The following is a 576716-nucleotide window of genomic DNA, read 5'->3' as shown; positions in this document are numbered from 1 at the left end:
AGATATCAAGATATAGAGGAAAACTAATAGTAATCAAAATGTTGGGGGTATTAGTACAGGACTAGACAAAGAGACCAGTGGGATACAATAATAAACTCATAAACGGATCAATGTATATATGAGAAATTGCATATATTGAGTACATCACAAATCCTCTGTTGTTAGGGATATATGTATGATTGTAAAAGTATAAAAAGTGTGTGTAAAAAATGGATAGGACACACCAAACTTACAATAGTTGTTCTATTGGGGGTGAGGTGAGGGAGTAGGACAGAGGCCGAAGAGTTCTTAAAACTCGTCTGCTCACAACTCTTCTGACACCAAATGTGTGAGTTTTTCCCATGCCAGTCTTCCAACTCTGGACACCAACTGAGTGTCCTACAATTCAATTCTGCCACTAGCTGCCCGGGATTAGTGCAGACCCCACAGGTTAAGGGCACAGTCTCACAAGATCGTTCCCTATTTCAGATGCCTATCCTACGTAGTGGGTTCCTAAATTACCTCCTTCTTAGGTCTGATAATTTGCTATAATGGCTCATAGAATTAAGCTCAGGGAAATGCTTTATTAACTACTAATGGTTTGTTATAAAGAGTTCTTTTTAGCCTCTATTTCAGGGTGATTGGTTACATAGTAATAGACCAATCGACACTCATTTATGGAATGGGGATAATAATCCCTACTTTAACAGAAGTATTAAGTTCACTTTTTGATGTATGTGAAATTATTTTCTAAGTGGTAAAGCATTACACAAACTTATTTTTTCAATAAAGTTAAAACTCTTTCATATTCAATGGAGGAAAGGTAATTAATGCCTTGCTTCTCTTATAAGAGGACTATATTCTTAGTTCTCTGGTAAGGATGATGTGAGTCTGTATCTAATCTGCTTTCCACTGATTTGGGTCCTTCCTCTTAGGCATGAAATCTTCCCAGGCCATCTATAAAACTATGACAATCTTGTTGCCCCAATAACACTATTATCTTCCAGTATTCAACCCCCTTAGCACTCTGTCTCACCCCACCCCCACTCCATCTATGTGTGTAGACATCCTTCTCAGAACAAGACCCTGTTCCTATAATTGACCCTAATCTCAATTCACTCATCCAAGGTCAACTCTAATCAGTCTCTGCTTATGGTTAAATGTCTCATCAACATCTGTTCTTCCTCATTATGAAGCCTTGGGAAGTGGTATAGTAGTTAAGAACAGAAACACTGTCTACAACCATGCCACCTCGAACAAGCCCGATCCCATCTAATCTTGTAAGCTAAACAGAATTCGGTCTGGTTAGTACTTGGATGGGAGACCACCTACGAAGACCAGGTGCTGTAGGTGTAAAAAATAAAAAAAGGGATTGTAAACTGACAAGATCCTTGCAGTCTGTGAGGTCATTGCCTCACCTAAAAAAATAAAAAGTACTGGGTTTGACTCTTCACTAGCTGTTTGACCTTAGGGAAGTTAACCCCTTTTTGCTTCACTTTTATTTTTATTTTATGTAAAGTACTTAATGCAGTCCCTGGCATGTAATAGAGCTATGAGTTAGCTATTATGATTTTTATGATTGCACTTGGTTACATCTTTCCTCAGATATAACTGGGCCAACAGACCCAGATTATCTTTTTTTTTTTTTTTAATTTACAAAGCAATTGTTTAAAATTCAGAAGGCAAAATATGTATCTTGTCTGACTTTCAAAAGTGTTTCATTTGTATTTTACAATTACTAGTCTATTTAATACTAAATCTAAGACCTTCCTTAGTCTTTTTCAGTCTTCCTGACTATCTCTGACTAAATAACTAGGTAAAATTTTCCCATGGTCCATAGTCTTTTTAAAATCCAGCCACTCAGTAAGGTACGTTTAGTAGGGCCAATATCCCAATAATGTCAGTGGACATCATGATTCATAGAATAACCTATTTCTTTCAATTTTCATACATCTTCCTCACAATGAAACACTCAATGTTTGAATGTACGCAAAAGCATCTGTAAATATTTGATAATATGAATATTCACTAAATGGAAAACTATCATGAGATGGTTATTACTACTGGTAATTGTGCCAATTACCAATTACCAATATTCACTAAATGGAAAACTATCATGAGATGGTTATTACTATTGGTAATTGTGTCAATTACCAATAGAGAAAAATCTAGATTAGGAAAACTGTTTCTCCATGGGCTAAAAGAGAAAACGTCTGGCCAGGCTCATTTATTGGAGTCTTAAAATGTTAACTGGCAGTCTCTGTATTGATGAAGTATGTGTTTTTATCTGTTCAGTACGTTTTGTGTCCACTATACACATTTATTTTTTCTTAAAACATGAAATCCTGAAATGTAGGCATTCTCCTCCTAGCATGCGGAGTAAAGAAAATATTGTGTACAAGGACATTTGGAATCAGATCTGAAAAAAATTATTAATTAGCTTATAGATTTAGGAAATTGGGGATAGAATCACTGGAGAGACTGAGACAGCAGAGAAGGGTTGAAGCACTTTTAATCACAAAAGAGTAAACAAAAGTATAAACTGTTAACAGCTCACCCAGTGGCTGTTGTCTTCCTCCAGCCCTTAGCCCTTAGCTCACCCTCTCCCACCCCCAACTCCCTGCGTACCATTGAATTAAGAGCAGGGTATCAGGAGCTGTCCCTGTCACTGCCAGGTGGTAGGAAGGGGATCTAGTTAGGTGTTACAACAATTTTGGCCATCCATCCATGGTTGTCTGTTTCTACACAACTTCATAAGAAATATTCCGGCTCCAAAGGAGGGACACTGCAGAAACCTGTAGTTGACTTTGGCTGCTCCATTCAGATGGCCAGAGCCTCAAGAGCCATGGGCAACAAGGGAGGGGACAGTCCAGAGCCAGCATAATTCAAGATGCAGCCAAATCTGGGATTGAGGTGTGTTCAAAGGGGACAAGGCCATAGTCCAGAATTGTGCCCCAACCCAGACAATGAAACTCACGCATATGCACAAATGCACATGCACACACACACACACACAAACATACACACAGAGCAAATAATATTATTGAAAAAACCTGGAGGCTATTAAATACAAAATGGCAAAGTTTTTTTAAAAACAAAAAAATGAAATTATTTGCTTCTGTGATTCTCCTCAGTGCCCTGCAGACCCCTAGTCACAGGAGTTTAGACGTGGGGCAGCCCAAGAGGAGTAGGCTGTCGTGGCCCTACAAGTCCATGTGTGCCGAAGTCCCCACACCAACCATCTTACTCTTCAGCCCAGTAACTGCCTTCCACGTGACCATTCACCCAATTGGCACCATTGCTGGAGCTGCTGTCGCAAGGCCTTTTCGTGTTGGTGGTCACATCTTCTTCCTCTGAGCTGCTCTCCACATCACTGCGATCATCCTTAGACACCTGGGTGCCATGGGACCAAAGGTAGAAAATGTGAAGATGGACCTTTTGGGGTACTGTAAGAAAGACTACGCTGTTCCCAAAATGGCCTACTTTCTGGTGGCACCTGATTCAAAATATTATCTGGACCATGAACATCCCTTGTCTGCTTTCTGGGTTTCTTTCTCATCACCTCTGATTCTGTTCTCTACAAGATAAGTGGCTGCTTTGGTAGAGGGGTATATCTTTCAGGACCAGCCTAAGAGAGCTGAAATCATTCACTGAGCCTTGATTTAGGTTTGAGGGAAAAGCCACACACCCTTTCTCCTCTTCCACCTCAAAAAACAGAAAAGGCCAACATGAAGAGTACATATGGTTATCTTCATTGCCTCTATCTTTTGGTGGTTGTGGCCACTGTAGTTACTCATATTGTTTATCCTGAGTTTTGCTCTGTACCCAAAGCTGAAACATACTGGGCCTTTTTCAGTAGTTCTGCTCTTCGTAGACTCAACTATCAATACCCTATGACACCGTTTCTCCAATCTTCTCCCCCTTCTCAGTAGCAAGTCACTTTTCTCATGCAACTTTGGCATCCCTAAGATCCACAGGCTGAAAAGAAAAGTGGATTGGCAGTCAGGAAGAAAAGTCCCAATCATGCTACTGTCTATGAATCTTTACTGCTTAACATCAGCATTTTTGTTTTGTATTTTCAAATGAAGGGTTTGGATTAGAGTAATGTTTTCAAATCTAAACTACCCTGCAAATCAAGCAAAGAATTTAAAATTCTCTACCATGAATCATAAAAATAAGAGAGAAACCCAGCGAGACCTATGTCAGACTTCTGACCTCCAGAACCAAAGGATAATAAATTTGTGCTGTTTAAATAAATAAATAGAAGGGAGTGTGAAGGAAAACTACAATTGTTGTTGCCAAAGAAGCAGGGCATTTGCTTTGGTTAGCTCTAAGATTCTATGGTTTATAAGAGCTGTTGACCTCTGAAACCAGGTAACTAATTGATTACCTGATCTTTAAGAATTTTCCACCAGAGCAGAACGTTTCTAGATTTGAGATAAAGGGAGGCTCAAACATTGGTGGGGGAGAGGGGAAAGTTAAGAAAAACAGAAAGGGAAAAAAACAGTAGACTATATTCTTGCCTCCATTTAGGAAAAAGAATGTGACAGCTTGAGCTCTAGTCAACAATGGCTCCAAGGGTTGAGGAGATGGGACATGCTTTCAGATAATACAGGGCAGGAAGGAAAGCAGGAAGGAAGAGAAGCACATTCAGACAGATATGCTTCACTGACTACTAGAAGCACAGATACACTTACATGCAAAAGATGAAACTGTCCAACTCCCACCAGGCATAGAAAAAAGGAAGGAGGTGAGAAAAGAGTGGAGAGTACAGAGTCTGGGTCTAATCCTTCTTGGATAAGTCACCTGGTCAGGAAAGAAAAGTAGGGGAGAAAAAAGATGTCCAGTAGCTACAGCAAAATGTGTAGGCACACTGAGCAAGTTCTGTAACCAATTGCAGCCATAAGGAACAGTGGCATAAGAGATATATACCCAGGTAACATTCCATCCCTTTGTCCTAGATTGTGTCCTCTAGCAGAGCCCCTTCCCCTTGGGATTCTGTATTACTGAAGGCTAACCCCTAGCCCTTGGGCTTATTAAAGCCTGACTGCTTCAGAAATCAGATTCACTTATGCATTTTATCATTAAATGACACCTTTCTTTGTACTTTTGGGCTCTGGGAATAAGATGGGTATTTGAAAGCTTAAATATCCATCTCACTTAGGACCCTTGCCTCATGTAACAGGTGAGAATATCTCGAACATCACAGTGTGGTCATCTTGGGGTAGCTTATGAATTAACATCATTCCCTAGACAATCTCTGCTTCTATATAGTTTGTATCTTGGAGCTCTGTATATGATTTTCTTTGAAAAAAGGCTCCTCAGCTGAAGAATGAAAATATGAAATCCATGGAAATAAGCAGGTAAGGGGTAGGAAGTGGCTGAGGCCATCTCTAAAACTTAATCCTGTTCAGTATTTAACAAGTCATTCCTAAGAGAAAAGAAGGCAAATCCTTCCTCTTATATCTAAGTCTTAAAAAGTTAAATACTCATAAGGTAAAATCTCTGGAGCCATAGGCTTTTTCTAGGTTTGCTTGTGTAGATAGAGCTCACCAGGGTAGAATGAGAAAGTCTATTGAGTAATACTGCTCTTTCTACCTAGCCCCAAGGAAAGAAGTCATCTTTCATCCTTACCTTTCCTCGGATCAAAGCTTTGAAGGCAATTCGTGCTATTAGGTAGGACCAGATGACATGCAGAACCTGTAGAATCAGGAGAAGGCCATTGAAGAGCCACCAGGAGGGATAGGGCCCGATCATCTCCCAACTCTCAAAGAGGGTCGTGTTCAGAATCCTAGAAGAGAGAGGCCAATGGTCAGATTCTAGAGTCAGAACCAGGCAGACAGGGATGAAGCTGAGTTCCCTGGGAGGCAAAACTTGTGTGTCCTCTCCCCATACCCTTTACCAGCAGAAGTGCCAGGTAGAAAAGAATAAAGAAAGGGGGCCTATGGAGTTTTCTATCTTTAGAGACAGGGGAAGGTATATAAATCCTAGAAATTGATGGAATAAGTCATGTTATTAATTACTTCAAACATGCAGTTTCACACAATTGGGACAGCAATTTCAATTATGATCCTAGGAATTACTCAAACCCTTAGACATATACAGGATAGTCGGTAATTAATTCCCTCAGACTAAGGAAAATCTCCAACCCAAAGAATCACTGACTTGGTAGTGACTGTAGAAGTAAGAGTGGTGTGTGTGTGTGTGTGTGTGTGTGTGTGTGTGTGTGTGTGAGAGAGAGAGAGAGAGAGAGAGAGTGAGAGAGAGAGAGCGCGAGCGTGCGTGGGGGAGAAGGTGTAGAGCAGGAAAACAAGCAAGAGACTGAGAATTTTGTAATTGCCACAAAAGAAGGCAAAGGAGTTACTTGGGCATGAAGTGAGGACTGTTCCTCAGAGATGAGTCAGGAAAGCCACAGCCAAGTAAGTTGGATGCTCTGAGTCTGGATCTTACCTCACTAGAAATATTATACAAGGTAACTGAGGTTCTGGGAGTCCATAAAGGGTCAGGTTAGGCCAAGGAAAAAGCAGGGCAATAAAGTTCTTGATGGTCTGTTCCTTAAACTGACAAAAGGTCTCATTAGCTACACATCTGCCACAGATCCACAGCCCCTAACACTTACCAGAATGGATAGATTCCTAGACGAGTGACCATAAAAACAGCACTGAAGATCACAAAAAGGGTGTCACAGAGACGCTGATACTTGGCATAATTGGCCAGCTTGGCTGCCTGGAAAAGGGAAGATAAAAATTGAGCTGAAGAGAAAGCCAGTTCTCGGATAGGAGCAAAAGGAGAGAAACAGAGGAATAATGAGGAAAGAGGGGGTGGCGTCTTACCTCTAGCAAGAAGTCTGAGGCATCATGTAGACACATGACCAGAGTTCCTACCCGAACCATGTTGTTGACGTAAGAAAAGGTGATGAGCCCAATGGTGGCCAAGTGATGCACAAACATAATCAGGAAGTCCTAGGAAGAAATGAAAATAGAAGAGGCAGGTACGGGCAAGGTCACAGAGGTGCCGGCCAACTCAATGTCCGGCATTGTTCCCTGAGGATTTTATCCTACCCTTAGAAGTCTCATTTCGTTTAAACTCTCCATTAGGGAGCTGCCTAGCATTTGACCCCAAACTCTCTACATCATTGACTGACCTATAATCTACAATAATGTATCTCAAAGCACAGAAAGGAGCAATTTCCTTTGGTAGTTGCAGAATATGTAGAACATGGAGGCTGAGCTAACACTTAGAAATAATTTCCCAGGTGGTAGTCAGACATACAAGCCTTAGATAGTCTTGAGATTCTAAGACTCTTCTGCTTTGAGGATGGAAATTTCAACCAAAGGAACTTAACAGAAAAGAGAGGTTTATGGATGGGCAAAGCTAAACTCTTTTAAAGAGTTTCAGAGAAATGCTAAATAATTCATCTTACTACAAGTACTTCCTGTTTTCACATTTAAAGCTCTAATTTCCTCTTGGTTCAGATGCCAAGGTTAGACCTGGGGAAATCTCTAAACACCTGAATTATTGGACATAGCTAATAAATACTTCTCAGCCCAGTGAGACAGAGGGTAGGAGAAGGCAGGTGAATTTGGGTCAGAGAAACAAAGCCGAAAAGTCTACATTCTCCACTTAGACAGATACAACAGTATATTCTAGTTCTTGAGTTGGGGGTGGGTTCACAAGTATACATTATAGTATGTTTTAAAACCTACATATATATTGCAAACTTTTTAATATATGTGTCATGTATTAAAATAAAATTTTAATAAGGGGACCTGTATCTCCTGACCATAGGAGAGTGAAAGGCATCTGAGTATCAAACTTCCAGATTACACAACAACTAATAACCCAGCTTAGTTTCAGTCCATTCTCATATATGCTAACCTTGGTTTTCCTCATTGAAGATAACCACAAGTTAGTAACAGATTAGTATTAGAGTTGTTGGAAGTATATTATGTCAGGTGGACACCAAAAAGAGGTAAAGATTCTGCCCTTCCCATCTGCTTATTTAAAAAGTCGTTTCCAACTTTGTCATTATGTGGACAAGTCAACCAACTCCTTTGAATCTTTGTTTCCTAATCAATAGCAAGAAAGGGTAAACGAAATCATCTAAAACTCCTTCCAGCTGAAATTCTTAGAGTAAGTGGAGTCACCAAGAAGGGAGAACAGAGAGAGCAAAAAGCCCTAATGCCAAATAAAAGCCAGATCTTGCCTTTCTGAAATCAGGCCTTTTCGTGGATCAGGCCTTACTATCCCTAATTCTAACTAGTTTCCTGAGCTTTATACAAGTAAGAACCTTGAAGAAAAATAAGGAAAAGGGTATGCTTCTCAGTTGGTTAACTGTTTTCACCCTGGCTGCTCTGAATGCCTTAAAGATACTTCATCTTCAGTCAAGATTCATTTCTGAGAATATTACAAAGAGCTAACAGTCCCACCAAACCAGCTTTCTCCCTCTTTTGTGGTCCCAGTGAGGGCGGATAATCCATCACAATGGCAGTAATGACAGCTGCTAGGAATGAGGATGCATTAAGTTAAGGAATGGAGGGAGCCAATATTCTTACCTTTCTTTTAATGTCTGTAAACTGAGAAAACATAAGAGACCAATAGAAGGCCAATTCCATGATATAATAGTAATAAAGCCCACTTGTGAGAGGCTGGAAGAGAGAAAGAAGTAGTCAGAATACCAGCTAGTCAAAGATGCATTCCATCTCTGCAACTTTCTCTGCCTTGGAGGACCAATAACCAAAATTATTACATATCTTTCCTCCCTATCTTCTTCTAAACTCTGCAATAGCTAACAGTCTTTGGGTTGATGTGGAGACTTAAACCTCTTCCCCCTGCCCTTTCACATATATATCTTTAGCTCTCATCTTTTAGAGATCAGATAAGGTTAACACATCCTATATCATAATCAAATCAGTGTATTTGAATTTCTGGACAATTAATGTTTTTCAGGGGATTGAATATACTCAGGCCTTCCTTTCTTCCATCCTGTAAGCAGACCTCTGACATTTTCCCAGTATATATTAGAACCAAAATGCTCTTAAGGGTACTCCAAGTCACCCTTGATCTCAAAGGGACACCTGAACCAGAAAGTACTGCATTAAGTGCCGGGAAGCTGCTTTTTTTTCAAACCCAATTAGGTTGAATATAATGGGGAACTAGAACAAAAAGATCACTGGATTTCACAGCTATGGGGGCCCTAAAATAGATACCTTGAAGATATGTCTTAGAGAGACATATCTAACCCCTCAAGAATACCAAGGAAATGTGCCATCTGCCCTGGGACTGTGCTCCTCCCCACCCCACCTTACACACACAAAGTCCCTTGTTTTGAAAGGGTTCAGATCCTACCTGATATGGATAGCTATGCCAGCACTGTCGGGTGTCCCAAAACCAAGGTGACTAAGAGAAAACAGATAATTCAGGTCAGTCTCCTTTTGCTCATCTATATAATCCTGTTTTCTCTATGCTACAGGTAAAAGAGAGATGGGAAAGAAAAAGGAATCCCTCTTGACAGAATTTAGGGATTCTGAAAATCAGTAAATGACTAGATTTTTCTTCTAGAACAAGAAAGTGTGATTACAAACAGAAAACCCATGCTTTGAGGTATATAGGATAGTTTTTGAAACCATCACCACCTAGGATATAGGAGATGGGGAGGCAGGAAGACAGTGATTCCATTTGACAATTGAGATCTCCATGCCAAAGATTCAAAAGTCAAAAGTAAAAATTTCTAATGTAGTTTCAATTATGTCCATTTCACCTAAGTTGTTAAATTTATTACTATTAAATTGTTTGTAATATTGCCGTATTATCCTTATTATCCTTTTAATAAGGATCTGTAATGATAATCCCCTTTTCTCCCTAATATTGGTAATTTGTTTTCTCTTTTTTTCTAGGGGTCTATCGACTTTAATTAAACCTTACAAAAAACCAACTTTTGGCTTTATTAGTTTTCTCCATTGTCTGCGTAATGCCTATTTCATTAATTTCTGCGTATTGTTTTTAATAATTCTTTCCTTTAACTTACTCTGGGTTTATTTTGCTCTTCCTTTTCCAGAAACTTAGATCACTGATTTAAAACTTTCTTTTTCCTAATATAAACATTTAAAGTTATAAATTTCCCTCTAAGTATGCTTTAGCTGCATCCCACAAATTTTGTCATTTTTAGCATCATTCAGTTCAAAATACTTTTTAATTTCCCTTCTGATTTCTTGTTTGATCCAGGATTATTTAGATGAACTATTTAACTTCCAAATCTTTTCTAGATATCTTATTGATTTCCAATTTAATTCCATTATGCTCATCAGAGAATACATTCGATAAGACTTCAATATTTTAAAATTTACTGAGATTTATTTTATGGCCTAGCATATGGTCTATTTTAGTTGATGCACCATGTGCACTTGAAAATTATATATATTCTTCAGCTGTTGGTGTAGTGTTCTATAAATGTCAATTAGGTCAAACTGGTTGACTGTTTTTTCAAATCCTCTATAGCCTTGGTGAATTTTTTGTCTAGTGATTTAGTCAATTACCAATAGAAGAGTATTAAAATCTCCAACTATGATTGTATATTTGTCTATCCTTTTCCTTCAGTTTTGCACCTTTTTGCCTCATGTATTTTGAAGCCTCAATTACATCATTTAGTGTGGTATGGTGAAAAAAAGATAGAATCAGAAATCAAAAAGCCCGAAATTCTTCTTTGAGTTTGACAATTAACTGAAAAGCAGGAATAATATCTGTTTTAACCACTTTAAAGGGTTGGTTACTAATTCTATTTCTGCAACTGTCTCCTTCTTGGAAGAACAGGATTTTTGTCAAGTGCTTTGTAAACCATCATGTACTCTGCTGGTTTAATCAATACTAATTATTATTATTAGCATTATTTAGGGGAGAACAGTAGTTTTATGAGGGTATTAAAGTCAGGCCCCACACAGAAGACAATCTATTTAGCATATAAACCTGGGCTATAGGCATCACAAAGGAAAAAAAAGGGGGGGAGGGAATAAAGATCTAAGGTATTTAATGCTTATCTCTAGAGATGTAGGCATGATTAGAACCCAATAAATGACAGAAAAAATTCAGACTCACCGACCAGAGAAATCTAATTCCGTAGCAAAATATACATAAATAAAAAGTGAATCTCCACCTGGGTGAGCAAAGAATAGGGGTTAGATGAATATTCATTCAAAAGAAAGTCTTTAAGACTAAGGAAGTCAAGAGAGCAGATTTGGTGACGACAGTTACTGGTGAGAATGAAGATAAATCCTCAGAATAAGGACAAATACTGTTTCCTCAAATGCCAAAAAGATAGAGACATCTTCCAGCCTCTGTTTAAAATAGATTTCACAATTGTATACTGGCTTTAGTCTACTTTTCTTTCATATCAGACTCCTTGATGATAGGGCCTAATATATATATATATTTTGCATGACAATGATAAACACACTGCTATGTGTCCAGAGGGTACTTAGTAAAAACTCAGTAAAATCAACTATACTATGTCCAGAAAAGGGATGTTTCCAACCAAAATGTCAATTTAGAGCAAGCTGGTACTATTGCTATCAAGGTGTATAGGGTGTGCATGTCTACCTATATGAGTGCAATTACAGGAATTCACTCCTAATCTATTTGGGAAAGGTGAAAAAAATGGAACTACATCTAGCTTAGTGGTAAGCATGTCCAAGAAACTTAGGGTGACCAGTCTTCCAGTTCTCTTCTTTCCTGCCTATAATTGAGGCACCCCTCCACATATTTGACTGCTGTCTTAACAATAGAAATGATTTCCCAAAAAAAAAAAAAAAAAAAAAAACACCCTCAGTCCAGTCATACCCCACCCTTCTCCTCATTCCCCACCTCCCTCCGCACACCTACATGCTTTCACAGAATTTAGTGAGCGTTGGGGGTTTGTCCTGATTCCTCCGATGGCGAAACCAGCATTGGATTTTTCGGACGTCCCAGTCCAGTTGCTTTGACAGGCCCTCCAGCCTTTTCTCATCAGGATGCTGTAGATGTATGACCAGAGTCAGAACGTCGCTTTTTCTTCAAATCTCTCATCAAATCCCTTTGACTGAGTGGCAAAGGGGTGATGACTTCAGTGCTTAAGAGATGTTCATCTTTTTAGGTTTCAACCAAAGTCATTTTTAGTAAGAATTCCTATCTCACATATCAAGGACCTTATCACTCACCTGTACACATTCCTGGTTGGTCTTCTCCCTCCAGCCCAAGCTGAGTAAAAAAATATATTAAAAACCCAAACTACAAAGTACCTTTCACATCTTAATTATGCAACTAGGTAATGACAAAGACTGGAGCAGGGAGAAACAAAGTCAAGATATGTGTTTCTGGATGGGGGAGGGGTGGTGATGCCTACTAGGTCTAAAACTCAAAAGTACATAAACTTGACTTAGAAGCTGGCCCAAAGGTCTTTATTTCCCTGAGGAGATAAAGTTCTCCTCATAGCTATATGGAGTACCCAAATGTGAAAGATCATTCTATCCTATTCTTACCCTTGGAGATAGATAACTTGTTCTCTATCCTCCCCTGCCCTGTGGGGCAACCCCTCATATGAATCTTATTTCTCTGCCTACTTACCTTAGTAATAGATATGAACACCTTTTCAAGGATGGCATTGGGTTGGGCCTGATATGGACCACTGTCCTGGATGCCAACATGGAGTGCACAGGGTTTGGCAATAAACCTGTAATGGAGAAAATCCAAAAGCCAAATCTAAATATGCTTTTCTAAGTATGAAGGAAAGATCCTGATTAAGGGACTAATGGCAGGACAAAAAAGAAATGCCTGTCTGGGAGCCGGGACTTTGATTTCGTCCTGGATTCTGTCACTGACTCACTTGAGAAGTGACCTGTTTAAGAAATATTGGACCATAAGCTCTCTTTCCATTTTTCCCTGGCTTCCCTTATCAGATCTTGAGCTTTAGTGCCAGAAAGACCTAGATCAAATCACTAATCTGCCATTTACTACCTGTATGAACTTGAGCAGTTTATTTAATCTCTGTAAGCCTCAGTTTTTTTTATCTTCAAGATGAAGATAATATCAAAAATCCTTGCTATTCAGTATAAGTTCCATAGACCAACAGCATTATTGGCTTTTCCTAGAAGCTTTTCAGAAATGCAGAATCTTGAACCCCACCTTCCTGCCTAATAAAAAGATTATGGAAATACTTAGAACTTTCAGGAGCCCTGAAGAGAAGAAATCAGGAAACTAGTAAAAGTGAAAAGGAAATTACCTATTTACTCAGTTCTCATCCCAGATCTACCACTAATAATATGTCAAATAAATGGCCAAGTCACTTAAACCTTGGGTCTTGGTTTCATCTAAAATAGGTTGTACGAGATGATTTCTAAGATTTTTTATACATCTAAGATTCCATAGTATGACCATTGATTGCAGTTAATTTCTAACTTTTATATCTTTGAAAATTGAGAAACTATTTCCTGGTTCTTCAAGAAAGATATTCTGCTCCTCCACAACCATAGAGTTTTGCGAGCACCACTCAGCTCTGGGAAAAGCTCTGGAGGTCACTGTGAGGATAAGTCAAAACCAGGTTTAGCTCTCTTAGCTTCTTAGGGAGTCCCACAATGAAATTACGAAGGGGAGGCTTTAGATGGAGTGCTCTTGACCTATTTTCTTGGTCTGCATTTGAATCCAGAATTTATCTCTAAGGGAGGTACTGAGACTAAGAAACTTTGCTTATCATTTTCCTCTATAGAAAGTTCTTTCACCCTTATCACCAAAGTTCCTGAGCCATGGGGAAATATTTATTCAGGGCACAAAGTTAGCCACTGAGACCTGCTCTCTCCTCTCTTTTACACAGGTGGAACAAAAGTTACATTCAAAGGCCAATGCTAGTAGATACTTTAACATATATTTCCTGCTATATTTTCTGTGTACAAATATTTTAAGACTTCACTCATGTTTAAACTCATTGTGAACACAGAGAATACATAAAGAATACTGCTTTTGTATTTATTAAGGTTCTGTGCTCAGTAGTTGCTCGGTAACCGAGAAGTGACAGGTCCAGCAAATCCTACCCTTGCTCTACGGGAGGTCAGTTTGGACCCAGGATTGATCAGTATCCAGAAGAGTAATTAAAGCAGTCATTCTTCGCTGTTGAGTTGGTGCCATATCAGAGACAAAAGCACTGAATCATCTCTCTCTGTCTCCTCTCATCTACATTAATTATATGAAGAGGTAGATCCAAAACCAAAATCCAGCCTTTCCAATTCTGATTCTTACCCCCAATCTAGGTCTCTTACTCAGTCCAGAAGCATTTAGGTGACTAAAGGCACTGGAATTAGACTGTACCAGCTAAGAGACTTTGTGAAAGTTCATTTTAAAGATGAAATGACACATGATGCATGCTTAGCCCAGTACCTGACACCTAGTAAACATTCAAGAAAAATAAGCTATTCTTATTCTACTAGAAACAGTTCAGTCTGGGAACTCCCTGATGGTACCTCCAGCAGAAGGCAAAAAGACCAAAAAATCCTCTTTCATACAACAGGGACAGGTTTGTACTCTGCTCACTTGGGTGGAACCAAGATAATTTTTTTATTATCTGGACTTTGGAGTGAACTTAATGTCCCTACAGTTGTCATTAGCTCACATCCTGCCCTCATTAATTCACAGAGTTCAATGGAAGACATAAAGCTACTGGCAGTCAGCTACAGCTGTACAGACCCTAAGAAAATTTATGCATTTGACAAATATTTAATGGGCATCTATTTTGTACTATATTATGAAGCCCAAATCCAAAAATACAGACTTATAGTTGAAAAAGAATTTTTCTGTGGTAAATTAAATACACAGATTTATTTATGCACTTAAAGAATTACCTTAATGAAGAAAGTAAATTATTTTCCATCAGAACTCTTGAGAAAGTTCAGACTTAATCATGCATTCATTCTACATCATTTACCTGGCATTCACTATAACTTTTAAAATAAGTACTTAGGTTGGTCAAACTCCAGACAAAGAGCCTGGCATTCATCCTTTCCGCTAGATCAGCACTTCTCCCAGGGGTCTCACAGACCCTTTCAGGAGGTCTGCAAGGTTAAAACTATTCTCATAATAATTCTGTAACTTCGAAATAATTATTTTCTCTCTCATTCTCTCATGAGTGTACAATGGAACCTCCCACAGATTACATGACATATTGCAAAAGACTGAATGCAGAAGCTGACAAGAGAATACAGCTGCTAGACAGTAAAGAGACTTGCAAAAATATAAAATAATGCTATTCTTCTCAAATTTTTTTGTTTTGGAAAATAGTTATTTTTCATAAGGCATTGGTTATATTACCAATATAATCAACTTATTTTCATTTATAAAGGAATCAATAAACATATATTATTTTTTTTCCATTTTAATTTCTAAAACAGTACCTATTGATAGATGATATCCATATAAACAAAAACTCTTGAGGTCCTTGATAACTTTTAAGACTGCAAAGGATTCTTGACATAGTTTAAAAACTGCTGTGCTGGATGATGACACCGAGAAATCAGACTTGTGATTTTTCTGTCCTCTCAAGGATCAATTATGTTTTATAATAATTTGTAAGACTAGACTTTCTTTTGCCTGCAGGGCTGAATAAGTAGGCACTTAGTGGTCCATAATGGCAAGGTGCTCCTTTCCACCTGGCATCCAGGAACATGAGTCTAATGACCCAAGCTGATTGTAATATATTGGTCCTGCTTCGTAGAGATCATGTCCTTCTGCCCTTTTCCTGCCCTCCAGGTACATGGCAGCAGCTGACCTAAACCTGGGTTAGTTAAAGTGAAGTTAATGCTTTGCTTTTTCATACCAAAGACAGGAGCTATACTAACAATGCTATCTATCTGATTCACTAGAACACCATTTATGGATATGAACTATACACAAATACATGAGAAAGTCTAGATCAAGCTTCTCAAATGGTATATCATGGGCTATACTTATGCTGAGATATTGCTCTTAGTTCTCAGGGTGGTCTATGGGGTCTGTGGTAGGCAGAAACTCTTAGCCTATAGCCTTTGACCTCATATACCCCTCTGTGCAATGTACATATTATTTTCTATATGTGCAGCAACATAATTTAGTGGGGAAGCACTGGCTTAGATCAATCTTTGGAAAAATATAAAGTGTCAAAATTGATATATAAAAAGAAAAATAACCATCAAAGAAATTAAAATAGGGAATGGGATGAAGGGAAAAATACAATAAAAAGAAAAAAGTCTTATACAGACTGATGAGGATGGTGTCTCCATTAGGTGAAGAGTATTGAGTAACTAAACTACCTGAATGCTTCTTCCTCCCTCTCCCCTCATAGAGAGAGAGAGAAAGAGAGAGAGAGAGAGAGAGAGAGAGAGAGAGAGAGAGAGAGAGAGAGGAGAGAGAGGGCTGAGATGTTTAAATAAAGATTATTAGAGCCACATGAAGTCTGTTTAGAGACTTTAATCCTTAGGTACACAAGCAGCACTTGAAAATTCTCCCCTGAGACATATGTACCCTAAAGAGGCAAATGCAGGGTCCCGCAGAACACAGATTCAGAAAGCCTTTTCCCTGTACAATTGAATTATTATTAAACCAATCACATTAAAAATCTGAGTGGCTTCTGTAGGGTGGAAAGAGAAGAAAGTAAAAAGGCAGAGGGAACAGCATGTACTAAAACTAAGAGATAAGCAACAGAGTGCACTTAGAGAACTGTGCAATGTAAACTGGGGGTGGGGGTGAAGACAGTGACAGAGGTAAAGAACTATACAGGTAGTTAGAGGCCAGATCACAGATGCCTTGTGTGTTATGCTAAGCTTTAACTTTATCCAATAGCTGATGGAGAGTCACTGAAAGGCTTTATAGGCTGGGGGCAGAGAAGAGATGAATGGATCTATATATTAGTAAAGAACTCTCATTAGCTATTGTAAAAAAAAAATCCATGCTATAAGTGACAAAGCACTGAACTAACGCTGTAGAAATAAAAAGGATAGATTCAAGAGATGCTGAGGAAGTAAAATTGATAGGACTTGGTGACTGAAGAGGCAAAAGAAAAAAAGTCGAGTGTACCTTTCATGTTTCTGGCTTTGGAAACTAAGTTGATTATGGTGCCTCAACCAAGCAGAGAATAAGAAAAGCAGATGTGGGAGTAACAGATGAGTTGTGTGTATGTTGAATTTGAAGTACCTATGGGTCATTGATATGGAACCGTTTAGTAGGCAAGTAAATTTGAAAAAGGGGCTTGAGTAAGATATACACACATCAAGATCTGAGAAAGAAAAAGAGCAAGCAAGAACATGAGACTATATATAGGTGGGAGCTAAACTTGTGGGGGTGGATGTGACAGCAGAAAAAAGGAATATAAATTGAAAAGAGAACCAAGGTCAGAATTTTAGAAAACAACCAGCATAAAAAGTGAATTTAGGGGACAGGAAGGTCAGAGGTGGAGTCCTAGCAAATGAGGAAGAGATCAAGTAAGAAAAGGATTTCAATACCCACTAGATTTGGCAATTTGGAGTTCTGTGGTAATATTCACCAAATGGAGACTCTAAAAAAGAGTAATGAGTTACAGCAGTGAAAGACACAAGGAGGAGGAAGATAGAAGTGGAAATAGCCAAGACTATCAAGAATCTGGGTTAGAGAAGAATGCCTTTAACTTCCTCATCAGAACCACTCTGTCTGAAACTGATATCCCTGTGCTTTAGATCTATTCTAATCTTTCCTAATCAGAAATTTCATACTATTTATTCCTCCCCCAACCCATTATCTTCAGCCTCACTCTCTCCTTAAACATGCTCATGTTTTCCCCATCTTAAAATGGCTCTCTCCCACCTCACAACTATAGTTCTTGAAGAAGACCTCTTTTCCTGACTTTTAACTCCCACTCATTCCTCAACCCTCCTCACTCTCTCATCTGGCTTGTCCCTACACTCCACTGATCTGCTCTTGCCAAAGTCATCAATGATCTCCTTATTGCGAAATCAAAAAGATGCTTTTCAGTCCTGTATCTTACTTGATCACTCAGCACCATTTTACATTATTGGCCAAGCCCTCCCCCTTGACATGTACTTTTCTTAGCTTCCTTACTACCATACTCTTCCTAGCTTTCTCTATCTCTCTGGCAATAGAACTACGCAGCCTGGTATGCACTGCTAGTTGAGTCACCTTGGACAAGGTACTTAACTTTTTCTGTACTTCAGTTTTCCCATTTGTAAAATGAAGATAACAATAGTATCTGCCTATTTCATAAAGTTACTATGTTTTGTATTTAGAAAGGTACCTGGGACAAAGTAAGTAACTACTTATTAAATGCTAACTATTATCAAATACTGTATGGCTATCATACCTCATCTCCTTTTAGGTTTCTTTTTCCTTTACCTTTTCCTAAAACAAGGTGTTTCCTCAGGGTTCTATGTGGGTTATCTTCTTATTCTCACACGTTGGGTGCTCTCGCTCAATTATAGCAGATCTCAAAGTATGGTCCGCAGAACCCAGAGGGTCCCTGAGATACTCTCTGGGGGCTCATAAAGTCAAAACAATTTTCATAATAATATTAAGACATTGTTTGCCTTTGTTACTGTCTTGATATTTGCAATGATGGTGCAAAGCATTTGTGGGTAAAACTTGCAGCACCTGAGCATACGTTATGGCAGTGGTTCCAAACTGTAGTAGTTATCATAGTTTTCCTCACTGCATTCTTAGTTAAAAACAAAAACAAAAAAGTCAGTTTCTTAAGAATGTCCTTGATGAAGCAATAAAAATGATTAATTTTACTAAACTTCAACCATTGAGTACATTGTTAAAAAGTATTCTGTGATAAAATGGGAAGTACACAGAAAGTACTTTTGCTTCATACCAAAGTATATATATGAGTGTCTCAAGGAAATGCACTTGGTTGACTAAGTTGTGAATTTAACTAAATCCCTTTTTTTCAAAGAACACCATTTTTACTTGAAAGAATGGCCGACAGATAAACTATGATTATTCATACCTGGGTATTTAACATTTTCTTGAAAATGAATGAAATAAGCCCGTCACTTCAAAAAACAAATATTGTTACCAATGATAAAATTCAAGCTTTCAAGTGAAAATTAGGATTTTAGAGAACTTATATCTGCTTTTGAGCTTGACGATTTCCCAACACTTGAAGACCTTTCCGATGAGATTGGTTACAATGAGAGTAACTAATACAATTTTTTAGTATTGTATAATGAAATGTATTTATATTTGAGAGATCTATATAACTCAGTGAATCAGTATTTTTCAAATAATACATGTTATCCATTCAAAGTATAAGACAGACCAATGAATTTTAACATGAATGAAAAGCTCATCGATATGGTTTCAGATTCCACAATGCAACCAACCTTAAAGAAACTACTAACCTGTGTTTTGGTGTAATATGAAAGAAAAAATACTTCCTTTTTCCAATCATGTATCTGTGTGAAGCCAGCTTTTATTTATGTACTTCAAGCAAAACAACATTATCACAAGAGACTGACTTCAGAAGCCAGTGAGGAGAATCCAGTTATCTTCTATTGAGCCAGACAATATAAAGAGATTTGCAAAAATGTATAATCAATACTGTTCTCACTGAATATAATTATTTTTCAAAAAGGTTACTTATGTTAACATGTAATAGGTTTATTGCTTTTATTTTTAAAGAAACAAATATATTTCTTATATTTCTCAATTTTAATTGATAGGTAGGTATATGTAACCCATAAAAACAAAAGCTCTTCTGAGATCCTCAATAATTTTTAAAAGTGAAAAAGCATGCTGAGAATAAAAAAATTTAAGAATTACTAAATTATACTAATACTATGTGCTAGTGACTCCCAGCCATTCATATCTTGTATATTCCCTATACATATGCATCCACACCGGTGTCTTTTTCTGATTAAATTCTTAAGAGGATGGGGTTTTTACTATGTATAGGCAAATGTGCTGTATACAACTGTTGTATACATATGTCCTTGTTGTGCACAAGACACTGCACTTTCAAGGACACTTATACCACCGACCCCCCACGTGTCTTGCATGGTCTGTGTGTAAGTAATTTTTGCAGTTTTTTTTAAGGACTATTTTTTTAAATTGGCAAATTTGCTCTTAAAGCAGAAACAGACTATAATGCCTGAAACCATGACAATGTACACACTGTGGATGTATACCAAATTATCCCTCACTCCTTATTCCACTTGCAGCAAAGTTATCTTCACTTAGACTTATAACAGGGTCTTCAAATATTATGACTAATATCTGTGCAATTTAATGTATCTACTGGTACTGTGATGAGAAAGAAGGATCAGGATCCTGCTTACATCTTACCCTTATTATAAGGGAAATAAGTCTTGAGATAATTGCTTAGAGTATGTAAGTATGTTTGAATGCTTCAGACAGACACAAACTAATTTAAGACTAAGTTGTAGTTTTATTGTATAGTAGTTAGTAAATATTTCATTTGCTATAGAACAACACTTCTCCAAGTGCCACTGGAGAACAGCTGGGAGTTCTTGAGACACTCACTGTTTAAATTAAATTTCTTTCTTTTCTGACTTTATGCATACATTTCTTTCATTAAATATATTTATCTTTTTTAAATGGATGAGCAATTATACAACTTAATGTATTTGCATAAAGTAGAAACACACAAATATGGGCGTGCCAAATAAGTGGATTAGAAAAAAAGGTTGACAAAAAGCTCTTAAGAAGTTTTTACCATTCTTCATAGTCCAAGAAATAAGTGTTTCTTAGTGAGACTTTCATTAAGCCTATATTTTAGTTAACAACCAAAGGAACTGAGTCTGCCTCCTCCAAACTCCCATAACTTACCCTTGTGCATATATTTATTACACTGTATTTTAACCACTGATTTTCTTGTTCTCTTCCTAAAGGTGACTTATTCACTTTTTTAATCCTTGGTACAGTGTTTGCCATCTGGCAATTTGATTCAGTTTGAGACCCTCTGTGCCTATAATTGAGACTTCTTACAAATGCTGACACTACTCAAAGCTAAAGACTACAAGGAATACCCTTTTTAAGAAACTCCATAATTTTAAGAAGCAATATAATGGTGTGATTAGTCTCACTGCCTTACTAGGGCAGTGCACATCCCATGCACATTTAACTACTTGTCCAACTTGTTTGTTTACAGAGCATTAACTACTCAATTGAGAAGATACATGCGCAAAAGCAAAACTACAGAGCAAAGCTTGGCTAAAGGCACTGTCAATCAAAGATTACTCAAAATAGACTATAACTATTTAAATCATTCAGAGAATGGTTTATATTTTAGAAATCCCGTTTTTACTGTGTTTTTAAAGAAGGATTTTTTAAAACATAATCCAAAATACTTAGGACTGATAACCTCTTAGTCCTAAAACACTGAATCAAATGAGAATTTATAATTTTTATTATTATTTATGCCTACAGCACCTGGTCTTCCTAGGTCGTCTTCCATCCAAGTACTAACCAGGCTCAACCCTGCTTAGCTTCCGAGATCAGACATCAGGCTTGTTCAGGGTGGCATGGACGTAAACCATGAACTGTGACTCCACTGGTGCGCGAATCCAGGACCTTCTATATGTAAAGCAGATGTGCTAACGGCTACACTATTTTACAATTCTCTTCTTGCTTATTGGTATTTGTTTGAACTACTACCATCAGAACTGCTTGATAGAGTATGTGAGCCACATATGTAATTTAAAATGTTCTAAAAGCCATATATTAAAAAGTTAAAAAGAGGTGAAATTAATTTTAGTAATGTACTGTTTAACCTGATATATCCAAATTACTATCATGTCAATATGTAATCAATGTTAAAAATTAAGACATTTTACTTTTTTTTTTTGCACTATGTCTTTGAAATTCAGAGTGTACTTTACACTTAGAACACATGTCAGTTCTGACTAGTCACATTTGAAATCCCCCCAAACTATCAGCTACTGTAATAGCTAGTAGCTACTATATAGGACAGCATGGTTCTAGATAATTTTGGGAGAATTCTTCATATCTAGGAAAACTGCCTTCATATCTAAGAAAACTAATTTCAGGGTTTTTTTTTTTTTTTTTTTTAGCTAGCCGTGATTATGGCTAACTCCTTTTGCAGTAACCACCTCGATTAACTTCCCCAAAGGTAAAGGAGGAGTGGATTGAAACAGGAAGAGCTCAAAAGTCAGTGAATTCTTTAGAAGGCAGCTTTTATCTGTCTAAAAATCCCTTTAGAGAGGAAGCCAAAATAGGTATTATCTCTGCCTTCCCACTCTATAAGGAGAGTACAGATTTCACTTGCTGCCTCCTCTTTCATAAATTTCTTCCTATAGTCATCTAGGAGACCCCAGTTTTCTGACTCAGGAAGTGGTTAAAGCAAAAATATCTGACCTGTTTCTTTTTCAGTGTCAAATATACTGTCTCCAGGGATAAATCAGGAACCTGACCTCAGGCATGATAGTATTCAGGGTTGTCTACAAAGCATCAATACCCCCTGTGCAGAAAGAGCTAGAGAAAGTTTTACCAGAGAGAGGAGAAACACATAAGGCTTCTGATCATCTGGAGCTTACTAAGAGTTGGATTCTTAGATAAGGGCAGGGTCATGTGACCATCTTTTTCAATCTTGCTCTGCTGGATCTACAAACCAGATTTAATTCTATGATTTACAATTCAATAACGCCCAACAGAACACCTTCAGGGATGCAGTGGAACGGGCAGTTTCCCTTACAGCCTAAGTCAGCAGCTATGTCCATTCTTCTTGAAGCCTTTCTCTCCTGTCTGGAAGACCTACTAATATTGGGTCACAACGCTGTGACATAACATAGATCTGGGAGCAGACCTGTCAGGAAGAGGAAAAAAGTTCTTCCTCTTCTTAGCAAAAGTGGGGGAGAACAGGCAGCGGAGGTAGCAAGGCAGCGGAGGTAGCAAGGTTTACAAGAGGAAGATGAAATGAGTGGTTATGAAACGTACACACAAAAAAATGAGTCATTACACTTGTTGCCAGTTACAAAGCATGGTGTTGAGAAGGCTCTTTAGACACCCAAGTGAGGTTGCCTTAGAAGTAACAAGAGAGAAGAGCAGATTGGAATAATGAATGAGTGGCCAAAGAGAGTTCTAATCTGTCTCTTGTATAATTCACAAAACAAATTCCTTCGGGCAATATAAAGCTCCTATTGTAATGCCATATTTGAAATAAATGGGCCTGTATCATTTTGAAGGTGTCAATATTAAGTTTCAAGCTCCTATTTGATCCTAAGGAATAAGTGCTCAAGGGACTTGATATTAAATTTCAAACAATTTTATCTTAAAGATTCAATTTAAGTAAAACATAGCAGATCTAGCTTGAACCGCTCTTTCCCTTAGGTCTCAATCATCAACAAGATATTAAAAAAGAATTATAATTTTGTCCCTCTCAATCAAGCCAAACATTCATTTCAAGTTGAAGACTTAGATTCTGATTACTCCTCCCATTATCTGAGTAGATGAAGGTGGACCCTTCTCAATAGTATGTATTTACTGACCACATGCTACACCCAACACAGTTTTGCAAGGTGCAGGACATCTTAATGCAAATAGTCAGCAGAGGCCCACAAAAGAAGGCCTCTGTTCTTCAGTAGGTAATTTGCAGTTCTTCAGCAAAACTGTTAGCTAAATATAAACACTTTACTTATGGTTTGATAGCTTTCCAAATCATCCCTATTAGATAAGGTTGCAGTTCTCCAGGGAATGTGGGAACTTAAAAAATAAATGCTCATTGCGGTTGATGACAAGGAAAAGAAAGTGAGACCAAATTGTAAACTCTGTATTTATTCTTTAGGAGAGTCTTAAAACAACACAAATAAATATAGTTTATCAAAGGGCATAGTTTAAGATTCATTAAAATATGCAGGATAATTTGAAACAAAAAGAATGTAAAGTTCAAGTCAAACACATTAAGTAACCAAGAATAAGATGGGCATGAATTTGTTCTCCAAATCCCAGAATATTAGGAACAGGAGGTTAAATCTTAACCCTTGAAAGGAAAAAGATGGCAACATCATACAGTGCCAAGAAGGGCTGGGGGAAAATTATCTGGATCTTGGTTCTAGCTCTTCCCCCAGGTGAGTATGCAACCTCCAAAAAGCTGCAGGGATATTTCTGCACCAATATTTCTGAAATATCTTTTATTAAATTCTAAGAGTGGCTTCTATTATCTTTATGGAAGACCAGTGCAACAAGAGAAGAACTGGTCATCCAGCAGTCAATTTTATCGCTAACTAAAGTAGCAGGTCTTAAAGAGAAACAAAATAGAGAGACTGCTTCTAGGGTTCAACTTTCCTAAGATCAAACATGAGATCAACAAGGTACTGTTCTCACTAGCCAAGATATATCATACTAGAATGCTTTCAACTCAGTATTCCCATCCACCCCTTCTCCCCTGACACTGGAGCACCATAGAAACATTCAGATAGAATTCCCACAGGTAAAGGATCTTTTCCAGTGGCTCTGCCAGGGGATATATAATCTTCAGTCATCTGGGGGAGCTCTTTGGAAATCTGAAGATATACGTATGTTTATATAAAATGGGTGTTTATAAGCAACAAGTTACTTCGTCTTATCACTAACATGGATAAATTTCCGTATTTATTGGTATATATTTATATGAGAAGCATATAAATATATCAGAGTATGCTTTCATTAGAATTTTTTCTTAAGACAATGAACTTTTTTTTTGGTCTTCAGTTGTGTATTTTCCTTTTTAGTCCTTACTTTGTCTTGCTTTTTTTTTCAGCCTTCATATATAGATGTTAAGGTAAACAGTACCTGGATCTAGGTTATGCCTGAGAGACAAGTGGTTTGTGTTTCCATCCCAGTAATATTAATACAATGACTATACTTTAAAAACTGCAGCATTAAATTCCCAAGGATCCACAAAAGGCATTTAGATTCTGGGGTTTCATTTGCTTCAGTTAAGAGCATCTTTATTTTTGTACTTGAAGTCTGGCAGAGCATTCCGATGACAATATACAAACATGATGGATGAATGACCAGCTAGCTACACATAACGAATATCATTTAAAAAAGATTGTGTCAGGAATAGTAGGCAAATCAAAGAAGTAATCCAAAACAGATAGTATTAATTTTTCTTAGAGGAACAGATTATTTTATCTGCAATGTATTTTCATCTTAGTGCATTCCTGCTCTAGATAAAGGCCAAATGAACAAAAGATGTCAAAGTGCCACCCTCATTACCTGAGACCTATTGGAAAGAAGTCTCCTTTCCGGAGTCTGAGTGCACTTGATCGAAATCACCCACAAGTCCACATTATCTACAAAATCACCAAATCGAGTCCTTAGTGAATATCTTTATCTTAAACAGTAGGTAAGATGCAGCCACTCAAAGAAAGATGAAATCATTTTTCCCAACAGCACAGGGAGGGACAAAGTATGCTGTGATTCTGTTAAACTCACAAGTTTGGCTCAATGCAGCAGTTCTCTAATAAGCCCTAGGGCTCTCCATCCTTTCCAGATGACAACTCCTCCTTCCACCTCAGGCCTCCAAGGCCCGTTCTGCAACTAATCCGACACCTTTCCATATTTTGGAACCCGCAGGCTCCACCACACCACACCCCTACCAAATTTCTACTCTCCTACGGGTTCTGGGGGAATTTTATTGAAACACACACATACGCGTGCGCGTCTATGAGCTGACAAACCGAGTCTTAGGGCCTAACTAATCCTGTTTCCCCCAACTCTCGAGACTCACAAATCTTTGATTCCCATGAATCCACTCTTCTGGTTGGAATGTCTGTCTGCTGTTGACCCCTCAGCTTCCATGGCCCCAACTAGCTTGGGTTCTCGTGGCCCTTTCCTGTTCCTCGCTTGAGGTTCTGGGCCACAGCTCACACTCAACCTGTTTCCTAGTCTGCAAAATCCTTGGAGGTTGGGAGGAGGCCTATAAAACCCCCCGCCCCGCAAACGACCTCCGGGATCTAAAATTGAATGGGCCCAGCTTCCCCCTCGACTCTCACTCTTTCATTGTCCACGCCCGGACTGTCTCTGCTTAGGCTCCACGACCACTTCGGCCACCCTCCGTGCGCCCCACGCGGCGGCCCAGGCTCCCCCGGCCCCTGCTTTCGGGCTTCCCCAGCAGTCCTGCTTCCGGTCCTCGGCCTCTCCCCTGCAGCAGCTCCACCGGCTTGCGCCCCCGGCCCTCCGCGCCGCTCGTTCGCAGGCTCTCACCGCTCGAAAAGCAGCCTCACGGAGAATATGCCCGCCGCCAGTGGGAACACCGAGAGGATGTGCCGGGCCCGCGGGTAGCCGTAGCCGTCGCCCGGCCCCTCGAGGTCCGCCCAGCTCACGTTCTGGGGCATCCAGAAGCGTTCGCTCCACAGCCAGCCCCACAGCAGGCCCAGGGATCCCGCCGCCGCTGTCGCCATCTTACGCCCGCCCCGCGGCCACCGCCGCCACAGCCTCAGCTGCCGCCGCAGCAGCCAACGGAACCCGCCGTGGGGCGGACCCGGGGCGGGGTCGAACCGGCCACCACCCCTTTCCGGCCCCTTCCAGTCCCCGGCACGTCTCAGCCGCCTGCTCCGCGGGGCCCGGCCTCTTCGCCGCCCATCTCGCCTCCCCGCCCACCTCACTCATGGCAGCTTCCCGGGCCACCTCGTTCTGGGACTCCGCCCTCCAGCCCTGGCCACGCTCCTTCGCGAGCCGCCCACTCCGCCCCAGCCCCGCCTCCAGCCAGCCTTGGCTCCACCCCCACGCGCCTCGCAACTCTGGTCCCGCCCTCTCTTGCTACCGGTTTCGGCCAAGCTTCTCCTCCTCTTTCTCTTTCTCTCTCGCCCATCCATCTACGGCCACACCCCTTAATTTCAGGCCTAACTCCCTAATGCTAGGGAAGACGTTCCTCTTCCTCAGTTTAGGACGTTCAAAGCTGCTCCCGGCTCCCAGCCACGCCATACCCATCTCTCTACTCCCAACCCCTCTCACTAGGGCTTATCTCACCACCTCAGCTGATCCCACCTACTTCTCTCCACCACCAGAGGCTAACTAGAATGGTATTAGGAAAGATGAGAAGAACTAAATCTCTACCTCTTGTCTAAGGACAGATAAAGTAATTCTTTAGTATGGCATGCTTACCCAGAAGTTAAAGAGTTCAAAGAGAGGAAAAAGGAAAAAAAACAAAACAAAACAAAACCAAAAACAGCAGCCATTCTAAGGAGTAGACTAGGTTTGCTTTAGCTCAGTGGTTCTCAAACTTTAGTGTGTCCCAGTTCAGGCATTAACTTGTCTCATCTGCCACATGGAGAGCTTAAGTTTCCTAGAGGTTCAGGATAGGGCCAATGATTTGCATTTCTCATTTTTAACTCATAGGTGAGGTGATGCCTTTGCTGCTGGCCTGAGAACCACTGCCTGTAACCATTTTTGTCCAAACCTAGCAACAGCTTAAAGGTAACTACCCTAATATTCAAGATACAATGTACAAGTACACTCCCCCTGATTCCATGGGAATTCAAATCAGAGCCACAAAGAACAGAATATGCTAACTTGGCATGCAGCAATCAACACACAATGATCTTGGTCTCGGAATCTATCCCCAGAAAAACACATTTGTATCATTTCTCAACCTCTTGGCTGTTACAAAATATTACTAACAAAGCAATGTGGTGCAGCTTTCATTTTGGCCAGGAGTGATCCCACAGCAAGCTGGTAGAACTAAGTTGGGTCTGTAGCAGTTATGAAGAGTCTCCTTACCTAACTCAGATTCCAAGCTTGTCCCTTTTCCTGCTTCACCAATGAAAAACATCCTATTGCTACCAGTGACATATCAAGTCCAAATAAGTTGCCTTTATTCAGGAAAGCCGAGGGAATAAATAATAAACACTTTTTGTATGGCTGTCATTTTTTTTTGTTTGTTTTCTAAAAATGTTTATTGTTATTTGGTCATTCTCTGAAAGGACATCATTTTATTATATTGAAATGGAGCCAGTCCTGTTTCTACACTCCGTACTTATGTCTATATTAGCCCTTGAAAAGCATAGAAAAGGGTTCTCCAAAATGTAATCTCAGTTCCCACGTATTTGATAATATGGCGACATACTCAACTGATATTCATAATGTCAGCCATTGTATCATGTGGATGGGTTAGAGTAGCAGTGAGTCACATAGTAAAGGTAACTCAGATATTGTATCATGTGGATGGGTTAGAGTAGCAGTGAGTCACATAGTAAAGGTAACTAAATTCAAGCCAGGACTGGATATTTTTATGAATGTCAGCAGGAGCTTCTGGATAATTGGTGAACAAGGCTTTCTAAATGACTTCAGCCTGTTGTGGGGCCAAGAGCAGAAAATAGCATCCTGCCATCCATTTAGAAGACCAGGCAAGATCCTAGAACAAACAGTGCCCCTGTAAAATATGACAGATGACCCAAAAATCATGCCTATCTCCAAGGAAATCCACACTCCCATTAAAAAGAAAAAAAGAGGAAAAAAAAAAAAAGCTTTAACATTTGGGGCAGTTGCCTCTACAGGCAAGGAAAGCAACCAACTATACCTCTGCCCAGAGCAGAAAACAAATCCATTGTCAGCAGAAGCATTTGGGAATTCCATTTGGCATGTTAGGCATAATTGTAAGGTAAATTATTAAATGTTGAGTACAATTAACAATAAAAAACCACCACTGAATTTTGAATTGGTAAAACAAACGGCTCATTTTGAATATACACACTAATTCTCTTGCCAAGTTGGTCTCAATTTTCAAGAAAAATTTGTCTTCCTTCAGTAAGGATAAAGCCCAAAATCACCCCAACACCACCACCTAGTGGTGAGATGTATTCATAGTCCTTCACTTTAAACCACATCAGATAGTTTTCTGCCCAAACTGCTAAGGTAGGTAAAAGTAGATCCTGAGAGACTGTAACTATGTAAAATAATAATGGAAAAGGAACATTGAAAAGTTCAAATGTAAATTAAAAGCTTTATTGAATAAAAATGTTTCAGACTAAGCAAGATTGTAAGAAAGCAGAATATTTTACATCTCCAAAAAATATTAGAGCTAAATCTCTAAAACTAGTACAATGAAAGCCCACAGCTTAAAACTTCTCTTCCCCACATACAATTTGAAATAGCAATTATGTACAACAAATGTACTCAAGTTTATAATGTTCCAAAGCCTTTATTCTAGAACCCCCCACCCCAAAGGCCTATAATTGGTTTAATTGCACCCTGGGAATACTGTCTGCCATAAAAATCAATGTTTCAGAGCTGATAGGAATTTAAAAACCAGTGTCCCAGAAAAGGAATATCAGAGGTGAAATTTAGGGTTTGGGGGTTGGAGCTCAAGTGGTTTAAGGCGTTTGTTATTCCTTTTTTAAATTTCTCATTTTGCTCTAACATGCAACATGGCAAACAGCAATATAAAAAAGATCTTATAAAAATATTGCAGCTTTCAGTAAATTATGAGACGCACAGATACCACCAGAGAAGAAAGCAATCACCTGTGGTATAACAAACTCACTGGCAAATACCATAGCTTATCTGGGAGACAGTGGATCTCTCCAGGCACCGAAGGTGCTCAAAAGGTGCTTCAAAAAGATGGTTATGTTATATCTCAAGAATCCAGTTTAGGATGTGGTTTAGAGAGCAGGATGCAAAGCAATAAATTTCCCATATATATCAATCAGAGTAAGAAAATTAACCTAAAATTTTTTTTAAAAAGACAGAATATTTGATCTCTTAACAGATGAATACTAAATAATTAAATTGATATTCATTTAAAAATGTACAAATTGTGCCCTTTATACTAAAGTGCATTCAGTCATAATGATTAGGTTCCTAAATCCTTTCTGTATGCTGCCTAATTCCATAATTGAATTTTTAGTGTAATAACAATTGAATTATTAATCATCTATTTTCATATTGCCTTTTGGGAATACAGTGGAATGTGGACTACATCAGTTGGAAAATCCCCAACCCTCATAAAACCTTAAAGCACTTAATGTGTATCATCATGGCTAAAATAGAGGATTTAGGTAATTTTATCTCTAGCATTTAGAGATAAGCTGCAGTATGGGATTTTTTGAAGCAAGAACTCTCTCAAAATTACTTCCACATAAATTACAGTTCATGCTAAGACAACTGTTTATATGCATCACTCTGATACAGGGCAGTGGCTCACTAACACTAACACAAATGTAAGGCCTAGCACCATTGCAATTTGTCATTCCTCATCCTCATCTTCATCGTAATGCCGATTTCTCTTTATCTGTTCCTCTACAGACAGCTCTTTGACTACATCTCCCTCCCAGACTCCCACATCTTGGGATTTTTGATTCTGAGCAGTGAATTCTTTAGTGGATGTATTGTCTGCAAAGCTGGACCAATTTGGAGACTTGGGTTCTAGTGGAGACTGTTGTTTGGAAAGGTCTCTATCATCTTTATCTAAGTTTGCCCCATTTTCTATAAGATTCTCACTCTCCATCTCAAAACCATGAATTTCCTTATTTCTCCTTCCTGCCTCCCCTCCTTTAGAGTCCTTGTTTTGCCAGGTTGTTTTCCCCACACTCCCATTCTTCTCAGAGTTGTTGACATTTTCCTCTTGCTTCCTTCCTGCTGCTATTCCTCCTATAAACTCCTCACTCTGCTCTGACATGCTCCAGCCCTTCCTGAAAGGTGGGGACAAGGATTTTGGGCTCTTGACTGAAGTGGTTCGAAATGAAGCTGCTACAGTGAAGGGGCGGCTTCTTTCCTTCAGTGAAGAAGATCGTCTTAGCTTCTTCAGATCCAGATCTACGTCCTCTGGAACTTCAGGCTTGCTGATTTCATCTTCAGGGGGCCATTTGGGCTTGGATACTTTGATCCCTTCCTCCAATGTACTTCCTGAACTGCCAAGTTCAGTGGGGGGTGGCCAAGCTATCCTCAACTTCTTGGTTTCAGCTGGCTTGTCTTCCTTCTCTGGCTGAGAGGAAGCCTTAGCTTCCATACTTGCGGTCAGCACACCCACCTTAGCAATGGGTGCATCTTCTACTCCTGGGCTCTGAGGAGTCTCCCCTGGATTTGGAAGCTGGGCTGGTCTCTCTAATATCTCTTCATTTTCACTTTTGCTCGCCCATAGATCCTTGTGTGGTCTGTGCCCAAAGCCTTCATCATAGTTACCTTTTGATTTAAAGAGCTGATTGAAATGAGGCTTGCAATAGATTCTCCCATGTAATGATGCATACGTTCCTAGACTGTTGTTAAAAGAAAAAAGTATAAAGTTAATAAATTCGTGTACTTCTGTTTATACCAATAGGCTGAAATCTGGCAATTCCAATATTTTCAGAAGATACTAAGTGAGAAAAACATCTTTAAAAGCTCATAAATCACCTGGGATTCTCTTTGTTCACTTATCCTTATAAAAAAATATGTTCACTTCCAGACCTGAATCTTCATAAGACATTCTTCTACCTGGTACATGCTCCCATTTTCAAATGATTTCATTCCCCTTTGTCAAAACTGTTAAAAAAATAATAACTTCATTCAGGAAGTCTTCCCTAGGTGATCCCACCTAGCTCTGATCACTCACATATTTTCTATTTATAACCTATAACTAATTATAATGATATTCCTTTGTAAAAAGTTGAGTCTTTTTTCCTCCTGGTTTCCCAGCTGTGTTTTAATGTAAGAGCACATCTCTACTGGAACGGGTGCAATGAACTGTAAGCAGTTGGCACTCCATAGATACTAGTGACTGAACAAAAGTAAGCTATGGTTACTAGAAGAATGGTGAGCAAAAGCCAGGAAGTAATTCTACCTTAATATGTCAGTAATGAACAGGTCTTAAGGAGATTTGGTATCTCTAGAAGGGTTATAATTTTAAAGAATGTATAAAAACAGCAGTATTTCCACAGAAGAAATATAAAAATTCAAGAATTCAGAAAAATGTACTTTGGAGGAAAAAAAATATTAAAGTGGGCAGAAAAAGGACCAACGAGTGCAAGTTAGAGAGGCACATTTTGGTTCAAGAGAAAATGAAAGTCATTGAGCTAGAGCTATCTAACACTGGAACTAGTTGTGGTGAGCCATCAACACCACAGGACATCTTTCAAGAGTATTTTAGAAGGGATGCTTGCCCTGGAAAGAAATCTAGAGGATTCATCCTGGTCACTCCCTTTTCTAGACTCTATGGTTAAAATGAGTTAATATTTGCACATTTATATCCATACTTTGAGTTACTTGGAAGAAATGATACATAATGATAATTTTCTTAGAAAAAAATGAATCAACATGCTCTTCAGAGTATATTATTACAGCTATCATTACCATTCATACAGTGCTCAGGACAAAAACACTCCATTAAATTTGGTCACATGGGGTTTCCCAGCAACCTTATTACTTAAGCTTCAGTCCTAGCATGTAAATTAACATATCAATGTAACAAAAAGTTCCAAACACCACTATCATTTGATATGAAATACTTGTCTCCAAACAGTACTTTTTACATTTTTCAGGGACCTTCAACTAATAGCACACTATTAGCACACAGCTGCTAGTGCTCTAAAGGCCAAAGACCCCCCTGTGCAGGCCCAACTTGACAGAGAGATGGCTTGTTTTGGTCTGGCTTACCTAAGCTTGTTGTTGCAGTAGGAGCAACGGAAGCAGCTAATGTGAAACACCTGCTGGTTGGCCAACAGACGCTCCATCGGGTAGACTGTCTTCTGACATTCCACACAGGTCTCTCTTGCAGGTACCTGAAACTTCTAGAAAAAGGAAAAGGACAACTTTAACAGCAAAGGCAGTGATGAGTTAGTACTATGCTGCGGTGGGCCTTGAGATTTACTTTGATATCTAAGGGCTCCCTTACCTGGTCTGTCAATTCTCATAGGAACACTAAGTCTGCTATGATTCTACCTGATGACTCTTTAAAGCCAACAGGCTTTCCTGAGTTACATTCCCAGATTGTCTGGCTGCCCTAAGTGTTGCGGCGCTGAGATGGGTGGGATTAGGGCTGGACTGCAGAGAAAGGCTTAGACAAGCCACCACACAAATAACAGTACACACAAAATATTTCTGCAGACAGGAAATCAGGAGAAAAGGTCATCAGACACAAAAGTAGTTTGACTGTTTGATTCAAGTGCCAAGACTTTTATAAGAACAAATTCTGAAGGGGATAAATTTCAAGCAGAGGAAGAGCATTTGGCTTTGAGAATTAGGAAAAGACACTTTGATAAAGCGTCTTTCAGTGAACCCTCTGCTTATAATCCTGACTTGCTCAATTCACTAGGCCTAATCTTTTAAAATAATTTTAAAATTGTACCATCAGTGGTACAATTTAAAAGGCACACAAACTATTTTATTAGGATTCCAGAAGAGAGCATAGCCTAATAAAGCTATAGGTTCTATAATCTTAAAAAAAAAAAAAAAAAAAAAGGAGAATAAAACTAAGGCAATGGGGAATGGGAAGTCACAACAGACTAGGAAATAAGAACTGTTTATAAAGGGTGGAATAGGGTGGGGTGAGCACAGTTGTTCTACCTGCTAAACCCAATCCTAAAGAGCATAAAATACTTGGTATTCTAGCACTAATGAAAGCCAGAATTCCAAAACTGTAAGTTTTTACACAATAAAAAATGGTTACATGGCTACTAGGTGTGGGCGATAACAAGTCCTTAGTTGTGTGTTAACTCTTGACTTGCCCCAACAAAAATACTCAACCAGTAAAGACGGAAGTCACTTAGGTTAAGGTAGCCAGGAAGCTCTCACAAGTACCTTGGTGGTCCCTTGACTGCCAACACTAGTATGGTGATAAATAATGCAAATTAATCCCAAGGCCCAGCCCCTGAATGGTTAAGGTAAGTGAAAATAAACCAGGTTATGGGCAAGACAGAATTTTGATTTAAAAACTTGAAAATAGACACATAAATAATTTAGACTGCCAGTTCACTTGCCACATGATTCCCTAGGAGATAAAGCAAAAAAAAGGAATGGTTTTCCAAGTAGATTTAGATAGCAAGTGAGAGTAGAAAACAGACATACAATGAAATTAAAGAGAAAGATCTATAAAAGGGAGTTTAATAAAATTAGTATGAAATTCCCAAATAGCACCAAAGAATTTAAGAATGAAGGAGCAGAACTGAGTGGAAATGGCTCCTTAATAGCACCCTTCTCCATTCCTAGGGGTAGGGCCCTAAAAGAAAAACCAAATCAAAGACTATAGGCTACAACTTAGTTTACCAAGCACGAGAAAGGTATTTAAATGACACCAAATGTTACTGTATTGAATGCTGTTAGATGTAATTAAGGCATTATTTGGAACTTAGAATTCTTTTTTTCTTACATGGACATTTCTAACAAGATAGAACCTAAGTGGAGATGTCCTGGCATAGTTTAATTAGGTTTCTCTAAAAAAAACTAGGCCCTTGTCTTGCAAGCAGAAAATACATTAAAATGCAGAATAATTGGGTATAATAGTACAATTGATGCCACTGCAGGGAGCCTGTACAAATCACAATTCACACAATATAAAATAATAAGACATGTATTTATCAGATTGAAAATCTTTTTCAGCTGCAGAGTGGATTCTGCATTTTTTTTTTTTTTAACACAACTTAGGAGAATAAGTATTCATTCTGGTCAGTAAGGACAGAGCAGGAGAAAAATTTCATATGGTATAGGAGGAAATGGGTATTATTCAGCTAACGGGGGATGGAGGGCTACAGAGCTCGCCTCCATTATATACTCCATTATACACACACACAGAACACACTGTAGGAGAGGGGTGCAGCCCAGTGAATAGAAGGGAGAACCTGAGAGAAAACTGAAAGTTGAGCTCACATTAGGAGGAAAGTGGAAGGCAGGAGCAGAAATTAGGTACCGGGAGCAGGAAGCAGAAGCTGGAAGAGACAAACAGGAACCTTCAATGAATACATAGCATTTTGGTGCGCCCTGAAGCGCTTTATTGCAGCTGAGCTGAAACTCAGTTAACAGACTCAGATCCAAGAGTTAAGACCATGTTTTCTTTCTTTTTCAAGTAACTCTGCTAATCGTGGCAAAATCAGCCTCACTCATATCTACCTGACGCTGGAACACATCCCAGCGCAGTAGACAGAGTTTTATGAGGCACACACGAGGAGTGTTTCATTAATTCTTTAGTGTCTAACTATCTCCCACACCTGACCCACAATGGCTCTCTCTTGAATGGAGCCTTTCATCCATACAAGTGAAAAATCATTTTCTCCTTAATATCAAATAATACAGGCATTCCTTGTTTTATTGCGCTCCCCTTTATTGTGCTTCAAAAATGCTGTGTTTTTAAAAACTGATGGCAGGACCTTCCATCAGCAAAAAGATTACAACTCACTTTATCGTGGTGGTCTGGAACCAAACCTGCAATATCTCCGAGGTATGCCTACAGATCGCTGCTCAAATATCTGACTAACCACCCACTGACTTCTAACTAGTCAGACGTACCAGATTCCTATTATTCCTATTCATTTTTTATATAAACCCCTTTTAATATTACTTAAGGTTTATGAGGCAGCTGCCCAAGGGCCTTTATAGTTTCATAAAGATAAGATGATGCCAACATGGCATAATGCCTGGTCAGAGTGGCTGTGCCTGTGCCTTTCCTTTATTTCCTCTGTCCTGGGCTCTCAGCCACTTTCCTGTAATTGCCCCCATGTCTATTCAGACAACAGGAAGCAGAGTCAGTGCCCAAAAATCTCTACCATTATGGTAGGCCTGGCGTACATCCTGCCCATGCCTTCATGGCATGCTCGGACTTGGCATAGCTGCATTTAAAACATTGCAATATTAGAATATTAGACATTTTTTATCTTAACAATATATTTTTCAGTCGGTAAGATGTTTTTTTTCACTTCCCCTCCATTACCCTTTTTCATATGTAGAAACTAATGCACCAGGATGTCGGGTGCCTTATCAAAGTTCTCATAGCCAGTAACTTAAAACTCAGAACTCCAACTCACAGACCAACAGTGCATTTTCTAAATTTCCCTAGAATGTCAAATTCCCATAACTAAAGGAAATTCATTAGAGAAGGGAGCAGATGCTAACCCAAATGAACATAATCTCACTGCAGCACTTTGAACAAACTATAGCCTTCATTTCAAATTAAAATACGTAGATAATATCTTTGGGATATTAAAAAATGAATGAAGTAATATGTAAATAATTGATGTTCATAAACATGGTCATGTCTGTCTCATCTAAGGGATCTTACAGGCCCTCTGCTCATTAGCATCTATTTAAAGTTATTTTTCCAACATATGTGCATGACTTCATTTACATTCTTTCACTCTCTTAAGTATATATTTTAGTCTAATGGAGGCTCCAGTTGGGCTATATATGTGTGCGTGGTAGGGAAAGGCAGCAGCTGGCAGCAGGCGGTGAAGCTAACTAGCCTTTAGACCTAGTGTGATCGGAAGAAAAGTCTATAATGACATCAGGCCTCCATTCCTCAGACAGAACACCACAAAATGCCCATTATTCCCTCCTTCCAATTTGTGCAAAATACCCAGGTAATTAAACCGAAATGCTTCACCACACAGTAAATGATGGGCCAGCTCTGTACAGCCTTAACTCTTCCCCTAGCTTTTTGTAAAACTTTTCTGAAAGCATTTTGGGGATATTCATATCTAACAGACTGCTGTACATGTAGAGGAAAGGTTAGTGCTCTGAGAAAGCAATAATAATGTGGATAGTGTAAAGAGATTCTGGATACCCTTCTAGCATAGTTCTGATTACTTTGCAAAATAACATAAAACCTTCTGCCCTGTCCACAGAGAAAGGGACAGCTGGCAGAGCACAAAGGAGACACCACAGTGTGTGTCCTCTCACGCAGTCTGCTGTGTTTTCTCTCCACATTCATCAGTTGGACCAGACAAGGAAGCCTGGGACTGGGCTGTCCTGGACACAGCAGGGGCAGCAGATGCTTCTGGGGCCAGTTGCAACTCCTTCTCCTCCTCTCTGGGAGCATTAAGGGGATAAATTCTTTCAATGGGAGGACATAAAGCTTAAGAGACCTCAGGGTCTCTTCAATCAAAAAGTTCTGATCCTTCTTATAGGGTCCACTGAGCTCTGTACCCAGAATAACCACTTTTTGAAAATGAACCTGCAACTTCAACTTCATTAGCACCAAGCAGCATCAACTGAGCTATTTGGTTGGTGTTCAAAACATACAAAATCCTTATTTTTTAAGATCGGTATTGTTTTTTAAAAAAATTAAGCTAAAATTTGAAATGAATTGGGTCTCTACCTAAGATGTTCTATTTTCAATAACTGGGAAGGCACTAAGGAACAGGTTCCGCCTCCCCCCACCCCCCCGCCCCAGGATGCGTGGGACTAAAAATCTATTCTGAATGAACAAGTTTATTCTTAGTTGTGCATAATTTCCCAAAATGAAGAAACAACTTCTGTTGCATGGTCAACATCCACAAGACCAGTTATGCCAGCAGGCCTTCCTATAAACACTAAAGTATCTATATTCTTGCCTGCAGAATGTAAAGAGTAACTTTGAGGAAGAGAAGATAAACTGCCCTTAGGTAAAAGTGGAGATTTGATTGAGTCCCACCCCAGGTTCTGTACCCATAACAATCTGAGCTTTGGACCATGGGCAAAGGTAGGCAGCAAGCCAGTTTATTCCGGTTCTTAGACAATGTTCAAAACCTGAAGGGTATGGCTGGTGAAAGCAGGCCTGTCTTGCATTCTGCTGCTGAGTGACCAGGGCCAAAGAAGCAGGCATAGGTCTTGGGCAGCTGTGGAGGGAGCTTTACCTCCATTTCCTCTCTGTAGTGGAAAACCTAAGAAAGACCTAAGTGTTCTGTCACACACTGATAATCAGCTTAGACCCTGGAGTCTGAATCATGAGAGATTTCAAAGGTCCAACCCAGAACCAGGAGATCTGGCCTAGCTGCAGATGGAGGGGAGTAAGATTGGGTTGAAAATTCAAAACTAAGAACAGATTTCAGTTCTTAGATTAGTCATGGAATTTTCCTAGTCCTTTAGTCACACAGAATCCGTAGCCAAGTCAGATTTGCTAGCTGTTCTTGATCCAGAACAATAACCCAAGGACTCACATCTGGGCAGGGGTGCTGTCGGAGAGGAAATTAACCCCATGGCATTTGCTACTTTGTTGGACTCCAAATACTGTAAAAGAAAGTGCTGATGACAGCATGAGTAGATCTTTAAGGTCAGAAAAGGGGGTCATACTGAATACATGTGCAGATTCAATCACTATAACTCAGTTCTTTCTCCCGTTACTAGCTTTCTCTTGCTTTCTATACCTTTTGTTTCTTTTCAATAAAACAACTTTCCTCATGAATCTCTGCTTCCTTTAAAATGTTCCTGTATACTCTCTTCACTTCTTCTCTTTTTTTAAATCCATTTTTTAAATCCTGGAGTCTCCCCTCTCCTTGCCTGTGTCCTCTCCTTCATTCTTTTTGTGCACTAGAACTTTCATCAAGGGACCTAGCATGCTCACAGTTGAGAGATACAAGCATGGCGGATGTGTGCATGAGGATCAGGCAGTACAAACTGCCTGACAACTAATAACGCCTATTTAGTTTCTCTCAAAATCTGGCTACTGAAGACAGCACCAGAGATGAAAAACACTAAAGAAATGTGGATATAGTTGGTTATTAATCAAAACGAGTAAATTAGCACAACATTAACAAAGCATTCAATTAAAACAAGTCAGTTGTAATAACAATAAGCCTATGACAGGTGCTGGATTTTTTTTTTTAAACTTTGTTTATTTTTATGGGTATATATATTGGTTTGCAGAAAGGAAAAAGACGTTTTTAAAAAATTAGTGAATAAAAGGAGGCCATAGACTGAATAACTTAGTAAAATTTTCTTAGGGTATAAAAACTTTGTACATTCCTTAACATCTGATATTATAACTGTTACTTGCCTGTCCATTTTTAAAGCAAATGGGCTGGCCAACCAACCTCCATTGGAAAGTACACATTCTTTCTTTAACTATGCTGACCACTAGTCATGTGATGATAAAGTTACTCAGACCAGGGAGCTACTATATTTAAGTTGACATTGTACAAATTCCTGTTTAATGTGCTGATTTTAGTTTAACAGATTTCTCTTATTTTTCATTTTGTGGGCTTTTACCCATTCACGGATTTATGAACTTAGGACGCCCCCCTCCCCACCAAAAAAAATAAGGTTATTTTCTTTAACTTCGGGTTTTCTTAAAACTTTCATAAGTTTTCCAGATTTCGAACTGAGCGATAGATATAATTAAGCCTCTCCTCTCCTGACCCAAACAACTTAGCAGAGGAGCAAGATTTCCAGGAAAAGTAACTGGCCTTAAGCATATCCTTATTTGGTGTTTTCATGCCCAGGAAAGCAAAAATAAGTTCTAATGAACATAATGATAGAAGGTGCAATGAGCTCTATTAGTAAAGCGACATCTAAAGGCTCAGAGAGAAATTGCCATCATACCTTCACTGCTTTAGGAGGAGAACTTTCAGAAAGGCTGGAGGCTCTGGCATCTGGACTTAGTGACTTGGGATGGATAGGCTGCTGGATCTCATTCTTAACCTGGGAGTTGCCTGCATGAGTTACAAAAGGAAGATAATTTTTAGTACCATATGCAAAATCTCAGAGAAGCTTCCTCCCCAAAGCAAAGTTTAGGCACGTTCACTAATAACAGCTACACCGAAAAAAACCCACTGCTTTTCTATTGAAGAATATTCTAATGCTAAAAGTCATGCTCTTAGGTTCTCTCGCAAATCAGGTTCTCAGCTAGGTGGCTTTCTCACTCTTTACCACAAATGGCATAAATCCAAACCACCCCTATATCAAGAATTTCCTCTCTTGCAATTTTTGTCATTTTTAAAGATTGTACATTTTGATGACTTTTTGGTAGTTATCATTTCCAATAACTCTTTCTGGGATGCTTCAGCTGAAGTTGGGAAAATGGGGGAATGTGAGAGCAGAACTTTCATAACATGTGTGTGTGTATAATTTGACACTCTTTTTGGTCAGTCCTATAGCAGACATTCATGGATGAAGATTATGGAAAAAGGCTCCATAAAGTTTTTTTTTTCATAATCATTGATGTGTTGCCTATGTAAGTTAATTTCCTGTCAATATAGTCATCATGTGGAAAACTAAGAAGAGGCACAGAAAGTCATTTATATAGCAACTAAGAAAACATAAAAGAATTCCTTAAAATCTAGAGTTAAGTCAACAGAGTACTAAAAGATCAAGGCTTATTTTTCAAAAAAATATTTTGCAAACTTAGTCAAAACTCAGAAAAATTTCTAGTCCAAGCAAAGTGATTGCAAAAAGAATGTTCCTGGACTAAAGCAGCAAGAGTTTCTCTCTGAAGTTTTAAGGTAGGGTTTACTAGAGATGTATTTAGCTCATATTCCTACTTTAGTCGCTGAGTTTCTCAGTGTCTAATCAACTAATCTGGGGAGAAGGTAGAAATCCATATATATATATATATATATATATATATATATATACTATATATATATAGTATACACACACACACACACACATAATCAGAATTAAAGTGGATATGTTAAAATAAAAACAAAGGCTTTTATCTTTGGGAGAAGTGAGGCTCAAAATGACTCCAAAATATATGAAAAGGTTTTCAAATTAAACATAAAGAGGAAAATCTCTAGAATTTGGCAAGAGGGTAGACTATGGTACACACATGCAGAGAAGTAGGGAAAGATTTTTAACAGGTTACTCAAATACTAATTCTTTATCCCTGTAAATGAATAAAATCCTTCTTAGCCAAACTCACATTAAACTGCAAAAACAGTTTTTACAGCTTTAACCCTGAAAAGATTTGGTACAAAAAGTAGGATAAGTTTAATGAGAGAAGCATCGAGAAAGTATTGAGTTTGCCTCAAGTTAATCATATTTAATTGAATTTAACTTCTCCCTAAGCCATGAAATGTGTGAAGGGTATTTAAGTATCGGTCCTTAAAACCAAGTGAAAGATCTGATCAGCTGAATTCCTGGATTTAATGTTACCTACTCAGCACTGAGGGAATAAGGACATCCCCCAACCAAATATGGGATAGAGAACAAGAACCTCACCCTCCAGATCTAAGAGCAAATGTTTACGAGAGTCATCTTCAGCAGCGGTGGAACGGACTGCCAAGCTATTCTCGGTTGCAGAAATCTACAAAAAAGGGAGTGGATGGGATTAAGAATCACATTAAAAATAAAAGAGCAAACTGCTGGAAATACCATAAAAACCTGCTGACTCCAGTCAGTCACTGGTTGCCTGGGGGAAATAACGGGCCCCAGAACAGCTGAGCATTTAAACAAGAGGCAGCAAAATGTCTTTTATGAGGATATTAGCCTGCCTCTCAATTACAGAGTAATGCCGGAGACAGACAGCACTCAGCTGCCAAAAGTGTGCATCATCTCCCTTTATAAAAGAACTTCTAAATCATATCTTTCTATTCTCAAAAGGGGGGGCAGGGCGCAAAACAAAATTCTCTATCATAGAGAGCAAAGCTGCTCACCATAAACTATAACTCATATGACTATAACTCACTCCAAGACATTATAAAAAAATATAAAGTCTTTACATATAGGAAATGTTCTTATTCTTCCCAATCAAATACATTATGCTGAAACAAAAGCTTGCTAGTACAGAAGACTTTTGATAGATATAAAACAAACTTATTGAAAGCTAACTTCTGCTATTACCTTCAAGGTTAGTTTCCCTTTTTAATCCAAAGCTCAAAATAGCAGGGGTTAACAAAATGGCAGATCTTTTTCCCAGAAGCCATCAAATTTAAATAAAGGAACTTTCTACTAGGTCTCTCTCTCCTTTCTACTGGCCGCTAGGCCTTCCTGGTATCTTCCTTCACATTCAAAATCTTAAAGGGTCAATAGGTGACCCAATGTACACTCTTCATGTAAGATTCTTTCATTCAGATGTCAAAGATTTCATACGTGATGCTGAGAGTTAATATCAGGATGTCTAATATACTGAAGAAATTTATAACAGAATTAAGTTATTGGCTGATTGCACTTAAATTTCAGTATAATTGTTTTTTCCCACTATTTTCATTTTTTTAAATTTATTTATTTTATTATGGTGATACTGGTTAACAAAATCCAGTAAGTTTTAGGTATACAATTCAATAGCAAGGCATATATATATATTGCATTGTGTGTTCACCAAGCACTACCCGTTTCATTACAGGAATTCTGACATGTTATAAAATGAACCAGTATAATAACAGCCAATATTTGCCAAGTGTTTATTATGATCACTGGAATGACCACCTTACATGCATTATTTCATTTAATGATATGAAATAAATTTTCTGAAAGTTGTGCACGGCCATAAAAAGCTCTTAAATTCTTGCTAATTAGTAGGTGCATCCTCTCCAGGATGTTCTTCTCTCACCTCTAATTTGGTCACCTTGAACCTGCAGGGTAAATTTAATGCCAATCATGACATCATTGCACACGCTCAACCAGATGACTTCACTGCAGGAACAGCCAGGAGAGGGCACGTGAGATTTTGCTTAAACATTTCATTAAAGGAAAGTAAAAATTCATTCACAAAAGGAGAAAGGGAAGAACAATACCTTGACAAAATATTCTATTTCAGGCAAGTTTACCGTGGCATTAACGTTCTTTTGTAACAAGCTGAAGTTCAAATAGTTCTTTGGTACTGGTTAACAAAAGTTGGCAAACAGCCAAAAGGATAGCTGAAGTTCTAAAAAAATTTTACAAATTTTAAGGCAGCCAAGACTTTATGAACCTGCAGTATGTGCTTGAAGACTATGTACTATCTTTAACACCTTTTTCCTCACCCACTCTTCAATTCATGATTCGGTTGCACTGATGCTCTTTTAGGCTATAATTAAAATGTTCTGAACTTCCAGTTTAGCTCAGAGTTCCAGTTTCAAATTAACATAAAGACAATAAAGAAAAAAACACGAAATTAGATATGGGGACAATTCAAGCATTATTTTCCAGATGATCATTTCTCAAACTATGTCCCTAAGGTAGAAGGGGGGGATGATTTCAATGCTGGGATTACTTTTCTCTTAAATGTCTTTTTGGTAGTACGTAAGAAAAATTTCAAACATATTTACTCAGTTATTCTTAGGGCAATCTCCCACTTAAAAAAAATGGGGAAACTAGGCAGTCTAATGAGAGAATTCACTTGATACATGACATGTGATCCACGGGACTAATGCCTGAGCCCACTGCTGCAAGGATGTATGTAATTCATTTGATGATTTTATGATTACAAAACACACTACAAGTATTTTGTCTTATTATTTCAACATATATTTGTGATGTTTTAGTAAAATAAAGTGGTTTAATTTTTCTAATTATTTTCCTGTTCTAGTCTATGATTCAAATGGTGTGGCCATTAATCTGAGACCATTTTTCTATATGCCTACTTCAGCCTACATGTGCAGTGTATCTCATGAGCTCCTGTCAGGGTTCTGTAAATATATCATACTTTTAAAAGTCTGCCACAGTGAAATATGTTTGAGAACTATTACTCTTAAACCTTTTATTTATTTATTTATTTTTAATGCCTACAGCACCTGGTATTCCTAGGTGGTCTCCCACCCAAGTTCATGCCAGGCCCGACCTTGCTTAGCTTCCAAGATGTGACGAGATCAGATAGGGCACATTCAGAACGGCATGGCTGTAAAACACTCTTAACCCATTTTATTATATCCTCATCTTTTGGAAGAATAACCTCAAGGGTACCAATATGTATAACGGAAACAATAGTTTTTCTGCTAAGATTAATCACTGTAATAGATTTGAAAGCTCTTTCTCCTCAACTAACTAAACATTCGGTTATCATATTGACTGAAAGACCAAAGAAATTGGGTAATGGATTGGCAGAGAAAATGATAAATTTACTGAACATACATATTTTCACTTCAATTAAACCATTCATCTGATGATGAATGCATAAAACACAAATCTAATTTGCTTTCCATCACTGCATGACAACATCCAAACTCTTAAGAGTGGTACACGAAGTTTTTAAAAATTCATACTGGCCCTCTCCCTCCATCTGTCTCTCACCATTGCCTATATGTACCTCATGCTCCAGCCAAGTCATCTTGGTTTGGGTCTCCTATTTCCAAACCTCTGCTATGTCCGCCTGGAATACCCTTTTCTTTCTTTACTCGAACTTCTCCTTATTCACTTGGCCTACTTACACACATTCTTTAAGACTCGCCTCACATATCACCTTCTTGAGGAAGTCAGGTTAAGTGTCCTTAGTCTGCACTTCCATGGCCCTTCATAGCCCTTGTCACATTGTTTTATGATAGCCAATCTGTTACTCATCTGTTAGCTTCCTCGAAGATACAGAGCACATGGAATAGTATGTTTGTATTTAGTTTTTAGGCTTAGTATTTCCAGTGCTTAGCATAGTGCCTAGCTTTCAAAATACTTGGAGTGCAAGAATGAAATTTTCTTGCATAAAATGAGTTCAATTAATATACTTTAAAGATAGTATTTCTAATCGAAACAGATTTTCAAAAATCACTTTGCTCTATGCCCTATGAGCATTTTCTGAACAAAAGAATTTCCCAAAGAAGGTACATTATTTGGTCAGCTATAAGTTGCAGAGTTCCCAAACCGAAAATTATGTGACCCGCAAAAACAACAATCTGTCCTGGCAGCTGTTATCAAATTCCCAGATACTCTACGGCCCAGGGTTAGAGTGGTTTCTAATTTTAAGCATCTAATTTAGAACACATGCTTCCTTAGTAACTGGACATCAGGCTTTTCAACCTACCTTTTCTCCATCCTGATGGACGATGCAGACCTCGGGACCTGGAGGCACATTCTCCTTTTGCTCCAATTTATGAGTTTTGATTTCACCACCATTGGCTCTCAGTTCATTCTAGAAAATAAAAAGTTTGTGAATTAAAAAAAAAAATTCTCACTATTCTATTCTCTTCGCAGCACATCTATTAAGCAAACTTGGAACGTGAAAAAAAAGAATTCTTTTAAGAGGCCTCAGGTCATATCAATCCTATATTTCTCACAAGCAAAACCCACTGACTGGTGAAATGACAAAGCAGCTTTGTGGGCACATACCTCAGTGTTAAATATTTGTACACTAGTCTAAAAACATATGCTCATTAGAATACAGACACACCAACACATACACAGAGCCCCCCTTCCCCCAGCAAACAATGTTCTTGTGATTCACTCTTCTAGCTGCAGAGCTTGTGGGAATGCAAAGCTTGTGAGTTTTATCAGAAAAGACCATTCTGGAGCAGGGGAAAGGAGATGCCAAGTGCCAATAATTAAGAAAATATACTGACCATACATATATATATGCCCGGCCTGGAAAGAGAGACAGGGATGATGTATACATGTGAAAACAAATTATATTTAATGATACCATAAAACAACCTCTTTTGGTGAGACTTTGAAAAACATGTTTGTTTATTTTTTTTGCATAAAATTCATAACTCGTACTAAAGACATGTCTTATTCTACTTCTCACAGCAGAACCTCAAAATAAAAAAGCAGGCATTAATATTATCATAAAGAGTAAGTATAATCATATTTTTTTCCTTGCAAAGAACACTTGGGGTAAAATATTAAAATTTACTTTACTAGATCAAAATCAATATAGAGGTAGATAAATATGAACATTTCCTACTGTTAGTTTGTTAGTAATCTAGTACCCTTTTGTTCTCTGTGATTCTTTAGGCATGGGGAGAAAACAGGGTCAGTAAAGAGAGTGTGAGTGTGGCTGACTTACTTAGGTGTGGAATTCCAGATTAAGGCACGCACTCTGGAGGTGCATCTATATGGAGGAGCTGGCAGCCAGCACTGCAAAACACCACAGTGCAACAGCCCAACACTCCTTCCTGTTCGCATCTCAAAGCCCGGCCTCTAGAAACACTGCCAGAGAGTGTATGCCTTGTTACAACCATCCTCTGTAAGAGGCCTGAGAAATTCCTTTGGGATGAGATAAAATGTCCTTTTTACAAGAATTCCTAAAGCTTTCAACTCTTAAAATTTACAGAGCCAGGAGAACTGCAATGCAGAAATTCTATTAGGAGTTAAAAAAAAAAAGTCACTGAACAGGTTTTTCCACTTAGGGAGTCACCTGGTTGGAATGTTTATAACAGGAGGGCACTGGGAAGCAGCAAAATCCTGTAACTGAGAGAATAAAGCTCCACAAATCACATATTTGCTCTATCTCCTGACCCGCCTTCTAAGAGAAATCTAAATTTGCTCATTTTTCACACTCTCTATTGATTTACACACATCATCTCTTCTTTACACTACAGTAAAAAATCAAGATGAAATTATTCATTGCCCAGAGACTTCAGCCACCAATAAATACTACTGGAGAATGAATACTTAATAATGAGGGAAAAAGAAGGCTAAACTCCTAAAATACACATTGTGACCTCTAATAGGGACCAGTTTCAGTCTGCTTGGGAACAAATAAAATTCAGTACTGTTCTTCCAACTTTGTTAAAAAATAGAACATCAAGAGATTCATGGTTTATAATTTGAAATCTTGGAACAAATATTTGAAAGATGTGTATATGTGTGTGTGTACACATGTGTGTATATATGAATAGATGGAACTGCTTAATTCTATAGTGTCATCCTACCACTTAAGCCTAGGTGAGTATAAAATGGAAAAACCCTCCATTGAATTCAGAATACCAAATTTTGTGCTTACTGAGCACGTCGTCTTGTCATTTCTCTCCCTTTTCCTTATCCACTATTTTTTATAAAAATTACATGACAAGGAGTAAAGATTAAGTAGGCCATATATCGTATGATTTCATTTAAAAGGAATGTCTAGAATAAGCAAATCCATAAAGTCAGAAAGTAGATTAGTGGTTGCCAGGGGATGAGGGGAGGGAGTGACTGCACAGGCATGGTGTTTCTTTTGGGGGTGATAGAAATGTTCTAGAATTAGACAGGGATGTTGGTTGCACTACCTTGTGAATATCCTAAAAATCACTGAAGTGTATACTTTAAAATTGCGATTTTATGTCTGTGAATTATATGTCAATAACGAATTGCAAAAAACCCCACCCCATATTTAATGTTGGATATATCCAATATTCTCTCTGCTATTCACACTTTCTTCCCTCAAAAACAAAATAAAATAGATTTTCTGTTAAAACTAATAATGTACTACTACTTTAACAGCAACAAGATTATGTAGAACAGAAAGGAAAATTCTCAATGGCATTGCTGAATAGTAATATCACAAAAAAAGGAGTGGGGTCGGAATGAGGCCTAGGAAAGCAAAGTCAGGATTAAAACATGGTAAGGGTCATGAATGAAACTAGGGTAGTATTCTGTGAAAAGAGAATGACAAGGGTCCGGGGAAGGAGCCAGGGCTAACAGATCAGGGTCTGGGAGACATTTCTAGTTCCCATGATCAGGGACCATTTGCTGGATGAATGAGTGAATGAATGATGCAGGACACATACTGTATAGTTGGTGGAACTGCTTTGTTTGGACACAGCTGCCTGGTACTTGGCCATTCGATCCTTTATGGAGGTTTCTGATAGGCGTGGGATCTCCAGATTTCGCCTAGTCTCACTTTTCTCCGAGTTGAATGCAAGTGACGATTGACCTGGAAGCATGCAAACAACATGCTTTATTAGAAGACAAAATGTGATTTCAATGATTTTAAGGGTCTAAGTTTGGGGCTATTGTACTGATGTAATCATTTTTTTCTATCAAGAACACAAAGAAGGAAATTAGAAGTGTAACTGTCACTCATTCTCCCAACATTAAAAGGAGACACTTTGCCATAATTGAGTATTGCATGTTTAAATTTTTTGGCTTATTTTACATGTAAAAAAATTAGATCTCAATGTCATTTTATTTGCATTTCTTTGATTACGAGGAGGCTGATGATTTTCCTATGTTTATTAATTTTGTTTTTCCTTTTGTGAAGTGGCTTATATGCTCCTTCAAAACATAATTCCACTCTACAGGTACTTTGTTACTGCTGGTAATACAGGGTAACAAATCTTGACAGAGGATACTGCCCATTCATGGGAACCCTCAAGCTCCAGATAACCATGGAATCAAAACTATCAGTAGTACTTGCCTTGTAATTCCACAAAGGTACCTTTGGGTTACCACAGGTTACCACTGACAGGGATAGATTAAAAATACAGAGAAGCTATTTGTAGAGAGCAATGAGATTTGGGAATGGCTTGTATCTAATAGATAGATAGACTTCCTTTTAATTTCTGCTATTCTTCCTCCAAAAACATTGGCTTTGAGGCTAAAAGGTCCTGTTACTAATGAGTACTTCCTAGAGAACTTCACACACATGGAACTCTCTGCTTACCTGGACCTATTTCCAAATCATCCAGAGAGTAGCTGTTTTCAGAGATCCTCCTTCCACCTGTACTTCGGCTCTGGGCCCGATGAATCTATTTGAAAAATCAAACTCAGAAATAAGTTTTGCATGGAAAATGGGAAATCTAGATGCAATATTCAAAAAGGAAGACTGCAAATCTCCTTTATAAATAAAATCCAGAAGAGATTAGGTTGTACATTAGTTTTTATATTCCACAGAATGTACTTTTAGTGTTATAAATATCAAGCACTCATTCACAGGTGTCCAGGGAAAAATAAGTTAACTCTACTTAGGTTATGCTCTCTGCTAATGATTGCTACTTAATCAGCTTAACTAGAAAGCTTTTTAATTTAACAGTGACTGAGGTGAATCCTCATGTTCTAGATGACAACATGTCCCCCCAAAGTGTCAAGTCCTGATGACAGTTATCTGCTGTTTCCCTTCTCTGTCCCACTTTATCCTACTTTTGCTGCCTGGAGAGACTATTGCATTACCTTTCTAATTGGTTCTTCTACCTTCCAATCAAGTCTCTGTGATGCTGCCTGTATTCCAAGTAGCACAAGTAACTATCTCCAAACATAAATCCATGTAACTCTCTTGTTTAAAATTCTTTAGGGATCCCTAATCACTCCTTAAATTAAATCTAAAGGGTTTTGTGAAGAGCAGTTTTAGATCTAGCCCCTACCTGCCCTCTCTGGGTATTCTCTTCCTCATCCTTTACCCTCCAGGAAAAGCAAACTGCTGTAAGGGCCCCAATATTATAAATGAGTTCCCTCCACCTGGATTACCCTTTTATCCTCCTGTTGTCTAGCAAATGTCTGTTCCTTCAAGACTCAGTATACACTAAGCAACATTTCCTCTGTGAAGTCAGCTCTACTTCCCCTACATAAATCTAAGTTGTCCTTCCTCTGTTCCCAAGGTACCTGGTTACACTTCCGGTACTGTTGTGTGTCTTCTATTGAACTGGAAGCTTACTGGGAGCAGAGACCATACTTTTTTTTTTTTTAGTAGAAAAGTGAATATACAGATTTTTTGAATAAAGTATTTTGTGATTCCTATAAATTACTACTGTATTTTTATCTCTCATATCTAGGGTAGATCTCTAATTAAAGTTACAAATTATAATTTTTTTTTGTCACCAAAAGAAATTATTTGGGATAAAGGTTTGTAACCCAGAGCATGCAGACATGGCAAGCCATGTGTACACTCTAACAAATGATAATTTTTAAGACTGGAAAAGTAACTAAATGGAAAGTCACTTGAAGTCACAGAATGTTCCCATAGTACACAGAGAGCATGTCATGTTTATTCAGATTGTAATGAGGGCCTTCAACTACATCCTATCATTTAAATCTCAATTTATTTCTAAATAACTTGAAGTAGAAAAGATATCTGAAGTCCAGCATAACAGAAGACTTAGTACCCTTTTGAATTCAATATTAATAAATAGCCATTAAACCTAAAATTCAATGGATTAATTAACTACACGTAAAGTTTAAGAAGGTGAACTATCACTTTTTTCAAATTCCTTTTACCTTTGAGATAGAAAACATGCCACTTCGGAAGTCAGAGCCAAGGAATGGTTTGTTTGCACCATACCAATAAGAATTGAGTATACATTTAATATAATTTATCTCCAATCAGCTTCGCTATTTACATTATTATTTGTAATAAAAATCAAGACGAGCTGTGCAACTCTAACCTTGCCACGTCATACATACTCAGGTCAATTGCACCATCAATCACATCTGTGTGACTCATATGAGGCAACACTCTTGCTCAGCCAGCAGCCCCCAGTCTGGAAATGAAGATCATTTGCCAAATCGAGAAGATAAATTTGGCAGGATACCCTCCCATCCACATTTTTGGTTTTCAAAACATTTCTCATTTGCAGATAATTAAAGTAAAGGAAATTCCAAAGATTTATCCCAAATGCTTGTTCTGTAAGATCACTAAAAAAATTAGAATTTTCAGGGCTCAAAAAGAGAAAGCTTGGAAATATACTTATTTTTAACCAAATACTAGAGCAATGTTTCAAATATTTACATTCTGTCAAAGGTCAAGTTCAAGTCCAATTCAAGAGCATGTGTTACATGTTGCAACCTGCTGAGAGTTCAGTTTTTCTGTCTGTACTTGTAGTCAGGTGTGAAGTCTCTGTACTGTCTCCTGTGAAGTCCCTGCTCTGTTGTTATTGGCAGCAAGACCATTTTGAGTCAGAACAATATGCCCTGCCATGGCAGAGATTTTCTATTTAAACCTTTGGGCTAAATAAAGTAAGAGCCTTTTTTTAAAAAAAGAAAAGCTGGTTCATGTGGGTATGAATACTCAGAATTATCTTCTTTCAAGTACTAAAAAAGTAAATGTGCAAAGCTATTTGGTCTTAGAGAAAAACAGAAAGAGGAACATCTCTGGAAATTAAAGTTATACTGACATTGGTTCAGAGGAGGAATACAGCTCTGAGATGAGACAGATTTTAGCACTAAGCACTAAGTATTTAAAAAGCACTGAGCACTTTTTAAATACTTTTTTTCACCTCCAAACCACTCAAATATCCAGAATAACAGATCTCAAATGCATTTACTATGAATTTTATGATCCTCACTTTACAAGTGGTAATCCGAGGTACAGGAAGAAGGAGGGGTTTCCTCCAATGTTTCTCAAGGAAGTAGAGAAGTGCAGAAAGAAAAAAACAAGAATTCTGATTCTAAAATACTCTTCTGTGTATTTCAGCCCTTTTTATTCAGATGCCTGAGGGAGCTTTAATCATAATGTATTAAGAGAGAAAAGACAAAATACTTTATGACTTTCTGGAATTTCCTAAGGCTTGGCCTCACCCCACCCCACAAGCCCTCCTTCTTGTTAGCTGACTACAGTTACTATTTAATATGAACGCCCCTTAAACATTCTCTGTGAATCCATAAACAAACATATCACCATGTACCAATAACAGAATAAAACTTTGGGTCTTTCAGCCAGTAGTCCATAGAATTTCTTTTTTCTGAAAAAGTTTAAGAAATAAAATAAGTTAAGTTCCAAATGTCAAGTAAAAAGCTGCGTTTCTTGTCCTCTGTATCTCTATTTTCAGGAAAAATTATCTATAAAAGTTGATTCTCAACACTTTAATTTTATCTCTCTCAGCCACTTCCCTCAGCCTTTCAACTTTGACCTTCCTTCAGACTCTCACTCCTGCAAAGTGAAGGGTGCAGGAAAGATGACGTTGGGGAAAAATGAGACTTTGCTGAACTATGCATGGGGATCACAGAGGGTAGATAAAATCTGGCCTTAATTTCTCCGAGCACTGCAAGGTAAACATTTCCTTCTCCAGGGACACTCTTAGAAAATATAAAGCTCATTTAAGGTAAATGACACACATAGAAGGAGCACTTACCTCCAGGTGCTGGGGGTTCTCTATTTTTTTTTCTGTATTTCTAAGCATTCTACGAAAACTATGTGTTACTCTTACAATTAGGAAAAAATATATAAGAAAGGAAAGTCAATACTTGATATTTGTGATATTAATATAGACAAAAATGATAAAACCAAATACTGATGAGGTACTGGGGAATTAAATATGTCCTTAGATTGTGCTAGTGGTGTTATAAAACAGTACCATCTTTGAGAACAAGCTGAAAATATGTAAGAAGAATGTTTAATAAATTATCTTTTGACCATGATAACATCACTTCAGATGATAAAATCACTTCTCTAACTAAAACCAAATGCTTTTGCCAAGATGTTTGGAGCTTTTTTTTTTTTACTAGAAAAAAATCTAATTACTGGGGAATGATTAAATAGTATAGTCATAATACTTACTATATTGCCATGAAAGATAACTGCATGAACTAGGAAGATATATAGAAAGATCTATATAAAAAAGACCAAACAAAAGATAAAGCACATGAAACAGTAAGCACAATGACTAAAACCATGTAAAAAGTAGTTAAGCAATGATAAGGATATCATTGTGCACAACTGATGAAGGTTACTCTTCAAGGTTAGCTTGGCTTTTCCTTCTCCTTTCTGGTTGTGTGTGTGTGTGCGTGTGTGTCAGAGTGAGATTGTCCAGAAGACTAATTTACATAAGAAAAACAAACCTTCTAAACCCATAAGCTTCTAATTCAAGAGTTTTAGTACAAATCTCTTGCATTCCAATGTATTTTTTCTCTTCATTGCCTCAATGTTTTTATTCAGTTAAGAGACCACAAAATATGGGAATCAGGACTGTAGAGAGCTAAATTCTTTGAGAATACAGCTGTTGATGTGTTTAAAATTTTTCCTAGTTTCCTTAGATTTCAAAGATATGTACAGTAAGGGCCAGTTGCTTTTATCCAATAACCAGGTATTATAATATTCATGTAGATAGTGTTATATGGTAGAAGGGGTACTACATCATTTCAGTCCTTGTTCTGCTATTAACTAGCCACATGACATTGGGTATGTCAGTTAACTCCTCTGCCCTCCATTGTTTCCATCTGTAAAATAGGGATTTTAATATCCTAATTTCTTAAGAGCAATGAGCTGAATTAAATAACTTCTTACAGTCTCTTATAGTTCTAGGATTTATGTAAACAATTTTGATAGGGATTTCTCACTCATTGTAACTCATCAATTATTTAGAAAGCTAGAAGAAATGACTACTATATTCATCAGGATACACATCTATGTTGTCTAATCCAGAAGTAAGTCCAAAAGCAAGAAGACAAAGGTGATGATATTTGAGGGGTAAATTAGTAGAGTTTGGGCCCTCCAAACTCTAATGTAGCCAGTGTTGCTTAGAGAATATTCCAGTCCCTTGACATTACTTTTCAACATGTTTTATTGTAATAAAACCAACTAGAAACCAGTCAGTAGTTCATTGGCATGAAAATAATCAGAGTCTGCGGCCATGCCACTCTGAACAAGTCTGATTCCATCTGATCTCAGAAGCTAAGCAGGGTTGGGCCTGGTTAGTACTTGGACCTAGGAATACCAGGTGCTTAGGTATAAAAAACAAATAAAAAATAAGGGATTGTAAACTGACAAGGTCCTTTTAATCTGTGAAGTCAACCAAGGGTTGCCTCACCTAAAAAGTAAAAATAAAAAATTGAAAGCAAGCAGAAAAGAGATGGCTGGTCTCCAGTTGGCACATCAAGGGCAGCCATTTTAGGGCAACGAACAGTGAGAAGGACCAGAATTCCTTGACTGGTACCTTTACACGTGGATCTATTATTATCTCACCACTAAAGACTGGAAGAGTTATTCAGAGTTCCTAATTGAGGATAAATAAAACTTAATTTATACTGGTATGAGAACTTTATGAGAAATAATCTGCTAAGAAAGAAGTCAGTCAAAGTAACACTGAGAGCAGTCTTGGTTACATTTTGAAATCACAGAAAAAGCTCTAAACTATAGACAAATATAATAAATTAGCAAAAAAATTAATTTTAACTGGATAAATGAGAAAGACAGCATAGATAGAAAAAACAAAGATAATTCTTATGTTTATTTAACAAAATCAGCTCTCCATATTTAAAGCATTGGCAATGTATCCATTAGAGATATAATGCTAGGTCAATTTAAGATTTATGATTCTCTGATAAGCAAATTATACTCCCCTATGTTAGGATGACTATATTAGACCCCATTGTGATGTGATAGTTATTCAAATCCCTTTCTTAGCTAAGCTCATCTTAAAATTATGACTTAACAAATGTGCAATTAGTACCAATTATGAAAATCCTCAGAAGTACATTATTTTTGGAATTTAATTCCAAATAATTTACTTAAGACATTAAAGAAGCATAAGAAAAATCTTATTAAGTGGACAAGGGAACACATGCAATTATTAACCATGAGAGGAGAAAATAAAATGTAATGGATAATTTTATAACAATGTAGACATTACTTATGGATATCTACCAATTCTTAGAGAAGGCAAATATAGATTCTTTGATGTATAGATTCGTTGGCTATGGGTAAAATATCTGGTGAGCAAAGATCAGACTTTAATTGGGTTTCCTTATTTTCTCAAGGGCTTGCTCCACTACACCAACACATATATACTGTTATGTGCCAGTGTTATATAAAGCTAAACAAAATAACAAGTGTCACTTCTAGGAACTTAAAAGAAGGAAAACCACAAAAATGTTGGACTGTTTAAAGGAGGATGGTTTTACTCTCATATTAACAAGTGCAGTTTTTGTTAGCGCTTTGATGCTAGCCATTCACATAATGATCTTGATGATGAGAACAGAAATTCTACGGAAAATTCATGGGCTTAGAAGTTTAAGGGGAAAGAAGTAGCAAAGAAGTGAAGAGGAGGATGGGCAAGGGAAATTTCCATTTTTATTTTAGATACTTCCATTTTAGCTGAATGCACTTTTTTACCTTTGTAATATAAAATGAGTTAACAATTAAAATCAGACTAACTGGAAGCATTAAAATATACCATGATAATGGGGGGAAAAGGAGAAAAAAATTTTTTTCTAAACAGTTTTAATTCTATTCACTATGGACAAACTTATCATTGTCTTATCAATACTACCTCCTATTCTTCGTTAGTCCCCAAAGCGTGAGCAAATGAGTGTATTTATGTATTTTAGAAAATAGGACTTTTTGGCAAGGAAGTATTCTTTTTTCTTTCTTCCTTTCTCTAACGCCTCTCCTAGAAGACAGACACACTGCATAGAAGTAGTAGCAGTCAGCACCTGTGTAAAAGAATCAAGGGATAGCCATATTCCAGCTTTATTTTCTTGTACTACACCTAATTGATTCAATCTTGACCCAATCAAAAGACAATAATTTTAATAGGTTATGTAGGTAGAGATATGCCATCCAAATATTTGATTTTATTCTCCTACCCAATTATTTGTGTGAACCAAATATGTTAGGAAACAGAGAAAACTGAGACTTAAGGAGCTTGTCACATGTTCCTTACATTGCTTAGTCATTCCTGAGCATGGAAGAAGAGGTACTTAATTTTTTTTTCTCTTGTAAACTTGTATTTTAGATTCTTCTTTGGAGTAAAACATGCTCTTCAGCTATTTACAAGGTAATTTCTGAGTTGTACAAACTCCATTTTCTTCATTGTACTCCCCCGTTCAATCTTGGCTGCCACAGTCAGACAGAAAGAAAGCGCAAGGACCCTTTTTTCTTGCATCTGCACTGGAACCTTACCAGCAGACAGTAACTGCTCCAGGTCTGTCAAATAGATGCATTGAGGTACTTAATTTTTGAATAACCTCATCCTGGCTTCTAAAGATTACGGATTCAAATGTCAATATGACAATAACTCAACATTGGTTATAACTGGTTGATCAGCTATCTCTTTCATAAAAGGATGCCCAGAATAGTTACATAAGCTACCTAAAACCCAGATCAACATATACATGAAATTAAGGATGCTAAACCACATTTAGTATGTCACTGGAGGGTTTCTTTTTCCTTGTAATGATAGGTGACATTAATCCATCTGTCACTCACTGGAATTAGAACCATCATATTTAACTAAACAGTATGACCTAATAACCTATTCACCATAGGTAGAGAATAAGTGAGGATAGACTTTAATGGATTCTTATTATTTATAAGTTGAGTTCTAAGCTTCTTTTCCTCCTTTTATTAAATAAACACCTGGAGCCAATTCATTGTGCTGATCACTGGGGGAAGAAAACATCGTTACTTTGAAAGAGATCACGGACTGGGAAGTGCACAAATTTATACATAACTATTAAAGGAAGCATAATACAAATGCCCAAAGAGAAAAAGAAAATTCTATAGGAGAGTGAGGAGGGTAATCTCATCTGGGAAAAACTGAAGTAAGACCTCATAGTCTTGGTAGACCTCGAGGAGTAAGATTTTAAAAGGCAGCAAGCAATTGGTGGTTAGGCATGAATAATTTAGAAAATGAGGATGCAATCCAGGGTTTGAGTATAAGATGGGCTATGAGACTGGAAAGGTAAGTTGAGTTCAGATTGTGGAAGACCCGAATATTAAATATGGGTTATTTTTGAGGTATTAAGTTTCTGATCAAGAGAGTAACATCATTTACAATTATATTTAGAAAAATAAATAGCAACGGTGTGAAAGATGCATGGGAAGAAATGAAAGGGCCAGTGGGGGAGGTAGCAATACTATGGGAGCAGACAGAATGGCCCATATTTGAGAGACACGTAGAGAGGGTAGACTTCCTTAGATGGTTTAGTAAGTAATTGACTAGGAAGAGGAGACAAGCAGAAGAACTGATGCCAAGCTTTACGGACTAGGAGATCTGGTTAATGGTGATGCATTAAGGGGCACCATGGGTAAAGCAGGCTTTGGTTGGAAAGAGAATGAATTCCATCTTCTTGAATTTGAGTGCCTCAGGGATATTCACAGAGAGATGTCTGATATGGCAGGTGACAAGAAATATAAGACTGAAGTTTGAGTTAAGAGTTCAGGACTATAATCTAGTCTGAGGAGTCATCTCTTGGAGTCATGGAAAGAGATGAGATTACATAAAGAGAGAGAAAAAAACAGGAGGGCAGAGAAAAGATCAGGAAGAGTAGTGGACAGGAACAGAAACCATTTCAGACAAAAGGGGGCAAGAGAGACTAAAAAAATGAAACTCAAGACAGTTAACTTTGTCTCCTGTAAATAACTGATAAAAAGATTTAGGAAGAAGAGACATTAGACCATGTATTTCTATTATCTATGTGCTACTTGACCCTGCTCAGTTAATTAGTTGAAATTCCGTCTAAGTCCTCTAAAAATCAATACAGAACCAAAGATTCACAGTGTGTACAATATATTCACTTCTCTCACTGAAATACTAATTTGTTAGCCTTGGAGTGTACATTCTTACTTGTATACCCTTGATCCTACTCTTGATTTCTAGTGTCCATACTATTTTTCTCAGAGCTTCTTTCCAAAGATCCAGTTATATAACTTCCTGATTAAAGCCTTACCCATGTTAAAGCTGAAATTACATTAAAAATAACCAAAACCGAATTTCAGACTGATTAGTTATTCCTTAACTTAAAGTAAATAAAATTTTTAAGTTTCGTTGAAATATTAAACAAAACTTTATAATCTATACTGTTTCCAACATGGATAATGATATTTAGAAACAGCTATAAAACCAAGGGCAGCTGTGTGTTACACTTCCGAAGCTGCCCATTAAGTGACAAATGACTATTTATTTGAGAAGTTTAAAAGGGCACCTAAAAAAGCCAAATCTCAGGACAACCCCACCCTCAACCTCCTAGACAATTAGCAATCAGGCTGCCTAATGTCTGTGAAATTGGGTTGGGGGCCTCACAATTCTTTATATAAGGAGTTTTTTCTTCACTTTGACCAGCCACAAAGAGACAGGCTTGTTCTGACCCATCTTTCATTAGGCATTTATAAGAAAAAAGTCTCTCACTAGGTCCTTACACATAATCAGCATTTTTGTTTGCTGCAGTCCCAGTCATTTCCTACCTTAGGCCAGTTTCGACATGCACCAGCCTTTCGCACTGAATCTACATTGTGTGTGCTGACATGACATCAGCTGTCCTGCCCCTAACAGGGTCCGAGACGGGAAGGCTTACAATGGTGCTTTGAGTCACAACAAAGCCCCTTCCTCTCTATTTAGGATTTCTGACATTTTTTCCTTCCATTTAAAATTCTTCCCATTTAAATTATTATTTTTTTAATTAAGACCATAAAGAAGAAAGATGGAGTTGGCAGGCCTAGAGGACTAAATATTGGGAGGGATGAGAGTTTGTCATAAAACTGCTTTGCGGTTATATCTCTTGCCAGTTGGTTTCAGTGTTAAAATAGAGCTAAAACTCATGCACAGAAGAGACTTCTAGGTTTGCAAACCTGTAAAAATGTTTTCTACATCCTCAAATAGCCAATCCCTAAATATTCAAGAATTTTTCTGCGCAGGAAAGCTCCAAGAACTGTAAATTATGGGAGAAGACTGACTGAGTCACCCCAAATATAACTGAGGATTAGGATGAGTTACCTAATTTTTCTCACAGAAAGAATGCTTCATACCATTACTTTACAAATGCAGGGATTTTAGGCCAAACATTTAGCTTTAAAAAATTCGGTTTCCCCATCTAGATGGAATCTAGAATAAATGATGGCTTTGCTATCAATCAAATCTGTTTATTTCATTATAATGACTGTTGTAGCAAACCATCCTCATGTACAAAGCCAGATATGCAGGAAAGTATGAGAAAACTGGAAAAATTTACCAGTTCTGCGGCCCCTGGATTGTGTTATAAGTCACTAGCATATGTAACTCATTTTCTAGTTAAGTAATTCCCTCTGGGGACCCGGTCTGCAATCCACACGAAGGATCAAATTTCATTAGCAGTTGTAGGAAAATGCAACCCTGTGCATTTGCAAGTCAAAAATCCTGTAGGCTAAAGCTAGTCTGGCTATCTTCATTGATTTTTCCTGGGAGAGGATTTTTCGCTGATAGAAAACATTTGTTGGAAGGCACAGATGAGGAAGTTGAGAAGAAGAGAAGGGATTCAGCTAGCAAAGAGACAACTAAGCCTTAGTCTTAATGTTAAACTCTGGCCTTAACACTCAGCCTGCAGCTGTGTCCAAGAGGAGACCGATTCAGCAGTAATTCTACCCCCCCACCCCAGCAACAAATGACAAAAGACACAGGAAGACAAATTAAAAGGGCAAGCGTACACAAAAACATAATTTAATAGGCATCGAACTCTCTTCATTTCTAGATGAAGCCCAGTGTGCTCTTCATTTCACATGAAATTGGGTTGAAGACTCACAAATCTTAACATCTGTGCAAACAATTTGAAATTTTTAATTAACTCGTTTAACTTAAATCAAAAGACAAACTGACCACATGTTCACCACTACTCAAACTGTTAGAAAACAGCTTTATTTACTTGAATTGGCTTTCTCAAGTTTTAAACCCTCCCAATCCTTACCTTGGTTTGAGTTGGTTCTCCTTTCTCAAACATCATCTTAAGCCTGTTCAGCGGAACATTGTATTTCTCTATTTTGTTTGCAGCTTCTGTGTTTTCACTGATTTCTGGTTTTCCTACTTCATGCCTGGATTCTCCTAGACAATTTTCCATGTTTTTACTTCCTGTTGAGTGGTCTTTAAGATGCTCACTGTCCTCGATGCAGGGATACGGATACTGAATAAGGGCTTCAGGAGGTGATCCAAGTCTAGGTCTGGGGTGGACTCGTTCCTCTCGGTTAGCTGCGGCCCCAGAGGCAGAGTTGCTTACCACTTCAGAGGGAGGATGGTCGCCTCTGTGCCTGACCTCAGTGCTGCTGTTTCGCAGGGAGTCTGAGAGAGACTCGGCTCCTAGCACTGGGTTCTCCCACTTCTTCTTTAACACAGTCAGGATCCCCCTTCTAAAGTGCTGGGGGAGATTTTCAGTGTTCTAGAAGAACAAGAAGTGAGCGCCAGTTATAACTTGCCTGCTGAAACATTCAAACATGTTGTTCTTTGTAAAATGAAAGTTAAACTCCAAGCTGCTCTAGGTCCACTGGCGTTTCAGACAGCTGTGAACAGTTACAGCCCTGCCACATGGAGAAAGCATCCACCCCAGGAGAGGGAGAGGGGAAGAGAGAAAAAGTCAGGAGCTGAAGCAGGAAGTGATAAAACAGGATAGCCTTATAAGGACAAAATGAGAAGAAAAGAGAGCCCAGATTTAAAGATAGTTACATTGGAGACAAGAGATTTTTATCCAAAGATTGATTGGAAAAATGAAAAAGAAAAAGCAAAATACCAGGTACTTTAAATACTGTAAATACGTATTAATAAAAGTTTATCATTACATGCCACAAAATCACATGGAGTATTCTGCTGTTTTTTTTTTTTTTCTTTAAAATAAGACAGACATAGCATAGCTAAAACTACACAATACTAACTGTGGATAGTAGCAACTATTTGTAGAAATTTAAAGAAGTCATCTGACTTTTACATGTACTTGCATAAATTATACTTTCTCATATCTAACATAATTTAATGCATAAACAGTCAAATTTTATTTTTACATAAGAATCTAATTCTCTTTTTTCATGCTTTTCTCTACATGTACAAATTCTCAGTTATCAGAACATTCACTATATTTACAGGTCCATGTATAAATTCTCAGTTATCAGAAAATTCACATTTTTCAGATCTTTTGAAAAATATCCAGGCTTCACATGAAAACACTACCACCCAATCTCTTGATTGAAGGGCATAGATTTCCAAATCTAAGAGAGTTCACTTTCACCTGGGTCAAAATGGAATTAATTTCTACATAGTAATTAAGACAGATAGGAAACAACCTGGAAACTGTTAATGTTGTTCCACAATAACAGAGGAAGCATGCTTGTTTAAATAAAAATCAATGTCCCATACTTTGAAAGTACTCCTAATTAGAGGAGTATCACCTTCCCAACAAACCACAAACTCCAATACTACCTTCTTGCCTTCCATTCCTGTAGTCTGTGACTCACTGGTCTTTCAACTAAGAAAGACAAACCCCCTAGGACTGAAAGACTTCAGGGAATTAAACAGGATTAGCAGCTATATTGGGAATTAAGACTCTCACCCTATTACTCTTCTGAATAGACTCTTAGGGCCACTATATCAAGTAGCTTCAAGGCTTGAAAAAAAAAATGTTACAGGAGAATGACTGCTTTATTTTTGTTTAAATATTAGCTGACAAGATTCACTGGGGGAAGCATGAATGGATCAGGGATATAAGAAGCATGAAAAGTCTTCCTATTGGAGAAAAGAGGCTTAAAAAATAGCTCCGGAAGCTGGTGCTACCTTAACTGCCAGCGGCACTTTTGGCTCCGTGCTACCTCCAGTCACACAATGGATGAGTCATCTGGGTCTCAACTTTACCTGCCCTGCCCTTGCCCTGCCCAAACAGGAGCTCTGAGAATCAAAGTGGCATTTTGCCTTGGTAACTGGATACTACTTTTCTCAGAGACAAATCATGTGATCAAAGTATATTTATTAACATGAAAAGACACTTAGAAGATATTTTTGAGTGGAAAAAAGCAAATTACAAAACAGCATGATCCCATTTTATAATACACACATATATTTATTAATACAAGCATAGAAAAATATTCTGGAAGAAAAGACATCAGGCTATCAAGGAGTTACTTTTGACTCATGGATTATAGGCATTTGTATTTTCTTTTTACAATATGTATTCATTGTGTAATGAAAATGAATACAAAAATAAAATTATATATCATCTTCATATCACAAAAAAAGCTTCCACAGAATACTAAATAATTTTGATGTTACTGTAAGCAGCTTGAAAATTGTCATTTCTACTTGTGTTAGCAAGGAAGAGAGGAATGTGTGATAGAATACTAGCAGTGTTCCAGACAAGGGCCTGGGTGGAAAACATCCCTCAGGGGGCATTTTAACAAGGAGTAAATGTGCTCTTTTCTTAAAAGAACCACTTTAGGATACAAGTTTGGAAGTGCTAAAATGGGGACAAAAAGGAGAAGGGCAGGGCTGTAAGGTCTGATAGCATTAAAGACCCCATACCCTTAAATCACTTCTGGTAGCACTACCTAAATTAAGCTATGCCAGTCGTCCAGGTCTTTAGAACCTGAGGCAAGAAAATATGGGGAAGAAGCAGTGGCTACAAAGCAAGAAGGTACAGAAGGAAAACAATAGCTAAAAGCAGTTTGGGCAGCACAGTGAAAAGAGAATTGGACTGAGATAACCTGGGTCACTTATAGTCTCTTTATCTATATTTTTTTATAATGAACATGTATTTCTTGCATAATCCAGCTCTACCCAGCCAAGTGACCTTGGGCAAGTTTCTTTATTTCTGGAAACTCCCATATGAGCGCTATTGTGGAGAGTAAATAAGACTATATTAAAGCACGATTATTATTAAATGGGTGATTCTCCCTACTCCTCCAGCCACAGCTCATAATGGTGATCCTCTACAGTATTCAGTCACCTCTGAAAAACTTGGGTTACAGTCTCTTACTAATTTTTATACTCTCTTATATAGTCTCTACTATTCTACAGTAGAGGTGTGGGGCACAAAAGTGAGGTGAAATTTTAGTTAATGTCGTTTATACCAGGGTTTTAACTTCTTCCCAAGTGTTTTCCTAGAATAAGGCAGTGGAAAGTCAAGGAGGCTGCAAATTTTCAAGGGCCTCATTGGCTGCTGCACTATCACAGCCTCCTTTTGCAAAATGACATCCAGCACACTGTTTATTCTACTCCACAAGGCTGAGTGAGAATCTTGACAGATTTGCCCCTGGACCATAAGTGGCTGCTTGAATCCAGATGCAACACTGTTTTTTCTGCAGGAGCATTTGACCTGGAACTGGGATGAGTTCCAGCTCTGTCACTCTGGAATGTACGACCCTGGATAAGTCCCTTCATTTCTTTGGGTCTCTGTTATCGCACCTGTAAAATGAAGAGGCTGGTTCAAATGAGCTTTGGTGTTGAAATCTTGGCAGGGGAATCTTCATCTTAAAAGCAGGATGATATTTGGTAAGATGCAGCACTGGATTTAGAAACATAGACTACCTGGATGTACAGCCTCCAAGGATGGGAAGAAAGTCCTAGGCTGAGAGCTTCCCAGAAAAGTGGTAGCCAGTCATTATGGAGAGGAGTGCCCAAACAGCACAGATTTCAAGAAGTGGCATATTCCACACTTGAAGGGAACCTGAAAATATAACTGATGATGGTATTAATGGTTTGTGTTTCTGTGTCTTATGTTTAAGGGGAACAGGAAGAGAAAGGAGGAGTAAATTTCTGGGAATCCAGGCTATCATGTAACCTGATTCAACTATTTGCTAAAGGAACGAACTTACCCACTTGCTCCTGAATGTTTCTCTAACTTGCTTTCCATGGTGGAATGTAAATATTCTTTCTCCTGGTCAGTCACATCTATAAATTTATATGGACATTTCTTCCTGTTCTTTGGGAGACAATTTAGACTTCTAACAAGTTTAGTGGATCTTAAAAGCAACCCTCTGTGATTAGTGGAAAAACTGATGAGATTTGAATAAAGTCTATAGTTTAGTTAATAGAGTTGGACCCATGTTAATTTCTTAAGTTTTGATAAATGCAGCTTAGTTATGTAAGTTGTCAACATTAGGGGAAGTTAGGTAGATGGAGGTATAATGGGAACTCTCTATCTTAATAACTCTACTATAAATCCGAAATTAGTAAAAAAAAAAGCTTATTTAAAAAAATGGTAACTCTCTCTCACCTTTTTCTTCCTCTAGATATTGCTGTCTCTTTATGTAGGTAAGGGTCTTGAAAGTAGCCTGTAATTGCTATTTCCACTTGATCACTTTCCACTGACTTTAATTCTACCATCAAAGCATTTCTAAAGTAGCTCCAATCAAGATTACAAATTACCTCTTTAAATTTTCATTTCATTATCTTATTTTCAATTTATTATTTTTCTCAATTAAAAAAGTAATTAAAAAACTTATTGGGAGAAAAAAGTTACAGTCAATATAGGAATGTATACATGCCTTGAATATATGCTATAATTTCCCATATTTTACACCACTGCTCCTCCCAACAAGATATCTACTGCCAACAGTTTGGTGTGTTTGTTCTTAACTTCTCCCCTATTCTTTCCCCTAAAATACACTATATTTTTTTTCTATAAAATCATACTATAGTACTGTTCTGCACCTTGCTTTAATAATTTAATGTTCTTTTAATATCTTTCCATGTCAAAACATAAAATCTTAACTATATAGTACAAAACTATATATAATATTATATTGGATGCATTTACCATAATTTACCATTCCCCCACTGATAAATATCTGCATTATTTCAAAATTTTCAATATTACTCAAAACCTTGCAAAACATATCCATTTAAGTTTATTTTATTTCACTTGTAAGTTTTTCTCAATGATAATTCCTAGAAGTAGAAATGCTGGGTCAATGGGTATAAAATATATTTAATATCTTAATAGGTATTGCCTCGTTGACCTCTCTCTCACTAAGAGTTGAGAGTTCATATTTTCTCGCATACTAAATATTATCCATTAAAAAAATCTGCCAACTGTTTAGATTACAATTTATATCTCATGATTACTTTAACTTACATTTCTTTGATTATTTGTAAGGCCAAGCATTTTTTCATGTTTCTTCCTTCTTTAATTGCCTGTCCACATTGTTTTACCTCAACTGCCAAATGCAGTGAACACTTCTGCTTTATTTCATTTGATCTCTTTATAGCATTTGACATTACTGACCACTCCCCACTTTTAAAAATTCCTTCTTTCTGCCACAGCCTATACCCCAATGTGCCAGGCCCCCCGGGTGTGCCAGGCCCTGGGTGTGCACCATGAGCGTGTGGGAGGAGAGGCCCTGCCTTCAAAGATTCAGCTCTTAAGGGGAGATGGCAACATCTATAGGTCAGGGGTGGAAGTGGGTGGGTGGGAATTAAAAAAAAAAATTCCTTCCTTCCATAATTTATATGACACCCCTTTTTCCTAGATTTCTTCCCATTTCTCTGGCCACTCCTCCATTTTGTTTACAGGTTTCTCTTCCTCTGTCCCTCCCTTCTATATTGGGGTCCATCGAGACTCTGTCTAAAGTCCTCTTTTTTGCTCACTGTTCATATTCTCTGTAGCTGATCTGATTTTACCCACCACCTGTCTGTTGATGACTCATAACCATAACCCTAGCCAGATATCGTTTCTTACTTATCAATTTTACCTTGAAACTCTATAGGCATCTTAAAATTCATCCTTGTATAAGGCTGAAGTCTCTCTTTCCCTTCATTCCTCACTTTTAACCTGTTTCTTTTCCTGAATTCTCCATCTTGGTGAATGTGACAATTATCTTTTCAACTGTCAAATGCTCCTGTTCTCTTATGCCTACACGTTGTGCATGTGCTGCTTCTTCTGCCACACCTTTATCCACCCCCGCATCCCCTGTTTTAAGCTAATTCCTATTTGTCCTTTGGGCTCAGTCAGGCACCACTTCTTCTGGGAAGCCTTCCTTGACATGGCATAGCCCAGGTTACAAGTCCCTCCTAAATTCTCCCCCAGCACCTTGAGTATTTCTTTAATACGGCACTTATCACACTGAGATTATAAATTGTATTTTCCAAACTTTGAACAGTCCTTTGAAGGCAGGGACTACACCTTATTTCTCTGTGTCTTCAGCACCTGGCACCGAAGAGATGTTCCATAAATATTTGTCTATACTTGTGATGTCAAGTTTTGTCATGCCACTGTTTTGAACCTAGTCCAGTCAGGTCTTTATCCCATCACTTCCAAACAGCACAAGATGGCCAATGACCTTCATGTTGCCAAATCTAATGGTCAATTCTCAGGTTATCTGTGTGTTTGACTTTGTTGATAACTCTTCTTTCAGAAACACTTTATTCACTTGACTTCTGGCATTCTCTTATTTCGCCAGTTGCTCTCTCTTAAGTCTCCTTTGCTGGTTCCTCCTTATCTCTCCAATCTTTCAACACCAAGGTGCCCTTGAGCTCAGTCCTCAAAGTGAGTCAAAAGGTAGACCTTTTCTCTCTAGCTCCACTCACTCCCTAGGTAACCTCATGCATCTCATGCCTTTATTTACTTATATATATATTTTATTATTTATTATTATTTATGCCTAGAGCACCTGGTCTTCCTAGGTGGTCTCCTATCTAATTACTAACCAGGCCTGACTATGCTTAGCTTCTGAGATCAGACATCAGGCTTGTTCAGGGTGGCATGGCCGTAGACCATGGACTGTGGCTCCACTGTGGCATGAACCCAGGACCTTCTGCGTGTAAAGCAGATGTGCTAACCACTACACTATGGAACCATGTCCCATCTGATGTCCTTAAATACCACTGACACTTTGATACATATCTCATCTTCAGCCCGGATCTCTTCCAATTCCAGATTTGTACATCCAAGTTTCTATTTGACATTAGATGTCTTAATAAAGAATTTTATATTCAATATATCTAAAACTGAACTTCTAATAGTTCCCCTTCTCTAAACCTGCTTTTACTGCAGTCTTCCCCATCTCAATTAATGGCATTTTCCCAGGTGTTTGGTCCAAAAACACAGTTGCCAATTTTGATTCTTTTCTTTCTCTTTACCTTCAGTATGAATCCTGACCACTTCTCGTCACCTATGTGACTACTACCCCAGTCCAATCCATTATCATCTCTTGGTTAAATCACTGCAATTGTCTGGTAATTGGTCTCCATGCATCTGTCATTGTAGCTCTAGTCTTTCTCCTCTTTTTAAGATTGAAGTAGGATCATATCACCCCTTTGCACACAAACCCTCCAAAGGTCCCCCATTCAATAATGGTTAAAATCCAGGTCCTCACAATGACCCTATATGACCTTGCTCCTATTCCTCAAACACACTAAGAATGTTTCTGCCTCAAGGTATTTGCATGTACTCTTATCTTCTGCCTGAATCATTCTCCCTGGCTCATATCCTCAGAACTCTGCTCAAAGGTCTTCTTATAAGAGGCTTTCCTTGACTACCCTACACTCCATCTCTCTTACCTGCTTCATGTGTTTCATAGTTATAATCACCACTTGAACAATATTGTTATTGTCTGTCTCTCCCACTGCAATGTAAACTCCATGATGGCAGAGATGTAGGCTATATTAGTGCCTAAAACAGTGCTTGGCACATAGTAGGTGGTCTATGAATACTTGTTAAATGAAGGAGTGAAAGAAAAGAAGAAAGGAGGAAAGGAGGAAGGTGGAAAAATAACAGGCAAGAGAGTGAGAGAGGAGGAAAAACCCAGCAGTTGAGTGAAATGATGGTCGCTTTTTCTTACAATGTATCCAAGGGAATCCATTTTTGAATTACAGAAAAATTAAACTAAGGACTCATTCAGCATTACTCCCTTAGAAAGAACAAATTGACAGGGGTAATGTTATGTACTAATTTAAATAGGTTAAGTATTGAAAAATGCCAGGAGGATGTTTTTATAATGTTAGCCAAACTAAGGAATTCTTGCCCAAATGCATAAAGTTTTTTCCTCATGAGATTAAATCAAGTAAGATTTCAAAAGAAATACACCATCCAGTCCAACTGGAAGTTAGCTGGCAGGGAGAGCAGAGAATGGGTACAAGCAGAGAGCTTGTTCTGAGGTTATAGCCTTCAATGGATCCTGCAGCCAAGAAATGTGCTAAGTTTCTAAGTAGACTGGATCGAGAAGTTTCTTTTAAACAAAGAGCACAGAGGATGACAACAGCTGCACAGCTGCTACCATTTAAATGCAGAAATACAAAAATACTGGTTGTTTAATTTGGAACAAAGGATAGCAGCCTAGGAAGCCTTGCGTCCTAATATGAGCAGAAGTAGTAAGCCATTTTACAAACCTCAGGCAAAGCACATGACCTCTGTCCTTCGCTCAACTCAGGGAATAAAAAGTGGTTCAAAAGGAAAACCTCGGTGAAAAAATAAGATTCCAAGTAATAAGATTCTAAGCCAAGTGGCTCACAAATCAGATCAGTTGGCATAAATGTCTGACTCAGCTGACATGGAGCCAAAGCCCCACAGAAGCTGCAGGTGGCTGGGCTACACAGGCTCTCCTTCTGCAGTTCAACATGCCCCCAGGCTTCTGAATACTTACATTTCTCCTCTTCTCCGTATTTGCTTCTTCAGCTGCTTTCTGGTACCTTCAGAGAGGGGAGGGGAGAGAATGTCCTCAAGTTAAACTTATGTTTTTATTCTTTCAATCTTTAAGAAAACCACTTCTGCACACCTATTTCTTCCAGCAATTGCCTTCAATAAACTCTATGAGAAGTCGCAGAGAATCAGAGCTGCCCTAACTTTCTGCACTGTTCCAGTCATCTGCTCTGATACAACAGAAAGGTCCAAGTTGATGAGGTCAAAGGCTAGGAAACAAATGGGTAAGAGCAGAAAGTCTGGGGTGTAAGTTCCAGTTTCATCACTTATTAACTATGATGTCTAGCAAGTCACTTAACCTCTCTAAGCCTCAGATTCCTTATCTAAAAAGTGGCTTTATATATCTAGTTTCAGGATTGGTGGGAAGACTGAATGACATCACATGTGCAAAAATTTTTTAGTATTAGTCTAAGGATATAGCATTGCACTAATCCTAGACACACTTTTTCCCCCACACTAAATCCTGTGAAATATTTAACTCTTGTCAAGCAAATGATCAAGCGGTAGTCATTCTACCTGTACACGTGTGAATTTAGTCTAAGTCATTGGTATTGTCACTTCAGCTCAGTTAAATGTATGTGATATTACTATATGTTTTAAATACCAATTAAAATGTCTTTAAAGAGATTACAGTATGGTTTGGCATTTAAAGAAAATTTATTTTACATTTGTGTGTGTGTGTGTGTGTATGTATATATGAGTGCTATGTGAGAAAAGTTTATGTGCTAAGCAAGCATTGGCTTTTAATTAGCAGTATTTTTTCATAGTGATGCATAAAACAGTGGCCCAACATACAGTCAATGGGTCTACAGCCATGCCACCCTGAACACGCCCGATCCTGTCAGATCTTGGAAGCTAAGCAGGGTTGGGCCTCGTTAGCACTTGGCTGAAAGACCACCTAGGAAGACCAGGTGCTATAGACTTAAAAAAATAAAAAATAAAAAACAATTAAAAACAAACATACAGTCAATGGCATCTTCTATTTGATAAACAGGCATATATAATTTTATCATTTTAGTTTTATTATTTCTTTTATCATTTTATTTTATTATTTTTCTTACTTGGATCAGAAGATCCCTGAGAAACAAGTGAAGTCCCAGGGCTTTTCAGGGGGGATCAGGTTTGATGACAAAGAAGGCCTTGGAGGTCCAGGCTGCAGCAGATCTCCATGTCCACCCAGAATAACCTTAACCTGGCTTCCTCAGGGCCTCTGAGTCAAGCATTAAAGGTGGCACCAACACTAGGAGAATCCCCACCAAGTGCCTCTCCTTGGACCTGCATGCCTAGAACTCAGCACCAATCCAGCCCTAGAAAACAGCATGTTCAAAAGGCCGTGTGTTCTCTGCCTTAAGGGAGAATTTCAGAATTCACAAGAGATTTGGGGAAGGAAAAGGTGATGAGAGAAAAAGAAAAAGAGTAGAATGGGGAAGAGCCCATTTCTCTACCAAAACCAATTGTCAATGCATAAATACCTTCATAAACTCAGAACAGAATAGCCTCATCCAAAATGGAAGCCAGAGAAAAGTCCTGATTCTGGCATCATTGTTTACCTGCTATATAATCTGAATTATATCACTTCATTTACTGGCCTCACCTACAAAATTAGGTGACTATATCAGAAGATTTCTAAGGTTGTTTCCATTTCTATCTGTTTAAATTTTAACAATTAGATATTAATAAGTGTCTCACTCACCAGGTTAGGTATTACGCTGCAACCGAGCAGAGCTTTCTAATAAGGTAAGGTGAAAAAAACTTTCAAAATTTTCTGGGATTTCACTGACCATAAATAGGTGATGGAAGAAAATGAGATCAGAAGTGCTATAAGTCAAGTAACCAGCTGGAAAGATATCCGCAATTTATATTATAAACAAAAGACTTATTTCCCTAAAGTATGAAGAACTCTTAAAAATCAATAAAACAACAAACAACTTAATAGAAAAATGGGCGTGGCTATAAACACAGTTCACAGAAAAGAATATCGAACCGCTCTTAAACAAAATGGATGTTCGACCATGAAGTGCAAATTCAAACAACACTAAGAATACTTTTTACCTATCAAGCAGGAAAAAAAAAATTTTTAAAAAGCTATTATATTGAGGGTCAATTAACAAAACCTCTATAAAAGGCAATTTGTTAATTTTACAAAAATTACAAAATTATAAAAGCACAAATGTTATGATTCATCAATTCTGTTTCCAGAATTAATTCTATCGATATGCTCATGCAAGCAAAAATGACTTATATATTAGGTTATTTGTCACAGCATTAATTGTAATAGCAAAGACTGAAAACAACCTGAATGTCCACTCAGAGACAACTGGTAAATAAATTATAATGTATTCATGTAATGGAATATTATGCAGCTATAAAAAGAATGAAGGGATGTTGGCACAACAATCTGAATGTTCTTAATGGCACTGAACTGTATACTTAAAAATGGTTAAAATAGTAGGTTGTATATTATATGTATTTTACCACAATTTTAAAAAGTGTAGTATTGGCATAAAGACAGACATACAGATCTGTGGAATGGAATAGAGAGCCCGAGAATAAACTCTCACATATATGGTGAAAGGATTTCAACAAGGGTGCCAAGACCATCTAATTAGGAAAGTATAATCTTTTCAATAAATGATGTTGGGGAAACTATATATCCACATGCAAAAAAAAAAAAAAATGAAGTGCCTTGTACCATATAAAAAAATTAAATACAAATTGATTAAAGACTCAAGTATAAGAGCTAAAAGTATAAAACTCTTAGAAGAAACCAGGAGCAAAGCTTTGTGACATTGGATTTGGCAATGATTTCTTGGAATAACACCAAAAGCACAGGCAACAGAAGAAAATACAGATAAATTAGACTTCAACAAAATCTGTGCATCAAAGGACATTATCAACAGAGTGAAAAGGCAACACATGGAGTGGAAGAAAATATTTGCAAATCATATATCTGATAAGGGTTAACATTCAAAATATACAAAATTTAAAAAAATAACAAATATGAAATAATATTGTATATACTATTCTGCATTTATTTCTCCATTTTATAATAGGTGATGCTTTCACTCAAGCAATGTTTTAAGCACCAGAGAAACAGCAGTGAAAGAAATAACCAAAAGAGACATAGTTCCTGCTCTCAGATAGCTCATAGTTAGACATTAAACATATAACCACACAAAAATATACATGTATACTCACACGTGTATTTATGCATATATATGCATATACACATACATACACAGGTATAGTGATGAATCCTTCAAAGAAAAAGAATAAAGTATTAAATAACGTAACAAGGAACCCAATTGAGAAAGTGGTGTGTGTGTGTGTGTGCGCGTGCTTGTGTGTGAAAGCCTCACTGAGGAAATGACCTTTAGGGTAAAATCTGAAGTTTTGACCAGGAGTTATCCGGACAAAACAAGGCAGAAAAGCATCCCAGGCATAGAAAAATAGCATTCACAAAGGGCCAAAGGCAATAAAGCATCCCATGTATGTAAGGTACACAGAGAACCCCAGTGTTGCTGAAGTGAACCAAGAAGGGGAGAGCACAGGAGATGATGATGGAGCAGGGGGTGGGCGGATGCTTCGCAGGCCATGCTAAAGATTTTGAACTTAATCCTAGGTACCATGAATGGTCATTGGTCCAATTCAATTTTTTAAAAGAGCACGTTGGAGAATGAACTGAAGCAGGCAGTGAGACTGGAGAAGGCATTAGTGAGAAATAATGGGGGCTTGGCCCAGGATGGTGCAATTGGAGATAAAGAAAAGTGAATAGATTTGATATAATTCAGAGATAGAATCAACAGGATTGGTAATGAGGGGAGCAGGAAGAAGTCAAGAATGATTCCCAGGTTTCTGGCTGTTGCATCAATGGAATGAGGAATTCTGGAGGAGGAGCAAATTTTCAGATGGGGAAGATCAAGAGTTCAGTGTTAGCCATGTTAACTAAAATGTCCATTGGGTGGTGGCAGTGATTAGATACATGTGTCTAGAGCTCAGATGAGAGATCTGGGATAGTAATATAAATTTAGGACCTGTGTGCCCACAGATGATATTAAAGCATAGGAGTATATGTCATCTACAAAGAGTGGGTAGTGCAAAAAAAGGCCCAGAACTTGGTCCTGGAGACCCTAACATTTAGCAGTCAGAAGAAGAAAAAGAGGTGATAAAAGAGAATGAGAAGGGACAGACAGTAGGAGGAAACCCAGGAGACTGCAGAGAAGTCAAGAGAAGAAAAAATGTGCGAAGAAGGAAGTGGTGAGAGGTCATGTAAGACAAAGGCTAACAAACATCTCCTTGATTTAGTAACACAGAAGCCTCTGGCAATCCTATTCCACTATAAATGTAATTAATTCACCCATATTCTTTTTAAACAGGCATTTTGATTGTTTCCAGTTTTCCACCATTGCAAATAGTACTTTGGTGAATGTCCTTGTACATATGTATTTTTTCCCCCACTTGTACTAATATATGTATCTGAGAGAGTCCCTAAAAATGGAAATGTAAAACACTGTGAATTATAGCTAGACAGGAACTTAGAACTGGCCTTGAACCTATATTTCCACCACTAAGGTAATCATCTACAGTATATTACAGCAATAATACAATATATGCAAGCCAGAGCCAACCAGCAAATGAGTTTATTCTTAGTCAACTCTTCTTCAAGGCAAAATATTTACACTGTGGTTAGTTGGGTAAATAGGCTCAGAAGTTCCCTGTACTGCTATAACAGAAACACAGATTTAAAGAATGAAGATCAAAACAGTTTTCATTTTCAGTCCTGCCCTTTAGCACTGAGGCATCTATAAGACTCTGGTGTGTATAGTGATAGCTGTCTTGAACTGTGTTTTTAACTTCTCACTCAAATATCCCCACTCTTTATTTGTAATGAAGTACTTGCTAAATAGTAGATACACAGGGAGACAGGTTCTACAATCACTGTTTTCTTCCAAGTCAGGTCCTTGGTACTTTAACATTTTGTGCCATTCTGATGAGAATGCTAACAGACATTAGGTGGAATACTTCTGAATTCAGTGTTAGATCAGGATTCTGGCTTCAGACTTCCCTCAAAGGTACTTACGAGCAACAAGGATTATTCCGACATAGAATGTGAAGGTCACTGATTTGGGGAAAAGGGAGAAGCATTTTGAATATCCGAATTTGAGGGGAAAATATTTGTAATGAGATTTCTATAATTAAAATCTCATCTCCCTTCCCTTCCCAGATTTTTGTGTCCTCTAGTCTCCTTCATATATAGAATTTAATCTTATAACTGCTCATTAATGCTCAGTTGTGAGGCAGGCAGCTGATAGAGGATGCTAAAATTATCTGGGGAGTAACGACCGTGTCTCAACCTTTTCTAAAGCCAGAAAACAGAGTTCCTGAGTCATGACTCTTGCTTGTGTGCCCTTAAATAGAGCAATAAGAACGCTGAGCCAAAAAAGAGAAAATGGAAACTCCCAAGTTTTCTTTTGGAACAATTTCACCATTAAAATGTTACAGAGGAGCAAAGAAGTTAACCAGGGAGATTTGAGGGTCAATTGTTTCTTAATGAAAAAAGAACAGTCACAGAAAACTATAAACTGTGTTCTTTCTTGGGACTCTGGAGTGGCTAAAGTTATAACAAGAGTAGGAAGAGTTGTGACATAAGAGAAGGAGCAATGGCAGCGGTGGGGGAACCTGTATGTTGTGTTCTTCCACTATCTTGGGGTGTGATTTGCAGTCATAATTGCTGGGACATCAAGTTCACTATCTGTCAGAGGAATGGGACAAAGTTTAACTAGGTCAGTGGTTTATAAACTCATTTCGTTGTAGAATCCTTTTTTTCAAATGATTTCTTGTTTAGAACCTTATATATAAAAGGCATCAAAGCAGGACAACTGGGGCGGAAGGGCCCAGACTCAGCTCTTTAGATCTTCCCATTTCCCCAGAACCGTCCCCTGAGGTTCCTCCGAAGAACTCGATTAAGACAGTTGGAAAACCACTGGGCTAGATTCCCTTCAATTCCAAAAACATATGGGTCAAAGAGGAACCCACTGGAAAGAAACCAAATTCCACACAAAGAGTCAAATTTTAATCAAGCAAAGGATTATGTTATGTTGAAGTCAATGGTGAGTGAAACCAAAGCAAGCCATTCAAATTGACTCACCAATAGGCTTTTCCTTACCTCAAATTTAATGATTTATATAATATAGAAGGTTAGTAAAAGAAAAGTCTGGAGCTATAAAGTACTCGTGAGACACAAGCTTTGATGCTAGAAAAGTTACTCTAATGTACATATAAATGTCAAATGTGTTGTTAACAATGAAAAAGTAAACTCCAGCTAATTCTACAAATATCAGCCAGATTGTTTCCTCCAAATATTAGTCTCTGATCAGACACCTCCTAAGAGTTCCTACAATCTTTTAACTAGGCATGTAGAAAATTTACTAATTCCAAACCCCATAATACTGCTTCAAAATAAGAGAAAATCATGTCTCTAGGTGTTAGAAGTAGAAATTCATATATGCCTTGTGGAACATAGTCTTGCAATCCGCTTTAGGAACTTAGAGTGAGTGAACCTTAAAAGCCTTAATCAATGTCAGCAATATGTCTCCACTGAGTATGAAACCTGGAGAAAAATCCAGGCCGATTCTCTGATTTTCACTGTCTTAGTGCACACCATGCCCTTCTCCTTCTGTGCCTTACCTCCTATTGTTCCCTTTCCTCTGCATTGTTGCCACCATGTTCCCGACCTACCAAATAAAATTCAATTTATCCTTCAAAACCAGTTCAATATGTTAAGATATGTGCATCAGAAGAAAAATACTAGACAGAAACAAGTTAAAACATTAGCATGGGCAAGCTATTCTCTACAGCTCAGTTTTCTCAACTAAAACAGGGATAATGTCTCTCCCTCAAATAGTTTTTGTTAGGATTAGAAATAATATCTAAGAAAGAGTCTAGCATAGTGCCTGGCACATTGATTCTGATTAATGAGTTCAGGATTTATAGTTTTCATAACTGCTATTTGCCCTTATAACCTTCATGGCAACCTACAATGCTATGAGAAGGTAATCTCTAAGACCCTTTGTACTTTCTCAATGCAAAATTAAGAAGGCCCATATGATGAACAGCTTTTTCCAATGTCCTAGTCTTCATCAGTGCTACAAGAATCAAATCCTCTATCTGGAGAACTGGCTGGGCTAGACAATGACAGAATAAAGGATTGAGAAGGGAACTAAGGAAGGAGTAAACGTTTCACTGATGTAACTGACCAAGTTAGGCAGGGAAGGAAGTGAAGTCAGGAAGGGGACTGATATCCACAGCCTAGGTGTCCTGGTTTGGCTACAGAGCAGAGTCAATGGGAATAAGAGAGTGGAACAAGTGGAAGCATAGGAGGCTCTAATCAGAGAGTAGGTTTTCCAAATGCATATTTCAGAAATAGATCCTGGGTGATGATAAGGTTGGGACTGGATACAGGGGCATGAGAGACAATTTGCAGGTTGAAGAAATAGAGATCAAGAAATTATAAGTCCAGAGTACCAGATAGGTCATTTATGTGGACCAGTGATTCTTTACTTGGGGAACTATTGGCCCAGGGGACATTTAGAAAAGTGCAGAAATATTACTGGAGTTTCTCTTCCATACCCTTTTTCTTTTATGGTTGTCACCATGTCATGAGGTACTACTAGCATTTGGAAGAAGGTAAGATGATGAACACGCTGCACAAGGAAAATCTGCCTCATTCAAAATGGCAAAAGCACCCCCACTGAGAAATACTGAGAAAAGAATGGAGCTAGAAGCTATTCTCCCCAGTGAAGGCAAGGAGTTTGGCCTGGGGGCTGGCACCCTACTGCAATGAAGGAGAGGATGAGAAGAGTATAGAATAGTTAGATGTGAGCCTCAAAGCACAGGTTTAGTATTTTAGAACAAGGCACAAAAAACAAGGGATGGGAAATGGTAGTGAAGATGTAGGAGAGTAGCATCCCAGACTCCTGGCCCCAAAACATTTTAGGGAAGAAAAATGTGCAGAAAGGCAGGCAGCCACTACTCAGACAGAATGCATGTCAAGGGAAAGCCAAGTTCAGCTGAAGAGAGGTGGAGCTAGGGAGGGTGAAAAGGGTAAGAATGTGGAGAAGTTTTTCTGCAGAACAGGGAGTTTCCAAGTCCCATTAATCACATCTCAACACTGTCTCAAATCCATCACTTCCTTTCCATTCCTGTTGCCCTCCACCCTCATCAGCTTTCACTTGGGTTCTCAAGAGAACCTCATGACTTGTCTCCATGTTATCTCTCAACTTTCCAGTATACCTTTAACTATTTCCAGAAGCATCTTTGTAAAACGCAAATCTGATCATGTCATTCTCCCTGCATGAAAACTTTCAATTGTTTCCATTGTTTATCTAACTAAACCGTAACTTTAGCATGGCATTCGAGGCCTTCCATCTGGCTTTAACTGAACTATACCAGCCCCTTCTCCTGTGAATATTTCTCCATGCCAGACTGCTTGCTTTCCTATTCCCTTTATTTATGTTCAGCTTCTACAATCCTTTGCTTGAACCTATCATTCTGCTTTATGTTGAAGTTCACTGCTTTGAGTTCATAAGTCCATCTCTTCTACTACCAATGCTTCCTAAATTTCCCTGAAGGTAAAAATCACCCTTGATACTTCTTAAAAACACAGATTCCTGGGATGCATCTCAGACACATAAGAATCTTCAGGGTGTGGGGCACTGGGATGACATATAGGATGGTTTTAAAACATGTCCCAAAAAATCTTTGATATTCCTCTCATCAAAAAGTAAAGTCAAATTCCTCTCCCTCTAAATATGAGCCAGTATTAGTGATTTGCTTCGAATGAAGAGAATGTTACAAAGTGTATAACTTTTGAGGGCTAGGTCATCAAAGGCAATTCTCTTACCCTGACTCCCTTCCTCCTTTGTTCCCCCTCTGTGTCTGGATGCTTGCCCTTGGAACCCAGCCAACCAAGCCGAGCAGCCACATGGAAAAGCCATGTGTAGGTGTTCCGACCAGAGCCCCAACTGAGAGCCCAGATGACTGCCAGCATCAACTGTCTCACTTGGGAGTTCAGTGAGCCTTTAGATAGCTTTGGCCTTCCATCTTTGAGCCACTGTGGCTGATGTAAAAGGGAATGGGGGCAAGCCCTGCCCACACTAGAGATTTATAAGCAAAATAAATGTTGTCATTATTCTAAGCCATTAAGTTTTGAAGATTTTTTTTCATGCGACATAGATAACTGGAACACCATGTTATTCTGAAAATAAAGGAAGTTTGAGGATGTCCTCTACTATATAAATTATACTAAACTATACTGTTAAGTTCCTTGAGGTCAGAGATTATGTCTTAATAGCTTTCCAGATCTCGATCCCTTTTATTTTTTTTCTGAAGTGTCTTTATTGATTTTCTTTTTTTGATAAGAACAATACATGTTTGACATATAATTGCAGCAATATAAAATGCATAATGTGAAAGATAAAAGGGCCAGGTAGTCTCACGCCACCACCACTCTACCTGAAGTGAAAACGAAGGTCAACTGTTTAGAAGGGCAGTGTTTTCCACATGGCTAGTGCTTACTGAAGAAAAGGTGACATTGTAGATTACAGAAACTGCTTACTGGTAATCGACTGTATCTTAGATACAACTCCCAGAATCACTGTCTTCAAATCGTTACCATCTTCCTTCTCTTAAATGTATTGCAGCTTCCTATTAATTAACAAATTCTACTAGCAAGGTAAACCTACCACCTGCCCTGAGCTCCTTCCCAATATGGCATCTTTATTTGAGTGAAGACAGTGTATTTACTATTATGGTATATTATTTACCTACACCATTCCTTCAACATTTGTTGAGTGTCTACTATGTTCCAGTCACCGTGCTACACACTAGGGATACAAAATAAGCAGGAAAGGGGCTCTCATATCAAAGAACTCATGGTCCAGAGGAGGAGTTGGCAATCTTTTTCTTAAAGGGCCAGATAGTAAATATTTTAGACTTTGAGGGCCATATGGTCTCTGTAGTAACTCTGCTGTTGTAGCATGAAAGCAGCCACAGACAATACACAAATGGACATGGCTGTGTTCCAGTAAACTTTTATTTACTAAAACACAGCCAGAGGGCTGTAGTTTACCTACAAAGTTTGCAATGTTCAATAAAACTTCATGCAACGGTGAAATGTTTCTGTGATGTCCAATATGGTAGCCACCTCTAGCTAGCTATCTGAAGCTTTTAGACACTTGAATTGTGGCTAGTGCAGCTGATTAATTGAATTTTAAATATTTAATTTTAATTAAATTTAAATAGCCATATATGTAATGGCTACCATATTAGACAATGCAGGTAGAGAGTATACCTTACATTCCCTTTAACTAAATCAAAACCTGCCTCAAAACCCATCTCAATCAGGAAGCTTTCCTAACCAGCTTCTGCCCACTCTCTCTCTTATTCTGTATCTACTTCTCACTCCTATTCCTTTTGGACTTGCTGGCATTTTGCTTAATAATTATGTGTTTTATAATTATCTTTTGTATTTGCGACTTTTTCCCCCCAACTAAACAAAAATTCAAAGACAGAAAATGTATCTCCTGATTATTATCCTCCTCCTCCTTCTCCATAGTGCCTTGTATATAAGGTCCTTAAAATTCAGAAGGTGCTCCATAAAGCCATTTTACACCATCTACTTCCTTTACTAATTTCCCTGACAGGTGGCAATGTTTACTCAAGACAGATGGTCCTTTTGGATCAGAATGAGTACTTACTTGGAGAATATTTCTACAATAGCCGATGACTTGTTCTTGTTGACAAGGGAAAGTTCTTTGGCTGTTACCCTCAATGACAGTGAAGTCCATTGCTGTCTATTAAATGGAGTTGATTCCATCTTGTCTACAGATACTGAAATACCTATGTAATAAAGAAAGTCAGAATATTAGACACAGAAAAGGATTCTCTAGCATCTAAGCACTGGCAGCAGTGTCGTGTAAGTGAGATAGCAGAGCCCTAGATCAACAGACCACACTCCTCTACCAGTTCTCTCAAAAACTGTAATCTTGGTTAAATGATTTAATACCTTTGAGTTGTAGTTTCCTGTAAAATGAGAAGGTTAGAACAGATGATCTGTAAGGTCCCTTCCAGTTCCATCATTTTATGACTGACCCTACTGTGCAAACGTCAATCGACCTTTCCTTGAACTTAAGTCTGTTCCAAAGTCACATTTGAAGTAAAATGTTCCACTCTTCTGAGTTACATCCCAGGGGAGGTACAATCAGCATCTCTGTAGACTCAGGTCCAAATTAGGTTCTACCTACATCCAAGTTTCTTTTGGCTGCCTTCTCTCCCCAAGCTCTGTAGCACTGACATCTTGTTGTTGCGAAGACAGCTGGGGACACAGCATGGGATAATGTAAATGAGTGAGGGCTTTAAGGTAAGGTAGACTTTAGTTGAAATCGTAACTTTGTTACCTTGAACAAATCTTATTATCTTTTCAGTTTTAGTTCCTTCAGCTGGAAAATGAGAATAACACCTATCTTTATAAAGGTTTTGATGTGAATTTAAAGAGATAACATATTTAAAATACTAGGTTTGTTACAACAGTATTAAGAGCATTTAAGTATATTAGTATTGTCTTTTGTTATAATTTTTACTATTTTATAGCCTTTTAATATTTTGGGGAAGTATAATGAACTTTAAATTCAGGGGAATAAAAACTCTGTACTTAACTGCTTTTCTAAAATGCCTTCTGTATTAACTAATGTTACCCCAATACATATAATTAAAAAAAATTTTTTTTCTAAAATAAAAAATAAAAAAATAAAATCCCTTCAAGTCAAAGACTGCATAAAGCCATGCCCTTGACATAACATAGTCCCTATCCTGGATTGTTTGTTTTTGCCCCAGTGATTACCAAAGGAGTTCTAACATTCGTCCAGAAGAGGTGAGATTAGAAATGAGTCAATAGTTTCCTTATGTGAAGAGTGAAAAATATCGATGAAAGTACTACTTGTAGCTAGCTCTCTTGACAACCACAGAGCATAACTGATCAGGTAGAAGCATGTCCTGCTTCCAACAGCCTTGACAACAGCAGAACACACAGTGTTACGCAAGCAACCCGGACTTCCATTTCACACTAAAAGTCCTGTGATGCAAAGTGAGTGATAAGCAATCCTAAAAGATGACACTACTTTCCCACATGTAGTACTTGTTCTTCCAACTAAAGCCTTGCCTAAAAACAATATTGGTTTTGTTATTTTTGTTTGTTTGTTTTAATCCCCAAATTGGAAGGTAACGTAGAACCCTTTGGCATTAGAGACAGATGCATCCAAGTGGGAGTGTTGGCCCCATCACTTGAAGCTGTGTGCTCATCCCTAAAACTTAGATTTCTTACTCATAATAATAGCACTTATTTCATAGTATCCTTATGATGATAAATAAGACAAAAAAGAAAAGACCTTGACATAGAATAAGTAAGCAATAAATGTTTTTTATCTCTTCTTCCTGGATAAAATAACATTAATTCTGTACATGTTCTTTGAAATAAATCTGAATATATCAAATAATATATATTTGTCTATTTGCTTTCCAGTTTATAACTGACAAACTCACTGAACATGGTCGGCCTTTTCTCTAACAAGAAAAAGATACTGAAACAAGAAACACTTCATTTAAACTTAATTATGTAAAACCACACTAATCACCCTTTTAGCATAGTTTAGGAAATACTGACCAATACTTTAAGACATTATTTGGTACAATTATGCGTCCAGTATAGGCGTGAGTATAAATGTCAGTTCTTCTACAGCGATCAATTCTGAATCAAAAGAAGAAAAAACAAGATATGTTCTCAAATAGATAAGCATAAATTATTTGAGGATGGAGTGTGAGAAAGAAAAGAGTTTAATTCCAAAGTCTTATTCCATGATCTTGATTACTCTTGGCCAGAAAGTTAAGAAAAGTTGTCACATCTATCTTGGTATAAATAAAGCTAGGGTAAGCACACTTCATACTTGAGGAATGAGGGGGCTCATACTCTGACTACATTTCTCTTCACAGAAGCATACTATTATTTCTTAGGAATGTGATTAGCACCCTGTGAAACAGAAAAGGTAAAAATCACCTGGTACCAGGTTACTGAATAACTGTTTCCCACAGGGTATACAAATAGTGTGCATGATCTACTGGGCTTGCTAAGCTGTACACAAATAATTACAGCAGATGGCCGAATGTAGTTAGAGGTGATGCATGGTCTAGGAGTGCATGACCTGATTTTCTGGCTTGGTGGGCAGGAAGGGAAGAGGCATCAAATTGACTTAGGATTTAGGAATGGGCAGAATTTCAACAAGTGAGGGGAGGAGGAAGAAAGTGCATCTCAGCTAAGGGTAACAGCATTACACCATTAGAGAGGTGAAATAGAACAGGAGACTTCAATGGTGTTAGACTCTAGGTGTAAGAGAAGTTGAAAATAAGCTATGGAAAGATAGAATGGGAAGAGCCTTAAAAACTACGCTAAAGAGTTTGGACCATGTTCCAATAGCAGAGAGAACTAACCTGTGAGTGAGCTGAGACGAGGTCTAGTCTTAAGGTGCCACTGTCTATCGCATGTGAGACCTTTACGGTAAATGAAAAAATAATTTCCCTGAGCCTCAATATACACATTTGGAAGAACAGAACAACTCTGTAGTGGATTATTCACAGTCTCTGTGTCAGAACACAGAAAGTTTCTGAAAAAGCAAGAATCCTAATAAGAGTAATGTTTTAAAAGAGGATTCTGTAGCAGTGTGTAACCTGATAACAGGGGAGAAGACTAGAGTCTAAATCACTAATCCAGAGGAACCTAAAACTGTCTAAGTGAGAGGTAATCGAGATTTAAATTAGAATAGGTGGGAATAGAAAGGTGGAAAGAGAAGCGACAGTTCTTAGAATAAGATGGACTTAGGAATTAAAGATGGAATCATCAAACTTAAATAATGTTGAATACTTATGCCATTAATGGAGAGTAAATACAGGAAGAAGAGGAAGAATGATGAGTTTTACTTTATACATAGAGATATACACGTCAGCTATAAAAACGCTAGTGATACACAACAGGAAGCTAGAAATTCAAGACTAAGATTAAAAATAAGACTCTTGTAGGAAAACCAACATTTTAAAACATCTACTTACGTGAAGTACATATCTCATGTAAACCGCTTGTAAAACTGCTTTACAAGATTGGTTTTATTATCATATTTATAACCAAGAAACTGAGATTCAGAGATTTAAATAACTTTACAATGATGACTTGGTTATACAGTAGCAGGGCTGGGATTGAAATCCATATTCTGTTTGATTCCAAAGTTAATTTTATTTCCACTACAAGTAATGAATCATGATTAAAACTACCACTTTTAGCCAAAGTAGAAAATTGAGTAGCAAAATCTCTGAAACCTCTAGCTGCAAACTCATATAAATTATCTTTCAGTAAGAGTATAGTGGCAAGTATCTTCCCAGAATGATGCACATCAGAGATAATCATTTGTTCTTTCAGAGATACTTAGTTACCTTGGGCCTGCTTGAAATACTCTTCATTGTATCTTGGCTTTTGTGGGCTTGCATTAAAGCTGTGATATTTTCCCCCACTTACCTGCTCTCCAATGAGAGTCCCATATTCAGACTTAAGGACAATGTCCTTAACCTTAGTATTCCTGTTAAGAGTGAAAAAGGCATGTACCGATACCTGGGAAGACCCACTCAGAAGGAGATATTCAATCTGAGCTGCTACAGTATCCTTGAATATATTATTTATAGAGGCCCTGTGGACTTTAAGATCTAATCCATTGCACTGCCATATACAAATAATAACAGCAGCTATCACTTATTGTGCACTTAATAACTCAACTATCATTGCAATCCTGGAAATGGACTAGTAGAATTTCCATTTTTTAAAATATAGCTCATTGAGGTTTAATAATTTGCCTAAGGTCACATAGCTAATATATGTTTAAGGCAGAACCCAGTATTTCAGACTGTGGATGAAAAAGGGGTTCTGGGGAAAGTAACATCACTGGGTGACCGGACCAAAAATTCCTAACTGGGCAGGTCATGCTGGGTAATTATGCCCCAGGTCTAACATCTTTACTAAAAGGTTTTTAAACAAGTCCTGTTCATTGTTCTTGTTCTTGTGCATCTAGGTTAGCACACCTTGAAACACCATAAGTAATACCCTTCCAAGGGGTAAGCATGGGGTAACTATCCTCAGGAGAGCACATAACCTTAATTATCCTATAATCCAGTCACCACCTTGCTTTCTCCCACTTTCATGTTATCTTCCTTATATTTCAAATGCATAAAAGAAACTGCAAAACTGTTATTCTCTGGAGCATTTGAGATTTTGCTTCATGGCAATTGTCATCGGTTTGGCTCAAATACGCTCTTACAAAAGTACTCTACAGGTTTGGATGTTTCTTACACTGACAAGACTCTAAACCTAACCTCTTAGGTCATATTTATTCTACCACCACTTCATCTGTGAAGGAAGAACTGCTAGAATGGTTGACAGTTGTGTGCAAGAGTTTAAGGAAATGGATATAACAAAAAGCCTCAGAGACTATAGGACGATGGTATAAGTACAAAAGGGATACAAAGAAAGGGAAATCATTTGCTAAGAAGGAAGATGCTTTTGGCTTTAGATGTGCATGGCAGATTTTTAAGAGAGCAGCTTAGAAATAAAGTAATCAAATCCCTTTTTACAGTAAGGGAACTGAGCCACATAAAGTCCAGTAATTTCCAAAACTCATCAGCTAGTTAATATGAGAGCCAGAGTTCTAGTTCCCAGTTCAAAGTTCTTTTTATCATACTAGGTAGCTCCTATGGGTGAGCTGTAGCCTGGAGATAAAGATCTCTGAACAAAGGTCCCTGAAAGTTTAAGGGCTGGGCAATGACTCACTGGGATATCTGGCCCCAGGTATCTGCTTCCTCAAGCAATGGTTTAGGGTGGGGTCTGTAGCTACTCCAGGAAGCCGATTTTAATAATAAGACTTAAACCTACTCTAATATAGACTTATCTCACCAAGTGAATTAGCTCCCAGAAACCAGCTGGGACAAAAGCACATGAGCTGCCACTAATAAATCCCTGAATCCTGTTCTTATAAATCCAACCTCAGTCATCCCTCTCTCTTTCTCTCTTTCCCTCTTTTTTTCTCCTGAAGTGGCTACTTGTTTAAGAGGCATAGCTTGCCTGGATGCAGCCTCAAAAAATTAAAGAGAACAAAGTACAGTTGACCCATGAAACAATATGAGTTTGAATTGTGCAGGTCCGTTTACATGTGGATTTTTTTTCAAATAAATACCATAAATGTATTTTCTCTTCCTTATGATTTTCTTAATAACATTTTCTTTTCTCTAGCTTACTTTATTGTAAGAATGCAATATACAATACATATAACATATAAAATTTATGTTAATCAACTGCTCATGTTATTGGTGAGACTTTCTTACAGTCAACAGTAGTTTATTAGTAGTTTTTAGGAATCGAAAGTTATATGCAGATTTTAGACTGCATGGGGGTCTAAAAAGGATGTATGTAGTCAAGAACGTACAACTCCTTTAACTCCTGCGTTGTTCATGTCAATTGTACAAACTCACTTGTTAAGAAAAAATGTTATTTTCAGAAATAAATTGTAGAGCTTTAAAGTTTGTTTTATGGACATGGTTCCATAGTGTAGCAATTAGCACATCTGCTTTACATGTAGAAGGTCCTGGGTTCATGCCCCAGTGGAGCCACAGTCCATGGTTTACGGCCATGCTACCCTAAACAAGCCTGATGTCTGATCTTGGATGCTAAGCAGGGTTGGGCCTGGTTAGTACTTGGATGGGAGACCACCTAGGGAGACCAGGTGCTGTAGGCATAAAAAAAAAAAAGAAGTTTTTGTTTGTTTGTTTTTTTAACCAGGAACTCTTTACCATTTGAATGTCAACAGGTAAAAGGGAGCAACTAATTAAAAGGAAAAAAAAAAACAATCTAAAAAACTTTAAGGTGCAAAGGGAAGTTTTAAACAAGAACAATATGCAATATTGTGCCCACAATTTTTTTTTTTTTGGAATACAAACTACAGTTATTTCTAAGGGTATATTTTTGTATAAAAAATAGTAACTAAATTCACATACTTGAAAAATTTTTGAAAGTTAATAGCTTTCTTACTCTTTATTTTGAAGAAACTTTAGACTTATACAGAATTGCAAAAATAGTACAAAAGTTCCCATATACATTTCACCTTGATTTACTTTACATTACTACAACACGATCATCAAAATTAAGACATAAACATTGATACAATACTATTAACTCAACTACAGACTTTTTTCAAATCCTACCAGTTTTTCTACTAATGTCTTTTTTCTGTTCCAGGATCCTGCACTGAAATTAGCTGTCATGCCTTCATTAAGTCTTCTCCAATCTATAACAGTTGTTTCTCCTTGTCTTTCATGACCTTGACACTTAACGAAGGGTACTGGTCAGACATTACGTAGAATGTCTCTCAATTTGGGTTTCTTGGTTTCTTCAATAAAAAGAACCAGGGTTCCTTGGAGAAATGGTTGTTTCCAGAGCTGGCACAAGGCAAATAAAGATGAGCCTGGAATACCTCGTAATGCTCAAAAAAAAAAAAAAAGTTTTCTCAGATTAGACTGAAGTTATAGAATTTGAGTGAAAATAAGACAGAGCTAATGTGCCTTCCTCACTTTGTCCTATCAGAGGGTACATGAAGCTGATGTCTTATTACTGGCGATGTGAACCTTGATCACTTGGTTAAGGTGGTGTCTGCCAGGTTTCTCCATTGTAAAGTTACTACTTTTTCCCATTTATGATTCATATATATCTCAGGGGAGATTTTTAAACCCTGTTCCCCCTTAAACTTTTACTCATTAATTTTAGCATTCATGGGTGGATCTTGCCTTCAGCAATTATTGTGGTATTCTAATGGTGATTTTCTATTGCCTTCCTTCCTGCTACAATTTTAATTGGAATTCTATAAGAAAGAATTATCTTTTATCCTCATTTAGTTATTCGGTCACCTTATATTAGCGTAGACTCATGGATATTTATTTTATTCCCTGGGTTACTTATTTATGCTCAAATTGTTCCAGCTTTGGCCATTTGGAGCTCTTTCAGCTTGGCTCTCGTATCCTTTCAACATGCCACCAATTTTGTTTTGTTTTCGCATTTCTTCACTTTCTAGCACTATAAAATGTTGCATATTTATCTTGCATTTGCCCTGCCCCAGCCCTGGAATCAACTACTTCTTCAAGAAGCCATCGTTCCTTTTATTGGAGAAAATAGATCTGGGCACTGGTGTACTCATGCTTCTAAGATATCACTGCTTCTAGGCTCTCTTAAAGGACAGAATCAAGAAATATATGTGTGTGTATTAACCCATGTATATACACATATCTATATTTCTATGTTTATCTCTATTTCTACCTATCTGTATATGCATATATTTTTAACTCTAAATTCATAATGATACTTGTGACTTCATTCTAGCATCACAAGAGTTATTCTAGTACAAATTCCCTTTTATTTGTAACTTCTTTCTCTGATAGTGAGAAGCCTAATTCTATAGAATTTTGACATGAAAAGGAATCTAGAATCTCCAAAATTATGCCATTACCAGTATCTATAACCTTGATACACCATATTTATTTTCATTCTATCTATCAGTGCTATCCCTTCCTTAATCTCACCTTTTAAGACTCAAGGGGAAAGACTACTGCCTCAAAAAACCCTTTCCTGAACTGCTGTATTCCTATTCCCAACCAGTATAGGTCACTTCCCCTGCCTTATTATAATTTTATCAGTCCTAATTGATAGAAAGATTCTTGAAGTCAAGGGATAGTATCTAGTATATTGCTTTCTAAATAAAAGGAACTCTACAAATTTGTCTTGAATGAAATTGCCTAAAGGTATAAATTTTATCCGAAATACTATCAGCACACACAAAAAATGAATGCTTATTATGCAGTCCAAAACAAGTTATCAAGAAAGTATATATCATTTTTCAGAACTGTGAATTAGTAATGTTAGCTTATTCAAACTCTGAGATAAGTGATATGAAAAAAAAATGGAAACACTTAATAATTTAAAATACTATACATAAAAGGCTCACTATCTATTCTTCAGCAACATGGTGACAGTCAAGTGTGTAGGCATGTAAAATAACCACTGCTACTGTTCTTGGAAGACATTTAGCCAGGTCCCTGCAGAAATATGTATCCTAGACAATAAGAAAATTGTTAACAATCACCAAATTACCAGGGGTCATTACCTAGCACCTAACAAATGCTCGATAAATCTATTATTATTACTGTCTTTAATCAATAAGTATTGTTTCACACACATCTTTAATTTCTTTCACATGTGAATTTTGTATAAAATTTTTCTCACATCTTTAGGCAGGCCTACCTTCTCTCTCTTGATCCCTAGCTAGCCTTTCTCCATACATACTCCTCACTCTGTCTAAAAATGCTTTAGACCTTCCCCGGGACTTATGCTACAGGTCCCAGCTTAGAAGACACTTTCCTCTAGGTACCTTCCCGGAACCCCCAAACCTGGGCTAGGAGGTTCCTCTTAAGTTCCTAAAGTACTAGACCTAACCCTAACGCTGATCACATTGTATTACTATTACTATTACTACTACTACTACTACTGTTAGATGATTATTATTTTTAATCTTACTGTATTTTAACTCTCAGAACAGTGTCTAGCACATGGTGGGCACTCAAATATTTGTTAAATAAAGAGAGGACTAGATGGTATCTGAAATCATTTGTTAAATTTAGCTCAATTTATAGCTAAATTTATAGGGGGAAAAGAAAATGACACAAGACAGTGGGTTGTGTTTGTTTATTCCAAAACATATCATCCCAAATTACGGGAAATCCATAGATGTAGCCATTAAAGGTCTCTAGCACTAAACTCCAGAATAAAACTGAACCTTATTAATACAGGTTGTTTTAGTTAACTCCCTCTGTTGGCATAGTTCAAGTGTTTTCTTACAAATGCTAATTCTTTCAAATAACTATTCAGTTTTTCAGGTAACAAAACCAAATAGTAAATCTAGAACCTAAAAGGGAGCTAAGATGAGAAAGGAAAGGGGTAAAAAAACGTAATTCAGTAGGTCACAACCTTGAGAGTATATAAGAATCACCTAGGAAGTTTAAAATACAGATTTCTAGACCCCATGCCACAACTGTTACTCATTAGGTCTGGAGGAGAGCCTAGGAAAACCACATTTTAACAAGAACCTTGAAGTGATTGTAGTAGTATCAGAGGTTTCCCCATCACATGTTGAAAATACCGAAATAAAAGAAATTCAGACTTCTATGTATTCTAAGAAAAATGGAAAAACAGCAACATTTTTATATTTCCCACTTCAAATTTTATATTGCCATTCAAATCTGGCTGTGTAGGAAAATGACTGCTTTTTAAAGGCAGACTAAGGTTTAGACAAAAATGAATCTGGACACTGAACTGATGTATTTGTTACCCATCATCTAGGTTTACATCTAACTTCCCTGCCCAGAAGGCACAAAATCATTGTGTAGACCAATGACTCATGATAATAAAAGTGAGTTCTTTTTCTTCCTTTTTATTTTCTAGTTTGGTTTGTTGTTGAATTTAAAATGCTACTTGAGAAAAAAATATGAGGTCAAAAAAATGTATCTGAATAGAAATTACTATTTTTATCTACTGAATATGAGGGCAATTATAATTTATTGAGTTGTCAAAGTTAAAGCAGAAAGCCAGCAAGCTTGGGTTCTAATCTTTAATATGTCACTAATTAGCAGTATCATGTGCTGAAGAAGTCATCTCTCAGGGCCTCAATTTCCTCTTATGTAAAATGAAGGGGTTAATATAGCCTAGAGTTTTTCTAAATGCAGGTCACAATTCATGAATTGTGAAGTCAGTTTAGTGGGTCAGAACCAGCATGTTTATTTGTGTTAATGAAATAGGATGAAATAGAAAATGTCAGAGTGCATCACACATAGCATAGGTAGTCTTTTATAAAGCTTTTGTTTCAGTTATTTGTATGTATATAAACTGGGTAAGAATGTAAACTATTTCTTATTGTGGGATGTGCTTAAAAAATTATAGTTTGACAAGTGCTGGTGAGGATGTAGAGAAACTGAAACCTTCATACACTGCTGATGGGAATGTAAAATGATGCAGTTGCTTCAGAAAATGGTTGGCAGTTCCTCAAAAGTTTAAACATGTAATTATTGTATGACCTAGCAATTCCACTCCTAGCTATGTATGTCTGTGTATGTATATCTCCAAGAGAAATGAAAACACATGTCCATATAAAAACTTGTACATGAATGTTCATAAACTATTATTCACAATGATCCCAAAGTGGAAATATTCCAAATGTTCATCTACTGATGAATGAATAAACAAAATGTGGTCTATCCATATAAAAGTACATATATTACTTGGCTGTGAAAAGGAAAAAAGTACTGATACAGGCTACAACATGAACTTTGAAAAATTATGTCAAGTGAAAGAAACCAGTCATAATAGATCACATATTATATGATTCCATGTATATGAAATGTCCAGAATAAGCAAATCTATAGAAACAGAAAGATTAGTGATATGTGATATGGCCATGGTGGGGTATGTGGGGATACTGGGGGCATACAGAACTACTGACTGCTAATGGGTTTTTTTTCTTTTTTCTGGGAGGTGATAAAAATGTTATAAAATTGATTGTGGTCAGCGATGGCTGAATATACCAAAAAACCACTGAATTGCATATTTTAAATAGGTAAGTTGTATAGTATATGAATTATATTTCAATAAAACTGCTATTTAAAAAATTATAATTTGAAAGTCATTAGACGGGATGATAGATGATTACTGAGGTCCTGGGAACTCTCAGTGTGCCCCCGACACAAGGCTCACATCGCCCATCTTCACATCATGGTTATTTGGATTGGAGGTGGAGCAGTATCATAGAAATAACAGCTGATTCCAATTCTGATGCCAACAAGACACATGGCGACCTGTATTATACTTCTATGTAAAATGAGGGGGTCGGTCTAAAAACAAAGGAGATAATAAATGTAAAACAGTGCCTGACATACTGCTTGAGGTCAGAACCAGTCTTGTCAGCCTTTTCATGCCTCTGTGTCTAAGACACATTCAATAAACACTATTCTAAAGGTTTAGTTAACCGAACACATATTTGAGCTTAGCTTAGTTTGCATGTCATATTGTCTTAACAAGGACTGTCATAAGGCTCTGATAAAAAATAATTCATAAATGTAATATTTGCTTCAGCTGTTTGATGTTTTTAGTGCAAAAATTATTCTCTATAATATCATATCACAGAAGTAGTAACACTATTTGAAAAGAAATTAGTGGTTTCTTTAAAACACTGAAATTTTATTTTATGATTATTAGAAAAACTACCATCTCTTTTTTAATGTTTTGGCCACTTTGAGCAATTACTTTTTATAGTTTTTATTCAAAAGTCAAGTTAAACATAAATCACTTCTTTAGTATAAACGTTACTAAAGTGCAAAAAAGTTAAGTCAAGATATAAATGTTAGGTCTTTATAAGGTCTTTGTGCAATTGAAAAAAAATTGATCTTCAATTAGGTCAGTAATTTTCAAAAGGAGCTTCCGCAGCCACGGTGGAATCTGTCAGCATCCCTCCATCTTCCCATACCACCATCCTCCTTCAACCTCCTCCTTTCTTTTGGGGAACCTCTCCTCTGTAGGTCTCGACAAGCACTCCAGACCAGAGCTGTCATTTTCTTCACCATTTCTTCACCAGGGTGACTAGTCAAGGGAAAGGCCTGCTCATCATAAACAATAAGAAGCAGAAGTCTCTGCCTGCTCTTGTCCGCCCCTTCCCCTAAGCCCATTCTACCTCCCAAAGGAAACCTCTGTCATCGTTTAGAGTATAAGCTTTCTGACATTGCCTATATGTGATAATAAAAATAACAGCAAACATATGACACTGTGTGCCAGTTACTGTTCTAAGCAATCTACATAATCTCATTTCATCTTCACAACTCATGAGGTAGATATTATTATGATGCCTATTTTACAAATAAGAAAAATGAGGCACAGAGATGTTAACATACATCATGCATAAAAACACATTTTTAAAAAAATTACAGTTGTTTTATGTTAATGTGTTGTCCAGCAATTATTTATTTCTCCTTGGACATCTTTCCACATCGAGACATATAGATCTACCTCAACCTTTCGGGATCACTTAATATTTCCTCCAAAATAGTCTATAACTTATTTTATCAGTCAATGAACATGTAGGTTGCTGTAGGTTCTTCATTATTAAGAACAAGATTGCAATGAACACTCTCCTACTCTTGCCTTCATAGAGGTGTGCATTTTCGGTGTAAACTCCTAGAAGCAGCATTTCTAGTTCAAAAGGCCGGTGTGTTAAAAATTTTAATAGACATTCCCAAATGTTCCTCCAAAAAAGTTGCATGAATTTATATATATTTTTGCATCAGTTTATATTTGAACCATGAGCTATATGAGAAAGCCTATTTTCCACATCCTTGTCAATATTGAGCATTATTATTTTTATTTTTCCCAATCTACTAGATGTGTGAAAAATGGTACATTATTGTTTTAGTTTTTATTCCTTTAATCATGGGGAAAGTTGAATATGTTTTCAACTTAGCCACTCAATACATTTATTTTTTGAAACTACAGTTACTTTTTAATGTCATTTATAAATTGTTTATTATCTCAACAACTTAATTACTTTTTAAAATTGCACAAGGACTTCTGAATATCATGTGTAACTCCTTGTACAATTCAAATTGCCTCTCACAGCAGCTGTCCTTCCCTGGTGTCTGATTCCTATCCAGATCTCATTAATATTCTTTCCAATAGAAATGTTGCTTGACTATACAGATGAGATTCTCCTTTCCGGAGAGTTCCCTTTTGTAGGGCACCTACCCCTGGTTCCCTTTTGTAGGGCATCTACCCTTTGACTGCTCATTAATATTCCCACCAGAGCACAGCCCTCTGAGAAGCCTGACTGACACTACATGACAATCCATGCATTAAGATCACTATTTGGGGTGATACTCCAGCTGTTACCCTTAGCTAGCTAGTCTAATGCCTCTCATTTGTGTGGGGGTGGATGAAGGCTCTGAATATCAGAATCATCTGATATTTGGAATCTGAATCTCTCATATAAAATCTAAACACATCTAATTTTTCTGAAAAGGGTCCCCTATGATTCCAATGTAAAAATAGCTTCAGGTGTTTAGTTTTGGTTTGATCCCAGGGATATATTAAGCAAGAGCAGAGAGGCAGACACCGACCCTAATCACCAATCATCTAGATGAACTGTATCAGAACCAGGCAAAAGTTTGGACCACTTTAGCATAAGCCTGGGATCAGTTATTGAGAACTGGTTATATGCAAGGTGATTCATTCTATTTTATCTTTTTCACTTAATCCTATTATACCATGAAACAAACATTATTATTTTCATCTTACAGAGGAAGAAACCGAGGCTCAGAAAGGCGAAATAGCTTGCTCAAGGTCACACAGCTAGTAAGAGGCAGAGACAGGATTTGAAACAGTCTGACAAACCTTAATGGTCTAACGACTTACTGCACAACACATCTTCCTGGTTTCTGGGGGTGGTCTGGCCCAGTCTTAAATGTCTTGAAACTAGAAATGGTAAAGGCTGGGCCAGATGCCCCAGCCTGTTCCATATCTAAGCTTACTTCCTTTCAGTTCAGGTCTACATTTTCAGTCTACCACTTACTGAGTAACATTAGGAAATTACTCTGAGCCTTATCCTCATCATCTACCATATGTCATCGTTTACCACATGTGAGATACTGTTTTGCATATATAAACTTATTAATCCTCTTAGTAACACACTCAGAATATTGTCCCACCTTATAGATGAAGAAACTGTGGCCCAGACAGGTTAAATAAATGTTAGCTCTTATTCATTTTTTAGAAGGCTGGCATGGAAACAAGTGATCTCTAGTACACAGAATAATACAGAAATACAGTTTCAGTGTACATTGCATTTCAGGGTCAACTTATTTTTGTTAAATTACCAATTAATAAAAGAGTATCTCTAATGTCATCTCTGAGAAACTGGTAGTGACCACCAGGAACACCAGATCTACTCAAAACTGTGACATCATTTCTCTGTACCAAAAAGTCTAAGTGTCTCTCAAATTATACCTTGTAAAGGCCAAATTTTAGTTGTTCTCAATACCTCTGTAAAAACTCTAAGTCGAAGATGATACAACTATTATCTTCCCATGGTTTCTATTACATTATTCATTCACTTGAATATCTTGTCTTCTTGTACTTTTGAAACCCGAAATAGCTTTTACATAATTGTAGTAATTTTTACATATCTTATTTCAACAGTTAAAAGAGTAACCTCCACTTATAGCCTTTAAAAACTGACTTTGGTCTAAAATTTTTAGGTCATGAAGAACCACCCAAGAACCTAATTTTTTTTTTTTAATTAAGGCATTATCAGATCTAATCTAAGTTTAATTCTAACTGTCTCTCAAATCTAATTTGTTATATATTCACTGGGTTCTTCCTTCCTTCCCCTTCCCCCACAGTTGATAATTAACTCATTGTAAAGGCAAACTAATGCAGTGAGGGCTTTTTCAGTATTTTTTCACATAGTAAGGAAAATCTCTTTCGGTAAGTACAAAAATGGATAATTATGTCAATAACTTCAAATTCAGAGGAAAAGTAGAGAAAAAGCGTAGGTAATTGGAAAAAGAATGTAGAAATGGAGGGTAGACCACCGCCATTATACAAAACATAAATTTACTCTGAACAGCCTGTTTCTCTTTTAACCTTTGTACCATTCCACACTTTATCATCAGATGCATCAAATGTCAGTGCCTGGTACCTTGTAGGGGCTCAATGAATATCTGTTATACAAATGCAAAAGAATATTATGCTCGTTCTCAGAAGACAATATTTCAACAAAGGTCTATCTACATAATTGGATATCTGTCTATGAAGTATATGCTCATAGGTTTTGCCAATTACATGCTTAATTAAGACAAAGTGGCTAATGAAAGAGTCTTCTTTACAGTGTCAAAGCAGAACACACATAAACACTAAATTTAAAAAGTCTGCTTCCGTTAAAGATATAACCTCCTTATACCAATCTTTTGTCCTTAATAATTAATCAAGTTTTCTCCAAATACAGGGCTTCTTAGTTTCATTCCTGGCCATTTCCAGGAAGGGCCTGGCTTCCACTCTTCTTATCTGAAATTTTAGATGCTTTGTTTTTTTCAGGTCTTGCTCAATCTGAAAAGCCAGTTCAGATCAATTTAACCAGTCCCTTCAAGGAGAATTAAAACGGGTTTACTGAAAAGTGACTCCTCTCTAGGCAAGTTCTCTAATCTTTTCTTTTTGTCAAAATCTGAGAAGCTAACATTGAACAATGCTTCAATCAAGGACAAGTACAGCTGAAGCTGGTCACAAAGAATTACCAAATCACGCAGCCACAGAAGTGATAAAATTCTGCTAATCTTAACTGATGCTATCCACCTTATTTCTTAATAAGGACTGCTCACAAATATATTGTTAGTGTTTTAATTAAATTTTAATGTTAATCTTCTAAAAATTATATCAAATTTGGTGCTGTTTAAGAAAGTTATGGAGAGGCATTTATTGAGTAGTGGTCTTTTAGTTGGTATGGGAAAGTCAGTTTCTCTGGGTCTCAGATTCTTCATTTCAAAATCATAACAATTCACATGGAATGGTTATGAAGATTAAATAAGAGGATAAAAGTACTTTGAAAACTGTAAATTTCTATAAAAACTATTATTTTTTAAATAAAATTTTAGGGTAGTCTTGAGGGAAAAAATGGAATTAAAAAATAAGTCTACCCAATGAAGAGAAATGGGAAGAAAGTAGAACTGATTAGTTACATTATCTTGGTTTCAACTAGATGTTAACAAGAAACCCCTTGTTTAAAGCTGTTGCTGAAAATCTTTCTAATCAACACACTGCCCTATTTTAGAGTATGTAGTAAGTATAATGAAAATACTCTTTCCTTGAAGATTCTCCATAGCTTTCTTATTTTTCTCCCAGAGTAGAAAGGCTGGAGAAAAATTCTAGTTGCTTGAAGATTCTAGTCACTTGGATTTTAGTGTTTCTATACTTACTTTTAAAAATGTAATGAGTACTCTAGACTAGTATTGGCCAGCAGAAATAATGCTGGAGGTAGAGACTGACAGGTAGTAAAAGTAGCTTGGATCCTGGGAATACCCTAGAAAACTTGCACTCAAATGAAACTAATCCTGGCTATCACAGTATTCAAACCTCAGAAAGCCTCAGCGACTGTCACCTGATCTGAACCCCGATGGAACTACTTTAGCTGTTGTCCCTTTAAAAAAAAGACCAACATGTAAGCTTTGGATTGCAAACCAAAACAAGACTTGTTAAAGTGAGAAGTATATCGTCAAGGCTTATTAATTCATTCAATTAATATTTATTGAGCATTTACCATATGTCAAATAGTGCTCAATTTGTTAAAGATATACCCTTAAAAGTAACAGACAAGGTCTCTGCTCTCATGAAGCTTCCATTCTACTGTGGAAACAGGACAATTAAATACTGTGATTAGTGCTGTGAAGGAAATACAAAGAGGGTAACAGGAGGGGTGGTAGGAAAGGGGGCAAATTCTTGAGATAGTGGTCAGGGAAAGGCTCTTTGACTGAACGACATTTGAGCTGAAAACTGAATGATGGGAAGGAGATAGGCAGCCAGCCAGGTGAAGAGAAGTGATGGGGGAGTTTTCTAGGTAGAGAAAATAGCAGATGCAAAGGTCCTGAGGCAGGAATAATATGGCTAAGGAGTGAATGAGAAGTATGAGATGATAACAGATGAATGGCAGCCAGATTAAGTAAGGATTTACAAGCAATGGTAAAGATTTTAATGCTATTCTAAGTGTGATGTGAAGCCAGACACTGTTATATAATAGTGTTTGCAAGATGAGATATATTTCATGTGCTCTGGTATTTAACTGCTTATTATGTGTATAATGGCCACAAAATGAAAAGGCCAGGTTCTCACACTTAGAAGGTTTCTAATCTTTTAAGGAAGCAATGATTCGTAAATAGTGACAACATTAAGATTAAAAAAATAAAGAAAAAAAAGTGCTAAGTGAAGACGTAGGAGGGAGCCACTGATTCAAATAGGAGAAATTAGAAAAGGCTTTGTTTTTTTAAAGTAGCATTTTATTTGAGCTCTTAAGGGAAAAGATTTCAGCAGGAGTAGGAGGAGAGAGGAAGGAGCATGAGGTTGTAGGAACTGCATGAGCAAAGGCACAGAGGCAGGAAAAGACAGGGTGGGTCCAGGAAACCAGGAATTATTACATAACTACAATGCCAGGTGGGTGGGTAGTGATGTGCGAGATAAGCCTGGAAAAATAAGCTGTCAGGGTGTGGGAGTGGGGGCCTTGAATGGCATACAGAGACACTAGATTTAACTGATTTAGGCATTGGTTTCCCTTAAGTATGTAAATGAATCTCTTGAGGTACTTATTAAAACTATAAATTCCCAGGCCCCATTCCCCCATATATATGGATTTGTTTGTCTAGGTGGGATCTGGGAATCTACCTTTTATAACCAACACCCCAGGTGATTCTGAAACAGATAATCAAGAGCACCCTACTTTGAAAAACAGTGTTATTTTTTTTTAATGACTATTCTGGACTGTCAGGGAAAAACTGAAGCTAAGTGTAAGGATTGTTCAAGGACTCTAGCAAAAAAGGGGAATCTGAACTAAAAGACGGTGGAAAGAGGCATTATCACTGACTGTTGGGGCAGAATTGGTCAAATCCGTGATTAAATGTAGGAGGAGAAGACTGAAGTGTTCAAGACAACATCAAGCTTTCTCCTTAGAAAAACTAGGTACCTGGTATATAGGGACTAACCACATGGTCTACCAGGTAGTTGGAAATACAGATCTGGAACTCAGAGATATGCAGAGACACTAAAAATCCTAGTTTGGTATTCCAAAGTAAACTCAAGACAAATTAATTAAAGAATTAAATATAAAAAGTAAAACCATAAAAATTAGAAGGAAATTGAAGTGAATCCTTAATCCATCTCTGGATGGCAAAAGACTTTTAAGCATAAAAGCAATAGGAGAATTCCCAAAGAAAAGGGTCTACAAAAAAGTAACATCTATGAAATTAAAAGGCAAATAATTAGTTAAACATTTGACCGAAGGACAAAGAATTACTATTTTTAAAATGAAGAGCTTACATAAATCACAAAGAAAAACACTGAACAGTTTCTGTATGGAACAGTGAAAGTTGTTAAATGACTCGGCTTGGCAACTTAAAGCTCTTGTCATAAAATGAAACTTGCCTTTCTTACAGTCACTAGAAATGATGGTGTTTCATGGCATAGATCAGCAGGGCTCTTAAGACTTACATTATCAGTAAGTATTAACCTGAAAGTACCTAAAAAATACCAATCTTTGCAACTTCTATTGTCCTGAGGGCACAAACACTTTAAATTGCCTCCCTTGCTAGCCCTGTGGAAAATGTCTTTACTGCACTCAGTCCTTCCTCAGGCTCTATGTATCTAAAATGGGTGAAAGGTTAGGAATGAGATAGAAAATAATTTCAGAATGTCTAGTAAGCGGGGGCTCAAAGTCATCCTTTCAGCACAGAGGGTGTAGAGACTTTGGGATCAAGAGTCCAAATCTCTCATTTCACAGATGAGGTTCAGAGAGGATAAATGACTTACCTAAGATAACCTAAGTGGCTGGTTTTCAAAACCAAGTTAGAAATCCTGACTTTGAAGCCAGCACCCTTTCCATTTTGCAGTGCTGCTTCATCAATTCATAAATTCTGGCTTCTCATAACAATAGGCATTTAAAATACCAATTTAAACTCCTTGTATACTTTCTAATTTGTCAATCCACTCATTCAATTTGACCTAATAAAAACCTATACTCTCTTCCCCAGATAAATGAAAAACCCTAAACAACAAAATAATAAAGATGTTAAGACCCAAATAAAAATGGGAATAGATGAACCAAATTACAATTCACAGAAGAAACTGAAATGAAAATGAGTATATGAAGTGTTCACTCTTACTAGTAATTAAAGAAATACAAATTACAACTTTTGCTTATCAAACCAGTAAAGATAAAAAAATAATATTCACTGTTATGAAAGACACACTAAGACAGGCACAATCACTGCAGGTGAGAATGTTAATTAGTCTAATCTTTATGAAAAGCAATTTGGCAGTAGGTTTAGTATTTTTAAATTTTCATGCCCTTTGACCTAGTTATTCAATTTTGGAGAATCTAACCTAAAGAAATGAGTGATTTGTACAAAGATTTATGCATAAATTTATTCTTAGTTTTTTTTTACTTAATAATGTAACAATCAAAACACCCAAATGCACCGTTAAATTATGCAATATCAATACAATAGAGTATTAAATAGCCATTAAAATTATTTTCAAATGATTTCAATGCCATGAAAAATTATGACATACTGTAAAAGTAGGCAATACAAAACTACATCTGCTATAATAGTATGAGCCCAATTAGCTGTGTGTTCATGAGTGTGTGTGTGTGCACGCATGTGTGTATATGAGAATCAAATTTTTAAAAAAGACTTAAAGGAAATACACCAAATGTTAGTTCTCTCCAGAACAGATTATGGAATATTTATCTTCTTTATAATTATATTTTCCCCAAGTTTTCTATAGTGAGTATATATAATTATTTTCTAAATGTGTTTGTATTTGTGAAAATAAAACAAGAAGTATATGTATAAAACTTAAAAAGTTTTTTGAAAAAAGATAAATTTGCAAGTCACTCATATTGGAGATGTTGAAGTCATGGGAATAGATCAAATTGCACAGGGAGAGAGTATAATGAGACTAAGATGCTGGACAGGGCCATGGCAAACATCCACATTGAGGGGGCAAAAAGGCTGTGAGTTAGCAAAGGAGCATGGGAGGAAACGGTCCAATTAGTAGAGAACCAGGTATACAATCATGTCAAGAAAGCCAAATGAAAGGAAGAAACAGAAAAGCTGTCCACTTGGTCAAACGTTCCCAAGCAGTAAGGAGAATAGTGACAGAGCCATTACAGGGAAATCACTGGTCTATGCATGGACAGACAGATTTCCTGTAATGCTGGAGGCAGAAGCCAAATCTGAGCAAATGTTACCTGTTTTGTAAAACTGACTATGAAGAAAAGAAACCTGGGCCATTTGCTTAAATTTCGATTTATGGAAGAAAAAAAGATCGTGGAAATCTAAAACCAAGTAAAAACGTATCAGGATTATTCATCTATGGGTAATGACACAAAAATTGGCAATACTTTGGTGTGCAAGAAAAAATATGTTTGAGGGATTGTAAGGTTTTCTAAATAGTAAGCTCTGTTATAGGATAAATAAGGGAGAAAAAAAGCTCTACATTTGTTATCAGAAGTAAAAAAAGTTGCATCTTTTTTTCTAAAAATGAAAGTTCTTAGTTTTAGAGTAGCATTGTTAAGAAATTCTTTGAAAGAAAATTTTAAAAATGTAAATTTCTGTGACATCATGTTAACTTCTTATGACTGGATGTATGAAGTCTCTAGAAACATTTTCTAGTATAAAGAAATCATTTGACATGCTGAATAATAAATTGTTTGTTGGGTCAAACCTTGTACTTTTTATGAAAAGAGGTCTGCATTAGCACAATAACTTGACTGAGCCTCAAGGACTTTGCATCCAGTCACAGAATTAACAACATATCAGTATGGTCCTACCAAGAGTACCATTTACCATAGAATTTCAATTCCACAGTCATTAAGTAGAAGCTACTCAATTTACAACCACTTATTTGTTACTAAAAAACCTTGAGAGTCTGTGTTAAGTAATTTAACATCACCTGAAGATGACTGTACACAATTCAAAATAAAGTACTTCAACTTCTTATCAAAAAATATACAGTGAAAAACCATAGCAATCTTAAAATAAAAAAGACTTTTCTTATGGAAATTCCTGACTTAAGAACCAAGTTACACATTCTCCTATCTGCAATCTAAATGGAACTCGCTATTTCTGAGTATATGAAATTAAGAATGCCTGAAAATTAATTTCACAGTCTACGTAAATGATGGCAAATTCTCCCAAATTGTGGTTAGGTAGCCTTTTATGGCAAACATGTCTAAAGACCTCCCACATTCTCAGCCTACTTTTTTTTGTGTGTGTATATGTCTTGAAGAATTTCGTACTCAAAAATATTATAAGAAAACAACATAATCATTATAGGTCCCCAAATTATAAGCATATATACCAACTGCCTTTCCAAATATTCCTGGGGGAGACCACTTTCCTAGAGTGCAAACAGAAAGAAAAGAGGTAAGGAATGTCCAAAAAAATGTGTTCAACAAATATTATGGCTCAAATTGCCAAACAGGAAAACCACCATCTGTATTATTAACTTACCATCTCTATGTAAAAAATGAAAGACAATCATATAGAAGAGACCATGTCATGTTCATCCTATGTATACCAGAACAGTGGCACAAAGTAAGCAATTAATAAAAGCCTGAAGTTATATGAAGAGCACTCGAGACTACTTATAGACTTCAGATCATCAAAACTCTACAAAGACTCTTCAAATATTTCTCACTCTTTCCTCTTCTACCTATTTACCCAACCTGCCCCTGACTCCAAAGACAAAAGAAAAAGACATTTTGAGGGCGCCTTAGCAAGAAACAGTATCTTGTTATAAAGATGTGCTGTCAATAGAATTGTTTTCACTTCTGCAGTTTTCTTTTCTCAGAATTATTAAAAGGTTGAAATTTGGCCCCCTTTAACCAGATTCTAGGACTAAATTTGAATGTAACAAGTTAAAGAAAGTTGCACAATGGAGCAATTTTTACAAAATGGCACTCCTTCGCTAATGCTGCCAGTACACTATTCTCTTCCCAGTGGCTCCACAGTTTAGCCACTACCTGGTAACAATTCTTCCAGTACAGAACAGTGAAAATAGCTCCACCAACTAGTTACTGAACTGCCGCAGAATTAACAATTGGACCTAACTCCATCTTCGAAAGGCCATAATGTTGACAGAACACAAGGTAAGAAATACATGAACTGAAGAGAACACTATTACTCAGAGGTTTTTTGCTATTATTGTTTACTTTAAGGAAAACTAGAAGTTAAAAAAAAAAAACAACTATTCTCTGTGTTCTACAGCACTCTGGGCTGCTCTGTAGTATAGCACTGACCTCACTAATACTATAAGTTGTACCTATTGATCTGCCTAACCCATTTGATTATAAACTCTTAGAGAAAGGATGATTGGAACTTTGAATCTGCAGTAGAACTGACAAAACAAGAGGCACTCAATGTTTTGTCTAAAAATTGAAATGTTCCTAATTACCTACTATGCTATGCACAAAACAAGGAAATATATACGCATGCACACTTTTTTTTGTTTTTAAACCTTCTCTCCTGATAACTCTAGAACTCCCTGAAGGGCTACCTAAGACATGATCATCCTTCATCTAGACTATAACTCCACAGGAACAAAAATATTTGTTGAGGGTCATTTTATTTTGTGTCTACATTAGACCTCAGAAGAAAGTGCTATTTCCTGGTTCCTAAAATATTTATCATTTTTGAATAGTGTTAGTAACTATGCAGATAAAAACTATTTCATTTAACCACATAAATCAAGAGCAAAATAAAGAATACCTCATGCAAAAGAAGACCTTGCCTCTAAAGGGGTATTGTCCTAAAGGTTGATAATTCCTTAACTACTTTGACTAACTTAAAAAATCAAGTTTATAAAACCATCTGAAATGGGCAGGCTTTTGGCAGCTGGATTTAGGTGAAAGACAACAGTAGTTTGAATATCTCTCACCAGGATCACTAAACTCGGTGGTTGTAAGCACCAGGAAAGAGGCAAGGACGGACGCCAGATGGCACTTACAACTTCAAGTTCAGTAGGTGTAGTCAGAAGTGTACGGTTACCTTATATTAACACCTACGTATGTTGGTGACAGGTGCCAGAGATGTATACACGATAGCGATTCGGGGATGACGCATCCAGCTGCAAGGATTGTTATATACTCAACATACCTCAAAAGGATACAAGTCTCTTAAACGAAGTTCAATTGGAAGAATGGAAGGGGAGAAAAATAGACGAGGGTGCAAGTAGCTGACGATGAAGAAAGGAAAAGAGCTGTTAAATAGCATAATACTTATTTTCCTGGTAGATTATTTTGAATTTTGATGAATTGCCACCTTCCTCCACCACACCAAAAAAGTATGTAGTTAGAAAGGAGTGTTCCCGATGGAAGAGGAGGGAGTTCCTATCAGATCCCGCCCTCAGGCAGCAAAGGCTTCAGTCCTACGTTACTTCCAACTCCAGAGCAGTACCCAAAAGTGAGGAAAGAGCAAAGGATCAGCGGTTCCTCCACTCTCTCTTTCAAGAGTTAAAGCATTCACGCTCCTTGTGCCACCCCCGCCCCAGAAGTCGCCGGAGAAAGAGCGTGTGGAGGAAAGTCGGGGTCTCCGCGCTTTGGCTGTGGAGGATGTGGAACGAGAAGGCCTTTACCTGATTAAGCGCCGTCTTTTCTCTGCGATGTTACCTGCCCTTCCACGGGTCCCAGGCGTTCTGCCTCGCGCACCTGTCGTGACCTGGCTGCAACACCTAGAGCTCCTGCGGCTCCGCCCTAGTCCGTCTCAGGGCCCCGCCCCTAACCCTGCCCACAGCCTCGGGGGCGTGCACGCCGGCCCGCCTCCCGTGCAGCCTTGGGGTGAACGTGCGCGCCGCCGGCTGCGTACCCTGCCCCAGGGGCTTCTCGCGTAGCTCCGGCTCTTGTGGGTTTGGCTGCTTTTCCAGGCCCACGTCTAACTCTCCGTTGCTCACTGAGGAATCCGCAATTCTTAACGGCCCTGGACTTTGTGCTTCTTGACTTTAGCCTTACCCCTCTGACTCAGAGTTACCGCAGTTTGACTCAGGAGCGACTAGGAGGTTTGTCCTGGGCTCAACCTTAGGCCAGTCCCCGACCAGGTTCCTGGTGCTTTCGGGGTAAGTTCTGTGCAGGGAGGGTGTTTCAGAGGAGGCCGTGTTATGTAGTGGAAGGAGCTGTAAATTAATTCTGGATCGAGTGCTTGACATTCATCAAGTCGCTTCACCTTAGTAGAGCTGAGTTTCCTCATATGAAATGAAGGATTTAGACGCCCCATAACCAAGTTTTCCAGCAGCTTTAAACGTTATTATTCCTACACGTAGAAGCTGTGCGAAAGGTTTAGAGAACTTTAAGAGGCCTAGCACTTGGTCATCCTGCCCTAAATTCTTGCCCTGGTTCCCTGAAGCCGCGTGAATACCATTTGGTGGTGTCCTTTCCTTTTCTTGCACACCAAGTGTAGTAAGGTTTCAGAGAAATTTTCTGAAGCTTTTCGGAATTCATGTAGTACTATAGAGGCTCGTGGTGGTAAATGCCTGTATTTCCAATTCCTAAAGCAGTTAAGGAAAATTTTAAATTTCAAACAGCAGTTAGACCACTCAGTGTTGCCTTCTTCAAATATCCAAGCTAGATATTCCTGGATAGGTATCAAGCATCAAGACTCTAGCAAAACCGGCAGGCAGCATGGGGATGTAAAAGAGTATGCAGTATCAATACGGGATGCTACTCCCTTGCATGTGGAGTTTTCACAATTTATCTTCACCCCCGCCTGCATTTTTTTTTCTTTTTTTAAATCAAACCAATAAAAGCCCTTATTCACTAAGAAACCTAACCCGGGTCAGAATTTGGACCTATATTTGAATTTTGACTCAGCCCCATAACCAACTAGGCAAATTATTTGCTGTCCCAAAGCCTCCCTTATTGCCCTTTTGAAATTAGAGCTGGTAGTACAGTTGACTTTTATCAGTTTGCAAGGCTGATTGCTAAATTTTGAGGGGTTTTATGAACCAGTTAAGCATAACCACTATTAAAAATCAAATTGTGTAAATTTATGGTTAAATATATTTTAAAAATAGTAAATACTCAAAACTTATCTTTTTTTTACTTCATTTTATGAATAACTGCTCAAGGTGAGATTGTCTGTTATATATCTGTATAATGGAATTACTCTATAATTTACGTATCTCTTCCTAACTGTGTTCAGAGATGGCACATTTGTAGCGTGAAATTGACTGCAATAGGAGTATTTACACCATGAGAACTGGCAAATGCTACAAATCATGTTTATTGGTTTTCTAGACCAAGTATCTGCAGCTTTTTCTGTAAACAGCCAAATAGTAAATATTTTAGGCTTTCCAGTATAATAATATTTAGTCTTTGTCACAACTACTCAACTCTTACATAAAAAAATGGGCATGGCCATGTTCCAGTGAAATTTTATTTACAAAAACAGGCAGTAGGCTTATGGAGGAAACATTGACAATCACAATTAAACCTAAAGGTGTGTCACATCTGAGGCCTTGACATCGTGAGTAGCACAAAAAAATTGAAGTATTTTTCTAGTATTTGAAAACTATTATCCAAGTCAGTAAAGAAGTTAGTCATGTCATGATAAATGAATGAAGTTTCAACATATCTCTTTACCGTTTCACTTTTGTCTTACTGGTTAACTTAGATAAAAATATCAACCAACATTCATGTCGGAACCACTCTTCTGTGGTCAATGTGGGCATCTTTTTATTTTGCTGAATCAAATCATAATAAAGCATTCATAGTCTGGGAAATATTATTCAAAAAAGAATCAAAACTAAGAGTTGAGTTTCAAGAAACAGCAAGTCTCATTGAAGGTATAGGTATAGATCAAAAAGCAAGATAGGTATTTTAGTTTAAAATTTATGCTATTTCTAAAATCATATAACCATTAACAAAAATTTTATGTTAACCCTCAAGTAGTATTGTGAATTTTACTAACATAACAAAATTATTTTTCAGATTCTGATCCCTAAAATGCCAGAGTAACAGAGTGACTTAAGTTTTTTAAATCTGAAGTTTAAAATAAACACAGAAAATAATGGTAGTGAAAATTGAGGGATACCGAAGCTAATGGAAATAAATTTCAGAATCATTGACCAATCATTGAAGAAAAATCATCATGCTCATCCAAGGAAGAAATAGATAACCTTGTGCTTCCAGGTTATTGGAATGAAAAACAAGTGTTATTGTTTTCAGAACAGTACAAAGGCTTGAAATAAAAGAATGTAAATTTGGATGTAAAGATTGTTTTATAGTTCAGCATTTAGGAGTGACAGCAGAAAGGCATGTCCATGGTTTCAAGAAATGGAGCACACATTTGGTAACCCTAAATGGTACTAATAAAACTCCTCAGCCAACTTCGGCACACACACACCAAAAACTAAGGGAACAGTTTTTAAAGGCTGTACTAAAATTCAAGATTTGTTAGAAGAATCAACTACTGACTCAATTTCCGATTTAGTGTATAAATTAAAAAAGATATCGATACTACCATAGAAGTTTTTAATACTCTTTATAGTTTAGTAAAACATAATAAGCCTTTATCTAATAGGAGGGAAATAGGATTAAAGGAAAAAGGCAGTTGTTTACACACTTGATACAATGCAACAAAAATAGCAGAACATATTGCAAAAAAGTGAAGATGACTAATCAGTCATAGCACATATCTAACATTCTCTTCTATATTCTCAAATATCTTCATATAATTTAGTCATCTCCACTTTTAAAGAAAAGCACCTAGCGATTTACCTGTAGTACACAGTTGTATCAGTTGATGATATTTCTCACTTTAAAAGAACTAGTGTCAGGAATAACAGTGTATATTAATACATTATTGTCTACTTTAAATGATTGTGGCTTTGATAATTAATATTGGAAAACAAACTTAATTGCATTTTTGTTCTAATGGTGTTCCTACAATAGTGGGAAGGAAGTCTGGAGTAGCTACAAATTGTTAGACAATTTTCTTGAAGTCCATTTGGCACTGTTTAAGTTGTTGATTATAATACAGTATCTGAAATAAATCGTTTTAAAATATTCTGAATAAAATTCTGTTTATCACCAATCCAGTAAAAATAAAATTGAGTTCAAAAGTATAGCTAAAGAACTTGAAATTTTAAAAACTGGTCAAGTACTAGGGTCGAGATGGGTGGCCTGTAGTTTATGAATTGCCATTGTTGTATGTCAGGCATATCCTTTATTATATATGCATTTTCTCATTCTTTTTATTCTGGTTTGGCAAAGAGATTAGCTAACATTAATTTCTTGCAAGACCTTGCTTTAGTGACATTCTGGAAAAATTTTCGTTATTTTCAGTTGCATTGCAGTCAAAATTAACTAACATACAGAAAATAAAAAAATTAATGAAGTATTCCATAAAAGCTTTGGACAATTTAAAGTTGGTAGCATTAATTGGATTATTTGTCTTATTGAGTTGTAAAAATTGTCTATATATTCTGGATACAAGTCTTTTATCAAATACATGCTTTGAAAGTATTTTCTTCCAGCCCATGGCTTGTTTCTTAATTTTCCTTAATGGTTATCTTTCAAAAAGCAGTTTTAAGTTTTGAGGAAGTGGTTTATCAATTTTTTCTTTTATGGCTTGTGCTTTTTTTCATTCTACCTGAGAAATCTGTGTCTAACCCAAGGTTACAAAGATTTTTGCCTATGTTTTATAGTTTCAGAAATTTTATTGTTTTAGCTCTTACTTCTAGGTCTGTGATACATTTCAAGTTAATTTTTTGGTGTGAGGTAAAGGTCCAGCATTTCCATATGGATATCTTGTTGTTCAGCACCATTTGTTGAAAAGACCGTCTTTCCCCATTGAGTTACTTTGGCTTCCTTGTTGAAAATTAAAGGGATATATATTTGTGTTGGTCTATTTTTGGACATTCTATTCTATTCCATTTAACTACGTAACTATGATAATCTTTTAATAATTAAAATAATTTACTTAAGTAAAAAGCATTCTGTAGTTATTCTTGGATATTATGAATTCTATACATGTGAACAATTTGCATTCTTCCCAAACATCTATTTAAAATTCATCAGTTTTAACTAATTTGAAATATATAGTTAATTCATTCAATTAACAATATATGTGTATTAAAGGTATTTTGCCATAAGTAATTACTAGGATAGTGAAGTTATCTTTGTAGGGAATATGCTTTTTTTTTTTTTTAATTATAAAAAAGTAATTAGGCCTACTTTGCTTATAGCTTCATTTTCTAAGAATGTAGAAAAGGGAATAAAATAAATTCTTGTTATGTGGAAATCTTTAAATAACCAAAACTATGTTCTATTAATGACGAATGAAACAATATTGAAAATTTCAAAAGATAAAGCAGATAAATTTTGTTCTTTGGGAATAACAATTACATAAATATCACAAATCAAGGACGAGGATTTCCTGACTTCTGCTTCCAAACAATTCCAATAAATGAAGGAGGAAGTGATTTTTCTTTTTAAAAACTTATTGTTGGCAATTGGTGTACTTCCTTTTACTCTTAGGATTTTAAACACATACAGTAATATCCCTGAACTTAAACTTTTGGGATTTTTGTCAGATTCTTAGTTTGCAGAATGTTAAATTGTTTCAGTAAAAAGTCACTCTTTTGTGGAAATGTTACAGAGCTAGGAAGATGATGCCTTACTGAGGGAGTTGGGGAACACCCAGACATTAACACTTGACTGGGAGGTGATCTCTTGCTCTGGTGGAATATCATAGGCTTTGGAGTCAGAATTCATTTGCATTTCATCTCAGACTTTTTAACATGAGTCAGGGGGCAAGTTTCTTGGCTTCTCTAAATCTCAGTTTCTTTCTTGGCAATAATAGGTGACAGTGTTGTCCTGAGGATTAAATTAAATGACACCTAGTACTCTGCTTAGCATATAGTACACATTCAGTAATTATTAGATTCCTTTCCCACTTCTCCCAGTGTTTCGTCATATAGTTTGAGAAATTTTCTGTAGGTAAATTGCATACCCCTCAGCAGAAGTTGATCTGTTGGGTTCTTATTCATTATTTTAGTAACAATGATAGGAGTTTGAAAAGTACTGGAGAATAGGCGAACATCTGAGCTCAGGGATCAGACTCTAGGATAAGAAACTAGTTCAACAGGAAGTGTGCACTGTCAGCCCCTTAAGGATCATATGCTCAAGGTGTCCAATCCTATCTCATGTTTAATACCTCAAATGTCACTTGGTGGTAGAAGACTCTCTAGGGAACCGTGTGAGAACAGTACCCAGCTGTAGTGGAAGGCTGACCTGAAAGCACCTTTTAGTCTTTTTCTAGCATTCTTTGTCCTCATGTAATTTAATTATGTCCTCTCTTGCTGCAGCTTTAAAATTCAAAGATACTCATTAGTGTCTGTCACCTTAAACTACCAGATTCTGGCCCTCTTCACCACCTCCCACCTTCATCCTGTGAAAGAGACAATGGTACTGCCTAATTTAAACTGCTTCTTGTTCCTCCTTCTTGATCTCCAACAACTACCCTTTCACAATTAATTTTATTCCTAAAGGCAGGAAAAACTTTTCAAAATGCCCTGGCTGTTTATTAGGAAGATTTCCACATCCTTGTTTGTTAGTAAACAAGAGATTCTCAGTTATGTGTGCAAATATCTTAATGTGCTTTTGAGATATTGCAGAAAAATTATTAATTTTTATTTTGAGAATATCTGCCAAAACAAAATATCCTCGATCGGTAAGATTGATCATACTAACATGATTATGGCTGCATCACTATTCCCATTCTATTAAAGAACACAATGAAGATTTGACTTTCTATATACTATTTATGGACCATATTAGGCCCTGAGAATATAAAAAGTACAGATTTGTACCTTATACTTAAATCAAAAGGAAGGCAAGCTAGGATTAGAATTCAAAGTCCCTAATTCTATTTTTTTTGGCACGTACAAGAATACTGTTATATAATGCATTGGATCTATCTCTGTCATACAAATACACAGAACTCTCTGATTCTGTATATGTAATATAGTCATATCTATGTGTGTATATTTGAATTACTAACATCTATCAAATAATATTTCATTGATTGATTTCCAAAAGCTTCTTCTTTATCTTGTTCCTTTTGTTCATGCATAAATTTGAGCCTGCTCAGAAGTATATACACTTTTTAACACTTTCTGTTCTAGTATCACTCAGATGCAGCACCATCAAACTTTTTGGCACCAGGGGCAGGGAGGGGCTCCTGTGAAAATCTAATGCCTGATGATCTGAGGTGGAGCTGAGGTGGTGATACTAGCACTGGGAGGCGGCTGCACCTACAGACGAAGCTTTGCTCGCCAGCTCGCTGCCCACCTCTTGTCATGTAGCCTGGTTCCTAACAGGCCACAGAAGGTACCAGTCTGCAGCCCGGGGGCTGGGGACCCCTGATCAAGAGTAAGAAAAACAGTCAGTCCTTAACACTTTTCTGGAGAGAGTTCTAGTTAGAAGAAATAATTAAATTTCTATTGTTTAAGCCATTGTTATGTGGATATTCTGGTATAGGCATACTTCATTTTATTGGATTTGCTTTATTGCACTATACAGGTGTTGTGGTTTTTGCAAATTGAAGCAAGACCTTCAACCAGCAAAACTATTACTACTCGCTTTATTATGATAACTCGCTTTATTTTGGTGGTCTGGAATGGAATCTGCAATATCTTCAAGGAATGCCTGCCTGTGTTTGCTGCTGAAAGCACAACTAAGTAAATTTGGTCCGTAGTTAAAGCACGTGACCTAGATGGCTTTATTTAGGTGTTCTTCCCGATTTTCAAAGACTAGATTACTTAAATTTTAATTAAACTTTTCCAGAATATAGAACAAGTGGAAATATTCTCCAACTCTTTCTATAAGACTGTAAAGCTTTGATACCAAATCCAGATAGGAAGAGAAAGAAAAATTAAACGCCAATTTCATTATTATAGACACACAAATGATAAATAAATTATTAGTAAATTAGATCCAGAAGTGTATTAAGTAGATAATATCCATGATCTAGTTGGGTTTACTCCAGGAATAAAAGGGTGGTTTAACATTAAAAAAAAAAAAAAAAAAAAAAAACTATCAATGTAAATTACCATATTGACAGATTAGAGGGGGAAAAGTCTATGATTATCTCAATAGAGGTAGAACAGGCATTTGAATTCAATACCCATTCATGATAAAAGCTCTTAGCAAGCAAGAAAGAAAACTCCTAATTTGTTAAAAGAAATCTACAAAAAACTTAAAGTGAACATTTCCAACATTAAAAGCTTATAAGACCTCTCTCCCATACCAGGAACAAAGTAAGGATGTCTACTATTACCACTTCTTTTTTTTTTTTTAATTACCATTTCTGATCAGCATTTTACAGGAAGTCCTAGAGAGAGCAGTAAGTCAAGGGAAAAAAAGAAATATAAGAACTTAAAAAGAAGACACATTGACAGGCAATATCTTTATAGAAAACTTGAAAGTATATAATCATAAATTGTTAGAAATAATAATTGAGTTTAGCAAGATGGCTGGGTATAAGATTAATATCTAAAATACATTTCTATACTTTAGCCATAAATGATGAGAAAACTTAAAATGTTGTTTACAATAATCTTAAAAATAAAGCATGTAGGAATAAATCTAACATGTATAAGATACAAGGAGAAATTTTAAATTTTGTTGAAAAACATTAAAGAAGATATAAATGACTAGAGAAATGTACCATGTTCATGTGTAGGAGTTCTCAATATCAAAGAGATACTCATTTTTTCTAAATTGGTCTGTAAATTCAGTGAAATATAATCAACAGTGTTTTCTTAGGGACTTGATGAGCTAATTCTAAAAGTCATAGTAATTAATACACAATATGGTATTATTGGTACTAGGATGGGTAAATCAATGAAACATTATAGAACTTAGAAACATCCTTGTTTATAAGATTAATTTGATATTAAAGATGTGATTAAAGATGATATTTCAGATCATTGGTGAGTTATTTAATAAAGAGTATTGGGACAATTGACTATTCATATGAAAACAAGAAATAACGTGCTATTTCACATCAAAATAAATTCCAGATTTAGTAAAGTCAATATAAACAGCATCACACAGAAGAATTTAGAGCTGAGAGACAATAAATAAAAGGTATAGTATGTTCCACTTGGTACTCACTGATAGCAGTACTTTCCATCTCTCACCTGGATTATGGCATTTACAATTTCATTGGCTAGTTTTACTGTGACTTGTCCTCTTTAGTCCATTCTTTACACCACTAGAGTATGTGCTCTACAGTATGTTACTTTCCAGCTTAAAATCCATTCATCGTTTCTCATTTTCCTCAGTATTGAATCTAAAACCCTCAACATGGCCTGATGCCTGCTTATATCTCTAGCCTCATCTCTTAGTACTTTAACTTTATTCCCATTTCTCTGCAAGGTAGGTAGGTCTCAGTTCTTCTGACCTGCTGTAGAGCTTCAAGTAATATGCCCTTTCTGTCTGTCCTCTGGACCTTTGCATGATAGTCTCTTGAACTGGAATACTTTTTCTTCCCCTATTTCACTTGATTACAGTTGACCCTTGAACAGCACAGGTTTGAACTCTACATGCCCACTTATATGCATTTTTTTAAACACATACTGTAAATCTATTTTATGATTTTCTCCATAGCATTTTCTTTAGCTTATTTTATTGTAAGAATGCAGTATATAATACATATGCAAAATATGTGTTAATCAACTGTTTATGTTATTGGTAAGGCTTCTGGTCAATAGTAGGCTATTAATAGTTAAGTTTTGGGAGAGTCACAGTTATACTCGAATTTTTTGACTCTGGGGATTGGAGCCTCAACCCTCATGTTGTTCAGGGGTTGACTGTAAACCTTTTCCTCATTCCATTCTATCCTAGAGGTCATTCCTCTGGAAAACTTCCTCTGACATCCCAAATTTGTATTAAGCCCCCCTTCTATAATCTCCTTTATTAACTTGCAGATTTACCATTACTACTTTCTTCCAATCCATCAGAGCAGGGATTGTTTACCTGATTGTTCACTTGTTATATCATCAGTGCTCAGCACATTGTTACCTTGTTGTTTAGACATTCAAATATTTATTAAATGAATAGTCTCAAATACAATTTCCTCATTCTTTTTCTTTCCTCATTTCCTCATTAACTGCCCATAATGGCTTTGATTATCATATTTATCAGAACTTCATACTTCTTTAAAAATGTAAAAACTATTTTAGCTTGTGAGCAATGCAAAATAGGTCATGGGTCAGATTTGACCCACAGGCTATAGGTTGCCAACTCCTGCACTAAATACTGAAAAGAGATTTTGTTATAATGAGTTCAGCCAACATTAAGTCATTAATGGTTGACTGTGACCTGATGGTTTAGAGTGAATATTACTATTGCCACTTTAGAGATTAGAAATTGAAGCAGTTAGGTGACTTACCTAAGATCATATACTCTGTGTAGTACACCTCAGACTTGTTACTCTCTTATTATATTTGTTTTAAATTAGTCTTAAAGTATTCTGTCTTTGTAAATAAACTGGGAAAAGTAAAGTAAATGGAACTAAAAGTTTTAGTTATTGTAATTGTCAGAAACATTAACATTTTCCAGGTTCTAACTTAAAAGGAACACCCCAGAACTAGGTCCGTTGGATTGTGTGGAATATTGGATTGTGTTAAAGCATATTGGCACAAATACGTATAATGCCTTCCAAAGGAAGAAAAGTTCAGCAAACTAATCCAGGCTCTAACCTTAAGGGAACTGACATTATCTAGAACGCAAACTTATTTCCAATTCTTAAATATGATGGAAGTTCATGATAATTGAGCTCTGGCAGTTGGTTCTAAATAGTGTTCTAAATAAAGGTTCTAAATAAATAAGTTATATAAAAAAATAGGTTCTAAATAAAGAGCGATTCTTTACCCTGACAGGAGCCCCAGATGTGCTCAGTTTATCTCGTTTCACTAGGAGACTTTTTCATTAGATATATTAAGGAGATATAGAATTGTGTTTTGGGATTGCTTGATTAATATTGTTTTTTACGTATTAGTCGATGCCAGGATCTGGTAAACAGGAGTTAGTTTCTTTCTTTCTTAAAAGTAATTAATTACTATTTTATGGTGACATTGGTTAATGAAATCCAATAAGTTTCAGCTGTACACTTTAACAGTAAGGTATATATATATTTGCACTGTGTGTTCACCTCCCATAGTTAGATTTCTTTCTGTCATCACATATTTGACCCCCTTTACCCCATCTACCTCTCCCCTCTTCACTCCCTTCTCCACCGCTAGCCTATTGTCCATGTCCATAAGTCTTTATCCTGTTCATTTGTTGCTTTTAGGTTTATATCCCAGGTATAAGTGATATTATGTGATTTTCAACAACTTCTGTCAGGCTTATTTAGCTTAGCATGATTATCTCAAGGTCCATCCATGTTGTTGCAAATGGCAGTTTTTCATCTCTTCTTATGGCTGAGGAATATTCCATCGTATATATGTACCAAAGCTTCTTTAGCCAGTCATCTATCGTAGGATACTTCAGTTGCTTCCATGTCCTGGCCACTGTGAATAATGCTGCTATGAATATCGGTGTGAAAATACCTTTTTGGATGTGGGTTTTCAAATCTTTGGGGTAAATACCCAGTAGAGGGATTGCTGAATCATATGGTAGATCAATTCTTAGTTTTTTGAGGAACCTCCATACTGTTTTCCATAGTGGCTATACCAATTTGCAGTCCTACCAGTAGTGTGTGAGGGTTCCTTTTTCTCTGCATCCTCTCCAACATTTTTTATTACTTGTCCTGTTGATTATAGCTATTCTAACAGGTGTCAGATGGTATCTCATTGTGATTTTGATTTGCATTTCCCTAATAGCTAGCGATGTTGAGCATCTTTTCATATATTTATTGGCCATTTGCATGTCCTCTAGGGAGAAGTGTCTGTTCAGGTCCTTTGCCCATTTTTTGATTGGATCGTTTGTTTTTTTGTTGTTATTGAGATGTATATGTTCTTTGCATATTTTGGATATTAGGCCCTTATTGGAGGCGTTGCTCACAAATATATTTTTCCATTTGGATGGTTGTCTCTGTATCTTATTGATGGTTTCTTTTGCTATGCAGAAGCTTTTTAGTTTGATGTAGTCTCATTCATTTATTTTTGCTTCTACTTCTCTTGCTTTCGAGGTCAAATTCATAAAATCTTCTTTAAGTCCAAGGTCCTTGAGTTTGGTTTCTATGTTTTCTTCTATGCAATTTATTGTTTCAGGTCTTATATTCAGGTCCTTAATCCATTTTGAGTTAATTTTGGTGATAGACAACAGTCTAGTTTGATTCTTTTGCAAGTGGCTTTCCAGTTTTCCCAGCACCATTTATTGAAGAAGCTTTCCTTTCTCCACTGTATGTCTTTGGCTTTTTTGTCGAAAAGCATTTGTCCATATAAACATGGGTTTACTTCTGGACTCTCAATTCTGTTCCATTGGTCTGTGTGTCTGTTTTTCTGCCAATACCATGTCAGTTTGATTATTGTCACTTTGTAGTATAATTTGAAGTCAGGCAGAATGATGCCTCCAGCCTCATTCTTTTTTCTCAAGAGGGCTTTAGTAATTCAGGGTCTTTTGTGCTTTCATACACATCTGATGATTTTTTTTGTTCTATTTCTTTAAAAAATGCCTGTGGGATTTTGATGGGGATTGCATTAAATCTGTATAATGCTTAAGGTAATAAGATCATTTTAACTATGTTGATTCTTCCAATCCCAGAACACGGAATAACTTTCCATTTCTTTGTATCATCTTCGATTTCTTTTGATAGGGTCTTATAGTTTTCATTATATAGGGACTTCACATGTTTTGTTAGATTTATTACTAGATATTTTATTCTTTTTGTTGCAATTGTGAAAGGAATTATTTTTCCCACTTCTTTTTCTGATACTCCATTATTAGAGTATAGGAATGGTATGGATTTTTGAACATTGATTTTGTATCCAGAAACTACTGTATTTGCTTATTGTTTCTAGTAGTGTTCTTATGGAGTCTTTAGGGTTTTCTATATAGAGAATCATGTCATCCACAAATAGTCACAGTTTGACTTCTTCGTTTCCTATTTGTATGCCTTTTATATCTTTCTTTTGCTTGATTGCACTCACTAGGACCTCCAATGTTGTATTGAATAACAGTGGCGATAGTGGACAGCTTTGCCTTGTTCCTGATCTTAAAGGGAAGATTTTTAGTTTTTCACCATTAAGTATAATGTTGGCTAAGGGTTTGTCATAGATGGCCTTTATTATGTTAAGGTGCTTTCTTTCCATACTGATTTTGTTAAGTGTTTTGATCATTAAACAGGAATTTTTAAATAGAAGTTGAATAAAATTAGAACTATGAACTGTGATTAACTCATTTACCTAGCAGAATTGGAAGCCAGGGCTTTAGTTGCAGCACTCTTGTAATTAATTATTCATTAGCTCTTGAAATGACGGCAGACCATATTTTTTTTATCTTGATTTATGTTAGATAGTTCATTTATTGGACAGCTAAACTAGATAGAAAAGAAAGAAAAGATAGTTTTTCATAAGTAGTTTTTATCCTAGTTAGAGATCACCACCACATGTATACAAGAAAGACTTGATATTTTATCCTCTTATCCTGTCCTCTGCTTGAGGCTCCTTATCAAGGCAAAACCCTTTAAATCCCAGCAGGAGGAGGTCTAAATCTTAAATTGCACTATTCTTAAAAGGTCTTTGTCTTTCAAACAAGTCAGATAATGTTGGAACATTCCCATTAGTGAGTCATGTGGACCAAACATTGTTTCTGTGTATTTTTTGCTCTAACTCTTAAACATTCTCTTTCTTCCTTTCCCTTGCCTGTTAAATCACTTCTAAGAATGTAAGACTCAAAAAGTAATAGGATCTTGTGTAGAATATTTTAGTGATTTAAGAAACTTCAGTTATCTTGGCATTGACAGTAGACTATATATTAAAAGATTAATTTTTTTTTATTTTAATAGAAAAACAGTACTTTTTTTTTTTTTACTTTTGGTATATTATCTGTGGTGGTTTTAAAACACAATTCACAAATTTTTTGATATTCCTCCTTTCAAAAGGTAGAGTCCCTCCCCTTGAACATGGATAGTACTTTGGGACTTGCTTCTAATGAATAAAATGTGGCAGAAATGACCATGTGGCATTTCTGAGAAGGTCATAAGAAGGCATTGTGACTTCATCCTTTCTGTATCTCTTGGATCATTTGTTCTGAGAATAAAATGATGTGGAAGCCAGCTACCACATCATAGGATACTCAAAAAGCTCTATGGAGAGGTCGTTATGGCCTCTAGCCTTCACCTATGTGAGTGAGCCAATTTGGAAGCAGATCCTCCAATCCTAGTCAAGCTTTCAGATGACTGCAGCCCCACCAATATCTTGACTACAACTCATGAGAGACCTTGAGCCAGAACCAGCCAGCTAAGCTGCTACTAACCTTCTAAACTGCTACTGAACAGAAATTGTGAGATAATGTATGTGTCTTGTTTTAAGCCATTAAATTTTGCGGGTAATTTGTTATGCAGTAATAGATAATTGATATGCCTTCATGGAACATTTTATAGTAAAAGATTGATATGCTATCTGTTGTATGGGCCAACATTTTTTCGGTCTCCTAAATTCTTACTTTCTTCTTCTTTTTTTGTTGTTATTTCTAAGAACTGCCTTGGACTGAACAGTATGCATTAAAGTCATTTCTATTTCTCCAATCTTCTTCTGTAGCTACTACTTTACAAAAGTTGTTGCTATATTATTTGTTGCATAGATATTCATGACTATTATAGGGTCATAATGAATTGTAGCCTTTAGCACTATAAAGTGTCCTTTATCTCATTTAATACTTTTTGCCTGAATGTTATGTTATCTGATATTAAGATTATAATCCTAGATTTTTTAAATTTGCATTCACTCAGTACATCTTTTTTCATTCTTTTATCCTAGGATCTCTTATATACAGCACAGAGTGGGGTTTTAATTTGTGAGTCAATTTAAAAATCATTTTAATAAGTGGTTTAAGCCTCTTTGTGTGTGTGTGTGTACGTGTGTGTGTATACACACATACAACTGCTATGTTTTATTTCAGTTATGTCATCTTTATATATACAAAACAATGCATGGTTTTCCAGTAAACTGTTTGTTCAGTTTCCTTTGCTCTCTGCTGTTCTGTGTGTGTGTATGTGTGTACTTCTCTTGATATTTAGGAAAATTTATATATTTGTTCTAATGATTCCTTTTATACCAATACTCACATAATACCTTGGTTCTCTTTTTATTTACACGTTGACTATTAGTTCCCTACTTGGAACACAATGAAAGAACTTGACACCATCTCCTTCTCTCTCCTCTGTGCCTGCCACTATCCAATTTTAGTTAATAGTATTATTTTTCTTAATGTTTATTCTTGTCATCTTTAATATGTTTTGATTTATAATAATCAGTTTGTTGGCTTTAAATGACATCCTTTAACTCTGTTTTACCTGTTAGACAGTCAGTGAGCTGTTCTACTTTTATCTCTCTCCCCTCTCTCATTTTTTAAAGTTATTACACTATCAGAGCAAATAAAACGTATATACTATTCTTATTCCCACTTTTGTTTTAGTGGTAGGTATATCTAAATATATTCAGTGTGCACCACCAGTCTCTCTGCTGAAGTTTTCTCAGTCCTCTCTCAGTCGGGTGCAGTTTATCCTTAGGAAGGACTCATGAGTATAATAGTCCCAGGTGTTTATCAGATGAAAACTTTTTTCTATAGCCTTACTACTTGTAGAACAGTTTGTCTACATTTAAAATCCTTGGTGTACATTTTTTCCCCTTGATTATATTGTAAATGTTGCTTTACTATTTTCTGGCTTTGAATGTTGCTGAGAACTCTGATGCCAAATTGGTTTGCTATCCTTAGAAAGTGACTTAGTTTTTCTGCCAGGAAGCACAATAAATTTTTTCTTTATATTAAAACAATAATTTTCTAGGATAAATCTAAGCAATGACCAATCTGGGTCTATTTAACTTGGTATATGGTGTGCCCTTTTCAATAAATATAGATTGAGGTCTTCATCCCTTCCATACCCACTCCTCACCCCCAAGAAAAATGTGATTGAATTATAGTTGTAAATATTCTATTCCATTATTATTATTTTATTCTTCAAGGCATCCAGAAATATGTGTATTGATATTTGTCTGATTTCTATATTACTTTACTTTCTCTTTGATCCTTTTAATCTACTTCTTTCACTTTGCTTTTCTTATTTTCATCCTCTATGTTCTATATAGTACATTGGTCTTAGCTATTTTTTTGTTGTTGTTTTGTTTTAGGTTGCATTCCCTGGGACATAGACTCTGAGACAGGGATTTGTATACAGAAGTTCATTGGAGAGCACCCTTGGAATCAACAATTGTGACAACCTAAAGAAGGGAAGACTGAACAGAGGAGATGCTGAACTGCAGTTAGTGGTATGCTGGTAAATGTTTAACAACCAATTCTCAAGGGGGGAAATATTCTCTGATTTGTAACACTTTCCAGCATGTAAATCCTTTTATTGTGGCAATTTTAAGCTACCAATATGATGTCACTGAATGTGGATCTGGGGAGAAATGCACGGTAACACCCATACAGAAACAATAGACATAATCTTAAGAGCATAGATAACAGTAATACAGTAAAATAATTAGGAAGTAATGGATATTAAGTAGTAATGTAGTAAAATCATTAGGAAGTAATGAATATTAAGATTTACCTTGGTTTTGAATATAATTTATTTAATTCTGAGTTTATATAATAAGTTTTAGTAATGGCTATGTTTAACAACCTGCTTGCAAAATTCCTAAAAATTTTAAAATTGGCTCTCATGGGCCAGTAGGAGTTGGCTGCAATATACCACTGATTGTGATGAGTCTCAACAAAGGCCTCAGGCCATCCCATCAGGAGCCTTGAGGTTGGGATGGCCCTTCAGAGTTTTCCTATTTTGAGGCAAGGACCTCTGTATTTTGGCATGGACCAGTCATTGGATGCAGGTAAACCTGGAAATTCCCAGGTTCCCAGGAAATTCCCGCCAATATTCTGGCAACTGGAGGTATGAGTACTTTAGTTCTGAAACAGGTATTTGGGGAGCACACCACAGGATCCATTACTGTAACTTATAGTTTAGTCTTGGTTTCTGCCGTAGGACAGCATTTTTTTATTGTATGCTTTCATCTGTCAAAATTTGTGATTGTTTTTGTGTGTGTGTGTGTGTTTTTCCTAATAGAAACTTTGTATGGCTACTGAGATTTTATTGTTTCTTATGTTTAAATATGTTGAATTTTTCTGGGTCAGCTTTTAAAAAATGGATCTTTTTAAGAGAATGGACAGGGATTTTAGGGCCTTTTCCTGTTTTTTCAGCTCGAGCACTCCCTCTTCTGTTTCTGTAGTGAAGAGCAGTTTTCTTAATTATAATGTGCTTTTTTTTTAAGTCAGACTTCCGATTCTCCTATTGTTTTTTTTCAGTGGGGTTACTTATTACCAGTTATTTCTTTTCTATTTCTCATTCACTACTGGCTGCTGTCTCCAAGGAACTTGACTTTACTTTTCAAAATGTCTTTTTCTTCTTAAAGTTGCACTTTCCCCATACTGTCACATTTGTGCCTAAGAATTTACCAAGCCCTTATGTTTTGACTTCTTTTGCCAGTGCTGATTTGCCAGGTTTCAGACCAGCTCTCAACTGTTCTTACTAGGGGTTGGCTGATTTCTTTCTGAGAGCGTCCCTTGTTGATGTTACAGGGTTCTACCAACACTAAATCCTCTGTATTTCTCACCTTTTTTCAAGCAGATTCTGTGACCTCTACACACTTATAGGGGTTCTGGATGGTCTCAACTGTGTTTTTCCCAACTTACTTGTAAGTTGGAGATTATAGGATTTTTTTTTTTTCTGTATTTAGTATCAGTTGTAGGAATTTTTATTTGCTTTTCTTTTTGCTCTGTATAGTGTTAAGGACGAGGCGTGGGAAGTCATAGAAACCAAAGAATGTGTATTTGTTTTAATATGCATAAATAATATTGTGCTTTAAATATTTTTCTGTTTTTTTCTTTTTCACTTAATATTATATGTTTATAATCTATCTGTGCACTATATGCACACCTAGTTTATTGCTTTTAGTTACTGCATTCCTTCCACAGTCTGCATTCATCCTATTTTATGTACCTGTTCTCCTGGTTAAAATAACCTGGGTTACTTCTACCTCCCGGCTATCCTGGAAAGAGTTGGATGAACACCCGTATATGTTCCCTTGGTAATCCATATGACATATTTTTCTAGGACATATACCCAAGAGATCTTGGGATTACAAGGCACATACACAGGTTGCTTCCCAGAATGGCTAAAAATGAGAACAAGAGGTCAGTCTCCCCACACCTTTTGCCAAGATTTGGTATTAATCATCTCTTAAATTTGTCATGCTGGTAAAATAATTCATTAAGTTTTGGCCTTAAATTCCATTTTGATATTTTATTTTAGCTTTTTTGAGGTATATTGACAAATAAAATTGAAAGATTAATTTAAAGTGTACATTGTAGGTATTTTAAATTTTGTATTTTTACATCTTGTTTAAGAAACCTTTTCTCACCCAAGTCACAAAGATATTATCCACATTTTCTTCCATTAGTTTTATAATTTTACTTTTCCATTTACATCTTTAAGACATTTGAAGTTTACCTCTATGTTTAGTAAGGTAGGGATCTAACTTAATTTTTCTTAATATTGTGAACCAGTTTTATCAACATAATTTTTAAGCAGTCTGTGGTGCCACTTTTTTCATGGGCCAAGTTCTGTGTGTCATGGGTCTGTTTCTGAGCTTTCTGTCTTTTCTATTTTTTGTTTGTTTGTTTATTTGTTCTTGTGCTCTGCTGGTTTTCTTTTTTTTAAAATATCTCTAGTGTGATAGGTCTTACTAGTTGGTATTATAATCCCCTTTTGAATTTCTTTTTCATGGGCTACGCTTCCATATACATTTTAGAATGAGTTGGTCAAGTTTCTAAAAAAGTTCTAGCTAACATTTAAAAAATCAGATTTGAACTTATAGATTAACTTAGGAAGAACTGACATCTTTCCTAAACTAAGTTGTCTTATTTAAGAACATAGTTTATCTTTTTTTTTTTTTAGAAATTCTGTCCTTTAATAAATTTAAAATTTTTTAGGGTAAAAGTATTGTCATATTTATATTTATGAATTTTTTAGGGTAAAAGTATTGTCTTAAATATTTTTAAATTTTTGGTGCTATTGTGAATGGTAGTTTGCCATTTCTGGTTCATTGTTGCTAGTATAGAGAAATGTTTCTGTGTTTCTGAAGAAATTTGAAACGTAAATGTTTAACTTTATCAAGTGTTTTATACTGCAACTCTTGGGATGATAATGTGATTTTTCTCTTTTAATCCATAGATATGGTCAGTAACATTGATAGTCTTCTCATGTTAAGCCATTCTTGTGTTCCTGGAAGAACACCTTGACTTTTGAGTTCAGTTGAATAATATTTATTTGTAGCTATTTTTTAATCTATTTTTATCAGTAACATGGGTTATTATTCTTCTTCTATCTGATTTTAGAATAAATAATTAGGCAGCTTTTCTTTTTCTATTTTCTGAAATAATTTAATTGATAAAGGGATTATCTGTCCCTTGAAGGCATGGTAAAACTCACTGTAAAACCATATAAGTCTAAGGCTTTTTTCTGAGGTTAAGGTCTTTAATTACTGTTCAGTTTATTTATAGGTATTTGGTCTTTTCTATCTCCGTTGTATCTATAGCTAGTTCTCTTGATTTCATTATGCGATTTGATTATTTTCATCTTTTTTCCTAATCAGCTCATTAGACAGTTGTCCATCTTACAAATCTTTACAAATTAGATGGTAAAAATAAGTCCTAATATAAGTTATAATAAATGTTAATCAATTAACCCATCAGTTTCTGAGAAGGCAGATACTCAGGTTGGATATCAGACTAGGTTAAAAACTAAGATCTGGCAATATATTATATGTAAGAGACACACTTAAAATTAAAGAATATGGATAAGTTGAAAGTAAAGAGCTATAAGTAGTTATTTGAGGCTAATATGAACAGAAACAAACAAACCAGAAACAAAACAGGTAGCTATTTTATATAAGATAAATTTGAGCTACAAATTTAAGGCAAAACTATCATTATGGACAAAACATAAGGAGTAAGTAGACTTGGTGCAGACTATCAGGAACTCAGCCAACTGATGATATAAAATGGATAGTTGGATAAATAAGACTAGATTCAGGGGCAAAGTTCAGAGGCAAAGTCAAAGCTGAGATATAAATTTGTAGTCATCAGCATATATATGGCAATTTAAAACCATGATACTGAGTGGGACCATCAATGGAGTGTTGACAGGAAACGAGGTCTAAGGGGTAAACTCTGAACTACTCTAACATTTTGAGATCAGGGAGATGAAGAAGAACGAGCAAAAAGATATAGAAGCAGCCAAAAAGGTAGGAGGCAAACCAGGAGATTGTGATGTCCTGGAACCCAGGTGAAAAACTATTTCAAAGAAAGTGAGTGATCAACAGTTTAAATGTTGCTGACAGGTCATGTAAGAGGAGGCTGAAAATGGACAGTTGGATTTAACAATATGGAGGTTGTTGCTGACTTGCTGGGAGTAAGTTTGATGATGGAGTAGGGGGAAAGGCCTGATTAGAGTGAGTTTAGAAGAGGAGAGAAATTGGGGATGGCAAGTTTGCCCAATTTTTGAAAGGAGTTTTGCTGTGCACGGAAGGAGAGAAAAGGGGCAGTAACTGGCAGAGGAAATGAGTCTGAGTTGTTTGATTTTTTTTTTTTTAAGTTGAGAAAAATAACTGTGTTAGGAAAAAATTGATGAAACAGAGAGAGATGGAAGAATTATTGAAGCAATGTCCTTGAAGAGAGGAGATGGGATCTAGTGTATAAGTGGAGGGGCCAGCATTAGATAGGAGTCAGATAATTCATCTACAGGTAACAAGGAAGAAAGTGGAATAGAAGGGTGCAAATGCAGATAGCTAGGGAGATATGGTAGTAGAAGTATGTGGAGTTAATAATGATTGCTTCCATTTTCTTGGTGCAGTAAGGAGCTAGGTCATATGCCAAGAAAGGAGGTAAGAGAAGTTCTCAGAGATTGGAGGAGACAGGAGAAAATATAAAATTGTTGTTTAAAAATGTCATAGTGAATGCATTAGGGAAACATAGTATGTTTTCTAGGCAGTAGTATGGGGCCACTTGAGACTGATGATTAAAGTAAGAACAGTTAACAAGTTTGAATATTTCCCCGAGGCCTCATTCAGCTGCTGTGGTGCAGCTATAGGAGTACTCCGCCAAGGAGTACTTCAGGGCAAGAGAGGAACATGTGAGTTAGAGTTGAGAGAATATGCAAGGGACTGATTATAATTATTGACCATGGAATTTATGCTGGGTTACAGGGTCAAGGACATGAAGAGGTAGGAGGCAGTAGAAAGGTGGTAGAACCAATGAAGTACAAGGTCCTATGAAGATCAAAGGATTGTTGGAATTGAGGTACTAGTGGAAGTGAGCTCTAAAGAGGTAATGTTTGAAGAATGAAATGTGTGAAATTGAGATTATGGAAGGTGTGCAAGGGTTTGTTTGTTTGTTTGTTTGTAATGACAAGGTTAAGGGTATGACTAATGGCTAGAGGATGAAATCACTAAAGGAGAGCAGATCAAACATTGCAAGGCCAGGTTTGGAAAGATCTGTATGAATATTGAAATTGTGAGGGATTATGACAGAAGTATTGGATATAGTGACAGTGAGCAAAGAAGAAGTAAACAACTTCAACAGAAAAAGCAATGTGGGTGGTATGTAGTCTAAAGACAGGAGTTTAAAATCAAGTACTATTATATATAAAATATACATAATATTTTACATAGTATATAAAGAGAGTAGGGGAGAATAATCTGGAATTATCATTGAGGAATGAGGAAGACTCCTACCTCTTTTCTAGGCCATGTGATAAGGAAGTCGTGGGAATTAAAATAGACATCATTTGAGAGAGCTGCAGGTGAGGCAGTATTATCAGGGAAGAGTCAGGTCATTTGTTGCTTTATCTATTTTGAGGCTATATTGTTGTAAGCATCTACATTAACAATATAAATGTATTGTATTACATGTTCTTGTTCTATTGTCTCCCATTGCCCCTAATGCTGCTTTTGCCTTAAATTCTATTTCTGATTTTAGATGTCTGCTTGGCTTTCTTTTGGTTCTTAGGTACCTTTCCCCAACTTTTTGTTTTAACTTCTCCTATCCTTTCTTTTAAATGTGTCTCTTGTAGACATTATATTGCTAGATCTTATTTTTTAATATAGTCTGAGACTTCTGTCTTTTCTCTGGTAAATTTGCCATCTTAATTTAAATTTTTTCATTTTTTTCTTTTTGCTAATTTCCTTGAATAAATCAATTTTTCCATAAGTTTGAAAAACATGCATTTTATATTTTTTCTTCCTTTTGTTATTCATAACTTAAGACTCTGACTTGTATTTATTTTTCCTAATTTATGAAACTTATCAACGCTTGTTATCTTCTACCTTCCTAGGACAAATACTTCAACTCTCTCTCCCCGCCCCTTCATTTTCAGTATTTTTAAAATATTGTTTTCCTGCTTTTCATGTTGCCGCTGAGAAGTCTTTTTGGAAAGTTTTTAGCATTTTCTCTATATTAAATATCACTAAGTTTATATATCAACCCTATTTATTTATTACCCTACACACCCTTTCAATGTCAGTCTTTCTTTAAAAGTTCTCACTTGTGTTTTTCATATATCATCTTCCCTCTATTTACCTTTTTCTCTCCGATTAGAACTACCATTATATAAATGGTGTTATTTCTATGTCTAGCCTCCATATATTTTTCATTTTTCTATTTTTCATCTTGTTTCTTCTTAGTGTCTTCTGGAAAAGTTTTTTGACCTGATCTTAGGCTATGTTTTTTTTTGCTGTTTATATCATCTAATGAGTTTATTTCAACTGTATATTGAATACTTGATTCTTTATAACTGTTTCTGCTTCATTATCAGTAACTTCTTCGGGGACATTTATTTAGCTTGTATTCTATTAATTCTTGTCACCTATAACAGGTTATTCAGTTTACTGCCTTTCTAACTGTCTAACGGTTTTTCCCTGTGAGGTCATTTTTCCTCATTGGTATCAATTATCCTGGTGGGTAATGGATGGAGAAAGGGATAGGAGTAATTAAAACCTAGGCCTTAGCTTGTGCCACTCCCAATGAATAGGGAGTCCAATGCTGAATATCCTCATGTGTGTTGCTCTCATCAGAAGGCTATGCCCCTTAGTGAACTTCTCTATACCTTACCTTAGGCCTTGTTCTTTTCTAATAATCTATTTATCTAGCTCTCTGGGTGAAAAGGTCTATGGGAGAAGGTAGGGAGAAACCCTTAAATGCTTGTTGGTTGAGCCAGCACTTACTGGTTTTTAACCTGTATCCCAATAATGTTCCCCTATAAATCTGCTATTGGTGTTGTAGTAGGGCTAATGGGGAAGGCAGTGATCTACTGTGGGCAATGTGGTGGGTAGAAAAGAGCCCACTCAAAATTTCTCTCCAAGTCTACTCCCCATGTTGGGAACCTGGCCTTCCTCTGTCCAGGGCTCTTTCCCTTCTTTATGAAATCATAACCACTTCTGGCCCTCCAGGGTTTTCTGCTGATTTTCTTTTCTTTTTAAAAATATCCAAGGGGAGGGGGAGGTAGACAGGGAAAAAATTTTAAATTATTTCTTCAATTAAAACAATTAATTATTTATTTAATTAAAAATAAAATAAAATAATAAAAAATATCCATTCATTTCATTTCTGAGGCATCTTGGGATTTGGGTTTGGGGCGGTAGATTGTGACACTTTGCCTTTATCTCAGGAGTCATATGATGTCCCTTTTATGACAACCTACCCTAGTGTTTGTTGAAACTTTGTGTTTCTAGTAATATAGAACAGAAGATATTGTTTCTTGAGTTGTCATGGCCATATTCTGCAAATGAAGATGTTTATTCTGAAGAATTATAGGCAGAATGTAAAAGCAAAGAATAGGCAGAACAATGTATAAACAAGAAAGACAGCAAAATAGTCATTTTACTGAAACATTGAAATTTACTTTCAACATGATTGTGTTTAATTTTACAGTCACTTGGGAATCTTCTTAAGCCTGGAAACAAGACAAGAAAATTAATCTATTACAAATTTCTCTTAAATACATTTGTGGGAATGTAGATGATTCATAGGGAAAATAAGAATGCTTCCAGAACTCAAAGTTAAACTAGTAATAATGATATGTAATCTACACTTATATCACCTTAACAAGGTGATATAATGTTTTCCAGGTAGAATGTTTTCCAGGACCAAAATCCGGAAGAGCCAGGCTTGGCAATAGCTTATTATTTATTAGACATTATTCTTATACCTAGAGTTAGAACATAGCCTAAATATTGACAATAGTTATTTCTGTGCATTGACTTGTCTCTATTTTCCAAATTTTTATGATGAACGTGCATTACTTTTGTAATTGAAAAAAAATACTATTTTAACATAATTTTCATAGGGAAATTGTCATAAATACAAACTTGTGCAAAGATATTTGCTGCAGCATTGTTTGTAATGTTGAAAAATATCCAAATTTTTATCAGTAGGAGATACAGTTCAATTAATTATGATAGATCTACACAATAAATATCATGCATACAATAAAAATAATGATGTAAGTCTATATGAACATAGAATTTCAAAGATGTACTGTTATTTGAAACACAAAGCAGGTTAAAAAAAACATATCCAATATGAATTCATTTTTGCACCCATAAAGGAAGTGAACAGAAATTTTTTGAAAAATCTATGCAAGCTTGCCGCTCCAACCTACTTTAAATATTAAGACACATAGATTGAAAGTACATGCATAGGAAAAAAATATCATGCTAACACTAATCAAAAGAAAGCAGGGACCAGGCAAAATGACATAGATGATAGAAGCTTCACTTGTCTCCTCTTGTGAGCACATTGAAGTCGAGACAGAAACACAGAGCAAACAGAAAGCAGAATCACCTGGAGTCTAGAAGAACAGAAACCCTAAAACTAGGGAGAGAAATAAGAAATCATTCTGCAACGGTTAGGTGTAGGAGGAGGTAAACACACAAGGCTGCTTGGTCTCCGGCGGCTGAGTGGGACAGAGGCTATGGCAGCAGCAGCAGCCAGCAGCTACAGATGCCTCTCAAAGGGTCTGTGTCCACAACTGAACTTTGATGGTGGCAGACCTACTTGCTCTGAGCATCAGTGCCAGGTCAGCTGCTCGGGGGACACGAGGGACTTACCAGGGGACACTGAGTTGTCAGAGTGAGGGCTGGAGGTGAGTGAGGCTTTCTATCGGGCAAAAGTATTGGCAGTACCCATCGCTCCTCTCTTGAGTCCTTCCTCCTTCCAGTGTGTGGTGGCAGCACCACCACAGCTGAGAAGTCATCAAACTGGATAACAGAGGTCACTCTGCCCACAGTATTCCCTGAAACTACCTCCCCCAACTCTCGGCCCCACCCAAGCCATATTCAGTTGTATCCTCTGTGAGTCCTGTGCCACTTGCTGAGCAGCGCCAGGACTCACACTGGCGACAGCTGACCTTGGTTTCTGGCGTGCCTTCTTGAGGCAACTATAAGCACAGCATCTGTGGATTGTTTGCTGAATCTTAACCGGTGGTCCTGGAAGGGCACGCTTGCCCTGCAGCTATACCCCTCTCAGGACTGTGCCACTGGACACCTACCACAAAAAGCCGCACTAAATAAGACCAGGAGACTTATGAGTTTTGCTTAGTACATAGAAACAGACCCAGAAAGGCATCCAAAATAGGAAGACAAGGAAGCAGAAACCATATGAGAGAACAGTACAGATACCCAGAAATAATGGAGTCAAGCAATCTCACAGATGCAGAGTTCGAAACACTGGTTATGAAGATGTTCAATGAAATTAAGGGAAGTGTAGATGAACTCAATGAGAACTTTAACAAAGAGATTAAAAAAAAATTAAAAATGGAAATGGAAATAATAAAAGAGAGCCAGTCAGAAATGAAGAATACATTATCTAAGATGAAGACTATATTAGAGGGAATCAACAAACATGGGTAAAAAAGAGGATTGAACCACTGATGTAGAAGATGAGGAAGCCAAGGACACACAATCAGGATGGCAAGAAAAAAGTAATCAAGACTATAATAATAATTTAAGGGCCTATGGGACAAAATTAAGGGTAACAACATCCATGTCACATGGGTACCTGAAAAGGGAGAACAAGAAGTTGAATATATGTTTGAAGAAATAATGATGGAAAACTTCCCTAACCTGGTGAAAGAGATAGACATACAACCCTAGGAAGATCAGAGTCCCCAAAACCAGAAACCCAAAGAGGTCCAGACCAAGACACATCCTATTAAAATGCCAAAGGTTAAATATAAAGAGAGAATCTTAAAAGCAGCAAGAGAAAAGCAATTGTTTAACTACAAGTGAGCACCCATAAGATTGATAGCTGATTTCTCAGAAGAAACTTTGCAGGACAGAAAGGCTTGGCACAAAATATTCAAAGTGTCGAAAACCCAGGATCCATAGCCAAGAATACTTTATTTAGCAAAGCTATAATTTAGAGTTGAAGGATAGGTAAAGAGCTTCCCAGACAAAAATAAGCTAAAGGAATTCATCAACACCAAGCCAGTAATACAGGAATTGATAGAGGGTCTTCTTTAAGAAGAAAAAACATGTATCAAAAACAGGAATAAAGAATGGTAATAACTGCATTCCTATCAACAAGTATCGCAAATGGAGAAGAATTAAGTGCTCCAACCAAAAGATAGGGAAATTGAATGGGTAAGAAAACAAGACCCCTACATATGCTGCCTACAAGAGATTCACTTTAGATTAGAAGACACACACAGACTAAAAGGAAGGGGATGGAAAAAGATATTGCCTTGATGGACCTACAGGGTATTGCACTGAATGTAGTAAGTCAGATAAAGACCACATGGTTTCATGTATATGTGGAATCTAAAAAAAATCAATGGAAACAAACTAACATATACAGAGAATATTTTGAGAGCTACTAGCTGGGAGGGAAATTTAGAGAGGATGGTGAAAAATGGCAAAGGAATTAAGAAGTACAAATGGATAGATACAAAATAGTCATGGAGGTATAAAGCATAGCATAAGGAAAATAGTCAACAATGTTGTAAAAAATATGTAAAGGAGAAGGGGATACCTGATTTAGTGGGGTAACCACTTTGTGAGTTATATAGATCTCTAATTAGTATGCTGTACAACTGAAACTAGTATATTATTGTATGGCAAGTATAATTGAAAAAAAAACCATTGAATTGTACAATGTAAATATGAGCAACTAATTGTCTATTACACTTCAGTAAAGCTCAGCAAGAAAAAAGGAAAGCAGGAGTAGCTGTAGTAATTTCAGACAGAGCAGACTTCAGAGCAAGGCATTATCAGGGGTAAAAGGCTATCACACCATCTCACACCTGTTAGAATAGCTATTTTCAACAGGATAAGAAATAACAAGTATTGGAGAGGATGCGAAGAAAAAGGAACCCTTATACATTGCTGGTGGGACTGCAAATTTGTACAGCCACTATGGAAAACAGTATGGAGATTCCTCAAAAAACTAAGAATTGACCTACCATGTGACCTACCTCTACTGCTTGGTCTCCGGCAGTAGATATTTGCACACCAATGTTCATAGCAGCATTATTCACATTGGCCAGGACATAGAAACAACCTAAGTGTCCTACAATAGACTATTGGATAAAGAAGATCTGGTGCATATATACAATAGAATATTACTGAGCTATAAGAAGAGATGAAATACGGCCATTTGCAACAACATAGATGGACCTTGAGCTAATCATACTAAGCGAAGTAAGCCAGACAGACAAAGGTGAAAACCACATATCACTTATATGTGAGGTATAAATCTAAAAGCAACAAACAAACAGAAACTCATGGATGTGGACAACAGACTAGTAGTTACCAGAAGTAGGGAGAAAGGGAAGAGGTAGATGGGATAAAAGGAGTCGAATATATGGTGACAGAAAGAAATCTAACTATTGGCATCGAACATACAATGCAAAATATATATGATTTACTTTTGAATTTTACACTTGAAACTTACTGGATTTTGTTAACCAGTGTCACCATAATAAAAGAAAATGGGCAGGGGTATTACATAATAATAAAGGGGTCAATACTTCAAGATGACATAATAATCCTTAATGTTTGCCTAATAACAGAATATCAAGCTCCAGGGGGCAAAAACTGATAGTATGGCAAGGAAGAACTAGATGAATCCACTCTTCTAGTTAGAGACTTTTAACACTCTCTGTCAGAAATAGACAGATCCAGCTGGCAGAAAATCATTAAGGATATAAGATAACTCAATAGCACTATCAATCAACTGCATATAATTGACATCTCTAGACTATTTTATCCAACAGCAACAGATTGCACATTCTTTTCAAGCTCACATGGAACGTTCACCAAGGCAAACTACATTTTGGGCCATAAAACACCTACCTTAACAAATTTAAAAGAATAAAAATCATGCAATATCTACTCTCAGACCACAATGGAATTAAATTTGAAATCAATAATAAAAAGATAGCTGTAAAGTTTAAAAATATATGGAAATTAAACACACTTCTAAATAACTCGGGTCAATGAAGGAATCTCAAGAGAAATTTTAAAAATATCAAATAAAAATGAAAATAGAACTTAACAAAATTTGTGGGATGTAGCAAAAGCAGTGCTTAGAAGGACATGTATAGCATTTAATACACATATTAGAGAAGAAAAAAGATCTTAAATCAAAAATCTAAGCTCCTATCTTAGGAAACTAGAAAAGAAGAGCAAATTAAATCATAAGAAAGCAGAAGAAAAGAAACAATAAGAATTAGAGCAAAAGTCAATAGAGAAAATCAACAAATTTAATTGAGCACCTTGTATTTTATCTAGCAACCTTACTCCTCAACCATGAATTTATTTAGTTTAGAGTTTCATGAATAATTAAAGTACAAACCAAATGTGTAGGAATAATAACAGCAAATTCAGGATAGCAAGAAGGAAAAAACGCCATCAGCAGTACACAGGAAAATTCACTCTTATGTGTATTTGTATTATATATTTTTAATTTTTGGTTTTTGGGTTTTTCCTTTTTTTAAGTGTTTAATTTATTAGAATTAGTGTTGCATATGCAGATTTTTTTATTACTATGCTTTTGTCTGAAATATTTTTAAAATCTTCAATAGCCCTCTAAAGTCCAGAGAACCTAAAATAAATTACAAACACCCTCCTGGCTTCTCTGATCTTGCTTACCTCTCTAATCTTGCCACTTCCAGTTTGTACCTATCAGTCTGGCCATGCTGACCAATTTTCCTTAAAAGACCTCCAAGCCTTTGCCATTCACCCACCCCACCCCCATTACCTCCCACCTCCCTCTTGTTATTAAGTCTCCACTCAATTCTCAATATCTTTAGGAAAACTTCTCTAGCACTTTATGTCTGCGTTGGGTACTTCTTGTACTTTCAGAACATACAGTACTTTCACCATCACCACTTATTCACACCATGTTGGAATTGCTGACCCTCTTTTTTCTGTATCTTCCATTAGAAAACAAACTCCAAAAGTATAGAGACCATACCTCACTTACCCTGACATTCTGGTCTTTGCCTAGTGCCTGGAATTAAAAGGCCCTCAATAAATATTTACAGTAGGAATTAACTGACAATAAACTGGTTTACTTAACATTTTTGAGGCATGCTAAAATTTTATTTTTAACGTGAACCCTGTTTTATAATCAGTATTTAGATAGAATTATAAAATCTTGCCATCCAATAGTATGTAGGTTAGAAATTAGTACCTGGAATAAAATTCTCTTCAGTCATTCTGATTAGAAAGTTGGGGTTCGACATGGTCTGTCACCTAAGCTAGGTCTTGCTTTTATTGTTTAGGATTAGCTCATAGTGTTCTTTAGATTGTACAAACTATTCTTAGGCATGTGCGGTAAAGTTCTTAAAATTGCTTTTTATTTTTAAAATTCAGATTTGAGGAAGACGAGGTGTTGTAGGTGTTACAAAAAAAAGGGGGGGGGGTTGTAAAATGACAAGGTCCTTGCAATCTGTGAGGTCAACCAAGGGTTGCCTTGCCTAAAAAATAAATAAATAAAAATTCAAATTTGATGACTATAGTAGACATTATTCTGTTGTATGGTAAGTATGTACTGATACCACTTGAATTTGTAGAATCTGATAAAAAAAAATGTCATTGTTACCTATCATTTCTTCTTGGATGGCTCTTTTGCTTCATTTTCCTTAGAGTCCACGTGCTGCTAACTAGATTGTGGTTTACTAATGGTTCCTAACCCTATATGTAAAAACCAATACATTATATCTTAATAAAATAATGTAACTTTCATTATCACACAAAAATTATATGCCAAAATATTAGCAATGGTATTATCCCTGAATGGTAGTGGTCAGAAATTATTTTTTAACATTCTTTGTCATTCTTTCTTATGTTTTATGTGTTTTCTGAAAAATTTTTGGTAAAAATATATCAAGTTTATACTCAGAAAAATACAGTTTTTTTTTTAAAATAAAAAATGATACATTTAAATTATTTAGGAAACAAATTTTAAGTAGAATGGCAGATGGTTAGTATGAGAACAAGAAACATAGGGTCAGAGAGGAGTCTGGAGAAACAGCATGCTGTGTAGCCAGCATAACTGTCCAGTTTGCTTGTTAGGTACATCTTAACAGTGGAGGTGAATCCAAATCGTAATTTTATGTCACAGCCATTGTTGGTACATAAATAGCTTCTTCTGCCCTGATTCTGAATTTACTAGCCAACACTACAATTTATGATTTGTGTCCTAAGTAGTTTTTCCCCTCCTTAGGGAAAATGCTTAACAAGTCAAGGCAAGCATCTGAACTATTCATTTTCAAGTGTGCAAACTTCCTACTAAGACCATCTCTTAGGGAAATAAAGGATTATGATGTATCACCCTATGTACCAGCTTTCTCTACCTATAGAGAAAGATTTGAATACTGAAAGATAGGCATTATGTGTATCTGTGTGCTTATGTGTTACAGAGGCATAGGGTGAATGACAGAGAAATGGCAGATCCCATCATTCTGACCTAACATTTGTATACTGTTTGGTAAGACTTGTCATATCAGATGGTCTTTACCACAGTGAGAGAAAAAATATTTAAACAATTTAGCTTAAGGTAAATTTCGTATGTCTAAAGTATGGCCTATAGAACTTGTTTGAAATTCTGGTTCTGCCTCAGCTTCCTATTCTCTAAAATGCTTACTGTATTTACCTCACTAGGATGGTTGTGAGGTTTAAATTTGGTATTAGAGTCACTGTGAGAATCATCACACAATCATGAAGTGTTACTGTTATTACTATTATTTAACCAATAGTAGTACTTCCCGTGATGGAAATTCCAGCACATATCCTACAACTTGGAAAGCTTCCTCTGCCCTAAGAGAGTCCTGTTGAAAATGGTTCTTTTGATGGTTGTTATCTTTTGTAATTCCTCAGGAGTTCCTCACCCCCTGCTTTAATTATTGCTTCTTTGGGGACAAAAACATAGACCTATCCATTCATTATTGAACTTTTTGAATATCTCTAATGGGCCAGGCAAAGTGTCAGACCTCTGAGGATACAATGAGACAGATGTATTAACAGATACTTATAATACATATAGTAAATACAATGGTAGAGTAATAAACTTAGGATATTATCGGAGTGCAGAGAAATGGCATGTAAGGGCAATAGGGAGAGTTATTAAAGGCTTTCCTGAGGGGAAAAATGTATAAACTAAATAATTCAGTAACATTTTTGGCTTCAACAATTCCTGACTAATTAAGGATGATTGAAACTATAAGGCCATTTTATTGCTCACTTAAAAAAGCCCAGAGGCAAGTATACTCAGGGTTGTTTTAGGAACTGGACGTCATTAAGGACAGAGTTTTACTTATCTCTCTCCTCTGTAATTCTTGGTGTATTATTATCTTTTTGTCCCATGGTTATCACCTCAGTGTTGTGAAAGATGACAGTAACATCAAGCATCACATAACACATCGAGGCGGGTAGAGAAACTTTAGTTTTTGTCACTCCTATTGGAAACAAGAAGAAAGGGAACTGGGAAGTAGGGAGGTTTTTGTTTATTTTAGTGTGTGTTTGTTTGTTTGTTTTTTAGGAGATAAAGCAAAAGCAGGAATGCACTATTGGCCCTGGATCTTTGTGCATATTATTCCTTCTGTCTAGCATTCATGATCTCTCGAACTCTTCCCACATATTGTATCGGTGCCTATAGTACCTGGCACATCATTAGTAGTCAGTAAATATTCTTGAAAGGAAAGCAGGCAGAGCAAAAGTAGTGACAATTGAACACAGCAGGCAACTAATCTCCCCAAAACATATTGTCTAAAATCAGAGGAGGTTAGTAATGAGGCAATAATACAGAATGGTAAGTGCTAGCATAGTGTTAATTATAAAATGGATTGGGAGCACATAGGAGGAGTCAGAGAAGACAACTCAGAAAGTGATTGTTTTAACTGAGAGCTAAAGAGTGGTAGAAACAACAACCCAGAGGGAAAGAAAGTCTCTTAGTTTGTACTTTAATTGCCACAAAGTAAAATAAACGTAATCTATTTTTTGGGGAGGAAGGACTTTGGAGAGATTCTAGTGAGAAAAAAAGAGGAGTATGGTAAATAATAATTGATCATATAGTGCCCATTATTACTAATTTAAGATGTCTTAAAATTGATATATTCAGTATTCTATATTTAGTGAAAATTGCAAAATCCAAGACTTCAATTCTATTTCCTATAATATCTTAAATTTTTTTTCACTGTTTTCAGCATTCTTATTCTGAACAATGATACATTTAAATTATTTAGGAAACAAATTTTAAGTAGAATGGCAGATGGTTAGTATGAGAACAAGAAACATAGGGTCGGAGAGGAGTCTGGAGAAACAGCATGCTGTGTAGCCTAAGTCTAAGTGTATCCCGGGATATAAGCACTTAGTTTACCTCAGATTGGGCCTAGATATGACAACTTAAGGTATGTTACTGAGCCATGAGGTAGACAAAGACATTCTACTATGGTCTTTCTAATACTTCCAGTAATAAACCCCTCAGGGTGGAATTCAAAGTGGACCTATGTAGTGTTGGACTAGATTTCATGGTATTATAACTGGTTTCTTTGTTTATTTTATATTATTTCAGTGGTGATATCTGCAGACCTATGGAGAGAAACACTAAATGACTAATACTTTTGGTAACTCCCTAATGCTGCAAGAGTTAGGGAAACAAAAGTTACATGACCAAAGGCCCGATTTTCAGAGTGCTCTCCCTTCCCTTGACTTACTGTGATTGAATGGTTGCAAGAGATTTTCTGAAGGTGGACTGGACATCTAACTGGAGCAGCATAGGAATAGCTGGGTACCCACCCAGCTTGGCCCAGAGTGAATTTATTGATGTTTTCTCTTCTATTGGGTAGCTTGAAGTGGACTGATCAGCATTCCAGATGGCTTCCATGTGGTCTTCTTGTCTAAAGAATCAGAGGGCACTGACTGGAAGCGCCAAACTCTCTTGGTCTACATAGCCAATCAAAATACATGATTCTTATTCTCCCCTCTTTTCTTTACCACCACCCTGTCCTATAATGTCCTCCCCTGTACTGAGGAATGTTTGCTATACTCACTTTGACTGAGAAATGGATTAAAACAGCAGAATTTGCTGAAGTAGCTCTTTTTTCCTTCCCCTAACGCTGCATTTTCATGACTTTACTTAGTAATCCATTTTAAAACTACCTTCTTAGCTTCCTGGAGTATGCAGACCATTTCCAGTCTATTTTTCCCCCCAGAAACAATCTTTCCCCACTTCTTTACCAAACTCCTACCTTCTTTAAAACAAACAAACAAAAAAAAGTAATACATCTAAATTTCTTCACTGTGTATTCATTTCTTAGTAAGGAAGACGCAGCTTCATTTTTTTTAAAGGAACTCAAAATTAGATATTAAATATTTAAGTAAAAAAAAATATATAAATAAGCCTCTTGCTAAATTAGCTAAGAGAGTTAATGCTCCTTTAGACTCTCCATGTACCATATCAAAATTGTAGGGAAGGGGAAGCTCTTAGGCAGAAAAAAAATCATTAGGTCCCACATATCATGCAAAGAAAGTTTAATGTCAATTTTTCCTATGACATACCTAAGTTTCTTGAATTTTTCAAGTTTTCTGTCTTCTATTAATAGCTCTAGGAATGGTTGTTGAGCAAATTTGGTAGGGGCAGGTATCTGGTTTTCATTGATGATCAAAGGGATAGGTTGACTAAGATTCAATTTATGCATCTCTCGGAGCTAAAAATAAATAAAAAGGAAACAATGAAAAGAACGGTCCAGAGTCTTTAAGATCTTCTGAGCCAACCCAAGCTAACCTATAACTCTTCCTTTTTTTGGATTTGCAAATCTGCTTTCTATATCATCTTTCTCCCTTCCTCCAACCACTCCTCAACTCCACCCTACTCCAACACACAGTTTCAGAGGTGGCAGCTATGATATATATAAACCTTGGTCCTGTGTAAGCTCTGGACATAGCCTTCTCATTTCCTAGCTGTGTGACTTTGAGCTAGTTGCTAATTTTTATCTGTACCTCTTTCTCCTCATTACTAAGGAAAAGATGATAACACAGGGTTGTTGTGAGAATTATATAATATACATGGAAACACTTCATAAATTGTGAAGCACTATGCAAACGTAATGATAGCTAACATGTAGTGAATATATACTGAATGTCATATGCCTTCTATATATTAATTCGTTTGATATTTACAACAACCACATGAGATGGGTTCTTTTATTATCCTTTTCTTACAGATGGGGATCTGGAACTCAGAAAATTTAAGTGGCTTGCCCAGGGCCTCTTAGCTAGTATGTAATGACGCTGATTTGAACCCAATCTGGTAGCAGAACCAACCTTTAGACCATTACTCTGACTCATTGTAAGATATTTATTTATTTCTACCCTCTTCTCTGATTTGCTTTTTTCCTTTCCTCCTTTAATGCCTTGATACCCACCTTATCATCTAGATTATGGCTTTTCTAGACCTTAGATCCATATTCATCCTCTGAAACACCCTTGACATTGGTTCTTGCTAGACAGCTCATGACACTGCCAACTCATCTTGCTTTATTCCACTTACATTGGCCATATTTTTCAAACCAAAAATTATCAGAAATATCTATTTTATTCATCAAAGAACTTTACTATTTAAAACGTAACTTCTGGAAAATTCAAATATCTGATTTTAACCAAGCTATGATAAGTCTCTGTACCTTCTAAAGTAGCAAGTAAACTGTTTTCGTTAAATTAAGTGAAAGAAAAGGATATAAAATGTTCCTAGATCTCCAAGATTGTTCCAGAACTACATGCTAGAACATGTAATGGGAGTATGTAATCCCAGAGCAAAGAACTCTAATCTTAGCTCTATAGTTTTTGGAAGGTTGCTATCATTCCCAAAAGCATACTGATGGTTATCTTAGAGGAGTCTCTGAGACATAGTGAGTGGATTGTCAGAGTTTAACAAGATCTAGGCCTGGTGCTATGTAAGCAAGTTAAATAAGTCCTTACCTCCGTTCTTGTAAACTCATCATATTAAAACTTGCTTTCTGATAGTTGTGAGGTTATAACTACCATGAATCAGTTGGAGAGTAGTGACTTCAAGAGGTTTCATATTTAGAGGCTGGTAAGTACAGGTTGACTAGGAATGAGTTGAGCATTTCTGGAGGTCTCTCCTATTCTAATCTTTTTCTCATCTAGAGAATCCAGTCAGTATTCCTGTTGTAAATTTAGGAGTTTCACTGAAGTCATAGTGTAGTGGTTTGAGTGGTGAACCTCTCAGAAGATATGTTCACCCAGAACCTGTGAGTATGACCTTATTTGGAAAAAAAGCCTTTATGGATGTAATTAAATTAAGGATCTTAAAATGAGATCATTCTGGATTAACCAGGTGGTTCCTAAAACCATGACACATGGTTTCGTAAGAGACAGAAGAGAAGGCGTAAGATACACTGGGAAGAAGGCCATGGGAAGTCTGGAGGCAGAGATTGGAGTTATGTAGCTATAAGTCAAGGAATGCCAAGGATTGTCTACAAGCCACCAGAATCTAGGAGAGAGACTTGCAATAAATTTCTCAGAGCCTCCAAAAGGAACCAGCCCCGCCTTAATTTTACAAACTGGCCTCCAGAACTGTAAGAAAATACTTTTTTGTTGTTTTAAGCCATCAAGTTGTGGTAAATCTTTACAGCAGCCCTAGGAAACCAATATACATGGTACCTCCAGGTAAATGTTATTTTCAAAGCTTACCACTTTTATTTTTCTTAACACACTGAGGAAAGGGAATAGAAAACAGATTACCTGTCTAAATAAGAATATCATTTTCTTCAGGCACTTATTCCGTTCCTGTTCTAGAGATTTCTGCTTCTCGGTCCAGACCCCCATCACCTTTTTCTGGTAGTCATCAATTCTGCTCAGCATTATATAGAGGTTCTGGGTCTCATAACCTTTTCCACTGTATTGAATGGCTTGTAATCGTTTGATTATGTTGTTTCTTGAAAAAATTAACAAGAATTGGATTAATATAATCACTAGCCTTAGTTACTCCAATTCTCATCTCATCCTTAGTAAGCAGAGAAAGCTGGGATAGGGGTGAAAGGTTTGCTTAATGAGATTTTAATCTAGTTCTCTGTATGACTAAAATTTAAAAAATCAGTCAAATTTTCATTAACTGTTCAAAGAGTTTAGTGTTATAATAGTGTCGTTTATTCTTAATACATTAAAATTTTAGTGTTGGTATATAGGAGGTACATAATACAGTTATGAAAAATACAGAGTCCTTGCCTTCAAAACACTTACAAGCAAGAATAGGAGACCAATAAATTAACTGTCAAAAAAAAGAATGAAATAAATACTAAAAAGAAATGTAAACATGCTGTTTGAGTAAATAGGAACACATAATTAATTTTAATAAGAGGAATAAAGAAGGCCTGTTGAACAGGATCTTGAGGAATAGTCATAAAAATGTACTCTCTCTCCTATAATGTATACCACCATGTTTGGGCCTTCTAAACAGCTGGTGTTTTCCCATCCTCATTCTATAGGAGAGGAAAAGGAATCTAGGCAAAGTTGAATAATTTTCTAAAGTCACATAATTAATAGCAGATTTGGAAAGTAAACCCAGATCTTCTCTCTTTCCACAATACCAATTTGTCTCAAAGTGTGGACTCTGATCACCTGGACTGAATCATTTGTGGGGGAGGTACTTATTGAAAATGCAGATTCCAGGGTCCTCCAGCAGACCTTTTGAATCAAAATCTTGGTGGTAGGCTTCAGGATCTATGTTTTAAGTGGAATTACAGGTAAATTTTACTGTCACTGAAGGGGATAAAGAATTCCAGGTTGAGGGAATACTATATACAAGTGCAAGAACATGAAAATTATATTTTGGGAGTAGTGAGTAGTCTGGAACTTTTAGACCAGATAAAATCTGGGAGGAGCCTGGAATGGCTGGATTATGAAAGGCCTTAAAAGTCATATTCAGGAGTTTGGGTTTTTGGGGGGGAAGGTAGGCAATGGGAACCCATTGAAGATGTTTTTCTGAATATATGTATTTTACATACATATACACACAGAGAATAACTCTTAGCACTCTTGTGGGTCATAATTAATAGCTTAGAACCTACTGTAAATGTGGATCATTTAATACTTAAATATATCAACTTTCGGAATTAATGTAGTATTTTTTAACTAAATTATTTTCTAATAGCCGTGAGTTTTTTCCATATTCTGAATGTGATTTTTATTTTTATTTTTTCACTCTTATAACCATTTTTATTACATGTATTTTTAACCACTTCCCTACATGCGTTACAGAATTCCTATCATACCCATTCCCATAAATAATGTTGTTCCCAATGAAGTAAGTATAACCATCTTTTATACTATTCAAAAATAGTTAATGTTATTATACGTTTTATTTTCTCTCCCACATAATGTTAGAATCTTCTTGACCTAGCCATCCTTGTTATGGAATCTTTAATCTATCAATATTTTATTGTTACACCTATTGCTGTTTTGATTATTATAACATTTAATATGAAAGAAGAGCTTTCTGAATAAAATGAATTGATTCTTGATGGGATTAAAAGTACATTTGTATAAGTTAAGTATTGTAAAAATGTTGATCTATATAATTCCGTTTTCAAATGATTTTACTGAAACAGGCCAGATCATGTCACTAGGTCTTCAAAATCTCCAATAAATCTAAACAAACAAATTGCCATATAAAAATTGAGAAAGTTGTCAATGAACTCTCTTCCAAAAGTAGTAAGCCTATATAATAATATAGGTGAAATCTGCCAAACCTTAAAAGAATAGCAAATTTTACTACTAAATTGTTCCTGAGCATAGAAAAAGATAAGGTTCCACATTTTTAATGATATAAGCTTAAAAGTATATCCAAATTTGACAAAAGAAGTAAATCAGCAATCAACTTAATAATTAATATCAATGCAAAATATAAAAAAATAAAAAACCCTAAATAAAATGTGAGCAAACAAATTCCATAACACATTCAAAGGATACACTAAGGATGAATAGGATTTATTCCAGGAATGCAATGAAGGTTTGTTTGTTTGTTTGTTTGTTTATTTTAATTTTTAATTCTTTAATGTCACTGCATATTTGACCCCTTTTACCCCATCTACCTCCCTCCTCCCCCTCCCCCTATGATGGTTTATTACAATTAATCATAGTAATAGTTCTGAGGAGAAAACCAAATTTTCTTTAATACACATGAAAATGACATGCTGAAATTACATTTAACAAAATGTGATTTAACAAATTTAATAAAACAATTAAATAGAGGAGCAAATGGATACTTTAATATGATAAAATGTACTCTGACTCAAATGCCAGTATATTTCTTACTGGCAAATACTAGAAAGATGTTCACTATCACCATTATCTTTTTAACCAATTTATACTTATTTTTAATAATTAGAAATGAAAGGACTTACATTTTAGCAATCTGAGTTACACAGGAATGCAGGAAATAACAAAAAAAATAAATAAAATTGACTAAGGTTAAGGATATTTTGCAACTTTTTCAGAAAGGAGAATACAAACGTAAGTGACCCTTTTAAACACTCTTGAATATGAAATTTGTTATAAAAAATAATACAGGGCCATGGAAAGGCACTCACAGCTGTTACTCAGGGCGATCAAATGAATAAAGATGGCCTTGTCTATACCCGGAGGTACTAACCAATTTGGGTAGTCAAGAGACAGATGCTTAAAAATGGGAAAATCTAAATGTAAAAATTTATTTGTAGGTGATGATTATATACTTGAAAAATTTCAATTGAAAAACTTTCACATGCTTAAATACAGTAAGATGGCTGCATACAAAATTGATATAGAGAAATCTGGCCTTCATTTATGCAAATAATGAGTTAGAAGACATAGAAGAATGTCCATTTACAATAATAGCAGCAAAAATAAAAACTACCAGGATATACACTTATGGAAGAATATGCAAGAGCTAAATGAAAACTTTAAAATGCTCCTGAAGGATACGCGCACACACATAGCCTGAACAAAAAGAAAATATACCATATTTTTTCATAGGAAGACTATTAGTAAAGATAAGCTAGGTTTTGCTATTTTAACAAATAACTCCCAAATCTCAGTGGCTAAAAATAAAATTTTACTCATACTGCAAATCCATCAGGGCTTGATATGGAGAGCTTCATTGTATACTCTAAGGAACACAGGCTAACAGAACAGGCATTACCTTGAACATCGTAAGTTATAATGCCAGAGGAAAAGGAGACTCTGGAGGGTCTCAAACCAGCAACGACAAGCTCAGCACAGAAATGACACACATCAATTCTGCCTACATCTCATTAGCAAATATTATAAAATAGTACTAATGACTACCACAAAGACTCAGCATCATAAAAATTAAACTATAATAAATAACATGGAATAGAAGTGACTCACCTACATGGAATCATAAGAATTTATAATGAAAGTACATTTAAATCAGTGGGGGAAAGGTAGATTATTTTGTAAGTAGTAATAGGGCAACTGGGTAGCCATGTGGAAAAATAAAGCCATATTCATATCTCACAACAGAAAGTTTTTAAATTTATTCTTATTATTTATGTCTACAAGCACCTGGTGTTCCTAGGTGGTCTCCCATCCACCTAGAACAGTGTTTTGCACTTAGTAGGCACTCAACACATATCTGTTGAATAAATAACATGCTTGTTCCCATAATTAATGATAACTTCCTCTATTATAGTTTTTAATTTGGCGTCTTTAGTTAAACGTTAAAAAATTTCCCCTAAAAAATAGGTTGGTAAACTCAAAAACAAATGCTAAGGATGGCAGGCCAATTGTCACTTTCCCTGACCTATTTCTGATATTCGCAGTTTTTAAAAATCAGGACCTGGACCTCTTTCCTCCACTCCAGCAGCAAAGTTGCTGTGAAAACACCTTATACATAACCTGCCATCTCCCTTTTTAAGAATCTTACATCTTCTGGTGAACCCAAGATGATCTAAGAAATTCAGAATAACTGGAAGCATCTCTAAACTTTTGAAGTTGATCTTTTGGAGATCAGTTATGATCCACAAAATTTATCTTAGCATCTCTGGTAGAGATGTAAATAAATGAAATGGATCATGTTATACAACATTTCTTATTTCCTAAAAAAAAAATCTCCTTTTGCTATCTTAAACAGACTTCCATCCCATAGATCTTCCATAAGAGAATCTTTTAGAACATCTAATCTGACAAATATGTATATACGTATAGTGCAATGAGGGAGGATATTTGAAACCAGGACTAAATCAGAAATCTGGACATGTAACAGTTATATCTACCTTGCACGCTGGATCAGCCTGTAAGCAATGTACTTGTGGAACAGGTATCCCAGCCGAACTGTATCCGTATGAAGTATTTCAGTTATGAGGTTTTTAGCTGTTGCATGTAGCTCTGAAGGGAGTCCAGAAGTTTTTGTGGCCTTATTTAAGAGTATCAGGTTCCTCCTTTGAGCCTCCACATCAACAAAATACCTCTGCTCTTTGAGCTCTTGGGGAGAGGATGGGGGTACCTCTTTGGGTTTCTCCGTACCTGAAACTGAAGTCAGTATGCAGGGCTTGTTTATAGGGGGGAATCGGGATTTCTGGTCCCATTCAGAAGGTAAGATCTGTGATGTTTTGGGTAGCTTAGTAGTAAGAGAAGGTAGTGATGTTATAGGCTTCATGAGAGTGGGAAGGGCCCCCTCATCAATGTAAGGGGTTTGTAATACTGGAGTCCTATCATTAGTGAGATAGGACTGAAATGTTCTGGACTGTTCTGTGACAAAAGGATAGCAGGGGATCTGGATTTCTCCTGAAGTGTCAGAGACTTCTGATATTTGGAACTTCTTAGCGGTGAAAGAGGCTTGAGGTACCTTAAAATTTGGAGCACTCGGGTGGACCAATGCTGATTTAGATTTCGGAGAAGAAATAATTGCCAATCTTTCCTTACTTCTCTTAGAAACTGAAGAGGAAAAATCTTTCTGGGGTTTTCCAGGGGCTGAGGGGGCCCATAGTATTGGGGGATGCCCAGAGGTGGAAGGGATCCATAGTGGGGAAGTTTGTTCAGGAAAAGTCCGTGATACCAGATGCTGCCAAAGGGTGGAAGGAACTTGTAGGTAGGGACATTGCTCACAGGTGGCAGGGGGCTGAAATGCCTGGGGTTGCTCAGAGAGGGTTAAGTGTCCAGATTCTATGAGCTCTTCAGAGATAGAAGCCAACCCAGGAACCAGGGGCTTCCTAGGAGAGAGAGGATCCCAGAGACTGGGAACCTGTGAGGAGGTGGGTGTGACTGCAGATATAAGGGGCTGCCTGGGGTCAGGAAGGGCCTTGGATATCAGAGGTAATTGGGGAGTCAGAGAGTCCCTAGATACAGGGAACTGCCTAGAGTTAAGGGAATCCAGTGCAAGAGGCTGCCCTAAAGTGAGAGGGGCCCCTGATATTGGGAGCTTCCCAGTGGTGGGAGGGACCTCTGGTGCCGGGATCTGCACAGAGGTGGATCGAGTCTTAGAAACTAGGGTCTGTCTCGAGGAAGGAAAAGTCTGTGGTGCCAGAAGCTTCCTAGAGTCAGAAGGAATCCCCATTCCTAGGGATTTCCCAGGGACAAAGGGGGCTTGAACAAGAGGAAACCTTGATATCTGCAAAGGAGAAGAGATCTCAAATATAGAGGACTTTTCAGCCATAGGAGCAGATGATGCCAAAGACTGCCTAGTTCTTAATGTAATGTATTGCCGAGAGGGGAGAGAAGTCTTTGATTCTTGAAATGGTCCAAGAGTGGAAGGAGCTCGTATGGGGGGCTGCTTAGGAATGTGAAGAGCACTTGGTTTGATGGATTCATCAGTAATAGAAAAGGTCCCAACTCCCAGGGTATGTCCTGAAGGAGGAACAGCCCAGAGTCGTGAGGACTGCTCATTAATGGGAGGAAATCTTGATTTTAGGTCCTGCTCAGGCATGTGAGTAATATGCATGGGCTGGGCCTGTCCTGGGGTGAAGGGGGCTCCCAACAGTTGGACTTGCTCAGGGGTAAAGAGAGATCCTAAGGCATGGGCTTTATCTGAGGTGAGAGGGACCCCCAATTTCTGGGCCTGTTCTGTAGTGAGAGAGGTATCTAATGCCTGAGCCTGGTCAAGGGTAAGAGGGACCACTAATGCTTGTTTCTGCTCAGGGGTGAGAGTGATACCCACTGCCTGGGCTTGTTCATGAGTATGTGTGATACCTAAAGTCTGTACTTTCTCAGGAGTAAGAGTAAATGCCAGCGTCTGTGCCCGTTTTGTAAGAAGGTCCTGCAATGCCTGGGTCTGCTGTGGTGTGATAGTGACTCCCAATGCCTTGTCTTGTCTTTGGGTGATAGGGACCTCAACTATCTTGGCCTTTTGAGTAGTTATGGGGATCTGCATTGCCCAGGTCTGTTCTGAAGTGACAGATGGCTTTAATGTCTGTCTCTGGTTAGGGGTAATAAGGTCCCTCAATGTCCAGTCTTGTTCAAGAGGAAGAGAAGCCCTTGATGCTTGGACTTGCTCCTGTGTGAGTATGACTCCCATACCCTGGGATTTCTCAGGAGTGAGAAAAACCTTGAACTGCTCAGCGGTAAGGGTGATGCCCTGGGCCAGGGCCTGCTGAGGGGTGACAGTGATCTCTGGTACGTGGGCCTGCTGAGGGGTGAGAGAGATCCTTAGTGCTTGAGTCTCCTGAGGAGTGTGAGTGACCCCATGTGCCTGTTCAGGAGTGACAGTGATCCCTTGTACATGGGCCTGCTCAGGGGTGATAGTGATCCCCAGTGCCTGAGCCTGCTCAGTGGTGAGAGCGACCCCCAGTGCCTGAGCCTGCTGAGGGGTAAGAGTGATCTGCTGTGCCTGAGCATGCTCAGTGATCCCCTGTATGTGGGCCTGCTCAGAGGTGAGAGTGATGCCCAGTGCCTGAGCCTGCTGAGGGGTGAGAGCGATCCCCTGTGCTTGAGCCTGTTGGTGGATATGAGTGATCCCCATTGACTGAGCCTGCTCAGGAGTGAGAGTGATCCCCATTGACTGAGCCTGTTGTGGGGTGAGAATGATCACTCGTGCTTGAGCCTGCTCAGGGGTGAGAGTGATCCCCATTGACTGAGCCTGGTCAGGGGTGAGAGTGACCCCCTGTGCCTGGGTCTGCTGCAGGCTGAGAGCGATCCCCAGTGTCTGAGCCTGTTGTGGGGTGAGAGTGATCACTCGCGCTTGAGCCTGCTCAGGAGTGAGAGTGATCCCCAGTGTCTGAGCCTGCTCAGGAGTGAGAGTGATCCCCATTGACTGAGCCTGCTCAGGAGTGAGAGTGATCCCCATTGACTGAGCCTGTTTTGGGGTGAGAGTGATCACTCGTGCTTGAGCCTGCTCAGGGGTGAGAGTGATCCCCATTGACTGAGCCTGGTCAGGGGTGAGAGTGATCCCCTGTGCCTGGGCCTGCTGTGGGGTGAGAGTGATCCCCAGTGTCTGAGCCTGCTCAGGGGTGAGAGTGATCCCCATTGACTGAGCCTGGTCAGGGGTGAGAGTGATCCCCATTGACTGAGCCTGGTCAGGGGTGAGAGTGATCCCCTGTGCCTGGGCCTGCTGCGGGGTGAGAGTGATCCCCAGTGTCTGAGCCTGCTCAGGGGTGAGAGTGATCCCCATTGACTGAGCCTGGTCAGGGGTGAGAGTGATCCCCATTGACTGAGCCTGGTCAGGGGTGAGGGTGATCCCCATTGACTGAGCCTGGTCAGGGGTGAGAGTGATCCCCTGTGCCTGGGCCTGCTGCAGGCTGAGAGTGATCCCCAGTGTCTGAGCCTGTTGTGGGGTGAGAGTGATCACTCGCGCTTGAGCCTGCTCAGGAGTGAGAGTGATCCCCAGTGTCTGAGCCTGCTCAGGAGTGAGAGTGATCCCCATTGACCGAGCCTGCTCAGGAGTGAGAGTGATCCCCATTGACTGAGCCTGGTCAGGGGTGAGAGTGATCCCCAGTGTCCGAGCCTGCTCAGGGGTGAGAGTGATCACTCGTGCTTGAGCCTGTTCAGGGGTGAGAGTGATCCCCAGTGTCTGAGCCTGCTCAGGGGTGAGAGTGATCCCCATTGACTGAGCCTGTTGTGGGGTGAGAGTGATCCCCTGTGCCTGGGCCTGCTGCGGGGTGAGAGTGATCCCCAGTGCCTGAGCCTGCTGAGGGGTGACAGTGATCCCCTGTGCCTTGGCCCACTCCGGGGTAATAGTGATCCCTTGTTCTTGAGCCTGCTGAGGGGTGAGAGCGATACCCTGTGATTGGGCCTGATAAGGGGTGAGAGTGATGATGTCTAGTGCCTGAGCCTGCTCAGGGGTGAGAGTGATCCCCAGTGCCTGAGCCTCCTGAGGGGTGATAGTGATCCCCTGTGCCTGTGCCTGCTCAGTGGTGATAGTGATCCCTTGTTCTTGAGCCTGCTGAGGGGTGAGAGTGATACCCTGTGATTGGGCCTGATGAGGTGTGAGAGTGGTGTCCAGTGCCTTTGCATGCTCAGGGGTGAAAGGCCTCCTCAGTCTCTGGGCCTGCTCAGAGGTAGGAGTGATTTTCAGTGCCTTAGTTTTCTTAGGAATGACAGTGATGGACTTTGTGGGAGACTGTTCAAGAATAGGAAAGGGCCCAGGTAAGGAAGACTGTGTGGGGGTGGGAGGAGTAATCGGTATGGGGTGCTTTTCATCAGAAAGAATCTCTTTTGTTTCAAGATTCACTTGGAACTCTTTCCTTTTGTGTAACTGGGATACATCTTTCCTTATGTTCTTCCACCTGGGAGACAATGTTACTGAAGCGTGGCTGAATATCTTTTTTAGGTCTTTGGAGTTTTCCTCCTCCATCTTCATCTGATCCTTTGCTTTTTTCTGCCACCCTTCATGGTCCTCTACGTTGCTCATTGGCTTCTTTTTTTTCTTCTGACTGCTTTCCAGCTCCAGATGTTTCACTTCCTGCTGAACCTTCCTCATCTGCTGTCCCTTCTCCAAGGGCCTCTCTTGCTCTTTGATTTTTTGGCCCTGTGCTTTCAGCTGCGGCTCCTTTTGCTTCTGTTGCTCTTCCTCCTCTTCCATTTGCTTTTGCTTTTCATATTGCTCAATCTGCTTTTGCATCCTCTGTTTTTGCTGTTTCTTCCATATCTTTTCATCCTGCCACTGATTTTGTTTCTGTTCTTGCTTTCCCTCCATCTGGAGCCATGCATTTTCCTTCTCCATATTCTTATTTATTATCTCATATCTCTTTTTCCGGAGGTTCTTTTCTTCTTGTGACTGGTGTTTAAGATTCATATCAAAAATTTTTTCTTGACCCTCTTGCAAATATTCCTTCTCCTTGTGGTCTCTCCCCGCTACTGAGACTACTGGAGCATCTCTTTCACTTTCTATTTCAGTCAAGATCATTTCTATTAAATTGCGAATTGCTGGGTCCATGCTCTCATTTGAGAGTAAAGTTTTAATTTCAGACGTTGCGCTAATTGGCTTCTGAAAATTCAATTCTGGTGTAAATGAGACTGCCTTTTTTTGTTTCATAACTTTCTCTCCAACTTGTGCATTTTTTATATCTTTGTATTTTCTCAAGATTTTTGTTACAGTTTCAGTCACATTTTGGAAATATTCATCCATTTTTGCCTTTATAATTTCTAAGTTTTCAACTTCTGCTTTTTTTAATAGTAACTGCTTTTTTGGTGCAGTCTTTTTATCCAAAAGCTTGCTTATGTTATCAGTTTTCTCTTTCAGGAAAGCCATTATGGCTTTCTGAAATTCTTCTAGGTTACTCTGTTGACTTTTGTCATCTGAACTTCCTAGAGATCTGGTAGATTCTGAAGTCTCTTTAGTTATCCTAAGTTTTGATTTAACAAGTTCATGAGACTTGAACTTCTTGGTAAACAATGATGTGTCTTCTCCAGTTAATTCTTCTTTGTTTGTGGTAGTTTCTGAAGGGCTTTGATGTTTCTTGCCTCTTGCTTTTAATTTCTCAGAGGAATAATCAAATTGGGCCAACCTGAATGGCTCCGCTTGGCTGTCCCTCTCACTTTTGCTCTCTTTGTCTGTTGATTCAGTGGTGGGCTCCTTTTTATCCTCTGAAGAAATTTGGCTTTTCTTAAGTAAATATTCTGCTTTGACCATCCTTGGTTGTTCCCACATACTACTTGCTCCACTTTTGCCACCTTGGCTGTTTTTGTCAGTAGAAGGGAAATCAGCAGGGACATGTTGACCTTTTGATTCAATGGATGATTTTGACTTGGCTTCAGAAGAGGATTTTACTTCTTTATTCTTCTTTTCCAGTTTTTTTTGCTCCAAGTGGTAGTCGACTTTGGTCTCTGAGACTATCTGTTTACGTTCATTTTCACCCAAACTTGATCCAGAAGTCTCATGTACATGTGGTCCTTTTTTATGCTTTCTTTTCTGTGATTGATACTGGTCAGTTCCATCTTTCTGATGGACATCACTTTTTTTCAGTAATATCTTATCTTCGGAAGGTATTTTCTGTTTTTTTTCAGGTAAAGGGGATTGCTGTTCAGTTAAATCCGGAGTCGTTTCAACTTGGACTGTATGTAAAACAGCCGAGTCCCACTTGATCCCTGAGTCTTTGGTCCCTTTTTTTTGGGCCTCATCAACAATAGTTTCTAATTCTTTGGTCAAAATATCATCCATACTGTCTTCTTTATCAGCTTTGCTAATGGGCACGGATGACTGTGGAGAAATCTCAGATAATGTTTTTGAGGTTGATGTGGGCGAAGCTGTAGATACTTTGGATCGAATGAGTTGCTCACACTTTTCTTCTGCATCTTGAAGCCTCTGCTGAAGCATTTCATTTTTTTCACTGAGATCTTCTATTATCTTCAGGGAGAGCTCTTTTTCTTTTTCACTTGTCTCACTTACATACATGTTGGCACTTTGGAGGTTAATAACTTTCACTTCATCATTTAGTGTACTCAATGCTTTAGAAAGGTTTGCTATTGTTGATGATATATATTTAATAGCATTGTTTTCCAATTTATTGAACATTGCAGTACCTACAAGTTCCTGTAGCATACTTTGGATTTCTGAAACCTTTGTATTGGTTGCAAATTCATCACTAATCATCTGATCTGGTCTTAAAGCATGGGCTGTTGCAGGTCGCTTTATAACTCTTTCTTTCCAAGATTTCCATAGAGTACCTCTAGATGCTAAAAGAAAAAATACATAAAAGATGAGATTGTATTTCTTATTTTGTGTTGTGCTTTATCTATGTTTAAGTCTAAGAAAGTTAGCCTAAATTAACAAATAGCTATAGGATAAAGATTCCTCAGGAAACTTCGGCTCTAAAATAAAAGAATAACTTTTTCCACAATCACCTAGAACTTTGTTTCTAGAATTTAGAAGAACTCAGCTAGGACCTCAAATTACCTTCTATTATAAGTTTGGGATTACACACAATGTAGGCCAAAATTTTCCTTTGGCTTTGATTATGCTTGGTGCTTTCCATTTTCTTTTTTGGGTTCTTATCTTTCTTTGCTCCTTTTTCTGAGTCAAAGCTAACTTTGGTTCTTTCAAAATTATCACAAAGAACAAACTAAAGTTAAACATTTGAAGCAATTTCCAGAATGGCTAAATGAGAAGCAATGACAATACTGTACCAAACTGCCCAAGATAACCATTTTAGGACTTTGGAAATTGACCAAAGGCACACGACAAATTTAAAAGCATTTATTCAAGAAAAATTACTGAACCTCAGTGAGAGAAGAAGTGGAAGTCTTTGATGTTTTAGTCTGGATTTGCCCCTATCTCCAACTCCCCAATCCATGGCCTATTAGTTCTACTAGAGTGACTGAAGGCTGTGAGTATTGACAGCCCTACTGCCTGAGGGGGTTGATTTCATGTGGTGCAAAGCTTGGAAAAAGCCGTGATTAGGCATTATTTAAAACAGTGCTTTCTTAACCCATATACAGATCCATTAGCAAAGAATAGAAGCCTTACTGGGTCAATCTGGATGAGCGAGTGGCCAGTCATTGACTTACCACTAAGCTATACTGATGCAAAGGTGACCCCAAGGAATTCAGGCTTAAAAATAAAAACAAAAAGAAAAATAGAAAAAAACTGAGCTGAGATATCAGTGGCTGCATGCTGTGTGAGAGACAAACTCCATCAAATTAGTCCAAGAAAGTCACTAAAAAACAAACAAAAAAACACAACAAAAACAAACCCTGGAGGTTGTAGGAAGAATCAGAATCCAGAGTTGCTATAGTATATAATCTAAAATGTCCAGTTTTCAACATAAAAGAGGCATGCAAAGAAACAGAGAAGAACATCAAAGAATTCCAATAATGGAGCATCTTACAATATACCTGACTGGTACTCCTTAAAACTGTCAGGGACATCAAACACAAGGAAAAGTCTTAGAAACTGTCACAGCCAAGAAAGCCTAAGGAAATGTAACAACTAAATGTAATCAGGTACCCTGAATGGGATCCTGAAACAAAAAAGATATTAGGTAAAAATAAAGAATTATGAATAAATTATGGATTTTAGTTAATAATGTATCAGTATTGATTTGTTAATTATAACAAATGTATCATATTAATGTTCACAGTGGAAACTATGGGGAGAAATATAGAACTCTGTTATTTTCTCAATTTTTCTCTAAATCTAAAACTACCTTTAAAAATAGTCTATTAAAGAATGAAGGTGAAATAAAGATATTCCTAGATAAGCAGATTGATAGAATTTGTTGCTAGTAGACAGTCTAGCCTTATAAAAAATACCAAAGAAGTCCTTTAGGTTGAAAGGAAATGACAAAAGAGAATAATAACTCAAATTCACACAAAGAAATAAAGAGCATCAGTATATGTAGGTAAATATAAAAGACAATAAAAATATTTTTCCTTTTCCTCTTAACTGATTAAAAAAGCAGTCATATAAAAACAATAATTATAAAACTATTGTTGGTCTTATAACACGTACATATATAATATATATACATTATATACATATTGCAACACAGCAGGGGAAAGGAGTAGAGCTATTGGAGCAAAGAGTGTTTTGCTGGAATTAAGTTAGTACAAATCTGAAGCAGATTGTGATAATTTAATATGTATACTGCAATCCCTAGAGCAGTCACTAAGGAAATTACTTCAAAAATATAGGAAAAACTGGAATTAAAATGGTACGCTAGAAAATGTCTGTGTACAGTAATACAAAAGGCAGAAAAATAGGAAAAAGATATGAGACATATAGAAAACAGACAGCAACATGGCAGGTATAACTCCAACTATATCAATAATTACATTAAATACGAATGAATTAAACATTCCAATTAAAAGTCAGGGATTGGTAGGTTGTATTTTTTTAAAAAAAACTCCATAAGATCCAACTATAAGCAACACATCTTAAAGATAACCTTGCAAACAGTAACCACAGGGGAGTTGGAGAATATATACAAAGCTCAGACAAAATAGGCTAGGACAAAATAATGGTTTTAGAGACAATGAGGAACACTTTACAAGGATAAAAGGGTCAGTTCATCAGGAAACAATTACAATTATAAACATATCTATGTAATAACAGAGTCTTTAAATACAGGAAGCAAAAACTGACAGAATTAAAAGGAAAAATAGACAACAATAATAGTTGGAGAGTTCTATATCCCACTTTCAATAATAGCTATGACATCTAGACAGAAAATCAGTAAAGGTATATATAGAAGACTAGAACAATAATATAAGCCAATTATAGACTAGTCCACTCAATAACAGCAGAATATATATTCTTTTCAAGCACTCATGGAACATTCTCCAGAGTAGACTATATACTTGGCTATAAAACAAGTCTCAATAAATCTAAAAGGATTGACATGAAACAAAGTATGTTCCCATATTGCAGTGAGATGGATGGATGGATGGATAGATAGTTGGATGGATAGGCAAGTAGTAGATCATTCATATGCAATCTACTGGTTCTGTTTCTCTGGTTGAACCCTGACCGATAGTTTTTAATACAACACTAAAACCATGATATATAGAAGAAAAAATGATAAACTGATTGGACTTAATTAAAATTAAACACTTTGGAGCTTCAGATTAAGAAAATGAAAAAACAAGCCATAGACTGGGTGAAAATATTTGTAAATCACTTTTCTGGTAATTTATATACAGAATATATAAAGAACTCTTAAAACGCAATAATAAAAATGAGTAAGTATTTTAATAGCTATTTAATCAAAGAAGACATAGGAATGGCTAATAAGTACATAAAAGGGTGCTTAACATCATTAGTCATTAGGGAAATGCAAATTAAAACCATAAGGAGATACCATTTCAAAACTGTTAGAAAGGCTATAATAAAAAAGACAGACATTAACAAGTGTTGTCGAGGATATTGAGAAACTGAAACCCAAGTACATTGCTGATGAGAAATGTAAGATGGTGCTATCACTTGGGTAATCAGTTAACAGTTTCTTTAAAAATTAAACATAAATTTACCAGCAAGAGATAAATTACCTAGTAATTCTTCTCCTAGGTATCTATTGAAAAGAAATGAAAATATATCTCCACACAAAAAGTTAACACAGTGGGAAATATGGCAGAGTGAGAGACATCCTCAGATCTATCACCTTGAAACAACAATAAGCTAAACATCTAGAACTGAGCAAAAAACACACAAATTGCACATCAGCACGTCCGAGCCTGAGATCTGTGCATTAGAACTACCACAGGTCAGAATCCGGAATGTTGAGCAGTGGACTGAGAGAAATAAAGAAGCTGCCTCTCACATCCACTGGAGCTCCTCGCAAGAAAAGGGGGAGGGGTGAAGGTGTGGCAACTTCCTTGAATAGCCCTACCTGGAAGTGCTATGACTTCTACGCAGCCGGCAGCAGGGTCAAGTCAACAGGGCAGAAAGCAGAGAAGAGGGACAGGCCACAGAGAAACAACAGTTGATTTTTACTGGCTCCAGTTTCAAAACTGAGGCTGAGCTGCAGCCTCCAACTCCCAACCCAGAGGGCCCCTCCCCCCATACTCTCTGAGACCAAACACTGTAGAGCCCCAGGGGAATCAGAGCAAATGCTGCTGAGGCTGAAGCTACTTCTTGCAGCCTCTGGAGCTTCCTGCGGGTGGAGGGGAGGGGGGAGAAGGTGTGGCAACTTCACTGAACAGCCCTGCCTGGAAGTTCTGTGACTTTTACGTTGCCGGCAGCAGGGCCCAGTCATTAGGACAGAAAGCAGAGAATCAGGACGGGACCGCAGAGAAACAACAGTTGATTTTTACCAACCCCCAGTTCCAAAACCGAGGCTGAACCACAGCCTCCAACTTTCAACCCAGAGGGCCCCTCCCCCTATACCCTCGGAGACTGATCACCATGGAGCCCCAGGGGAATCTGAGCAAATGCTACTGAAACTGTTGCTAACACTGACAGTGACTGAAACTGTGATTAAATCTACGAGAAAATAAAAAAGACATTATTTAGGATTTATAGAAAGCAGGGATCCAAGAGGCTTAGACACCACCTACTGGAAACCAAAAGAAAAGTACCTTCTTTGCAGCTGGCTAAAGAGAGACCTTTATATAATAAATCTTCTTTCTGGAAAAAAATATACACGTCCATTAATGCCCAGTCTGAGAAAAAGTCCATTAAACACCATGAACAACTAAGGAACAAGGCATCACAGAAAGACAGAGAAAAATCTCCAGAAAATAAGCTTACAAACATAGAAATATGCGATTTAAATGACAGAGAATTAAGGATGGTACTTCTGAAAAACTCAGATTCAAAACGAGTCATATCGATGATTTCAGGAATTGAAAAAACAACTAGACGATCAGGGCAAAGAGATTGAAACCCTCAAGAAGAACAGAATAGCTATTCTGCAAGAGTTGAAAAATGAAATAGCAAGCTTGGGAAATAGAGTCAACCAAATGGAGGAAAAGATCAGTGATATCGAAGACAGAAATTTAGAAATAAAGAAGGAAGAAGAGAGAAACTGAAGAATGAAAAATAATGAAAGAGAAATACAAGAATTAGCTGATACTATCAGGAGAGAAAACATAAAAATAATGGGCATTTTCAAAGGTGAGGAAAAGGAGCAGGGACTAGAAAGCATTTTCAGACAAATAGTGGATGAGAATTTCCCAAATCTAAGGAATGAGCTGGAGCTTGGAATTCAAGAAGTCAACAGAAAACCCAATTATCTCCACCCAAAAAAGGCCTTCACCAAGACACATTGTATTAAAGTTATCAAAAATCAAAAACAATGATAGAATTCTTAGGGCAGCCAGGGAGAAGAAAATAGTAACTTATAAAGGAAAACCCGTTAAATTATTATCACACTTCTCAGCACAGACCTTACAAGCCAGAAAGGAATGGAATCAAATATTTAAACTATTATGTGAAAGGACCTACCATCCTAGAATAATGGATTTAGCTAAGCTCTTCTTAAGATATGAAGGAGAAATTAAGACCTCTCTAGATATAGAAAAATTGAGGGAATTCTCCACTACGAGGCTTGTACAGGAAATACTGAAAGGGGGTCAGCTAACCTAAAATGAAATGACAAAAAAAAAAATACATAATTAGGAGTAAAATGACTACCAGGCAAATAGAAGCAGAGGAGTGCAATCTTTACTAAGAATAGGGCATTATAGGCTTAAATAATAAGAAAATTGCTATAGCAAGATAGTAATGAAAGTTCAGCATCCATAGGGACAAATTGAGACAATGACTGAAAAGGGGAGGAGTCAAAGATCCAAATTTGCAAAGAGGAAAGGAGATAAGTCACACGCAGAAGAAAATGGACTACTGTATGTATGTATGTATGTATGTATGTGTATATATTATATATATATATATATATATATATATATATATATATATATATAACTATCCTTTTCAGATTCGTAATGCTAACCACATACCAAAGATTCAGAACTGAAGTATTTAACATAAAACAAGAAGAACCAGAGGTAAAACCCACAAAAGCCAACCAAAATAAAGAAAACAGAAACACAAGGACAAGGAAGCAATGGAAACACCGAGCTACCAGAAAACAAAAGATAAAATGGCTATAAGACGACCTCATATTTCAATAATCACCCTAAACATAAATGGACTCACCAATGAAAAGGCAAGGAGTTGCAGATTGGGTCAAAAAACAAAACCCAACCATATGCTAGCTCCAGGAGACACATCTCAGCTCCAAAGACAAAGATGGATTCAAAGTGAAATGGTAGAAAATGCTATTTCAAGCAAATGGTATTCAGAGAAAAGCAGGAGTAGCAGTACTAATATCAGATGAAATAGACTTCGAAATTAAAAAAAGGTAAAAAAAAGATACCGAGGGACACTTCATAATGATGAAGGGAATCATGCAGCAAGAAGACATAACACTTATTAATATCTATGCTCCCAATCAAGGAGCCTCAAAATATGTAAAGCAATTACTAATAGAACTAAAGGGAGAAACAGACCAAAACTCTACCATAGAAGGGGACCTAAATACCCCACTGTCAGATATGGACAGATCATCCAAACAGAAATTCAATAAGGAAGTAACATCTTTACATGACGCATTAGACCAACTGGACATAATTGACATATACAGAACTTTCCATCCCAATCAGCTGCTTATACATTCTTCTCTAGTGCACATGGAACATTCTCAAGAATCGACCATATGCTGGGACACAAAAAGAGCCTCAACAAATATAAGAGGGTTGAAATCATACCAACCATATTCTCTGATCATAATGCTTTGAAACTAGAGATCAACTGTAAAAAGAAAGTAGAAAGAACCACAAATACATGGAGATTAAACAACGAGCTGCTGAAGAATAACTGGGTTAGGGAAGAAATAAAAAGAGAGATCAAGAGATATATAGAAACAAGTGATAATGATAGTACAACATATTAAAACTTTTGGGACATGGAAAAGTCATAAGAGCAAAGTTCATATCATTACAGGCCTATCTACAAAAACAAGAATGAGCCCAAATAAACAACTTAACACTTCATTTTAAAAAAACTAGAAAAAGAACAACAAATGAAGCCTAAAGTCAGCAGAAGGAAAGAAATCATCAAAATTAGAGCAGAAATAAATGAAATTGGAAACCAAAAAGAACAAGAGAAAAACGTGCAACAAAAGAGCTGGTTCTTTGAGAAGGTTAATAAAACAGATAAACCCCTGACTAGACTAACTAAAGAAAAAGGAGGAAGGACACAAAAAAACAAAATCAGGGATGAAAGAGGGGAAATTATGACTGACATTGCAGGAATACAAAGAATCAAACAAGAATACTATGAAAAAGTATATAATAACAAATTTAATAACCTAGAAGAAATGGACCAATACTTAGAAAAATACAGCCTTCGTAGACTGAATCAAGAACTGGAAAATCTAAATAGACCAATCAGCAGTATGGAAATTGAAACAATCATCAAAAACCTACCAAAAATTCAAAGTCCAGGACCAGATGGCTTCACTAGTGAATTCTACCAAACATTCAAAGATTTAATACCTATTCTCCTCAAACTCTTCCAAAAAACTGAAGAAGAAGCAGTACTTTCCAATTCATTTTATGAGGCCAATATCACTCTGATACCAAAACCTTATAAAGATAACACAAAAAAAGAAAACTACAGACCAATATCTATGAACACACATACAAAAATCCTAAATAAGATACTAGTGAACCGAATACTGCAACATATTAAAAAGATTATACACCACAATCAAGTGGTCTTCATCCCAGGGGCACAGGGATAGTTCAACATATGTAAGTCAATTAATGTGATGCACCACATAAATTAAAAAATGAGAATCATATGATCATATCCATAGATGCAGAAAAAGCCTTCGACAAGATACAGCATCTGTTAATGATCAAAACACTTAACAAAATCAGTATTAGAAGGAAAGTACCTTAACATAATAAAGGCCATCTGTGACGAACCCTTAGCCAACATTATACTTAATGGTGAAAAACTAAAAACCTTCCCTCTAAGATCAGGAACAAAGCAAGGCTGTCCACTGTCACCGCTGTTTTTCAGTATAACATTGGAAGTCCTAGCGAGTGCAATCAGACAAGAGAAAGATATAAAAGGCATCCAAATGGGAAACTGTCACTATTTGTGGATGACATAATTCTCTATATAGAAAACCCTAAAGACTCCACAAGAACGGTACAATAAGTAAATACAGTATAGTCTCGGGATACAAAAATCAACGTTCAAAATTCCATAGCGTTCCTATACTCTAATAATGAAGTATCAGAAAAAGAAGTGAAAAAAATAATTCCTTTCGCAATTGCAACAAAAAGAATAAAATACTTAGGAATAAATTTAATGAAACATATGCAGGACCTATATATTGAAAACTACCAGATGCTATTAAAAGAAATCAAAGAAGATACAAAGAAATAGAAAGATATTTCGTGTTCTTGGATTGGAAGAATCAACATAGTTAAAATGACCTTATTACCTAAAGCATTATACAGATTTAATGCAATTCCAATCAAAATTCCATCAGCATTTTTTACAGAAATAGAACAAAACATCAGATTTGTATGGAAGCACAAAAGACCTCGAATTGCTAAAGCCATCCTGAGAAGAAAGAATGAGGCTGGAGGCATTACTCTGCCCGACTTCAAAGTATACTACAAAGCGAAAGTAAACGGCATGGTATTGGCAAGAAAACAGACACACGGACCAGTGGAATAGAATCAAGAATCCAGAAGTAAACCCATATTTATATGGACAAATAATTTTCGACAAAAAAAGTCAAAAACATACAGTGAAGAAAGGAAAACCTCTTCAATAAATGGTGCTGGGAAAACTGGAAATCCACCTGCAAAAGAATGAAACTAGACTGCTGTCTATCACCACACACCAAAATTAACTCAAAATGGATTAAGGGCCTGAATATAAGACCTGAAACAATAAAATGCATAGAAGAAAACATAGGAACGAAACTCAAGGACTTTGGACTTACAGAAGATTTTATGAATTTGACCTCAAAGGCAAGGGAAGTAAAAGCTAAAATAAGTGAATGGGATTACAACAAACTAAAAAGCTTCTGCTCAGCAAAAGAAACTGTCAACAAGGTAAAGAGACAGCCATTCGAATGGGAAAATATATTTGCAAGCAATGCCTCTGATAAGGGCCTAATATTCAAAATATACCAAAAACTCATGACTCAATAACAACAAAAAAAACAAATGATACAATCAAAAAATGGGCAGAGGACCTGAACAGACACTTCTCCCTAGAGGACATACAAAAGGCCAATAAATATATGAAAAGATGCTCAACATCGCTAGCTATTAGGGAAATACAAATCAAAACCACAATGAGATACCATCTGACACCTGTTAGAATAGCTCTAATTAACAGGACAAGTAATAACAAATGTTGGAGAGGATGTGGAAAAAAGGAACCCTCACACACTGCTGGTGGGACTGCAAATTGGTATAGCCGCTATGGAAAACAGTATGGAGGTTCCTCAAAAAACTAAGAATTGATCTACCATATGATCCAGCAATCCCTCTACTGGGTATTTACCCCTTGAAAACCCATATCCGAAAAGATATTTGCACACCGATGCTCATAGCAGCATTATTCACAGTGGCCAGCACATGGAGGCAACTGAAGTATCCTACGATAGATGACTGGCTAAAGAAGCTTTGGTACACATATACAATGGAATATTACTCAGTCATAAGAAGAGTTGAAATACTGCCATTTGCGACAACATGGGTGGACCTTGAGATAATCATGTTAAGCGAAATAAGCCAGGCAGAAAAAGTTGAAAATCACATGATATCACTTATATGTGGGAAATAAACCTAAAAGCAACAAATGAACAGGACAAACAAATAGACTCATGGACATGGACAATGGACTAGTGGTTACCAGAGGTTAGGGGAGAAGGGGAGAAGTAGATGAAGTAAAAGAGTCAATATAGGGGGACAGGGGTAGGGCGATGTGGGTAAAGGGAATCAAATATATGATAGCTGAAGAAAACTGGACTTTGAGTGGTAATCACACAATAGACTATATAGATGTCAAATTATGTACACCTGAAAAATATATAGTTAAATTAACCACTGTTACCCCAATAAACTTAAAGCACTTTTTAAAAAGCGTGTTAATAGCAGCATTATTCAAATAGCCAAAAAGTAGAAAAAAAATCCAAATATCCATGAACTGGTGAATGGGTAAACAAAGTGTGGTATATGCAAACAGTGGTATACAATTGGCAAGAGAAAGGAAGAAACTCATACTGATACATCCTATAATATAGCTGAACTTCAAAAGCATTAAGCAAAATGAAAGAAACCAGACAGAAAAGACCACATATAATTTGATTTTATGAAATATCCTGTTGGGATAGGAAATAGATTAGTTATTGTCTGGGCCTCGAGGTGGGAATAAATATTGACTGAAATGGCCATAAGAGATTTTTTGGGGATGATACAGATGTTCTAAAATTGGATTGTAGTGATGGTTGCACAACTCTAAATTTACTAAAAGTCATTGAAGTGTACAATTTATAGGTGAATTTTATTGTAGGTAAATTACACCTCAATAAAGCTGTTTTTTAGAAAAAGTAAAATCTATTTCCAATGTCTTAAACCATTCTTACTTGTTTTTTTACTTTCTTTCTTTTTTTCTTCGAGCAAATAGGCACTAATTCTACTCAGTATGTTGACATTGCTCTCAATAGCTCTGAACGTTTCTGGTAAAATCTCCATTCGTGCTATCCAATGGTGGTGTTCATCGATATCCATTACAGTCATCTCCGACAAAATGGCATCTTGAAGAGAGTAAAACAAGTTCTTTTGTGCAGAAAATAAATAATTATAACCATATGGACTTATAATATTAGCTAACTATTCAATGTAGTGTTGAGGAATATAAATATCTCACACTTATTGCTATTCTGAGGCTTTTCTCTATGAAGAAATGAGAGGGGGACATTGAGTAGAAAGCTGAACAGTAAGTCTTGGGTATAAAAATATGAATCAGGTTAAAAGGTATCTATCTGGTTTAGTTCCCTGACTCCAGGGAAGTAAGTATCTCAAATGTATACCATAATTTACTCCTTTGGTAAGTTATCTAGCATTTTATAACCCCCATTACATGAGATTTCTTGCAACTAAATTAAATTCTTCTGTTTTGTATTCTTAGGTTATTCATTGGTTCATTCGACCAATGTCTCCTCTATCACATTCTATTCTAGATGTTGAGGATACAACATTGAATAAAAAAATTCCCTGACTTCATACTGCTTACATTCTAGTAAGACAGCCAGAAAATCAAAATAAAAACATTAATTATATGGACGTGGTTCCATAGTGTAGCAGTTAGCATGTCTGCTTTACACGCAGAAGGTCATGTGTTCATGCTCCAGTGGAGCCACAGTCCATGGTTTAGGGCCATGAAACCCTGAACAAGCCCAATGTCTGATCTTGGAAGCTAAGCAGGGTTGGGCCTGGTTAGTACTTGGATGGGAGACCACCTAGGAAGACCAGGTGCTGTAGGCATAAATTATAATAATAATAATAATAATAAACATTAATTATATAGTATATCAGATAGTAAGAAATGGTATAGACAAAAATAGAGTAAAGAATAATGGACAGTGCCAAAGGGTAGGGAATGGGGATGGTTAGAGAACACCTCATTTTTAAGCGAGATATAAGCAGAGAATGATCCATGTGGCTACCTGGTGGAAAACGTTCCAGGCAAGGGAATAGTAAGCATAAAGACACTGGGCAGGAACGTGTTGGCATGTGTGAAGGAAAACAAGAATAGCTGGCACTAAGTGAGCAAGCCTATATTTTTCTTATTTTATCCTTACTAGAACAGAGGACAGCTGTTGAATAACACCTTAGCCTTTTTTCGTTTATCTTCTAATTCTTCAAAATTTACTTATAGATTCTATTCTCTAGCCATTTCATTAACTGTGGTTTTCCTTTGAACCACTTTTGAAAACTTACTCCATTCTTCCAACCAAGCCAGGATGTGGACAAGAGTCTTTTCTCTAATTTCAGCAGAATTAGCATAAATAGCTATTTTCTCCAACAAATATGGTCTCCGTTTCTTATGTTCCGTAAGGGAGATTTTCCTTCCAGGGTGTATGTTCTCATCAAAAGCGTAGCGATTTATTGCCCGCTGCACATTTTGCATTATGTCACCCAGCTGCATATTAATGTCCTATAAGAAGGGGGATATATTAATTAATTCTCAGCTTGAAAATAAACTTCAGTCACCTTTCTTCCCAGAATGTTAGTAAGAGTTATTATAATGCGGTCCAATCAAATCCTGCTAATTCTAGCTTTACTGTGGGTCTTAGATTTTCTCTCTTAAAAATTTTTTTCTGCCTTCATCATCCTAGCATTGCTACGATATAATGAAAATGAGATTGGGTTTGAAACAATATCTGAATTCCAACTTTAGCTCCTTCATTAAAATGACTTTTAGTAAACCATTCAACAATTCCGAGATGCCTCTGCCTCATCTGTTAAATGGTGGAGATACTAAATTCACAGCTGATGTGAGGTGTATAACATGTGAAAATGCTTTATAAGCTATGGCTGCCATAAACACAAACAAACAAACAAACAAACAAACAGAAGTAGCTTCTTTTTTCTTTCTTTACCTGGACCTCACACCTGGAAAACAGCTTTCAGAATATTCCTCAACATGACTTTTATTTCATTATCTCTTCTCCTCAAGGGTCTTCTATTCATCACTTTATCTCAGTAGTTTATGATGAGGGTAGTTACTGCCTCATATATGGCACTTGGAAGTTTATGGAAGCATTTTTAGTTGTAACAATCATTGGGAGGACTTATTGGCATTTAGTATAGGATGCTAAGAGATAGCCCATCCTATAATCCACACAACTAAGAATTGGCCCAATCCTGCATAAATTTTGACTGTCCCTTGAGACATTCATGTAGGTAAAAAAAAAAAAAATGTTTAAGTAGAAATTTACTACTTTTAAAATATAAACGCGAAGAGGTTTTTTTTTTTTTTTGCCTAGTTTAATTACATAACTAAAGTTCCCAGGAATGCAAATATATAAATCAATGAAAAATGTTTTTTTAGAATTTCTCCCATAAAATTTCACAATTCTGAAACACCACAGTACCAACAATGTACTGTTGTTGATATTATGGAGTACAGTACAATAAACCTATATTTGTGTCAGTTTACGTATGTAAGATTCACATTTATTTTAATTCTATGTACAGATGCAAACGTGTCTACTTCTTTATTGTATCTTCTAGTAAAGTTTACCTAGAATTTAAACATTGAAATGCATGTTATTATAAATTGCTTTCCTTTTATTTACCTTCGCATGTATATTTCTTAAAATATTTTATGACTGAATTTCATGTCAGAGGGATAAAAGGAAACTTCAAAATATTTTAAAAGGGCATAGTAAATATTGTAGAGCAGGGGCCCCTAAACATCCAGGCCATGGACCGGAACTGGTCTGTGGCTTGTTAGGAACCAGGCTGCATAGCAGGATGTGAGCGGCAGGCAAGTGAGTGAAGCTTCATTTGTATTTTCAGCCACTTCCTAGTGCTAGCATCACCGCCTTAGCTCCACCTCAGATCATTAGACATTAGGTTCTCTCATAGGAGAACTGTCTCTGGTGCCGAAAAGGTTTGGTACCACTGTGATAAATGAAGAACCACTGCTCCACCTTTTCCACCTTTATCAATTATTCTTTTCATTTGGCTTTAGACAAATCTAATTCTCTCTATGCCCCTTATAATAAGAGTAATATTTGGAATTCGTAAAACATATCATCATGCAAAAGGAGTAATCAGATGTTAGGTGCTAGAAGTATTGCAATTAGAAACAGGTGATACAGTTGCAACAAATAATTTAAGTCAGGAACACAGGAGAGCAGAGAGAAGGTATGATAAACCAAGTGATGAAGAATAACAAGCTAACACATAGCATGGTGGTTAAGGGAAAAAATAATACCAATGCCTCATAAATTTTCCCAGAAAATTGAGGTGGAGAGAATACTTGCGAATTCATTCTCTGAGGCCAGCATTGCCTAAAACCAAAGTCAGATAAAGACACTACAAAAAAAAGAGAAAACTAGAGACCAACATTTCTGATGACTATTGATGCAAAAATCCTCAACAAAACACTAGCAAACAAAATTCAACAGCATATTAAAAGGATTATACATCACAACCAAGTGGGATTTCTTTCTGCAATGCAAGATGATTCAATATACAAAAATCAATCAATACACCAAATTAACAGAAGGCTAGGAAAACCCCACATGATTATCTCAATGCAGAAGAAGCATTTGAGGACTCATCAACCTTTTATGGTACACACACACACACACACACACACACACACGCACACACACACACGCACACAAACTAGGAGTAGAAGGAAACTTTTTCAATATATCAAAGGCTATATATGAAATATCCAGAGGTAATATTCAATGGTTAAAGACAGAAGGCTTTTCCTCAAAGATCAGGAATAAAGTAAGAGCACCCACTTTTACCACTTTTAGTCAACATATTACTGGCGGTTCTAGCCAGAGCAATTAAACAAGAAATAGAAATAAAAGAGATCTAAATTGAGAAAGAGGAAATAAAATTATATCTGATGCAGATGATATGATCTTATATGTAGAAAACCCTAAAGATTCCACACACACAAAAATTGTTAGAACTAATAAATTTAATAAAGTTACAGGATACAAAATCACAAAAATCTTGTGGTGTTATGGCTAACAATAATTCTAAAAGGAAGTTAAGAAAGCAATTCCACTTAAAATATCATCAAAAGAATACTTGGAATAAATGTAATCAAGGAAGCAAAAGATTTGCATACCTGTGATTTTCACTACAAAATGTTACTAAAAGAAATTAAAGAAAACATATAAATGAAAAGACATTTCATGTTCATGGATTGGAAGACAATATTGCTAAGACGATCCATCCATAGATTCAATGCAACCCCTAACAGAATCCCAATGGTATTTTTTGCAGAAATAGAAAAATTGCATCCTAAAATTCATATGGAATCTCAAGGTATGTCAAATACCCAAAACAGTCTTGAGAAAGAATAATAAAGTTGTAGAGCTTACACTTCTTATTTCCAAATTTTACTACAAAGCTACAGTAATTAAAACAGCAGATTGGCATAAAGACAGACCAATGTAATAGTATAGAGAGTCCAGAAATAAACTTTCCCATGTATGGTCAAATGATTTTAAGAAGGGTGGCAAGACCATTCAATGTTGACAGGACAGTCTTTTGACAAACAGTATTGGAAAAACTGGATATCCAACTCATAGCATATACAAAAATTAACTCAAAGTGGCTCAGCAACCTAATCGTAAGACCTAAAACTACAAAACAGAAGAAAACTTAGAGGGAAAAGCTTTAGGACATTGGATTTGGCAATGATTTCTTATATATGATACCAAACCACAGGCAACAAAAGTAAAAATAGAGAAATTGGATTAAATCAAAATTTAAAACTTTGTGCATCAATGGACACAATAGAGTGAAAAGGCAACCGATAGAATGGAATAAAATATTTGGTAAATATGTATTTGATAAGGAGTTAATATTCATAATATATATACGACTCTTACAACATCAAAAAAGAAACTCCAAAAATGGGCATAAGACTTGAACAGATATTCAAAAAAAGGTATACAAATGGCCAACAAGCATATGAAAAAAAGCTTAACATCACTAATTATTAGGGAAGTACAAATCAAAATCGCAATGAGATTTCACTTCATACCCATTAAGATGGCTACTTTAAAAAAAAATATATTGGTGAGGATGTGAAAAATTGGAACACTTGTGCACTGTTGGTGGAAATATAAAATGGTGCAGCCACTGTGGGAAACAGTATGAAAATAGTAAATTATATAAAGGTCTAACCACTATGCTGTACACTTGAAACTAATATAAAATAACACTGACTGATGGTCGACTGTAAAAAAATGTAAACAGTATAAATATTAAGAATAGAATTATCATGTGATTCAGCAATTCTTCTGGGTATATACCCAAAAGAATTGAAAGCAGACTCCTTAAGAAATATTTGTACACCTATATTCATAGCAAGATTACTCATAACAGCCAAGAGGTAGAAACAACTCAAGTGTCCATTGATAGATGAATGGATAAACAAAATGTGATATACACATGCAATGAAACATTATTCAGTCTTAAAAATAAAGAAAATTCTGACACATGCTGCATGTATTAATCTTAAGACATTATGTTAAGTGAAATAAGCCAGTCATAAAAAGGTAAATACTGTATGTTTCCACTTAAAGTCAAATTTATAGAAACAAAGAATGGTGGTTTCCAAGGCTGGGGGGAAAGGGAAATGGAGTGTTGTTGTTTAATAGGTGAAGCATTTCAGTTTTGCAAAATGAAAACGTTCTGAACATTGATTGCACAACAATGTGTATATACTTAACAGTATTGAACTTTACACTTAAAAATGGTTAAGATGGCAAATTTTACAGTATGTGTATTTTGCTACAATTACAATTAATTTATTTTAATTTAAAAAAAGTTATTAGATGAAAAAAATGGCACAGATGATAGAGGCTCTGTTCATCCCTCTGGTGACCAGATTAAAGTTGTGACAGAAACAAAGAGCAAACAGCAAGGAAAATAGCCTGAGATCTAGATCAACAAGCCATACAATTAGGAAGAGCACTAAGAAATCACTCTGCAACAGCAGAAGGTAGGACAGGGTGAGGACCCTAAGCTGTCCAGTTCCTAGCTGCTGAGTGGTGCAGAGGCTGCGGCAGCCACCTCTCTTAAAGGGCCTTGTCCACAAGCAGACTTTTGCAGTGAGATGGACCTGCTTGCTCTGAACACCAGCACCAATTTGGCAGCTTAGGGGCACAAGGGACTTACAGGGGGACACTAAGTTTTTGGAGTGAGGGCTGAGGGGAGACTCACTCTGTCCAGAAGTGCCAGTGGTATCCATTGTTCCTCTGTTGAGCCCTCCCTCCTCCCAGTGCACAGACTGAGCACTCTCATACCGGAGACGTCTTCCACCCAGAGGATTCCTTGAAATTCGACCTCCCTCAATTTGCCACCCGACCCAAGCCACATCCAGATATGCTCACCTAGGTGCCCCTTGGTGAGCAGTGCCTAGACTCACACTGGAGGCAACTAGCCTCGGTTTCTGGTGTTGCCTTTAGAGGCAACTATAAGCAGAGAATCTGTGGATTGCTTGCTGAATCTTAACAAGTGGCTCTGGAGGGGCACAAGCTGGGGCTAAATTTGAACCCCTCTGAGGACCGTGCCACTGAACCCCTCTCAGGACTGTGCCACTGGACACCTGCCACACAAAGCCACACTAATAAGACCAGGAGACTTATGAGTTTTGCTTAGTACATAGAAACAGACCCAGAAAGGCAGCCAAAATGGGAAGACAAAGAAGCAGAAACCATATGAGAGAACAGAACAGAGATCCAGAAATAATGGAGTTGAGCAACCTCACAGATGCAGAGTTCAAAACACTGGTTATAAAGATGTTATAAAGATGCTCAATGAACTAAGGGGAAGTGTAGATGAATTCAGTGAGAACCTTAACAAAGAGATAAAAAAACATAAAAATGGAAATGGAAATTTTAAAAGGGAACCAGTCAGAAATTAAGAATACATTATCTGAGATGAGAAGTATATTAAATGGAATGAACAAAATGAATAAAGAAGAGGATCAAATGACCTATGTAGAGGATGGGAAAGCCAAGGACACTCAATTAGAATGGCAAGAAAAAAGAAGCCAAGATTACGGTAATAATTTTAAGGAGTCTATGGGACACTATTAAATGTAAAAATATTGTGTCATAGGGGTACTGGAAAAAAACGAGAAGTTAAAGAGCTATTTGAAGAAATAATGATGGAAAACTTCTGTAACCTGGTGAAAGAAATAGACATACGACCCCAGGAAACTCGGAGTGTCCCAAGAAAGAAGAGGCCCACACCAAGACATATCATAATTCAAATGCCAAAGGTTAACTACAAAGAGAGAATTTTAAAAGCAGCAAGAGAAAAGCAGTTAATTACCTACAAGGGAGCACCCACAAGACTAGCAGCTGATTTCTTAAAAGAAACTTTGCAGGACACAAGGACTTGGCACAAATACTTAAAGTGATGAAAACCCAGTATCTATAGCCCAGAATACTTTATCCAGCAAAGCTATCATTTAGAGTTGAAGGACAAAAATAAGCTAAAGGAATTCATCAACACCAAGTCATTATTATAGGAAGTGTTGGAGGGACTTCTTTAAGAAGAAAAAACATGTATCAAAAACAGGAATAAGAATAGTAATAACTACATTCCTATCAACAAGTACCTCAGATGGAAAAGAATTAAGTGTTCCAACCAAAAGATAGAGTGGCTGAGTGAATAAGAAAACAAGACCCTTGTATATCCTGCCTACAAGAGACTCATTTCAGATTAAAAGACACACACAGACTAAAAGGAAGGGGATGGAAAAAGATATTGCCTTCATGTACCTAGAAGATATTGTGTTGAATGAAATGGGTCAGATAGAGAAAGACAAATATCACATGATTTCACATACATGTGGAATCTAAAGAAGAAAGTTAACAGCAAGAAAAGCAGAGATAAATTCACAGATACCGAGAATATTTTGAGGGATACTAGATGGGAGGGGGTTGGAGGACAAAAAAAGGCAAAGGGATTAAGAAGTACAAATAGATAGTTGCAGAATAGACATGGAGATGTAGAATGTAGCATGGGGAAGATGGACAACAATGTAATAAATATGTAAGTGGGGAGGGGGTACTAGATTTAGTGCTGTGATCATGTTGCGAGTTATGTGGATATCTGAGCACTGCTATACAACTGAAACTGGTATATTATTGTATGCCAACTACATTTAATGTACATTGAATTGTACAACGTAAATACAAACAACTATCTATTATATTTCAATAAAGACAAAAAAAAGGATGCTGAGGATAAACTCTTTTAAAAAAGAACAATCAGATGTTAGGTTCTGAAAATATACCAATCAAATAGAGGGGATCCAGTTGCTGCAAATAATTTAAGTCAAGTACACAGCAGAACACAGACAAAGTTTGCTAGGTCAAATGATGAAGAATAACATTACAAGGTAACCAATTGCTCATAGATTCTTACAGAAAATTGGAGAGGAACACTTCCCAACTCATTCTTTGAGGCCAGCATTATCATGATACCAAAACCAGACACAGACATAACAAAATTAAATTACAAACCAATATTCATCATGACTATTGTCACAAAAGTGCTTAACAAAATATTAGAAAATGGAGTCAAACAATATATAAAAAGATAACATCAGGAACAAGTGGGGTTTATTCCTGGTATACAAGGCTGATTTAAGATTGAAAAATTAATAAATGTAATTCGCCATATCAACAGACTAAAGAAGAAAAACCATGTGATTATTTCAATAGATGCAGAAAAATTAGTTGATAAAATTTGATGTTCATTCATGATTTAAAAAAAAATTCTATAACAAACTAGAAATAGAGAGTAACTTTTTCAACCTTATGATAAAGGCATTTACAAAAAATTTACAGCTAGCACCATATTTAATGGTCACAGTCTAAAGTGCTCTAAGGATTCTATTCTAATCACTTTCATTCAACATTATATAAGGTCCTATCCAATACAGTAAGATAAGGAAATGAAATAATATAGATTGAAAAGGGATAAATAAGATGGTTTCTATTTACAGAAAAAAAAAAAACCTATGTAAAAATTCCCAAAGAATCTATAAAAAGCCACCATTGTTTAACATGTTCACAGGTTAGGAGAACTGTATACAAATATCAAATCTACACTCTATACACTAGCAATAAACAATTGGAAACTGAAATTTAATAAAATCATACCGTTTGCAACTATACTGAAAACATGAAATACATACGTATAAATCTAACAAAATAAATTCATATACCATATAATGATATTTTGGTCCATAACGGACCACATATACCACAGTGGTCCCATAAAATTACAATAGAGCTGAAAAATTCCTATCATCTAGTGATACTGTAGGGTGGTAAAGTCATAGCACAATGCATTATTCACCTGTTATTGGTAAGGCTGGTGTAAACAAGTCTGTGTTGCCAGTTGTATAAAAGTATAACAATATAATTATGTACATAATATTTGATAATGGTAATAAATGACTATATTACTGGTTTATGTATATACTATATTTTTTATCATTATTTTAGAGTGTACTCTTTCTACTTATAAAATTTGCTGTAAAACATTATGCCATGTTATGCTAGCTGCAGCCTTGTACATCTTGTATTTATCGTGTCTCTTGAATGGTTTGTTGATTCTTGCACTTAGTTTAATCTCATGTTGTTTTACAATTTTAGTGAAACCTAAGTGTACAGTGTTTATAAAGACTACAGTAGTGTACAGAAATGTCCTAGGCCCTCACATTCACTTACTACTCACTCACTGACTCACCCAGACAACTTCTAGTTCTGTAAGCTCCATTCATAGTAAGTGCTCTATATAGGTGTGCCATTTCTATTATCGATTAATTAATTTATTTAATTATAAACTTTTAGAAACTATTTATTTTCCATTAACCTATTTCCATTTTGTTTAAGAATTTATGGAAGACCACTCAATGGTTGTTCCTACCCATTCAGTGGCTTGAGGAGTGGGGGCTGCTGACCTTTCTTCAGTGGTAGGCTGAGCACTATCTTTTATACTATGTAATCACTGTACCTTTCTTGTGTTTAGATATATTTAGATACACAAATACCATTGTGTTACAATTGCCTATAGTGTTCAGTATAGTAACATGCTATATAGGTTTATATCCTAAGAGCAATAGGGTATACCATATAGCCTAGGTGTGTAGTAAGCTATTACATCTAGGTTTCTGTAAAAATTCCCAAAGAATCTATAAAAAGCCACCATTGTTTAACATGTTCACAGGTTAGGAGACCTGTATACAAATATCAAAACTACACTCTATACACTCTATGATATTCGCTCAATGACAAAATTGTGTAATGACACATTTACAACATATTCTCGTCATGAAGCAGCTTATAAGTACAAGATCTATACGTGAAAAAAAAAACAAAGAATCATTGAAAATAAATCAAAGAAGATCTAAATAAATGATGATAATACCAAGCACAGACAAGGATGTGGAGCAACTGAAACTCTCATACATCACTGGTGGGAATGCAAAATAGTAAAGTCACTTAAGATAACAGTTTGGTGATTTCTTAAAAATGTATGCTACCATATGACCTCGCAGTGTTCATGAACTGTATACAAATATCAAACATATCTTGTATGTTTATACAAGAACTCCAAAGTGAATGTTTGTAGTGACTTTATTTATAATTACTCCAAAGTGGAAACAACCTAAATATCCTTCTACTGGTGAGTGAATGCTTTATGCTAAGACAGATGAAAATGACTGTGTAGGGTATGATTCCATTTATATGGCATTCAGGAGGGGAAAATGGTAGAGACATGGGCTATGAGTCGGGGAGGGGTTGACTTACAAAGAGGCTTAGGGGAATTTTTTGAGGAGATGGAACTGTTTTAAATCTGAATTTTGGTGATGGTTATACATCTGTGTACGGTTGTCAAAATTCTCAGAATAGCACACCAAAACGAGTGAATTTTATTGTATGTGAATTTTACCCTAATTTTTAAAAATCCCTCTAATCAAAAAAAAAAAGAAAAAATGTATAGGCAGAATCAGACGACCTGGGTTTGATTCCAGGATCCACCATATAACATTTATGACCTTAAAACAAATCTCAAGTCTCAATTTTCCTATCTGTGACATAGGGAATTAGGATTAATCCATATTGGATTATCATGGAAATTAAATGAGATACTCTATAAATAAAGTTTTCCCATAGGTAACATGGTAAACACTTTAAATGTTAATGGTTATTGAGTGCTTACTATGTGTCTTGGGGTGAAGGAGTCAAAGAAAGAGGGTGGGTAGAGAAAGCACCATAATTTGAGTGTCTAATCTGGAGTAGGATAGAACCTGAGAGGCAGATAATAGTAATAGTAAAATGAACACTTGTGTACCCATTCCTCAGCTGAAGAAACAATATCTTGAAAGGCTCCTGTGTTCTTATCAATTGTATCCCTTTCCCAATGCCTAGAGATAACTACTATCCTGAATTTTATTATCTATACTTTTAACACTGTAGTAGACAATGATGCGCCTCCTCCAAACATATCAGGTCATAACCCCTAGAAAGTGTTAATGTTATTTTAAATGGAAATGTTCTTTGTAGGTGTGATTAAATTAAGGGTTGTGAGGTAGAAAGATTATCCTGGACTTTTTAGGTGGGCTATAATGCAATCACAAGTGTCCTTATCAGAGGCAAGTAGAAGGTCATATTATACAGACACATGCAGAGGAAAAGTCTCAAAGTGAAGATGGAGCAGAGAGATTTTTGAAGATGTTGGCCTTGAAGATTGGAGTTATGTGGCCACAGCCAAGGAATGCCCACCACCACCAGAAGCTACAAGGGACAAGGAATGGATTCTCCTCGAGAAAGAGTCCTGAGAGTTCAGCCCTGCTGACATGTTGATTTCAGCCCAATGACAATTTCAGATTTCTGACCTCTAGAATTGTGGGAAAACCAATTTCCACAACTATAAAGACAGTGACATACCAGAATGTCACCCCAAAATATGCCTCTTTGACATAATTATTTTGAGTGGAAGGCAATTCGGAAGCAGCAAATGCAGGAAAAGCTCTCTACCCTTTCCCTCTTCTGCCTAAAGGCAGGATACAAGTTATTTTTACTGGAGACAGACTTGTCAGCCCCAAAGGAATCTGCAAATAAACCTTACTCCATTAGTTTCTTCCCACACATATTTACTTTTTTCAGAGTTTGCCACCATTGTAAGCCTAAATCATCTTTCCTTTGTCCTGTCATTTCTCCACAAATTTATTATTTTTGTTGTTGTTGCTGTTGAAGAAGATGCTAATATAAGCCACTTTGAATTACTCTTCAATTAGGTTTCTCCCAGGTGATGTGCACTGTGCTTGTTAATCAATTGTTATTCTCTTAGTAATTTGTCTTTTGTTAAAGAGTTCTAGTAGAAAACCTAAGATGAGTAAAGTTTTGCCTCGCCTACAGCGACCTCCCTCCCCACCCTTCACACACATCTCTTAACAATAGACTGTGTTGTTTTGCCTGTTTTTGAATCATTCTCTATATTTTTCTGACTTGCTTTTCCCCTAAATGTGTTTTTTAGTTTATTAAGTTTGAAATGTATAGCTACGGTTCACTCATGGTGATGTCCTTAGTATGACATTGCACAAATATACTACAGTTTACTTATCCGTTCCTGTATTGGTTTGTTTTCAGTTTTGTTATTTTATAAATGATGACATAAGCATTTTTTTATTATGCTTCCTGGTGCACATATGCAAGAGTCTTTCCTAGAGTTGTGCTGTCCAATATGGTAGTTGTAGCCACATGCAGCTATTGAGCAATTGCAATGAGGCAAGTGTGATAGGAATACATTTTAAATTAAACTAATTGAAATTTTAAAACTTACACTTGATGTATTTATTGGAAAAATTTTAAATATGTTTGGAAGAACTTGGTATGTGAATCTACTTCTTCAACTGTAAATTTTATGAAATCTAAATATAGTTTAAGTATTTCCAATGAAAATTTAGCATACAATTTGAGACGTAAGTGCAAAATACATGCTGAAATTCAAAGACTTAGTATAACAATGTATATATCTCAATACTTTTTATATTGAGTAAATGTTGAAATGATTATGTTTTGGATTAAACAAAATAAATTATTAAATTTATTTCACCTGTTTTTCACTTTTTATATTGTGGTTTCTAGGAAATTTAGTTATGTATGTAGCTCACATTAAATATCTACTCAATAGTGCTGTTAGGGTATATGACTAATATTAGAAAAGTACGATTATGTGTGCATCTTCAACTTTACAAGATGATGTCAACGTGTTCTCCAAAGTAATCATACCAATTTATACTTCCATGGCAAAGTATGAGTATACCTGTTGGTTCACATTCCTGCCAATATGTGGTATTAGTAAACTTCCAAATTTTTTTGCCAATCTGATGGGTATGAAATGGTATCTAATTGTGAGTTTAATTTGAATTTCTATTATAATAAAGTTGATCATCTTTTTAAGTGTTTATGAAATGACTTGTTTTTAATTCAAGGAGATGACTTTATACTTTTATTCATTTTCCTCTGGGGTTATTTTTCTTATTGATTCATAGGATTCTTTATACATTCTGAATACTATTTTTTTACTTATTAAGTATCTTTTGTCAGTTCGTGGCTTGTTTCCTCCTCTCTCTATAGTGTTTTGCCCAAAAGATCTCTCTTTTTTGTTTTTAAAGCCTATAGCATCTGGTATTCCTAGGTGGTCTCCTATCCAAGTACTAACCAGGCCTGACCCTGCTTAGCTTCCGAGATCAGATGAGATCGGGCACATTCAGGGTGGAATGGCCGTAAACAAGATCTCTTTTTTAATGTAGAGGAATTCACCATTCTTTCTGTACCATGGGTCATAAAGATATTCTCCTTTACATTTAAGTGCGAGTAGGGAACCAAAATCATTTCTGCAATAAATTAACCAGTTGTCCCCAATATCATTTGTTCAGTATTAATCTACTTCCCCCTCAGATAGTCACTGCCAGTTCTATCATTTATTATATTCCATGACAGTCTATTAGTGAGTTCTCTGTTTCATGGTCTTATGTATCTATCCCTATGCCTATGCCCCAATGTTTGAACTAGAATAGCTTTATAATAAATCTTTATACCTAGTATGGATAATACCCTACCTTGTTCTTCTTCACCATTGTCTTGGCTATTCTTGGACTTTAGCCCATCTGTTAAATTTTATTTTATTTATTTATTTTTTAAGGTGAGGTAATCCTTGGTTGACCTAACAGATTGCAAGGACCTTGTCAGCTTACAATCCCATATTTTTTTTTACCTTTTACACCTATAGCACCTGGTCTTCCTAGGTGGTTTCCCATCCAAGTACTAACCATGCCCAATCCTGCTTAGCTTCTGTGATCAGATGGGATCAGTTGTGTTCAGGGTAGCAGTGATCAGATGGGATCGGGCGTGTTCAGGGTAGCATGGCCGTAGACTTCTGTTAAATTTTAGAATCAGCTTGTCATGATTCCTGAGTTACTTTTTTTGGATTATAATTGAATTTGCTTTAGATCTCTATTTCTGTTTGAGAATTATTGACATTTTGAGTCTTCCTATCCATGAACATGGTTTGTCTCTCTACACAGTCTTTCAATAATTTTCTCTCCATAGAGTTTTATAATTTGTACATAAATGTCTTGCACATTGTTTTTTTTTTCTAATACCTGTTATAGACTGAAGTTTATGTACTCCCAAAATTCATATTTTGAAATCCTAACCCCCATGTGGTGGTGTTAGGAGGTGGGGGCTTTGGTAAGTGGGTGACGTCCTCATGAATGGGATTAGTGCCCTCATAAAAAGACTACAGAGACCTCCCTCAATCCTTTCACTATATCAAGACACAGCAAGAAGTCATCAGTTTGCAACCCAAGAAAGAGCTCTCACCAGAACTTGACCAAACCCAAGAAAAAGCTCTCACCATAGCTTGACCATGCTGGCACCCTGATTGTAAACTTTCAGCCTCCAGAACTACGAGAAAAATTTCTTTTTTTTATTAGCCACCTAGTTTATGGTACTTTGTTATAACAACCCTAACTAAGATGGTATCTATATTTCTATTGATATTATAAGTGGTATATTTTCTTAAAATTTCTGTTTCTTGGTAGTACATAGAAAAGCAATTGATCTATTGTATTGATCTTATATTCAGTAACCTTTTAGGCCTTATGGTAATTGTAATATTTTGTAGATTTTTCTTGTGCGTGTGCGTGAGATAATTATCTTTGACAAATGACTATTTGTCAAATCTTTCCAATGCCATTCTTTTCAATCCTCATTCTTTTTGTGTCTTTTAGTCTAAATGTGTTGGCTAGAATCTCTAGAACCATGAGATTGAAAGTTATAATGGTGGGAATCTTTGTCTTTATCCACATTTTAAAAGATTTAATTTTAATATACTATTAAGTATGTTTCCTATAAATTTTTCATAGTTACAATTTATCAAATTAAGACTATGTCCTTCTATTCCTAGTTTACTAAAAGATATCATGCATGAATCGAATTTAACAAATCCTTTTTATTTTTACAACTATTGAGTTGATCTTATGGTTTTCTCTTTTAATCTGTTAATATAGTGAATAACAATATATTTCCTGGAACAAACCTTACTTCAACACGATATGTTACCTCTTTAATTCTTGCCTTCATTTTGTGTTAGTTTCCTGTGGCTACTGTAACAGATGTCCACAAACATAGTGACATAAGAAACCAGAAATTTATTCTCTCATAGTTCTGGAGGACAGAGGTCTGAAATTTGTTACTAGACTGTGATCAAAGTTATCAGCAGGGCCACACTCCCTCTGAATGCTCTTGTGCAGAATCCATTTCTTGCCTCTTGCAAACTTCTGGTGGATGTCATCATTTCTTGGTTGTGGCAACATTATTCCAATCTTTAAGGTCAAATCTCTCTCTGCTATGTCTTCACACATTGCTTTCTCCTCTCTATGTGTCAAATCTCCCTCTGCCTTTCTCCTGTAAGGACACTTGTGAGTATGTGGGCCCACCTGAAAAATCCAGGATAATCTTCCTACCTTGAAATCCTTAATCACATCTGCAAAAACCTCATTTCCGTATAAGGTAACATTTGCAGGTTTCCAAGAATTAGGCCCTGATAATTTTGTTGGGGTGGGCACATGACTCTTAAATTGATCATATATTTTTTTCCTAGAAAATTTGCCATTTCACCTAAGCTTTCTATGTTACTTTCCCTAAATTGTACAAAATATTCCACAGCCTCTTACCATCTTTTCACTCTCTGCAGCATTTTTGTTTTTTCGCCTCTTTCATCCTTAATAAGTTTCTTTGTGCCTTGTCTTTTCTTCCTTGACCAGCTGTTATGAAGACTGTTCTATTAAGCTTCTCAAAGAATCATCTATTAGCTTTCGTAAGCCCCTTCATTGTATTTTCTTTTTTATGTTATTAATTTATGCTCTTAACTTTTATTCTTTTCTTCATCCTATATTCTCTGGACTTAATCTGTTGTTTTTTTCTCTAGCTTCTAAGTTGTTTCTTTAACTTACACATTTTTAACTTTAATTCCTAATATAAGGTATAAATTTCCCTGAAAGTACATCTTTCCTTATATCTTGTGTGCATTTTATATAGTGCATTTATTATTATTTTAAGTACTCTCTAATTTCTACTATGACTTCTTCTTTGACCTATGAGCTCTTTTGAAGTTTCTCCCACTTTTTTTAAGCCAACTTTTGTTCATTAATTTCTAATTTGGTTACATTGTGGTCTGTATAATACTTATTCTTTGAAATTTTTGATATTATTCTCTGACCTTCAGTTTGGCCAGTTTTTGGAAATGTTTCATCAATGCTAAGAGAGTATGTATTTTCCAGTTGATGTTTGTCCCTGTATATATCCATTAAATGAAGCTTGTTATTGTGTTGTTCAAACCATTTACATCTTTAACACAATTTTGTTGGCTTAATCTATCAATTGCATTATAATAGTAGATTTTTTTCAAATTGTTTTTGGTTTTTTAAATATATACATTTTCAAGCCTTGTTACTAAGAGCATAGGTGGGCATGCAAGTTCAGAATTATCATATATGGAATTGAATCTTATCACATGGTAACCATCTTTATCTTCAGTTATACTTTTTCACTTAAAGTCTGTTTTGTCTGATAGTAATACAACTGCATCAACAGTTAATATTTGTCTAGTATATTTTCCATCCTTTTGCTTTCAACTTTTCAGTCTTTTCTGTTTTAGGTATAGGTCTTCTAAAGAATATATATATATATATATATATATATATATATATATATATATATATAAATCCAGTTATGGATAAAAAAGGGTTTCTATGGAAAGTGAACTCACAGGGTGACCTTCCTAACTGGGAAGGTCATAGTGCATAGTCATGCTCTGGGCATATAACTTTTTTAGTGAAAGGTTTATCTTTGCCTTAAGCAAGCTCTGTCAATTGTTTTTGTCATCTAGGATTATACACCTTTTGAAGTAAAAACATAACCACCCTCAAGAAAGCACATAATCTTGTTAACTACCCTCTAATCCAATCCCCGCCTTGCTTTCTCCCACCTTCATGTAATCTTCCTTATGTTCCCTCCTTAATTTCAAATGCATTGAAGAAACTGAAAAACTCTTATTCTTTGAAGCATTTGAGATCTTGCTTCCCAGCAATCATTGTCAGTTTTGGTTCAAATAAACTCTTATAAAAATTCTCTACAGGTCTGGACATTTATTTATAGAGTACTCCACTCAAAAGAATACAAATTATATTCAAGTGCATACATAGCATTTACCAATATAGACAATATTCCGAACCATAAAACAAATTTCAAAAAATTTACAAGGATTCAGAATATATGAAATAAGTTCTATGAATCCAATAAAATTAAATTAGAAATAAATAGATAAGAAAATCTCCAAATATTTGGAAACTAACACTTCTAAATAACTTATGGGTCAAAATAATCAAATAGGAGAATATAGCAAACTGAATAAAATTAGAACACATAATTTTTATTTGCAGAGGAAATATATGGAACAAAGCACTCATTACAAAAGAAAAATATCTCAAATCAAGGAGCTCAGTTTTTACCTTAAGAAACTGAAAAAAGAGCAAATTGTGTTCAAAGTAAATAGTATAAATGAAATAATAAATGTCAGTGAGCAAATAAGTAAAATAGAAAATAAAAAAGCAATTAGAAAAAATCAGCGAAATCAAAAGTTGATTCTTTGAGATCAATAAAATTGATAAACCTGTAGACTGGTAAGGGGGGAAGGGAGAAAAGACAAATTACTAATACCAGAAATGAGGTGACATTATTAAAGATTCTACAGATAATGAAGGGATAATAAGGGACAATTATGAACAATGTTAGACCAATAAATTCAACAGCCCAGATGAAATGAACAAATTCCTTGAAAGACAAATTGTGAAAGCTCACTCAGGAAGAAATAGAGAAACTGAATAGCTCTGTGATTTTTAAAAAATTGAATTTTGCTGTTTAAAACCTCCCCATGAATTGAACCCCAAGTCTAGATGGTTAGAGTGGTTATTTTTCCTTATCTCACTGAAAATTGGTGATTTCTACCAAAATGTAAAAGAAAATGCCAATTCTTGATAAACTCTTAAAGAAAATTGTAGAGAATGTTCTACCTGAGCCTATAAAGCTAGCATTACTCTGATGCCCATTACCAAAGATTTTACAAACCAATATAATTTATGTAAACATAGACACAAAAATTGTTAAAATTTTAACAAATTGAATATAAGATGATAAAAAGTATGTTACATCATGAGTAAATGAGGTTTATCCCCCAAATGCAAGGCTTGTTTAATATTCACAAATCAATGCAATTTATTAACAGATTCAAAGGGAAAAATCACATGATTTTTCTATTAGTTGGAATAAAAGCTTTTGACAAAACCCAATACTAATAAGTTATGTGGGTGTAGTGTACAGAATGATGAATATAGTTAATAATACTGTGTTGCATTATTTGAAAGTTGCTAAGAGAGTAAATCTTAAAAGATTACAAGAAAAAAATTTGTAACTATGTAGGTAATGGATAACTAGACGTATGGTGGTGGTCATTTTACAATATACACAATTATTGAAAAAAAATCCCTCAATATCTATTCTTGATTCAAAAATCTTGGCATAATAGGAAAAGAATTTCCTCCAGCTTGATAAAGGGCATTATAAAATGTTTACAGCTACTATCATACTTAACGGTAGAAGACTGAATCCTTTCCCCTAACATCAAGAACAAAGTAAAGATGTCTCATCACTTCTATTCAATTTTACACAGGAAGGCTACTCAGTAGGAATGAAATTTAAATGCATACGGATATGAAAAGTGGAAATAAAACTGCCTCTATCAGGATTGTATAAGTAGAAAATCCCAAAGAATGTACAAAGAAAATCTATGAAGACTAATAACTGGGTTTCAGTGTACAATATCAATACACAAAAATCTATTTCATTTCCATATATAGTTGTGAACAACTGAGAATGGAAATTTAAAAACAATAGTATAAAAAAATGAAATACTTAGGGATAAATCTCACTAAATGCATGCAAGACCTATCTATACATTGAAAACTGCAAAGTGCTTCTGAGAAAAATTAGACATAAACAAATGAAGAAATATACTGTTTTCAGGGGTCAAAAGACAATATATTTAACATTTCAATTTTCTCCAAATTAATCTATAAATTCAATATTCTGTATTCCCAATCAAGATACAGACTTTTTTACTTTTCTGGGAGCATTTGACAGACTAATAAAAATTTGATATGGAAATGCAAAGAGAGAAAGCAGTGAGGATAAAGACAGTTTTTAGGTTATGAGTGTTTGAGTTTGTCACTCCAGAGAAAGAAGGCCAAAAAGAGGAAAAGGGGGTAAAATAAAGTTGTGAGAAAAGATGTTGGACATAACTGAAAAGTCAAAGTTGGAGAACTAAAATTATGTGATTTCAAGAATTATTATAAAAAGTCAGTCATCAAGACACTCTGGTAGTGGCATAAAGATAGCCAAATAGATCAAGAGAACAGACTAGAGAGTCCATTAACACACATATATGGTCAATTGATTTTCAGTAAAGGTGCAAATGCAATTCAATGAAGAAAAGATAGACTTTTCAACAAATGGAGACAGAATGATTGTGAAAAAAAAAAAAAGATTAAGACAAAATGGATTAGAGGCCTAAATGTAAAATCTAAAAGGATAAAACTAGAAGAATGCATAGGAGAAAACATCTGTTACTTTGTGTTAGGCAATATTGCTTATATACTACACCGAACACGCATGATCTACAAAAACAAACACTGATATATAGGATTTGGAAATTTCATTCTTTGAAAGACACTATTAGTAGAAAAAAAAAGACAAGTCACAGAATGGGAAAAAATATTTGCAAATCACCTGTCTGATAAAGGAGTTGTATTCAGAATACATAGGAATACTCAAAATTGAATAACAAGAACACAGACCACTCAATTTTTAAAATATGGGGAAAATAATTGAACTACCAAAGACGACATAATGAGGGCAAATGAGCTCCCATTATGGAAAGTTGCTCAAAGTCATTAGTCGTTATGAAAGTACAAATTAAAACCACAATGAGACATTTACTATTATACACTTTTTGAAATGGCTGAAGTTAAAAAGAATGGCAACACTGTTGATAAAGATGTGAAGCAACTGAGACTCTCATCTACTGTTTGTGGGAATATAGTATAAAAATAGTATAACCACTTTTTAAAAGTTTGTAGTTTATTTTAAAAATTGAATATTTACATACCACATGACCCAGCCATTCTAAACCTAGGTGTTTATCCAAAGAAATGAAAGCATGAATTCTTAAATTATAAATAAATACATGAATATTCATAGCAGCTTTATTTGTAATAACACTGAACCTGAAACAATGCAAATGCTCATTCCATAGAAAAATACTCAGCAATAAAAAGGAACTAACTATATTTATATATGCAAGAATGTGGAAAAATAATTATACTAAGTAAAAAAAGACAGACAGAAGTAGATACTATATGATTACACTTCTATAAAATTCTTTTTTAAATGCAAAATTACCTATAATAACAGAAAGTAGATTGGCAGTTAGGTGGGGTTTAGGGTGGGGGTGAAGCAAAGACAGATGTGTAGGAGGGATTGTAAAGGCGCAGGAAGAAACTTTTACGGATAATAAGTAAATTATGTTGATTGTGATGATTGTGTACATCAAAACTTAAAAATATATACATTTTATTGTATGTCGATTATACCTCAGTGAGGCTATTAAAAGCAAACACTGTTATTGTTTCTAGTTGTGGGGAGTTGGAACAGGAGTAAATCTATGTGGAGAATGAAAAAATATAACCATTTAGCACTCCTTAAATATTGGAAAAAACGTTCCCTGGATTCATTTCTGTTAATCAGATTGATTTTTGTTGTATTCTGAGAGAACAGAGTGCAGTATAGCCTTAATTGTTTGGGGTCTTTTTGATACATTACTTAAATGCTTTTTAAATTGTCTTTGGATTTCTCTTAGCCAATAAACCCCTCTTCTACGAAGTGTTCAGGGGAAATAAAAGCAGCTAGAATTCAAAACAATCTGTGTTTCTCCTTGTTAATAGCTATCTGATAAAATTCAGTTGAGAACAAATAAAAACTATTGACTAAAATTAGATATAAAAATTAGCTACAGATTTTAATTTGTCTTTTATCCAAATCACTCAATAGCACATGTGATTTATTTTTTTAAAAGCTTGATTAATTCTAACATGAAATTGAAAGAGACTGATATAAAATTGGAGCTTGTTATCCAGAGTCAGGTGAAATTGTCATTTGAAATCAGTTACCTCAAACACAGTCAAATGTCACACATAAAGTGAATTCTAAAAAAAAAATGTAGCTGCTCATGGAAAGTTAAAACCAATAAGTTGCAACCTGTAAACTCCTCATTTACTACCTACCTGTCTGGCTCGAAGGAGTTGTGCTTGCTCAATTTTAGAGATGACGTGCTGTACTGAGACTGGGATATCAAGTTTAGTGACCACTGATTTACGTGGGGCTTTTCTGGACATGATGGTGGAACCCACAACTTCATTTTCTAATTCAGATTCACCGTCTTTCTCATTTTGCATTTTGATAAATATTTTGAAAAGTTGAGTGATTTTCTTTTATTTCTTCTTCTTTTTCCCCCACAGAATATAGGCAAATGCTAATAAATATGTCCAAGAGAGAGCTAGAAGAGGTCTTTCCTTTTTTCAGAGGTTGTGATTAACCCTGCTACTAAATAGTTTCTAACCATGGTGTTCCGGTCCTGGCGATGTCATAATAGACCCATTGTGACATTATCATTGACTTAAACATTTAAAGAGTGCTTACTATATGCAGAGAATTAGGCATTCTATATACTGTGATGGTAGAAGGGTGACAGGGGGAGGGAGGGTAGAAAAGAATAGGCAACAGAAACGATAAAAGAAATAGAAGATATAGCCCTGCTTAAATGAGCTTAAAATCTAGGTGTTAGAATTCAAGCTCCGGTGTATCAAATGTAACTCCTACTTCTTCTTATTCAAGTTTTGCTTAAGATTTTTTTAAGCCTGTAATGGAATAATTGTGTTACAACTTCCTTAACTGTCCCTCAACTTTTCCTAGACACGTAGTAACTTGTAAGATATTATTTGAATGATCATACTCTTTGCACTGCCTAGTTACCCATTTTTTCAACGAACCTGACTGAAGAAAGTTCTATAGTTGGCTCCAGATATTGAAGGGGATTCTAGAGGCTGGTTTCTAACTGACAGAGGATTACTTTGGGCAGTTCCTTTGATTACAGAGGCGGTAAAGGGATTTAGGAGACTAGAGCAGTTAAAGGACAGGATAGTTTTGTTGGCTGTGTAGCTTATTTTTTAAGTTTAAAATATATGAAAAAGTAAAGTTAGTAATATAACATATAGCCATGTGCCTATCACCTAGAATGAACAAAATTAACATTTTGTCATATCTGCTTCAGATACTTTTAAATAAAAGAAAACATTAGAGATAAAGTTGAAGTCCCCTTTGGTGTTCTCTCCAAGTTCCTTCCTTCCCCTCTGCCCCTTTTCAGAGGCAATGACAATCATGAATTTGCTGTATTTATGTTGTTTGTGTTTATATCATTTTACTACAGGTGTATGTATTCATAAACTATATAATTTTTTAGGTTTTAAATTTTATATAAGTTGTGGATGTACAACTTATTTTCTCTACAAGAACATCCTATGTTGAGTCCTTACTGTAAATTTAGTCCCATGTTGAGTCCTTGTAAACTTGTAAAGTTAAACAATTCATATGTTTCAGGCCTTTGAAGAAAGGGAGAGAAAGGATCATAAAGTAGTTGTCTTTTAAAAATATCAGTATATATATAAAGAAAATTATTTTTCCTTCTCTTTAAGGTCCTTTGTCTAAGTTAATCCCTCCTCTGTTCCCAAAATACTTTGTAAACTTTCTATTATAGTACTTATCGAAGTATACCTATTTATTATTTGTCTATCTCCATTAGTTGGTGAACTTGTCAAAAACAGATGCTATACCTAGTTTTCTTTTTCTAACATTTGGTATATTCTTACTCAGTTCCTGTACAGAAACTGTCTACAATTTGGACATCCTTTATAGTTTCAATTCCTCTCTTCATGGAAACGTTTCTTAGCCCCGGAATACTTTCTTTTTTTGTTAGACTGCCCACCCCATCCCTAGTCATAAAAGATTATTACCCCCTTTCCTGTAAATCACAATTAAGTCTATTCAGGGAACTTCATAATGTTTTCTGAAAGGACCACAATTAAGGAGAATTATTTATTTTTATAAATGTGAAGTTTGATTAAAATGTTCATCATTATCCAGCATTTGAGATTATCAATTAATCTGTTAAAGTATTTTGTTGATAATATTAGATTGTGAGATCCTTAAATAACTTTTCTCTTGATCCTTTTACATTGCTTACTCCAGCAGGCATTCACAAAGCAGCCTATATGCTTGTCAACTAAATTAATTTAGGATTATTGTTTCATATTTTTTATGCAGCATGGAATTCATCAGCAACCTGAAATGAAGACTTGTTAAAGCAAATTTTAAAATCTCTCCTTCCCTTTCAATTTGACAAGCATTCGATGAGACACTACTATGTGGCTACCATTATCCTAGACTGTGAAGAATATGATAGGGTACCTGTGAAGAAACTAAAAAATAAACAAAAAAAGAAAATAATTTAAGATAGAATATAATATACAAGTGCTAACAAGACATGAAGAAGAGACCTGTGGGGAGCACAATCTTTGGAAAAATCTTATGGAGAGAGAAGGTTGATTGACAAATGAAGGCATTTCAGATAGGAAAGACACTTTGAGCCATGGCTTTGGAGGTGAGTGCTGAATTTGTATTTCAGGCAAAAAGAGAGGAGATTGGTTTGATTGAGATGAAGTAATGTAGAGTTTACTAAGAATCAGATTAGGAAGAATATGAAACCCAAATAGCAATTTGATAGAGGAATTTATTTGGTATCTAAGTGAGAAAGTAAGGATGTGAGTTAAAGGGAGCTTATGTGGTGGAATCCGATATTGAAAATACTGAAAGTAAGTAACAGCAATTAGGTGAGAGTGAACCCTTTCAAATAATAGAATGGAAAAAATCCAGTGGAAAAGATCAAAAAATTATTTCAAAAGATGAGTGTCTGAACTAGGGTACAAAAGTGAGACTGACAAGGGAGGGATAAATCATACTAGCTATTGTTAAAAATAATAAGGAATCTGGATCATCTAATAGAAAATTGTAAATATAATTAACCTTTTTGTTTGTTTGTTTTTATTCTATTTCATTTGACTTGATGGCAGAACATCAAGAAGAGGCTATCTATACTAAATAGTATTAAGTAGCATTATATTAAGCGGAGATTAGGGTATCGGATTCAGGCAAAGAAGGGGCAAAGTTCTTTAAAGGTGTGTCTAAGGGAAACCCGCCCTCTTAGAGGGCTTAACTGTAAAATGGGGCTAATAGTATTTGTTGCATGTGATCGTTTTAAGATTAATTCACGTAAAATACCTAGAATAATGCCAAACACATAGTAAGCATTTAAGTTACAGCAGCTGCTATTAATGTATTTACTCTTAGTGCTTTTTTTTTCCTTCTCTATTTTTTTTTCTGTTAGCCACCACCTTTTCGGCAGGGTTGGGCGTTCCTTCAGAACATTTCACACAAGCCCGGCTTTTTATCAGATCTAGATTTTGAGCTATGAAAAATGCAAAATTATTATGGCCATGGTAGCTATCCGTTTGGCAATGGATGAAATGCAAGAAGACCTTTACACACCACCGTAGCACAGGATGGTCCCTTCCCTTGATTGCTCCTCTCCTCCTCCCAGGATAGACGATAGTACATTCCATATCGCTGCTGGAATAGGTGGTACAAAAGTTGAGCACGCCTAGGATTTTCTTTTCTCCCGGAAGCAATTGTTCTTTAGAACCGGAAACAGTTGCTGTTTCAAGGGAGGTGGGACTGGGCGGGTCAGGCCGCAGCGGCTGACGGCGGGGGAGGAGCCGGGTCCACTGCCGGGTGGAGGGGCCAGGCGAGTGTCCTTATCCTAGCTAGCGTTTGGGGCTCGGGCCTGGAAGCCAGTTGGAGTAGCAGCTGCGAGAACGATTGGGCAGAACGGGGGAAGACATGTTGCTCTTCGTGGAGGTGAGTGGACTCGTTTATCTTGTCCTGCTTTGAGGAGAGCAAGAGTGTGGAGGCGCCGGCCGGTCCCACCGCCATGTGACTTTCCAGGCCGTACACGCCGCGGAACCGGCAGATAGGCTGACACAGCACCTGGGCCATGCAGGCCTGCGGCTCCACTCTGCTCCCTCACACACTTTAGGAAGCTGTGGGAGGTGAGGGCTGGCGTAGGGGAACATTGAAGGTGGAGATTCGAGGCTTGTCTGGTTTAGTATGAGGATCAGAAGAAGGGGAAAGTGTCCCATATGGATCTCCTAAAGAAGGCAAACAGGCGGGGGATGGGGGGACTCCGGGGGCGGAGTCTGCGGAGAAAAGGGTAATCAGGTGGGCGCGTTCTGGGGGGTGAAGCGAGGCCTCGCGGGGCCCTCTGGGAGGGAAGCAGGCAACATGTGGGGCCACGGAGGAAGGAAGGTGAAATTCGGAATAAGTGTTTTGAAAAGAAAGTTGAAAGCCTCTTTTTAGCAACCTCCACCACATTTTGTTTGGTCCCCGTCCCTAGGTCTCTGGAACGTTCTCTGGGTGGAAAGTGAGTTACTGTGAACGAAGGAGAAGCCAGTAGGGTTTGGAAGCCTTGAAAGGCACCGCTTTGACCTTTTGTAAAAGTTACTCAAGCAGCGGCTCCGGGGTGAGGGATTGGTTTTTTTGAACAGATAAAAGCTCTTTACAAGAAAAATTCCAAGAATGATAGAAACCTAGTCCGGCGAAGCTTTTTTTTTTTTTTTTTTTTTTTTTTTGGTATTGTTGCTTAACAATAGAAATTTATTACTTTAACTGGAACGTCCGTTGGCCTGTTCTAATTTTAAAGGCAGTGGATACCTGTCTTACACAAATACGAGGTTTAATGTCTCTTTTTTTCTGTCTTTCTCTTGTGTGCAGTGAGCATCAGCTGACTGCCTGGCTAATGCTTTGAGTAGATTCCAGATCATATTGTTCTTGCATTGTGAAAACGTCAAACCAGCAAAGCTGCAACTTCGCAACTTGGCACTTGTTAACTATGCCCATAAAAAGAATCTTTTCAATGAGGGAAGGAATTTACAGGTTGTATAATGAATCAGAGCTGGGGCCAGTCAATGGCTTTTTTTCAAAGGAAGAGAGAGATTTTACTCCGTAATATTTTGGCATAAAGTAAATACATGCTCTCACTTTTTAAATCTAATCAGTGTAACCTTTAAATTGGGTTTTAAATTGACACAGCTATCTCAGAATATGTCCAACATTGATAATAAACATTCATCGGAACATTCCAAGTAAACCGTGAAAAGATTTAAAGTTACTGAATCCATTTTATTTACCGATTTTTACCTCGTTTTCTTTCCTTTGGGCAGAATAAGAAATCAGGTATGATTTTAAACAGTGTAATTTTGGGTTAGTATGTTATGCCGTGCAAGTGCTGTAGGTTTTTAGTGCATGTGAGTTTTTGCTGAGCAAAAGGAATACTGAAGTTTAATTTATATCGACATGAATTCCAAAATAAACTTTTGAGTTCCAAATTGATTCCTTTGGCTTTGTTAAAATGCTAACTTTACTAATAGCTCCATTTATTGAGTGTTTAAGGTATATCATCTCTTGTTTCTAAAACAAAAATGCAGTGTTTTACAGATTTGAGAAAACTGATGTGGTGAGCTTAAGTAATTTAGTAAAGTAGTGGAGTTGACATTTAGATACAGGTCATTCTAATGCCAAATCATTGCTCTCACTAAAATGTTACATAAACTCCATGTTTCCATTAATCATTTTCTTTGTGAACCAGTAAGTAGTTTTACATTTTTCTCAAAATGAGTTTTATCAAAAATTAATGCCACTAAGTACTTGGGGCTTTGTATATGATATTAAAATCAGTAAAAACACACTGGTCATTGACATTTTGTTAATTAATATAATCCGTATAATCTCATGCTTATAGGAATTATGCTAAAGGAGCGAAACCAAGTTCAGAAGTTTGATGTCTAAGGTCATTCAAGAGTGAATAATGTGGAGACTAAAGTCTGAAGTCTGGCTTCTAGAACATAAGGCTTTGGCTCTAAAACTTATTTCTGCACTTTCTCCTAAGCCAAGGGTTCTTAATTTTGGTCGTTAGATAGAATTGAGGAAGTCGGTGAACTTGATTGAGGTAAAAGAATGTTTATTTTCACTTGGTTCTAATTGAAATTTAGAATTGAAAAAAAAATGAAAATTCTTGAAATTATTTTTGTTTTGAAATTTCAGTGGTGTAACAAGAGAAATATTTTCATACCATGTTACAGTTTTTGCAGATACCTTGAAATATTGTTTGTTCTTATTACTCTGTTATATGTAAAACTTATTTAATGTGCAAACACATATATTACTAAAATAGAAATTTAAAAGTATTTTGATGACTATAGTTGGTTTATTTTGTGATCCCGTGTATTTCATATACTTAAAAACATTCTGAGATGAGATCCACAGGTTAATTGGATTACTAAAGAGGTCTCCATGGCACAAGAGAGGTTAAGAACCACTTTACTATAAACCAAGTTGCTTGTGGATTGTCTTCTGTAGGAATTCTCTAATCCGGAATCTATGAGTCCTCTTTATTTATGTTCAAAATCTTTTACTTGAGTAAATTTTTATGGAGAGACCCCAGCTTAACTAGATTCTAACTAGAATCAGTGGGATAGATAATAGTAATGATAATATGGTAATAGTGGCATACACATGCATTGTGTTTATGGTGTGTCAGGCTTGCGAAGTTTTTTGCATTTATGCATGTATCTACAGTTACTCAAGCATACTTATGAGGTGTAGGTGGTATTAACATCTCCAGTTTAGAGATAAACTAAGGCACAGAGAATTTAAGTAACTTGCCCAAGATTAAAAGCCAGTGAATTTCAGAATTAGAGCTCTATATTACTTAGCTATACTGCAGTCGAAATCTACAGGCAGACAAGAAATCCTATTGTAAATAATACTTAGATGTCACTTTTTAAAACTTGGTCTTGCAGGCAAAGGGCTATATTGACTTAAGTTGTTTTGTTTTTTTCTTACCTCAGTTCTGAAGGAGACACAATGTCTGCCCCTCTGGGAAGAGGTAAAAATGTTTGGATAATTCACACAATTGTCAAACATTTCCCTATATAAATTTCATTTAAACCAATTCTGCAAGTTTGAAAGAGCTCCCTTTTGGCTGCTAGCGATTTTAAATTTTTGAGCACCAAGGAGACATTGTGCAATTTTTTAATGTTTTTCATGGCTGCTAGCATTTAATTAATTCTTCAGATCATTTTTCCCCCCTCACATATTTTCTGCCAGTTATGTCTGCTCTAGTTGTTTGGTAGTGTTTTTTTTTTTTTTTTTTTTTTTAATTGGGTGTCTGTGTCTGAGTTTTTCCTGAAAATGAATACTTACAACCACTTAGATAGGTAGCAATGTCTTTTATGCACCCTAAGATGCTTTAATAACTCTCACATAACTTTTAAAAATTGTTTTTAATTATAAAATACACGTAACAGAATTTATCATTTTAATCATTTTAATGCATACAGGTCAGTTGTATTAACCTTGTACATTTACAAGGTTGTACAACCATCACCACCATCCATCTCCAGAACTCTTCATCTTGCAAAACTGAAACTTTGTACCCATTAAATAACTCTCCATTCTTCCCTTCCCCCAGATCTTACATAATTAGAAAAAAAAAATTATATTACTTCAAAAATTTTCTGCCTTTTTAAGTAATAACATTTTCCATTTTAGGTTCACCTTAGAGTCTGAAAATAGTGGAATATTTGCCTAGGTGATTTTTCATTAATTTTGTACTACAATAGTCATAGGTAGTGTGCCTTTTGCTCCAAGAACAGTACTTTTTTTTCCCCATTAACTTAAATAATATCTTATAAAAAGTTATTAGATATCACTGACTGAAAACGTTTTAAAAAAAGAGACCTAGAAAAGAAGAAAGTGCTTAAATGAATTGTGAAATGATTGCCAAATAGAATTGTAGATAAGTGAGTAGCCGCGTAGTTTTTGAACAATTTGATTTTAGAATATTTATTGGAACTCGATTCTAGTACATTTAAAAATGAATAAAAGCATTTTCAAATAAAATATGTTTAGGTAGAATGGACTGAAAATGAAGTAGAAATTATTTTTGAAGTGTGAAAAGTAGAATAAAATGCCCGGGAGTGAGCATAAAGATGTAGCAAAGTACATCACGGTGCTTCATAGTACAGTATTTGAAATATTGGTACAGTAACTAGAAATATTGGTATTTAGCTATTTCGTATCAATTTAGATTTGTTCAGGTTATCCACCAGCTTTATATTACTTCCCAGTTAATGGAAGTGATCTATAATGCTAGACATGAACATCTGTGATTTTGGTTCTATACCTAGGAGCTTAAAAAAAGATTTTGACCCTCTGGTTAGTAATGGGATCTGAGTCTATTGCAGAGGAGTGGAAAGTAGAGGAAGTTGAGAAACACTAATCCAACTGTCCATGTGAAGTCATAAAAAAGATTCTAACCTCTTATAATATCTTTTAAGTGAACATGAAAAATGACTCTCACCCCTGATAGTGGTGACAACATTTTAATTTTTCGTTTTTATATTCTGTGTATTGCTTAAGCTTTATTTCGTTTTAAAGTTTAATTCTTGAGAGAGGTTTCCAGTCTTCTTGAAAACGTTGGGAACTTCTGTATTAACGGAGTATGATTTTCTGAAAGGGTTTTGGAATCCTGGGTTCAAATGTTAGCTGTATGACCTGGGACAAGTGACAGTTTTTTTGAGCTTCAAGTTCCTATCTGTAATATGAGATTAATAATTTATTCTGACAGGTTGTGTTCATGGGGTTTGAGGTATATGTATTAAGCCTTGTAATACAGTGTAGGTAGGTAAGGGTTGACAGATGCTATCATTTGATAATCACAGAACTGTATCGTCATGTAAATTGTCCAGTATATAAGTAGTTGCCTTCCAAAATGACTGAAATTTGTGCTTTACATATTAAATATTTCTGGAAATTTTATCAAAACTACATGGTAGTGGCACTGGTAATGGCAATAACTACTGTAAGATAACACTGATTTAAGAGATGGGTAACTTTTTGAGTTTTAATTCCAACCTTGTTACTAATTTGTTCTGATTCTGAGTAGGCCAAACAAGGTAATTACCTTATTTAAATTTTTTTTTGTAGTTTAATAAGACTATGGGTTTAATTGTGCACATAAAACTTTTAAAACAAAATGAAGATCACAGTTATGTTAAAATACAGACTCATTTACAGACTCAAATAGGCACTTTATATTTGCTCTTTAGGAAAAAAAATATTTTTTTAATGTATAAGTTTAAGTAAATATAAGAAAAAGAAACTTGAATATCACACACTCATATTTCCTCCTTTGTCTGTTGCCTTGTTAGACTATTTGAACCAGTCTTTGGTTCAGAAAATATTTCTTTATAAATGGCTGACTCTAAACCAAAGACAAGGGATTACTTTAAATGAATATTTCTAAGGGTAGGACAGGAACTGTTGGCGTAAAGCCATACTCCAAGGATGAAGAGTTAAATCTTGTTTGGTTTATATATTATTAAGGGAAGAGAAAAGCATACTCTATGTTAGGGCACAAAAGTCATGAGTAATCAGGGTCTGTGTAACACATCGTTGGCCTGTATTTCATACCCCTATATACCCTACAAAACAGGGAGACCATACCTCCTGTTTTGTCCTGGACAGTCATAGTCGGTATACTTATTTTCTGGAACAGATGCCTTACCCTGTTTCATTTTGAATAATGTCCTAGTTTGTATGATAGGTTTTAATTTTTCAGACGAGATCAGAGATTCACTGTGGGTTTGTTGGCAGTTTTTCCCACCTATCATTATCAAAGAAACATAGTGTACATAAGATGTTACTAAAATATTTGTTGAACTGGCTGTGGAGAATGAAAATTTGTAGGATTCACAAAAATTTGTAGTTGAGCAAAGTAAGAGAAATAGGATTTTCCTAGTGTTTTGAGTTGGAAGAAGGAAAAAAATAAGAGTAGTGGTTGAGTAATAATGCTAAGATACATATATATGCAGGGTAGCATAAAAGAATGGTTAAGAACATGTACTCTGGGGCCAGCCTGCCTGCTAAGTCTGTGCCACTTTCTAATTATTTGACCGTGGGCAAATTGTTTCTCAGTTTATGAGAATAATGTTAGTATCTATTTCATAAGGTTGTTCAGAGGATCAACAGTTAATATAAAGCACTTAGAGTAGTATCTGATAAACACTGTGAGCTGCTGCTTTCATGTATACTTATGAAAGATAAGTTTCATCTCAGTTTTGTGGTCATTTTCATTTGAAAGTAGCATGGTTTGCTGACTTGATAATATACAGGAATGAAAAGGCACTCTTTCCTGGGAAGGATTATTTTAATATTTAACATTGATATTTGCAGGGTTTTTTTTTTTTTTTTCAGTTCATTTGTGTAGTTACTGGCATCAGATGACCAGTTTGAAGTAAAATGGCTCAGTATTTTGAGGACTATTTAAATTATTTAAATTCTAAGTATAAATAGGATTCTCAGTCTTTAATAAGGAGGTTCATAAATCTCATTGTAGAACTTTCTAGGGAGAAGTCTATAGTTTTGATTATATTTTCATTGTAATCCATGATTCCCTAAGTTAAACGACTAACCAAGGAAGGTCTTAGTTTTGTTTTGTTTATTAAACAATTATCAGATGTCATTTGACTGAGGTAGTGGGAATTTGGGGATCTATCTAGTGGATATAAGGCTTGTCATTCCCTCTAATATCAGGGGACCAACAGTAATAGCTTTATTGATGAATAGACTTCACATTTCCTTCCACAGTGGAGAGTAAGTGAATCCTGATTCTAACAGCTTAGAGAGCTTGGGGAAAATGACAGGGTGGTTTAGGTACCTTGCTATTTATTCAAAGTTTGAGCCCCCAATTAGCAACAAACTTCCTTACCCAGGAGCTTGTTAGAATACAGATTCTCTGTTCATATATCTGGGTGCTGAATCAGAATCTGCATTTTATCAAGATTTCTTACATGATTCTTATGCACAGTAAAGTTTGAGAACCACTTATCTAGTACATATTCATCCATTGATTCATTTTACAAATTTTATTGTTGGCCTCCTATGTGCCTAGTCACTGTTCAAGGCACTAAAGAGCAGTAAACCATAAACAAGGTCACTGCCATTGTGGAGCTTGCAGACAAGATAATTCAATTTAGGATAAATGCTTTGTGATAGAGGGTAAATTTTATTGCATAAACTGCCATGAATATTATTGTTATTTTTTTTAACTGAAAATTAGCTATACTTTAACCCTAGGGTAAAAGCGATTATGGGACTGAATTGACTTCTGCCCTGGGGACCCTAGTTCTTATCTGGTGGCTATTTTCTGTATTCATTTGTTCAGGAGTATCAGCTACTGTGGGCAGAAGTGGAGCCAAGGACCATTTGGCTTGGTGAGGAGATTTATACTATTCTTTAAATAGTATGTAACTAATTGTCTTAAAAGTTTTCTCTAAGGCAACTGTGATGTACTGGTTTAGAGCTACTGTAGTGTAGTGGCAGACTCCCTAGACTGCCTAGGTTCAGATTCTGGCTCTGTCTTACTAGCTGTGCAACCTCGGGCAGATTACTTTACCTTCACGTAAAGTAACTTCTTCCTTATCTGCAGAATGTGGATGATAATGGTATTTAACTGAAGTTGTTATGAAGACAAATGAAATATTTTCTAAATGTTATTATTCTATCTGAATGGGTGAAAAATTCCCAGTTTAATTTTCATTTTTGCTTTCCATAAAATACCCCTAAGCATCTTCTTTTAGGACCCTGAAAGTTTTTTGTATTGTAATTTTTATAAGAGTTTATTTGAGCCAAACTGTTGACATTTGCCAGGGAACAAGATCTCAAACGCTCTGAGGTCCCTGAAGTGTTATGCTGGATAAAATGACAAGTGTTCATTTTGTATCTTTTTTTTTTTTTTTTTTTTTTTAAGTACTTGAAATTTAGCGATCCTCTCAATGTTGGAGATGTGAAAATTAAACCTGGGAGATTTATCTGCCATGAGGCAAATAAGTTTACTCAATTTATTTAATTTTTTTTTTCTGTTTCTCAACATTTGTAGGTTTAAGTGACATAGAATTTCTTTCTGATAGTAAATAGGTAAATTAAACAAATGGTTATGTATGTGATCAAAGAGATGGCTTTATCATGTTTGTGGTGACTTTCCTAACTCATAGTTCTGACAATTTGGTGTTTTATTTTTTGAGGATATATCCTTGCATACTGAATGTATGTTAGCAGGTAGTTTCAGCAGGCCCTTGGGCAGTTTACGTCCTTTAATAGATACATAACTGTAGCCTCAAGGTCTTTATTTCTAGTTCTGTGGTAGAGTTAAGGATTTCAATTCAGTTCTTTATTAAATTGTAGTCAGTAGATGAATCAAATGTGGTTATCTAGAGTTTAAATGAAAAAATAAGTCTTCTATTTAAACCGACTTGACAGATTCATTATTGTATCATTTTAAAGACTTATAGAAAAACACATCAACTTTTTTTTAATGGACATGTTTAGTTTCTAGTTTTTGTTGAGTAATTTTGTAAAGGACACCCTGTGTATAAAGCCCTTAGCTAAAATTCACTGCAGTAGGTCAAAGAGTGAACATTTTTGAAGTTTTTCATATCAGTATTGACAAATTGCTTTCCAAAAGTGTTACTATTGCCCAATTTACTGTATCTTTGTTGGCATCAGGTATTCTCATTTGTAAAATTCACTACATAGGTTAAAATGAAGTAATTGATTTATTTCGTGTTTCTTCAATGACTAGTGTGTTTGAATGTTTCCAGTGTTTATTAGTTTTTTGGGTCTTTTTGCTTGTTCGTGCTTTTCTTTTCAGTTGGTAGGTTCTATAAGCTTTCTTCTTTGAAGATAATAGTTTTTTATGTCACTTGCCAAGAATGATTTTACGAGTTGATGTGTCTTTTATTCAGATCTCAAATTTTTCATTATATATTTTCTAATTATAAAAGTAATGATGTTAATTATATATTTTCTAATTGTAAAGTAATGATGTTAACTGTAGGAAAATACAGAAAAGCACAAAAATGAAAAGAATGCTACTGCTTAGAGGTAACCAGTGATAACACTAATTTTTAATCTCTCTAGTTTTTTCTATGCTTTGCATTATTTCATAAAATTAAATTATTTTTATAATAAGAACAGTTAGCTTAATTTTTTTTCCTCCAAGTTTCTGTGAACATTTCTATGTCTTCTACAATTAAAAAAACTATTTTGAAACAACATAGACTCTCAAGATGTTGCTCAAAAAATATACAGGATGGTCCTATGTACTTTTTGCCCAGTTTCCTCCAGTAGTAACACCTTATATAACTATAGTTTGATACAAAGACAAGCAAATCAACATTGGTACAATCCACAGAACCTACTCAGGTTTCACCAGTTTTATGTACAGTCTGGTTTTAAGGCTCTGAGATATTCTGTTAATGTCTGGGCTGTAGTTATTGAACAAATTACCTGTAGTTTGGTGTCTTAGACCATTTGGGCTGCTGTAACAATATCAGACTCTGGGTAGCTTAGAAACAACAGAAATTTGTTTTTGAGAAGTCCAGGATCATGCTGCTAGCAAATTTGGTGTTTGGTGAGGGCTTTCTGGTTCATAGATGGTGCCTTTTCTCTGTGTTCTCACATGGTGAAAGGGACTAGGGAGCTCGCTGGTGTCTCTTTTAGAAGACATGAATCCCCATTTGTGAGGGGCTCCACTCTCATGATTTAAGCATCTCCCAGAGGCCCCACCTCCCAATACCATTATATTTGGCATTAGGATTTCAACATATGAATTTGAGAGGTATGCAGATATTCAGATCATAGTGGGATGTTTCTAATTTTTCACTATTATAAAATTAGTGTGGTAAACATTCTTGTAGTTACATATTTTTGTCTATCTTTCGAGTAGAATTTCTGACATAGAATTTCTAGACCAAAAATGTATGTTTTAAGGCTTATGATAATTACATGAATTACAGCAGTTAACTGATTGTTTCTTTTTATTCTTGTCAAAATGATGTTAAGTAGTTTAATAGGTAAAAATGATACTTCGTATTCATGCTTATCCTTTGTACATTTTTCCTGTTTGGCAAATACCTTAGTAATTTCTAGTTCTATTGTTAATAGGTTGGTGGTACAACTTTTCAGACCTTTTCTGTTTTTACATACTTATAAATCTGTACAGTGATTTTTATGTGTTAACATAAATGCTAAAACAAAGTACTTATTGTTTTTCAACTTGATTTTTTTTCACTGAGCAACATATGTTGGAGCATTTTCCATAACAGTGTATATAGGCCTATCTTCTTTAACTTTTATAGTATTATGTGTTACAAAATATACTACATTTTATTTAACAATTTCCCAAAAGTGAGCTTTGGGTTGTTTTCAGTCTTTCCCTCATGGGGTCAGTGTTGCAGTGTACATCCTTATATATGTTGTCTTGTGTACATTAATGGCTTTTCAAGTGTATATTCTTAACTAGGCTGGTGACAATATAAATGTGCCCAGGAGTACTGCTTGTTTATATGCCATAGACAGCACACTTTGATTATTCTTGGCACCACTAGCCAGGAACACATCAGATTTATGGATAGTAGTATGCTGCTGAAAATCATCTACTTACTTATTTTGATTGATTATTAAATGCTTAATGAAATAATACATTTCATCAGTAAAAGATAATTTTTTAATCATAATTTCCCAACATTTGGGTATTTATAAATTAAGTATATATGGCATAGCATATTGTGTATATTAAATATTAACCTTAATCTCTTGGGGCCAATTTTTGGGTAGATTTCTACATTTGGGTAGCTTTCAATATGCCATATTATGAGTCAGGCCTCTTCAGTGTACCTACTAGTCAAAACTCAGATTCCCAGGTTCTCATTGATCTAGGTGGATGCGAGCATATTGCCGCAGCACAGCCACTAGTCAGACACATCCACAGATGACTTCTATTTGAAAATACACTGTAAGTCAATGAGGGTTCTATTCACAACTTCCATTTTGCAGGCAGTGGCAGTAGAGATGGTCAGCTTGAAGTGAAGTTAATAGTTGTAAGGTTGAGTTCCTAATGGAAAAGTGGCTTAGGTACTGGCAGTAGTAAAGGTGGTGATGGATTTAAATTTTGGCATTTAGTGCTTGGTGGCATTATGGTTAGTGATTTCCTCATCAAGGCGCTTCTGCAACATTATTTTGGATCTGTTTTTTCAGTCCTTCTAGTGACAGTAACACTATACTTCAATGTTACCTTTCTCTTTAGCCAGAGTGGATTCTGAATACTGATAAAAAAAAAAAAGAAAAAAGAAAAAAAAAAGAACCTCGATAAGATACTTTTGGCACAGTACACAGTGTTGGCTTGTTTACATAGTGGCAAATATAAAGATGACTTGCTTTCTAAAATTCTTCTTTAGAGTTTTGAAAATAGTACCTGGTACCTGTATTAGCAGGGCTAAATGGTGGTACTATAAGAGAACTAATTGGTTTCCTCCCTGAGATAATTACGATATGAGGTAACTGTGAATTAACATCTCTAAGCTAAGATTTTGCTATGATTATTCAAATGGTGCTATTTTCAAGATGCTTTTGCTCCTGCAAGTTTTAGCATTTTATTATTGGTTTTGATGTTATCGTAAAAGCTTTTAGTGGCCCTAAAACTAAAAGCCGAGAAGCACTTTTAAAAAAATAAATGAAGAGTGTATCAACTTTGCTGGTCTAGCATGCTAGAAAGGTAATTGCAGTTGCTAAACATTAATTCCTTTTTTATACGTATTCAAATAGACAGTTGGAAGTCTACTCTTGCCTGCTTTATATTAATAGCTGAAATAGAAGAGGAAGACCTAGTTTCTGCCTTCCGTGAGTCCACTGCCTAATTGTAAAGACCACGTTTTTAAATAAACAGAGTAACAAAATTGAGGTTATGTATAAACAAAGAAGAAAAGAGGATGTAGTGATCCTAACAAATGAAGTTAGGGGCATAAAGTCTGTAGAAACTATAAGGAGTTTGGTAGAGTAGGCATTACATTTTTTAAAAAGGGGAAACTGGGGCTAATAATTGCATAATTCCTGGGTGGCAAAATAAAGTTAATGTTTTTTCCTGTTATACCATAGTTGCCTCTCAGTAGTTGGAATTATATTTCAATTTAGTTTCCTTAAGATAATATTGGTACTTTTTTAAAAGAAATATTATGACTTAGATATTCTGAAAAATAGCTGAAAATGTTGGTTAAAATATTTTTTAAAAAAATTATTAGAGGAGAGTTTTAAGCTGGTGAGAAAGCAAATGAAATCTTCAGACCAAAAACAATCAAAGTACTAATTCAGAGAGATGAGCAATAAACCCAGGGGCTATCCTTACACATCTATTGATTCTTAGTGGCCCAGAGATTTGGTTTTAATTAACCATACTTAGAGGCAGGACACAAAGTAAACTGCGGGGCGGGGTGGGTGGGGTAGGGGGTGGGGGGATAAAGCTATCCCAGAGAAAAGGAAGCTTGTCAGTTTTCATCTTGGCTCTAGATTGGTAGGGAGAGGTCTTCCTTAATAATTCTATACATAAATCCTCTTTGCTGCCAAAGTAGGGCAGAATTCACACTACCTGTTGTTGCCCCAAAAAAGCCCATTTTGAAAATTTAAAATACCAGATTGATAGTCTTACTATGTAGTCATCTAGCATAAGGCAAACAAATCTGCTGGAGAGCATATTTTAAACATAGTCTTTAAAATTTCCACAAATGAAGTTCCAAGGAAAACGGGCTTACACTATAAAATCATAAAACATGTAAGTAATCATGAGCATGATTTAGCAGAAACAAGTCATAAACCCTCAAAGATTGTTGATATTGGAATTATATTTCAAATATAGACTCAGAATGCTTAATATGCTTAAAGGAAGATACAGAAAGGACGGTCAAGAGACAAAAGGAACTGTAAGAAACAAAAAAAAAAAAGAAAAGAGAAGTAAGAAACCTCCAGGTCAAGTTGAATACATCTTAGAAACAGCTGAGGAGAGAATTGATAAATTGGAAGATCTTAAGAAATTGTTCAGAATGTAATTCCTTAGAAAAGCAAAGAAATTGAAAATGGGAAAGAGATCGGTACAAAGAGGTGGAACATGGGATGAGAAGGTGTACAATATTTTATGGGAGTTCCGGAAGGAAGTAATAGAGCAGTTGGTGGAGAGGCAATATTTGAAGAAATAATGGCTGAGAATTTTACAGAATCGATGAAAGATGCATCAGATTTCAAAGAGCTCAGTAAATCCCAAGTAAAATAAATCACACTTAGGCTTATGATTGCAATACTGCAAAATACCATTGATAGAGATTCAGCAACTAGAGATAAAAGAGATTAGGAAGACTAATGGCCGATTTCTGTTCAGTAATAGTACAAACCAGAAGGCAGTGGAGATGTCTTTAATGTGCTGAAAGGGAATATGTAGCTACCAAGAATTCTGTATACAGCAAAGGTAGAGGGTAAAAATAAAGATATTTTCAGAAAAACCACAATTGAGAGTCTACTAAAAAAAAAATCTTAATGGTGTCTTTGGAGAAGGAAAATGACTTCAGAAGAAAAGTCAAATGCAAGAAAGAATGAGGATCACAGAAAATAGTCAACGTTTATGTAAATTTAAAAATAAACTTTTTTTTTAAAGTAATAAGCTTTCTTAAGTTTCATGTTTTTTTATGACTAAAACTCAAGGCCACATTTTAGTAGAATACTTTATTAATGAAATACTTTACAAGGGAAAGAAATCCTTGATATGGTTATTGTAGTAGATCAAGTTCCCTTGTAGCCCACATGTCCACGTGTTTATGTACTTTTTGCAGTTGTAATAATCTATGGGTTGTAATCATTTTATGGTTAATACTGACCTCTACTTAATTTCTGTGTGTCTTTAGTTGGCTACATTATTTCTCATAGGATAACCTATAAAAGGGAGATAGGTACTAGTACATATGAATTTTTTTTAATTTTTTTTTTTTTTTAATTTTTTTTAAGCGAGGCAACCCTTTGGTTGGCCTCAGAGATCGCAAGGACCATGTCAGTTTACAATCCCTTATTTTTTTATTTTTTATGCCTACAGCACCTGGTCTTCCTAGGTGGTCTCCTATCCAAGTACTAACCAGCCCTGGCCCTGCTTAGCTTCCAGCCCTGCTTAGCTTCCGGGATCAGACTTGTTCAGGGTGGCATAGCTGTAGGTCATATAGATTTTTTTAAGTAGATGAGATGATACATGTAAAGCATTCAGTGTAGCACCTAGCCCACAGAATTGCTTAACACATTTGCTTTTGTTATTTTGGTTCTGTTTTTTTTTTTTTTTTTTTTTTTTTTTACTACATTGTGTGAAAGCATTTTCCATTTTGATTTTTTTCATATCCCATGAACTTTAAGATGGATATTTGTTGCACATTGTAACTTCTGAAAATTGGGATACGCCTTAAAGTATTTGGTATGTCACAGTTTAATCAATGGCAATTTTTAATTTGTGACTTGTTAGTACCTCTTTAGATTTTATGAAATGTGGTAATGTATCTTGGTAATTTTGAATGACTGTGTAGTACTTTACCAGTGAGTGTGTCATAATTTCTTTGTTCCTCGTCTGACTTTGGGTTAACTCCAATTCTTGGCTTTTATAATGTTAATATGTAGGAATGATTTGCACTATTTTATACAATCTCCAGTAAAGAATGAGTTTGCAAATTTTACGCCAATGTGAGAATTATTTTTAAGTGCTTTGCTAATTTAATAAGTGTAAATTTTTTTATTTTCATATTTGTGTACATATATGTGTATTTTTTCTAGAATTTTATTTTTTGGTCTTTGTTTTTAATTTTTCATTACAGTTTTATATTCTTTAGTCCTCCATCTATCTTGTGATTTGCATATATTTCTTCAAAGCTAATTTTCTATGACATAATAGTTTATATTTAACTTTTAACTTCACCTTGAAGTTATTTTGATATAATGTATTAGTGTTTGTGTAGTATACTTTTGAGAGTGAGACAGCTGAATTACTTTCTGTTTAAAATCAACATGCTTTATAAAAAAGGACATGGGGTATTTATACTGAGTTGTAATTGCTTTTCAAGTATTAATACAGTTTAGTTCTTAAAATAAGGAATTCTTACCTCAGTTTACAGCTAAGAAAATTGACACTCAAATGAGTTAAGAAATTTTCCCATGATCACACAATCGTTAATGTTTGGGTTTTGAATTCACGTGTCATTTTAGACCCTCAGCCATTGTATGTTTAAATAATAATTATTAACTACCTTGAAATAACAATTGCTATTTTGCTTTACTAAAGCTACATACTACTCTGTATAACAGTTTTATAAGTTAGAGATATTTCTAGTGGGTGTATGACCCCTTCATTCTCTACCTTTTTCATTTATTAAGATTCATAAGATCAGTTTTTCTTTTTGACAGCTGTAGTCTTTTATTATTTTCCATTTTCTTGGGTAGGAACATAACTGGTCTTCTCAGAATTGAGGAAAAGGTGGGAAGGGTAGATATGTAAATACATAGGTTTTCTTCTATTAAAATGCTTAATATCAGATTAAATGCTGTTGACATGGCAGGAAGGGTAGGTAGGCTATCACGAACTCTTCACAGTTCTTTTCTCCCATCAATCAGAAATTAAGCTGTACCTAAATTCTCAAATTAGTCAGCTCAGTTCCAAAGGCAAAGTGATAGGAGACTACTGCTGTGGTGAAGGCAGAAAGGGGGTTATTGTGTGTAGAGAATTTAAAAACACTAATAAATTGACCAAAAAGCATATGCTTATTATTCTATACCTGGCAATTATAAACTGTGTCAGCAATAAAATACTGCCACTACCACCACCATTTCAGGCCCAGCTCTTGCTCCCAAAATGTGAATGAATCGACATGGAAAAGGATGTTGCATCTGAGCTCTCTCCTTTTTCTCTAATTGGGTTTCAGTTGATGAGCAAAATTTAAAAATATATGGTAAGCTGTAGAGTGTAATTAAACAATAAATCAATGTTTCATTTATACATCAGTCATGTTAGTTATAATAGTTTCATAGTATGGAAACTCAAACTCAAGTAAAAAAATTGGTTTATTAGATTAAAAGTTTACAGGGGAATTTTATGGGGCATAATTGCAGGAAGTACACTTAGGCCTCCCAGAAGCTGAGTCTTCTGGTAACTCTGGGGGATCTGCAGTTCTCCCTACTTGGAGTCCTGCTTTGATTGCCCATATTTAGGTGTTGATGATACCTTAAAGGTTGATTTTTTTTTTTTTTTTTTTTTTTTTAGCTACATGAACCAGTGTCAGTTGTAAGAATTCCCTCCATATGGAACATATAATTTCCTGATAAGTGGCTTAGTGTGTATGAGTTATTTTTCATGAAAGCGGAATCCCCAGTATATGCAGATTATAAGCTTAAGTAATTCCTTGTCCTTTGAATCGACCTTCTGGTACCTTCTTCCCAGGAAGGGTAGGCTGTCATAAAAGGGAAGGGCCTCTGGCTAAGAGACAGTTAAAAGTAACTTTCTAGAAAGAGGGTAAACTTTTCTAAGGGTCATTAATGTGCTTGAGGAGGAGGATCAAGACCTCTTCGGTTGAATGAAGTAAGAGAAGTGTATTTGTATATACTGCTTGCTTTCTCTCTCTCCATCTTTTGAATACTCTTCTCCCCACCCTCCATACTGTGATTCATTTCTGCTTTACACTTCTATGTGTATCTGTGATTAGATGATACATGCAAAAGATCACTTTATTTTTTTTTTAAATTTATTTATTTATATATTTTTTATGGTGACATTGGTTAACAAAATAAAAGATCACTTTAGATGGTAATATGATAGTTATGTTGTGGACATTAAAAATATACAATTTCAGGACAAGTGGAAAAGCACAGTAAGGCAGAGTGCTGTTTTATACTTGGGAAGAAATTTCCAGTGATAGAATCCTTCAGACTGAAAGGCATCTGTCACAGCTTGGATGGCAATAAAAATTATATATTCTGGAAAATCGCTCTAGGTAACTCAAAAATTTGCTCTAGATGCACAAATATATTCTAATGTCAAAAATATGTGAATAGTTTGAATAAATGTTATGACATTTGCGAGTAGATTGAAGGTAAAGCAGTGTGGATTTTACATATAGACATTTCAAGTTCATCTACTTAAAAGATTTATATTTTCAAGTTGAGCCAAAAACAAAGTATTTATTGAATGTTTATTACATTGGGATTGTCTTCACATCTAAGTAATGGAAAAATCTCATCTAAATTTTTAGTGCACTGACTTTTAGAATTTACAAATAGATCCTTTGATTATTTAGCAGGTGACATCTAAAGGAACTGGTTTAAATCCTAATGCCAAAGTATGGCAAGAAATTCCTCCTGGAAATACTGATGCCACTCCAGTAACTCATGGAACTGAAAGCTCTTGGCATGAAACAGCAGCCACATCAGGGTCTCATCCTGAGGGTAAGTCCTAAATATTTCATCAGAACAAGTCACATTTTGATTAAACATGTGGCCACACTGGCTTATAGATCTTTGGGGTACGTCCTTTGATTATTTGATTAAATATATTGATAAGTCTTTAACATGTAGTTTGTGTACAATTCTCATATCTAATATTAATGAATTGTCATTTCAAATAATAGCTATATCTTTGGGTCCAGGATTGAATCCATTTATAATATGGTATTTGTACATTAGTTTTGATCTACCATCATTGGCAGTGCTCTTTACTCACTATTTTAGCTTAGGCAAATGACTTAAATTCTCTATGCTTATGTCCTTCATCTGTAAAACAATAATAATAGTAATAATAATTATTATTCTGGGTTTAAGATTTTCTGAGAAGTAAATAAAGTACATGAAGCTGTCAGATAAATAGTGCTATATAAGTTTAAGCTATTGTTAATCATTTTAGCTTATCCATAATTGTCAAAACTTCCTCCCTTGGGAAGAGAATGCTTAACTTAAAACCTTATGTATATTTTCCCAACTGGTAGAATTCCCTGTTATACAAGACATGTTATACAAGACATAGATCCCAGAGTTCATAAAACCAGGATTTGTAGAATTCCTATTTATTTTCAATATGTTTTCTTTTGTACAGGTAATACAGAGATTTCAGATGATATATGTAAGGAATATGAAGTAATGTATTCATCTTGTGAAACCACAAGAAATTCTACAGGCATTGAAGAATCAACAGATGGAATGATTTTAGGGCCAGAAGATCTGAGTTACCAAATATATGACATTTCTGGTAAACTTTATGGTTTTATTAGTAAAATGAGAGTGTGATATGCTCTTCTTTTTCCTTCTACAGTCTCTTTATCATTTTTCTAATAAACCTATGGCATTGATCAGTTTATTTTCTTATTTGAAAGTTTATGTTAATGAAATGTTAGGTGATTATTATAAATACTGTTTTCAAATGACTAACCGTGAAAATTATAATTTAAAAAGGGTTTACTTTATTCTATCAAAGGAAAGTATGAAAATAAAGACAAAAGGAAAAAATAGTCAAGATAGTTAAGAGACCTAAATTACAATCTTTCATAGGGTCCAAATTTCTTGGTCTATTAGTTGGGATCATTGCAAGTTTATCAATTTTTCCATCACTTTTGTCAGTGTGAAATGCATTTATAAATGTGAAATTGTGAGAATTAATTTTAAGGAAAAGGTTATATTAAAAACATGGTTCTACTATTCCACTTGTGAAATACGGTTTCCTTACATTCATTCAACTGGCATGGATTAGTAGTTGATTGAATTTAAAATAGATGAAATTTGAAAGAAAATGAAAATAGACCCAAACTACCTAACTTTATTTTTCTGATTTCTAAAGGGTCTCTTTGGAAAATAAATGTAAAAAGGAGGGAGTAGGTATTTTTATTGCAGCTTAGTTCTGACTTCAGTCAAGGTATATATACCTTTGTCGTCAGTTTTCTTACTGGACTGGGTATCAGCTTATAGGTTGATTTCTGAAGTGGAATGGGGTGATATTTCCGTGTAATAATTTAAGGTGGTAGGATCTGCTTCCTACTTGTGGTCATAATATACCTAACTACTGGCTACTTTGAACACAGAAGAGGTTTATATGATGTGGCAACCTGTTGGTATTCTGCGTTTTCTATAATGATATTGAAAGGTTAAATGAGGGTATTGCTTATTTGGCTAGCATTTGGGTGGATAAATTTTGTATTAGAAGGATTGCATATACATAGAAATAGAATACTTCTTATATTCATTTTAATGAAATTAATTTACTATCTAATATCACTTCAAATCTTGAGTAGTAAGACAAGGTAATAAAATTATGCACAAAATGTATTTATCTTTACATACATCCTATTGTCTGTATTTAAAAGAAATTATTAATGCTTTTTAAGAAGAAGACAAGTTACATGCTTTGAGTCTAATGTTTTGTGTAAGAGTCTAATAAGAGTGATAGTTTTCGAAGCTTGAGTCTTGAAAAAAAGTCTTATGTTCTGTGCTTAAATAATAGAAAGCATAGAAGACTGTTATAGAGTTGATCTGATCACTTTGGACATCCGAGTGCTTTACATAGTCCTAGGAAGATAATGGTGCTGTAAAATCAAGAAATGAAGAGTATTAAGAGATAGAAGTTTTTTTTATTACATTCTTTTTTTTTTAATTTATTTTAATTTGTTTCAAGTATACAATACATTGGTTAGACATCTATATAGTTCGTAAAATGATCCTCCCATTCGCTCCCTCCCTCCCCTGACTTGCCACTTAGCCATCATATTAATGCTAACTGCGCTGTGCTCCCCATCCCCACGACCATCCATTGGCTACTAATTTGTACAACTTTAACCCTTCACCCCATTCTCCCAGCCCTCCAAACCCCCCTCTCCTCTGTCCATCACCAAATTGTCTGCTGTATTTGTGGGTCAGTTTTTGATTAGACGGTTCTTTTTATTCCTTAGATTCCACATATTAGTGAACTCTTATAGTATTTATCTTTTTCTGTCTGACTTAGATACTTTCTAGGTCCATCAAACCAATATCTTTTTTCATCCTTTTTCTTTTAGTCTGTGTGTGTCTTTTAATCTGAAGTGTCTCTTACACATAACATGTAGGGGTCCTGTTTTCCTTTCCATTCATCAATCTTTTAGTTGGAGCACTTAATTCTTTTCCATTTGAGGTACTTATTGATAGGAATATAATTATTACCATTCTTTATTCTTGTTTTTGATACATATTTTTTCTTAAAGAAGTCCCTCCAACATTTCCTGTAATACTGGCTTGGTGGTAATAAATTCCTTCAGCTTATTTCTGTCTGAGAAGCTCTTTATCTGTTCTTCAACTCTAAATGATAGCTTTGCTGGATAAATTATTCTTGGTTGTAGATCCTGGGTCTTCATTCTGTCGAATCTTTTTTGCCAAGCCCTTCTGTCCTGCATAGTTTCTTTTGAGAAATCAGGTACCAGTCTTACGGGTTTTCTCTTATTAGTAACTGCTTTTCTCTTGGTGCTTTTAATATTCTTTCTTTGTATTTAACCTTTGGCATTTTAATTATGATGTATCTTTGTGCGGGCCTCTTTGGATCTCTGATTTTTAGTGTTCTCTGAGCTTCCAGAGGTTTTATGTCCATTTCCTTCATCAGGTTAGGGAAGTTTTCCATCATTATTTCTTAAAACACTTGTTTAGCATCTTGATTTTCTTCAGTTATGCCAATCAGATGGATATTTGGACCCTTTGGTCTCATTTGCTCCTTAAATTATTTTTGTAGTGTTGGCATCTTATTTCCTGCCATTCCAATTGAGCGTCCTTGGGTTTCCTGTCCTCTAGATAAGGCATTTGATCCTTTTTTCACTCTGTTTATTCCTTTGTTTATTCCATTTAACATACTTCTCATCTCACATAATGTGTTCTTCATTTCACACTGGTTCCCTTTTATAATTTCCATTCCCATTTTTATGTTTTTTATCTCTTTGTTGAAGTTCTCACTGAATTTAACCAAAAATTCATTGAGCATCTTTATAACCAGCGTTTTGAACTCTGCATCTGTTAGATTGCTTGACTCCATTATTTCTGGATCTCTGTTTTGTTCTCTCATATGGCTTCTGTTTCTTTGTCTTCCCATTTTGGCTGCCTTTCCATTTCTGTTTCTGTATACTAAGCCAAGCTCCTAAGTCTGCCAGTTTTAATGTGGATTCGTGAAGTAGGTGTCCAGTGGCACAGTCCTAAGAGGGGTTCAGCGGCAGCCCAAACTTAGCCCAAACCTCTACCTCTCCGGGGCCACCTGTTAAGATTCAGCAAGCAGTCCACAGATGCTGTGTTTATAGTTGCTTCAAAAGGCTACACTAGAAACCTAGGCTAGCTGCTTCCAGTGTGAATCTAGGCACTGCTCAGCAGGGAGCATATGACTTGAAGAGGATATACCTGGATGTGGCTTGGGTGGGGCCGTGAAATCGGGGAGGCGGGATTTCAGGGAATCTTCTGGGTGGAGCGACCTCTGTTATCCAGTTTAATGACATTTGGGCTATGGCCGCGCTGTGTCTGGACACTGGGAGCAGGGAGGGCTCAAGAGGGGACAACGGATACGCTGGCATGTCTGTACAGAGTGAATCTTTCTCGGGCTCTCACTCCGACAATGTCTCCCTGTAAGTTTCTGGTGCCCCCTGCATGCAGCCGAATCGGCACTGGTACTCAGAGTGAGCAGGTCTGTCACTGGGAAAATCCGCTGCTGCTACTGGCAGCCTGTGTCTCCCAGCTGCTCAGGAATGGGCAGCCCTACGTCCTCGCCCCGTCCTGCCTTCTGCCATTGCAAGGTTCTTTCTTGGATTTCTCCTCAGTTGTATGGCTTGTTCATCTAAATCCCAGGTGATTTTTCCTTGCTGCTGCTCCTTGTTTCCATCACAACTTTGATTTGGTCTCCAGAGGGATGAACAGAGCCTCTATCTACGCCATTTTGGTTGCCCTCCAAGAGACAGAGGTTTAAGGAGTGTGACTGACATCATATTTACTACCAATAACACAGATGTGTCTACATATATTTTGTATTAGAAAGATTGCGTATGTTATAGAAGTAGAATCCTTATCGTCATTTTAATGAAGTTAATTTAATATTTATTATTAAATTAGATATATGTATATTCCACCTTGTTTAGTTACTGTCTTCAACTTTAGATTACTGTTACTTTTGTTCTTTGAGTTTTCATTAAAAGAATAAGTAGTTATTAATTTTTAAAGTATTTAGGGTAGTACTTTACAGTATAGTAGGCAAGTATGTTTAGTATAAATGGTGCTTTGTTAATTACTTGATAAAGTAGTATTTAAACTGATGTGAAATTTATCCAAAGAATGAAGAATAGATAGGTTGGAGAAAGTTAAACTTTGAGCTATCTGAATTCTAAAAATAATTAAATATAGTTTTGTGATAGTTTAATTTATGCATACTTTGTGGCTTATTCTGAGTGCAACCATATGTAAAGTTTACCACTTATGGTTATTTGGTATTAACTTTTCCCCTCTTGTTTGCTACCATTAGGAGAAAGCAATTCAGCAATTTCTGCAGAAGATCTAAAAGAGTGTCTGAAGAAACAATTAGAATTCTGTTTCTCACGGTACACTATCATTTTTTTTAATTGATATTTCTTGTTTTTTAAATTGTTTGGTTAGTAAATGTAAAGTATACCTGTGAAATAGAGTGGAAGAATGGTGGTTTTAATTTTTTTCAGTGACATATTTTGGTATCATTCTTCAATATAGTTCTTAACTAGATTTAAAGATGTACAGTTGGGTATGCAAAGAATATATTCTCAGTAGAAAGATAATGAAATTTCTTAGATACTTTTCCTATGAACATATTCAGGTTTAGAGTTCTCAAAAGAGTGGTTGTCTCTTTTTATTTTTAGTAGTTGGCTGTTATAACCTTTGATCATAGCATTGTTTTTAGCAAGGTAGGTGAATGGGCACTGAATTTATATAACCAGTGTCTTCTATTAAATAAGGAGTTCTTTCAGGCAAATATTTTAGGGTGTGTTATTTACAGTTAAGAATTATGTTGGTATATTTACACCTTAGACATCTTGAAGCTTCAATACACAGAACTACCCTTTCCAAAATAAACAGAAGTTTTAATATGCATGTAAATATAATGCCGTCTATTTTTCCTATATCTGGTAATAGGTAGGATTAGTGAACCAATTTTTTCAAGCTAGAAACCTGGATTTTATCATAGACTTTTTCATTTATTTACACATAATACACCCTTGACTCAGGTTTAATTGATTCTTCACTTCTTCCTAAATATCTCCCTTTTCTTTCCCCTCTTTTTTATTCTTTGTTGTCTTAATCTAGTACAGGCTCTAGAACAAAAGCTGGAGCCTTCTGGCTTGCTTTTCTCTAGTCATTTTCTGTAACATAACTTGTAATAGTTATTTTAAAATCTTTATCTGTTAACTGGATCATTTGTATGTCTGTTTATAGTCTGAATTTTTCTCTTGATTCTTTGTCATGATTTCCTGCCGTTTTGTATGTCTTACAAGTTTTGATTATGTAATGGACATTACATATAAAAGCAGCTAGAAGCTGCAAGTGACATAATTTTTCCCTCTAGAAAAGATTTAAACTTTCTTCTGATAGGCAGAAGCAGATTGATTGCTTCAGTTCAGTCAGGAGTTAATCTGGGCCAGGGCCAAGTAGCCATTTTAATTAGACTTGGTCCACCTGTAATTTATGTCTGTTCCTTGGGCATGACTTTCTCAGAGTTTTGATGTGGAAGTTGGCAGTTTTCAATTACCTCAGTCCCAGAACACCAAGGAAGATTTAGTTCTGTTCTTCAGAGATTTGAGGTTAGCTGTTCAGCTTCATACCCCATGAGCTTCAAAATCTGGCAAATGTCTTATGGGGGAGACCTGTCTTAAGTTCGATGCAAGTTTCCTTCTTCCACTAGAACTTCTACAAGAGATTTTATTCTGTCTTTTAAACCTAGCTCCCATTCTTTGATCTTTTTCCTTAGAATTCAATGAAACGTTGTGTGTTCAGAGTTCCTTTAGCTTCTAATTTATAATGCCAGTCTTGTGCAACTGCTAAAGGTTCTGCTGGTTTTTCTCTGGTCCAGGAAAGAAATCTTTCTGGAATTTCGTTATGTCCTTGTAGCGTCCACAGCTCTCCTTTATCTTGAAAAACATGATTTTTGTAATTTAGTTAGGCTTTTTCAGTTGTTGGAATGGGAGCTCTTGTAATGACCTACCGCGTTCTCTTCAGAACTATGATACAGTTTAAACCAGCTGGGCAATTGACATTTGTAGCTCAGCAAAATTGCCCTGAGTACATATCATATGTTAGTCATGAATATTAAAATCCTAGATGTTATATCCATTAATTTGACTTACTTCTGTGAGGTATAGTTTCTTTAAGGGTTTGAAACACTGTTTTATAAGAACAGACCTGCTAAAAGTCAGAGTTGATTTAGGATATTAGTTTTTATTTATGCAAATAATATGTATACAGCTGTCTTATTTTCAAGTTCTTAAAGAATGTCTTATTGATTAGAGTGATATTATTATGTTCCTCCTTTGATGCTGAAGTGAGCTTAACCTTTACTGGTATCTTCTCTATTCTCATTTTTTCTTCCCAAACAAATCACCACCACGTGTTGACAACTGTAACCTTAAAAAAGTAATTAATACTGTATTTTAATAGAATTTGAATGTAAAGACCTTTGACCCTTCATTTTTGCTTGTCACTAGGGCTTTGAAACACGTTTTTTAAAACATAGATCCTTCATGGAACCTGTATTCTGGGCCAGGGGAGGCAAAGCAATAAATATATTAAAGAATCAACTTAGAAGTGAGTTAGGTGATAAGTACTATGGGAAAAAATAGAGCAGTGTAAGCAAGGGAAGGGGAATCGAGTGCTTTAAGTTTCAGCATTAAATAAGGTGGTAATCGAGAATGTGGCTTTTAAGTAAAGATTTCTAGCTACTTATAACTAGACTGCTTCAAAAATTTGATTTGACCAAGATGCATTTAATTTTACTTCAGTTTGTTAAACACAATTTTATGTGTAAAATAGAAGTATTTGTATATATTTTTAAAAAGATGTATCTTAGAGAATCTTGTCTTAATTTTAAATGTTTTACACTTATTTAAATTTAAATAAACAGTCAAACGTATTTATTTTTTAAAAGGGCAAACATTCAGAAACGTAAAATCCTCCACGATCCAACTTATGGTTTAAACTGCATATTCTAACATCAGTGATAGAGTATTTGTAAGATGGAACTATACTATATATAGTCTTTGGTAACATTTTTTTGAATTTAATATTGAGCATCATTCTGTATCAATATAATTCCATAAAATCCTTTGTTTAAAACTATTAAGCCCAATGTATTTGGGGATTGAGAAACTTTCTGGAAGTTGTTAAAGTATATCAGTTGTATATCATATTTTCATAGTTCACTGTATTATCTCTGATAGCATAATTTTTTTCCCCTAGACTTAGTGACAGAAATGAATAAGGTACCTTTTTAGGTGCTGTTAAGGAATTGTTTGTTTTATAGAACTGTTGCTTCTGTATTTTTTTCAGAGAAAATTTGTCAAAGGATCTTTACCTTATATCTCAAATGGACAGTGATCAATTCATCCCAATTTGGACCGTTGCTAACATGGAAGAAATAAAAAAGCTAACCACAGACCCCGATCTAATTCTTGAAGTGCTGAGATGTATGTAAATCATACCTTTTAGCTTATTTTTTGAAGTCAAAAAATTAAATATTCTTTTGATGTCTGATCATACAGGGAATTGTTTTAACCCCTATTTTTTACTATTCTGTTTCAATAATTTGTCTTTTATTTTACTAATATGTAGTTTCTGTATTAGTTCTATACCTTGGTTATAGAACTAATCATCTTGATATACCCACTTACGCATATAAGCAATTAAATCTCAAGCAATTTTTTCTTAACTGCTTGTTTTGTCTCCACTTTCCCTTTAAGGGAACTGTGGTGTATTCTTTCTAAAGGGACTAGAAATAAGTTTTGGCTATGTAGTACTGTCTTCATTCAATATTTCCTCAAAATCAGCATCTAAAAGATGGCTTCTGAGTCTCCGTATAGTATGCAAGTAAATACGTTAAAATCAAGGAAAAGATTATAATCATTTATGCATAATTCTTGGTTTAAGTGCTTAGATGGTAATTTTAAGAAGAATTTCTTCACATATTAAAGCTCATTACATTCCCTAGAGTTTGGCTAATGCAAATACATTTATTTTTGTTCTCTCGAAGTAAAGAATTTGGTAATTGTATATAGGGAAATTATCTTATTAGATAAATGTTATATGCTCTGTGAAGGTTTTTTTTCAGCCTCAGCATAAGGTCAAGTCACAAAGTAGATACTCTGAATGTTTGTTCAAAGAATATTTGTTTAAAGAACAACAACTCGTCTATGGCCATGCCACCCTGAATACGCCTGATCTTGTCTGATCTTGGAAGCTAAGTAGGGTCGTGCCTAGTTAGTACTTGGATGGGAGACCACCTAGGAAGACCAAGCGCTGTAGGCGCAAAAATCAATCAATCAATCAATCAATTAATTAATTAATAAAATAAAGGATAACAACTTAATTTCTTTAGGGTATTAGGCTCTATTAATTTATTCAGTTGGAAATAGAAATGAGTAGTTTTTTAATGGCATTAATATATCTGTTTGTCACTTTTGGATGAAACCTTTTTTTTTTTAATTTCAGCTTCTCCCATGGTACAAGTTGATGAGAAGGGCGAGAAAGTGAGACCAAGTCATAAACGCTGTATTGTGATTCTTAGAGAGATTCCTGAAACAACACCAATAGAGGTAAAACTAAATATTCTTTACTTTTTAAATTGGAGGAGCTAAACAAGCAAAGTTATGTCAATGTCTCCATCAGTTACTGTGAATAGGATAAGTACTAATTTGTTTTGTAAATTTCGAAGTACTCAAACAGTTGGACAGAGGGAGGAAGAAGATATAATTCTATGTCCTTATAAGGATAGACTGAATATTGCACTGAGACTAACTTTCAGTTTATTGATTTGACTGAATGGCAATTAAAATATAGGTAGAATTCTTCTGAAAGAATAAACTTAGATAGGAATGAAGAATATATAGGATTCTTCTGAAAAAATAAACTTAGATAGGAATGAAGAAGAAAAATATGTATAAGGACTAATGGGTAAAGACTAATGGTAAGCAAAATATAAAGCAAAGCTGCAACTATAAAAATGATATGGTACAGGTATAAAAATAAAATAATATTTGAATAAAATAATATAATCCAGAAATAGGCCCTCTTCTACGATAATGTATATATAATAACAGTTATTTAGTAATTAGATTCTACAAATTATTATGCAATGTACCTTATTTAAAGTGTAAGGTTTTATTATCTCTGGTTTACAAAGTTAACTCAGACTTAGGATGGTTACAATAACTTGCCTAAGGACACATGGGTTGTTTCAATGACAGTTGGTTTGAAGTTGATCTCTGATTCTAAAGCCCATGTTTCTTAACTATTAAGCCACATAACTTCACACTAAGTTGTTACGTTAAGGCATAATACATTGGAGATGGGAAGGATTAATCAGTAACTGATAAACAGTAATTGATTAACCATTAAAATTTTTTGGACTCTTGCTACATGACACTTTTGACACATTGGTAGTTAATCTTTTTGTCCAGATTCATTTAGTATTATTATATCTCCAGAAGAAGGTTTCCTAAACTTAGAACGAGAGGAATGAGAAAAAAACTGTCACTAGATAGATCTTCAATATCAAATTATGAACTATATATCAAAAGTAACAAATTGAAAGGAAGATTTCAGGATGCTAAGAATATTTGCATTAAGAAACGACATAGAGTATGTTAGCCCGAACTCTAGAACTAAACTGCCTGTATTTGAACAGCTTTTTTACCTGCTAGTTCTTTGACCTTGGGTAAGTCATTTAACCTTTTTTTTTGCCTCAGTTTTCTTATCTGTTAAATGGGATAATAGTAATATGTAACTCCAAAAATTGTTATGAGAATTAAGTGAGTTAATATATAAAGAGCTTGGATCAGTACTTTGCATATAAAAAACACTCTAAGGTTAGCTATTATTATTTTTATAGTTATTATAATTTATAGTCTGAATACATAAGGAATGCACCCACATGAAAAACAGTAAGTGAAAGGAACAAGGCATCAACATACTGTTCATTAAAAAAAAAAAAAAAAAAAAGGAAGAGAAGTTCCAATGACTAAAACAGAAAGTGTAGGTAGTAATCATGAAAATTGGGTTGTGACCTTAAAGATTTCTCTTAGGTGGAATAAATTTTTGATTACTTTAGATCCAGACTTCTCTTATATTTGGGAAAATAAATCTATAAACATAACTCTTCCTAAAAAATGATAAAGGCTGAAAATAGGGATTTTATTAAGATTTCAAGAAATTCTTTATACATTTTAAGGGAATTATAAATAATTAGAGAGTATTTATGGATTTTTGAAGGTGGAGATGAGTGCGTGGCAGGCAGTGTAAGTTCCACAGATAGTTCAGAAATGTAATTCTGGACTAGATAGGAATTTTAAACTGAACTTGGTAATATTTTACCACGTTCACAAATGTCATGAGACTCAACTGATTGATCACTTATTTATTTCAAGTAGTATTTGACTCAAAATTTCATCACAAGTAGAGACAATTTTTTAAAAAATTAAATGCATTAAACATTTGAGGGAGTTAGAATACAGGTTAGACTTCACTGTTGTGTTGATTGTCCAATCAACTTAGTATTTTCTTTTTTAAAATTGATACCTAGTGATATTTTGTGGGACAGTTTAACAAAATCAAATTCTTTTGATATTTAGGAATTATTGTTCGCTACTAAATTTTTCCTTGAACTCAAATAGATATTTAACAAAGTGGAGTTTGGAGATACAGAAATCTGGATTTGAGTTCCACTTTATAGTAGTGTGGGTAGGGTAGACAATCCAAGCCATCATTTCCTCAACTATAAAATGGAAATGATAACATCTTTGGCGCAGGATTGTTTTCAGGAGTAAATCACAGTGTCTCACCTTGGACGATATTTTAGCAGATATTGTTTCCTTTTTTTTTTTATGATTTTTTGGGGATACTTGATGTTCACTTTGAGTTTTTTTCTTTTTTTATAAATTTCGTTCAAGCTGTTAACTGTTATACACTTCTGAATTTCGGTAATCTTTTTTCTAAATCCATATATTTCTTGGAATTTTAGTTTAGTTATATCAGTTACGGAACTCTTTGCACAGAGTTCATATCTATGAATGATTTTGATGTACAGCATCTGGATTGAATGAGAACGCATGAACATACTTAGCACCTAGAAAATGTTAATGAAGACGCACTTTTTTTTTTTTTTTTATAATGGCAAGACTGGAGAGATTTTACTGTAAGGAAAATTTAGCTTGCCAATGGAGTGAAATTTTTCAGTTTTGCTGATTATAAAATACGGTTCTATCACTAACTCATATGTAAAATTTGTGCTATAACTGTACATGTTTTTGTTTCAGAACATCATCTACTCCCAATAGAAAAATCGACAGAAGGCATAAACAGTTAACAAGTAAATAAAAAGGACAAAGAGACATGAAGCAGAAAAAAAAACTCATTATTGATACATTTTTTAGAATTAATTAAAGTCTTTCTTTTTTAGGAAGTGAAAGCTTTGTTCAAAAATGAAAACTGTCCCAAGGTGATAAGTTGTGAGTTTGCACACAACAGCAACTGGTATATAACTTTCCAGTCAGACACTGATGCACAAGAGGTAAGAAGAAAACTTCTGATTTTAAGCCCTAGTGATGAAAGTAGTAGTGGGATATTTTAATTGAGAAAATATATATACCTACAGTATGTTTGCAAAGATTGCTGAGCACCTTGTTTACCTTTTCGGTTTTGCTTATTAATTGATTTCCTTTTTGATATCTTCCTAAAGCTTTTTCAGTTTCACTTTAAGAATAGTTTGTTTTCTATCAATAAAAAAATGAACATAGTTTTAAAATTAACATGTCGATTGGGAATTATGTATTCAGTAGTTAATATTTCTAATATATACTAGGTCCACAATAAATATATACCTTCCTTACTGATTCTTGGAATTTTGACATCATGATTTTACTCTTGTTACCATGTCCTACTTAAATATAAGAAATATTCCTTTGAATCAAAAACATATCTAATAGCATTTTAAAACCACTCAGTGATTTTTTAAAATTCTTCACTTTGGAAAGCTGTATGATTGAACCATTTTAAAATTGATATGTAGTGACATTTGGGACTGTTTTTTGAATTTTGTGTATTTTATCTACAGTAATCCAGAGAAGCTAATCTACAGTAAATGTGAACTGTAGCTGAAGTCTTTAAGTTTTTACTTTCTCATTCCCTCTCACCTGCATACTGTAATCACCTTCAGAATTTTTTATTGGATAGTTTAGACATAGTTGCTAATACTGAACTCTCTTGATAGAATAAAGATGTTTTTAATGACATGTTTGAATACTAATGAAAGTTCCTTTCTGCTTTGTTAACAGGCTTTTAAATACTTGAGAGAGGAAGTTAAAACATTTCAGGGCAAGCCAATCATGGTAAGAAAAGAAACATTTGTATGTAAGGCCATCATGAAATAAAGTTTTTTGTTATTTGTTTGAAAATTTAAAAAGCACACAGATGGATAATATTTTATAGAACCGGTAATGATTTTAAAGAAATTTCTGGCTCTTGATGTGCTCCTTTAGAAAATTAGTTGATGGTGCATCAGAATACTTTCTATACAGCAATTCTTTCTAAAGACACAGCTTCAAACAGCATGAAGTTTTAGTTAGATATTGATTAACAACATGTAAAATAATCCCAGATCTCAAAATAAGGAGTAGAAATATTTTTTAGTAGTAAGATGGAAAACATTTACAATGCTTTCAACCTCATCTCCGTTCATTGCATCATCACATTAACATTTTAACCATTTGGGAAACCTAGGAATTGTCATTGATGACACTTGCTTACTTTACATGTCTAATCTGTCCTCAGATTCCATGAAATCTGCCTTCAAAACTTCTTTCACCCATTATTACCATTGTTTAGATTTGAACAATTGGATAGCCTTTTAACTCTTAGGTCTTCAGCTTTTTCCCTCTTACAGTCCATTCTCCACATTACTATGAGAGCTACCATCCAAAATAGAATACTAAACATACACTTAATTTTTGACATGTTCCTCATTGCCTCCGTAGTATAATAATTAATATTTGTAAGTGCAATACATTGTTCTTTCTAACTCTTACTGAGCTCTTACTGTGTATCCATTTCTGTTATAAGCACTTTAAATGTGTAGTCATTTAATACTTATAAGAACCTAATAAGGTGTAGGTACTTTTATTTTCTCTGTTTTACTGCTAATGAAAGTGAGGCATGAGAATCACCTACCCAGTTTTACACAACTAGTAAGTGAAAGAACCAGGATGAGAGAAGGTTCCATTATTTATTCAAAGGTTGTATGTCAGATACTGTTCTAACTACTTGACATATTTCTCATTATTGCTGTGTGGTAGGTGGTATTATTACTTTCAGTATTAGAGATTAAGCTATCATCCAGTTGTTTTATTTCCTCTGCCTATAATGCTGTTCTCCCTGTTATCCCCTTTCCTTGCTTTCAGCTATGAAAACATTCTACAGGTCTTCTAATAGCTTTAACATTTGCTGTGTTGGATTTAGGTCTTTGAAATGTCTGGAATTAATTTGGTATAGTATAAGACAGAGATCTAATTTCATTTTCCCATCATATTTGGAAAGGTAATTGTCTCAGTACTTATTTGTTGAACAATCTTCCCGTCCATAAATTGTGTGTAAGTTGCATCTGTCAGATCTGTTTTGGGTTCTTTATTCTTTCCATCTCTACTGAACAAAAATCGCTTGCTTTAATTATCATAGTTTTTAAATATCCTTATTTCCTTATGTAAGTTCTCCCTCATTATTTTTTAGGACTGTCTTGGTTATTTTCAGACCATTACTTTTTCATATGAATTTTAGAATTTCAAATACCAGCAAAACAACCAAACAGAAACTGTATTGGAATAAATAGGATTGCATTTAATTTATTGCTTACATTTGGGGACAATTGACAGTTTTACCCTACATTATTCAATATTATGGTAACATTTTTGTGATATATTTGTCTATTAGTTCAGATATATTGTTTTATAATTACTCCCTTAAAGTAATTTTTGTTACTTTTTTGCCCCTTCTCTTAGTGATGATATCTTAGTGATTTTTTAAAAAATATGTGTGCAGTAATCTTGCCTAACTCCTTTATTATATCTAATGGTTTGTTAGGTGTTTGGATTATCTGCTTGAGAGATGATATCAACTACAAATAACAATATTTTGATTATTCCTTAAACTTCCCATTTTATGTAGCTTATTGCTTTTGCTGAAATTTCAGGTATAGTGGTAAAAATTGTGTGCGCGCGCGTGTGTGTGTGTGTGTGTGTGTGTGTGTGTGTCTTTAGACGAGGCAACCCTTAGTTGACCTCACAGATTGCAAGGACCTTGTCATCTTACAATCCCTTATTTTGAATTATTTTTTTATTTTTTACGCCTACAGCAGTTGGTATTCCTAGGTGGTCTCCCATCCAAGCACCAGCCAGGCCTGACCCTGCTTAGCTTCCGAGAAAAAATATGTATATATTTAATTATAAGTATTTTTCATCTTTCTCTGCCATTTTGGTTTTTGTTCATGGGTTTTTTTTTTTTTTTTTTAGTTACCACATTGCTAGGAGATTTACAGCTTCACATTAATTTTTATATAATTCATTAAAACCAAATGACCTAGCATCCAGCAAATCAGGTGTAGGAGCCAGACATCCTATATAACATTCTTGATGCTGCTTTAACCCTCAAACTCTTTGATCTTGGGAGTATCAAATTACCTCTGAGGTCTTGGTTTGTTTCTTTGAAGTATGCATGCTTTGCATTTCTGAAGTTCTGTGAGTCAATAGTGATCTTGGAGGACATAAAGATTAAATGAATAGTATTTTTCCACCTGTTTTTTCGTGTTGCTAATTTCATTTATAAGAGGCAGTGCTTCATCCTGTTTCAGTTGACTTTTATAACTAAGACTTAAGTTTTATTTGGGTTTCATATAGGTGATACATGTCAGGTAGAATAAGTATTTCTCTATGTATTTGATGTATTTTTACTATTTCAGAATTTTAAGTGTGAAAATAATAACTGCGTATGTTAAGAAAGTTAAACAATATTAATTAATTAAATTTTCCTCTCTCAGATTCCTTCAGTCCTTTTCTCCAGAGGTGACAAGAGAATGGTTTTATCTGTTCATTTAGGAATTTTCTGTCTATCTTAACATAAATGGGAATGTGCAATAGACACTCATTTGCTCCTTTCACTTAATAGAGCTTGAATATATTTGTCGTCACCATTGTTTCAGGCATACACACAACATTGTTCTTGTGCGTCATGATTTAATTATTCATTTCTCTACATGTACGAACATTGTCTCTTCATAAATAACATTGCGGTGAATACATTTTTTACACTTTTGTTAAAAGTTTTTTATTGTAAAATATACATACAGTTTACCATTTTAAGTGTAAAATTCAGTGGCATTTAGTACAATCACATTGCTGTGCAATCATCACCAATACTTATTTTCAGGACTTTTGCCTCATCCAAAACAGAATCTATACCCATGAAGCAATAACTTCACATTCCCCCAGCCCATGGTAACCTCTATTCCAGCCTCTGTCTTTATAAATTTGCCTATTTTAGATACTGCATACAAGTACAATCCTGCAATATTTGTCCATTTGTGTCTGGTTTATTTCACTTCGCATAATGCTCTCAAGGTTTATTTATGTTGTAGCATATATCAGAACTTAATCACTTTTTTATTGGGTTATTTCCACCTTTTGGCTATTGGGAACAATGACAATTATCGGCTTGACTCCCTGCTTTCAATCTTTTGAGTATATACCTAGGCATAGTACTGGTTAATTTTTTTTTTCCTGGAAAGAAAAGAATTAATGGGGTGGATATTGGTCTCAACATTGTTCATAATGGTATCATAAGTGTTGGGAATATTACTATTTTTTTACAATAATTTTTTTATCTTTCAGTTATGGTTGGCATACAGTATTATTAGTTTGAAGTGTACAACGCAGCGATTACACATTTATATAACTTATAAAGTGATCACCCTGATAAAGCTAGTACCCATCTGTGTCACCATACATAGTTATTACATTATTATTGACTGAATTTCTTATGCTGTACTTTACATCCCCACTCCTCCAACCCTTCTCTCATCTGGCAACCATCAAAATGTTCTTTGTAACTGTTTGTCTCTGTTTTGTTTGTTTATTTTCTTTAGATTCCACATGTAAGTGAAACATGTGGTGGCTAATATACTATGTTTAACATTTTGAGGAGCATGAAACTGTTTTCCACCGCAGCTGCACCATTTTACATTTCCAGCAATACAGGAGGATTCATATTTTTCCGCATCCTTACCAACTCTTATTATTTTCCACTTTTTTGATAAAAGCTATTTTAATTGGTGTAAAGTGGCATCTCATCATGGTTTGGACTTTCATTTCCCTAATGATTAATGATGTTGAGTATCTTTCCATGTGCATATTTGTTTGACATTTGTATATCTTTCATGGAGAAATGTTCTATTGAAGTCCTTTGCCTTTTTTGTTTATGTTTTAAGACTTTATTTTAAATATTTACTTTTCAACTACTTGTTTCTAGTGATTTAAAGTACACTGAGATTTATTTTTATGGATTATCATTCTGGAAACTTACATGAAATCTAAGTCTATGAATCTTTAAAAAAATTTCAATTACATTTGACATTCAGTAGTATATTAGTTTCAGGTATACAGCATAGTGGTTAGAAATTTATATAACTTACAAAGTGATCCCACCAATAAGTCTAGTACCCACCTAGCACCATACATAGTTTTCACAATATTATTGACTATATTTCCTGTGTCGTACTCTACATCTCTATGACTGTTTTGCAACTACCGATTTGTACTTCTTAATCCCTTCACCTTCTACTCAGTCCCTCACCCTCATCTCATCTGACAACATCAGTTTGTTCTCTATATCTCTGAGTCTCTTTTGTTTTGTTTGTTTTGTTTTTTGGATTCCAAGTATAAGTGAAATTATGGTATTTGTCTTTCTCTGACTTATTTCACTTAGCATAATACCCTCTAGGACTTTCTATGTTATTTCAAATGGTAAGATTTCATTCTTTTTTATGGCTGAGTAATGTTTAATTGTCTATTCATTTGTCTAGCAATGGACACGTAGGTTCCTTCCATATCTTGGCTATAGTAAATAATGCCGCAGTGAACATAGGGATGTATATATCTTTTGGGCTTTTTTCGGATAAATACCCAGAAGTAGAATTGCTGAGTCATAAGGTAGTTCTATTTTTAATTTTTTTGAGGTACCTACATACTGTTTTCCATAGTGACTACACCAGTTTGCAATCCCACCAGCAGGACATGAGGATTCCTTTTTCTCCACATCCTCACCAACACTTGCTGTTTGTTAATTGTTTTGCTGATAGCCATTCTGACAGGCGTGAGGTGGTAATCTCACTGTGGTTTTAATTTGCATTTCTCTGATAATTAGTGATGTTGAGCATCTTTTCACATGTTTATTGGCCATCCGTATGTCCTCTTTGGAGAAATGTCTATTCAGGTCCTCTGCCCATTTTTTAATCACATCATTTGCTTTTTTTTTTTGGTGTTGTATGAGTTCCTTGTAAATTTTGGATATTAACCCCTTATTGGATATATCATTGGCAAATATCTTCTCCCATTTTGGTTATCTTTTCATTTTGTTGACAGTTTCCTTTGCTGTGCAAAAACTGTTTAGTTTGATATAGTCCCATTTTTGTTTCCCTTGCCCAAGGAGATACATCAGAAAAAATATTACTAAGAGCAGTGTCCAGGTGTTTACTGCCTGTGTTTCCTTTTTGGAGTTTTATGGTTTTGGGTCTTATATTTAAGTCTTTAATCCAGTTTGAGTTTATTTTTGTATATGGTATAAGAAAGTGGTCTAGTTTCATTTTTTTGCATGTGTCCAGTTTCCTCAACACCATTTATTGAAGAGACTGTCATTACACCATTGTATATTCTTGCCTCCCTTTTCATAGATTAATTGACCATATAGGCTTGGGTGTATTCCTGAGCTCTTTATTCTCTTGATCTGTGGGTCTGTTTTTGTGCTAGTACTATGCAGTCTGATTACTATAGCTTTGTAGTATAGTTTAATATCAGCATGATAATTCCAACTTTGTTCTTTCTCAAGATCGCTTTGGCTATTTGGGGTCCTTTGTGGTTCCAGATAAGTTTTAGGATTATTTTTTCTAATGCTCTGAAAACTGCCATTGGGATTTTGATAGGGATTGCATTGAGTCTATTGATTGTTTTGGGTAATGTGGACATTTTAACAATGTTAATTCTTCCTGTCAATGAGTACGGTATATCCTTCCATTTATCTGTATCTTTACTTTCTTTTTTTGGTGTCTTATGGTTTTCTAGTGCAAGTCTTGTAATTCCTTGGTTCAGTATTGTACTTTTTTTGATGCAGTTGTAAATGGGATTGTTTTCTTAATTTCTCTTTCTTACAGTTTGTTATTGGTGCATAAAAAATGTAGCTGATTTCTTAATGTTAATTTTGTATCCTGCTACTTTACTGAATTCATTTATCAGTTTTAATTGTTCTTTGGTGGAATGTTTGGGGTTCTCTCTATATAGTGTCATGTTATTCATAAATAATGATAGTTTTACTTTTTCCTTTCTAATTTGGATGCTTTCTATTTCTCTTCATTTTCTGACTGCTGTGGCTAAGACTTCCAATACTGTGTTGAATAAAAGTGGTGACAGTGGACATCTTGTCTTATTCCTTATCTTAAACAAAAAGCTTTCAGCTTTTTACCATTGAGCATGTTAGCTGTAGGTTTGTCATCTGTGGCCTTTTTTATGTTGTCCCTCTATCCACAATTTACTGAGAGTTTTTGTCAAATAGTTGTTGAATTCTGTCAAATGCTTTTCCAGGATCTATTGATATGATCATGAATTTTAGCCTTCATGTTATTTATGTGGTATATCATGTTAATTGATTTGTGGATGTTGAATCAACCTTGCATTCCAGGAATTAATCCCATTTGGGTATGGTAGATGATCTTATTAATGTATGTTGATTCGGTTTGCTAATGTTTTGTTGAGGATTTTTACATCCGTGTTCAGGGATATTGGCCTATAATTTTCTTTTTTTTGTGGTATCTTTGTCTTGTTTCTGTATCAGGGTAATACTGGACTCATAAAATGAGTTTGGTAGGCTTTTTTCCCCATCGGTTTTATGGAATAGTTTGAGAAGGATGGGTATTCTTTGAATGATTGGTAAAATTTACCTATTTTGTTGGGAGTTTTTAATGAATGATTCAATTTCGTTTATTATAATCAGTCTGTTTAGATTTTCAATTTTTCTTGATTCAGTCTTGTTAGATTGTATGTTTCTAGGAATTTATCCTTTTCTTCCACGTTGCCCAATTTGTTTACATATAATTATTTATAGCATTTTCTTATAATCCTTTGTATTTCTGTGGTGTTGATTGTCACTTCTCTTTCATTTCTGATTTAATTTATTCTTTTTCTTGATGAGTCTGGCGAAAGGTTTATCAGTTTTATCTTTTCAAAGAACCAGCTCTTTGTTTCATTGATCTTTTTTATTGTTTAGTCTTTCACTTATTTCTGCTCTCATCTTTATTATGTTCTTCCTTCTACTCACTTTGGGCTTTGTTTACTGTTCTTTTTCTGGTTCCTTTAAGTTTAAAGTTAGATTGTTTATTTGAGATTTTTCTTGTTTATTTGAGGCCTCTGTTCCTATGAATTTCCCTCTTAGAACTCCTTTGGCTATGTCTCATAGATTTTGGGGGAGTCATTGTATTTTCATTTTCATTTTCATTTCTCTTTAGGTGTCTTTTAATTTATTCTTTGATCTCATAGTTAACCCATTTGTTGTTTAGTAGCATGTTATTTAGCCTCCACATGTTTGAGTGTTTTTCAGTTTTCTTATAATCTCTAATTTCATACTGTTTTGACCAGAGAAGAAGATGCTTGATATAATTTCAGTTTTCATAAATTAATCAAGAGTTGTTTTATGGCTTAACGTGTGGTCTGTCCTGGAAAATGTTCTATGAATTCTTGGGTGAAATGTTCTAAAAATATCAGTTAAGTCCATCTGGTACAATGTGTTATTTAAAGCTATTCTTTCCTTGTTGATTTTCTGTCTAATCTATCCATTGATGACAGTCACATGTTAAAGTCACCTGTTATTGTTGTATTATTGTTGATCTCTCCCTTATGTCTGTTTATATTTGCTCTATATATTTAGATGCCCCTGTGTTAGGAGTATAATATTTACAAGAGTTATATAGTCTGTTATTGGATTGATCCCTATATCATTATGAAATGCCCTTCTTTATCTTTTGTTACAGCCTTTGTTATAAAGTCCGTTTTGTCTGATGTATGTATTGCTACACCATCTTTTTTCTATTCCTTTCAGTCTGTGTGTCTTTCACTTGATAGTGGGACTCTTGTAGGCACCATATGTCCATTCCGCCACCCTTTGTCTTTTGATTGGAGTGTTTTATCCATTTACATGTAAAATCGTTGTAGATATGGTATGTATCATAAAATGTTATTACCATTTTTCTTTTTGTAGTTCATCTCTTTTGCATTCTTTTGCTCTCCTCTCTTGTATGTATGTAACTTTTCCAAACTATTTTTGCAAAGTGTGTATTCCTAGTTGTTTGAGGTCACCGAAATTTCTGTTTGATTTGATTGTCTCTGCATTTAGCCTGTGACCTGAGAAAGATTTCCATAAATGTCTGGCTCCAGGTAGAGTAGTGGTGGTAATGAAGGATTCTTTCTCTTTAAATCTTCTGGTAGCTGTCACCAGCTGTGATGGAGGCCTGAATCAGGGCAGGCATCGGCACTAATCCCTCAGGAATCCACCAGATCAATAACAACACATCCCAAATTTTTGGAGGACAGAGTCCTCACTACCTGCCTTGGCACCAGCTAGCCACTCCCAGAACACGGGCCGCTGAGATATGGGAATGGTAGCTACTTTTTTCTCACTTAGGAGAGATCAGCATACTTTCCCTACTTGTCATGAGTGTTCAAGCTCTCCTGAGTCCTGTGTTTCTTTTATGGGGAAATGAAACTTTGTAGTCTGCGGGCTATACACAAGGAATGCTTATGATGACTGGTTTGGTCATTGTTTCTAAGCCTTTTCATTGGATAGAGCTATTAAATATGCATTTTGCTTTTTTAAGACAAAATATGTCATGAATTTATACTGATGCTTCCAGTTTAAATTCAAGCAACATCATTTTTATTATTCAATCTCACAGCTGTGTCTCCTTTCTCTAATGTGAAAAGTCTCATCTCAATGACCTTAATATAGCTGCTGATTTGATATATCCCAAAATCACCTGTAAATGTATCAGAATAACAATACCAGTAGCAGTATAATTCTGGAAATAAATTAAGAAATTTTCCACACTTTGCCTTGTGGTTTATTCCTAAGGAACGGTCATAACAGTTGATTTTATTATGATTCAGAGTAACTTAGGATTTCTCCGTATTATTAATTGGATACACATTTAGGTTCATTTTGCTTTTCACTTTTACAAATTGATTTCTTTTTGTTTTCAATATATACATGGCTTTAAAGTAAAATACCTAAAACACTATATTAAGTACATATTCACATATATGTGTGTATACAAGTATATTCATATCTCTATCTGGCTTAGCTAAAAAACAACTTTCTGTACATACTGTTTCTTGCCTTGCCTCTTTTTTTTTTTTTTTTTTTAATCTCTATATTCTGGAAATCACTTCATATTAGTATTTAGAGCAGGTCTTCAGTTGTTTTTGCATTACCGTGTTAATTGTGTGCATATACTGTGGTATAGTCACTGTGGACTGTTGGGTCATGGGCATATGTGTCGGGGAGAATTTTTCTCCCCCTCCCTATTACAATTAATATCAGTGAATAGCTGTGTGCATTTATTTTTTAAAACCTCTTTTTGGTCAGAGGTTTGGGAAAGATTTCTAGAAGCGGGATTGATGAGAATATAGTAAATATTTGTATTTTGTAAGCTGTTGCTAAATTTCCCTTTTTTAAGGGCTATGCTGTTTTGTTTGCCCCATCATCAGTGTATCAGACTGCCACTTTTGCCACAGACTTATCAATAGACTATTTTCAAGTTTTTGGACTTTGGCCAATTCTATAGATTAGAAATTATTTTTAATTGCATTTATCTTATGAGCAAGGTTTAATATCTTTTTATGTTTAAGAGCCATTTGCCTTTTATTCCTGTGAATTCTTTTTTCTCTAACTCATTTTTATTTAGGATTCTTGGGTTTTTTTAAAAAATCTCTTTTTATATATTAGAAATACTAGCCCCAATCTGTGCTAAGTTGCAGTTTTACAGTTTTGTGGTTCTAGTTTGTTGTGGTATTTGGCATGCAGAGTTTCTTTAATTAATTAAAACTGTCATTTTCTTTTGCTTTACTGATTCTACAATAGGTAGAAATAATATAGTGTGAAATGTTAAAAATTTTAACTATATATATTTATAAAAATAAACACTTAGTCCTTTGTTATTGTAATGTGTTCCTCTTGCTTCTAGGCAAGGATAAAAGCCATCAATACATTTTTTGCTAAGAATGGTTATCGATTAATGGATTCTAGTATGTATAGTCAGCCCATTCAAACTCAAGCACAGTATGCCTCACCAGTCTTTATGCAGCCTGTATATAATCCTCACCAACAGTACTCGGTCTATAGTATTGTGCCTCAGTCTTGGTCTCCAAATCCTGCACCTTACTTTGAAACACCACTGGTAAGTAAGATCCTTCTAGAATAATAAAGTTTTTCACTCAAGCTGAAATTTGAAGAAATCAGCTAAACTAGGAGTTCATTTTTTTTTTAATTTTAGTGTTGTATTGTTTGTTATTGGTTATATTCTGGTTTTTAAGTAATGATAATATCTAATCCCCCATAGCAAATGTACACATATGACTAAGGGCTAAGCTATTGTTTCCTATAATTCTATTTAGATTTTGCTGAGTTAGAGACTGGTTAATTCCCGAAAGAGTTAAATGGCTTTCAGTTTTGTGAAACTTTTTCAGAGAAAAGTGCTCTTTATTAAGTAGTGAACTAAGATTCCTTGTAATGTAAACAAGTGAAACTTAAAGTATGACAAAAGTAAATAAGTAAAATGTTTAAAATTATTTTTATCTTATAAAGAAATTTATGCTAGGTTAGGTCATCAGAAATTTCTTATGAACTTCACACCAGATTTTGCTTTCACAATTAATTGTTTTTAAACATTAAAATTTTCTTGTAGGCTCCCTTTCCCAATGGTAGTTTTGTGAATGGCTTTAATTCACCAGGATCTTATAAAACAAATGCTGCTGCTGTGACTATGGGTCGACCATTCCAAAAAAATCGGTAAGATAAAAGCATGGCTGGAATTTATTGTAAACAGTTCCCAATACTTATAGAGTTACTGTTTGCATAGCAGTGCTTATTTACAAACTATATACATATCAATTTTTTTTAAAATAAAGAATAGAAAAAATATTTCATGGTAGCAACATCAGATCTGGTATCTAAATGTCATTTAATGTGTTAAATAGGTAACATTTTGAAGAACTAGTATTTTTGAGGACAGAAATGTTACCTGAATAGAGTAATAAATGCTGGGAATGTGAATTATTTAAGATTTCTAAGTACTGGCTTTTTGAAATGATTTCCACAAACTATAATGTAAAAATACAATAGCTAACACTTAGTGGATATTTAATGTCTAAAGTTCTGTTTTAAGGGCTTTATGTTTTATCACAGTTAATTTTCATAGCCCTGTAAGCTAGATACAGTTATATGTATTTAAAAATTAGGACATTAAAACATACAAGGTTAAGTATCGTATCTACAGGCATGTAGCTAGTTGCTGGCAGAGCTAAGATTCAAGCCCAGGCAGGTCGACTCCAAAGCCTACACTTAAAACATGATGTCCTGAACAAATTATTGAGAACTCTGGAACCTTTTGCTGTCTGTCATATAAGATATTGATATATTTCTTAAGTTTTATTCTTTGTATAAATGTCAACTGACAGTAATTTGGTATATATTACTTTTTGACAGAATACGAGTAACCGAAGCCAAAAGGGCTCATATAGTGGTTTAGATGTATTTAATAGTTTCTCATTTGTCATTTTTTGTTTGCTTATTTTGTAATCCTCCTGAGTTTTGTTTCTGTTTTTATGAAATTATTTCTTTTTAGTGATTTTCTCTTACCAGATCTTTTCTCCCAGTTGATTTTTTTTTTTGCCAAGGAGACCACATAGGGTATGTTTTTCCAAGATGACTTCTAGGAATTTAATTCTTTTTTGTAAGGTTTTTCTGAAACATACTCCACTGGATAAAGAAGCCTTATAGCAGGGATCCCCAAACTCTGGGCTGCGGATCGGTCTGATCCATGCCCTGTTAGGAACCGGGCCATAGCAGGAGGTAAGCGGTGGTCGAGCAAGCGAAGCTTCATCTGTATGTGCAGCTGCTCCCTAGTGCATTACCAGCTTAGCTCCACCTCAGATCACCAGGCATTAGCTCATAGGAGCACCTGTCCCTGGTGCCAAAAACGTTGGGGACTGCTATTTAAAAATGTTCTTCTGTCTATGGCCATGCCACCCTGAACATGCCCGAACTCGTCTTATCTTGGAAGCTCAGCAGGTTCGGGCCTGGTTATTACTTGGATGGGAGACCACCTTGGAATACCAGGTGCCGTAGGCATTTAAAAAATACATACATATATATATTCTTCTCAGTGGATTCTAGTAGCATTCATATGTACTACTCTCTAATAGTCAAAATTTTTGTATTCATGTTAATTGACAGATTTGGTTAAAGCATTTGAAGATCATTTTTAAATGTTAGGAAAATTTTACTACAGATACATTCTTATTGCTTTATGAAGTTACAGATGAGTTCTTTTCATATTATAAGAATGGAAGTTTTTTTTTAAACTAAAGTTTATTTGTGCTCTTCTAGATGACTCTTAGTTTGGTAATACACTAACAACTGCAAAATTCAAATATTGCTAAGACATATAAGTAGAAGTATAGTGAGCCTTAATTATACACATTGTCTTCCCATCCTATTGTTCAAAAAAAGATTACTTCATTAGAGACAAGGATGTTATATCTAGAAACACCAGATTGTTATGATGTAGTTTTAAGTCCTTTTTCAGATGAAGAAAGTGAAAGTTTAAGAGGACAGATATCTTGCTAGACTTACAGGACTAGTTATTATCAACAGATCCGAGATTCAAAACATTTTCTTTTCCTCTACTATAGCTGGTAAAGTTTTTTCTTGAAAATAATTCAATTAGAGCAAGTGACAGTTTACAGTTCTCCTTGTGAAGAAATACAGGTTTTTCATGATTAGAAATAATAGCTTTGTAAAAATATATATTGATTTCACATTTCTTTAAAGGGGTGAATTTTGCTTTAAATAGTTAAGTTCAGTGGACATCTTCGTTATGGGGTAGACTAACAGCAATTTTTAACTAAGAACTAAAAGTGCTGATGTTCGCTGATGCTTGAGTTAAGAATACATTAAGAGTGTACACAGTGTTCCTTTATTGTCACTTATCTTTGTCTGCTGTGCTTTCTTGGTGAAGGGGGTAAGATTACAGTAAGAAAGCCAAGAATGATAGTCAAGTCATCCTGGCTTTTATGGAGGTGTACCTTTGATTTTGAAGATATAGGGCCAGTTTATTATAATTTTGCTTATTATTCAAACCTATTTGTGTACAATTCTTTTCCATGTTTGACTAATACAGGTTGTTAATTTTTAGTTATAGAAAGAGTACATGAATACTTCTTATAAAAATGCAAATATGACAGATGAAACTAAAACAGCTTCGTTTCCTTCTTCTAAGAAGTGACCATTCCCAGTGCTCTCTTTTTGTTTATCAGTCAAGGAGAAAGTAACCTTTGAGAACCCATTTGCAGTTTATTATATTAACCTTGTAACAGCCCAGTGATGATCACTAGACCTACTTAGAGAGAATAGGACTAACTTTCAAAAGTTTGGGCATTTTTCTACCTTTCATACTTTATCTTTCTGTCAACTTTACTTCTTTCTTTCTATCTTCTATCACTTCTTTCTTTTGCCCAGACTCGAGATTGGAAGTCTCTCTCAGTGAAGGGTAAGATTATGAGATCTGAGGGCTGTTTAAACCTAATAACTTGTTCAGTGAGTGCATTGAAATGCAGTGAGAAAATTTAGGTGAAAGTTTCTGAACAGATAATGTAAACAGCGTATCTACTTAATGAGGTATTTTCAGATATGATGGATAATGTAAAGATTTTGAAAATTACTTTGTGTTAGTTGATGTACCGTTATTTTGATTGCTATTAAAAACCTATTTTGTGGCAGAAAGTAATTCACTGGAAAAGTATCATCTCACCTTAAACTCAGGCCCAACTTTGTAGTCTGAGTTTTGTCTTTGTTTTAATAGTAGTAACCCAATTTTTTATGTTCTGTGAAGAGTAAAGTAGAATAGCTGGAGATGCTATTGGAATTAATGTTGTCAAGCTTATAATTATTATGAGGTTTTAAATCCTTATTCAGAGAACTGGGAATTGGCAGTGTGTTATTAATATTATGAAATCGTAACTATGAAAGTAAACTACAAAAATGGTGTATATAAACTGCAAGCAAGGGGCCAAATGTAAATCTCATAATCTTTTGTTTAATCTACAGAGCCAAGATCCTCAGTTGCATGGACTGTCTAATCTTTTCACTATTAATTAAACTGCATTCTCTCACTTTTACTCTACCCTAGCTTCATCTGTTTACAAATTATTAGAGAGTTGGGTACATACACACATCATCCCAAATAAAAGCTTCTTTTGTTAGAAGTAGGTTTTTTGTTTTGTTTTTACCAGATTCCATACTTTAATTTTGAAGTCATGGCAGGCTACTAATTGCATTATATTTCCCTAGATTTTTGTCCTACATATGGATCTTTGAATAACAAATTTTATTTGGTGAGGGATGCTTAGTAAGAAGCTGGGATTTTTATATTTTCCACCATTTCTTACAGTTTTTTTCATTATCACTTCCTAAAAGAGCCTTTTTAGATTTATTTTTCCTAATTTCCCGTTATGAAAATTTAATACTAGAGATTATGGTATATCTATTTATGTATGTATGTATATCTGTGCTTTATACATAAGATGAGTAATATTAAGATTTTTCCCCCGACCCCACAGAACCAATTTTTACTCCCTTTGGGGGTGATGTCCAATTGAGAATGCATGGCACAGAATCTTTAATAACCTTAAAGGCTTACTGATTTAGATTTGTCAAGACTGCAGCTTGTGTTAAAGAAAGCAGTTAAAATCCTAGTATTCTGAATATTGATATAGAAGTAGCTTTATCTTGAAGAACTTAGAATCTTCCCCCAAATCCCTCCAAACAACTTTTTAATGTAAATATTCTTTACCTTTTAAAAATAACATGTCTGACATATAAAAGGGTTTATAGTTTTATATAACAGTTTTCTGTCTGTGGACAATCAGGATACAGCAGAAAGCAATTTTTAACTTGGCTTATTAAGAGTTTGTACCATTACGAAAGATTTTCTGTCTTGATTTTTCCTTTCATGTATATAATTTTATATTTCTTATAGTGTGAAGCCTCATTTTAGGTCATCAAGTGGTGCAGAACACTCAACAGAGGGCTCCGTGTCATTGGGGGATGGACCATTAAACAGATCTGGTTCAAGGAACTTTTCAACTGAACGGCATAACTCTATAGTAACAGGGCATCAGGAGCAAAGCTACCTTCCAAAAGAGACTCCCACTTTACAGATTGAACAGAATGGGGACTATGGTAGGGGCAGGTAAGGAAATATGGTATTAAATATGGAAATAAGGTATATGGAACTTTTTTTGGATTTAATTATCAGTATGCTAAATAAATACATTGTTATATAACGGGTTAGTAGTTTTTTATAATTATTAAGAAATTTATAGCATCCATTTAGGGTATAGCTCTGAGTCAGAGGTTTATAAACATTATTCTAAAGTTCCTTATAGTTCACTGAGGAATGAATGACTTAGATAAAATCCCATCTTTATTATGGTTTTAATTTCTTACAACTTCCAAACTATGGGAATGGAGTTATATATTGTCTACCCTGTCTAAACAAAACAAAACAAAAACTCAACCCTAGTATGCTTCTTGTGTGGAGAGTGCTTCTAATAAAAATGTGCCCAAATACTTCATGGTGGAGGCGGTAGTAGTTGAAATTTTTGGTAGGTTAGCCCAGTATCCCTTCAGAAGAATAGATAATTGGCTTTTAACAATAATAGAAGTTTAGAAAGCATAGATACTTAAAATAGAAATTCACGCATCTGTGATAGAATGTATAAATTTGAAAAAACTTACAAGTTGTCCCTCCTACTGTCTTCTTTTTTGTTTGCCATTGTTAAAAGGAGAACTCTTTTCAGAGGTCGAAGACGACGAGAAGATGACAGAATCTCAGTAAGTATTTTTTACCTTTAATTACTTCTGTTCAGTTTTTTTTTTCCCCCCCTCCTTTGTAATTTACTATGGCATTGACTGTGGTCTACCTTTTTGAGTTATTTTATTGATTATAGGATTCAGCAAAAGTAAATAGTGTCTGTGCTTGACCCTGAAATACAGACCCCTTCCACACCCACCCACTTCTTAAAGTACACATACAGTTAGGGATTTGACCTGTGTTGTTCATTTTTTTAAAAAAAAAATTACTTGAATACCTAATTCAAGGATAGCTTAAAAATAATATGAGTTTAGCCCTTGCTTTTCTAATGGACATTTAGTAGTTTGAATCTTTTGATCTTACAAACAGTGCTATTACAAACAGTGCATTGATAACCTTATACAACCATCATTTCCTATGTGTGCAATAATATTTGAAGGAGAATCTCTAGAAGTGGGATTCCTGGGTCACAATTAAATAAATTGCTGCCAGATGGCTTTCTTATAGGGGTTATGCCAATTTTCATGCCAACAAACAGTGAACAAAAGTTCCTATTTATCTATAGCCTTACAGAGTATATGATTTTTTGCTCGTCTGATAGTGTATATTGTTCACTTTTAAAACTCTGTTGGATAGTGCTGGAAACTGTTATACTATTTATTGTTACTTTGGGCCAATGTTCTACCTACTGTTGGTTATTGTTCCACTAATCTTGTAAAAACCACCTAAAGAATATTTTTCATGGTTCTAGACATGTTCTTACTTGAATATTAACTTACCTAGCTTCAAATTATTCATATTTTGATTTTTGTGGTTCATTAAGACTGCCATCTCTTAACTGGGACCAAAAGGAGTTGAGGAATAAAAATGGTGTTGGAAGATATGAAGGTCTCAAGAAAACCCTTCCTTGAATTTACAGATAGCTCATAAATGTGTAATATATGCTTATTTTACATGTATAAGTAGTGAATTTTATACATATAAACAATATACATATAGTTTACTATTTGTTATACATACTATATAGATATGAGTATACATATATCACATCATGAGTAGTGAAAACATACATTTTCAAAGAAGGAAATATATTTACATTATAATAAGAAGTCCTTAAGTCATACTGTGAATGCTTTAAAACAGTGTTATTTTTCATTTCTAGCTTTCTATACCATGGGCAGCCATGAGACTTTAGGCAACAACTTTTTAAGGATATCATTATAGCAGTCCACATCAATCTTCAGATTGCCCTGAACAATTGAGAAGAGAGGAGAGATTAGGTTTCAAGTCTGTTTAATATGTTGAAAATGGATTGATAACTGATGGTTGAGATAAAAAAGGAGACAGGCATGCTTTCCAGTAGGAAGGGTAAGGGTGGAGGTGCCCTTATACAGGAAGGAGATCTTAGCTAGAGATAAAATTTGGATTTGTAAGCTTACATACTTGGGGGATGTAGGAGCTTTGGCTGAAAAATGAGATTATTCATTATGTTTGAGTTATCCAAGCAAAATCTGAGCGGAGATGGTTGCTAGGCAAGTGGATGTCTGGGTTTATGGTGAAGGTCTGGGCTGAAAATATCTGAAGTGTACAACTCAATGATTTTTAATGAAATTTCAGAGGCGTGCAGCCAAAAAGTCACAAAAAAGTGAAAAAGATTGTTTTAAGGGTTGCTCACATATAAATATTTGTTGTAGTCATGAATAATGGATATCACACAGGGAAAGTATGGAAAGTGAGAAGTAGTCACCATAGAGAAATCAAAAAGCCATCAAAAGAAGTGGGAAAGGAGAGAAGAGCACATGATCGTCACGTCTGAGAATCTTGAGAAAGGGGTATCACAGAAGCTAAGGGAGAAATGAGCTCCCCAAGGAAAGAATGTCTACTATGCCAAATGTTAGAGTGAAGTCAGGAAGAATCTGTCCGCTTTTGCATGGTGGAAGGCATTTTGACTTGTCAAAGCAGTTTTAGTGGAGTGATGAGCACAGAGATGATAAAGTAGAGGAGGAGGTACAACGAGTGAGGGGTTTATCAGAGGAAAAGGGAAAGATGAGATTTTCAAGGAAGGATATTCTCTCGAGACTATATGGAAGGAGAAAAGATGATGGCAAGTTTATATGAGGAAAGGTTTATTGTTTTTATTTTTGTTATGAAAGGGAGTATAGCAAATTTAGAAAGCAAAGAATAGCGGAGATTTAGGAGTGTGGCAAAGTTTTCAGAAGAAGCAGAAGGAGCTGGCTAAAGATAGGTAGGATTGATAAAGACTAATGAGAACTCAACTGATGAGAAGCTAAGAATGTATAGGGGGAAAATGCTGTGTATTAGGGTAGAGTTTGTTTTTTGAAGCTTTCAGTTTCTGTGGTACAGGATTAGAGAATGAGATAGGCATATGACCTGTTCTATGATTTATGTGTTTTAGAAACCCCATCCTTCAGTGGCTGAAGCAAAGGCTCCAACACCAAAGTTTGACTTATTAGCCTCAAATTTTCCTCCTTTACCTGGGAGTTCATCAAGAATGCCAGGTGAACTTGTTTTGGAGAGTAGGATGTCTGATGTTGTTAAAGGTGTCTACAAAGAAAAGGTAAACACTGAAACATGCAATCTTTTATCTTATGGGACTATATTAACCTATGTTTTCAGGGTTATTAAGTTTTTGTTTGCACTTAATTAGTATTTCTAACTTCTTCATGGGGTTTTCAGCATACTTTGAGTATTATGAAATGATTTATGATAAAGCTACACAGGGTCAGTAGAATGTTTCTTCACTTTTGCATGTCTTCATATCAGTTGCTCAGTGTAATAGAACTGATTAATGCAAGCTGAATGGAAAGCATCATTTCCACTTACGTGCCTGTAATTAACCATTGTTAATTAAGCTAGTTGGGTTTACTTAGCCTTTTTAAATAATGGAGAGTTGATGTCAAAAGGTTAGGATGCCCCACTTACAATATTTGAGTGTAGACATCTCCATATGCTAAATCCTAATGTCTCCACAAATTTTTCTCATTTTCTGCCTTTTTTCCCCCCTAATTCAATATTTATTTTAATAGTACATGTCCATTGTATATCCAGGCTTATAATGAAAATAGTAATCCCCTGCAACCACTTTTCAACTTTAGCTTTTTCTCCTGACATTTATCCCTAATTAACATGGTATTTCATATCTAGGATACCATCAATTATAAGGTGCCCCATTTTTTTATTATCTCTAAATTGCCAGTTAGACTGTGACATGCCATCATTTATAAGTCACATCTTGTATTACGTATTTTTTTCATAACTGAGCCTTATAGTATACTGTTATTATTTCTCTTTCTTGGTACTTTTGGTGGCCTGCTGGACGGTCAGTTGTATTCCTGTGACTTTCCTTCACCATCATTCTGGGAATTCCTTTATTCTCCTTAGTTGGATTCCCTCTTTTTCTTACTTTTGTTTTACTTTCCCATATTGGTGGATCACAAGTTCCCAACCTTCCTGAATATAGGTGGCTTTTAGTATAAATTTCTTGAGATCTTGCATTCTGTAAATGTTTTTCCGTAATTGCACTTGATCATTACCTTATCTCTCTAGAATTTGCTATTAGAAATTATTTTCCCTTGAAATTTTGAAGGCATTTCTCAGTCTTGTTAAAAAAAATTATGCAATATTATAGTTATTTTATCAATTCTAAGGTAGACATTTTTTCATATTTTCCACCTTTGAAAATCAGGCTGTCTTAAAAGTGATTGTGGTTAAGTGGCAGTGTTTTTTCTTAGTAGTATATAAAATAATGGTGTTTTACAGTCGATGGCTACTTGGAATTGGATGAGATATGATATACATGCACAGACATTTTTAAAGAATAATAATAAAGTATACTGCCCCTTTTAATCCCATTCACAATTGTGGACTATAAACATCACCAGTATCTTAGCAGTGCCACGTGTCCCTCCTTACTTAGTTCTTCCTATTACCCTTTTCTCTTCTTAAGAGATAAACATTACCCTGATATTGCCGTAATAATTTTATTGCTTTTCTTTATAGTTTTACCATTCTCAGTTAGGAAACTTTTTTTCTGTAATTAGCCAGATAGTAAATATTCTAGGTTTTGTGAGCCACATACTGTTACATATTCTTTGTTTGTTTTTAAACCCTTTAACCCATTTTCTGTTTGCCCCAAAGATACTCGCCTGCTACCCTTGCAGCGGCAGCATTTACCTCGTTAATTTTCCAGATTACAGTCCTAACCTCACCCCCAAAGTTTGCCACGAAATATGTTGCTTTTATTATTATCTTTGTATTGCTCTAGTATATTGATAGTCTTTGGAAACAAATAACAATCATTCTACTTATAGCATTCTGTTTTTAATAGTGGTATTTCCATTTACAAAATATAGTAATTCTCGATTGCTGAAAATGTCAAATCTTGGAAAACGTAGCATTCCTATGTGTGATATTAAATGAACGCTGGCAGTGAGCTGCACAATTTTTTTTTTTAAACGATAAAAAGGTTACAAACTATAAACCATTCATTCTTAGCTCATAGGCCATACCATCATAGGTCACAGGCTGAATTTGGCCAGCAGGTCTTGGTTTACCAACCACTAACCTAAACATATATTGTTGAGTGTGCTTGTTTTTGAACCTACATAAATGGAATTATATAATATGTATTCTTTTTTTACTTTTTTCCTCCTTTATTGTATGAAATTCATCACTGTTGATACGGATGACTAGTTCATTTTGCACTGTCATGTAATATACTATTGTGAGAATATAATATTCATTCTACTGGACATCGAGCTGTTTTTTTTGTTGGCTATTATAAGCATGCTGCTATGAATGTTCACACTTTTATGTGAGCAAGAATGTTTTTTGGGTATAAACTACGTATATGTACATGTATCCTATTCCCAAGGTGTACACATGGTGGCATTAAAAAAAAAATTACTGTTGGGATTAAAGTATTTTTTCATGTTTATTGACCATTGGAGTGTCATTTTTTATAAAGAGTCTTTCAAGAATTTGGCACTTTTTTATTGGGTCATGTGTCACTGTACAGATTCATGAAATTTTGTACAGTGACGAATCCGTCAATTTTGTATATTGTTTTCAGTCTTTAGTATTTGTGGGTGAAAAAAAGTTATTAATTTTAATATGGTTATATTTATCAGTCTGTCTTTTTATGGTTTGTTCTTTTTATATCTTGCTTAGGAAATAACCTAGCTTCCAGAGATTCTTTTTAGAAACTTATGGTTTTGATTCCTGATCCTTCTATGACCTGTTTGGTTTCTTTTGTTCCCCTCTCTGGAGGCTTGTAGGATATTGTATTTATTCCTGGTGTTCTGTGAAATTTCACGGTGCTATGTCTTGCTATGACTCTTTTCATTGATTTTAATTTCTAGGGCCCTTTTTTCCTTTTAATTGTGGTAAAATACACATAGTATGAAATTTACCATCTTAACCATTATTAAGAGTGTACCCTTCAGTAGTGTTAAATACATTCACTTTATCGGGCAACCAATCTCCATAACTCTTTTCATCTTGCAAAACTAAAACCTTCTACCCATTAAACATCAACTCCTTTTCCCTCTTCCCTCAGCCCCTGGCAACAACAATTCTACTTTGTCTTTATGAAATTTGACTACTCTGGGTACCCCCATATAAGTGGAATCATAGAGTGTTTTGTCTTTGTAACTGTCTTATTTTACTTAGCATTTGTGCTCAAGATTCATCCATCGTTGTAGTATGTCAGTACTTCATTCCTTTCATTGTGCAATAATATTCCATTGTATGTATATACAGTTGAACATCCTTATCTTCAGTTTCTTTTTCCATGGTTTTTGTTACCTGTGGCAACCACAGTCCAAAAATATTAAATGGAAAATTCCAGAAATAAATAATTTGTAAGTTTTAAATTACATGACATGCTGAGTAGTGTGCCTGGGATGTGAATTATCCCTTTGTCTAGCATAACACACTGTATGTGCTACCCTGCCACCATTAGTCACTCTTGGATATCAAATCCACTGTTACAGTGTTGCAGTGCTTGTATTCAAGTAACCCCTATTTTACTTAATAATGGCACCAAAGCACAAGAGTAGTGATACTGGATATACCAAAGAGAAGCCATACATTGTTTCCTTTAAGATGGTGAGTGTACAAATATTTTGAGAGACAGACCAAATTCCAAAACTTTTATTACAGTATATTATTATAATTGTTCTATTTTATTAATTATTCTTATTAATTTCTTACTGGGCCTAATTTATAAATTAAATTTTATCATAGGTATGTATATATAGGAAAAATCATAGTGTATGTAGGGTTCAGTACTGTCTGCAGTTTCAGGCATTCACTGGAGGGTCTTGGAACATATCCCCTGTGAGTCAGGAAAGACTACTGTTCCACATTTTGTATCCATTCACCAGTTGAGGAACATTTAGGTTGTTCTTACTTTCTGGCTATTATAAATAATGCTATTATAAATATTTGTGTATAGGTTTTTGTGCAGACATGTATTTTCTCTTGGGTGTGTACCCAAGAATAGAATTGCTAAGTTTTATAATAACTCTTTATTTAACTTTTTGAGGAACTGCCAGACTATTTTCCAAAATGGCTGCACCATTTTACATTGCCCTCAATGTATGAGAGTTCCAGTTTCTCCATATTATCACTAACATTTGGTATTGTCCATCTTATTGATTCTAGCCATCCTAGTGAGTGTGAAGTGGTCTCTCGTTGTTTTGATTTGCATTTCTCTAATTTTTAATACTGAGCATCTTTTCATATATGCTTATTGGCCATTTGTACATCTTATTTGGAGAAGTCTAAGTGCTAAAAAATTTATTTTTCAGTTACAGTCGACATTCAATATTATATTAGTTTTGGGTGTATGGCATAATAGTTAGACATTTATGTAACTTAAGAAATGATTCCCCCAATAAGTCTAGTACCCACCTAACACCATTACAAAGTTATTACAATTTATTGACTGTGTTCACTATGCTGTACTTAACTATAAGTGCAATTTTGAAATATGTTTTTACTTTAAGGATAATGAAGAGTTGAGAGTTACTTGCCCAGTGCCTGCAGAGGATGAGCAGACAGACTGTATCTCTGCCCAGCAACTCAATATAAGTAGTAGTCCTCCATGTACTGCTGAGCCTTCTGCATTAAGGTACAGTTTTCAGTATAGAAGATCTTCCACATTATGTTTACTTTTTCTTCTGATCATTTGCTCACCTGTTTCTGTGTACTATACTAAGTCTAATGTCAAGCTCTTTTTTTCCTTAGCACAACTCAGCAAGAAAAGGATCTAATAGAGGATTCCACTGTTCAGAAGGATATTCTCAGCCAGACAACTATTTCAGTTTCTTCCCCAAGTATTGCAAAGCCGTCAAGGACAAATACTGCTTCACCATGTAATAGTAACATGAATGCAGCTGTAACTGTGGCTCTACAGGTAACTTGATGAATTTAGTTTATGTGAGAAAAATATATGTAGGTTAAATAATGAGGAATTATTTTTTTCCTATAACTCTTTGCTAGAGCAGACTCACCTGTAGCTGTTGTCATCCAAAAGAAGCTAAAGGAATTTAAAGTCACTGTGAAGACATGGGAAATTTTAGCCACATTGAGGGAGTTATTAACAATGAAGAAGTTATTCATTGTTTCTTTTGATTGCTTTTTTTCCTGATCATATTATAGTTAAGTGAAGCTTCTTATCTAGGTTAGGTCATATGTTTCATTTCTGGGCTAGTGTAAAAAGGCCTTGAGTCTCTTGATATTTTTTGTATGATTCTTAACAAGTCTACGGAACCCATGAGGGGGCCTCTCTCATTTTTATTCAATTTCTAGAATCATTTTTTAATAATAATTTTTTGTTTTTCAGTTATAGTTGGCATACAATAGTATATTAGTTTCAGGTGTATAACATAGTGATTAGATAGATCTATAAAACTCACAAAGTGATTACCTAAATAATCTAATGCCCCTCTAACACCATACAGTAATTAAAATATTATTGGCTATATTCCTTATGCTATACTTTCTATCTACATGACTATTAGTAACTACCAATTTTTACTTCTTAATCTCCGCCCCCCCTTCCACCAAATCACTCAACCCCCCTCCCATCTGGTAACCATCAAAATGTTCTCTTTACCTATGTGTTTATTTCTGTTTGTTTGTTTCATTCTTTAGATTCCACATATCCATGCAATCATGTGGCTTTCGTCTTCCTGTCTGACTTAACTCCACTCAGCACACTACCTTCTAGGTCCATCGTACAATGTCTTTTCCCATCACTCTACATTTAGTTCATTTGAAATACTTGTTAATAGTTATGTAGTTATTGTTATTTCCATTCTTTATTCATATTTTTGCTACATATTTTTTCTTCTTTCTAAAGAAGTTCCTCCAACATTTCCTGTAATACTGGCTTGATGATGAACTCCTTTAGCTTTTTCTTGTCTGGGTAACTCTTTATCTGTCCTTCGACTCTAAATTATAGCTTTGCTAGATAGAGTAATCTTGATTGTAGATTCTGGGTTTTAATCACTTTGAGTATTTTGTGCCAAGCCCTTCTGTCCTCTGCAAAGTTTCTTTTGAGAAATCAGCTGCCAGTCTTATGGGAGCTCCTTTGTAAGTAACTAACTGCTTTTTTCTTGCTGCTTTTAAGATTATTTCTTTGTATTTAACCTTTGACATTTTAATTATGATGTGTCTTGGTGTGAGAGTCTTTGGGTTCATCTCTTTTGAGACTCTGAACTTCCTGGGGTTGTATGTCTATTTCCTTCACCAGGTTAGGGAAATTTTCCATCATTATTTCTTCAAATAGCTTTTCAACTTCTTGCTCTTCTCCTTCTTCTGGTATCCCTATAAGGTGAATGTTGTTACATTTGATGTTATCCCATAGGATCCTTATATTGTCTTCATTATTTTGGATTCTTTTTTCTTGTTGCCATTCTGATTGGGTATCCTCTGCTACTCCATCCTCTATAATGGTGATTCAATCCTCCCCGCTTCCTGTACTATGTTGATTCCTTTTAATGTACTCTCATCTTAGATATTAGATTCTTCATTTCTAACTTGGCTTCCTTTTATAATTTCCATCTCTATGTTAAAGTTTTCAATGAGTTTATCTACTCTTCCCCTAAATTCCTTGGGCATCCTTATAACCAATGTTTTGAACTCTGCATCTGGTATATTGCTTGTCTCCATTTTGGTGAAATTTTTTTCGAAGCTTTGTTCTTTAAGTGAGACATGTTTCTTTCTCCCCCAGTTTGGCTGCCTCCCTGTGTCTGTTTCTATGTATTGGATAGGGCCCTTAAATCTCCCAGTCTTATTAGAGTAACTTTATGTAGTAGGTGTGCAATGGGGCCCCTTGGCACAGACCTGAGAGGGATCCAGCTGCAGACCAAGTTCACCTTCAGCCTGTGTACCTCCAGGGCCACCTGATAATAGTTACCAAGCAACCTACGTATTGGCCGCCACCCGTGCTAGACTTATATGTGCTTCAAGGGGTCAAGTCCAAAACTGAGGCTGGCTACTACTAGTGCAGGTTTTGGGGCTGCTCAGCAAGAGGTACCAAGCACGCTGAAGCCAGATGCTGGTTTTGTGAGCCTTAGAGATTTTATGAAAGTTCGCATCAGGTGTCAAGATTGTGTGGATTAAAATCACTGGAAGCAGGTTGGGTGGGCCCACAAGTTGGGGGAGGCTGAGTTTCAGGGAATCCCCTGGGTGGAGCAACCTGTGTTATCCAGATTGATGGCGTCTTTGTCTTCAAGATGGGATCAGGGAGGTCTCATCAGGGAGGGCTTAACAAAGGAACAATGGCTTCTGCCTGTACCTCTGTCAGGAAGCAGATTGCCCCTTTACCTCTCGCCTGAAGCCTGACAGCTCAGCACCTACCTATATGTCCTTGGCACCCCTCAAGAAGCTGCCACAGCACTGGAGTTCAGAGCAAGTCAGTCTGTTAGTGAGGCCGGGCATAGGCCCTTTAGGAAGGTCTCTGCTTTCCGCAGCCCACTGTCTCACTCAGCCACAACCTCTGCCAGAGGTTGTGGGAACTTCTCTTCCTGACACTGGAACCCTGATCTGGGGAGCCTAGTGTGTGGCGGGGACCCCTCTCTCCTCAGGTTGGGGAGGGGGCTTTACAGCCAAGATAGCCGTCCTGATCATCACCACCTGCAGTTGTGGGACCAGCCCATTTTGTGTCTCTGCTCCGCCTACTGTTTAGAGGTGACCTGTTGTTTGAGGTCACCTAGTCGTAGGGTTTCCATTCAACCACACTTCTGGTGATTCCACATACTGGTTGCTCTGTAGTTTTGTTATAATTTTGGTGTGGTTGCTAAAGGAGGTGTATACAGCCTTTACCTTCTATACCATTTTGAATCCTAGCCCTCAGAATCATTTTTATAATTAGGAAAATACAGAAAAGCAGGGGAGAAAAAACTTACCTATAATCCTGGAAATGACCTAAATGTCTAACTTACTATACGTTACCTATAATTTACTATAATCCTTTCATTCATTGCTCTAACTGGTAGCATTTTGGTACATCTCTATTTTTTCCAGGTTAAGAACATTTTATCTTGCCATTTAACATTAATAATAGAATAGCAGCTACCAATTATTGGATATTTACTATCTGCCAGGACCACTGCTAAAGACTTATTACATACTTTATCCCATTTTCATGTCACCCCTATCCTTTTTCAGATGAGGTAATTAATTAGTCTTCTATTAATATATGATTGGTTTCCAGCTGCTCTGCTGAGATTCTTGTGGAATCCTTCTAGGGGTTCTTTGTAGCCAGGGAAAAGAGAATGAAACCATTTTATTTCATCATTTGGCCGGACCATTATTAATTTAATCTGTCCTTATTATACATTTAGGTTGTTTCCAGTTTTTTTTTATCACAATAAACAATGACATGAACATCTTTTACATAAATTCATCAAGTGAAATTATTGTTTCATATATTTTTTTAATCATTTTCAACAAATGTGTTTTTTAAAGATCGTACTGGTATACTTTAATAGCATTGTATAGGAGAGTGCCTATTGCCCTTTCATAGAAGATAACTTCCTGATTTCCTTGTGGTTAATACTATTCTTTTGTACTCTGTTACTTAGAAAATGTCCACCATAAATTTTTTTTTTGTTATACTCATTTTAAAGGAACCCCGAAAGCTAAGTTATGCTGAAGTGTGCCAGAAGCCCCCTAAAGAGCCATCTCCAGTTCCTGTGCAGCCGCTGCGCGAACTTCGCTCCAATGTAGTGTCTCCTACCAAAAATGAAGAGAATGGAGCTCCTGAGAAGTCCATTGAGAAACCACATGAGAAGCCAGAAGCAAGGGCTAGTAAGGATTTTTCTGGCTTCCGAGGCAATACCATTCCCAGGGGAGCAGCTGGAAAAATCAGGGAACAGAGACGCCAGTTTGGCCATAGGGCTATACCTCAGGGAGTGACTCGACGTAATGGCAAAGAGCAATATGTGCCACCCAGATCACCAAAGTAAAAAAACAAAGAAACTATTCAAAAACTTCTCTCTCTTCCCATTAAACTGTAGCCGCCGTGGCTGTATTGAACTGTTTTGGAGGGGAGTGGGTAGCCAGGAAGGAAACAGGAGAAAGTATGTCTTTAAATCATTATGGATTTTGGAGTTATGAGTAGTAGAATCCCAAAATTCATCTCTAAAGTGATTTTAAAATGCTGGAGGATTCCAATCAGTATAAATATATATATATGTATACATATATAAAAATATAATTTTTCTATTTTTGTTTTTGATTTTAATTTGCAGAGATCTTCTGCCTGGAATCAATTTTGAGGGTTCAGATTTAGCTTGGGAAAAAAACATATTACACATCCTTCAGTATAAGAGATGAGGGAGTGAGAGAAAATATTTTTTGAAGAAGCATTTCTGTAAAATTAGATATTACTTTTTTTAATCTATTTAAAGTTTGGCTTGGAGAATGCCATCTCTGCCTATATGGCCTTGTGTTGCAAAGCAGATCAGTGGCTGGGGTGCCTGTCGTGTGAGTGTGTGCAAGAGTGATTGGAGCCAAATCTGTTGTCATGTTAGCAAATGATTTGAAAACTGAATGTAATACATACTTGAGTAGATTTTTTTTCCAGTTTGAAATGTAGTCTCTTTTTGACTTTACTAATATTTCATTCAACATGAAGTTGTTCAACTCTGATTGTACTTGGGAGATACCAATCAGTTTGATACTCAAGGAAAGAATGGGGGTTATTCAAAAAATTGAAAATCTGTCTTAGAGCTGAATGGATAGGTCAAATGGACTTTAGAGGTTTAAACAGCCTTGTGATTTTTTTCCCCCTAAAATAGGAAACTATTTATTTTTGTTACTTCATTTGTTACTCTCTGTTCTTTGACTACCAACCCCCCAAAGCAAAATAACCAACCACCTACATAATTGTATGTTTCTAACTGCCTCAACCAGCCTAATCAAATCATATAACTATTCTAAATTTCTGAATTGAACAGTGAAGTATTTATTCTTCTGTTCGTGTATTTAGAACTTTAGATCCCAGAATGGTAGGGCAGACTGACCCTACAGTAATTTATTTGTGTTAGTGTTAAAGGTGAAACATTGTAATTGACTCTCTTAAAGTGCTAAATAGTATAGAAGTAAAAATAATTTTTAAAGGCTTAATTTGGGGGCAACTTTTTCTATTTGCAATGTATTTATCATCTGCCTTCCTTTCCTTTCTCAAAAAAAGAAGTAATAAATACAGTTTGGACTTCACAAACAACCAGCAAGTCATGAGATTTTTAAGTTAAGGTAAGAGAGATAGTTGAAGAAAATTAATACATAGTTTCTCAGTGAATAAAGTTATAGCTCTCATATTAAATAGGCAAGTTTACATGCTGGTGTTTAGAAAATGGCTATAAAATATTAAAAACCATGTTGCATTAATCTGTTTTAAGTCATACCATTTTTGGAGTTCTATGTTAAGGTGGGGTTTGTTTTCTTTTTAGGGATAGTTTGTAATAGTAGTAACTGTCCCTCATGTTAGTGAATTACATATGTACAAATTGAAACTGTAAATTGTGAACACTGGAAAGCACCATTGTGACATAGAGTAAACATCTTAGTAATATATTAAAATGAATGTAAATGGAGGTTAAAATTACATTACTGTGAAACTCATCTTCCAACTCTAAGTTAAGCTTTGGAGATTTGTATTAGTAGGTAACCGTTCAAAGCTTTGAAAACACTGCACATTTCTGTACAAGCCAGAATTATCATTTCTTTGTAATTTATTCAGCTTGGCAATTGCTTTTGATTTGGTGGATTGATAACGTGGTATAATATATTTAAGTAGTTTGAAACTATTTGTTTCTACACACTATTTTTTTAAATCATCTACTAGGTGAAACATACAATTAAACTGCCTGTGCTAAAATTTGGGGGAAGTTTAGGTCCTTTAAAAAAAGTATTAATAATCATTGACTACATCTATGATAAAAGTGCTTATTTTGGTTTACTTAGAAAATGCTGCAGTTGGTGGAAATGATAAACATTTAAAGTGTTAACACTCTGTGAATGCATTGGATTTAAGAGAATAAACATTTTATAAAAATCACTTGGCAAGGATTATAAACTGAATTATTGCACTTAAAACGAAACATGACTTTTTTCACAATGTGTCACAGAAGTGGGCTTGTATTACTTGTATGCTTGTGTGACTTACCCAACTTCTAAAAACTATTCTACTTGAAACACAAGAAGAGTCTTCTTTTTGAAGAAAGCAAGTGCTTTTGCCTAAAATATTATTGAAAGTAGAAATTTAAAGACATGACCTCTTGAAATTTCATATAAAATATATTGTTTTAATTTAATTTGTCTCATTACAGCTAATAGCTCTCATTTTGATGGGGTGTACAGAGAAGAATAAATATGTGTGTGTACATAAAATATATATATTCACAGTATGTATTTAGCATTTATTTTATTACAGCAGATTTAAGGTTTGTATGTAAATGAGGTTTATGAAACTTGGCTTCCCCCTCCCCTGCCCCCTACTCCCAGCATTACTCTGTAACTGATGAGGGTTGGGCATTCATTGTAGTTCAGCTATTTATTTGGTTCTTTAGAAGGAGGAATTTAAATGTCAATTTTTTCTCTTCATCCTTATGGCTTAACACTTTCTTGGGTTGTTGGAGGCTGAAAGTAGATACAAATGATACTGTGTGTATGGTACAGTGATTTTCTGCCATAGTTCTTATTGCATGAGGAGAACAAGTCATGCAGATTCATCACCTTACACTCCATAGAGAAGGTTTATAGAGATATTGCAAAATCTGTGTCCATTTTCTATCCTGATAATTAAGGTTTTCATGATATCTAGGGCCTGTCTCTAATCGGAGTAACTACATTTTTGCATACATACACTGGCATTCAAAAGAATGATCATTTTTCAACTGGATTTTGGAAGAAGATAAAATCTTTCAGTGATAATGGGTTTTTATTGTCATGTGCTCAGTATGCATGTGATCAAATGACATGCAGTTTTTAAATTTATTTTTGTTTTCTAAAATTAAGGTAGCTCGAATATTGTTTCACATTCCTTTTTCTTTTTAAATAACGAGGTTGGCTTTGCAAAAGGCTTAAATAATGAAATATTAGCATCTGCTGTAATAGAAAATAGTATTTAAAAGTTACTGAATACTTTGGTTTTATTAGTTATGGCCTTAATATTTAGTTTTTTAGCTTACATATTCTCTGGTTTTACTTTGACACAGTTGAGCAGCACTGGGGTTAAGTCTTTGATGTTTATGTTGGCCATGTATATTAACCATATTTTAAAAGTATCCATTTTGTTTTTACAGAAAAGGTAAAATGCAAGAGGGCAATATGTTCCTTTTGAGAGATTTTTATAACTTCTTAACTATACGATGGGGTTTTTTTCCTAATTTTTTATATTTCTTACAATTTGGTAGCTGTTAATTTAACTGTAAGCTTTTTGGTATATACTAATTTAGCTAGTCTCAGCTTCCAAGAAGATACATCAGCATTTCAGTTTTCATTAGCTAAATGAAGACATTTTAAGAAGTTGAAAGAAAATTTTTCTAGTTGAGAATAAATTCTCTTTCAAAAATTCATCTGATTATTAAATAATACAAAAGTTTTTTAGCTAAGAACTTCTTATAAATTGTTGAATAGATGGTTCCTAAAAGTACAACTCAGATACCAACAGGCTGTGTTTAAAATAAAATGGTTTTATTTTCAGTTTTGCAGCACAAAACAGTCATTAGCATATAATATAAAGAAACATCCACACTGATTTTTTTTTTCCCCCCTGATTCTGGTGTCCCTTGAGCGACATCTTTAGATGTTCCAGTTGACGGTCAGAACCAATTACATGGCTTCTATATTGTCCATTGCTTAGGTTTGTTCCTGTTGTCAAAACCGTTCCCCCCCATCCCCCCCAAAAATGGTGTGACACATGCTCATGCGTATTATGTTGAAATGAGTACATCCTTGTATTTGTATTTTTGTTTTCAACATTGCCAAGGTGCTATGGGAAATTAAAGTAACAAAAATTAGAAAAATAAATAAAATTATTTAAAAGCAGGACTGGTTTCCTTTTCTCTAGGTGGTTTATGTCTAATGAGTACTTGTATGTACTTTTTGATAATTTTATGTTTCCCACTCTCCAGTTACATCCCTATTCCCATCTCAGCTGGTTTTTTATTTTGTTTTGGGGTGGGGAGAGGAGGCAGGATAGATTTTATCTGTAAAGTTGAAGGCAGAGAGCTAGAAAATTCTGGAGTTTTCTTTTTATTATTTGTATTAGAAGCAGTAGAAGGAGAAAAAATCACAGGGTGATGTGCAGCTTAAGGATTTTGCCTTCATTGGGCAGATTATGACCTTGACTTGGTCATGTAAATTCTCAGCTTTTTAAACTCTTATTTCCACGAGAAAACCACTAGGTTACCCTTACCTTTTCAGCCACATTTTTGCTTCGATGGTATCAAACCCTAAAGTTAAAAGGTTTTGATAGTCTTTTAAAGGGAAAGTTCACTGGGAAATTTAAATGGGTTTATTAAACTTTTTAAAACTACGATAAGGCAAAAATGGAAAAGCTGAGTGAATCTCTAGCTTTTTAACAGCTGTTATCTGCAAATTAATGTGGCAGCTCAACTTTTACCTAATAAATGCAGTAGTTCCCCACCCCCCTTTTCTGCAGTTTTGCTTTTTGAGTTAAAATGGATACATATTTCAAGGATCACATCACTGAGATACCATATATATTTATGTCTTGTTAGAAAATATTAACCGAAGTATGTCTCCAAGTTTAAATTTCAATGATATGCCTGGAAGTTTTAATGAAAAGTTTAACATTACTACTAAAGAATTGTGAATTTCCTTAAGAGTCTCAAAACTATCAAGAATGTCTTTCATTTGTATGAGGGTTTAAAGGAATTGGGTTTTAGTTTCTTCATAATGCTCCCAAATAAGGACCTTCTTTTTCTTCAGATGTGGGAAGGAGCAAGCTAACTAAATGTTATCTTTTAAAATTCATTTTTGCCAGCTCTTGTGCATATATTTGAAGTTGTACTGTTTCCTTTGCGTACCTACTGTATTAGACAATGAACTGTAGTTGGATTTCAGCCTCCCTTTAATATTATGTAGGCTATTATCTTTACACACTTGTATTTTGAATGATGCTTTTAAGTTCCTAATTTTGGTTTTTTTGGCATTCCAAATTCGTCCTATACAAGTAACTGACCATAACTTGTCAAAACTGAGGGCATTGACTTAGTATTAAAGCTAATCGTGATAGGTGAAGTGGTCATTCTACCAGTATTTATTGCATGCTATATTCCAGGCAGTGTGTTAGGCAGCAAAAATAAGATTCCTGCCCTTATGGTGCTTAGCATGAAATAGTCATATAACTAACTGCAAAATTAGACAAGTAGTAAATATGAAAAGTGGAATTAGAATCTATGCTGTTGGAGTGGAGGATGATTCAGGGATAGAATGCTTCCTTGAGAAAGAGGGAAGAATGATAATTTAGGTGAGCAGGAGGCGGTGTTCCAGAGAAAAAGTTTGCACATACCACTTTGTAATGTACTGGGAGAATTGTAAGGTCCTATAAATACAGCATGGGGAGCATCGTTCCATCTTCCAAACTGGAAGATGGGATTTAAAATTTGTGTATCAGAGAACAAGATGAGAGACCAGTTGGGTTATACCTCATGTATAGTTGGAGCAAAGTGGAATATTTGAGAAGCTTTTAGGAACAAGGATTTGAATGGATTAGATATGCAGGAAGAGAGGAAGGTACCAAAATGATTTCATGAATTTGTGGCTTTGGCACTGGATGGAAGTTTGTGCCATTCATCGCAATTGGATACATTGGCAAAGAAACGGGAGGGAAATATGAGTACAGTACTAAAAATTATTCCTTTTAAGTTCAAAAAACAATTTATCTCTAGCACAGGGTGGTTTTCATTAGATTCTTTGAGCTAATTTTAAAAGTGTTTGGTACAGGGCTAAAAATTGGTTTATATATATGCCCCTATTTCTCTAAGTTGTTACCTTAAATCCAATCCTCTCCCACCTTGGGCAGTCTCCAGACCACTATCTTATACTAAGCACTTAACATATGATTTCATTCAAGTCCTCACCAATAAGATCTGTGACATAGTACTGGAGAGGAATAAAAAGCATAAAGCTTGTCATGACTTCATTACCTCTAAACATTTTATTTGTTATGAACTTATTTTTTTATCTGTAGATCCCGAAAAGACAATTCATGACCACCTTAGCAAACTAATTGTGTCCTAGAAATAATGACACTCATAAACATGGCTTGAAAGTTGTAGAATTTGCATATCAAACTTTCTACTTTCTTGAATGAAGTTATAGGCCCCATAACTATTGCCAACTCTGCTACTAATCTTGGTGTATTTAAGCAAGTCATTAAATTCTCTCAGCTTGTTTACTCATCTGCAAAATTAGGGAGAAACTCTTCAAAGGTTTCAGATGTAAACATAAAATTAAATTTAAAAAAATTCTTGTATCTTACCACTAACTTATTCTCTTGTGGGTGTATAGCTATTTGTGCTGCATTCCAGTTTTCATCAGTATTTAAACTTTCAGAAAAAACGTAACTCTCCATGACCTTAATTGTTCCATTTATGACCATTTTGATCTTTGATCTTAACATACCTACTCTAAAGGTACTAGGTGGACAAGATGCTAAAATTATGACATTCCTGCCCTTAATAATTTTAGAGCTGAGCATTACAAGTCAAAATACTGCTATAAAGTGTTATGAATGCTTTGATAGTATTAGAAATACACAGAAAATAGTAGTCAGCCCTCCTTGTGATGAAATACTATATATATCTCCTGAATGAACTGAAACAGCTATGGTGTCAAAAGAAATATTGAAAGAGCAAGATAGATTGACATGTAGCATTTGACACCTTTTATTCATAGTTTTAAAATTACTATATATTTGTGGATACATTTAGTAAGAGTATAAAATTGTACTAATATGTTTGGGAATGATCCCAGCTGCAAGATGGTGGATACCTTTTTATTTTTGTTAATAAATGAGCTTAATGATACATTGCTCTTCACACAGATGGCTACAGAGACAAACTAGAATCCAGGAATATACTACTATGGAATACAGACCAATTAGCCAGATCTAAGATAAACCGGCTTCTTAAAACTACCTTGTAAACATCACAGCACTTCTTCTATCCAAAATGACCCTAATCTCATGAAAACAGCCATTGTAGGGGAACCAGAAACCGAGCTCTGTGGTTGAAAGTAAAAACCAAAGGAAAAATAGCAATTCAGTGGGTACTTGGTGAAAGCAGGGTATCTGGTGCCCTTCACTTGCTGCTTCAGTCTTCTTACTCTTGCTCTTTTTGTCCCTCTTCTTCAGCCCATCCATGTTAGCTCTCAGGTTTGAATAAGCCATCTGAAACTTACTTCTTTGGAGCTCACCACAGTGCTGATCTTTTTCCCATCAGTAGCTCTTAACAGACACTTGTCTGAGGATTCAAAGCCCTCCGCAGAACCTTTTCTTGGAATGGGTGTAGTTCTACCATCGTACTTCAGGGTGTTGAACACGCTGCCCTGCAAACGGCACTTCTGGAAGAGCCAAGTTAGCTGTCAGGAAATGCTCACTCTCAAACAGCACCATTCCTGTTCTGCTGGATCTGCTTGGTCAGCATAAGATCCATACAATTGGAGCCAGAAGTTCCGCCCTTGGATACCTTTTAAATAACCTTTGGAGATGGAGGAAAGAAGGTAAATAATAGCAGGGAAGCATGTATAGGGCCTTTGAATGTATCTATAATGTCTTTAAAGTTCTGAAGCAGAAATCAGTGGTGGGATGGGTACACAGGTATAATTCTCTGCACTTAGAAACATTTTCAAAAAAATTTTTTTTTAAAATATAAAAAGTAGAGGAAAAGGAGTTTCCAAACGATATCAGCATTAAATGTTTTGACGAGCAGCAGGAGAAAAATGCTAAGGAAATTAAAGAAGAAAGTTCCAATATAGAGGGATACTCAAGATAAATGCAACATAAGTGAGATGACTTAAGAGACATTAAATTTGACAATTGGGCAGTTACTTGTAACTATTACCAAATTGATTCAACAGACTATGAGTGGAAGCCTGATAACAGAGGGTTGAAAAGAGATTGGATGATAATTACAGGTGAACTAGTGGCCTACTTTAAACGCCAAGTTGTGGAACTGGATCCAAGTGCATTATCTTATGCTGGCCCCTGTCTATCCCTTTCCCCCTCCTCTCTCCCACTTTTTCTTATCCTGCCTAGTCTACTAGCTCTGTGTTGGTTTCTTTCTCAAGTGGGCTCTCTCTATGTAACAGAAAAGATTTACCAGTAGCAGTTATATGTTTACATGGTCCTTGCATCAACTTCCAGATGAGGAAAGAGTCTCCCTCCCAATGTCCATATAGCAAATCTTTAATACGACAGGACAAATCACCCTCAGGAGTTCTGGGCTTTTATGACCTCATAGCTTATGATCCCCAGAGATCAAGAGACATGACACTTTTAGCATCTACTTATCTAGTTATTTCTTATCAATTATGGCTAGAATTCTATCCTTGATTATTGGAGAGTTTTTAAATCTATTTGAATGTTTATTAGCCATTTATTTGTTACTTATTTTTTTTTATCAGGTTGTCATTTTTTGTTGTTTATTAGTAGGGCTTTTAAAAAATATTCTGGATATTTCATTGTCAAATATATGGAAATGTATTCTTATCCATAATTTTTATTTTTAAATTTATTTTAGCTTAAACAACAGAAATTTATTCTTTCACAGTTCTGGAGGCTAGAAATCCAAAGTCAAGGTGCATCAGGACCATGCTCCACCTGAGACTCAGGTCAAATCCTTCCTGGCCTCTTCTTGCTTCTGGTGGTGGCTGGCATCCTCGGTGTTCCTCAGTGTGCAGCTGCATCACTCTACTCTCTGCATGTTGTCACACAGCCTTCTCTCTGTGTGTCACTGTGTCTTCTCTTAATGCTCTTCCCCCGTGTCTCTCTCTCTTTTTGTAAGGACACCAGTTATAGTTGGTTAAGGGTCCACCCTGCTCCAGTATGACCTCATATTAACTAGCTATATCTACAATGATCCTGTTTCCAGAAAGGTCTCATTCTATTCTTATCCATAATTAAAAAAAAAATTTAACTTTCATATGGTGTTTTATATATTTAATTGTTTCTGAGGTCACATATATTAACCTTTTCCAATACACCTCTCTTAGGAAAGCCTTCACTATCCTGAAGTTAAATATTTTTTCCTCTAGTTTCATCTAATACTCTAATAACTTTGCTTTTTAAATTTTAGCTTTTAAGTACATTCAGTTTTTTGGGGTACATTATAAAAAGTATTTATTTTTTTCTGAATAGTTATTTGTTTGAAAATGATTTTGTGTTGAATACATAATCTTTTCTCTCTGATTTGATGTGATAATGAAATCTGATTTCATTAAGGAAATCCCTGGTTATACATGAGTCTGTTTCTTCAATATTTATCAAATTCCTTTTATCTATTCCTACACTAATAATATCCCTGTTTTAACTCCTATATCTTTTAGTGTATTTCATTATTTGAAAGGGAAAATTGCTCCCATGGTTGTTTTTGTTTAGAATAGCTATTGTTGCAATTTTTTCCTTTTAATATGGCTTTTAGAAGTACCTAACAAATTTTATTTAAAAAATTTTGTTGGGGCTTTTTGAGACACACTTCTCTTGCTCAGGCCCGCTTCCATGACAGGAAGTATACTTTCTCTTCTAATAAAGCTTTTCTTTTCAGTTTAAAAAAAAAAAACTTCGTTTTTTACTGATATTACATAGGAAATTTTGAGAGAACCGACACTACAAAAAATTATTGAGTCTTGCTACTAAAGAACATGCATGTTTATCTTCTCTTTCATCATTTAGACTTAATTTTTCTAATGATTAGTCTTCCTTCATGACTTATTGGTTTTGAGGCTTGTAGATTTTTAGCATATTTTCACATCTGGTCAGGCAAATCCCCCTTTTAAGTTTTTTATTTTCAATTTTTCTTGACTTTTCTTGAACATTTTATCTTTTACTTAAACTTTAGGATCAGCTTGTCAAGTTCTGATTTAGAAAATAATTTTAATAAAAATGGCATTGATTTTTATAAATAAATTTTTGGACTTTTGACATCTATGATATTGAGAATATCTGGGAATAAGTAACTGTTATTAAAGTAATCATCATCATCTTATTTTCCCATTTAGTTATTCTTTTATATCATTCAGTTATAGCTATTACAGTTTTCTCCATTTCAGTCTTGTACGTTTTTTTAAAATTAATTAATTTTTTAAATGGTGACATTGGCCTTGTACATTTCTTGTTAGGTTTATTACAACTTATGTTTTGCTGTAGCTGTGATTGGACTTTTCTTTCAATTGATCATTGCTGTAAGACAGGAAGGTTATTTACTTTTACATGTTGATAATCTTAAGCCACTTTATAAAAACTTTCATAATAATTCTGGTAGAACTAGACTGTAAGCTCTATGAAAGAATGGACCTTCAAACACTGTATCCCTAGCACCTACATAGGGTCTAACATGTTACATTAACTCAGTATGTTTGAATGAATGAAAGATGGTATTTTAGTTTATTTTCTTTGATTTCTGGGTAGACAATATTTCCAGTTTTTCAACTATTATAATTATGAGACTTTAAATTTCCTCTGTAGGTTCATGTTTTGAAGTACCCTTTCTCTTACATATACATCGATATTAGATAAAATGGAAAATGTAAGATTACAAAGCTATGATTTCATGCAGAAATAAGAAATATTCCTCTGTAATTAAAAAGTTTGGTTATGGAAACTTTTAAATATATATAAAAGTAGAATAGTATAATTAACCTGTATATTTCTATTACCCAACTTCCATTATGATCTCAGCCAATATTACTTCATCTATACACTGATCTTTTTCCCATCCCACCCCCAATGGATTACTTTGAAACAAATCTCAGAATATAATTTAACCCATATATCTGAGTATGTTTTCCCTTTAAAAAGCATTCTTTTAAAGTTATATAATCACATTGCTGTTACCATATGAAAATTATAACAATAATTCCTAACCAATGTTTAAATTTTCTTGATTCTCATAAAATTTTTTTCTTTTTATATCTCTGATATATAGGCTCCACTTCCATATGTTTATTTTCTTGGTGATTCATTTATGATCTATTAATTTTAAATGCAATAAAAACATAAAGCAGTGAACCAAAGCTTTTATACTGTGGAATTTTGGGGACAAGACAGGCAAAATAGGCTGAGTTTGGATCCAGCAGTGTAATGGAAACAAAAATTATTCTGTGTGAAGGAAGAGTAATTGAGGACCAGGCTCATTGCTTGAGACTGGGAGGTCTGTAGTCAGGTATGAACAATGGCAAACAAAATAATGATAAAATAAAAAAATTTTTAAAACCCCACACAGCCAACAACCTGCTGCCACCTGAAAAGAAGTCTTAAGTGAAGCTATGAGCGTGAGAAAGTAGAAAGAAGATATCATGGGCATGAGAAAGGGAGCTGAATCAAACCCTTTTTTCTAAGCTTGGTGACTACCCTGGCTATATCACCAATATTATGGTATAAATATTTTGAATAACCAATTTAAGACATGGTACTAAAGTGGGTCTTCAGGAGTCTGGACAAAAGCAAATAAGGTTAATTGAGAGTGGCCGAAGACTAGTAGGGTGAGGCTCATTCACAAGAAAAGAGCCAGAATGGCAGAATATGAACCTCTGTAAAGCCACTCCTCCATAAAAGCTAGTATTCTCTTTTTCTACTGCCTGCCAGCATTTCACTTAAGATCATAGTGAGAAAAGGTGCCTTTCTTTTTAAAGTACACCTCAGCCTCTCCCAGTAACATGTCACACAACACACTTAGGAAAACCTTCCTAATATTTCCCCAAACCTTCCTAAATTGAAGAGACCTTATTGTATGCTCCTTCTGTTTCCTCCAAGGTTTCAGATTGACAAGAACAAAAAAATTTCCACGTTAATAATGTGATGTTGGCTCATCTCACACAAAACTTTTTTGTTTGTGGAATGTCTTCCAGTTTACACAGACTTTCTTATAAGGTTATAATTGTAGGTAGGTTTTATGTAACCTAAATTTCCCCACTATTCAGTTTAGGGATATAAGTGAGAGCTTATTAACATGAATACAAAGATTTTGTTGCTTCTGCCTATAGGCAAGAGACTCCCTGACAAAGATCCCCCACTTCTTCACCCTGTTCTTCACCCAACTCAGGCATCTTTGAGTATTCCCAGGAGGTAGGATCATTCCAGGCTGCTACTTTCTGCCATCACCTTTAGGACTCTGTGGCTGTCCCTCTGTTCCAAGCTTTTGTTTGCCTCTCTTGCCACTGCCACTGTCTTCTGAAAGTATAATTATCCAAGAACCTGGCAGAGTTCTCAGGATTTTCCTCACTTGTCTCCCTTATCAGAGAGAGATCTTTCCCAGAGTCTGCTCCTTCTCCCCTCAAGACTTCCCTTTATGTCTCTTTAGCAGGAATGGGGTGATATGCTAATGACTTAGCAGCGAGGAGGCCGACAATCTTGTGTTTTCAGCTTCTATGGTGGTAGGTGAGCTCTCTAGACAAAATAGAAGAGGAAATGGACTTTGGGTAGACAGCTCGCAGCCTCTGTCACAGCTCACTCAATTGCGGCAAACTTTTAATCCATTATACACAATTTAAAATATGTATATAATTCACTTACATGAAATCTCATCCCCTCCCTCAAAGGGAGGTAACATCATGTAGCTATCTCCTCCAGGAATAAGTCCAGGACATCTGGGATTATGCAATCTTCTGGTCTGGAGATGAGTCCTCACGGACCAGCAATCTGGAGTTACAAAAGTTAACTGTCTTCAACACATCCAATGGTTCTCAGAGGGTGGTTCTCAAAACAGTGGCATCAATGTCACCATGAAGCTAGTTACAAATGTAAATTATTGGGCCACGTCCAAAACCTATGAAATCAGACACTCGAGTTGGACCCAGTAATTTGTGTTTTAATAACTTTTCCATGTGGTTCTGATACAAAAAACAATGCTAGATGAGAAAATGTGAGTAAAATAATACTCCTATTCCAAAAAAGGAAATATGCAATAGACACTATTCCTGAGCAGATAGCAACTCCCCCACCCCTTTTTTTGGTATCTGTTTGTTGTTTAACAACTTAGCAGCTTATATTGGGAAAGACTTAGCAGCTTATATTGGGAAAGACTTTTTGCTCATTTGTGTTGGTCATTTGGGCTGCACTCACACTTGTGGACCTATGATCACTGGGCAATATGTGGTCTCACTTACATACTTTGTGGTTGTTTGGGTTTTGCCTGGAGCAATGAAGGTAGCTGGGCCATATCTCTCCTCACCTTATAGACTAGCTCACACTTGATCACAATACAGTGGTCTCAGATTCCAAAAGCAGAAAGAGAGGGAGCAAGCCGCAATGCATAAGCACTTTCCAAGTCTCTGTGTCAGGGTTGATGTTGTCTCATTGGCTAAAGCAAGTTATATGATCAAAGATATATAAGAGGGGTCTGTCTGCCTAAGGGTAGTGAATAGAAGTAGGGGTGGATGTTATTGCAGCCTTTTTGTAAATAATCTACGGTACTGCCTGATGGAACTACCTTGGCAAATGGAGAAAATTTGTTAGCTAGTCTAGCAGCCTCTGGTCCAGATCTCTGAGAGTGTCTAAGTTATCCATTGTCCTTCACTGGCATACTTTATATAGGCATTAAGTGTATGTCACAGAACTTTGGCAGCTGTTTTTTTTGGTGGAAGTTGGGAGTTTAGGGATTGCTTAAGTGTTGAACAATTAGAGGTACTTAAAGCCAGGTTTGGCGTATGTTTGGCAATACATTTGCTGCAAAAAGTTAGTGGGCTTCTGGATTATTTAACCCAGTCAATTTTATGTGCTAATGAAGCAGATGAAAATTGTGTCTAAACCTGTGCTGTCCGATGTGGTAGCCACTAGCCACACACGTAGTTATTGAACACTTAGTTGAAATGTAGCTAGTCTGAATTGAGATGTGCTGTTTCTTTTTACTTTTTAAAGTAACTGCTGGAAAATTTAACATCATACATATAGTTCACATGATATTTCTACTGGACAGCACTTATCACTGATAAAACCTGAGAATTTCTGCCTCACAACTATTGTCTCCCTACTTAGCAAATACTTCTTTAGTTTAAAGTTCTGTTCCTTGAGATGATTTGAAATTAATGACCCCAGGTAGAGAATACCATCCTCCCTAAATCTAAGTTTTTTTTTCTGCTAGGTTTGTATTCTTTACTCAGTTTAGCCCCTTCGAATAACGAAAACTGATGAGGTCCTTCAGAGATCTGGAGCCCCAATCTCTTAAATTTTATCTTCTGTTAAATCTCTTACATTCTCGATTCTGTTTATTCTAGCTTTTACTTGGGAATGGAAGAGGTTGGCTTCCCCAAACCACAAAACTCCACTCTGTCATCCCTGTTAATCTGGATTAAAGCCTGAAAAGCTTCTAAGCAAAGCCAAATGCTCCCCACCTGTCCTCAGTTGGAACATACTCAGACTGTTTATATCTTTTATGAATTTACTGAAAGCCACATCAAAGAGCTCACACCCCAAATCCTAAATTTTTCTGATTATTTCCCCTAGCAAAACAACCCTTGTCTATAACAGGATCTGTGTCATACTCGACAATTTGCAACCACACTCAGCCATTTCATATTTGGCTCACCTGTAATATCCCATTTTTGGTAACAAATTCAGTATCGGATGAGAAGCTTTCAGTTGTAAGTAGCAGAATATTGAACTAAAAAATGCTTTAAACCTATTTTCTCATATAACAAGGAGAAGCTCAATATAGTTGGTTCCATGATTTGTTATTTTAGCAGACCAAGTCTGTCAAGGTCTAGGTAATGTCTCTGTACTTTCCTTTGTTTTCTTTTATGGTTGCAAGATGACTGCTGGTGCACTGAGTAGGACAATATCTAAAGACAGGAAGTAAAAGCTGCAGTTTTTCCTTGTGCATCTCCCATCAGGGAGGAAAATCTTCCCCAGATACTCTCTTTCCAATAGTTCCTTCAGTGGATCACACACCTGTCAAAGAAAGTGGGAAAGTATTTAGCATATCCAGCCTTACTAGGAGTTGTTGTGGTCTGCTGACAAGGGAAAAGGGCTATTGGGAGGATAAACAAGACCACTGGCTAAGGCTGTGTAACAAAGCACCCCAAACTTAGTGGCATAAAAGAATAACCATTTTATTATCCTCACAGGCATTAGGACAGGGCACAACAGGAATAGACTCTTTGTTCCACATTGTTTGAGACCTTAGCTAGGAAGACTAGAATATCTGGGGGCTAGAGTCAGTCATCTGGAGGTTTCTTCATCCTGGCTCATGATGACTAGAAGGCTGGGACCACTGGGCAGAGCACCTCACATGGGCTTCTATGTGGCAGCTCCCTGCATGGCTGCTGGGTGTCCTGGGAGGAGGGTCCAGAGAGAGGTTCTCTGGAGATGGAGCATTCCAAGAGAACCAGAAGAAGCTGTGTGGCCTTGAAAGTCACATAGTATCACTTCTACCATATTCTATTGGTCAGAGCAGTCAGAAACCCATTCAGATTCAGGGGAGGGGACAAGGACCTTGCTTTTTGATGAAAGAAATGTTGATAAATCCGCAACCTTAAGGAAAAAAAAAAAAAACAACTGCAATAGTCCTCCTGTAAAACAGAAAACATACACGCATATATTCCCACAAATTCTCCTTACATTGTTGCGGTTAAAAGGAAATTTCAAAGTTTACCCTCAGCGAGACATGATGTCACATTCTTCCTTTTCTCAAGCTGAAATTCTTTTCTCAACTTAAAAATTTTTTTTTTCCATCCCATGAATAACATAAAACACTGTTTAGAAACTAGTGGCTAACAAATCATGGAACCAACTATATTGAGTTTCTATCAGAATCCCCCAAATTCTGAAGGGGGGTTTTGGCATTAAAAAAAAGATTCAATATTATTAAATAATGAGTATGAATGACAATTTAAAGCAACTGTTCAGTAGCTCCTGTTTAAAGCACACAAATATTTGGATCCTCCTTATAGTGAAATAAAATATTAAAATTTTGGAATACCTATTGAGTCACACACTGAAGAGGATAAAAAGATAAAGACTAAGTTCCTCTCTTGCAAGTAGTTAGAAGACTAGGCAGGAGGAACTGGATTCTCTCTCCACTGTCTTAAGTACTAGAACTGAAACAGAAACAAAGAGTTCCTGGCAAATGGAACCGGGAAGCCCCAATAAAAGAAGTGGCCTGTGTTCAAGTCCTTACAAACGGGTAGATGTCAACCAGGGCAAAATGGAGGAAGGGAAAAGACAAAGGCATATACTACTAAGTGAAAAGAGCTGGGTAAAGTATGGACTTGGTTCCACCGAAAACTATTTGCACTTGTGTTCATTAAAGATCAAAAGCTGCGTGTCCACGCCATCTATTCCTTACACGGCCTGTGCAGAATTCGGGGTGGCAAGCTTGGGCTCGTCGTTTCATGGGCTTCCAGGAAGAGGGCGCCATAAGCCCACGAGTCCTGAGTGTGGCTTGGCTGTGGAGGCGGAGCGTCCTCGGCCCGGGGGCGGGGCAGGCGCGCTCACGTGACCCTTGCTCATGGCGGCGGCGGTAGCAGCGGCGCTGGCGGCTCTCGGAGGCCGGAGCCGGATCCTGTAGCCGGGGTGTGGACCCGCGTCAGTCCGTCCCTCCTGCGGCCCCCTCTCTTGTCTTCCGGAGTGTGGCTGGCGGAGCCGGGATGGCGGAGCGAGGCCTGGAGCCCGCGCCGGCCGCGGTGGCGGCGCTGCCGCCCGAAGTGCGGGCGCAGCTGGCGGAGCTGGAGCTGGAGCTCTCGGAGGGTAGGAGCCGGGCGGGGGAGCGAGCGCCCCGGCGCCGCTGCGGTTCGCGGCGACACGGAGACCAGGTCTCTGCCGCGCGCCCTGGTGGCCGTGCGGGCTAGAGGGGAGGAGGGTGCCGGAAATCTGGCCGGGGTTATGAAGGGTCGTCTTCTCTCCTCTCTCACTCGGTGAAGTGGGTTTCCCATGTGGTTCATTGTGTTCTCGGGGAGGGGGTAAAGCAGCGGCTTGGGGGAGACATCCTCCCCAGGCCCAGGCTGCTTCTGCTCTTCTTGGTCCCCAAAACCCGAGACAAAGCTGCGCCCTCCGTTTCTGTCCAGGCGTCTGGGCACGGTGGGGGAGGGGGTGAGGCTGCGGGCTGGATGGCTGACAGCTTTCTCCTGTTCTCTACCCTTTTCGAGGGGAGGGCCCCACGCCTGTTTCAGTCCCCCTCCCCTCCTTCTCAAAAAGAGAAAGACACATGGGAAATCCGCAGCATTGCTTCTTCCTCCTTTAACAATGCGAGATGCCTCTCTAGTGACAGGAGTGAGATAGAGGCAGGGTGGGCCATTGAGGATCCTAGAGAGGTTGGAGCAGTGGCATTAACCTAGAGAGAGACATGGAGTTGTCTTGAGACCACCTTTGTCATAGTTTTTTTCCCTGGTGCCTGTATTCTGGCTGAATTTTCTGCATCTGATCCCCTTTTAGAGTCTTTGAAGGAGGAAGGAGAGGTTACATGCAAAGGCTGGCTGTCACCCTCTTTTTTTGGACAGTAGATTTGGTACAAGGAGGGCTGGATTTATTTTGAGAATTAAAATAATGGAATAAATCAAACCACTGTTCTTCGAGAAGTCCCTTGGATAACAATGAGAGAAACATTGCTGTGTTGTGGGCATGTGATCAAGCTTCTTGTGCAGTTGTGATCAGTTCTCTGTAAAGTTCCTGTTTTTATCACAGGCTGTCTCCGAGACAAAAGCAGCATTTTGTCTAAGCTTGATGTCAGTACTGTGGTGGTGTCCCTAGAGTTGCACATTCTTACTGAGTTCTTTGCCAAAGGCCCTCTTGACCAGCATTTTTCAAGTGGATTAAAAATTGTTGGTTAGAAAAGAAGAATGTGATAAGTTCCCTGGAAAGTTCTGACTTTTTGTTTACTCATAGAGACATTATCTCCCCCACCCTCCCATCCTTTACAATTAAAAAACAGAAGTAGATTTGTGTTATAAATCCAGTTGGGCATGGAAGGAAATTTTTATTAATAACTCTGTTAGGTTTTCCCAGTGTATAGGGAGGTGCTGTTTTCATTTGCATTTAATTACCAACATATTATTTCTCAGTTGGGAAGTTATTCTTTTGGCCAGCCCTCAATATCATTGGATGAGTTTGATTCTGTGAAGTATTTAGAGTATTACCATCCATTCTACCTGTCAACATACATCATTTTCCTAGATGAAAGCATTGTTTTTAAATCTGTGATGACATATTCAAATTGACTTTTGAAACAGTTATTTCATAGTAGTAAATCTGCTATCTTTGATTAGACAGAAAAAGAGATTTGGCTGGATGTTTGCGTCAGAAAGATTAAAAATAGGAGTTGATTGCTTTTACACAGAGAGGGAAATCCTGGAAGCTCCTTATTCTTGGTATTTCTGCTTCCAGCTGATTATTGTTTACTTCTCTATGTGTTTCTAGAGATGATGCTGAGAAACTATTTCTAGGACTCACACTGATTAGCTCACCTCTCTGTCCTTCATGAAGGTGTGAAACTCCTAGAAACTGTGAACGCCAGAGCTTAAACATTTTTAAGGACGAGTGTATGGTTTGCTTTCCAATACAGGATTGTTTGGCTTGGCTTATGACATAGCTTGATTGGTTTCTTATGAATTTATACTACACTATCCTGTATTTCATCTCTTTTAGCAATGTCTAACTGGAGAAAATACAGTTGAAAAACCTCGGGCCTGCAGTGTCAGCATCTTGTTGGCCATCTGTTTTTCTCTCTTGCTTAACGTACAGAGGATGGTTGCTGGAGAAGTAGATAGATATTTTTAGGAATTTAAGTGAAGTCGAAACACCCAAACAGCCTCCAAATCTATAGCATGGTCTTATTTGTGATATTTGTAACGTATTTGGAACCAACCTTTGTTTGTTTGTTTTACATTTTCTCTACAGTTAACAGCTCTGACAAAAGTACTTTGTTCTGAAAAAAGAAGGCGCTTTTAACTATGTGTTTATCGTGTATTGCTGGCTTTGGTCCACTCATTCCTTGATTTTATTAATTTCTTTAAGGTTCAGGCTGTAGTTTGTAATTATACCTATAGTCTGAGCTGTATACTGTTAAAGAATTTTCTTTCTGTTTTCCTGTATTTTCAGCTGAAGGCTTTGGTCATAGATCAGCCGAACTCTGTGCTAAAATGCAGGTTTGTGCCTCCTTGGGTTGTTTGCCGCAGAGCACAGTGCAGAGCCCAGTGCTGTGGCTGGTGCTTCAGGAAGGTCACCGTAGACCTGGGAGTTAAAGCCTCCTGCTTCTGCACCAAAAAGAAGAGCCTGAAACTCTCTGGCGGATTATTTAAAATTGAACTTACATAATTATGAGCTTATTTGTGGAAGAATTGAATAGGTAGATGGTTTTTATAAGTATTCCCATGATTGAAAAAATTTTCATGATCCACATATATTATTATATTTATTATACGTTTGACAACAAGCTCTTTTGTCTGAACTTCATTCATGTTTTAGTCAAGTATATGCACAAAATAGCACTAATGATGAGAATTATTTGTTTAAATCTGATAACACATTAGATTTGTGTAATGATCTTATACATTATGTCATTTGAGCTTTATTAGAACTTTGTGATTGGGTAGAATAGATATTACCACCTCCCACCTTTTTATTTTGGTTTGCTAGAGGGGGAAACTTAGATTCACAAGGGTTAAGTGTTTTGTTTAAAGTTGCTCATGTAATAAGTGACATTATCCTGAGCTGCCATGTAATTATGGTATCTGTTACCATTGAACAATTTAAACATCTTTACTGTTATTACATAAGCTGTTAACTCTAATATTTATTCTTAAGGAAAAACTACAAGACAGCTGTATGCCACAATTCCAAAGAGTCTGGTTGATTGTCTTTCTGAATCTGTTTCAAATCTATCATTCACGTATGTGATCCAGACATTTATTTTGTGCCTCCTACTACATGCTAAGGATACAGAGGTGAGCAGGGTACTGCATTAGCTTTCAAGGAGCTCTGAGTCTGATAGGGAAATCACTTAAAAATACCAACAGAACAGTATGTACATGAGACCATGATGGAGTTCTGGACAGGGCCTGTCTTCTAAGAAAAGAGGAAGCTATCTGTTCTGTCGTCGTGAAAAGGAAGCAACAGAGTACTATAAATATGAGATTAGATTGGGTGGCTAGGATAGAGGGCTGTGATTTATTTAGCTCGTGCAGTTCAGTCTTAAGTGTGCAGGAAAGAAGGACATAAATCTTACATTTCATGTGGCATGTCGGAAGGACTACAAGCTTTTCAATGTCTGAGAACAGCCCAAAGATGACAACTGGAAAGGTATTTAAGATGAAATAACACATACAGGAAGGGATCCTCCCTTTTCTTGTTTGAACACTTCTCTGAGCACAAACACAACACAGTCACATCCTCCCTTTCTGCTGTCTGTGTCATCACATCTTGGTGGTCCTTAAAGCCTGGTACAGGGCACACCTTCAAGGTGAAGGGATAAGAGAGGATTGAGTCCTAGTAGTTGAAGTGAATCCTCTTTAAGAGTGGGGAAGAGGTGGGAGAGTTGAAGAGGAAAAGGGTAAAATGCTGGATAGAGATTGTATTTCACAATCTCAAGCCAACAACTAGAATTAAGCTGCCAGAAAACTGGCAAATCCCTCTTGCTTTATCTACTTAGGCTACTTCCCTCAAATATTTAACAGATCAATGAATTCATAGGATATATCTTTATCAGAAAATTACATCTAAGAAGTTGTCATACCTGATGCCAGGAGCATTAAAGAATGCAGGTGTGTGGATTTTTAAATAACCCAAATCTGACATACCTAAGTAATCTACCCCCTAAAACTTACACGCGTGCATTTTTGGTGGGCTGTACTCATCTTATGTTTGAAATCATCTTTAGGCTGTCAGAGCCTATGGCACATTCCTTTGAAAATTCTCATGTTGGCAAATTTTAATTCTCTGAGGGTAGAGTTTCATTTTGTGGTTACTTGCAGACAAGTAGAGAAAATCTGGTTGATGTTCTTCTGGAGTCCAAACTAGTTGAGATCGAAAAAAATTAGAGTGATTATAAACTTATTTTAGTCATGACCGTCAAAAAAATTAGAATGATTGTAAACTAGTTTTGAGGGCCATTCCAGAAGAGACAGACAAATTCTGTCTGTTGGAAGAATGATTCACCTTATGATAAAGGAGTGCTTATTTGGACACCCTAGTTCTCATGTGTGTTTTGAAAGATTAATCATGTTGTTTGACAGTCCCATAGCATTGAGCTGGATTTTCGAATAAGAGAAGTCATTAATGCTTCACTCTTAGGGCAGCCCTTGGTGGTTACTTTCTTACTTGGCCTGGATAAAGATTAGCACCTAGGGTTAATAGTTCAGAGGTTGGCTAAAAAGTCCCTCTACGCTATATACTTTTTTTTTTTTTTTTTTACAGAATTTTTTTTTTTTTTTTTTTTTTAGACGAGGCAACCCTTGGTTGACCTCACAGATTGCAAGGACCTTGTCATCTTACAATCTCTTATTTTTTATGCCTACAGCACCTGGCCTTCCTAGGTGGTCTCCTATCCCAGTACTAACCAGGCACAACCCTGCTTAGCTTCCGAGATCAGACAGGTTTGGGCTTGTTCAGGGTGGTGTGGCAGTAGACCCTTCTACACTATATTTGTATTATAATTACTACAGTTCTCCATGGTCTTCTCTCATGATTAATTCAGGAATGCTCTTTGAAACACTCCTTCTGCTTGTCTGAGATATTTCTCACGGTTCTTTAGGAATTCAGCTAAAGTATTACCTTTTTTTTTTTTTTTTTTTTGTAAACCTGACCTGGCCACTGTGAGCTCTCTAGCTTCAAACCTTATAGCATTTGCAGTTTATATCATTTTTGCTAATCTTATAATAATTTCTAATAATTTAAGTTGTTTTTCATTTCCCTTTAATGTAAGCTCCTACAGAGGTCATTTATATATTAAACTTCTTTAAATAACTCCCCAACAGTTTCTTTCTTGTATTGTTTTAGGAGTACAATGCATTTTTGCTTGCTTCAATTTAATTTGAATTGAAACATAAAGTCTCTGTCTTGGGGATTTGATTTTGGCACCAGGCAGGGTGGTGTAATCATTTGAAAGGCACAGATTTTGGCATTTGGTGGGCCTGAGTCCAAGTCCCAGCCCCAGCCTATCATTTATTATCTCTGTGACCTTGGACAGATTCCCTAACCTCCCTGGTTTTAGTGTCTTCAATACCTAAAAAATAGAATGAGAACCTCATTCGAGTTCTAAGGAGGTTTAAAATGAGATAATAGGAGAAAAGCTGAGTGTGGTGTGTGGCATACATGTAATCTTTATCGTTTCTGATAGTAAACGGATGCATTCTTGATTTGGCTGTTTTTAATATCTTGTGTGACTTAGTAGAATATGGTTATGTATGAAGTGATGAATGGACTCAATTTACGTATATATTTTTTAAAAGTAAGACTTCACTCCATCATTAGCTGTTCCTGTTCACACCCTCTACCCTTAGTTCAGCATGTGTTGGGTCACTGCAAACAGTTGACTAGAGCAAAGAAGAGTACCTGGTTTATTTCATGTAGACATCTGGCATGTGTACATTTCCGAGCCTGTAGGTTTTGGCAAGTGATTCTGAAATTTAAGCATGGTTTCTGAGACTCAAGCATCTACAAGTCTTGAAAAGACAGATGTGGGTGCTCAGAACCTTCAGTTAGTTTTCAACTCTTTTTTTCCTTACTCCTTCTTTTGTCTTTGGTGAATAAATCTCTTTGGTTCTTCCTTCAAAAGTTCTCTTGCATCCTCTTTTCCTATGAGTAGCATTTACCACCAGCCTTTTTCAGTCTTCTATCTTTAGACTTAAGGGTCTGATTTTTGTTTCCCTTCACCTCTAGATTGATCTTTCAGCTTTTACCTAAAGCCATTGCTAAATCCAAGGCTCTGTGACTCACTGTCTTTCAATTCTACATTTTTTTAAAGGCAGGGATAGTCTGTATCTTTTATCCCTAGAGAGTCTAAGTTAGTTTTGGACACAAATAGTCCATCTCTTTTTGGTGATTGCATATGTCACAGATTTTTAAGGGAGAGTGTTTTTATACCTTTGTGCATTTAATGAATAAGTTGCTTTCCCACGTGGATGCTCTTTTGTGAACAAGATTGCTTCTGAAAGGCTATTTTTTTTTTTTTTGAATTCCATCGCCTTACAGCTGACAGAATCTTTGGTTACAAGGGTTGGCTTCATGGACCCAGAGACTCTCTGAAATGGTGTGCAGAATTTTGAGTGTGAGTGCTTATGTGTCTTTTCTGGGGAACAGAGTCTACAGCTTTTATAAGTTTCTTAAAGAAACATATGAAGCAGAGTTAAGAACCAAGTCTATCACCTTTCATTCTCACTAGCTTCTAAGGAAAGCCAAACTCCCTCAGCTTCCCTCCTCAATACTCACAAACTTATCTATATCAGTTCCCACCCATATCCCCTTTCTTTCCTTAGAGGAAGAAATACCCCTTCCTCTTCTATAGTGTATCCCTCTGACTGTGTTCTCAGTCCCATCTTCGCTTTTGGGATCTTGGGAGCTTACTTCATTGATTGGTCTATTCATTTGTAGTCTTTTGTCTTTGTCTTCTTTTTTTTTTTGCATCATTAGCTTCTCACTTATTCTTGGCTCTTGGCTCCTTCCCTCCAACTTGTAATAAATATGCCGAAGTTTCTCTCGTCTTAAAAGCAGCCGCTTCCCACAATCTTGTATTGGAATATGCTTGCTTTCATGTGCTTGCATTCTCTCCCTCTCATGGATCCTGGAAGATGAGGCCTAAGTTACTTTATCTTACTACTTACCTTTCTCCACTCCTTGATTGTTTCTGCTTCACCAAGCCTCTGAAACAATTGTATGCAAGGCCGCTAATGACGTCTACTTTCAGACTGAAAAGTACCCACTGGATTTAGCATCTTTCTCTGCAGCATTGGATACCATGGGCCTTTACCTTTATAAAACTCTCTTCTTCCTTAGCATTTATGGCATCACTTCTTTCTGTCTCTCTAACTGTTCCTTCTTATGTTCTCTCTTGGGCTTCTTTTTCTGCTTCTTCCCCTTGAGTGTTCCTGATAACTGTCATTAGCTTTCCTCTCACTTCACATACACTTGCTGAGTCATCTCATCCATGCCCAGGACTCCAGCTGTCATGACTGCTCCCTAGTCTGTATCTCTCTAGCCCTGACTCTCCTTTGCCCCAAACATCCCTTTGGTTCCCCCCAGACAGTTGTAACTTGGTATATCCAAAACTGCATTCCTTGTTTCAGCCCATTCGACAATTGCTCCCTACTTCAGAATTCCATTTACCCAGGTCAAAAACTGGGGGTCATCTTTAACTTCTAATGGATCACTGACTCCTATTGATTCTACATCCTCTCCTCCATTCACACCATCTTTGTTCAAGCTCCTATCCCTTGTTGAGAGCATTGTAGTAGTCTCCTAACTTACGGGTCTGCCTTTTAGTCTCTTCTCCTTACATCCCATTCTTCTCTATTCTGTGATGGAATGATCATTCTGAAACACAGATCCAACTGTGTCCTTTTCCCTGTTTAATAGTTTTCATTGGCTTTCCCTGTCCACAGTATGAAACCTTTTGTATACCAAGTCCTGCCTGCCTTTTTAGCCTCATTTCCTGCTCCTTCCATGTTTTTTTTCTCCCCTTCTAGCCATGTTGAATGACTTGTACTTCCCTGAATGCATTGTGCTTTTTTCACTTCCATGCCTTTGTACACATTGCCTTTCTCAGAAAAATGCCCACTCTAGCTGTTTTTTTGCCTTTTTCTGCCTGGTTAACTTGTGTTCCACACAATTTCCTGTAAGAAGCCAGCTTTTCCTAAGCTCACTTAAGAAGTTAAGATCTCTCTGTATCAATTATTGAGTACTTATTATGCAATAGGCCGTGTGCTTAGCACTTTATATACCCTGCCTTGGCAGTAAATTGGTGCTGAATAAATGACTCCTGTTATCATGATGATGAGGGGACTGAGCTAGTGAAAAGCACCTGAACATTAAGTGAAATGCAGGGCGTGCCACATCCTGCCCTGTTGCTATACCTGACCTTTCCCTTTCTCCCTACCAGTAACAGTAACATTCTGAAATGAATGGCAAAGTGGAAAGAACACTCACTGGATTTGAGTCATTTGATACAGGGGTCAGGTCCTGCTTCTGCTATTTACTGTATGACTTTGGGCAAGTCTTTGCAATATGCTTCTAATTCTAACAACTCCTAAAGGTAAGTGTGTGATTTCCATTTTGTAGAGACTTGTTAAAGAATATGAAGTTGGAAAATACAATGTGCTGGGGTTAAACCCAAGTCATCTTGGCTCTAAACCCTATGGTGTTTCTACATTGCCATTTGCTTCCATCCCTCTGAATTATGTTTCAAGTAGTTCTGGCAAAATTCTTTTCCTTCTTGTTAGGCCTCACTTTTCTTAGGATATAGCTTCTGTCTTTGGAGTTTGGGAGGTAGGGCTAGCTGGAGGGAAAAGAATTGGAATGTTCTATCCTATTCTAGTGAACTAGATAGGAATAGGAGTGAAGTTGGTTATTTCTGACCTTGCTTTGCCAGAACCAGCAGGGTTGGCACTCTAAAACGTTTTCGGAGAATTTCTTTAATGCCAGCCAACTTCCTGCAAAATGTGACATCTTTATTTCTTAAAAGGGCAAAAAATGCTGAGTACAATCTTATAAGACTATTTATAAGGTGAAAGATAATTTTATGTACTTATATTTTGACATGAAATTAAATTTTCTTCCTTGAATTGAGATGAGGATAGTGAGAAGCTGAAAAGGGGAAGCCCAGGAAGAAAATATTTTGGATGCTACACAGGAGAGCCCTAAATGAAAATCTACAGGTCTAGTATCTTTGGAAGGTCATTGGTGTGCACTGGACTTGAGCTTCTGAATTACAGATACAGGATTGTGGTTAACATTCTGGTTCAGAGGAGTTTTTAGTGTTGTTGTTTTCCTTAGATCTTTAATGTTTAATTTTAAAGTTAATTTATAAATTAATATAAATATTTCTATCAATGACATGTACTTAATTGATTTTTATTGAAGTTATTTCTTATTTTGTGAAAGAATAGTTTTCTGATATCTATATTTAAGAGGACTGTTGCTTTTTAGGGACACATTAAAGCATTTGTAGGGTTTTTCTTTTTAAGGAACTTGTGGATTTTAACTCAGATCAGGCACAAATTCATTATGCCGCTGACCAGTTTTGTCACTGAATCTCCTTTATAAAAATGAACCCAGCAAGAATCGTAAGGTAGAAGCTTTTGATAGTTTCTTGTTTAGTAAATCTGAGGCCGAGGGAAATAGTCTGTCTTAAAAAATTTTTTTTTGAAGAGTGATTGACATCCAACATTATATTAATTTTAGATGTGTAACATAATAATTCAGTATTTGCATATATTGCAAAATGATCACCATAGTAAGTCCAGTTAACGTTGATTGGTCACTATACAGTTACAATTTTTTTTTTCCTGTCTTAATATTTTAAGGAGTTGTCATTTTTATCTTACTGGACTTCCTTTCTGGTTTGGAGAAACTTTCATTTTTAAATTGAACATGTAGAAGAATCATAGGTATGAGTTCCTCCCATACTTTTTGTTAATTGTTTTTCTTCAAGGAGACCAAGGGAAATAGTGAATGAATTTCTCGTTTAAAAACAAATAAACAAACAAACAGAAAAACAACTTTCTCATTAGTTGGTTCTCTGAGCTCTGCCCTCCAATGTTACTCCTATATTATAGCTATTTTTCAAAATATCTTAAAGTTATGAAATTTTCATTTGCTTAAATATTCTTATCTCCCTTTGTAAGCTGCTTGAGGACAGCATGTAACATCCGTCAGCATAAGTACTCTTCAGTATTTATTCAACCAGTGAATGAATCTAGACTGTCATCAAGCTTCCTATCTATTCTTATTTCCTTACCAGTATCTGACAGACTCTTCTGGAACAGTCAGACTGGTTTCTTCACTCTTTTTTTCTGACAGACTCATTCTCATCACTGTGCCTTGCAGTGACTGTTTTCTTTGTTAGGAGTACCTTTTCTCCTGTTATAATTTACCCATATTTCATGGCCTAGCTGATGTCCCCTTCATCATAAAACCGGCTGACTGAGTTAGTCCATATTAATCTCTTCTATTTTTAGATTATTGTTGTATTCAGTAACATAGTTTAACACTTAACCGACCACTATTTATTTGTTTCATTTATGTTTTTTTTTTTTCTTTTGCCTCCTTCAGTTGACTTTAGGTTTCTTGAGCATAATGACAAGGTCTTCTGGCTTTTAGAACTTCTAAGGTGCTGAATATGTCAATATATTACTAAAGATGTACTGAGCACATTTATTTACAAGGTCTATTGAGAGAGTAAGAGATGTATAGAAGGCAGATTCCTTGTTTTCAAGGAGCTTTCAGTGTAGTTACTCAACAAATAGTTGTTTGGGTTTTTAAGATATTAATTTAAGTAATTGTCTTTTGAGCACTTGGAAGCCTTTTGATTTTCTACTTGAGTGATAAAATAGCATTTCATCCCATTTGAAATGATTCTGGGAAGGTGGCAGCTTGAACACATCTCTGCGGTTCTTTTTTGAACTCATTTCAAGTAAAATCATGACTTCGAAGCTAAGAAAATACCAAGAGTTAGATTGAGAGCTCATGAAGGTAACGTCAAAGGGCTTGGAAGATAGATCCAGGAAACCTAAAATGGAAGTAATAAGAATTTTAGAAGGAGAAATAAGTAATAAAAAGAAATTTTTCCTCAGTTGAAAAAAGATTGCAAATTGAAAAAGACTGCAGATTGAATGAGTTTACTGTGTGGGAGGCAAGATTGATAAGAAAAGGTACAAACCTAGGCATATTCTGATAAAATTACTTAATTCAGTGATAAAAAGAACCCTGCAAGCTCCAGGATAGAAACATAAAATGAAAACTAGAAGAACAACAACTACAAAACAGACTGTTTGCACTACTATGACTTTGATGATGGTGTAACAAACAGCCACAGACTATTTAGAGAAAAGGTCTACATTCCAAGAATCCTAGATTCTAGATGTTATTAATCTTGTAGAGAAAAGAAGGTTCTATGTGAGTTTGCAAGTGTTCAGAGATTATATCACCCATAGACCACAATCTAAGCAATATAGTTTAATCAAACATAATACAAACAGAGACCCCAAGATAGGAGGAGGAGAGGAAACAGTTATGGACAATGGTAACCACCAGTTTGTTTCCTGTATCTGTGAGTCTGTTTGTTTTGTTTTGTTTGTTTTGGTTTTGAGTCTGCATATATGTGAAATCATAAGGTATTTGTCTTTGTCTGACTTCAGTGAGCTTAATACCCTCTGGGTCCATCCATGTTGTCACAGATGGCAAGATTTCATTTTTTTTTTTTATGTCTGAGTAATATTCCATTATATATACACCATGTTTTTTTAATCCATTCATCTGTCGATGGATGCTTAGATTGTTTCCATATCTTGGCTATTGTAAATAGCGCTGCAGTGTATGTGTGTGTGTGTGTGTGTAAAATCTTCGAATTAGTGTTTTGTTTTCTTTGAATGAATCCCCATAACTGGAACTGCTGTATTGTATAACAGTTTTGTTTATAAGTTTTTGAGGAATCTTCATACTATTTTCCATAGTGGCTGTACCAATTTACATTTCCACCAACAGTGCGTGAGGGTTCCCTTTTCTCCACATCCTTGCCAACTCTTGTTCTTTGTTGTCTTTTTGGTAATAGCCATTCTGACAGGTATGAGGTGATATATTATTGTGGTGTTGATTGACATTTCCCTGATTATTAGTGATGTTTAGCATCATTTCATGTACCTGTTGGCCGTTTGTATGTGTTCTTTGGGGTCCAACTTAATTTTCACAGAGCAAGCAATGAAGGGTAGGTTTGGATCTGAGAAGCAATAAATCGATAACTAATACATCCTTGATTCCTCTCTTTCCTTCAGTCCATCTTGCCATATTTAGTCCATCTCTAAGTTTTTTGATGTTGTCTTGAGAAATACCCTAAATCTGCTCCTCTGCATTAGTAACCACTGCTCATCATTACTTTGCCTTGCCACCTCACCTCTAGCTCCTTACCTAGTGTCCCTGTTTTCTTCTTTCTGACTTATTTTACTCATAGCAGCTGCAGTGAGGTTTTTACACTACAAATTAGATCATGTTGCTTCCCTGCCTTACAACTCTTCAGTAGATTGTCTTTGAAATAAAATTCAAACTGTATTCCTTGGTCTGCACAGTCCTGTCTCCTCATCTGCCCCCCTCCTCCGCTGTGCTTTAGTCACACTGCCTAACTTTTCTTTCTCTTTCCTCTTCTCCTCTCTCTGTCCTTCCTTCTTTCTTTTTCTCTTAGCGTCCATCCTTCCCTTTCCTTTTTCTTTCTCCTTTATTTATTTAGTTGCTACTTATTGGATGCCTACTATGTGCAGATAGGTACAGGAAATACAACCAGTGGTTAAAGTAATATCCCTGCCCTTAAAGGGCTTACATTCTGTAGGAATAGACAGAAATTAATAAATAATATATATTGCCTGTCAGATGGTAAAATTTCAATGGAGAAAAGTTGCAAAGAGGGATAGAGGATACTGGGACTGGGTCAGTGGATATAATTTAAAATAGGTTAGTCAGGGACAACCTTATCATAAGATGACATTTGAACAAAAATCTAAGGGTGCGAGGCTTTTCCTCTCTCCCGTGGGCTCACTGTGCTTGTTCCTGCTTCTGTGTCTTGTTCCTCCTTGCTTTTCTTCTGCCTGGAATGTTCTGCTGCAAGATCTGTGCTGGCCAACAGCTTTATCTCCTTTCCTGGAGTTTTTGTTTAAATGAGCAAATCCTCTCATTTTTCTTCATCTCATCTCTTTTTACTTTCTTTTTTTTGTGTGTTTAAAATTTTCTTCGTAATACTATCATTCTAAAAGGTGTTGCTCAAATATATATTTATTTATTATCTGATTATATCCCAATAAAATGTTAGTTCCATGAGAGCAGAGACCTTGCTGTCTTGTTCCCTGCTGTACGCCCAGGGCCTAGCATAGAAGACTCAGTAGACACTTGTTCAGGGAACAGATAGACTTTGCAGGGAGAAGATTCCAGCGGGATTCCTCAGATGGTGGCAGTTTTACAGAGTAAAAAGGTTTAGGCTCTGTCTGTCCCCGGACCTCTGCTAGGAAGGAAAAAGGACCCTTCTGGAAGCTGGCCAGGGCTGGAACTCAGGGACTCATGATGTTTCCTGGCATTGGTTAGTTGCTAAAGTTTTTTAGTTTTTTTCCTTTGTTTCCCTCACCCATTTATCTGTGCTCTCCAATTTTCCATGTAACTTTTACAGTAGGGTGATGTTTGGCAACTTGCCAGTTCATCAGCCTACTTGTCTGCTTTGTGTGTTCAATTCAGCTGATATATATTATGCAGATACTTACAGAAGACACAGTGTCAAGCCTGGTTTACGGTGCTTATATGAGAGCTGTAGTCATGCTACCAATTGCCTCCACTACCTGCATGGGGGGAAGTATGCCTCTTGTATTTTATTGTATTTTGCCTATGTGTTGATTTTCTTCTACCTTAAATGTGTTATCCACAAGATCTGAGGCATAGGCTAATTGGGTGGATTATTCTATAGACCAGATGTTAGCAGCTTTCATTTTGGTTTAACTGGTTGGTTCTCATTGGGAAAAACTAAATATTTCCCATGCCTCATTTTCAAACATCTTTTCTGGACCAAATTACATCTTTTGCAAAATGTTGGAAAACCAGGGAAGTGAAATATTTAGCCATATGGTAAATACTGGGTTTGTTGAACTAAGTCAGACCTTTGGTCAATTTATCCTAGCATTTGCAAACAGTGTGGCCAACTAGACTTCCGAGGACATTCATAGTTCACCCATAATATTGCCAACTTTACACAAACAGCCCCCTGGTTTTCTCTCAGGTGTCTATTTGAGTACCTGTGTCCAGATATTATTCAAGCACTAAACTTATTGTAATTTTGCACATTGGATAAATATAGTAAAATTTCACATATTTTGTTTATTATCCTGTCATAAACTTGAAGTTTATCTTTCTGTCTGAGAAATAGAACTTACAAAACAGCTTAATTACGATTCTATTTCAATGAAGATTAAAAGAAACATTAAAATGATCATGTTGAAAATATGACTAAAATGACTATATGTTAATTAACAGAGCTCTCCATTGTCAGAGAAGTAAATTGCTTAGAATCCTGAATTTAATTTGATTATCTTCTAACTTTATCCTTACAATTGTAGAAAAAGGTTTTCCTTAGCAGTGAGGATTCTTTCCTGCCCCGTTTTTTTTTTTTTTTTTTTTTTTTTTGGTCGTCATGTGGATAATATATCTGCCTATATATGTGAGAACTAAATCAGTTAATACATAAAAATATAGTGATTAGAAACTGTCTGGTGCATGGTAAGCACTGTTAAGTCAAGTCTTTATTATGCAGTTGTGCTGCTGTGTTATTTTATATTACCCAAACTTCTATCCATGCAGTGGTAATTAGTGAACTGGGTATGTAAACCCAAATTTGGTTTCCAGCTTTCTGAAACAGGATGATACTTAAAGTCACAAGAATAGATGAGTTCACCCAGGAAAGAGGGCTTACTTAGAGTATTTCTGAAAGACCCCAAAGAAATGCTCATATGGGCAGTGGAAATGAACGTCTGCAAAGAGGACTAGGAAGAAGTGGCTGGAGGTTTAGCAAGAAAGCTAAAGAAGGAAAATCAGGAGAGTTCCAGGGTCAGAAAGGCAAAAGAGGGAAAAAACAGATGTTGCTGCAAACACAAGAATGGTAAGCATTAAGATGGCTTTATTGAATTTAGCCAAAAGTTGGTTTTATGAATTTAGTGAGAGTGATTTTAATGCAATAATGTGGGGATCAGAAGCCAGATTATAATGGGTTAAGGAGTGAATGAGAGGAAATGTAAGAATTTCAAAAACAAAACAAAAGGACGTTCAGTAAGTTTGACTGTGGTTAGGAGGGACTGGACATAATGGTAGTTTTTTGTAGTTATTTGCAGATATAAGATATTATAAACAGTACTTGATTGCATAATGTCATAAAGAATGCATGTACAAATACCGAGGGTGCTCAGGTAAAGGGCATTAATGTACACCTATAGTACTACATCCTGTGTAGTATTCTGGGAAGGAGTCCCTGAAGTAGAATCACTTGGGCTTGGAGTTAACAGTTTAATAGGATTTTGGTGGGCAGACAGACAAGAGAGAAGGATACTTTAGGTTTGGAGAAAGGCATGGATTTGTGAATCATTGTAATGTGTTTGAGGAATTACGATGATTTAGTTACTGCTGGAACCTAAAGTGTAAGCTTAGTAGGTCCAATAAGCCTGCACAGGTGGGCAGAGCTGAGTGCTGGCAGGGATGGATCTTAGAATCTTAAATTTTATCTTGCAGGGTCTTGCTTCCCACTGGGGGTTTGTGCAGTTTTGCTGGGAGGTACTCAGAACTTTGGTAAACATGGTATATCTTGGAGTATGCATTTCAGTGAATTTTTTTGGAAACTATTGCTGTATTAAAATGTGAATATATTATAATGCAGAATTAAAATCTAGGATAAAATGTAACCTTAAATTTTAAAAATTAAAAAATATTTTGCCCTTGTGGCTTGTTCCTTTAGGCTGTGCCTCTTCTAGATCCTTCATCCCCCATCACTTTCTTCAGGTGAAAGTTTAAAGAACATCCACATAGGTCATGGGGAATTATTGAGGAATTGTAAGCCGCAGTGGATGACATCTGTATTTGGTAGAGCTTGCCCTAGAGGAGGATGATTTCAGGCTTTGGTGTCACATAACTAACTATGTGGCACCATACCCATAGACTGCAATCAAAGTAGCGCTATGTTGATAAGAACTGGGCAAGAGGGCAAGACAGGAAAGGGAGACTTACAAGAAGGCTCTTGAAGTGAGCTAGTGGTCTCTGCAGTAGGTTTAGGGGAGACGGAATGAAAAGAGGTATTTAAGGAGGCAGAATCGATGAGAGTGGTGTGGAGAAGGAGGAAGGCATATGATGTGATCGAAGAATTTAGATTGATTCCCAGATTTCTGGCTTAGCTTTTTGAGAGGAAGATGGCACCGTTTCTTGATATGGGGAATAGAGGAAGAACAGTTTTGGCTGTGGGAGGAGATAAATTCAGTGTTATTGAATTTGAGAAGTCTTTGAGCCATGCAAGTGGGGATCTGTAGCAGGTAGTTGCTGTGCATGTGTGTGGAGCTCTTTGGAAAGGCCTGTCCTGAAGCTACGCGTTCAGTACTCCTGGATGGGCATCACCAACAGTGGAAGCCATGGATGTGACTGAAGAGGGGAGCACATCGAGTAAGAAGAGGCTAAACACAGAGCTCCAGAAGCGCCACCATTTAAGGGGGAAGCTGAAGAAAAGGAACCCAAGAAAAGTGCTCAGAGAGCTATGTGTGGCCAAAGAGGGAGAAGAGCAATGCAATAGGGATTTTCAAGACGTGCCTGTTGCTGTAGAGTTTTAAGAGTGGACTGAGGATGCCACTGAGATTTTACAAGTGGAGGAGGTCTTTGGTGGTGACCTTTGCCTGAGCTGTTTTAGTGGTGTTGGAGGCAGGGGACTGCGAACCTGTTAGGTGTAGGGTCAGGAATCCGAGGTGGAAGGAGGAGTGGAGGTAGAGGCAGACAGTGTACATTGCTCTTTCAAGTCTGTGTGAAGCGAAGAAGAGAAAGAACAGTAGCTGGGATGTTTATACTTTTAGCTCTTCTTTCTCTTCTCACTAGAAAGTACATTGCATGAAGGTGAGTGCTTCCTTTTATTCACCACTTTATCTCCAGGGTAGAAAAGAGCTGTTGGCACATAGTAGATGCTCATAAAAATTTGATGGCTGATTTTCTTTATCTGGAAGGATGTTGGTATTAAGAGAACATATAACTAGTATGATTTCCAGTGCTTTGATGAAACTTCAGATGCATGGCCTTCTGGCCAAGTGTCTGCGATTTCCTGTTATTAGAGCAGTCATTGTATCTCTGGGGGTTGCAGCTTTCTTTGAGTTTGCTGTGGCTGAACCAAGGAAGAAGACACACACAGATTTCTATAGAAATTAGGTTTCTATGAAAGATTTTGAGGAGATGAGGAAGGCTGATGTCTTTCAGAGTGCAAAGTGATTTCGGAATGTAAAGAATTTGAGTTGACTTCCATGGAAATTTGTCACTGACCTTTGTGTTCCTGAACTATGAAGTATGAACATTTGGGCTAAGGAATAGTTTCTCTTGATAAATAAACAATTAACAACAACAACAAAATTTGATGACTGAATTAATGAATTATGTTAAGAACAGAGAGATTTGAGCATGTTCATTTGTGAGGTGGAAGGGTAAGAAGCCTTGGAAAGGAGGGGTTGATGGTTTAGAGTAGACTCCTGGTCTCCGGGAGTCAGGAAGGTTTGAGATTTCAAGCATCTCTGAGTGATTATCCAGCATACCAGAAGGGACTTCTTTTCTGCTGAAACAGAGGTAAGAAGAAAAGGATGGGAGCAGAGGCAGCTATTTATAGGCAGAGGAGGAAGTTGAGGGTGTTCTCTCCTGTTGGTTTTATGAGTATTCTGAGTTAAAAATAAATTGTCACGTATGTATCCTTGAAAAATGCTTTTGTGAAGACATACAGAAAAGCCACCCTCATTAAAGCAGCTATGCTTATGTGAAAAGTCATAGATATAATTGTAGGTACATACCAGGTTGTGGTCACTGACATAGAAGGTAGATGAGGTAAGGGTACATCAGAGAGGATGAGTAAGAGTAGGTGAGACAAGAGGTCTCTAGTCTTAGATGTAAATGTAGGGAGTGGTTGTAAGCTGAGAGAAGAGAATGCATACATCAATGTGAACACCATTTCATTTTGCCTTGGAAACAGCAGGAAACTGTCCTTGGACTCTTAGAGAAATCTGGAGAAGGAAAGACAGTGCATGAGGCTCACTTTTTCCTTTTGAGATAAAATGAATAGAAACTTGACCTTGATTGAGTTCCTCTTTGTTACCAGCTCCTCTGGTTCGAACTAGTCTGGTTTTCCAGTGATTTATTTCTGATTCATTTGACAGGAAACTGCTTTCCCAACTTTTGACAACCTGTTATCTAAAATGATTTGTCTGTTTAGAAGCAGAGCAGAGGTAGTAGTGAGAAAGAGGATGTGACAGTGTCTCAGTGAGTCATCAAGAATAAGACATGACCATATTTGTCTACATCATCAGAACTAAAGAACATTAAAGTGTTCACTTTTTTCATTAGTAGTTAATAAGTTCTCACTTGTTCAGAATTCTCTATTTTCGGTCTAATCGAGTTCAAGACTACAGATTTCTCAGGAACTTTCTGAATGGGAAAATAGAGTAGTAAGGATGGGTTTTATAGTCTTCTATCTAGACTTTGGTTAAAATTAAATAACCCAACCAAACTGATTTTTTTTTTCTTTTGCTACTAACCTTAACCATCATTATTGCAAGTCAACCTCTGACAGGCTGTACAAGGCAGGGTAGAGTTGAACTTGAGTTCTTGGCTGCTTTTGACTTTGCATTTTCACATGTTAAAACATGTTTCCTGTAAAGTGAGCAGAGGATTTTTCAAAAGGGGATCAGATTCTAAGAGTAAAGAGGTTTTGCTTAGAGTAAATTGCGAATTCGAATCATTTACTTAACTTCTCTATCAGGGAAGAAACGTAAGCACCTGTTACTTTTAGGAGATCGAGGGAAGTAGCCCTTTTCTCTCTGACAAAAGGTGAAACCAGAGGTCGAATAAGATGTGCTAATTGACTTGGTATCACAATTGGCTCAATACTTAGAATTCATTTTTTCTAAGCCATCCCACTTCTGTTGGGGGGCGGGGGAAATCCTATGCACCTCCACATAACTCTCCAGAATTCTGAGTTTTTTCTAGCCATTAGTTGATTAGTTAGAACTCCAGTTAGGCCTTTATTTTGGGGAAGCAAAATGACTTTATCAGTATTTTGGGGAGAACCTAGAGAAAGAGAGCCTTCTAGTTAATTCGTCATCAACAAGCTGAGGACCTCTTTCTCATTTTTACAGAGAACTGAGTTATAGTCAGATTACTTTTTTCCTGGAATTCATATTATGTATGTGTGCGTATGTCTGAGAGACCATGTTCAAGACTTTTGAAAGAGACCTGACGCCCAGACCATTTTTACAGATTCTCATTTCTGTTGGCTTTTACGTGAATTACCTGGGAAATCATTCTGAGAGAGAGGCATGTCAGAGGTAGTGAGTGAAGTAACATGGAAAAGATCACTGGATTTAGGTTCCATTTCTGCTATTTACAAGCTTTGTGACCCCGGGCAAGTTATTTAACCTTTCCCAGCCCCTAGGAGATGAGTGGCTAGATGACAGTATCTGGTTCTTTCCAGCTGTTAATTCCTAAGATGACCTATGAGTATCTTTATGAAATTATATGTAATGGAAATCTTTTTTAAAATTAATCGAGACAATTACTATTGAAAGAAAATCCACATATAGTGAGAATCATCGATGCCTAATATATAGTCAGTGAAAAGTTATATATTAAATTTTCTTAAATCAAGATATACATTAAATTATTCATTTTGTCTGCTGTTGTTCTTTTGGCCTGTGAGGGTGAGAGGATAGGACTTTAGTTCTGACTTTTACAGTTTACAGCTTGGTGAATTTCACTTCAATCTCTCCCCTTTGTACCTTCTTTCCCCCAACCTTAGCATCTTGTGTATTTATCTTTTGTACTACTCATCAGATTACTTTATAATTTTTGCTTATATTTCTCTTCATCCTTCCCAGAGGCTGGAAACCATGCTCATTCATCTTTACTTTTCATGTTGTAAAACAGTGAGGAGGAGAAAGATGGTGAGATGTGAGGGAATAGCAGCAGAGTCAAAGATGGCCCAGATTTTAAGTTTGGGTAACCAGGGAATGATGATGTTATATATAGAAACAGCTGAGGTGCTGATATGGGGAGTAGATGATGAATATAATTTTGGACATGATGGAATCTGTGGCATGGCAGGACATTCAGGTAAACTGTTCAGTGGGCAGTTGGAAATAGTGAATTATATCTTGGAGTAGTTAGAGGATTTGGACATCATCTTCATGAGCTTCATAAAGTTATATCAGATCTTTGAAAGGGAAAGTAAAAAATGAAGTTAATGGGAATGAAGTTAAGGGGAATGCCTATATTTAGGAAGCTAGAGGTGGAAGAAGAGTCATCCGGAGTGCGAGTCATGATCACAGAAGTAGGAGGTGGACTGGGAAGCATAGTGTGCTGCTTTTATGGAGATAAATACTCAACAGTGTTAAAGCTATAGAGAAGTGAGGAGAATCAGATGAGTGAATATGGATGATTGCATTAGTCAATTCCAGTCCTGTGGCTGAATCAGAGGCTAGATTAGAAAGTAATGAGGGCATAGAGAGATGAGTGTAGGCTTCTCATTTTGAAGCTGGGAAAAGGGAATGAAAGAACAAAAGCAGATTCAAAGGAGTACTTATTTTACTTTATTATTATTTTTTTAATAATAGAGGATACTGAAAAATCTTTATAGGCCCGAGGAGGCTAAGAAAAGACAAGACTGAGTTGGTTAGGGAGGTTTGGACACAGGTTGGATCCCTCAAGGGTATATGAAAGTGAGCTTGTGAGCAGCATGGAAGGGTTGTGGCCTTATTGAAGTGGAGGGAGGATCTCTCTTTTTCTGAGACAAGAGAAAGGGTTTGGTTGAAAAAAACTGCTTTGGGGAAAAGAAATTGGTGTGTCATTAAAGGGAAAAGATTCTTCACAAAGATGGAGTCATAGAGTTTTGAGATATGTGAAAAGAATTAGAGCTGTAGCTGTAGGAGAGCTTGAGAGGCATTAATGAAACAATTAAAGCAATGCCAGTGTGAGACTGGAACTAGTGTGGTCAGCATGAATTTGGAGTGGACACAGTTGTGTGATGTTTGTGTAGAACTATGAGATCAGCATGTCATATAGGGATGCTACAAGGACCTGGGGTGTAGAGGAAAGCAGAAGCCAGATAGTAAAGATGGGAACTTGCCCCGAGGAGTGATGGGCTTTAGGACCGCAGTGCCCTTGGCCTTGACTTCACACTTCAAACTATCTTGTGTTGCTGATCATGGAGCATTTCTGTGTCACTGTTTTTGTGCATATGTGTATAAAGCAGAGAAAAAGATAGTCTTAAGGGTTATTCAGGTGGGAATAAGGTATGAGAAATTCTTGTAAGAATATTATGCATTTTTTCCTATTAATTAAAAAAATAACATGGGAACATTGTTAAAAACTCTATAAAATAGAAAAATAGCGTCCTCTCTCCCCTAGCCCCAGTCCCACTTCCCAAAATGTAATCACTTTTTGTCAGTATTGTAGTTCTTATAGTTGACAATATAATTTTCAGTGCTATGTTAAGTCAGCTTTAGAAAGTATCTCTTGATTCTCTGCTGTGAAATTTAGCCATTTCTAGTACTCTTCCCCTTCTGAGTATTGGTAGTCATATTGTTCTTACATTATCAAAGTAAATAATGTTTATACTATTGTGTAACAAGATGTAGTCTTTGTGCTCTGTGTACCATTTAAACCTAAATGTTTATATTCCACAAATATTACTTTTGCAATATCATTATTAATAAATATTACTTACTTTAGAACTTAGAATTGCTATTGGATGTACAAAGAAGGAAATGTGATGCTTTATCACCAAAGCTCTGCCTCAAAGAGAAGAGAATGGCACAAACACAAGATCTACTCAATCCTCTTTTAATTTTTTTTGGCTTTGTATGCTCCCTCTAGTTCTTACTCAGCTGCCATTATTTCTCATACTTTACATTGTCATTTTTTTTTTAAATTTGGAGTAGTTATCTTTAATATGGGGTGCATGAGTGTTAAACATTAGGTCCTTGCCTTTTAAAAATGTCTTTAATCTCATTTGTTTGTCATTTCTTTGAATGTAACATTTTTATACAGTCATGTGCTGCTTAATGATGGGGATGATTCTGAGAAATACATCCATAGGTAATTTTGTCATTGTGTTTACATCATAGAGTGCGCTTACATTTACATGGCATGGCCTGCTACACACTTAGGCTCTATGATATAGCCTATTGCTCCTAGGCTATAAGCCTGTACAGTATGTTACTGTATAAACAACATGAGATTATATTAAACACCAAGATAAAATAATGCAATCAAGAGAACGCAAGTTGTATGAGAATGCCGTTGGTGTAATATGGCATACTGTTTTACAGTGAACTTTTTTTTTTCATAAGTAAAAATAGTACACTCTAAAATAATAAAAGTATAGTATAGTAAATACGTAAGTCGGTAATATAGTCATTGATTATCATTATCAAGTATTATGTCCTATACATAATTGTATGTGCTGTACTTTTTATACGACTGTCAGAGCAGTATGTTTTTTTACACCAGCATCACCGCAAACCCATGAATAATGTGTTGTGCTGTGATGTTATGATGTCTACGAAGTCACTAGGCAATAGGAATATTTCAGCTTCATTATACCCCTCTGGGACCACTCTTGTCTATGTCTATACAGATCATCATTGACCAAACGGTCATTGTGCTGGGTACGACTGTACTCTGGAAGGTCTCAGGATTTGCTTTTTGTCCTTTGAGTTCTGAAGTTTCATAGGATGTGTTTAGGTGTATGTCTTTTTCATCTTGTTTGGCACTTGGTAGACTCTTTCAATCTGTCTTTATTGGCTGTCTTTCTATAGCTTAGGGGGATTTTGTTTTATAATTTCTTCCCTTCCATGTATGTTCTTTTCAGTCTCTTTTGCATTTGCTCTATTTTTTCCTCCCTCTTTTTAAAATTTTTCTCTCTGTAACAGCAGTTTATTCTTGATTTTTAGGGATATAATAACTTCTTGAATCTCTGAGCATGCTACCTAGGAATTTTTAAAAGTTCTCTTCTCATTTTTGAAATATCTTATACAGCAGGTTCTTGAAAAACATTGCTTTGTTCAACATTGTTTTGTTATAATGTTGATAAGAAAATAAATCGATTTCTGGCCGGGGTTACTCTCTGTGTAGAGTTTGCACGTTTGTGTTTGAGTGGTTTGCTCCAGGGGCTCTGGTTTCCTCTCACATCCCAAAGATGTGCATGTTTAGGTAAACTGGTTTATCTAAATTGTCTCAGTCTGAGGGATGGAGGGAGACGCACCCTGCGATAGTATTCTACCCAGGATTAGTTCCCACCTTTTGCCCTGAGCTGCAGAGATAAGTTCTAGCCACCCATCACCCTGAACTGGAATGAGTGGGTTGGAAAATCATTATCTTACTTGTTTTTATTACTGTTTCTTAAATGTATATGTAGCTCACATTTATTTCAATGTTTAATATTAGAAGCGTTTAGGGTCTTTATTTAGAAGTTTGGTGATATATTTGTGACCAGAAGATACTATAGGAACTTAACTCTTGTTTCTATCAATTAGCCTATGGTAAATTGGTTTTATTATACATCATTTAACGTAAAATCACAGTTTCTAAGAACCTATTGAGGACATTAAGTGAGGACTTAACTGTATTTCCTTTGGTGAAAGTTCTTCCAGTGGCCCATTTTGGCCAATTTTTTTTTCTTCTCTATTGTGTTGCCTCAAATATCATGTAATTTGTGGTTATGTATGGTTAGTGTGAGTGACCATGTTGATTAATATAGTTGGTGTGGTTTTCTTCTGGAGTTGAATTGGTCTTAGTAGGTATTTAAACTTTTATTATAGAATATCACATAGAAAAGAATATATACAGTTGACCCTTGAACAACACAGGTTTGAACTGCATGGGTCCACTTATACATGAAATTCCTTTCAGTAAATACCTGTATTGTTTTTGATCCACAATTGGGAGTCCAGCTGTATGTATTGTTCTATGCTATTTTATACAGGGGACTTGAGCATCCTCAGATTTTGGTTTCCACGGGAATCCTGGAACCAGTCCCTTAAAGATACTGTAGGGAAGCTTGAGAAGAATTAATGAAACAATGAAAGCAATGCCATAGTTGTGTAGAACTATGAGATCAGCATGTCATATAGGTCATTAGTGAGACTTTTGATGGCTCTTATTGAGGCACAGTTTAAGTTTTGGGGGAGTCAGAAGTGATTCGTGTATTTTTGACTGTGAGGGTTGGCACCCCTAACCCCCATGTTGTTCAAGGGGCAACTGTATTATGCATATGCACAGTTTAAGAAAGGGTAATAAATTGTCCAGTATTTAGGATAAGAACAAATACCTCTGAAGGCCCTGTGAGCTGATTGCCTTCACCTCACCCTCAAATATCACCATCTTCTTGAATTTTGTTATTCATTCCCTCATTTTGCTTTATAGTTTGTAAATATCTCTAACAAAATATTGTTTACTTTTGTAAGTTTCTGTACTTTATGAATGGAATCCTACTGTGTATATTTGTTGACCTTAAACAAATAGCTAGATATTTCTCCAGCAGATGGGTTTATTCAAGAACAATAAAGAATTGCAGTTTGAGACATGGGGTCTAATAGTGAACCATATGCATGTCCAGAGAAATAGCAAGGGAGGAGCTGTTATAAATGAAGAGTTCATTGGAGGAATCTGAAAGTTCGAAGTATAGTGACTTTTCATTGGCTGGGCTGTTGCTGGCAAAGGAGGAATCTTCTCTCTGCTGAGGTATTATATAGTATGCAATATCGCTTCCTGTCAGAGATGCAGGTGCATCTCTTTTTTGGGGGATCAGCTGTGTGCATTGAGTGACACGTGAGAGAGCTCTCTTTTCAGTTTCCTACCCCATTAAAAATGAGGTTTGTGTTGATTAATTTTCACGTATTCTTCTCTGACTTGCTTCTTTTTGCTCAGCATTATGTGAGAGATTCATTCTTGCTGATGCGAGTTATTGTAGGTTTTTTTTTTTTCCTGCTGCTCTAGCATTCCAGTGCATGAATTCACCTCAGTTTATTAGTCCATTCACCAGTTGGCAGATATTATAGGTGTTTCCAGTTTTTTGCTTCTATAAACATCATTGCTATGAACATTCTTATATGTGTCTTCTATTTTTAAATATATGTAAAGATACCTTTAGTCATGGTTTTTCAAAAGTCTGGAATGAAATAGAACAAAATCTCTGGATAAGATATTGTGAGTGATTAAAAATTCTTTTATAACCTGTTTTACATTTTCTGTAGTTCCTTAAATGCCCTTGGTTTTATGTTCTGGGATTTAAAAAAATTAGCATAAACACTATTCCCTTTGGGGAATATAGAATATGGTAAGGGTTAATAAGAGCGATTTGCATTAAAAATATGGAAAAAAAATCAGTGCAACTTTTGTGTGTTAACTACAATTTTTCAAGCTTAATGATTTCATAGAATCATTGGCAGTCCCATCTATATCAAATAAGTCTATTGGTAAGTGTCTCCAGGCTTAAGTTATGTTTTTGTCAAGTTTGTAACTTTTTAAACTTCTTTTCTCTTATGTTCCTTTTTATCTACTATCAGTCATCAAATTTCCTTTGTCAGCATTATGCAAAATAAAGGAAACCTATCCAAAACTTTTACTAAGGAAAAAAATATTTTTAAAGCATTGAGATTTAAGAGATTTATTATAGGATAATTGGCTTTTGGGTTGTAAAATTTTGGGGTGTTATCTTGTTTTTAGTGCTACGGTTTTTCAGACTAAGGTATGCTATACATTTGATTTTGACTTTTGCTACTTTGCCTATATTGTATAGGCTTACTTAGGGTAACAATTTTCTGTACTTCAGTGATTCAGAGCTAGATTGAACAAATAGTGGCATTCAAAGTAACTAATCACAGAGCTCAGGAAATTTGTACTCAATCTTAATTGATCATATAGCTGATAAACTTGGCCTCAGATATTACGAGAAATGCATTTTAAATACCTCTAAACTTTGTGGAACAGTTCTGTTTGACCTTTATTTAAAGATGCACCTCCTCAAATAAACATCACTCATAGGCCTCTGGAGTTCTCTAGAACAAGCATCGAGTATTTCCTGAAGTATAAAACATGGTGATACATTCATTTAAGCATATATTATGGGAGTTGGTTGGAAATTTTCTGATGATCACCATGGTAATTAAATTTGGATAATGGAACTTGCTTGAACATGAGGAACAGTTAAGCAGTTTTCTCAGTTCGGTTTGTGAAAGAACCTAAACCTTAGATTTTGGAGGGATCCCAGAGGTCCTCCTCACTTGCACCATCTCTTTGCAGCAACATGTACTATACAGATGTGAGAAAAACTTGGCCACGATGCTAGTCTTAGTTCAGGAAAGTCAAGTTTCATAGTTGGGGTGGATGAAGAAGGTTCTTGATAATAGTTCAGACTTATGTATGGCTCAAGAGATTAGGAAGGAAAAATTGGGGTTGATGATCAACCCACTTAATGTCCATATTGACTCTTAAAATGTGAGCACTTAATTTCCTATATTATCTCCTTTTCATATTTCACTAGACAAAATACGTATGATCATTCTGTGCCCTGTTGCGGGAATGCATTTTGGTTCTGGCTGACTTAAAAATATTTGTGAGTGTATTATAGAGCAATGCTATTTTCCCCATATGGGATATAATGCTCTTATTGATTAGTCACATCCCTATCAAAATTTACAAACTCTGGAGGAAAAAATGGGGCAAAAATGATCCAAAATAATGTATTCGACATTGTTGTTATTTTTAAGACAATAAAGTAAGCAAAAGTTTTGAATCAGAGTCAAAACTCCTGCAAGTGCTTAGAGTGTTAGTTATAGTTGTAATTCCAGTTTGTAATTTGCACCACTGCAGTATGAGAACTGAACTGCCGTACTTACAGATGGAAGGGAAATTTTTTAAAATTCACGGTCACAAACAACTTCTGTTTGAAGAACAGAGAAAGTCAGACTAAGAGAAATGACAAAGAGAAAATGTTAATCCTCTATTGTGGCTTACTGTAGCATTTCGTATTTTCTTAAATGTTGAACTATACTTCTGCCAGAATTCTGTAAACTTGAGGGGTATGTGTGATTGCAAGCTGTCTGACCTTTCTAGGTTTGAGGCTTCCTGGAATCTAATTTCTTCTACTCTTTAACCTGGAGTATGAGAAAGTAATACACACACACACACACACACACACACACCCCCCACACACACTTAGGGCAAGCTAAATTTTAGAGTGGCAAAAGGCTGCAGTTGTCTTGGAATCCATAAGCATGTCCAAAAATCATCTTTGTAGATGCGTGTTTTGGTAATAGTTTTTCCTCTCTTCATTTTCTTTCATAAAAGGAAAAGATTTGATATTCTTAAGTTATCATTCGCTCTCCTAAAATCTCAGTTTTGCTCATATTTGTGCTATGTATAGCGTGTTATGTTCCTGCTCACGTCTGATGTGGAAGGAGAGACACCGACAGGAGAGTGGGTGACTGACTCAGAGAGATGTAAATGATCTTATACTTGAGCTGCAACCACACCTAGAAACCTTGACAATAACAGGGCCTGTGTTTGATATACTTCACTTGTTAAATCCTGTCTAGGTTTTAGTATGTCATATGTGTGGTGTTCATCAGCAAAGCTGAATAGGTGCTAGAACAATTACAAAGCTTTAATCAGATTTATGATTACACCGTTTTTCACTTTGGTCATACAAAGAAAATGAAACATAACCAAAACAAATTTCCAGTTGTTTCTTGTATTGTTGGTTCTCGTTCAGTGGTTTTAATATTACATACAGATTCTCCACCAAGATAGATTTCATGGATAAATTCATTGAGGTTAAGATAATCTGAATGTCTGTGGCAAGCAGTTAATGTTTTTAAAAGTTTTCGCCTTATTATAAAGATAACACATGCTTAATGAAAAAAAGGAAACTAAAGAAGAAAATGAATATTTGCTTAAGCCTAACATGCAAATATAAACACTGATACTATTGAAGTAAATTTCCTTCCAGTCACTTTTCTAATTAGATATCTTTTTTAAAAAAAATTGAGGTAATACAGTAAATTCAGTTATGTCGACTTAAAAAAATCTATTTAGAACATTTCCTATTTCATTATTCTTTAAAAGCATGACTAAGTAATACTCCATTGGTTTGGATATACTGAATTTGGATATTCACCTACTATTGGAATTATAGGGAGCTTTCAATTTTTCTACAGAGAACTCTGTTAAAGTAAACTTTTTAATTGAAGTATATAGCTTACATACAAAAAAGAGTCAATATAATAAACACATAACTTAGTGAATTTGTGGTGACTTTTTGTAAAGTGAACACACCTATGAAATTACCATCCAGAAGAAGAAAGAGAACATTAATTACCAGCATCTAGAAGTTGTGCCACTTCCCAGTTATTACTGCCTCAAAGTTAACCACTACTCACTCTAACTTCTGTCATCATTGATTAGTTTTGTCTGTTTTTTTTTTAACTGAAGGAATTATTTAACCGCCCCCCCCCGTCTACCTTTTCTCTTCCCCCATCCTCTAGTTTGTCTGTTTTTTTTTAATTACACTTAAATTGAATCACATGTTCTCTTTTGTGTGTCTGTTTTTTGTTTGACATTAGATATGTGAGTTCTATCCATGTTGTTGCTTTAACAGTAGCTAATTCTTTTTCATTCTGTACAGTATTTAATGTGACTATTCCACAATTTATTATTCATGCTGTTGTTCATGGACATTTGGTTTGTTTTTTTGGCTCTTATGAATATTCTTATATATGTCTTTTGATGCTTGTATGTTTGATATATACCCAGGAATGAAATTGTTTGGTCATAGGTATCTATATGTTCAGCTTTAATAGATATTATCAAATAGTTTTCCAAAGTGTTTATATCATTTTACACTCCCATCAACAATGGATGAGAGTCCCCTTTGCTCCTGTACTTACCAATACTTAGTATTGTTAGTTTTCTTACTTTTAACCAGTCTAGTACATATGTCGTAGTAGTATTTTCTAGTGGTATTAATTTGCATTTCCTTGATGTCTAATAATATTGAATACCTTTTTATATGTTTATTGGTGTTTTGGATATCCTCTTGTGAAATACTTGTTCACATGTCTCAACAGTTTTAAAGTATGTATGTCTTTTTCTTTGTAGGCATTCTTTATATGTTCTGGATATAAGTTCTTTATATATTCTGGATATAATTTCATCAAATAATCAGGGACATGTTCAGAATTTTCACAATTCAGTCATTTTTTCTCTCTCTTTTTAACAGTTCAAATTGGATTGGTTAGCGCTTTTGTGACTGCTGGGCCTTATTTGTGTTCTCAGTGTACTATATTTGGACATTGTATTTAATATGTGGCTATTTTATAATCCTAGGAATTCGAATAGAGGACTGGAGGGGAGTATAAGAATCTTACATGAAGATAGAATTTCCATTTTATTTTTGAGGAACCAAGCTCAAGAGGTTCAGCAGTTTTCTCAAGGCCATACCTGTTCATGCTCCTCTGGCTTTTGTGCCAATATTCTTTCCATTACACCACACCTCCTAAAGGGTTGATGTGTTTGCTGGGGGAGAGAATGATATGAAATCTAGCCCACTGCCTTTGCCTCCTGAGATAGTATTCAAGAAGGTTTGGCAGAGCCAAGTTAGAGGTCAGTTATCAAGAAGGCAATATAAAAACAGTTTCCATGAAGGGACTAGGGAGATAGGAAGTAGACCAGGAAATAAATTGGGAGGGTCAAAGCAGGAAAAGCTGCTTAGTTAGACATCAGACTGGAAGGATTAGAGCAGATAGGAGGCTGGAGAGGGTCAGGGTACAGGCAAGTCACAAACTAGTTTCAGTCAGATCTCACAAACATGGAGTTCCTCTAGCAGCAAATACCCTTAGAGCACAGTTTGATGTTACTTGCTGGGCTGAGTCCTCAAAGTGACACGCCAGTCTGAACAGAGCACGAGAGCCAGGGACCAGGAATGTCTAATCAACATTCTTAACTGTTTTTATGGTTCCTGACACATAGTAGATAACTTCATACAGAGATTTAAGTCAGTGATTTATTTCTGATCTTTTAGAGTTGCTGACCTTGGAGAGACACTTAGAACACTGTAATTTTTGTAAAAATACATTTTGTATTCAACCAACAATACTCAAAAAGGATAAAAAAAAATAGCTCAGCTTGAGATTTAGGACAGAAATTTAGGAGAAATTCTGAGAGATATATTTAGAAAAGGAATTTCATATTTGGACTTTGAAAAGAAAGAAGGGGCAAGATAGTTCAAGTTAATGACTTGGTTCTTGGTCACCAATATAATTAAATTCAATAAATGCCTTTTGAACATCTACTAATTTGTCAAGACACCGTGCCATATATTGTGCTATTCTAACATAGGGATAAATTAGAAGCACCTTCTTTGGAAACTCTAGTGTAGACTAGAGGGAGACACCAAAAAACATGTGACAACGCTTATCATTGGTGCTACTGTGAGAATATGCCAAAGGATGTACGGAAACACAGAGAAGTTCTATATTCGTTAGAAATAGGTTCAGCTGAAATAGACAGAAAACTCAGATTAACAGTGGTTTAAATGAGAAAGAAGCATGCTTCTCTCTTATGCAGATGTTTGGTTAGGTGGATTGGGATTGGTACGGTATTTCATGATGTTTGATATCCATATTGTTGCTCTACCATGTGTGGCCTCAACTTCAAAGTCTGAGATGGCAGCTTTTTCATTCATTTTGACAGTAGGATGGGGAAATGAGTGAAGAAGAGGAGGCAAAGAGCTGTCTCTTCAAGGTCTGTGGAAGGAAGGTCTTGTGCTTACATTATATTGGTGAGAGCTTAGTTGTATGACTCCACATCTACCCATGTGCTTCCCTAATTTAGGAGAAGGGGAGGATACGTTTTGCAGATTAACAATCTCTGCCATCAGTTCCAGATTTTACTTTTCAGAGAAGGTAATGCTTAAATTTAGATCTGAAGATGATTGGACTCTAGCCAGGTGGACAAGGTTAGGCAGATGGAGGATGCATGGGGATGGAAAGGAGATTGGCAGTTCATGAAACTAGGTCTTAGATTTGGCTTCAGCTTTGGGCAGGTAGAAGGGAGTGGCCTTAGATGAGTCTGAAGAATCATTGAAAGCTGTGTCTGTCATTTTAATGAGTTGTATTTTATTTTGTAGTCAGTGAGAGCCATTGAAAAATTCAAGCAAATGAGTGATATGATGAAATTTCTGTATTAGAAAGGTGGCTCTTGTTATTTGAAAGACAGATTTTGAGTTTGGTTAAGTACACTTCAGCTCAAAGACCACTTAGTAGTTGTTGTGGTCTAGGGGAGAAATGATGAGATGAATTTTGAAGTGATCACAACAAATTACTTTTAGGTCCCTAAGCATGCCAAAATATATATTTTTCTTTCTTTTTTTTTCATCCCTCAATTTTTAAAAATTGAAGTCATGTACCATAAAATTCACTCTTTTGAAATATACAAATCAATGGTTTTTAGTATATTTACAAAGTGTGCAGTCATCACCACTCTCTATACCCAGAACATTTTAATCACCCCCGAAGAAACTTACATATTAGCAACCACTCCCTATTTACCCCTCTACCCAGCCCCTGCAACCAACATTACTTTCTGTCTCTATGGATTTGCCTATTCTGGATATTTCATAGAATTGAGATCATGCAATATGTGGCCTTTTGTATCTGGCTTCTTTCACTTAATGTCATCTGTTGAGTATTCACATTGTAGTATGTGTCAGTATTTCATTTTATTTTTGGCTGAATAATATTCCATTGTATGAAAAAAAATCATATTTTGATTATCCATTCATCAGTTGATTGAACGTGTGGGTTGTTTCTACTTTTTGGCTGTTACGAATACTGTTTCTGTGAACATTCACATACAAGTTTTTGTGTGAACATGTATTTTCAGTTCTCTTGCGTATATACCTAGGAGTGGAATGCAGGGTCATATGATAACCATGTTTAAGGTTTTGAGGAACTGGTACTGTTTTCCAAAGTGGCTAAACCATTTCAGGTTCCCATCAGCAATGTCTGAGGTTTGCTATATTCTGACATCCTTGCCAACACTTATTATCTATCTTTTTAGTAATAGCCGTCCTAGTTGGTTTGTAAATGGGTTATTCTTTTTATTCTTGATTTGTAAGTTTTTTTATATATTGTGGGTACTAGACCCTTTTCAGATATTTGGGTTTGTGAATATTTTCTCGCACTTCATGAGTTCTTTCTTGATAGAACAAAAAATTTTAACACAAAAGTTTTTAATTTTGACAAAGTGCAGTGATCTATTTCTTTGGTTGCTTGTGCTTTTGGTGTGTTATCTAAGAAACTGTTGCCTAATCCAAGGTCATGGAGATTTAATACCTGTGTTTTCTTCTAAGAATTTCATAGTGTTAGCTCTTTCCTTTAGGTCTTTAATCCATTTTAAGTTAATTTTTGTATATGGTGCGATGTAGGGGTCTATATTTGTTCTTTTGCAGATGGATATCCAACTGTTCCAGCATCATTTTTTTGAAAAGACTTTATCGAATTGTCTTGGCACCTTTGTCAAAAATCGGTTGTGAAAATGGAAAGTATGAATCCTTCTATTTTTGTTCTTCTTTTTCAAGATTGTTTTGATTGCCAGACCATTTCTTGCTTTCTAACTTTTTATTTACTTTGTCTAGAAGACTTACTCTGCACTTGTTTTTCTGGAGAATTTTACTTATCCTTCAAGATTTAAATCAGCACAACTTCTCTGTGGAGCATTTTGTTTTTGCTTTTGTAAAAATGATTCCTCTCTCTTTCAAGCCACCACCTTATCCCAATTTTCGCAAATGCAAGAATGGACAAACCAGGGCTAGAAGGCCAAATCCAGTTAGTTATGTTTTCTTTAATGACCCAGAAGCTAAGGATGATTTTTCAGTTTGAAACAATTACACTTTGAGTGGATATATGAGTATCTACCTACATAATAGCCTTGATTTTGCCTCTTGGCCCGTAACACCTAAAATATTTATTATTGGGCCCTTTAAGAAAAAGTTTGCCAACCTCTGCATTTATCCTACAAAGTATATGTAATATTTTACATGTCTCATACTAGACTGAAATTTTTAAGGAGAAGAACTGACTCTTTTTAATTTTTCTGTTGCTATTGTTTAGGAAAATATTTGATATATAGTAGGAACTCAGTGAATGTTTTTTGAATGAATGATATGACACAAAGTGGTATTTTAAAATTATAATTTAATTTTATATCTTTTGCATTTTTTGCTTTATCTAATTATTTACATTGTTTTTGATTATGAATAAGTAGATTTCAGAATTACTTAACACCTTAAAAATGACTTTTAGAGTGTACTTATATAACACCTTTTCACAGAGAAAAATTAGAGTACAGATTAAGATTTATTGAGGAGCTGTATAGCATGTTAGAAACAAAAGCAGAATTTCTCTTCTTGATTTTGCAGTTCCTTCTGCGGAAAAGATATAATAAGTACAATTGAATATAGCAGGCTGTCCCTGCCTGTGAACTTTGTTTCCACTCTGCACAGATCCTGTTATCTTACCTTATCCTAGCCCAACCACATGTTCTTCCTTTCTCAAATAAGATGAAAACCATTCATTGTATATGTGCACTTGTGCAAAAATATACACAAGCGAAGCAAAAGTTGGTCCTGCCTTTCTGGATATATCATTAACTCACATTAAGTGAGAGGTAGCATGGTGTTCCTCAGGGATGGCATGTGGTTTTAGATACTTATTCCTTCGTGTTAGTTGGAGTACAAGTTGTAGAGAATTCTGAGGCCATGCCTGAGATTACTGAATAGTAATTTAATATCTGCTCTTGTTGCAGGAGGAGTGACATGTATGCCCTTATCCCTTCCATAGCGGGTAGAATGAGGCACAGTATGGAACCTGACTGATTTAGATATTTCCAACACTTATTTTTAGGCAAGTTTTAATTTCTTTGGGAGTCTCAATTTCCTTATTTAGGAAATGGGTCCAGTAATACCTCCTTCACATACTTGTTGGGATTAAGTAGGGTAGTACAAAGTACCCAGAGCTTTGCAGATAATAGTGCTTAGCAAATGTTAGCTCTCAAATAAGGATACTTTTAAATGAAGAACAATTGCATCACAGCCCTAAATTATGTGTAGATAATCTAGACATGCATTACTTCCAAAACAATTTTAAACTATACCACTCTCCATTTACTTTATTCCCTGCTTTACAGAAGTTTCTTACTCAAAGGTTAACAATTACTTTGGCTTATTTTTACTCCCCTTACTCACAGCTACACATTTTGTTGAAGCCCTTTCATCCCTTAGCTTCAGTGGAAACACCACTTTCTGAACAATCAGTTTTATTTTTTTGTGGGGATGAGGGGTGAGGATGTTCTTTTTATGGAAGTGACAAACTTGTATGTTTACCTTTAACCATTGATTATTGATTCAATTGATAAAGTTTGGCTCAAAAAGTAGAAAGGTTTTTAAGAAGTAATAATTTCCATGAGTAATTGAATGATGACTCTACAGTACTACACAAGTTATTTTATAATACTTAATGGAAATATTAATTGGAGCCATCTTTTTAGAAGATAATTTGGCTGTAACTCAGAGCAAGGTTAATTTTGTATAACCTGGGTCGCAACAATTGCATGTCTAGCAATATCTCTTAAAAAATATCATTAATGATAAAACATATAGTAATTGCAGCATTCTTTGTAAGAACAAAGTAGGAAATAACCAACCTAAATGCTCGACAATGGAAAAATAGTGAAATTATGAGTCATCTTTACTATTCATGTATTTTAAAAAATGATCTAGAGCTACGTATGAAGTGAGCTAAAAAATGTCTGTGATATTTGAAAATAATCGGACTGTGACACCTTGTATATAGCATGATTTTATTTTTGTTTGCAAACAGTATTGTGTATGTATTAAATTTTTATAAGCATAGGAAACAACACATTAGTTTTAATGCTTTTCTTTCTCCGGGATTGAGTTTAGAGCAGCAGAGTAAGGGACTTTCACTTCTTATTAGATGTGCTTTCAAAAAAAGGTGATAGTTATTGGATGACTTAATTTTTTTACATGTACTTTTAAATTATTTTTTTCAAATAAAATGATCTTGAGAAAAACAAAAGTTAATAGAGAGCAGTAAGGGAGAGATACAGATCCAACTAGATACTTTGTTAGATTTTAATTTAACAAGGCTGTTGTTTAAAATTGTATTTATATGCATTCTCATGTATATATGTATGCATATTTATATATACATGCACACAGATGACTACAGTTAGACATTCAGTTGAACTGTAAGATGCATTGTATTGACATGCATTTTAAAATACAAGATACGAAGTGTTTTTTTCACATATCACAGTATACAATAATAGTTCTTAAGTTCTTTACAAAGTGACAGGATTTGTTCTGGAAATGTACAGATAGTTCTCTAGTGTTATAGTAATATGTGTTCAGGTTTCTTTAATACAGGTTACAGCTTGTTCATGTCTCTAAGTTAAAGTGTAAGTTTTGTGGTAATTAACCAACTGCATGACCTTTGAAATAGCAAAGAAGGTATTCCAGAGCAGTAAAACACTCTCAAGACAACTGCTCTGGGTTTGGACTATAAATTGGAAATTCCCTTCCACTGGTCAAGTCAGGATTGAGAGTGGCGGCTATTTAAAAAGCTGTGTGATTTCTGAATTTTATAATTAAATTCATTTTATAATGATATCCTTTACATGTAGAAATATGTAGCTCATGTCTACTTGCTCTTAATTTTGTTTCATTTGGAATAATTTTTAAAGAATTGAATTTTATGACATGTTCTTCTTTAGATGTAGAAATTTAAGATCCTTATGTAATGAAGGAAAAGTCCTATTCAAAGTTTAATAATCAAGGCACCTTGTCGTATCAAATTTGGAAATTTACTTAAACTTTTTAGTGTCATTGGCAATTTTAATTTTTCAGAGACTCTTCAGTTCGCAAGTTCTCTAGGCTTCTGTTTTTCAAAACCCTTCACCCTCTCCTGCCTGTGGAATAGCAACCATTTGCTCTGTGTTAGTTCTTTGCCTAGTGAAGGAAAATCAGATGTCTAGAAAGTGAATTTTGTTTTTAAGGCTTGATTAGGTTTGTATGTAATGGATAATATTGAGTTTTTAAAATTTCCATGAGATCTCTTGGGTTTTAAATTCAGGGTTAATTAACAGTATAATCAGGGGGCCAGCTTGCTTTTTGAGACTTGAAGTTTCCTGCAGATTTTGACAGCTTCTTCATTGATTTTTTTCCCCCCATTCATCTTTTTCATGAGACCATGACATTCACAAGTGAATTGAGAAATTGCAGTACTCAGAATCTAACTATGAATGTTTAATGAGAGACACCCAGTCTTAAAGAACTATTAGCCTCTCAGATATTTATTTATAACCATTAGTATATTAATAGCGCTATAGAAATTTCCCATATTCCAGTGTTCCTGAGAGGAATGGTCTGGATGATCTAACAGGCTTTTGTATCTCATGATTCATTTTACCTTATTGAAAAATTATCTTAAACAGAAGGAAATGAATAGGCCTCGTGGAACCAGATTCTAAACAGTGCTGCTTGAGTGGGAAGGGAGTGATCAGTCAATTAGTGCTGTGGTAGCTGGTAATTCGCAGGCAGCGCACTGGCCAACTTCTCTTTAGATAGTAAACTCTGCTCTAGCTGGCAACAGGTGCTGCCTGCAAACGTCTCAAAGCAAGAGACAAATTGTTATTTTTCTAGGGATTCCATTTAGCTACAAATTTGAGGTTTATCATTGGTGTTTTCAAAACTATATTTTGAGGACTAGATTTCTGTCATTTACTTGTTTTGAAGTCTGTAGTCAAAAGCAATTTGTGTTATGTATATGTTAGTACTAGCTTTCTGTTTATTGACTACTTGCTTCGTGCCAGGCATTGAGTTAAGTTCTTTACATAGATTATTTCTACAAAACCCTGAAAGGGAGATATTGTTATTTTAATTTACACATGAGGATTAAACGCTTGGACCTTTTATCAAACTTCTTTGTTTAATAACAGTGTTATTGAGATATAATTCATATGCCATAAAATTCACTCTTTTAAAGTAAGTGTACACTTCAGTGATGTTTACTTATATTTACAGAGTTGTGCAATCATCACCACTGTCTAATTTCAGAATATTTTCATCATTCCATAAAGAAACCCCAAACACATGAACAATCACTGTTCATTTCCCTCTCCGCCTGCTCTAGGCAACCACTGAACTACTTTTTGCCTCTGTGGATTTGCTTATTCTCGGTTTTTCATATCAGTGAAATCATAAATAACATGTGGTCTTTTGTGACTCCTTCCACTTATCCCTTTTGTTTTTAAAGTTACATCAAAAGTTAACATCAGTCAGGGTAATTGATTCAAAAGAATGAAATAATAATAATGTGGAAATCATTCTTTTATTATTGTTGAGTAATAAGATATTTTAAATATGTAGATTTCCCAGGTGACTGATACTTAAACCATAAGTGCATTTTAAGAGCAAAACCTTTTAAAATTTGAGCCATGGTTGATGAAGTCAACCTAAATTTCTTAAACATAGCATAATTTAACTATTAATTCCTAGGGTTCATTATTTTGAGTATTGATTGCTCTGTCTTATGTAACTGTGGTGTCCTTGAGTATTTGAAGTGTGTGAGACTGTTTGTTCACTTCTATACTGAATGGCCCCTGATTGCTGTGCTTTTAATAATTTTTGATACTTCTGTCTGAGATCAGTTCATTTACTTTAGATTTGAATTTGATTAAAATTTAAAAAATTTCCCTCACGTTGAACAGTGCAGGCTCATTGTAGAAAAAGTTAAAAATCATAGGTAAACGAAAATAAGATGAAAAATTACCCATGTTCCACAGAGACAACTGCCGTTAATATTTTGGCATATATCTCTAAAGTCATGTGTACATGCACACACATTTGCGCAGGGATGTGTATGTGTAAGGACTTAATGTAATTCTACGTCTATGTTTTCCTTTTTTCTAAATGATAACTCTTGTAATCTACTCTTTACATTTCATATGTTTTCACAGCTTAAGAAAAAATGAACACATGTCAAAGAATTTTACAAACTATTGAAAAGAGAATCCGAAGAGCAGACACTTGTATAGGCAATCAGGAAAGCGTAAATGATTTTACTAATAGCTATAAAATTTTTGGGGGGGTGGGGTGAAGGGGTGGGGCAAAGTTATGAGTATCAGCTATAGTTCCTCTGGACAAAATTTATTTTCATTTTTATCAGTTTTTTTTATAACTTATACAGTTGTAAAATAGCTCTGTCAATGATAGTGAAAGCCCCAGACTCCTGTAGAATCAGATAATGCTAGAAGGTGTGCCTATGTTTTATTGAGAGGGTACCCAGTAATCATTTAAAATAATTGTATGCTATTTCATAGTATATTTGTAGCATGACATATTTAACCCTTCCCTCATTATTGGACATTAAGGCTTTTTCTGTCCCCTCCCCACCCCCCAGCTTTATAAAAAAACAGCATTGCATAGTCTTAAGTCCTCTGTCTTTTCTTAATTATTTCTTAATTATATCAATTGCTGTGTCCTGCCTCCTTTCTCTAGCCGTGTAATAACACTTGTGGGTCCTGGAACACGCTGTGTATTTTTACATCTTTGTTCTTTTACACAGTTTATACCTTTTGCCATTCTCACCTTTAATGTCACAGCTCAGGTGACCCTTTTCCTTATCACTCTCTTCCGTCTGGCTTTTTGGTGTCTTTTAGATGCTTCCTCTTAGTTCCTTTTCCCAGCACTCTTGTAGCACTTCCCACACTTTTTTTTGTCTGTTAACTAGTCTACGTCTTCCATTAGACTATGAGCTCTAGACTATGAACTTATTGTGGGAAGCTTCAGCATCTTCTTTCTTTCCTTCCAGCATTGAAACGTCTGGTATGTGATATATCTTTTTGTGTTTTTATACAGGTGTTTTTTCCATCTTCACTTTGGGAATCAAAGTCTACCTTCTTTCTTCTTGTACAGCTCTTACACCCATAGTCTGCAGCTTACCATATACTGCTTGATAGTATGGTTCAGTGCTGAGAATGTCTTATTATAGGTTGTCAATTCTTAGGGCAGGGCTGCTGTCCCATTTATCTTTGTAACCCCCAGAGAACCTAGGGCAGTGCTTTGTAAGCAGCCATAAATGTTTACATTGAATTGATTCATATGCCCCAGAAGGCCTGTGTTATACATTAGGCCTCTCTTCCCACTCATCTGCTTCTTACCACATATTTCCTTGCATCTTACCTAAGCTTTTTCTTTTCAATATTTTTTTTATTGTGATAAACACATAGTATAAAATTTACCATCTTAACCATTTTTAAGTGTATAGTTCAGTAGTGTTAAATACTTTTACATTGTTGTGAAAAAGTTCTCCAGAAGTTTTGCATCTTGCAAATTTGAAGCTCTGTACCCATCAAACAACTTCCTTTTTTTCCTTCCTCCTGGTTACCAGTCCCTGGTAACCACCAATCTACTTTCTATCTCTCTGAATTTGACTACTGTAGATACCTCATGTAAGTAGAATAATATAGTATTTGTCTTTTTGTGATTGACTTATTTCATATAGCATAATGTCCTCAAGGTTTATCCATGATGTAACATGTGATAAGATTTCATTCTTTTTTAAGTCTGAATAATAGTCTATTTTATATAGATGTGTGTGTGTGTGTGTGTGTATGTGTGTGTGTGTATGTGTATGTGTATGTGTGTGTGTATGTCACATCTTTATCCATTCGTCTCAATAGACACAGGTTGCTTCTACCTCTTGGCTACTGTGAATCATGCTGCTATGAACATAGGTGCACAAATATCTCTATTAGACTCTGTTTTTAATTCTTTTGGATAGATACCCAGAAATGGGATTGCTGTATCACATGGTAGTTTTAATTTTTTGAGGAACCTCCTTACTGTTTTCTGTAGCAGTTGCACCATTTTACAGTGCATGAACAGTGTACAGGGGTTCTAATTTCTCTATATCCTTGTCAGCACTTGTTATTTTCTTTTTTTTTTTAATAGTAGTAATCCTAATGAGTGTGAGGTGATACCTCATGTTTTTGATTTACATTTCTGTAGTTATTAGTGATATTGAGCGTCTTTACATATGCTTGTTGGCTGTGTCATCTTTAGAGAAATGTCTACTCAAGCCTTTTGTCCAGTTTTGATCAGGTTTTAAAATTTTTTTTGTCGCCGAATTATAAGAGTTCTTTATATATTCTGGATATTGACTCCTTATCAGATATATGATTTTCTTAAAATTTCAGCTTTATTGAGGTATACTTGACATACAAACTTGTAAAACATTTAACATTTATAACATAGTAATTCGATATATGTATATATTGTGAAAGTATTTCCCCCATCTAGTGATTAACACCTCTCTCTCTCTTTTTGGAGAGAACATTTAAGTTCTACTTTTGTAGTTAATTTTGATTATACAATACAATATTATCAACTATAGTTACCATGTTTTACTTTAGAGCCTCAGACCTTATTTACTTTATAGGTGGAAGTTTCTCCAGCCTCTCCCTATTTCCCCCACCCTAACCCAGCTGCTGGCAACTGCTATTTTTACTCTTTTCTTTTTTCTATAAGTCTGACTTTTTTTTTTAGATTTCATATATAAGTGATGCCATACAGTATTTGTCTATCTCTGTTTGGCTTATTTTACTTGTCATAATGACCTCAAGTTCTCTCCATGTTGTTGTAAATGGAGATTTGTAAATATTTTCTCCCATTCTGTAGATTGCTTTTTTACTCTGTTGATTGTGTCCTTTGCACAAAAATTTTTTAAGTTTGATGTAGTCTCATTTGTCTGTTTTTGTTTTTGTTTCCTGTGCTTTTGGTGTAAGAAATTGCCCATTCTAGTGTCATGAAGCTTTTTTCCTAATGTTTTTTCTAAGAGTTTTATAATTTCACGTCTTACATTCAGGTTTTATTCTTTTTTTAGTTAATTTTTCCATATGGTATAAGAAAAGTGCCCAACTTTATTTTTTTCCAACTTCATTCATGTGCATGTAGATACCCAGTTTTCCTGGCATTATTCGGTGAAGAGGCTATTCTTTTCTCCATTTAGTGGCCCGGACATCCTTTCACCTAAGCTAGTTTTAAAACTCAATTTATTTATGTGATCATTTGATTAAATCTCTTTCACTATATTGAAGTACATACCATGAAGGCAAGGATCGTGTCTGTTTTACTGCCAACTGTATCCCAACAACTAGCGTAGTGCCTGGCACTTAGTGACTCAATATACATTTATCGAATACAAATATTAAACAATCCTGAATGTAATAAGAGACAGTCTGTATTTTACAGGTCAGTTTGAGAAACATTGCCAGGGCATTGTAAGGTAGGACTGAATTATATATCTAGCAGCATTACCAGTCTCATCTAAATAGGAATGTTATTCTGCCTGCCAATATAAAGTCTTTTTAAAAATCTCCTTAAAATAAGACTTTTGGTTCATTTCTGTTCTCCTTTACTCTTAAATTTTTATTGAAATTTTATTTGAATTGGTGTTTTACATGCACATATTTGAAGAGTTAAACAATTTTATAAGATTTCACCAGAAACAGTAGTCCTCTGCTCACCCCTTCCATGCAAGTTCTTTCTTTTCAGAGATAACCTCCTGTAACTGATTCTTTAAATAACACACTATTAATTACTTCTTGATTTTCACTGTTTTTGCATTAAGTTTTGGCTTCCCACCTCAGCTACCCACCCACACTTTCCATATCATCTTCCTCTCATATAGTTATAGCATAATTTTGATTAAATATTAAATTGATAGTATTTACATTATTATGACTTTGTAAATGCTGTTAACAACTAAATCAAGTGGTTTACCACGATTATTTCTTTTCTTTTATGTTCAAATTTTGTTGTCTCAGAAATTGTTAGGTTTTTTATTTGCTTATTTTCTGTATCTTTATAATTGCTGTGTCTCTGAGCTCTCTCTCAGTTGCATGAATCTCCTCTTTGTGTGATTGATCACATTGTGTTCTGTCAATTTTTGCCTTTTTGAACAAGTCCAGCCTGGATACTTCTGACCAGCTCTGGTTTAGATGGGTTGACTCTCTGGGTGTGGCACAGCAACAGGCTGGATCGCCCTTCTCTAGCTTCCTAGAAATTTCCTTTGCTTCACGTGTTGCATCCTGTTTTTGTGTCCCATGTCTTCACCTTTTTGGGTTTACTCCTTCACTTTGGCCGAGTGCATTTCTGAAAGACATCTCTACATATCTCTTACTTTTTCATTATGGGATCCTTGCCCTCGTCTATGCCTTGTGTCCCCATTCTAAAGACCTGTTTTGCCCTTTTAGATAATCTGTAGTCTTCTGCTAGAGTGGCAGGGGGTGGGGGGAGGTGGTATTCTCTTACCTATGTAGAGGAAGAGAGAGGATCTGAGAGTCTAACTTTTCTTAAACTCTCAACAAATCTTCCAATTTGTTCCTTACTTTTACCCTCATTTTCACAGGGAACTGGTCCAACCCATTCCTTTTAGATTTTCATAGTGTAAATTGCCTTGCACTCTCCTTGCCACTTAGCTTTCTTGGGTCTGCTGTCTGTTATCATGTATCCACCTGCTTTTCAAATTTCAGAATTTTGTTGTGGCTGTCCCTTCAGTCCCTTTTTTGTCCTATGGGTTAATGCTTAATATTTTCCCCTTTATAGTCATTTAATGAGGTATGAGAAAGAACAGAGGCTATGTGCTTATTCTGCCATCTCTGAATGGAAGTTCCTGAATAGTCCTTTATCTCTACTCTGCCTCTTGTGCTGGTCTTCTAGTCACTTATCTGTTTGTTGCCTCTGGCTTCCAACTTTTACCATCATCTTGTTCCAACCCAAGATATCTTTATTTTTCCAGCTTATTGGACCTTTTACCCCACACTCTGTGCCTCTGTTCTCCTTATTTCTTGGGGCCTCCACTGACCTTATTTCTTGGTGCCTCCATTTTAGCAGAGTAACCTTTCTCTCCTTTTGCTTCTTGTCAGTTTCCCTGAATCCCGACATACAAAACACATAGATCAAAGGGTAGGTTCTAACCATATTTTGTTAGCTGCTCCAGAAACTATTCTGAACAATAGCCAAAAACACACACAAATCTTTAGAAATTAAATCTTTGTGGATTTAGCACATCCTGACTTTGCTTTTCTTTCATTCTTGCTACCTTTTATCCTGTGTCATGTCTCTGACTTCTCGTCTTTATACTATCTACTCATTTATCGATATGTCTTCCTCCTTTCAGGGTTTTGCTACCAGGAAGAAAGATATTTACTCTTTAAGTAATATAAACACTGTGAATAATAGAACAAACATTATATTAGGAGGGCTGAATTTGTTATCCTAAATGATGTTATGGGACTTTCTGAATTGCTAAGTCTTGATTCTTTGTCTATAAAATTAGGAAAATAATCTCTTCCTACTTAATGGGACTTTGAGAAGCAAATGAGATAGATTGAGCTTCTGTGGAACTCTTCAGAGTAGAATAAGTTAAATTAGCAAACCTATAAACTCATTGCATCTAAGATGATGGAATACTTTTATTTATGGAAACGATATTGCTGAGAGGTTGTCTATAAAGTAATTTTTGTATACGTAAATTTGTTTTATCATATAATTGGGGAAATTAATCGATTCTGACATACTACTATTTAATCTCTTTTATAATTATTAGCCTGTTTCTCCTTGAGGGGTTCTTAATCTACTAGTAGGGGCCTATTTTTAATCTCTGTATTGCTAGGGCCATTAAGTGCTTGTTGAATGAATTAAACAGTAAATAATCTAGTATCACAATTCAGATATTTGGAATCACTTTCCAGAGTGACATATGAATTGTTTTAGTCACCTCTCTGACCTTGACAACCAGGGGAAAGCTTTTGAATAAAAAGAGGTAGTGGAGGAGGGGGAATTGTCATAAACTGTTCTTTCAGATTTCTGAGCAAGTCTTAAATGGTGGTTATACATGATTCTAGAATAGAAAAGATTATGGGTCATGGTGAGGGAGTGTATATGGTAATAAGGATAGAAAGGAATTATCATTTGGGTTTCTTCTGTACACAGGAGCAGGGCTTTCCCATTCCTTTTTAGCAGTGCCATTTATGGATTTAAAAGTTACGGAGTTAATTTTCTTTAAAAGTATCCTCAGATGTTTTTAAGTCAGATTAATTTATCACCTAAATAAACAGTTCATTTATATGACTATATAGCCACTATGAATGGGATTTGGGGGAGAGGGACCGATTGATTATAATACAATACTGAAATGTTAGCCAAGGGAATAATTTTAACTGTTGTGGATCACCAAGTCCGTTTTAACTACCTTATACAATCAGTCTCTTTGTTGACTTAGCTGCCATAAAGAAACATTTTTTTAAAAATAAAATTAACTGTAGAATGATTGTTAACAATTTTAAGATTATAAACCGCAGCTTGACTTATTCAAGGAACCAACAGACTAGTATATTAATTTTCATTCAGGTTATTGGTTTGGGAGCTACTAGTTGTTTGGTTTCAATGTTTTGTTGAGATGTAATTTCTTCTACTTTGTTTCCTTTCATTTTTAAAACTGTTCTGTGTACCTTAACCTCTGATCCTTAAGTCTTCAAACTTTGACATGGCATATGATAAATTTATTTTTCAGTCTTTGGGTGGTGAGGATTGCGCTAATCATAGATCTCAGTTCATGACATAACATCAGTATGTCATGAACTGAGATCTATGCTTTTCTCTTAGCTTTCTCTTAGCTTTTAAAATTAATTTCCCTTTTACCTTCACCTCCCACTTCTGTTCTGAGTCCATAGTTAATTGTTCTAATGTGTTTGAAATATATCCTTGTATATATATGTATTTTTGTAAATATATTTTTTTGATATATTGTTAAATTTACATAAGTGGTAATGTACTGTAATTTTTGTTTTGCTTCTTATTCCCTCCAAGTTCCTTTACTGTTTAAGGACTAAGGACTATCTTTGTTGCTGTATGTATGTCTAGTTTTTTTGCTTCTAACTGCCACCTACTCTTCTGCGAATGATTTGTTCTCTTAATGATGGACATCCCAATTACCTTCAGCTCTCTACTACCACAAACAATGAAAGGAACAAACAGCTGTTGTGCTTGTTTTGTTATGATCCTGCAAGAGAATTTCTCAGGACATATGCATAGGAATAGATTGTTGTGCTTAATTTGATTAAGCACTGCCAGATTTGGATCTTGGTCAGTGTGGGTGAAGGTCCTATTTTTCAATCTTCTTGTCAGCACTTGGCTTTATCCACTTTTCTTATTTTTGCCTATCTGATAGGGTAAAGTGGTAACTTAAGTTATTTTAACTCGCATTCAGCAATTACTAATGAGTTGCAACATCTCTTTGTATACTATTAGGGCCATTTGGAATGCTCCTTTACTGAATTACCTGTTCATATCCTTCACCCATTTCTTTAATTAGGGTTCCTGTCTTTTCCTGGTTGTTTTACAGATGTCTGTTGTTTAGTTTAGAACATTAGCCTGCTATTTGCCTTTTCCCAGCCTGTTATGATACATGTGAATTTTGTCAGTAGTGCCTTTTGTTGAACAGAAGCTAACTTTGATGTAATCCCAAGTCTGTAATTTTTTACCTAATGGCTTTCTGGGTCTTGTTAAATATAATAAAGATATTCTACATTTTTAAATGTATATTTTATTATTCAACCTTTCACACCAGGTCTTTAATCCATCTGAGTCCATTATTGTATATGCTTTGAATAGTATCCAATTTTATTTTTTCATGTAATGAGAGAATTTTCCCAACCCCATTAACTAATTTGTGGTATCAGTGTTCTTATATTTTATATATCGTATTCCTGTATTTCCATGGTGCTCTAAGTGTTTTAGTGGATACATTTGGTTTTTCTCACATCGATACCAACTTTTTATTACTCTCTTTTGTGCTGTCTTAAAAACTCATAGGTACAGGAGAGGAAAAAAATGATGGTGTAGATAATAGAGGCTTTGTTCATCTCTCTTGAGACCACATCAAAGTTGTGACAGAAATACGGAGCAATAGCAAGCAAAGTCACCTGGGATCTAGATGAGCAGAAGCACTACAAATAGGGAGAGAAATAATTAATCAACCTGCAAAGGTAGAAGGTAGGAGGGGCCAAAGATTCGAGGCTGCCAGTCCCCAGCAGCTGAGTGGAACAGAGGCTATGGCACAGGCAGCCACAAATGCCTCTTAAAGAGTTTGTGTCTTTACGTGGACTTTTGCTGTAATGGATCTGTTTGTTCACTCTGAGCAGCACTGGGTGGGCTGCACGGCGGGTACCAGGGACTGACGGGGACACTGAGTTGCCGGAGTGTGGGCAGAAGGCAAGGCTCTGTCCCAGACAGATATGCTGGGTGTATCCATTGTTCCTCTGTAGAGCGCCAACCCCCAACCCCCCACCTCCCCCGCCCGCCCCAGTGTACATATTCAGTGTACACTGAGATGTCATCAAACTGAATAACAGAGGTCCCTCTGCCTCAGAGGATTCCCTGAAACTCTGCCTCCCCCAACTCGAGGCCCCACCCAAGCCACCTCTAGTTGTGTCCTTGGTGAGTCTAGTGCTCCTTGCTGAACTACGCCAAGACTCACATTAGTGGCAGTTGGCCTCAGTTTCTGATGTGGCCTCTTGAAGCAACTATAAGCACAGCATATGTGGATTGCTGGATGAATCTTAACAGGTGCTCCTGGAGGGGCACACTTGCCCTGCAGTTGAACCTCTCCCCGGACTGTGCCACAGCACACCTACCACAGAAAGCCATGCTAATAAGCCTGGGAAACTTAGGAGCTTTGCTTAGTACATAGAAGCAGACACAGAAAGGCTGCCAAAATGGGAAGACAAAAAAGCAGAAACGATATAAGAGAACAGAACAGAGATCCAGTAATACTGGAGTTAGGCAATCTAACAGATGCAGAGTTTAACACTGGTTATAAAGGTGCTCAGTCAACTTAGGTGAAGTGTAGATGAACTCAGTGAAAACTTTAACAAAGAGATAAAAAACATAAAAATGGAAATGGAAATTATAAAAGGGAATCAGTCAGAAATGAAGAACACATTATCTGAGATGAAGAGTATATTAGAAGGAATCAACAGAGTGGATAAAAAGAGGATCGAACCACCAATACAGAAGATGAGGAAGCCAAGGACACTCAATCAGAATGGCAAGAAAAAAGAAGCCAAGACTATAATAATTATTTAAAGAGGCTATGGAACACTATTAAATGTAAAAATATCCACATCATAGGGGTACTTGAAGGGAAACAAGAAGTTAAAGAGCTATTTGAAGAAATAATGATGGAAAACTTCCCTAACCTAGGGTTGGAAATAGACACAAAACCCCAGGAAGCTCAGGGAGTCCCAAAAAAGATGAACCCAAAGAGGCCCACACCAGGACAATCCTAATTAAAATGCTAAAGGTTAAATACAAAGAAAATTTTAAAAGCAGCAAGAGAAAAGCAGTTAGTTACAAAGGAGCACCCATAAGACTGGCAGCTGATTTCTCAAAAGACACTTTGCAGGACAGAAAAGTTTGGCATAAAATATTCAACTTGATGAAAACTCAGGATCTACAACCAAGAATACTTTATCTGGCAAAGCTATCATTTAGAGTTAAAGGACAGATAAAGAACTTCCCAGATAAAAATAAGATAAAGGAATTTATCAATACCAAGCCAGTATTACAGGAAATGTTGGAGGGACTTCTTTAAGAAAAAAAAAACATGTATCAAAAACATGAATAAAGAATGATAATAACTACATTCCTATCAGCATATACCTCAGAAGGAAAAGAATGAAGTGCTTCAACCAAAAGATAGAGTAGCTGAATAATTAAGAAAACAAGGCCCCTACATTTGCTGCCTCCAAGAGAGTCTCACTTAGGTGAGAAGGCACACACAGACTAAAAGGAAGGGGATGGGAAAAGATATTATTGTGATGCACCTAAAGGGTATTGCACTGAATGTAATAAGTCAGACAGAAAAAGGTAAATATTGCATGATTTCACATACATGTGAAATCTAAAGAAAAGAATAAAACAACAACTATATGGGAGAGGAGTTGGGGACGGCAAAAAAAAAAGGCAAAGGGATTAAGAGGTACAAATGGATAGTTGCAAAATAGACATGGAGATGTAGAGTGTAGTATGGGGAAGATGGTTAATAATGTTGTAATAAATATGTAAAGGGGAAGAGAGGTACTAGATTTAGTAGGTTGATTGTGAGTTATGTGGATCTCTGATCACTAGGCTGTACAACTGAAGCAGGTCTATTATTGTATGCCAACTATAATTTTAAAAAGGCTCATTGAATTATATAGTGTCAATATGAGCAACTAATTGTCTATTATATTTCAATAAAGCCAGAAAAATAGAGATTTTATAATTATACACACTCTTGTGTGTTTCTCTATTGAACCCATCCATCTGTCTTTTAAGAGTTTACTTTTACCTCATGGAGTGTGGTTATAAAAACTTTCTTAAATTCTTTAATATTCTAATTTTGTTTAATTTTGGTTTTGGTATCTATTTGATTGTTTTTTTCCCCCCCTCAAGAATTGGTTGTATTTTCTTGGTTCTTTGTATATTGAATAATTTTGGATTATGTCCTGGACTTATTAAATGCTGTGTTGTAAGACTTGGGTCCTATTAAAATTCTCTATAGAATGTTGAAATTCTTTTTGTTTAGCAGACAGTCAACTTGGTTAGTTTAGATCTCAAGTTTGGTTTCACCTTCTGTGGGTGGAGGTTCTAGTGCTACTTCTGTTCTCAGCATTTGCTATGTTGTTTGGAAATGGTCTGTGCATGCACTAATTCTTTCTTTGGATTTGTTCTGTGCATGAGAGCTTTGGGGTCAGCCAGAGACTTGTATTTGTTTATATGTAGAATTGGGGGTCCCCTTTCTAGCTTTCCCCTGTTCAATGTATCTCCCACATTCTTGGGTTCCCGGGGGTCCCTTTTCCCATGTAGTTCTATGCCTGGACCTGACCTCAATGCAGGGCCAGGAGAATGAAAATAAAGGGAAAGAAAAAAAGGGAAATTTTACTTTTTGTTTTTGGCTTGCTTTGGCTCTTTTTCTCAGTTCTCTGGCCAGAATGAGGAAGTTTCTCTTAGCATTTTTAATGTGCATGTCTGTTGTGCCATTTTGTGACTTGGGCCACCCGGGTTAAGCCATTCTTGGGTCAAATGTGGGAAGTAAATGAGTGAAAAGAAAAAGAAATCACACTGGTACTGTAATTCAAGTTTTGACTTCTCTTACCTATGTACCTGCTATTTCTTTACTTTTCTCAGTCCTCAGGTAGTTTCTTTTTGTATTCAGCTCAGAGTTTTTAGTTGTAATCAGAGAAATAGGTGTACTTCATCTTGCCAACAGCAGAAATCTGTATCATTTTTTAAAACTGTATCGTTTTTTAGAACTGTAAAACTCTGATAAAAAACAATTTTATAAGTTGTAGGAAATCAAGCTTTGTATGAATGATTTCAAAAGGCGTTGCCTTATTCTTCCAAATTAGTACAGAGTCCTGATAAACATTACTTTAAAGTGCTTTGTTATTTTTTCTGTATAAGAATTTATCTTCCCTTTTATGTGCTACGGGGGGTGGGGGGGTGGGAATGGGGCTTCCCTGCATAGTCTGCTTCATTCTCCTTACAATTAATTTGAAATAGTCCCTGAGTTAGTCACATGGTGAAATTTATTTTCGTATAGTTTGTTAATTTAAGGGCAGAAAAAGTATCAAATAACAGAGAAACTAGTTAGTGGCATGGATTTGTGGAAGCTGAGAGCTAGCAGATACTCAGTATAAGTTTTCTGTGGAACTGTCAGTCTGGGAGAATGTTGAGCTGTTAGCATCCAGCAATGTGTTAACTGCTGTGGAGAGATTTGAATAGTGAGTTCGGGATGCAGTAGTGCCTGATACACCTTTCTGCAGACCAAACATATTAGGCAGATTCATGTGAAATTGTGATTTTTGTGAGTCAGAAACAGTCAGATATTGGCAATTTCAGTATTTAATTGACTTAAGCTGTATTTAACTCAGTTTTGAAATACGAGGAAAGAAAATGCAACCTCAAGTTTAAATATCATCTGTGTTAAGGTAATACTTGCTGCATTAACAAACCAATCCAAAATCTCAGTTGCATAACAAAGTCCAAAATGGACACTCCTGTTGTTGTTCAGTTTAGTCATTCAGAGACCCAGGCTGGTGAAGGCTCCTGCATTGTTCATATGTGGCTTCCTGGTGTCATATGGGTTGATATCAAGCCAGGGGACTGGGAAAGGGAGATGACGATGAAAAGAGAGAGGGTGACAAAAGCATACCCATTTCTTAAATCTTAGATGCAAGGAGGGTGGTGTAGAGGACAGGAAAAGTAGTCTGTATTTGTCGGCTGCTTTTTAGCACTAGTTGTGAAGGGAGTCATGAATCTCTGGTGGGCAACTAACCATCCCTGCCACACCACTTCTTGATTACTTGGGAAATATCTTTGTACTGTGTATATTAGTTTGCTAGTGCTGCCATAACAAAGACCACAGACTGGGTGGCTCAGACAGCAGAAACTGTTTTCTCACAGTTCTGGAAGCTAGAAGAACAAGGTCAAGGTGGCGGCAGCAGGTTTGGTTTCTTCTGAAGTCTCTCTTGTTGGTTTGCACACAGAGTCTCCTCACTGCGTCCTCACCTGGTCTTCTACATGTGTGCATATCCCTGGTGTCTCTTTATGTCCAAACTTCCTCTTCTAAGAATACCAGTTCATTGGATTAGGGCCCACCCGAACAGCCTTATTTTAGTTTATTCTTTTTAAAGGCCCTGTCTCCAGATACAGTCACATTCTGAGGTTCTGGGCATTAGGGCTTCAGTATATGACTTGAGGGGGATAGAATTCAGCCCATTACATATACTATATGTCGTAAATGATTATGTTTTCACTAAAAGTAGTCATAGTCCATTAGAAAAAAAAAGGAATGTTTGATCTATGTTATAATTACACTTTTAATGGATCTGTAATAAATCTTGGATTATATGTATTAATGAAAATTGCCAGTGTCTTAAAGATATTTTTCCTTATTTATTAGTTAAGAAAGAAAATATAATGATGAAGATGGTCTAGTTTTTAGTGAATGTGATCATTGTTTTTCTCTCTCCTAGAGTCTGCTAAATGTTGAGTCCTTATTGTATCTTATCCAAGGGATCTGTTAATTACTGAGACAGTAAAGAGAGTTACTAAACATGTCACCTTAAAGAAATTCTAGACCATGGGCCATTCTCTCCTCACCACCCTCTACAGCGTAAAAATACATCTCTACTGTATATTGAACTTTTGGGGAGGATTTTGCTTTACTGAGACATGTTAAATGATGTTTTGTTACTGAAAACCAAGGCCATGTTATATGGTTGGTAATGTCTGAAATGTTGGACTCCATTCCTTTGCTTGCTGTTTTTCACAGTTATTTGGGGGTGGGGTGGGGGCGAGGCTCTTAGGGAAGGATAAATCTCTTAACCGCTTTATAGGTTATAAGAGATTGCTTAGCCTCACTTTGACTGTCAGTCTTTTTTTGACTTCTCAATACTACCTTTTACCAAATTGTGACTGGAGATTTAGTTCTCTTAACAAAATTATATTCTATCTTTAAATAAAGTATAATTGGTATTTTAAAAGTTATATGAATATCAGATAAGTATTGGTCTAAAGCTTTTGTGTTATACTTGTTTTCATAATTACTATTTTAAGAATTATATAACTCATACATACTGGTCTTTTAAAATATTTTATTTTTATATGTTACTGTATTGTGAAACTAATAAGTTTAAGAATCATCTAACTTCTAAGAAGGAGTAACAACTAAGCTTCTGTGTTGACACTTGCTACTAGTTGTTAAAGTCAGAAATACTTTGCAGGTGGTTATAGAAGCTTGTCACTTCTATGAATGAAGTTTTCTCATTCATTTATGAGAGATTCAAAAATTTGACTGAGTTATTTCTGTGTCATTATCCTTTTATCACTTTTGAAAGTCAACTTTAGAAGTTTCAAATCTTAATTAAAAATGAGAAAGTTTCTGATATTCCTGCATGTTATTGAAAATCTTTATATTTTGAAAACAGATCTAGAGAATTTGTCTTTTATGATCTATAATGGTATACATTATACATATTAATCCTCTCTTTTTAAATACATACATACACACATTGCAACACCTAGAATATTCTAGTTGTATTAACTGGATCAGTAAATATTTGAACACCTACTAAGTGCAAACATTGTTCTGCATGAGATAGTTTTCAACATTCTAAGATATAAAAACATAGCCAGGCAATATGTGGATATTTGATGGAAAAACAAATAATTTTTTTTAATACCTCAGGTAACTTGAAGACTTCTTTGAATGAGCAGCCATACATTTGTAAAACAAGATTCTTAGAAGTTTGGGTTCATTCTCTCAAAACTTTTATCGACTGCTCACTGTTTAGTAGATACTGGGGATAGCTGTGACCCAATTCTTGTCCACAAAGAGCTCACAGTCTAATCAGGAACTGATTTGTCATAAAAAGGAAATTAAAATTTGATTATATGCTAAGGCAAATGATAATAGAGGTGTGAAAAGAAAATGCAGTGGCAACATAGGGGAAGGGCTGAGGAAGGAGGAAGTTACTAGGAAAAGCCTCACAGAGAATATATTATTGTTGGCAGCCTCTCAACATTGGTCGTCGGTAGGTGGGAGTCAAATTCTTTGTGACCCTTGGTGGCCAGGCCTTTTAATTATTCATACAACTTTAACATACATCTAGGACTAGGAGTTTATTTAAAAGATGCATCTGTCTTTCTAATTTAACCTTTAGTTTAACTAGTCCTTTAGGAAAAAATATTTACAAGTACAGCCATATCACAGCATTGCAGATGTTTGCTCTTCAGTGCTCCTTACAACACAGCGCCAGTTCCCTGCTTTGCTTGGGTTGCCCTTTCCTTTTTAACACAAAATATTTTCACTTGTCTTAAGTCTGTGCAAACAAAGCAAAACTTAAAATAATCACACACATACATTAAAAAAACAAAAACAAAAAATTACAAACCTGGATCTACTGTTTTACTTTATTATCCTCATGTGTCTTCCTTTACTCTTCAAAGCTAAGGTGTCTGTCACACACCCCCAGACTAAGACCAAAGTTACCTCTAACTTTGCTGAGTTATGGCTCCTTTTTTAAAAAAATGCACCTTTATAAAGGAGATTCTTTTATTAATTTATATTTTATGAAGTTAAGATATATTTCCTAGAAAAATATTTTGCCATAAGCAGAACTGAAAGCATACGCTAAGGAGAGGGTCGAGGGTTGCTAAATGTGTGGCATGCTGGGTTGGTAGTGTCCTGAGAATGCTTCTGCAATAATTTGATTCAGCAAACATTTACTCAATGCTGTGGTCAAAGGACAACTGCCAGACCCTCCAGCATGTAAGAAAGTGAACAAATCACAGGCCGTGTTTTGAAGGACCTTACGATTTACTGCACTATTTCTGAATCTCCTGTCTTTTATTCTCCAACTTTGCCATTTTCCAAATAATGAAACCTAATTTATCAAGTCTGTGAGCTGGAAAGTCTATAAAATGAGTTTGTTTAACGGACTCATTGCTGGTTCTTCTTTGGGCTGCCAGAATTTAAAACAATGGAAAACATTTTGGTGTCCTAGTGCCTCCTTCCGTAAATTATCATTTACATAAGTGGCTGCTTTTAATAGAGCATCTTGATCCAGCCCCTCTTGTGCTGTGACTCTCTTCATGGACAGTATTAAATCAGATCTGAGCAGCACTAGGAGATAGTTGAGAGTTTGAGAATATACCCAGTGTCAGCATCTTGGCTAGGGTGTGCTTTAGAAACAAAGAAAGTTCTTGACACCTAAAAACTGTTTAGACATATACCATTCTACATATGAGCTGTAATAAATAAAGACACATAGGGTGTTCTGTGCTTTCATTTGGGCAGAACTAAATGGTTAAGTATCCTTTTAGGCTTCCCCCCAAACTATCTCACACTATAATCTAGAAGAAGTAAATTCTACAAAAATTTCCAAATATAGCCACTTATCCAGAAACCTGAGTTTCCACAACTCTCAGTTCCATTAAACAGATAACTGCTTGAACATTTACTATGTAAAACTTTGTGTTGGGTGTTTCAGGGTGTAAAGAGACAAGTAAGATTGAGTACCTGTCAGATAGCTTACAGATTTAATAGAGCACCCTTCTTTAGTTGGTCCACCTGCCATTCCATTCTAAGTCCATTTCTTCCTGGCCTACCTTGGTCTTTGGTCACCTACAACTTGGTGACCTAGACTTATTCAGTATGGTTGTTACAACACAAGCTGTATAACCTTATCCTTAATGTACAGTAGGTGTTGGAAACAGTAGAGATGCACCTTGAGCTCTGGACAGTGTCTACAATGATAGATGGAGAAGCCCATAGTACTTGTTGTACTATTTTAGGGCAATTTTATTTTTCTAATGGAGTCCCATGGTTGTCATAGTTCAAATAGGCAAAACCAAATGGACTAAAAATAGTCCAATTTTGATTGTTTTCTTTTTCTACATAATGTGTATTTTCCCTTCCTAAAAATGGCACAATGTAATGTATAATAAATAGTGTGGATGGTGTTTTGCATGAAATCCTAAATATACTTATTTAAATGATTTATCTTCAGTATTTTAAAAGTGACCAGAGACATATTTCTAAATTATATTTAAGCACTTGGAGGGCATTTTAGAAATATGTTTTTCTTAGGAATAGAATTGCGCTAATTTCCTTGACTATGTTTTGATGATATTAAAAGTTCTTAGGAATTTTTTCCAAAATCTTGCAATCTGAAAGTGGAGGAAGAGTTTGAAATTGATTTCAGCTATAATTATATCTTGAATGGTGATAGTCTCTTGCCTGTTTCATATTATAGACAAATGTGAAGTACAACATTCTTACTATCAAAAAATACCCAAGAAACTCCATCTAATAGAAAGATGGGGAACTAATGTAATCTCTTTAGGCAGATCGTCTCCCTGGTAACAACAGCAGTGCTGAACTGGAGAAGGCATATGTATTATACAAACCCTCCACCCATCCCAGCTCCTACTGGCAGCTCACTTGTGTGAGGAAGAAGGGCATGGCTGAACTGTTAATATTTTCCACATTTTCACATCAGATCAGTTGCTTCCCTTCCAAGAGAGATCATCTCAGTAGCTAAGAAATGCCAGAAAGGTTAGAACTGGACCTCCATTAGTGGAAGGAGACTTTAGAAGTGAGGAATAAACTCTCCCTTCTAGCACATAGTTCCTTCTTCCATACGTGGTTTACATGAAGAATGGGTTGGTGGTACGGTAGGAAACGATAGCATAGCTTAGCCAAGGAGTAAACCTTTGTTTTGGGAAAGAGACCTTATAATCATTGCCCCTTGGAAATTATAGCAAGTGTTTGTTTGCCAGAATCATGGGAATTGTCTGTCCTTAGGCAGTCCTGACTGCCTCTCTGAAACATCTGATTTAGCATTCTTTCCTGGGTAATAAATGAAGGTCCACAATTTGGTTTTCTGTCATACTGTAGAATTTAAAAATATACCTACCTCTGTCTCCTCTTTGTTAAATTTCTTTATAGATTCCTTTTGTTCCCCACTCCTACCCCTAACCCCACTGTTTCCATGGCTGTAGCCAACTTTGTTTTACTTGACAGTCTCACCTTGGCTGTCAGCCACTTAAACAATTTTAACTTTTGTATCCTGATGATTTCCAAATCTCTATCTATTACCCGATCCTCTGTTCTGAGCTCCATATTTATATATCCAACACTCTATTTAACAATTCCACCTGGGTTGTCTAAAAATACTTATCTCTTCCAACAACTCAGATACCCTTGCTTTTTATTCTATGTTCACAGTCTTTATGAGTGGTATGGTAGGTACCTCAGCCTATCCACAAGTTGAGGCTTTCTTCATTGCTTATCTTCCAGGACAGGTTTCAGCAAGCTATGGCTACTGGGTCAAATCTGACCAGAGACCTGTGAGTCAAGAATGGGTTTTACACTTTTAAGCAGTTGTTTAAAACAAGCAAATATATATTTGTGGCAGAGACCCTATGTGGTGTGCACAGCCTAAGTACTCACTATTTGATTTGTTATAGAAAAAACTGGCTAGCCCTGTCCCAGGCCAGCAGCAAGTCCTATCAGTTCTCCCTCCAAAACATCACTTTTAATTGTTTCCTTCATTCTGCCCCTACTGCCTCCTTACATCTCACCTGCCCTCTTTTTCCCTTGGTCTAACATGGTAGCATCCTAACTTGTCTCCTTCTCCACACTATTGTCAGGTGCCTTTATAAAACATAAATCTAATCATATCCTCTCTTGTTTAAAACATTTCAGTGTATGTTGCTCTTTTCTTCTCATTAAGCCCACCCATCTCCTATGGAGTTATGCCCCCACTCAACTTTGTATATACTTCTGTGATAGCATGTCCCAGATTGCATTCTGAGCACTTGTCTGCCATTCAGTCATCCCTACTATACTATGTATACCTTGAGGGCAGGTTTCATGTCCTGCTTTTTTTATATCCTCTTTACCTAGCAGTATAAGATATATTGCAGGACTGTAATAAATTAGCACTTATTTAATGGGTGCTTTGAGGAATATTTTTTATTTCTAAGATATGAAAAATATTAGTAGTCTGAAGATATCATTAATCAGTTTGAGTTGGTAGGCAGAATTTAATACTTCTAGATTTTTGATATAGTCATGCTATATTCTATTGATTTTTCTGTTTCATAACTTTTTAAATATTAAATTTTTATTTTGAGATAATTTTAGAATTATACACATTTGTAAGAAATAATACAGAGATCCCAGTTACTTTTACCCAGCTCCCCTGGTGGTAATATTGCAAAACTGTTAAAGTACAATATCACAACGAGGATACTGACATTGATACAGTCAAGATACACATTTCCATTCCCACAAGGATCCCTCCTTTTGCCCTTTTATAGCCGCAGCCACTCCCCTTCTACCTTAGCTCTTTCTACCCCTCCACGGCAACCACTAACCTATTCTCCATTTCTGTAATTTGTCCTTTCAAGAACGTCATGTAAGTGAATCAGAGTATGTAAAGTTCTGGGATTGGATTTTTTTCACTCAGCATAATTCTCTAGAGAGTCATCCAGGTTGTTCTGTGTATCACTAGTTCTTTTTGTTGCTGAATTTTCATAACTTTAAAAAGATGAAACACTCTCTTATTTATGTATCACTGAAGTTCCTTTAAAGGTTATTTAAAAATTTTACCTGGTTTTTTTATCTACAACAGTGCTTTTCAAACTTTATACTCTTAAATTATTGAGACTCAAAAAGCTTTTGTTTATGGGGATTATGTCATTTTTTACCATATTAGAAATTAACACTGAAATATTTTAAAAATATTTAGTTCATTTAAATAATGAATCTGTAATATGTAATTATAAGTAATGTATTTTCTGAGAAATAAAACTGTTTTCCAAAGCAAAAAATTTTATTTTTTAAATTTTATTATTATTATTTTTATTATTATTTATGCCTGCAGCACCTGATCTTCCTAGGTGGTCTTCCATCCAAGTACTACCCAGGCCCAACCCTACTTAGCTTCCGAGATCAGACATTGGGCTTGTTCAGGGTGGCATGGCTGTAGACAATGGACCATGGCTTCACTGGGGCGAGAACCCAGGACCTTCTGTGTATAAAGCAGACGTGCTGACTGCTACACTATGGAACCAACTCCCCAAACAAAAAATTTTAATAAGAAAAGCAATGTTTTACATTTTTGTGATCCTGTCTAGAGTCTCATAACTGCTTTATTTATTTACTCTGTAATGATAAATTGTTTTGGTCAAAGTATATGAAGAAAATCTGGCTTCATATAGCTAGGTAGTTGGAAAAGTCAGGAGTAATTTAATAGTTTTATCAGATAATTATAGATGTTCCTCTTTGATACTACACTAAAATTCAAGTGATAGATTATTAAAAGTTAGTTGCAATGTAGAATATTAAACCATGTAGATTAACTTTTCATACCATTACATTAAAATCTATTTATCTGTCTTAACAGAGTAGATCTGTTACCCATGTATGATTTTTTTTTTAATATCATACATCGATTATTTGGAAAATATTGAATCATTGAGTTATGCACATCTTTCATATTATGACACATTTCATTATACAGTATCAAAAATTTTGTTACTATCACCTCCAATCTCAAAAAAAATTCTAAGTATTGGGAAGCTGTCAAGCTCAAATTTTCCCAAATTTAGATTTTTGCTTGAAATCACTTTCAGTTCACTGTAATTTATTGTCATCAGTGCTACCAGTAACAGGCTCACTTTTTTCATTTTGAAGAAAATGTCTACCAGGTACTTAAGTCTGAATGACAATAGTTTGTCCACCAGTTGTTCTCTCAAGTAGAAATGCTGTTAAATAAAGAGACAGATGATGTCTAATATCATTATTAAAATATTTTTTACTTTATGAACTTCTGTAAGTTTTTTGGGAGACCCCAAGGAACCCATGGAACTTCTGATTTCCAATAAATTAATTTCTGACTTGACTTATTTCTTTCTCTGTTCTTTGATTTCTTCTCTTTGTCATACTTTTGCTGAGTTAGACCTTGTAGGAGCACTGATCTGGACTGAATATCATTACTAGTCTGATCTCCACTCATGACTGGCAGCGTCAGCATGGGCACTACCCAAATGCTGGAAATGACCTTGGGCACAAAGAAGAAAACCAGTTCATAGCCTCACCTCGGCCTTGAGGGACAAAAGCAACAGGGAAGGGCCACAAACCTGCTGTCCTTGTTGGCTTGCTTTCTGTGCATTCAGAAATTGTCACATCACATGGACCTGGGAGACATTAACTATGAGTCAGCTTTCCTTTAAAAGGAGTCTTTCAGGCTCCAGGGCGGGAGAGATTCTGAGGCTAAAACGGGTCCTCCATAGGTCTCTCAGACCTATACACTCTAGTTTCAAACCTTCTGAGTCATATCGCAGTCATTTCATTCTAATTATCTCCAGGAAAGGGCCTCCAGTTTTCTGGCTGTAATAAACGTTAGGAGTTAAGAGGTTTTTTCTTATGGGTACTCTAGATGCTCCCATTTGTAACTTAAGTCCATTTCCTTTAGTTTGTTTTTAGTAAATGTAAAGAGCTGATTAACAGTGTTCCATCTGTTATTTTCTGTATTGTCACTGCCAGTGTACTTCAGCCTTTCTTCTATTTTTAACTCAGTTTCTTTAGTCCATGGTTCTTAACTGGGGTGATTTTGCCCCACCCCTGGGACATTTAACAATATCTAGAGACATTTTTGTTTGTCACAGTTTTGGGGGATTGCTACCTGCATCTTGTGGATAGAAATCAGAAATCTAGTTTTCATTTCAGCAGAATCCCTCATTATGTTGTTCTAATAAGATTTTCACAGAATTTGTGTTCAAATGATAGAAGCATCCTATAATGCACAGGACAGCCTCTATCAACAAAGAATTATTTATCTCAAAATGCCAATAGTATCTATCATCCTTTAATGGCCCTGCTTTAGTCCTTCCTTATAATTTGTTAGCTCTTTATTTATTAATGTTTTTTGCTGAATTAATAATTCAGCTTTATTTCACATATTGAGAATTATGGTTTTGCTTGAGAGAAGATATGACTATATTCAAATATATTAGGATACATTCAAATATTAGAATAACTAAAGATTTTAGAGATAGGTCACTCTTGAATTTTATGACTTAAGTTTGTATCCTAGGTTGTTCTACATCATTAGTTTCTAAACCTGAGTGAGCACAACTACCACAGATTTCTGGGCCCCAACCAAGTCTTTAAAAAACTTCTCTAGAAATTCCTAAAATTAACCAGATTTAGGAATCACTGAAATAGATATGTATTCATAAGCTGAACAACTGATGGACTTTTAAGACTGCTATTCCAAAGAGAAAATGTTCTTTGTGGCTTTCAGAGATAATATACACTCTCCTGGGCAACCAGTTCTGTCAGTAAAACCAGTCCGGTAGCCCTGAGATTGGCAAGGCAGAACTAGAGCAGTGGTGCCCAATAGGATTTTGGTTCTTTCCAGCCATGTATCTATCACCCAATATCAACAGTTCATCTTATTCGGTTTTAGAAGCGGGGAGGGGTGATAAGAGACGTGGGGAGAGGATGGAGGAGAATTGCTAGTAGAATCAGAGAAGTACTGTATCCCAGGAGAGGAATTACTCAGTGCTGATTTCTCCTTCATAGCATCTATTTGCTACTCACATTCACCCTAATGGTAAGTGTCCTTAAAAGCCACCTCTGATATAAATTAACCTGACTAGGCACCAAGGACTCTGGAAAGCACAGAGGGCTGCATCCACTTCATTCCTGCTGTCAGGGGTGCTCTGGTCCCAGTCCTTACTTTACTTCTTGTTTGCTAAAAGGGAAGTTAATGAAGGTGAGCTCGTTTGTTGCAGTGATTCCATGAGCTGTGGAGATGGCAAATTTGTTGAGGAAGGAAAGAGAAGATAACTTTATTTTACTTTTCTTTTTTTCCCTCTTTTGAGGCCAGACCGTTGCCTTAAATAGTGATAGAGGCAGAACTCACTGTGAGAGCCAGGTGAACCTGCAGCTGAACCTCCCACCCTCCCCCAGTCAGGCAGTGGTGACCCCTCAGGCTGCACTGGACCTGAGCAGGCCTCTCACACTTGGCTTGGTGAGGCAGGCTTGATCCTGAGAAAAGACAGGAGGGAAGGGTAGCAACCTTTGAAACAGTTTTATTTGGAAAGATAATACCTTTTCCTGATTAGTTGTTGAAGAAGCAAACTACACTTTTATGAAACTTTGGAATATTATTTTGTATTGGAAGAATGAAATAAATATTGGTTCCCAAAAAAGCATTCTAATTTTTTTTTATTATTGTTTTTATCCTTTTTAAATGGGGATTTTGAATCATACCAGAGTAGAGAGATTAGTATAGGGAATATCCATGTACCCATCACCCAGTATCAACAGTTACCAACACATAGCCAATCTAGTTTCTCTTATACCCTCTCAACCCCTCCCCCCATTATTTTAAATTATATTTTGACTGTAATATATGCTATGTAGACAGATGAAGCAGGCTAAGGGAGTGAAGTGAGGAATGCTATCCTAAACAGTGGTCAGAGGAGGAGACCTTTCAACAAGGATTCCACTGAAGAGAAAGAGCATCATGTGAAGAGATAGGGAAGGGTGTTCTATGCAAAGGGACTAGTAAGTGAGTCCCAGAGGAGGAGGAACAGGCTGTTGCCTTGAAAGACTAATCAGCAGCACACATGGAGCCAGAGTTGGGTAAGTGTGGAAGGGAAGGACAGAGGGAGAAGAACCAGATCACTGAGGCCTCACAGGCCAGGGTAAGGGATTTGGTTTTCATTCTGAGTGTGGGAACTTTGAAACAAGGTATAAGCATGATCTGACTTACATTTAAAAAGTATCACTGTCTGCTATGTGGAAAATAGTGCAGAGGCCAAGAGAAGACACAGAGAGATGCCCAGAAGTTCACTACAGTAATCTAGACCTGAGAGGATCATGCCTTGTCATTATGTTGGGTATTTACTTTCTTCTTTTCTAGAAATATATCTAGAAATAAAAGCTTTCTGAAGTCAGGGATCTTTTCTCTATCTACTTGATACGTAGCATAGAGCCTGGCCTTCAGTAAGTATTAAAGAATGAATAACTTTTAGGTTCCCACATAATCATCTGTGAATCTGTGCATTCTAGATGTGGCCCGCTTACTTTGTCTCTGTGGGTTTCAGTCTTTTCAGTGTGGGCTGTTCAATGAGGGGAACCAACTCAGGAAGTGATCTCTAAAGACTGCTAGCCTCACTGTGGGTAATCATGTGCCCTGTTTCTGGTTTCACTGAAATGGTTAAAAAAAAAATGCTAAAGAGTTGAACATTCACATAAAAACAAGATTTACATTTAAAAAATGATTTCAGCTACAGTCCTGAGTACAATGGCTTGGAGGAGGCAAGAGGATGGATTACATATTTGGAGGATGTGGAGGGACAGGGGCAAGTCCAGGCGGGAGCCGATGGTGGCCTGGACTCAAGAGGTGCCAAAGAGATAAGGGAGAATTTGGTACTTTCCAAACTTGCACGGAGTTGAGGTTAGAATCTGGACTTCATAGTCTAGCATGTACTCTTCCACTTCTCTTGATACTTTTAAAAATGTCTTCAAAAAGTCAGTGCCTTAGAAAAGTTGTAATATATGGATATATGTGATGTCAGTGTGTTTAGTTAAAACAGAGACTACTTTTTAAAAAATGGGCATCTTCGTGCAAATTCTCTGCAAAGAACTTGACTGGAAAGCGAGAGGGAATACTATTTTCACTGTATGTATATCTTTTTGTATCTTTGGATTTTGAACCATAGGTGAATGCATTATTAAAGCAAGTAGTATACATTAATTAAACACTGGTCTTCTGTTAGGTTTCTCTCTCTTCCAGATGCAACCACTTCATTTTTACAACTGTGTATTTTAGACAGGTGTCTTTCTTCACTTTGGAAGTATATATGAAGCTAGTTGGCTTCTAGATAAAACTGGAGATTGACACAAAGTCAGGGGCCCTTTGTTTCTTCTCTTACCCTTTCCCTTCTCTTCCTGTTTATTTATTTCAGGGTATACAGTATGTTGATTTACTATTTCCTTGTTCCCTTAAGTTCTATGGATACTGTGTTATTGACTCTGCCCAGCTTTTAGACCATCTTCTTGTTTCATCCTTCACTTGCTGTATGGACCTTATTAAAATATTTACTTAATGACTAATTAATGCAGCTACCTTTTGGCCACTCATTCTTTTGAATATCTGCCCTATTAGAGGTTCTGGAGGTGTCTTTGATGGGGAGGGACTATTTTTCAGAGCTAAACAGTTTGTTAGCTCTGTCCAAAATAAAACTAACATTTTAATTGAGGTGCATAGAAATGTCTTATGCCGGATTGTGATAGCCAAGAAATTTGCCAGTACTATTTTACTGGCAGTAAATTCAATCCTAGTCTGTCTATTGTCAGTTTTTTCTTCCTCTCCTCAGTGTCTCCTGTGCTTTTAGATCTCATATGGAAGCAACAAGTCTAAAAATATTTTAACCTTTTACAGTTCATTTTTGAAAGCTGAAAATCCACATATACTTTGCATGCCACCTGTGCTTCTCCGTTCTGCTTTTCCCATTGGTTCTTTTAAGTTTTCTATTTCTTCGTCAGATACTGCAGTTGTTCTGCCTACATTTCTGTTTTGGGGTTTGCCCGAGAGACCAAAAGGACAGCAGTGTTATATTTTAAACTCTGTCCTTGTTGTGTTTGAAAACTAGGTCTAGGAAAGAAATTTTAAAGAAAATGGTCTCTTGAAGATCATTTACTTTTATAAAAATGTAATCTATAGGTTTAGGATTTATTTTGTTAGCTATAGAGTACCGATGGGTGGAAGCAAAGCTAGACTTAAGTATTCAGTTACTCTGGCCCCCCAAAAAGAAAACCAACCTCGAAATAATGGTGAAATTGTTTTGTTAATACTTCTACTGTACTTTACTTACACAATATTCAAAGCCCTATCGCCCATTTTTAAATGGATATACAGTAGTTATTTCCTTAATAGTCATTTCACTGAAGATCAAGACCTTTTTTAGGGAATGCTGTCTGAATAAGGTATCTTTCTATCCTCTAGATTATATGCCTCTACTGGGTGTGGGAATAGGCATCCCATAACAACACCATGCTAACTAGAATTCTATTTAAACCCAGCTGCTTGGTTTGATGTTTATAGCCCATACCGTCCAACTAGATTTTATGCCTGTTTCTGTAGACCATTGTAAGTGTGAATGGTGGGGATGGGGTCTGGTGAAGTGAAGTATTACAGAAAATTTCTTAATGTTCAGAATTTACATTTCTTCACCTTTAAAGTCATTTGGTTGAATGAAGTGATTGTATAATTTAAAACTGTGATAATCCTCCTGGTTGCCTTAAAATGGCTGATTTTCCTTAGCAAGTAGTTACTATAGTCATATTATTTGCTGTTTTCAATAAAATGAGGTAAAACTGGTGAATTGGAGTGTGCTGCTTTCTCAAGGGTAGTTAGGAAGAGCCTTTTTGAAGAGGTAACATTTGATGTGAGCCCTAGAATGATGAGAGGGAGCTAGTTCATAAGAAAGTTTAGGGAGACTATGTTTCAGGCACAGGAAATGATTGGTACAATAATCCTAAAAGTTGGTGTATTTGGGTGTGAAGTTGGTGAGTTTGAAAGAGGTGGTGGGAGATGGGATCCATAGATATGGGTAAACAGGGGCCAGATATTGTGGGCTTTTGTGGGCCAGGGAAGGATTCCTCATGTTAACTAAAATTTTAACAATCAAGTAAGATTTAGGACCATCAGGAACAAAAATTAGAAGAGATTAAGAGGAGAAATTTGAATATTACAGTGAAAATATATGCTAATTGTCTTCCAAGGGCCTCATGCTGCTTTCTTCCTCTTTTCTTCCTCTTCCTCTAGTGAAAACAAGGAGGTGAAGGAGATAGGCAGAACATGTACAGCATTTCCTTCCCTCTTTAAAGATGCTGTTGTGGTCCTCCCTGGAGAAATGGTTGAGGGTTCAGTTCATATTTGTGGCCCAAGGAATGAATCATTGGTTTGTTACACAGCACCTGCTACTTGAGGACTGTTTTCATGATCATCCTTTCCAGTGAAAACATTTTCTTAAAAACTGAAATTTTGACTTGAATATAAAGTCAAAACTCGAGTGATCAAATTTTGATGTTATAAAATTTTATCCTATTTTTTGGACCAGGATTCACATTGGAAACTCTTTGTAGAAGTTAGGTATACCATCTTTTCAGAGAAGGAATTAAATAATTTGTCTCACTTCTCCATGTACTTTGAAGTCCAAGAAGCTGAGGTCTAAGTCTGATGTCCAGTTGTTATTCTTAGTTTTTATTGATATTTTCTTTATCTCTCTGGTAGGTGTTATTTTAATTTTTTTTCTTTACTAAGCAGAAATTCCATTCTGAACATTTTTTACACTTCTACAGCCTTTCCTCATTGTTTTCTACCCTTGCTGGAATTAAAACCCATACACTAAGAGGAATTTATATATAGCTGTAGTCTTAAAGACCTGATGTAAGACCAGACCTGAGGTTAGTCTTCTAGAAATATGGAACATGTTGACTTTACGTTAAACACAAAGCAGCAAATCAACTCATTAAAGACACATTCCAACCTTACAAATGATTTCAGCCATTTTGCATATGAGACCTAAGGCCACAAATGGAAATGATATGTGACATTACTGGGAAATCTATAGTTCCTGCTGGGAACACACCCCTTTGTTTCATTCAAATATGAAGTGTTGGAGCCCAACCAATCCTTCTCTGTTGCCTCAGAACTAGAGCACGGAACTAAATGCCATCCTGAGTTTGAACCTGAACCTTGGCGTCTTTTGCTCATTTCCCTTGATCTGATTCTCACACCTGTAAAGATCATGTTTACCTCAGGGATTTTGTGAGAATCGATTTAGGTTTAATTTTTAATTGATGAGTCCTCTAGAAAGAAAGAAACTCTTCCCTTTTTCATTTGACTGATGTTTAAGCCAGATTTAGAACCTAGTAGAATTTTCTTTCAATTTATGAGGTAAAGCCAGTGTTTGTTAATGTGAGGCTTGGTACATGTATCATTTCATCATGTGATATAGATGAAGACTTACATCAGTATAATGCTTTATGTTAAGTGCAAAGCAGTGTAATCAAATTATTCATCTATAGCTCATTATTAACTGTCAAATAGGAAAACGTAACAGAAAGATTAAAATGATTTATTTAAAAGTTTAGCCCAGTTCAAATGTAATGTATAGTAAAAGGTATTTATAGTTTTATATATGAGAAAATAGATTTTGCTTATTCTCGGTATTATATCAGTTTAGATGTTTTGCTGTTCTTATTTTGCCTGTTTTTTAGATAAGATTATCTAGTTCATTTTAATAATGTAAAATGACAGTGTCACCCCTGGCGTATCTTGAATGAGAACTCTTAAAGGGCTTGTCTTTCAGAATCCGGGATATATCTTTTAGTGTTTAGCTGTATTGTAATTCTTCTGGTTTACTTTGACATTTTCTTCTTATTAAGAAGGAACTCTACTTTGAATAACATGATATGTTTAAAAAATTATTTTCATAATGCTGTTAAGTTAAATTGGCCATATAATTGATCATGCAGCTCAGGTTCAAGGTCTAAAAGGAATATTACTTTGGCAGCTGTTGGCTCTAATGAGAGTGAAACTGTGCTGACTAATGCATGTTAGTAAGCTAGTGGTGTGCAGGGCTGGTAAACTTCCTGTCCTTTTGTTTATTGGTGAATAGATTTAGAAGGTAACTTGTAAGGTTTGATTAACAGAAAGCTTCAAGTACACAAAGATTATACTTAATTGTGTCTATTGAGGAGAGTACTACATCCATGTTGCTCAAGTATGATTTTTTTCTTTGCAACAATTGAATTAAGCTAAAAGCTGTTTGTTTATATTTTAAAGTAACCATTTATTCACAGGAAAAATCTCCAGATGGACTAAACTAAAAATATGTGAGAATAAAATAAGTGGTCTCTGGTGCATGGCCTTCTGGGGACATATTGAAGGGCTCCTACCTTCTACCCCTTTATTCTCAGTCTTCTGTATTCTATTCTCCCAGAGTAGGATTTCTTTGGGCCATTGTGATCTTATAATTCCAGTTCCGCTCATGGAACATGGTTTCTTTCCTGCCGTGTTTTAGGAATTTACAGTGTTTAGTAAAGCTGAATAATTTTATAGCACTTTGTCAACAGGTGTTACCATCTTACACAGAATATTCTAACCTGAGAGCTTCATGGCTTTAAGACTTTAGTTCATGTAAGAATTCATTCATTCTTATTTATCAGTGCTTTGTATAGCTTAGCATATAAAAAGAGGCCTTTGACAGGAATAAAGTTGTTTTAGAAATATAAAATAAGAATCGTAAGTAGAAATGACATAGTGAAAAATTGTTAGAGGGTCTTGGAGACAAAGTTCTAACTGTATGAGTTGGATTGTCTCTGTTTTGCATGGTGGGAAAACAGGTTAACAAAAGCTGTGTATACGAATAGTTGGAGAACGATCATTACTATGCATAGCAAGTCTGGGGCTGTTGAATTTTAGAGCTTTGACATGTGTCCAAGATCAGGAAACTTTCAGAGTGCTGACCTGGTTTGGATGATCCTAAAAAAAGAGTTTTCAACTGGAACTAAAATAGACTGAGGATTCAGTAACTAAGAAGTTCGTTAACCCAAGGTATGTAGATAAGTCTGATTTGCATCTTTTTAAAAATAGCTATCACATGTCTCTTATTTCTTTGAAACTGGGTTATTTTTACTTTTCGTGTTAGAATAAATAATATATACTTTAATGTAGTCATATATACATAAGATCAGTTAAAATTCCACTAACCTCTTTAAAAATTTTTTTGTTACATAGGTAGTTTAAAACTCATATATTTCTCCAGTCTTTCGTGAATCATTCCATTAAGTTGACCTTTAGACAAAACATATACATGCAGAGCTATGTTCTTTATAAGGAGGGGCTCTACTACAAAAACTCTTATGCACTTTGTTTTCCATTTAGTATATATTAGAGAACTTTCTATATCAACATATATAGATTTGCTTCATCTTTTTAGGGGCTGCATAATGCATATTGGAATGGGAAATCCAATGCTTATTTGACAACGTAACTTCTTAAATCACTGTAAAAATAATTTAAACACTAGTGTTTGAAAATCTGGCATCTTATTTATTATATTGAAATGTTTGGATTCTTTGTCAGCATTATGGTATTTATATAAATGATTTTCTGAATTTATCCATTGTGTTCATAGAGTTTGCAGATAGCAACTACTTCATTATTTTGGTTACTCTAGAGAGGGAAAAGGTTAAAAGTGAGAATGTTATCTTAATATAATAGTATTAGGTAGTGCCATGGTCATCTTTGCATGGAAGAGGGCTATTAAAAAATGAGCATCACCTCTTTGAGTCTCTGGGTGATGGTGGGATGGGTGATGTCCGAGGGAGTTTGAGAGGAGGAGGTGTCATGAGAACTCATACTGGGAGTCACTGGGGGGTTCTTGGACCTATCCTGTGCCGTCCTGGACTTTGTCACAGATGACAGAGAGTGGCATGTGTATAATGCATGCTGACTCCTATTTAGTTGAAACAATAGGGTGCTTGAATAATATTTTAGATCTTTTCTTTAATTTTTTTTCAATCTTCTTTGTGGATATAAAGTATATGTTATTAACAATGAATGCTCACATTTAAAAGAGAAGATTACACACTGAACAAAGTTATTTTAATGGTTTTACTCATTGGCTTAGTTGTTTTAAGCTTCTCAGTTTCCTTTATCATACTGGCAAGTATATTTTCTATCTCCCATTGTCATGAAGTGAGCACTGTTGCAGAACTCGTGGTCACACTTAATTCCGTCAGGTGGTCCAAAGCAGCCATGTGACTGACTGGTTTAAGATTCAGAAATAACTCCAGTAATTTCTAAGTATGTGTTTCATTTATTTTCCTTTCTCTAATATCATGAAGTCATCCACACCTACCTGTTTCTGCATTAATGAGTGAAGGACTTTCTCTTTTTTCTTTAAAGGAAGGAAAACTCAGAATCTTGATAATTTATAAAAACTGGGTAGTCCACTTAATTAAGGTAATGATAATAATAGTGTCTTGGGAATGTGGCTGCATCACAAGATGTGCTCTTCTTGAATATAATTTTGTTAAGTAGTCTTAATCCTGGATTTACACCCATCAGGAGAACCCTTAACATAAGTCCTTTTGTTGACCGCATTCCGTCCCTCACACACATTACCTTTCTCCTCCAATGCCCTCCCCGCCCCATCCTTCTCTCCTTAGAGACTTTTGGAATATGTTATTTTACCAGGCTTTTCAACTGCTTCTCAGATTGCTTTAAAATGTGTTCTTGTACAACTCTAGATTCTTCATGAATGTCACTGCTTTATGTCTCTGGTCATAAATGGATAATTTTACAAAGCAGTTTGGTTTCATTTTCTCCTTTATGTAGTGAGAATAAAAAAATATCTCCTTTGCCTTTTTTATTCTTTCCTTTAAACGCAACTTTGATGATGATCCTTTACTAACATCTTTCAAAAGGTTTCAGGTTTATTACTTTGTGTGTGCTTATGTGTGCTCTCGCTATTTCATACAAGCACATTGTGAGGATGATAAGTTGGATATTCATACATACAGATGAGGACACTACAGAGGACTGGAAATGATTTTCTTTTTGCTAGATATTCTTTTTGCTAGACATATAGTATTCCAAACTAATTTTTTAAAACTGTTCCTGGTTATTGAAATGAACATTTAGATTTTTCAGTTTGTCACTATAAAAATAACATTGAATGGACAAATTCTTGTCTTTCTTTTGGGCAGATTCCTAGAAGATGTATTGGATCAAACCATATAAACATTTTAAAGTCTCTGCACAGTTGTTTCCCCTGAGGGGTATTCTGATTTCATTATTTCTTCATATTAACCAGCTATCTATATACTATAACAGAAAGCTCGACAGGGTGTAATTATAGCCTTTGTCTAGAGAGATTGGAGTCTCTGGTTGTTATTTATTAGTTTAACTGTTATCATCAACACCATTTCTATAAAAATTACCTGTTTTCTATCACGGCAATAGGAGATTTTGAGATTGTGATCTTTTGTATTGTTTTGCTCTTTTCCTGATTGTATAATTTATGACAGCAGTTCTGTAAGGACATCCGTATTTACATTCACATTCAACTGCTTCATTTCCTCAGCTCTACTGAACAGGAAAAAAATCGAAATATTGGAAACCTTTGTTTTTAATTAGCAAGCCACCTCAAATGGCTGGGAGAAGGTGTCAGTTTATAGAACCAGAAAGAGCTATTTTCATGATGGTTATTTATTAACATTTACTTAGGATAGGAGGCAAGTAAACACATCACCTTCAACTTTGTACATATGGCCAGGACAGCTATTTTAGACATCTTTGGACATTTCAAATAATTTCTAAAATCACTCTTTGGCCCCTTCTAATTAATATGTGATGAGGACAAAATATTTACTTAGAATTCACTGTTTTAATTATTATCAGTATTAATACTAAAATAAGTTGATTGTTATTTTCCACAGAAAAGCCATTGTGTAGTATGCGTAAATGTGGGTGTTAAATAACACTTCGCAAATAAAAAAACTAATCTCCCTGTTGCCAATCCCAAACTAGATGTGCTTCCTGTGTGGGGGAGCAGCCTGATATCAGTGAGGTGAAAATCTACTTCCCAAAGTACAGTTTGGGACAGGCTTGACCGAGGAGTGGCCAGGCTGGGCCATGGGAGCCTGGCCTGGCATTAGCTGCTATGGGTTCACTTCTTTACCTGCAATGAGTAGTTCAAGAGGACATTCACCTATCTGTTTAGATAACCATTTTAATTGATTAGTTTTTAAATCTGTGGTTTGCTTTGAAAAGTTGCTATAAAATCCAGGCATTTCTTTTATTTTTTAATTACCTTGGAAAATTATTTTCCAAAGAGAGTGAGTGAGTGGGAGAAGCCTGATATTTGCTTCTAGAGTTAAAGCTTAAAACATCTTTACATTTCTCAATTCATTGATTTGCATAACTGTTTCCTCTTCCTGGAAGATTACTACCAGAAGGTTCTTCCCAAGATGTCTGTCTGCATGGCTAACTTCTTCTTTAAGTTTTGCTCAACTCTCGCATTCTCAAATGAGTTCTGCTTGATTGCCCTAGCTAATATTACAGCCTGCCTTCCTCATCTGAATCCCCTGTACCTTGCTCTTCTTTTTCTCCTCTTTTTCTTTTTCTTTTCCTTTTTCTTTTCCTTTTCCTTTTCCTTTTTTTCTTTTTCTTTTTTTCTTTTTCTTTTCCTTTTCCTTTTCCTTTTTTTTCTTTTTCTTTTTTCTTTTTCTTTTTCTTTTTCGTTTTCTTCTTCTTCTTTTCTTCTTCTTTCTTTTTCTTTTTTTCCTTTTTCTTCTTCTTCTTCTTCTTCTTCTTCTTTTTCTGTAGCATTCTCAGCCTTCTACTGTTCTATATAATTCACCTAGCTATAGTGTTTATAGTTTGTTATCTGTTACTTCCCTCAAATATAAGCTCCACAGGGAACCTTTGTCTGTTTTGGCATACCTCAAGTGCCTAGACCAGTACCTGACTCTTTGCAGGAATCATCACTGGCCAAATGAGGGATTAATGACACATATGTATGTATATTTATATAAGCAAACAGACAAAATATTTAGAACAGGCTGACCCAAGAGAGCCTTTTAACTTAAAGCATGTTTGCCTTTATATTTTATATAAAATATTTTATGTATTTGGTATTTACATCTTAGCCAGTTCAGTGAACACTTCTCTTGTCTTTGGAAGCTGTTGTTAGTAAGTGGCAGAGCCAGGAATTGAACGCAAGCATCTGGCTCCATATATGGGACACTAACCAGAATGTCACATCGCCTCATAGTAGGCTTTTTTTCTTGGCCTTTGTAATGTTTCTATGCATTTTTACTATATTGTGCTTTATATTTAACCTCTTATTTTTATTCTAGCACTTAATTCTTACCCTGTCTCATGCCCAGTTTCTAAAGAACCAAATCTGTTTGTATGTGATTTTGGTGCTAGGCACCATCTTCACCCCTGTGTTTTCTGCTCTGTCCTGTCTTGGTTTGCTATAATTATTGTTCTGTTATAGAACTCAGCTTTGAATCCTGTGACCAGAGCAAATATTCTCTCACTCTTGTTATTAGCCACTGAGGGCTGGATCACAATGAAGCTCTTGGGGTTCTGGAAATCCCCCTGTCAAACTTAAGTAGGTTCATGTATTTCAAACTTCAAGCTTGTATATTAATTTACTGAAGTAGTTTCTGCCTTTTTCTTTTAGGAAGCTACAAAAAGAGGTAGAAAAGAGGCAGAAATAGAGCAGGACTTTGTGTATTCACAAATGATAAGGTAGTACCAAAGTTCATATAATTTAATATATATAGATTTTAGCAATATAATTGTTATTTGTTTAAAATTCAATATTTATTTAATCAAGTGATGCTGATTTAAAGATAAAATAGTCAAGGTCATGCCTTTTTATAAGTTAGCAAAGAATATAGTGTTGCCTTTGATATATCCAGGTCTAGAAAGAGGACTGGGCAGGGTAGGGAGAATGGGAAAAGAGAATATCTCAGTGCAAGAAGAAATGGACACTATGTCTGCATTTGACAACTGCCTAGTCTAATAAAAAGCAAGTAAAGTAGTTGGGAATTGGGTCTTATAAGAAAGCATCAAGTCATTCAGTCACATTTAGTGGGGAAAGAAGAGGGGAGAGCTATGACTTGGCATACTGTTTTAATGATGAAGAAGATTACTGGCTATCTTTAAGATTTTTAAGCTACTTGGTCGCCTCAGGTGATTGAGCCTGGTCCCATTTTTCTCCTGGGATAGGACCCAATGCAGGTCTTTTCTCAAAAACTGCTCAAGGATAAATCCACAATGATGATAAAGCCATGGACTGCTTCCAGGTCTTGGCTTGCTGAATTAGAAGAACATTTTGGGGAAGTGTTGACCTTGGCACTGACCAGAGCACCAAATTCCTTTCTCTTCATTGTTTTGCATCTCGTGCAAGCTCCTGCTGTATTGTATTCTCCCAGATAGTGATAGTACACTGAATACTCTGCTAAATACAGAATAAGCTTTTGAAAGAATTAACTGCAGATGAGGTAGGCAAAAATTATTTATAGTACAAAAAGATTTACTCCATTAATTCTTTAAATAGCAAAGTCCCTCATGCTCCTAAATATGATTGATTGTGTACATTTTTTGAGAAACGTGTATTAAATATAACAAGGAAATCTCTTGGCAGTATGCAAATATACTCCCAACCTCATCTCATTTCCTTATGCACTAACATTATTAAGTGGCAGGATACATGTATTACATGCACAGTATATAATACAAGTAAATGGCACAGCAGTAGACTGTTTTTTATGATTGGCCTTTTAAAAAAGTTATCTTTATCGATTTATAACTTGATTACAGTGTTGACAGATGAAATAGTCTGTATGAAAACCAGTTCATTGAAATTTTTATAATTCGATTTATGGTCTGATAGTGGTCAATTTTCATAAATATTCTATGTGTTTAGAAAGACTATATATCAGTCAGAGTTCCACAGAGATTTAAGTGCTACAGAAAATTTTGTGGCTCTTCTAAGTTCTCTCAAGTATGGTACATAGTTGTTATTGTTTTAAATGCACGGGAGATAAGACATCTGTTGTATGTAATGAGTAGAAAGAAATAAACATGAGATAAACTGCTAAAGATTCTTATAAATGACTTAGAAGTGTATGTACACATATCCACCAATGCGGTCTATTTTCTAGGTGACAGTATATTGAATAGTTGTGATCTGATTTATTGAGCTTTAGATAGTGAGGTTTTTTTTCTAAGGCCCCATTGAGATATAATTCACGTGCCATACAATTTACCCATTTAAAGTATGCAATTTAATGTTTTTTAGTAAGTTCACAGTGTTGTGCAACCATCATCACAATCTAATTTTAGAATATTTTCATTACCACCAAAAGAAACCCCATGCCCATTAGCAGTCATTTCCCATCTCTCTCCCAAACCCCTGCCCCAGTATGCCAGCAACAGCTAATCTATTTTTTTGTCTGTGGATTTGCCTATTCTGGATGTTTCATATAAATGTCTTTTGTGACTGGCTTCTTAGTATGTTTTCATGGTTCATCCATGTTGTAGCATGTATGAGCACTTCATTCCTTATTATTGCTGCATAATAGTCCCTTGTTTGGATATACCACATTTTGTTTATACATTTGGCAGTTGATGGACATTTGGGTTGTTTCTCCTCTTTGGTTATGAATAACACTTCTGTAAACATACATGTATAAATTTTTGTGTGAATGTATATTTTCATCCAGAGAAGTGATTTTAGTTGATTTTCAACATAAATATCACCTATCGTGAAAAGGAATATGAGAACCTTTTCATTTGTAATTTGTTCTGAGATTTGGGTGATTTGTAGTAGGGGCAGAGTGGATAGAGAGAGGAATTAACATTTCTTGAGTGTCCATTGTGGACTGAACACTCTGCTGGGAGCCTTGAGTACATTATCTCACTTAATCCTGTTAAGAGTCCTGTGAGACAAGTACAAGTTTCCTAATTTTACAGATGGAAAAAAACAAGAACCCAGGATCCTTGAATAACTTGTCCAAAGAGACAGAGCTGAGAAGTGGTGAGTCAGGCTTACAATATAGATGTGTCTGATTTTCAGAGCATCACGGAGAAATGAAAGATCCAGAAAATTTTCAACATTAAAAAATTATTTTAATGATGATCTTACTTCTTTTACCAAATCAGGCCTTTCCACTGATTTATCTCTTTCCTTTTCTGGATGGTATTTCTTCTCTAATACTGAAAAAGACCATTTCTCTCTGCCTATTAGCTATATATTCAGTAATTTTAAAGTCTTTGGGATAAAGTGAAGGTTTTTGTCCAAGCAGAGCCTTATACTGAAGCATGATTAAGTATAACCAGTAAAAGCAGAATTGCTTTGGTTGAAGCTTGGAGAATTTCCTGGAATTACTAATGGCTCTGGTACAGCAAGCTTTTAGTCTGAAAACAGAGGGAAAACATCATTTCTCACACAGCTTGCTTATTTCCAGGCTGTATTCCTTCAACAATTGGCAAATTAGTAATTGGAATTTATGTTCACAAGTCTATTTTTAACCAATCGTTTATTTAGATAATATTTTGATGGTGGAACTCATAGCATATCAAATGGTTGCTGTTTTAACTTCAAGAATAAAAATAAACACAAGTACAATGTAGAAATGCCATTTTGATTGTGCTAAAATCTTCCATGCAAACAGCATTTATCAGAATTGTTAACACTAGTACAATGTATTGATGAATCCAGCTCAAGGGTCTTAATATGTGTACTTCGGTAATTTTATATGAGTTTTAAGAGTTGCTCTGAAATATTCTGATTTCAAATAAGTAAGCCGGATTTGCTTTATAAGAATTCAGCCTAGATCAAAATTTCATTGATGTAAGACTGGGTGTGAAAAAAGATTTATCAAGAGGATTAACGGTAAAGTGTATAAGGGTATATCTCACCTGCGTAACAGTTAAATTAGCTTTTAAAAGTTTGACTACCATGGTTCGTGGTTCTGGAGGGAACACCAAATAGCAGCAGTTTTGGTGCCACCAACTGGAAAGCATCTCATTTACTATGTATTTTTTGGATTGTGGGTTTTACTATATATGTAACAGAGATCCTAAATAAACTGATACTAAACAAGATGGAAGGTGATTTCAATGTCATTTAATAGCCTCCATTAGTATGGCAATTCTGCTTCATGAGATCTTTGAGCTTTAGGCTCTTTTTGTCATATTCCTTCACTGTCTTTGCATCTGGCTGTCACCCCTGGTCCAAGATGGCTGATTATGACAATCCTATTTCAGCCGTCAGGCAAGGAGAAAAAGAAGGGACGTGCCCTTTCCCTTTAAGAGCAGGACCTGGAAGTTGCGCACATTCTTTCTGTCGAGATCACATTGGCCAGTTCTTAGTTATTTGACCACACCTAGCTGTGCGGGGGACTGGGAAATGTGGTCTTTCTTTATCCTGAGTGATTGTTTTGCCCAGCTAAAAATTTTTTTATGGAAAACAAAAGAAGAGATGATGGGGGCACTTATTTCTCCTTAAAACCCTTAGCACACAAACTATTTATGCTTGGCTTTTTTTTTTTCTTTTGTGCTTGGCTTTTATAATGATGTTTCCTCATCTTTCATGTTCTGTTAAAACATTATAATTACATTCTTTAAAACTTTTATTCTGAAAAAAACTGCATTACAAAAACACTTGTTTGAAATGGAAAAGGGAATAAGGAAATAGTTTCAAATTGTCAAACTATTTTTGATGCAATAATTTTAATAAAGTTTTCCAAAAATTTAAACCTATAGCTGTAACTCCTAAACATAGGTCAACATATCCAACATTTGATTGTTTCTAGCTTTTCTTCCGAAATAATGACTTTTCTTATTATTACCACTATTGCCATTATGAGGAATGCATATTCTACTTATTCACATTTCCATACATTGACAGCACACAAATTTTATTTTTTATGTAATATTATTTTTAGATATGTGGCAGTGTTTTGTTTTATTTTTTCTTATTGTTGTTCGAGAAGTGAGGAGAGGCAAAGAATGGTGTACTGGGTTTTTCATTGTTGTTGAGGGTAAGTGGCAGTGATGTTTTTTTTCCTTCTAATTCCTAACTTTGATTGTGATTAGTACATTGAATGAAGTACAGGAAATATCTGTTCAAACTCTGAAGTATTATTCCTTGCATTGTTGTCTTTTCTATTTTAAGAGGAATTTGTTGCTGTTGTTTTTTTCTTCCAAGTGAAACTGCAGGAAAGTAGATCTTTTGGTAATGATATTAGAGATTTAAATATCTCTAGGGGAACAATAGACACACACATGACAGAAAGAGCCAAACCATACTACCTCAGCCAAAGCAAAAGTTGTAGCTTCTCTTGGGTTTAGAAACTTCCTTTTCCTCCCCACCACTGCTGCTGATGGTTTCATTCTCTTCCCCTCTTCTTCCTTCTGCCTCTTCCCCTAAGCAATCCCATCCCTTCAGTTGCTCTTTCACAGACCTGATTCCCCCCTCAACTTCCACCACCGGATCTCTCAAAGCTGTTTCTTGCACCAGCCATACTCTTTTCATTTATAGCCTCTGCCCACCCCCTAAGGGCTTTAGGAGGAAATGCCAAAGAATATTTCAGTTTTTAGTGTTTCCTCTAAAACATAAATTAATATTTGGCCTTCTATTCTTTATCACTTTTTCATGGCTTTTGTTTTTAACAGGTTTTTTTTTTTTTTTGGATCTTTAATGGGTTCAAAGTGAGAAAAGAAGAGCAGATATGAGAAGTAGAAGAGGAGAATTAGCCTAGCAGGAAAGTTTTATATATTTTCCTGATTTCTCTTTTTTGATTTCTTTCAGTTCTCTCTCATCTTGGAATACTGTTATTTCTTCCTAATGGTGATATGTTCTGCCATTCCAAAAGGAATCCTGAGTGTATTTCTCATAGAAATTTTAAAAAATTATAAAAAGTTATGTTAGGTTGATAGTACTGAAAGATCATTATTCAACAAGAGTTTATTATTGATTGATTGGTTATTAATCAGTAAGTACTTGTTGACCTGGATCTCATCATCCTCCCTTCTGTCCTCCTTTCCTGTTAAACTCCTGCTATAAATTATTCACACCATTACCCTTTTCCCAGGGACTGCTGGAGAAAATCACCAAACTGGAAATTAGTGCCACTAAAAGTTCTGTTCTCCTGTCTTCCTGGACCCTCTGCAGTGCCTGACATACTCTACATTTCTTTTGTTAACTCCCACTGCCATTAGAGTAGCAGCTGTCATTGAGTGCTTACTCTGTGCTAGGCACTAAGACCTTTACATATATTATCTCTTTAATTCATATAACATGTATATTATCTTTGTTTTACAGTTGAGGAAATTGAGGCTTAGAGAGGTTAACTTTTTCAGACATTACTACTGGCTAACACCTGGCACAGCTGGGAATACAGTCTATGGCAAATTTAGAGCATAGGCCTCCAATCCCCCCAGTGGCGCTAGTTATCTCTGCTAACACCTTCTCTTCCAGCTCTTCATTCCCTCCCAGCAAGGAGCAGTAGAGGGGCAGCTTTGAGTAGTTGTTAAGATATTGGATCCTGGAGCCAGACTATCTGGTTTGAAGCTGGCTCTCCCACAAATGTTGTGTCCTTGTGCAGGTTATTTATTCTTCCTGTGCCTTAGTTTCTCACCTGAAAACTGGTATCAATAATAATACGATCCCATGGTATTGTTTTGAAGATTACATGAGTTAATAAATGTGAATGCTTTAGATGAATGGTACCTGGCATGAGATAAGGACTAAATGAATGTTAGAGGGGAAAATAGACAAAAAATATTCACTCCAACTCTTACATGCAGAAAAATATAGAGGTCATCAGATGAGAGCCCGTCCCGCTCCTCATGCTCCCCAACATCAGTACATAATTGACCATCTTTGTCTCCTTTCTTAGAGAAAAAGGTATCAATTAAGTCCTACAATGCTTCCAACCTTTTATACATCTTAACAACAGAAAAGGATAATATTTATTCAATACAATGGGATAAAAAGGCTCTTTGTCTACTTGAGGTGACTGCCTCAGGCTTTCCAGCTCCTCTAAGCTTTGCCAGGATGCCCCAAGGGCTGAGGGTAAACCTTTCCACACCCATAAAGCACTCACAGATCTAGGACACAATGCATTCCCAGTGTAGGTTGGGAGGCCCTGGAACTAATCCTATGAGGTAATCCACGCCCCCAGCTCTTGACCTGTTCCTTCTCATCTTTTCAGGAACTTCAGTCTTTATCAGTTACCTTGTTCCTTTGCTATTTTTCGGTTATGTTACTCTCCTGCTTAAAGCCCTGGCCTTTTCTCTCATTATAGTAGAATCCCAAATTTTTCAAATGGGCCCTGTGGGATCTGTGCTCCTGCCACCTCCTCAGCCTTATCTTACTCTACTTGCAACACTGCCTTTCAACTGTGCTCCAGCCCAGACTCATCTCACTCAAAGTCTTCACAGGGGATATATACCACTTCAGGCCCATGGTCCCCTACCCACCCCAATTTTTAACATATTTTTTTTAGGACTCAACTTAAACATTACCTTCTCAAAGCATTCTTTCCCAGCTGCCCAGACTAGGTCATGTCTGGGGTTTCAACCTGCCTGCAGGTTTGTGCTGAGCAGTGCGCCTGCTAAAGTCTTTGTCAGAGCTCTCTCGGTCCCCTGGACAACTTTGTGTAGCCCTTATCAGACTTGTAATTAAGTCATTAACTATATCATTATTTTTGGATGTTTCTCTATGCTGGAAGAGACTATAAATATAAACTTTATGACCACAACTATAAGTTTTGGGACCATGTTCATCTCTGTTCTATATCTCTAAAGTAATGCTTCGTAGGTAGGAATTTCTTAGTTTTTGTTTGTTGAATCAATGTTTCAACTTCTTTTTAGTAGAGTAGTTCTTTCTGCATAACATACAAATTTGTTCATCTTTAAGAAAGCTCTCCTTGACGATGTAGACTTCTATAGATACTGCTTCATGTCTTGTTCAATTTATAACAAATATTGAAAGAAAAAAATCTGTTACTCTTACTTCACCTCTTTTCCATTCTCAGTACTCTAAATCTGTCTTCTTCCTTTACTGTTTCTTAACTGTTCTTAACTGGGCCACTAGTTATATAACTGCCAAACCCAACAAGTATTTTTCAATCCTTATTTTACATTTGTGACAGTATACATTATTCATCTTCTCCTTTTCTCTTTTCTACTACCTCCTCTCTCATTTCCCCTTATTTTTTCCTGGTCTCCTGCTGTATTTCAACTTCTTTTTATCTTTTATCTTTTTTCTCTATCTCATCTTTAAATTTTAGTTTTCTGTAGGATTCCTTTTCTGGTCTTCTCTTCTCACGCAGCATTCCTTCTAATGATATCATTTACATCCAAGCCTTCAGCTACCAGCTCCTACACTGAAGGTGAAATGTCTATATATCTGTCCACGTGCTTATCTATTGCCTACTGGGTATCTTCCCTTGGTTTTGATTTACCACACATAACAGTGCCAGGTAAGTGACATTCATTGAACATGGACCAAAAGCAGCCTTAGAGCTCATTTGACCTATATTCCTGCAGATGAGGAAACTGAGGCCCAGAGAAATATAATGGCTTGCTTAGGACCAGAGAACTAGTTTGGAGCAGAACAGGGAGCGGAAAATATGTGTCCTGACACCTGGAATCAGATTGTAGATCTGTGCCAAACACATAAAGATAATCTGTTTTCTGTCTTGTTGGAAAGGCCCTTTCCACTCTGACCTAAATAAGCTGCTTATTTTGTGATTCACATACTATAGCAGTGACAATATTCTCCCTACTTTTGTTTCCAGAGCAGTATAAATCAGTTGCCAACAAAAATCTTTTATCTATTTAAAAAATTTCACTTTATTTCTGTACTTGTAAGAGGACAGGCTTAGATTTTTGATCTGTTGTTAATTTTATCTACACCATCGATAAAGAATGTCTGGCACATGTACTATTTAATTCAGATTCCATGATTGGTATGGATGTTATTACTTATTGCAGAGTTTAAAAAAATTATTCTGATGGATGCCAGAACAAAGGCAGAATAATCGAATATACCTAGCCGTTCTTACAAGAAACAGTTTTCTAATTTTTTGAGGAAAATTAAAGGTAAAAGGTAGAAGAAGAAGCTATAAAGAAAAGTGCCTTTTTTTCCTGGCTTTTTTTTTTTTTCTTTCTTTCTTTTCTTCTTCTTTTTTTTTAGAGTTGGGAGTTTTCCCCTGAGTATTTGCAGTTTAGCCCTAAATTAAAATCACAGTATCCATAGTTAGATGTGTGTAATCTTGTTTTGTGCATAATGGCACTGTTTTATTTGCATACATTTACATATATTCATTTAAACTAATCTCTACTCATTTCCGGTTTAGACATTTGTACCTCCTCTTTGATGTAAGTTTTCCTTCTTTTTGACTTCAGCACTCAAAGGTACTGGCACAACTAATATTGACTCTTACTGCTGAGGATCTAACACCACAATGTGACTTTAGAGATACTTAATGCATTCTCTCCTTTTTTTTTTTTTTTTTTTTTAAATGAGAACCTACCAACTCAGAATTTTCTAAATAACTCTTTTAAGGATAAAGTTATCGTTTGGACTTAAAGGTAGGGCTGGGGCTGAGGTGGTGTCAAATAGAAGTAGTTGAATGTGTGCGATGTGCCAGGGACTTTTATATTGATTCCCTCACTCAAGACTCATCATAAGCACTCAGGGTAGGAGTTATTCCAGTTTTACCTATTATGAAATTGAGGGAGAGTTGTTCAGTAACTTGTCAAGGAGCCAGTAAATGGCAGACTCAGGGTACAAATCCAGGTCTGCCTGAGGCTAGAACCCTTGCTTTTTCTACCAACTGAACCATCCCAGGGATCCTTTTGCTCTGTTTAAACTAAACATTTGGGTCATTTGTATAGCAAATATCTTATTTGCAGACATAATTTTTCTAATGGACAAATGTACATACCTTTTGCATTAGATGGATTAATTTAGCCAGCTGCCTGATGATGTAGTCAGATTTAGAGTTCAGTTTCTCAGTGTGTTTCAAATGTTTTACTCTGTTGCTTTTTGTTTGTTTGAACTTGCTTGGTGCCTTAGGTGAAATACCATCTGTAAGAAGTCATATATATGACCTAGAAAACAGAACTGTGCAGCCAAAACAATTCTGTGATTTGAGTTTTGGGAGAAAGCGATCTGGGCTTATTCTCAAGTTCTCGATGTGAAAAATGTCTAGTTATTGTTTTAAATGAGGTGAGAGGACATCTACTGAGAATGGATATTCAAAAGTCCTGATGTTAATTGCCTTGCAAATTTTTGCAAGATTAGCAAGTTTGATTTAAAAGAAAAGAAACTATATCTTTTAAGGCTGCCATTTGAAGACTTTTAAATAGAACCACTGATATTTTTCCCTGCAACAGAAAAATTAGATAAAATAAAAATTCTCATTGTCTTTCAATAGATTAAAATATTTTAAAAGAGGTTTATTTCTGGCTAAGCTATAAAAATATTGTATCTTTTCACCCTCCTTTCAACATAAGATTCTTTCTACCTATATGTAGAAGGAAGCTATAGAGAGTTTTAAAAATAATTCAAAGTTTTTAATTCTTTGGATTCCTCTTGGCCACGTTCAGTTCAGATATTGCAAGAAAAATAGAGAGGGGAGGGGAGAGAGGGAAAATAAGAAAATAAATTAAAAAAAAATTATATATGTATGAAGAAAAAAAGAATAAACAAACAAATGAACAAACTGGCTTTAAAAAAAAAGAAGGAAAAGAAAAATAGATAGGACGAGACAAATGCCAAATGCACCCTCTCTACTTTCAGGGGTAAGGCCATTGTTTTATGTGGCTGTAAGCCTTTATTTTATTTTATTTTATTTTTTTTGTGAGCTTTTATGTATCACCTCTAGAAGGAGAACATTTGGAGGATGAGTGGCTGCTACATGTATGTAATTCATTGAATGGAATTATTGTTGTAAAGAGAACATGATAAAATTTAATAATAAAGATTTTTCTTTGTCTTATAGCCAGTATCTCCTGGATATGATCCAAATCTTCTGCCTTTTTCATTTCTGCTAAGATTGACCTCATTCACATTCTCAGCTGTATTTTTGGCTCTTTCTCTATATGTGTCTACTTAAATCTCTTATCTATGAATAGCCATACTCCCAGTCCTATGCCCCATCTCCAGCCATATCCAACATGTACCACTTTCCTGGTCCAAGACTTAAATACGGAGGATAGAATAGGTTTATTAGATACAGTTACAGATTTGAAGGTGATGATTCTAGAATGTTTTCTTCTTAGTTTCATTTCTTTCCTTCTTAATTACTTCTTAAAAATAAAGGCCACATTCTCTTTTAGCTGAATATTTAGTAATGATGTATATTGACCTCTTGCTGACCATTTTTTAACTAGACTTGGACCTAGTTGTTACAGTTGGCAGTCTCATTTAAAAGATAATTAAGAGATAATTCACACAGGGTCCTATGGGGGTGGTGGTGGTGGTGAGATTTTTAATGCCTTCTGGAAAGTCATCTATATTTTGGAGTGAGTCATACAAATTATCCCATATTGTTCATTTTATGAACAATAGGTTAGTTTTATACTTTTATTGTATTTGATTTAGGGACCACCTACAGATAAACCATGGGTGAAGAACAGTAAGAAGGCCAGAGACCCAGATTCTGATCTAGCTGTGTATCCTTAACCAAGATATTTTTATCTTTCACGTCTCAGTTTCTTGTTCTTTCATAAAGGTGATATCTTTTGTTTATGAAGAGGATTTTTAGGAAAATCAAATAAATGGATGACAGACTATTTTGAAAAGTTAGAGTGATGGTTCTGTTATATAGAGACATTTAATGACGAAGGAGGAAGTGTTCGGATGCTCATGGGGGCCACTACGCCAGCGGGACGGTGGCTCAATACCTAAGATGGCCGACAGCTCACGACCAAAGTTACAGCAGAGGCTTCCCGGGCGGCGGGGTCAGCCAAACAGAGAAGTCCTTGCCCTGTAACCCCACCGACATCCTGAGATCAGCTGAACTGAAAAGTCCCTGCCCTGTAACCCCACCGACATCCTGGGCCAACACCTTTAAAAACCGCGCCTATACCCAGACACGTGCGACTTCTCTGGCCCCTTTCCTCGGGACCAGAGAACCTCGCCTGCAGACCCTGATAAAGCCTGTTTCATACTTCGCTTTGGCTCAATCTCACCCTCATTTTCTTCTCCTCCAGCCGATCAGGAAGGATGTAAATTGATAACCCGTGAGATAAATATCAGCCCTAAATTCCAAGTGTCTGAAGATTCCATGTTGAGGCACAAATGGTAGAGTCTTCTTGTTTGTCTGGAGCAGTAGCAGAGCCAGCATCCTATTCATCAGAGATTGAATTTACATCTTTTATATCTTTCTCTCATTCCAAGTATGCCACTCTTTTCCACAGCTCTGGGTCCCAGAAACTGTGCCTTGCCCCTCAGTGTCTGTCTCTCCTCACAGTCATCCTTCAAGACTCAATCTAAGAGCAACTTCTGACGTTGTCTCAATCTTTCTGAAGCCAAATTTGGATCTTCTTTCTGAAAATGAATATAGGGTAGTGTTTAAGAAGAGAGGCCCTGGAGCAAGGTCTGCCCGGGTTCAAATCCTAATCATAGCACATACTAGGTATGACTGGCAAGTAGCTTAAACTTCCTGTGCTTCCGTCACCTCTCCTATAAAATGAGAATGATGATAATATCACCTTGTAGGGCTGTCGTGACCCTCTTGGAACAGAGACTGATACAAAGTAAGCCCTTGATGATTGTTGTTTATTCTTATTGAGTATTAAATTTTATCATTATTTCTTTTGTACTCTCAGAGGACTTTGTACATAATTCATATTGTAGCACTTGCCACTTTTATTGTAATTATTTGTTTAACACTACATGTCATCCATTCACTGCTTAAAACTATTTTTCATGATATCCTCAAAGTACCCCAGCCATTGCCACCTCTGTCTGAATAGGTGTGACTTTGAGGCAGGGCCCTAGTGGCACATACCTTTTTATTTTAATTGGAGCAGAAAGAGTTTATGGCTGGAGCTGTAATCCTTTCTTTCTGTCCATACATAGAAACTGGTGACCCTCCAGAATTTCCTAAACTCTGTGTTTATTTAGCACCTAATTGCTCAGGGTGCTGTATAAGTTCATCTATGAAAATTATTTAACATTGCCCTACTTCTCTCTGGGAGATAAGAATCCTAAAAGGACTACCAAACATGGCCGTGCCCACACAAAGTCAGCAGCAGAGGAAAACCAGTAAACCACTAAATGACTGCATCATTAGGAGCTTATGCCATATTTCTGATATTAGAATGAAAGATGAGACCCAAACCAAAATGTTGGTTGCTCTGTAAAGCTTTTCTCTCCCTACCCAGGCAGAGATCATGATCCTTCCTTCTGGATTCCACACTGCAGTTGGTATGCATCTCTCCCATGGCACTTACTGGAGTATGAGTAATGCTTGTTTGCCTTGGTCTCCTTTCTTTGTGACATGGTTGCCTACTCTTACCCCACTTGGTCAGTAGGGTAGGCTTCAGTAGACTTTTAGTAAAAGTTTGTTGATATTGGTACTTTCTGTAGCCCAGACTCCATATTAAGTTCTTTTAATCACAATAAAAATTTTGCCAGGTAGATATTATTGCTCCCCATTTTACAGACATAGAAACTGAGACATATCAAGAGATCAAGTAAAACTTGTCTAGAGTCAAGTAACCAGGAATTGATAAGGCTGTACTCCAGATATGGTTCTGTTGAGCTCCATCTCTTACGTTCTTCACCACAGCATGGTGCCGCCTCATCTACTAAAGATACACTCTATGGCTAACTCATTTGTAGGACTATTCCTCCTATCCCCGCTGACCTTTAAGAAGCTTGGATTGGTTGGTAGGCTCACACACACCTCCTCCTCTGTCAGTCAGCTTGAAGATGATTTGTCAACTACTTATACCAAGCCATTTTCATTGATTTTAAGTGTTGAGGAGAGAAGTTGGGAATATATTTCCTTTCTGTTCTGTACCACACGTGTATCTTTCCACATGTCTAGTATTGGCTATTCAAGATTGTGGTAGTGCTGGGGCAACTAGACAGGTGTAAGTCGTGTGGGTCCCTAGCTGTTCCAGGGCTTGTCTCTTGGTTGTTCTTATCAGGTCCCTCCACACCTGCCAGGCACTGCAGACCCCTGGAAGCATATTTTCCTAAGTGTACTGGTGGGCGGAGAAATACGTTACAGTAGTGGGTGGGAAGGCTAATCCTCCCTTTATTTGTTTAGTTCTCAAAAAACTTGAACAACGGGTTTAACTCAGATCTATGCCATTTTAATGCAAATTTTATACAGGTATAGTTATGGCACTCCTTTTTGTTTATATGCCAGATGGCAAAAACAGTCTGTTCTGAGTAAGAATGCCTGTGATGTGACTTAGTGTTTGTGAGCTCCTGAGGTTCCATGCTCTCCCTCGAGGCTATGTTACCCAGACAACATTCTTCCTCTCCTTTTCTCATACCCTCCTCACCGTAAGTCAGCAGGACTGCCCAACACACTTTAGACATGATTCTTCAGTGAAGCAATTTCCAAACTTGCCTGATTTTAAAGACTCATTGCAAGGCATTTGTTAGAAATACAGGTATCTGGGTCTTAACCCAAACGTAGTAAATCAGAATCTTCATGAGAGGGGCCTGGGAATTTGTATTTAAATATGTGATTCTTAAAAATTGGGCAAGTTTAGAAAACATTGCTTTAGTGCAGCAAAAACTGTTTAACTTCAGGTGGTGAGAATGACTAAGGACACAGACTGTAACTGGGTGATGACAGAAATGTGGAATAACAAATTCAATTATGTGGGATAACTGAATTCCTCTGTCTGGTCTTGCTTTCTGGCTAAAAGATACATTGATATGTGATGGAGCTCCTTTGCTTTTAGTACCCAGTGATTTATGTACTATTCCTCTCTTCAGGCTAGCCAAGTGTTACTTCTTTGGCCATATTTGAGGTTCTAGCTGTTAAGTTTCAGTAAACTCTTAGTTCGCTAAATTTCTCTCCCTGAGCCTTTTGGATCCTGCTAACGTAAAGACCTCTTTTTCTCCCATTTCCAGTTTTCCACCCAAGTACACATGTCTCTTTGATTTATTGTTACCTCACTGCCTCCATTTTATTAATTCATTCAGTCCCTCATTCAATAAGTGTCTATTGTGCCAGGATGTGGGCGGGCTACAGAGATGAACAAGACACAGTTCCTGCCCTCAAGTACACAGTCTAGTAGGGGCACAGATGTGTAAACAAATAAAATACCAGTGCTGTGCTTAGTGTTATCATAAAAGTGTGTGCAGAGTTGTAGGGTCACCAGGAAGAAGTGACTAACAAGTGGTGGCAGGCATCACACAGGAGGTGACTTTTGAGTAGGACCTTGTGGTCACAGAAAAGGGGGAGGGCATTTTTAAGTTAGTATGTAGCTCATCACTGTAGTCTTCATGTTCTTATTGCAGTTCATCTCCTAGGTCTCCTAGTGTCTCTGTTTGTTTATAGTTCCAATGGAGCTAATTGGCATGGCTAACTTAGACTCTCTTGATTGACTTTTTCCAAAACTTGAGATGGTCGATTAACGTCTAGGATACCAGGTTTAACAGTCCCATGATTACTTTCTGACAGTTAATGATTGAAACTCTAAGCACTTAAGAAAGCTTTTAAAGGCCTTGTACTTTATCAGAAGTGTTCTGAGCCAGCAGAAGTAGTGTCCTCCAAGGAGAGAGAGAGGGGGAGGGAGGGAGAGTTAGTTTGGTGGAGGTAGGGGAGCTTGAGAGTGGGAAATGGGACAGGAGAATGGTCTATTGTTTCTTTTGCAATAAAAGACATGATTTCCTGTTTCTAAGGTTTCCTTGGTAGGCTCCAGAATCTCTGTTACTTGTGTGTGTTGCTGAAGAACTGTATCCACCATAGTTCTAATATCCAGCCTTGCACACAGTATGTAGTCCGTAAATATTTGTTGAATGAATAATGGAATAAATAATACTGGTGATGTACCAACATATTTCAGTGAAGTCTTTCTTTCATTTCCTGCATTATTTTTGGAAATTTCTTCCTACAAAACTAGTGGGTCAATGTAGTAACAGCCAATTTAAAATATCTTAATGAACAGATGGATGTAATTTGCTAATTTGACAAAGTTTGCTTTTTATTTCCAAAAAATGTACTGTGGGTTTTTCTTATTTCACTAGACAAACACAGATGAAGGGCCATTGTGATTAAATTTGTGTAGCCTAATAAGTAGTTATGATTGCAGTTTTAAAATACTGTTTCTTGAAATAATGGATATTCAATGTAGAAATATTAGAAAATACAGGCAAACCAAAAAGACAAAAAAAGCTAAAATCAACCCATAATCTTGCAAGCCATAGTTAACAACGGTTCATATTTTAGTGTATAAAAATCCTAACTTTTTCTATGCATGTGTGTGTAAAAGTTCTAAAAATTGAATACACTATATAAACCATTTAGTATCTTGCCTTTTTTCCTGTTACATACTGTGACCATCTAATCTTGTTAACAATTATATATATACACAGAATTATTCATTCTTAAAAAATTATTTTTGAGATTATACAGATTATTCAGTGTACTTTTTAAATCAACCTCTTTTAAAGTATATAGAACAATTGAAAATCCCCCATAATCCTGTCCCCCCAAGGGTAAACATTAATTTAGTATATGTAGCCTTCCAGACTATTTTCTGTATATATGCAAACATATCTATTACTATTCTTTTTTTTACAAAATTAGATCATATTATACCTACTGTTCTGCAACTTGCATTTTACCCTTAAGGTATTTTAGACATTTTCCTGTGTCAATACATTTGCAATACCTGCATATTATTATGTAGATTAGAGTTTCTCATTCTCAGAATTATTGACATTTTGTACTGGATAATTTTTTGTTATGGGGCTGTCCTGTGCATTGCAGGATGCTCAGCAGCATCCTTGGTTGGCCTCTATCTACTAGATGCCAGTAGCGCCCTTTCCTCCAGTTGTGACAAAAATGTCTCCAGACATTGTGAATTGTCCCCTGGGGAACAAAAATCATTCCTGCTGAAAGCCAATGGTATAGATGGCCTATAATGTAAGCATCTAGAGTCTAGTTTTTTCATTACAAAGAATGGGTGAAGGAGTATTCTTATATTGATTTTTGTGCACCCCTATGAATATTATCATTGAATAAATTCCTAGAAATGTAGTTGCTGGATCAAAACTGATAAAAATTGTTAAATTAAAAATTGTCAAATTTACTCCAAAGAGATTGTATCAATTTGTTTTTCAACTATAGCCTTATGATTCCAAATCTATATCTCTTTCTTGAGTTCTAGTTCCATCTGTCTGTTAATTGGACATCTTGCATATTTCACAGGCCTTTCCTAAGCTCAGCTCTCATTTACTTCAGTCTACCAATATGGCAGCTTTTTGCTGTATTTTTTTGGTAAGTGACTATCACCACCAACTGCCTGGTTGTTCAGGCTGGAGAAATCTTCACAGGATACCCAACCAATGCTCAAATCCTAACCAGTCTTCCTCTGTAATGTCTCTCAATCCATTCACTTCTTTTCATCCCTTTTACCACTTTCTTTCATTTAAGCTCCTACTAACTTGCCCAGGTCACTGTAGCAGAATTAGGGCAACAGCTGATCTCTCTGGCTTCTACCCTTGATCCCATTCTCTTCAGAAAGAGAACTTGCTACACTCTGCGATCGTTACGCTCCTGCGTAACCTAGTCAGTGCGCGCTGCTACTTGTCCATTGTCTACTCTATTAGATGCTGAGGCCAACTGACATTCATCACTCTTGACTTCAAATCTCTGTGTTCATCAAAATATGCCCCCTGATGCACATTGACTATTTATTAAGTAAATGTTGTAAATTTGATTACATAAATTACTTCTTGTACTAAAATTTGACTTTTACATAAAGTTTTCTCTGACCAAAAACAATTCTTTTTTGGAAAACAATACTCTGTCACGTCACCTCCTCACATATATTTATTCCCCCAGCTTTGAATTTCTGTCTCCCTTGAATGTCCTGTTGTTCTTCTGCATTTCCTATTTCTTTTGATCCTGCTCTCTACCCATTCATTTGCTACCCTTCCTTTAGTACTTAGCATGTTTCTTGGCTTCAACTACACCTTTTCTACTTTATTAATCAGTTTATTCTTATTGCACTTATTGTATATGTACTTTTTATGTGCTTCATGTGTACTTTTTTATTTAATCTTGTGAAAAAGACATACATGTATATAAATAATACAGACCAGTCAACTGAAGGGATAGGATGTGGGAGTTCCAGCCCCAGGTTCCTACTCAGGTACTAGGGTGCAGAACGGCCTTTCAAGTATCCCATCTATGTGCCTGAACCTTGACTTCTCCCCTTACCTAGACTTTTGATTTTACATGGATCAGTTAGCAATGTAATTGAATTGTATTCATTTGATCAAACTGAAACTTTGGAGAGAAGACCATTTTATACCAGCCTTGCAGTGTTCCATTTTGGTATATATTAAATACCAAAGAAACGAGGGGCACCTAGGAACTTGGGAACCTCCGACATGGTATGCATCATATTTCTATGCTAGATTGGTATAGGGACAAGCCCTACAATTTTCCACAAGAAGTCAGCTCCAAGCCTGTGGGAAATCACATGCAGCAAAATCCCTGGCAAAGAACTATACATTTTTTTCTTACTCTCTATGTGGTAATTCTATAGCACTCTGTAATTAATTTTATTTTTACAGTGAGCAGCCATAGTATAAGAATAATACATAACCTATTTCTGTTTCTTGCTATTTTAGGGGACATCACACAGAAAGGATATGAAAAGAAAAGGTCAAAACTGCTGTCTCCTTACGTCCCGCAGACACAAGGTAGGCAATGAGCAGTGATTTCAACCTTTTCAGTATTTTTACACTAAAGAATGCTATTTTACAGGAGATCCGTCTTTTGTTGGTTCCCGTCCCTCCCCCGCCCCCACTAGGGGAGAAAAAAAGCAGAAGGAAAGAAAGGAGGAAATGAATCTTAACTGAGTATAGGCTGTGTACTAGGCACTTTTAAAATACCTAAGGATATCAAATCATTTACGCAGAGCTTGGGTGACAGTGTGTCCGTGTATAGGTGACATGATTCAGTGGCAGAAAATTCTAGGTCATGGGAAAACTGCATCTTATTTGTGCCCGAGCACGGACTGTGATAGAGAGGAGCAAGGGCAGCAAAGAGGAAAAAGGACAGAGTCAGTATTACAAGGCAGCTCAAGGACTAGGGTACTTACTTGAGGACCTGGGGGTAAGAACCCTAAATAAACTTTTAAATTTGAACTAATTCACAGCCAGGCTTATACCTTCTGCAAAGAGACTGGCATGTTTCCTATATATCAGAAAGAGGGATTGTTGTAACCAGGCAAGGCTTTCTGTTTCTAAGTCATCATAGTTTTAAAGTTACTCAGATGCTAGGATTTCCTTTAATAGCCTATTTCTGCTTTAATCACTTTTATTATAAGGAATTTTTTCTTTATTTCTAATTTCCCCCCCTGCAATCAAAGTCCGCTTCCACAAGCCTGTTCTTTGTGGAGCTAATTGCTTTTATTTCTGGTTTATAAATACCTTTGAGTACTTTGTATCCCTCACAGTTCTAATATCAAGACTTGCACAGAGTATATAGTCTGTAAATATTTGTTCAATGAATAATGGTGGTATATATTTCATTGAGGTCTTTGTTCAATATATTTCATCGAAGTCTTTATTTCCTGCATTATTCTTAGAAATTCCTCCCTACAAAAACTAGTGGATCAGTGCAGTGATAGCCAATTTAAAGTGTCTTAGTAAACAGATGATTATATAAATGAATTGAGAGAGAAGAGGTAGAAATTGGGCCAGCGACAGCTAATTAAATCTAGCTCTTACTGAGCAAGGCATGACAGAGAAGGAGAGCACTCTGATTGGCTGCTTAATTGTGGATCTGGCCTATGCCACTGTAGGCCTAGAGATTTACTTTAGTCATTTTGTATAAAAACAATCAGATCCTGAGAAAATAACTCAGTAAGAAATATAACTATAAAAGGACCATGATCTATTATCTGTAGTCAGCCTACGTAGAAACCAAATCATGTTCAGAAGCTAGTTTATCAATTTACTATGAGAAACCACTGAGACACACTCAAGTCTGTGTGATCAGCACATTAGTGCCCCACGGGGAGCCAAATCCCAAGTAGAAGGTTGCTTAGTGAATATGGATTTGACAAATCATATGTTTGAGTGCAGTGGGCCAAATGAATGTGACATAGCATCTCATGGTAGGGATGGTGTTGCTGATGACCTCATGAGAAAAATAAAAGCCATTTGATGGTGATTCTTTAGTTTCCTGCTACCACACTTCATACTTGCCACATCTGTGCTCAAATTGTTTACCTTTTTCTGGTTAAAAAAGTGATCTGTCCCTCTTATCCAAGAACAGTCCTCCCACCTGTGCTTTAAGTGGCACCTCTTCTCCCTTCTCATAAACTTTGTACTATCATCTAGTGATATCAAGGATAGGGCATTTGGAGTGGGCTACCTCCAGTGCAGGCAATAAGGGGTGCGGGATCAAAAGAAATTTAAAACGTAGTAATAAAACCAATAAAAAGTTGGTCTGCTTTTTATTGTCACCTTGTATAGCAGTTCCGAACACTGTCAGTAATAAAATGTTCCTTTTGCTGAGGCCGCCAGTTGCATTGCCCCCTCAGTATACCATCACTGTCAGTTCCCCTTCTCTTTTGTACAGTCATTTTTTCCTTCTGAACCAGAGCCTTCCTCTCAGCAGTTCATCGTGCTCGTTACTGTTCTATTAAAAAAAAAATCTTCCCTGTCTACCGCTTCCACCTCCTCCCTCTCCTTCTCCTTTATGATCAAACTGATCAAACACTTACTATCTGTGTTTTCTTAACTCCTGCTTGCTTCTCAACCCATTTCACTCCCTTCTAGAGCTATCATAAGTGATATCTTAGTAGTATTTGCCACTCTACTTCTGCTCTACTTCTTGAAACACTTCTTTTGAAATACTTTCATTTTAATGATATTAAAATGAAAGTACTTTCATTTTCTCCTCTTCTTGTTGCTCCCAGTCATCCTTGTAGGCTCATCCTCCTCTGTTAAATGTTGATATTCTCAAGGCAAGGCCTCAGGCCCTCTTTAACGTCTCACTCTACATCTGTGGTTCTCAAATTTTAGCCCATATCAGAATCACTGGAGGGTTTGTTAATATAAAGTTGCAACACCCCATTCTCAGGGTTTCTGATTTAGTAGGTCAAGGGGTAGGCCCCTAAATTCACATTTCTGTCAAGTTCCCAGGTGATGCTGAGGTTGCTGAACCAGAGCTCAGACTTTGAGAACCAATGCTCTATCTGCCTAGAGTATTTCAGCAATATCCTGTAGCTCTAATTATCTTTTAAATACAGGTAACTCCCAAATATGTATCTTCACCCCAGATCTCTCCTGAGCTCCTGATCCATAGATCCAACTGCATACTTAACATCTCCATTTATATGTATTAAAAAGAACCTCCATTTCAACATATCCAAACATAGCCATTACATTTATGACTTATGCATACTACCCCTACTACCAGCACCAACCCCTCCCTATGTGTTTACACACATATAAAACAAAAAATAACCAAATAGAACGATAGCCAACCTGCTCCAATGCTTCTTTTCTAGTTTCTTCCTTCTGAATAAATAGAACTCACATCCATAAGCCCAACAAATTAGACTTAAAAGTCATCTTCAGCATCTCTTTCATTCCCTACCTCTTGTCTATCACCAAGTTCTATCAGTTTTCTGTTTCTTCATGAGCCAGTTTTGGCAAGTTAATTTTTCTAGGAAATTGTGTATTTTGTTTAAGTTTTTAAAATTTATTATTTCTGTTACGCTATTCTCTTTGTTTTTAAAGCCTTTGCTTTGTTTATATTGTTTACTTGTACCTCTTTTTTTTTTTCTCTCTTTATCAGTCTCCTCAGAAGTTTGTCTTTACAATGAACAGGCTTTTGATTTTACTCATTTTTTTTTAAGCATCTATTTTCTGATTTATTATTTTCAGCTCCTATCTATTTCCTTCCTATGTTCTTTTTGTTTACTGTTTAGTACTTTTTCTAAATTTTCTGGTACTTGGATACTTATATTTTCTGTCTTCTTTCCTAAGATAAGTGTTTCTTAGTTTCACTGTGGCCAGAGAACATGCCTGTACAAAATCAAGTCCTTGTTAAGACATGCCTAGCATTTGGTAAATTTCTGTAACTCATCTGTTTGTGTTTTATTTGTGGATAGTTCTGGTCCATTAATTCAGAGTAGTTCATTGCGTTGTTCAGATCTTTTTTATTCTGCCTAACTTTTTAGCTATTTTAATCTATCAATTCTGATAGAGTATGTTGAAAAATCTGTACCATGACTTTGGGTTTGTCAGTTTTTTCTGTATCTCTGTCCACTTCTGCTTTATAGTTTTTGGGGGTGTTTTTTTGCTTAATAGGTTTTAAATCTATGTTACTAGGTACACACAAATTAAGAATTATTATGTTTTCTTTGTAGATTGTTCCTTTTGTTATGAGTAACTGTCTTTGTCCCTGTCATGTTTTTATCCTAAGGCTTTAAAAAAAAATCTAGACTCTCTAGAGTTGCGTTATTAGACATCTTAATTCTTCTCCCAAAGAGCACAAAGACTTTAAAAATGCTTTAATGTTTACTACCATCACTGCCCATCCTATATTTTAGTACCACCTTGTTTACATACCGACTCAATTATCAATTATTATTTTATGTAGTTAATGGTAGTTAATATTGTGTCTTTATCCACTATTCCTTAGTATATCTTCTTTCTCTCAGTTCAATTTCCTTTTTCCTAAAGTCTATCCTATAGTAGTTACATATTTTAGTCACTATTTCTTAGTGGTAGATTCTCTCAATTTCTGTTTACTTTCTTTTCCCACCTTTGTTCTTGAACCTATTCATGTCTTTCCCCAGAAGGAATATGTTGTAGGGCTGAGTAATCTCCGTTCCACAGGTTCTGCAGCAAAAGAGATTACCCCTTGGTCTGTTTATCGCATATATCTTTGTAGATTTTGAAGAAGGCATTTAGTTTGATTTTTTTAAACGGCATTAGAATTAAAATTTTAAACTTGCTGCATTTTATTAATGTCTGATATAGAATTAAATTAAAGTCAGTTTTACCACTTTGGGTTGGAGTGTCCTACTTCTTCTAGAAGGATTTAATCTCTTCCCAACTCTTTCTATTACCTTGTTAGACTTCATTCACTCCAGTTGTGAGATGTTTCACTGTGCGGGTGGCGACTTGAGTGTCGTGTATAACATCATCCACTAATCTCTTTTGAAATAAAAAAATTAACACTACCTGCAACACTACTAGTAATTGTATTACTAGAAGAATTTATGTGCACACGGCTTATCTAAAAATGTATATTTAAAAGTTTAGTGAATGATTTTCTGTATGGAATTGGTCTTAGGTTGCATATTTATGTATATTTTAGATTTCTTTTCTCAAATGTTACATACATCTTTAAAACAGGACTTAAAAAATTAACAATGTAACAAGGAGATTAGGGAGATATGGAAGAGAACACAGGGTTGAAGAAAATACTTAGAAATTAGTGGAAATTGAGTAAGGACAGTTTTGGTTAATAATAAGCATAATGTAATTCACTATTATAACAGGGATTAGACCCCAAAGTTACTGTATGACAAAAATCTGTGTCAAAATTATCCTTGTAAATCACTTAAACCTCCCAACTCTGAAATTGATTGTTGTTTCTTTAGTTAAACAAAGCCCACACTTTATCTGGTATTTAAGGCTCATGCTGTATGAAAAATTCATATCTCGATAAAGGTTAAAATCATACTCAGGACCTCAGGATGCTCTCATTATGAGAATCATGGGAGAAATGAAAGTATGGTAAGTTCACATCTTTTCATTCTGAGCCATATGCTTTCTGAAAAGAACTGTCCATAGAATATCTTTCAGTAGTTAGAGCCTGGATATAAAGCTTCCCACATGCTTCAGTTAGTAGGCTTGCAGGGAGAAGAAGCCAGAAATTAACTCTTTTCTGGCATGGCCCAAAGAATTGGATTTTCATACCACACATGCTCTGACTCCTTTGTAAATTAATCGCTCTTGGAGTTGCAGGAGAATGGAAGGTTTTATGTAAGGGAAGCAACTTCCCTGAGCTGATGCTATGGTCTGATCTTTTAAGTTACTACTTTTGATACAAGTAACTGATAATTCCAACTAGCTTTAATAGAAACGAATTTATTCTAATGATAACAGGGATTACTGACAGAATCTTGGGCCAACACATATTTACCAACTGCCTCCTGTGTTCAAGTACTGTTGAGGCATCGAGAGGCAGACAGCATTGGAGAAGACCGATGGGGCTGCTCAGGACTCTCTGACTTGCTCTCTCAGTCTATTAGGGTTTCGCTCAGCTAGGACTTCTACGGAGGAGCCTTCCTTGACCAGTTCTATCAAAAAGTGTCCCTGCTCCCATTATCTGAGTTACATTTTTAAAAAGCTCTCTCCCATAAATTATGGTTTTGTTCATATGTCTCACTCTCCTGTTGGACTCTTAAAATCAAGAACGTCCTTTTATTATTTTTCTTATTATTCTTTTAATTATTCTTCATGTGCCTAGTTTCTAGCATTAGTTCCTGGCATATAGTATAAATATAAATGTTTATGGAACTGAACAGAAAGAACATTTAGAATTTTCAGTATCTTCTTTAGTAAACACATCTGTAAAGATGAAAGTGTCGGGTAATGAAGAAGCAGATTACTTCGTAGATTGGAAAGTGATTGGTTCTGGCAGCTTGTTTCTACCTCAGTTTATCTTTTAATTTAGATCTACTAAACCTTAAGGGACTGTGCACAGTATCATGAGATTTAGCATTTCTCTTTATTTAACCTTTATTTTTAAATGAAATTAATCCATCTATTTTAAATAATCAAGTGGTACTAGGAGGTTTGTTACAGCAAAAATAATCAGCATCCTCTTCTTCCTTGGAGATATTTTCTTTCAACTCTTTTAACTGTTTCTTCTGGTATTTTACTCCTCTGTATTTCTCAGTAACATTTTGTTACTGTTTCTTACCTTTTTTTTTTAACTCAAGGCATTATTTATTCATTTCTTACTGTAAACGATTAGAATTTTTCTCTTACATACTCCACACAGACACTACACACTTCCTTTGTCCCTTTACTCCTTTCTTCACATCTCTCGTCTTATGCTTGGACTGTATGTTGTTGTTAAGTCCTCATTCAGTGTTTACATTATTATGATTATGGAAATATTATTCAAAGCTAAGTCACTTGGTTTGCTAGGATTACACACCCCCCCCCCCTTTTTTTTTTGCACAGTAATCAGTTTTATTACTATTTTCATAGATACAGCTCTTGGTGCCATCTTTCTTCCTGCATCTGTGTGAGCCAATTGTTTTCTTGTCCTGCTATAGGCCTTCATCATTCTAATGGCATTTTGGGAAGGAGTGGGGATAGAGCGAACTGCTCACTTTTAATCAGAATTTTTTTTTCTAACATTTCTATTTAAGGATTGTTCAAATTGATTCAGGAATAATTTCTATCAATCTAAAAGATCTCAAAGACCTTAGTACCTCATTTAGTTGTTCACCAGCAAGCCAGTTTAGGTGTTAAAATTGAGCAAGGCTGAGAAAAGCCCTACTTCAGCTGTTTTGCAACTCTCCGCTGCTGTTTAAAATTATGCTTGGTGGCATCTCATCTCTTGGACTCACCTCTTTTGCTTTAGGACATTAACTGCACCTTCTGTTTTTGATGGCATTGGTGTAAACATTCTGTTCTTTCTTTGCGTATTTGAGATTATTTGTGACCTTTGTGTATTTGTTTTTTATCCTTTGAAGTCTTTCAGTTCATTTAATTGTGTTTGTCTCTTGTTGAAGAACATGATCTCACCTTTTTTGTGTTCCTTCTTGGCCTAGTTTCCACATTGTTTTCATCCGAAACTCTTATCTGTTGTTGCTCTTTTAGGTAGGGATAAGACATATTAGCTTATTAATATAGTTATATGCTGACATTCTCTAGCTTGTCCTGATAAGAAGTTCTGGTGACCCAAAGATTTTTTCCCAAACTTGGATTACTCTTGCGATTGCTGTTTCTTTTGCTAGAAGATATTTGTCTAAGAACCTCCTTGGATATAGGTAGTACAGAAGGGTACCAACCACAGATTGGTATCCACACCCAGAAGGGAAGAGCCTCACTGTCAGGTATTCCAGTATGTATACACATATGCTGCATTTGTTAGTTGTTGCACACCCTTTTCATCACAGTTCTTCAAAGTTCAGTCCTGCCTTTGAGATTATACAAGTGTGTATATAATTTGAATTAAAATGAAACAAAAGAAATCCCTGCGTTTTATCCTCTCTCTCTAAAACCTCTGATAACTCCTCTCAGGGATAAAGACCTCTTAATGACTTCATGTAATTGTAATTATATGAAAATTGTGAGTGACACACGTTTTTTGCAAAGAACTTGCATGGCTTAGAGATAAACAAATAATCAGGCTTTTCAGTTTAACATTTAACCATATCCTTTAAATTGGTATCTCTTCATTTTTTTGTCTTTGTTTTTCCTAGCTACCCACTATCATTGGTGGAAGTGAGGAGACAGACAAGATCTTAATTTTTTATTTTATCCAAAATATTGAGAGCAGGCAATGTATAAGACCAGAACCAATTATTGCAGGAGAAACAAGATGACTTGAGACCAGGCTCTGACCTCAAGTTATCTATACTATAGTAGGAGAGAGAAGACAAGGTATACAATTCAGCATCATAAAAGATAAAGTAAAATAAGCACTGTTAGAGAGTTCTAAACAAAGTACTGTGGAAATTCAAAGGGACATAAGCTTAAAACCAGCTATCGAAATCAAGAACAACATTTTGGATTGCTATAAAACATTTCCGACTGTATAAATATTAAGGAGATAGTATGCTTCTTTGTGTGTTGGAGGAGTGGAGGGTGAGATCTATTGTATTTGATCTCATTTTGATTTAAAAGTTCCTTCTCAGGTGAAGATCACAGCAAATGAAAAGAACATGAAATTTTTTATTCCAGTTCTGCTCTTTTCTTTGCTAGGTTTGGGTATTATAGTCACTATGAACTGGAGCACAAATTGCAATCAGATCCCAATATGCCTTATCAGAAGGAAGTCCTCTTGGGGCTTCTCTTTCCTCCTGAATTGTCTAAGAACCTCCTGGGATATAGGTAGTACAGAAGGATACCAACCACAGATTGGTATCCACACCCAGAAGGGAAGAGCCTCACTGTCAGCTGCTGCTTCTCAATGCCTCATGGGATGCTGTTGAAAACTGGTCCTTATCCCATGACCAGTAATGCTGACCTACTGCTAAACCCACTTCCTGCATCAGCCACTCTGATGGTTCAGCTCAGCTAAGGTACCCACTTGGTTTCTCAGGTTAGAGCTCTTAGTATTGTGCTCTTTTAGCCCCGTGCATAGCTATTTTGCTGATGCCAAGTGCCCAGGAAGCTCTGGATCAGGATCTCTTCAGATTCCAGCCACTTCACAAACTCAGAACTCCCAAATCCCCTCCCTTCCAGAATCTACCTCTAGCAATCAGACAGGCCACCCCTTTTCCAGACTTCAAATGCAAACACTCATTTTTTCCTGCTTTTCCCCAGGCAGTGAGATTAACCACCCATCCTTCTGAGGAATGCTCTCCTCAGTGACTCAGGGTGCTTTGGCTCCTAGAGGAGATTTCCTGAGTGATTCAAGGTACCCTCACCCACCCTCTCTCTTGTAAGGGGTGGTGGCTGTATTTCTAATGATTCAAGGTGATTATTGACACACTCTCACTAAAGAAAAACATTTAATCTGTGGTTGGTATCCTGCTTCCTTACTGGTATCTATCAGATAGTATTATTGTGATGATGAAATGAATGAGATGGTGTCATGAAAGTTAAAAGAGGCATAGAAACGTATTATCATTGTTATTCTGTCATTTCCTGTTTAAGTGCCTTCAAAGCCTGCTCCTTTGGCTCACACAAAGTGACCTGACCCTGCTTTCTTCTCCAGCCTCATTTTGTATCACCCTACCTCTTGCACTGTGCTTTAGCCCCACCAGTCTTAGACTTGTCAAGTTTTTTCTCCTTCATTGGACTTCTACAAATACCATGCTTTTGTATAGCGGCCTTTTTGTCCCTCTGCCTAGCTAAAGCCTACATCACAGATCTTCCCTGAAACTCTAATACAAATTAAATTCCCCATTATGTGGCCTCAGAGAGCCTTTTCCTTCTCTGCACATATCACAATGTAAAAGATATATGTGAATTGATGACAAATATATTAATATATTTCTTCTCTGAACACAAGCACCTAGACCAGTGAGCAGGTCTGCTCTGTTCACAATAAAAAGTTGAATTGTGTTACTTGGTCCTCTGCATATCCTGTCTCACTGTATTACTCTTACAGGTGAGAAAATCTGTTAAAACATTGGCAGAGTTGAAAGATGAGAAACTGAGGTTGGCTTTTTTCCATCTTCCTGAATGGAAATTTCGCATAGTTTTATACTACTAAATAGCAACTTTTTAAATGTTATCATTATTATTACATTCAAACAATAGAATTATAGAAGACTCTAATGTCTCTTTCTACATAAATTATGTACATGTTGATCATGAAGAAAGGAGGCTTTGTGTTGTAGAAGAAATTAAAATTTGTGGTTTTTCTTAAACTTATTGTTAACGTTATGACACTATTTAAACATAATGGTGACCCCTAGTGGATATTCTGTATAACAGACCGAAAGATCCAGGAACCCCCAAACTGAAGTTGTCTCTGTGTAATCAGAGATTAATCATTTTCTTTGTCTCTGAAGTATGTTTCACACTAGAATTTAGGGTTTTTGAAGAATACTTGATTTGTGAAGTTAGCAGCTCTTGTTCTAGCACTTAACCTGTATTGGGTGCCTTTTTAAATTACTTTGATTTTACATATAACTTTCTGTAAACAAACAATGAAATCGTAAAGAACTCCAGAATACCTTATTCCAGCTACTCAGGGGATTTTATGTCCCATCTGATTTTTATAAGTACATAGAAAAGTTTTAACATATACACAGTCGTAATCATATTATATACATGATATTTGTGTGCTCTTTTATGACTTGACATCATTCCATTTAGACCTTTTCACATGTTTGCATAGTCAATATAGTTCTCATTTTTGATGGCATTTAATATTGATTATGTTGATACATGAGTTAATTCTGTCCTTGCTTTTAGCATCTTAACTATGGTAGTGAAATTGTACACAATTTCAAAGTAGAGAAATCTCTATTTTGGGGTCCCAGGTAATTCCTGAGATCTGGTTGGAGTGTGAAACTCTGGCCAGGGAATGACTCATTTTTAGATAGCATCTTGCCTGCCCAGCTGACACTGGACATGCTGTTAAATAATGCCCTACTATGCCCCTGTGTCCCCAGACTCCTATCCTTTCTTTGATGAGACCTGAGGTATATTGTTTCCTGCCATTTCCATGATAAACTGTTGCCCTGGCGGATAAGCTAATGTAGGAATAAACCTTCCAAAATTATTTTAATCCAGCTAAGACATAGTATTTTCCTGCTCACCTCCAAATATGTGTTGATTTGCCAGTTACTTTTGGAGAAAGAAAAAGGAGACAATGGATTTTAGAAGATTGGAAAATCTGCTCATGGTGTCATAATTTATCTAGGAAACCGAAAACTGAACATTATTTTAATTTATTTTAGTCAGAATCTGCTCTATATGGTATGACCTTCAATTTAAGAAAATTCAATACTTTTATTTTCTTCTTTACACTTAACTATTACCTTGATGTTCTAAAATGAACATGTATTATTTTTATAACCTGAAAAGAGGACTTTTCTAAATTACAGAAAAATCAGTAAAGCCTGTGGAAAAATATATAAATCATCTAAAATTTTATCACCTAGAAATAGCTGCTGTTAACATTTTACCGTATTGCTTCCAGTTTTTTTCAATGCATATATAAAATATATTCGTAAATCATATATCCTGAAAAATAAACTTCAGTACATGGGAATAAAAGGTTTTAAAATTTATATATGAATTGGAGAGTGATTATTTCCATTCAAAAAGATGAACTACACCTTATACCTCCTCTATTTTAAAGTAATTTGATTCCTAGGAATTCATTTTACTTTTTTTTTCTTTCCCTTCTCTTTTAAAGCCTCTCTCAAACTTGAAGCAGGTATATTACACATTTGAACCAAAATGTTATATCAGAAATCCATGTTTTTGCGGCATTATGCTTTGGGCAGCTGTGGAATGCTCACAGAACAAATTTGTCAACCACTTATTGAAATTGCAAATCAACCTTTTGGTTTCGTTTCTAGCCAACTACAATGAAATGTTTGTCATGATTTTAGACCCAAATGAGTCCTGGTCTGCTTGGATGACTAAATTCCTGAGGGAACAGAGATAAACATTAAAAAGCGTCATCCTAATGTTGCTTGGTGAATAGCGTGTTGTAAGGCCTCTTTTTTTTTTTTGGTACCAATTCAGTAGATCTCTTGGCAAAGTGTCATCTGACTTTCAGTTCTCATTAGATGTCATTATTTGTGTTAATTTTCATGTGATTTGATCTGTGATAACCCCTAGGTAATCTGAGTGGGAATGTTCATTCTCTCTAATTCTTCCTCAAATAAATGTATCATCTTCCCAGTTCCCCTGTCACCTCCCTATCATTTTTTGTGTCAATTATTTATTCTTTAGTCCACCTTATCTTCTTTTTCCTAATTAATTCCATTTACAAACATAAAGTAAAAGCCTGAGTAAGAGAGAAATTGTAAAAAATACATAAGCCATTTGTGTTCATCCTTTGTGAAATGAGAATCAATATTCCTTTTATACTTTGGATTATTAGTATCAAATTCGAAAGCACCATGTTTTTTAGCAGAGTGATTTGGTCTATCTGCAAATCCACATATTTTTAAAAAATCAATGATCGGTGATTTATATATTCACTGTGACCCTCTTCCCCTAAAGTAACACAAAGCCAATGTTTTAATGTGCTGTCTGTATAAGCCAAGCCATTTTCTCTGTGCATATTTGCAAGCAATGTAGCTCATGTGTGCTAATATGATTTCCTTCCTGTATATATCATCTGACTATACAAATAAAAATAGCCCCTTTCTGTTTTTTGTTCTATAAGGTTGATTGGAATGTTTTAAATAATTTCTCTAATGAATGGTCACAAACTATGTGGAGGGATTTTTTTGCAGACTCTTTTGCATAAAGGCAGGTGATTAAAAAAACAAAACTATTGTCCAGCTGCCGACTATAAATTTCTGAAGCATTTAGATACTCCTAAAGTAAATTATTAATTCTGATTACTTTCCTCTTAAGAGTCTTGGGAAAGTTTTGATAACCTTTTTTACAACCTTTTCTGGTTGAGAACTGGTGAAGTTAGGCTGGGTTTGAATCTTGGTTCTGTCATTCTCTGGCTCTGTGACTTTGGATAAAATAATGCATGTCTCTGTTCCTTTTTCTGTAATAAGTTGATAGTGGTAGTGCTGACTTGGTAGGGTTGTGAGGAATAAATAAAAGAAATAAAATGTGAAAACTTTTTATATGTGCTTCTCTATGTACAGTGCCTAGCACGAAGCAAACACTTAAATGTTAGCTTTTATTATTATAGACTGAGGGTTGGCAGGTTTTTTCTATAATGGGCCAAATAGTAAATTTTTCAGGCTTTGAGGATCATATAGTCTCTGTGGCACTAATCAACTCTGCCTTTACAGTATGAATGCATCATAGGCAATATGTAAACAGATCAGTGTGGCTGCATTATGATAAAACTATTATAAAACAGACATGCTATAATTTATTGATTCCTGTTCTAAAATAATAATACTAACAAATTAAATAGGGTGTTGCAATATTAAGAATTTAGTATAGTTCTTCTGTGAAATGGATTATATCAGGAGAATTGAGATTGATTAAAAACTTCGATTTGCAAACCCAGACATTACCTTTCAAAATCTCAGTGTTAAAACATGTTCTGCTCCATTAATGTATTTTATAATAAAAATCTCAGCTACCAGGAACCATCAAAAATAAACATTTCTAGATCCATAAAAGCTCTTTAATGGAAAATATCCTAAAATGTACTGTTTTGCCTTCTTAAAAATAGTGTATAAAAAAATAATCTTAACTATTTAAAAAAATAAAATTCTTTAGATTATATCCTATGATTTTGTGGGTCAGGAATTTGGTCAGGGCTCAGTTAGGTGATTTTTTTGCTTCACATGGTAGCAACTGGGGTCACCAAGTGCTTTTCCCCTAGTGTATAGGCTGGTTTGGAAGGCCCAAGATGGCTTCACTCACACGTCTTAGCACCTTGGCAGGGGCAGATGGAAGGGCTGGGCTCAGCTGAGACTGTCAATTGGAGGTCTTACACACGGCCTCTCTAGCATGCTAATCATTTTTTAAAAAATGATATGACGTTGTCATTATGAGTCCCAGTTCCTGTAGCACCATGATACCCACAGCCGTTACCGAGGTATGTGGGACTGGTGCTTGCACTCCCCAGACCACTGTGCTTTCAGTCTGCTTCTTAAATTTTTGGCTTTATAAACTGATTATCAGCTGTGGTCCAGAGCAGTGCATTTGCTGTTTAGGTTACATGTTACTATTGTGGGCACTTGATTTGCTAGGTGTAAGCTGCCTTGCTAGGCACAACTAAGTGCTGTTAAAGAAACTTAAAATATGCTTTTAGAAGGAAGGAAATCCCGCAACATGTAACAACATGGATAATCTGGAGGATATGATGCTGACTAAAGTAAGCCAGTCCCAGAAGGATGAATACTACATGAATTCCACTTATATGAGGAATCTAAAATAGTCATCCTCATAGAAACAGAGTAGAATGGTGGTCACTAGGGACTGAGAGGATGGAGAATGGGGAGTTTCTCTGCTAATGGGTAATAAGATTTAATTATGCAAGATGAATAAGTTACAGAGATCTGCTGTACAACACTGTGCATATAGTTAATACTGTATTGTGCACTTAAAAAATTTTAAGAGTATATCTTATGTTAAATGTTCTTATGTTTTTATTTATTTATTTATGGCTTAGGAGTTAATACCATTTGAAAAAAAAGGGGCAGTTAAATATCAGAACTTAAGGTGTTTTTCTTATTATTGTTTTACCTTATTATTGTTTCTACTTTCCTCATATTCTCAAGACTGCAAATGTTAGGAGGGCAGGGTATGATGACAGGCCAGGGACCGGAAAGGGGCAGAAGTTCAGGGGTGACTCCAGTTGGAAGAAGAACTAGTAGATATGACTTGAAGCTATGTTTGCATAGTAAGCACCCTACTTTTGCTTAAATGATGTGTTTATTTGGAATACCTTATGTTGGGGAGGCCAAAGCTCCCCAGGTCTCCTTTGTACCACTGTGCAGGATTAGGGGGTCATATACGTCCCCCAGCCCCACCACTTTACTAGTTCTTAGAGTCTCTGGAATGGTTTATTCACTTTACATGTATTTTTACTATTTCTCTCCTATCACCCCTTCACAGTTATGGCTCTAAAATGATTTTTTTTTTTTAGCCTAGATGTCTTTGTATTATTTTTCTGTATGTATATTAAAGTTCTCTAAATTTTTACTATAAATGAGGTAATAGTACCAACCTCAGAGTATTGTGGGAATTATGTAAAGTACTCTGAAACCATTAGCTATTATTGTTATCAGATAACTATCTTCCAAACTTCCTTTTTTAGAAACTGATTCAGCAGTACAGAAAGAACATAGAAACCAGACACCTACTCCATCTGCAGCTCAAACTTCCGCTCCTTCTAAGTACCACCGAACTCGATCTGGGGGAGCCAGGGATGAACGATATCGATCAGGTGAGAAGAAACTGACAAATATCAGCGAAATGGCTTTTACTGACTTAGTATGATCTGTGTATCCTGAGAACTTTTAATGTTTGTTTTTTTTCCCCTCACAGCACCAGCAGTTTTATGTTTATTCATTCATTAGTCATTTTTTAAGTACCTATTATATGCCAGGTATAGTAGATACTCAATATGTGCTGGGGATGAAACATCAAATAAGACATTTCTGGCCTCAGGGCAGGGATGGGAGCCAGACAAGTGCAAAGGCAATGTGAGTAAATAAGTAAGTAAGCGGGGAGCGCCTGGGTCACACTGGGTGGTATGTAGCAAGAGCTCAATGGACTCTATTGGAAGAGTCAGGTCCTTCTATATTTGTTAGAGTTGTTAATTTAGTCTCTTTACTAAATGGAGCTGGAACAATAACTTACAATGAAATTTCAGAGTAGTAAACCCTTAAATTTTATCTCTTCTGACCCAAAAAGTACCCGTGGGAAGGGAAAGGCAACACGCGGTGGCCGTCAGTGGAAGCATGCGCCTGCCATACCATGTCCAAGACTGATGAGCAGAGAAACACATCATAAACCCAAGCCCTGTTTCCCATGCACCCAGTGTTGCCTTTTGTGGCTGAGGCCCAGGTTCAGTAGCAGGGTATTCTGACTACTCCAGAGGGGTTTAGTCTTTACAGCTCTCATCCCTGGCCTTCTAGGAGTTTGTGGCATTTTTCTCCCCTTTGTTTGTTTGTTTGTTTTTACAGCATATAAAGGGATTAGTAAAGAACCAAAAGATGATTCTCCACATTCTGTGTCCCAGCCGATTGCATTTACGAAAAGGCTTAAGTGAGCTCATTCAGCAGTGTAAAATTTTGACCTTCATCTAGTAAAACCAACTGTGATCCCTAGCCTCCTCTGTTCTTCTTCACCAATTGTTTTAGATTTACCCTAAATATCAGAAAGTTTAGTTTGTGAATCAAATACTGGTTAGCAGAATGTTCAGTGTCTTGGTTAGGTGTAGGTGTATTGAAAAGAGTTTAATAGTCAAGTTTTGGATATTTGTCTCATAGGGAACTCTCCCCGCTCCCGCCTTTTTTAAGGGTAGGTATGGGATGTAGGCCACAGAGGAGGTAAAGTAGGGAAGAAAGGGTTATTTAAAAACTCTGAAGATATTGAAAGCTATGAGAGTACTACAATACTGTCATGAAGGGGAACAGGAAAGGAGAAGCATGCAAGCATGATTTTTGGTGACGATCACTTTTTTTAAGTATATTGGAATTGCTCAACTAAATAGCAAAGGAAAGCTCAGCACGTTCTGAGAATTGTGGCTTCCATGAATAAGAAGAAACCAAGACAGTAGCAGAAGAAGAGCAAATAAGTTATAGAAATTGAGGGGAGTTGAACTATACCACTGTGCCACTCCAGTCATAGGAAGGATTACCTTTACAAGTTACATGCAAAAACCACTTAAGAATGTAGGATATATTTAGTGAAAATCATAAGCATTCAGGGTAAAGTGATGGGTACACAGAAAGATTTAATACTGATGTCAGTAAGTTCAACTAGAAAATCTTCTCTTATTTCATGGAGGTTTATTAACACCTATGATATTGCAGCCAATCATATTCAAATCTAAATAGACTTAGTGTCTCATGTTTCAGACTCAGTGTAAAGAGCTTATATTTATTCAGAGTTTAGATCATCTGACCTAATTCTGCTCCCTGTACTTAGCTAAGAGAGTCTGCCATTTCAAATACACTTATTTAGTACCTCCTTTTCCTGCACATTAAGGCATGATATACCTTTCTACATGCATGTTATGGTCACAAGTGCAGAAAATACACAATGCCTGAGATGAAAAGTGATCTGATTGTAAGTTATTCTGACAACTCCTTTAATGTTAATCTTTTGAGCAGTTAGCCATTTCAAACAAAACAAAACAAACAAAAAAGGACTTTAAAAGAACATTTGTTTCATCTTATTCAGCTCAAACATTAGTGCTGGAAAATGATACCCAGCTCTCATGTGCTTCTGGCAGAGATATCCAAAGTCAGCTATGACTGGGGACTGAACTTTGGAAGTGATTTCTTTATCAAAGATCAAGATCAATTGTATGCTGGTGAGTAAGTCAAATATAGTTGAGGGAGCTGAGCTGCTAGTTCTTATTAGGCTTTGCTAATACAGTAACTGTAAATATCTCCTTTTGACATAGATATATGGGCCAGGGTTCATATTTAACAAATACATCAGTGTTTTGATTTGTTCTGTGGTCTGATGCCATGAATCCTTGCAGCAGAGAAAAACGTGCTCTGTAATTATTAATTATCCAAATTTCATGGGCCTTCTAAAGCTTGTTTAATGTGAATAATTGCTTAGTTTTAGCATGTGTGCTATCATCACATGTTTCATGTCTCATGGAGAAATATACTTTTGGAAATGTATATTTAATTATTAAGTGTTGGCATTGATTTGCTGCTGTTCTTTTGTTGAGAAGGTGCTTTTTCTCAGTATAAGCAGTTAATAATTTGTTTTCCAAGACAGCTAAAAATCATATATCATCTAATATAAAAAGAATGCTTTTTGCATTTTAACATATCCGAGATCAGGATATGTTTTTTATAAGATGGCATCATAAATTCAACTAAATATGACGTTCTTGATTCAACTAAATTTCAAAGAAACTAAAATAGTATAAGAAACATAAACACAGTAGAAATTATTTCACTTTAGAGCCAAAAGTAAGTTAGTACCGTGGTTTTAAAAGTGATAGCACAACAGTTTGGCAATAGCTTTTAAACTTTAAATATTCATGCACTTTGACCCAGATATTCTACTTCTAGGAATTTATTTTATGTAAACACGTACAGATATGCATATACCCACATGCATATGTTGCTGTATTGTTCATAATAATACAATGGTTAAATAAGTTATAGTATGTTTATACAATGGAATTCTATGAAAGTTGATTTCAAAAGTTTATGAAGGTTCATAGGCAAAAAGTGAGGTAGATCTATTTGTGCAGATATGAGAGATGTACCAAATATATTTCTAAGTAACAAATGCAAGATAATTAGTAGCATATGATCCAACTTTGTACATATTAAAAACAATAATTAGTATGTGCACAGACACAGAAACCTGGAAAAGTATGTACCAAACTCTTGAGGTGGGATTATTTTTGGAAACTGGTGGGTCTAGGGAAAATTTTCATTCAGGATTTTATGTGTTTAGACCTTTTTCAGATATGTATATTAATTCTTCCAGTTTTTTTTTATTGTGGTAAAATACAAAATACATATAACAAAATTTTTATATTAATTTTAAACAAAAAAAATGACAAAGATAGTTTTTAAAGTGCTAGCCCTAGATAAATAATTTGAAAAGGTTTAATCAGTTGCTTAAATCAGTTATTGTTTTCATTGATTTTTACTTTAAATGTGGATTCTTCTGACTCAGTGCTGGGAGCTAAATGTAACAGTAACTCTCTGTGTCACCCAAATTGAGAACTTTCCTGTCTCTGTCCAAATCTGGTTTCTGCCTCTGGTCACATTTGCTAAGATGGCTGCCACTGGTACACCAGGACCATTCCGTTTCTATATTAATACACTTTCTTATACCAAGGAAGGTAAATTGAGTTCAGTTCAGCAAGCATTTATTATAGACCTCCTATGAGTTAAGCACAGTTTAAAGGCTAGAGAAACATAGATGAAAACACAAGAATCTTTTATACAAGGTACAGAGGCAGCATAGGAGAGGGAGCAACAGTGGATGGAGCCTGGCTACTAGGCACTGTCAACAGCAGGCTTCACGGAGGTGGTGAAGTCTGAGCCATTTTGAAGGATGGCTAGCTGTTTGCTATATAGATATTCCAGGCTCAAAGAAACAAACAAACATACATGATTTGTAAGCGCAAGGGAATGTGAAATGCAAAATTAAAATTTCACTGCTCCTCCCTACCAGCACACAGAGTAGTGCTAAAATTAATCTGATATTCTAATGTTCCAGAATTTAATAGTTGGTGCCTCTGCCTTAATTTAAACTGTTAAAGTGATTGGTGTCTGCCGGTGTCCATTCATCCGTCCACTTGTCCTTCTGTCTGTCTATCTAAAGTAATGTCCTAATAGTGAAGGGCCCCTGGTCCTTAAAGCCCAGCTGTGCCTCTTATGTATGATGTCTTAACTACTTTATAAAACAAGCCAAGAATAGGAGCACTTACTATAAAACTGTTAAATAACATTTTCCATGAAGATGAAAATGAAATGGTTCAGTGTTGTCCCTAGATGTGGGGATATAGACACTCTCTTACCTTGCTGGTAGGAATGTTATTTCTTTCATTAATAATGGTATTGGACATTTGGAGATGTGTTCATTATTCATTTGTGTTTCTTTATAAACTGCCTGTTCATTGCCTAATATTTTTTAAATTGGGTTGTTCATTTTTTTTTTTGTATTTATTTACAAAATCTTTTTTTTTTTCTTTTAATCCTAAGGATGCTAACATTCAGTCTCCTTACTAGTTATAGGTCTGTTCAGATTTTCTATTTCTTCATGACTCAGTTTTGGTAGGTTGTATGTTTCTCAGAATTTATGCATTTCTTTAGGTTATCCAATTAGGGATGTATGATTACTCATAGTAGTATCATAATTTTATATTTCATGGCATCAGTTATGTTTCTTCTCTCATTTCCAATTCAGTTACTTGAGTCTTCTCTCTTTTTTTCTTAATCTAACTAAAAGTGTCTCAATTTTGTTGATCTTATTGAAAAACCAACTCCTATTTGATTTTTTTCCTGTTTTTTTATATTCTCTAATTTGTTTATTTGTTCTCTAATCCTTGTTAGTTCCTCCTTTTGCTAACTTTCGTTCTAGTTTGTTCTTTTTTAAGTTCCTTCAGGTGTAAAGTTGTCAATTTGAGATCTTCCATAAAACTAAAAAAAAAAAACTTTTGCATGGCAATAAGCCACCATGTCAAAAGACAAATGACAACTGAAAGAAAATATTTCTAGTATGTCTCAGATATAAAGGGTTCATATTCTTTACACATGAAGAACTCTTAAAAATTAATGGTAAATAAGCTCAGAAACCCAGTGGAAAATGGGCAAGTAATAAGAACATTCACTTTACTTATAAACAAACAAACAAACAAACATTAAATGGCCCTTAGATCTTCTGTAAAGATGTTTAATCTCATTAATGGTAAAAGAAGTACAAATTTAAAGTACAGTGAGATATCATTTCTCAGCTACCAAACTTGAAACAGTCAAAAAACTAGACAGCACACTCTGAAGGTTAGGCTATTGGGAAACAGGCATATCTATACATTGCTGATAGTAATGTGATATGATAAAACTCTTTTGGTGGAGAATTTGGAAGATGTAACAAAATTAAAAATATATTCACTTTTTGATTTAGGAGCCTCACATGTAAAAATTTACCCTGAGATACACCCTCATCAGTATAACATATATTTACACAAGGCTCTTTGTCACATCATTATTTATAATTGTAAAATATTGCAAACACTTAAATGCCCACACATAGGATAGTAGTTGAATAAACTATGGTATACAATGGAGTGCTCTGCAGCTGTAAAAAAGAATAAAGAAGACCTCTAGTAGCTTATATAGAATGATCTCTAGGACATATTGTTAAATGAAAAAAGCATAGTGCAAAATGCATGTATAATATGCTACTTTTGTATATGAAATATGGGAAAATGAGAAAATAGACACGTATCTGCTTATTTTGCAAAAAGAAATATAAGAAGGATAAACCAATAACTGAGAAGATAGGTTACCTATAAAGAATAGGTGGAATTAGAGTAGACATCATTGTTGGGGACAGTGACAGACACATCTTTAAGTTTACCCTTTGGAACTGTCTTAATTAAAAGAAAACTTTTGCTCGTCACATCACTGCTGACAACAAATGTGTAAGTTTTCTACATCAAGCAATTCTCCATTTTTCTGCAGACACCAGTTAGGTATCCTACAATTTAATTCAGTTCTGACACTATCTGGAGTTATTGCAGACTCCACCAATTAAGAGCGCATTCCCACAGGACTGCCCCCACCTTCAGATGCCAATTGTAAGTAGTGGGTTTCCCGTTACCCACATTTCTTTCCAACTTGGCTCTAAATTGGGATTCCCACGACCCCCTCCTCAGGTTTGAAAATTTGCTATAACAGCTCACAGAACCTAGGGAAATACTTAATTTACTATTACCAGTTTATTATAAAGGATACAAATGATCTGCCAGATGAACAGGAACATAGGGTGAGATCCAGAAGAGTCCCAAGTCCAAGAGTTTCTGTCCCTCTGGAGTTTGGAGTACTCCACCCTGTTGGCTTATGGATACACATTCACCAACCTGGAAGCTCTTCAAACCCCCTTTTTATGGTTTTTACAGAGGTTCTGTTAGGTATGCATACTTGATTAAATCATCAGTGATTAACTCAATCTCCAGCCCTCTCTCCTCCCTGGAGGGTGAAGGGTGAGGTTGAAAGTTCCAGGCTTGGTCTTTCCGGTGACTAGCCCCCATCCTGAAGCTATCCAGGAACTCAGCAAGAGTTGCCTTATTAGAACAAATGATACTTCTATCACTCATGGAATTGCAAGGGTTTTAGGAGCTCAGTGTTAGGAACTAGGTAAAGACCAAATGTATATTTCTTATCAAGTCACATAACGTTTAATCTGCAACATTGGGAGGGACCTATGGAATATGAAGAAAAATAAGTGAGCCTGTGTTATTCAGTAGAATAATATAACTATACCAAAAGGGGAAGAGGTGAGAACTAACCCAAATAGCTTTTGAACATAGTGCCTTACCTCACTCTAAGACAAAAAGAACTGCAAACAAATATTGAACTCTAGTTATAAGATTTATTTTTCATAGTTATATGAGAGTAATTTCAAAACTACTTTTCATTTTCTAGAATATAATGAATAAGTAAAATACATTAAGGATATTGTGAACTAGGTAGCTTACTGTTAGAGAAGAGAGTTACAAATAGAAAGGGGGGGAGATCAGAATTGGAGTTGGAGGTATTAATGGGAACTCGTGGTTTTTAATATATTGATGGAAATAAATGTAGGTATGTGTGAATATTCATTTATATTTATATTTATATTTATATTTATATTTATATTCTTTTATCCACTGAAAGGACTTAGAAGAAAGATACCACAATAGCCCTGAGCACTCCTAGTTCTAAGATCTTGGTTTCTAAGTACTATTTTCCATTAAGGACTCCTTGGAGAAATGTATAATTCCAATTGGTCATTCAGGTGGAGTGCTGAATTCTTTTGTGGCCAAAGTGGCAATCAAGTAACATCAGCCCTTATATTTAACAAAAATAATTAATAGAAATCACCTAGACATCCCTTTTCAACAATTAAGGTAGTGATAGGTTATCCTACAGAAGTGAACACTTTAAGAGCCAGGAACTAATGAATGCAAATGTTTAATCTTTCAGATATCCACACAGAAGCAGTTCAAGCTGCACTGGCAAAGCATAAAGAACAGAAAATGGCTTTGCCCATGCCAACCAAAAGACGGTCCACATTTGTTCAGTCTCCTGCAGATGCCTGCACGCCTCCAGGTAGGTTTATTAGAACCTTTCTCTCTGACAATTGTTTCTGAAATTAGTTCTACTTTTTCTTTTCTGCAGAGAAGTGAGAACTCTTTCCTCATCAGAGGTATATAAAGTCCACACTGAAGGTGGCAGGTTTTGGTTGTTGCACTATAAACAACACATAAAAAGAAGCCTTAATAGTGAAGCTACTTTAAGAAGTTTTTTTCCTTCTGAATTTCTGGCATATCCTCGTTGTAACCCCCAAACTCATGTAGCCATAAATAGATACAGGCTAAAGCTTAGGATCTGAAAAAGTCCTGCTATGGTTAAATAGCAGTTTTCATTATCATCCAGAATATGACCCAAAGTCATATATTTCCTTAACAAATTTACACTCCTAAATCAGATGCTTTGTCTCTGCAGTAGTCATTGGAGTAAGTAGATTTAGGACAAAATTTTGTGTGTCATTAAAGATGGTGGGAGAGCCATCATGCGAAGTTGTAATAAATTTGAAAATTGTATATGTGTGTTTATGTGTATGTGTATTAATGTATTTTATATACATTTATATATTTTTAAGAATCACTTTCTATAATGAGGTTATGCGATCAGTTGGGAACTAAGTGTCTTTATCCCATCCCCATTCCTCAGGCTCAGAACTTACTTTTTCTAAAGTAAATTTAAAAGTTACAACTTCACATTTGAGGAGCAACTGGAACAACTTAAAGTTTTCTTATTTATTCAGAAGCTTTCTCAAAGTTTTTAAAACCTTAAAAAGAAATTTAGATGAAATCCCAGCCAAGATCTCACTATAGGCCCCTGAGACTAAAGATAGTACATCTATTTTAGAGCTTCCGTGTAGCATCTGTGTCCCTACTGTCATGTTACCGGTTAATGAAATCTTTGGGTCAAAGAACTTCCCCATACTGTTTTGGTCTAAACTACTTACCATCTCTTTTTGGGAGATTCCCAGGAAGGTTACATTGCTGTTGTTGACTTTGATTCACAGCTCTCAAGTTGAGCTATTCATACTGATCTTATTCCCTGGTCCAGGTGCATAGTAATAGTTTTCTAGATTTGGGCTAACTTCTCAGAGCATTTGGGTGTGCTGTGAGCTCATTAACTGCGTGTGCTTTTTTTCTTTACATCTGTGGTGTCAATGTGTTTGAAAGAGAAATAGCTCTGTGGCTTCAAGTGTTTCTCAAAACGTAACACAGGATACCTCTAGCAGATCATCACAATGAGACATTTTCTGTCTATAATGGTGCATACTTCCAGCCCACTCATTCAAAATCTTGGATGATTTCCTTTCCTCATTCGCACAACACCAGTTGGGCCTTCATGGACAAAGGGGGCTCTCATTTAGTAGCTATTCCTTGTTGGCAGATCATGCTGCAGCACAGCCGAGAGTTCATTCGTAGCAAATGGCAAAGGGTAGAGTGCAGTTCTTAGAAACAATCCTCTCCAGAGCTGTATTAAAGAAATGCAGTTTCAGAGTAAATGGTCTGCCCTCATGGCCTAGGGTTAAATGTGAGAGTGCAGCAAAGGATCTTGGGAATGCTCAGAAGGAATGGAAACCTTTTTTATCCCATTTTACAAAAGTCATTGCCTGAGGGGAATTCACCAACTCTAGAAACAAAATCATGGCTGTTCCTGGCTGAATGAGACCATAGTCCTTTGGAATTCACTACAGGTCTCTGTATTTCTGAATGGGAATGTTCTATTCTGTCTACAACCTTGAAGATATGGTATAAATGTTCTTGATCACCGTGCATGTTTTAATAATTTCATCATTGTAAAGATTCAGCCCTCTCTCTTAAGACCTTTATTTATCAGAGCAGAATAATAAAAAGATTTCCTCTCCATTTATCTCCTGTTCTGAGGATCTCTAAATAGTATATGAGAAACCTTGATGTGCTCTTAGGGACATCAGTGTTGTCATTTCAAATAGAGTTCTTTCCCATCATGAAGGAACATGGAGAGCACCCTTCGTAGTGATTTCTCACACACTGCTCACATGAAGCTGGATCTTGATGCACTTGGTCAATAAATACACACTTGCCTAGGACAAATACTGTGAGGGAATATGGGAAAAGCTGTATCATAAGGTGTCTGTTAGCATCTTTCATTTTGGGAGATGGAATTTGCTGTTCCCAAGTTAGGATTTGGAAACCATTCTCTCCAAGCTTCTGAGAGACACCATTTAGAGACTTAGCTGTCTCCTATTCCTATTACAGTTTAAACTTACATCACTGTCTCCCAGAACCTCTTACAGTCTGACCCAGGCATGGCAGGTAGGTTTCATCTTGTCTATTTACTTCAATTTTCCCTGAAATACTGGTGTTTAGAAGAATGCCCAGGCTGCACTGAAGGGATAGGGAGGAAGAAGAGAATTGACATTAATTATTGCCAGTTAAAGGCTGTTTTTAAAAAATCAGGTTCTGGGCAGCTATAAAAATGACCTCCCTATGACTTTGCTTCTAGAAAAGTTGTGCCACTCTTGCAGCACAAAATTAACCTCAAGTTTCATAGTATTTTAGTTGTGTTTTTCTTTGTGTGCTGAGAGGTGACACCCACCACACATGACTCTGGTCAAGGATGTTTGACCTGTCAAGGCTCTCACTCTACATGTATTGGCCAGTGTGAGCCTAGTTTCTGGGATAACTGCTTGAGCACATTAGCCAGTCAGCTTCTTTGGGGGAGGGGGCAGGCACTCAGCACATAATATTGAAATTACTGAATTGATGACAATATAGAGCTATTTTTGGAGAGATTTAATAACACGGATTTAAGGAGTAAAATATGTCATAAATCTTAGTATTATATAGTCTGGAAAATATGGTTAACAGTTGGCATAGGAAATAATTTGTCCTTTATTCATAAATCATGCTCAAATAATAAAGTTTCAATCAACTTAAAATTTGCTTATTGATATTACACTGATTTCTATCTTGTAGATTGACGTTTTTTAATTCTCCAAGTTGGTAGCAATCTATGATTCTTTTAGTGTCTGTGTCCTTTTTCAGTCTTTTAGACTGCTTGAATTACTGCCATCCAGTTCCCTTTATGTGCTGAAATCATTTACTAATGTCATGAGGCAATTACCTCAGCTCTTTCTTTGTGGGGGTTCTTTGTATAACCCTATTACTCATTCACAGGGATAAACACAATGCAAAAACTGCAGCATATATTTTTCCCCCTCTAAGCTTTTTCTGCACCCATGTGGACTTACCCTACACTGCATTCCGAGGGTAGCCGAATGACCATATTGACCACATAATGACCCAAAAGCACAGTAAGCTATTTCAACTGGCTTGGGTAGAATGAAGCTTAAATTTAGACGTCTGTCTCACACAGGGCCCTGCTTGAAAGTGATTGTAGTAGTAATTCATAGGGCCAGACAAGAAGAATTTTACCTCTCTATTTTTCTTGACACCTGTGGACAGACTGGGGCATTGTTATGCTTTTAGCGTATTTCAATAATATACTTTAATAATTACACCATATAAAGGACTTTCACATACCCATGGCTGCCCTGCCCGACTTACCCCTTACAAGAGCTCTGTGAAGGAGGAAGGGCATATTTCATTAGAAATGGTTCATAGTCATCTAGGGATTTGCCCCAGGTCAGACAGCAATTATACATCAGACTCAAGTCTTCCTGATTTTGTTTTTCACTCTACTGTCATTTCATGTTTGGGAACTCTTTTTTTACTTCATAGATACGCACGTATGCATGGCATTGAAATAGGTATTATTCCAAACAAATTGAATAGCTATTGCCCTCTGAGAGCATATAGCTCCAAGCATATACCAGTCAGTTAATTTGAATTTAAAAGAGATTACCTGCCTGAATTACCAACTTGGGGAGTTTTTCCTAAGTATTCTAATTTTATTCAAAACTGCAAAGTAAACAGCTGGCAAATCAGACCTCTGAAAATGTACTCTAATGAATAGATTTGGATCATTTTAATAGCATACTTTTATTATTGGTAAGGGTTACGAGCAGTTGTCCGTAGTTACTTGGGAAACTAGTAATATTTAATATTCTTTAAGCCAAAGCACAATAAAAACCCACTTTGTCAGGCTGAATTTGTTTATTTCAATAGCTGGTTGTAAAATTTAAGGTTTGCCAATAAAAGTAATTTTATATTTACCATTAATTGAGTATCTGCTGTGTTCTAGTCAAAAGGCTAAGTGCTTAATATATAGTTTTTCATTTTTAGTTCTCTTGATGATGATCCTCTGTCCCATTTTACAGGCGAGAAAACAGGTTTAGAGAGGCTCAATAACTTTCCCAGACTTCTGTTTCTAGATAACCTGAAAAATTTCTCCTAGAAATGGAAGAAATAAAACTTCCCATTAGAAATGCTGGATAAAATGCAACCAGCTTTCTTTTAAATAACATGCAAGGCTAAAGTGAGCACAATCACTGAAAATCAGAGTGGTGAGATAGGGCACACTTTGGCTCCCCTGGGGTGAAAGAGGCAGTAAACTAGCGACCTAAGTTTTAGTTACCATAAGGGTAGAAAAGATAAAACCTTGGACCTATGTAAGGTTGGAAGCTAGACTCGAGATCCCTGGAGAGGCTTGTATGTTCAGCAGAAGAGTGTATTTGAAAAAATTAAACTGCCAAAGATGTCGGGGTAGCTTGCCTTGTGCCTGGCCTTGGGATAATGGGCACAGGGACCTTCTCTAAGAATCTGTGGTCACTGGATACAAGATTTAAGTTTCACTATTGCTCCTGGTAAGAACTAGCATTAAAAAGTGAACTACGTAAAAACCTCTGGCACAAAAGGTTTCTGGAAGGATATAATCTCAACCCAGGGACTTGAGATTCCCACAGATAAAGGTCCGCCGAATATGAGCAAACAGTTCAAAAATAGAACACACTCACTGTGAGAGAGAATCCATAGGTAAAGAACAACAAAAAACAGAATGAAGACCCCTAGAACCAATTACCCAACATCCAGCAGTTAGACTTTAAAAGCACATTCCTACCACTTGGCATATTACCTCTTATTCTACCGTATTGTTAGTAAATATATTTTTGTTAATTTTGGAGTTTTAACAATTGCTGCATGTTTGATTTAACTTTGCAAATAGGCAATAAGTGAAAAAAAAATCTCTCACCTCAATATAATTAGTAATGTTAATTAATTTTGTAAACCATTTTTTTTATAGATCTGGGGAAATACCTAGAAAAACAGTGTCTGGAGATCCTTTATAGGTAGAGTGGCTCTGGAGTGATTATTAATAGTGAGTTTGCTTTCTCTCAGAAGTATCCTTTTTGGATGTTAATGGTTTGACAACTCATGGACCTCCTGCCAGTTAGGCTCTAAATACTGATTTTCAATCCCAGCCTTTCTCTGTGTATAGAGACAGATTATTATGGGATGCTGAAAATCTCTTGGGTAGTTCTGAAAGTCTCCCTAAGGCTTGTCTGGTAAATCAGTACCTGCCCTGGTTGGGCTTTGTGCTAGATTAAGCTGCTCAGAATTGTAGTCCAAGGTAGGCTCAGTTTGGCCTGCACCCAGAACTAACCTTTTAATCTTCTCTTCCATATATGCTTTTACTCCTAGGCTGCCCTTCTCTTGGGTCTCTAAAGACATTTTCCCCTAAGCTTCAAACTTTTATCGTGCCTACAGAGAAACTTCTTTTGCCTCCTGTTGTGTAGACTGACTCCCGGATGTTACCATCCTCTCACCAACGCATCATTTTCACCCCCATAATTCTTTTTAAATTAATTTTTTTTACAGCTTTATCAAATTATAATCAACATAAAATAAACAAATATTTATAGCATGTCTTTGCTAAATTTTGACATAGCAAAACCATGAAATTATCACCACAGTTAAGATAATGAACATGTCCATCACCCCTCCCCACTGCCCTGAGTGTTATTGAAGAGAAAGAGTTCGTCTACCCAGTGTAGCAGTCGAATACTAAATGCCAAGAATTGCAGTGGAGGAATATTGGCTGTTTTGTTATGAATGGCGCCATCCAGAAGAATCAGAAGCTAATGCTCAAGAGCTTGAACTCCTCAGTGGTCTACAGGTTACAGATTATATAGGCAAAATCACAAGACACTGAGGGTTGGGGGTACTGGGTTGCATTGGGAACTGATTGGTCAGAGTAGTAATGAATCCTTTCTTCAGGTCTTGAGAACAGTTCTAAGGTATTTTCTGGAGTCCCTCTGTCCAGTCTCATAGGAAAGTAGCCAAGGGGTCGTTCTACCTTAAGGCTCAGGAACTGAAACATAAGTTAGGTCAAGATGTTATCTTTAGCCTGCTGGAGGTCCAGACCATATAACCATTAGTCAGATCTGGGCTACTATCTTCTGCTAGGGTGTGTGTGTGTGCGTGTGTGTGTGTGTGTGTTTTGGTGGGGGTGATTTCTAGAGCATAAAGTTAATCAAAGTCCTAAGGACCCTCGGTTTCACAGGTTTCCTAATGATTCCTTTGTAATCCTGCCTCTCTCCATCACCATTAAGTAACCAGTGATCTGTTTTCTGTCACTATACATTTGTTCGCATTGTATTGAATTTTATATAAGTAGAATCAATATACAGTTGTACTTTTTTGGGAGGTGGGGGAAAGATTTGTCTTCTTTTACTCGGTGTAATTATTTTTGAGATTCATCCATGTTGTGTGTGTTAGTACTGTAGTTCATTCCTTTTTATTGATGAGTAATATTTTATCATATAAATATGCCACAATTTGTCCATTCAGTTGTTGATGGATATTTGGGTTGTTTCCCATTTTTAGCTATTACAAATAAAGCTCCTGTGAACATTCATATACAAGTCTTTGCTTTCATTTCTCTGGAGTGGAATGGATATAGTAATTGTTTAAATTTAATTTAGAAATTTATTGATTAATAAACATTATTTAGATACAATAAATATATTTTCCACCAAGAAGAGGGGAGTCTTTTCCACACATGGCTAAAGACTAAAAATGCTACAGTAGTTAAGAGCAGTTAGTAAAGTCAGGACTTTTCTTTCTTTAAAATAAGCAAGCTAATTGTTTATGTTTCCTAATTGCTTATAAATGGAGTTTAGGCTTCTGGTGATCAGTGTTAAAATTACACCAAAATAAAATTAAACTAAAGGGCAAACCATGTTTTCAAAATTATTTGCTGTTGTGTAGACCTATTATATTCTTAACATACAGGAGCTTAGGCAAGGAAGCTTTAGTTATGACAGATAGCAGTTGTGAATTCATGTTCAGCTGGAGCAGAATAAATAGGAACATGATAGCTTTATTTCTATTAATATTAATTTAATCTTGCCCAACCTTTTACTAATCCATAGCAATTTCCTGGGTGATAGTTACTTTAAAAAAATTGCCAAATAAACATATAAATATTTAAAGGAGCCCATTTTTATTTTTAAAAGAATGTAGTCCCAAGGCAGTGCTTACATTTTGTATCATCTTAACACATGATCAGCTTTAAGCTTTGCCCATTCACAGTTTTGTGTCCGTAGGTTAATATAGAGGGAGTTATTTCAGGAGGAGAAGGAGAACTAATGTTTATTGTTCACCTGCTATGTGCTGGCACTAAGGGGGTGCTTTCTGTACATTGTCTCATTACGTGGTCTCTCACTGCAGTTAGCATAAAGGTGAGTTTCCTTAGCATGGCCCTTAGCAACTCAGTGCTGTTCACTTGTCTAGCCTTATCTTTTATCCCTACTAGTTTTGTATTTTGTACTTCAGCTCATTTCTTTTAAATCTTCAAATGTGCTTTGTTTTCTGTCCCTTTCCAGCTTTCTCACAAACTGTTTCCTCTACCTGACTCTTCTCTCTCCCCACCTTTATGCTCCTTAGAACTAATTTTTACTTATACTTCTTGCCTTGGTTTAGGTCTCACTTCCTTGGGTGCCTGCCCTGAACTCCTATAAGACTCTTAAATTCTATTAGAGTAGGGCCTGTGTATTCTTGCATACCATTTTATTCCTATCAAATGTGTCTGGTGCTTAGTATTTGTTGAATGGCTGAACAAATAACCAGCCTTCTCAGATGGCTAATTTTATCCCCAAGTCATAAAGCTAGTAAGCAGTGGACCCTGGAGTTCAAATGGAAAATGGACACCAAGACCATGTTTTTCCACTACGCTAAGCCAAGCTGCCCCACAGTTGTAGTCACTAAACACTGTAAGGAGGACTGGCAGGCAAATGAAGTAATTGAATTGAAACAATACACCAAATTACATAATTGATCTAATATAGAAACATAATAAAGCCAGTTTTCCATAAACCTAATCATAAAATACTGCTCTTACTGTCTTTGGAAAATTGAGTTATTCTGATTTTAGACTTAATGCAGATTTAAAGAAATGATTCAATAAAGACAGCCTGTAAATCTAGTGGAGTTCATGGGATCCAGAGATGTATTACCCTGAAAATACTTTATTCTTAGGGTCAGATTCACCTGCCCCGTTCCTCCCACCCCCACCTTTCTTTGGCATGTTTGCAAAGACAAGTCTCTGTCTCCCAAGGTACAGGTAAAATGTTAGAATAATTTCTGGAAATTATGCAAAAACACTTTCCTTAAATGAAAGGTTACAGGCACTGTTACTTTTCTTTCTCTATATTTTCCTTTAGCCACTGTCCTTGTGCATTGTAGATCTCGTTCCCCTTTAAAGAACCTCTTTGCTTTATCTCCTTTGGGTCTAGTCATTATCTGCTTCTCCAGCCTAATCTAATGCCCCTTATCTCCTCAGTCTTTGTTCCATTTACACAGAAGGACTTGAAGTTCCCCACTGAAATTAGTGCCCCAAGACTGAAACCTTTGCTTAGTCTGTTTCTTAGCATTTGTTATATTCTTGTGTGTCTCCTGTGCTAGACTATAAGCCTCTTTAGGGCACTTACTGTCTCATAAGAACTCATATATCTCAGAATCCCTGGAACCTGACATAGTTCCTAGCATATATTGTACTTCTATAGTACACTGTAAAATAAATAAATAAATAAATAAATAAAATGTTGGGCCTCAGATCTTCGTCAATACGAGATAATAAGTTGGAGGTAGTCCAGAGCAGGAGGTATCAAGGATAAACTCTCTTACTCTGAACCTGCAAAATTTGACTTCTAGATTAAGTTAGTCTTTTGTGGTTTTCATTGCCTAGTGCTAACAGTGTTATCTCTTTGGCTCTTTGAACCAGAGGAGAACATGGAGTTATAGTTTTACCTGAGTTGCAGGAAAGTATTTGTTAGGACTAACTACAGAATACTTAATTAAAAAAAAAAAAAAAAAAAAAAAGAATGAAATTCAACCCATAGGCCATAAATTGTAATCCCCAAAGTAACTTAAAAGGGTTTGTCTTACATCAGACCAAATGCCCCTTTAACTTGTATGCCCTGTCAGTTTAGAGCCCTAGAATAAAATCTCTGACTTCTGCTTCCTTGGCTGTCCTGTATTTAGTTGAACTTTTCTTTATCTATTTTTTCAACATGCTTTTCTAATTTAGGCCTTAGTTTCCTCAAGTCTGAACCAGGCTAAATACAGATATCAGTGAATTTCTCACAATTCTCCTCTGAAAATTAAGGAGAGAAATGCAGATCAGTGTCCTCTCTTACCATCTTTGGAAAGCCTACCTGTGCCGAGTGACCAGCTGGGTTTCCCACTAAAACCATGACCGCCCTTCAGGCTAAGCATTGTTTCTTCCACATCAGTTTTCCAGCACCTTACTCACTGTTTGACATTTAAGTGGTTGGTAACAAAATGAGGTTTTATATCTTCCTATCATAGTCATTTCCATTTAAGTAGACACTAATTAATAAATACCTGTTAAAATCAGTGTAGCAACCTATCACAAGATTCTCTAATAGACTAAGGATTATATAAGCACTTGAGAAGTATTTGAACATAAGATAGGCCAGAAGAACTTAGATACTAATTAAGCTCAGAACAGAAAAACAATGAAGTTTAAATGTTCTAAAAGGGTTTTTAAAAAATAACTTAAAATTACCTGTAGATTTAGGCTGGTTTTTATTTTTATTTTTATTTTTTGCAGGCTTTGGTCCATAGACCTTTCCTTGAGATTCTGTAGAAACTTAACCTACTATTTTACCTTAAGAGTGAGAATGTTTTGCTGGTGTCAAAATTGAATGTGTGATCAATGAGCAAGAACTCAAAGCTCTCTGTTCTAGGCAGGATCGAGAACAACTTTTTTTCTAATTCCACACAGACACGTCTTCGGCCTCTGAGGATGAGGGCTCTCTGAGACGCCAAGCTGCGCTCTCTGCTGCCTTGCAACAGAGCTTACAGAATGCTGAGTCCTGGATCAACCGTTCAATTCAGGGATCGTCCACTTCTTCATCTGCATCTTCTACGCTGTCTCATGGAGAGGTCAAAGGAACCAGTGGGTCTCTAGCTGATGTATTTGCCAATACTCGAATAGGTAGGAGTTGGGTCTACCCAAGAAGCCCAAATTATGTTTCATTTGGCTCCCAGTATCCAGGAAAGAGTTTATGATTTGTATTAGGTTTTCAGAGTGGCCTAAAAAAATAGAATCAGAAAGATCATGACATTTAATGAGGCAAAGAAGGAAACACCAGCAATACATTTGGAATGATAGCTATTATCTGCATTGTTGCTACATAGTATTGCCCACCTGAAGCCATAGCTATTTCCATAAGCAATACTCAAGCTGCAAGATACAACACCAGTCTTAGAGCATGGGTTTATCTCTATTGAAGAATATTCCATCTGTTAAAAGGTGTTAAAATATAGAACATCCTAGATTTTCCCACGATTGTTTTCTACATTATCTCAAACAAAAGACATTAAACCTGAGCAAATTCTGCGCTAAGGCAATATCAGTGAGGCCTTTTTGTCTTTAGCACAAAGACTGGATTTATTGTCCTTGCTGCTGTGTTATTGCTACAACTAGAGTGTGTAGCCTGATGATGTTGGTACTCTGGAAGCTGCTACCTGCTGCCTGCCAATGCTTTTGTTTGGCTCTGCTTTATGTTTTTGTGTGTGTGTGTGTCTGTATGTGTGTGTGTTCTAAGAGAGTGTGACATCTGTAGATAAAGGTGTAGCTCGGATCTCTGCTTTTGCTTAATTGGTTGGTACACATTGCACTAAGTGATGTATATAAACATCATGAATCTGTGATACTTTTTTTCCCTTGACGATCAGTTGTATTCCGGTGTCTTAATTTTCATATCGGTGACCTTTCTATATCACTTCCTGTATATTTTGTTAATTGAGTTATGAAAAGAAAAACTTGGAAAATTTCAGTTCAAGCCTACAGTTTTTATTTAAAGAAAATAGCTACCTTGAGAGTATGATTGCCCACATTTAAAAACCAAGTGCCAACAGCAGTGACTTGTCCTGCACTCTTAACTCTGCCCTGTAACTCACTGAACCTCCTAAAGCAGCTGCAAGTGAGCATGCTCACCAACTCTTCTATTTGGGAGGTTAAGCAACAGCCATTGTTGAGTCAGGTTTTATTTTCACATTTGTCTAAAAGAGAGCAATTTCACGTCTTAAAAATATTATGCGATACCTAGTTAACTTTATCTGAACTTTTGTTTATAAGGTGATTTCATCTGACCTCGTATTTTTCCGTTGCTTTTGCTATGTGAGGTTATTTGTTTAGGTACTCACAAAAACCCTCTTATCCAACATTATTGCCTTTTGAATATTTGTTTACAAGAAGTAATTCATGTTTCTAGTGGAAAAATTTGAAAATACAGATAAAATAAAAATAAAATAATCTATAAACCCACTTCCCATGGATAACACTTAAGTGTATATCATTCTAGACTTTATTTGCAAATAAATATGTAGAGTTTTGGTTTTATTTTTACAAAAATGCACTTGTACTAAACATAATGTTCATAACCTGCTTTTCTTAGTAACATATCACAAACATCTGTTATAGCATTAGTATAGGATTATACTATTTAATGGTTTCAAAATATGCTACTGTATGGCTATGCCCTGGTTTATTTAGTCATTTCCCTATTTTGGACATTGAAGAAATGTCCAGTTTTTTGCTGTTCTAAAACTGCTGGAGTGAACATCTTTGAACACACAATTTTGTGCACTTTTATGATTATTTCTTTAGGACATATTCCTTATAAGTGGAATTGCTGGATCAAATAAAAATGTCTGTTTTTAATGCTTTGTTACCACATTATCTTACAGAAGGGATATACTGGAATATACTTGTGCTAGTAGTATATTTAAAACTTTAAAAACTATTAAACTAGTAATTACAGACTCTTGGGGCATAGGGACCTTACTTTCAAATTGACTTTAGAAATTTTTTATATTATGCTTTTTTCCTTTTTCATAGGAAACGTTTTAAATGGCTTTTTATTCTTGCGAATTGTATATTTTACTTTTTCTAATTTTTTTGTATTTCTCTTTATGTTTTCTTCTAAGTTTTTTGTAACACATCCCTATTGAATGGCTCTCTTTCAACTTAACGTTGCCCAGTTTCTTTATGTTAAGAATCCCCCAATTATATCATTCAATTTCTTTATATTAAGAATCACTAGATGAAGCAGAATACAAGAACACTAATCATGTTTAGAGCAAGGGAAGCACCTTGCCTGTCAAATAGATTCAGGTTACCTATGGGTTATTTTATCAATATTAGAAGTAGACTTATCTGGTCTTCTTCATCTGGAAACTTGAGTGATCTGACTGACTCCCAAGAAACTATTACTGTCTTCAGTGGAAGAAGAAATATTATATACATAAACCAACATAAACATGAAGAAATGCACAAGAGACTAGAATATTAGTATCCATATTATCATACTCACGTTGGTTTCGTTTTGAAGTCATTTGGAATTTTTATTTCATGATGGTTGTTTTTATATGACATTGGATTTCTACCATTCTTTCTGTTTAGAAAAGAATGTTTTTGAGAAACATTTGATATGGGATTTGATCTTACTAAGGCTACTCGAGTTCTTGAAAATAATAATTGTGGAAAGCTGATAAGCCCTGGCTTAACCACTTCCTCTCTTATTATATCTTGCTGGTAGAATTTGATTTAAAAGGTTGTTTTATAAGTGCTTATACCCAATTTACATAGTTTTCTCCTTTGTTAAAAAACAACAAAAGATTTAAAGATTCTTATTTTATCGTTACTGTAAAATAATTCTAAATTTTGCTTTCTTCCCTCTTAGAGAATTTCTCAGCTCCCCCTGATGTCACTACAACTACCTCTTCTTCATCATCATCTTCCTCAATACGCCCAGCAAATATTGATTTGCCCCCCTCGGGGATAGTTAAAGGCATGCACAAAGGATCCAACAGGTCCAGCCTTATGGATACAGCTGATGGTAGGGAATTCTTTTTGGTCGCTAAATAAGGAATTTTAATTAAACTGGAAAAATTCAAATTATAAACAGTAGCGCCTGACCACTCCAGTAGTAGCAGAACTATGCTGCAGTAAACCCACTAACACGAGTCATCTTAAATGCCTTCTTTTCAATGGTCTGTACTGTGGCAGCACTGACACTTGTTTAGGCTTAGTTTGTACTTTCAAAAGATACTTCGAACAAAAAATTTAGTATGGAAAAAGAAAAGAATGCTATAAGAGAAAAGGAAGATTAGTTGAAATCTTTAAGCAATATATTAATAATAGCACCATATTTGTTCTTTGTTGTCATAAACTTGTCACATACAAGTTTGAAATAGAATAAGACTGTGAGCAAAGGCCAAACATCATTAGAAATTAAAAACTCCAAAGACAGTTGAGGAACTAAAATATCTCTAAAATTAGTCCGTTTTAACTAACCATTTTTTCCCTTATAGGTGTTCCTGTCAATAGCAGAGTATCCACAAAAATCCAGCAGCTTCTCAACACTCTGAAAAGACCCAAAAGGCCTCCCTTAAAAGAATTTTTTGTGGATGACTCTGAAGAAATTGTGGAAGGTAGTAATAATAATAATAATAATACTAAAAACAAACATTTCTTAAGCAATTACTACATGTCAGGTACTATAGGATTTAAGGGTGAACAAGGCATTGTTTTTGGTTAAAAGAGTTCATAGTTCTCTGCTCTTTTTCTCTGAAGATAATTTGTATTTTAAATCTCAGATGAAAAATAAGGAGGGAGGGGAGAGAAGGGCAAAGAGATAACTATATAGCATAGAACTATCCTTGGAAATATGCTCTTTGAAATTACAAACTTTCCAAATAGATACTTTTTAAAATTATTTATATTTGACATTATATAGGTCTGTTTTCTGTAAGATAATATGGTAGATGGTGAAAAAAGTTCATAAAAATACTGTCACTTTTTTTTTCCTTCATGTTTACAGTTTAGACCAGTGCTGAAATATATACATATGAAAACCGAGTTTAGCCACTAAGTGTATATCAACTAATATAGGCAGTTGGAGAAGGGAAGAAATCACTTCCATCTGTGTGCTAAGGAAGGTTTCATCAAGAAAGTAGTAATAGTCAGTGATTTATTCATTCAATGATTTAAAAAATATTTATGGTGAAATCATATGATTTCTAGAATTTAATAGGAAGGATTAGAAAGGGAACGTCTGGGCGTATAGATGAAATGAAGCTAGGTGACAAATAGATCTACCTAACAAAAGTTTTTATCAAAAGACCTAAGCCTTGGTAGCTTTGTAGTTCATTTTTATGTCTTGTGACTAGTAGTAGGCTTTGATCACATCTGACCTGTTAATGCAGCTAGGCACATTAGTAGACTAGATTCTATGTTAGCCCTCTTTATGCAGCAGGAAGCAACCTGACATATAAGGTTAAGTTGAAGTTCTGTTTCTTGAGGAGTCACTAAACCCATTGAACTATGGACATCTTTCTCGATGCAATAATGTTCAAGGTGCTCATGCTAGTAAGAGCCTTGCAAGTCTTTTCAGCATTGTGTATTGACCAGGCAAATGAAGGTCAGGGTTCATTTGAAATCATACTGGAACAATTTTCATTGGCAGAATAGAGCTAAGAGCTTTTCACTAATTATAAATAGGTAAGAGTTGTTTATTTAAGTACTGATTACCATATGCCTTTGGAAGTCTGAAAGAGTATGCTCCAGGGTCTGCATTGAGGCCTAGTGCATGGCAATAGTGTATAGACCTTTATGACCAGAAGACTATGCCTACCATTTATACAGTCTGTAAAAATAAAACAATTTATTTAGAATCACCCATGTTCTTTTTTTTACTTAATCTGGTGGTTTAGGGTCTGGGAATATACAAAGTAGAAGGGCAGCTGAAATATTTACCTAAGGCAGTGATTTGGGAAGTGAAACTATTTTCGGTAGTTTTATGTCAGTAGAAAAATTAGCTCTGTGTGTGAATGTGTGTCCCCATTGTACTCTAAATATTCTTAGCATAGATTCTGTGTTCCTTGCACCTAGCTTTATTAGAAACAATGTTTGTTCAAAGAATGATGCATGCAATATTTATTTTCTCAGTGTTGATCACATCTGTGCACAGAATTGGCATCCAGTAAATACTCGACTTTTTTGTTATGTGTAATTTATCTTTCAAAAGAATGTGAGATTTTTTTTTTTTGCTTTTTATTATTTGAATACTTGTTTATTGGAGAAAAATAAGAGGACTTTAGTTTCATCTATATGAAAGAATGAAATGTTATTCACCTCCAATTTCTGAAATAACTATATTAATAATCTAGAACTTTTTTTTCCTCTCCCAAATTGAGCAACCATTATGTATTAGGCACTATAGGCACTAAGAGGAAAAAGAAGCATGCCTGCTTTCAAAAAGCTGTTAGTCTTAGGGAGAAAAAAACATGTACAGTAATAGAAGCCCTTGAGGATCCCTGATGCTTTAATAATGGTGGACTACCACATAGTGTGGGAACACTGGGGAATGAATGGCCAGGGACGGCTTTCCAGGGAATGTACTGTTGGAGCTGCATCCTGAAAAGGATGTGTTTCCTCAGAGACAAAGGGATTGGCCATATAAGATGTGTGCAGGGGTGCAGAGACATGGAAGTAACATTCGTGCCCATTACTGGTTTGCGTCTAATACTGACCCTGTGGTATAACTGTCATTGTCCCCATTTTACTGATGAGGGAAAACAAAGCTCAGATAACTCACTTCGTCTGAAGTCACACTAGTAAAAAGTGAATGTAAATTTGGGTTTCCTGACTCGCAGTTCAGTGCTTTTTCATTATCAGGGTCAGGGTTTGTTGCATTGAATATATTAAATATGATTTTACAGTTATGTGGGAAAACGAATTAAGGCCCAGTTTGTGGATTGCCATTTCTAATGACATCTTTTTTAGAATGAGTTCAAACCAGATAAAGGGAAAAGAATATATGTTTGAGATTAGAGACCTACTTTTTGTTAGTTAATATTTGTACTTATTTTGGATCTTAATTTTATAACCCATTGGATTTTGTTGGTACAGTACCTCAGCCAGACCCCAACCAACCCAAGCCTGAGGGACGGCAGGTGACCCCTGTGAAGGGGGAGCCCTTAGGAGTCATCTGTAACTGGCCTCCTGCTCTTGAGTCTGCCCTGCAGCGCTGGGGTACCACTCAGGCAAAGTGCCCCTGTCTGACTGCACTGGATGTGACAGGGAAACCAGTTTACACTCTTACATATGGTGAGTTTACTTTTCTCCTAATAGTTCTTCATATTTTCATGGGTGGTATTTTTATTTTGATATTTAGCAGTTGCTGATTATTAGGTTTCTGCAGAACTTTTAAGTTATTTTCATAGGATCCTAAGTTCTAAGTATACCTATTACCAAATATTTTCTTTTGTTAATGTGACATTTGCAAGCCCACTAATATTTTAAAAGAGCAAAAAGAAGAGACTTTATAGATCCACTGATTTTTAACATTAGAGGATTTTTAGGAAGACATGAGCAGGATTAATAGTGTATGGTAAAAACCATATAGTTTCATCAAAAAATTAAAAATTACTTTTTAGATCTTTATTATTTACTTTATCCTGAACAATCAGTTCTTTTCCATTTAGTTTTGGATTTTCCATTTAATTTTGCATCCCAGCTAAACTTTTTATTTTTCTTTTGTAAATGATCTTTTAAAGTAACTGATTTTTTTTTATAAATTCTTTTTAAAATAACTTTATTTATTTTTTTAAAAAAAATAAGAAGAATGGATTTAATCTGGACTATGAGATTTTGTACTAGTTTATTCAGACATTTTCCACTTTTCTCTTTACAAGTGGAACACATTGTCCATAGACCTAAATACTGAATAATTTTAGAAGAAAATTAGTTTTTATTTAAAGAATTATGCAGATTGAAATGAGTTTAAACCTTAGATGCCCATCTGAATGAGTTGTATGAAAAACTAACATCTATTCAAAATAACAAGATTTCTATGTTTTTTATAGTCTAAAATGAGAATTTCTAAGGGCGGTTAAGGGGAGGGAGGAGGGGGAGGGAAAGAATAGGCTTACTTCACCTCCCCAGAAAATAGTTTTTAGCATTCATTTCAGAAGCTGTATATTAATTTCATCCCTGTAACCCTTAAAGCAGTAGTTGGCCAAATCGTTGCATGTTTATTTAACATCTTTGAGTATGTCCATGTTTCACATGGTTAGTTTCCATTTTGTCTCTTTTCACTGAATACTGTGGTACGAAATACTTAATTATTTGAGTCACACTTTTGCTTTGCAGTTACTTCAAGTATCTAATACTAGGTATGTAAGTGATTCTTCACACAAAAGATTAGAATAATGTAATCTTCTGATTTTCAGTCCTGTGATAAAAAGTCATTTCCTTTCTTTAAATATGACCAGCTCACATCAACCTATTTCTAAAGATATTCATATTATTTCAGAAAAGAATTTGAAAAATTATCTAAACCAGAATGAGCTTCTGGTAATGTTTTATTTTTGTTTGGAGGCAGGACTGGCTCCTAGAGAAGGGTTTCGGGTGGGGATCTCTCTGGTGGGGGTGCTTGTCTAATGTGTCATTGGAAGCCGCCATCGTCTTATTAAATGTGATTAGGAGCTGAATGTGCTTTTGCTGAGGTAGGCCTGTATTTTTCTATATTGCTGTTTTCTTTTCTTTTTCCAGGAAAGCTGTGGAGCAGAAGTTTAAAGTTGGCCTACACCCTGCTTAATAAACTAGGGACCAAAAATGAACCTGTATTAAAACCTGGAGATAGGGTAATTATTTTTGTTTGTTTGTTTTAGGGAGGTGATGTTTTATTGCTTTCTGACATGCACATTCTGGACTTTTAATATACCACAGCACAATTTATATAAATTATTCTTAGAAAATGAAAATGATTTGGTTTTAACTCAGGTTAGCCCAATGCCAGGTGATAGTTCTTACATTCATAGATTGAAGGAAATTCACGTCACCTTCTGTAGCTGCTAATCAGTAAACTCTTGAGGTGCTACTGAAAGAAAGAAAAGCCTAAGTTTTTGTGGAAATAAATATTTTAATATTCAGACAACAAAAATATCAATAACATTTACTCTGATTTTTTTATTTTAAAAAATGTCCCATAAAATTTTTAAAGCAATTTTCTGTGGTTTTATGTAGAAAGAGAGGGAGACTCATGCTACTTGTAAGAAAAAACAAAGTGACATCATTTAATTTCTTTACATACAAGTGACATTTAAAAAATATATATTTTTTAATTTTTGAAGGTTTTTCCTATCTAAATATGATTACTTCTTACTGTCAAACATTATTTTTCATTTGGAATTTGTAGAATGAAAGACCAGCTACACAACAGACTTCTTTTTATGAGGCTCATGATTACAGAATCCCCTAAACTAGCCTTGTAAAAATATTTTTGCATCGTGGCAGAGGACTTGCAAAGAATGGCTTTTACTTATAAATGTGACACATGAGTGTTTCCTAGTTCTCATGGAATCCTAAGAAGATACTTCAATGTGTTTCTTGCAACATGGACACTTGTGTGCAGAAAGAAAATGCATTGTTTAAATGTCTTGTGGAGTTTGTATTTTTTAGAACCCTAGAAATTCAGAACTGAACTTATCTTGGGAGTAAGTTTAGAGAATTTGGAAATAAATGAAGGAAAACAAGAGTCTGGTGACATAATTAAGTCTCAAATGTTAATATATAAATATCAAAGCCAAGTAACAAACTCCACAGTGATAGTGACATGTATTTTTGCATTCCTTGAATAAATTAGGAAGAGTCCATTATCCTTATGATGTATTACAGGTGAGATCACATGTTTGAACATATAATAGAGATTTTACTATTTATCTTTTGTAAATGAATGAACTTTATGCCTATAATGGTTTCTGCCAGAATTGCTTATACTATTACCAAATGCCTTCATGCTAGAATACTTGCATTTTTGGTTTGACGAGTAAGGATTAATACAATGAATTTGTTAAAGATTAAGAAATCTTAGGTTGACCCTAAGGTGGTAATTGAGTCATTCAGTGCTTGTAGGCTCTCTATAAGAGAGGAAAAGCTTATTCTTTAATATACTGATCTGTCTGGAGAGATCCATTACATTTATTTTATTGCTTTAGCCCTACACTAAAATAAATCGCCTTAGATTTCACAAGTAATTAACTTACTACTTCAAGTGAGTTGTTTACTGCTAAATCACCAATAGAATTTAGTGAAAAATTCTTATTATGATGATCAATTGCATTATAGTTCCCAAAATGTGTCTAAATTAATCATGGGAGTGAGAGAGGTCTTTTTAGGTTTGTACATCCTTCTCATTAACTTCGTTTTCTTTAAGCAATTTAATAATTTGATTTTTTTTGTTCACAATAGATGTTTTATATATAAATGTATATCTTAGAGAATGACATTGAAAGCATTAGTCTTGTTTTTATTCCTCTGTTATTGAATGTCATTATGCATTTTAGGTAGCCCTGGTTTACCCCAACAATGATCCAGTCATGTTTATGGTGGCTTTTTATGGATGTCTCCTGGCAGAAGTGATTCCAGTGCCTATAGAGGTACCTCTTACCAGAAAGGTAACATTGCTAAATTTAAAAGGAATATAGCCTTATGTGACATGGTGGGCATTGGGTTCTTGGATCAATTGACTTGGTCACAACATTAGAAACACTGTTTTATTAAGTATTCGACTTCACTTTCTAAAAACATGAAAGTTGTAGAAAATTATTTATTAATATTTAAAGCTTTCATGAAACTAACATTTTCAGCTAAGATAGAATATTTCACACTTGATCTCCGCCAAAAAGCCAAGAAGAGATAAGATAGAATATTTATAGTATTATATATAACTTAAAAATCATGGAGGCTTACTTAACTTTTCAACAATTACCAGTTATAAAGAGTACCATCCTTGCATCAGAGACTATAGATAATTCACATTTATAATAGGTGAGATCTTTTGTAAAGGGATTTACTTTGTATTGTACAACCTAGGATTTTCATTAAGCTCATGGGTGATTCAGTGATGTTACTGCTTTAAGGTATAGGATTTTACTTTGCCAATACATCAGTCTTACTAAAATGAAGTATATGTAGCAAATTTCCAAATTTAACCAAAAATTTCTCCACGAGCTGTTTGACCCTAATTTTCTCATGCAGTTCATTATTGAGAATTGATGATAAAGACAAAATATGGTGGAGAATGTGGATTTACAGGAAAAAATTATTTTATGAAAGGAATGAAAAACAAATTGGTAACATCCCTGAAACTCTAGTTAATGGGATATAGTATCTTCAGATTGTTCAGGAAATTGTAGAGTTGTTCTTGTATTATTAAGTTAACGTTGTTTGTGTAATTTCATAATGATACTTTTAAGATGACATTTTAATGGAAATACCTTAGATTATATCTTTTGTTTTTTCTCTGCTATTATGAGGCTCAAATCTACCTCTTTTTAAAATAGAATAAGTAATGAGTACATAGATTTGGATATAACTGTCTATTCACTTTTATTGTAAATTTGGACCTTTGGTGTTCAGTTACATTATTTATTTTGTTCTGACCTGAACTGCCTTGCTTTTGGGTTTGGGGGTCTGGCTAGGTCAAGACAACTTAACCATGCTTGCATTTATTTCGTTTGCCTGAAATTAAAAGAAGAGCATTGCTGACCTTTGAATAAAATGGTCACATTTGGCTGGCAGAATTCATCAGTAGCAATGTCTGATTAATAAAATATTTGATTTGCATTCAGTAAATCATTGTATGGTTGAAATTATTGGGAAGGACATATTGTCACTGGATTTTGACGATTGCCAGAAAACAGTGGGATTCCATGAATGTTGTCACAGGAGTGCCAGAGTATTACCAAGTGTTAGATTGTAAGCATGGGGGAGCTCACATTCACTACTTTTCCATGCTCATTATTTTTTCTCCACAGGATGCTGGAGGGCAGCAGATTGGCTTCTTGCTAGGAAGCTGTGGTATTACCTTAGCTCTTACCAGTGAAGTTTGTCTTAAGGGGCTGCCAAAAACTCAGAATGGAGAAATTGTACAGTTTAAAGGTTAGTAATATTTGTACCTAAGTTATCAGTTATAAATTAAAGCTGAGTGCTTTAATTAGCTTTTTAACTTAATAATAGCTAAGTACTTAACATATATTTTCTTAATTAATTCTCACAATCTTATGAAGTAGGTACCATTATTATCCCCATTTTACAGGTTAGGAAACTGAGACGCAGAGAGGTTAAGTAACTTGCGTAAAGACATAGCTAATAAATGGCAGAGCAGCTATTTGAACCCAGATATATCTGATTCCACAGCCCACACCCTTAACCTTTATGCTGATGGTTGGAAAAAGCTACTACTCTGTTTATTAAAGCTAAATGCTACATGTAGAGAGTGAGGATAGACCACTAACCTCAGTGGACTTCCACTGCCAAATGGACCTCCCAATTGTTGAGGTAATGTCAAGGCCTGGAATTAGCATATGGAGCGATTGTACTTTTAAAAGAAGGTATAATTGTCTGGTAATTTATCACTAAAAACTAAAAAAAAAGAAAGTATTTTACTAATGATACCATAACCGTTATTTGGTCTCTTAAAATTTAAAATGATCAATTCAATGTGAATTCCTTTCTTTATGGCTTAGGCATTTCAATTTTTATTTTGTGTTGGATTTAGGTTGGCCCCGGCTCAAATGGGTTGTAACAGATTCCAAGTACCTTTCAAAGCCACCTAAAGACTGGCAGCCCCATATCTCACCTGCTGGTGCAGAACCAGCATACATTGAGGTAAGTGCTAAGACCAGAACATACATTCTGGCTTTTCTTTAGGCTTCAGATGTTATCTTACAAAATTTAAAACAAACTTTTTGCAGTTTTAATGTTAAAAGATCTTCCTAGTTTGTTAGGTTTCCATCTTTTGGCTCACAAAATACCTTGTAGCGGCCTTCTTAATTATTTTTAACATAAATACACATTCCAGAAAAAGAAACACAACAAAAAAATTGATCCTTGCTGTGTAAGAAAGTCACAAAAGACTTAGAGAAATACAGAGGTTTAAGAAATAATTTACTGGCAGAGAAACTGGCAGAAATATTTTTCTGCTGCTTGGGATGGGGGATGGGAAGCAAGAGACTGGAGAAATGAGGAGGGGAAATGCTGTACTTAAGAAGAACAAATTAAACAGAAAAAAGATAAAGAGCAAGAGGGTTTGGTATTAAAGGTTAGTTTAGGAATTTGATTGATAGATAACATGATCCAGTTGAGGTATAAAGTCTTAATGCATAGAGGTACCAGGCTAAGTGTTTTAAATGTATTGTTTCAACCAATCCTGTAGCTCGTGAGGTGGGAACTGGTATTAGACCTTTTATAAGTGAGGAGACTAAGTCTTAAACTTTAGCAACCAACCAAAGGCCATATGACTCAAAAATGGCAGAACTGGAACTCAGACTCACATCTGTTTCACTCTAAAAGCTATACACCTGACCTGCTTGAGATATATTAGTAAATACTTACCAGCTGTTAGCTAAATTAATGAATAAACAAATGAATAATTTTTAAAAGAAGATTTGGGAGGAAAAATCTATCCAACTGTATGAGCCCTGTGGGGATAATTTTGGTTATAATAAGGAAGAGAGTAGGCAGTAGCTTTGAGGGGTGATGTGGGAATGTTGGCTGCAAGGAGGGTTGCTTTTAAAGACAGAAGAGATCTGAGTATGTTTAAATGACAGGTAAGCAGGCGATTATCTGTCAACTCTCAGTCCCTGTCATCTCTTAGTGATGACATGGTTCATCACTCCGTCCTCCTTAAAGATGTTCACTGGTTTCCTTGATTACTCTCAGTTCTCCTGCCTCACCGACCACTGCTTTTGGTCTTCTTTATTGGTTCTTCCTAAAAGGTGAAGGGCCTCGCATTATGTGGTCCTTGCTTAGCAGTCTGGCCCCATGTAGAACTACCATCCTCTACATGCGTAAGCTTCTGCTATTCTGAATTAACTTACAGTTTTCATTTGGGACCCACTTATTATAACCCACAGGACACTGGTATGAGTTTAAAGTATCCTGTGGGTAATAGGAAGCTATTAAAGGGTCGTCAGCAGCAGAGTGATAGCAAATGTGTTGTTAAAATATTTATCTTGTTTGTTGGGTTTGAGAAGGGAAACAGAAACCAGCTTTTATAGTTATTCAGGTGAGCTCAAGCTTGCAGTGATGGGAATAGAAAAATGTGGATGGAGTTGAGAGACAGTAAGGAAATAGAAGAGACAGGGCTTGGAGAGGGAAGAGGCAAGAAAGACTCAGTTTTCTGCCTTGGGCACAACTGGGTAATGGTGGCATCCTTCACTACGATAGAAAATATAGCAAAAAATTTTCACGTGAGGGCAAAGAATACAGTGTGGATCTGCTGGATCTCACAGGACTATGGGTTATTTGAGGGGAACAATTGACTCTTTCTGGAGAGAGGTATGGATTGGAAATAGGGAATTGGGAGTCATCAGGAATATGGTACCCTGTTTGAATAAAGTGAAAAGAGAAGAAGAACAGAACTTTCAGGGAATGCCAATCTTTAAGGGATGGGCAGAGAAATTGAACACTGTAGGGGGAGAGAGAGAATATGTATAGGAGAGAGGAGTATCACAAAAGTCAAGGAAGGAAAAAGTGTCAAGAAAGGAAGCATCAGATGTTACAGAAAGATCTGATAAAGTATGCAATGTATGCTTTTGATTTAACAATCAAAAAGTTGCTGATCTTGGTAAAAAGTGGCTTGAATGGAACATTGAGTTAAAAGTAAAATCATAGTTGATTGATTTGTAGGAATGAATAGGCCATTTCTAGGTCTCCCCTTCCCAAACTGGGAGCTTCTGACAGACCACGTCTTATGCACTTTTAACTCTGCAGTGCTAGCCATGTATTTGGTACTGTGCTTCTGTTAATGCAGCTCAAGTTGTTTGTTTTAGCTTCTTTAACAGCCACTTCACATTGATGACTAATTAAACTTTTAAGAATCTAAAATGCTTTTGTTGAACTTTGTCATTCCCTTATCCTGTCATTGTGTGATTAGAGTTTGAGGCCCAAGTACACAGCCTCAAATATTCATATGAAGCATGTTAAATTAAGCCTGTTATCATGGCTTATCTGGGTTTTGTGTTTAGGATTCTAGTTTTATCACTTGAAATAACCTATTTTATTGTGTTTCTTATGTTTTTGTTTTTTCGTGTTTTTTTTTCCTAGTATAAAACAAGCAAAGAAGGGAGTGTAATGGGAGTTACAGTGTCTCGCCTTGCAATGTTGTCTCACTGCCAAGCTCTGTCCCAGGCCTGCAATTATTCTGAAGGTCAGACTCCATCTCATGACTGCACCCATTGTGAGCCTCAGATATGTGTGACTGTGAGCAGAGTGCTCAGTAGTTGGATTGCAGTTAATGACCAAACTCAGAGTGAAATGTTCTAAGACACATTCTTGGCTTGCCTCTTTTTCATGCTTTAATTTAAAGGAACTAAAATTCTGGGCAAACCAAATATGTGAAGTATGATTTCTAGAATGCAGAAATAGAAACCTAATTAAAACCATGTGTTCATTATTAGCTGTCAAATGTCAGGTATCTCCATCTTCCCATGTACAGAGAGCTGCCACCAGCTGTATGTTTGGCATTAGAGTCAAAAAAATTCAGTTACCGAAAAGCATAAATTAAAACACAAAAATGTATTCTGTAGAATGCTTAGAAGTATATACGTATATGTAGATATTACATACATGTGTGTATGTGTGTGTATACCAACATATTTTATTTTCTCTGGGAAGTATAATTTTTTTTACATGTGTTTGTGAAACTTATGAAGTTTCTAAAATAAACGCGTTCCTCATATAATTAAAAAGTATTACCTCTCAGAAGACAGTGCCTAAGTCAGAAGGAGTTTTAAGCTCATTGTCTCTCCTGTAGCCATGTCACTCTCAGATCAGTTCCCCAGCCAGTTTGAGGGGACCATTAAGTAATCAAAAGACTCAGAGCTTTCAGCTATCTCTTTAAAAGTACTAAATCAGCTGTTTATTAGATGCAAGTGACATGATTTTGCTATTTAATGCTAAAAATGATTTCCTTGGTTGACTTCTTAAAAATTTTTTTCTATTTTAGGGGAAACAGTAGTAAATGTTTTAGACTTTAAGAAGGATGCTGGGCTGTGGCATGGCATGTTTGCGGTAAGCTACTCAGAATTAAAGCCTTACAGTTAATTGTGCTTATAATTCAGGTCAGTATGCATGCTGTGTAACCAGAGCATCTCTCAGTGCTTATTGGAAATTTAAACCCCCAAAAGATCAATCATATTTTCCAGAGGAATTTGATTTTATAATATAAATGGTAATTTTTTTAAAAGGAGAATGTGATTCTGTTTTTTCTTCATTGTGTGGTTATGCAAACTCCTTACATAATCGTATATGGGAGAATTTAGGATCAATTTTTAAAACATCTGCTATGATGGCTCAAAGCCTAAAAGATTCTACAAATGCCTGTATATTTACTTACGATTTTAAAAAGTATGTTTGAGATTTACCTCTTCTTTCTGAAGAAAGGATTACATAAATATATTTAGAACTTGACAGCTGCGGGTAATAACATCTAACCTTTTCATTGGATAAAATTTATTGAATAACTTCATACTGCAATTAAAGAATAGAGTTACAAAGTAGATTGGGCTACCTTCCATAATTGAGGAACAGGTAACATGCTGTGAGAGTTAGAGGTGAGTTCTTCTCAGCTTTGGCATCAGGCTGTTTTTATGGAAGAGGTGCCAATTGAGTTGGACTTTGAAAAATTGGTAAGGTTTAGCCATATGGAGATACTTTTGTGGTAGAGGTAGAGAGAGGGGACATTTCAAGTGGGGAAAACGAGTATATGTACCATGGTGATTAGGAGGGGAAAGAGAAGAGAAACAGGATCCTAGAGCTGAAAAGGATCTTTTGAGAGTATCTCATCCGGCTTCCTTACACATTGCAGGAGTCTGAGAAAAGGTAGAAATTCATGGGGGAAGAGAAGGAGGATCCCTTTTTACCCAGAACCCATCAAATTACTAAGACTTTTATTCCTTGAATATACATTTTGGCTCTTTTCTGAAGAGGTTAAAAAACCTTTGCGAGGAGTTAGAGGGACATACGTGAAGTCTTAGTTATAAACACCATTCTTTCTCTGAAATCCAAAAGGTAGTTACCATGATTAGAAACTTGAGGCAGAGAGGAAAAAGAGGTTACCAATGGTATCTTGGTTTCTTTGGGCTACTTTGGTGGTGAGCAAAATGACCAGCCTAACTAAGTATCAAGACTTAGTTACTCTACCGGGCTGAGTATCTTTGAGAACTGGCAATCTGGGTATGTTAATTCGTTTGGATGGCAGGAGAGACACCAAATTGCATGACCCTCTATGCTAACTCAGTTTTATCTACTCAAATACCCAACAGGTCTGGGCAGGACCTCCTATAAGGAACAGGAAATTTTGATTTCTTATTTTGTAATACCCAACCCTTTGTGGTATGTGGCAAATGCAAGCATGATGAGAGCACTTAGTGGGTTGCAGGGCAGTTTGGCAGTATCTGTTAAATTTATAAAATATATATCCTATGATATATATTTATGACATATAATTATAGAAAAGCCATACCACTTTTCTATATTTACCCTAGAGAAACTCTTGTACGTATACCCAGGGAAGTAAGTATAAATATGTTCCTCGAAACGTTGTTTATAATAACAAAAAAACTGTCGATAATAGGGAAAGGTCTAAATAAATTGTGGTATAGTACCATTATGTGGAATACTATGCAGTAGTTTTTAAAAAAATTAGATAGATCTCATATTCATGTGCATAGATTTAGCTCTAAAACCATTTAAGTGAAAAAAGTATATTGCAGACATATGTATAGTATGATGCCTTTTGTGTTAAAAATGCTTTCTGTTTCTATGGAGACAAATATATATGTAAATACATAGAAAAAGGACTAGAAGGATGCATGCCAGATTCATGACAGTGGTAATCTCTGAGGAGGAAAGGAGAGAACCAGGTTTAATGGTAGGTAGCAAAGGAGACCAACCTTATAGTTAATATTTCATATTTTTTTCAAAGAGCATGTGTCTGGGTATTTATTACATGTGTGATTAAAATTGTTTATAAAAATATCAGTTCAGTTTTAAAATGCTCTGTATGTATTCTGTGCTGATTACTTTTTATCTTTCGTTGCTTTTCAGAATGTAATGAATAAGATGCATACAGTTAGTGTACCCTACTCTGTTATGAAGACTTGCCCTCTTTCTTGGGTCCAAAGAGTACATGCTCACAAAGGTAGGTACTGACAGCACCTACGCTTTAATTATGTGACTATTTGAACTAAGATTTCACGGATTTTCAAATTGCCTTTGTAGGGACATAATTCTGTGCATTGATGGCTTGTCAAATTTTAGAGTTCAATTGCTAAAATTCCATCTTGTCAATTCCCTCTCACATGAAATTATTTCTTGAGTTGAGACAAACTGGAGGAGCATTTGCGATCTTGCTCCCCAGCATATGTCATCAGTTTGCCTCAAATAAACTTATAAAAATTTTATTAAAAAAAGTTGAGATAAATTTGCCTGAATTTAAGCCTTAAATTAGATTTATTGGATGCTTTGTTGGCTAAGATATGTGGCCCATGCATATAGGTCACAGTGAGCAAAACAATTATGTGTCTAGTTGGTGGCTGCTGCCTCGGAGCACCTGGCATAATTTCTTTGAAACCTTTTTTATTTTCTTTATTTGAAAATCATGATCCCTAAAATAAGTTAAAATGTTTTTATTATAGTATATTAAGTATCTAACAAATTTAGCATTTATATGTGTGTTAAATTTATCCCTTTTGTTTGTAGCCAAGGTAGCTTTAGTAAAATGTCGAGACCTGCACTGGGCTATGATGGCACATCGGGACCAAAGAGATGTGAGCTTGAGTTCCCTCCGGATGTTAATTGTGACTGATGGAGCTAATCCCTGTGAGTATTTCTAGAGTGTGGTTCTGGGACTGTTTATTCTTTCAGTAGGTTGAGGGTTTTGTCCTCTTTCTATAAGCATTTTTTTTTTTATCATTTGTTAGAAAGAAACCCCATGCCCATTAGTAATCACTCTCCATTTTTCCCCCACTGTCCCCTAATCATAGGCAACTTCTAATCTACTTTCTGTCTCTATAGATGTACCTATTCTGGACATTTTTTATAAATGTAATGATATTATATTGGTCTTTGTGACAGGCTTCTTTTACTTAACATAATGTTTTTAAGGTTCATCCGTGTTGTAGTATATGTCCATATTTCATTTTTATATTGCCATTTAATATTCCATTATATAGATATACCACATTTATTTATCTGTTCATCATTTGATGGATCCATACACTTTTAAAACCACTCCTTCTTGTTCACTCATTTATTTCCTTTTACTATCGTGTAACTAAAAAGATTGATAAGAAGGTGACTTGATATAACCAAGTGTCTGGACTTTATGTAAATTCCCCCTAGCAGCAAATCAGATTTGTAAAAGCTTTTAGAGTTCTACAATATTACCTGCTTTTTCCTACAAGCACAAACATCCTGAGCCTCCACATGATAGAATTAGGTAAAACCTTAGCTACTATGCTCTTTATCATGGATTTTTGCCAATAGTCAATGTTAATCATTCTTGTATAAAACACAGAAATGAGATTGACCTTAATATGAAATAAATCAGAGAATATCACATAGAAGAGGGTGGAACTAAGCCAGAGTGTTAATACTGCACTGGCAAAATAGTTACTTGAGGAAAAGTTGCTCAGTTCTGAACTGGCCACAGTGTCTCTCTGCTGTTGATTGGACAGTTTTATAGAGCAGCTTTATTCCAAGTTGTAACTTTAAATAGTGTCAGTGACCTTTCATGGTCTGGATGAGAGTTAATTTGTCCTTGAAATGTATCAATCATCTCACAGGCACAGTAAAATGTTTGGATTGAATTAATGATGTAGAATGAGAGTTGCCATGAGAAACAAATATGTCGGCTTTTCACTCTTTACCAGTTTCCTGCAGTAATGAAAATCATCATTTCAGCTCTCAAGTTGATCTGTTCCAACTCCTTAGGGTCTGTGTCATCCTGTGATGCCTTCCTGAGTCTGTTCCAGAGCCATGGACTGAAACCTGAGGCCATCTGTCCATGTGCTACTTCTGCTGAAGCTATGACTGTTGCAATCCGCAGGTACTGTTTAGAACAGTGCTCTTCAGTATGTTACAACTTTGATCAAATGTGCAATATTTACCAGGCAGTGACAAGGGGTGTTAACTAATTTTCTGCTTCATAAGTCTAAAAGTGAAAATGACTTTGTAAAGAAGTTTGAAGCATCTTATTTATTCTTCCCACTCTTACACTAAGTGTAACTGATAAACTGAAAAATTTAATTAATGATTCTCATCTTGTATTTGTGAATTAGTTCTTTTTCTGTGTTGTTTTGCTCTTCAGCATCCTTGGTTATCATCCTAGACTAAAAGTAGACTATTCTTAATTATAGTGTAAATATGGAAAGTACATTTATAGTACACTCAAGACCAATGTATTTTGAACAACGGATTAAAATTTACCTTTTCCATGCTCTGTACATGTGAATTTGATTAATTTGGCCTATCTTCGATAGAGAAATTATTTTTTGTATGTGTGTGTGGTAGCCAGAGGAAATTTGCTTTGCTACATATTCATTCTCTTAATATTTAATTTGCCAAATTTGATGAGTTTATTTTGTTTTCAGACCTGGAGTCCCAGGGGCCCCTTTGCCAGGAAGAGCCATTCTCTCAATGAATGGTTTGAGCTATGGGGTAATACGGGTCAATACTGAAGATAAAAATTCAGCACTGACGGTCCAGGATGTGGGACACGTAATGCCTGGTGGTGAGTTTTCAGGAGTGCCATTGGTTTTTCATAAAGATATGTTATTAGGAATCTAAAATTAATGCTTAGTTCGTTTTTCAAAGTTTCTCTAACTGTTAGGTGATCCTAACTATACTTACCTTCCAGCGGTATTGTATGATTTAATTGAGAATGCTAATTATAGTTGTTCACATGGAAAGCTAAGTAATGAGTGATATCAGTGTTGGCTGGTTTTAACTGTAATTGCTAAGCCATTGGACTGGCAGAGAGAGCATACTGCTTCCGTGAGTGTTTGAGTTTGATCTGCCTAGGGGTAAATAATCTAACCTGTTTCTTTGGACTTGGCAGTCATTTTTAATATATCGCTATCTTCAAAAGCTTCAGTCTACATGTGTTGTGTGTTTTATTTGCTGAATTAAAAAAAAAATGTTAGGGCTAAAAGATGGAAATTTCAAATATACCTATGTAGTTTCAGGTCTATTTTTAACATTCTTATTTGATATTCTTACTTAATAAGCACTCAGTGAATTCAAAACTTTCCTGGATTCACAAGGATGATGCTGTTATTTTGCAAAGGTTTTCCAGGATCCCTGTCCCTTAACTTTATTTTCTGTATACTAGGGATGATGTGCATTGTGAGACCCGATGGACCTCCCCAACTCTGCAAAACAGATGAAATTGGAGAAATCTGTGTCAGCTCCAGGACAGGAGGCATGATGTACTTTGGGCTTGCTGGTGTGACCAAAAATACATTTGAGGTACATGATATTAAAATTTCACAGAAAAAATGTTTGGTGAGGCTATCACTAGGGCAGATGAACTGCCAAATAGGAACTAAAGTAGTAGTTTGAGAGTGTGTACTCCAAAGCTAGACTGCCCAAGTTCAAATCCTAACTCTGACACTCGCGAGCTGACCTTAGGTGGGTTGCTTAATCTCTCTGTGCCTCAATTTCTTTATCTTTAAAATGTGAGTAATCATAGTGCCTATCTCTTAGGATTATTGTGAGAACTAAATGAATTGATGTTTGTAAAGTGCTTAGAACAGCACCTGCACACAGTACTACTGCTTGTCTGTTAAATAAATAAATAGTAAAAGTCCTCACAAAAATTGCTCTGGTGATTATGTCATGATTTGGGCTTTATAAGCCCAAAAATTTAATTGTGAGAGTATATAGTGAGAATGGATCTCTCTCTCAAGTGTAGTCTCAAGTAAACTGAACTTATAAAGACTGACGTCAGCTTACTAATGAAAAATGAAGAACTATCCTATCACGGGGCAGAGGTTGCTCCCATTCTTTAGACTTTCACTCAGACAGGTAGGTATTTATTGAGCACCCTCTCTACATCTGGCACTGTTCTAGTTGCTTGGGGTACATCAGGAGAATAAACAAATAGCTCCTCAAATAGCTCATATTCTAGTGTAACTAGCATATTGATTTTCTGTAGGCAGTTATTCATGTGAAGCCCAATTGTAATGAAAGTTTACCTGGTGAGCCTAGAAATCAGACAGGCATAATTAATTTTCTGTATTTCATTATTGAGTTTTACCTGCCTCAGGTTACCTTTTAGGGAACAGAGAACTCCAGTTTATAGGCCATGTCCCCTTTACACTAGATAGGACCTATATGACCACTGCCAGTTCAGTTCTTCAGGTTTCCTTCTTTTGTAAGCTAGACTGGTGATTCTCAATATGGCAGGACACACCTGTCTGCCATCCCATTTGAAAATCAGAGCAATGTAATTATGTAATAATAGATGTAACTGGCAGAAGGGTGTTATCTCTGTACATGGTACGGTATCTGAAAAAGGTGAAGAATTCCTGAGACGACCATCATTTGTGTTTATAGAGCCTAAAATGGTATAATATTAATTATTTAAATTCCTGTCTATTATTGCCATCGTTGTCGCTATTACTGCTGCCTTCTTGCCTTACTGTTGAAAGTTATGACCAAATCACCTTGATAGGTATAGACATTCATAAACTCTTCAATATGTTCACTGCCAGGTTTACTGTTAGATGACTAATTACCTCTGCCGAAGGTACATATATTTTACTAATTTAAATCTCACCCTGTTTCTTATTTTAAAATGCTTGGACTACATACATTTCTAAAACCTGAATTTTTCTTTATTGCATTTTCCTTACTGTAAACAAGATCCTCAAGCAGTGTTGAAGATACTGATAATATTTTATTATGATGCTTTCCTATGAGAACAACTGCGTAACCACAATTCTTATTTAATACCAAACTGCTAGGTCCATGGTCCATAGTGATGAAGAAATTTTGAAATCTGTGGTATAAATGTAATGATAGTGAAGTAGAATAAAAATCCAACCAAAAGAGAAAACCATTGCCTTGTTTTTGCAAATTAAAGTTTCTAATTCTTACTAGATTCTTATATTTAAACCTTTAAGAGTTTTCCAACGTAGTTAACATTTCACTAGGACAAAAGACCTAGTAATGACTGGTCAGAAAATAAAAGTGTGTTTTAAAAATAAGCCGCTCGTGGGAAAAGCTTATGTAACTCATAGGAGATCAAAGAGCTAATTCTCCATTCCAAACTTAATAGTTGTTTGATTTGAGACAAATGAAACTTTTTAAAAAAATTTATTTAAATTAGTTTCAAGTATACAGTACCTTGGTTAGACATCTCTGTAGTTCATAAAACGATCCCCCCAATTGCTCCCTCTCTCCCCTGGCCCTCCACCTAGCCATCATACTCATGCTAGCTACATTCCCTCTGCCATGCTCCCCATCCCTGTGACCAAATATCAACTACTAATTTGTACTTCTTTAACCCTTCACCCCATAGACAAATGAAACTTTCCGTGCTTTCTCTTCTGTAAAATGGAAGTAATAATCTTGTTTCACAGGGTTGTCTTGCATAACTGTAAAGCAACTGGCCCTGTGGATGGTACATAATAAGCATTTAATAAATGTTATAATTTTCTGCATATATATAAAATTTTTTAAATTAAAGGGAAAAACAATCAAATAGAAAAAAAAACAGGAGACATAAACAGACTATTTATAAAAGAAATACAAATGGCCAGTAAACAAAGGAAAGAAAATTCATCCATAGTACTAATAAAGAAATGCAATTAGTAGCAGTGGGATATTTTTTTTTTTTGCCTACCAGATTAGCAAACTTTGGAAAATTGATAACATGTAGTAAGAGTCAGAGTATAGGAAAAACAAACATTCTGATATGGTTTTTGGGGAGTGTAATTGATATAATAGTTTTGTAGGATGACAGCCTGTTAAAAGAACTCATGCCTTATACAAATGTATAAAATTATATATAGGAGTATTCAGTAAAACACTGTAATAGTGAAAAGTTAGAATGACCTACACAGCCATAAAGACTAGTTACTTTCTAATAGCTACTAATTCTGATAGTTTCCTGAGTACTGATTTTGGGCCAGACACTATGCTTATGTCTGCAAATCCGTTTACATTCCCCTAATCTTTACCTTGAGCCTGTGAGAGGCATTGGGAATTTCATTTTATGGCCAAAGAAACAGGTTTAGATAAGTCCAGGAACTTGCTCAGGGTCCACATTCCTAGTAAGTAGCAGAGTCATAAATAGAACTTACGTTTGACTCCAAGGGCTGTGCTATCTTGTCCTCCATGCGATGTTAGGTTACAGAACTATTGTACAAAGGGAGCTAGATAGACTATTACCAACTAAAAGGCAAGTTGCAAAGCAGTATATATAATATGATCCCTTTTTAAAAAAATAATTCTTACTATGTAAATATATGCATTGTAAAAAAGTCCAGAGAGATAAACAGCAAATTGTAAATGTTTATTATCTCTTAAAGGGGTAGGATTCCTATATTAACTATATAATTTTAGTTTTGAGCAGGTAGGTATTACTTGTTGTATATAACTTTTTAAAAGACTTAACAAATCAAATATATATTTTTTAAAAAGGATCAGATTTTCACTTTCTTCTCTCTATCTTCTAGGTGATTCCAGTGAATTCTGCAGGCTCTCCTGTCGGGGATGTGCCATTCATTCGATCAGGACTGCTGGGGTTTGTAGGGCCAGTAAGTGATGCTTTTGTGTTTGATTTGGTGTCTCTGATCCAAATATTTGGACTTTTTAAAAATTCACAGAACAGAACAAATTCTGGGTAGTTCAAGAATATTATAAGGCCACTTAACTTATATTTAGAGCAGGTCCTCTAAGAATGTTAAAAATGAGTTAATATTTATTACTTTTATTACCCAAATTCATTTGACTCTTTTATATTAAGACATTATTTTTTACTTTCAAAAACTCTTTTCACTTATTCTTGCTACCTTTCTTTGACTTGATTAATAAGTTTCAATAAGTCACCTTCAGGAGCAAACTATATTAAATAGTGTACAAGGCATTTTCATACAAATTTATCAGCACTATAACTTGTGTAATAGTAAAGTTTTTGAAGGAAAACAGTTTTCAAGTAAATAATATTTACAGTCACTGAGTAGACACAAAGCTTTTCTCAAAGAGTTCATGGCTTAGCTTCATGAACCAACAAGAAGGACAGAGAGCCAAATTACAAAAGGCCTTGCGTGAAATAATGGGAAGTTTGGATTTTATTTTATATGTGATAGGCATTCATTATCATAGTTAAGCCCATATACTTCCATTCATCTCTAATTACCTCCTTATCCACTCTTTCTTCTCCTCTTAACAGCTTGAGCCATATAAGAAAAGACCTAATTTTACTTCATTTTCCCCACCATTTATGGGAAGTGATGGGGAAGAGGACATACCTCTAAAAGAATCACTTTCGTAGAAAGAGGTCTATAAGTCTATACCTGCTGTCTTGATTTCTTCTCCCAACACCAAGAAATTCTCAAATATCCAGCCTCTTTTTAGCTTAGTGCTACACTGTTGACGTCCAAGATGGAGCTCCAACCACCACATCTACATTCTAGGAAACAGGACAGAAGAAAGGGCACGGTCCTACTATCTCTTACGGGAGATTCCCTGAAGCTGCTGAAGAGCGTTTCGACTTATATATCTTATCATTCTGAATTAATCACATGGCTATGTCTAGTTGCTAGGGAGGCTGAAATGCAGTCTTTATTTTGATTAGCCATGTCCAGCTAAAAAATATATTACTGTGAAAAAAATGGAGAAATGAACATGGGAGACTAGCAGTGACTGTCTCATTCTTTTTATTTATTTCCTCCACAGCACTTTTCAGGCTGTGTTGGAGAGGGCAGGTTCTCTTCTATCTTCTGGGACTAGAAGTTGGGTCTTACTTCCATAGCCTAGTCACTGTGTGGCGCTGCATTGTAAATCAGTGAGTGACTTTCATGTAGAGATGACTACTCAATAATGAATAAATGTAAATGATCCAAGAAATCTAAGAATTCTGTAATGAATGCAAAAAGTTATTTTATTGTAAATGGGTCTGGGAGAATTATTGATAATAATTATATTAAACAATAATAATTTTATTGTTTAAGTGATGCTTTTAGGTCATTGACAGCAGCCTTTCCTGCAGTTCCGTTACCTTACTGAAAAGGAGACGTTTCTACAGTGTTTCTTTGACTTTTCCTCATTAGCCTATTTCTAATCTTGCCAGATGGAAACAGTATTACCCTTATCAACCTGAAGTAGTCATTCTTATGTTAAAATTGTTTTAATCTCTTCCTAATTTTAGTATTAAATAACTTAATATTTTTCTCCGCATCCATCCCATGATAAGTACAGAAGATGAACTGATACATAATCATGGCTGGGAAAATAAACTGTGCTTGTATGCCATCCTAGTTGCTTTCTTATAAAATTCCTCCCTAAGAATAATATGAATGGGTTTCCCTTTTACCTACTGTGAGACCTCATTAATCATAGGACGCCACCAATTTTTCCACTGATTTCCAAGATGTTGAGATGTGAAGCACTTCCTTAGAATCCAAAAAGTATGGGGTTTTTTTTTCTTATATTTTTGATAAGATTTATTTCAAGACAGGAAGTAAAATGTCTATTTTACACTGTAAATTATGGAAATCAAGGTAAATCATTATTACCTTTCAGGGCAGCTTGGTGTTCGTGGTTGGAAAAATGGACGGGTTACTAATGGTCAGTGGTCGAAGACATAATGCTGATGACATCGTTGCTACTGGCTTGGCCGTTGAATCAATAAAGACTGTTTATAGAGGAAGGTGAGTAGTACAAAGTTCAAATGTTAGCATTATAGGGTGATTTGAGTTGTATTGTGTAGATTCTCTTTCCAAATGATTAGGTTATTTTTGGTTAAGCATAGCAGAAACCAGGCTTTGGATATTTGTCTTAAAATATCTGGTTCTTTGGCTGTAATTGAGAGGAATAAGGTATACCCATATCCTGCAATTCAGTTTTTAATAATTACTATTTGTCAAGTCCTAAAAACTCAAGGAAATTCTATATTCCTACAGTCATTCCTTCATTACCTAGGTAGTCCCATTCAGTCTGATGGAGATAAATGCTACTCTGTAGGATTGTTTCCGTTACTAAATTATTATATCATATTTAACACAGGGATTGACATAGTACGTAAGTGCTAATTTCAAATTCCATGGATAAAGTCAATTAGATATCCTTTTTTCTTTGCTTAAATTCAAGAAAAGATATTTGGTATATATTCAAATAATTAATGTCCTATTTAGTAGTTTACAATCATGAATATATGTCTTTAAAGTGACCTTGGTGTATCCCTTTAATTTTTAGAGAAGAATAATTAAACGAACAGAAAACCAGTTCCTGAAACGTGTAGTTCTTTGTAATGGTGTGGCTTCCTATAGATGTAAATTCTGCAGAGCACTAGACCTGTCTTTGGTCACAGCTGCGTTTCCAGCACTGAGCACAGTACCTGGCACACAGTAGGTGCTCAATAAATATGTGTGGATGGAAGGAAGGAAAGAGAAAGGGAAGGAGGTGGTCAGGTATGCTACCCTATTCAACTTTCCAGTGACTTCCCATTATTTCATGTATTTATTTAACAAATATTTATTGGGTGCCAACTGTGTGCCACTGCTCTAAATGCCCAGATTTGTGGCGATGGACAAAACAGGCCTCATGGAGCTTACATTCTCCTTGGGAGAAAAAGACGGTAGCCACATAGGGAAATAGATTAACATGTGAGATGGTGATAAGTGCTATGCCGAAAAGGAAGCATGAGGGTGGGGGATGTGCTTGCCAGTTTATATAGGGTGGTCTGGGAATGCCTCACGAGTAAGGGGACGTTTGAGCGGAGACCTCACTCAGAACATCTCCCTCCCCTTGGCCTACCAGGTCCTCCATGGCCACCCTGGCCTGGCTCTGACCTCTCCCCACCGCTCTCTGCTTCACCACTCTGCTCCAGGCACACTGGCCTTCTTGCTGTTCCTCAAACCTGCCAAGCTCGTTCCTACCTCAGAACCTTTTCGCTTTCCGTTCCTTCTGCCCGGAAACCTCTTCCTCCAGATCTTCGCATGGCTCGCGTCCTCACTTCATTCAGGTCTCTGCTCCAGTGTCCACTCCTCAGGGAGGCGCTCCCCAACCACCCTGCCTTCATAGTACTCCCTGCACACCACTCCACCCCCTCGCCCTGCCTTAGTTTTCTCTTGGTGTATATTACAACATGACATTATATTTGTTTGTTCTGTCTCTCTGACATGCAAACTCCATCAAGACAGGGCTTTTGTCTTATTTATCACCGTGTCCCAACATTCACTACAGTGGTGCTTAATACATGTATTTTGCGTCCTTGTTTTGATAGTAATGATTGTGACATTTTCTTTTCTAAACTGCTCATTCCTGGGTAGTGTGGTGGGGATGTCTCCTCTCTATATTCCAACTGAGCTAAGCAAATAGGACTGGTTGTAAAGGGAGTCCTGATGTGTTTGATCTGTCTCTCTTAGAATTGCTGTGTTTTCTGTGTCTGTATTTTATGATGAGCGCATTGTGGTGGTTGCGGAACAAAGGCCCGACGCTTCTGAGGAAGATAGTTTCCAGTGGATGAGCCGTGTGCTGCAGGTGAGCACACCTTGGGTCTTTGTCAGGGCAGGTTGGCTTTGTTGTCAGAGATGGTGGCAACCACTGCTTAAGCAGTTTTCTTTGATGAGCTAGTTATGCCACCTTATTTTTTTCTTACCAATCACTACTTAAACACTCTGGATACTATTAGAAAAATCAGATAACTAATACCATTTCTCCTTGTGAACCGTATATTATTTTTCTGCTCAGGTTGCCAAAAACAATTAAATTGACTTGCCTCACAAATCCTATTTTGTGCCTGTTTACAACCTATGAAAGTTTTAACTGTCCATATGCGGAAGACATCTTTGACAGTAGTCAATCCACTTGTCAATAACTATAATCTCACTATATGCTGTAAGTGGTGCTTAGAGTGTAAGGGATCCAAGAAAATATAAGATGTTGTTCCTACTTTCAAGAGGCCTTACTGTGGAGTTAGAGATCTAGGTGACATAAACCATTAGGGAAAGAGAAAGTATAAGGGATATGTTTCTAGAGGGGTTAGGGTAGAATGATGGAAAGAGCTTTGTCACCATTTAGAATCACACTGAGAATCCCAGCTCCACTCCCCCGCTGCATATGTGCCTTTAGGCAAGTTTCTTAACCTCAGTGGGCTTATTTCCTAACCCATAAAGTGGGCATAAAATTATCTAATTTACAAAGCTATTAGAAGAGTTAAGAGATAGTAATTAGATAATTGAATATTTAGTGCCTACCTTCAGTAAATGATGTTGGTGGTTATTATTAATAGCAAAAATAACAGTCATAAGCATAATCTCCAATGAGGAGTTTGGAAAGTCCTACTCTATCTTAAATAACATTTCCTTTCATTCTGTCCCTTCACTCTGTTTTTCTGCTTAGTATTTATCTCCCTCTAAGTATGTTTATGTTTATTGTGTTCTACATCCACTATAATATAAGCCCCGTGAAGGCTAACATTTTATCTCTTTTGCTCCCTGCTCAGTCCTCATAACCTGTTAGCTGGGCCAGCACATCATCATAGTACGCTCAGTAAATGTTTGTTGGATAAATGGAGGATTCAAAGAAAGCATAGACTGTCCTTGCCATAGCAACTTACCTGTTATTGTGAGTGTTCCCAGCATCTATAACTTGTCTGCTTGGGGCATTTGGATTTATTAACTGCCAGTTAGTAGTAATGTAGAAATGATGCAAGCGTGAGATGAGTGAAAAGATTTCTTCCTGTCCTCAGGATCTGTGATTCTGAATTATCAGCTGGTATGGCATAGGCTATTTATAATAGAAAATCAGAGAAAAGAAATAGAATCCCCCGAAGATAGACTAGACAGCAAAGACTATGAGGAAGGTGAGACTGGGCTGATCTCTGAAAGATGGCTAAGAATCAGACCTTCAAAGAGAATAATTTCTATGCTATTCATGTTTTCAAACAAACTGCTTATTTCATTCAGAATGAACTTTGGAGCATAACGGTGAATCTTGTGAATTATACATTGTTTTCCTATTATAGGAAACTGAAATTCCCCAAGATGTTTGTTTCTTTTCCCTGGAAAGCAACTATGAGAATTAAATGCAGTGCTAATTTACTACCCAAATTCTTATAAAAGTCATTGGAAGTCTGATTTGGGCATGAAATAAGAGGGCATTATTTTCCCAGTCTCAGTAGCTTCTCAGCTTGGGGCACTTGGATCTGTAGTAGAACAGTAAGGATATTATATGTTCTGGTCAGAAGAGAACAGAGGTTGTTTAATTCCAGGTCTATGTATAATAATCTAAATACCTAATTCAACACCTTCTAAGGAATGTGATCAATAGATGACTTAACAGATGGTGTATTTTCAGTGGGGAAGCCAGGCTACATTTGCTAACTTTCTTTATATTCTCAGATACCAGAGACTTAGGAACTCTGCCAGACCTGCCATTTCCCAGTTGTTTCTGTGGGTTAGTAGGATAGTCTGAGGAGTATTGATTTTCAAGTTTATTCTTTTGACTTTTAAATTGTTTCAGTGAAGGACCTTGTTTGTATTTTATGACTGTTGGTGCATTCTTCTTCTAAGGCTGTATCGCCTTTTCAGTTAAGACTTGTGATTAAAACAATAGAACCCTCTCAACTGGATTGTTTGGAACTGGTATATTTGGTTAGTTTTAAAAGGTTGTTGAAGTGGAAAAATAAGAAATTCTTAAAGTATTAAATTTTAACACAAAACATAAATGTGCATTCACTTCATGTAGAGTAGTGTGTGTGCAAATAAAGTATACCAGTTTGAGTTTTAGGTCAAATTTTTTCCATAAACTACATCCAAATGCATCGTCTTTGGTTTCTGGTTCCATTTCTTTTAAGTTAGATGAGAACACAAGTATTTGAAAAGGGACTAGAATACATAGTCTTTACCTTTTAGAGTTAACTTGTCCACCTATCAACAGTAGTTTTTTAGGAGTTCACTTTTAATGAACCTTTCCAAAGCCTAGCTCTTTCTGTCATTTTGCACTCATATTCTATCAGTCAATTTAATAGTTGATTAAATTATGTGAGCACAATAACAAGAACAATTGGCATAAAAGGTATAGAAGCAAGCACAGCTGACACTAGGCAAACACACAGGTGTGTGGCTGGGAGCAGGATGCACTGAGGGAGCTGGAGGCCTCCAGGGCTCAGTGTGTGGTAGGCCTGGATGCTTCACACAGGAGAGTCCTGTTAACCTGGTGAACTACTTAAGCAGGGGCGCCCTTACAGAACTTCCTTTGTGTTCATAATAAAAATATTTGCCTCTATTTAACTGAGCTATGTTGGACAGCTAAAATATTAAAAGAACCAAAGCAAATTTCTAGGTTTTTGAAATTGTCATTCAGAGAAAATACTGAGGCTTGCAAATCAGTGTCCACCTCTGTTCATTTCAAGCATATCTTACCCTTCTTCTATTGTCCTCTGCCATCACTGAAAGGATTAGGTACCTTGAAATGTATAGGATCTTAATAATCTAGATGTATAGAATCTGATAATCTAGGTCTAGTTTCTAGACCTAGATAAAGATCCTAGAATAGAATAATTATATAAGGAGGATATCAAATATAGTAAAATTAATCTCACTGAATTTTTTTTTTTTTTTGTATTTTTCTAGGCAATCGATAGCATTCATCAAGTGGGGGTTTATTGTCTTGCTCTGGTGCCTGCTAATACGTTGCCAAAAACTCCACTAGGAGGAATACATATATCTCAAACAAAACAGCTCTTTCTAGAGGGATCTCTGCATCCATGCAATATCCTCATGTGCCCACATACATGCGTGACCAATTTGCCAAAACCCCGGCAAAAGCAACCAGGTAATATGCTGGCTTTGAAGACATAATATTACAATTTTAACTTCAAGAAGTTGAGTTCTTTCAGCATGGTTCTTTTTCCAGAATTAGACCTTATAAAGATTAGCAACATAGGAATAGTTATCAGCTGACTGAAAGCAAGGACCACTGAGACCCTGTGAAAAGGCTCCTCTGGGTCTACTGTTGGCTTCCTCTCCTGCATAATTCTTAGTAATGTTTCTCCATTTCCCCTGGATATAAGGTATGGGGTCAAGATGAACAGAATCTCACTTGTAGAAACAGAATAAAGCAAGCCCTGTAAGGGAAGGTTCTGATAATAAGAGTAGCTAGTACTTATTGAGTGCTTACTAAAAGCCAAATATTAACTAATTTTTACATTTTACAAATGTGATCCTAAAGCTTTGCCCCCAGCTGTGGAAAGTAAAGAAAAGTTAAGAATTTTGCCCAAAGTAATATAGCTAGTTAGTGGTAGAAGTGAGATTCATACTAATTGTGACTAAATCCATACTCTGAATCACTATTGTACTGCTGTTCGGTTGGTACTCTGTTACCTAGAGTCATCCCTCGTTCCTTTGTAGCTTTTGGGGTCTGATTTAGTCTGTAATACCTCTGAGGGGGCGAGATACTTAATTCAGAAATTTCCTGGATTGTAAGCACAGATAAATAACATGTTTGGCATTTGCCATATTCTTATGAATTCAACATGCAAATAAGAGTTTGTGAATTGTCGTATTGAAAAGTGGGGGAAAAAAATCAAATAGTCAATTTCACTTTTTTTCTTAATTTTTGACCAGACCTAGGTTATAGTGCTGTGTAGGAGGCCAAAAGCAGGAGTAATTGATTGATAATCATGTTAAACTATTGATTCAATCCACCATGAAATCATTACATTTTATTCATGCTTTTTCATTTTAATTGAAAAGTTAATGAGAGGTTCCTGGTTTCTCATATGCCTGAAAACACACGAGAGCCAAAATCTGCTGCCACCACACATGCACTCACAAACACACACACTGTGTATGTCAGCACATTAGCCTCCAGATGTGGTAGGAAGTGAAGATAAAGGTGGGACGATTAGGAAGAAAAAGGAGAACATGGCATTTAATTATATTTCTGTGAGACAACTTTTGCTGAAAGGTAAGCATGTACAATAATAAAATATATGTGAGCTTCTGACTTTCTAGGATATTTTTATCAGGATATTAAAATGTGAATATACTCTGCTCTGCAGTAGTTATTACTTCAGTGGTCTAGTGGCTAAGATCATATCACAGTTGTTTATCTAGATGTTACTATTAACTCACCAACTAGCCTTATCTTAGTAACTGTGTGTATAGAGCTAAAGTATATGTAATATTTATCTATCTGTACTCGTAGAAATAAGTTTATGAAGGCTAATATTCTAAAGGAGCAGTTAAAATCCATAAGTATTTACATTACTAATCAAGAAATGTGTTAAAAGAAGTATCTTCATATTATTTGCCTAAGTATCTGACAAATATAGAAAACAAAGTTTATCCACTCAAATCCTGTTACATTAAAGGCCTACATTCGTCATGAGTAAAATCCTATTTTAAATAGCACTTAATCTAGAATTACTTTAACAAAACTTTCATGTCATAGTAGATGCTTAAAAGATGTTACTTAGAGACAATAGATGCTTAAAAACATTGCTTTTGATAGCCAGTTTTCAACCAATTTTATTGAATGATAATACCTATATAAAAGATTTATTCTAAGCCCACATAGGCATAACATCCACCTGTTTGATCAAAGCATTAGGTTTGGATTCTGCATTTTTGCTCTCTGTTGTGATTGCCTGCTAAGATCTTAGTGGGATATGTATGGGTCAGACCAAAGCAGTTGGAAAATCATGACATAGACGAGGTAGAGACTATGTGGGGATAGTACAACAGTTTGGGGTTTAAGAATACAGAAAGTGGAGATGAGTAGGAGTGAGATAAAGAAAGGAAAAGAAATGGAAAAGATGGAAAAACTGTTGAAGCAGACCAGTGACAAAAATACCATTGAGATGCTATTGGAACTATTGTGTAAGCAGGGGTCCCCAACCCCTGGGCCTTGGACCAGTACCTGTCCATGGCCTCTTAGGAACCTCGCCACACAGCAGGAGGTGAGCAGCGGCTGAGGGAGCAAAGCTTCATCTATATTTGCAGCCGCTCCCCAGCACTAGCATCACTGCCTCAGCTCCACCTCAGATCATCAGGCATTAGATTCTGGTAGGAGCACCAGTCCCTGGTGCCAAAAAGGTTGGGGACCACTGGTGTAAAGAATTGGAATGTATTAGGACTGGTTTAGACGGCAAGTTTCAGAAAAACGTAGCAGCAACTTAAAAACAGGAGACAAGTGTATTTCTTTTCCAGGTAAAAAATGCAGAGTGAGGCAGCCTAGGACAAGGATGGTGGCTCCTCAATCACCACAGTTTCAGCTTCCCATCTTTTTGCTCTGGCATTATATCAGTCATTGCTGTATACCAAATAATTCTAAAACTCAGTGGCTTAATGTAAGAAGCATTTATTTTTCTCTCATGGGATATAGATCTGCTGAGCTTAGCTGGGATCAAATGGGCTTGGCTTGGCTCCAGGCTGTAGGTTAGGTTTGAAACTATTCCATGTGCCTTCTCATCATGGAACCAGCAGCTCCCTGGGCCATATTTTTCTCAAAGCAGATGGCAAAAGCAAGAAAACAAGCCAAACCACACAAGTATATTGAAAGCTTCTGTTTTTATCATGTCTTCTAACATTTCGTTGTCCCAAACAAATCAGACCATACTCAAGATCAATGGAGCAAAGAGCTATTCTCCTCTCATGTAATCATAGCAAGGACAGAGAGGAAAGGAAAGATTGTAAAAGAAAATAATAATGATAAAATATGCCACAGCCATTTGTAGCATACTGTCTCTGTCCAGTTAGGCTCCCTGACCACCAGCCATCATTCCTGCATTTTAGCTAGGAGGTGGGAGAAAAAGGCAAGGAATACCCTCCCCCTTTAAATATTTTTTTAGAAATTACATATATTATTACATATTATTATCCCATACTAAAGGATATAGTTTTTATTCCAGGCATTTACCCATCTAAAAACTGGGCATTGTGTTTTTAAGAAAGAAGAGGAAAATAGATATTGGGGTTGATGACTAGCAGTCTTTGCTATAGGAAATTTACAGTTTTGTGAGAAAAATAAGGCATATTTACAGGTACAACAAAGTTATCAGCAGTTAGCCTTCTAGATGTTATTGCTTTCCATTATTTTTCACTCTCTGAGACTCAAGAAATACACACAGAAGAACCTATCAATATGCTGCCGAATTATTTTTGTAGTTTTAAACTGCAGTGTGAATCCAGAATTGGGCAATTTACACAGTCAAATACACAGGGGCCCTGTCTATATAAAAGCCTATTTCCAATTTGATGTATCTGTACTTTGTTATGCAGTGTCTTAGGAAAGAATTTTGCATATTATACTTAAAATTGCAGCACTTTGTAAACTAAAAATGTTCAGCAGTCAGAGTGGTGGGGTACTTTACCTTTTTTGAATTTTTATTTGATGTTTACAAAATTTTTAATATTTTATTTTGCAATAGCTTTACACAAAAAATGTTGCCAGATAGTACAAAGAATTTCCTTGTACCCTGGACCCAGTTTCCCCAAATATTTAAAAGAGATTCTACAATTTAAGTGATTTTTTTCCCCAGCTGTTTCAGTATATTCAGGATCAACAGATTTTTGCAATAAAGATTTAATATTAATCTCAGCATAGCATCAGCATTATTCAAAACTCAGCTGGCAATGTTATCTTTCAGCCATCTTAGTTTTATTCAGTAGAGTCTTAATCAAGTGAGCCCCAAGAAAAGCATGTAGGACATTAGTTTTTTTTTTGTTTTTTGTTTTTTTTGAGAGAGAGAGAGCGAGAGTTCTCACTTTTTATTTTGAAGTATTAAACCTATGGAAAAGTTTAAAGAATAGTGTAATGAACACTCATATCCCTTCCCATAGATTTACCAATTGTTAACATTTTTTTACTGACCTCTTTGAAAATGAATTGCAGATATTATGACACTTCACCCCTATGTATTCAACAGTGTATCTCCAAAGAACAAAAACGTTCTCCTAGAATTTTCCTAATCAACCACAATGCTATTATTCTATTAAGAAATTTAACCTTCATATATTTTCATCTTATAATGCACAGTCCATATTCAAATTTCTCCACTCATTTGTTATAGCTGATTTTTTTTTAAAAAAAATCCAGGTTCCATTAAGAATTATGTATTGCATTTGGCTGTTGTATCCTTTAATTTAGAAGGTCCCGGCCTTATTTTGTCTTTAAGACATGGATGTTTTTGAAGAATCCAGGCTAGTTGTCTTGTAGAGTGTCCCACAATGTGGGTGTCATTATTCATTTTTAATAAAGCACTTCTGATATTCCTGATGAACTCACTCTCAGTCCATGTAGATGGGAGATTTCTTTCCAGACTGTTATTTCTTTTCATTACTGTTAAGCTCACTTTTAGAGTTGTGTTAGGTTTGGAGCAGATGAAATTATTTATCAGTAGGAACCAATGCAACCAACTGTCACCTCCTTAGAGTGAAAACTTCTGTATACCTAAGCTGCAGGAGCCCACTCGCTCCCCTCTACCCACTAATACCCAGCTCTCCTGTGGTCCTGTTTTGATTTTTATTTGTGTATGTATATATGGGTTGCTTTTCCCCGCTAGAATTCAAGCTATTTGTCTTGCTTGCTCCTGGTTTCCCAGTGCCTAGAAGAGCGCTCAATCTGTTTGAACCTGTTTGGAAATGCGTTAGGGTAAGTATTTTGAATTACCATCTCCAGAAAGTTGATTTTTTGCCTTTGCTTACAGGTGTAGGCCCTGCTTCTGTCATGGTTGGGAATCTGGTTGCTGGAAAACGCATAGCACAAGCTGCAGGAAGGGATCTTGGGCAAATTGAAGAAAATGATTTAGTGAGGAAGGTAAGTGTTCGAGAAGTGTTGATTTTTACAAGCAAGTCAAAGACAGAACTTAAACTTCAGGTAACAGATGTGAGATATGTTATCCAACTTTTAAAAAGTTGTTAACTCCGATACTTTTTTCTGCTTTATGACTTTAGCACCAGTTTCTAGCAGAGATTTTACAGTGGCGAGCCCAGGCAACTCCTGACCATGTACTCTTCATGCTGTTAAATGCAAAGGTATGAAAAATTCAGTTTATTTCAAATCCGTTGAATATTGCAGGAGTATCTTAGGCACTGTTGACCTTTCTCTTATCAGAAAATTTCTGCTGCCAACTCTGAGGAAGGAGTTACTGCTTTCTCCTTGTTATGACATTTGAGGATAAATTGTGCAATCACTTCAAGGTTGAAATGAGAGCTCTTACAGTGCTGTTTAATACTGTCTCTTCTTATGTTACAATCCAGTCATCTTTATTCAATTCTGATAAGAACAGTGGGGCCAACAATAAAATTACATAGATCTACAGATGTATAGAATGCATTGTCATATGATTTTTTTTTTTTACCTAGTTTGACTTAATTCTTTGATTTCTGCCAGAAAGAAAGTAACTTTAGGTCAACATTTTAAGAACCAAAGTTATTTTTGGTACAAACTTAAATGATTTATTACTTAACAGATAAAAAGCAAATTGAAAACTCTTGAAGAGTACATTCAACTATTGCTTTCTAATGATGGTTCAGCATATTTTTTAAGTTATACATTCTGTGGGAGTCTGCTGAGATCTGTTTTCATGGCTGAGTCAAAAGCTAAAAGTACTGTGACAATAGCATGTAACAGTATTTCTCACCAGCAAGGGTAAGACTGCAGAGCCTATTGGAATTTCTTAGGGAAGACCTAAATTGCCCCCATCTGCGCCAGCACCCCTAGATTCTAATATATTTTATGCACACATACACCTTTGAGAATTTATGCAGTGATGGAACTTAGTGAGAGGAATATGCTGGGCATCTTAGTGAGAAGTCATTAAAAACCTTGAGAACTATGGCTATATTGTAGAAAACTTTGGGACTTCCTTGCTCCATCTCTGAATTCATTAGGGTCCTTCCGTTTTAGTAAGAAGATGTCAGTCCAGCTTTCTTTCCATTCCACTTCCAAGCTTGGCTCTAGTCAAAGTTATAGCCCTGTAAAATCTCTACCCCAGATATTTGTTAGTGAGTATAAGTTTAAAATTTCCTTCTTGGTTAGAGAAGTAATGTATATGGATGACTAAAGGATATGTAGTCTGTTTATTCTTCTGCATATTCTAACATTTTACCTTGGTTTAGGCCAGATCACCAGAAATCTTAGTAACCATGTAACATTGTTCCCTCATGCCCAGAAAATTGTTTTTACTGAAGTTTAGTTGGTTGCTATACCATGGATCAAAAAAGAATATTATAAGAAATGGCCTTATGAAATTAGCCTGACTTTAACCAAAGAAATATTCATTTTAGTGTTATAATACTAATGCCCAGCAGCAGACAATTGACTAAATAAATTGGCATATAAACATGATGAAATACTATTTAGCCATTCAAAACTATGTTATATAAGAATATTTAATGACCCAGAAAATATTCATAATGTGTAAGTAGAAAAAAATAGGATATATAAAACTTCAATAATTAAAAAAAAGAAAACCTTTAATAATAATCAAGTGTTTATTGAACACCTTGTTCCGGGTGCTTTATATTTCATAGTTCATTCCAAGGTTGAGGTAACTGGGGCACAGACATGTAAAATAACTTGCTTCTGGTCACAGAGTTAGTAAGTAATAAGGCTAGGAAATTAGCTCTTTGATTTGAACCCAAAGTAGCTTCAGAGCCCACATTCTTAACTAAGGCACTACACAGCCTCTGGCAGATAGTATAATATACCATTTTTTAAAATACCACTTGAGAATTTATATATAATCCATACTCATTTTTTAAGAAAACAGAAAAATATACACTGAAATGTTAATAGTGGTTACATCTTATATTTATTTACCTATGTTTTCCAAATTTTCTATGCTGAACATGTCCTATTTTATATTACTGAAATAAAAGTTTTAAAATAATCTTCAGTAAAACTTATTTTTGTCATGAGATTTTTTGAGACCTATAGTTACAGTAATGAAGAACATGTGGTATTGCAGGACAGATAAAGAACAATTTGTCATTAAGTTGAAGGTAGGCATACCCAGTGATTCAGCATTTCCATTTCTAGATCTATACCTGACCAAGCTTATATATTTATACACCAGGAAATGTACAAGAATGAGTGTCTATCAATCAGCAGTAGAATGAATTAATTGTTCATACAACAATAAAAATAAATGAGCTATACCTAGGCATAGTAGCACAGATGACTTTTAATGTTGAGAGAAAGCAACAAAGCACAAAAGACTTTACAGTACAATTCCATTTCTGTAAAATTCAAAAATGTCATGAGTGATAAAAATAAAAAGAAATCAGCAAGTAACGTTAAAAGGTCAAGAAAGTGGTTCTCTTTGGAGGGAAAGAGAAGGCTGGTCTGAGGAGACTCACATAGGTGCTTTTGAGCTGCTGGCAGTGATCTTTTTCATGTCATGCTGGTTCTTATACAGATACTTGCTTTATAATATTTTATTAAGTTATAGATTCATATTTTATGTATTTCCCCATTAACTGGAAATTTTTAAACGGGAACAGGGATTCAGAAGGCCCAGCTCAGTGAAACTTGAATTGATAATAAAGATATTTATGAAGACCCACAGGAGAAATTATTCTCAGGATCAGGAATAGTTGACCATTTTCTAATCTGCTAATCTTTATTATTAGCTAGTGACTGACTCATTGTTACTGTTTTGTCTACATCTTCGCTGTTAGAACTTCGGAGACAAATTTGTGCTTCATGTCCAGCAAATGCACATGACCACATGGCCAGCATTTATTATCCTGACCTCACTCCTGCCCTCAGCCTGCTTTATTTCCCCTATTTTCTTTTTGTTCTTATTTCCTCATTTAACTAAAAATTTGCTGTCTATTTTTAAAGCTATCTTAACAAGAATGACTATGTTGATTTAAGTTAATGTTGATATTCCCTAAGTACTTTTAGACATTGAGAAAGAAAAGGAATATCATATACATCTTTTAACACTAGAGGGAATTTTTATGGAAATTGATAACTAGCTAAAAATAGTCTATCAAGGCACAAGCCGTTTAGGTATTATGTCAAATGGGCTATACTTGTTACTGTTTTATTTTATTAATGAGCTTTGACCCACTATACTTCCTTCTGTTTAAAGGGTACTACTGTGTGCACAGCTAGCTGCCTTCAGCTTCATAAGCGAGCAGAGAGGATTGCATCAGTTCTTGGTGATAAGGGACATCTAAATGCAGGAGACAATGTAGTATTGCTCTATCCACCTGGTAAGTGTTGGTAGACTTCATTACTAGACTGCAAACTATAAGGACAGGAATACAGGGCCACCATATATGACCATGTAGGCTGTGCACTTCTCAACTCGGGGAGTACCATGCACATGGGTTGAGGTGTGAACCAGGCTCACCCCCAGAGTCGTGCAGCACAATGGCTTGGCTGGGACTGTGTCTGTTGTATTTACTCTTGCATTTCCACTATCTAGCATAGTGCCTGGCACTAGGGTGAATCTCGAATGAATAAAGACTTCCTGACTTTTGGAAACTCTCAAAAGAGATGCTTTGTTTCTAGGAGTGTTCAGGAATGGGGCCATTTCACCCAGTTTCCAAAAGAATGTTGTACGTGCACTCTTTTGACTTTATACTCTTCATATCATGATTGATGTTTAGTATTCCTCAATTATTGCTGCTTTCATCTTCCATGCTTTAACAACTTTTTTTTTTTTTTAGTAAGAGGAACTCAGAATCATTTGATGATAGTTTGGTATAAATATTCAAATTTTTAGATGAAATATTTGAGTTGTCCCTTTCTTTGTTCTTCTGCCACCTAACCCACTTATACATCCAGCCTTCTTTGGTCTTTTATCCCCCTTAATTCATTTTTCTCTGTGATTTCTATGCTATTTACATTAATTCTCAGATTTCTTGGAAGGTCATTTGGTAAAGGAATTTTTTCCTATGGGGTTCCTATGAGATTGCCTTCCATCTACCAATTAATAACATGGTGATGGAGCAGAACAAATACTGAGGAGACCATCCTCCAAGTTCCAGTATTGTATGGTCTTCTCGACATCCAGTCATGCTTTATCTTCTGAAATCTTGCACGCACTGATGGAGTGAGATCTCACAAGTCTAAGTGCTCCTCATTTAGCGGTCTTATAAATATTTAGAGAAATCTCAGGTGTTCCTCATCTCTCTTTTCCCCATTCTTTTATCTCCCAAGTTCATCCCTAATTTCTGCAGTTATTTCTCCTGATATCAAGTAGTGATATGAAAATACCTTTGTCAGGTATCTTTCAGGAGTTTTCTTCTGACTTCTTTTCTTGTTATTCTTGGCTTCTCTATATTTTTAGGTTATTTTGTATGCTTCTTCCTTTGCTTTATATTTTTAATTTAAAAAATTTCTTCTGCTAGTGTCTCTGTTGAATTATGATCTACATCACCTATCCGGCACATGATTTAATAAACTCATTTTGGAATAAGATCTGCCTTATAGTTTCTCAGTGATACTAGGGAGCTAAGTTACTCTGTCTTGCAGGCATCGAGTTAATTGCTGCGTTCTATGGCTGCCTGTATGCGGGGTGCATACCTGTGACTGTCCGACCTCCTCATGCTCAGAACCTTGCTGCCACGTTGCCCACTGTCCGCATGATTGTTGATGTAGGTACCAAGTATACCTTGCCCTTTCCTCCTCTCACAAACTGAGGATCCATACTAAGTGCCAGTTCTGTTGAGTCAGGAAATCAAATCTCTCCCATGAGAATTATCTCTTTTTCCTTAATGTGACCAAAGTGACCAGCACTATTCAGTGAAGAATGTGGGAAAGTGGTTATTGGCAAGGTATAGAATTGTGTACATTTATCATGAGCATTAAAGAAGTGAAGCTATCATTAGTTAATTCTCCATAAAACTTGTTTTTCCCCCTCTTTTAAATAAATGTTCTAATATTTTTTCTACACAATAACTAAGGTCATTTTATGTGTCAAACTGAATTCTCCCCAGTTGTCAGGTCACTTTTATTTTTGTTAATTTTATAAATTCAGTATATATACTATTTGGTATAGTATTAAAAAGTGTCCAGATCTTGCACTGGAGGTGATAGAAGTTTCTAAAGGATGTGAGAATTGAAGAAAATAAGATAAATCTTTATTGTATCATATCCTAATGTATTTTAAAGCAAAGAATTACAAAATTCCAGCTTACGTAACATTTGTTCTTTTAACTGGAGCCTGGACCGTAAAAGGCATGTTTTCCATAGATGATTTTATTACAGAGTTCAGTTCACCAAAATGCCCTTGTCATATCCTGCAAGGTCAGCCAGAGCAGCAGGGACAGAATTTTCCTTCCATTGACACAGTTTGTATGGAAAGTTGGTCACTTTGCACTTCCATGTGCAGGTGAGCAAGAAAAGTTAATTTTTGTGAGATCACAGAGTTCCTCAAGTTCAGGATATGTTCTATATCTAGTTAGTTTCACTGTTCTCTATACCGTTGCAAACACTAACTCCTTCAGAGATGACCATCTGACTCCTCTTATCCCCTGAGCACTATAAAGTCCATATTTTTATTTTATTATGGTCTTAATGAAACCAAAAGGTTGTGGGATCCATACTGAGTTAAATCACAACTATGGAATATTTGAGAATCACAGTTGTAAACAAAACCCGTATTGTAAATAAGCCCATCATTCTGAGGTGATTAAGTTTCACCAAAGGGCATTACCACAAGGACAAATGTAAGAGGAAACACCTCCATTGTCCTGTGTGTGTTCTTTGAAAAGCTGATACTGTCCTGTCTGATATGCTGTGCAAACTTTGGAATAAGATCTGTCTTACAGATTGCTTTTGGCAGCAGCCAGAGCCTATGAGGCTACATGGGGACTAAGCCTCTTGGTGCTTATTTCTGTTCATTTGTTTTCTAGGTCAGCAAAGCAGCCTGCATTCTTACCACACAGACCCTAATGAGGTTACTGAGGTCCCGAGAGGCAGCAACAGCTGTGGATGTGAAAACCTGGCCAACCATTATTGACACAGGTAAAGGGGAGATTTCTCCAGAACTGTTGAAGGAACATTTACTCCCTAGAAGTTCCGAGATTCTCATGCCAAAGATGTTTACATGGCTTTTATGTCACAACACATTCCCTTTGCTAAGACAGAGGCAAACTTAATACCCAGTCAGCTTGCATTACCAAAAGACTGGATACTGTAACAGCCAGGTCCACAGAAGCAGATGATAGTATGGTTATGACTCTAAAAACAAAAAGTGTCTTGCTCTTACTCTTGGCATCATTAAACGGTGGTTAGGTTTTTATGCTGAATATCACCATATACATGTAAGGCCATATAAAATATTATGAAGATCTGATATAGTCTAGATCTAGATATGATATAGTCCAAACAGTAATGAACAAGGAATCAGAAGATCTGGTTCTAGTTCGAGCTTCAGGAGTTCTCTGTATAACCTTGTCTGAGATTACCCTTTCCTAAAATACTACTTACCCTTGCTTGACTCACATATTTATTGAGGATATTAAATGCAATATAATATGAAAGTACTTAGAAAACCATAAAGTGCGTGAATTTTAGGTGGTATTCCTAATAAAGAAGGGCGTAAGAGACGGCTGCCTGGAGAATGGTGGAATAGGGGAGTGCGAGTTGTGGAGTCATGCAGACAGGGTTTAAATCCTGATACTCTCTTCCTCTCTGAGTACCCTACCAGCCTGGTCAAAACTACCTACAAAATGTGTTGTAAAGCATGTCACACATGATCTTAACATCTTTAATTCAGCCCTTTGCGTGCGCCAGTCATCTAGCTTGTATTACCTAATTTTATCCTTATACCAACCCTTTTAGATTGGTGCTATTTTCATCCTCGTTTTACAGATAAGAAAACTGAGGTTAAGTAAGTAGTAGCACTGAGATTCAAACCCAGTCAGTTTGGCTCCATTCCTAGACTCTTAACCATTAATTAATTTCCTCCTTAACCTATTATCAGTTAAGTGCCACATAGTGTCCACCTCAGGAACATTTACATGGGTTTAAATGCAGGGATGAGATGTATTTGTGGTTATTATGTGCCAGATGCTGATCTAGATTTTTTTTGTACTTGTCACTTAAGGACATAAGCGTAGTCATACATAATACATAACACAAATGGATTGTGTTGGTGTTAATGATGCAGATCGATCTAATATAGTTATTGGACTCAATCACATTTCAGGAAGACCTGAAATAAGAACTGTGATATAGATACTAAGAGGCTTTCTTTAGGCACATGAGTGACCTTATCCTTTACGGAGGTAGGTTGAAAGTGCTAAAGTCTGATTTGACCAGAATTGAGCACCCAATGATGCAGAGATTTAAAAGTCAAAGTCAGAATTGTTTCTTGATCCAGAAAGTCAAAGGAACCATTGAAGAGCCATGGTTGGGGCCAGAGACATCCTTGACATTTTTGGTTTTGACATACTTAAAAAGCAAATTTAGGAGGAAGGAATAGGTATATAAATAAATGAGCAAAGGAAAATAATTCCTAATTCTAAATTATCATTCTTAAAAATCTGCCATGTTAACTTGGAGAAAGAACAGCTTTTAAACCAGTCCATGATCGAGAACTCACACAGTGCTTTGTACCCTAACATTAAAAATAAAAAATAAATAAAAAGAAAACAGTCCATGATTAATATAACCTATAATAAAACTGTAAATAATCAACTTTAACTTGAAACCAGCAAAACAGCAACAACTAAAGCTTTTTGTTTTCAAATTACTTTATGTGAATTAACTTCCCAACAATTCTATGAGGGTAGGTATTATTACCATTTTAGGAGAAGGAAACAGACACAAAGAGGTTAAGTAACTTCAAGGTCACATTGCTGGAAAATGGCAGAGCTGGGATTTGAACACCAGCAGTCTGCTTTCTTAGTCCATGTTTTCAACTACTGTATTACAGTACCCCTCACTAACCTTATAGTAAATACATTTGCCTGATGTAGATTTGCTTGTTTATACTGTCTAGCAGTGTCCTCAACCCCAGCCTGCCTCTAGGAGTGACACATTTGAGCTGCTTGGTTAAATACAAGAAGCCTAAGCTTTGTCAAATCCCAGAAACTAAATTAGGCCATAGCAAGTCCACAGAAAACCAGCTGAAGAGCAATGATTTTTATGTTCTCATATCTCATTGACATCAGGATTTTTCTTTTCCTTGCAGATGACTTACCCAGGAAAAGGTTACCTCAGCTGTATAAACCACCCACTCCTGAGATGTTGGCGTATCTTGATTTTAGTGTCTCTACAACTGGCATGCTTACAGGAGTGAAGGTAGAGTAGTCGGGTAATATTCACTCACTGGATGCTGGTAAAATGCCGGGCCTGCAAAAAATAGAGATGACCACTGCCCTAAGGACTTTAAATGTAGAGGCCAACTGGTTATACCAGAGACCAGTAGGCGGAGGATCAAGGGTCCCTGCTATATTTAAATAAAAGCATCGGTTCTTCCGGAATAAGCTATCCCAAGGAATTTGTGTTATGCTGTGTTCTGAACCTAGCATAGAAGCTAACAGATAATAAGAGTTACAGTTAAAGCCAGTATGAAATCATACTTATATTTTATAAAACTCAATATTGACTAATGAATAGAAATTTGTTAACCATACGTTAGATTAGACTTTTTGAACCAATAAAAAATATACATTATTTTGAGGAATTTGGGGGAATTGAAACTTCTCAAATCTGTCTTGGAGCTGTTTTTCTGCCTGTGGGATGCCAGTTCCATCCTGTTCCATGTTCCTTACTTTCCAGATGTCCCACTCTGCAGTCAATGCTCTTTGTAGAGCCATCAAGCTCCAGTGTGAGTTGTATTCCTCTCGGCAGATCGCCATCTGCCTTGACCCTTACTGTGGACTTGGCTTTGCACTCTGGTGTCTCTGCAGGTAGGAATGGGAAAGCAAAGAAACAGAATGCATGGGCTTTGGGGGCTATGCCTATCTCATCCTTTCCTTTGCTCCCTTCATTTGGTAAAGTTTCAATAAAATGCTGCTGTTTCTAGAATTTGTGCACCTAATATATCTCTGATGTTCCGTTAGTTTTGTTTGTATTCCCCCCTTTTTTTTCTTTTAGTTTTATTCCTCATACAAAAGGTCAGTGATCTTATTACCTGCTCTCTGTTCCATCTTGTAATTCTCGTTTTAGAAGCAGAGCCAAGTAGAAGGATGATCCTTGGGTGAAATGTGTCATGCTTTGACAGCCAGAACACACCCTGTAGTCTTGGCAGGAAGGAATATAATGAGATGGCATGACAGCATGTGGCTGGAAAGTAGCATGTCCATCCTGGCCAGAGTATTTCTTGTGGAATAGCATAGTTCCACTCCCTCCCCTGTTCACCCAGGGAACCTTATGTCAGACCTACATTTTCACTTCCTAGGGGAATCTCCACGAATTCTTCACAGACATGTGCACTTAACGTCCCTCTGTGTCCTCATCTTTGTTAGGATGGGATCATCCACTGAGGGGCCCAAACTAGGAACTTGGGCATTATCTTCAACTTCTATATCTTTATGTCTCACATCCACTTAAATATCATGTCCTTCAGTTCAGTTGTTCCTAAACCTATTTATACATAGGAATCACCTAGGGGTCTTAAAAAAAAAATTAATGGACCTTTCCCAGACTTCCTAACTTAGATCTCCAAAAGTGAAACCACAATTCTAGTATATTTTAAATACAAGATTCTTGGGCTCCTGGCAATTCTGATTTATACTCAGGTTTAGGAAGGCGAGAACTCATGGCTGTAGATTATGCACATGATGTGTGACTCTGCCATTCCTTCCTTTTTATCTCGGCTGCGCTGTTGGGGTTCAAGCCCTCATCATCTCTCACCTGGACTATTGCCATCTCTGCTAACTGTCTCTCAACCTTCAGTGTCTCTCGTGTCTCCAATCCCTCCTCCATGTTGCTAGTTTTCCTCCAACGTAAAGCTGCAATGACTGCCTGCTGGGTAAAGTCTAAATCCATCATATGATAGTTAAGCCCTTTCACAGTTTGACCCCAACCCTTCTGGCCTCACTTCTTACCACTCCCCCATGCATCCTGTGCTCTAGTATTTCACACTGGGATACTACGTCTAACAACCTTAAACATACCATGTAATTTTATACCTCTACATTTGCATATGCTGTTCCCCTGCCTGGAATGCTCTTACCACCATCCCCACTTCCTCTAGCCACTGTCAAATTTCTGCTCATTCTTCCAGCCCCAGCTCAAGTGTCACCTACTCATTAAAACATCCCCAGCCCCACCTTTCCCAATATGAATGACTTACTCTTTTTTCTGTGATCTTGATATCGTCTCTTCACGTCTCAGTTTCTGTGCATACCACAGTCTGCTTTATTTTGTATTTGTTGCATCTTGTGAGTTGTATACAAACAAGGTTGATTCTTAGACCTTTATATTTAATATGATCATATGCTGTTCTTCATACTCATAAATATTTGTTGAATTTTTGCTGTTCTAAAAGTCAAGATACCTAGAATGAATTGATAATGTCAACTCTTGCTTTTCTTTATTGCAGTGTCTATTCAGGTCACCAGTCAATCTTAATTCCTCCTATGGAGTTAGAAAACAACCTTTTCCTCTGGCTCTCCACCGTCAACCAGTACAAAATAAGGGATACTTTCTGCTCCTATTCAGTAATGGAGCTCTGCACGAAAGGGCTTGGAAACCAAGTGGAAGTACTAAAGGTAAGAAGCAGCTACGACAAGTATGCAATCCTAAGAGGTTTTAAAGAAGCGAGATAGTCATGATGATATAGAGTAGGGGTTGACAGACATAGCTGCTTGTTTTTTTCTAGGCAGTCTTACGGGTGTTTGTAAACCTCAGGAAATTCATCTCTTCCACTTTCTAATGTAATGCACTCTTTCAGGGTTTAATCTGAGACTTTATGGAGAAGAAGGTAAAACTGGTAGGGAGGCTGAGTGGTAATGACTTTTTGTAAAAATGAAAGGAAACTGTGACCTCCAGCAGGATTTTCCCATTAGAAATTGCAACCTCAGAATATTAGAGATTGGAGACTGCCCTAAAGACAAGGATAACTCATTCCTTGTGTATCCAGTAATCATGTGTCTGACTGGCATGTGAGAGTCAGAAAACACCGAATAGTCTTTAATAAACAAATATGAGCGTAAGAAAGAAAAAAAAGAGACAAGAGATTTACTCTCCAGGGTGCTAGTTTTCTTTTCCTTTAAGTCCCACCTCTCCAGTTCGAAATAGGAAGAAATCTAAGGTACAGAAATGGGAAAGGATAAAAATGGACTTCTGAGGAACTTTAAGGTTTTTAGCTAAAAGAGAAAAGAAGTAGAACATGAGCACATTTACCAGCAGGTAATGACTTTCATGGAATGTCTTGGCATTTTCTGAAAACTTTTGTCTTTCCTCTGAGTGTCTGAGGTGAGAATACACAATTCCTTGGCTTTTCCTGACCCAAGAGATGGAACAATGGCCCTATCTATTCAGTTCTTTTATGATCCTGTTAACTTTAGCTCATGTGCTTGCTGTCTTCCAGACCAGAGGAATCAACCTCTCCTGCATTCGGACATGTGTGGTGGTGGCTGAGGAGCGGCCCCGCATTGCCCTCCAGCAGTCCTTCTCCAAGCTCTTCAAAGACATCGGTCTGTCCCCTCGGGCTGTCAGCACCACTTTTGGATCAAGAGTCAATGTAGCAATATGTTTACAGGTGACTGTCACGAAGTCTTGCTTAGGAACAAATGGAAGGGAAAGGTATGGTGGTCTGGAGCAGAGGCTTCGAAGCCAGGCTGCCTGGCATGAGCCCCAGTTCCACTGACTTGCTATGGGACTGTGGGGTTTTTTATTTGGACTTTGCTGTACCTCATTTTGCTCATCTATAAGATGAAGATAATAGTATAATCCTTCACAGGGTTGTGTAGAATCACTGAGTTACTAGGTGCTACACTCTTGGACCCATGTCTGGCATTTGAGCACCAATGTAGATGTTCGTTTACTCTTAGTAGTTTTATAGTCCATGACAATAACTAAAGATTTCTGAGTCTTATTTGAATCTTATTTTTATCTTACTTTCTCTCTCCTCTATATTTTTATAACAACTTTTTGCGAAGGAAGCACAAATGAACCTGTATTCTTTCCTCCAGCCAGATAGTAACTTTGCCATTTTATTCTTGGTGGGTAAATAACAGAAAAGAGACTGAAATAACAGAAAAGAACTGGGTCTGATTTTTATGGAGCTTGGAGGCTATTAAGGTAAATATAGGCATGGGTGAGAGTGAGAGTAAAAGACAGTAGCATACATGGTGGATACTTTCAGGTATTCTGTGTCCATGGTCAAGTGAATTTCAAGTAGCATCATGATGTTTTAACCTTGAAGCTCAGTCACAGGCCCTTTGCTATCATCTTGGGCCAGTGTTGGTTTCGAAAACCTGTGGATGCTGGCCTGTCTTGCCCTTGCTTCGAGTACAGAGATAAAGACCCTCCTTAGCCTGGTAACCTTTTGGTGCTGCTCTGGCCACTGTGAGAAGGCTCATGGCCCACTCTCGTGAGGGAGGAAAGGAAAGAAACATGAAGCTAAAGCCAGGACTATACCCTGTGTCATCTAGTTGAAGAGAGGGTGGTGAGTTTTCAAAATAGAGTTGGATTTTTTATGTAGATGGATAAATTATCTATTTCTCTATTTGAAAATGTGAAATATGGAAATATTATTTATTTAATGTATTGATTTACTTTTCTTTAGGGAACCTCAGGGCCTGATCCAACTACTGTATATGTAGATCTGAAATCATTAAGACATGACAGGTAAAGTAGATTTATTATGTTCATTACCTAAACGTAAAAAGTTCTGAGCCTCAAGAAAGCCAGCACTCTCCCTCATCCTTTTGTTTGTACCTTAGGGGGTAGGGGGAGAAGGAAGGAATTTATTTTCACTATTAATACCTGATAAGATTTACATTTGTAAGAAGAAAGCTATAATTCTCAGTTACTATACTGTTCTTTAATATTAAGATGTACTACTTAGTTCCTAGCTGTATACAAAGTATTTTGTAACATTTGATATAAATTAAACTAAAATGGATAGACTCTTTCCTCTGAAAGTTTAAAAATAAAAGATGGGACAGATGAGATAAATGAAGCAGAGTAGAGTTTTTACAACAGCACTTTATCAAAACCCCAGGAGTAAAAGCCTTTCTCCTAGTCAGCTTACGGGAATTACAGCTCCACCCCAAGCACCTGACCTGAGGGCTTTGGGACTGTTTCTCAGGTCCCACTGACTTTGACTCTGTGTTCACTGGTGTGCTCCTGGCACTGACCCAACCTCCACAGGTAGGACATCTCCCTAGTGCAGTGGTTCTCAGCCTGAGGAGATTTTGCCATCCAGAGGCATTTGACGTCTGTAGACATTTTTGGTGGTCACGAGAAGTGTGTTGATACTGACATCTAGTGGGTAGAGGCCTGGAATGTTGCTGAACATCCTACAATGAACAGGATAGTCCCTCACAAAAAAAATAAAAATAAAAATAAAAAATTAAAACATTATCTGACCCAAAATGTCAATAATGCTGAGTCTGAGAAACTCTGCTCTAGAGTAAGAAGAAGAGATGAATTAGAGATCTTGGGAAGGCAGTATATACCTGTAGTAGACGTGCAATCATTTTTTAAAGGATCATATATAATAAATACTGTTCTTCTGCAGGGTCCGTCTTGTGGAACGAGGTGCCCCCCAGAGTTTGCTTCTCTCAGAGTCTGGAAAGGTAATTTGTTCTGTTAAACATTAGGAAGTTGGTCTTTTTAAAGAAACCTGAAGCCATGTAATATAGTAGTATCCAGGGCAAGACTTATTGAAATCTGGAGATGATTCAACAATTTCAACTGAGCCAGTACTTTCAAATTTACATGGGTACACAGACAAGAAGAATACTCAACTTGAACTTTCCTAATTTCCAATAATTTTTTAAAAATCTAACTGGTCTGAAGTTTCTCCTCCCTTTGAAGAGCAGTAGACTGACTGGTTCCCTGGTTCATTTTTGAGGATTAATCTTATTGTACCTCCGGTCTCCACTAAGGATGATCCTGATCCTGTGAGTGCCATCTCAGTTAGCTCATGCCTTTGTGCATTCCCTTGCCTTACTAGAGGGGAGGGAGGGCAGGTAATTGCATTTCCTAGAGGTCATTAGAGTTAATCAAGTCTTTGTGTTTTCCCTTTGATTCTTAGATTTTACCTGGAGTGAAAGTGGTTATTGTTAATCCTGAGACCAAAGGGCCTGTTGGAGACTCTCACCTTGGAGAGGTGTGTATAATTTTCACCTGTATTCTCAAAAGTCAGCAGCAAAAAGCTTTAGGGTTCTTATTTTGGAAGTTACTGAAACTGGATTTAGCTTTTATTCCATTCTGAATTTGTAAGGCACAATACTGAAATGGACAGAGGGGAAGACTGAGACCAGAATGGAGAGATTTAGGCACCCAAACTAGAACTAGTCCCAGATTTGTCCACTGACATTATTTTAACTGAAAATTAAAATGGGCAGATCCTACCTCTTCCCACCTATTAAGGAGCCACAATAATTAAATGTTAAAAATTCATGCAAATTTTATGTTCTATTCCAAAATGTATCCATTTTTGTATTTGTATAAAATGTTTTTAAAGTCTTAATTTTTCTTCCCCTAAACCTTTGAGGGACACCGATGTTGTATTCCATGGCTTACTAGGAGGACTATTGTAGGTACAGAAGCCAGATGCCCTGGGCTCTGCCAGTCTTCTCAATATTGGGCAAGTTAACCTCTCTGGCCTCACTTTCCTCATCCATAGATAATAATTTCATCTACTTCACCTATGTAGTAGAATTGCATAGCAATTAAATCCATTTATACCTGTATCTGTAATGTATATGGAGCAGTGCCTGTCACATAATGAGTTCTCAATAAATACTAGTGTTATTACCATTGTGAGCTGTTGCTGTGTTTACATGGTAAATTCAGATACTTTGTAGTGTTTCCCTGAGAGCTTTATACCTTAGTTTCAGAAGCACAGAAATGATCCCATGATGCCTCTGGGGGACTCCTGAAGAGGCTGAAAAATGAGTCAGGGAGGCAGTGTAGCGTCATGGTTGAGCATGCCACACAGGCTTAGTGTGAGTCTCCTAGTTTCTGCGTTTTAGGCGAATCACTTAACTCCTTGTTTTTTTCATCTGTAAAATGGGAATAACCACAGTATGAACTATATTGTCATGTCATGTATATCAGGATTGATGGAGATAAGGCATATAAATAAAATACCTCACTGTTCAGCACATGGTAAACATTTGAAATGTCAGCTGCCTTTATTGTTGCAGTTGTGTTGTTAATATAAAACCTCAGCCTGCCTTTGGATTAAAAAACTACAGTCATCTGTCCCAAGATAATTGTATTGATACATAGTTCCTGTTCCTAGTGAAATGTGACTGATGCCCTTTTCTTGTTGTAGATTTGGGTAAACAGTCCCCATACAGCCAGTGGCTATTACACCATCTACGATAGTGAGACTCTTCAAGCTGATCATTTCAACACTCGCCTCAGTTTTGGGGATGCTGCTCAGACACTCTGGGCTCGAACAGGATACCTCGGTTTTGTCCGCCGGACTGAGCTCACAGCAGCTACTGGAGGTATTTCCCACACCAACTCTTCCCCTTTGTCCTGCTTTGCATTTCACACAGTAGTGCTGGCTGTCCTTCCTCAGCCTGCCTTTGGGTTATGGAGTGTGTGTGTTTAATTACTCCCTCTTACAACCCTTGAACCCATATTCATATTCATTTAAAATAAAACTTTGCACCTGAAAAGCACCTAGAAGGTAAGCAGCCATGGCACCAGGTCAGCACTCCTGAACTGTGGATTAGCACAGCTACAGTCATAGGGATTTGCCTGATAAGCAGTGAATGCCCATGGCAGTACACAGAGCCCTGAACAAGCTCCTGACCAGGTATTTCATAGCTCTTGCAGCTCTTCTTCTCCCATGTACCATTTTGGGAGCAGGAGGAACAGCCCTAATCCCAGTGAGGGGAAATCAATGTGGAAGTGCCATCTTGTTGAAGTGCTCCTCTGTCCCTTTGGAGTCTCGTGTTGGGTTCCAGACTGCTTGGAGAGGCTCTGGTGTGAGCAGTTGCTCCAGTCATCCTCTGCCCAATTGACTGTCATGGCTTCACTGCTCTCTGCCTTTAACCTGTCTTCCTGGTGGCATGAATAGCTATTTAAAAATACCCAACTTAACTGTATCATGTACTTCAAGAACCAATACAAATAACTCACTGGACTTGACAGGCCTAAATTGAGCCTTGGCTCCTTGTATTTTCTATACCAACCAGTGTCCTAGTTTCTCCATAATTCATGGGGACACAGGATAATATTCTGGAGAAGAGGGAGGTATCCCTTGCCAGGTACCCTGGTTTTGAAGCCTACCTTTGCCATTTGCTGTGTGACCTTGAGCAATCACTGAACCTCTTGGTTTCTTACCAAGAAGTCAGGAGTGACAATGTATCCTGCCTTGTGGAAATGGTGTGAGATTAAATGACATGATGCATTTAGATGCCTAGAACAGTGCCTGGCATATAGAAAGCACTCACTAGTCATTAACTTCTGTGTTTCTGTTGTTGTTTTGTTATTACCATCTTTATGGGCTCTTCCTGTTATGGGAACTCTGCTGTACCTCCTCCTCCTCTCTCCCACAGGTTCTAGAACTTTGTTTTGCTGAATTTTTCAGAAATCTACCTTTTCCCGAAAATACTATATTCAGCGGACCTAGCAAAGTCATCTCTCTTCAAAATGTTTTATCTATATAGACATAAACCATGTAGCCTTATGTATACAGTATGTGCATAAAATCTTTTTTTTAAAATGAGATTTCTACAAGGTCCTAGACAAATTACAACCCTATGAATAATCAGAACTACTCTCTTTATATTCTGTAATCCCACTCGTTATACCTGGACTTCTTAAAGATGTCTAGACACAATGATACATGTTCATTTCTTCTCCATCTCAGATCCTCTCTCTCCTCCCTGCAAACCTCCTCCAGCCATCATCTGGCTAATTCCTCCTGACCCTTAAAATCTCAGCCTGGCTTCAGCTTTTCCAGGCCTCCCCTGAACCCTTGAGCAGAGCTCAAGGTGTGTCTTCTGCTCCCCTCCTACCTCATGCATGTGCCTATCACTGGGCTTACCATGTTACAGTACACACCTGTTTGTTTGTCTGTTTCCCCCACTAGACAGTAAGTATCCAGAGCAAGAATTGTGTTTTGTTATCTTTGTCTCCTCAGAACCTGTCACAATTCCTGGCACACAGTAGTAACAGTTGTCATCATAAACAATAATAATGATAATAGCTAATTTTTAGTACTTATGAGGCATCATAAACTACCTTACATGGATTATCTCATTTAATCTTCATAGCAGTAATTATCTTGTCTCACAGAGGGGAAAGCAGGACTCAGAGATTTAACTGGTTTGCCCAAAGTTACACAGTTGGTGAGTGATGGAGCCAGGTGATGGGGCTGGCAGTTCGAACCCTGTGCTCTTAACTCCAACACTATATTGCACTCAATATGTGTCTGATGAACCACATTTCTCTTTTCTTTCTGTCAGAACGTCATGATGCATTATATGTGGTGGGAGCTCTGGACGAAACGCTGGAGCTAAGAGGATTACGATACCACCCAATCGACATTGAGACCTCGGTGGCGCGGATTCACAGGAGCATTGCTGAATGGTAAATCCCCCCTACAGAACAGGCCTCCCACCTCAGTTGTAGTATCAAGTAAAATTAATCTGAGTAGTCAGCTGTCTGCACCAGATACCACCTACAGACATAGAGCTCCAAGGGGACTAAGAAAGTAAACAGACTGATTCTTGTCCTGGTGTGCAATCTGCTATGGCAGATGAGGCCATGGAGATACTGAGACAGGCTCTAAGGGACCACTGTGGAGCTAAATCCTTCTTAATGATAGAGTCTTACCCTTAGAAGGGATTTAACTGATGATCTGCCTCTGGAAAGTCTGTGTAGTACAGTGGAAAAGAACCATGACTTCAAGGTCAAAAAACCCAACTTAAGGGTCTAGCTCTTCCATGTAGGCTGCTTCCTTCATCTTTAAAATACTTTCTCTGTCATTTCTTGACTATTGGAAAAATCAAATGAGAATGTGCTTATAAATTGTAATAGTAAGCATACAAAAAGGATTATTTTATCTCATCCAGTTTCCCTCCCAGTGCAGGAAATTCCCCTATATTATCCCAGATAAAGGATCATCCAACCTCACATTGACTTAAAATTTCTTAAAATTGAAACTGTAATTTTTGCCTATTGGCTTTCATTCTAGATTCTCGACAATACAGAATTCATCCAGTTTCTTTTCTATATATTTGTTACTGTGTCTTTACTCATTTTTTGTTTATTTGTTTTCCCCCTTGTTAAATAGATACAGTTCTTATAATGGTTGCTTATGCTTTCCAGATGCTTCTCTGTCTAAAAATATTCTCACTTTGGTCAGAGTCTCTCCCCAGACATAACAATGCCCATGAGATATAAGAACAATGCAGAGAAGCTGGGTACCATGGTTACCCTCTAATTTTAGATATTTGACTTCTAACGCAACCAAATATTATATTTTTTAATGATGTTGAGTTCTATTTGTTAAAGCAGTTTAACACTGTGTATCACAAGTCAAGTCATAACCTCTAACCCAGCAATCCCCTCTCCGAATAAGATGACTTTCTACCTTATGGAACTTTTATGACATAATAAGAGAGACACTTGTGTGGGCACGCAGTTCAGATGAAGCCAGGCCAACCCCCTTCCTGTTGGGTAGAAGAGTATTATCTTAGTCGAAGCTCTTATGCTGCAAATAAAGATGCTCTTTTCAAAACACCATGCAAAAGAGAGTTAATGCAAGGAATAACTGGCTATCTCAGAATTTCCTAGAAGTCTCCAACTATCTCCAGCAAGGTAGAAAAAAGGCCATTGGGAACCATTATCTTCTTACTCTCTAGAGCCATGTGGTCATCCACTTCATTCTTTCTTTTCTCCCTGAAGAGCCAGTCTCTATGCTTCTCTGCATACCTGGCTACCCCAGAATTTTGAAGTTTACATGTCCTTAGTTCAAGTGATCAGATAACAACTTTCAATCCCACTTCCAAACCCAGAAGAGATTTTGGATGGCTCAGCTAATCAACTGTGATCGTAGGGACAAGGTTATATATTACAAATGTGGCTGCTAGCCTTCTGATTGGATCCAAGAGAGATGGCAGTTCTCAGGGAAGTGGGCATAAGTTTTGGGCAAATATTATAAAAGATGATTGGTAAATGTAATGGCATGTTAACTGAATGTCATTGAAATTTCAGTGCCGTGTTCACGTGGACCAACTTGCTTGTGGTGGTTGTGGAACTGTGTGGCTCTGAACAGGAAGCCCTAGATCTGGTTCCTTTAGTGACAAATGTGGTCCTGGAAGAGCATTATCTCATCGTTGGCGTCGTGGTTGTGGTGGACCCAGGTGTTATCCCCATCAACTCCAGAGGAGAGAAGCAAAGGATGCACCTCCGTGACAGCTTCCTAGCTGACCAGTTAGACCCCATCTATGTGGCTTACAACATGTAACCAGCCTTGTGGAGATTACAGGGGGCCACCTTGAAAAACCACAAGGACCAAAGAAAGACCCATGACTAGGAGCAAACTTTCAGATGATGTGAAATAAGCTGAGATGGCTACATTATATCCTTCATCTCATCCTGTGGGATTCTGCAATCACATGACACACAGGAAAGGGGAATTCAGTGGTGGCAAATGATAAAATGTTAACAGTGTGTTAGTCATGAGCTTTGACCTAGCGTGAGCAGCACGTTACTAAAGCAATTACATGCATGTTGCATATTTTTCATCTGTTGTATATACTTGTATTTTTATCTAATGCCATTTTAGAATTTTGTAAGGGAGATTAATGAATTCACATAAAGCAGGTAGCCTGAGTTACAGTTACCCGCTCTGTACTGTATTGCCATTTTACCGTAGCTAGACATTCTGCGGATGAACATGGAACTACTCAGCTTACTTTGTTAAGCAAATCAGATAACCCATAAGCAAATCAGATAACCCACTGAATATGAGAATTACTTTATATGTATAATTCTTGAGTATAAAACATTGTGACCAGTGTTTTAAACATGTAAATAAGAATACACATAGCTAAAAAAAAAAAAAAAAAAATTGAAGAATTGGCTTGTATAGTTATAACAACCAAATTAGAAACATTTCTACTTTGAGAGAATTTCAGTATTCTCTTAATGTGGTGTAATTGGGTAACTAGAAAGTGCAAATTGTTTGCAGGTTTTGCTGCACATTGTGCTATGTCTCTGTTGGCTGGTGTACTTTATAAACTAAAGCTGCCTATGTTTGTTTTTAAAGCTTGCATTCCAAGAATCAGCTTAAGCTTTTAAGAATTCAGCCTGTTTCTACAAGCTGAAAAAAAAAAGATCTGTTTAAAAAGTCAAAATGTTATGCAAAAAGCTAGGATTCATTAGATCCCACCCTTTTCTAAGGAATAACAATAAGTCACTCTGGTCCCCAGTGTTGAAACTGTCTTTCAAATTAAGAGTGATGCATAAGAATTTAGAATTTCCTCTTTTTCCAAGCCCATTGTAAACTGTGTCTACAGTTTATACATACAGCTTCTCTTTTCTGAAAACTGAAGAGTGTCCTCTATTTTGCCAGTTCATGAGGGCCAGGATTTTAAGAACAAGAATGATAGGCTGAGAAGGCAGTGGGATCAACATCGCATGAAACCGTAAGGCCACATAACTATACATCTCAAAACTGACCAATTTGTGTTGCCAAAATAGCCAGGCTTATGCTGAAACAGGGGAAGTCTGATGTATGCAAGAAACTCTTTTGAAATAACTGTGGTGCCCAGGCCAAGTGGACTGAGCCTAGGACTGAGTTTGGCCTCTGGCTCAGTTTCCTTTCTTTGGTCTGATACTTCATGTATTTGAATATAGTTGAATTTTATTATTTTTTTCTTACAGAAATATTTTTAAAAATTAAAAAAAAATCAAAGTGAACAGAGTTAACATGTTAAATCAGAATGGTTCTCTTTGACCCACTCTGGTCTATTATGTAAATATTTATTTAGACTATTTTAATAATACATATTATTTACCCCACTGTAACATCATGTAAACTAAGTATGTTTTTAAACAATTTTTAAGACTTGTAATTACCCTGAAAATAAGGTTTATAATGCAGCAAAGACCAGACCCTTCACCATGGCAGCACTCTTGGGGGCTGCCCTTACACAATCTGTGACTCCCTTTTGACTCCCTTTTACATAATCCTCTTTTCCTCCCACCTCATTCTCCACAGAGGGCAGACCTCAAGACATTTTCCAGTTCCACATCTCTTTTTCCACATTTTGGATTATATTAATTTACACGTGATGGGAGAGGTTCTAGAATGTACAGAAAAACACTTAGATTGGGGCAAGAAATCTCAGTGACTAGCAATGGTTTGATTTGCAGAGAAAACAGCCTGCTTATTTGGAAAGTAACTTTCTTAAAAGTTATTACTGATTCACTAAACGAAACAAGGGACCCTGAGGAATAATTAATTCTATCTCCATAATCCACAAGTTTAAAAAAAATATATAGGCAATCTATCTTGGGTTGCTTTGATTATTCTTATTACATAAGTCAGGGTGCCTGCCAGAAGTATCATATAAGCCACATCTGTCATTTTAAAATTTCTAGTAACCACATTTTAAAAAGTATAAAAGAAACTGGCAATATTGTTTTGTTTAACCAAATATATCAAAAATATTATTTCAATGTAGAATTAATGTAACAAATTAATGAGAATTTTTTTTTTTTTACTTTCTTTTTTTCCTATTAAGTCATCGAAATCCAGTGTGTATTAAGGTCGCCTCTGTTCGAACCAACCATATTTCAATTTGTCAATAGCCACATGTAGCTAATGGCTACGATATTGGACAGTGCAGATTTATACGCATTCCTTCAAATAAGATAATCCATTAATCTCAAAGTGTGGCCACTTCCTAGTTACTTAGGGGCTGATTACCTAGTTTTATAGTTCCTCCGGGCTGATTACCTAGTTTTATAGTTCCTCCGTCTTCTGATTTATCTTTATTTTTGTATTCTGGCTTGTGGGTGATTTATTGATCTTTTGCACATCCCCAAAGCCGGAATATGCTTATGGAGGAAAGAAGGCTGTTATGTGTCTTTGGGGAGATTCATCAGTAACTCTGGTAAAATACCTCTGTAAGGGGAAGAGAGTCTAGTTATTAGCTTAGAGGGATTTGTGCCTAGTCTGTTGCAGACCTGAATAAGAAAACTTTCTCTTGATGATGACATAATAATGTTCTTGCTCTTTCCACATTAATTAGAACCTCTGTGGTAAAACGGACTCTTAAGACAGACCCAAAAGGCCATTTATTAATAGAAATATCCTCGCCAAAATTCTGGAACATCTTCTGTCTCGATTTTTATGCCGGTGATAAAGAAAACTAAATAGCAAGCCCTTGTTTCAGTTGAGAAATCTATTGATCTGAAAGTTGTTGAGCCTCTTTCTGCCTCTCAGCAGAAGTAATTGAGGTAGGTCAGGAAAGGGGATTCCTCTGGAAAATTCCTAGGCCCTGGGGATTCTCAGAGCTGCACAGATGCCATTCCCTGCCTCGGTGAGACCCTTGGAAAGACTAGCATGCTAATGGGCGTCAGTGAATCCAGTCATTACTTCTCGCCTTTTAAAGGGCCCTGGTTCTCCCAGTACAAAGTTATTTCCTTATGAAGCTGTGCTGCCTCAGGCTATTTAGGGACCATTACCTGTCTCTGAGTATGTTTCCTTAACTTCAGTCCCTGGGCAATGCTTGCTTAATGCTTGTGTTGAATCAACAAAGGGCCTGAGGCCTTATGATTTTTGTTGTTGTTAAGGTCTCTGCCCCAGGCATGGTGCTCAATATCTTGGCCAAATAAATTACTTTCCTTGAATATCTGGGAATATTTTAGACTAAAGCAATGAGGAGTTAACACTTCACCCTCAAACTCCAACTGATCTATGCCTTAGTGTTGTTTTTGTTGTCTGCCTTGATGTAAAAGCAAGAGTATTTGGAGCAAGATGATTCAGTACTCCAAAGATACAATAGGCCTTTTCTTTACCATTCATACATTTCTGGTTTGTAGATGGGCCATGTTATTTGTCCAGAGGAAGAGAGTGTAAAGATACAAGAATAATTTTTTAGTCCTAAATTGTTTACTTTCTGTCAGGATATTTACCAGTGTCAAATTCAAACTATAGTGCTGTGTAATTATGTATAAAGGTTTTTTATTTATTTGAAATTAGACTAGATACACGTTTTTAAATTTAACATCTGGCTGGACAGTGTTCTATTAACTCATTGAATGTGTTTCCTTTGTCTTGTGTTAATAAATATTGATGCCTGATTGTGTTTAATGCTTCACATATTGGGAGAATTGATAAATTGGAATTGATAAATCCTAAATTTAACGTGAGATGGTAAGACTTAAAGATAGCTAGAGTGGTCCAAGGAAAGTGAACACAGAGATCAAGCAAAGCAAATCAGTGCTATCTATAAAAGGAGGCCAGCTCAAGGAAGAGTCATTTTGAAAACTGAGAAGGCTTTAGTCTCAGGAACAGTTACAGCTTAATTTTCCTCCTACCCAGGTGGTATTTGATAGTTTTAAACTATTGATTGAAAATTTAAATTTTTTTCTAACCGGTAATTGGGCTGGATTTCAGCCTTTCCTAAAGTTAATACTTCATTTGCTCTTCCATTTTCGGGTTTCAAGAAACTTATGGGAGCCTAGCGAATTTGTGGTTATTTAAGAAGCTGAGAACTTTTTTTTAATCCATGTATTGAACGCCTGCCCAGTTAGTACAAGGCACTGCAATAAGAACCGAAGCTAGACAGAGAAAAATATCAAGTCACTGCCCCCAAGGAAATACAGGAAAACAATAGAGTAAGGATTACAGGTAGAGGTGGACTGTGGGAGCAAGTGGGATAACCCAATCCAATGAAGAGAGAGAATAGTGAGGAATATATGCTAGAAAAGGTAACATCTAAACTGAGTTTTGAAGGTTGAGACAGCCAGATAAGATGGACACAACAAAGGGGAAGATGAGGTTGCATATTATGGAAACTACAATTCATTATTAGAACGTAGGGTTTGAAGGGAGAAAAGTAAAAGATAGTTATCCATGGAAGTTTGAGCCAAGGACAGATCATTAAGGGCCTTCTATATGATGCTAAGAATTTTGGACTTTTATCCATAAGGCCAAAGAGAGCCATTGAGGGATTTATAGCAAGAGAATAACATGCTCAGGTTTGCAACACGTTATTCTGGTAGTCAAAAAGAAAATGGATTGGTATGGATAGGGAAGAAAGGACTGTAAGACCTGAAGCAGGGAGACCAGTTGGGAGGTCTTAGATTACTGCAGCGACAGAGCAAGAACATTTCAACCACTGCAGTGACAGAATGGAGATGAGAGGCAATATTTGCAAACTTGGGAGACAGTATAAGATTTCAACCACTGAGTATTCGGGGTTAGGAAGAAGGAATTCAAGTAACTTCTAGGTTTCTGACGGGGAAGTCAGGTAGCTGTGGGGTCATTTATGAAGAGGGAACAAAACAGATTTGGGAAAGAAGATGCTGTGTTCTATTTTGGTCATGTGCATTTGAGGTGCTATGGAACATGTAAGTGAAGAGGTCCGACAGGCAGCTAAATATTTAGGTCTCCGCCTCAGGAGAACTCTGGCCAAGAACTGGATATTTGGGAGACATCCTTTTAAAAGTGGTAGTTGAAACAATGGAAGTGGATGATACTGCCAAAGAAGATCATGTAGAGTGAGAAAAGGATCAATAACAGGGGCATTTAAAGACTGGTGGAAGAAGAAAAGTCCACAATAAGTAAGGGAATAACTGGACAGGTGGGGGGAAACCAAGAACACGGGCACATTAATCACAGTGTTTTAAAGAGTAGGGAGTGGTCAACAATGCCAAAGGCTTCAGTGATGCTGAGTAAAAGAGAGACTTGCTAGCATCTGCTGTATATGGTATCTAGGCAGTCACTGGTGTGACTGGTCAGAACTGATTTCAGTTGCAGCTATGGGAGAAGACAGAAAACTGGTTCAAGAGAGGTGTGATGGGAGGTGTTACTGAGCAGAGGCTACTCTTTCCAGGAGCTTTAACTATACACAGGAAGGAAAAAGATGTAACAGTAGTTAAAAGAGAGATGTAGACTTGAGGGAGGCTGCATTCCTTTCTTTCAAAGATGGAATAAAAAATTTTGTTGGTGAAAGAGCAAACAGAAAGTTTCCAAATACAGCAATGAGGAGTAATTGACAAAGCAAGGCCACTGAGAAGGGGTAGGGTGGCAAGTTAGGTTTCTTTGTGTCTTTTTTTCTCACTTCTGAAGTCCAAGATTTGTTTTTCTTCATCTAGTTATTTCTCAAGGTTCACAGGAGTACAGCTTGTTACACTTCCATAAGAGAATCAAGGACTGTGGGAATATTTACGAGTGGCAGCGCTGCACGGCATAATACCTGATTTAGACTTAAAACATTACAGGTGGAAGAGGAGCTAACAAGGGAGTGGTTCATGCACATTTTGACGTTATCAGTAAAATTTAGTTTCTTTTGATAGTAACATTTTTCAGTTTCCCCACCCCCTCTTTTACTAATTAACATTTGTTAAACATTCTGTGTTCCAAGGAAGGAACGAAACCAAAGAATAAACAGAATTAACCTTCCAGCCAGAATGTTCTGGATTCCATAATGACTGATGCTGGGAAAGGCGATATCTGAGAACCTCTTCCCCACTCCTTACCTCTTTAAGGGCATTTTGCTACTGATACGTATTTTGATTCTTTAAATAATTCTGGGACGTGGGCTGAGTATTATACTTTTCCTAACTTTGATAAGAAGACAAGCTTAGATAGGTTGGGTAATTTGCCTAATCAAAAATCTAAAATAAAGCCTGTCAACCTGTTTTAGCTTTTAACAAGTAGTCATATTTAATGAATGAATAACAATGGTTTGTGGGCTCTTAGGAGTGTCTGGCCCGCAGGAACTCTAGAGCTTGAAATTACATTATCTATCCTTAAAGGTCAAAACCAGGAAGGGACTCTACTTGATCAGTTTCCTACATTGGAGATCTCAAAACTAGGAAAATTTCAGAAAAAAATCTGGAACTCTGTCAAGAGCATACTAAAAGGTTTCTCATTTATCATTACCTCTACAAAGCCATAAAAAACATTTTGCAAGGAAATGGATTAAGTATTAAGAACGCATAATCCCTTCTCCAGAGGTAGGCACATTAAAAAATTTTGTTATTAAAATGACGGTGTAATATTTTACGACACTCCATTGTACGTTAACTTCTTTCAAAATTGTTCTAACAGTTGGAGTAAATCTGTGCTTCCACGTGACACGCTACGGGCACCTTGTTTGTTTCAAATGACTCTTTGTAGAAAATTCTTTCATATGGGATAAATGATACAACTCCTAACGCAACTTCATGGGGTCAAAAAGTATGAGTGAACTAAAGCTTACTAGGACAAACCTCCAAGCTTCAAGTCCCTTCTCTACAAGAAGCGTGGGTCAAGGCCAGGGGCGACAACTCTGGGCCTGATCATCCAACCCGGAGCAAGTAGGAGCTGAGCCGAGAGCGATGCCACTATGCGATGAAAGCTGCCCCACACCGAGCGGCCTCTGACACCACCAAGCTAGGGCTGGCCTCCGAAGGCAGACATGTGAGAGAAGTGCCCGCAGAGCCGCTGAAGCGAAAAGGAACCGCAAACAACTTTCACTGGGCAACACTTTCCGGAGGCGCAGCTCGCCATTCGAAGGAAAACCGGCACAAGATGGCGGCGCACCACGTGAGCAACGTGGTGACGCAGGGCGATGGCCCGCACGGAGGCACCGCCTTAACCTCACCCCCCCGCCCCACGCTCACTTAACTCAGTTTTGGCCCCCTCCCTTCCCCGCCCCCAGCCTGCTGTAGATAATGCCGCCAGTGGCGGCCCTGACTGCCCAGGAAACGGTAGCTAGGACAGTTGGCTAAGTGACACTGAGTCTCCCCGCCCCGCCGGTCGCTTGAGAAAGAGGCACGTCCCCTGCCGCGTGAGGGGGTGGGAAAATAGGTAGTGAATTCGGCTCCACCTGGGAGGGGGGGAGTGCAAGTTCCCGCCTCGGACAGCAGCAAGGCGGCAGCCACAGGTAAGCGAGGGACGGGGTGGGACGTGTTCCCGAGTCCCCGGGCAGGGGAAGAGTGCGTGGATGCGGAGCTGCGGGGACGCCAAGCCGGGTCGTGCGCCGGGTGGGGGTCGCGTGCGGGAGGCTGCAGTGGGGGAGGGGCGCGGAGGGCGCGCGGCGGAAGGGGGAGGGCCTGTCCGCTGTCCCCGGGCCGAGCATGCTTCCGGTTCTCGCGCCTTGGCCGCCCTGTGCCCTTTTTGTCGTGGGTCTCCACCTCCTTCCCGCCTCCCGCCCGCCAATCAAAATAAAGCTGAAGACCTCCCGCTGCGGGGTGGCTTTCACCTCTGAAACCGCTCCTCCGCGTCTTTAAGGCGAGCGCCCTCCAAAAAAGATCTCGGAGTTGGGTGGGGAGCCGGGGGTGGAAGAGCCGGGGCGGCGTGGTCGTGGCGTCCGCGCGTTGTCCGCGGATCGGGGCCCAGGACTGATTAAGTCCTCCAGGGAGTGCCTCAGGTGCCCTCGGGGTGCCAGGTCGCGGGGGCGGCTCAACGCAAAGGGCTGAAACAGCCCTTACCTTCGTGGAGAGTATAGTCGAGTGGAGAGAGTAAAATAATCAGACACACGAAACAGTAACGGAAAGATGTAGCAGATGAGCAGGGAATGAGTGTGGAATGATAGATAGAAGCTTGTCTGTTTACTTCTAAGACGATCAAGTCGAGGAAACTTTAAATTTCTCCTGTTATCATAAAATTAAGCATGGTATTCCACAGCGTCAACTACGCCGTGGAGCTTATCGCTTTAAAATTATTGTAGATGTTAAATAATGTCTAGTTATTTTGTTAGCTTTTGAGGAGCAATGAGCTAATAACATTCATTGAGAGTTTCACACCTGAGGCTTTTTGAGCATAGATTTGGCAAGCATCTTTGTCAAACTGGCCTCGTTTGTGATGTTTGTACACTATGTTTGCAAAATGCATTTTATCCTGAGAATATTGTTACCAGCAAACATGCAGTTTTATGTAAATACTTTTTTCCTATAGACTTTATAATGTGCGGTGAGTGTCTCAATTAGAATCACCTCTGTTGTCTAAAAGTTGAGTGTTAGCTCTATTTGTAGTCATTCTTTAAGGTTGTTTGGTCTCTTATACAGTTGTGTCACCAGTATACTGTAGTCTCATCTAAAAATGGTTTGGTTTTTTTTCACACATCATCCTATTAAAATGAATTTCCAACACTGAAGTAGGGTATTTTCTTTTGCCTGAAATGTCCTGTTTGTAAAGATGATTTGAAGTAATTGTCTAAAGATGTTTTTTTAACCATTATTTCTATCAGTCTTCAGTAGGGAAACCCAACTAAACACATTGACTTATTTAGCAGTATTAAATGGTGCAGAATATTAGTACTATATTGGGAACAGGATGTGGTCTTTGACTCCGAGGAGCTCGCATTCTGGTGGGGAGACAGAAAGCAGATAATTTCAATACTTTGATAAGTTCCATGAGAAGAGGGTGAACATGTCCTGTGAGTATACAGCCAGAGCTTCTAAACCAGTCTAGGGGAGTCATAAAAGTTTGCCCTGAAGAATAACTCATAGGAATATGCCAGATGAAGAGAAGGGGAATAGTGTATGTAAAAGCCTGAAGGTGAGAGAAAGCAAGGCAGGCACATTTGAAGATCTGAAGGAAATTCTGTATGATTGATAGGAACAATTTTGAGAGATCATTTATTCAGTTGTGGAAATGGTGAGCAGGAGACTCCTTGCCCTCAAGCTTATAATAGTTCAACATCCTCTTCATTTTTCAGACAAGAAAGCTATACTGTGTTTCTTGATGTTTACTGTGAGGGTCTCTGCTAAGCACAGATACAAGCCCTGTCCTTAGGTGCCTTGAAACTAGGGAAAACAGACATGCCAATAAACACAGTTCAGAGTGTTAAGTAACCTTATTAGAAACATCTGCAAAGCACAGTTCTGAAGGCATTAAGGAGGGACCTGGAGCTGTCAGAAACATCATGTTTGAGATGTAACTTGAAAACAGTAGAAGTTTGCCAAGTGGGCAAGTTGGGAATGTGAGGATACTCCTGGAGGAGGGGTATTGTGGAATAAAAGAACATCAATTTTGGATTAAAACAGTTCTGGCTTCTGCACTTGCATTCATATCTTACTGTGAGATCCACAGTAAATGACAATTTCTTTGAGTCTCAATTTAGGGAATCCCGGAGATGATAATGTAAAAAAGCTTTTAGTTCAGTATTTTTAAAAGTTTTCTCATAAGTGCTATGCCTTTACTTACATTTTCTGTATGTCAGCAAGATCACAGCCTGCTGCTGTTTCTCAGCTCCCAAAATTCATGACCATTGACTGCACTTGGAAGCTGTTTTACTGCCCCCTGTGATTGTGCCCTTCTTGAGTGTCTCATTGTTAAGCTTCCAGCTGCTGCCTGGGGCTTAATTTTTACAGAAAATGCCTTTGTACACCTAAAATTTATTCTGTGCTGAGCAAGTTTTTTTTAACAGATTGTTGATCTTATCCTCAATTGCAGGAACAATAAAAATAAGTGAATAAAGGTTGTGCTCTGATAACATTAAAATGCAGTGTATATTGTTTATAAATGAGATGAAATTAGAAAGCTGTTTTCATTTTGGGGAAAAAATGCTGATTAGTTGATTCTTCTTTATAGAAAATAGGTTATCTTCTTTTCCATAGGAAATGTGGTTGTAATAATTGTTCAAAATGTTAGTTGCTGACTGTAGCAGCTTTCACTAGGAAATGTGTGTTGTTTGGTTCATGTTACTTTCCATTAGATATAGGATTTCTTAATGACATTATTATGGGGGGTGGGGATCTGACTCACAGTGAAGCAGAAAAATATCATTTCCAGTAATTTAACAAGGTTTTAAAAGTCTTTTATAGTTTCTTTCAATGCTATAGTAGTATATCTTTTTCCCCCTCATTTGCTCCATATTCTAACTTAACGTCTTCTGAAATGAAGGCTTTTTAAATAGAGATAGTATGTAGAAAATATATGATACCATCTTTGATGTTGTCTATGTTTACTCTCTGAGATTACATTTGTATTAGTATAGATTAAAAATCACTGCACTCTTGTTGAAGAAGGGACTATATGGAGGTTTAATAGCAGTTGAAGATAGAACAAAGGAAACACTGGATGAATTTGTCAAAATTAAACATTTTAAAATAATTATAGTTAGGTCATACTGGAAAAATTATTTGTATCAAAATGACCGAAGTAAAATTTATATGAAGAAATAATACAGGCTAATAAGAAAAACACTATGTTCTGATAGATGGATGGACAAATAATGTGAACCGATAGCTCACAGAACTAATGGAGAATTAAAGAAATGTAAAACAATATACCATTTCCATCATCATGTTAATAACGACTTCTTTAAACATTCCCATTGTTTTCCCATGTGCTTCCAATGGACTATAATTCTTTTGGAAAACGTTAAATGATCATATTCCTTGACCAAGTAATTCTGCTTTTTGAAATATATCTTAAGGAAATAATTTTAATTACAGAAAAAGCTTTATGTACCAAAGGTATTAGTCACAGTATTGTTTTTTTTGGTTTAAAAAAAAAAAGCAATTACGTACATTCACTGGATGGAATATTATGTAGCCTTTAAATATGTTTATTTAAAACTTAGAAAATATTTGTGAAAAGTGGAAACAGGATACAGAATGTGAGGATACAAAATTGTACATAGAGTATGTTTATGACTCTAAAAATTGTGGAAAGAGAAGACCAAAATTAGACAGTATTGTAATTAAGATTCTGTCATCCCTTTTTCTTCCTGTTGTATATTTTCCATCTTAGAAAAAAAGGCTAATGACATATTTAGAGAGAAAGAATTAACACTTTCTGTTTGAGGCGCTTTTATACCTTTTTTCAATGACTAAAAACAATAGCTTTAATCCAGATGTTAATGAATTTCTGTTTTCTGATCTCAATAAAAAAAAGAACAACAGCAAATATGTAAGCTTAAACTTGACAATTTTTAAGTCAGTGATGCTAAAGGGGCAAGTACATAGTTGCCCTCTTTCTGTCTTTTAAAACATTTTAAATTGTGGTAAAAGACACCTAAGAGTTACTGTCTTAACCATTTAAAAGTATATAATTTTTTAGTGTTAAGAACTTCATGTTGTGCAACCAATCTACAGAATTTTTTCATACCCATTAAGCAATAACCTTTCCCCTGCCCTCTAGCCCCTGGCAAACACCATTCTACTTTTTATTTCTATGGGTTTGACTACTTTAGGTATCTTATATAAGTGAAATCATGCAACATTTATCTTATGATTGGCTTATTTCACTTAGCACAATGTCCTCAAGGTTCATCCATATTGTAGCATGTGTCATAGTTTCCTTAGTTTTTAAGGCTTAATAATATTCTGTGATATGTATATACCACATTTTGTTTATTCATTCATCCACTGATGAACATTTGGGTCACTTCCACCTTTGGTTATTGTGAATAATGCTGCTGTGCACTAAGTGTACATATATTTCTTTGAGACCCTGCTTTCAGTTTTTGGATATGAACTCAGAAGTCATATTGCTGGATCATATAGTAATTCTGTCTTTAATTTTTTGAGTAACCATCATACTGTTTTCTACAATAGTTGCACCATTCCTAGCCACAGTGCACAAATGTTCTATTTTATCTACATCCTCACCAACAGGTTTTCTGTTTTTCAATTTTTTGTTGTTAGCCATCCTAATGGATGTAAGGATATCTCATTGTAGTTTTGATTTATATCTCCGTAATGATTAGCTATATCGAGCATCTTTTCATGTTTGTTGGCCAGCCCTCTTTTTTTTTTTTTGTCTTTGCACATAACCATACAAACCTTAAATTCTACCTATCCCCCTTTTTTAACCAGTCTCTAAGTAATTCTCCCATTTGACATAGTCCATCTCATATAACCCATTTATTCTTATCCTTACCCAGCTTACATATCCTGCAGTTGATTATCTAGACCATCCAGATTTTTAGAATCCCTTTAGATATAGTTTTATTTATTTACTTTGTTCAACTTTTACTCAATAAATTCTCTATATAAAACTATATGTGCAATTAGAAACTAACTATTCCCTAGAATGGAGAAAGGAATGCTGTGACCATGGACAGGAAGACTCGTACTTCTTGAGTGGTTAGCATTTGAAAAATTAGTCCCAACAATTTATGTTCACGTGGATCAGAATTCAAAATATTTAAAAGAATATGCAAGGGAAAAGTCTTCTGTCTCTGTACTATAGCTACCAGTTTTCTTCCATGGAAGCAACCAGGTTATTAACTTTTACACAGCTATGCAATATATTATACATATTCTGTAGCACTTTTTATTTGCCATTCTTAAGATCTTATAGTTAGATTGCTACACATCCAGAGCAGAGTTTGGGAGCATGTTGAGTCTGGGTAAATTGAGCTCAGCCCATAGTATAGAAAGGCTTTGACTTTTTCCTCTGAAAAAGTATGCATGGTGAGAAAAAAAATCTTAAGATTTCTTGAAAATGAAGTTAGAAAGCATCTTTTAATTGATTTTTTTTCCCCCCTTTACAGTTGATTATGGAAGATTCCCACAAGGGTAACACTTCAGAAACAACACCTCAACCTGGTTCAACAGTTCAGGGGGCTCATATTTCTCATATTGCTCAACAGGTAAGGCAAGGACTAGCCAAAATATTGAGTCAGTTAGTAATATTTTGTATGGATTGTTTCACATCTCTAATTACTAATGTTCAAAAAAGAACTGAACATAAACATGACAAACAAAAAAGAACCTAGCAATAAAAAAAAAGGTAAAATGTTGAAGTATGCGGAAAACAGATTTTATTTAAATATCTTGTTAGGATGATTTGGTTTTATTTTCATTTATACAAAATATAGTTAATATTGTATTGACAACTATATACTTCTCTAAACTTGGAGAAGTAGATTTCATTTTATGTGGTGCATGATTTAGATTTTAAGACTAATTTTGTTGCTGTGTAAGAAAAATGAAAACTTATTTGGCTCATTGAGTTAACTTGAAATAGACTAATAGTTTCAGGAGGTAAATCATCTTCAATTCAGTAGATTTATTATGGACATGTGGAAAATAATTTTTGTTGAATTGGAAAATAGGCATATTCATTAGAGGATTTAAATTGACAGGCATGCATATTGTAGAATTGATGATATTTTTTCTATTTTAAATTGTCTGATCCATGCACCTGACCCACTTTAAGGAAAACAACATAATATTTGTTACCAGTGAAAAGATTTGGACTTGCAAGCAAAAATTAGAATTTTGGAACACTTGTATTCACCATTGTGAACTTGACAGCTTCCCAGTAGTTACAGACTTTTTAATTATAAAATTGTATTGCAAAGTCATGTATGAATATAAGATCCATTCAGAGTGCAAGACAAACTAGTGGATTTTAATGTTAACAGAATACACAAATTCAGATTGTACATTACAGACATTTAAGAAATTACATCAAAGAAGAATAGCCACAGTTATCTTGAAAAGACTATTAAAACATTCCTCCCTTTTCCAGCTACACATCTGTGTGAGTCCAGACTTCCTGCATATACCTCAACCAAAACAACATATGGCAATATATTTAAAGTAGAAGCAGTAAGAAAATTCAGCCGTTTTCTGTTAACTCAAACATTAAGGAGATTTGCAGAAATGTAAAACGATGCCATTTCTCTCACTAATTTTCTTAGGGGAAATTTAGTGTTAGTAATGAAAATCGTTATTTATGCTAACGTGTAATGGATTTATAGTTATTTTTAAATGAACTGTTAAGTATTTTTAAAATTTCTGTTGTAATTTTAAATGTATTAGTAAATTAAAAACCCACATAAATAAAAGTTCTTTGGAGTTCTCAATAATTTTTAACAGTGTCAAAGAGTCTTGTGACCAAAAAGTTTGAGAACCAAGGACCTAAAGGGTCATTCCTTAAGCTTGATGCATCCTTCTCTATTGTTTGGCTATACCTGTGAAAGAAAACGATATCTTCTCCAGATGGTGCTAGAAAAACAATAATGGAGTCCTTCACTTTCCTTTCTGTTATTTGAGCCCTTAACAGAAATTTTTTCATTTTAATTTGGCTTATTTATATATCTTAGTTATTTTGGTTATATGCGAATGTTTTCCAGATTTGCTCAGAAGCATATCCATAATGAGATAGAATAAGTATGTTTATAGGTGGTAAATGATTGTACAATGATTTAAAAAATGTCTCTGACTTTATATCTTAAGTATTCTTGTGGTTTGACTGTTAGACTGAACCCTGTGAGCAAACAGTATATAATATATTACGAGTTATTCATTCATTCAGTTTAAACTGGGGATATAGCAGTGAACAAAATCTCAGGTCTCGTGGAGCTTACATTCTGGTTTTAGGGAGAAAGCAATAAAATGGATATCAGTTGTCAGTTATGTGCTATGGAGACTAGTTAAGTGGGATAGGAGGGATAGGGAGTTGTTGCTGGGGACAGAAGGACTTCCCCTTTTATATAAGGTGATCAGAGAAGTCCTATCTGTGGAAATACTTCTTCAATTATATGGACCAACAGTTGTAAAACTCTGAGACTGATATGTGCTCAGCATGGTTACAGAACAGCAGGGAGGCAAGTGTTGTGGGAGTGGGATGAATGAGGAGAGTTCTATACAAGATGAGGTGGAGAGGTGTGGGGTGGAAGGGAAGAACACCAGATAATGTAGGCTTTGTATGTCACTGTAAGATTTCTGGCTTTTAATCTGGGTGAGATACGGAACTTTTGGAGTATTTTGAGTAAAAACATTATCTGACATATTTTAATAGGATCACTGTGGCTGTTTTGTGGAGTGGAAGCAGGAAAACCAGTTAGGAGGCTGTTAAAATAATGTGCAACAGTTGTGGCTGAGACCAAGATGGTAGCAGTGGTGGTGCTGAGATAATTAGATTCTTGGTATAATTCGATCGTAAAATCAACAGTGTTTGATTTTGAATTTGACGTTGGTTTTGGGGAGGGGGGGAGGAGTCAAGATTGACTCTATAGTTTTTGTCTTGAGTAAGAACAGAGTTGCCATTTGTTGAGACGGACAACACCGCAGCATGTTTTTTCTTTTCTTTTTGAGGGGATGTTGGCAATCAGGAATTTGGCTTGTTAAGCTCATGATAACTATCTGTATTCATTTTCTATGCTGCAAGACCTTACCACAAATTTAGTGGCTTAAAAGAAGATAAATTTGTTGTTTCACTGTTTCTGCGGAGTCACGCATGTTTTAGCTGGGTTCCCTGCGCTTTGGAGTTTCACCAGGCTGCACTCAAGGTATTGGCTAGGGCTGGGTTCTGGAAGCTAGCCTGGAGAACAGGCTCACTCAGGTTGGTAGCAGAATTCATTTTGTTGCAGCTATAGAAATGAGAGCTTCAGTTTTCTGTTGGCTGCTGGCTGTAGGCTACCCCCAGCCCTTAGAGGTCGCCCACAATTTGGTCCTCTCCATAAGCAGTTCACAACATGGCAGCCTGCTTCTGTAACAGGAGTGAGAGTGAGTCTGCAGCAAGAGAGAGTCAGATAATGTAACATAATCAGGGGAATGATATCCCATCCCTTTGCCATAAAATATAACATAATCATAAGAATGACAGTCCTTCATCTTTGCCTGATTCTGTTGATCAGAAGCAAGTCACAGGTCACTCTCACAGTCAAGGGGAGAAGATTACACAAAGATTTGAACACCAGGAAGTGGGGATCATGGAGGCCGCCTTAGAATTTGTCTGCTAGGCTGTATAAGTAGATTTATCCAGTAGGCAGTTGGATGGATGTATATGGTCTGTAGTCCAGGGGAGAAGTCCAGACTAGAAATATAAATTTAAGAGTTGTGGATTTATAGATGGTCTTTAAACTCATAGAATGATTTCTGGCTTTCACTTAGGATGTAGAAAGAAAGAGTATTGCTCCCACCCTAAAATAATAAGTCATAATATACAAAATCATAACTTTCTCAACCCATCAGAGGTGGCATTTGAGCATGGCTTACCTGTAGCACAGGGCAGGAAGAAGGTATGGCTACCATACAAGGGAAAGAAGAATTCAGCTAAATTTTTAATGAATTGCTAAAGTCTGTAAGTGTAGGCTAGCATGAGAATATAGAACCCTTGTGGACTGTAGACACAAGGGTAGGTAACATCCACTTGTAGGCTTTCTTCCAATGACCTTCAACAGTTGCTCATAAGAAAGACTGAGAGAAGCAGGGGAGACCAGCAAAAGCCTTGCTAGGTGGTACTGGACCCTTTTTACCTGTGGAATACAGCTTTAAGCCACTGGAAGAAGGGAATAAACCCCATTTTCCATTGTGGCTGGCAGACATGAAAAGAGAAAGAAAAGCCATAAACCCTAAGGGAAGAGTAAGAAACTGTCCTGTATTCAGATCATTAGTTTTACTATTACTGGGAGAAAGCCCCACCCCTGAAACCTCAGGATATGGGGCTTACTTGAGACTGAGACTGGGTCTGGATAACAGAGAACCTCCCTTTTTCCTGCTAGCAAGTAAAGCAACAGCAGTTTGCCTCCCTGGGGAGAAGCAAGAGTACGGAGAGAGCCTCTGGGGCAGGTGCACAGAGAAAGCCTAAAGCTGAGAGTGAAGTAAGACCAGTGAGAAAAACTCTGGCAAACCAGTCCCCACTCTAAGCAGAAGGTCACACTAGAGAAATTTGAAATTGGTAGTGCACTTAAGGCATTCATAGTGACAAAATCCAAGCCCAGCTCAATTCCTGAATAGATTGATTAACTCAACCCCTGCCTCTTCTCATCCGCCACTAACAGCTAGTTGAAGAGGAGGCTTGCCCATTTTTTGGCATAAATACTGTTTCCTCAGTCTTTACTGTCCTATACTGATATATCATTTAGGCAAAAATTATGATACAAAAAAGCAAGAAAAAATAACCCACTGTCAAAAATAAAAATAATCAATAGACACAAGAATACCCAGTTGTTACAACTATAAGATAATAAGTGTAAAATAACAATGAATAACATATTAAAGGCTCTAATGGAAAATGTGGACAACATGTATGAACAGATAGTAAATTTCATCAGAGGATGGAAACAATATGAAAGCATCAAATGGAAATGCTAGAAATAATAATTGTGACTTAGATGGGATATATTTTGGGGCTTATTAGTAGACTCAACAAACCAAGGAGAGAATCTGTGAACTTGAAGATAGGTCAACAGAAATTATCCAAACTTAAAACGAAGAGAAAAAAATGAGACAAACAATATCTATTTAATATCAGTTTAAAGTCATAGAACTAGGTGAAATTACTGTGAGGTGAGTATAGTCAGAAAGGAGGTCCATGGATTTCAGAAAGGGGAGAAAATGAGTATACAAACTCATTGACAGTAAAATGGATAGAGAACTCCTTTGAGGAGTTTTGCTGCAAAATGGAGCTAAGAAGTACTGGAGGGGGTTGTAGATTATGGAAATTTTATTTTTATTATTTTTAAGATTGGAGGAATTAACAGCCTGTTTGTATACCAGTGGGAATGATACAATAGAAGGGGGAAATTTGATGATACCAGAGAGAGAGGTCAATCCTGGAATGATGTTCTTGATGGAGATGACAATTAGTCTGCAAGTAGAAAATTTTATTTTATATGAGCACAGGTACATCATTTATAATAAGGTAAATACAGATGGGTGAGTAAATTGAGGATGAGATATCCAGCAAGTTTTCTTTTCATAACATCTTTATTTTTCAGTGAAATAAAATGCTTTGAGAAGATAAAGAGGAAGGAGAAAGTACAAAATAGTGTGCTAGAACAGCAGAAGACTTAAGTGGACTAGGGATATGTAGTATGATTGCTTGACAGCATTAACAGTCTACCTGAGGTTACTGATCATGGAATTAAAGTGAGACCATTATGTTTAGTTGTGTGTTTTTCTCCAGTCAGACTCAGGTACTTGCATGTAGATTACAGGCATAGAGTAGGTGAGTTAACAGGGTTGGTGTTTAGTCAAGGGACTACAGTAAAGCAAAAGCAAAAAAAAAAAAAACCAAAAAACAAAAAAACAACATTGGAGGTATATGTGACATAATGCCAGCCTGTGAAATTTAAGCTGTAAAGATAGTAGGCTCAGTGAATTATAGGTTCCTTTGGAGACCAAGAATTGTTGGATGTAAGTGGTACTCAAAGAGAGGGATATTTAAATTTGAGATTATGGAGAGGTGCATTTACTGGTGATGATAAGGTTAAAGTAAGTGGTTCTAACTGAAGTGGTACTGCTCCCCCACTGTGATATCTAGAAATATGGGCATGGATGCCACTGGTATTTAATGGGCAGGTGCCAGAGACGCTAACTGTTTTGCATGGAGCAGGATATTCCTACACATAGAAGAATTGTCCTGCCCAAAATGCCTCTTTAGAAACCCTGTAAGGTATGACAGTGGGTATGAGTTGCCGAGGAGGATGGAAGACAGAGTTTTGGAGAGGCATCAAAAACAAAGGTCCTGGCATGGAAGCATACTGGATGTTGTATATTGAAATCGCCACAAATTATATCAAGAGGGGTACTGGAGACAATAAAGTGATTAGATTAGCATGCCAAAGTCTTGAAAAAATGAGGGGGCGTGACTTCCATATGGGCTGCAGCTATGAAACTCTGAAGTTTAGAATTTTAAGGAAGGATTTTGATGAGACAGTGGTCTAGAAGTAGCAATGAAAAGCAAAGGAAGCACCCACCCTATCTATGAGAAGTGAAAGAGAGCTAGAGAAGAGGCAGTGTTCTTCAGAGAGACAAGTTTTGATTATGGCAAAAAGAAGAGGAGGGACTCAATATTTGTTTAATTTTATTTAATTACGAATTATATGTATATTGAGACGCAGTCTTGCTTTGTAGAAAGAATGATGGATACAGTCAGAAGACCTGGCCTAAATCCTGGTTTTGTCACTTAGTGACTCTGAAACGTTGACTAAGTCACTTATTTAGACTTGATGTTCTAAATTAAGGGCATCAGACTTGGTGATCTTTAAGGGCTTTTCTAGCTCATAACTTTCAGTAATTCATATGTAGAGAAATTTGTATACTTCAACCATGTGCGAATGGGGAAAAAACAGTAATGATAATTAACAGCTAACATTGAGTATCCATTGTAAGCCAGGTGTATTTCTAAGCATATTATATGTTTTAATGCTTCATACCTCTTATCAACCTACTGTGCTTTTATAATCCCCATTTTAGAGGTCATACAACTAGTAAGGCTTACAGATATGATTTGAATTCCAGTGATTTGGCTTCTGTCAGAGTTTGGGTTTTCCAGGAAGCAGACAGTGAGGAGGAGATAAGCATGCAAAATGTCTGTTAGGGAGCCCCCTTGGTATTACCACTTTTGTAAGGGAAAGAAAGGAAGAGAAGGAAGCAGGATTGAGCAGAGGGAGAAGTTGGACAGTGATTAAGTCTCAAGGCCTCACCTGACCCCATAGAGCGCACTGAAGCTGACATATCTCTTAAGAATTGGGGTAAGGGGCCAGCCAGGTCTTTGTATCCCTGCATGAGCAGTCATTGGATCTTGACTGACCTGGGAAAGGGCGTGTGCAGTCTCAGGTGCAGTGACTCTTAGCTAAGGCGATTCCAAAGAGCTGACAACTGAACACCTCTAGCAGCTGGGGAAGTCTTTTACTAAGGGAATTTGGGAGTTACATCATAGTGTCCACTCCAAAATCTATAATCACCACAGTCCTTTATTGTCTTCAGGAAGAGGATGAGATAAATAAGGATAGTTGAAGAAATTACAGAGAGGTCTGACTCCAAAACACTTTTAAAGCAGATTGATCATTCCAGTCACATTTTTGACAAGAAAACCCAAAGTTTTTCCAGGGATAAGCTAAGAATAAATGTCTGCACATCAGTGCTTTTGGTAATCCTTTCTTACTTGGAGGTTCTTCATCTAAAGTCTTAGACATTCTTGGTCATTTGGGGGTTTGTTTGTTTTGTTTTCTACTTTTTGGTAGAGGAAGATTTTTCTATTGAGTGAGTTAGAAATCTAGGTGAATTTATTTGGATATTTCCAGCATGGATGGTATAGGGGACTAGAAGAATAATTCTCTTTTTTAATTGCTTAACAGAGCCAAAAGTTTTAAGTTTTAATTAGGTCCAATTTGTCACTTTTTTCTTTGATGGATTGTGCTTTTGGCGTCTCAGAACTCTTTGCCTAGTCTTAAATTTCAAAGATTGTTTTCCGTTTGTTCTTACTAAAAGTTTTATATTTTACATTTAAATCCATGATCCATTTTAAGTTAACTTTTATATAGATTTGAGGTTTTTTACTTGTTTTTGCCTATGGATATACAACTGCTACAGCACCATTTGTTGAAAAGAATATCCCTCCTCCATTGAGTTGCTTTTGCACCTTTATCAGAAATCAGTTGGGCAGATTTGTTCATCTGTTTATGGGTTTTCTTTTTGTGTCCATTGATCTGTATGTCTGTCTGTCAACACCACAGTCTTGATTACTATGTATAGTAAGCCTTAACGTAAGGAGGAATTATTCCTCCCATTTTGTCATTATTTTTCAAAATTGTTTTGACTATTTTAGAGCCTTTCTCTTTCTAGATAAATTTTAGAATAAGTTTGTGTATATCTACAAAAACTACAGATGAATTTGAGAATTGGCATCATGTTGAATCTTCCAATTCTTGAATACAGTAAATCTTTCCAATTATTTAATCTCCTTTTATTTCTTTCCATAGCATTTTGTCATTTTCATCATACAGATCCTGTATATGTTTTGTTAGACTTGTACCTACTCAGTATTTTATTTTCTTTGAAGTAATTGTAAATATTGCATATTTTCTTTGGAGCTATTGTAAATAATGTTTTGATTTTGGTTTCAGTTGTTGTTAGTATTTAGAAATGCAAATGAACCTAATGCAAATTTTAGTCTAGGAGGGGTGATTTTTTTTTAAGATTCTTGAGATTTCCTATGTAGACAATAATGTCATCTGCAGATAGAGATGGTTTTATTTCTTTTTATCTCAATCTGTATGCATTTAATTTCTTTTTCTTGTCTTATTGCACTGACTAGAACTTTCAGAACTATGTTGAATAGAGTGGTGAGAATGGAGATCTTTTCTTTTGTTCTCAATTCTAAAGGGAAGGCATTCATTCTTTCATCTTTAAGTCTGGTGTTAGCTGTAGGTTTTTCAGAGATGCTCTTCATGAGTTTGAAGAAGTTCTGTTTCTAATTTTTGGAGAGTTTTTTTCATGAATTGGTGTTAAATATCAGATGCTTTTTCTACATCGATTGATGTGACCATAGATGTTTTCTTCTTTGGCCTATAACATGGTGGATTACATTGATTGATTTTCAGATGTTCAACCAGCCTGATATACCTGAAATAGCACTTGATTTTAATGTTAATATTCTTTCTGTATGTTGCTGGATTTTATTTGCTAATATTTTGTTGAGGATTTTCGTGTCTACATTCGTGAGACAGAGGTCTGTAGTTTTCTTGTTTTGTGATACCTTTGGCCTTATAAAATGAGTTGGAAAGTATTTCTTTTCTAGAAGAAATTATGTGAAATCGGTATTCTTTCTATGTTTGGTAAAACTCTCCAGTGAAACCTGAGCCTGGAAATTTGTTGGGGGAGGGCTACTTAGGCTATTTCATGGTAGCTTGAGTTTTGGTGGTTTGTGGTTTTCAAAAAATTGATGCATTTCTTTGAGTTGTTCATAGTGTTGCCTTGTTACCCATTTAATGGCTGCGGGGTCTGTAATATCTCGTTTCTCTACTTATACTGGTGATATCGTGTCTTCCCTTTTTTAATCTTTGTCAGTCTTGCCAGAGGTTTATAGATTTTATTGATTTTTCTCCCCCCAGAGAACTAGGTTTTTGTTTTATTGGTTTTCTCTATTGTTTTCCTGTTTTTAGTTTACTGATCTCTGCTTTTATGTTTAGTATTTTCCTTCAGTTCACGTTGAGTTTATCTTTTTCTAGTTTCTTAAGGGAGGTACTTACATTATTGATTGGAGATCTTTCCTCTTTGATATTGATGCTATTGTTTTAGATGCATCCCACAAATTTTGATTTGTGATGTTTTCATTTTCATTAACTTCTGTGTATATTTTATATTTCTTTTGAGACTTCCTCTTTGACCAGTTGGTTAATTGGGAGTGTGTTGTTTAGTTTCCCTGTATTTAAAGATGTTTCTGTTGTCTTATTGATTTCTAGTTTGATTCCATTATGGTCAGAATATATACTCTGTATGATTACAATTCTTTAGAATTTAAGGGTTTTTTAAAAAAATTATTATCTAGGATATGGTATCTTAGTGACTATTATGGGACTGCTTGTAAAGATCATTTCATTTTGAAAGCATGTTAAGAGTTATGAACAACTCTGATTTTTCTTATGTATCTATTTATTTTGCAGATAGTGTGAAATTAAATATTTTGTTGAATGGAATGACTTGGGAAAATATGAGAAAATGTATTTATAAGGAATATCTAATTTCTTCAGTGGGATCTGAGAGTCATTGTGATTTACAAATATTATGCTGTAATAAAATTTTACCTATAGTAGACATTTTAGGATAATTTAGATACATTATCTTATAATAACTATGTTATAATAGTGTTATAATACTCTGGTCTTTGCCCATAAAACTGTTAAGGTTACAGCCCCTTGTTGCATAAAGTAGTATGACTAAACTAATAGACCAACAGTGTTTATAATTTAAGTTAATTGGTATATATGGAAGAATTTAAGATAAGAAGTTTCGTCTCGACAGTTGTTAAGAGACAAATGTTCCCCCAAATATAGAATGAATGTTCTACAACTAAAGTGTAGTAGTAACAAAATAGTGTATTATAACATGTAAAGATAGAGTTGGTGAGGATACTGAAAATGTCTGGCTATTGGAAACTCAAGAGGTCTTGAATATATATAAGTTTTTTCAAAGGTAATATGAGTTTACACAGCAGCATTTTCTTTTGATAAAAGAGGCTTTTGTGGTAGTAGGGCTAAGAACAATTGTGCCTTAGACGAAAATTTAGTACATTGTATCACTTACAGCTAAGTATTCAGAGGAACCAGGACCAGCAAGTTTCCGACCTTGAGGTTAAGACTCCAACTTTGCTGAAATCATTAAAAAATATTGTTTGTATCTCAAAATTTTCATATTCAGTGCATTTTTCTAAATAATGATATAATTTTGAGTACTTGTTTTACTTGAGAAGCAATTTTGTGGTTCTTTGATATCTCTGCCCATGATTTAATAGAATGTGTATAATTTTAGTTACAAAATTAATGTTAGGAACTAATTTGCAATACACCTGTACTCTCATGGAATCTGTGGTAAATCAAAAAAGAAAGTTTAGTGTGCGCCTGAAAAGGAAGTATATTCTGCAGTTTTTGGTTTCAGAGTTTTATATATTAGATCAACTTTGTTGGTTGTGTTGATTAAATCTTCTGTATATTACCTTTCATCTGCTCGTTTTGTGACTGAAATGTATTCATCTTTCCTTATAATAGTGGACTTATTTGTCCTAGTGGTCCTTCAATTTATGCTGATTGTGCACATGAATGAAGGTAGATTTTTTAATTAGTGTATCTTTCTGGAGAATTGTTTCTTTTATTTGTCTTTATTTCTAGAAATGCTTTTTACCTTAAAGTCTAATTTGATACTAATTTGGCTTTAATTTGGTAGTATCTTAATGGCATCGTTTTTCCTGCACTTTTCACTATCAAACTTTTTGTGTCCTTATATTTTAAGCATATCTCTTGTTAACAATATATAGTGAGATTTTTTTTTTAATCTAGTCTCCTAGATGCTTTCCTCCCAGTTTTTAAATATGAATTGTGCTCAGTGAGCATTCTTGTACATGTCTATGCTACATATAAATTGCTTGGTCATAGGGTATGCAAACGTTTAGTTACAGAAGGTACTGCCAACAGATTTACAAATGCGTGTCATTTTACACCACAAGAAATGTATGAGAACACTGTTGGTCCATTTAAGTTCCCAAAATTGGTATTGTGAGTTTAAGTTGTAACCATTCTGGTGGATATATAGTCATATCTTATAGTTTGGTTTGTTTTTTTGGAGTTATAATTGACTTATACTGGTTCCAGGTGTACAACCTAATGATTGATTCAATATTTGTATACACTGTGAAATGATCACCAGGAAAAGTCTAGTTAATGACTGTCACCACACCTACTTAAAATTTATTTTTTCTTGTTGTGAGGACTTTTAAGATTTACTCTCTTAGAAACTTTCAAATATGCAGTACAGTATTTTTAACCATAGTCACTATGTTGTACATTACATCCCCATGACTTATAACTGAAAGTTTGTACTTTTTGACCCCTTCACGCATTTTATTCTCCCCTACTCCTCACCATCCACCTCTGACAACCAACAGTTTGTTTTCTGTATCTGTGAACTTATATTCAGGTTTTTGGTTTTTTAAGGTTCCACACATAAGTGAGATCATGTAATATTTGTCTTTATCAGCCTGACTTATTTCACTTTGCATAATGCCCTCAGGGTCCATCTGTGTTGTTGCAAATGGCAAGATTTTATTTTATTTTGTTTATGGCTGAATGGTATTCCATTGTAGTCTTCTAGTCTGCCATTTTATTTGTGCCCTTTGACCCACATGTTCCGTGTTTCTTTTTCTCTCCTTGTCTTTTGAGTCCATCCTACCATCGCTTGCATCATTTTGGACTGTACATAAACTAGGATACTGCTTTTTTAGTGATTATCCTAATTACTACATGCTTACTTAGTAAAGTGTAATGTTAATCAATACTTTTGCTGTCCTCTCAGACGATCTGTTGACCTTAGAACATTTATTTTCATTTATCCTCTTTGTGACTTGTTGCTGTTGTTAGAACTTAATTTTATCTTTATATCTTGTAATCCTATAAAACATCATAATTATTTTATATAGTCAACATTATGTTTTTTGGCCCATATATTTATCACTTTTGTTGCTCTTCTTTCTTTGTTCCATTTGAGATGACTTTTCTTTTATCTTAAGTATATATTTTAGGAAAACCTCAACATTATAGACATTTTGGGCTGATTATTTTTTGGTTGTGGGGGACTGACTGTGCATTGTGGGATGTTTAGCAGTATTCCTGGCCTCTGCCCACTACATGTCAGTAGCACCCCCCTTTGACAAAACCCAAAAATTCCCCAGATGTTGCTAAGTGTTGGTGAGAGGTGGTGGATTGTTTCTGGTTGAGAATCACTGCTTTAGGATTTCCTTTGCTATAAGGCTTCTGATGGTGGTGCCGTCTGTTTATGTTTGTTGAAAATACCTATTTCATCCTAATTTTTAAAAGATATTTTCATTGGGCATAGAATTCTAGGGCTTTGTTTTGTTTCTTAGCAATTTTAAAATACCATTCTGCTGGCTTCTGTTTCCATTGTTGCCTTCGAGAAGTCAGTAACTTTTGCTGTGTTAAGTGTAATCTGTCTTTTTCCTTTGGATGCTTTTATAGTCTTCTTTTTGTCCTTAGTTTTACATATTCCATTATGTCGCATTTAGGTGTGCAATTCTTTTTATTTATTCCATGTGGAGGTTATTAGGCTTCTTGAATCTATGGATTGGTGTCTCTCATTATTTATACAACATTTTCAGGTATTAGCTCTTCACATTTTGCCTCTGACCACTTTCTTTGTCCTTCTCTCTCTATCCTCTTATGTCTCTTGACCTATCATGTTTTCCACTTGTTTGCCTCTCTGTGTTGCTGTTAAGATTATTTCTTCTTACCTATCATTTAGCTCACTAATTCTCTCTTTAGCTTTGTCTAATCTGCTGGTATATCTGAACAATGATGTTTTAAAATTTCAAGTATTACATCTTTATAGTAAACCTATTTAGTTCTTTTTCATATCTACTATGGTTTTCTGTTTCCTGAAGATATTTTTAAGCTTGTCCTAAAATATGTTTCTCTATAAACATAATATGCATAATTATGTTTCTGATAATGCCAGTATCTAAAATCACTTGAGTCTGATTCCGCTGCTGTTTTTGTTTCTTGCTAATGGTGCCATGTGTGATTTGTTGTTTTTTATTCTTCGTTGTCCATTAATCTTGAAAAACTGAAAGGGAATTCTTTGTGGTCAAGGATCAAATTGCCTTTCTTCAAAAAGAATTTAATATTGCTGGGTGCCTGGAGAACCACTTTCAGGGTTTAAGGCTCATGCCTTTTTGGACCATCCAGGTGATGTAGACTTGGTCTGTAATTCTGTTGGACAACTAATTACATCTTCTTCAGCCCTTCCCAACTGAACACCCACACAACTTTCCTTCTGTTACCTTACCCTGAGTGTGTGGCCCTTTGTAAGTCCCAGTTTAATCGCAGGTCCCCTATCTTTACCTAGAGAAAACCCTGGCCTTTCTATGTACTTTGTTTTTTTTTTTTTTTAGCTCTAGCTCAGATTTTTGCTGGTGATTTCAAATCTATAGTCTTTAAAATATAAGTGAAGCAGAGGAAAGGGAAATGTCAAGAAATACAAAGGATCTGAGACTTCACTCTGCCTACAAGGTAATAAGCTAGGCTGCCTCAGTTTCATGAATGCTGGCAGAAGACATGAGAATCCTAGTCCAGAGAAAAAGGACTTAAACAGAGGTCCCCAGCCCTTGGATCACTGACATATACTGGTCAGTGGCCTGTTAGGAACCAGGCCGCACAGCCAGAGGTGAGCGGCTAGTGAGCAAGAGAAGCTTCATCTGCATTTGCAGCCGCTCCCTAGTGTTAGCATCACCGCCTCAGCTCCACCTCAGATCATCAGGCATTAGCGTCTCATAGGAGTGCCGATCCTTGGTGCCAAAAAGGTTGGGGACTGCTGCTTTATAACTCATGGCACAACAAACAGTATGAGCTTCATGTTTGCTCAGTTCCAAGTTTCATGGGGTAATGCAGAGTGACTTAGATGGATGCTGCACCTGCAGTGGGTTTGTATCATTGCTGAGGGGAACTCTACGTTTAGGGAACCCCAGACTTTTAAAGAGAGCTTCTAGCAAACCTGTCCAACCTTTGCCTTCGAGGGAGACATTATTTTTATTGTTCTGGACAGCAAACCTCTGCCCTTTGCACCGAAGGGAGGTACTAATTTGTTTTCCAAAGCTGTTCACCATACAATCATCCTTGAAAAGGTAGTCCAGAACAAAAGTTGTCAGTGCCTCTGCTCAGAAGACTCACAGAAACACCAGATCCATAGACAATAGTCTCTCAGCCAGGAGGATATATTTCCTTTTTGTCCCACCTTCTCCCTATTTCTAACTTCCCAACATTTTTTTCTAGATGACAAGAAACTAGATGGTTTTATTCTTTTACTTTTGCCATACGTATCCCCCTCTCTTTCCACACATCCCCAAGCACACACTCATACATTTATTTGGTGTGAAATTTTACTTTTCATTCAGGCTTTTAAGAACAAACAAATGCCATATGTTGAGACATATGTATACTGAAGCAGTATCTTTAAAACTTTAATTGGTATCTTTGTGATTGGCTCTGAATACAGTAACTAGTCTGTTGTCTGTCTTTTTTATCTTGAAGGTTTAGCACAGCACTTGGACTATAGGTTAACATTTGTTGAGTTTTGTTCTATTTAATCCAAACGCTTAGTCCTAATATTCAAAAGATAATATTGCTTAGATTTGAATATCTAACTACCACCCCCTAATTCTCTAGAGTAATATTTCTCAAAATATGGTACACATTCCACCACTGGTGGTATTCCAGTTCTCTTTAGATGATAACATGGACGACCATTTTTATTTTAATGTGTTAAATTCAAATATATCGTCTCTTATTTGAAAGTTAGGGCATTAGCTGGAACAGATACCCATGGCCCTATTAAAACTTAGAGCAGAAAACACTTCTCCCTGGACATACTGGCTCAAGGAAACTGAGATCCTCAGAGATTAAGTACTCTGTTCCAAAGCCTGTGTGCATCTGGAGTTAGAAGACTTTGGATTCAAACTCCAAAAAGAGGCTCTTTCCCATGCCACTCTACTAATTCCTCGTTCTCCCTTATCCAATTGTTTACAGTCCAGGGCTCCTGTGATTCGGTAGCTAAGTAGTATGCTAATTTTTGCTGGTCACTTGTATAAGAGGAACTTTGGTCAGCTACCCTATGGAGTGAGAGGAAATCAGGGTTGCAGCCCCTAATTTAACCAGAGCAGCTCCATAAAAATCCTTTTCTTTCTCTTGTTCTAAAATCTCCTAAGAAGAGTTCTGTGGTTGGAGCCATAGTATACTAGCAGGTTCTACATCTCTAATATCTAAGAACTGCACTAAGGTAGCCACTAGTCACAGTGGATAGATTTTAATTTAAATAACTTAAAATTAAACTAAAAATCAGTCTCTCAGTCACACTAGCCTTTTCAAATGCTTGATATCCACTGTGACTAGTGACTACCATGTTGGATGGTACAGATCCATAAAACTTTTACATCAATGCTGAAAGATCTGTTAGTGCTGACAAGTCCTGGGTGGAGGCAGTCATCTGTATTTCAAACTCAGGTTAGAATTGGAGGACTAGCTCTGTTCTTTGAGAGAGATCTCAGGATTTAGCTTATCAAGTTTGAGAGTGGGAATGGGACGACATCAGGCTTTGGGACCCTGAGTAATGAGCATTTTGTGAGGTTAGAACAGTGATAAGGGGGAAGGACTACCTAAAACAAAATCTGGTGCCTTTTCTCCTTCTCCACCTGCCAGACAAAACTAAAAGGATTGCTGGAAACCCTGGAGGAATGATTGTTTTGTTTCGTTTAGAAATGTAAGTTAATCCCATCAAGGCTCTCCCTATTAGTCGAATGACTGGCTTAACTTGGGGTTTTCATTTATTGACTGCATATAATTGTAATTCTAGAGGTGGACTGTTAAGATTTGTGAATTCTCTATTTTTACTCTTTAATTTTTGTATCCCCATATTGAGGTACTGTCAAAGAGAAACAGAACTGGACATTTGTTAAGGGCAGCAAGTTAGATTTCATTCAGGCTAATGCATAAAGGGAGACTCCAGCATAAATTGAGCTCAACTCTGCTAAAACAAAAGGTGGGAGCCTTTTAAAACACTGCAGTGTGCTGAAGGAAAAGTGCTAAAGCTATTAGGTGGGCAGGTTGGTCATTGTGATTAAGCCATCTGTGTTTGCTAATTGGTGGTTATTAAAATTAGACTCCTACCCTCCCACTGAGACTAGAAGATAAGGGCACTATTCTTCTTAATGATTGTATTTCAAGGGCTGGCTCCCAAGTCCTTGTGAAAGAAATCTGAGTTATAGAATAATTACATCCTAAGGGTCAGAGAAAGAATTTACAATTGCAAGTTTTCTAAAGTTAATGTTCCAAGAAAAGTGAGGTTAGGGGCCTGTAGTCAGGTTTTGGCTAGAACAAACAGCATTAAGCTTTCTTTCTCAGCAGGCATTTTAAGGGGGCTAGGGTCATCCTGGGGACATGACCTTGAACTGACAGAAGCTGTGCTAGAGTTTGGTCATGTTCTTGGGAGTAAGGGGAGGTTGGATGGAGTTGTTTGTGCTGAGAATTTACATTTCTCAGTATCTGGATAAAATTTTACATACAAAATTTCATGACTTGGGCATTTTGGGGAATGAGAAACTGGAATTTAATCCAATCTTGGGAAGGGGAAGAGAACCTTCAATGAAAAAAAGAATTAAGCATTGTTTGGGGGCCTAAAGCAAATTGGGGAGCAGTCAGGAAGGTGACTTTCAGGACTGGAGAAACAACCATGGATTTTATTTTGTGATTCAAGTCCTAACATGAATGGTATGAACCAGAGTAGTCCAGAGGAAGGCAAGAGCTTCCTAGAATTGAGCTCAACTTTGAGGGGTGGTAGGTGAGCTTTTCTTGGTATTTCCATGAAACCCCATCTGAATTCCACAGAAATAAATTATAATTTTCATGTTCAGTTATTTACCTGAAATATTTGATTTTTCTTTAAAGATACTACCCAAAGGTGATATTTCCCTTACTTTTTGACTCCTGATTGGTTTTCAAACAGGTTTCTTCAGAGTAACATGTAAAGACCCTCTATGTTTTTGTAGTCAATTCCTCTACCCGAAATGCTTTCCAACCCCCTTCCCTATATATACTTTCAGGGAATTATTTATCCTTCAAGACCCAGCTGAAGTAGCACCCTTTGTTTCCAAAGCATAGTACTTTCTACTTTTCCTCTTATATTATAGCTCTTATTTCTGTTTATTGTAATCAGTTTGTAGTTTCAACTCCCTAGTCTCTGGCCCATAGAAGATACCTAACATTTGGTTAATAGGTGTGGTTAAATAAGCTCTGAAATGTGTTTTCTAGTGTTAAGAACTCAGGTATCTTATGTTCATAGGTATAATATATATTTTGTTAATTGGATTTTTATTTGTTCTTAGATGTCATTAAGAGGATCTGCGCCAGTGACAATTGTACCTCTTCCTGGAGAGCAAGTACAGGTTCAGGGGGTCATCCAGACAGCTCAGTCTTCTGTAATTCACCCACCACACGTGCAAACGGTACAGAAATTCAAAGACTTAGTGGTTGAGAGAGGGGAATTTTGTACCCTGAGTCTTTGGACATATTGCAATTGCTGTAGTTAAGATATTACAGACCAAGATAATAAAGTTGTCATAGAAATTAGACTATAGAACAAGTGAGGCAAATAGAAAAGTTTTAGAATTTCTAGTTTCATGTGTATACTGCCCAGTGAAAACAGAAGGCAATTTGGGGGGAAATTATTGCTTAGAATTTAAGGAAAGGATTTTCTTAAGAGACAGCACCTTTTTTTTTTATCCCAGTGGTATCTATCCTTCTTGAAAAAGAGAATTCTGAAGCAAGGGTGTTGATGTACTATCTTAGCAAAGTAAGAAAGTACCTTCCTTATGGTTTATGGATGTCAAGTAAAAGAGAGTTCTCTCATAGTAAAGCAAAGTTCTTATTTATATCTTATCTACCTTCATATTAACTCCTGACAACGCTAGGAAGGAAAGAGCCATGCTGGGTTCGTTTCCTTCCTATTCTTTCTCCCCATTTTATCTTCTGGCTCCTGTGAATCTCATAATGCCTTTGGTCATCTCTCATTTTTAGAAGCAGCTATCCTAGAAGAAAAAAAGCCGTGTACCTCATTTTTCCTCCTGAATATATAGCATCTGGCAGTGTTGTCAGCTCCAGAGCTGCATCTTTATGTTGTTTTCCTATATGAAAGGTGGCTGCTGCATGGATGTTTTAGTTTTTGTATGAAGATTTTATTCTGATTTACTAGTGCTGTCATTAAAGAGAAATACTTGATCTTAGTTATAAGTAATCTCTTAGTTTTATAAATTATTTTCTTAGAGTTCAGTTGGAGGCTTTAGAATAAATTTAGGGACAGTGAAAACAGTTGGAGTAAGTTTAGATTAGAAATGATATATTCATAATGCTCAAGGAAACAACAGATTTTTCTTAATTATTACTGTTATTATCCATTACTGTTATTTCTTAATTATTTTAGGTTGCGATTGTTTCTATCAAAAGATTTAATGTAAGATATAAGAAGTTGTACACTAGAACTTGTTTTTAAAGGACATTACAGAATATAAAACAAGCTTCTCTGGAAATTTAAGATCTAAGTCTTAAATAATTTAGCTTTCTATAGGTAGTAATAATAATGTAGAGAATTAATTTGTGTCCTTTTTGAAGCCTACTTGGATTATTTTATTTTTTAAATAAAGATGAAGTCAGGTGTCACAATGCAACTTTGGACACATGTTGGGAAAAGTAATACATTTTAAAAATTAAAAATAACTTGTTTTCTCAATGGTAAGATATTGTAACTTAAAACTTACATATGGTTATTGTGTTGACATAGTTTGAATAGTTAACATTTGTGCTTGCTGTGTGTCATGTACTAATTGCTTTACCTGTATTAACTCATTTAACTGTGAAGTGAGATAAAGTTAATTAGAGATTTTTAAATTGCATCTGTTTATACCTACCTTTGCCAGTGACCTCTACCTTACTAAATCTAATGGTATGTTCTCAGTCCTTGTTTTACTTCACCTGTTAGCTCCATTTGGTATGGTAGATCATTCTTTTCTCAATACACAGTCTTCCCTAGTTTTCCAAGGACACCTCACTCATTTGGCATTCCTCCTACCTCACTGGTGGCTTGTTCTTGGTTTCATTTGCCGGTTCCTCTCTCCCCAACCTCAGTGTTAGAGTGTTCCTGGGTTTTGTTCTTGGTCCTCATCTAGTCTTAATGGCTTTAAGAACTATCTAAAGAGCTATGACTCCCAAATTTATATGTAGCCCAAACTTTTCCCCTGACTCATAGGCTTGCATATTCAGCAGTCTCTTCAGTGTCATTATCTAATATTAGATATTAGTTGGATATCGTAATAGCATTTCAAAGTTAGCATGTCCAAAATCCAAATCAGATAACATTAATGATTTTAAAAAAAAAACTGAGTAATGTGCATCAGTATAGAAATAGGGTGGAGATCAGAAATTGGTCTTTACAACTCTAGTGAAATAGTATTCTTTTATTTTGAGGATAGACTTTCTTCTTAGTTTTGAGCCTGCTGTACTGAATGTTCCTTTAATTAGTTTGGGCTCCTGAAATAAACTCTCCTTTTTTCATTTCCTTTTGTTTCTTTCTATTAGACCTTAGATTTAATGACAAGCGAATCTGGGTGGTAGGAGACAGATCATTTTAAATTCTTTTTCTACCTGCATTGTTCATCATAGTAAAATCAGTTCTGTTTTTTAGGTATCATCTTTATCAGAAAGTGAGGAGTCTCAGGACTCATCTGATAGTATAGGCTCCTCACAGAAAGCCCACGGGATCCTAGCACGGCGCCCATCTTACAGGTGAGTACTCTTGTATCAAACCCTGCATGTGCTATAATATCAAATGATTTCAAATGGTGCTGTGGAAAAGCAAACTATATAAAGAGGGAGCATGTGTTTCTATAGGAAGGGAATTATTAAGAGAAATAGATTTGAGCCAGATTATGAAGGGTCCAAGTAGCTGTACCAAAGAGAAATTTAGACTTATCTTTTGGCAAAGTATTAGATTTCCATATTTATTTTTAGGTAGTTAACTTTAATAGCAGTACAAAAGGACTGTAGATTTTATTAATTGAATTACCTTGTATTCCCTTTCTTAACTTTCTAACTCTTGGCCTTTGTTACTTGTGTATCCCTTTGCTGAAACACATTGTTCTACATCTGCATAACTACTGCATATACCTGAAGCCTCATTGTTTCCTGGAAGCTTTCTCTGATTGCTTTACTAGGTAGCTACAAAATGAGAAGATCTTTGCCCCGCCTGCTAGAATCGTAAAAGTTTATATGGGGGCTTAACTGGGTTTAGTCACATATACTGTTACTTATGAGTGATCACCAGCCAAACCGATCTGAGTTCAACCCACTGGCTGCTGTGGTATATTCCTGTTCCTAGGCATCTGTCTGTATACCTGGCATCAGCAGGAATTTCCCTCAGCTTTCTCTACAGGCCACAGGGGCTGCCACAAGAATAGGTGTGGGGGCATTGAGAGGCTCTACAAATGTGGGCCTAGTAGCACTCACATTTCTAGAGACAATGGGGTGGCAGACAGTGTATTCCTCTGCGAATAGGTATGCTACTTAGTCACAATGGGAGTTTGAGCATAGCAGAGGTGGGTCAATAGAATATGTTCTCAAAACCTACCTCTTAACCAGAGGAGAGCTGCTAGCTGTTGATCTACGGGAGTATATTGGGTTTCTGCCCTCTTCCAGAGCTGGGACCAAAATTGTAGGGTACTGTCTCCTGTTGTCTCTGCCACAGTGCCCAACCTATACCTTCTGGAGTCATAGACACATTTAACTAAATGGTAGCCCTGTTTAGGAGATGCCCAGAGCTTTAATCTGCTTCACCAGTATTTTTGCCTTCTCAAAGGCAGCATGCTGCTCTCATCCCCAGTCCCACATGTGCCCTTTCTTCACCAGGCTTTATAAGGGACAAGGGTACTGTGCCAGATGGGCGATAAAAGTCCTCAAAGCCCCCAAATCTCTACAAAGGCATGCGCCTCTTTATAGTTCTTAGGGGTTGAATAGAGTTGTACTTCATGAATCACAGCTTCTAGGACAATGCACATCTTACTGATCAAAAACATTATGGTAGTGCCTGGACCTTGAATTTTTTGTGGGTTCACTGCCCATCCTCTCCCTCACAGATGTTCCAGCAAAGTCTGCAGAGTATCCTGCAACAGAGGCAAGTCTTCACATATTAACATTATATCATCAATGTAATGGGCTCATTTTACTGATGCAGGGAAGGAAAACAGGGACTGATCTTGGGCTACTATACATGACATTGTGAGGCTGGCAGGTAGTGTTGGGTAAGCACTTGAAGGTCTGTTATTGTCCCTCCCACATGAAGGCACATTGATCTTAGTTGCCAGAAACCCGTACTTGTGAGTCTTACCCAAGAATCTCCTTGGAGATGAAGCTCTTTTGCAGGAACTCTTGAAAAAGCTTCAGAGTAAAACAGTAACTATCTATAAATGATGAAACATTTAAGAATGGTCATAGTTAAACTAGATCTCTTTGAGCATTCAATATAATGCAGTTGATAAGGAAATTGGTTATTTCTGTCACATTTTAAAATTATGACTGATGACACTGTACCAGGACATAACAGATTTTTAAGAATTTAATACAAATATTCCCTAAAGAAAGTTTAGAATCACTTATTTGACAATACATTCAGTGTAATTTAACATATCAAGTAAGCCTAATTAGTTTAACATCTCTCCTTTGAAAGAGAACACATCTTTTAAGAAATGTTCTAAGGGTCCTCTGGAAAATCCCAAAGTTAGTTAAAGGTCAGCAAGACTTCGTTTAGAATTTATTTTGGGGAAATTTGTCAGAAATATCAAAAGGTTTTAAAATATTTGATTAAATAGGATTATGCTTATTTTATCTGTTTAGCCAAAGTGACAAAAGACGTCAAAGGCAAATAGAGAAAATAACAAAGTTATATTTTTTTTAAAAAATCTCTCTTAAAAGAGAAGACTCAGTTTGTTTAAGTGATCAAAAGACCTGATAAAGACAAATGAGTCTACGGCCATGTCACCCTGAACATGCCTGATCTCATCAGGTCTCAGAAGCTAAGAAGGGTCAGGCCTGGTTAGTACTTGGATGGGAGACCACTTAGGAATACCAGGTGCTTAAAAAAAAAAAAATAGGCAATTAAAAAAAAAAAAGACAACATGAACCACAGGAAATTATTTTAATAAAATACAGAATCTTTGTTTCCTAGGCAGTCTACTTAAAAGGTGAATAAAAGCTTTTTGCAGTCTTATCAATAACAAACTTCCAGGAAAACTTTTTGTCCTTTTAGTAGATGAAAGAAAATTAAGATTTAATTAAAGTTGACTTAAAATATTATTAGTTTCAGGTGTACAACATAGTGATCACCCTGGTAAGTCTAGTATCCATCTGACACCATAGTTATTACAATATTATTGACCGTATTCCTTATCCTGTACTTTATATCCCCACGACTATTTTTATAACTGGCTATTTGTATTTCTTAATCCCTTCACCTTTTCACCAGCTCTCTAACCTCCTTCCAATCTGGCAACCATCACTTAGCAAAATACCTACCATCTAGGTCCATCTGTGTTGTCACAGTGGCAAGATTGCATTCTTTTTTACAGCTGAATAATATTCCACTGTCTATATGTACATTTTCTCTATGTAGTTGTCTAGTGATGGGCACAGCGGTTGCGTCCATATCTCGGCTATTGTAAATAGTGCTGTAGTGAATATAGGGGTGCGTACATCTTTTTGAATTAGTATTTTGGCTTTCATTAGATAAATACCCAGAAGTAGAATTGCTGGGTCATAAAGTATTTCTAGTTTTAATTTTTTGAGGAACCTCCCAACTGCTTTCCATCAGATGTCTGTACCAATTTGCAATTCCACCGACAGTGCTTGAGGGTTCCCTTTTCGCCACATCCTTGCCCATACTTGTTGTTTGTTGACTTATTTGTGATAGCCATTCTGATAGATGTGAGGTGGTATCTCATTGTGCTTTTAATTTGCATTTCTGATGATTACTAATGTTGAGCATCTTTTCATATATCTGTTGGCCATCTGTGTGTCCTTTTTGAAGAAATGGCTGTTCGGGTCCTCTGCCCATTTTTTAAACCAGATTCTGTTTTTTGAAATTAAGTTATATGAGTTCCTTACAAATAAATTTTGGATATTAACTCTTTATTAGATCTATCATTGCCAGATATCTTCTTCCATTCAGTAGGTTATCTTTTCATTTTGTTGATGGTTGCCTTCACAGTACAGAAACTTCACTTTGACATAGTTCCATATTTTTTTTTCTTTTGTTTCCATGCCCAAGGAGACCTATTCAAAAAAAAATATTGCAAAGAGAAATGTCAACGAGTTTATGTTTTCTTTTAGGAGTTTTATGGTTTTGGGTTTAACATATTTACGTCTTTAATCCATTTCGAGTTTATTCTTATATATAGTGTAAGAAAGTGGTAATTTTTTTGCCTGTTATTTATCCAGTTTTCCCAGCACCACTTATTGAAGAGGCTCTTTCCCCTAGTGTGTATTCTTGCCTCCTTTCTCATAGATTAATTTATCTTACAGGCATGGGTTTATTTCTGAGGTCTCTATTCTGTTCCACTGATGTATGTGTCTGCTTTTCTGCTAGTATCATGTTGTTTTGATTACTCTAACCTTATAGTACAGTTTGACATCAAGTAGCATGATACCTCTTTGTTCTTCTTTCTCAAGATTGCTTTGGCTGTTCAGGTTCTTTTGTGGTTCTATATGATTTAGGATTATTTGTTCTAGTTCTGTGAAAAGTACCATTGGTATTTTGCTAGGGATTGCATTGAATCTATAGATTGATTGTTTGGGGTAGTGTGGACATTTTAATGATATTGATTCTTCCTATCCATGAGTACAGTATATCCTTCCATTTATTTCTATCTTCTTCAGTTTCCTGCTTCAGTGTCTTATAGTTTTCAAAGTAAAAGTCTTGTATCTTCTTGGTTAAATTTATTCCTAGATTTTGTTTTAATGTTCTAATATTTTTGTGGAAATTTTAGGGTTCTCTATATAGAATCAAATCATCTGCAAACAATGACTTTTACTTCTTGTCTAATTTGGATGCCTTTCTTTTTCTTTTCTGACTGCTATGGCTAGGACTTCCAATATTGTGTTAAATAAAAGTGATGATGCAGACATCCTTTTCTTGTACCTGATATTAAAGAAAAGGCTTTCAGCTGTTCACCATTGAGTATGATGTTAGCTGTGGAGTTTGTTGTATGTGACCTTTTTCCCACTTTGCCAAGAGTTTTTATTATAAATGAATGTTGAGATTTTATCATTCTTTTTCTACATCTATTGATATATGATCTTGATCCTTCATTTTGTTTTTGTGGTATTATCCCATTAACTGATTTGTGGATATTGAACAAACTTTGCAACCAGGAAATGAATTCCATTTGACCATGGCATATGATCTTTTTAATGTATTGGCGAATTTGGTTTCCTACTGTTTTGTTGAGAATTTTTGCATGTATTTTCATCAGGGATATTGGCCTATAATTTTCTATTTTTTTGTAGTGTCTTTGTGTAGTTTTGGTATCAGTATAATGCTGGCCTCAAAATTTGTTTGGGGGCCTTCTTGCCTCTTCGGTTTTTTAAAATAGTTTGAGAAGGATACATATTAATTCTTCCTTGAATATTTGATAAAATTTACCTGTGAAGCCATCTGTTCCAGAACTTTTATTAGGAGTTTTTTGATTACTGATTCGATTTCATGTGTAGTCTGTTCAGATTTTTTGTTCCTTTTTTGTTTGTTTATTGAATTAGTTTCAAGTATACAATACATTGGTTAGACATCTATATAGTTCATAAAACGATCCCAATTATTCCCCCCATCCCCTGACCCTCTACCTAACCAACATATTAATGCTAACTGCATTCCCTCTGCCGTGCTCCCTATCCCTGTGACCATCCATCAGCTACTAATTTTACTTCTTTAACCCTTCACCCCATTTTCCCAGCCCTCTAACTCCCCTCTGTCCATCAGCAAATTGTCCACTATATTTGTGAGTCTGTTTTTGATTATTTTGTTCTTTTTTTTCTTAGAACTCGCATATAAGTGAAATCATATAGTATTTCTCTTTCTCTGTCTGACTTAAATACCTTCTAGGTCCATCAAGGCAGTATCTTTTTCCATCCCCTTCCTTTTAGTCTGTGTGTGTCTTTTAATCTGAAGTGAGTCTCTTGTAAGCAGCGTACAGAGGGGTCTTGTTTTCTTATCCATTCTTCCACTCTAGCTTTTAGTTGGAGCACTTAATTCTTTTCCAATTGAGGTACTTATTGATAGGAATGTAGTTGTTATCATTCTTTATTCCTATTTCTGATACACATTTTTTTCTTCCTAAAGAAGTACCTCCAACATTTCTGGTAATACTGGCTTGGTGGCGATAAATTCCTTGAGTTTATTTTTGTCTGGGAATCTTTTTATCTATCCTTCAACTCTAATGATAGCTTTGCTGGATAAAATATTCTTGGTTGTAGATCCTGGGTTTTCATCATGTTGACTATTTTATCCCAAGCCTTTCTGTCCTGCAGTGTTTCTTTTGTGAAATCAGCTGCCAGTCTTATGGGTGCTCCCTTGTAGGTAACTAACTGCTTTTCTCTTGCTACTTTTAAGATTCTCTCTTTGTATTTAACCTTTGGCTTTTTAATTGGGATGTGTCTTGGTATGGGCCTCTTTGGGTTCATCTTTTTTGGAGACTCCTTGAGCTTCCTGGGATTTTATGTCTATTTCCTTCACCAGGTTAGGGACGTTTTCCATCATTATTTCTTCAAATAGTTGTCCAACATTTTGTTTTCTTTTAGGTACGCCGATGAGACTGATGTTTTGACCTTTAATAGTATCTCATATGCTTCTTAAATTATTTTTACAGTCTTGGCTTTTTCTGATTGAGCGTCCTTGGCTTTCCCATCCTCTATATAGGTCATTTGATCCTCTTCTTCATTCACTTTGTTTATTCCATTAATATATGTCTCATCTCAGATAATGTGTTTTTCATTTCAAACTGGTACCCATTTATAATTTCCATCTTGATTTTTATGTTCTTTATCTCTTTGTTGAAACTCTCACTGAATTTATCTACATATCCCAAAAGTTCATTGAGCGTCTTTATAACCAGTATTTTGAACTCTGCATCTGTTAGATTATTTGACTATTATTTCTGGATCTCTGTTCTCTTCCCTCATATGGTTTTTACTTCTTTGTCTTCCCATTTTGGCTGCCTTTCTGTGTCTGTTTTTATGTACTAAGCAAAGCCCTCAAGTCTCCTTGTCTTATTAGTGTGGATTTGTGAAGTTAGGTGTCCAGTGGTACAGTCCTGAGAGGTGTTCAGCTGCAGGCCAAATTTTGCCCAAGCCTCTATCCCTCCAGGGCCACCTGTTAAGATTCAACAAGCAATCCACAGATGCTGTGTTTGTAGTTGCCTCAAAAGGCCACCCCAGAAATCAAGGTCAGCTGCCACTAGTGTGAGTCTTGGCACTATTTAGCAAGGAGCACCAGTCTCACCAAGGACACACCTGGTGTGGCTTGGGTGGGGCCGCGAGTTGGGGGAGGTGGAGTTTCAGGGAATCCTGGGTGAAGGGACTTCTGTTATCCAGTTTGATGACATCTCGGCTCTGGCCGTGCTGTGTTCACACACTGGGAGTGGGGATGGCTCAATAAGGAACAATGGATACCACCGGCACTTTTGTACAGAGCAAGTAAGCCCTCACCCCGACAACATCTCCCTGTAAGCCCCCCACGCACAGCCCAGTCGACACTGGTGCTCAGAGCAAGCAAATCCGTCATCACAAAAATCCACTCATAGGCATGGCCCCTTTCAGAGGTGTCTGCAGCTACTGCAACTGCAGCCTCTGACCCACTCAGCCACTTGGGACTGGGCAGCCTCGCGTCCTCACCCCATCCTACCTTCTGCTGTTGCGGGATGATTTCTTAGATTTCTCCCTGGTTGTAGGACTTGTTCATCTAGATCCCAGGTAATTTTTCCTTGCTCTTTGCTCCTTGTTTCTGTCACAACTTTGATTTGGTTGCTAGAGGGATGAACAGAGCCTCTATCATCTACACCAGTTTTTCCCCTCTTACTTCTCGTTCTTTTGATTTAGTCTTGGAAGATTGTATGTTTCTAGGAATTTATACATTTCTTTCATATTGTCCAATTTGCTGGCATAGAATTCTTCATAGTATTTTCTTATAATCCTTTGTATTTCCATGGTGGTGGTTGCCACTTCTCTTTCATTTCTGATTTTATTTATTTGGGTCCTGCGCCCCCCACCCCCACCTTTTTGATGAGTCAGGTTAAAGGTTTATCAATTTTGTTTATCTTTTCAAGGAACCAGCTCTTGACTTCATTGGCCTTTTGTACTGTTTCTGACTCATTTTTTCCCCACTCTGATCTTTATTATTTCTTTCCTTCTGCTCACTTTGGGCTTTGTTTGCTGTTCTTTTTCTAGTTCCTTTAGGTGTAAGGTTAGATTGTTTTTTGAGATTTTCTTGTTTCTTGAGGTAGGCCTGTACTGCTATGAATTTTCCTCTTAGGACTGCTTTTGCTGTGTCCCATAGATTTTGAGTCGTGTTTGCATTTTCATCTGTCTCTAAGTGTATTTTGATTTCTTCCTTGATCTTATTGTTAACTCATTCATTGTTTAGTAGCATGCTATTTAGCCTCCATGAGTTTGTGGTTTTCCACTTTTTTCTTGTAATTGACTCCTAGTTTCATATCGTGTGGCCAGAGAAGACGCTGAATATGATTTCAGTCTTCTTAAATTTACTGAGACTTGTTCTGTGGCCTAACATGCGGTCAGTCTATCTTGGAAAATGTTCCAGGTGTACTTGAAAAGAATGTATATTCTGCTGCTTTGGGGTGAGACGGCTCCAAAAGTATCAGTTAACTCCATCTGGTCTAGTGTGTCATTTAAGGCCAGTGTGTCCTTGTTGACTTTCTGTCTGCAAGATGTGTCCACTGGTGTCAATGGGGAGTTAAAGTCCCTGACTATGACTGTTACTGTTGCTCTCTTCCTTTATGTCAGTCAGTATTTGCTTTATACAGTTAGATGCTCCTACACTGGGTGTATAGATATTTTGAGTTATGTCCTCTTGCTGGATGATCCCTTTATCATTACGAAATACCTTCTTTGTCTTTTGTTACAGCCCTTGTTTCAAAGTCAGTTTTGTCTAAGTATTGCTGCCCCAGCTTTTTATTTTTTTTTATTTTCATTTGCATGAAGTATATTTTTCCATTCCTTCACATTTTTAGTTTTATATGTCTTTTGAGCTGGATTGGGTCTCTTGTAGGTAGCATATGTATAGGTCTTGTTTTTTTTATCCATTCAGTCACCCTATGTCTTTTGATTGCGACATTTAGTCACTTTACACTTAAAATAATTGATAGATGTATAGTTATTATTACTATTTTATTGTTTTTGTGTTTCTTCTCTGTTCCTTATTCTCTTGCTCTCTTGTATACATTAATGACTTCCTGTAGTGTTATATTTAATTCCTTTTCCTATATTTTTTGTATATCTCTTGTAGAGTTTTGGTTTGTGGTTACCATGTGCTTCCTATATGCCAGGCTATATTTATAGCAGTTATTTTAAGTTGATGGTCACTTAAGTTTGAACACATTTTAAAATCACTACAATTTTGAATCTCCCCACTCCACCTTTATATTTCGGTCATTATTTTTTTACTTCTTTTTTGTGTATCCCTTAATTTCTTGTTGTAATTACACATGATCTTCCTACTATTGCCTTTTAACCTTTATACTGGTTTTATACTTGGTTGATCCATTGCTTTTATTATGCATTTTCCTTTGTTAATTAGAACTTTTTTCCTGTATTTTCTTACTCATATTTTTGATCTTTACATTTCTTTCAAAAGTTCCTTTAACATTTCTTATCCTGGTTTAGTAGTGGTGAACTCCTTTAGTATTTTCTTGTTAAGGGAAACTATCACTCTTTCAGTCTAAATGGTGTCTTGCTGTGTAACTTTAGTCGTAGGTCCTTTGGTTCTTCGCTTTGAATACTTCATGCCAATCCCTGCCTGCCTATAAAGTTTTTGTTGAGAAATCAATTTACTGTCTGATGAAAGCTCCTTTGTACATCACTAACCGCTTTTCTCTTGCTACTGTTAAAATTCTCTTTGTCTTTAACCTTGTTATGATGTGTGTTGATATGGGCTTCTTTGGGGTCAGCTCATTTGGGACTTTCTGTGCTTCCTGGACTTGTATGTCTATTTTCTTTGCCAGGTTAAGGACATTTTCAATCCTTGTTCTCTCTCTTCTGGTATTCCATGACACAAATGTTGGTATGCTTGATATCGCCCTAGGGGTCCCTTAAGCTATCTTTTTTCTTTCTTTTTGCTATTCTGATTGTTTTCTAGATGGCTGGTTCGATCCTCTGCTTCATCTAATTTGCAGTTGTTTCTGTGCAATGTATTCTTTATTTCTGTCTGGTTCTTTTTTTATGTTATCTCCTTGTTGAAGTTTTTGCTCAGTTCATCTAGTCCTCCCCTAATTTCATTGAACATCCTTATAACCACCATTTTGAACTCTGCTTCTGGTAGATTGCTTTCTTCCATTTCATTTAGTTCTTTTTCTGGAGTTCATCTGGGACTTGTCTCCTAATTTTGGCTGCTTCCCTGTGTTTGTTTCTATGTATTAGGTAAATCTGTTATATGCCCCAGTCCTGGCAGACTGGCCTAATGTAGTAAGGGTCCAGTGCATAGTCTTGGTGGTCACCTGAGCTGGTTCTTTCAGGGTTGTGTCCTTCTGGTGTAGTTGAGCCTTGATTGCTGTTTGCTTGTCAGTGAATGGGATTGGCCGTGACTGCAGATGAGCTGTTGTGCAGGAGCTGACCCCATGGAGCACGGATTGCTTCAGCAGGACTCCACTCCCAGCCAAGTATGCCTTTCAGTGTGTCATTTGTGGAGCTCGTCGGGTGGTGCTTTGATGTGGTCTGAAGCCAACCATGGAGTGTGCTAGTTCTAGAGCCTCTTGGGAGGAGCTTTGGTTCAGGCCAAGGTCAGCCATCACTTGTGACCTCCTGGTAGTAACTACAAAGTGATCTGCAGTTGGCTGCCACTAGTGCCAGGCTTGGGACCCTTTGGTGGGTACCATGCTGTGAGCTGAGGCCAACCACCACTATGTGGTTATGTGGCTATTTAGTTGAAGCTACATTCCAAACTAAGACTGGGTGCCACTTCTGTGTGGCTCAAAGGCCACCTAATGAGAATTACAGTGGAAGCTGAGACCAGTTGCTAACTTGTGCTGGGTTTGGGGGCCACTCAGCAAGAGGTTTAGGGCACAAAGAAGCCAACCACCGCTTGTTTTGTGTATGTGGATCTTTGAGAGATTTTAGGAAAGGTCACACGAGCTGAGGGAGGCCGCTTGTGTGGAAAAGCCACTTGAAGAGCTTCAGGCTGGGTGCACAAATTTGGTGGGGTGAATGGTGTTAGCTAGGTTAAAGGAGAGCACAGATTTGGTTGGTGCCCACCTGCGCCAGGATGGCTGGGTACAAAGAGTGCTCCACAAAGAAACAGTGGCACCTGCTAGCACTTCCATCTCTGGAGAGAGCTGCCCTGATCCTCCAGCCCTCACCTTGAAACTAGTCAGTTCAGTTCCTGTCTGTCCCTTGCAGTTTTCAAGCTCTTGCCCCTGCATCGGTTCCTTTTAGACTCCTGGGTCTCCACTAGCCCTCCATCTCACTTAGAGGTAATTTCTGCTAGTTTTCACAGCCATGTGATGGGGACTCCTTTTCCTGGCATTGGTGTCCCAGGCTATGGAGACTGGTGTAGGGTCATGATGCCCTCCTTGCTCCTCAGAGTGGATTGCTGCAGCATTCCTCCCGTTTTTTAGTCACCACACCATGGATATTGGACTTGACTGTTCTGCGTCTCCACCCCTCTTACCAGTCTCAATGTAGCTTTTTCTTGAGGAATTCTGTTCAGCTAGTCTTCAAGTGGTTGTCAGTAATGGTTGTTCTATAATTTAGTTGTACTTTTGATGTGTTTGTGGGAGAAGGCAAGCACGGTGTTTACCTATTCCACCGTCTTGACCAGGAGTTAAAAATTTAGTTTTACATAAGTACACTGTCTATATCAAAACTTATTTTTCTTCAAGCCTATTAAGTAGAGTTCTTTTGCAAATTAATTTTGGCAATATACTCTAGAGGTAGAAAAACATTACGTGTATATAACATATATCCATAGACATATGTGAACAGAAACTCCATTCTTTCACCTAAAACTTTAGCCATGAATTAGGTACAACAACATAGTTTATAAATAATAGTTGAATTTAAATTGTCTCTGGCAGACAGAACAAGGTACTTGCTTACATGGCTAAAGCTTTTTACTGGTATTTGTGGAGAAGACTTTTAAGATTTGTATTTGCCCTTGAGTAATCTTACAAAGGTTTTGGAATAGGTTTTGGGCAAGGAGCTTCTACAGTAGTCTGTATTTTTAAAAGTCTCTCCCCCAACCCACTCCCCCCCCCCCGTCTCTGTGGGCAGTGTTTTATCTCCTGGGGTGTTTACATTTCAGATATAAGATTTATAACTTCAAGGGACAGAAAGAATGCAAGTTTTTTTCCTACACGTTTTGGGATATATTTTTCTGTTATCAGAAGTCTAGTGTAGTTAGTATTTAAAACGTTCCTTTGTATTAGTGGCCATGCCACATAGGTCACTCTGTTCATTTTATTGTCAATCACTACTTATCCTCCCCTTTGCTCTCCTCACTTTCCCAGGGATTTTACCTCTTAGTATCCTAATTAGGCTTTGTCACAGCACTCAGATCTTATTCTATGACACTTTGTGACTTCTTAGATTTGCAAAATGGCACCTTAAGGTTGCTAGCTTTTTTTCTTTCCTGCCACCTGTCTTCTAGTCCTGAAGCTAGCAGAGTAGTGGACAGCTGCACATCCTTCTCTCACCTCAGCCCTTCCTCAAACTTTCTTGAGCTAAAGCTCAAGTTGGGCATTGGTGGCCCGCCAAACAGCCCACAGCATAGGCCAGCCCACTGTGGCAGCCATTTTTTTCTTTGCTGCAATGAGCCATGTGCAGTTTCTTAAAAGGACTAAAGAAGCTAGTGTTTTGGGGGTATCGCCATACTGATGCAGTGGTCCACAAGCATACATAGAGGTCAGTGGCCAACTCAGGATTTCCCTTGCAGATGCCTCTTTCCCAAGGCCTATTTCTCCAGTCTCCTGGCTGGCTTGCCAATTGTTAGTTCACAAACTGGCCTATACACAGAGGACAAGGGGAGACTAAAGAAAGAGGTAGACCACTCCAAATTGGCAGGTAAGCAAGGGAGCTTACTTACATTACAAGGCTTGTTTGGGGTGGCTGCAAGATGAATAGATCTCTTCTCTACCACCAGAATCTTAAAAGTTTATATAGAGGCCTTAACTGGGTTCAGTCACACATGTTGTCCAAATGATCTCAACAACACCTTAGTCTCCCAAGGCTATGTCCTTGGAACAGCTCCCACTGAGAGTGGTAGGCAGTGCATACATTCCAAGGACAGGGGAGGGGATGAGGAGTATTTGATTGTCCAGGTCTAGCTTGTGAGTCAACCAGCAGTCACATCCTCTGATTTACCTCCTCCAACAGGTCTACTGAAGTCTTGTATTAATTACCTTTAGACTTAGCTTAGACTGTTAGTGGCAGTCACCAAAAGAGTGCAAATAAAAAATTCTATTTCCAAACAATGGGATTTCCAAAAATTCCCAGCACAAAACAGTTAGCTCCTAGATAAAACACTTGTTAATACATTGTACATTCATAGGCAATAATAGAAATGTCATTACCCTACCCCAATAAACATAAAAACCATATGTACTCAGATACACAAGCTGAAACCAGAATGAGAAGTAGAAACAAGCATGAAAACCAAGACATACCCATTACTTTAGGCCTACTGCAGTAAGTCTGAACCTGAGATTTCTGTATTAAGCTGGAATACCTGTAAAAAGCTAGAACATCTGAAAGGAAGTTTCCCCAAATTAAACTTTCTGGATTACCACAGATTAGGATCAAATATGAATTCAGTCAAAAGTCATCAAACATACAAGGAAATAAACCACCATAGATGATTATATATTGTTTCTGCTGATTCTCAGCTCAAAAAATGCAGAAAAAGTGTTTGATAAAACTTAGTACCCACTCACATTTTTAGCAAATAAGGAATAAAAATGGGCTTCCTTAGCATACATTGACTTTGAGAGCTGGAACTATATATAGGAAGATGATGGCTTAAAGCCCCAGACTAGCCACTGCATGGGGGACACATGGGCCAGATCGGAATTGCACTGCAAAGGCTTTGAAATCTGAATTGACTTTGGAATCACAACCCATAGAAGGCCGATCAGAATTTGTGGCCTGGACACAACCAGGTTGACGGCCTGCTAAAACAAGAATATCGAAAATTCTCCGTAGAAACAAGAACTGAGTAAGATATCACAATATTAAAAATGTCCAAAATTACTTGGCATACAAAGAACCTGAAAGAATCTAACTTGCATAGGACATAACTGTCAGCAGATGCTCTCTCCTAGATGACAGATGTTGGAATTATGTGACAGACTTCAAAGGAGCCATTATTAAAGTGGACCAACAAGGGTGAATTCGCTTGAAATGAATGGGAAGACAGAAAAAGAAAACGATATAGAAATTTTAGAGCTGAGAAATATATTAACAGAAATAAAACCTAAGAATAGAGATAAGGAGCTAATCAACTTCAAAGGTAGCTCAGTGGAAATTATCCAATCTGGACAATCTGAAAAAATTAACAAATTCTTGGGGACTTGTAAGACAGTACCAAAGATCTAACATTTTAGTCATAGGAGAGGACAAAGTATATTGCAGAAAAAAATATTTGATGAAATAATGGCTTAAATGTCCCCAAATTTGGTGAAACCTATGATTTAAAAAACTGAGCAAATCCTAAACAGGGTAAACACAAAAGAAATCCCTTTCCAGACACATCTTAATCAGACTGCTGAAAACTAAAGACAAAAATCTTGTGAGCAGCCAGAGAAAAATGACACATTACTTCTAAGGGAACTATGTGAGTGACTACAGATTTCTTGTCAAAAACCATGGAAGCTGGAAGGAAAGGAAATAGTATTTTAAAGTTCAGAAAGAAAAGAATTATCAATCCAGAATTCTGTATCTAGTAAAAATATCCCTCAGAAATGCAGGTGAAATATTCTAAGATGAAAGAAAACTAAGAAATCATTGACAGCAGAACTGCTCTAAAATAACTGCTAAGAAAGTTCTTAAGATAGAAATTTGGAAGATTAGAAATGAAGAAACAGCAAGATTTGGGAAAATATAATGGACTATTCTACTGAATTCTTTAAAATATGTTTGATGGTTGAAAAAATACATCATTGATGGGGTTTTCGATGTATGCAGGTGTAATAAATAAGACAACTACATTGTAAGGTATGTAAATGTCTAATCACTATGTTGTGCACCTGAAACTAACAAAATATTGTATGTCAACTATAATTTAAAGAAAAAAAATTTTTAAAGACAACTACAACATACAGAGGGGAGAATAAAGAAATTTCATATAGTGGTGTGATTTCTAAGATTCGCTTAAGGTGGTGAAATAATGATTCTAAGTAGACTAGGTATGTATGTGTATTGTAACACTCTAGAGCGACTACTAAAAATACATAAGATTTAGTCAGATAATTCTGAAAAATCTTAAAATAACTCAGAACGCAGAAGAATTTAAAAATAAAAACCAGAAAGCAAGTAATAAAATTGTAATAGGAATTAATAATTATAATGACATGGTTTATACTCACTAGATTATAAAACTATAATATTCCTCATGAATCTAAACACGAAATCCTAAACAAACTATGAGCAAACTGAATCCAACAGCATATAAAGGTATTGTATTACCATGATCAAGCAGGATTTATCCCAGGAATGCAAGATTGCTTTAACATATCCATAGGGGGAAAAAAAAACTTATGATTATCTCAAGCTTAAATTTCTCCAGCTTTACTGGGTAGAACCAGCTTTGGGGCTGATAAGGGCTCTGACTCTTCAATAATTGCATGGTTTGCATTTGGAATTTGTGGATGCCTATTCCTTGAAGTAGATGCTGTTAGGAATGTAGAGAGGGAATTTCTTCATGGGCTGGAACATAGTAACATGAAAGCTCTCTTTTAACGTTAAGGGATTTTTCCTTTGTGATTCCTTTTTGTTAACTGTATTCACACAAGTACATACCAGTTTTCTGATTTTTTTTCTATGGTGAACATGGAATTCTTAAGTAAACATTTTTCCTTTCTTATTTTTCCAGAAACAAATACTGCTTATTTCTCCCTCCTACCCTGATTGTGTTGTAGAAGACCCTTCTTTGGGACAAGGAAGCTTTTTCCTATCATGAGTCCCATTTCTAATGTTTGTGTGTGTGTGTGTGTGTGAGAGAACTGTGGGCTTCTCTTCCACTGTAGAGTTGAAGGTTGAAAAAATAAATTGATCTTTTTAAAACAAGGTCACTGACACTATTTAGAAAATGAGTAGTACTTTGTTAATTAATGAAATACCTCAAAATGGAGCCATCTCTCCTATTGGAGAAAATTATATTTTATACCTCTGTAAGGGCCTTATACATCTAAAGGCACTCTGTATGAGTTTTCATTCAGTGTCTCTTTTCAAATACTAATGAACTAAAATATAACTAGCTTGCCGTAGACCAGAACAATAGTATTTGCTAGACAAAGGATTCCTTGACACATTTTAGGTGCCCAGTAGATTATTGTACTTTTAACCAGAAATTGAAAACAGTTTGTTTAGCAGTTTCTTGTCCTTATTACCAACATTAATAGAGTTCTATTTTTTGCAGAAAAATTTTGAAAGACTTATCTTCTGAAGATACACGGGGCAGAAAAGGAGACGGAGAAAACCCTGGAGTTTCTGCTGTTACTTCTATGTCTGTTCCAACTCCCATCTATCAGACTAGCACCGGACAGTACAGTATGTATAGCAATAAATTTCCACCTGATAGACAAAAACTAACTTTTCTGTGTAAAGAAGTGGTGTATAGAAAGACTGTCATACTTTAATAGTGATGATTATTAAAGGATAACATTTGGGGCTAGATACAATGTAAAGTTCTTTTTCAGCATTATCTCGTTTACTACTTACAACAAACAACTTTGTGACGTAGGCAGTTATCACTTTGTAAGGGGAACTAAGGCTTGGAAAGTTAGATAATGTCCCTAAAGTCACACAGCTTATAAATGATACACTTTGGATATAAGTCTGTGAGTTTTGACAAATGGGTGGAGTTGTCTAACCACCACCACAATCAAGATATAATTCTATCACCCCAAGAAATTCACTTGTGCTATCCATTTGTAGATAATCTCTCACTCTACTCCAACCCCTATTCTTCAAATCTAATTGCTTCTTGCCACAAAATATAATGTTCCATCTGACCACCTTTCACCATCTCCAGTCACTGCTACCTTAGTTTATACTCATCTGAATTACTGCAACAGGCATCCAAGTGGTTATCCTGCTCTAATAGTTTTCCATACTGCAAGCAAAGTGATTTAAAATGTCCATTGGATCACACCACTCTTGCTCAGAATCCTGTGATGACATCCCATCACACTTAGAATAAGTCCTACAAGGCATTATGTTCAGGCCTTGCCTATCTGATCTCATCTCCTGCTACTTGATGGCAATCTGGCCACACAGACTTTCTTGCTATTCCTTCAACACAAGACACTTCTGTCTGCCTCAGGATCTTTGGAGTTCTCATCCCCACTGCCTGACATGTTCTTCTCCCAGATCCTCACATGACTTTCATCCTCACTTCTGCTCTGCTTAAAGGTCACCTCAAAGAGACTGCTCTTTTTAAAACACACTTCTTATGGTTATAGATTAGCTTATTTATGATCTAGTCTCAAAGAATATAAGTTCCTTGATGGGAAGAACTTTGTCTTGTTCACAGCTGTATGTATCCTTGGCATATAAGGTATGGCATATAGACTTTTAGCAAAATCTGTTATGAATATATGATTTAAAGACTGTACATAGAATACTTCTTTGAGAACACATAAGAAACTAGGAACAGTAGTTGTAAGGAAGAAAACAGGAGCAGATGTCAGAGGCAGTTGGAAGGTTCACTTTTATTTCAAACAAAACTGAAATTTTTTATATATATGTTACTGTTTCCCCCCAGATCTTAAGGCAGCATATTAGTAAGTTAAAAATTATGATACATTTGTGCCTTACCCCCCACCTTATCCACGGGGGATGCATTTCAACACCCCCAGTGGATGCCTGAAACCAAGAATAATGCCAACCCCTATACATACTGTTTTTTCCTATGCATACAGACCTATGATAAAGTTTAATTTACAAATTAGGCAGCTTCACAGACAGAAGATTCATTCATACCATAGATCTTAGTAACTTCATGCAACTTTTTTTCTTTAAGTCAAAAAGTTTTTCACTGAACAAAAGCACTTTACAGCTTCTCTTTGGCATATCCAAATTGCCAGCATAGTACTCCTGCACTTAGGGGCCATTATTAAGTAAAATTAAAGGCTATGTGAACACAAGCACTGTGATAACTGTGACAGTTTATCGGCTATTAAAGACTAACAGGCAGGTAGCATACACAGTGTGGATACTCTGGGATGATTCATGTCCTAAGCAGGATGGAGCAAGAAGGCAGATTTCATCACACTAAGAATGGCATGCACTTTAAAACTTGAGAATTGCTTTTTGCTGAAATTTTCCACTTAATATTTTTGGACAGCATTTGAATGCAGGTGGCTGAAACTGTAGAAAACAAAACCATGGCTAAAGAGTGTCAACTGAATATGTTATTATTGAAATAAGTATAATACAACTATAGGGCAGCATCATCCAATAGAACTTCTTTGATGAGGGAGATGTCCTATTTCTGCACTGTCCAGTACAGTAGTCACTAAGCCATGTGTGACTCTTGAGTACTTGAAATGTGGCTGGTGAGACTGAGGAATTGAATTTCTTATTTTGTTTAATTTTAGGTAATTTATGTAGCCACGTGTGGCTAATGACTACTGTATTGGACAGTGCAGATTTATAGTAAATTCAACCATGTAAATACACATGCTAAGAACAGAAAAAAGATTTGCAAAAGTGAAAAAAAGTCTGTATTACATATATTTAACATCAAAATATGCATATCTATACAGTGTATAGATATATTAATACAGTTGACCCTTGAACAACATAGGGGTTGGGCGTACTGATCCCTTGCACAGACGAAAATCCACATGTAACTTTTGACTCCTTAGAAGCTTAACTACTAATAGCCTACTGCTGACTGAAAGCCTTACTGGTAACAAATAGTTGATTAACACATTTTTTGTATGTTATATGTATCATATACTGTATTCTTATGATAAACTAAAGAAAATGTTATTAGGAAAATCATAAGAGAAAATATATTTATAATACTGTGTGTATTTACTGAGAAAAAAACCCACATGTAGGTAGACCCATGCAATTCGACCCATGTTCAAGAGTCAACTGTATATCAGTCTGTGTGAACACAGGGAAAAATTCAGAAGGATGTACACCAAAAATAACGGTTCCCTCAGGATAGGGGCGAGGGGTGGCCAGTGGAATAAATAGGGATAGATAATGGAACATTTACTATTTTATTTGCATAAATACATGTGTGTGTGTAAAATATTTGTTGCACGTAAGGAGATGGAAAGTAATTGTGCTAATGTAAGTTTAAAATCTCTGCATCTAAAAATAATTAATGTTTTTACTCCAAATGCATATAAATTAAAGTATGTAGGAATATTTGTTGTGTAGCAGTGGAGGAGGGATAATTAGGAAACTCCCAAAAATATTTTTTAAATTAAAACAGAAAGGGAAGGCAAGTATATTTTACCTTCCTGGTAGGGAAAATGTAAAAGGGGGCGGGAGAGGAATGTGAAATTATAAGCTGTAAAGTGCTTTTGTTCAGTGAAAAGAGGGTCCAGAGCTGAGGCATTAGATTCTGAAGGAGGCTTATTGCGTGGGAATTGCCTAATGCAAAAATATTTTCTATCTGATCATGCCTTATGGATGTTTCACTTAAGGTTTGCGGGGAAAGCATTAACGTAAATGTAATTCAGTGAGAAATGTTCCTGGGGAGGTTAGTAATATGATCTATATAGTGGCTTTCTGATGACTTTATTGATTTTTGCTAGGAAATGAGTGAATATGTTACATTTTTTAAATATCACTTAATAGTTCAGCTAGTCTCTATTAAGGATAAAAAGAAGCCACATCGAGACTAGTAGGAGGGACAGAAACACTAAATGGGCTAGGCCTAGTACTGGTGGCAGCGAGCCTCAGTTCACAATGTGGCCCCTCTCACACCCCTTCATGTCTAGCACAGGCAGCAATCAACCACATATCTCTTTGTAGCTCATACCACATAGCCTCAGGTCAGTCACAGGCAGTGGCTGACCTTGACCTGCATGGGAGCCCCTCCTAAGAGGCGCTAGGACCAGCACACCTAGAGGTGGCATCAAATCACAGCACAGCACCACCTGATCAGCCCACAGCCAGCATACTCAACGAGTGGTCTTGGCAGGCACCAGAGCCTGCTGGAGCAACTCTCACTCCATGGGGTCAGCCCCCACACACAAGCTCCTACACTGTGAGTGTAGCCAGCCCACAAGAGCCAGTCAACCTGAGGGTTAGTCCCACCCACTGATGAACCAACACAAAACAAGGCTTAACTACGGTAGGAGGACACACAATGCACACAAGGGACACTCTTGGAGCACTCAGCATAGGTGATCAGAAACTGCACCACTGGGCCCCACGGGGCACCTACTTATCCAAGGCTACCCAGCCATGACTGGGAGATGTAGCAGGTCTACCTAATTGCATGGAAGCAAACACAGAGAGGCAGCCAAAATGAGGAAGCACCCATGTTCCAAATGAAAGAACAGGAGAAAACTCCAGGAAAAGGACTAAATGAAATGGAGGCAAGCAACCTACCAGATACAGAGTTCAAAACACTGATTATGCGGATGCTCAAGGAACTTAAAACTTTAGCAAAGAGATGGTAAGCATAGACAACCATAAAAAAGAACCAGTCAGAAATGAAAAATACAGTAACTGAAATAAAAAACTAGAAGGAATCACAGCAGATTAAATGAAGAATTTTGAATCAGTGATTAAGAAGACAAGGTAGCTGAAAACAGCCAATTGGAATAGTAAAAACAAAGAATCCAAAAAAAAAAAAATGAGGATAGTTTAAGGGACAACATCAAGTGTACCAACATTCACATCATATGGGTACTAGAAGGAGAAGAGAAAGAACAAGGGATTGAGAACCTATTTGAAGGAAAAAAATGACTGAAAACTTCCCTAACCTGTTGAAAGAAATAGACTTAGAAGTTCAGGAAATGCAGAAGGTCTCAAACAAGATGAACTCAAAATATGGCAACACCAAACCATAGCATAATTAAAATGACAAAGGTTACAGACAAAGAGAGAATCCTAAAACCAGCAAGAGAAGGGCAGCTAGTTACTTAAAAAGGAGCTCCCAGTAGACTGTCGCCTGATTTCTCAACAGAAACTTTGCAGGCCAGAAGGGATTAGCATGAAATATTCAAAATGATAAAAAGTGAAGACCTATAACCAACACTACTCTCCCCAACAAGGCTATCTTTGAAAATTGAAGGAGAAATAAAGAGCTTCCCAGACAAGAAAAAGTTAAAGGAGTTAATTACCACCAAACCAGTTATTACAAGATGTGTTAAAGGGACTTCTTTATGAAAAAGAAGAGCAGGGGAAACATAAATATGAATAATAAAATGGAAATAACTATGTACCTATCAATAATTTTAAATGTAATGGATTAAGTGTTCCAATCAAAATACATAGGGAAGCTGAATGGATAAGAAAACAAAGATCCATCATATGCACTGTCCAGAAAGATCCACTTCAGATATAAAGACTCACAAAGACTGAAAGTAAAGGGCTGGAAAGTATAGACTGTATGTACTATGTATTTTCATGAAAATAAAATGTAAAAAGCTGGGATAGCATTATTCATATCAGACAAAACTGACATTAAAACAAGACTATAAAAAGAAAAAGAAGAGTATTACATAATGATAAAGGGATCATCCAGCAAGAGGACATAACTCAAAATATCTATACACCCAGTGTAGGAGCAGCTAACTATATAAAGCAAATACTGACTGACATAAAGGAAGAGAGCAACAGTAACAGTCATAGTCAGGGACTTTAACTCCCCATTGACACCAGTGGACACATCTTGCAGACAGAAAGTCAACAAGGACACACTGGCCTTAAATGACACACTAGACCAGATGGAGTTAACTGATACTTTTGGAGCCGTCTCACCCCAAAGCAGCAGAATATACATTCTTTTCAAGTACACCTGGAACATTTTCCAAGATAGACTGACCGCATGTTAGGCCACAGAACAAGTCTCAGTAAATTTAAGAAGACTGAAATCATATTCAGCGTCTTCTCTGGCCACACGATATGAAACTAGGAGTCAATTACAAGAAAAAAGTGGAAAAACACAAACTCATGGAGGCTAAATAGCATGCTACTAAACAATGAATGGGTTAACAATAAGATCAAGGAAGAAATCAAAATACACTTAGAGACAGATGAAAATGTAAACACGACTCAAAATCTATGGGACACAGCAAAAGCAGTCCTAAGAGGAAAAATTCATAGCAGTACAGGCCTACCTCAAGAAACAAGAAAAATCTCAAAAAACAATCTAACCTTACACCTAAAGGAACTAGAAAAAGAACAGCAAACAAAGCCCAAAGTGAGCAGAAGGAAAGAAATAATAAAGATCAGAGTGGGGAAAAAATGAGTCAGAAACAGTACAAAAGGCCAATGAAGTCAAGAGCTGGTTCCTTGAAAAGATAAACAAAATTGATAAACCTTTAACCTGACTCATCAAAAAGGTGGGGGTGGGGGGCGCAGGACCCAAATAAATAAAATCAGAAATGAAAGAGAAGTGGCAACCACCACCATGGAAATACAAAGGATTATAAGAAAATACTATGAAGAATTCTATGCCAGCAAATTGGACAATATGAAAGAAATGTATAAATTCCTAGAAACATACAATTTTCCAAGACTGAATTAAGAAGGAACAGAAAATCTGAACAGACTGATTACTACGAACAAAATTGTGTCAGTAATCGAAAAACTCCCAACAAATGAAAGTCCTGGACCAAATGGCTTCACAAGTGAGTTTTACCAAACATTCAAAGAATTAACACCTGTCCTTCTCAAACTATTCTGAAAATTTAAAGAGAGAAAGCTTTCAACCTCATTTTACAGGGGCACCATTACAATGATTTCAAAACCAGACAAAGACATTACAAAAACATAAAATTACAGACTTATATCCCTAATGAAAATAGATGTAAAAATCCTTAAAGAAAGAGTAGCAACAGAATTCAGCAATAAATTAAAAAGATTACACACCATGGTCAAGTAGGATTTATTCCTTGAACGCAAGGTTGGTTCAATATCCATAAATCAAATAACATGATTCACCATATAAACAAAATGGAAGATAAAAATCACGATCATATCAGTAGAGGTAGTAAAAGTATTTGAATCCAGTAGCTGTTCATGATTAAAAAAAAAAAAAAAAACTTAGCAGAGTGGGAATAGAGGGAACATATCTCAAATAATAAAGGCTAGATACAACAAAACCACAGCAATGTCATAATCAACAGTGAAAGCTAAAAATGTTTTTCTTAAAATCAGGAACAAAATAAGGAGATCCACTTTCACCCCACTTTTATTCAACATAGTATTGGAAGTCCTAGCCATAGCAGTATACAAAAAAAAGAAATGAAAGCCTTCCAAATTGGACAGGAAGAAGTAAAATTCATTATTTGTAGATGCCATGATATGATACTGAGAGAATGCTTGAAGATAGAAATAAATGGAAGGATATACTGTGCTATGGATAGGAAAAATTAACATCATTAAAATGTCCACACTACCCAAAACAATCTATAGATTCAGTGCAATCCCTAGCAAAATACCAATGGTACTTTTCAAAGAACTAGAACAAATAATCTTAAAATTTATATGGAACCACAAAAGAACCTGAATAGCCAAAGCGATCTTGAGAAAGAACAAAGTTGGAAGAACCACGTGACCTAATATCAAACTATACTACAAGGTTATAGTAATCAAAACAGCACGGTACTGGCATAAAAGCAGACACATACATCAATGGAACAGAATAGAGAGCTCAGAAATAAACCCATGCCTGTAGGATCAATTAATCTATGACAAAGGAGGCAAGAATACACACTAGGGAATAGACAGTCTCTTCAATAAATGGTGCTGGGAAAACTGGATAAATAACAGGCAAAAAAATTAAATGACCACTTTCTTACAGCATACAAAAAAATAAACTCAAAATGGATTAAAGACATAAATATAAGACCCAAAATCATAGAACTCCTAGAAGAAAACAAACTCTGACATTTCTGTTAGCAATATTTTTTTTGGATAGGTCTCCTCAGGCGTGGCAACAAAAGGAAAAAAAAATGGAACTATATCAAAGTGAAGTTACTGTACTGTAGAGGCAACCATCAACAAAATGAATGGAAGAAGATATCTGCCAATGATATATTTGATAAAGAATATCCAAAATTTATAAGTAACTGATACAACTGAACTTGAAAAAAATATAATCCAATTTTAAAAATGGGCAGAAATGACTTCAAATTATAATACAAAGTGACAGTAATCAAAATGGCATGGTATTGGCAGCAAAACAGACACATGGACCAGTGGAACAGAATTGAGAATCCAGAAGTAAACCCATATTTATATGGGCAAATAATTTTTGACAAAAAAAATCCAAAAACATACAGTGGAGAAAGGAAAGACTTCAATAAATGGTGCTGGGAAAATTGGAAGGCCACAGGCGAAAGAATGAAACTCGACTGTTGTCTATCACCACACACCAAAATTAACTCAAAATGGATTAAGGATCTGAATATAAGACCAGAATCAATAAAAATGCTTAGAAGAAAACATAGGAACTAAACTCAAGAACCTTGGACTTAAAGAGGATTTTATGAATTTGACCTCAAAGGCAAATGAAGTAAAAGCTAAAATAAATGAATGGGACTACATCAAACTAAAAAGCTTCAGCTCAGCAAAAGAAACCGTCAACGAGGTAAAGAGACAACCATCCAAATGGGAAAATATATTTGCAAGCAACATCTCTGATAAATGTCTAATATCCAAACTATACAAAGAACTCATACGACTCAATAACAACAAAAAAGCAAATAATCCAATCAAAAAATGGGCCGAGGACTTGAACAGACACTTCTCCCTAGAGGACATACAAATGGCCAACAAATATATGAAAAGATGCCCAACATCACTAGCTATTAGAGAAATGCAAATCAAAACCACAATGAGATACCACCTGACACCTGTTAGAATAGCTCTGATCAACAGGACAAGTAATAACAAATGTTGGAGAGGATGCAGAGAAATAGGAACCCTCACACACTGCTGGTGGGACTGCAAATTAGTACAGCCACTATAGAAAACAGTATGGAATTTCCTCAAAAAAACTAAGAATTGATCTACTATGTGATCCAGCAATCCTTCTACTGGTATTTACCCCAAAGGCTTGAAAACTCACATCTGAAAAGGTATTTACAAACCGACGTTCGTAGCAGTATTATTCACAGTGGCCAGGACATGTAAGCAACTGAAGTGTCCTACAATAGATGATTGGCTAAAGAAGCTTTGGTACATATATACAGTGGAATATTACTCAGCTGTAAGATGAAATACTGCCCTTTGTGACAACATGGATGGACCTCGAGATAATCATGCTAAGTAAAATAAGCCAGACTGAAAGTTGAAAATCACATGATATCACTTATATGTCACTTTAGGTATATAAACCTAAAAGCAACAAATGAACAGAACAAACAGAGACTCTGGAACATGTACAATGGACTAGTGGTTACCAGAGGATAGGGAGTGGGGGAGGAGGGAAGAACTAGATGGAGTACAGGGAGTCAAATATAGAGAGGTAGGGGGAAGGCGAAGTGAGTACAGGGGATCAAATATATGGTAGCTGAAGGAAACTGGACTTTGGGTGGTAATCACACAATATAATAATATAGATGTCAAATTATAATGTACATCTGAAAATTATATAATTGTATTAACCAATGTTACTCCAATAAACTTAATTTTAAAAAATAAAAAATAAATGGGCAGAGGACCTGAATAGCCATTTCTTCAAAAAGGACACACAGATGGCCAACAGACATATGAAAAGATACTCAACATCACTAATCATCAGAAATGTAAATTTTTAAAAAGCACAGTGAGATACCACCTCACACCTATTAGAATGGCTATCACAGATAAGTCAACAAACAAGTGTGGGCAAAGATGTGGAGCAAAGGGAACCCTTGAGCACTGCTGGTACCATTACAAATTGATACAATCATATGATGGAAAATAGTTTGGAGGTTCCTCAAAAAATTAAAACTAGAAATACTTTATGACCCAGCAATTCTACTTCTGGGTATTTATCCAGTGAAACCCAAAGCACTAATTTGAAAAGACGTACGTATTTTCAATAGCCAAGATATGGAAGCAACCTCTGTGCCCGTAAGTAGACGACTACATAAAGAAAACATACATATATACAGTAGAATATTATTCAGCCATAAAAGAGTGAAATCTCACCATTTGTGACAACACTGATGGACCTAGAGGGTATTATGCTAAGTGAAATAAGTCAGACAGAGAAAGACAAATACCATATGATCTCACATGTGGAATCTAAAGAACTAATGAACAACGACAACAAAACAAACAGACCCAGGGATACAGAGAGCAAACTGATGGTTGCCAGACAGGAGGGTAGTTGGAGGGCTGGTTAAAAGGTGAAGGGATTAAGAAGTACAAATTGCCAGTTATAAAAATAGTCCTGGGGATGTACAGCATGAGGAATATAGTAAATAATATTGTAATAACTGTATGGTGTCAAATGGGTACTACACTAAGTGGGGATTACTTTGTAAATTACATAAATGTCAAACCACTATGGTGTTCTCCGGAAGCTAATATAAAATATTATTGAATGTCAACTGTAATTGAAAAATAAAAATAATTTTTAAAATATCACTAATAACATTTAATATTACATCTAACAGCAATTACCACCAGAGCAGAGCTAAGAAACAGTATGAAGGTTTATTTTTCATTAGGTAACATTTTATTTGATTTGAATTTTCCCATGGACACATTTTCTTTTCAAAAATATTTTTAATCTTTTTAATGCTTCTTTTGAATAAAAATTACAAACTATGTTAATGTTTCTTTCTATTTATCTTTCTGATAAGGTTAGCCATCGATGCATCCTTTTAATACTCCAGAACTACTGTGACATTAGCAACTAGTATGGTTTGGTCCGCAGAGCCCAAAATGTGTTTGGACCACTTATATTGGACAATTTGAGATTAAGATTAGTGCATCTGAACTATAAAATTTTATAAACCAATGCCATTTTATTTCTTTTAACATATAGTTCACCTAGAGTAGTCAATAGTTATCAAGTAGAACTGCATTCAAGCCTGTTTTTAATAAAGTGTTTTTTTCACCAATCCTTTGCAATTAGTGCATTGTATACAGCCTTACAATAGCTATGTTCTCTCTTTGGTTAAAGTTGCCATTGCCCCAAATGGAGCCTTACAGCTGGCCAGTCCAGGCACAGATGGAGTACAGGGACTTCAGACATTAACCATGACAAATTCAGGCAGTACTCAGCAAGGTACAACAATTCTCCAGTATGCACAGACTTCTGATGGACAGCAGATACTTGTGCCCAGCAACCAGGTAGTTGTACAAAGTAAGTATGCTTAAGTGTCTGTGGAAAGCACCCCAAAGTACTTTCAAAGACACTTACGAATTAACTCATTCTTTTGATCACACAGCTGCATCAGGAGACATGCAGACTTATCAGATCCGAACCACACCTTCTGCTACTTCACTGCCACAAACTGTTGTGATGACCTCTCCTGTGACTCTTACATCTCAGACAACTAAGACAGACGACCCCCAGTTGAAAAGAGAAATAAGGTTGATGAAAAACAGGTAAGTGGTAAAATTAAACTGCCAGAATGGGTAATGATTTTGCGAATCTCAAAACGTAACCAGATATTAACTAGAATTGTATATTAGAAATAAGAGAGCAAGGTTTATTATATCTGCTTTATTTTATTGAGTATTAGATTATGTCTAGTTCCTTTCCAAGGATGGATCACTGAGTCTTATTGCTCAGTCTATTTATTTAACACATGACCTAGAGTTCCTCTACTGATATGTCTTTTGAATAACACTAGTAAGCAAAGCTTTTTCCAGCAATATATTTTGTTGTTCTTGGGCTGACAAAGTTAAATGAAAATAATAATAATCTGTTACTTGCCATTAACTACACCAAAAGGAGGAAAGAATTAGTGAGATTCTGCATAATACCTAAGTACTTACTGACACAGAAATGCTCTTAAAAATGAGTTTTGATCATGACAATAGAGCAGTGGTTTAACTGCAGAAGTATTTATTTTTATTTTAATTATATTTTAAATGTTGTTGTATGCACTATACATTCATCAGGCATGAAAACCACTGGTTCTTTGAGAAAGAATATAATGGGTAGTCTTCTGCAGTGTGTTCAAGGAAAAAAAAGATTCCAATAAACTATATTTGGAACAAATAAAGTTAAATAACTACAGATACAACAGATTTTTGAAATTACTATGGGATTCTATTTTCAGCTCCTCTTCAATAAGTAAGAAAATTAGAATAGAAAGATTTTCTAGAGCAATTAAAAATACCATAAAAGGACCAAATGGATGCATTTAATTACTTCAAGATAGACTGCTTCTTTACTAAAAACTAAGAGCAAGCGTCACTGTAAATGAACTTCCTAACAAGGCAGGGACTGTCCATTGTTTTGGAGGTTCCAACAAATGCAGTAAGATAAAGAAATAAATTATGTAAATATTAAAAAAGAAGAATTGTATTTGTTTGCTTATGATATAATTGTATACCTAGGAAATCCAAAAGTCTTGTTAAAAATTACTAGAATGAGACTTTTATTTCTGACAATATGACCTTGACTACATAATAGTTTTACAAGCATGATGAAATAGAAAAACCATTGTTTTAAATGATTAGATGAGCCTGCAGGATAGTAAGAGAATTCTGTTCAGATTAGGAATGAACCAGAAGCACGAGACCATGAGAGTGATAGGCAATGAAGCAGCCCCTGTATAATCAAGATAAATTCAGATCTCTGTGATTGGTATAGCTTTATTATGCAAAGTGGACCTGTGCAGTCTGGGAAACTGGATCAGAAATTATTCTTCATGAGGTCAAGACCCAAGAAATGCTACACCCATAAGCTGAGAATTGTAATTTAAAAACGGATCCAGGTTCATAGTGTCCCCAATTGCTTGGAAGAAAACCAATCTTGACACAGGCTTTAATGAATTCCCATACATTGAGTTCTAACAAATACAAATTGAAAAATTATAGACTAACCAGGGAATTAGGCCTCTGTTGTGGAATGCACCAAAGCCCTAATGTAATTTTCAGGAAAATCTTGGCAGTATTTTTATATAATTTATTTTTAAGATGAGGAAACTGAGATCTAGAGATGTTGTTACTTACCCTAGATTACACTGCTTAATAAGTGGTAGAGGTGGGATTTAAACTCACAAGTCCAGCTTTCAGAGCCCAGAGTCTTACGTTAATACTACGCTGCCTTTCAGGAGCAAGAATCAGCAGAAAAAGCAGACAACAGGAATGAGTTCTGTAAAGTCTTTTGTTAACTAATGAAGATAGGAAAAGAAGTGTGTGTGTGTGTGTGTGTGTGTGTGAAGAAAAAAGGGATGTCACTGAAAATCAAAGATCAAGAGACTATAGAAAGTGATAAAAATTGGAAAAGAAAAATAATGTTATTATAAGATATATTCATCTGCTTAGAATATCTAGGAGAATCATCTGAAAACTATATGAAAGCTTAAAAAAGAACCAGTTTGCACTGGGAAACCTCTCTTTACCAGTTTAGTAAAACAGGAATAAGAGGGGGAAATTATAAGGATTTAAATGAAGGAAGTAAACTATTTTTTATATGATTGCCTATTATGAAAAACCCAAATGAACTTAAAAAATTAGTAGAGGTAAGGAGTTTTTAAGGTTTAAGATATAAAACAGCTTTTCGGAAATCAGATATATTCTTTAATCAGCAATAAAGAGATTGGTAAATAATTATTTAAAAGGCATCATTTATGTTATCAACAAATAAAATAAATATAAAAAGATGTCTAGGACATTTATGAAAAATATTGTAAAATGTTTTTGAAAAACATTAAGAAAGATCTAAATAAATGGAGAAATATACTCTGTCCACAGATATGGAAACTCAGCATTATAAAGATGACTATTTTTCCCCCAATTGATCCATAGATTCAATGCAGTTCCAATCAAAACCCAAACAGGTTGTTCGAAGAACTTGACAAGTTGATACTAAAATTTATAGAAGAGTAAAGGGCCAAGAACAGCCAAAATAATCCAGACAAGAATAAGGTGAGGAGATATCAAGTTTTATTTAAAGTTGTGGTAATTAAAATAGTGTGATACACTGAGATAAAATCACCCATGAAACAGAGAGCTTAGAAGCAGATCCATAAACACATGAAACCTTGACAAATGACAGGGCAGATTATGGGGGAACGAGGGACTCTTTAATAAATGGTGCTAAAATAGTTATTTATGTAGTAAAAAAAGATTTTGATTTCTTTCTCACACAATACACAAAAGTCATTCCAGATGGTTTAAAGACGAATGTGAAAGATGAAATTTTAAAACTGTTAGATGAAAATATATAATCTCATGATTTCAGGTGTAGGGAAAGATTCCTTAAACAAAACACCACACACCAATGTTAACATAAAAGATTAATGAAGCTTCATTAAAATTAATGACTTCTATCCATCAAAACATAAAGCAAGTGAAAATATAAACTTCGAACCTATAGAAGATAACATACCTTACCAAAAAAAAATTTGTTTGAAAAAAATATGAAGATCTAAATTAAGAAGTACAACCCATCAGAAGAAAAAAATTGGCAAAATATATGTATAGGCATTTCTCACAAAAGTTATAATAATCATGAAAGCTTGCTTACCATTATCAGTAATCAAAGAAATGTAAATTAATACCACACACTTAGATACCATTTATCCCTACCTGGTTGGCAAAAATCTTAAAAGTCTAACCTGGAGCTGGCAAGGGTTGAAACAGTGGAACTTGGATACTGCTAATAAGAGTGTAAATTGTTGAAGCCAGTTTAGAAATTATTTGGCCTTATCTTGTATAGTTGACCTGGAATGCTTTGTGACTCAGTTGTTTTACTCTGTGACTGAGAGAGACTTGTAGGAAGTAGGCATAAGAATGTTCATAGCAGCTGAAATCGGAAACAACCCAAATAACCATCAATAACAGAATGAGTACATAAGTGTCATATTTTGTATTTATATAACAGTATACAATGTAATATAGTGTTCATTTTAAGGGAATGATCAATTTAACATAAATATTAGAAATACTAAGTTGAGTGAAAAAAGTTGCAACAGAATACATGAAGTGGAATATTTTACAATATATTTTAGAAAATAAGCAAACTAAATTATATATAATTTGGAGATATAGCCATCTACAGTAAAACTATAATAATAAGCAAAAGATTGAAGCTAGTAATTGTTTCTGGGCAAGAGGCAGGGTTATGGAATTAGGTAATAGGTCAGAGGGCCCCTCAACAACATGGACAGACAGTGTTTTCTCCTAAGTTGTGTATTGGGTTTACATGTATTCATTTTATTATTATCCTTCATAAAGACAGTTAATGTAAATGTCAATTCCTCCAGAATTCACATATAAATTTAATGTGATTCTCTATAGATCTTTATAGAATTCAAAATAGGCTAAAAGTTTACATGGAAGAAATAAGTATCCAGGAATAGTTAAGAAAAGAAAGAGGTTACTTGTCTTGTAAGGCACTGAAATGACTCTAAAGCCATTATAATCAAAACTTGGTATCAGTGAAGAAGCAGACAATTAACATTAGCAAGTGGCATAGAGAGGCCAGAAATAGCTTGTTGTGCTAGTTAAGTACACTTGTAAAGGATGGCTTATTTAATAAAAGATACACAGTTGACTCCAAACTTGGAAGAAAATTAAATTGGACAATTTTTTAATGCCATATACAAAAGTAATTCCAGATGTATTAAAGGTTTAACTCTGAAAATTAAGAAATAAAACCTTTAAAATAAAATTTAGAGAGAACTAGATAGTGTATGGCATTTTAATCTAAGCCTAAAAAAAAGGGAGAACAAAAACATTTATAGCACAAGATACGAAAATATCAGAAGTCAAATGATAGATTAGAAAATAGGGTAAAAACAGGTAAAGGATTATATATATAATGCAGAGAGAGTTGTGCATTAGGTTGTTTGTCTTTCTGATAATTTCTAATTGTAAAATGGGCAAAAGGGTATGAAGGGATAAAAAGTATAAATAGGCAGTTTACCTAAGAGCAGATCCAAAAGACCAACAAACTTCTGAAAAGATACTCAATATCACTAATAGGGAAATGAAAATAACAGAATGCCTACATGGCAGATAATATCTACAGTCATAGTATAAAAACTCAAAACAATACTTTTTACTCTATGTGTGTGTAAATCTTATATATGACTTCATAGAATCTGTAGGTCAAAAATTAACCAGGGGACCCATATATTTCACTTCTTAGTATTTATCCAAGAGAAATGGGATATATGTTTCACAAAGACTGACACAAGAATATGCATAACAGCTAAAACTAAAAACAGCTCAAGAGAATGGATCAACACATTGTGGTAATATTCATACAATGGAATATCCCCCAAAATATAAAAGTATAAACCAGCATGCAGCTATATAGATGAGCTTCAAAAATATACTGAGTGAAAAGAGACCACACACAAGACTACATGCTGTATAACTGTTATGTGAAGTTCCAGAATAGGAAAAACTTCATCTGTGATAAAAATCATAACAGTAGGTGGTTGGGAAGAGAATCGACCAGGAACGGGCATGAGGGAACTTTCAGGGCCATGAAAAATATTGTCATGGTAGGTGTGTGAGTTATACAGGTATATGCCTTTGCCAAAACTAACTGAATCCTATACTTAAGATCTATATATTACTGTATATAGTTGATACTTTAATTTTTAAAATTAGAAAAAAAAAAATGATCAGGGAAATTTACTAAAGTGCATTTACCATTTAAAGAATGTGAACTTTTTCTAACACTGTTTTTTTAATGCTTATATTCAGAGAAGCTGCTCGAGAATGTCGCAGAAAGAAGAAAGAATATGTGAAATGCCTGGAAAATCGAGTTGCAGTCCTGGAAAATCAAAATAAAACTCTCATTGAAGAGTTAAAAACTTTGAAGGATCTTTATTCCCATAAAAGTGTTTGATTCTTAAGAAAGAAGATACTTCTGTGGACTTGTCTAAAAATTAGATGGAATTTTTCTTTTTAGTGGAGTTTCATAAAAGGTCAAAAATGAAGCTTTTAGACTTTTGCAACTCAAAGATACATATCTTATGCAAGAGATCTGGTGACAGAGGATAAAGTGGAAAATTACCTCATGGAAGTTACTGGCACAACTGGAAGCTCTATAAAAATTAAACATACTCAAGAAGCAGAAAATGAACTTTCACCAATTTGAATTTTCTAAATAATGGTAGTTGTCAATAATCCAAAAATGGCAAATAAAATTTTCTAAATTGAATTTTTAAAAATAAATCAATTTACCCTATAGGTTTGCAGTTACTATTTCCGAAAATTTGCTTTTTTTAATTGTGTGCATGTGTATTTTATTTCTGCCAATAAATTCTATATTACAAATAGAAAAGCTGATACATAACTAAATATAAATTATGTGTTCTGATTACATACATATACTCGTTCTATTGTCAAGTCTTTTAAATGGGTTTTTAAGTTTGTTTATTGGACTTGAGAGGGTTTTTTGAGACTGGGTTAAACTATTTTTGAGGCCTTGTCCTAAAAGGCATCTATGGTACATGAATGGAATGTGGTGATTTTGTAACATTTTTTATCAGAATGGAAAGAAAACTGTTTAAAAGTTTGACACTTTTAAATAGTTTGTTTTTGCTTATTCGGGGAATGGTGATTTTCTAAAAATATATCATTGTTTTTTGATTCTATATTCTGTTTGTGGTTGAATATACATTATTCTCTTGTGCTTTAATAGACTGGAATGTTTACAGGCCCTTGAGGTGATATTAGAGTATTTTTTAAAAACCTTCTAAAAATGCATACCAAAGTTTTCCAAGAGGATTTTATAATCAATTTAATGTAAGGTTTATCAGATTCTAAAATAATAGTTATTAAAGCAATTTTATGTTAGAGACTATTTTGTAATGTAGTGAATGGTACATTTATAAAAGTGACTGCCAATATATTTTTATAACTAATCTTTATAAATTTTAAAGTTGAGTTTTTAATGATTATTTTAAATGTTTATAGAGTTTGTTTAGTAAAAAAAAAAATATTTTGCATCTCAAACTATCATTTTTATATTATAGGAAGTAAAGTTCCCAGATTGGCTAATATTTGAATTCTAAGTTTTGTATGCAGTTTATCCAGAGTTCAAAAATGCTGTCAGTACACCGGTGTTTAACCTCTGTATTCCAATTTGTATACATTTTGAAATTGTACTACAAAGCTAGTGTGTGCTTCTTATACAATATGTATTATATTGTTGTCTACGAAATTAAAGGACATTTGATGAAATTAAGTTTGCTGAATGTAAAATATATTGCTTGACATATAAATGACAAACTTCCTGATAGCCATTCGGTTAATTATACTAACTATAATGTGTTACTAAGTTTAAATGAGGATAAATTTACAATTCTGGTCTACATGACCTATTTTAAAAGAGGATATGTTTGTATATTTTGACTCAGAATCAGTTATCATAAACTAAAGGCAGCAAACGTTTTTTGTTCTACAGGTATTTAGGACATGATTAAGGAGCCTGTTACATAGAAATCTTAACCTAGTTGATAAATTTGTAATTAATCTTAATGAAAATTTCATTAACAGGGTCTTTTAAAATGGGACTCCATTTACTTGAAGGTAAGGGGTCACGGGGTTATATCAAGAGTTTTTTAAAAGATAATATATTGGGTAGATGTTATGTTTGGCTGCGGTAAAGATAGTCTACCTCTTAATGCTTTAACAGCTGGACATCCACAAATATTTGTACTCTCCACTGCCTGCAGACTTCCAATGCACAGCCTTGCTCGCTAGTTCAAGTTACCCAGTCTAGCTGTGTGTAACAGACATGGGCAAGCCACTGCAGATTCCATAAGTGCCTACCATATTATTCCTAGATATTTTTCTAATTTGAAGCCAATGTAGGGCTTGTGGAATTTTAAAGGTAATTATAATCCAAACCTGAAGTTAGACTTTAGTTCAATAGACCAATGAAATTATTTCCTTACCTCAATTTACTATTTTACATAAATTGTTAGTTTATTAATTTATATATTATATTGAAACACATTGCTCATGAACATATCTTGAGACTATAAGAACAAATATCCATTTAATTTTATTGAACAGCATAAAGAATGGACATGTGTTAAAGCTTTGATATCTTACTACATTTATTCATTCAGCAATTATATCAAAGTTAGTTGTTAAATGTGTTTTTTTCCAATTAAAATATATGGATATAGGAAGGATATAAAATATGTATTATGGCTTAGGATTAGATAACTGTCATAATGGCAGTTCACATTCCCAGAAAAGATGCTGTAAATGATATAGAGTGAAATTTGACTAAGGGCTTGATAGCTACTTTAAAGGAAAGTCACAGATCATAGTGAAAATAATGTCAAAGTATATCAAAATCTAATTGCCGTAGTCATCTAACATTATTTACTCTTACACAAAGCAGGTTTCTATTTTTAATACTGCTTGTTTTTACTAAAAGCAAAGTGAAAGCACACTTAACATCGAGGTTGTAGAATTCAGAAGCCTGCTCTAGGGAAAGTTTAGCAGGAATCTTTGAGGTTTGGAAGAGGTTTAGGCCATTCAACTGCCTTTTTTTTTTTTTTTTTTTTTTAAGGGAGAGATTCTGATAACTCTATTCCCTTGTATCACTGTCAGATTTTTTGCAGCAAACATAGGCATTAGTGATCAAGTCCTTGTCATTTTGTTATTAAGATCTTCCTCAAAATTGACATGATACATGTAGTAGTTTGCTGCCTGTATTAAGTATATTTAACAGTTTTTAACTTCAATTTAAATTGTTAATAAATTTAGGGTTATCTGCATATATAATATACAGTCGTATCATTTCTTTAATAACTACTATTTATTGAGGGCTGACACACCAGCAACTATTAAAGTAATGGTATTCATTCATTTGGCAAATATTTATTGAAGGCCTTTTATATGCCAAGCATTACTAGGAAAAGAGTAATGAACAAAGCAGTGTTGTAGCTCTTGCAGAGCCTAGATATATATGTCATCCTGATTGGTACTTGCCTAAGATGATAAGAGCATTAATAACTAGGGATCTGTGATTTAAACTTGATTTCTAACCATTCTACCCAAAATATTGTGGTCTGTCCCCGACTCCCATCCCCAACACATACCTTTATTAAACTCTAGAGGAAAGCTATCTCTCGTGTTCTTTCGTATCCCCACAGTCTAGGACAGTGCTTGCCTGGGTCATGTTTTGTCAAATGAATTAGGGTCTGGGGTTCAAATTCACTAAGGCACAGAGGTTTGATACTTTGCCAAGGTCACACAGTAAATAAAACTACGGTTCAGACCTAGGTCTGATCATCTCCGAAGTTCATGGTCTTAACCACCTGACCTCTTTGTTGAGTCTGAAAAGCTTTGTCCCATTGTACAGTAAGCCCTCACTTAATATCAATAGGTTCTGCAACTTTCAGCACAATGATGTATAATAAAACCAATTTCACCAGGCTAATTGATTCTATAAACAAAAGTTCCTATGGCATCTCACCAACGGTAGAACAAAACAATGGCACTCAAGGACCTGTTGTGTCTTTATGCACCCATTTAAGATTTTTAAAGTTCTATTTAAAGGTGGCCACTAGATGGCGACCTCCACTTTAAAATCACAGTTTACAAATTTAAATGCATAGGAAACTACACAAGTTAACACATCAAATCCTTGCCCTCCCACCATCCACAATGGATATTAACATTTTATCTTTACTTCAGATCATTTTTTTTTTAAGAAGAAAAATACACAGATGAACGCCCGCCACCTTTCCCTAGTCCGATTTCCTTCCCTAAAGGAAACCACTAATGAATTGAGTGTGGATCCAGTCCATATGTTTACACTTACTACATGAATTCATAAACAACATGTATCAGATTGTACTATCTTTTTTAGAAGTCCATAAATGTTACCTTAGTAATATACCATTCTCTAAATGAAAGGTTGAGCACACAAAAGAAAACTTAGAATTTTAGCTATGGTAATTTAATACTTTGTTTTAGAAAAACAAGTGAGCATCGAAACATTTATATTCAACTGACAACTCTTAGAATTTAATATCACATTTGGAAAAAATGCTTGGCCAAAAAAATTTTTTTAAGTCAGAAAACACTGCAAATAACATTTAGATTAAGTTTACAAAACACTAAATAAAAACTTAAAGACTTTCTAACAATGAATTTAAAGGGAAAAAAAAGACAAAACCCCATCACTTCTTTGTCCACTGCCATCATAAATAAGTAAATATAATTTTATGAAATAACTGCAAAGTATTGTGCTCAGTGAAGGATATGAAATAAATGAAACATGGTTTTTCACAAACAAATCATTTGCAGAAATGACAAAAGAGAACAAAAGCCCTCTACTTTTCACTATGTCGTTGTACACAGTATAATTCTATACCCAGTAAAAACACTCATCAATCCAAAAGGCAAGAAAGGAAAGAAACAGAACAAATTGCCCAAAATAAAATGGTAGAAATCTATATTATCAGTAATCATAATAAATGTAAATGTACTAGGCTTTTTAGTTAAATGTCAAAGATTTTTATGCTGAATTAGGAAAGAATTCAGCTATATATTGTTTATGAAAGGTAAATTGAAAATATAAGGATATAGCAAGGCTGAAAGTGAAAGCAAGGAAAAATTTACATCAAATAGCCAAACGTGCTGTTATAGCTACATGTATATTGAACAAAATAGACTTTTAAGGGAAAATTATTACTTGGGACAAAGATGGTCACAAAGATTCAATTCACCTCAAAGATAAAACACATCTAAACTTGAATGCACCTAATAATACAGGGCCAGGATGCAAAACGCAGAAATGTAATGAGAAAAATTCTCAATCTTAGTTTTTAATATACTCTCATGGAAACAAAAAGCAGGTAAATAATCATTAAACAAATAGATTTGAACAATTTAAAAATCTGACCTAATGTATTGAATTTTATCACTGGTTGTAAAGCATACTATTATCTCAAGTACCACAAAGAAAAACCATTGCTGGTTAAACTATGACATGCCATTGATGGCCAGGTGCACAGTGCTTTCATAGATGTTTCAATGTGAACAGTGTGCATCTTATAATCAATGCAATTCAATGGAGAATACACAACTAGAAATAGTACTTTTCAAACACAGAAGAGTGTTTATGAAATTAGATTCATATATTGGTAAGGTAGATCAACAAGTTATCAAAGGATTGCTTTCATATAGACTCTGTTCCATTGATTTCTATGTGTCTATCCTTTTACTAAAACCATACTGTCTTGACTACTGTAGTAAGTCTTGAAATCAGGTAACATGAAATCTTAAAAATTTTATTTTGGAGTTGTTCTCCCCCAAAATTATTTTGGCTATTCTAGTTCCTTTGCTTTTCTTTATAAATTTTAGATACAGCTTGCCTGTATTCAAAAAAAAGATCCTGCTGGCTAGGATTTTGATTGGAGTTGTCGTAAACCTATATATAAATCAATTAAATGGGAAAGGACTGACATGTTAAAAATATTGAAGCTTCCATTCCATAAACATGATATATTTCCATTTATTTAGATCTTTTAAAATCTTTTTTTAGTGTTTTGTAGTTTTCAGCATAGAGACCATGCATGTATTTTATTAGATTTATACCTAATTACTATTTTCTCTTTCTTCTTATAGCAATTTAAAATGTTTAAATTTCAGTTTCCAGTTGTTCCTAGCTAGTATTTAGAGGCCTTGCATCCTGAAACCTTACTAAATTCATTTCTAAGTTCTAGGAGGTTTTTTTAAGAGACTTTTTGGATTTTTCTATGTAGATAATATCATCTCTGAATAGACACAGTTTTATCTCTTTCTTTAAAATCTGTATGCCTTTATCTTGTTTTATTATACTGCCTGGGTTTTCTAGTATGATGTCAAATGGAATTGATAAGAGTAGATTTAACTGGTTTCCAATCTTAGGGACAAACCAGTCTTTGACATTAGGTATGAAAGTAGGTTTTTCTTTTTTTTTTTTTTGTAAAAGCCCTCTCTCAGTTTAGAGGAGTTTCCTTCTATTCTTAGTTCATGAGATTTTTTTGTTATCAAGGACAGATGTTGAATGTTGTCAAATGCTTTTTATACATCCATTGATATGATCATGTGGCTTTTCTTCATTAGTCTGTTTATATGGTAGATTTTATTGATTTTCAAATGTTGAACCAGTCTTGCATTCTCAAGATAACTACCATTTGGCCATGATGTATAATTTTTTAAATATAAATCTGAACTTGCTTTGCTAATATTTTATTGAAGAATTTTGTATCTCTGTTCAGGAGGGATAATGGTCTTCAGTTTTCTGTTCTTGTAATGTTTTCATTTGTTTTTGGTATTAGTGTAATGCTGGCTTCATTTAATAAGTTGGTACTGAAGAATTATTCATATATCAAGTGTGATAATGGTGTCACAATTGTTTTAAAATACTTTATATTTTTAAATATTAAAATGTTTCTAGATAAAATTATATACTTCTCAGAATGTACTTGAAAATAATTTTGTGATCAGTACATGGAGTTTATTCTATTTTGTATATATGGAAAGTTTTCATGCAAGAAAGTTTAAAAACTAAATATATGAAACTGGAACTTTGGTTGTTCACATAGGAATAAAAGGAAATTGATTTCCTACAGAAATCAATTCCAGGTAGACTGAAGACTTAAATATGAAAAACAAAAACTATAAGACCTTTATAAGATAATGTAAGGAACATCTTTATGACTTCAACTTAGGGAAGGATTTCTTAAACAAGTAGCAAAAAGTACAAAACAAACATTGATTCAGTTATGTTAAAATTAAGAATTTCTACTCATCAGAAAATAAGCAGAAGAAAGTAAAAACTAATGAATGATATTGAAATCAATGATATTGAAAACAGGAAACCAATTGAGAAAATTAATGAAATCAAAAGCCAGTTCTTTGAAAAGATCAATAAAATTGTTAAGCCTCTAGCCAGGCTAACTATGATAAAAAGAGGGAAGGCACAAACTAATATTAGAACTGAAAGAGGTAACATCATTACAGATCTCATGGACATTAAAAGAATAAAGGAATATTTTGAACAATTTTATGCCAACAAGTTTAATAACCTAGATGAAATGGACCAATTCCTTGAAAAACGCAATCTGACAAAATCCACACAAGAAGAAACAATCTGAATAGGCGTATATCTACTAAAGAAATCGAAAATATAATGAATAAGTTTCCAAAACAGAAATCACCTGGCCCAGATGGGTTCTGTGGTGAATTCTATCAAACATTTAAGGAAGAAACTATACCAACTCTCTATAACCTCTATCAGAAGCCATAACAGGACTATTTCCTAACTCATTCAATGAGGCTAGCCTTACCCTAAAACCAAAACCAGACAAAGATATTACAAGAAAATTTACAGACCAGTATCTCTCATTAACATAGATGCAAAATCCTCAATAAAATATTAGCAAATCAAATCCAACAATGTATAAAAAGAATTATATACCATGACCAAGTGGGATTTATCCCAGGTATGCAAGGCTAGTTCAACTTTTGAAAATTAATGTAGTCCATCACAAGGGGGCTAAAGAAGAAAAATCACAAAATTATATCAGTAGATGCAGAAAATGCATTTGACAAAATGCAACACCCATTTATGATTAAAAAAAAAAAAAACTCTTGGTCAACAACAAACAGAAGGAAACTTCCTCAACTTGATAAATATCAAATATCTACCAAAAAACACAACTAACATCATACTTACTGGTGAGAAACTTGAAGTTTTCCCACTAAAATCAGGAATAAGGGAAGGATGTCCCCTCTTACTACTGCTCTTCAACATCATACTGTAAGTCCTAGCTAATGCAATAAAACAAGAAAAGGAAATAAAAGGTATACAGATTGGGAAGGAAGAAATGTTTTTGTTCACAGATGACATGGTTGTCTATGTAGAAAATCCAAGATTCTACAAAGAAACTCCTGGAACTAAAAAGTGGTTACAGAAGGGGTACAGAATACAAAGTTAATATACAAAAGTCAACTGCTTTCATATATACCAGCAACGAACAACTATCAATTGAAATTTCAAAATACAACTACTTTACCTTGGCACCCCCAACATAAAATAACCTAGGTATAAATCTAACAAAACATATAGGAGAACTAACTTCATGAGGAAAATTACAAAACTCTTATAAAAGGAATCAAATAACTAAATAAATGGAAAGATATTCCATGTTAATGGATGAAAAGATAATATCGTCAAGATGGCAGTTCTTCCCAACTTGGTCTACAGACTCACTGCAAGCCCAGTCAAAATCACAGCAAGTTATTTTTGTGGATATCAACCAATTCTAAAGGTTATACAGAAAGGAAGAAGAGACCCAGAATAAACAGCACAATGTTGAAGGAGAGGAACAAAGTTGGAGAACTGAGTACCAGACTTTAGACGTATTATAAAGCTACAGTAATCAAGGCAGGGTGGTACTAGTGAAAGAACCAACAAATAAATCAGTGGAAGAGAATGGAGAGCCCAGAAAGAGACCCACAAAAATATAGTCAACTGACCTTCGACAAAGGAACAAAGGTGCAATGGAGCAAAAGCAGTCTTTTCAATAAATAGTGCTAGAACAATTAAACATCTTTATGGGGGGAAAAATCTAGACAGAGGCCTTAGCATGCTTCACAAAAATTAACCCATAATAGATCACAAACCTAAAAGTAAAACACAAAAATATAAAACTCTCAGAAGATAACAGAAAATCTAGATGACTTTGGGTTTGGCAAAGACTTTTCCCAGCTTCCCCCACCTCCGCTTAGAAGCCTTCTTGGCCCCGAAGGCCAGAGCTAGTAGCACCCCAGTGGGGCCAGCATCTCCCATCCCACCGCAACAGCCCTACCATACTGACCTCGTGTGTGGAGCTGGCCTAAGGAGGTCTCGCCAGGGGACGAACCCCCAGATCCTGGCTGTGGGCAGCACACTTCGTGCACCTCTGTCCCATGAGTAGACGCCAACTTGAGTACCTCTGGGAAGCAGGACTCATCTGGGCAACCTGGCCGGCCTCACGGGCCACCACGCGCCCCTCCCCGCCTCGGCCGCCTCACGCACCTCGCGGCCCGGGTCACGGCCCGACATGCCCGCCGCCATCTTGCCCGACGGGTGCTCCGAAATGGAGCTGGTGCTGCTGAGCGCGGTGCTGCTGTTTGTGGAGAGCCCTCTCTTACACTCAGAACGCTACTTCCTCTCAGAAGGGAGCAGGCACGGCCCCCCTTGGGGACAGGCCAGTGGTCTGCGGTGGCCCGAGGCTGTGCGGGGGCGACCCAGGCAGCAGAAGGGGCGCCAGGCTCAGGAAAAGGAAGGGTTGGAAGCAGAGGGCAGTGTCTGTTAGTTCTGTTTAGACAGTCTCCCTTGCCTCCTGCTCACTTCTATAGTGTTTGCTGTTGGGTCCCTCCTTTTCCGTCGTTCCAACTGCCTTTAACTAAGAATTGACAGGCCTCAGCATCCAATTATAATGAGTATAGCAGCAGTAGTAGTAAATAGGCCATTCACTTTTGTGGGACGTCTAGATGTGCTCAAAACTTTCGGGGGGGGGGGGGTCATTTCCATTGTACAGATTAATAATTCATTGGAATCTAGAGTTGAAAGGTTTATTAGATGATCTTTTTATACTACAGTTGAGAAAAATTAACCCAATAAGTTAAATGGCAAGTATTAGAACTTATAGCTGTGGATTCACCAGTTTCAGGGTCTTAAATCGCCATTTCGCACCTGGCCAAAAAAAAAAAAAATCACGTTTTTATACTTGTGGGGGATAGAATTTTTAAATTAATGAATTCTGTTCATTTAATGTCTTTTTATTTGTAAGTAATTAATTCAGACATGTTTATCTTAACTTTTTTTTCTGCCTCAAAATATGGGTATGCTTTAGGTGTCCAGCTTGCTTAATCAGTTTTTAAAACAGGAATTTAAAAGATTATATCAATGTGTTAAGATTAGGAAGTAATACATATTATATGTTCAGTCCAAGTGATATATCTTTTTTTATTTTTAGATTGTGGAATAGCACCACTTGCTGATGGGTTGAAAAGACCTCGGATTATAGGGGGCACAGATGCTCAAATTGGTGCATGGCCTTGGATAGTTAGCCTGCAGATTCAATATGGCAAAATTCTTGCTCATGTATGTGGGGGAAGCTTAGTGAGAGATCGCTGGGTCCTCACAGCTGCCCACTGCACTAAGGACTCTAGGTATGTACTCAGAACACAACTACTTTATTCTCTTCTGGGATATTTTAAAGAGAAAGAGGATCATTCACTTCAGTCATGTTCGGTTAAGCTGTGTTTGCATGAGCTCATAATGCTTTGTATGTACTACACTGAATATCTGTTGCAATGAATCCTTTAAGTCAGAGGTCAACAAATATTTTCTGTAGCGACAGTAAACATTTTAGGCTTTGGAGGCCATATGGGCTCTGTCACAACTATTCAACTCTGCCATTGTTGAACCAAAGTGGCCACAGACAACACATAATTAAATGAGTGTGTGTTATGAACACTGAAATTTGAACAAAATATTATTTCATTATTTTGGGTTTTTCCCCAACCATTTACCAGTATAAAAACATTCTGTGCTCATTAGCTATATAAAAATAAGAGACAGGCCAGATTTGACTTGAGGGTTGGAGTTTGTCAGACCTTGCTTTAAATAATAAAGCTTTTCTTTTAGCTTTTAAATTATATTGTAACCATGTATTTGTCTTTCTTACCATTAGATCACAAATTATTTGAAGGCAAGGACTACATGTTTAATTTTGTATTTCTGGTACTATTTAGAGGACTTGGCCTGCTTTATAGGCGGCATAATCAATGTTTACTGCATCTATGGATGATGTTGATCTCGGAGAAATAGAATTTACCAGTTAGAATAGAACTTTATGACACTCTTAATCATTTAATATGAAGCTCTAAGATAGATTTTTTGGGAGACCATGGTACCTGTTTACAGGCTTGCTTTAGTCTTTAATTTTTAAGAGAACAGCTGTCTTGAAGAATGAGAAGGTAGAAGAACTAACAACTTCAAAATTCAATTAAGGGAAACTGGCTTGAGGGGTAGATTTTAATATGTATGTTTTTAAAACATGGATTTCAGTTCCATAAACTGACCTTTTGAGGAACAGATTAGAAAAATGGGATGATACTAAGGTATAAACCAAAGGTACAGAAAGAGATATAGAAAAAAGCGTCCAAGTTAGGAATCAATTCTGTTTTTCCAGCTGTGAGTGTTTTATAACTGTTTTCTAACATGCTATCTTTAAAAACTCCTTTTCTACAGCTTTCAAACCTTAAACCAAGGGAGGAAAGGCCTACTTGATATGGTTTGAAAATTCTTAGAAAAGCTCTTCTTGCCTACTAAGTCCTAACATTGTGCCTTTATTGGTCTGTTTCTTTGGCACAATGGGGAAAACAATGAGTTCAGAGTGGGGAGACCTGTATCCTAGTCTCCCCCTGATACTGTGGTGCAGTGGTTTTATGTAAGGTTCCAAAACCTACTAGATGTATGACCTTGGTCAATGCAGCTTTATTATATTAACAGAACCTTGGAATTCAAAGAGGCATTTTAAATGTCTAGTCCCATCCTCTGTCCCGTATATGAATCCTTCTTACAACATTGAAGTAAAGGGTTCTCTAGTCTGAAATAATTATTACTTTAATGTGTAGAGTCAGGCATTTTTTTAATGCATAATTACCACTAATCTTTACAACTACTCTTTGTTGTAGAAGACCCGGAGACTTGAGCATTTTTAAGTATCTTGTTCATGGTTCCGTGGCTGGAAAGCAATAAAATCAGGGATGAAATCCAAGTTTGTCAAAATGAAAACCCACACACATAACCACAACTATATCATGTGGCTCTCTACTTGAAACACCTCTTGTGATGATGAACTGCTACCTTGGTAGACTCTCATTTTAATTTCAGACAGCTTTAATTCTTAGGAAACTTTTCCTTATGATGAACTAAGTGTCTTGGTTTTCATTCTGCCCTCTGAAAACATATATATAGTAAACCTAATTCTTCTTCCAAGTATTTGAAGAGAATGTTCAATTCCACGTAATATTCTCAATACTAAATCCTATTGATGTTTTTACCCCTTTACTCAATAAACATTTACTGAACATATGTTTTGTACTAGGGACTGGACTAGGTGCTAAGGAAGTAGACATTACTGAGGCATAGTCTACTTTTCAGGAGTTTCCTCCTGTCTCAGAGGACTAACTCTGCCACCTTCTATTCTTGTTCCCCATCACTTCCTAAACCTTGCACCATCAATTATCCCTTATTTCTTTTTAAAATAACCACTTATCAAAGACCTGTTCTGAGATTAGGTGTTGTCTAAGAATGTTACATATAATTCTATATTTAAAAAGCCCTCCCAGCATCCCTCTAAATAGCTATTATTACCTCCACTTTTACACTTGAAGAATCCAGAGATCAGAGTGATTTGGACTTGCCTAGATTGCTGTTAAGTGGCAGCCTATTGCTTTAAACCCAGGTTTCAAACCTATTCTGTTTCATTATACCTCATTGTCTCTTTAGTATTTTTCAATCTCTTCCTCTCATATCTTCCTACAACCTTCAAACATGTTTAGGTCACCTCATTGTTATTTACAAGCAAACAAACACTATCTATATTCTTCCCTCCACTGTTAGACTCCTTGAGAGAGAGACTCCCTTTTCCTTCATCTTCATTGACTCATAAAATCCCAATTGCTACGTGACATCGATGGCCCAAACAATTAAAAATCCACTTTCATACCCAATCCAATGACCTCTTCTCAGTCCCTATATTTGCTAACATTTGACAAGTCAACTGCTACTCTCCTTGACACTATCTCTTTTCTTAATTTCTAAGACACCACTCTACCTTTATCTCCCCTTTTCGTCTTTTCCTTGATGAGTCTCTGTCATCTTTTAAATGGCAATATTTTCCAGAATTCCACCTTCTATCCTCTGGCCTTATAATCTGTACTCATTCCTAGAGGTATCTCGTTTACTTCTGTTTCAGCAGTCACCAAGTGCTGGCAACTTTCAAGTCTTTCCAACTAAGTGATAATTCTAGCTGCCTCCTATACATATATATTGGAGTCACATTTTCAGCAAGTCCAAAAATTAATTTAAAAATTTTTCTTCTAATCTTGTCCCTTCTCTGTTCTCTCAGATAACAGCATCACCAACAGCTCCATTACTCAGAGTTGCTGACTCTCTCCGCAGTATCTCTTAAATTTGTTTCTTTTGTCCCCCAAAGCTCCCTACTGATTAGAAGTGGTTCCAGAATATTGGTCTCTTTGTTTTAGCTCATTATTTGCACTACTTACACTACTACTATGATAACATCCTACTGAGTGTAAAGTGCTGTCTCATTGTGGTTTTTATGTGCATTTCTCTAATCACTAGTGATGATAAACATTTTTCCATGTGCTTACTGGCTATTTGTATATCTTCTTTGGAGAAATGTCTATTCAAGTCCTTTGCACATTTTTTAATTGGGTCGTTTGTTTTTTAGTTGTTGTTCTTGAGTTGTAGGCATGCTTTATATATTCTAGACATTAATCTCATCAAATATATGATTTGCAAATATTTTTTCCTATTCTGTATGTTGTCTTTTCACTTTCTCGATAGTGTCTTATGATGCAGTTTTAATTTTTTTAAAAAAATTGATGTATAATTGATGTACAATATTCTATTAGTTTCTGGTGTACAACATAGCGATTCAACATTTATATACATTAAGAAATGATCCTGATAAATCCAGTTACAATCTGTCACCAAAGTTATTACAATATTACTGAATATATTCCCTATGTTGTACATATTATAGCTCCATGATTTATTTTATGACTGGGAGTTTGTACCTCTTAATCCCCTTAACCTATTCACCTGCAACCCCAACCTCTCCCCACTCTGGTAACCACCAGTTTGTTTTCTGTATCTGTGAGTCTGTTTGTTTTATTTGTTCATTTGTTTAAAAGTTTTTAATTTTGATTAAGTCCAATTTATCTATTTTTTCTATTGTTGCCTGTGTTTTTTTTGTGTCATATCCAAGAAATCATTGCCAAATTCAACATCATGAAGGTTTTCTCCTGTGCTTTCTTTTAAGAATTTTATAATTTTACTCTTATATAAATCATTACCTATTTTTGAATTAATTTTTGTTTATGGTGTAAGGTAAGGGTCTAATTTCATTCTTTTCCACATAGATATCCAATTTTCCCAGCACAATTTGTTGAAAAGCCTGTCCATTCCCTACTGAATTGTCATCACACTCTTGTTGAAAAACAACTGACCACATACACAAGGGTGTATTTCTGGGCTCTCTATCCTTTTCCATTGGTGTGTATATCTGTCCTTATGCCAGCATCACATTCTCTAGATTATTAAAGCTGTGTGTCTTCCAACTTCATTTTTTTCCCCTAGGTTATTTGGGGGTGGAGTGGGGTGGGAGGGGAGGGTCCCTTGATATTACATATGAATTTTAGGGTGGGTTTTTCTATTTCTGCAGAAAACATTATTGGGATTTTTATAAGAATTGCACTGAATCAATATATCTCTTTGGGTAGTATAGTAATCTTAACAATATTAAGTCTTCCAATCCATGAACATGGATGTGTTTCCATTTATTTATGTTATCTTGAATTTCTTTCAGCAATCTTTTGTAGTTTTCAGTGTATAAAACATGTTTTTTAATCTTATAGTCTGAATACGAATTGAATGAAGTAAGTAATATAAATTAAATTTGGGAAACATTATTTCAAAGTAGCTTAAAAAATGTGATTTAAAAAAATAGTTCTAGGACTTTAAAAATTTTTTACAAACTTTTCAAAGTTTGCCTAGTCGAGTTTTAAGAGAGATAAATATCTCCTATTTCCTTGGGATAAATTCAAAGAAATAGAACTGCAGAGTCAAATACAACGCAACCTTTACAGACTATTGATTCATACTGCCAAAGTACCCATCTATTTATACTTTCCACAATGAATAAGAGTAACTTTGTTCCTCTTACTCTTGTCTGCACTGAGCATTATCATCAAACATGCATACTCAAGTGCACTCACATACTCATACATAAACTTTGCCAATTTGAAGGGTAAAAAGGAATTTTAGTATTTGTAAACAACTGTGTAAAAAGTAAGTTTTTCCTTCCAAATCCAATTTTAGATGTAATACCTACTAAATACCCAGCATTTTAGTTATTGGTTTTTGACCTATAGAAGATTTTTTTGGTTTGGTTTGACTTTCACTTGCTTTTTGTTTTCTTAATACTTGATTGCCTTTGTTTTTATATTTAGTGTCATGCTTTATAAAGTTGTATCTCATGTCAATGTTATGTATTCATCTATGTTTTCTTTCTAGTTTTTTATAATTCTTACGTTAATTTAAATGGTTCATTCTGAAATTTCAAAAATTTACACAAGTAGAGGGCATTGTTTAGTGAACTCCCATATACCTACCCCCCAACTTCCAGCTATCAGCTCACACCTGATCTTGTTTCATCTTTATCCTCATCAACTCCCCTCTCCCGTTATTTTGAAACAAGTCTCAGACATACCACTTTATGATGTCTAAAAGATAGGAAGTTTTACTTAAAAGATTTGTGCATTTAAATTTTAATCCATTTCAAATCTAGTGTTTAGTGTTTTTCAGGGATTTAATTTTATTTCACTTTTCAAACTAATTATTTAGCTAGTTGTCCCAATATCATTTATTGAATAATTCATGTTCTCTCCACTGGTAAGAAGTGCTACTTTAATCATAAATTCTCAGGTACTTGAATCTGTTTTTGAACTTTCTTTCCCATAGATCTTTTTCTCCTTTCCTACATCATGGTATTTCGACTTTTATATGATGTGACTTTATGACACATGAAAGTAGGATCAAAATTTTTTTTGTTATTAATATAACATGAGAAAAACAAAAACTGGTAGGAGATTAAGAATATATGCTTAATTAAATAAACATGTTTATAATAACATTTACCTTCTTTCAGAGATCCTTTAATGTGGAGAGCTGTGCTTGGAACTAATAATATACATGGGAGGCATCCACCCACCAAGATTATAAAAGTTAAAGCAATCATCATCCATCCAGACTTTGATTTGGAATCTTTTGTAAATGATGTTGCGCTTTTTCATTTAAAAAAAAAAGTGAGGTATAATGACTATATTCAGCCTATTTGTCTACCTTTCGATGTTTTCCAAAATCTGGACCAAAACACAAAGTGTTTTATAAGTGGCTGGGGAAGAACAAAAGAAGAAGGTAATTATAGTCTGAATTTTACTGATACGAATTTTTCTGATTATTTGAGAGGGTGAACTCTTTTCTGTATTTATCTATGAATTTCAACAACAGGTCTTTTTAAACCAGTAACAAGAAAATGTCTTTTTTCTTTGTCTAAATGTATTTTTTCTTCCTTGTGGGAGAGAAAATTACCTTCTAAAGCAGTAACAGAGACTTCATCTAGTTATACATGCCAAAATACTTGAACCTTTAAACGTTCTCAGAGAGAATGATGGTTCTAAATGTTTCTGTCATTTTGAGACTCATAGGTGATAGAGCCAGCTCTGTGACAGAATTGCTTATCTTAAATAATGAGCTTCTGGATGTAAAGAATCAACTTAGTGTCCTTTTCTACTTAATGCCTTGTTTAGTATTAAATGGGTTGCCTGCTGTGTTTTTTTTTTTTTTTTTTTTTTTTTTTAGTGCTTAAAAGGGCACAGATTGTGGATTGGCTGAACTAATGGGAAGAATGAAAACAAATGTAGAAAACAGTCTCTGCCTTTGGTAATAACAAGATACCATTGGGAGCATTTACCATATTTCAGGCCCTGTTCTAAATATGTTATTTTATCTTATCCTTCCAATATTCCTATTAGGGAGTTAATGTTATTATTACCATTTAACAGATCAGGAATTGTGGATCTTAGAGGTTGAGAAGCTGGTACTCAAATCTAGGTCTTTTTGATCCTAAAGCTTGAATATTTAAGTACTACAGTAAATACAAACTGCTCTTGAGGGAATTTAAGTTTAGTTAGCAATATATAAGGTCTAGTGCTAAGACTCTTGTTTTTCTTTCCTCTACAAAATCTAGTCATTTAAATGTTTGTGGATTATTTAGATAGGACAGAGATAAATGTATGAAAGATGTGTTAATTATTATTTTTCTTTGTATCCTCTGTAAATACTTTCTAAGGAAGATAAGGAAAGCAACATGGTATAGGGAAAGAGCATGGGCTTTAGACTCACAGACCTAAGTCTGAATCTCAACACTGCCGTGTACTAGGTGAACGACCACTGGCAATTATTGAATCTTTAACAATTAGAACAGTAATAGGAGCAACTACCATTTATTTGGGATGAAGTATTTAATAAAATGCTACGCATTTTAATGCATTTCTCATTTAATACTCCCCAACAATACTACAAGAAATACTATAACATGGATGAATAAACTGAGGTTTAAAGAGGTTTAGATAATAAATTGCCCAAAGTTATACAGCTGTGCAAGCAAGGAGTCAAAATTCAAGCCCAGGGTCAGCCTGCCTCAAAACGTAGTGTCCACTATTTTATATAATTAATCACAATGTCACACGTTTTCATAATCTGTAAGACAAGGACAATAATACTGATCAGAGAGTTGTTTCAAGGATTAGTTGGCTCTCTAGCAACATGGTAGATGACATGTACACACTGAAAACTATTAAAAAGGGAAAATACATAGGTCAAGGACTGAGTGTAAAGATAGAAACTTAGATACTGGAACACCAGAGCTGGCTTTCTTCTTGAAGATCTTTGCCAAATTAATAACACTGAATACTGATTTCTGTGATTTCATGAGCCTTGAGAGTGTTGAAGAACAAAGCCTGTTCCAGTGCATGTGGGGAAACTCCCATAGAGCTGAAGCCCCAGGGCAGTGCTCTAAGAATGTGTGAGACTCATGATCCAGCAGACAGTTCATTTATACATAGTTCACTTCAAATCTGGTAGAGGTAAACTGAAAACAAAAGGACAGGAAAAGAAATTCATGGCAACATTTATAAAAAGAAAGCAGAATGAACTTCTGGTCAGGATGGCAGAATAAGAAACACGGTGCTCACCTCCTCCCACAACCACATAAAAATTACAGCTAAATTATAGAATAACCACCCTTGAGAACCACCTGAAGACTAGCTGAACAGAACTCCTTTAATGATATAAAGAAGTGCTACCTTCTGATAGGAGCGGCGGAGACGTGGAATGGGCAGGTCCCATTTCCACAGTGTGGCTATTTAGAATCAGGAGAGAGACCTTGGCTTCAGAGGTTCCTCCTGAGGAGCAAGGGGTCCCAGCCCCAAACTGGGCTCCCCAGCGTGGACCACAGGTACCAGGAAGAGGAGTCCCTGCAATAGCTGGCTGTGAAAATCAGCAGGGACTCAGTCCAGAATGCTGCTGGGAAGCCAGAAGTCTTCTTAAAGGGCCCGCACACAAACTTTCTTGCTGACAGATGGACTCACTCTGAGCTCCAGCACTGGGGCAGAAACTTGAAAAGCACCAGGCACGTATGGAGAAGAACTGAATTGTCTGGCTTCAGAGCAAGAGCTGGCCCTGACCAGGACAGAAGTGCTGACAGGTGCTATTGTTCCTTTTATGAGCCCTCCCCCGACCCAGCCTACAGACACAGGCCCAAACCTCTTTCAGTGGCTGTTCCTCACAAGTGGCTGGCCTTGGCCCAGGTGGCAGACTTCTCCAAAATCTCTGAAAGGTCCACAAATCCCAAACAAGCAGTGGCTGACCTCGATGTGCCCTGTACCTCTTGCTGTGCAGCCTACAACCCAGCACTGTGGCAGCCGGCCTTGGTTCACAGTATAGCTTCTCCCAAGTGCCTCCAAACACAGCACAAGCAGCTTACCAACTACAGATCACTTCGTAGCTCCTGCGAGGTGGCCCTGGGCCAGGCACAGGCAGCGGCTGACCTGGGCCTGCACCAGAGCCCCTCCCCAGAGACTCCGAAACCAACACACTCCATAGCCAAGTTCAGACCACACCAGGACACCACCCAATTAGCTCTACAAACAATACACCCAAAGGGTAGACTCGGAAGGCACCAGAGCCCCGCTCCATGGGGTCAGCCCCAACACAACAGCTTGTCGACGGTGGTCACAGCCAGTCCTTATAACCAGTCAGCCTGAGAGTCGATACCACCCACGCATGTGCTAACAGCAATCAAGGCTCAACTACAACAGGAGGACGTGCACAACCCACACAAGGAATACCCCTGGAGCATCCAGCTCAGGTGACCATGGATAATGCACCACTGGATCCCACAGGACACCCACTACATAAGACCATGATGCTAAGACTGGGAAATGAAGCAGATTTACCTAATACATAGAAACACAGGGAAGTAGCCACAATGAGGAGACAAACATGTCCCAAATGAAAAAAAAAACAGGATGAAACTCCAGAAAACTAAATGAAATGGAAGAAGCAATCTGCCGGATACAGAGTTTAAAACACTGGTTATAAGGATGACCCAGCGATCACACATCTGGGTACTTACTTATCCCAGAGAAATGAAAACATATGTCTATGCAAAAACCTGTTACAAATGTTCATAAACACTTTTATTTGTAATATCCCCAAACTGGAAAAAACCTACACTAGGAAAAGAAAAAATGTCCTTCAGTAGATGAATGATCAAAAAAACTGTAGTACATTCTTAACGTGGACTACTTTTAAGTAGTTAAAAGGCATTAATTATTGATACACTCAAGTACTAACATGGATCACAAGGACATTATGCTGAGTGAAAAGAAGACATTTTCAAAAGTCTTCTAGTGTACAATTCCATTTATATAATACTCTCAAAATGACAAAATTTTAGAAATGGAGAGCAGATAACTGGTTCCTGGTGGTAAAAAGGCTTGGTAGCATGAAGGAGGTCTTCGTGATCATGGGATAGTTCTGTCCTTGATTGTGGTGGTGGTTACATATATATACGTGCAATGAAATGGCACAGGACTACACACACACCAATGTCGATTTCTCGTTTTTGATATTGTACTTCAGTTACATAGTAAGCATTGCAGGAAACTGGGTAAAGAGTACACTGGACCTCATTGTACTGCCTTTGCAACTTCCTATAACTACAATTATTTCAAAATAAACGAATTTTTTTAAATGAACTAGATATAACCAAGCATCCTTAACCCCTACCCTCATCCCTAGGATTGCTAGGAAAGATGCTTAATGGAAGGGGGAAAATTTCCCAGAAAACATACACCTACAAATACTACTAATAAGGATTTGCTGCCCAAAATCACTCAGAAGAGTAGAAAGCCTGATGCTTAGAATTTAGTTTAAATAGGTCCTAAATTATTGTTTCTAGGTGACTGAGAGTATCAAATGCAAATCATTTGTTAGAAACCCAATTTTATATAAGACCTCAAAGAATTTCACCAGATAAAGTTTCAACGAAAATGAATGGATTGTAATTTTTAAATCACTAAACACCAAAGGAAACAAGGTGCTATGAGTGAGAGTCAGCAGAAATGACATCAGAATAAGACCTGCAAAGATTTCAGGTATTGGAATCACTGGATAATATTTAAAATGTTGTATATATTATCAGAAGTAAAAGATATTCTTGAAAATATGAATAAAAAATAAGGAGATATGAAAAAGAACCAAACAACTGTGACTATTAAAAACTATAATAACTGAAATAAATTCACTGAGTTAAAAGTAGTATCAAATCAGGATGCACATAGGATTCCCACAGATTAAAATAAACCAAATATCAGCTTGCAGTCAAAGATCACCAAACTTATAAGGAAACAACTCTAATCATGAAAATCAAAAAAAAAATAAAACAATAGATAAAGCCCCCCAAGGATCTCAGATATTAGCCCCTAAGGGTCTCAGATATTAATAGAATGTAAAATAAATATATGTGAATTAAAGAAATTTAAAAAGTAGAATTAAAAAGGATCAATAGACTATCTAAAATGACACAGATTTAAAAGAGAATCAAATAGAATTTTTAAAATCAAAAACATAATTGCTAAAGATTTAAAACTCCCTGGATGAATTCAGAATTATGTCAGACTCAGCTGAAGAGAGAATCTGTGAGCCAGGAAATACATCTGAAAAAACTGCTTAGACTATGGCACAGATAAAAAGAAAAAATATGAAAGTAAACTATAAGAAAGATAGAATGAGGAAGTCAGATATACGCCTAATGAGAGTGCTAGAGAGAACAAATGAGAATAGAAGTGAGGCAATTTTCAATGGATTTGGGGTTGAAATTTTTCCATAACTGGTAGAAGACATGAATACAGATATAGAAAGGACAATGAGCCAAAACAAAACGCAGTCCCTTTTTATACATTGTAATGAGGTTGTAGAACAAAAAACAACAAAGAGAAGATCTGAATATAACCAGAGACAAAAGAAAAGAAAAAACTTTATAAAATAACTAACTTCTCAATAGCAACAGTGACAATCAAAATACAATGAAATAAGTCTATGGCCATGCTGCCCTGAACAAGCCCAATCCTGTCTGATCTCAGAAGCTAAGCAGTGTCGGGCCTGGTTAGTACTTGGATGGGAGACCACCTAGGAAGACCAGGTGCTATAGGCATAAAAAATAAGGCATAAAAAAGTAAGCTCACAAGATCCTTGCAATCTGTGATGTTAATCAAGGGTTGCATCGCCTAAAAAAAAGAAAGAAAGAAAGAAAAGAAAGATCATGATCAAAGTACTGAGAGAAAATAACTAGGAACCTATGATTGTGTATCCAACAAAACTATCGTTCAAGAGTAAGAGTGAACAAAAACTGAGTTTACTACCAATGATCTTTCACCAAAGGAAATAAGAAATATACTAGAAAGAAATAAAATGTCAGAAGTATGAGATACAAGAAGTGAGCAAAGAAATAGGTTAAAATATAGGTAAATGTAAATAAACATTGTGTGTATACAACAGTGGTTCTCAACTGGGCACCATTTTGCCCCTGGGAATATCTGGTAATGTCTGAAGAAAACTCGGTTGTTACTCTTGGATAGGGGATAAGTAAGTATGCTGCTGACATCTTACTGGGTAGAAGCCAGGGCTGCTGCTCATCAGCCTTCAATGCACAGGATAGTCCTCCCACCCTCCACAACAAAGAATTATCTGGCCCAAAATGTTACTAGTACCAAGATTGAGAAACTTTGGAATACAATAAAAATAATGTATAATTTGTAGAATTTTTTAAAAAGACATTTAAATACTGGGAAATAAAGCATGTATTTCAGACTAGGTGATCAGATTTAAAGTGGTCTCAGGTCTTTGTATTATTCAGAAGTAATGTTAAGATACAGGATAAATGGTTAACATTAGCTTTAAGTATGAATGGCTAAATTTCCGTAATAGAAAAAGAGGATATAACTTGTAAACCAATAGAAACAAATGGAATAAGAAAACAAAGACAAAATCTCAATCAATAAAAAATCAAGAAAAGAAAAACGAGCATAGGAGAAGTAGAAAAACAAAACAAGACAGTAGATACAAGCCCAAATATATCCATAATCACCAGAAATGTTGACCAAATCACTAGTTAAAAGACAGATAATCAGATTAAGTAGCAGGAAATCCAGGTTAGTTTAGCAAGAGATACCTAAAATGTAAGGATATGAAAGGACTGAAGTAAAATAATAGGAAAGAAATACACCATGTAAATTCTAATTAAAAGAAGGCTAGAATTATTATGCAAATAGCAGGAAAAATAGACTTTAAAATAAAAGAATTATTAAGGATGAAGAAGTTCATTATATATTCACCGGGAAGAGATAACAATTCTAGATTTGAGCCTAATAAATAGGATCAAGATAATATTAAGGAAAAACAGAATTACATAGCAAACTTTATAACTCTCCTATGATAGAGAATTTTAACACAACTCTCTTTTTATCATTGGCATATCAAGCAGATGAAAAATTAGTAAAGATTTAGCATACTTGAACAACATAATTAGCAAGCTTGATTTAATAGCCAAATCAGAAAATTCTGTACCCCCAAATTAGAGAATTTCATCTTTTCAAGTACAGGTGGAACCTTTATAAAAATTGACCACTTATTAGCCCATAAAGCAAATCTCAAAGTTCAAGTAGGTAGTGTACATACTATATACTCTGATTACAATTAATTTAGAAACAATAAGAGAGATGGGAATTGTGGTTGTGGAGGCTAGCAAAGTCTCTTCCCCTCAAAATAAGTATCAACTAGACAAAATTGTCTGAAGTAACCATTTCAGGGCCCAGGAAATTAACAAACATAAACAAGTAATATTTTGTTCATTATAAACAGAAATCTGAGTAAAAAGATGATTTTGCCGCTTTCTTGCTTGTGAGTGCTTCCAACTCCCCTCTTAGATTAGTCAATACAACAGTTTTACCAGAGCTGTGAAGGGAAAGGATCTTGCTGCCAAAGGAAGAGGGCTTGATTTGAAGCAGCAGTTGAAAATCTAGGCCAGGAGCATTGTCAATAAAAGTAGTGGACTCAGCAAGAAACGAATGGGGAAAACCTACAGCTCTGCTGGCCTGAGATTGTGCTACTAGATGTAGCCAGCAGTGGAACAAGAAGATCCTAAAAATGAGAGAACTGTATAATGGCTAGATAAACTCTCCAAACATCCTTGGCTGACTGGGAAACTATACATGTGTGGGAAAAAGCTGAGAGAGCTCAGCATAGAGTGAAAGTTGAGGTAGAAATAAAAACAGACTGCACTCTGAATGTACTCTGCAGATCACACACAGATCCATCAGCTGAGGATGGATGCCCAAATCACTGACTGATCACTAAACTGTGCAGACACACAGGCAAAACCTTAGAAGCCAGCCTAAAAGGTAAAACTCAAAGTTAAACTGAGCAGAGACATCAACAGTCATAATGTGGGAAGGTTGAGTTCACAATTTAAGTCCAGGCAAATCGCTTTTAAAATGACAACAATATTATTGAGGAGGGAATCAGAGCCCAGAGTTGTTACAATATATTATCTAAATTATCCAATTTTCCACAAGAATATATTATGACAAAAAAAAAAAAAAAAAGGAAAGTATAACCTATACACAGGGAAAAAGTGGTCAATAGAAACCGACTCTGAATAGGCTCAGATGTTGAATTTAGAAGACAAAAACTTAAATTCTTTAAATATGCTCAGTAAGTTAAAAGAAACTATTATTCAGAGACTTAAAGGAAAATATGATGACAATGACTTACCAAATAGGGAGAAAGACAATTTTTAAAAGAATTGAGATGGCACAAGAAACAATCAGTGAACTTGTAATAGAACAATAGAAATTATCTAATTAGAAGATCACAGAGAAAAATGTTGAAGAAAACGGAACACACAGAGACCTATAGCACATAAAATGTACCAACATACATGTAATGGGGTTTCTGGAAGTGGAGGAGAAAGAAAATAGGGACAAAATTTTTGAAGAGAATATGGCCCCAAATTCCCTAAATTTCATGAAAAAACATTAATTTATAGAAGAATCTCAATGAACCCCAATTAAGATTTTTAAAAAAGAGATCTACACCTACACTCCCTGTAGTCAACAAAAGATGTGCAAGACCCATTCAATGAAAACTACAAATATTACACAGAGACATTTAAGAAGACCTAATAAAGAGAAAGACATACCACATTTGTGAACTGGAAGATTCAACATAGCAATGATTCCCAGACTGACCTACATATTCAATGTGAAATCCCTATCGAAATCCAAGCTAAATTTTTCATGCAAATTGATAAGCTGATCTAAAAATATATATGGAAAGGCAAAAGACCTAGAATAGCCAAAATTATTTTGAAGTACAATAAAGCTGAAGGAGTTTATCTAATTTCAAAATATACTGTAAAACTATAGCCATCAAAACTACATGGCATTGGTTTGCTTAAAAAATAGTGTAGATTTCAAAAGAACACAATGGAGAATCTGAAAACCCCAACTTATATTTATAGCTAATTAATTTATTTATACAACATTTCTAGAAAAGGCAAACCCATACTAACAGAAATCATATCAGTCATTTCCTGAATGTGGGGCTGGAGGTGGCAACTGACTGTAGATGGTATAGGATGACTCTTTGGAGTAAAGGAAATATACTAAAACTGGATTGTAGTGCTTGGTATAAATTTACCAGAAATCATTAAACTGAATGCTTAAAAGTGTGAGAATTTTATGCATGTAAATTAAACATCAGTAAAGCTTTTTTAAAAATGACAAAAATTTTTTAGAAAGCCACACATTCGGAAAATTCAAAATACACTACCATATGAAAGAGTAAATATTCAACCTAATAGAGAAGAAAGGCTGAACATTATACATTAAATTTCCAACTTAAAAAAGTTTAAAAGAACATTACATGACCCATAGAAAACATAAGAAAAAAACTAAAGATAAACACAGCAATCAATGAATAAAAAATAAAGTCAAAAATCTAGTTATTTAAAAAACAACAAACCCCTACTAAGCCTGATGAGAAAAGCAGAAAAGGCACAAATATAAATAACATTATGAACTGAAAGATAATATAATACTTTCAACAATGTTATGCTCTAAATTTAAACTTAACTTTTATTTATTTAAAAATAAAATACCAATGCAAAAGACATAAGACTTAGAAATGTAACAATAAAATTTATTCGCAGATGATGTGACTATCTACATTAAAAAAGGAATCTATAATCCACCAGAATTAACAGAGTCTAGTAAAATGGCCATATATAAAACAATAGAACAAAATTTATTTCATTTCTATATGTTATCAATGGTTAGAAAATATATTTTTTAAAAGTTAACAGATGTCACACCCACAATGATGAATATAATCAAAAATTTAGACAGTAACAAGTGTTGAAAAGGATGTGAAGAAATTAAAACACCCTTGTCTACTGGTGAGAATATAAAATAGTGTATCTATTCTGGAATACAGTTTGGCAGTTCCTCAAAAATTTAAACATACAGTTACATATTACTCTGCAATTCCACTCTTAAGAACATACCCAAAATAAATGAAAACATGTTCACACAAAAAAACATACTCAGCTGTTCACGGCAACATTATTCATAACAGCAAAAAAAAAAAATCTAAATGTCCATCAACTGATGAACAGATAAACAAAATGTGGTATATTCATACAATGGAATATTATCCAGCCATAAAAAGAAATGAAGTACTGATACATGCTAAAACATTATGCTAACTGGCTGACACATCATGATTCCATTTATGTCCAGAGTAACAAAGTGGATTAGTGGTTAAAATATAAACAATGAAATTAAACTATAAATCAATAACAGAAAGATAGCTGGAAAATCCAAAAATACATGGAGATTAAGTGTGAATTGAATAATAGTATTGTACCAGTGTTAAATTTCCTGATCTTGATAAAAGTACTGTGGTTAATAAAAGAATGTCCTTTTTCTTAAGAAATATACACTAAATATTTAATTTAAGGGTATAAGGAGCACAGTATCTGCCATTCACTCTCAAATGATTCGGAAAAATTTATATACATATACACAAAGTACAAATGATAATGCAAGTATGACAAAAGCAAAACATTGATGAACTTCAGTAAAGGATATTTAACAGTTCTTTGTACTGTTTTTGCTATTTTCCTATAATTTTGGATTTATATCTAAATAAAAAGTTGCCAAAATAACTACAGAGTAAAAAAAAAAAAAATTAACAGATGACACAAAGGTACTAAAGAAACTTGGAGAGGTGGGCATATGGCTGTTCACTGAGAAATTCTTTCATCTTTGCTTTATGTTTGAAAATTGTCATAATAAAATGTTGGGAAAGTTAAGAGGTGTTAACATTTACAATAATACCAAAATGATTAGGTAGATAAAAACAAATCTAACAAAAGGTTGTAGCCTTTTATGGAAAAAAAAAAGCCTTAAACATTTTTAAAAGACATTAAAGAATACCTAAACTAATGGAATGGTATACTTTATGCTTGAATAGGAAAACTCAGTAATATAAAGATGTCAATTCTATCCGCAAAATTAAAAAAAAAATGGGGAATGATAAAACTTAACATGAGTTTTGAGATAATTAAAAAGCTCATTTTAAAAGACCCAAAGAGAGCCAAGACACTCCTATGGAAGTAAAATATGTTGGAGAAGTTGCCATCAAGAAAGGTTTATTCTAAAGCTATAGCAATTAGTGCTATATTTGTGTAAGGAAATTCTACATGACCAGTGGAACAGAATAGAAAACCCAGACATCTATTTCTGGATTACCTCTCCTATTTACTTTGGTTATTTTGAATATTGATGCACCAATACCACACTGATATTAGTATTGTTCGGGTTCATAAATTGGGTGCTAAATTCCCAGGTATTCATTTCATTATATTCTATAACTTATATGTTACATATATTCTTTTATATGTGGCCAGTGTCAGTGTAAATTATTTTTAAATAAATGGCAGAAATGTGACTGGCCTCTAGCATGCCTCAATCCAGGAATCTGAATGCCATTCGGATATATTTTATTTCTATTTCCTATTCCTATTCTCTCTGCATGTTGACTATAGTCTCTCAGGCTGCCTTTCCTCAAAAGGCTGAAAATATGGTTACATTGGACTTATAGCTAATCACTCGCGTGACTAGATTGAAAAGTTCTTCTTTGGCAGCTCCAGTTAAAAGAAAAAAAAAGAAAACCCAGAGAAGTATTCCAATTAGCTACTCTTATACCTAATATAGGAATGTATAGAACAATCAGAGTCACCAGGAGAATGAAATTCTGTGAATGGAGCAATTAGGTCATCTGCCTACCTGCAGTCAAAGGGACAATGTCTTTTACTAGGAAAATTGGAGAAGTATTTAGGGCACACAAAATATTCAGCTACTGCATGTGACAACTGCAACTCTGAGAAAGGATGATGGGGTCAGATATTACTGTTACGGCAGCTTTTCTGGGAATAAATCTTACAATAATCTGTCCTTCGATGGCTTCTGAAGTGTTGTCTTGTTTTCCTGGTTTTTTTTTTTTTTTTCTGTAGCAAAGAATCATTTTATGTTCAAGAAGTAGCAGAGAAGTTAGAGGAGTAAATGAATTAAAATCTCTTTTATTTTCATGTACATCACTCTTCAAGACTTAGCATCATTTTAAAATCTAATAAAAATTACAACTCACAACATAAGAAAGACTGACCTCGGCATTTACCTCTTTAATCCTTGACAATTTTTATATAGCTTTATTCTGTAAAAACTATAGATTCCATTTGTGAGACATTCAAGAAGTACATGAGAGCAAATATAACAAAACCTGGAATTCCTACTATCTAGGGATAATTTCATTAACATTTTGGTGAATCTTCCATAATTTTCCTAGGCATTGTACATACATATGGATACAATTTTACATAATTGTTGAATTGGTCACTTTTGAAACAAAACCCGTAAAACATGAACATTTTATATCAACTGTCAAAACCCTGCTCTCCAAAATAATTTAGTTTTTTTTTTTGTTAATAGGTAATGTTACAAATATATTACAAGAAGCAGAAGTGCATTATATTTCTCGAAAAATTTGTAATTCTGAGATGGGTTATGGGGATATAATTCCTCAAACTTCATTTTGTGCAGGTGATGAAGATGGAATTTTCGACACTTGCAGGGTAAGACCAAATAATCTTCCTTATAAATATATTCTAAAGTCAGAGAGAACCTGAACAAGACATTTGATCGCTTTCCAATGAAGTCTTAATTTTCAAGTCTAAAAGTATTAAATTCTTTTTTCTCCTTTTTAACTATTAAAACAATCCAAATCCTCTTCCTCTCCTATTTCCTTGGCTTCTACAGTCATGGTCGACCTTAGGCAAAATTTATACTATTTCTTCCTTTTGTCATTCCCACCTTTATTGAAATATAATTTACATATGTACAATTCATCCATTTAAATAAAGTGTACGACTTAATGGGGTTTTAGTATATTTATAGAGTAGTGCAACTATCACCATAATCTAATTTTTTTCATTATTTGTATTCGATTGTTTTATTTTATTTTTTATTTACTTTATGGTGACATTGGTTAACGAAATCCAGTAAGTTTCAGCTATACCTTTTAACAGTGAGGCATATATATATTTACACTGTGTGTTTGCCTCCCATAGTTAGATTTCTTTCTGTCACCACATATTTGACCCCCTTTACCCCATCTACCTCCCCGCTCCCCCCACCCCCTACTCTCTGGTAACCACTAGCCTATAGTCCATGTCCATGAGTCTGTCTGTTTGTCCTGTTCATTTGTTGCTTTTAGGTTTATATCCCACATATAAGTGATATCATGTGATTTTCAACTTTTTCTGTCAGGCTTATTTAGCTTAGCATGATTATCTCAAGGTCCATCCATGTTGTTGCAAATGGCAGTATTTCATCTCTTCTTATTGTTGAGTAATATTCCATTGTATATATGTACCACAGCTTCTTTTGCCAAACATCTATCATAGGAAACTTCAGTTCCTTCCATATCCTGGCCACTGTGAATAATGATGGTATGAATATTGGTGTGCAAATATCTTTTTGGATATGAGTTTTCAAGTCTCACAAGGGTAAATACTCAGTAGAGGGATTGCTAGATCTTATGGTAGATCATCAGTTTTTTGAGGAACCTCCATACTGTTTTCCATAGTGGCCGTACCAATTTGCAGTCCCACCAATATTGTATGAGGGTTCCTTTTTCTCCATATCCTCTCCAACACTTGTTATTACTTGTCCTGTTGAGTATAGCTATTCTAACAGGTGTCAGATGGTATCTCATTGTGGTTTTGATTCATATTTCCCTAATAGCTAGCAATGTTGAGCATCTTTTCATATATTTATTTGTTGGTCATTTGTATGTCCTCTAGGGAGAAATCTGTTCAGTTCCCCTGCCCATTTGTTGATTGGACCATTTGTTTTTTTGTTGTTATTGAGTTGTATGAGTTCTTTGTATATTTTGGATCTTAGGCCCTTATCAGAGGTGTTGCTTGCAAATTTATTTTCCCAGATGGTTGTCTCTTTACCTTGTTGATAGTTTCTTTTTTTGAGCAGAAGCTTTTTAGTTTGATGTAGTCCCATTCATTTATTTTAGCTTTTACTTCCCTTGCCTTTGAAGTCAAATTCATAAAATCCTCTTTAAGTCCAAGGTTCTTGAGTTTAGTTCCTATGTTTTCTTCTATGCATTTTATTGTTTCAGGCCTTATATTCAGGTCCTTAATCTATTTGGAGTTAATTTTGGTGTGTGGTGATAGACAACAGTCTAGTTTCATTCTTTTGCAGGTGGCTTTTCAGTTTTCCCAGAATCATTTATTGAAGAGTCTTTCCTTTCTCCACTGTATGTTTTTGGACTTTTTTGTCAAAAATTATTTGCCCATATAAATATGGGCTTATGTCTAGACTCTCGATTCTGTTCCACTGGTCCATGTGTGTCTGTTTTGCTGCCAATACCATGCCGTTTTGATTACTGTCGCTTTGTAGTATACTTTGAAGTCAGGCAGAGTGATGCCTCCAGTCTTTTGTGCTTCCATACAAACCTGATGTTTTGTTCTATTTCTGTGAAAAATGCTGATGGGATTTTGATGAAGATTGCATTAAATCTGAATAATGCTTTAGGTAATATTGTCATTTTTAACTCTTGAGTCTTCCAATCCAAGAACATGGAATATCTTTCCATTTCTTTGTATCTTCTTCAATTTCTTTTGATAGGGTCTTATAGTTTTCATTATATAGGTCCTTCACATGTTTCATTAAATTTATTCCTAGGTATTTTATATTCTTTTTGTTGTGATTGCAAAAGGAATTATTTTTTCTACTTCTTTTTCTGACACTTCATTAGAGTATAGGAATGCTATGGATTTTTGAACATTGATTTTGTATCTAGACACTTCACTCTATTTGCTTATTGTTTCTAGTAGTGTTCTTGTGGAGTCTTTAGAGTTTTCTATACAAAGAATTATGTCATCTGCAAATCATGACAGTTTGACCTCTTCGTTTCCTATTTGGATGCCTTTTATATCTTACTCTTGCCTGATTGCACTTGCTAGGACCTCCAATGTTATATTGAATAAAGTGGCAACAGTGGACAGCTTTGCCTTGTTCTTGATCTTAGAGGGAAGGTTCTTAGTTTTTCACCATTAACTATAATGTTGGCTGAGGGTGTGTAATAAACAGCCTTTATTATGGTAAGGAACTTTCTTTCTATATCAATTTTATTAAGTGTTTTGATCATAAATGAATGCTGTATCTTGTCGAAGGCTTTTTCTCCATCTATTAATATGATCCTATGATTACTTTTTATTTATATGATGTATCACATTAACTTATTTGCATATGTTGAACCATCCTTGTGCCCCTGGGATGAAGCCCACCTGATTGTGGTGTATAATCTTTTTAATATGTTGCTGTATTCAGTTCGCTAGTTTCTTATTTAGGACTTTTGCATCTGTGTTCCTGAGAGCTATTGGTCTGTAGTTTTCTTTTTTGTGTGTTATCTTTACCAGGTTTTGGTATCAGGGTAATATTGGCCTCATAAAATGAGTTGGGAATTATTGCCTCCTCTTTGATTCTTTGGAAGAGTTTGAGAATAGGTATTAAATCTTCTTTGACTGTTAGGTCGAATTCACTAGTGAAGCCATCTGGTCCTGGACTTCTACTTTTTGGTAGGTTTTTGATAATTGTTCCAATTTCCATACTGCTGATCGGTGTATTTCGATTTTTCAGTTCTTCTTGATTCAGTCTAGGAAGGTTGCATTTTTTTTAAGTACTTGTCCATTTCTTCTAGGTTATTAAATTTGGTATTATAAAGTTTTCAGAGTATTCTTGTATGATCCTTTGTATTTCTGCAGTGTCTGCTGTAATTTCCCCTTTCGTCTCTGATTTTGTGTCCTTTCTCTTTTTTCTTTGGTGAGTCTCACCAGGGGTTTGTCAGTCTTATTAACTTTCTCAAAGAACCAGCTCTTTGTTGCATTTATTTTTTCTATTTTTTTTTTGTTGTTGTTGTTGTTTTCAATTTCATTTACTTCTGCTCTAATTTTGATGCTTTCTTTCCTTCTGCTGACTTTAGGCTTCATTTGTTCTTCCTTTCCTAGAGTTTTTAAAATGAAGCATTAGCTGGTTTATTTGGGCTTGTTCTTGTTTTTGGAGATAAGCCTGTATAATATGAACTTTCCTCTCATGACTACTTTTGCCGTGTCCCAAAAGTTTTGCTAGGTTATACTATCATTATCATTCGTTTCTATGTATCTCTTGCTCTCTCTTTTTATTTCTTCTCTGACCCAGTTATTCTTCAGTAGCATGTTGTTTAATCTCCATGTATTATGGTTTTCCTGATTTCTTTTTGCAGTTGATCTCTAATTTCAAGGCATTATGATCAGAGAATATGGTCGGTATGATTCCAACCCTCTTATATTTGTTGAGGCTATCTCTGTGTCCCAGTATGTGGTCAATCCTAGAGAATGTTCCATGTGCACTAGAGAAGAATGTATAAGCAGCTGTTTTGGGATGGAAGGCTCTGTAAATGTCAATTATGTCCAGTTGGGCTAATGTGTCATTTAAGAATGTTATTTCCTTATTGATTTTGTTTGGATGATCTGTCCATATCCGACAGTGGGGTACTTACGTCCCCTTCTATGGTAGAGTTTTGGTCTGTTTCTCCCTTTAGTTCTGTTAGTAATTGCTTTTCATATTTCAGAGCTCCCTGATTGGGAGCACAGATATTAATATTATGTCTTCTTGGTGCATGATTGCCTTTATCATTATGAAGTGTCCCTCAGTATCTTTCTTTACCTTTTTATTTTGAAGTCTGTTTCATCTGATATTAGCACCACTACCTCTGCTTTTCTCCAAATGCCATTTGCTTGAAATATCATTTTCTACCCTTTTATTTTGAGTCTATATTTGTCTTTGGAGCTGAGATGTGCCTCCTGTTTTCTGATCTATTCTGCAACTCCATGCCTTTTTTATTGGTGAGTTCAGTCCATTTACATGTAGGTGGTTATTGAAATATGAGGTCTTCTTATAGCCATTTTATCTTTTGTTTTCTGGTAGCTCAATGTTTGCATTCCTTCCTTGTCCTTATGTTTTCTTTGTTTTGCTTGGCTTTTGTGGGTTTTCCCTCTGGTTCTTCTTGTTTTATGTTATATACTTCAGTTCTGAATCTTCTTGTGTGGTTATCATTACGAGTATGTAAAGGATAGTTATATGCGCGCACACGCGCGCACACACACATGGTTGTCCATTTTCTTCCACATGAGCCTTATCTCCATTCCTCTTTGTGACTTTGGATCTTTGACTCCTCCCCTTTTCAGTCATTGTCTCATTTTGTCCCTAGGTATGCCGAATGTTCATTACTATCTTGCTATAGCAATTCTCTTCTTCTTGTTTAAGCTTATAATGTCCTGTTCTTAGTAAGGGTTGCACTCCTCTGCTTCTAGCTGCCTGATAGTCACCTTATTCCTAAATTATTTTTTGTGTCATTTTGTTTTAGGGGAGCTGATCCCTTCCACTATTTCCTATAGTGCAGGCCTTGTAGTGGAGAATTCCCTCAATTTTTGTATGTCTAGAAAGGTCTTTATTTCTCCTTCATATCTAAAGGCTCCGGAGAGCTTAGCTGGATACATTATTCTAGGCTGGTAGTTCCTTTCACTTAATATTTTGAATATTTGATTCTACTTTCTAGTTTGTAAGGTTTGTGCTGAGAAGTCTAATGATAATCTAATGAGATTTCCTTTGTAAGTTACTGTTTTCTTCTCCCTGGCTGCCCTGAGAATTCGTTGCCACTGATTTTTGTTAATGTTAATACAGTGTGTCTTGGTGAAGGCATTTTTTGGTTGAGATAATTGGGTGTTCTGTTGAATTCTTGAATTCCAAGCTCCAGCTCATTCCTTAGATTTGGGAAATTCTTGTCAACTATTTGTCTGAAAATGCTTTCTAATCCCTGCTCCTTTTCCTCCCCATTGAGAATGCCCATTATTATGTTTCCTCTCCTGATGGTATCAGCTAGTTTTTGTATTTCTCTTTCATTATTTTTCATTCTTCAGTTTCTCTCTTCTTCCTTCTGATTTAGTTCTAGATTTCCGTCTTCGATATCACTGATCCTTTACTCCATTTGGTCAACTCTATTTCCCAAGCTTACTATTTCATTTTTTAACTCTTGCAGTGTTTTTTATCTACAGAAGATCTATTTGGTTCTTTTCGAGGGTTTCAGTCTCCTTGCTATAGAACTCATACTGCTCATCTAGTTGTTCTTTCAATTCCTGAAATTGTTGATATGACTCATTTGGGAACTCACTGAGTTTTCTCAGAAGTACCAACCTGAATTCTCTGTCATTTAAGTCGTATATTTTTATGTCTATAAGCTTATTTTCTGGAGATTTTCTTTCTGAGATGCCTTGTCACCTTGGGTGTTCATGGTGTTTAATGGACTATTTCTCTGCCTGGGCATTGATAGAAGAAGTGCATTCTACTTTTTTTCCAGAAAGATTTATGATATAAAGATCTCTCTTTAGTCTATTGCAAAGGCACTTTTCTTTTGGCTCCCAGTAGGTGGCGTCTAAGCCTCTTGGATCCCTGCTTTATATAAAGCATTATTATTATTTTTTTTTATAGATGTTTAATCACGCTCACTACTCTGTCACAGTCCCTGTCAGTGTTATCAAGCTTCGGTAGTGTTTACTCAGATTCCCCTGGGCTCTGCGGTGTTAGGTTTCAGAGGATGTTGGGGAGGGGCCCTCTGGGTTGAGGGTTGGAGGCTGTGGCTCAGTCTCAGTTTTGCAACCTAGCTGGTAAAAATCAATTGTTTCTCTGCCGTAGCTTCTCTGCCCTGATTGATGACTTGGCCCTGCCGCTGGCCACATGGAGCTCACACACTCCCAGGCAGGGCTGTTCAGGGACCTCGCCACAACTTCTCCCCTCCCTATCTTCCTACAGTGAAAGTCAACTTCTTTATTTCTTCCAGTCCACTTCTGACAACTAGGGTTCTGACCTGTGGTAGCTTTTATGCATAGATCCCACACTCAAACATGCTAATGTGCAGTTGGGGTGTTTTTTGTTGAGTTTTAGATGTTCGGCTTATTGTTGTTTCAAGGGGAGAGATCTGGGGATGTCTCTCACTCTGCCATGTTTCTCTAAACTCCCCATAATCTAATTTTAGAACACTTTCGTCACCACAAAAAGAAACTTCCACCCATTAATGAGTCACTCCCTGTACTGATAAGCGATTTCTTATCAATTGCTGTGCACAGACTTAGATACTTGATAGCTCCATACGCAAGACACACCACTACAAGCCGGTTGGATATAACAGTAGTTCATTACAGAATGAAATAGAGGACAATAGGAGAAACAGTTAATAGGACAAAGAGGATATAGGGAAAGGAGAATATATCATACCACCAGGACCGCTTTAATCATCATACCACAACAACAGCATGGGCATCATAGCAGCACCGGAAACGTAGCGGCCGTGCAGGACTATTCTCAGAACACAAGCATCATGAGAAGGTTTTTTTTTTTCTCTAGCCCTTGGGTCTTTTATACTGTTGTTACACAAAGCCTGCAAACTGCCAGTATTGTGCAGCACGCGTGCCAAAAAAGGCAAATATACATTCTTGCAGGATGGCCCGGCCTTGGCCAGAGACCAGGGACATGCCACAAGAACCCATATCTTCAGATATCAAATAATCTGTGGAATTTTTGTGTTCCTAGGGGAAGCAGCCAGCTTTCCCTAGGAACACATTAACACCAATTAACTCTATGGACCCTGAAGGGCCTTACAATTGAATCCTCTTACACTCCCCATTCTCCTCCCACTCACCCCAGCCTTAACCAACCATTAATCTCTATAAATTTGCCTATTCTGGAAATTTCACATGTATGGTTTCATTCAACATATGGTCTTTTGTGACTGGCTTTTTTCACTTAGCATAATGTTTTCAAGGCTCATCCACATGCTGACATGTATTAATACTTTATTCATTTTATTGCCAAATAATATACCATTGTATGGATAGGCCACATTTTATTTCTCCACTCATTCATTGATGGACATTTGAGCTATTTCCACTTTTTGACTATTATGAACGTTACTATAACCATTTGTGTATATGTTTTTATGTGTAGGTATGTTTTTATTTCTCATGGAGATTTAACCTAGGGGTGGAATTGCTGAGTCAATATTTAACATTTGAAGAACTACCAAACTTCCAAAGTGGCTGCACCACTTTACATTCTCACCAGTAATGTATGAGAGTTCCAATATCTCCACATCTTTGTCAGCACTTCTGTCTTTTCTGATTATAGTCATCCTTGTGAGTATGAAGTGATGTCTCATTGCAGTTTTAATTTGCATTTCCCTAATGACTAATAATGTTGAACATCTTTGCATGAGCTTATTAGCCATTTGTATATCTTCTTTGGAGAAGTGTTTATTCAGATCTTTACCCATTTGAAATTGAGTTATCTTTTTATTATTAAATCATAAGCTTTATATATTCTGGATACAAAGCCTTTACCAGGTATGCGGTTAGCAAATATTTTCTCCCATTCTTTGAACTGTCTTTTCACTTTTCTAATGTTATCACTTATAGCATAGAAGTTCTTTATTTTTTTTATGAAGTCAAATTTTATCTATTTTTCTGTTTTGAATCTTTATTCCTCTTTTCTTTGCTACTTCTAAATCCACCTTCACTTCAATCTCAAGCAATACTGCAAACTCTGATCTTTTCCTACTCATTCTGATTTTTGCAGTCCACAGTTTACCTTTCCTGTGTCCTTTTCCTTAAAAATCTTTCTGAGTAAAATAGTAAAGAATCCAGTCTAATTTAATCACATTCATAAGAAAAACATTCTCATTGTCAAAAAATAATTATTCAGTGCCTACCTTAAAGAGAGAATTTGGAAATATCTTAGAAACATGGTCTTTAACCTGTAGGCACTGTAACAGCTCAGTGTCCCTGTTGTTTTGAGTGATTAACCATCCTTTAGTGTTTTGGTTGGTACATTGACAGTCATGTATAAACTATGATGGATATTTGTTAACTTGTATACTACTGAGAGAGGCTTAGCCATTTATTCCTGATATTCTGCACTAGCCAATGTTATCATTTAGAAAGATGACAGTTTACTCTTCTAGCTAGCAACCCACATACACTCTTAAAAGACTCTTTCCTTTATCTTAAGATCATACTATTCACAAACAGCATCAATGGAAGTATTCTAATAGATAGTATTCACAATATTTTGTACACGTCCTACATTATATTTCTAATTGTACTAAAAAAATCCAAACACTTTGATTTATAGCATTCTGGTTCAAAACTATGCAGATGGTAGGTTTATCCACCAGCTATATGGTTCCTCTAAATAACAGGCCACACTGAATATAACTGAATTCCTGTTTGAGTTGGAAAACTGAAAATCTATTGATCTTTATAACTTAGAAGTATATTAAAAATGTATATTTATATAAATATGTTTAATGTGATTAATTTACTCCAGCTTTACTATTATATAAAGATTATTAGAAATAACTAATGCTATTTTGGGATTTTTTTAAATAGGGTGATAGTGGTGGACCATTAATGTGCTACTTACCAGAACATAAACGATTTTTTGCAATGGGAATTACCAGTTATGGATATGGCTGTGGTCGAAAAAATTTTCCTGGTGTCTACAGTGGGCCATCCTTCTACAAAACATGGCTGACAGATCACCTTTACAACACAAGGAATAACGGCATATTTAATACAAATATTCTACTTGGACAGGTCCTGATAGCTTTAGGTTCTACTGTCGTATTAGCAACTCCATAAAGAAATTCTGAAGAATCTTTATTTTTCATCATGTCCCTTTCGTGTTCTACATAATGAAAATCATTTATCCTTTGGGTAATTTCCCACTTCAGAGTTCTTATGTGGACATTTTTTTGAAATAAAAAGATTGTGACATATTAGATATGTGACTGTAAATTTAGCACTGAATCACATGCATCTTTGATGTATCCTGATTGTTTTACTTTATAATCATAATTTTTCAATTTTGGAATACCTTCCCAGAGTTTATATAAAATATTCAGCTTAAATATATACTTTATATATGTAAATGCAAAATAATAAAGAGTTTATAATTAAAATAGAAGCTGTTCTTTTGTTAATCAAAACTCTTTCCTTTTACGTTAGATTTTATCCTATTCAAACACATTTGTTTGTATGATATATTATTTTTTTTTGAATTATCATCTTGTTTTTGGTCCTCAAGGGTATTTGGAGAAATAAGTATTTGCCTATTATTTAAATTTTTTAATTTAAACTATTTAATATTAATACTTCCTTTACTACACCAAGAGAAAACTGTGGTGCAGATAAATAATTTTTTATTTAGAAATATACAACATGACTTTTTTGCAGCATTCTAACCTACTTTCTGAACTTTATTTCCTTAAAGTCCATTCTAAAAATTTGTATTCCTTGGGCCCTCTGACTTAGGAGAAGTAACTGAAAAACATTCTGGGTAAAAGAAGGAAGCCAACCTGGGATAAACCTTATGCTAATTAATCTATAAAATGAATTATCAAAACAAAATTAAAAGTTCACTGAATTAGTATCTACTATTAGTATCTACTACAACTGACATCTCCCTTGAATCCATGTAGTAAAGGAGAAATAATTATTTTCTCACCCCTTTTTACAATTCATCCAGCTAAAACCAAGTGTTTTTTGTTTTGCTTTGCTTTGTTTTAACCTAATTTTGGGATTTAATTGAAAGCATGAGTTTACCATCTTTTAGACTGATTTTTATAGACTTGTGAGAAACACTGAGGGGATACTGACTGTTCTTTCTTGAAAGAGACCCTAGATTATTCATTGACAAGGTCTAATAAAGAATTAGTTGGTAATGCTTGTATAGCAATCAACATAATGCATTAGTCTTTTCCTATTTCTACTACCTGACTTTCAGATTCACTTGATAGCCCTGAATATTAACACAGATGCTCAATTTTGGGGTTACCTCTTGATAAACCTGTTGTAAGTCCAGGAGCATTCTTCTTACCAGAAGCAGGAAAATCAAATGGGAATTTTGCAGACATGATGGGATTTGAAAACATAAAACACAATATCCAATAACTTCTGGCAACACAGGACACAGTAGAGCATTGGTTGTTCACCTTTGTGATCGTGTGGCTGATTGGGAGCTGTGGCCTTCCCAACATCATGAGACAGTATCCTACTGCATATCACTAGAACCAGGAAGAGATCAAAATTCAATGTATGGTTTCTATTGAATGCGTGTTGCTTTCACACCATCGTAAAATGGGAAAATCATAAGTCAGAGAACTAAGAAACTCTTCTAAAATGTATTGACAGCATTGAAGGGGAAGATCTTGCTTTTCACTCCAAAGGTATGTCCTAATTACTCTTTAGGTCTGAATTTCTAATCAGCAGGGGCTACTGCCAGCAACTTATCTTTTTGCCCAGTTGAATTCTTTTATTTCAGTCAATGGGAATTCAGTTATATAACCCTTCTCTTCACAAGAGACTTAGAATATAGACCCTGTAATCTAAGACAGATTTTATTTCAAATTTCATTCTGCTACTTACTTGTCACTAGAGTTTGAACAATTAATACCTTCTTATAGCATTGTTGTAATTATTAAATAATTTGGGTATATGAAGTTCTTAATAAATTGAAGGTACTCAATAACTGGTGACTATTATTATTGCATCTATTATTCATACGACCTTTTTTATTACATAGATTTTTTTTTATGCTATTAGACAAATATCTCATTACTGTCATCTGAAAACTTACTGGAGCAAAAGAATTTTTTACTTATAACTTTAACTTAAAAGCATATTATTTTGAAAAAAAAAAAATTATTCTATTTTTCTAATTCCCAAAGTATTATAGCCTTGTTGCAGAAAAAATCAGACCAGCAAGAAACCAAGCACCACTTGGAGAGTTGGAGAACTCAAGTTTATTATGCTAGCGATTCCAGAAGAGCTAGCACTCTGAAAATCTGGGCCCCGAAGTCAGGGGTAATCTGCTTTTATAGGGCTTATCCACGCAGTTACCATTGGCATGAGCTGATTGGTTAATTTGTCCTCAGGCAGTTACAGAGCATAGGAGTTGCTATGGGCTACAGGCAGTTTGAACAAGCAAAGGGGATACATCTATTATCTAGACAGAACAAGCAAAGGGGAGGGTGAGTCTTCAGTCAATCTCGAGGTCACCCTGCTCTTTGGTCTGTGTGGCAAGCACGTCTACAGAAGAGGAACAAAGAGCTGATTACAAGGTTAGCCATGTCCTATATCATTTTTTAGTGCTTGCCAAGCTGTGTGAAAGATATCCACTTGTCAGCCCAAGACACACCTTGTATATAAATTTTCCTTAATGAACTCTGTTAATTGCCAGACTGGATTGACCTGCCTCTTTGGTTTTTCCCTGTTGTCTGCTTGCAGAGGTAGATTTTAAGTCTTAGGGCTTTTCCTTGGGTCTGTGCGTCATAACATCTGTGTACTTTAAACTTATACCTATACAGTGCTCTCTATTAACTCTATCTCAATAAAAGTGGAAAAATATTAACCTTGCTCTTTACCTCAAACATGTAGAAAGAAAATATAAGAGAATCTGCAACCATGGAATAGGCAAGGATCACTAAAGCAAAAAAAAAAAAAAAAAAAAAAAAAAAAAATCACGGCCTAAAAGAAAAAAGGTATAAACTACAATTTATCAAAATAAAAGACACACCTAAGAAAATGAAAAGGCAAGCAAGTCATGAACTGGAAACAAATATCTTAAACGTATATGTTTATACTATATGTGTTCTTTATATATTCTGAATATAAGTCCTTTGTCAGATAACAAACTGTGGTTGTTTCTGATCACTGAAAACTGCATTCAAAGTAAGTTATAGCTAACAAGCTAATATTATAAATCTTTTACATTCACAAATATAGTTTAAACCTGTAAATTTAAAGATAAAGCATACTTGTTACTCATAATTACCTTTAGATATAATTGAGATCATAATTCTATATATAATTGGTATATTGTTGTACATAGTTAATTATAGATACCATATTTTAAATTTACTGGGCATTCTCAATATTTTATATTTATTGGTCATTAAGCTCCTAAAGAAATATCAATCTGACAAATTGGTTGCATTTAATATTCTTTAAAGACAGATAAACTTAAAGGAAGTATTAGCTTTTTTTTTTTTTTTAATGGAACGCTTTATGAATTTGCATGTCATCCTTGTGCAGGGGCCATGCTAATCTTCTCTGTATTGTTCCAATTTTATATATCTGCTACTGAAGCAAACACAGAATTTGCATCTCTTGATAGCTCATTTTCAAATTACTGATACAATTTTACCAGAGAAATTATTGTATACCTTATCAAACATCAAAAAGCTGCAAAAAGTTTTCAAGACCGATGCATTCCTTGTTCAATATCCAAAAATAAAGGCTTTCTAACTGAAAGCATTTATATTCCTAAGCTAAGTAAACATAAAAAAAAAAGTTTAAGGAAAAAAAGGACCTCTCCACTTTAATAGTCCACTCACTAAGTTACATAAAAGTATTTTCTGTCCAACACTTTGTCAAATTCAAGATATTTATTTCCTAAGAACAGGTCAACAAGAGTCACTTCAAACAGTGCTAACAGTGTTAACACAGTTACCCTTTGTTAACACAAGATTCCTTGGCTACCACAATCACATTAGTTGACTGAAATTTCTCAATCTTCTTTACATTTTGAGCTTGGTTGGTCTATACACCAAACAAACCAAGTCTCCTGTTGCTTTACTGCACTGACTCTCATAAGAACATCTACATTTGTGAACTACATGCAGTTTCAAAGCTTTGGCAAGATAAGCCTTTTCAGTTGCATGTCTGAACTTCTTGAAGGTCTGGTACTGTGGCATTATGGGCCAGGGTAGGAAGGGAATGGAAAAGGCTGTGGGACCAGAGGTGGTAAATCTAACCCACTGACCTACCTCTTACAACCATCAACAAACTCAAATCAATGGAGAAAAGACCGATTAAAAAAATGAGATTGGACAAATTGAGTAGCCAAATGATAAAAAAGATGAACCCATAACTCTTTATCCAAGGATAAATTTCAAATTAGAGTCAAGGAATTAAATGTAAAAAATAAAACCATAACCATGTTTATGAATTAGAAAGGTTAATATTGTTAAAATATTCTTACTACCTAAAGCAATACACAGATTCAAGGCAATCCCCATTAAAATACCAATGGCATTCTTCCCAGAACTAGAACATATCACAAAATTTATATGCAACTACAAAAGACTCTGAATAGCCAAAGAAACCTTGAGAAAGAACAAAGTGGGAGTTATTATGCTTCCCAACATCAAATATTACAAAGCTATGATAATCAAAACGGTACAGTACAGGCATTAAAAACAAATATATAGATCAATGGAATAGAGAACCCAAGAATAAATCCTTGTTTAAATGGTCAATTAATCTATGACAAAGGAGGGAAGGATATATAATAGGATAAAGACAGTCTCTTCAATAAGTGGTGTTGGGAAAACTGGACCAATACATGCAAAAAAATGAAATTCGACGACTTTCTTACACCATATACAAAAATAAACTCAAAACGGTAGACTTAAATGTAAGACCTGAAACAATAAAATTCCTAGGAAAAATCATAGGCAGAAAACTCTGACATCACTCTTAGCAATATCTTTTTGGATATGTCTCCTCAGTCAAAGGCAACAAAAGAAAAAATAAACAAATGAGATTACATTAAACTGAAACAGTGAAGGAAATCATTAACAAAATGAAAAGACAGCTTGCAGAATTGGAGAAGATATTCCCAAACGACACATCTGACAAGGGGTTAATTAATATCCAAAATATATAAGGCACTCATACAACTTAAGGCCAAAAACAGAAACAAACCAATTTAAAAATGGGCAGAGGGGATATATAACAAGAGGCAACAAACTAACAAATAAAACAAAAAAACAACTCATAAATGCTGTCAACAGAACAGTGGTTACCAGAGAAGGGAGGTGGGTGGGCAAAAAGGGTAAATGGGGTCAAATATGGTGATGGATGAAGACTGGTCTTTGGATGGATAGCACACAATAGAGTATACAGGTGTCAGATTATAAAGTTGTATACCTGAAATTTATACAATATTATTAACTAACGTTATACCAATAAATTTAACTTAAAAAATGGGCAGAGGACCTAAATAGACATTTCTCCAAAGAGGATATACAGATGGCCAAGACACATAAAAACATGCTCGACATCACTAATCAACAGAGAAATGTAAATTAAAACCACAATGAGATATCACCTCACGCATGTCAGAATGGCTATCATCAATAAATCCAAGAACAACAAGTGTTGGCAAGGATGTGGAGAAAAGGGAACTCTCATACACTGTTGGTGGTATTGCAAATATGGGACAGCCACTATGGAAAACAGTCTGGAGGTTTCTCAAAAAAACCTAAAAATAGATATACCTTTGACCGAGGAATTGCACTTATGGGTATTTATCCAAAGAAAACTAAAAGAATAATTTGTAAAGACCTATGCACCCCTATGTTCATGGCAGAAAAATTTACAATAGCCAAGATATGGAAGCAACATAAAAGTCGATCAAACAGAAGATTGGATGAAGAAGTTATGGTTCGTGTATACAATGGAATATTGCTCAGCCATTAAAAAAAAATGAAATCTTACCATTTACAATGACATGGATGGACCTAGAGGTTATTATGCTGAGTGAAATAAGCCAGAGAAATATAAATACCTTATGATTTCACTTATATTTGGAATCTAAGAAATAAAAAAACAAACTCATATCAAAAACAGATTCACAAATATAAAGAACAATCTGGTGATGGCCAGAGGGAAGGTGGGCTGAGGGGTTAAAGTACAAATTACTAGTTAGTAGGTTGTTGTGGGGATGGGAGCATGGCATAGAGAATGCAGTTAGCATTGATGTAATAGCAAGTGAAGAGCCGGAGGAGAGAGAGAGCAGTTAGGGGGATCATTTTATAAACTATATAAATGTCTAACCAGTGTCCTGTATACTTGAAAATAGCAATAATCTTTTTTTAAATACATTGAAAAAATGTTAAACACACACCTACGTTCCACTCATAGGAGTTTGTCCCGCAGAAATGAAAGCGTAAGTGCATACAGAGACTGGTATACTAATATTCATGGTAGCTTAATATGTAACAGCCAAAAACGAGAAACAATCCAAACGTCCATCAGTAGGTGAATGGATAAACAAACTGTTATACATCCACACAATGGAACACTACTCTGCAATAAAAATTAATAAATACATGCAACAATGTGGATGACTCTCAAAATAATGATGCTGAGTGAAAGAAGCCAGACAAAAGAGTATATGTTGCATGACTCCATTTACATAAATATCTAGGAGATGCAAGTGAATTTCTAGTGACAGAAAACACATCGGCGGTTGCCTTGGGATGGGGAGGGCAGGAGGCAGGGACCACAAACGGGCAAGAAGAAACTTTTGGGAGTGATGAATATGTTCATTATCTTCATGGAAGTGATGGTTTCACAGATGTATATGTGTGTGTGTGTGTGTGTCAAAACTTATTAAACTGCACACTTGAAATTTGTCGTTTGTTGTACGTCAGTTCTACCTCAAAAAAGCTCTTAAAATGGGATATAATATTTATCGACTAAGTATCCATCACCCAGTTTAAAAAGGTAAATGTAACCATTTACATCTGCGTTCTCTGATCACCCGACATACAGTTCAGGTTTTCTTGTTAAAAACGAATGTTCGAAACTATTTTCTCAATATTTGAGGTTCCCAAACACAAATACTCTGGACTATTTTTCATCTGAATTAGCTAAACAAGGTAGTAGTTGTGCACAATTTGAAATTGAAATGTGCCCTTTAAAAGATGAGCAGCCCAAGACAGTGACTTAAAAATACTGCTGAATTACAAATGTCTGGGAGTCTCAGCCCAGAATACCAAAGAGGGGCAGGGAATTCTTATTAACTGTGGCCCCGTAGGCAATTGTTGCAGAGACGGTTAGGAAGAAGAGTCGGAGCCTGGAAATGCCTTTACTAGCATGGATGAGGGAGAGGGGATGAATGGCAATGCCAGCATCCCCCACCCCTGTCTCCGTGGCTTTTATTAAGTTTCACTACAATGCTGGCTTTGCAATTAAGCAACAGTTACTCTAAAGTCGGTAGATATTAGCTGGATACAAACTGCAGCTGGCTCCCAGAGCCAGTCTCAAAGCCACCACTGTGTTCTCAGCTATCTCTTAAGTATCTTTACTAGTTTTTGTTGCTGTGTTATCCTTGTCCCTAGAGCAAGACGTCCAGAATAGGCCAGGCGTGTGCGCCTTCCCTGCAACGTGTCCTTGCCTGTAAGTCACATGTGCTTCTGATGACCGTGTTGACCCAAGAACTAGGCATCCCGCCAGACTACAGGCATTCTCACAACAGGCAATCATTTTGTTTCTCTTTTCAAAACGTGCAACAGCAGGGTGCAGTGGGGGAGGAAGGGAGTTGGAATAGGAGGAGGAGATCTTGGCCTTTGGTCTGATGTAATTTAACCAGGCTCCACCCACGGATTCTATTGGAGGAATGGGATAGCTTCTAAACACAGTGCATATGAAAGCAGTTGGAAACTAGCAGCAGTCTGCAACCTCAGAGAAAGGGGAGTAGGAGTAGATTTGGAATAAGGGATTGTAATCACCGTTCCCTCTAAGGAAAATCTGGGAAACTTCTCCTTTTGCTTCATGAAAACTAAGCTATGAGCCAATTTTTAACAAATATCTGTTAATTGGGTGAAATGAGCCCATGATTTGAGTGCAGACGAAGCTTTCTATTTCAGCACACCCAGTTCTTTTCTCTTCAGCTGATCACTCAGGGCTGTGCCCGAAGCCTACTTCCTGCAATTAAAGGAGCCAGGTCTCTAAACCCTTGTCTTTTTCTCTTCTGAGTGATGGCCCTCACCATCTTTATCATGCAGCTGGCTCTCAGTATCCTGGCATTTCCCATGTACCTGCTGAACTTCCTGGGCTTGTGGAGGTGGACATGCCAAAAATGGTTTCCCTACTTTTTAGAATGGTTCACCGTGACATACAACAAACAGATGGCGAGCAAGAAGCAGGAACTCTTCAGCAACCTACGGGAGTTTGAGGGCCCCTCCGGAAAGCTGACCCTGCTGGAGGTGGGCTGTGGCACTGGGCCCAACTTCAAGTTCTATCCGCCTGGATGCAGGGTGACCTGTATTGACCCCAACCCCAACTTTAAGAAGTTCTTGATCAAGAGCATTGCTGAGAACCGACACGTGCAGTTTGAGCGCTTTGTGGTGGCTCCTGGGGAGAACATGCACATGGTGGCCGATGGCTCCGTGGACGTGGTGGTCTGCACCCTGGTCCTGTGCTCCGTCAAGAACCAGGAGCAATTCCTCCGGGAGGTGTACAGAGTGCTGAGGCCGGTGAGTTGGGGTGTGAGGAGGACTGGTTAGTAGCAACTGGAGTCTCCAAGGGCAAGCCTATCAATTTCAGGTGAATCATATATCCCAGGGTAAAAAGTAAAACTACTAGAGAAGACAACCGTTGAATGTTTTAAAATCTTTAGAGTGGGAAAGAAGTTATAAAGGAAAAGACTGATAAATCTGAATACATGAAATTTTAAAATGCCTGCAGAAAAAAAAAGGTACTGTAAACAAAGTTAAAAAAAATACAAGAACAAACTTGGTAAAAGTATTTGCCAGGAGTGACAGACAAAGGGTTAACTTCATATTCAAAGGCATTACAAGTCAAAGGATCGATAGGATTTTTTAAATCACTAAGAAAAGCACAAGAGAAAACTATGCAAAGAACGCGAACAAATAGATATAGCCAATTATAGAATAAAAATGCTCAACTTTACAATTAAAGAACAAATTAAAGCAAGATAGCATTGTTACCTATTATATTGTCAGAGACCTTCAAAGTCAATATGGTTTTGGGGTGGGTTGGGGGGGTTGGACTCCCCCATACACACTGGAGGAAGTGCTCTCTTTGGAGGACAATTCGACATCAAAATTTCAGATGCACATAGTCTTCTATCCAGTATGAATTTATCCTATAGCTATGCTGCACGAATGTGCAAAAACTCATCTATATGCAAAGATATTCATTACAGTATCTGTCATAGTGCAAATGGGAAATAACCTAAAAGTCCATCCATAGGAGGCTGTTCAAGTAAATTGTCACATAATATAAAGGAATTCTGTGAAGCTGTCGAAAAGAACAAGGAAGAATGATCTATGTTGATATGAAACAATCCCCAAGAGATAGCGTTAGATTAAAAAGAAAAAAGAATCAAAGTGTAAAATATTATGTAGAGGATAAGCCCATTTGTGTGAAGGGGGTAAGAACATGCCTGAATATGTATTTATGTTAATGGATGACAGACAAGAAACTACCCAAGTGGTTGACTCTTGGGAATGGGACTGGATGCCAGGGAAGAATTACTCTTCATATTTAACTTTCTGCATAGTTTGAAATTCTTAATACCTGTATGTAATCTTCACATGTTCTTTTTAAAAAAGTAATTTAAAACAGTTTTATTCTAAATATAGTTGAACATAAAGTATGGATATCTTAACTTCGAATTTACTATTCTAGGAGAAAAAGATGTTCTGTAATCCCATTTTATTTTCTAATAAAGGAAGTTCCTCAGGAGAAAAAAAAGACTCGGAATTATGGTTTAGAGTAATTATATGTCTTTGGATCAAAGATAGACCAACATCAAAGCAATAAATGTAAAAGGTGTGAACTTTATACTCAAATGCTGGGTCCTTTTATCCTAAACCTGGCACACATTGCGTATGGTTCGTACATGCTTTGCTTACAGTATTACTAACAACGCCCCTGCAAAGCAAGTAATTACCACTCCTGTTTTATAGCACTGATGATAATACTCTTAAGGCGATTCACAGACCTCCTTAGCTCCTGCGAAGCCCCACTCTCTCCTGAATATAACCAGAAGCCTTATTACATTTTCAATGAACCCTCACAGCGGTCCTTTAAAGCAGGTATTGTCTTCGTGTTGGGTTGAGGAAACAGACTCAGAGAGGTTAAGAAACTTGCCCAAAGTAACTCAGCTAATAGGTCTGACTTTCTTTAATGCAAATACCCTTACCACTGCACCACACTGACTGTCACTAGGGCTTCTCTAACGTCAACATTTCTACCAGTTTGAGGGCTGTTCTTCCTCTGCCCAGCCCTAAATACTCGAGTTTCTTTTTCTGGTTCTCATTTCACTTATATACCCCCTGGGCAATCCCACGTGCCCCCAAAGTTTCCAATTACCGCACATACACAGCCAGTTTCCAAACCTAAATATCTAGCCCAGATCTCTCTTCCAACCCCAAACGTGCATGTCCAACTGTCCACTCGACAGTCGCCTGTGTTATCCAGGAGGCAATATTGACCTCCCAGATCTAGGTCTCCTCACTCTTCTGTTCTAGTCTACGAGAATTCCTTTTTTTTTTTCATCAAGAAATCTCAAGTTTTTCATTAGTAAACACAAGTCTTACTGTAACGTCTGCAAAATGACTGCTAGAAATTTATTACTTGCAGGAAAATTACTGCTTGGCTTTGTCCATGGGAACATAGGCTGTCACTCATAGGAACATAACACTCTAACAATGAGCTTTCTGCTTCTGTACTCATTGCTTATGCACCTGACCTGTGAGTTGACAGGTAATGAATAGAAGGATAAACCTTTGTGTTTAGACCGAATGAAGAATGGAATTTGGGGCTTAAAAACCCTGTACCTCTACATTTCGGGGCTGCTTAATTTGGGCTCTGTGTACCCCTGGCAGACCCAGCTGCCTGAATAGAGAGTGTTTCCTATAACTCACTAAGTTCCAGTGGTCCATGTGTCTTTCGGGGGCTGGTGGCTACAACATTTGGAGGCCCCAGTGAGATCAGGGAGGGGCCCTGAGATCTAACACCAGACCGGCCTCCAAAGCAGTTGCTGTCCCTGTTACGGATTCAAAGGGCCCTTGAATGCCCTGACGGGGGTTAATGCAATCGTCAAGGATGCAACTTTAAGGACACGCTCTTTGTTCCTGGTCCCGAAGAGAATCTGGAATCTCCTCCTAGGCCTTGGGTGTCTGGATAAAAGGAACCTTCCTGGTTCTGTTGACCGGTCATTGGGAGTCCGTGGAGCCACTGGTGCAGTCATATCTCCCGGACCACGGCCAGGCCACGGGATGCTGCCTCCTGTGCCCTGTTGTCGAGTTCTGTTTATTGTCTCTGGTCCTGTCTAGGTTGTAGGTGGCAGACTTCCCTGGGTCCACCTGCACCTCAGTGATTGTTCTTGTCTGAATGTGTGTTTTGTGTTTTCTGTTTTGTGTTTTCTGCGCAAGCAATGGGGGGAAGCCTGAGTTCACAGAAGACACCTTTGGGGTGTCTCCTGCAACATTTCAAAGAAGGGTTTTTAGAGGGAGCTAACTATGGCATAAAGTTTTCTCCAGGCAGACTAAGAACATTGTGTGAAGTTGAGTGGCTGTCTTTTGGTATAAACTGGCCTCCGAAGGGCTCTTTTGACAAGAGTTTGGTGAGGAATGTTTGGAAGGTTGTCATGAGAGACCTGGGACATCCCGATCTGTTTCTCTACATCAATCAATGGTTAAACCTTATTCAGAAACCCCTCCTTGGCTTGAAACCCTGCCAGTGTTCCCTTTCTCTAGGGGTACAGGTTTTAGTTGTGGGCACCCCAAAACATGCAGCAACTGAATCTCCAAGACGGCCCAGTCCCTTAGTCCTCCAATCTCCACCGGAGGACAGTGACCTTCCCCCGCCCTATAATCCAGGACAACAGAGGCCAAACAGTACCACCTCACCTCAGCGGATGGCCAGCAGGTAACCCCTATGGGCCTCCTGCTCCGGGCGGAGCATCAGCCAATACCACCACCTCGGCCATCCTCCCCTTGTGAGAAGCACCACCCCAGGGGCCCTTTTATGGTTTACGTGCCTTTGTCGACTAGTGACCTGTACAACTGGAAGGCACAAAATCCACCTCTCTCTGAGAAACCCCAGGCATTCATGGGACTCTTAGAAAGTGTCTTTCAGACTCACTGCCCCACCTGGGACGATTGCCAACAGCTTTTAATCATCCTCTTGACCTCAGAAGAACGTGGATGCATTCTGCGAGAGGAAGGAGAGTTGAGGACGCAGGGGAACAGATTGAGGAGGAATTTCCCTCCACCCGCCCAGACTGGGGACACAATTCTCAGGCAAGGAGAACAGCATTAGAATCTGGTACCACCCTATTCTAATTGGGGGAATTAGGATGGCTGCTAGTCAGCCAACTAACCTATCTAAGGTGACTGAAGTTATGCAGGGAGGGACCTCAGGAATCTCCTCGAGCGTCTCTTGAACAAGGCGTACCAGCTATACACCCGCATTGATCCTGAGGCCCCTGAGAACCAGCAGGCAATTAATATAGCCTTTGCTACTCAGACAGCCCCTGATATCTGGCGTAAATTGCAAAATTTAGAAGGTTTTGCAGGGATGAACCTGTCCCAACTTGTTGAGACAGCCCAGACAGGTGTTCAACAACAGGGAGCCACCAGATGACCGCAAACGTTTGGCTAAAATCAAAAGCTACTGTCATTAACCCAGCCAATCTGTTGCCAGACTCAGACCCCGAGATACCCATTCATGACTGCACAGATTTCACTGATGCTGTGTGTTCCTCGCGACCAGACCTCAAGGATTCCCCTTTGCCTGAAGCCGACGAGGTCCTGTTCACAGATGGGAGCAGCTTCATACAAGAAGGAAAAAGGTGTGCTGGGGCAGCAGTTCTTACTCTAACTGGCACTATCCGGTCACAGGCTCTTCCTCATGGCACTTCTGCTCAAAAGGCTGAGCTTATCGCCCTAACTGAGGCACTGCGATGGGGAAAGGATAAAACAGTCACAATATACACTGACAGCCGATACGACTTTGCCACTGCACATGGACACGGAGCCATCCATCTACAAGGAAAGAGAGCTTCTGACTTCAGCTGGGAAGGACGTTAAGAACAAGGAGGAGATCTTAGCCTTACTTGAAGCCACATAGATGCCTAAGGCTCTTGCTGTTATTCTTTGTAAAGGGCATCAAAAAGGGAATAGTCCTGAGGCTGAGGGAAACCTACGAGCCAATGCAGAGGCAAGATCAGCAGCCACAAGGCCAGTGGGGTCCTCACCACATCTACTGACTGTTGTCCCTTACCCAGAACTGCCTCCGACTCTAACCTATATGGCAGAAGAGAACATATATTTTCAAATAAGGGAGCCACTAGAAAACAACAGGAGTGGTGGATGACTCCAGATGAAAAAAATCGGGCTCTCTCAGGCCGTTAGAAAGACTCTCCTCCACCAACTACACCAGACCACATGCCTGGGGCGACCTAAGATGCTTCAGAAGGGAGAACAACCGCAGAGGAGATTGCCTCAGGATGCCCAGCTTGTGCCCAAGTTAATCCAAAGAAGGGGAAGACAGAAGAACCGAGGCATAGAGAAAGAGGAACTTATCCGGGAGACACTGGGAAGTCGATTTCACTCTGAGTCTTCACAGGCCCTTCAAAGTGCAAGAAGGAGATTTGGTCCCGGCTTCGTGCTGTCCACTCAGCCCCAGGGGACGGACTTCCCCATCAGTTTCAGCCTGGGGACTCTGTGTGGATCCAGAAGTTCACCTCCAAAGGACTAGAACCCAAAGAGAAAGGACCTTTCACTGTCTACCTGACAACACCCACTGCAGTTAAGGTAGACAGCATCCCACCACAGATTCATCACTCCCACGTGAAGGCAGCACGAGAGTGGACAGCTCAGGAAGACGGGCCCTTCAGACTAAGAGTCAGTCGTACATAAGTACAACCCTCGGTTTCTTCCTTTTTTCCTCTTTAGCCCAGGTATTGGACCAGCCACAACCAGAACCAGAAGGAACATTAATAACTTTGCTAACAACAATACACGAGGTCTTAAATAAGACCACCCCAGACATAAGACAAGATTGCTGGTTGTGTCTAAACCCAAACCCCCTTATTATGTCAGAATAGGAACTCCTCGAAATTTTACTGAGCTCAGGAGGCTGGAACTTCAAGTCGATTCACTAGCAGAAGTAGTCTTTCAGAATAGAAGAGGTTTAAATTCATTATGTTTAGAACAAGATGGATTAAGCTTACGACTAGTACAGAGAAATTTAGATGCCCAGGAAAGACAGAGACTAGAATCAAATAACTGGTTACATGAGCTGTTCAATTGGTCACCATGGCTAACAACCCTCTTATCTGCTGTAGCTAAACTTTACCCCTCCTCCTCCTCCTCTTAACTTTTGGCCCATGTTTTCTCAATATCTTGTTTGCATACATAAGGAAGAGAATTAACTCTATTAAACTTTTAGCATTACGAAATAGAAGCTACGAGCAAATTTCACAAAAAGAATCAAGGATTTAATTTTCTGCTAAGGCCAGTGGGGAATGAAGTGGCTGAAAAATGACTGCTAGAAATTTATTACTTGCAGGAAAATTGCTGCTTGGCTGTGTCCACGGGAACATGGCTATGTCCATGGGAACATAGGCTGTCACCCAGAGGAACATAACATTCTAACAATGAGCTTTCTGCTTCTGTACTCCCCGCTACCTGACCTGTGAATTCACAGGTAATGAATAGAAGGAGGATAGACAGAATGAAGAATGGGATTCGGGGCTTAAAAACCTATACTTTACTATATTTATAGGAGTGTCCTCAATGAAAGCAGCAGTTGCAAATTCTCACATGACAGTAATTGACACAGAGCACCCACTTATTGAACAAAATACCTACTGACACAAATGGTACCATGAATCGAGTAATGTTTTTAAGAGGATTCAGCATTTTAATTAATCTTATCATTTACACCCTTGGGACAACACTACAAAAGTATAAGACATGGTTATTAGGTCTCAGGCAGTGCTGAGTGTGGATTCACACTCTCCCACACTCTGTTTTCGAAGCAGAGCCTGAGAACAATTTTCAGATGAATTAAAGTGTTTTTAAAAGAAGAAGTTTTAAAAAGTGTAATTAAAAGGCAAGCAACAAACTGGGGGAAACGTTTGTAGTATACATAGTCTCATTATACTAAAAGTTCTCACTAATCGGTAAGAAAAAAAGCCAACACTCTATTAGAAAACTGGTAAATCAGAAAAGACAAAACCTAAATAACCAATAAGGTTTAGTAAAACGTGTTATATCTATTAAGAATATTAAAGGTATGCATATTATTGGAAATGAAATACCATTTTACCCATCAAATTGACAAAAATACAGGCGAGAAAAAAGTACTGACGAGAGTTTATCGGAGATGGGCACTCACATCCGTCGCTAGTGTGAATGTAAATTTACTTTTCCAAAGGGCGATTGCATAACCTGTATGTACCAACAGCTTTAAAAAGCCGCAGACGCTTGAGTCGGCGATTGCACCTATTTTGTTTTTAATTTATTGGGAAAGAATCAGAGATGGTTGCAAAGATTTACGGATAAGGATGTTCACTATAACAGTATTTATAATAGTGAATAATTAGAAAAAACCTCAACGAGAACAGGGAAATAAGAGATGGGACCGTCACTGGTTCTAAAATTACATTTTAGAACAATATTCAGGCACATAAATAAAATCAAGCAGGTTACAGAACAATGTATATTCCAATCCTAGTTTTAAGGAAAAAATACACATTCACCTAAAACATACACAAAACCTTAACGGCAGTTATCAAAAGGTAATGCGATGGTGGATGTTTTTCTTCTTAAACTGTTGTGTCTTTTCTACATTTTCAAAAATAAACATTGGTAAGGCAGTATTGCCAGCCTCTGGTGCCTAACCACTGAGGTTCAAAAAGTGATTCTGACATTTACGGGCTGTGTAAACTTAAGCAAGCTGGTTATTTTCTATGTGCTTATTTTCTCAGTCCCCTCCTCTGTAAAAATAGGGATGATACCCAATGAGATTATTGTGAGCATTAAGCAAGTTAATATGTGATAGGCATCAAGGATATCTCAGTAACTGCTTTAAGTTTTAACTACTGTTAGTGTTCATTTGATCAGAAAACAGAGGTGTTAATAATTGCTTTTTTTTTTTTAATTTAAAAATGGCTTTAGCTTGGCAGCTCTGTACAAAATTTGACAGAAAATGGAACTATTGACCAAAATAATGTCTTAGTAGGTTTTAACTCATCCGTGTCTTCTCATGAAGTTGGCCTCTGGGGCCACTGAAATCTGAAGCTTCAAATAATCTTATAAGTCTGTTTTCCAAAAAAATCTTTGAAATGTATGTGTTTGTCTCTTTCTCAGGGAGGAGCTTTGCATTTCTTGGAGCATGTAGTAGCTGAGCCTTCAACCTGGACTTACTTCTGGCAACAGGTCCTGAAACCTACGTGGTACATTCTGTTTGATGGGTGCGACCTGATGAGAGAGAGCTGGAAGCCCCTGGAGCGGGCCGGCTTCTCTAAGCTGAAGCTGCAGCACTTACAGGCCCCACTGTCCATTCGGCCGGTAGTCCCTCACATTTATGGATATGCTGTGAAATAGCATGAGAGGGGCGTAGGGGGCTGAATGAACGGCTCACGTAATTTGAGATTTACACTTAAAATACTAATTGGGAGAGGAGAAATCCTTTATCAGGTAAAGTTGAATTGCGTCCCTAAAAGTTTACGTTATACCCTATGTAGCTATTTTCCATTGTCTCCCAAAGAATCAAAAACAAAACAAAACAGCTTTGAACTCTCCTTTAACTTACTTCCCATTTGCCCCAAGAATACTTGCCGGCGACGATTGTGGCTGCAGCGCTCACCCCAAGATAACTCACAGACTGCAGTCCTAAGTGACCGCACCCCCAAAGGTTGCCAGGAAATAGCTCGTTTTTATTATTATTTCTGTATCGCTCTGGTATATCGATCATCTTTGGAAACAAACGACATCATTCTATTTACAGCATTCTGTTTTTAGTAGTGGTATTTCCTATTACAAAATATAGTAATTTTTGATCGCTGAAAAGGTCATGTCCTACAAAAATTAGCCTTCCCGCGCAAGATGTTAACATTATTCTCAAGTGGTTGTTAGCCGAAGAGCCACGCGATGAGTCCGATTTACGTATACATTTGTTACGTTAGACCAAAGATGAGCTCTTTTTTAAAAATAACCCCAAGAACAGTTTTTATATTTCATTTTCACATTGCAAATCAGTCAGATTGGCTTCAGCCTCAAAGAGCGTATTTATGTAAAATTAACTTAACGCTGGCAGGGAGCTGCACTTCTTTGTTCTAAATGGGAAAAGGGTTAAAAGGGAACAGGGAGCTTTCATAATGGAAGTCTACCATTATCCCCACACCTTATTTTATTCGGTAACTTCAAACTGTTTCCAACAGTCTTCTTTAAATTTGAACTCTACCCCCTGTTCGAGAGCTTGGTGTAAAAGTTAAATCAATCAAAAGAAGGCTTTGAAAAGGGAGACGTAAAAAGATCTTAGTAACCCACAAACTGAATAAAGAAATATTAACTAGCTGAAAATCCAAAACTAAAAAGCACAGGTTTTTGAAAAACGAAATCTGAATCTGTGTTCCTAATGTCACTGGCTTTCAAAATCAACGCACCAGGACGCCACGCCTAGTTCTGCTGCCTTTGTCACGTCTCGTGTTCCAGTATTCCACCAAAGTTTGTTTGTCCGCATTCCAGCCTTCAAGTCTTACCATGAAAATTATACTTGACACTTACATCCACAGAACTCTCTGAGCCACTTAGGGTGCTTAGGTTCATTTTCTTTTGTCTCTAGCATCCACTTTGCTGGATGCAATACATTGCAGGCAAGGAGAAAGCCCACTGTAATTAGGAAAACCTTGTATAATTTTAGGTGCATTTTGTAAGAGCCTTTAAAAACCAGGCAATCTGTGAGCCTGTAAAGAAGTGGACAACTATTTTTTGGATTATCCTGATCAAATTCCCACTCCTGTCCCAAGATAAATCCCTTTTTCCTCGTACCCACGGAAAGCTTTGTAAATCCGCACCACAAGTGCTTTCAAAACAAGTGTGGTGTTGGTCAGAGGGTGTGAGAAGAGGATTTTTCAGCAATAGTTTGAATGTATTTAACAAATTTAGTATGTTTTCTGAGATGATTTTGTAAAGGGACTACTTTAAATAACAAAGCAATCAATAAATTCACGTACATTTTAGAAACAGAAATAAAATGAATAGTATATATGCTTGCTGGCTTGGGTTCATTTTTCTTACTATCTCGGGGAGGGCTTTCTTTCACTGTGGAAAATTACGCGATTTGAGTATACAGATTTTCCTTTCTACGGCCAGGTAACCATAAAAACGGCTAACAGATTTTAGGACAAGCAATTTTGGAAGGAGCCGAAAGAGTTTTGAAACTCTTTCAAGTCCAAAGATCCCGTTTGCAAAATCAGTAGAGCAGAAAGGACACTTGCTATTCCAACTCTCTGGATCATGAAAACGGCTAGTTACGGTGAGATTACGACACTCGTCTAAGGCCCCCTGAGCTATGGAACGTGAGTCTCCTCCCGCCACGGTCTTGCCAACATAGAACCTCTCTAATCTACCTACCTATTGGTTCCGTCTTTCTAGCGATTGAGAAATACGAAAAGCCACAGGTCGCCATGGTAACCTATTACTGACATACTGGCAGGTAAGCAATAGCAAACTACAAAGTACTTGACACATTCTTATCAATACCATCCGGCCTACGTGGTGTGGCAAATATTATCCTCGCTTGCTACAGACAACACTGACATGTATGTAGAGAAATAAACGAAGTTTCTTACATTCCACAAGTTACACAGCAAGTCTTAGAAGCCCTGATTCCCCAAACCACAAAACCTGTTTTGACCATAAGTGCCATATTACCTTCTCACTGCTGTCCTCCTCAGGCCCATAAAACATTTATAATCATCCCAAGAGCCCCAGGAAGTGACTTAAGCCTCTGCAGAAAAAAGGCAAAAACATGTCTAATGTCTTTTAGGTCCCGTGTTGGTTAAGATTTCTTTGATTACAAGTAACAGAACTCCCAATCCAAAAAATCTTAAGCAGAAAAAGGACTTTACTCAAATGAGAGAAAAGCATAGAGACAGAAAGCCTCAGGCAGAGATGGACCAGAGCTCTGATAATGTTATCAGGAGCCAGGCAGCGTCGAGGGCCATGTTTGCCTTTCTCTCTGTTTGCCCTGTGAGGTGGGGCATCTCTGGAAGTAGTGCCAATCTTCATGCTTCCAGGGCCCAAGGCAAGGTAAAAAGATCAAGTTCACGACAATGGGGAAAATCGGTGTAGGTAGAGGCTCTGTTCATCCTTCTTACAAACAAATCAAAGCTGTGACAGCAACATGGAACAGACAGCAAGGAAAGTTCCCTGGAATCCAGTGAACAGACGGCACTGCAACGAGAAAGAGAACTAATCGACCTGCAACAACAGCATGTAGGAGGCGGCAAAGACACGAGGCTGCCCGGTTCAAGCAGCTGAGTGGGGCAGAGGCTGCAGCAGCAAGCAGCAACCGGCAGCTGCAGAGACCTACGAAAGGGGCCCTGTCTGTGAGCAGAATTTCACGGTGACGGACCTGCTTGCTCTGGGCACCAACGCTGGGTCGAGACTGCACGGGGAACGAGGGGGCGTGCTCCAGGGACTTGCAAGGGGACACTGAGTTGTCAGAGTGAGGGCAGGAGGTGAGGCTCTCTCCCTGGCAGAAGTGCTGGCAGTACCCATTGTTCCCCTTTTGAGCCCTTCCCCCTTCCAGTGTGCGGACTTAGTGCCACTATACCTGAGACCTGATCGAACTGTATAACTGAGGTCACGCTGCTCAGAGGATTTCCTGAAACTGCACCTCCACCAACTCGCAGCCCAACCCAAGCTACTACCTCCAGTTGTGTCCTTGGCGCATCCTGTGCTCCTTGCTGAGGAGCGCCAAAACTCACACTAGTGGCAGCTGACCTCGGTTAGTAGGTTGTTGTGGGGATGGGAGCATGGCATAGAGAATGCAGTTAGCATTGATGTAATAGCAAGTGAAGAGCCGGAGGAGAGAGAGAGCAATTAGGGGGATCATTTTATAAACTATATAAATGTCTAACCAGTGTCCTGCATACTTGAAAATAGCAATAATCTTTTTTTAAATACATTGAAAAAATGTTAAACACACACCTACGTTCCACTCATAGGAGTTTGTCCCGCAGAAATGAAAGCGTAAGTGCATACAGAGACTGGTATACTAATATTCATGGTAGCTTAATATGTAACAGCCAAAAACGAGAAACAATCCAAACGTCCATCAGTAGGTGAATGGATAAACAAACTGTTATACATCCACACAATGGAACACTACTCTGCAATAAAAATTAATAAATACATGCAACAATGTGGATGACTCTCAACATAATGATGCTGAGTGAAAGAAGCCAGACAAAAGAGTACGTGTTGCATGACTCCATTTACATAAAATTCTAGGAGATGCAAGCGAATTTCTAGTGACAGAAAACACATCGGCGGTTGCCTTGGGATGGGGAGGGCAGGAGGCAGGGACCACAAACGGGCAAGAAGAAACTTTTGGGAGTGATGAATATGTTCATTATCTTCATGGAAGTGATGGTTTCACAGATGTATATGTGTGTGTGTGTGTGTGTGTGTGTGTCAAAACTTATTAAACTGCACACTTGAAATTTGTCGTTTGTTGTATGTCAGTTCTACCTCAAAAAAGCTCTTAAAATGGGATATAATATTTATCGACTAAGTATCCATCACCCAGTTTAAAAAGGTAAATGTAACCATTTACATCTGCGTTCTCTGATCACCCGACATACAGTTCAGGTTTTCTTGTTAAAAACGAATGTTCGAAACTATTTTCTCAATATTTGAGGTTCCCAAACACAAATACTCTGGACTATTTTTCATCTGAATTAGCTAAACAAGGTAGTAGTTGTGCACAATTTGAAATTGAAATGTGCCCTTTAAAAGATGAGCAGCCCAAGACAGTGACTTAAAAATACTGCTGAATTACAAATGTCTGGGAGTCTCAGCCCAGAATACCAAAGAGGGGCAGGGAATTCTTATTAACTGTGGCCCCGTAGGCAATTGTTGCAGAGACGGTTAGGAAGAAGAGTCGGAGCCTGGAAATGCCTTTACTAGCATGGATGAGGGAGAGGGGATGAATGGCAATGCCAGCATCCCCCACCCCTGTCTCCCTGGCTTTTATTAAGTTTCACTACAATGCTGGCTTTGCAATTAAGCAACAGTTACTCTAAAGTCGGTAGATATTAGCTGGATACAAACTGCAGCTGGCTCCCAGAGCCAGTCTCAAAGCCACCACTGTGTTCTCAGCTATCTCTTAAGTATCTTTACTAGTTCTTGTTGCCGTGTTATCCTTGTCCCTAGAGCAAGACGTCCAGAATAGGCCAGGCGTGTGCGCCTTCCCTGCAACGTGTCCTTGCCTGTAAGTCACATGTGCTTCTGATGACCGTGTTGACCCAAGAACTAGGCATCCCGCCAGACTGCAGGCGTTCTCACAACAGGCAATCATTTTGTTTCTCTTTTCAAAACATGCAACAGCAGGGTGCAGTGGGAGGAAGGGAGTTGGAATAGGAGGAGGAGAGCTTGGCCTTTGGTCTGATGTAATTTAACCAGGCTCCACCCACGGATTCTATTGGAGGAATGGGATAGCTTCTAAACACAGTGCATATGAAAGCAGTTGGAAACTAGCAGCAGTCTGCAACCTCAGAGAAAGGGGAGTAGGAGTAGATTTGGAATAAGGGATTGTAATCACCGTTCCCTCTAAGGAAAATCTGGGAAACTTCTCCTTTTGCTTCATGAAAACTAAGCTATGAGCCAATTTTTAACAAACATCTGTTAATTGGGTGAAATGAGCCCATGATTTGAGTGCAGTCGAAGCTTTCTATTTCAGCACACCCAGTTCTTTTCTCTTCAGCTGATCACTCAGGGCTGTGCCCGAAGCCCACTTCCTGCAATTAAAGGAGCCAGGTCTCTAAACCCTTGTTTTTTTCTCTTCTGAGTGATGGCCCTCACCACCTTTATCATGCAGCTGGCTCTCAGTATCCTGGCATTTCCCATGTACCTGCTGAACTTCCTGGGCTTGTGGAAGTGGATATGCCAAAAATGGTTTCCCTACTTCTTAGAATGGCTCGCCGTGACATACAACAAACAGATGGCGAGCAAGAAGCAGGAACTCTTCAGCAGCCTACGGGAGTTTGAGGGCCCCTCCGGAAAGCTGACCCTGCTGGAGGTGGGCTGTGGCACTGGGCCCAACTTCAAGTTCTATCCGCCTGGATGCAGGGTGACCTGTATTGACCCCAACCCCAACTTTAAGAAGTTCTTGATCAAGAGCGTTGCTGAGAACCGACACGTGCAGTTTGAGCGCTTTGTGGTGGCTGCTGGGGAGAACATGCACATGGTGGCCGATGGCTCCGTGGACGTGGTGGTCTCCACCCTGGTCATGTGCTCCGTCAAGAACCAGGAGCAATTCCTCCGGGAGGTGTACAGAGTGCTGAGGCCGGTGAGTTGGGGTGTGAGGAGGACTGGTTAGTAGCAACTGGAGTCTCCAAGGGCAAGCCTATCAATTTCAGGTGAATCATATATCCCAGGGTAAAAAGTAAAACTACTAGAGAAGACAACCGTTGAATGTTTTAAAATCTTAAGAGTGGGAAAGAAGCTATAAAGGAAAAGACTGATAAATCTGAATACATGAAATTTTAAAATGCCTGCAGAAAAAAAAAAGTACTGTAAACACAGTTAAAAAAAAATATAAGAACAAACTTGGTAAAAGTATTTGCCAGGAGTGACAGACAAAGAGTTAACTTCATATTCAAAGGCATTACAAGTCAAAGGATCGATAGGATTTTTTAAATCACTAAGAAAAGCACAAGAGAAAACTATGCAATGAACGCGAATAGATATAGCCAATTATAGAATAAAAATGCTCAACTTTACAATTAAAGAACAAATTAAAGCAAGATAGCATTGTTACCTATTATGTTGTCAGAGACCTTCAAAGTCAATATGGTGTTGGGGTGGATTGGGGGCTTGGACACCTCCATACACACTGGAGGAAGTGCTCTCTTTGGAGGACAATTCGACATCAAAATTTCAGATGCACATAGTCTTCTATCCAGTATGAATTTATCCTATAGCTATGCTGCACGAATGTGCAAAAACTCATCTATATGCAAAGATATTCATTACAGTATCTGTCATAGTGCAAATGGGAAATAACCTAAAAGTCCATCCATAGGAGGCTGTTCAAGTAAATTGTCACATAATATAAAGGAATTCTGTGAAGCTGTCGAAAAGAACAAGGAAGAATGATCTATGTTGATATGAAACAATGCCCAAGAGATAGCGTTAGATTAAAAAGAAAAAAGAATCAAAGTGTAAAATATTATGTAGAGGATAAGCCCATTTGTGTGAAGGGGGTAAGAATATGCCTGAATATGTATTTATGTTAATGGATGACAGACAAGAAACTACCCAAGTGGTTGACTCTTGGGAATGGGACTGGATGCCAGGGAAGAATTACTCTTCATATTTAACTTTCTGCATAGTTTGAAATTCTTAATACCTGTATGTAATCTTCACATGTTCTTTTTAAAAAACTAATTTAAAAGTTTTATTCTAAATATAGTTGAACATAAAGTATGGATATCTTAACTTCGAATTTACTATTCTAGGAGAAAAAGATGTTCTGTAATCCCATTTTATTTTCTAATAAAGGAAGTTCCTCGGAGGGGGGGGAGGGAAACAGAAGACAGAAGAACCGAGGCATAGAGAAAGAGGAACTTATCCGGGAGACACTGGGAAGTCGATTTCACTCTGAGTCTTCACAGGCCCTTCAAAGTGCAAGAAGGAGATTTGGTCCCGGCTTCGTGCTGTCCACTCAGCCCCAGGGGACGGACTTCCCCATCAGTTTCAGCCTGGGGACTCTGTGTGGATCCAGAAGTTCACCTCCAAAGGACTAGAACCCAAAGAGAAAGGACCTTTCACTGTCTACCTGACGACACCCACTGCAGTTAAGGTAGACAGCATCCCACCACAGATTCATCACTCCCACGTGAAGGCAGCACGAGAGTGGACAGCTCAGGAAGACGGGCCCTTCAGACTAAGAGTCAGTCGTACATAAGTACAACCCTCGGTTTCTTCCTTTTTTCCTCTTTAGCCCAGGTATTGGACCAGCCACAACCAGAACCAGAAGGAACATTAATAACTTTGCTAACAACAATACACGAGGTCTTAAATAAGACCACCCCAGACATAAGACAAGATTGCTGGTTGTGTCTAAACCCAAACCCCCTTATTATGTCAGAATAGGAACTCCTCGAAATTTTACTGAGCTCAGGAGGCTGGAACTTCAAGTCGATTCACTAGCAGAAGTAGTCTTTCAGAATAGAAGAGGTTTAAATTCATTATGTTTAGAACAAGATGGATTAAGCTTACGACTAGTACAGAGAAATTTAGATGCCCAGGAAAGACAGAGACTAGAATCAAATAACTGGTTACATGAGCTGTTCAATTGGTCACCATGGCTAACAACCCTCTTATCTGCTGTAGCTAACCTTTACTCCTCCTCCTCCTCCTCTTAACTTTTGGCCCATGTTTTCTCAATATCTTGTTTGCATATATAAGGAAGAGAATTAACTCTATTAAACTTTTAGCATTACGAAATAGAAGCTACGAGCAAATTTCACAAAAAGAATCAAGGATTTAATTTTCTGCTAAGGCCAGTGGGGAATGAAGTGGCTGAAAAATGACTGCTAGAAATTTATTACTTGCAGGAAAATTGCTGCTTGGCTGTGTCCACGGGAACATGGCTATGTCCATGGGAACATAGGCTGTCACCCAGAGGAACATAACATTCTAACAATGAGCTTTCTGCTTCTGTACTCCCCGCTACCTGACCTGTGAATTCACAGGTAAGGAATAGAAGGAGGATAGACAGAATGAAGAATGGGATTCGGGGCTTAAAAACCTATACTTTACTATATTTATAGGAGTGTCCTCAATGAAAGCAGCAGTTGCAAATTCTCACATGACAGTAATTGACACAGAGCATCCACTTATTGAACAAAATACCTACTGACACAAATGGTACCATGAATCGAGTAATGTTTTTAAGAGGATTCAGCATTTTAATTAATCTTATCATTTACACCCTTGGGACAACACTACAAAAGTATAAGACATGGTTATTAGGTCTCAGGCAGTGCTGAGCGTGGATTCACACTCTCCCACACTCTGTTTTCGAAGCAGAGCCTGAGAACAATTTTCAGATGAATTAAAGTATTTTTAAAAGAAGAAGTTTTAAAAAGTGTAATTAAAAGGCAAGCAACAAACTGGGGGATACGTTTGTAGTATACATAGTCTCATTATACTAAAAGTTCTCACTAATCGGTAAGAAAAAAAGCCAACACTCTATTAGAAAACTGGTAAATCAGAAAAGACAAAACCTAAATAACCAATAAGGTTTAGTAAAACGTGTTATATCTATTAAGAATATTAAAGGTATGCATATTATTGGAAATGAAATACCATTTTACCCATCAAATTGACAAAAATACAGGCGAGAAAAAAGTACTGACGAGAGTTTATCGGAGATGGGCTCTCACATCCCCCGCTAGTGTGAATGTAAATTTACTTTTCCAAGGGGCGATTGCATAACCTGTATGTACCAACAGCTTTAAAAAGCCGCAGACGCTTGAGTCGGCGATTGCACCTATTTTGTTTTTAATTTATTGGGAAAGAATCAGAGATGGTTGCAAAGATTTACGGATAAGGATGTTCACTATAACAGTATTTATAATAGTGAATAATTAGAAAAAACCTCAACGGGAACAGGGAAATAAGAGATGGGACCGTCACTGGTTCTAAAATTACATTTTAGAACAATATTCAGGCACATAAATAAAATCAAGCAGGTTACAGAACAATGTATATTCCAATCCTAGTTTTAAGGAAAAAATACACATTCACCTAAAACATACACAAAACCTTAACGGCAGTTATCAAAAGGTAATGCGATGGTGGATGTTTTTCATCTTAAACTGTTGTGTCTTTTCTACATTTTCAAAAATAAACATTGGTAAGGCAGTATTGCCAGCCTCTGGTGCCTAACCACTGAGGTTCAAAAAGTGATTCTGACATTTACGGGCTGTGTAAACTTAAGCAAGCTGGTTATTTTCTATGTGCTTATTTTCTCAGTCCCCTCCTCTGTAAAAATAGGGATGATACCCAATGAGATTATTGTGAGCATTAAGCAAGTTAATATGTGATAGGCATCAAGGATATCTCAGTAACTGCTTTAAGTTTTAACTACTGTTAGTGTTCATTTGATCAGAAAACAGAGGTGTTAATAATTGCTTTTTTTTTTTTAATTTAAAAATGGCTTTAGCTTGGCAGCTCTGTACAAAATTTGACAGAAAACGGAACTATTGACCAAAATAATGTCTTAGTAGGTTTTAACTCATCCGTGTCTTCTCATGAAGTTGGCCTCTGGGGCCACTGAAATCTGAAGCTTCAAATAATCTTATAAGTCTGTTTTCCAAAAAAATCTTTGAAATGTATGTGTTTGTCTCTTTCTCAGGGAGGAGCTTTGCATTTCTTGGAGCATGTAGTAGCTGAGCCTTCAACCTGGACTTACTTCTGGCAACAGGTCCTGAAACCTACATGGTACATTCTGTTTGATGGGTGCGACCTGATGAGAGAGAGCTGGAAGCCCCTGGAGCGGGCCGGCTTCTCTAAGCTGAAGCTGCAGCACTTACAGGCCCCACTGTCCATTCGGCCGGTAGTCCCTCACATTTATGGATATGCTGTGAAATAGCATGAGAGGGGCGTAGGGGGCTGAATGAACGGCTCACGTAATTTGAGATTTACACTTAAAATACTAATTGGGAGAGGAGAAATCCTTTATCAGGTAAAGTTGAATTGCGTCCCTAAAAGTTTACGTTATACCCTATGTAGCTATTTTCCATTGTCTCCCAAAGAATCAAAAACAAAACAAAACAGCTTTGAACTCTCCTTTAACTTACTTCCCATTTGCCCCAAGAATACTTGCCGGCGACGATTGTGGCTGCAGCGCTCACCCCAAGATAACTCACAGACGGCAGTCCTAACTGACCGCACCCCCAAAGGTTGCCAGGAAATAGCTCGTTTTTATTATTATTTCTGTATCGCTCTGGTATATCGATCATCTTTGGAAACAAACGACATCATTCTATTTACAGCATTCTGTTTTTAGTAGTGGTATTTCCTATTACAAAATATAGTAATTTTTGATCGCTGAAAAGGTCATGTCCTACAAAAATTAGCCTTCCCGCGCAAGATGTTAACATTATTCTCAAGTGGTTGTTAGCCGAAGAGCCACGCGATGAGTCCGATTTACGTATACATTTGTTACGTTAGACCAAAGATGAGCTCTTTTTAAAAATAACCCCAAGAACAGTTTTTATATTTCATTTTCACATTGCAAATCAGTCAGATTGGCTTCGGCCTCAAAGAGCGTATTTATGTAAAATTAACTTAACGCTGGCAGGGAGCTGCACTTCTTTGTTCTAAATGGGAAAAGGGTTAAAAGGGAACAGGGAGCTTTCATAATGGAAGTCTACCATTATCCCCACACCTTATTTTATTCAGTAACTTCAAACTGTTTCCAACTGTCTTCTTTAAATTTGAACTCTACCCCCTGTTCGAGAGCTTGGTGTAAAAGTTAAATCAATCAAAAGAAGGCTTTGAAAAGGGAGACGTAAAAAGATCTTAGTAACCCACAAACTGAATAAAGAAATATTAACTAGCTGAAAATCCAAAACTAAAAAGCACAGGTTCTTGAAAAACGAAATCTGAATCTGTGTTCCTAATGTCACTGGCTTTCAAAATCAACGCACCAGGACGCCACGCCTAGTTCTGCTGCCTTTGTCACGTCTCGTGTTCCAGTATTCCACCAAAGTTTGTTTGTCCTCATTCCAGTCTTCAAGTCTTACCATGAAAATTATACTTGACACTTACATCCACAGAACTCTCTGAGCCACTTAGGGTGCTTAGGTTCATTTTCTTTTGTCTCTAGCATCCACTTTGCTGGATGCAATACATTGCAGGCAAGGAGAAAGCCCACTGTAATTAGGAAAACCTTGTATAATTTTAGGTGCATTTTGTAAGAGCCTTTAAAAACCAGGCAATCTGTGAGCCTGTGAAGAAGTGGACAACTATTTTTTGGATTATCCTGATCAAATTCCCACTCCTGTCCCAAGATAAATCCCTTTTTCCTCGTACCCACGGAAAGCTTTGTAAATCCGCACCACAAGTGCTTTCAAAACAAGTGTGGTGTTGGTCAGAGGGTGTGAGAAGAGGATTTTTCAGCAATAGTTTGAATGTATTTAACAAATTTAGTATGTTTTCTGAGACGATTTTGTAAAGGGACTACTTTAAATAACAAAGCAATCAATAAATTCACGTACATTTTAGAAACAGAAATAAAATGAATAGTATATATGCTTGCTGGCTTGGGTTCATTTTTCTTACTATCTCGGGGAGGGCTTTCTTTCACTGTGGAAAATTAAGCGATTTGAGTATACAGATTTTCCTTTCTACGGCCAGGTAACCATAAAAACGGCTAACAGATTTTAGGACAAGCAATTTTGGAAGGAGCCGAAAGAGTTTTGAAACGTTCAAGTCCAAAGATCCCGTTTGCAAAATCAGTAGAGCAGAAAGGACACTTGCTATTCCAACTCTCTGGATCATGAAAACGGCTAGTTACGGTGAGATTACGACACTCGTCTAAGGCCCCCTGAGCTATGGAACGTGAGTCTCCTCCCGCCACGGTCTTGCCAACATAGAACCTCTCTAATCTACCTACCTATTGGTTCCGTCTTTCTAGCGATTGAGAAATACGAAAAGCCACAGGTCGCCATGGTAAACTATTACTGACACACTGGCAGGTAAGCAATAGCAAACTACAAAGTACTTGACACATTCTTATCAATACCATCCGGCCTACGTGGTGTGGCAAATATTATCCTCGCTTGCTACAGACAACACTGACATGTATGTAGAGAAATAAACAAAGTTTCTTACATTCCACAAGTTACACAGCAAGTCTTAGAAGCCCTGATTCCCCAAACCACAAAACCTGTTTTGACCATAAGTGCCATATTACCTTCTCACTGCTGTCCTCCTCAGGCCCATAAAACATTTATAATCATCCCAAGAGCCCCAGGAAGTGACTTAAGCCTCTGCAGAAAAAAGGCAAAAACATGTCTAATGTCTTTTAGGTCCCGTGTTGGTTAAGATTTCTTTGATTACAAGTAACAGAACTCCCAATCCAAAAAATCTTAAGCAGAAAAAGGACTTTACTCAAATGAGAGAAAAGCATAGAGACAGAAAGCCTCAGGCAGAGATGGACCAGAGCTCTGATAATGTTATCAGGAGCCAGGCAGCGTCGAGGGCCATGTTTGCCTTTCTCTCTGTTTGCCCTGTGAGGTGGGGCATCTCTGGAAGTAGTGCCAATCTTCATGCTTCCAGGGCCCAAGGCAAGTAAAAAGATCAAGTTCACGACAATGGGGAAAATCGGTGTAGGTAGAGGCTCTGTTCATCCTTCTTACAAACAAATCAAAGCTGTGACAGCAACATGGAACAGACAGCAAGGAAAGTTCCCTGGAATCCAGTGAACAGACGGCACTGCAACGAGAAAGAGAACTAATCGACCTGCAACAACAGCATGTAGGAGGCGGCAAAGACACGAGGCTGCCCGGTTCAAGCAGCTGAGTGGGGCAGAGGCTGCAGCAGCAAGCAGCAACCGGCAGCTGCAGAGACCTACGAAAGGGGCCCTGTCTGTGAGCAGAATTTCACGGTGACGGACCTGCTTGCTCTGGGCACCAACGCTGGGTCGAGACTGCACGGGGAACAAGGGGGCGTGCTCCAGGGACTTGCAAGGGGACACTGAGTTGTCAGAGTGAGGGCAGGAGGTGAGGCTCTCTCCCTGGCAGAAGTGCTGGCAGTACCCATTGTTCCCCTTTTGAGCCCTTCCCCCTTCCAGTGTGCGGATGTGCGGACTTAGTGCCATTATACCTGAGACCTGATCGAACTGTATAACTGAGGTCACGCTGCTCAGAGGATTTCCTGAAACTGCACCTCCACCAACTCGCAGCCCAACCCAAGCTACTACCTCCAGTTGTGTCCTTGGCGCATCCTGTGCTCCTTGCTGAGCAGCGCCAAAACTCACACTAGTGGCAGCTGACCTCGGTTAGTAGGTTGTTGTGGGGATGGGAGCATGGCATAGAGAATGCAGTTAGCATTGATGTAATAGCAAGTGAAGAGCCGGAGGAGAGAGAGAGCAATTAGGGGGATCATTTTATAAACTATATAAATGTCTAACCAGTGTCCTGCATACTTGAAAATAGCAATAATCTTTTTTTAAATACATTGGAAAAATGTTAAACACACACCTACGTTCCACTCATAGGAGTTTGTCCCGCAGAAATGAAAGCGTAAGTGCATACAGAGACTGGTATACTAATATTCATGGTAGCTTAATATGTAACAGCCAAAAACGAGAAACAATCCAAACGTCCATCAGTAGGTGAATGGATAAACAGTTATACATCCACACAATGGAACACTACTCTGCAATAAAAATTAATAAATACATGCAACAATGTGGATGACTCTCAAAATAATGATGCTGAGTGAAAGAAGCCAGACAAAAGAGTACATGTTGCATGACTCCATTTACATAAAATTCTAGGAGGTGCAAGCGAATTTCTAGTGACAGAAAACACATCGGTGGTTGCCTTGGGATGGGGAGGGCAGGAGGCAGGGACCACAAACGGGCAAGAAGAAACTTTTGGGAGTGACGAATATGTTTATTATCTTCATGGAAGTGATGGTTTCACAGATGTATATGTGTGTGTGTGTGTCAAAACTTATTAAACTGCACACTTGAAATTTGTCGTTTGTTGTACGTCAGTTCTACCTCAAAAAAGCTCTTAAAATGGGATATAATATTTATCGACTAAGTATCCATCACCCAGTTTAAAAAGGTAAATGTAACCATTTACATCTGCGTTCTCTGATCACCCGACATACAGTTCAGGTTTTCTTGTTAAAAACGAATGTTCGAAACTATTTTCTCAATATTTGAGGTTCCCAAACACAAATACTCTGGACTATTTTTCATCTGAATTAGCTAAACAAGGTAGTAGTTGTGCACAATTTGAAATTGAAATGTGCCCTTTAAAAGATGAGCAGCCCAAGACAGTGACTTAAAAATACTGCTGAATTACAAATGTCTGGGAGTCTCAGCCCAGAATACCAAAGAGGGGC

The 576716-nt window shown here is 36.4% G+C and overlaps 9 protein-coding genes, 1 long non-coding RNA gene, 1 other non-coding gene and 10 pseudogenes across 26 annotated transcripts; 12 read left to right on the top strand and 9 right to left on the bottom strand.

Annotated features, from left to right (window-relative positions):
- Positions 1-2473: 2473 nt before the first annotated feature.
- Positions 2474-26459, bottom strand: CERS5 (ceramide synthase 5). 3 transcript variants are annotated; one of them, XM_036236324.1, is made up of 11 exons: positions 26185-26459; positions 12574-12679; positions 11854-11984; positions 11071-11128; positions 9328-9378; positions 8535-8627; positions 6813-6941; positions 6599-6705; positions 5614-5770; positions 4677-4785; positions 2474-3372 (listed from the first exon to the last, which is right to left on the bottom strand). In XM_036236324.1, exons 1-11 carry the CDS (start codon positions 26379-26381, stop codon positions 3365-3367), a joined length of 1146 nt encoding a protein of 381 aa, XP_036092217.1. In that variant the 5' UTR covers positions 26382-26459; the 3' UTR covers positions 2474-3364. The 3 variants fall into 3 exon arrangements, with proteins under 3 accessions (XP_036092217.1, XP_036092216.1, XP_036092218.1); XM_036236323.1 differs by lacking the exon at positions 4677-4785 and having other exon boundaries at positions 26185-26451; XM_036236325.1 differs by lacking the exons at positions 4677-4785; positions 26185-26459 and adding an exon at positions 25974-26082.
- Positions 26460-28901: 2442 nt separating this feature from the next.
- Positions 28902-102661, bottom strand: LIMA1 (LIM domain and actin binding 1). The gene is made up of 11 exons (XM_016151825.2): positions 102527-102661; positions 78669-78810; positions 67856-67901; positions 59209-59673; positions 48287-48371; positions 47412-47557; positions 44726-44833; positions 41017-41101; positions 39397-39506; positions 32548-32681; positions 28902-31172 (listed from the first exon to the last, which is right to left on the bottom strand). Exons 2-11 carry the CDS (start codon positions 78785-78787, stop codon positions 30164-30166), a joined length of 2307 nt encoding a protein of 768 aa, XP_016007311.2. The 5' UTR covers positions 78788-78810; positions 102527-102661; the 3' UTR covers positions 28902-30163.
- LOC118614506 lies at positions 55362-55494 on the bottom strand (annotated as a pseudogene).
- LOC118613930 lies at positions 68716-68834 on the top strand (annotated as a pseudogene).
- A 103-nt stretch (positions 102662-102764) lies between the features above and the next one.
- LARP4 (La ribonucleoprotein 4) lies at positions 102765-246886 on the top strand. Of its 8 annotated transcripts, XM_016151829.2 has the most exons (18): positions 102765-103003; positions 118250-118387; positions 184456-184792; positions 203505-203652; positions 204296-204448; positions 208706-208781; positions 211753-211889; positions 212911-213014; positions 215876-215986; positions 216750-216803; positions 226961-227173; positions 227681-227784; positions 232034-232246; positions 232842-232890; positions 235287-235448; positions 239902-240026; positions 240143-240311; positions 244033-246886. In XM_016151829.2, exons 3-18 carry the CDS (start codon positions 184781-184783, stop codon positions 244369-244371), a joined length of 2169 nt encoding a protein of 722 aa, XP_016007315.1. In that variant the 5' UTR covers positions 102765-103003; positions 118250-118387; positions 184456-184780; the 3' UTR covers positions 244372-246886. The 8 variants fall into 8 exon arrangements, with proteins under 8 accessions (XP_016007315.1, XP_036092133.1, XP_016007318.1 ...); XM_036236240.1 differs by lacking the exons at positions 102765-103003; positions 184456-184792 and having other exon boundaries at positions 118286-118387; XM_016151832.2 differs by lacking the exons at positions 102765-103003; positions 118250-118387; positions 184456-184792 and adding an exon at positions 185945-186105 and having other exon boundaries at positions 232857-232890.
- On the bottom strand, positions 103264-184457 carry FAM186A (family with sequence similarity 186 member A). Its single transcript, XM_036235863.1, has 8 exons — positions 182361-184457; positions 161600-161816; positions 160243-160413; positions 142969-149800; positions 138437-138629; positions 136232-136380; positions 135388-135570; positions 103264-103432 (listed from the first exon to the last, which is right to left on the bottom strand). Exons 1-8 carry the CDS (start codon positions 182529-182531, stop codon positions 103264-103266), a joined length of 8085 nt encoding a protein of 2694 aa, XP_036091756.1. The 5' UTR covers positions 182532-184457.
- LOC118614322 lies at positions 161028-161143 on the top strand (annotated as a pseudogene).
- Positions 174073-174191, bottom strand: LOC118614373 (annotated as a pseudogene).
- Positions 212609-212727, top strand: LOC118614005 (annotated as a pseudogene).
- On the top strand, positions 229007-229125 carry LOC118614053 (annotated as a pseudogene).
- Positions 246887-261084: 14198 nt separating the features above from the next.
- On the top strand, positions 261085-441061 carry DIP2B (disco interacting protein 2 homolog B). Of its 3 annotated transcripts, none has more exons than XM_016151835.2 (38): positions 261085-261338; positions 351769-351840; positions 366788-366916; positions 374373-374498; positions 384663-384875; positions 387628-387783; positions 388259-388378; positions 390858-391055; positions 392502-392593; positions 394295-394405; positions 395768-395891; positions 396511-396620; positions 399060-399162; positions 399961-400025; positions 402063-402156; positions 402717-402836; positions 403950-404064; positions 404609-404748; positions 405349-405485; positions 408701-408781; positions 410769-410896; positions 412613-412727; positions 415823-416024; positions 420901-421010; positions 421148-421228; positions 424297-424420; positions 425688-425809; positions 427070-427181; positions 429355-429464; positions 429945-430075; positions 431713-431881; positions 432703-432873; positions 433903-433964; positions 434860-434917; positions 435379-435453; positions 436627-436804; positions 438776-438899; positions 440529-441061. In XM_016151835.2, exons 1-38 carry the CDS (start codon positions 261239-261241, stop codon positions 440779-440781), a joined length of 4731 nt encoding a protein of 1576 aa, XP_016007321.1. In that variant the 5' UTR covers positions 261085-261238; the 3' UTR covers positions 440782-441061. The 3 variants fall into 3 exon arrangements, with proteins under 3 accessions (XP_016007321.1, XP_036092128.1, XP_036092127.1); XM_036236234.1 differs by lacking the exon at positions 261085-261338 and adding an exon at positions 266162-269829; XM_036236235.1 differs by lacking the exon at positions 384663-384875 and having other exon boundaries at positions 261103-261338.
- On the bottom strand, positions 266092-266210 carry LOC118613880 (annotated as a pseudogene).
- On the bottom strand, positions 319170-319285 carry LOC118614171 (annotated as a pseudogene).
- LOC118613634 lies at positions 427067-431697 on the bottom strand. The gene is made up of 2 exons (XR_004955591.1): positions 431464-431697; positions 427067-430408 (listed from the first exon to the last, which is right to left on the bottom strand). It is a non-coding gene; the product is annotated as an uncharacterized LOC118613634 (long non-coding RNA).
- On the top strand, positions 441061-508511 carry ATF1 (activating transcription factor 1). 5 transcript variants are annotated; one of them, XR_004955590.1, is made up of 9 exons: positions 448148-448423; positions 453986-454084; positions 471832-471951; positions 474183-474283; positions 490401-490531; positions 501306-501488; positions 501574-501733; positions 504110-504229; positions 507023-507140. XR_004955590.1 is itself a non-coding variant. In XM_016151836.2 (8 exons), the coding sequence occupies exons 2-8, from the start codon at positions 453992-453994 to the stop codon at positions 507165-507167; spliced, it is 933 nt and encodes a 310-aa protein (XP_016007322.1). In that variant the 5' UTR covers positions 448161-448423; positions 453986-453991; the 3' UTR covers positions 507168-508511. The 5 variants fall into 5 exon arrangements, 4 of the variants coding, with proteins under 4 accessions (XP_016007327.1, XP_016007322.1, XP_016007326.1 ...); XM_016151836.2 differs by lacking the exon at positions 504110-504229 and having other exon boundaries at positions 448161-448423; positions 507023-508511; XM_016151837.2 differs by lacking the exons at positions 448148-448423; positions 504110-504229 and adding an exon at positions 448632-448770 and having other exon boundaries at positions 507023-508511.
- LOC118614103 lies at positions 476515-476633 on the top strand (annotated as a pseudogene).
- A 7909-nt stretch (positions 508512-516420) lies between the features above and the next one.
- On the top strand, positions 516421-545136 carry TMPRSS12 (transmembrane serine protease 12). The gene is made up of 5 exons (XM_036235862.1): positions 516421-516634; positions 517303-517498; positions 523294-523562; positions 535823-535965; positions 544885-545136. Exons 1-5 carry the CDS (start codon positions 516421-516423, stop codon positions 545134-545136), a joined length of 1074 nt encoding a protein of 357 aa, XP_036091755.1.
- Positions 528806-528924, top strand: LOC118614743 (annotated as a pseudogene).
- A 3408-nt stretch (positions 545137-548544) lies between the features above and the next one.
- LOC118614442 lies at positions 548545-548646 on the bottom strand. Its single transcript, XR_004956047.1, has one exon. It is a non-coding gene; the product is annotated as a U6 spliceosomal RNA (small nuclear RNA).
- A 4266-nt stretch (positions 548647-552912) lies between these two features.
- Positions 552913-563603, top strand: LOC107514274 (methyltransferase-like protein 7A). Its single transcript, XM_016151843.2, has 2 exons — positions 552913-553823; positions 561699-563603. Exons 1-2 carry the CDS (start codon positions 553326-553328, stop codon positions 561933-561935), a joined length of 735 nt encoding a protein of 244 aa, XP_016007329.2. The 5' UTR covers positions 552913-553325; the 3' UTR covers positions 561936-563603.
- A 3098-nt stretch (positions 563604-566701) lies between these two features.
- LOC107509800 (methyltransferase-like protein 7A) lies at positions 566702-573824 on the top strand. The gene is made up of 2 exons (XM_016142597.2): positions 566702-567909; positions 571987-573824. The coding sequence occupies exons 1-2, from the start codon at positions 567412-567414 to the stop codon at positions 572221-572223; spliced, it is 735 nt and encodes a 244-aa protein (XP_015998083.1). The 5' UTR covers positions 566702-567411; the 3' UTR covers positions 572224-573824.
- The last annotated feature ends 2892 nt before the right edge of the window (positions 573825-576716 follow it).

Source organism: Rousettus aegyptiacus, unplaced genomic scaffold (assembly GCF_014176215.1).
Source record: "Rousettus aegyptiacus isolate mRouAeg1 unplaced genomic scaffold, mRouAeg1.p scaffold_m13_p_2, whole genome shotgun sequence".
Taxonomy (NCBI): Eukaryota; Metazoa; Chordata; class Mammalia; order Chiroptera; family Pteropodidae; genus Rousettus; species Rousettus aegyptiacus.
This window is presented reverse-complemented; position numbering and strand designations above follow the sequence as displayed.

What these genes read in the sequence shown, in the direction of transcription:
- CERS5 (XM_036236323.1), bottom strand. Translation starts at nt 26,381, where the DNA reads ATGGCGACAGCGGCGGCGGGATCCCTGGGCCTGCTGTGGGGCTGGCTG. An exon ending in TGTTCATATCTATTACTAAG is followed by an intron (nt 11,985 to 12,573) that starts GTAAGTAGGCAG and finishes ATACATCTACAG; the next exon opens with CATCCTGATGAGAAAAGGCT. An exon ending in GGCATAGCTATCCATATCAG is followed by an intron (nt 8,628 to 9,327) that starts GTAGGATCTGAA and finishes TCTCTCTTCCAG; the next exon opens with CCTCTCACAAGTGGGCTTTA.
- LIMA1 (XM_016151825.2), bottom strand. Translation starts at nt 78,787, where the DNA reads ATGGAATCAACTCCATTTAATAGACAGCAATGGACTTCACTGTCATTG. An exon ending in ATTGTAGAAATATTCTCCAA is followed by an intron (nt 67,902 to 78,668) that starts GTAAGTACTCAT and finishes CCCTCTCTGAAG; the next exon opens with GTACCAGAAAGCAGCTGAAG. An exon ending in ATACGGAGAAGAGGAGAAAT is followed by an intron (nt 59,674 to 67,855) that starts GTAAGTATTCAG and finishes TTGTTCTTCTAG; the next exon opens with AACACTGAAAATCTCCCCCA.
- FAM186A (XM_036235863.1), bottom strand. Translation starts at nt 182,531, where the DNA reads ATGCAAAATGAGAAAGACGGTGAATCTGAATTAGAAAATGAAGTTGTG. An exon ending in AACTCCTTCGAGCCAGACAG is followed by an intron (nt 161,817 to 182,360) that starts GTAGGTAGTAAA and finishes CCCTTCTTATAG; the next exon opens with GACATTAATATGCAGCTGGG. An exon ending in TGATATTCTTATTTAGACAG is followed by an intron (nt 136,381 to 138,436) that starts GTAATCTGTTTT and finishes ATTTATTTTTAG; the next exon opens with CTCCGAGAGATGCATAAATT.
- LARP4 (XM_016151827.2), top strand. An exon ending in CCAAATATATGACATTTCTG is followed by an intron (nt 204,449 to 208,705) that starts GTAAACTTTATG and finishes TGCTACCATTAG; the next exon opens with GAGAAAGCAATTCAGCAATT. An exon ending in AATTCTTGAAGTGCTGAGAT is followed by an intron (nt 211,890 to 212,910) that starts GTATGTAAATCA and finishes TTTTAATTTCAG; the next exon opens with CTTCTCCCATGGTACAAGTT.
- DIP2B (XM_016151835.2), top strand. Translation starts at nt 261,239, where the DNA reads ATGGCGGAGCGAGGCCTGGAGCCCGCGCCGGCCGCGGTGGCGGCGCTG. An exon ending in TGTGGCATGGCATGTTTGCG is followed by an intron (nt 400,026 to 402,062) that starts GTAAGCTACTCA and finishes GTTGCTTTTCAG; the next exon opens with AATGTAATGAATAAGATGCA. An exon ending in ATGACTGTTGCAATCCGCAG is followed by an intron (nt 404,065 to 404,608) that starts GTACTGTTTAGA and finishes TTTTGTTTTCAG; the next exon opens with ACCTGGAGTCCCAGGGGCCC.
- ATF1 (XM_016151836.2), top strand. Translation starts at nt 453,992, where the DNA reads ATGGAAGATTCCCACAAGGGTAACACTTCAGAAACAACACCTCAACCT. An exon ending in ACCCACCACACGTGCAAACG is followed by an intron (nt 471,952 to 474,182) that starts GTACAGAAATTC and finishes TCTGTTTTTTAG; the next exon opens with GTATCATCTTTATCAGAAAG. An exon ending in ATAAGGTTGATGAAAAACAG is followed by an intron (nt 501,734 to 507,022) that starts GTAAGTGGTAAA and finishes GCTTATATTCAG; the next exon opens with AGAAGCTGCTCGAGAATGTC.
- TMPRSS12 (XM_036235862.1), top strand. Translation starts at nt 516,421, where the DNA reads ATGGAGCTGGTGCTGCTGAGCGCGGTGCTGCTGTTTGTGGAGAGCCCT. An exon ending in GGAAGCAGAGGGCAGTGTCT is followed by an intron (nt 516,635 to 517,302) that starts GTTAGTTCTGTT and finishes TTTTATTTTTAG; the next exon opens with ATTGTGGAATAGCACCACTT. An exon ending in GGGAAGAACAAAAGAAGAAG is followed by an intron (nt 523,563 to 535,822) that starts GTAATTATAGTC and finishes TTTTGTTAATAG; the next exon opens with GTAATGTTACAAATATATTA.
- LOC107514274 (XM_016151843.2), top strand. Translation starts at nt 553,326, where the DNA reads ATGGCCCTCACCATCTTTATCATGCAGCTGGCTCTCAGTATCCTGGCA. An exon ending in TGTACAGAGTGCTGAGGCCG is followed by an intron (nt 553,824 to 561,698) that starts GTGAGTTGGGGT and finishes TCTCTTTCTCAG; the next exon opens with GGAGGAGCTTTGCATTTCTT.
- LOC107509800 (XM_016142597.2), top strand. Translation starts at nt 567,412, where the DNA reads ATGGCCCTCACCACCTTTATCATGCAGCTGGCTCTCAGTATCCTGGCA. An exon ending in TGTACAGAGTGCTGAGGCCG is followed by an intron (nt 567,910 to 571,986) that starts GTGAGTTGGGGT and finishes TCTCTTTCTCAG; the next exon opens with GGAGGAGCTTTGCATTTCTT.